Source organism: Channa argus, chromosome 22, assembly GCF_033026475.1.
Source record: "Channa argus isolate prfri chromosome 22, Channa argus male v1.0, whole genome shotgun sequence".
NCBI classification, from domain to species: Eukaryota; Metazoa; Chordata; class Actinopteri; order Anabantiformes; family Channidae; genus Channa; species Channa argus.
The window spans coordinates 9,318,528-9,817,500 of NC_090218.1; the positions used below are offsets into that span (position 1 = coordinate 9,318,528).

At 39.6% G+C, this 498,973-nt stretch overlaps 11 protein-coding genes and 7 long non-coding RNA genes across 38 annotated transcripts; 10 read left to right on the forward strand and 8 right to left on the reverse strand.

The window, feature by feature from the left end:
- The first annotated feature begins 9,936 nt into the window (after positions 1 to 9,936).
- pdlim4 (PDZ and LIM domain 4) lies at positions 9,937 to 54,279 on the forward strand. The gene is made up of 7 exons (XM_067491901.1): positions 9,937 to 10,203; positions 19,064 to 19,215; positions 28,246 to 28,327; positions 39,460 to 39,728; positions 40,812 to 40,969; positions 49,192 to 49,330; positions 51,061 to 54,279. Exons 1-7 carry the CDS (start codon positions 10,102 to 10,104, stop codon positions 51,263 to 51,265), a joined length of 1,107 nt encoding a protein of 368 aa, XP_067348002.1. The 5' UTR covers positions 9,937 to 10,101; the 3' UTR covers positions 51,266 to 54,279.
- An 11,772-nt stretch (positions 54,280 to 66,051) lies between these two features.
- LOC137108112 (uncharacterized) lies at positions 66,052 to 74,523 on the reverse strand. The gene is made up of 6 exons (XR_010912145.1): positions 74,449 to 74,523; positions 74,187 to 74,244; positions 73,459 to 73,779; positions 72,724 to 72,990; positions 70,170 to 70,301; positions 66,052 to 69,329 (listed from the first exon to the last, which is right to left on the reverse strand). It is a non-coding gene; the product is annotated as an uncharacterized lncRNA (long non-coding RNA).
- A 2,013-nt stretch (positions 74,524 to 76,536) lies between these two features.
- On the forward strand, positions 76,537 to 97,105 carry LOC137108115 (uncharacterized). The gene is made up of 4 exons (XR_010912149.1): positions 76,537 to 77,522; positions 77,993 to 78,151; positions 79,518 to 79,655; positions 97,013 to 97,105. It is a non-coding gene; the product is annotated as an uncharacterized lncRNA (long non-coding RNA).
- LOC137108114 (uncharacterized) lies at positions 79,673 to 83,689 on the reverse strand. Of its 2 annotated transcripts, none has more exons than XR_010912148.1 (7): positions 83,158 to 83,689; positions 82,753 to 82,805; positions 82,410 to 82,467; positions 81,854 to 82,171; positions 81,054 to 81,320; positions 80,476 to 80,607; positions 79,673 to 80,234 (listed from the first exon to the last, which is right to left on the reverse strand). It is a non-coding gene; the product is annotated as an uncharacterized lncRNA (long non-coding RNA). The 2 variants fall into 2 exon arrangements; XR_010912147.1 differs by having other exon boundaries at positions 82,727 to 82,805.
- LOC137108113 (uncharacterized) lies at positions 87,904 to 93,550 on the reverse strand. Its single transcript, XR_010912146.1, has 6 exons — positions 93,473 to 93,550; positions 93,172 to 93,229; positions 92,445 to 92,765; positions 91,712 to 91,978; positions 89,127 to 89,264; positions 87,904 to 88,249 (listed from the first exon to the last, which is right to left on the reverse strand). It is a non-coding gene; the product is annotated as an uncharacterized lncRNA (long non-coding RNA).
- A 2,065-nt stretch (positions 97,106 to 99,170) lies between the features above and the next one.
- LOC137108116 (uncharacterized) lies at positions 99,171 to 102,490 on the reverse strand. The gene is made up of 7 exons (XR_010912150.1): positions 102,351 to 102,490; positions 102,010 to 102,062; positions 101,674 to 101,731; positions 101,110 to 101,427; positions 100,313 to 100,579; positions 99,827 to 99,956; positions 99,171 to 99,585 (listed from the first exon to the last, which is right to left on the reverse strand). It is a non-coding gene; the product is annotated as an uncharacterized lncRNA (long non-coding RNA).
- A 3,842-nt stretch (positions 102,491 to 106,332) lies between these two features.
- LOC137108118 (uncharacterized) lies at positions 106,333 to 112,082 on the reverse strand. Its single transcript, XR_010912151.1, has 6 exons — positions 111,933 to 112,082; positions 111,646 to 111,703; positions 110,918 to 111,238; positions 110,190 to 110,456; positions 107,892 to 108,029; positions 106,333 to 106,895 (listed from the first exon to the last, which is right to left on the reverse strand). It is a non-coding gene; the product is annotated as an uncharacterized lncRNA (long non-coding RNA).
- A 4,559-nt stretch (positions 112,083 to 116,641) lies between these two features.
- On the reverse strand, positions 116,642 to 120,088 carry LOC137107877 (T-cell surface antigen CD2-like). Of its 2 annotated transcripts, none has more exons than XM_067491976.1 (6): positions 119,943 to 120,088; positions 119,693 to 119,754; positions 119,192 to 119,521; positions 118,112 to 118,435; positions 117,651 to 117,782; positions 116,642 to 117,473 (listed from the first exon to the last, which is right to left on the reverse strand). In XM_067491976.1, exons 2-6 carry the CDS (start codon positions 119,745 to 119,747, stop codon positions 117,409 to 117,411), a joined length of 906 nt encoding a protein of 301 aa, XP_067348077.1. In that variant the 5' UTR covers positions 119,748 to 119,754; positions 119,943 to 120,088; the 3' UTR covers positions 116,642 to 117,408. The 2 variants fall into 2 exon arrangements, with proteins under 2 accessions (XP_067348077.1, XP_067348075.1); XM_067491974.1 differs by having other exon boundaries at positions 116,643 to 117,473; positions 119,919 to 120,082.
- Positions 120,089 to 123,374: 3,286 nt separating this feature from the next.
- On the forward strand, positions 123,375 to 134,682 carry LOC137107620 (solute carrier family 22 member 4-like). Its single transcript, XM_067491358.1, has 11 exons — positions 123,375 to 126,563; positions 128,273 to 128,455; positions 129,575 to 129,678; positions 130,695 to 130,849; positions 130,978 to 131,149; positions 131,390 to 131,516; positions 132,225 to 132,325; positions 132,718 to 132,932; positions 133,574 to 133,756; positions 133,936 to 134,071; positions 134,590 to 134,682. Exons 1-11 carry the CDS (start codon positions 126,357 to 126,359, stop codon positions 134,657 to 134,659), a joined length of 1,653 nt encoding a protein of 550 aa, XP_067347459.1. The 5' UTR covers positions 123,375 to 126,356; the 3' UTR covers positions 134,660 to 134,682.
- Positions 134,683 to 135,390: 708 nt separating this feature from the next.
- LOC137107619 (organic cation/carnitine transporter 2-like) lies at positions 135,391 to 139,677 on the forward strand. Of its 2 annotated transcripts, none has more exons than XM_067491356.1 (11): positions 135,391 to 135,597; positions 135,973 to 136,155; positions 136,315 to 136,418; positions 136,660 to 136,814; positions 136,938 to 137,109; positions 137,302 to 137,434; positions 137,645 to 137,745; positions 137,924 to 138,138; positions 138,411 to 138,593; positions 138,706 to 138,841; positions 139,349 to 139,677. In XM_067491356.1, the coding sequence occupies exons 1-11, from the start codon at positions 135,391 to 135,393 to the stop codon at positions 139,419 to 139,421; spliced, it is 1,662 nt and encodes a 553-aa protein (XP_067347457.1). In that variant the 3' UTR covers positions 139,422 to 139,677. The 2 variants fall into 2 exon arrangements, with proteins under 2 accessions (XP_067347457.1, XP_067347458.1); XM_067491357.1 differs by having other exon boundaries at positions 139,352 to 139,677.
- Positions 139,678 to 139,713: 36 nt separating this feature from the next.
- On the reverse strand, positions 139,714 to 148,607 carry slc22a21 (solute carrier family 22 member 21). Its single transcript, XM_067491360.1, has 10 exons — positions 147,514 to 148,607; positions 146,830 to 146,933; positions 146,218 to 146,372; positions 145,939 to 146,110; positions 145,622 to 145,748; positions 143,483 to 143,580; positions 141,516 to 141,730; positions 141,190 to 141,372; positions 140,810 to 140,945; positions 139,714 to 140,300 (listed from the first exon to the last, which is right to left on the reverse strand). The coding sequence occupies exons 1-10, from the start codon at positions 147,910 to 147,912 to the stop codon at positions 140,243 to 140,245; spliced, it is 1,647 nt and encodes a 548-aa protein (XP_067347461.1). The 5' UTR covers positions 147,913 to 148,607; the 3' UTR covers positions 139,714 to 140,242.
- Positions 148,608 to 151,497: 2,890 nt separating this feature from the next.
- slc22a5 (solute carrier family 22 member 5) lies at positions 151,498 to 158,287 on the forward strand. Its single transcript, XM_067491355.1, has 10 exons — positions 151,498 to 152,428; positions 152,505 to 152,608; positions 154,794 to 154,948; positions 155,080 to 155,251; positions 155,345 to 155,471; positions 156,369 to 156,463; positions 156,597 to 156,811; positions 157,191 to 157,373; positions 157,526 to 157,661; positions 158,015 to 158,287. Exons 1-10 carry the CDS (start codon positions 152,039 to 152,041, stop codon positions 158,115 to 158,117), a joined length of 1,680 nt encoding a protein of 559 aa, XP_067347456.1. The 5' UTR covers positions 151,498 to 152,038; the 3' UTR covers positions 158,118 to 158,287.
- Positions 158,288 to 158,423: 136 nt separating this feature from the next.
- Positions 158,424 to 189,390, forward strand: slc22a4 (solute carrier family 22 member 4). 2 transcript variants are annotated; one of them, XM_067491362.1, is made up of 11 exons: positions 159,188 to 159,679; positions 160,694 to 160,797; positions 160,872 to 161,026; positions 161,328 to 161,499; positions 161,791 to 161,917; positions 162,047 to 162,147; positions 162,279 to 162,493; positions 163,431 to 163,613; positions 163,911 to 164,046; positions 164,406 to 166,037; positions 185,458 to 189,390. In XM_067491362.1, exons 1-10 carry the CDS (start codon positions 159,272 to 159,274, stop codon positions 164,482 to 164,484), a joined length of 1,680 nt encoding a protein of 559 aa, XP_067347463.1. In that variant the 5' UTR covers positions 159,188 to 159,271; the 3' UTR covers positions 164,485 to 166,037; positions 185,458 to 189,390. The 2 variants fall into 2 exon arrangements, with proteins under 2 accessions (XP_067347462.1, XP_067347463.1); XM_067491361.1 differs by lacking the exons at positions 163,911 to 164,046; positions 164,406 to 166,037; positions 185,458 to 189,390 and having other exon boundaries at positions 158,424 to 159,679; positions 162,639 to 163,574.
- Positions 189,291 to 193,662, reverse strand: irf1b (interferon regulatory factor 1b). 2 transcript variants are annotated; one of them, XM_067491363.1, is made up of 10 exons: positions 193,508 to 193,662; positions 192,819 to 192,911; positions 192,010 to 192,109; positions 191,763 to 191,930; positions 191,542 to 191,582; positions 191,229 to 191,361; positions 190,997 to 191,113; positions 190,851 to 190,879; positions 190,520 to 190,637; positions 189,291 to 190,040 (listed from the first exon to the last, which is right to left on the reverse strand). In XM_067491363.1, the coding sequence occupies exons 2-10, from the start codon at positions 192,903 to 192,905 to the stop codon at positions 189,931 to 189,933; spliced, it is 903 nt and encodes a 300-aa protein (XP_067347464.1). In that variant the 5' UTR covers positions 192,906 to 192,911; positions 193,508 to 193,662; the 3' UTR covers positions 189,291 to 189,930. The 2 variants fall into 2 exon arrangements, with proteins under 2 accessions (XP_067347464.1, XP_067347465.1); XM_067491364.1 differs by lacking the exon at positions 190,520 to 190,637.
- A 7,040-nt stretch (positions 193,663 to 200,702) lies between these two features.
- Positions 200,703 to 238,942, forward strand: acsl6 (acyl-CoA synthetase long chain family member 6). Of its 2 annotated transcripts, XM_067492041.1 has the most exons (21): positions 200,704 to 201,044; positions 216,115 to 216,335; positions 216,892 to 217,006; positions 219,334 to 219,398; positions 221,737 to 221,838; positions 222,069 to 222,168; positions 222,871 to 223,049; positions 224,531 to 224,563; positions 225,106 to 225,157; positions 227,133 to 227,206; positions 227,400 to 227,477; positions 231,081 to 231,215; positions 231,587 to 231,721; positions 232,263 to 232,358; positions 233,726 to 233,798; positions 236,445 to 236,533; positions 237,616 to 237,732; positions 237,809 to 237,952; positions 238,119 to 238,220; positions 238,300 to 238,371; positions 238,601 to 238,942. In XM_067492041.1, the coding sequence occupies exons 1-21, from the start codon at positions 200,999 to 201,001 to the stop codon at positions 238,739 to 238,741; spliced, it is 2,169 nt and encodes a 722-aa protein (XP_067348142.1). In that variant the 5' UTR covers positions 200,704 to 200,998; the 3' UTR covers positions 238,742 to 238,942. The 2 variants fall into 2 exon arrangements, with proteins under 2 accessions (XP_067348143.1, XP_067348142.1); XM_067492042.1 differs by lacking the exon at positions 238,119 to 238,220 and having other exon boundaries at positions 200,703 to 201,044.
- A 3,294-nt stretch (positions 238,943 to 242,236) lies between these two features.
- On the forward strand, positions 242,237 to 246,562 carry LOC137107901 (uncharacterized). The gene is made up of 3 exons (XR_010912096.1): positions 242,237 to 242,713; positions 244,134 to 244,464; positions 244,544 to 246,562. It is a non-coding gene; the product is annotated as an uncharacterized lncRNA (long non-coding RNA).
- Positions 246,563 to 246,923: 361 nt separating this feature from the next.
- fnip1 (folliculin interacting protein 1) lies at positions 246,924 to 284,065 on the forward strand. 6 transcript variants are annotated; one of them, XM_067492007.1, is made up of 18 exons: positions 246,924 to 247,127; positions 257,939 to 258,068; positions 262,397 to 262,528; positions 262,758 to 262,858; positions 263,147 to 263,221; positions 263,402 to 263,493; positions 264,569 to 264,652; positions 267,051 to 267,122; positions 268,914 to 269,049; positions 269,832 to 270,033; positions 270,500 to 270,585; positions 275,087 to 275,233; positions 276,891 to 277,060; positions 278,311 to 280,039; positions 280,683 to 280,848; positions 280,990 to 281,190; positions 281,320 to 281,435; positions 281,697 to 284,065. In XM_067492007.1, the coding sequence occupies exons 1-18, from the start codon at positions 247,036 to 247,038 to the stop codon at positions 281,773 to 281,775; spliced, it is 3,810 nt and encodes a 1,269-aa protein (XP_067348108.1). In that variant the 5' UTR covers positions 246,924 to 247,035; the 3' UTR covers positions 281,776 to 284,065. The 6 variants fall into 6 exon arrangements, with proteins under 6 accessions (XP_067348108.1, XP_067348109.1, XP_067348111.1 ...); XM_067492008.1 differs by having other exon boundaries at positions 263,402 to 263,475; XM_067492009.1 differs by lacking the exon at positions 246,924 to 247,127 and adding an exon at positions 254,007 to 254,125.
- A 1,880-nt stretch (positions 284,066 to 285,945) lies between these two features.
- rapgef6 (Rap guanine nucleotide exchange factor (GEF) 6) lies at positions 285,946 to 433,164 on the forward strand. 10 transcript variants are annotated; one of them, XM_067492005.1, is made up of 36 exons: positions 285,946 to 286,367; positions 288,111 to 288,262; positions 323,780 to 323,850; positions 324,612 to 324,668; positions 327,288 to 327,371; positions 340,094 to 340,163; positions 348,285 to 348,428; positions 349,655 to 349,672; positions 362,740 to 362,754; positions 382,498 to 382,629; positions 389,579 to 389,759; positions 391,304 to 391,440; positions 393,616 to 393,774; positions 394,857 to 395,009; positions 396,220 to 396,384; positions 397,832 to 397,939; positions 398,280 to 398,483; positions 399,638 to 399,746; positions 399,860 to 400,103; positions 403,000 to 403,011; positions 404,701 to 404,858; positions 407,667 to 407,681; positions 411,313 to 411,553; positions 414,777 to 414,944; positions 415,195 to 415,410; positions 417,504 to 417,715; positions 418,226 to 418,349; positions 419,307 to 419,330; positions 420,397 to 420,617; positions 421,324 to 421,497; positions 421,952 to 422,098; positions 422,482 to 422,601; positions 424,092 to 424,347; positions 427,278 to 427,822; positions 428,763 to 429,119; positions 429,783 to 433,164. In XM_067492005.1, the coding sequence occupies exons 2-36, from the start codon at positions 288,227 to 288,229 to the stop codon at positions 429,803 to 429,805; spliced, it is 5,100 nt and encodes a 1,699-aa protein (XP_067348106.1). In that variant the 5' UTR covers positions 285,946 to 286,367; positions 288,111 to 288,226; the 3' UTR covers positions 429,806 to 433,164. The 10 variants fall into 10 exon arrangements, with proteins under 10 accessions (XP_067348106.1, XP_067348104.1, XP_067348107.1 ...); XM_067492003.1 differs by lacking the exon at positions 288,111 to 288,262; XM_067492006.1 differs by lacking the exons at positions 285,946 to 286,367; positions 288,111 to 288,262; positions 323,780 to 323,850; positions 324,612 to 324,668; positions 327,288 to 327,371 and adding an exon at positions 332,370 to 332,614.
- Positions 433,165 to 498,973: the final 65,809 nt, after the last annotated feature.

The following is a 498,973-nucleotide window of genomic DNA, read 5'->3' on the forward strand; positions in this document are numbered from 1 at the left end:
AATTGTCAACTTCAAAATTCGACGGCCTTAATTCGACTTACATGATAAAAATAAAGGCTTTGTTTGGATTTTTTTAAAATCTTACAATGCATTGATTGCTGACCTGTGTGGCACTCTAACATAAACTCTGATGGACTCATATATCAGGGACTTCCCCTTTGAGTATGCGTGTAATGCTTTAGCTCTGCTTCACAACACCTGTTCCTCCTGTGAGGCCTCGAAGTCAAACATAGTGCTGTTGGCGGTTTGAGCTCCTCCTTTGAAGCGAGGCAAACGGGAATGTTGCGGTTTTGGAAGAGAAAATACTGCACAATTTTTCACAGGAGAGACAAACCAAAACTCCTTTGGTTTTGGTTTGGTAAGGTTTATTCTTTGCAAAATCCTGCATAGCATTGTGTGCTTATTTTAAATACAAGCCTAGATGTTTTACAGGCAAGAGTTTCCTCAGTTTACAGTGCAACACTACAGAGGGAGCTTTAATATTCCCATAACCAACAAAGAAGTTTCCAGTCACTAAACGGAGCTAACAGATGGAGAGATCACGGAGCAGTGAGCTTGTTAAATCCCTTAACACTCATTTACTACCTGGAACTGTGAACACACAGCTACTGGAAAAAAAAAACTCAATGACATGACACCACTATAGTCTGCAGTTTAAGGAGTAGTCTGAAATCTCATAAAACTCATTAATAACCATTAACATTTCTTAAATGTATGCACACAGCTCTGGGCAGTGCAGGCTCAGCCTGCTGGTGCTTCCAGAGGCAATGTTGCATTAACCAAACCACACTGTACTGAAGAAGAACTTGGTGAAACCAGCCACTGCACCCGACCACAACACTCTGATCCAAATAAACACTGACAAGCAATTTAGAGATGTATAATTCTTTACCAACAGTTTTACCTCTAACATGACTGACTGGGCCATGTGTGGAGCATTTATCGCTTAGCATGGCTCATTGGCTGTTTAAGCATTTATTTTATTTTATATTTGCATTGCATTATTACACATATAGATGTTTCGGCTGTGAATTGTTTAACTTCATTGAATTAGTGGTATTTGATTGATAGATTTAAATCATTCTCTCAATCACTGTCAAGATATGAGTTGTATCTAAAGGGGTATCCACGCTCCAAATTTACCAGATATTAACAGATTCGATGGCTAATGAAATGAATAATGAAATATTTTGACACCAGAAATCCAATGTAAGCATAAGTGTGATTTATATACAATATATACAGACGACGATATAGGATAGAGTACAATTATTGCTGTAGTTTATTTGGCATTTTTTACAACCTAAAACTAAACAAATGCACACAGGCTTTTTGTATTTGTTTATGTCTATTATCAATAACTGTTTATACATCTGGTTGTCGTCCTGTGTGTACGTATACGTATCAACATTAGAAACCATGAGAGAGGAAGGTAGTCACAGGTCTGCCAGCTGGCATCAACAACAGTGGCCTTCATCTCTGTACTATTGTAAATCAACTGCAAATACAAACAAAGCATTGAATGTACTGCACTCAGTTCTTAACAGCTGGCATGTGTACACAACATTTGTGTGGCTTTCCCAGCTCAGAAACATCCAGCACAAGACAAAGAATGCATTGTAACAGTGTTGATTTGGCGTATTATCTGCGTGGGGGGACATTTAGTAATGATTACGTTCCATCTGAATCCACATCAGAGGTTTCAAAAACCAACCTCAAGACCTGGAGCATCATTTTTCTTATTTCAATTCTATTATGTCCATCTGCTGGAATTCATTTCCTGGTTTTAGAACCAATGCATATCAGCACTCTCACATCTCTGGCTGCAGGGCAGCATCCTCTGCATGCAACCGCAACTGTAATCAGGTCTTTGTCTACGAGAAAACTACCATCAAGATGCAAATTGGCATCATGTGTATGGAGAGTTTATAACCGCAATGTAATTTTTGTACAACCAAGGTCACATTGTTTCAGCCTGATACAACGTAGAAGTGGTTGCACAAACACATCTGGCTTAGGTTCAAAAAGTAACCAAACTGCAGACTCAACATGATGTACGTATGGATTTATCAGGTGTTCATTTCTGTTGAGCCTTGATCCCTTATGATAAATTCTAAATCAACCAACTGTTATAGACTCAACTAAGATATCTGAAGAAAAACTAGTGTGATTCAGACTCCATATTACTAACATCAGTTGATAGTTTTGCAATTGTACTAAAATCTCAAACACTTACGTAAAACTATCACCTCAAATGATCTAACGTAAACAAGTAAAGTAAGAGCTCAGCAAAGAAAACTGTGGACATTAAACACAGTGGAACTTGATAGCATACAAGTTACATTTGCCTCATAAATCCAATTTCTGCCAAAATCTAAGATGTTCAGGCTTTGTTAAGTTTTCTTCATGCATATAGAGAGAGAATGACTCTAAAGGGACTCAAAAAAGACATATTTCTGAATTATTAACATTTAACTTCTTCAATTTAAATATTTACCCTTTAGTTTGTAGCAATAAAAAAAACTAATACTGTGGGCTGCACACTTGTAAAAAACTAAACAAGTAGGAAATACGTGTGCTATGAACTTAAAAGCAGCTTTCAGAGAGAATTCATATTAAATTCCACATCCATTAATCCAAAATATATCAAAATTTACTGTTTTGTAACATTTTGTATTAAAGTCTGCATCTGAAAAGTAAAATATACAGCCACCAACTGAATACGAAAAGAAAAAGCCATATTTATAACATAAATAATATACAATATTCATGCAATATTTCAAATATAGTAAAATTAGGGTAAAAGTAGCCAAAAATGAAAATGGCCCTTAAGTACAGAATTTGAATAAAGGTAGTTACTCTTTGTGTCTGTTCATCTGGGGTTTTTCGAAATATAAAATGTCTTCCTGTGATTGAACCTAAACATTCTCATGCAAACCTTAAGTCATCACAACCATTAAATGTAATTGCGACTATATTGTTGTGGCCTCAGCAGTTCCCAGTAGATGTCTTCCACATTTCAAACTACATCCTTATGTCCCAACATATTGTTGTTCAATGAGCCCTTGGACATTTATTTGATTTTAAACAGTGACCACATGAATTCCTCATGCTGCCCTTGTTCCTGTGAGCCATGTCCGATGATTGATCTTGTTCCGTGGATTGTTTACAAGAAAACACAGCACTGCCTGAGCACTGGTTTCAAACCTCAGTCACAGCATCAGATTGGCTCACTCTGGTATAATAAGGGGTCTTGGTCATCAATTAGGGGTTTTGTTTGTGACACTGGAGAGAAGTTATCTATAGCTCGTTTAAATTTCAGTGGATGGTTTGGTGGAAATGGCTTGATGATTCATCCTGGGGAGCTTAATTAGACACTCTGCGTGAGAAGGAATTAGAAAGAGAGATGAAAGACGGGGACAGAGCGGGAGAAAGAAAGAGAAAGAGACGAGTGAGGAAAGTGTGAGAAAGCAAAGAACTCACTGCCTCCCTACAAAAAAAAAGAAAATACAAGTGGTGAGTGGCCCTCAATTTGCACTTAAAGTGCGTCAGGACGCATTAGGATGCATAATCAATGCAACATGTGCATTGATTAGTACATATTTGACAATTTTTCTGTAACAATATTAATCACAACACGGCAACAGTACAATTCAACAGTATCTTCTGGCCACAAGTCATGTCAGCAGAAAGTTTAGAGCCGAGGAAAAACACTGAATAACAAGCCCAGGCATCATCATACTGAAGAAAATAAACAAATTAATTAGGCAAAAAAAAACAAACAAACTTCAGAATATGACATATGTACTGCTGTCAGCATTAGAGACCTCCAGGTAGTCCAGAGCAGTGCTGCTGAGATTTGTGCCTTAATCATATCACTCCCTTTTTTGCATCACTTCCTCTAAAGGTTGGATTAGATTTTAAGTTGCTTTTATTGACTTCAATAATTTTAGATGGCTAGACACCATCTGTCAGAGACCCACTCCTCTGGAATATTCTGTCGCTATTAGACACTCAAATAATTGCTGTTGTTATTGTTTCATTATTATTATTATTATTCCATGTTAACACTTTTGAGTTTTTGGTTTGTTTGGTTTATTATAGCTCATATGAGGTGCCCTCATTACAGCATGTATGCAGACACCTCATCACGCACCAGCACGATGACAAACTTTTTATCATTCAGATGAATCATCACAACACACTGTGAGGGAAATAATATGTGACAGACAGACTCTCTCAGTGTAAATCCGTCTGTAATTGTTTGGTTTAGACTGGGAATTGTGTATAAAAAGCAGCAATTCTTCTAAATCACAGGAGACATGTCAATACTTTGTGAAGAAAACAACACGCTGTGTCTGGATGCATTTTAGGACCCAAATCGAATTCAGGCCTGGATATAAAACAAGAGAAAGTTTGTTACACTACACTATTATGAAACCAACATTATCTGGAACTGCATCAGCAGATGTTGTCAGCAGAGGCAGTGACAACCTGCAACATGTCTTTTGGCATCACACTGTTACATGTCAGTCCAGGTACCATGACTGGTGTGTGGCTACACACGCCCCGTAAGAAGCAAGCTGTTCTGACACCTGTCAATCATGGTCAGCAATAATATCTCCCATTTCCAACAAGGAATTTATTCATATTCTATGGTTGCACTCATTGTAGACCACAGTTGCAATGCACTGTACGTGCATCTGTTTTTATTTTGTTGGAATTTGGTGCAATATAAATAACATTGAATTGAATTTGAATGTTAAAGTACATACTATAAACAGGTCTGATAACAGCATGTTTTACACATCAACACACCAAGAACACATGTCCTTACACCACCTTCCTAATGAAAACAATGTCCTTTAGCTGTGCTCCAGGTAGAAAAGGTATTGTCCAAACAAATTGAGCGTCACCAATTCCTGCTCTTCTACATACAACAAAGACTGATTCATAGTTCTGGGCCCAGTTATGACCAATGACGACGAATGTTCAGTTCAGTTCAGTCAAACTGTGGACACATGTATGTGCAAAAGCATTTAACAAAAACCCTAAAGTATATAGTGCATAAACCAGTAAGCATTTACGATGCTTACGATGATGAAGGTAAGCGTTCAAAATTACTGGTTGGTCTGCAGCAATACATTAAATATTCACAGCCAACATCTGGTCTATGCACACGTGTGTGTGTCTGTTTGTTTGTATGTGTGTGCGTGCATGGCCATGAAACAGCCATTCTATAACACATGTCTTCTTTTCCAGAGAATCATGTGCCTCCATCTAACTCTGTCCTCTACATCCTCTTCTCTCACACCAACTATCTTCATGTCCTCTCTCACTACATCCATAAATCTCCTCTTTGCTCTTCCTTCTAGACCTCCTGCCTGGCAGCTCCAACCTCAGCATCCTTCTACCGATATATTCACAGTTTCTCCTCTGAACATGTCCAAACCACCTCAATTTGGCCTCTCTGACTTTATCTCCAACACATCTAACATGAACTGTCCCTCTGATGTCCTCATTCAAGTACTTAAAGTCCTGCACCTTCTTCACCTCTGCTCCCTGTAACCTCACTGTTCCACCTGGGTCCCTCTCATTGACACACATGTATTCTGTCTTGCTGCGGCTAAACTTCATTCCTCTGTTTTCCAGAGCAGACCTCCACCTCTCTAGATTTTCCTCCACCTGCTCCCTGCTCTCACTACAAATCACAATGTCATCTGCAAACATCATAGTCCACCATTCTATAACACATGTGATGATTGATATCTCTTTAAATGATGATGGTTATTCTATTGACAGTTTTCATTTCATCTTGGCAAACTGAAACCACAGCTATTGTGCTGCAATTACTCTCGTCTGAAAATGACCGATGTGTGGAATGAACGCACTTGAGTGCATCTGTTCTAGTTTCCGTCCAGATGTTTATTAAACACACAAAAATGTTTTAGTTCTACATCATTCACTAATCACCACTTTGCAGCTTGTCTGGAACATTTATGGATCAACCTTCTAATTTAGGTCTACATGTGAAGCAGTTGGTCTTATTTATAGTACAATCACATCAAACTGCTAATAGTAATTGTGTAAGTCTGCAGCATTCTTATGAGATCACTTTGGGTGTGTGCTAGTGATCTTATGCTATGAAATCATCTGTTTTTCATTTCTGACTCAGCAATATTGTAACCACATAAATTAAGCTTCATGCTTCCCCTGGAACTATTTGCCTCCCCACAGGGCGCTCCAGGCACCGCGCTGTGAGTGGCACCATTGTTTCCAGTCTGTGTCATAACAAATAATTTATCATTTTGAATGCGAGGGATGTAAAGCTACAGTACAGTACCATTACATTTTGGTTGCAGAAAAGATGCTACCAGCCGGTTGCCTACCTATATATGATATTTAATATATATAATACTGGACCTCAGTCAAAGCTCTGGTTTTGACTTTTAACTGGATTTTGGTACTAAAATAATAAAGGTGGGGCTTTGACTTGACAAAACAAGTTGCGGTCACATATTGGCTTGTTAGCTTATCAAGTGGAATGTCAGCAAATAGATTGCCTAATGCACAAACACATTTAAGATAATACTATTTGCTCTCATGTTGGATCTAATTTGGTTTCAACCACCTCCTGAGGGAAGTTATCTGGCTCCTTAGCTCTGCTGTGTTCACCAGCCTCTGGCAAACTGTGTCATTTGTCGCTGTGCGGTTAGAATGTGCAGGTTTGTCATTCGTCCTTACTGTTCTACACAGTGGATGAGAGCAGTGCAACTCTTAATGTTTGCAGCCCCAAAGCCGAAACAGAGAGCTGAAAGAAGCTAACAAGCCGGAACTGCAGTTAGATATGAATCATCTGTGATTTTGTTTATTAATCTAACATTAAAAAAAGGGTTATTGCTTCTTTTGTGTTTCAATGTTGCTCCTAATACTTTTGCCTCTGAATACAATACTCGTCAGGTGCTCATGAGCAGTATATTATAAGAAGAGGTGAATATAAAGTTTTGCCCCCCCTCATTCATTTTAAAATGGTGACCAAAACATGCACTCCAGTGCGGCTCCACTACCCACAAGGACCTCAACTATAAACAGAGAGTAGAATAATCACCTTTCTGACAGTTTAAACAACTGTCAGAAGTTGAATTCATGGCAGAGCTGCTGTGTTGGATTGCATTACAACACACAGGTGGTCTTAATGTTATGCCTGATCGGTGTATCTTAAAGACCCTTTCAGAAGAAGCAATGGCTGCGCAAGCAGTCTTACTTTCTAAGATAAAGAGGATACTTTCCAAAGTTATTTTAGTGTAAAATTTCATTTTTGTGCTTTCCTGTGGAGTAGCAGTGAGAGAAAAAGGAGTTTGAAAAGTAAAAACACGGCAACATTGTAAGAAATCCATTTAATGTGGAATAATTTGGAGAGTTGAAGCATCATGTCTTCTTTAGATAAACTTTTGAATATGTTTCCACTCAGACGACACCTGTAGATTTTGGCCCTTTAACCCCTAAATAGGAAGTACGTTTCACAGTGATCTTTTAAAAGCCAGTTTTAACGTTAGGACTTCATACATCAAGTAAAACCTGTTTCAGCATTCATATGGGCCCCTGCTGTTGTTTGAACCCACACTTGAATGAATTTAAACACAGACACGTAATCTTGTAATGTGTTTCACTACTTTTAAAAAGCCTGTTGCACAAGATTTTAATGATCTTTGGGCCAATGAATGCAGGTTATTTAAAAAATATACTCATGGTATTCTAATAAAAATACATTCCTGTGAGTAAATTCCTGCTCGGTGCATGAGATTCAATTTATTGGATCTCACTGGGTATTGACTGACATCATTAATGATTGTTCAACTCTATCTACCAGCAGTGAAGAAGCCCGAAGAATCAGTGCTTGTGAAACAGCTTAGATGACATCATTGTCCCAGACACCAGACTTAATCCAGACGGAGGCAGACAGCTCATGATTACAGCACCCCTTGTCTTACCTGCTTCCCTCAGGTTCTCCTTGGCTTTGTAAGACGGAGGCAAAACCAGCGAGTAAATAGATTTGTAGGTATTTAGAGGGCTTTCTTAGATGCTGCAGAGGGTACAGTATGTCAAATGATGACCATCAGGGGGAAAAGAACAGAGAGAGATGGGAGCGCTCTGTAGTTTGACTCAGATTTATTGGAAACAGGCTTTGAAGAAGATGAATATCCAGTGCGTCCCTGTTCATCTGCCCAGTAAATCTCAAGTGCCCTCTCATCCTCTTTCAATATTTGCTTATTCTTTGATGTACCCCGAATAACTCAGCCCGTCTTAAAGTACGCTTTGGTGATTATTGACTTAATGTAATTGATTACTTGTCATTTAAAGCCCTGAGAGGAGATTTGTAGGTTTGCATACATAGATGATACCTGACATCCACTTGGTTTGTCATCTGTGTCACAGTAACAGGTTAGTGTCTGGCTTAAACTGAGTCAGACCTTCAGACAGAGCTCCACTTGCCTGCAGTTGTCTGAAAAACAGAGATCTAGGAATGTGTATGAGCTCATTCCCTGCGCAGCAGAAAAATCGAACTCTAGCTCAGTGACTCACTCCTCAAGTGTCTGGGGAAATGAAAGAATCGAGAAGTGGGGCAGAGAGGATACTTGGATATCCACTGACAAAAGGGAGAGGTCTTTGCTGCCAGCGAGGCGTCCAAATTAAAGAACATCTTCATTGTTGAAGCTGATACTCTGACCTTACGACGTTTTGCTCAAGACACTAATACCTGGCTTCTGTGTTAGGCCAATGCTGTGAGTTTTAGTACATACAGTCATGTCCTCCACAGAATGAACAATTGTTCAGATTAGATTTTACTTTGTCCAAGACGTTGGTTTATGACCAAATATGTGCAAAACTAGTGATGTGAAAATAGCAAAGTTAGCATCCCAGTGCTCTAAAATATTGTAAATATGGCAAACATTATACCTGCTGCTAGACATATTCCCTTAAATATTGCTGCTACAAGCATGGTTGCGTAATGGGGTTAAATAGGTACTTTCAAAGTGTAATAATACTGGATCAGCACTTTAAAACACCACCAATACTTCTAGATCCAGCCCTGGTTGCCAAAATAGATTGGCCCTGAAACGGCCCAGATCTGGCAGGTCAGAACGAATAATTGGCCCTAAGTGGAGCTTGAATGACATCCCCTAAATCAGCCCAAGTAAACTGGGCCAGAATAATAATACTAATATAATAATTCATTTTATTTATAAAGCACTTTACATTTGTTAACAAATCACAAAGTGCTAGAATACAACCGAGTGTGCCGACACTCAGCTGCACCGGGCCCAGTTCAGCTGACTAACTGGGAGGTTGTTGCCCTTCTCTATTGTGCACCTGCTGTTTTTAGAAAGTACCTATTGTGACAAACGAGACACCTTTGACATCTTTGTGAGATTCTTTCGATTTTTTTTGTAGCCTGTTTATCATCTTAATCACTTGCATTAAAGCCAACTCCACTTCACTCTCAGTTGACTCTAAACTAGACGAGCTTTTGCTTTAGTCAGTTTTGAAATGAGGCAACACTGCCCAATTAAGTGTCCAATTACTTATGGACCCTTTTGGTATGATGAGGTCAAAGGGTGTGCTGTTTTATTTATGTCAGTTTTAAAATTTAATATGTTGAAGCACAGGGCCTGAAATAATGAGGAACTGTTCAAATACTTAAAGAAAGAAAGTGAAGAAAAGAAATAAGTCAAAGTGGATTCAGCTGATATACAGTCTGTCCGGATTGTACCTGCAGTGTTGGACAGTAAGAGGAGGGGATCTGTTGCCATGTCCCAGCACTGTGCATCCCCCCCCCCCTCCGTCCCCTCCCACTCCCAGCAGCCCGGGGGAAGGCGGGCAGGACGAGCCGTCATCCCACGTCAGAGACGGCTTCGTTATTTAAAGTTGAATCGAGAGGGGAGGGAGGTTTTCTCAGCCGGGACAGCGTTGCCTAGCAGCTAGGCAGGGGGACTCCAGCGAGTTCACGTTGTCTCTTCGTTAGTGCTAAAACTCGAGGAATCGCGGACATTTCCACTCAGAATCTGTCTGTCATCTTTCTGCTTTCCTGTCGGCGTCAACATGCCAAACATGCCCCGGACCGTGACACTGAAAGGCCCCTCGCCTTGGGGGTTTCGGCTGGTGGGAGGACGGGATTTCAGCACACCGTTAACCATCTCCAGGGTAGGTGCTCACTTCCTGCGGGCTGCTGCGTGTCCATTCATTGAGCCGTGCGCAAAGTACGCACCGCCGCAGGGACTAGTCAGCGTCTCTTCTATTTTAGACAGGACCGCTTTTCCTAGAAAGTTTTGGAAAGTGATGGGTGAAGCTGAAATTGTTTGAAATGCTTCCATTTATTGAGAGGATCTTAAATAAGGGCTCGCTTACAGCTGCAATCATGTGCACGAACGGGAGCTTTGCTTTAAAAGCTGACAGATGGTGGCGTCTAATTCCTGGCAACCGAAGCTGCCAGTCCAATTTAGACAGTCCTCGCATTTGGCCGAGCATCAGCTCTGATCATCACCAGTGTCAGTAGAGGTTAGAAAATAGACGTGATTGTGATACAATCGAAAGCGTTTCGCAATTTGAACACAGATTGCATCCATATAAGAGCCCCTCAGACATGGTTTATGGAAAATAAATCCACCGTTAATGATGTTCCGTGTGAGAATGAGTGGTCCCAGGTTGCAGTGAGACAGACTCATGCAGCTCTGTTTGTTGCTGTATATGGAAATTGCACTGCGGCTATCGTTACTGTGTTGTTACATGTGTACTTTAATTGTTTAGAGGACTGGTGGTAATATTGGCGCAGGTAGTGGTCGTATTCTCAAGCCTTCGTGAACTTTCCCGACCCTCAGAATATGGGTCAGGAGTCAGAGTTCTGGATCTGGCAGTAGCCAACGGTTCGTCCTGGCCAGGGTAAACACAACCCGGTCCTGCTGCAGGGCTTTGCAGAGTGGGGGGGGGAAGGGGGGGGTGCTGTGCTGACATTTGTTTTTCATCAGAGCTCATTGGCGCTGCTGAGGGATTCCAGGTGTTGTACTCAGCTGTATCACCAGCCCCGAACCGACCCTTTAACTACGGTGCCCAAGCACTTCAAACCAGAGGTGTAATTCTTTTTGGGGGGGGAGGGGGTTGATTAATGACTTTGAGAGAAGCAGACACACTCCTGAAGTTCACCTGAAGTGCTCTATATTCACCTAAACCCCTAAGAAGAAGTGATGCAAGGAGGAGACACACTTTGGCTCACAGTGTGTGCAAAGGCTTTATAGTTGTGTGTCTGGAGGCTTGTGGACATATTTGCTAAACTTGACTTTTATGCGTCACACTTGAAAGTAATTGAATTTTAGACCCTAAAAGGAAATGAAACATGGCATTTTTGCCATGAGACCGAAGGGGCTGTTGGCAAACGTACCCTCCTGTGCTTGATCTCCATGTTTCAGCTGGTCTCTTCCTGTGCATGGACTTTTCTGTTTTCAACAGAAACTGTGCCCATGACCACAATTTCTCTGGAAGAAAGGGAAAACTCTTCACTGTGGCCTTGACTTTCCTGTGTTTAATACTTGCTTTAAAGTCAGACTATTGCCTGCAGCTGGAGTTTATTGATGCATACCCTCCTATGTTAATTTGTACAACAGGCAAGTTGTGGTTTCAGTATAACCAATCTCACATTTTATCACCAATTTAATCAGTGCATATTTGCCTGGTCGCCAATATGAAAACCATGGTATGCACAGGGCAGACTTTCACATTGTGAATATTGCGTATCTCGGTGATGATGGCATTACTGAAATTCATAACACATTAACATTACAGACAGCCACAAAACAAATGTGGCAATAAAAACCCGAGCTGGGTGGAAGAGTTAATTTTAAGAATTATTGGCCCATTCCTAAATCTTGGCCTGACAATTAGAGAAGGAAGCAGCTGTTGAAATGCATATTTAGCAAAATATGTAATGTCAGAGGCATAAATACACAGGCTTTTGGCAACAAGTTGTATCATTAAGCTACCTCCCGGAGACTTTGTGCCTGCCATTACAGAGCGGTTTGGCGTTAACAAATGTCGGCTGACAACACCAAATGTGTTTTATTGGCAGAAGGGACTAATTGTTTTATAGTAGCTTAGATTGAGTTTTGCACGAGGATACTTCAAAGAACAAAAACACAAATTGTATGAAAGGAATCCTGTCACCTCACCTCACGAGAGCTGGTTGCATTTTGTGGAGCACGATGTGATTCATTGCTGCCGAGCATCTCCCAAATGAACCATTCATCACACACTCGCTCTCAGGCTAGCTGCACAGTACGTCCCCACAACACAGCAATTGCATGTAAACTGAAAAGTGACGAAAAAAAGAGTTTCAGGTGTCAAAAACTGCATCTTTAGACTGGGGGAGGTGTTTTAGTATCACGCAAACCTCAGGGAGAACAGCGTGCCAGCATCTGAAAGCTCTGTGTAGTTGGTCAAGAGAAGAGAAGTTGAATTTGACAGTTTATTTTTAAAAAGTTTTTGACACATCCACACACACACACACACACACACACACACACACACACACACACCTTCTTCTGTGTCTTTCTGCATATAAAAGTGAAGGCAATGAAAACACCTGATGTTGTAAGTGCCAGAGATCGAGTTTCATTGAGAGCATGTGGTTGTTTGCTCAAGTTGATAACGTCCCATTAGTCCCCTGTCTCCCCACTGGGACTGCAGCCAGTTAATGGTGTGTGACTCTGGAAACTTGTACCCTGGTGTCATGACTATGCTTGCAGCGGCAGGGTGTTAAATGGCTGCGTGTGCATGAGAGAGAATTGGTGGCAGAGGAAAAGCAACAGATGAAATCGCTGATGTAACTGCAGAGACATTTAGAGGGGATACGTTTAATATAGCAGCTGTGCTATAAGCACGTCTGCAAACTAACGTCCGTGCAGAAGGTGACGCAAGGTGCTTGTCAGTCCTGCCAACTGGCAACTATTCGTCTTCTGGACAGGAATTTACAACTGAGTGTTGAGTAAATAATGAGGCAAGTCTCCGTCCAGCTTTTCCTCTGACAACTTTATGTTGTGCATCCCGCTGTGTGGTCCGTCTCGTTGATGCAAGACGAGAAATGGTCTGTGCACTTTTCAGGCAACTTCATTCAGACGCTTCATTTTTGCTCAGGTCACATTCTTCTTATTGTACTTTATCAATCATTTGGTGTGAAGAATTCCCATTCCAGTTTGCCAAATCCTAATGTGCTTCTTTGGTCAGTCCAACAGTCCACATTGCCAAGATATTCAGTTACATTGATTGTGAATATTATTTGTTTAATATGGTTATATATATATATAAATAAAAAAGTTAAATAACTTTTCCATGTAGAAGTGGAACTAACTTTAGGACACTGTTTCCCTGTGGGCTACACATAGAGCGCATGTACAGACCGGAGATTGACCCAGCAAAACAAAGCAAAGTGCAGCGTTATTTTACACATTTCGACAATAAAATTGAAGTTCTCATTTTGGAGGATGAAGCTGTGTTCCACGGTTCTACCCTCAGGATTTACAACACAATTATTTGTATGATCGGCGTCAACATGCCTCGATCATGTGACCTGTAAATTCATTCTAATGCCCATCCCCAGTTGCAACTGTGTTTATTTGATGTTATCCCTCCGTTTATAATAGGTGATTATAATAAGTGCAAAGAAACATTTCTCATAACCTAATTTAATTTTTCCCATCCTGTAATCACTGTAAACTTTACTTGTATCTATTCGGGGCAAACTGATCCCTTCATTACCCGATTTCACTGTAAGTGATGGTGGACATTAATTAAGGCATCTCTTCACAGCCAGCATGGCTGAGTAATGATTATGAAGACAAAGAACTTTGTCTACGTCCGTTTGGACATGACAGGACAGTTTCAAGTCAGCCTTCAAAAAGTGAGAAGCTATTCTGCTAGAAAGAAACGAAAAGAGAGAAAGTGAAAGTCACTGGAAGTCATCTGGAAATTCCCCTTAAGTTCCCACTTATCATTTTATCCTGGTTATGAAATTTCTGGACTTTTATAGTGTTTAAAAGTGAAAGTGTAATTGTTATAAAGCTCCATCTCTACATGTTTCTACGAGCGCTTACTTTTCAATTCCATTAGCAGTCATACGTGAAATGAACTCAATGGCCTTTGTTTCCTTTAACGTCTCATTATACGCTTGTCCGACACTCTGCCACATACCGGAGTCTGGACATGTGACACAAAGCCACATGGCTTGTTTCTCTGACACTGCTGCTCATAATAATCAGCTTTAGGCTGTTGTGTGTCAGCTCTGTTCTAAAGGCTGCAATTATAGATGCTGTGAGCTGCATCTCCGCTGCAAACAAGGCAAAAGGCAACAGATGGTGCTTTCAAAGAATGTCCTGTTGTCAGTGAAAAGTGTGGAGCTCCTGTAGGGGAAAGGAGGAACAATACACATCCTTAGGGTGCCGCACAGTGTTTCCTGCTCAACTGGTGATTTAATTGTCATATGACAAGTCAGGAGTGAACTAAAATGAGCAGACTTCTGGTGTTTCTACACCAAAATAAATCAGCAACTCTCACTACAGAGCATATGAATAAAAGAAAAGAGCTTGTTGATTGTATATTTATTACATTTAATAAAGCAGCCTGCCGTTTGCCTCTAGATCTTATCTAGTAAGGAAGTGGACTTTGAATAAACTGTGTGTACTTTCCCTTCTAATGTCTTTTCATCATCGCTAACATATTTTAGTTTTGATTTATCTGCTGTCGAGTCCCTAGAAAATCATTCTTGTGATGCCGTTACGATAATGCACAACATGTTGAAGCATGGTGAGAGGCTGATGGGAAAGTCTTGTGCTCAAAAACCTGTCAGAATAATGAATAATCTCGTTACAAGTCAGACTTACAGGGATTTCAACACAATTATTAATGAGTGAAATTAATGGCCATTCTAGACATTCACAAGTGTATCAAAGACTGCAATTAAGTTCATGTGACTCTCCCATTTCCTCATGTTGTCATTAAAGGCCAATCTTACGTATTCAATCACGCACCGCATTGTTTATTGGTCTTGGCAGATTTAGTCTCTTTGTTCGAGTGTAATAGTCACACACCAGTTAGAACCACACACCCGCAGGCGGTGTAATGTCTTTCCAAAGTGTCACCAAGGTCATAACCATGGTTCCTATCACCGGCCCAACAAGCAAACAAATAAAGTGTTGCCAGGAAATATTCTCTGTGTTCTCCCACTCATAAAAAAAGCTCCTCTGTGGGATTTGAGAAAAACACAAAAAGACACACAAAAAGGTTGTTTGCTTCATGCACATCGTGTAGATGTAGCTTATCCATAATAGTTTATTTAGTTGTTTAGTTTCAGACTTTGAAGATGTTCCCAGACAATAGTTCTAAGTTCAAAAACGTCCTAATCCTGCACTAATTTAAGTTTTCCTTATAGACGCTTCGTTGCAGTAAGCTTAACAGATGCTAGTATGATGGATATGAGGGAGTCTTCTCATTCTGGATCAAAATGTGCTGTAGAGACATTTTATACACGTGCAGTTTCAGAAGTAAAACCTCAGCTTTATATTAAACCGCAAAAGCCGCTCAGTTTTATGGCTTAGATCTCTATCTAGACAGTGCAAACAAACACAAATGACGTAAAGGACGTGTCAGAATACTTAAGCTACTCTCGCACCCAAAGGGAAAGTGCTTGAGGCTGGGCAACATACATACACTCTTATACGTACGCAGCCGACATGCACAAATATTCACACAGACGCACAGAAAGGCACACGTACCAAGTGTGAAACCACACTCATCAGGCCTCAGCGTGCCACACGATGACTCTGGGAGACACGAGGCTGTCATGTGTTAACCGCTCTATCTGTTTGCAATAAACTATGTCAGTGTTGGTGCAGCAACCCCTTTATGGAAATGATATGACTGTTTACCAGTGAATTGTCTTTCTGCACCACCTGTTACAACAGGTAACCTGCTTATTGATTTCATGCTTATTTTTTTGTTCCTGTTTGCAGCATGAGCCGCACATATACAAGTGGTCCCGCCGCTAGGGCTGCACGATATATTGTTTCGGCATCGTCATATATTCAATATTCATCACACAGGATGTGTGATATCAAGCAAATTATGGAGGCTGCATGTAATTATTTCAGAAGCAGAAAGGATGAGTTAAGGAATTAATGTACCTACCAAATTTCACCGTCCATAGTTACTTCAGAACTGCAGTCACAGCGCTCACCCATGTGTTTTGTGCACTGAAATCAGCTGCAAAACCCGTTTTGCACATGAAACATTCCATGAACTTGCACAATTTTGCACTGAACGTTTCTATTGGCACCTAAAGAAACTGAACGTGAGTGTTGTTGGTACAAACAGTGAATGTGAGTGGTAAATGCATTGTGTGTCCCTGCACTCTCTGGTCAAGCACTAGCTTTCCTAGACGTTCAAGGACCGTGCAGAGCAAAGGTCAGTTGTGTTTCAACTACAAACATCACCATCAGAATGATCAGTTCTTTCCAGAACTTTTGTTGAGTGTTATATCGGCCCAGAAACAAGTGTGATAGATGATATTTGTGACATTTTTATTACCATTTTATGCCAATATACAACAACAACTTTTTTCAAACACAGTGGTCTCACAAATTCAACAGTTTCATTGCTCAAAACTTAACTTTTGTACATGTTTTACACTAGTAGAGGATTTATACCGTTAGGAAGAAACAAAGATAGAACTTAAGTTGTTTACACAGGCCATTGTGAAAAATAGTTTGAACATCACATTTCTTGTTAAGGCAGCATATAGTTTCCATTTTTACATCACACAAAGCAGATTATGATTATGTCTGCACCACATTACTCTACACCCTGCTTACGTTTCCTTACACGGGATTGTTTGTCCACTAGTGACGACCTCAGTAATGTTATTGTGGCACTTGGCATAGCACTGTGTGTGTGTTTGTGAGATTTATGCACTAACTATTCATGGTCTGACCCCAACACAATATAATTCATGAGTGTCATGCTCTATGCGTGTGTTTGGAGACCATGAACTTCAGTCCACGGTGACACAGCCCAGGCACAAACCCAAGATGCACACATACACACAAAGTGCATTGTCACCAGAGAGGTTTTGCTAAGTGACGTGAGTGACAATAACCTCCAGTTAGTATCTGTCTACAGATGCACAAACAAACAAGAACATTTACCATTTCCTGCCCGAAAAATAGATAATAGATAATGTTTGGACTTTTTTGAAAGACTCGTTTGTCTGATTTATTGAGGTTTTTGCAAAAGCTATGATTAAATAACATGAGCCAAAATGACTTTTCTCTCACGCCTTATGCTTACACAAACTTACACTCGTTTCCCAGAATGCAGCTGATCTTGGAGTTTACCGGAACCGAGTCAGGGACATTGGGGTGGTCAAAGGCTGTATATTAGGAATTCCACATGTGAACCCAATAACTCCGCTGTTAGTGTTTCATGGAGCATAAACGTGTGTGTGCCTCTGCTCATAAAATGCTCTTCTGAGCCAGCGAGGCTGCTTTATTTGTAAGCAGCTCCAGTCTCTCTTGGATTAGAGCACTAATGTCTGTTTGGGAAGAATATGGTGTTTCAACACAAGGTTCCACGTCTCAAGGTTCAACTGTCAAGATCATAGGCATTACAAGATGTTCTAGGATCAGGAAGTGATAGGGAGATATTTGAGCTCAAGGAGAGGTATCCACTTAAAACCTCAGATGACAGAACAAGGATTAATGACTGACACTTGACACACAAGCGGTTTATTGACAGGAAAATTACCCTAAATCTCCTGTTTCCTGCATATTTAAGGATACGCTGTTACCTCTGTAGCTCTTAAACATGTCAAAAAGTGCTACAATCTGAACACCTGTGCAGCTCAGTAATCTTTGGTGATGGATAATCCGCTGTTTTGGGATAAAATAATCACGTCTTGAGGCAAATAAAAATGAAAAAGGTAAATACTTTGGTTTCCGCCTCTCAGATTGTGAAAATTTTATGCTTTTTTGGAGCAGGACACCCTGACAGCTTCGTTGGTATTAAAGAGTGTTTCCCTTTGCAGCTTGCAGCCATATGGCAGAAGGTCCTTCAGTGTGGATGTCTTGGTTTCATGATAGGTAGTTTCTTGTTATTTATGTTTGTCAAAACAATATTCCAGTCAGAGAGAGGCCTGGAAATTGCAGGGACGTGTGTGTGTGGGTGTGTGTGAGAGAGAGAGTGTGTATATTAGTGTGTTTGAGTTCGTAATAGTGGAAAATTGTTGTCATATGTTATTTAGTGTGTGTGTGTGTGTGTGTGTGTGCGTGCATGTGTGCGTGTGTGTGTAAAGGTGAAACATGCCCACTGGGACACCCACCTTCCTCCTTTCCCAGCATCTCACCCCCACCTTGCGCCTCCCTGTGGGGCTCAAATGTCTACAGACCGGTGTTTTTCAGGGATGACGGCTTACAGAGAGGATCCTGCTCATTGTCCAAACAGATGAAATAAAAATCTCCAAAATGAGAGCGACGTTGACATGTTTTTTCCACGTTGGTCCAAGTGACAAATCAAAAAAAAAAAGGCCTTTTGAGCAGATGCTTGCAAATAAATCTAACATTGCACAGAGACAGTTGTTAGGGATCATGGTTCAACATTTATTGGGTTTAGTCTGATGCAACTGCAGAGCAGTCGTAAAACTACATATTGTTTTTTTAAATGAATTTCAAATGCCTGGGTGTATAAAAACGTTTATTCTAAAATGTTTCACCACCTCCAAGACTCGGAGAGACCTCTCACTTCCCATTGTCTTTGTTACTGGCTTTTAAAATGTAACCGTAGAACACGGCCCAAAGCAATATTACATCAATCAAAAGAGAACAGCTTTTGTTGAATTTGGCCTCTGTATTGACACACAAATACTTTTTTTGTCATCTTTCTTTCTCGCTGACAGTTTGACATCACTTATAACAGCTCTTTTCTTCTCTTTTCATGGGTGGATTGGTGTGTGTGTGTGTGACATCATCAGGTAACATCGGGCAGCAAGGCGGCCCAAGCTGACCTGGTTCCAGGCGACACCATCCTGATGATCAACGGCGACAGCACGGAGCAAATGACACACATGGAGGCTCAGAACAGGATCAAAATATGCACTCAGCAGCTCACACTCAGCATCAGCAGGTACGGGAACATGTTCTTACCAAAAAAAAACAATATTGGTCATTTTACCAAATGACCAATGTTGTTGGAGAGAGCCTCTCGGTAGGTAGGCTTAGTTACAGTTGCCTTAAAGAGGAACTCCACTGATTAGAAAGTACTAAACCATATGTGAAAATGCATTGCACAGACCTTTTGGTGCCTTTGATAGGAGTTGCATAAGATGTGATAAACTGCCTCAAGTGCTGTGGCTTGATTGGGGCTAAGAGACTTACCAGACATCTGTTTTCCCTACCAGACACCTGCTCCTCATCACCTATTGAAGTGATCTTGTGATCTGAGAAAACAGTACATTACCTATCGCCTGAATCCCCGGTGTAGCCGCAGGAAGAATGCATTTAATACAAAAGGTTATTGTCTGTTCCTGCTGCACTGATTTCAAACCTTTTTATAGACATTTGTCAAGACTGACAGTGTTACTGGAGAGGAAGGAGTACTCTTTATCCAAACCACACACTTTGGCAAACATTTGGAACAGTCATCAGATGGGACTTTTGAGAAGGCACATTTTGATTTCATGTTAAGGATTCACAAATACAAAAGAAGGCTTAAATGCTGTCGCACTGTATATGTTAATGCTCCAAACCTAACAGATGCTGCATTGTATATGGGACATAGCTGCATTGCATGAATAATTTGGTTGGTTAAATTGTAAAAATGTGGTTTATAGTACATTTGCTCTAATTGCTTACAGGCTTGCAGGACCGGCGTTCTTCAGTATATGTGACATACTTTATTTTTCAGCCCATTTCCCAACCAAACAGACTAACCAGTGGGGATTGTGACATTTAACATAACTAGATATATTTATTAAATGACAAAGGTCATTTACGGCCAGAAACACATATTGTTTCTATTGGCGGTGCATCTGTTCTGCTTGGCACGGTTGAATCATGGGGACAGATGACAGACTTAAATGTTCGTGTGTGCTCCTTTAAAGCACTGAGACTTGTGCAGGCAGACAGTGACCTATTCAGATGGACTTTGCAGGATGCTGTGCATTTCCCCACTGCATGAGTTGGAAAACTTTCATTCACTCTTCAGACTGGTGCATTATTTTTAGACCTCAAACGTGAGGACAGATGATTTTACCTTAAGCGGCTGACGGGAGCAACATGCTTCAAGTGAAATGTCAGTAACTTCCCACATTTATATTAAATGATCGTTTTAGGTTGCCAGAGTACTGGAAAGTGCAGAGCAAATCTGGCAACCTTTGAATCCCATCCTCTCATATGAAGAACGCTGTGTGGTTTCAGCCTCAGTTACAACATGAAAAGTGCCAAATGGTGCTTCGACTCTCTCCTTTTAGGGCAGCAGACACCACAGCCTCGCTCTCATAATGGTTCAGAGCATGAAACTGAGTTGCACATGCAGTGGAAATAAGGATCGCTCATGGAGCAATCTGACCCGTCAGATAAGCAAAAATTCACGCATGCAGGGACTTTGAATTTAGGGAGAGAAGCACCTTTTTGTCTCTGTAATAAAACTGTGTTTTAAAATATGCACTCTGCCATGCAACAGCTGGTAAAAAGTAACCTTTCTTCCATGTATAAAGCTGAGCCGCTGAGAATTAAGTGGCTTGTCCACATGTGGATAGTACATTTATTTAAGGATACATAAAGCAGGGACCTCCTCTGCAGCTGCAGGCGCCCAAGAAAGGGCGCTCCCACACTTGACTACATACACGATAATGTTCCCAAAATCAGCCTCAATTTGCTTTTAAGTGGCTAAAGTTGTTGCAATTTAGGACAATAATAAGCAGGAGCACTTAATAATGATTTATACGCAGCCTAGAATAGCCGCCTGTTTCACCACTTCATCTATGCCACAGTATATTCCTGTGCATCACACATTTCCCATGTAGATTTCTGAAAGCATATTTGATGTTTATGGATTATTACAACTAATGTAATGCAGGTTTAAGCAATGCATTACAGAAACAACAGGACTCTGAGGTTGAAATGTGTATGGTGCACAATCCTGCCTCCTAAAAATGACCTTACTATACAGCTAAACTGCAATCACAGATAGATTTTTGTGTGGAGCATAATTGCAACCAGATCACTCATTCTATCCACATAATGATGATATGTTGACACTTATTGTAAATGGCCAGTTGCAAATAGAATGAAACTAAACTTATCACGAACATGTTGCCCGACAGAGTAATTTGTTCAACAAAATATTCCATCTTAGAGAAAAACATCCAGCTTCTTTTCTGCCCAAATCATTACAACATTATTACTACTGCATTTTATGGTTGCAGAAAAACAGTGGTCTGGATTAATTGAGAACATTTTCACGCAAAAAGAAGTTTATTTAGTTTTAAAATTTACTCTTAAAAATCCTTTTCTATCCTTGCCCAAAGTTCTCCCACTGCCTAAACCCAAACCACACATGGGACTCTGGAGAAGAACTGTCTGTCTGTGGTGTTGTAGGCCACCAAGCTCCTAGCAACTTGTTCTCTGCATTGGAACATTATCATTATCTGTTTAAGCAGTTTAGTTGGACAAAAACATCATTTTTAGAAGAAGGGGTTGTTACCCTAAAGGTCCATAAAGGCAAAAATACACGTGGGTTAAATGCAGGTAGACAAAATGTAATTTAGGGACAATTCTTTTAACGACCTTGTTTAGCTGAAAATGATTATAAATTATAGCCACAATTATTCCGTCATGCACAGTCACGCTCTTCATCAATCCTCTTTAATTTCCCATTTAAACTGACAACATGGCAGTTGGATGCAGGCTCATATAACACAGCAGAGGCAGAAGAAGACAAACTGCTGGTATGTGACCTTTCCTCTGTATATTGGCTGAATAATTACAGTGTGAAGTGCCCCGCTGCTGGACAGGAGGACGGTACATCAAGTCTGGGAGTTATGTTTGGCATGCACCAGTGCACAGAGCTGAAATAATTTCCTGGTGAAGGGAAGGGTCGTTAGAGCAAGAGGGGCTCTGGTAGAAGATAAAGAATATTTTTTTAATGGAAGTGAAGATGATGTATTGTTTTGGAAGACAAGGGACACGGCTGAAAGAAGGTGGGAATTATGAGGACGGAGATGAGAAATAAGCAGAGAGATTGTAATCGAATCCATGGAGAGGAGCATTAAGTCAGATTGACCAAGTGAAAAATTGGCCTTTTGTTGTGAAATACTGTAATATTTGCATATTCCTCTCACAGACAGGAGATAAATTGATTTTTTTTATAGTTTACAAAGCTTCACATATGCGATGCTTTATATCCAAGTTTTCTAAAGCAGTTATTTTCAACCAGCACCCAGTTGTTCAACACGTTTGTAATTTTGCAAAGCAAGCTATGCATTAATAACCCGCAACCATAACTAACATACACACAAAAATAGAACCATTTAAAGCACTGACAGCTGCAAATTCACTAGGACTAAAATGCATAATGAAGTAAAATACTGGGCAGGAAAGAAAATTCGTAGAGAAACTGAATCCACTGTGGTACTCGCCGGTCTGTTTGCTGAACAAGGTCCAAGCACTTAGCTATTTATTATTCAAATGTACAATATGAGTGTGTGTTGAGGAGATGTGATGACGTTTGGAGTTTGTTGCAAACTCCTCAGTTGTGGGCCGCAGGAATAACCGAGGATAATTTATTTGCCACCACCGATTCTTCAGTCAAGAAAACAAATGGGAGTGAGTCGGTGAAGCCATGCTGACTCACTAGAAAATAATATTTTAGAGGACAACAAATCTCAGCCCTCATTAAAAGCCTACGCTATAAAATACTCCAAACAGTCACAAAGTTATAGAGGGAGAAATGGGAGACCTGTAATTTAGTGTTGCTGCCGATGGACAAATGTGAGTCTACGCGTCTGCTGTGAACCAAAATTACAGTACACAGGGTGCATCTGAGCTTGAGGTCTTATATAACCCAAGAATGTTTCTTTGTAATGTCTCTGCATTTATTACTTTCATAACCATATTCTTTCATAATTCCTATTATGGAGCACTTTAAAGAGCGCTCAGAGGAATTCTGGTTGGGTGCCTCAGGACGCTCATGAAAGCTGAATAAGAAGTCAGTAAGTTGGGCCGGCAGCTTAAAGCTTAAGTGGAATTTTTTTATGCTGCCATTAATGAAAAATACAATATTAGGTTAAATGTTAAATTTTATGGTTTTATTATGGTTAAATGTTAAAATGTTAAAATGCCGCTTTTGACTGCAGCCACCAGAATGGTGAATGCCATTGCTCACAGTGGTACCGAAATGGCAGCCAGTTTCATTCAAACTGTGCACACATAGTGGTTTGGTTAGGTTTAGGCACAAAGACATCAGAGTTAGTGTTAGGTACTCAGCAAGCCTGGTTAGGTGTTGTTAAAAAGTGGGTTTGCTTCATTTTACCTTTTTTTTTTTAAACAAAATGTGCATCACATGACTTGTTGTAACAAAGCAACAGTTGTTTGGTGCTGGAGTTGAACCCCAGTCTCCTGTGGGAAAGTCCTCTGCTTTGTTGACCCACCCCAACCAGCTCCTGGCAAAGTCCTCTGCAGCTAAACACTGGGTGACTGTGTTATGTTCCCTACGGGCCCATGGTAATATGTTTAGGTTGGTTGCTTTTCCATGCTTGTACAAACAACCAAACTAGTTGTATCTGAAATGTCTCCTCCTTCAATGTGAATTGGAATAACTTTAATGATTGTCTGACTTTTCTCTTAGTTTCTGCAGGTCAAAATACTCAGGTCAAAATACTGTACAGCAAGTCCAACGTAATAGAGCAGCTAGTCACTCCATTGTACCCCTGTGTTAAGTGACACCCTGAGGTGTTATGCCACCAGAACTATTTGACTATTTTACAAGAACCTATACAATGAAAGCATCTCCATTCATCATTTCAAGTGTTTTTATCACCTATTTACAGTAAAGAGTATAATGTATTCATACAATACAACAAAGGCCAATACACTACAAACAAGCAATTCAACATCTCTGTGCTCTCTGGTGCATTTCTTAGTTTCATATTTGTCTAAATAGTAGAAAAAATAGGGAGAAAGATTAGAAAAATAAAAGCAGTGGATGAATGAAATGAAATGAAGCTGGAAAGAAGGCAAGGCATGGAAAAGGAAATAGAGAAAAAGTGCTCTGAGGTCACCACGTTTTCATTTTCGATCACTGGCGCAGGCCTGTCAGTGCTCCACTTTGAGGTGAAACACCCTTGCTAGTTTGTTAGTTTCTGGCATCAATAATTAAATGCGGTTTTTTCATAAAAATGGCTGCAACCGACTTTCACACACACACACACGAACACACAGAGAGTTCACTGTAATGTCAGAGGAGCTGGGCAGACACAAAAGGCCCATATTGGTCTAAGTCATGTCTGCTTTGCTCAGTCTGTATAAGCTAAGCACAGCGTCTGTAAATACATGAACCAGCTGGAGGGACCGTCCTCTCTCCTGTATTTTCTTGCCCTAATTTTTCTTTTCAAACCAGGTTTTATCTCTTTTACCTCCCTCGTCACTGACCTCCATTCTGGTGACTTCCTCCCCAAACCCAAATCCCACTTCACTCGTCTACTGTTTCTCCTTTTTATATCTCCTGCTATTCATCTTTCTCTCTTCCAACTCACCTCCCTGCACTTTCTCTTCATCTACACCAGAGCCTCTTGGCGAACGCCGTGCGGTTACAGAGGCCTGACAAACAGATGATGGTGGTTTGGATGTGTGTTTTTCAACGCTGGTCAAGCTGTTTGGAAAGAGTCTTGCTGTGATGGCAAGTTAAATTTGCTGAGAAATGACTCATGATTCCTGAGCTGTGTGTGTCTTGTTCTTGTAATCTAATAAAAAAAAAAGAGAGAGAAAAAAAAAACACCCTGCTGTATTGTAGACAAAAGAATTTACGATTTGGTTCAGGCTGAAAGGGTGCGATCATCCAAATAACATAAAGCATGTTCAGAATAAACATAAAAATAATTTCATAATTTGTGCTGCTCAAAACATCTTGACAACTGGTGTGGTTGCTCAGAAGGAAAATCCAGGAATTTCACTATAAAGATTTTTCATTGAAACTACACTTCTACTAAATAATAGAGCACCACAAATTAAATCATAGCAGTAGTTCTAGAAACAAATACTTTTAAAACCAAGGAATAATAAACCATTAGCCATGACTTAAATGCCAGTGGAAGTTCCTCTGGTTTCATCTCGTTGTTGTTTGCTCCTAGTTTGTTAACCAGTGAATGCATTATTGATTGTTTTACATTTAGGTGTAGGTGAGTGTTAATGTTAGACACGGAGCAGTAAGGTGATATGCTTTAGCCGATACATTATGTAATGAATGAAGTATGAGTAAATATCTGAGTCCTGCAAAGGGAAAAACACAAATCTGAATCAAAGCCAGGAGGAAGATTTAGGTGGATTAGACAGCAAAAAGACACAGAGTCTTGTCCCTGCTGTCTCGCTTTGAACTACGACCTGTGACTCACAGCTAAGGAATTACACACAAGGCTGCATGAGACCAAAGGAACACAGGACCCCAGCTGGGTCAAAGACAAAAAGAAACCTCCAGAGGAACCGACTCACACACACTCGCCCCTCCACTACCAGCGCCGCTGCCTTCATCCCTGCATCTCCTCATTCCTCTCACGCTCTCCCAAGGTCTCTTTTTTGTGGTGGTCGTAAATGCAGCACCAAGGGAGGGCAAAAAGCCTGTGTTTCAGAGAGCAACGAAGTGGTGGTGGTGGTGGTGGGCGGGGGGTGGTAGGGCCTTGCATTGATCTTTTCAACATGTAGATCCAGATTTTTCCAAGTGACCCCATTAGGTCTGCTGAAGAGACCCCCATAAATGCTATTTAAAAGGTGATTAGTCCCTGGGAGGAAAACATTTAAACTCCTCTCACATTACAAAATAACACAGGAGCAGCTCCACGGATGCCTGATTTATGGTGGGGCTGAAAACCGTCGGGACAACGCGGCAAGACTCTTAAGTGAACTCTGAAATGTTCCGTGATGATCGACCGCATCTTAATTTGAGGGAACTCGGTTTTTTCAGCCACCTAGCTCCTGCTCCACCTCGAACATGGTCATCCTATAAAGTCAAAGTAAACTCATCAACCGCACCTAAAACCAAATCTCCCCCATTAGGAAATTGAGACAGGCAGAGGGAGGTCAGGAGAGGGAAAATGTGATTAAAGCTAGGAATAGGAAAGTCAGTGTTATTTCCTCCTTCTTTTTATACTCCTGTATGTTGTGCTTCTTGTACTTGCTTTTATACTTTATAAATGTGAAATTATGAATATTAGTTACCAAAGTGAAACCACGATTTCAGGAATTATCTCACCATGATTTGTCTCATTGCCCTCAGGTGTTTTCCTTTACTTTTCATTTGTCTGGATTCAGTCTTGTTTGACATTGATTTATAAAGTGGAGAGCAGCAGAGAGGGGGAGCTGCTGGTTGGAAATCAAAGACGACACTTCAGGAATGAGTCTGAGATGGTTCACCCCCTGTCCTATGTATCACGATGAATCTGTAGAAGGAAAGCGCTGAGTGTTTTCTTGGCATTAGTCAGGAGTTAGTTCGGTAGTAACTACCTCCCTCCCCATCAGCTGATGAAGTTTCAAATGGTATTTCATCTTTGCAGCAGACAGAAGTAACAATGGTGCAAAGGGAGATAAAGGAAAGGTAGAGCAAAGGAACAAATGGAGGAAAGAATGTGTAGCTTATGTAGGATCCTGATGCGCTAAAAACCAAACACTTTCTGCTGTCGCCATCCCTCTACTATAGATATTCAATAACGAGCGGTTGGTCTATCTCTCTCAGTCCAAGCCTTTGCATTCATAGCTCCAGGATTATACATGGGCGGTAAAGTCCCTGCTTCTGTCTTGTACTAGACTTTCAAAATGTCCCTTCAAATTGAACTTTCGCTCAAGTCAATAGGCTGCTTGTGCAGTAACCATCGAAACCAAACCATCTGAAAACATAGATGCTTTCTGTCCCAGGATCAGTTGGAGAAATGGCAAACAGGGGTGGGGAGGGTTCATCCTACGCAGTAGCTGTTGCGCAGCGGCCAGACACTTGGCGCCTCATAAGAGAGTCCTTGTCAGCAACACCCCCATGGCTCATATCTGAATGATTGCCTCGGCTGAACCATTTCGTCTTGTTGGCCTTTACGCAATTGGATGCGAAGACCAAGACAACACAACAACAACAATAACAACAACAACAAAAAAGACACATACACCAAAGCTTTAATTGAAATGAAATGTGCTACTACTACAACGTATAACTTAAAACAAATGGGGAGGAACAAGTTGCACACTGCTTGTTTCACCAACTTCTCTGCACAGTAGGCCTGTGCAGCAATGCTATACATTATGCATTTTATCATCGCTGTCAGTCACTAAATCAAGCCCTTTTTTCAACGTATATTCAACTGGAGTCAATTACTGTTAATCTAACCAGACAGCGATAAGCGCTCAGATACCAGTAATTCTCTTATCACTACTTTTGATAAATGTGTGGCCCAGAATGTGTTATGTTCCTCCAAAGACTGGACGTTTCATGTGTTGCGATGTGATGATGACTTTATCTTGGCACCAGTGGAAGGAAGCCAGGATGTAGTGTAATCACATACCTAAATGTGAAAACCTGCCAAATGTACAAATCCACATACTATACGTACATACTGTACACTCACTCACTCATACAAAGCCAGTATTAGCGCAGTGTATAATTTGTGGTAATGGGACATCATGTAATGCTGACGTAGTCATATTTTTGAGCCTTTAATGTAATTCTAACAGGATTAAACAAACAGTGTCACAGTGTTTTTTTTTCATACTGGAATAATGATTCTTCATACACAGGATCCTCAGTGGAAAGAGAAAGTCATACTTCTCAGCAAATGAATGCATGCTTCAACTCTTGAGTGTTAAATGGCAGAATATTAATCAGACACTCTCTCTCTCTCTCTCTCTCTCTCTCTCTCTCTCTCGTTATTTCTTTCTTTCTCTCATGGGTATTGTCTTCCAGGTCTGGATCAGGAGATAGAGTGTGGTCGCCAACTGTTAGTGAAGATGGCAAGACAAGCCCTTACATGGAGCCTGACTCACAGGTAACCACTGTTTACTCTGGATTTACTAAAGTCACAGGCCTTTCTTTAAGTTTAAATTCACACCCACTGGGATGCCGTCAGGACACATCTGTGTGGATTTCACTGCTCGGGTTTCAGTCAGGCGTGAGCTGAAAAAAAAAAAAACTTCTTAAATTACTTCACAACTGAGAGATAGGACTAATCACCAAATGTGTTTTTATTTTTGCCCTTATTTCATCAGCAGCTATATTATTTAGACTTTCTTTTTGAGATTTCATATTTGAGCCAGTGAAATGCTTTGTCATTGAATATACAAACACAACAGAATTACTTCAAGGTCAAGATTGGATGAGTAAGTATTGCCAAAAAGCTTGGGAGTTGTATTTAACTCTGGTAGCTTCTGGTGTTTAGTTTCCACATCATTGCCCATGTGATTTTGGCTTCCTGCTACTGAGGCATAGTCGTAGCCAATACCAAGCTTTTATCTGGTTACGACTTTATTTGAATTTTTCTAATTACCAAGATATTCCCTAATTATTACAATGCTATTGCCTAAATATCCCGCCTACAGTTTATTAACTGTTATGCCTGAACCAACTCCACTATTATCCTACTGCTACTGAGCTGTAAAGTGCTACTAATGTGTCTATAGCCTAGTTTCCAGAAAAGTTGGGATGCTGTGGAAAATGCTTAGAAAACTGAATTCAGGAATTCGCAAATGATTTAAAACCTGTAACCCTAACTTTCAGTGTTTATTTTCCATGGATGTTTGCAAAAGACAAGTTTCACATTCATCTATGCCACAAAGACTTTTAGTGGTCATTTGTTATGCTATTAATTCAGCTAACGGAGTTTCATTAGTCCATCTCAAAGCTTTGAAAATCTGTGTTCGAAAGCAGAAAAGTTTTTTTCCAAAAATAATACCCTGATTGTTTCGGCTAATTTACAAACGTCACTGTGAAGAGCCCTAATGAGAACTGTCTCTTACCACAAAACCACTACATTTTAAAACCAAACTATCTGAAAGCCCAGATACCACATTTGATATGAGCAGCATGTATTTTTGTGATTTGGATGAAGTGAACCTTTAAACCCAGTCAGCTCATTCAGTGTTCTGGATGAGGCAACGGCGTTTCTTTGACTCAACTACGCATATGTAATACTGTAGACAAGCACTGCTATCAAGCACATTTTTCTAGTTTAATTTGGTTTAACACGCATTACACTGGGAAACAGTACTTTGGATTCTACTGCGTTGGGTTAGGACCCTACCTTACCTACCACATCAGCCATAAAAGAGGCTTATTTGCATCTGGGACCATAACTTTAAAGTCCAGTTAGCCGTGTGTTAGACTCAAGTCTGTTTATTTCATAGACAGAATCCATAGTAACAGGCACAAAACTCAATCCGTAAATTGCACGTACACTGTCATTCACATGATTATAAATGAGATAATGCATCCCACTGTTCACTGGAATGGTTATGAAATAGTATCTTGATTGTTCTGCAATCGTACGAGCTGCCAAACGGATATTCAAGGCATGATGAATTCCAGCAGATGATGTTTTCCAAGTTTTCCAGTGCTGGCAAGCCAGTGGGTTTCTCAGCACAGAGAGTAGAGGAGGTGTGTGTGTGCGTGTGTGTGTGCATGTTCATATGCTGTAAGTATGAACACTGTGTGATGCAAATGGAGAAGACAATGAGCATATTGTGGCTCAGATGTGTGAGGGATGTCCATTGTGGTGATTGTGTAGTCGGGGCTGACCTTTGCCCCCGCTGAGGATGGTCTCCTTGTCTAAAAAAGGGCGGAACAGACGCACAAAGAGCTTAAGTGAAATCAATCTTTCCTTTCCTTAATGGGAGTTAGACACCTTACAGGAAACTATTCAGTGGCAGAGACAAAAGTGAAAAGAGGCTTAAACATATGTAATTAATCTGGGTTATTTGTCACTGTGGTCGGATCAAAAATCTCATCAGGTGGTTTTTCTTTGTTGCTATTGGAACATTAGCAGCTTCTCAGCTTCTTTACTCAAAACAACCAGTCTACTATGTTTTTGCTGCTGTATTTTTTTATATTATGAATGTGTTATAAGCACAAATTATCCCTGAAGACTAAGACCAGTTAGTTTTCAACAGTACCCATACAGAGAATAAAGCCAGCATTGAGTTGCTTAATCTATCTTGAAGCTGATTTTTGGTTATTCGTCTGTGTCGAATAGCCCCCAGAGCCAAAAAACTAATAGAAATAGGTGCATTAAACACATCGCTGCACTGGGTGATGCTGCTACAAAGAATCAGTCTAGCGGCTGAGCTAGCTGCTAGCTGGAGGCTTAATATGATCTGTTTTCACAACTGTCATGCAAAGAATCATGGGATGGGCTTGGCTTGGAGGATCCAACCCTGCAGCTTCCGTTGTCCTGGGAAAGAGGGCTACATTTCTTTACTGCATTTAATGGAGCTGTCGATAGCCTTGTTGCGAAGATGCCGTGAAATAGATCTGGTACAGCCTTCAAAGGATGCAGCCTCTGATTTGAAGCACAGCCTTTGTTTGTACTATTGGGTCACACAGTCGGGTCTAAAATAATTACAAGTGCCCCTTTCCCATAGTGCTTTTTCCATGCAGTGAAACATCCTGCAAAACTCTGCTGCAACTGTCTTCATTTCACAACCTCAGTTCGATGTGTGGCTTGCTTTGATTAACACAAGGAAATACCAAACCTGAGTGAGAAGAACTATTAGCAACAACACTTTATGAAAACAGAGACATGCAGGCTGGACAGCTTTGCGTGCGGGTAAGTCGAGACTAGCAAGTCTGACTCTCTCGTGTCCTTTTCTGTTTCCTTTCCGCCTCCCTTGGTATTTCTCTAACATCTTATCCAGTTGCTCCTCTCTCCCTCACTAAAGGTAAAAATTTTCCATTTTCCTGGACGTCTGAATCCCAGCAATCCCTGGGTCACTTTAGCGCCACGCTCAGGTAAAAACGTACTTGCCTGAGAAGAGGAAACATCCGCTCCCTGAGGTCACATAAAAAAAGGAGGTCTCTTTCTTTTCTTTGTTTGCTGCTGGATTCAGATTTGGTTCAAGGGGCTTTTCTGACACATAACAATGGTGATTGTTCCTCAGACACATTGGAAACAATATATGCCCCTGGGCCTGTCTCATACCAGCTGAATCACATCCAACATGAACTATCTGATACAGTTGGACTGCAGTCACTCCAAAGATGAGCCAGTTTGGACAGCATGCAGGAAAAATCAACTGGATCAAATTGCTGGATGACGATGGCAAACAGTTTTTGATTGTGCGGGTAAGGATGTGAAGCCGTATGTCACCCACAACTACCAGTATGTGATGTGACCTGCAGCAGTAGGACTCTTGCTGAAACTCTGTGAGAACTGAAACCAAAGGGACACTTGAGTTTCTGTATAAACAAAGACATTCCTCTGGAAAATGGCCGCACATTTGTTATAGGTTTAGTTTTTTATAATGCAGATTGACTCAGTTAAGGTGCATAATAAATCTCAATATTTTTTAGGAGGAATGCAAACACTTGAGCCCAATTAAAAGAGTGTGAATAGCTATGACGGCATTCTTCTGAACCTTACGTTATTACCACAGTATTTTTAACCAACTGGCCTTGTTGGAAATTGTAGTCTCACAGCTACTGATAGGAAGTGACACGTGGAAGCTGTGAGGTGTTTCCTTTCACCTTGGGTGCATGAGAGATTCTCATAAAACTTGCTGAGGAAACACTGTATTTTTGGACATAAGTAAGTGCATGACTCACTGCAGATGATGTGACCGCTTTCACAAAGACTTTCAGAGTGTTTGTGATATCGGTTAGGGAGTTTAGTTGGACTGTGTCGTGTGTTTCCAAAGAACTGGGTTAATATCTTGGCAAGACTTTCCACACACTACCAGATGTGACAGTTCCTCCTGAAATAGAAATAATTTGATAAATAGAGGTAGTAGGATGAGATAATGATGAGGTGTCCTAAATAGATGAGCTTGAAGTACATGGATAGCGTTGACAAGTGAAGTCACACAGCGTACAGTAGAAGATAAATGAGCTGTAATCAGATGCTTTCCACAGTTTCCAAATTTCACGCTAAAGGAAAGGGTGCATTTGTGTTTAGGCAAGACTGAGATAAATAAAGTGAACTGAATCGTCTCTATCACCAACCAAATCAGCAGTCTTTATGAGTTACGACTGGGAGGGCTATTTTCAGCTCAGATTAGAAATAAAGTTTATTTTCTTACCTAAGAGCCACTGAAACAGTGATGAAGCAGTAGTTCTGTTGCAGTTAAGTGTGCAGTAGTTGCTGCACTGCTAATCTTATTAACACAGCTTATGTTGGCCCAGATTTGTATCAAACTGGAACAAACAGCTCCAACTGGCTGATCTGAGAGCACCAGAACACCTGTTTGTGTTTTTTTTCTCCTACAGGAAGCTTAAGAAAGATGCAGTAATCACTAATTGTTCAGTCAATCACTGTAGCAAAGCCAGTGATCACATCTGTCTGACTCTGTGACTTATAGAACGTGAGTGAAGCCTTTAAAGCACAGTGCAGCTACTGCCACGAACAACTGCTAAAATCCGTTAAAGGGTCTTTAAAGAGTTTTTCCTCATCTGATTCAAGGATCTGCAGGTTTGATGGTGTTGTTCCACATTGTAAGGTGCGCTTGTTTTGATTGGATTTGATCACATACTGTATAAACCCACTTTGGGTGACGACAGAAGCAGAAGAAGCACAGTGTTGCTATGGTTTAATCAACTCAAAATGTGATGAAATGGCTGACTTTATTGTCCCACAAAATAATAATAAAAAAAAAAAGAATCTCCAGATTTTCTCCAAAATTTCGTCCAGAATTTCCTTTTGGAGTAGATTTTTTTTAGGGAAACTGCAGTTACCACCTTCTTAATCTTATCAGATATCTTACTTCTGAATCATTTTGCAATGAGAAACACGTCTCTTCTCTTGGAAATGGTGATCTTATCTTATTTGGTGTGTGTGAGGCTTTCAAATATCAGTTTCTACTTTTGGAAGACTTTCATGCACCAGACATTTCAGCTTTTCAACATTCCTTAGATGAATCTGTACAGTGGCAGTTTTGAGAAGATTGGAGAAACCTGGTCAGTCTTTTTTTTTTTTTTTGGCAAAAGGCATCAGAATGCCATTCACTGTAATTCCCCCCCCTTTATTAAAATGGTTGGTTTTGTGGCTGAGCACCGTATAAAACTGTGGAAACACTTCAGCTTCACAATGGAAAAGCAGGGACTTCTGGATCCCACGTCAGCGAGGCTTTCAGTCTGAGCCCAGGAGCTGGCAGCTGAAGGTGAATTCTTCAAGCTAACATTAATAGTAGCTGACAGACAGAGTCCGTTCCTGACTTACAGCTCGTAATTCCTTTGCTGGATGAAACTGAATGTTGCTTCTGTAAGAAAAAACAATGTGTGCATTATTAAGATGAGTTTTATGAATAGAAAATGCCGTTAAGTTAAAAACCTAAAGAGTTGTAAACTGAAGTTGATGCTTATTTACAAGCAGGAATAATAAATCACGAAGACTCTGAAGAAGTTACAGTGGTAAGAATATACTCATATGCTTACTGGGTCCACTGCTGCTTAATCCCCTGCCAGTAAATGTCAGACCAGTGAAGCAGTGCTTGAAAGTCTTTTTAACAGCTCCATATTCATTCACACTCAAGGCCTTTTAGGTCACAGACCTGTGACGCCACTTGTTTGATTATTTGTGTTCACTAATCACTCTGTAATCCCCAAAAATGTCCAAATCAGTCTGGGTTTCCCTAATGGAGCCTTGCCCGCTCTGCTTGGCTGTCAGCAGAATGGGGAGTCGCCGCGAGCGTTCATCCAGGGGTAAGAAGGTCTAGAGAGACACTCAGGCTTAGTATAACCTCCTGTCTTATGATTTTTTTAAGGATTAAATGGAGATTTGTGTTTTTAACCTACATCCGCCCTTTTGTTTTTGGGCTGTTTTTCTGGCACGCAGCTGCCTAACTGATCCTAAACCTCTGCAGCGGCTCAGACACGGCTTGTATTTTTATAGTTTTGCTCATCCTGATTAACCAGCTACCGTGACATGAATTCACTGAGTACTGGTGTACAGAAAGGACCGACCCAGAGCAACAAAATCAGGCCAAGGCTAAATGTGAGAATAGATACCCAAACTGTCTATATTTTTTCGTACTATAATTTGCAACTCTTGACGTACTGGAATTAATTTAAAAATAATTGTAACCGTCGGCGGCTTTTCTCATATGACCACAATAAAGCCATATGCAGATTTCAACACGGGAATTTGCACCATCAACCAACAGCAAGTCACCTTCTCATTACTGAACTTTGACCTTTGACCAGTGTTACTTTAAACTGCTCCAGGTGAGACACATGCTTTGTAAACAGTTAGTAGCAAGTTCCTCAATGGAACATGCATGTACTGAATTGAAGCAAACAACCTCTGCAGCCAATCAGACCATCATCACTAAAAATGTTATGACACTGGCCATGATCACTAATTCTCGTTCATCTGCTGATCTAATGTACCTTACACATAGTAGGTAGATAATTCACTTTCTCTACAGCGTTTGTTTAGTCCAAACTAAATTATTGAGTTGCCTTAATTGGTCACACTTGGGATATTATTGACTACACAAGTTGAATTCAAACCACTAGTTACTTTGGCAAAATATACCTGGACGTAAAACTTTATTTAATTAATAAAGACTCCAGTGCTACATTAATCTTCCACAGCTCTTAGCCACCTCCTCTCCTGTCTGTTTGACTGTCCTCCCATTGAGGCACCCAGGGCCAGGCCCAGGGCTCCATTAAAGGCTGGTTTGTGTTTGGTTAGTGGTGCAGAGCATGTGAAATGCTTCATTTCTAAGGTCCAGGGGAATAAACTGCAGGAGGCAGAAGAGAAGTAGGTGGTGTGCGTATGTTATCATGAATTTGTGTACGAGTCTCCAGTGAGACAGGCAGGCTGAGGTCTCAGTCTTCAGTTAAATACAGGCATATGACTTCAATTAGGGTCCTCCACCTTTCCCCCCTTCTCTGCTCCCCCTTGTCCTGTCTGCCTACCCTTCTCTGACCAAACTGGGGTTGTGTAGTGAGGCACTGAAGCTGAAAGTGCCTTCCTCTCCTATTCAAGATCTTATTAGTCAGGGTGACTTTAAGTCAGGTTGATGAATGGAGGAACTTGGTGCCTCTTGGTTGAAAGCATCTTTCTTTAAGATGTATAGGTATAAATGTGTATAATGTATAAGCACATAGATGCAAACTAAACATTTTTCTTCCTTGTGTCCTTCTTTAGCACAAATGCTCTCATACAGAACCATTAGCCATGCTTGTTTGCAGTTGAATAATGTCTGAGCACACAGCAGTACACAATGCTGGTTCTCATAAATACTCTAGTTGCTTCATTGATTCTGTCTTTTTTCCCCATTTCTAAGTCTCTTTTCCTTTGGGCCAAAAGGAATGCAGTAAAAAATGTGGGAGAAAGCGAGAGAGTTGCCATCCTCAAGAGAGAAAAATTAGGGAATAGATGATCTCACAGATGGCCTTTTCAGCAGTCTTGTGATGTGGAGTTGAATTTTAAACTGTTTTGACTGCACAGGGAAAACACGCTGCAGTTACCAGGGGGATTGTGGTGATAAGGCATCCACCACGTTAACACGGGTGTCACCTTCACACAGAATCTCTGTTAGACCTGTATGTAGGCCAGATGTGAAATGGTAGAATAACTCTTTTTAATGAGACATTTGGATTACAGTGGCTTTTTGTAATGAAAAGAAACCAATCCACTTTACCTTTAGAGCAACTTAAAGGCACTTACAGGTCCTGAATGTTACCAAACTGGCATTTTTATAAGGCAAGATGTGGCAGATGTGCTTGTAAATCTGCCATCCACCCAAAGCAAATATCTGTGCAGCAGACGTGCGAGGCCAGAAAGGAAAGTGTTTAGATAAAAAAAGACAAAGGGAATTGATGGGGAGGGAGGAGCTGATGGAGTCACATTGTTCCGGCAGGAGTGTACATAAAAATGGTTTGTACTTACTGCTGACTACCTAATGTAGTGGTATTCAGGTGTAGTGTGAGTCCTCCCAAGCCTCGAAAGTTACTGCTACTGATCAAAATGAACACAAAGATTTAACGCAAAATGATTCAAAAATGATGGACAATCGCCTAAATCTATCCAAAACACATCAACGACTAAGGACGGCTGACAAAAAATGACCAAACATAGAGACACAATACGACTCAATACAGACCAGAGAATGACCACAAACAGCCACAAAATATACAAAGACAGATGTAAAATTAACAAAAGAACAGACACAAAATGACCAAAAATTAACAGAAGGGAGTTTGGGGTCATCTCACTACGTCCATGCTTTTTAGGTATTTGTACTTTATTCACAGTTTACACTTTACTCTTCTACTCCAGTGTGTTTTTGCTGCAAATGTTGAAGAAATTATTAGTTACTCTACAGAAAAAACTCCTTTTTATGTCCATTTGCCACAGTGCATCTTGGCCACTGACAGTAACTTGCCTGTGTTTTGCAAATAGTACAGTTTTTCTTTATATTTAGGTTAAAAACTTTGAAGGCATCGTGTGTCGCTCCATCCAGCGTATAAACACACGCCAAATCACCATGTGGAACACGTTCCGCTGTGGCGACCCCGGAAGGGACAAGCTGAAAGGAGCTGATGTACAGTATATAAATAAAATCGAATTGATTGATTTTTGTAAGGGTTGTTTTCCTATGAGCTTATAACAAAAACAGCTTCTTTTGTCTTTTATTTCGCTCTCCCTCAAATCTAGCACCACATACATTAGCGTGTGATTACCCGTCCTCCTCCGCATGTCATGTATGTACAAATTAGGAGCCATAATCGTAATGTCTTTACTGTCCTGCCACTGCAGGAGCATGTAACATAATACACTGTTAGGGATTTTCCTCCACTTGCCTACTTTACTTTCTGAACACAGGCATGAATAAGCCTGCCTGACAATGATATGGTTATTGTACTGATCGTTATCTGCAGATTTAGCCCTTGTCTAAACGTGAAATTAATCAGGGATTTTCATTAGTACTAAAAAGGCATGTGGAGACAGTTATTTCCTTTGAAGAACTTCACTTTTCCAGTTCTGGGCTTGTTTTCAGGAAAGACGTAAGACGAGTCAAGCTGTGAAATAAAAGAGGTCTAGATTCAAAAGGACACTTCAAAAGACAACAGGCAGCAGCGAGACAGCAAAGCAAATAATGAGGTAATCACTACAACAGACCTCCAAGGTCCAAAGATACTTGCTTTTTAGCCATGGCCACATCTTTAGCTGACCTAGACCTCTCTCCATGTAGATAGGAGTGACAAGGGATCATTTATGAGCAAGAAGAGATTTGTTTAAAATTGAATATAATTTGAGGTTGTAACCTCCTTAGAATCTGTTTAAATTTTAGGGAATCTTTCCGCAAACTTACATGAGGTCCACCATCTGTGCAAATACAGCTACAGATAATGAGTAGGATCTGGTTTGGCCCGTTGGGCTGTGCGGTGAGAACCAGGCTTCAGAGCATTTGGGTTACTTGGAGGTGTTTCTGTCTCCATAGGGAAGGCTTCCCCTCGTCTGCCTGCTTTAACAATGCATGATGTTCCGAGCTCTTCTGTTGTCGCCATCTTTACTGCCCAAGTTTTTGAGAAGAGCTGTAGGAGGTGGTTTCAAATACCTCGAAAGTTGTCTGTTTTGGTGCAGGAGACGACAGGGCAATGACAGAGCTCACCCAAGTTTAAGATGTGGGTTTGTTGTTTGGAAGAGGGGAGGTCTCCAGGATGCTGAAAAGTGCTGATTACAGAAAACCTGTGTTTGTGTGTGTGTGTGTGTGTGTGTGTGTGTGTGTGGTCCAGGCGAGGGCCGAGGACAGGATGACATCCAGCAGGCCCATCTGTCGAAATGACAGGGGTCCTGACTGGAAAGGCTGTGAACCGCCACCTCCTGTGGCTAAGGCACTTTAAACACAGCCCCCCCCCCCCCACACACACATACACACACAGAAACATACACACACACATTCAGTACAGCACATATGCATGCACACACACTCATTCCAGTGGCTCAAACAGTCACTGCTCTCATTGCTTCACTTATAAACAAGTCACTTCATTTCAGCTGAAATGTTTATAGTCTAAAGTTATGATAATGCTGCCTTTCATCATTCAAAAGTGCTGGTTATCTTTAAAATTCAAAGCACTAAAAGTCTATCAGAGGCGGTGACATCACTGCGAGCCATGCAATAAAACTTTATCTGTAAAGTTCAGCGTCTGACACGGACGAAACCGGGCTGCCAGCGGGCGTTATCTCTCAAGTGTGCTGATAGCTGTGGTAAACACTGAGCGACTCGGTGATGTCAGTGTGGAGTTTGTGCAAATGCATAAAAAGGGCGGTGACCTCAGGATAAACACGCTCACTGAGTAAACAGTGGTGTAAGTGTAGGTGTCTGTGCATCTGTCCTGCATTAGTCCAGCAGAGTCCACTAAACTGTTCCAGAGCAGCTATGTGGCAAGACTGCAAGAAAGTCTGCTCCACTATGTCAAGAAGATAATAATTTAATATTTTGCAGTACATCAGCTTTGTCAGCTTCTATAAACTCAAGGGGTTTGTAGAAGAAGCAGCCAGGAAACAAAACACTTTTTCAGTATTTACATCACACAAGTTAATTTGTTTTGACAGAAACATCTGCAGGAAATCGAACGCGAGCTTCTTCTTAATAAGCCTCGCTATAACAAAGCAGGGGTGACAGAAATCAAGTGGAAAAGCTGCTCGCCCAAACCCCACTGTTGCAGAGCCTCATTTAGGAGTAACCACTCTCTTCGCCTCTGAAGAATTGTGGTTTTCTCGTCAGCGAGCCACTGGGCTTATTTTCTCATTCCTGTTCTCTTTTGTTCTCATTTCCTCACGCAGACACATAATTGGTGTATTCTGTACTAGGAACATTTTTTCTTTTACTGTCTCAAGCTCTCTCTCTTTGACCGTAGAATCCCACTATCTCTTTAATCACAAACTATTAAACATATGTTTGGTATGTTGTGTCCGGTGTTTTAAAGTGCCTTTGCTTTCATCTTCTTCCTCTTCAGACTTTTCATCCTATCACGAGCGGATATGGCGGTTACAGTCGTAAGCCTTCGTACACCCCTGAACCTCAGTCCCCACCACCGGCTCCTCAGCCCGTTCACCTGAATAACGGACACTCCAGACCTAACAACGTCCACAGCTACGGATACGGAAACGGCAACGGACCCGCTCAGTACAACAGCCCCACAGGACTTTACGCTCACAATGGCAGCAATGGAGACAGATCTTTGCCAAGCAAGATGGGAGGCCTCAGCCTCAGCACTTCTCACAGGTGAGCCATACGAGTGCACGGACAGCGAAACACAAAAACCTTTCTTATACTTTTAACAGCATTGATAGATTAGTGTATAACACTCAATACAATTTACTGCTTTAGCAAAATCTATATAAATCATTCTGTAATTATCTTTCAAAATATCCCTGCATGAGTTTTCCCAGAACTGCCTCCATGCAAACCTTTTCTGTAAGCAAAGCACACATGGCGCATACAGTGACATCCTCTAAAATCCATCAATGTGTTCACTGTTAGAGTCTCACCAGGTAGGAGAATGCAAATGACTCCTGTGAACACTGATGCACAGAAACACACACACAAAGGCTTTAGGTACGTACAGAGTCTCCTGACGCATCTGCACGGACAGACATATGGACAGGAAAAGCAATTTGTTGTTGTGCCTCCCCCCAAGTGGGCAATAAATGTCCCCCTTGGACTGGATTGTTAATCCTGACTAGCCCACACACACACACACACACACACACACAGACAAACACGCACTCTGGCTGCAGTGAAGCCCTTTCCTCCAGACTCCTGGAAGACAATGTGTGGACAAACGTGCATCGTTTGAACACATCCCTCAGCAGCCACATCCCAGAGGTTTGCATGTATCCAGTGAAAGTGTTCCATCCTGTTTGGGTTAGGAAGAACTTGATGGAACCATAACACAACCATCGTGGTGCTGTGATTAAGACTTCATGCCTGTGGAACCACATGTAGAGTGTCAAGCATGCGTGTCCATTTTCCCTTCTGTGCATTCATCTCTCCTCCTTTAGTAAAAGAACAAGAAAAGAAAGAAAATCTAGTTTTTTCCTTCCTTTGTTGGTCTGGCAACATCCATCTGCTCAATGAATTTTTTGGATCAGGCTTCTGGATCTCCTTTTATTTCTCCTGTGGTCAAATGTCACATCATGACACCACATGGTCATATTTCAGCACATTTTCTCATTTCCTTGGGTCATAACATATGTTATTCAGTTTGCATGTTATCCTGACTCAGTCAGTTTTTTTACCTATAATAGTCATTATTAATCAGAACATTCTCCAATAATATTGTTGATTTTCTTGCTTGCTCTGTAGCCCAGAGCCTCCTATACACCTCCCTGGTGGCCATAACGGTGTCGACACACAGTCAGACGTCTACAAGATGCTGCAGGACTACGAGGAGCCCGTCACTGAACCCAAACAGTCCGGCTCCTTCAAATACCTTCAGGGAATTCTGGAGGCTGAAGACGGAGGTAGGGGCTTCTGTTTTAGGGTGTGGTTGGATGCTTCAATAAAAATATATGATTCTACTGCACTTGATACACTTCATGAACAGCAAACAGGAACTATGTTTATCACATGCAAAAATACACTTTGAACAAGATTTTAGATTATCCTAGTATGGGCTTTTATTTTCCTGGGAGAGATGATTCACTTTCAAACGTCTACTAATGGACTGCAACACAACACGACACAACACCACGGTATTTTTTGGATAGTGGAGAGTGATGTGCAAGGGTGCATTTTGTCTCTGATTGAGCAAGAAAAACAACATACTGTATCACCGGTCAAATCAAATCCTAAAGTAATTTAATGCCGGCTTTAGCGAGTCCAACATGTTTGGCTGCTCCACTGTCAACACTAGGTGAGTTTCTTAAGCTGTTGAGCAGATATAAGACAGTTATAATTTGGTAAAGCCCCTGGGTATGTCTGTCTGTGTTCGTGTATTTCCACCAAAGTTGGAGTGTGGAAATGTCTGAGTAAACGTTTCCCGATGAAGCTTGTGACTCCATCGAGAGGAACATCTTTGTTAGGCGATTTTAAACTCCTCTTTCTAACTGGCATAGTTTTCCTTGTATAGGAAGACAGAGAGGGAGGATAAAGAGGACCAGGGACGGAGAGAGAGAGAGAGAGAGTGAGTCCAAATGAGAGAAAACAAGAGACAGGGAACAGGAGAAAGATGAAGTGCTTTAAATAGCTCATGCACTGATGAACAGAGGAGGGAGGATTTGGCGAAGCACTTTACTGCAAAAACAACTTCACACAGGACAATAAAGTGAGAAATACGGTTTTCCTGTCTCCCATCTGACTGCTCAGCATTCCAGCATTTGAGGAGGGGTCATGTGATGCTGACCGGAGCAGAGGAGGAATAATCCCTGAAACCAAACCCTCCTCTTAAGGTTTCTTGTTTATAAGTAAAGCAGGGCAAACGTGAATGTAGCTACAAAGCCCAGTGCTGGTATGTTACAGCAGAGATAGTATGTATGTTACACAGAGGCTCAGGCAGTGACCTGTTAGTGCAGATGTACTCAGTCAGCATGTATGTTCAACAACCTGGTACAAATGTTTCGTTAGACCACCCAATGATGGCTGATACTGCTTATTTTAATGCGACAAAACAACAAAAATAGCAGTTAATATTTACTCCTAAAGCAAAGTGATGTCTCGATACCCCTTTTCCCCAGACTGAGTACTTACATTTTTGCACCCGCTGATAACGAGTACTGTTACAAGTACTAAACTGCTTCTAGTATGAGTTGCTGAACAGTGAGATCCTCATTAAGCCATTGCAGTTAAATCCCGCGAGAATGGAAATTCTTGAGCGTTCCTCTGCCAAAACAAATATGGCAGCATGTCAAACATGTTTAAAAGAATCTTGAGAAACATGAGACTTTAGCACAGCAGAGTTTGCATTCGGTTAATTTTGCCATTATCAATTTTCCTAAAGCAACTTTAAACCAAAGACATTTTTCCACCTCCCCCTACCTGCAAAGGTGGTATCGGGAGTAGTATCGGAGAAGTTTTCCCCCTACAAGTTCATAGAGGCAGTAATTTGCTGATACCTGATACTGGTATCAGCACTGGGACATCCCTACTTGGGACGATTTTAATACTATAAAATACTTTGTATTTTGCAATCTGCAACTTGCAACTAGCAATTAGGTATATGTGCTCTTTGACAAAAAAGGTTGCTGTTCTGTTATGTTATTGAACCTAGCACTGACATGAGACTCACAATAAATCCACTCTGCTTCCTCTCCCTGCTCTGCTATGCTCCGCACAGCCCTTCAGATTTTCATTTAATTATCAAAATACAATACGGAAATATGGTGCACTTGAATTTTGCAGAATATCTCTGCACTGCTGCCAATGCTGAATTCAAAGCAACTTGAAAGCACCGAAAGAAGCCAAAACACAGACTAAAGCCTTTGAAATAAAACAAGCCCCCATTTCTCACATTTCAGAAGAAAGCAATGGCTGATTTGCGTTCATTGTAGTATGTTGTAGTACTGTAGTATCCCCGGGCAGGAGAGAGAAAACTTCCTCCTGTATCATTTACAGTGTTGAGACTGGAGTGCTGCCAAGATGATTCTAACTTAATTTAGCACTTAAAATCGCACTCAAATCATTGAGAGTGAAGGGAAAGCAGGTGAGAGAGGCTAACGACAGACAAATGGGGTTTGAGGAGAAAGAGTAAGTAGCACTGCTGATGGATTAAAGAGATTAAAAGGAAGCTTTGTTTGTCTGCTGTCGGTGGCCTTTCAGCTTTGGAGGCCAATAGGTTGAGTGACAGCCTAAGTCCTTGATGAAACAAAGATCATTTCAGAAGTTACGGGTCTCCCTGTTGATGTTTGGCCGTGTCATTCAATCTGTGTGAGAGTGTAAAATCCAACAACTGAAAATGTCAGATCTTCCTGAAGTTTGTGCATTTGGTGTTGTTAAAAATCACGAAGAATTGAACACATTCGATAATGATGAAAGTCAAATCTGTCTGCTTTAAATCACTGTATTTTTATCCCCTTTGAAGGTGAAAACCCCCGTAGAGCAGCTGACTTGCCAACTTTCAGGGGCCTTTTTAAGTTAAAGCAAACAAGAGTGTCAGTTTACCCAGAATTCCACAGGTTTCACCATGATTGGACAGTGGAAGGATGGAAAAGGGATGGAGTGACTGTGAAACATCTGTGTTAAAGCAATATCGCCCATGAGGCTCTGTTCTTTCCATAACGTACTTTGATATATAGTAACAAAGAAACCTTTAAACGTGAACAAAACCGTTTTAAACAAATGCACATAAATCTAAACACGTTCCTTATGAACTGGCTTATGATTGGTGTCTTGCATAATAACATAAGTCATAAACACATGAGAATTTTTTGTCAGTTAAAGTAATAAACACAGTGCCAGTGACCTCTATGAAACCTTCTTTTGTTTTTAAAGAAAGTTCAACCGATGGCTTCTCGACCCGGCTGAATTATGCCTCTATTATGACAAACCAATCCAGTTTGAGTACGTGGACAGTGTTCAGTAGGGGAGCAAGGTATCTGAGATTTCTATGTATAAGAATTCTGTGAACTGAGACATCCATCAGGTTAACTGCTGTCGAACCTGAACTGCTCACATGTAATGAAACTGGTTATTTTGGTAGAAGAAAGTATGGGTGAAGTTAAATAAATTCATCCTAGCTAACGTGTGACACACCGGTCATGTTTTACTTTAAACACAATGCAGAATAATGAAAGTTTCAAGAGTTTCAGAGAAAAAGGAGAAGGAGCACTCCCCTTGATCCCGGTGGAATGACTCCACAGAGCTGAAAAGATGGGAGATTTAAAGCCCAACTAAGAGTAAACACGAGATTCCAGACGTGGGGGGCTAAACCCTTCAACTGTCTGTTTGCACAGGGGAATGGCATTTTATGGTCTACTTAAAAATTCATTTCTCCTTTTTATTTGTTTTTAGTTGCTCACTTTAATGCCAGTGCCATATTCAGAAGTATTTCTGCAATGGCGGTCACCAAAATTAATGTTGAGCAGGGTGTACAGTAACTTTGCCAAAACAAAGTCGGACTCTGCTAAATCTGACAACATTTGTAGCCGCGTATGTCTGTTGTCGTTCAAACGCTGGCTGTCTAGGTAGTGTCCAGCAAATGGTATCGGCCGCACAGACAACTGGAAACCATCCATCCTGCTTTAGATGGTTCAGCTCTCCTATCTCTCGAAGTGATGCTGAAAAACTAGGTCATGCATTTGTTACTTCTAGACTGGACCACAGTCGCGCTCTACTCTTAAGATGTAACTCCCCAAAATGCTGCAGTGAGAGTATGGACTGGAATTAGCATTAGCTTCTCCCTATTGGCTTCCCATAAAATCCAGAATAGAAATACATATAAAGTCTTTAATAGTCAAGCTCCATCATTTCTTCCTTTCTTATCCCAGTAGACCAGTTTGATCTCAGAGTGCAGGCCTACTGGTGGTTCCCAGAATTTCCAAAGGTAGAATGGGAGGCGCAGCCTGTAGCCATCAAGATCTTCTTTTGTGGAAGCAGTTCCCAGTTCAGATTTGGGAGGCAGACACCCTCCACCCTCTCCCCTCCACTCCTCTCCTCCTCTCTGTCGGCGGTTTCTTCCATTAAAGGGAGTTTTTACTGGCCACTGCTGCCTTAGTGCTTTTTTTAGTGGTCAGAGTCGAACATAACTTATTTATTACTTTATTATGTAAAGTGCCTTGAGATGATTTGGTTGTGAATTGGTGCTGCATAAAATTCATCTAATTAATATGACTAGATTCCAGTTATCTTTCTCTTCACATTGCCTTGCTAAAACCCTTTTAAACCCCTTAGACAAAGGCAGACTCACAGTTCATATGCTCAGGAAAACATTGCGTCTTCCTTTCTTTGAAACGTTGTACATACTGTATCCCATAATAGCTGTTAAAAATTACAATATGCTGCTGCATCTGTCGATGTTTATATGCCAATATTCACTTTTTCTTGAGCTCTCTCAGGCCTTACACAGCATTTGACAGGATGAAATCAGATGGTGGCTAACATAAGTGTGACTGCTTTACGGCCCGTCTGGTTGATATTAGTCACAGTGTAGGACACATATTTACTATGGATTTTGTGTGGGTGGAAATATGTGTGTAATCCACCAACTTGTCACTGTCTGTCAGATAAAATACGATGTCTGGCTTCAGTTTACTAGCTATTTAAAAATGCAGAAAGACTAAACAAGCGCTCAATTATCCTTCTTTTTCTATCTGCTGTGGTCTAAACATTTATTAGTCAACTTTGCCCTCTGTGAGAAAGTCGGGAGTGCTGCACATAAAAAGCTTTTCCATTAGAGTACATCATTAAATAATAGAGACATTAATTACAGACATAACAAACCCAGCTAATGTCAGCGTTTAAACTCACGGTGGAGCAGTAAGTGACTAATTTTTACTGAGGGATGGAAAGGGCTTTGAGGCAGGTGCCAGATGTGAAGTAATTAGACTGTGGTTCGTGGCGTTGATGGCCTGTGAGCCTCTCTTGGCAAATCATCAGTTAGGGGAAGACTTATGCTACAGTTCACAGTTGTGCCCCACTGATCTACCCCGGTGCACGAGGAAAAGTCTGGAGTGACTCCTTTATTAAGTATGCCCCTTTCATGCGTTGCAGTGAGGCGTAACTAAAGCCTTAAGGGTTAGAGGGAACGCTTTAATGCCAAACACTATCTGTGGGAAGGCGACCACCATGACTACGTGTCTTTCTCCCTCACATGTGAGATTTAACAGTCTGAGTAAATGAGCATCACGTACTTGAGCATACTTGTATGCATCATCATACTGTATTTTCTTGTTTTTGTTTTGATACCTGCAGCCTTTTTGGTAAAATGGATTGATTGGTATGACAGGCATTGGTATTATACTGGTATTGAAAAAAAGTATCAAAGTCAAAATACTGGTATCAATACCAATTTTATCGAAAAGTAACATGTGCGTAATGTGTAAGTAATAAAAGTAATGGGGTTAATGTTACAATGAAATAGGAATAATAATATTCAGGAATAATAATGTAACAAGCTTATTATCTTGATGATAAGACATTAATAAACTCCCATCAGGGTAATTACTAAAGAAATTACCAGGTAATAGTTTGGGATTATGAAAGAGATATATCTAACAGGAGCAATATTGGTGGAAACCCTCATGGTAGCTTCTGTTTAATAAGCACGAAACATGTAAAAAGCACAACAACTTTATCTCGTGGTAGTGTGTATGGAGGTAAAGATGGATGTCATAACAGCACCTCAGGGTGATTTGTATTAAGATATTACCCTGTAAATTGTATGTATAACACCATATTACATGGTTATTACAAAGATATTAGCCCACTACTGCTTTGTTAGTACTGTGATAATTACAGTATTATATTTTTTTATTGTCACCAGAACTTTGTCAGTCATATTGTCAAAACATTACACCTCCATTAGATTTTTATGACACTAATACCTTGTCATTTCTGAAACATTCCTCTATTACCAAGTTTCCTTTAAATTAAGTTGCCTGATTGTCGCATATGTGTGTTTTTTTTGCCGGTTTGACTGATGCATTTGTACTTGCAAATGCCACTTCAGACTCTGACACTTGAATGGAACACACAGGAAGGTATGAGGGCCACTGCGAGGTCAAAAGGAGGGAAACCATACAAGAGAGAAGGAAATCAGTGATTATGATGTCAGGGGAGAGTGAAAGCACAGAAACAAAGATTAGGACAGAGTGTTCATTCCTTTCAGAAGTGAACTAATGTAATATAGTAATGTCAATTAGTGGCCAAACAGCACTTTTGCATCAACAAATTGGCACCACACCAATTTGGAAACCTTCCTATATTAGGAACTGTCACACTCTAGGGGATTGCCTGAATATTTTCTAGATAGTTTCCTTGTGTTCTGGCAGATTGTGAGGGTATTGTCTCTCAGTAGTGATATGTGTGTTTGTTATTGTCATGATCCAGTCTGCTTGTTATGGTTGTGGTTGTATTTGCAGGTGATTGCTAAGGTGTCCCAAGGAGTTGTTAGGTGGTTGCTACTGTGTTTCAGGCTGTTCCTATTGGTAGCTTCTTGACAAACTATAATAAAACGTTGTTTTATTGCTGCAAACTCCAAAATGTTCAAAGTCTCACAGTGCCATCTAGATATGATTGAAAGAGTAGGTTTGTACATTCCTTGGAAGAATTTCATGCTCTGCTCTCATTTGCCAGTCCAATACAGCTCTCCTGCAATAAATCTCACAGTAAATCTGTTTACTAGGAGGATATAATACAAACCAGTTCAACGGCACAAACTGCATTCCCGAGATGATAATAAAGTTGAATTAACACCTCTTTAAAACAACAAAAACTGATCATCGCCTTCATGAAGGCAGGGTTTATTCCAGTACATGGAAAATCATATTCTATCTCTCTCTCTCTCTCTCTCCCTCCCAACTTGCTTCACCCGTTGCTTCCCCTTTATATGCCCCGTTTACCTGCTCCTCGCTGCCAGAACTTCCTCCTTTCTCCCGTGAATCAAGCTGCTTGTCATTCCTCCTGTGAGAAAAATACATCAACGAGTCACTAGCAGCTGGTCACTTTTTCTCATCCGGGAGGGGGGCGAGTGGAAGACTGCCTTTAACACACTGGCCGGTCAAATCAGGTTCCCAGTCGTGCCTTTTGGCCTGATCAATGCTCTGGTCATGTTCTAGCATCCGCCAAAGAACATGACGAATTACTAGTGAATCGTATCTTTAGAATACCCAGTCTTCCCCATGACGTCATCTCTCTGACCAGGGCCCTCAGTTTGTATCCAAATTTTGGAGAGAGTTGTTTTAGGCCGTTTGGTGTTGCAGTTAGTATCTCCTCAGATTTCCAACCACAGTACATTGGTCAGACCTAGTGTTAGAACCAGCATCTGGAGGCTGGACTAAACTGTGTTTGCTGTCCCGAAACAGTTGGAAATGCGTCTATTAAAAAAGATGCAGAAGACTTTCAGTAGTTTGCCGTGTACGAGTAGTTTCTGTGTAATAAGTACAGTAGCTCATAGGAATCTTTGTACTGTGCCTTTCTTCTAGCAGTTTAACATACATGTGTAAGGACGGTCAGATACTCAGTGGGGAGCAGAAAGTGACTCTTGTTTCGGGAAATCCATCTTTGTATCAGTCGCCAGCCTACAGTAACCACGATGCTCTAGTCTTCGTACCCGGAAGTCCGTGGGAATTTCCTGCTAACTCAAACATGTACAAACACATATTTCTTTAAACCCGTATTGCTGTTTCCCTTGAACTACCAGATAGGCACTTCCTGGAATCTAGTGGCTCTTGAAAACACACAGACGCACATGTATACATATACAATATAGACCATAAGTATCTGGTTGATTACACGTTTTGTCCTTTCTGTGATTCTATACTGAATGAATAATGAATTCTAGATTAAAGTTTAATTAATAAAGTTTAATTGTAAGTTTACCTTGATAATAACAAATAGTGCCAATGTGCTAAAAGTGGCAAGGATCCAAAAGTAATTGTACTCTTAGCTAGTAAATGTTTGTAGGACAGGTGTGTGTCATTTCAACCAATTAAAATTGACATGGATTGAATTCGTTAGTATTTTATACAGTATGGTTTAAGGCCAAGATTCTTGTGATTAATGTAGGCTGTGGTTATTGTGTTGTTTTTAGGTGTGTCCCCCACCGACAGAATGAGACACCTAAAGTCTCCAGTCAGGTCTCCAATCCCCAAGCTGGGAAGCCCCATCCCCAGCCCAATGAGTGGACTTCAGAAGCTACCCCAGTGCACACGCTGTTGTAATGGCATTGTGTAAGTATTGTTCACATAGTTACATGTAATGTAATTGTGTCTTGTTGTTTTTTTTGGTCTCAAAGTCTAAAGACCACTCAATCAATTTTTGCCTAAAATATGTTTAGGGTTCAAATGATTTTCCACATCTAAGTTTAAGTTTTCACAATGCCTATAGACCTCTAAAAATATGATTAAAATGCAAATATCTCCAGTTTAATTGCGGTCTGGAAAGTTTTTTGTCCCAGTTTGTTTCAGTATTGCTCACAAAGTGTGTTCACAAAGTATAATCCCACAGAAGTCAAGGTTCTTCCCCATGGTGCGTCAAAAGCTTTCAGTCCTTGGTCAAATCAGCAAAGTTTCCTTCTCAAAAGTCAGCAGGCAGCGGGCAGAAAAGTTTAAAAGTGACATTAGGTTTATTGACAAAAAAGGTTGATACGCTGAGACGGAGGTTCACACTAGGTCTGAAATGCTGTGGATGCTGTTGCCTTATTTGTATCGTTAAATGGGCCATAACATAACTCCTGCCAGGGGATTCAACTTTTTATATAATTTTAGTAATCTAATTTTAGTTTGACGCTATTACTTCCAAATTATTCAGGTATTCATATTATGTCATATGTCTATCATCAGTAGATGATTTTTTTTTTTTCCACCACACCCACCAAACTGTAAAAAGGGTTAACTCGCACAAATGAACCTGCACCAACAGGCCTTTTGCAAAAAAAACAACAACTATTCCCATGTTTTACTTTAATTATTAATCCAAGCCACCGTTCACACCCTTTCCCATGCACACATGCTGTGTACACCTATTCTTCCCAGAACAAGCACATAGGTGCATACTGTATACACAACCAATCATTTAGTGCATGCACAAACTTTTCTGCCAATGTATCCACATGCACCGGTAATCTCCCCTCTGTAAAAGCAACTGCAGGTAAGCAGTGATGTCATTGGGTTACTTTACTCTGTAACAACAGTGCTTTGTAGGACCTTGCACAGTACAATAAGGCTCTTATGAACTTGGAGCATTTTACAGCTTAGAGCAGTGTGTCAAGAGTTTATCCTGCAAGTTGTGTGGTTAGATGGTGAAAGTGTTTTTTTTTTAAAAAAAAAAAAAAAGAAGGAGGGTTATGACTGAATGGTCGCTGGCCTGAATTCCCAGCCCAAAAAGGAAAATCTTATTGGGAGCAGTGAATGAACAACGCCCTTAACAACTGCTGTTACCATGTGACTGAGTGAAGTGATGAACTTTGAAATGCCCTAGTGCTGATCAGTGGCCAGAAGCAGAATAAACACCCATTCAGTTCTTTGAAAACTACTCTGGAATATGACATATGATAAGATATATTCAAATGCTTGCTTGCTTACAGTTGCTGTTCAGTATGATTATTTGCACAGATAATGGGAAGTTCAGTGCACAGCAGTGAGTCAGCCATAAGCAATTCATCATCACTTACTTCCTTTTAAAGTGCTCAGCTTGACCTTCTGTCCTCTGCAATGATGCTGATGCTTGCAGTTGGCCTTTTAAGGCATATGAGTGTGCATTCTGCATTCTGTGTATCCCTATTAATTCTCTTTATTTTATTTATCTTTCTGTATATCAGTGCTACTTCTTAGTTGCACAGCTATTTTCATTTTGCTTTATTTTACCATGACCTAAACATAGGACTTTAAGAGTAAAGGCTGAAAACATACTTTTGTTTTTTGCTTTAACACTCTCTGTCTCCCATTATCTCTCCACCCAGTGGCACTATTGTGAAGGCCAGGGACAAGCTCTACCACCCCGACTGCTTTATGTGCGACGACTGCGGCATCAACCTTAAGCAGAGAGGCTACTTCTTCATTGAGGACAGTCTGTACTGTGAGACCCATGCCAAGGCACGCGTCCAGCCCCCAGAGGGATACGACGTCGTTGCAGTGTACCCCAACTCCAAGGTGGAGATAGTGTGAGGAAGTCACAGAGCTTGTCATGTTGTATACTAACTGGGAAACCAGAATATGGAAGGATGGTGTGCCCTAGTCTACATTTATCAGGTTCTGTCAAGCAGGAATGCAGATCTTTGATCAGTTTGCCTTTGGGAGAGTGCTCTGAAATTTGTTTTAAAGATCTGAGATCAGAATTTTTACACTGACAGGCCTAAGAATTGCTTTTTATATTGAGTATATTGAAATGTCTCGACAGGAGAAGGTTAAGTGGTTAAGTAAGGAATAAGTGTGACGAGTGTCCCAAAACTCCAGCCCTTAAAAAAGCTGATATTGGATTCTGTGTCCCAATCTGACAGCCCTCAGGTCTAAATACAAGAGAAGCAATTAAAGCAAGACTGTGTAACTCTTTTTGATCAGCAACAATAGCATCCTCTGCAGGGTGGTAGAGTAGTTGTAGGAAGCAGGTGCTTTAAATTCGGCTGGACTCCATGACGTTCTCATCCCGCAGCATCAGATGTTGACGCCTCCTAAGGCGTCAAATTGCGCCGCTTTGTACATCCTTTGGCACATCATATTGACACCATAGGTATCCTTTGGCGTTATTCTCTGAAGCATTGAAGGGAGCTGCTTATCTTTAAATAAGGTAAAAAAGACATCTGAATCCACAGCAGTTGTGTGCTTAAGTGAAGTTGCTACTGTATTAACTAATGCAAAGCAGTGGTGACAGTTTAATCCACAGCAACAAGCACTTAGTGAGTTACTGTAGCCGATGTGTGAACACACCGATCAGGCATAACACTATGACCAGCTGTGCAAGCTAATGCAATCCACTGTGTGTTTATCATTGAGGTCAAAGTGGGTAGTGGATTCGTACTGGAGTACATCATAAGAAGAGGGGTTCTAAAGGTTTGACCACCCTGTTTAAAATGAAAATGTTGGCAAAACAGACCCACCTCTTCATACTCCAGTACGACTCCACTACCCACTATGAACTCAATAATGAACACATATTAGAATTATCACCTTTTTTATAGTTTTAACCTCAAAAGTGAGAAAGTATAACCTTGTAAACATTGAATGCATGGCAGAGCTGAATTGCACAGGGGGTCGTAATGTTGTGCCCGATCGGTTTTCACTAATGCTCAAATCCACTTAGTGTTTACACACACTATGATGCTCGTTGTAGAGAAGGGTCTTTTTAGCCACAATGACAATAATGCTGCATTTCGAACATTAATTTTATTGCTGTGAAATCTGATTTTAAGAATTTACTTTTTTACATAGTTACATAGTCTTGTTTAAGGTCATATTCAGAAAACAAAGTTCAGAAACCCTCCATAGCAACATCACAAGCACAACATCTGACCGCAAGAAACAAGAACCAAGACACAGAAAAAAAAATTATTGAAATGCCTGAAACGACTAAACAAACAGCCAGCTCTCTTTTTTAAATATGTGAACAGCATAACATCCATTGTCCCATTACAACCCTCATTCAAGCCTTAATACTAATGTGTGTGTCATGTCCGTTTTTCAGCTGATGGGTGTGTTTGTTGTGATGAACTGTACAGAGCAGTTGGTTGTTTTTCTGCCTTTTCTATCTGGCTTTTGTAATGGCAGCACACTACACTGCGTAACTGTCAAAGTTAAAAGTATACTGATAAATAGCTTAGGTTTTTGTTTAGGGGTTTAACTATAGTAAGTTCCAGTTACACACATTATCCTCCGGTTGCAGATTGACGTTTGCATTTTTAATTTTCCTGTATGCAGTTTGCTTTACAGTCTTTCATACAGTTTTCAGCCTTTCTGCTTTAAAACTGGAAAACATTTTATGCTCAGTTATCAATACAGCAATAAACAATACTTCATTATGAGCAGATAAGTTGCAGGTATAGTTGTGCATCTCCTTTTATTTTATTTTTTTGTCAGTATGAATTAACTAAGCTAAACAGTAAAAGCCTCCATTTGCAGCTATGCAGGCACCACCTTGTGAAAACAAAACCCTGTAGGAGTTTTAAAGGTTTCTCCCAGATGGGATCACAACAGCCTCAGTTTATATTCATCAGACTAAATGACAGGGGACTTTAATGGTAAATGTGTGTAATGATTTCATGATAACACGTGTCATACATTTAAAATACAAGAAGATTGCAACTAAAGTGCTTCTGGCTCATGCACCTGAGAGAAGAATTCAGTTCATAATTGGTGTGTTTATTAAAAACACTTTGGCCCCTCGTGACAGTAGAAAACTGCCAGAAACTCATAAACTGGGGCTGGATGGCCGACATCATGTGGGAGTAATACTCACTTTGTTTAGTTATTTGGACCCACTACATAGATGCATTACAGAGCCTCTTTGGATCATGAAAAAAGAGGTTGGAACTGTGCATAGTTGTATTCCCTTCCTACTATGAATTCACATTTCTAGTCACAGCCAAGTCCGTAAAGCAAATGAAATATGCTCTGACATTTCCTGAGAGAGGGGAGAAACAGCAGGGGACGTGAAAGTGAAAGGAGGGGTCTACATTTATTTTATTTTCTTGACAGAAATTCTTTCTGGAAAAGAGAAAGTAACATGCCATTAAAAACTGCAGCATGTGGCCATTAGCTTTTTTAGTGTACAGTGAAGTAAACCGGGTGGAGGAACGTTGTATTTTTTATTTTAAAAATGTTTCTAACAAAATTCCATTTGTGATTTAAATGACGTGATGAAAATTGCAATGCTGATGTCCTTTTTTTTAAAGATATCAACAGTGATTTGTAGCTGCTAGTATGTCATATATACTAGTTATCTTGTAAATTATGTGAAAATGATATTGCTACCGCATTGTTCCTTTGGTTTTGTACATATTTGTTTTAACATACAGTATATAACATGTCACTCACATGCCTTTGCATAGCCCATGTCTTTACATGATTTCTTTGACACAATTATGTTTCTTGCTTTTAACTTATTGCTCTAAAAACATGATTTTGTTCTGGATATTCTTTCCTTGCTTTTTTTTCTATGATCTAAATAAAATAATGCATTACCATGACATTGCCATTCAGTTATTTACTGGTCTTCACTGGAGGATTTCCTGACACTGCACGGTGAAAAGAACAGGAACCAAATTTATCTCATTAGTTTTTGCCACTGTTTTAAACCATATTTGAAAAAAAGCTTATGTGGGCTTATTCTGGTTTAAAAGGATACTTTAGCCTTGAAACATGTTGAGTTCCTTGTCCAGGAAATGGGCCAGTGGTGCTTAATTAATTAACTAATTAATTAAGTTATGCTTTATTGGCATTGCAAAAGGTGTTGATGATCATTGTATCATTGTGTATGTGCATAAGAAGCAAAGGAAAATGGCGAATCTATAATGCACACATTTGCAGTGCCAAAACACAGATTCAATGTGATTGGGAGGTGAGAAGTCACTACATGCCCCATTACATGACTTTACGCCTTGAGGAATGGCTCATTCATCAACCACAGTGTATGTGGGCAGATTTTAAGTCTGGCATGAGACAAATCAGGGTGAGATAAACCCCGTAAGAAAAAAGTCACGAGGATATCTGGACCTGTCTGTATCTCCTCTGAATAGTTTGTGTATTTAGCATTACTCACATTTGCTAATGGTTTCCATATGCAGCACACATATTGTGCTGGCAGTGTCAAACTTAACACGGTCACTCTGCTTAAATTGTTTCAGCTAGAAGTCAGACCCCAACCCTTCTCCCCTATTATTGTGATGTAAGTTCATTTGTGCCCATCAGCGTGCACTCAAAACTCATTATGATTAAGTAAAAATGTTTGATTTGTGGTCAGATCCTGTTTGCTTCGATTTTCTTTGAGATGCTTAAGGTATTTTATTAAGAGTATCTTTGTGGCAAGTTGAATTGATTGGACTTAATTACCCAAAGCAAACAACACTGGGGGATTCAAAAACCTTTACTGTGAGGTATTATATCCAACACTTTCTCTTTCTTTTGTAAGCAAATATGAAAGCACCAAAGATTCTAGTGTGGGAGAAGTTCACCTAGCAGACGCACTCATTGAAGTGTAAGCAAAGCAGAGGCCATGTGAGATACAGAGAGGGAAACTGAGGCCGTGCTACATGGAAAAAATTCCCCTTCTCTCACATTTATAAACATGTTAAAAATAAACACGTCAAACAGAGCTCGCAACATCTCCACTTTAACCATCCACACAGTGGTTTTTGTGTGTGTGTGTGTGCACCTTCTTCCTCCATCTTTGTGGAACATACAGTACATTCCTCACTTGTGACACCATATGGTACCAACCTGTAGCCTGTGACAACAGTGATTTGTTGAGTGTTTTTGGATGGGTGCCGGCTATACCTGGGTATATAGCATTCTAGCCATTCCTTCACATGGCTAAATTGAAAACATGTAGCATATCTCAACCCACGAAGCCTCACTTCATTTTTCACACTGTATACACACAGTGAAAAATGTAAAAACCCTCAATGTTTTAAGGATTTTTAAATAAAAAAAAATGTTTAAGTTTTTTTATTTAGACATAATTACATTGTTGTTGTTTTGGACTAACAGCAACGTTTATTAAATTTAAGCATTTAAGTAGAAGATTCAACATTTTGTAGAAATTGAAAAAATTCTGGATTGGGAGTAAGTATAACACTCATTTGTGTTTCTTTATAGTGTAAAACTTGAGTAACACCCAGATTCCAAAGAAGTTGTGGAGATGTGTAAAACATAAATAAAAAGAGATTTCAATGATTAGCAAATCTCATCAATCAGATTTTGAAACTGAAACATTTTAACATTTCATGGAACATATTAGCTCATTTTCAATTTGATGGCAGCAACACATTTCAAAAATGTTGGAACAGGGTGATGTTTATCATCGTGTAACATTCCCTCTTCTTTTAACAACTGTCTGTAAACGTCAGGGAAGTGAGAAGACCAGTTGCTGGAGTTTAAGAAGGGGAATGTTGTCCCATTCTTGTCTGACACAGGATTCTAGCTGCTCAACAGTCCTGGGCTTTTGTTTTTGGATTTATTGTTTTATGATGTGCCAAATGTTTTCTGTTGGTGAAAGGTCTGGACTGCAGGCAGACCAGTTCAGCACCTGGACTCTTCTCCTGCAAAGCCATGCTGTTGTGATGGATGCAGCTGACGTTGTCTGGATGGGAACATATGTTGCCCTAAATCCTCTATGTACTTTTCAGCATTGATGGAGCCTTTCCAGATGTGTAAGCTGCCCACACCATAGGTACTAATGCGTCCATGGTTCCCAAAAAGAATTTGAAATTTGGATTCTTCTGACCACAAAATAGTTCGATTTTAATAGAGACTTTTTGGATCGTGTTTGCATGACACAGCTTTAACTTACATTACATTTTCTATAGGATTTGTTATCAACATTTCTACATATATTACAATATTTCTACATAATGTTCTTTCCTCATTATCCCATCTGTTTTGTGAAACATCTGGTTTCATATAATGTCGAGCTAATTTGAGAAATTCTTGAGTCAAGAATGTACCAATGTTTTCTATGAGTATCTATTCCTGTTTTTAATCAAATCCAACTGCAAATTAGACACATCAAAACAAACATTTTTCAACATTAAAACAGAGTAATGAAACCTTTACAATGTTTGTTCAGCTTTGACGGAGATATCCAGTCTGAGTAATTTCTGAATATAGTTAGCTCACTAAACTCTACAGCACATACATCAAACATTGAGATGACAGTTTGTATGAAAACAGAACAAAGTGCCGAGTCGGTGAAGGCACACATTGTGCTTGGACATTATACTGACAACTTGTCATTTGTGTGTCAAAGTTTGTGCAAATTTGATCAGACCAAAAGAAACACTCTGCCCAAGTTGCAAAGTTGGCATTTAAGTCAGAAGACTGTCTTTGTTTTACAGTCGATATTTATTCAGGGCCGCTGATGTAAATATATATACAGAGGTCTGAGGTCTTTTGTTTGCCAAAGTGGCCACGATCCAGTTACACAGAGGACTCACAGTGTCTACTGGTTTTTAGACATGTACAACACAACTCTGCCTTTTTGTGTGTTGTTGAAAAGGCCAATTCAAACAAAAAAAGGGATGAAAAACAAACTGTCTGTTCTCACAAAAACCTGCTTTAGAACCAGTGGAACTGGAAGTGATGACCGATCAAACAATGGATGGATTTTGGCATCAACTACATGACAGTAAATGTATTTAATGCTTCTTTGGTTGATTGATCGGCTTTGATTTGGGTATTAGTCAAAGATCACCAGCTTTCTGCTTTTTCCTTCAGGGTTCGCCACAGTGAAACGTGGAAAATGTGCTGTTCAAATATTATTATTATTGCCATGTTATTCTGAATTTATAAATATTTTTCTGATCTTTTCTCATCATTAACTAAATAGCAAAAATTGTTCTGTGCTGTGAATATGAGTTCAAAACATACATATTACATTTTTTTGTTTATCTTTCAATTAAGTCATGTTGACTCAATAAAACCATCTAAAGTATAATGGGAATCAGCAATGTTCCTTAAAATCGAAATGACTGACAATGAATGACTTTTACATTCACCTGCAAAGTGCTTTTCCAAAAAAACCTTTATAATTATATTATTATTATTATTATTACTACTAAAATTAAATCTTATTAACTAGTGAACTGCACTGATATACATTACTGGTTAAGTAATGGACTAAATTACGTTATTGCAATAAGTGTGAAATAAGTGATTGTTTAAGAAATACTGCATTATCTATTAGTTTTACTACGGAACTGTCAGTTACTGTGTAGTCACCAGTTAAATTTTTTATAACTGCAAAAGCCAAAACATACATATTACGTTTTATAACGGCCACCTCTTTTTGCTGTGGCCAAGCTAGTAGCCAAACTATTACAGAGAATACCTGTACCTGCTCAGCACCAACCGGCTAATATGGAGCACTTACCTGCTAAAGTGCCCGATAGGAGACAGAAAAACAGAGCTGACAGACAGTATACTGGAATTTAAAAAGGCATTTTTAAAGTCACCAACCACAATTTGAAGAGTCCATAAACACAACTTTAAATGGTTTTGTTGTAACATAGTGCTGAATATGTACAGTGTGCAACCGTTTGCCTTATGTCAGTGCTGTGTTTACAATATTACAATGCATTTACACCAGGACTAGGAGGCCGGGCAAAATAAAAACCTGATAAAAGGCATTTTTAAAGTCACCAACCACAATATGAAGAGTCCATAAACAGACGTATGCTGAGAACATCGAAAGTCTCTGCTCACACACTCTCTGTGTACAGTAACCCACCCATGTAAATAACAGGGACCGTATAATTACAGTTGTGTTAATATGACATAATGTTAATCCACAGATGTGCGGGGGTTTTCTGCAGACCGCCTGGATGAAACCATGTAGCTCTGCTAGCAAACATGAGCTCATCCCCTCATTCAGGTTTGTGACTCAATCTTGGAGCTCAGATTTTGATTCATGTGCATTCACCAGTGAAGATTTCATGTTCTTCTTCCAATTCACCACATTAAATCAAGATTTACAGCTGGGAAACTCCATTAACCTACTTGGATTAAAAAGTAGCTGAGCATCACTGCACCATGGAGGCTTAGTTTGTGCCCCAAACTGGAATAAGAAGTGCATCAAATTAACATTAAAGTGCTTTTAAAGTCTAAAAAAGAATTATTCTCAGTGTTTTTTGGCTGTTTGTCACTTTTTTGAAAAAGTCACAGGTTTCCTTAACAAAACAATAAACTGACCAGTATTTCTGACTATCTACCGTTGTGTGCTCTGCCCTGAGGAGCTGGCAGTGACCCAGCCAACAGAATTTCATTAATATTGATTAGTTTCAGAGCAGAGGGGTTGATGTTACCTCATCTAAATGTTATTTCAGAGGCCATCCCACCCCACCAAGAAAAATATCTTGCAGGAAGCACAGCTCTTGAAATTAGATTTTAATGATGCCTTGTGAAAGTGCTCAAAGATACCGATGGGTTCAGTGTTGAAATCAGGGGCTTCAAAATGTTGAGAAATGACTCAGACTGTGTCAAAAAGTGTTAAACTGTGGCTGAGATGAAAGATATGACTAAAAGGATTACACCAGGTTAAGCATTAACATGCAGGAACACGCGATGGAGCCACTAGACTAAACAACTTTATCTTTATTGAGTTTATGTGAAAAAAATGTGGGGGGGCTGTGGGAGGCTGTAGAAAATTTGTTGTTAAAAGCTACAATAAAAAGCAGCTACAAGCCTGCGTGTGGGGGAAATTCTAGCTGTGGACATATTATAACAATACGCCACTAATTTCATATTTAGACAATACAGGCAGCTAGTCAAACTCTTGGCTGCAAACATGAATATATGGGAGCAGGATCTGTTGTCCAGATGCACCAGCTTCACTTGGCTCCTGATTGATGCCCTGAAGAAGACAAGAAAGTCTCTGTGTTTTCTTGTCTTTCTCCCTCTACTCATTTTCATTTCAGAAGGTGATTTATTGGCGAATACTTTAAAATACCGACAGGAAGATGAAACTGCTGGGAACTTTTGAACTTATTTGGCTAATTAAATAAAGTGCCATTCTTAAAAGGATAGACAGATAAGCAGTTTTTCAAGTCATTGTCTGAGCTGGACGGCTCATCTCTCTGTCTCTCTGCCTCTATTCTTTCTCACGCACACTCAAGAGTGTAGACACACAGTCGGTGCACAAAGACATTCCCGGCATTTTCACAAACTGATTTAAGTTCAGTCTTCAATTTATAGGAAGCCTTTGTTCACTTGCTGCTGCAGATTTTCTACTCTTCTAGTCTTATCTCAGGTTTATGCATTCAGTTTTCTGTCAGCACACTTCTCTGCCACATGGACTGTGTCTATCATCACTTTGCACACTGCTCAGGATTGACATAACAGCAGTATGCGAGGCTATAGGACACAGCTTCATTTGTGGTTTCATTGCTACTTCAGTGCAACTCCCCTTGTTCAGGAAACATCAGTCTGACCATTTCAAAAGGAAACTTTAAAAAAAAAAAGTTTTATCACATCAGACATTACACTGACTGGGACACGAACACGCAACATTCCAGCTGTCAGCCGTCAGTGCTAACCACTCCGTATAGGGGAGGTATTCTGATTAAAGTTTACTTTTTTATTGAGTTCCTATGAAATTAAATATAAATATTTATAAATATGTTTTCAACCACTCACTTGTGCAAGACATCATATTTTATGTATATTGACTGTTTGCTGGTCGGTCTAAAGCGATTGCACATGTTGTAAGAATGTGTGGGTGCCCTCTGCAAACCAGTTTCTCCTTAGGGGTAATAAATAAAACTTAAGTAAATGGTTTGTGTGGCAACTGTGGCATAGGAGGTAGAGCGGTCGTCAACCAATCCTGATGTTGCTGGCTCCGCTGGTCACGTGTCAAAGTGTCCTTGAGCAAGACACCGAACCCCAACTTAGTTGCTCTCGGTGAGTGTTGGCCAGCTGCATAGCAGCTCCCCCCTTGGTGTGTGTGTGTGTGATTGAAATGTAGTATAAAGCGCTTTGAGTACCAATAGGTAGAAAAGCTACTTTTAATTTTTACTTTTTACTTTATTAGGAACCAAACTGCTTGCCTGGCCCATAAGAAGCAACCTGGGGGTTCACTGTTGATCAACTCAACTCCTATAATTATATTACAGGAGGAGCGCTGAAGTCCATTTAAATTCAATGTGGCACAGCTCCAAAAATATAGAGAGTTAAGAGAAGGCTTCAATCTTACACCTATAGTTGCTGGCCATAGAGAACAAGCCCTCCAACAAACCCATTGAACCCTGTTTGGAAGTATTTCTGCAATTGTCAAATGATTGTTTTCTCCTCAAAGCCTCAAAATGTTTCAACTTTCAAAACAAGGGTCAGTGCATCAGGAAAAAAGTTTTAAACTTTTTAGTTTGGTCATCAAAAAGAGAGACGCATAAAAAATAAAAATGCTGAGACAGTCTGAGAGACCATTCAGCAATCTAAAAAAACAGACTGACATTGTTCCCGTTACTGGGAATTAGTGTGTAATTGGTCTCGCTTTACAGTTGTCATTCACAGGCATCAAGTCAAGCTTTGCTTCAACTTTCACATAATATGTCAAACTGTGAGTTTAAAACAGTTCACTGTGTCGGTTTGGCTACTAAAAAGCCCTTTTCCACAACCAAAACCAAACAATTAGAAAGACTTGAGGCCCATAGTGGTGCAGAAAATTGCTTCATACAGTAAATCCTAAACTCTGATGCTCCAGATGTTCAGCAGAAGCCAAGTATGTTGGTCTTTGCTATTATATAAGTGAGCACTTTGCTTAAATTAAACAACACGGCATTAAGGTAGCTGTTATTATTGTCTGTGGCTGTTTGAAACAACTCATTCAGAACAGACATTTTTGCTCCAGATATTCCCATATAATGTCACATCTAAGTTAGAGCCAAACAAGTCAAATGGTGACCATCATACAAATCAGACCAAGACAACAGCTCACACACATGCATACAACAACACTTTTATAAGACAAAATAAAAGAAATAATTGTTGGTTAAATGTTTGTTATAGTTTTAAAATAAGCACATAAAGTATTTGTACATAAATGTACCTATTGTATGTCAGTAACCTCACCAGCCTGACTGCTGTTTAATGTTGGAGTCGGCTCTGTATGGTGTCCCATCACACATCTGACGCAGCAGCTTAGTAGAGCAGTTCCCATAGAGGCGAGCCAGCGATCAGCCTGTCTGCCAAATGACAACACTTGTTTGCTTGGTATTTCTATGGTTTCCCTGGACAGAGGCTTAAAATAGGGGTTTGGGGGGAAGGGGGGGTAAGAAAAGGTGATTACATGTACAGAATGAGATTTTTCTGTTTAACAACGTGGGCATCCACATGTATCTGTTCATAAAGATGTTAGAGTACTTACTTATTTGGATGTGTGTGTGTGTGTGTGTGTGCGCGCTTGCATGTGCTTGTCTCAGTCACTATCCCACTTGGTCTACTGTGCTGCATAATGTCTCATTGCTCTTGTGCACCACAAGGCCGTTCGGGACGTGAATTCATTCATTGGCCCATTACTCTGAAATCCCAGTGACACACAACTTTCCGGCAGATTCAGTTTGGCAATCAAAGAGGTTCCCTTTTTGAATTACACTGACCCTGTTGTGGTCGGCACTGACTACTTTATTCATCGGATTCAGGCTGGTTAATGACCATGAATAACTGTAATGAATTCACAACCGGCCTCGGACCTTTGCAAATGCATTATAATCTAATTTACTTTATAAATGTATCTTAGATTAATATTTGGTTTTTTTAATACATGTTTTACTTAAGAATATATTTAATTGAAGGGCTGGAGTGACTGTTACTATTTTATTTTTTTAAAGAACTTACAGTCATTTCCCCTTCTTAATGTGGCTCTTAGCAGGGTGTGTCAGTTTGTTCACCCACTTCACCGACTAAAATGTATTTTCGGGGAGATAAGAGCCTTCATTGTCTGACTGACCCTGAGAGTTTGACAAAACAACTGGCCACAGGTCTTTCTCTGAGTGGATAATGCCACATTAACCACAGCGTTCACAGACCCTGACCTTCTTTATCTTACTTCCGGGTCAGAAGAAACCAACAGCTATTGTGGAAAGCAGGAGGAGGGTCGGGAGAGATTTGGCCTGCTCCGATTGGTGGAGTTTCCGCTAAGAAAGACGGATGGCGCGAGGAAACATTTTGCCACAACCTTGGCTCATGAAGTACATTGTAGGAAGAGACGTGAGCAGAAGGAATCCGATGGTATCTGCTGCAAATTGACCTCTGACGTCATTAACGTGTGAGGCCAATCACCACGTGTTGTTTGTTGGGAGTTTGCCAATCAAACCCTGATCTGTCATCTTCTTAGGTGTTAAAGATTAAACTATTTCAGATGCATAGAAATATTATCGTGACAGTACTGGAACAGGCCTGAACAAATGACGTTACGTATCATTGGCAGACGTTAGTTCCTATTGCTTGGCAGCGCAGAAGTTACAATGTCACGTAACCAAGCAGCGAGTACTGCTTGCTACACAAACGATGATGATAAAAAGTTGATAATATTGCTGGTTGCTGTGTAACTTTGTGTATTAAGTACTTCTAGTATGTTTTATCATTTTAATCCACACTACACTGCTGTAGTATTTTTAGTGTAACATGACATGTTCAGTTTTAATTCAGCGCATGTCGGTAACTTTCGACTAAATTACGTTCAAGGATGAAAAGGAGGATGTGTTTTTTTGACAGACGCTAAACTCCTTCAGTCACCCGCCGATGGAAGCTAACGTTGCCGTCAGTCTTTACGCTTCATGGGTGTCGGTGCTCCCACCCAACCTCCCGGTAAGTTAAGTCATTGGGGAAAATAAGTGACTACTAAATATGAAATCGTGACCTTTGTTCATCATGTCAGCTAACAAACTTGTTGCCATAAAAGTTAATGACGTTTATGGTTGTAGCTAAAGGACGCGGTACTCATTTAGCTAACAAGCTAACTAGTTGGCTAACTAACCTCAGCTGCATCCCGTAAGCTAGTTAGCTACTAATCACCTTCACTTAGGTTAACTAACATGGCAAAAACCACTGTTAAGCTGTGGGACAGTGCTTCCGGTTATGGTGTCATACCCAGTGAGATACATACAATTCACAAAAATAAAAAAATGTGTTTCTACTCAGAAGACATTACATAAAAGAAGTATATCTGTACCTCTGTAACAGTATAGTTGAAGGTAAAATTGCTGCAATAGTATTTAACCTACCTCATTACGCTGTAAAGCTCTTTTCATTTTCTTATTTCCAAAAGGTTGATGGCTTTTCATTACCAGTGAAAAGCCGTTAATGCATTTCTATAAATACATAAGGAAATACTTGTTCTGTAGGTTCACACTAATATGTAATCTATGCACAGTTGACCTTACATAAGCATGTCTGCTATCACTATTGCCAGGTTATCTGTTGAAGTTATGTATTTTCTATTTACGTACCCTGTTTGGTTTTTGTAAACTGCTACATAAGTGAACACAAATGCAAACACAAGGCTTTTAGTTATAAGATAACTGATAAAAAGATTTTCCTTTTGTTGGAATTAGACTGAGGGGTATTTTATAAAATACAAAAGTGGGCAATACTCTTACTTCACCCTCTGAACGTGGTTTAGTATATTCATGCTTGAATTATATTCCACTCTCTCATCGGACTGTGTGCCAGGCCTGTATAGTAAAATCCTTAAAGGAGAATAAAAGCTGTGGCTGTGGCAGCAGAGGCAGTCAGACAAAAGTAAATGGAATCATTCTCTAAATCAAGTCCAACTCATCGGACAGCTGCATTTGTAACCCGGTTATTCTCGTGTTCTCAAAGCAGGAACATCAGACAGAGAGGGAAGCCCTCTTCTTCTTCTGCAGTCACCCCATTAAAAACACAGAGTGGGAGGGAGGGAGGCAAGCAGAGAAAGCAGGGAGACTCAGAAGTGCTGGTTCATATGATCAAAGTGTAAAGTCGGTTTTAAATGTTGGTGGATGATGGTTAACATGTATTGCAGCATTGCACTTACTGGCTAAAAATTGTAATATACATAGGGAATTCTGTTTTGAAATCCACAGCCAAGGAGGTATGAATGAAGGATAGTCCTCCAGATCTTTTGGTTTGTGTTGTTGGGGTCGTGTTTCTGGTAAAACACTGTTTTAATGTAGGGAACTGTAGATCAATCTAAAAGCACTGATTAATGAGGTGATGGGCATTATGAGAAACAAGAAATATGCCCATAGCATATTTTATACTGATATTCTGGAAACAATATCAAAGAGTAAAAGGAAGCAGGTCATTAAAAAACTAAAAGTGCAGGATCAGTATAAATAGACAGAGGCAGGTCCAGAGGAGTAGAAAGACATAGTTTGCACTACAGTGTATGGTAAGGGGTAAATATTCATGTGACACTGAGTAGGGACCCCCCTCTCCTATTGTTGCCCTGTTTTTTCTTCAGCTACTCCTTTTGACAAAGGTTACAGACTCTTGGATCCTTCCACATCAGTTAAAAAAAGAATTCCCTGCCGGCACAAATGTGGAGACTAATGTGTTGTTATTACAGACTGATTTTAGACTTGTTATGAGTTTAATGTGGTTTTTCTCATGCTTTGACATTTGAGGTAAAAATATGCTTGGCATTAACTAGAAACTTCATCCTTGCTTACCTGTGCTGGTCTTTGGCCCCATCTTGTGGCAAATCAACATTACTACATTCATGTCAACTTTACCTTCTAACACTATTATTACTTACTGCTTTTTCACAGTTTGAACTTGGTTCATACCATAGATTCCAGATCTAGAGCAGCATAGTGGTGGAGTAGTTGAAACGTCCTTGATTTGGATCCCTTGCTGACTTTGGTTCTCAGTGTGCCTGTGTGTTTTCTTCTGGGGTCTCCAGTTTCCTCCAACAGTCTAAAGATAAGAATGTTAAGGTGAGTGGTGACTGGAAATTGCCCCTAGGTGTGATAGTGAAGGGTTGTCTGTGTGTGTATGTCTCACTGTGTTGGCCCTGATAGACTGGTGTCATCAAAGGTTTTACCCTCCTGGACGCAATGTCTAGTGGGGTAAAATAATTTCTTGTTCCGTTTCTTTTGAAAACTGACAGCCTGCTGGTGGTGGTTGATGTTCCCGAGCAAGTTGAGTTGCATTGAGGTAGCATTATGTTACAGCCTCAAATGAAGTTGTCTTATAGCCTCACATACTGCTGTTATAAGCTTTTAAAGACTAGTTTATGTTCCTCAGTGGTAACATAAGTGTCAATATGCTTCTTTTTATTTATTTATTCCATAAATGCACTTGAGGTAATAAAAAAATGAGTCTTTAAAAGCTGCAAGATGTGATTGAGAATTGTAACTTTAAAAGTTTTTTTTTTTTACATTACGTTTTCTTTAATTCACAGTTTTCCCTATATAACTGTCTGCACATCACTAGGTGCCACTGATGACATAAAATGGCATAAAATGACTGAGCACATGATCACACTGAAATATTTGAGAGTGAAATAATTATAACCCCCCCCACCACCCCCTGGGCTGCTTACTGCCACATAGAATCTAAGGCTGATTAGAGTGTCTATGCTGACCCATTTCCACTAAAACATTTTAACCACCAGGTTGTGGTAGGCAACTCCCACAATGATCATTCATTGCACTACTGTTGGACTGACCTCGTTTTAGCTGTAGGGGACAAAAAGTAAGTAGTGTAAGTAAAGTAAGTAGTGATAAGAGCAATTCGACATGCTGTCTCACAGTGTAGGGGCTGTATTCACAGTTCAAAGTAATAAAATTCTTATCAACAATTCTTTGATGTTTTCTAAGAATTTTTACCTATAATTAAGAATAGATCCTGTTAAAGATGAGCTTAAAGAAACTAACACCTTTACAACCTAACTACACCTTTAATAGGTTAGTACAGTTGGTGATTAATAATATATATGAAACACTGAGATTGTGCTATTTGGGGATTACAGAGGAACTTGATCATGTGAGTCATTATCAAGTCCATTTGTCTAATGTTGAAAGTGTACAAAATGTACTGTTTTAAGAATAAAAGTTAATGCTGTAAACTGTACCATTTACATCAATGTCATACAGTTATATTTTAGCTGTGATGTGCTTCTCTGAATTCTGAGGAAGATTAAAGTTTAACCCACCTACAGTAGTAATTGTTTCCAATGCTGTAGCTTGTTTATCTCGGTTTACATTTCAAAAAGTTGTAACTAGAGGTAAATAATACTTTAAATATGGTCACCGCATGTGTGAAAAACATTCTGGTAAAACCACAGCTGTTTTGCTGTTCTCAGTGCTCTGTGCTTCTGCTACTGTGGTAGATCAGTGCCAATATTATTTATTTGCCAGGGTGGGCTGCCTTCTTCATCCTAACCCAACGCTCTACCACTGAGCCACCAGGCCCCGTTTAAAATAACATTAAGGAAGTATTTGGAGATATAAAGAAATCTGAATTATTTAAAAAGATAAAACAGAAAAAAGTGAATACATAAGTGTTCATCACCTTCAAATTAACTAATCGTACCTGAACCCGTTCAGCAATGAAATCCTCATAGATTTAGCCAATTGGTATCCAAAGTCACAGAGGTGATGATTGTACATCACCTTAGTACAATCAATATGTTTATAGGATTGTAATATAAATGCACCAGTATCAGTAAGTTTCAAAAACTGGGCAATCAGTATCCTGTCCAAGATATAAACCATTAAGACAAAAGAACACTCCCATCAGAAATCATAGCAAGATCATTTCCTATGTATTATTTGGCTCTTGGAGTACAGTTAAATCCATCATAAGGAAATAGAATGAATTTGACACATGCATACATCTGCCTAAAACTGGCTGCCAACAAAGACAGATGCCACCAAAACACCTGTTATTACTCCTATTAAATAGTTAAAAGCTTTTTAATATAACAATAAGTTCAATCATGGTTTTGTTGCTATGATTCAGATTAAATGTCAGTAAACAGCCAATATGTTCATGTGTTCATTCTTTATATTTAGGATCAATCTAAATTCTATGGGAAAGGTTTGTTTGCACATTTAACTGTAGACACACATCATTTGCTAGTGTGCGTTTTTCTTTCAAAGTTTCTGCCTAAATCTGAATGACAGGCTTTGGTTGTGTTGAATGCAAAAACAAGAATATGAGATCAAAGAAAATGTCATGAAACGCGAAAGCAAGATGTGGTTTTGCTGTAGCAAACTCCTGTCAACACAGTGGATGTTGACTGTAAGCAAATGCATGGAGTAAAAATAGTACTGCATTAGAAAAAAGGTTGTTGGCGTTGATGACTGCAGGGACACATACATGATAAAAGGCCAGGAAATGCATTGCGATTTATAACTTCACACGATGCACAGTGGTTTGGTACTTACTAAACTCTGCAGTGTGTGTTTAAAATCTTCCAACAATAACAATTCATTTTTGTATGGCGATTATAAATATTAAAGGATTGTTTAAGGTACGGTTCTAAAATTGGCCAAAATTTAGACTGGGGGGCAGCTGTAGCTCAGTTGGTAGAGCAGTCATCCATGAACTACATCCTTACTGTCCACCAATTACTTGTAAGTCGCTTTGGATAAAAACATCTGCTAAATGCGCAACTTTAATCTTAATTGGTCAAAAATAGATATTTACTGATATAGTAGATTTATATTTAACATTGTGTTTGTACATGGACTAGTTTTAATAGAACTTTGGCTCCATCTTGTGTTTAAAAATGATCAATATATATCTTAATGGCCTAATGCGAACAGAACCAGTTTTGGGAGTTGGGGGCAGCTTTATGTAATGTTTTTAATGAGGGTAAAGCATTTTACACGCTACTTTTGTATTACAGCTCCCCCCATGTGTCTCCACCCTACATGCCTTGCTATTTTTTTTAGTAGCACCTCAAACATGTCCTGTTGAAGTTCAGTAAACTTTGCACTAATGCTATTTTATTCACAATTTGTAATTTTTTGTCTAGTTTTTGCTAAAGCTAATTAAATGCTTTGCTTTCTTTGCCCATTTTAACATCGACAGTAAGTAGATTTAAATTCAAAAATATCATTTGTTTTTTTCGCAATACGATGTCTTGTTTGTGGCTTAGTGACTGAATTTTCCACTGACGTCATAGCAGCATTATTTTCTGTCTTCCTGTGTGTACTACTGAAGTACTACTATTGTTTTTGGTAGACTTGGGTAGTTGTTTTTGTTCCGTTTTAGCTTATTTGAATGTATTATTACTGTATAGTTTCCTCATGCCATCATAAAATAATAATTATACAATGTACATGCTTAGTCAAATACAGATATTCTGGCTTAAGTCTAACATGCTTTCAAAATGTCACAGATTTACATTGATAACTGTCTGTTATTTGTTTATGCTTTGCAAACAGGAACAGAAAAACAGTTAACTATTTTAACTATTTTACATTCCTGATTCTAAATTCAGTTGCATTTTAATGTGTGTTGGGTCTGGTTTCCTTTGTAGGCTTCACTCTAATATCGGAGTAGACAACTTCATCTTCAACTTCAACAGTGTTATCTGAAAGAAGTAAAAACACACTAAAAATGTATCTGACATAGGGCTGGTCAGTATTTTGAACTTTAACATGTATCAATATTTATTCATTTCAGGTGTAAGAAGTTGAAAATGCGTTCCATAGCCTTCTATCATCTTCTCTTACACCAACCCATCCTCCTGAAACATTACGTTCCCATACAACTAAACCTGAAACATGATTACATTTTTGTAGCTAATGTAAAAATGTAATCATTGTGTTTCAATGCAATGTATTTTTTGAATGAATGAAACAGTAGTTTTATTAAGGGTGAGGCAGCTGCCAGGAGGTGGTTTAGGAGGGTGGCACATGTACAAAGCATAGGACTGTCAAGCCAAAGACCCCAGTTCAGTTCTTGAGTCCTGTATCTGGTTAGACTCAGGCAAGAAATTTACGCTAAATGTCAACATAATCTCATTATGTTCACAGGAAACTAGACAGACTGCTGTTGGTTGCTTTTCAGATTATTCAACATGTTGAATCAACGTTGGTTTGACAGTGAGAGAGATCAGTCTCCTTGGTTGTTTAGTTTTGTAAATCAGTGCTTGTGAAGAGACTGAGCTGTTAACAGCAGTTAAATCAGACATATCTAGACTAAAGATGCCTTGAGTCCTGTGTCCGGTTAGACTCAGGCAAGAAATTTATGTTGCAAGTCAACATAATCTCATTATGGTCACAGGAAACTAGAAACTAAATAAACTAAGAAACTAAATTTTCAATGATTTATTTATTTATTTTTATTAATTTCAGAAAGGTGATAATTCTATGTGGTTATTATTCAGACTAGATGCAGCATGTGAATTGAAAGAATGTCTTTCTCTTACCTTCATTCAGAGTCATAGTTGTTTTGTTCTTTTTTAAATGTTTGATGCCAAGAATTAAACCCAAAATGAGAAGCAGTGTTGCAGCACTTAATATCACAGCCACGGTCACAAGAGAGGGGGGAGAAATGGAACCTTTAAAATACAAACATGAACCCAAATGAGATGTTGACAATGACAAAAGAGTAAAACAGATAGATAGATCTATATATAATTTTTTTTTTTTACCAGCAACATATTTAAGACACATTCAGCTTCCTACCCCATGTCCTCCCTTTGTCTTTACAACCCAACCTGGGAAGATTGTTTTGTTTCTCTCTCTATTTCTAATAAGGTTTTATGCATTAAAAAGTTTAGTTTTTATCGATGCCAGTTTTGGTCAAAAATCGATGGTGGTAACAGCCACCACTGGCTAAGCCGCTTAACAGTCCCCTTCTGCCTTATATTCATTTACTGCAGTGATGTAAGTTTCAATCTTACATTGTACAGATACGATGTACAGAATAATAAGAACCGTCCACTTATATCTGCTAATATTATAATGTTTAGACAACAAAACTAAGAATTCTTTAAAGAAACACTCAAAAGGGCAGAAACTCTCTAGAGGAAACAATATGCTGAATTTCTAAATAAAGCAATGTACTGAGCCAAATCCTGAACAAAGTTGATTTGTGTTACTGCAGAAACTTGTGGGTCTCTGTGCAACACTCGATCTATTTGCTGTACAGTGAAGTGTTGAGGCTTGTAAGGCGACAGTATGATTATAGTGACACAGTAAATTCAAAGAATTGAAGATACCACGGCTGTGCATTAAAATGTCCGCCTCTACTATCAATCTGGGGACACACATCCATTCTGTCAAAGTGTAATAGCCACAGCAACCTAATAAAGCCAAAGAACTATGTTACAATCTAGATGTGTTTGTGAGACGGTGTCCGATCTGCTATGTACAAAACAACAAGTAAAGCTGTGCTGAGTCACATTTTGTGAAGATCAGCTTCAGTGTGTTTTGGTGATTAATTTTTCCCATTAAGCTCTTGTTTATATTAATCAAGTAATTAATCATTTATATTACAACATACTAGTTCAAAGGAGGTTTTATAGACTAATACAAAGTCTCTCCATAATATAATTAAAGCTTGTTCCATATAATTTAAAGGAATATGGTGCAATATTCACTTGGTCAGTTCAGTTTTCCTTAGTTTAAATACTGTAACACGAAAAATATCGGTTTGACTGTTTTTAATTTGTATTCACATTATCAGCAGATTTCTAGATCACTTCGTAGTCACAATCAAATCTTTAGTCTGTTCAGCTCTGTTTTCGGTTGCAGCAGTGAAATGCTTTAAGAGAAATAACCCACTTCCTACTTTTAACCTGTTTCTGTACCTACATCTGCAGAGCTGAAAGATGAGGAATCGAGAGCATAACACATGGTTATACCAGCTAGAGTAGAATCTGATGTTAAGTTTGGTTATTTGGTTATTATAACTGCGAGCACAACTGAAATTATCACTTTTCTGCACAATTCTGATTGGTTAACGAGTGTTTTAAAAATGTAATTAATTTGCGTGGCGTTTTTACATCTTGACCCGAACAAGCACAGATGTTTTCCGGTTGAGTTAAGGACTAACTTTCACTTCACCTGAGCTGTCTGCTCCCTCTCTGCTGCAGACAGGGACACTTGGCTGAGCTCCACCCTCACTGAGACTCAGAGAAGAAGCTGCTACACAAGTTTATTTTCTTATTCGCTAATATCAGTGGTGTCTTGAAGAATTAATATCCATTGATTTCAGAAACCAAATATTTATATTTTCATGCACTATTTAACCTTTTAACAATTAAATCCGTGGACTGTGAGCTAATTTCTTTATCGTCCCAGGTACCGAATCTTTAAGTACCGTTAATTTATAGCCCGACTTGCGATGCGTTGATGCATCAACGTAATCGATCATGTTGACGTGTTCCTTCACCGCTATACTTGAGAGCACTTTAACGTGCATAAAGTACAACTGACATTTTCTTAATTAAGTTACTTGAGTATCTAGAGGAATCATTTCAGCCCTAGTTCCACCAACTGCAGGCTGGGAACATCCAACAAGAGTATTGGATTTGCAATTCAGTTTTCTAAGTTGCTCCAGTCATCTAGCCATCAGAATTTGGCTTTTCTGAGAATTGCTCAAATCCTGACACTTGCTCATTTTTCCTGTTTAAAGAATATCACCTTCAAGAACTGACGTTCATCTGGTGCCTAATATATTTCGCCTACGTTAAGGTCCCATTGTCATAAGATAATCAATGTTATTCACTTCCCCTATCAGTGGTCATAATGTTATGGCTGATCAGTATACACCCGAAACATTAACACTAACACTAACACTTATTTTACTACACCTTTTTTTTTTTTTTATACATTCCTTAACCATTACATCTGATGATGATGATGATGGAACATGTGTTCTAACTAAATGTGCTATATATATTATATGTTATTAGGAAGAATTCTCTACTTTTTACCACATAATTAACATATCAATAAAGAAATATGATATTAAACCTTTACATGTTGTCAGTTGGATAACTGTGGCTTCTCTGCTGACATTGTTTTGAACCGTACACGTCAAGTTTCCCGTGAGCTGACCGTGTAAGTTGATGGTAACATTTGGTTTGTGGTTTTCATCAGTACTCGTAGTTCTCGTCTGTATCAGGATGTTATGATCCAAAACCAATGTGAACTCTACTTTATCTCCCTGAGAGGAGCAGTTGACTCTCATCTGTTCTGGTGACAAACACATCTGAGACACAGTTGGCTGTGACACTGGAGCTGGAAGAAATATGCAAATGTAGTCATGTATATCTATTTGAATTTCTATTGGAACACTGGTAACTTTTAGTCACCTATCATAACTTTTATCAAACTGACATGCAAAAATATGTCAGTTTACGTATGTTTCAGAGCCGCCCACATTGGGGAAAAAAGAGGCTCTTATAGTTAATAATCACTTGCATTAATTGCGCTAAAAATAAATACTGATGTACTGTAACATTTACCTTTTATTTTAACTACATATTACACAAAGTATATATGTATAAAAATACACACATTTATAAAAGTAATATGTAATATGTGTAATGCAAAATGTCAGAATTGTACATTTATTCATAAAAGTAATTGAAATAAAGATCACAATATATGGGAGTTGCTAGATTGAAATTTTTATGACTTGTTGATTATTTTGTAAAACTGCATTGGAAAGAAAATAATTGTAAATGTTTAACATGTTGGACTTACCTAGGATTTCTAGATGGAAGTTGACTCTGTGCAGTAATTGACCATCAGAGGTAAATGTTTCCAGCTTGTAATCTCCAGAGTCCTTCTTTGTTGCTATGTTAAGATGAAATGTTCCATTTCTGAATGTTGCAGACCAATTACTATATTCTTTATTTATATCCACGGTCTTGTTATTGGCAACATTTAAAATTATAGCACTTTCCTTTTTCAGATATTTCTTTTCAATTGTATTAGTCGGCAGGTAAAAGCTCAGTGGTTCACCAAGTTTTCCCGTACACTGCTGAGGTGCAGTATGTTGAAACAATTTGCATTCCAACGTCTCTGATAGAATTGAAAACATAACACTCTTAAAAACAATTGCTGTAGTATAGAATGTAACAATGCATTTCAATATAAAAGTGAAAAAAACTTGTTGCAAAATATTTGCAGGGAAAATTGCAAACTACTAAATGTGATTATTTTCTCGTACTTTTGACCATCAACAAATCACTAACTCCATATCCATAGATGTACTAAGGTGAGTGTTTAACTATTTCTAACTCATTGCAATTAATTGTTGCTTAATTCTAAATATTATTGACATAGCATGTATGTAAATTATACAATTGTCATGTACAGGAGCAGATAAGTCATGAAAATATAAAATGTAATAACTGTATTGCTATTATCACACAATAACTGATTTTGCTTTATAAGTGAATACTTTAAACTATAAAATTAAAATCTACCTTTTGTCAGAGCTGTTGTTGGAAGAGCTGTGATTATTATGTAGAAGAAAATCATTTTCTGTTGGAACACAATCAGTTTTTTTTAAGAACATTGGACAAAAATTCTACAAAAGAATAGTTGTTTAAAATTACACTTGGCCATTAAAGATATCATGTCTGTAGAATCAGTGTAATTAGAATACAGTTTTAATGATGCCAAATTATATATTTGAGAAATGATAAAGCTCAGCAACTAAAAAAAAAGTTTTAAACTATCACTTACCCTTTACCAATGATGTCGTCTTTGTGGATGACCTGTGAATTTTCAGTATGACAGTACTCTACTGGTCTTGTCTTGCTGTGTGACAAGAATAAGGAAGCTGTTCACTTCTATTGTAGCACTAAACAAATTTGTATGTACTTTGTAGCCTTTTTTGGGGGGGGGGGGGGGAGAAACTTGCCAAGCTTCATCTGAATTGAGACGAACTGCTAACATTAAATATGGTTTGTTAAATTAAAATATGTAAATATTTTCAACTAGAACTTTTGAACTTTATTTTCTCATTTCTTAGACTCTTAGTTTTCACTAATTACTTAATATGTTTTGCCACAATTACCATAATCCGTATTGTTTATGATGTGTTTTCTTAGTTGAGTACTTTTGTACTTGAAGTAAAATGTAAATAATCTGCTTTGTACAGTACCTATACTTGAGTAAAAGTGGTACTTGATGTTGTACTTGTTACTTCTTATAGGACAATAATTTAACCTTTAGTAATTAGGTTTGTGCAGTATGTACTGTACCACCTCTGCACACGGTTTATTTCATTTTGCTGTGTATGAAGCTGTGTAGCTGCAGATGGTTCAGAGTGACCATCCTGACCCCTGTCCTCAGTAACATTAAGTCCACCAGTGTTATATAGTGTTATAACTTTTTTTTTTCCTTTTCTCACTGCTATTATTCCTTTTTATTGTTGCTTCTTAACAGGCACAGTTTATCTCACCAACTCAGTTTCTGATTAGGCATTAATCTATAATACATTTCTCTAGTTCCAGTCCAGAAGTTATGTTTCTCTGAGCCTGTGTGTGAGGGGCAGGAGCATCTCTGTCTTTCTTCACTGTGCAGCACACACACACTACATGAGAAAAAGGAGGAAAGGAGGTCATGTTACTGTGAAAGAGAGACTCTGTGGCCCGAACTGTTTGCGGTGTGACCCAGTCCTTACTATATGGCTCACAGTTCTCACAGGCCACGTTGATCTATATTCCTCCGTCTGCCTACTTAGATGGCGCATGTGATACATAGTCATACACTCAGTCACAGACCTGACATCCTGACGCCCTCTTTTATGATCTCAGGTGACTTTAATCATGCAACACTGTTTAAGACCCTCCCCACCTTCACACAGTATGTGCATTGTTATACAAGGGGGAAGAAGACACTGTTTATCTCATGAATTTATAATGAATGATATCTGTTCTGATGCGTTTATTAATTCAGTGTGACATGGTCAGAGTATCGTCAGAGCTGTTTAGAGATTCAGTTTCAGAGCAAATACCCATCTCTATGAAAGACTAAACAATATGCCACAGAATAAACACATTTGGGACTAAAAAGCTTTATTAATTTTAGCCATTGCTTTGTGTTTAGTACTAAAGTTTGCAAATAGATCTAGTTACCACGTTTGGCCCCGGTAAAGGTTAAGATTAAAAGACTTGAGAGAAAAGTATTACACATCTGCCCATGTAGTAAATTTACCAGTTCACTTCTTCCACAGCAGGGAAACTGTTTGTAGAATTTTGAGGAAAATTACAAATTTAATCCATTTGGAAATGAGGCTGTAACATAACAAAAAGTAGAAGCAGGTTAAGTGTTGTGAATCAAATTCACTGGGTAAGTACTGGTAGTGAAATGCTTTCTGTTAGAACTCAGACCACAATACACAGTCACAGTAAAACTGAATTGATTAAACTTAGAATACACACAAAATAAATAACGTGTATTTAAAAAGAGATGCCATCCAAAGTGGTGCATGACTGGTTGTCATTAAGACTTTAAAATGCAAATTGGAGTTTTAAGGCAGCGCAAGTTGTTCAGTTATGCTTCCACCTTGTGGATATGGGCAGAAAGTATTGTTTTACAACTTTTCTATAGTTACACAAAGAAGTTTGGCTCCATCTTGTTGTCATAAATGATCATTACACCACAGCTTACAGGTTACTACCTACTGAACGTTTTATTAGTAACTGCATTAATTTCTTGCATCCCCCAGGTGTCATCCATGAGTGACACTGATAAATTATTAACAGACTACTGACACCGAAGCCACTTAGTGAAATTGTACAGGAAAAACAGAGTTTAATTGCTCTTTATTCTTTTTGCTTTTAATTAGATGCTTTTTATCAAAAAAATAAGGAAATCACATCTTTGCATGTTATTTGAAAAATACACTTTTCAATACAAAAGAATCACATTTTGTACAATACCACACTTACAACACAGACAACAGAAAGGTAAATCACAAATGAGCATGGATATGTTTTTAGACACAAATGCCCACAAATTCCTATATTAAATGAATGTAATTCAACACCTATCTGAAATGTGGAGAGAAATAACCCAAAACTTGGTTCACTGATTGTGACCTACCTTTTATAACACATGCAAGAATATCTTTCTCTTACCCCTAGTAACTGTTGTGACCCTCAGCCAGTGACGGTATGTTTGAAAAAAAAATTTGTGCCAGGCTAAAACACCTTGTGACAACTTTTTTTTCAGGCTTCCAGTCAGCTGACCATGTAATTTGATGGTAAGTTCTGAAACACTAGATTTGTCTTGTTTATCTGGATTCTCAGCCATTGACAGTCTGTTTGTTGTCCAGTTTCTTGGAGACGGGCTCTGGTCTCCTGTAGGCAGCAGTAACTGACCGGCCAACTTCAAACTAACTCTACTCCATCTCCCTTAGAGGAGCATCTGACCTTCATCTGTTCTGGTGATACACACATCTGGGACACAGCTGGCTCTGACACTGGTTCTGGAAGACAAAAATAAACCAGTCCCTTCAGGATTTCATGTCCTTTCAAAAAAAATTTTTTTTTTTTTTTAAATCTCTCACGTTTTGTAACCCACGTCTTGTTGATTCTGCAAGGAAAATGAGCTTCTATGTTTGCTTTACAGAGTGAGTCAGTGTCTGGAAACTACGATGTTCAAGACACAAGTTTGACAGCACCAACGCTGGATGGCACGAGGAAACATTTTGCCACAACCTTGGCTCATGAAGTACATTGTAGGAAGAGACGTGAGCAGAAGGAATCCGATGGTATCTGCTGCAAATTGACCTCTGACGTCATTAAAGTGTGAGGCCAATCATCACGTGTTGTTTGTTGGGAGTTTGCCAATCAAACCCTGAGCTGTAACGTCTTTTGCTTCGGGCAGAGCATTGAAAGTATTGTTTCAAAAAGCAAAACTGAAAACATGTTGCCTGCAAACACTTCAGTCTGTCATCTTCTTAGGTGTTAAAGATTAAACTATTTCAGAAGCATAGGAATATTATCGTGACAGTACTGGAACAGGCCTGAACAAATGACGTTACGTATCATTGGCAGACGTTAGTTCCTATTGCTTGGCAGCGCAGAAGTTACAATGTCACGTAACCAAGCAGCGAGTACTGCTTGCTACACAAACGTTGAGGATAAAAAGTTGATAATATTGCTGGTTACTGTGTAACTTTGTGTATTAAGTACTTCTAGTATGTTTTATAATTTGAATCCTGACTACACTGCGGTAGTATTTTTAGTTTAACATGTTATGTTCTGTTTTAATTCAGCGCATGTCGGTAACTTTCGACTAAATTACGTTCAAGGATGAAAAGGAGGATTTGTTTTTTTGACCGACGCTAAACTCCTTCAGTCACCCGCCGATGGAAGCTAACGTTGCCGTCAGTCTTTACGCTTCATAGGTGTCGGTGCTCCCACCCAACCTCCCGGTAAGTTAAATCATTGGGGAAAATAATTGACTTCTTAATGTGAAATTGTGACCTTTGTTCATCATGTCAGCTAACAAACTTGTTGCCATAAAAGCCAATGACGTTGATCGTTGTAGCTAAAGAACGCGGTACTCATTTAGCTAACAAGCTAACTAGTTGGCTAACTAACCTCAGCTGCATCCTGTTAGCTAGTTAACATTAATCTACCTCATTACGCTGTAAAGCTCTTTGCATTTTCTTATTTGCAAAAAGTTGATGGCTTTTCATTACCAGTGAAAAGCCGTTAATGCATTTCTATAAATACATATGGAAATACTTGCTCTGTAGGTTCACACTAATATGTAATCTATGCACAGTTGACCTTACATAAGCATGTCTGCTATCACTATTCCCAGGTTATCTGTTGAAGTTATGTATTTTCTATTTACGTACCCTGTTTGGTTTTTGTAAACTGCTACATAAGTGAACACAAATGCAAACACAAGGCTTTTAGTTATATAATAACTGATAAAAAGATTTTCCTTTTGTTGGAATTAGACCGAGGGGTATTTTATAAAATACAAAAGTGGGCAATACTCTTACTTCACCCTCAGAACGTGGTTTAGTATATTCATGCTTGAATTATATTCCACTCTCTCATCGGACTGTGTGCCAGGCCTGTATAGTAAAATCCTTAAAGGAGAATAAAAGCTGTGGCTGTGGCAGCAGAGGCAGTCAGACAAAAGTAAATGGAATCATTCTCTAAATCAAGTCCAACTCATCGGACAGCTGCATTTGTAACCCGGTTATTCTCGTGTTCTCAAAGCAGGAACATCAGACAGAGAGGGAAGCCCTCTTCTTCTTCTGCAGTCACCCCATTAAAAACACAGAGTGGGAGGGAGGGAGGCAAGCAGAGAAAGCAGGGAGACTCAGAAGTGCTGGTTCATATGATCAAAGTGTAAAGTCGGTTTTAAATGTTGGTGGATGATGGTTAACATGTATTGCAGCATTGCACTTACTGGCTAAAAATGGTAATATGTTTTTTCTTCAGCTACTCCTTTTGAACAAAGGTTACAGACTCTTGGATCCTTCCACATCAGTTAAAAAAAGAATTCCCTACTGGCACAAATGTGCAGACTAATGTGTTGTTATTACAGACTGATTTTGTGACCTGTTATGAGTTTAATGTGGTTTTTCTCATGCTTTGACATTTGAGGTAAAAATATGCTTGGCATTAACTAGAAACTTCATCCTTGCTCACCTGTGTTGGTCTTTGGCCCCATCTTGTGGCAAATCAACATTAATACATTCATGTTAACTTTACCTTCTAACACTATTACTCACTGCTTTTTCACAGTTTGAACTTGGTTCATACCATATATTCCAGATCTTTCGCAGCATAGTGGTGGAGTGGTTGAAACGTCCTTGATTTGGATCTTTTGCTGACTGTGGTTCTCAGGGTGCCTGTGTGTTTTCTTCTGGGGTCTCCAGTTTCCTCCAACAGTCTAAAGCTAAGCATGTTAAGGTGAGTGGTGACTGTAAATTGCCCCTAGGTGTGATAGTGAAGGGTTGTCTGTGTGTGTATGTCTCACTGTGTTGGCCCTGATAGACTGGTGTCATCAAAGGTTTTACCCTCCTGTACGCAATGTCTAGTGGGATAAAATAACTGACACAGTTAGACACAGTTCATGTGGTGTAGAAGTTTTTATTTTCTCTTTATTTTTCATCTTGGTTTGACCTCCTTCTAAGAAACCTATCTGAGGGACTTTTACATCCATAAATGCACTTGAAAAAAACGAGTCTTTAATAGCTGCAAGACGTGATTGAGAATTGTAATTTTTTTTTTTTTTCCACATTACATTTTCTTTAATTCACAGTTTTCACTGTATAACTGTCGGCACATCACTAGGTGCCACTGATGACATAAATAGAGGCTTTATGGAGAAACAATGTCATCTTTAAAAATACCTGATTTAATTCAAGGTTCTGGTTAAAATAAGTCTTGAATGAAGAGGAAATTAAGTTGCATTTTGGTGTAAGTTAACTCTGGTTTTCCTTGTTTCCGTCACTTTTACTTCTGAGTAGACAACTTCATCATCATTATCTGAAAGAAATAAAAACACTTGAAATGGATTTTACATAGATAAGTGATCACACAGAAATATGTGAGAGTGTTGAGGTAAAGACTTCAAATACTTTTCACGATTTTGTGAAGAGTAACACACCTTGCATAATCAAAATATATAATCATAAGGTTAATTCTTTGCAGATTTATTTTGAGGATGATCAAGTATGTACATGTTTTGCATACTGAACTAGGAATTGGGGAAATGGCTTTTTCTTACCTGCATTGACAGTTGTTTGTTGTGTTTTCTTATTTAAATGCTTGACAGCAAGAAATAAACCCAAAAGAAGAAGCAGCGTGGCAACACTTGCTATCACGCCCACAGTAACGAGAGAGTAGTGAGAAATGAAACCTAGAAAACACCAACATGAGTGTAAATTAGATATTAACATGACAATAGTGCATTCAGAAACTATTCAGCTAAACATTTTAGCTAAATTCCAATAGTTGTTGCAAAGGATCTGAATATTTAAGCCATTGTGATATTTCACAATGGTTTTCACTTTCATTATGGGCGACTGAGTTTAGATTAATAAGAAAAAATGAATGTAAACAGTAGCATCAGGCTGCAACATAACCAAAGTGAAGAAAGTGAAGGGGGTCTGTATACTGTCTGAATACTTTCTGAATGCACTGCAGATGGCAAAGGGTACCAAGAATTTTCTATCTATCTATTCTCTCCTATATTTGTACAGCTACAAAAATCTGTTGTCTTTCATCGGTAAGAAATACATTTAAAAACTGACTAAAAATGAAGTAGCCTTAAAATTACATCAATAAGAACAACAAGAATAATACCTTTGCAGCTTGTGAGGTGGATGGTTGTTTGTTCTCTGCTAACTTTGTTTTGAACATTACACGTTAAGTTTCCTGTAAGCTGACCATGTAAGCTGGTGGTAACATTTGGTGTGTGGTGTTTTCCTGAACTCCCAGCTCTCGTCTTTAACAACATGTTATTGTCCAAAGTCAGAATGAACTCGACTCTATCTCCCTCAGAGAAGCAGCTGACAGTCATCTGTTCTGGTGACAAACACACCTGAGACACAACTGGTTGGGACACTGGAGCTGAAACACAAATGTGAATGTAATGACATATCCTGTACATGCAGTACTAAATGATCTTTCACTTCCTGTTTCCATTGTAGAAAAACATACAGCATATCAAACATAGATTATATTTGGTAGACACACAAAATTCTCAGTTTCAGAGCTGTAAGTGGAAAAAAAGAATAGGAAATTCACCACTTACGCCTATTATTGATGCACATTCTAAAAACATATTGGTTAATGTACAAATAATTAAGGGAAAACTTTTTTATACTGTTTAATGACAATTATATGAAATAATATATAAAAATACATAGTAATTCATCAAAAATACAAGTAGTCAATCTAATGAAATTGACACGCTTTACAATATTTGTAGTAAACTATAACAGCAATGTATAATATTGAAATTCTGTATTTGGGTACCTGACACTACCAATTTCCAATTTGTATTCATATCCTTGATATAAAATGAATACTGTTCAATATGGCTGTATTTATACACTGCCGTCATCTCTTTTTATTTGAAATACATGTTTTGTTGCTCATACCTAGTATTTCTACATGGATGTCAAGTTTCCGCACTAATAGACCATCAAGCCCATGTGTTTCCAGCTGATAATCTCCGGAGTCTCTTGTTGTTGCCTTATAAAGCATAAATGTTCCATTTGTGAACAATATAGAGTAATTACTGTATTCCTTTGTAGTCACTGATGGGTTTTTGCCTAACTTTAAAATAGTAACCGTATTCCTTTTCAGATATGTTGTTTCTTTTGGATTTGTGGGCAGAAAAAACATCAACGGCTCCCCAACTGCTCCAAAACATTGCTGAGTGGCAGTAGATTCCGATAAATTGCATTTCATACCCGCTTGAAAGAAACAAAAATCAAACATTATTTTTCAGCAGAGAAATGAAAAATACATTTAATAATTTCCCCTAAATGAAGGAAAGAACCCCATTATATGTGCTATGCCACTTGATTGTGACTGGTGAAATGTGATTATTTGACTGTTTCCATTTTAAAGTCATAGGTTTACTGAGTATGTTTTAACTTGTTTCTAACTTTCGTGACTGATAATAATTTAATCATGTAATTGTTGAAGTACCTCTTGCCAGAGCTGCTGTTGCTAAAGTTGCGATGATTAAGTGAACAACAATCATTTTCTGTTGGAAGACAGTCAGGATATTATTAAAACATTAAACAATTCTTCCCCAGTAAATTAATAATAAAAAAAAATTATACTTTTTTGATTCTGTATGTAACCTTTTTAGGTGCACTACAAGGTGGGTTTTGGTTACATTTTTAAAAAAGACTAAACTTTACAATTAGTTTTAATATTTGTATCTGTACATATATATCAGTAAGTTTCAGCGATAAGATAGATTTATATTTGTTGATGTAAATTTAAAAACAATCACTTACAGTAGGATGTCTTCTTAGTGGCTCACCTGTGAATTTTCCACTGACAGCAGGGCCCTGTATCTTTGGTCGTCTTATTTTGCTGTGTGGGGAGAATTGAAGAAGTGATTTGCACCTAATTTAAGTATTAGTGATCTCTAAGCTCCATGTAGTATTCAGCAGAAACGGCTTTAAATGTGATGTAGTTTCTCAAACTTAAAACCTTTCAACTTTATGGTCTCCGCGGTGTGATTTGACATTTTAAATGATGTATTTTGTGATTTCTGTATGTGGGTGACATTTAAGTTAACATGTGCCTTACTAGCTTTCTGAATTGAGTTTCACCTTTAAGTACGACATTATCAGACAAAAACATAATCTGAGTACATCACATTGGGCTGTAAAATAATAGATATAAATAATATAATAAATTAATGTAAATTAATTATTCTTACCTCCTGCTCCAGGAGGTAGAGCGGTCATCCACCAATCCCACAGTTGTAGGTTCGATACCTGGCTCCTCTGGTCACATGTAGACGTGTCCTTGAGCAAGATGCTGAACCCGAACTTAGTTGCTCCCGGAATGAAAAGCAGTGTAAACGCGTGTAAAGGAAATGTGATATTACTCACTTGGTCAAGTTTAAAATGAACATTAAAATCCGTTTCTAATACTGATCCTTTGACCTCTCTAGAATGCAGATGGGTACAGCTGGTAGAGGGTAGGAGGCTAGTAAAGTGTGGAGGCTGCTAGAGAGCCTATGCCAGAACTTGCTCATTTATTCCTGTTGCTATAGCAACTGGCTAACATACTGATGGTTGATGGGAGACCATTTTATGTATGTATCTTTGACTTTGTACTTGCTCATGTTTTCTTGCATCCAAAATCATAGTAAGAAATTTCCACCTATGTGTCACAGCTGAGCTCTGCCTCCTCCTATTTTTGGCACCAGGGTGTGTGTGTGTGTGTGTGTGTGGGAGCTGTCCTGACCTCTGTTAGGGCTGGGATGTGCCAAGGTGATAGTTGGCTGAATTATTGGCCAGTTCCACATGTTGGCCTGTTTGTGAAAGAAACTACTCTCACTGGCTGTTCAGTGCATGAAAATAGACCAAGATATTAGCAGTGACAGTATAATTTGGAACTCAGAGACATAGAATCTAAGGCTGATTAGAGTGTCTATGCTGACTCGTGTCCACTAAAACATTTTAACCACCAGGTGGTGTTAGGCGACTCCCACAATGATCACACAGTTAAAACAACTCCTCTTAAACAGTTTTGACTTCATCACCTTCATGAAAGATTCATTGTAGCACTGTTGGACAGACTTTGTTTAAGCTGTAGGGGACAAAAAAGTCATTCACATGCTGCCCTCCTCTCTATTGCTGCTGAAGTGACTCACTTCTGGGCAGGTAAAGCTGGTAGAAGAGGGTACTGATAAGAGGATGGGACATGATGTCTCAGACAGTGCAGGGACTGTATTAACAGTTCAAAGTAATACAATTCTTATCAACAATTCTTTGATGTTTTCTAAATATTTTTACCTATAGTTAAGAATAGATGCTGTTAAAGATGAGCTTAAAAGCAAGGAACACTTTTATAGACCAACTACACCTTTTATAGGTTACTACAGTTAGTGATTCATAATATATATTAAACACTGAGATTGTGCTATTTGGGGATGACAGAGGAACTTGATCATGTGAGTCATTATCAAGTCCATGTCTAATGTTGATAGTGTACAAAATGTACTGTTTTAAGAATAAAAGTTAATGCTGTAAACTGTACCATTTACATCAATGTCATACAGTTATATTTTAGCTGTGATGTGCTTCTCTGAATTCTGAGGGAGATTAAAGTTTAACCCACCTACAGTAGTAATTGTTTCCAAAGCGTGTGCTGTAGCTTGTTTATCTCGGTTTACATTTCAAAAAGTTGTTGGCTGTAACTAGAGGGAAATGACACTTTAAATATGGTCACCGCATGTGTGAAAAACATTCTGGTAAAACCACAGCTGTTTTGCTGTTCTCAGTGCTCTGTGCTTCTGCTACTGTGGTAGATCAGTGCTAATATTATTTATTTGCAGGAAGAAAAAATTATTTTTAAAAGCAAGAGATGAGTGGTCTCTCTCCCCTCCCAGGGTGGGCTGCCTTCTGCATCCTAACTCAACGCTCTACCACTGAGCCACCAGGCCCCCTTTAAAATAACATTAAGGAAGTATTTGGAGATACAAAGAAATAAATTATTTTAAAAATATAAAACAGAAATTAAATAAAACAGTATTCATCCCCTTCATATTAACTAATCATCGTACCTGAACACGTTCAGCAATGAAATCCTCATAGATTTAGCCAATTGGTATCCAAAGTCACAGAGGTGATGATTGTACATCACCTTAGTGCAAACAATATGTTTATAGGATTGTAATATAAATGCACCAGTATCCGTAAGTTTCAAAAACTGGGGAATCAGTATCCTGTCCAAGATATAAACCATTAAGACAAAAGAACACTCCCATCAGAAATCATAGCAAGATCATTTCCTATGTATTATTTGGCTCTTGGAGTACAGTTAAATCCATCATAAGGAAATAGAATGAATTTGACACATGCATACATCTGCCTAAAACTGGCTGTCAGACAAACCCAGATGCCACCAAAACACCTGTTATTACTCATGTTAAATAGTTACAAGCATTTTAATATAACAATGAATAAGCTCAACCATGGTTTTTTTGCTATTTACTGAATGTCAATAAATAGTTGTTCAGTATGTTCATGTGTTTATTGCAAAAAAAAGTTCTTTATATTTGGGATATGTGTAAATTCTATGGGAAAGGTTTGTTTGCAAATTTAACTGTAGACACACATCATTTGCTAGTGTGCGTTTTTCTTTCAAAGTTTCTGCCTAAATCTGAATGACAGGCTTTGGTTGTGTTGAATGCGAAAACAAGAATAAGAGATTAAAGAAAATGACGCGAAAGCAAGATGTGGTTTTGCTGTAGCAAACTTGTTTCAACACAGTGACTGTTGACTGTAAGCAAATGCATGGAGTAAAAATAGTACTGCATTAGAAAAAAGGTTGTTGGTGTTGATGGCTACAGGGACACATACATGATAAAAGGCCAGGAAATGCATTGCGATTTATAACTTCACACGATGCACAGTGGTTTGGTACTTACTAAACTCTGCAGTGTGTGTTTAAAATCTTCCAACAATAACAATTCATTTTTGTATAGCTATTATAAATATTAAAGGATTGTTTAATGTACGGTTCTAAAATTGGCCACAATTTAGACTGGGGGGCAGCTGTAGCTCAGTTGGTAGAGCAGTTATCCATGAACTACATCCTTACTGTCCACCAATTACTTGTAAGTCGCTTTGGATAAAAACATCTGCTAAATGACCACTCTTATTCTTAATTGGTCAAAAATACATATTTACTGATATAGTCGGTTTGTATTTAACATTGTGTTTTGTACGTGGACTAGTTTCAATACAACTTTGGCTCCATCTTTAGTTTCAAAATGATCAATATATATCTTAATGGCCTAATGTGAACAGAACCAGTTTTGGGAGTTGCGGGGAGCTTTATGTAATGTTTTTAATGAGGGTAAAGCATTTTACATGCAACTTTTGCATTACAGCTCCCCTCATGTTTCTCCACCCTACATGCCTTGCTACTTTTTGTAGGAGCACCTCAAACATGTCCTGTTGAGGTTCAGTACTTTGCTCTAATGCTATTTTATTCCCAATTTGTAATTGTTTACTTTTTGCTAAAGCTAATTAAATGCTTTGCCTTTTCTGCACATTTTAAGATCGGCAGTAAGTAGATGTAATTTCAAAAATATCACTATTCAGTCACTAAGCCACAAACAATACGATGTCTTGTTTGTGGCTTAGTGACTGACTTTCAATTTTCCACTGACGTCATGTCAGCATTATTTTTTGTCTTCCTGTGTGTGTGTGTGTGTGTGTGTGTGTGTGTGTGTGTGTGTGTGTGTGTGTGTGGAGAATACTTAAAGTTGTTAAGTACTATTGAAGTACTACTATTGTTTTTGGTAGACTTGGGTAGTTGTTTTTGTTATGTTTCAGTTCATTTGAATGTATTATTACTGTATATTTTCCTCATGCTATCATAAAATCATAATTATACAATATACATGCTTTGAACTTGTTTCTACTCTTAGTATGTATATTCCTGTCCTGTACATTCCTTCTCTATTCCCTCAACCTTTTGTCTCTTCACTTGTTCCCCTCAATCCTTCATTGCTGATGCACTGTCACAAGCAAATGCACTTTCTACATTGGTCACATGTCTTGTCTTTTTGTCTTTGTCTCTAGCTGTTATGTTTTGTAATGTGTTAATTGTACAGTTTTTTTTGTTTGTTTTTTTTGTGATTTAAAAAAAACAAACCTAATTTGTATTTCTTTGTGGTTATCTTGGTTATAAACATACTAAGATTCATGTAGTATCCTGATAAAAACTGCTTATATAAAGAATCTGGTCTGCAACACTTGTTCTCATGTGTGAGAATATGTCTAGAAACCAGAGCTATTACAGATGTCTACAGATTTTTTCTATACTTTCTGCTGTAGGAAAGATTATTATAAACGCTATTTTTCTTAAACATATGTGGAGCTTAACATCATTTTTGTACTAACTCTATAACGGTAAAGTCACCGATTACATTCTGGCCGATTACTGATTATTTCTTATTGTCTCTCTGATGTTGTTCATGTCTGAGCAGCTACAGCTGTTAGAGAGAGGGGAGTTGTTTTACTGTGGAGTCCACCAGCACTCGCTCAAGCCCTGGAGATGTGCAGTATTTTTATGTAATGTGTATATATATATATATATATTGTTTGTATTTACTATAACCTCTGTGCTACTTTATGTATTCAGTGTCTTATTTGTGGTTTACAGTTAGAGCAGGCAAAACAGGAAAGACTAACAGAACAGTATTTAGCTTTAACTTTGTGTTTGACTTTGATTATTCCATGAGGTCAAACTAATCACATCCATACTTAATGGGTTTATTTTGTTTATGACCTTTGTTGTAAGTAAGTGTAACTTTACTGTCATGCCTCAATATGCTTAATTAAAAAACATGATATTTTTGAAAATGAATTCTACGGGATGGAAAAATCAATCATTTAGAAAATAAGTTTGAGTTTCTCGTATAAAAAAAAAAACACAACTTTAAAAGAAAAGTCAAGAGGATTTCAAAAGTTTAATATACATACTGCAATATATTCTCATTGGTGACTTTACAAGATGAACCTTTACACTTTGATGCAAGTCAAATACAGATATTCTGCCTTAAGTCTAACATGCTTTCAAATGTCACAGATTTACATTGATAACTGTAATTTGTTTATGCTTTGCAAACAGGAACAGGAAAATAGTAAAAATTACTTGTGTGAAAATCTACTTGACAAGCTATTTTACATTCCTGATTCTAAATTAAGTTGCATTTTAATGTTTGTTGGGTCTGGTTTCCTTTGTAGGCTTCACTCTAACATCTGAGTAGACAACTTCATCAGTGTTATCTGAAAAAAGTAAAAACACACTAAAAATGGATCTGATATAGGGCTTTTCAGTATATTGAACTTTAAGGTGTATCAATAGTTTTCAATTCAGGTGTAGGAAGTTGAAAATATATTGTGTTCCATAGCCTTCTAGCATCTTCTCTTACACCGACCCATCCTCCTAAAAACATTACGTTCTCTTACAACTAAACCTGAAATGTGATTACATTTTTGTAGCTAATGTAAAAATGTAATCATTGTGTTTCAATGCAATGTATTTTTTGAATGAATGAAACAGTAGTTTTATTAAGGGTGAGGCAGCTGCCAGGAGGTGGTTTAGGAGGGTGGCACATGTACAAAGCATAGGACTGTCAAGCCAAAGACCCCAGTTCAGTTTTTGAGTCCTGTATCTGGTTAGACTCAGGCAAGAAATTTACGCTAAATGTCAACATAATCTCATTATGTTCACAGGAAACTAGACAGACTGCTGTTGGTTGCTTTTCAGATTATTCAACATGTTGAATCAACGTTGGTTTGACAGTGAGAGAGATCAGTCTCCTTGGTTGTTTAGTTTTGTAAATCAGTGCTTGTGAAGAGACTGAGCTGTTAACAGCAGTTAAATCAGACATATCTAGACTAAAGATGCCTTCTCATTTGTAATCAATCTGCCTAAATTGATACAAACTGAAATTGATACAAAGTCACCTGCAGAGGGCTAAATAAGTTGATTTTCAATGGTTTATTTATTTTTATTAATTTCAGAAAGGTGATAAATCTATGTGGTTATTATTCAGGTCATAGTTGGTGGAGTTGTACTGGGGGGCATTATATTGAGATGGTTCTATTATAAATGAAGACTAGATGCAGCATGTGAATTGAAAAAATGTCTTTCTCTTACCTTCATTCAGAGTCACAGGTGTTTTTTTCTTATTAAAATGTTTGATGCCAAGAATTAAACCCAAAATGAGAAGCAGTGTTGCAGCACTTAATATCATAGCCACAGTCACAGTCACAAGAGAGGGGGGAGAAATGGAACCTATAAAAAACAAACATGAACCCAAATGAGATATTGAGAATGACAAAAGAGTAAAACCATTTTTTATTTTTGTTTTACCAGCAACATATTTAACACACATTCAGCTACCACTGAAGTTCCTTCATCCTCTAGAAAAATCTTGAAAAATTATCAAGGAGTGTATAAAAAGAAAGTTATGGTTAATAAAAATTATATCATTGCAAAAGTTTGCATCCCCCTGTAGGAAATGTTCTCATACTTTGCATGTCCTCCCTTTTCCGGTGTAATATTACCCCATTCTTTATGGCGTTATTGTAAACAGTCTGCTTGATTGGTTTTCTGCCATGTACAGCCTTCTTTGAATCTATCTACAAGTTTTGAATGATATTTATATTTGGAGACATGCACGGCTTTCTAAACCATTCCTAGTTGAGTTCGCTTATTATCGTTATTATTATTATTATTATTATTATTATTATAGGGTTGTACTGAGTTTGGGTTGGGCTCCACCCCACTGCTCTCCCTGAAATAAAGATTACCCAACCTGGGAAGGTCTTATCGTTTTTATCGATGCCAGTTTTGGCCAAAAAACGATTGGTAACATCCACCACTGGCTAAGCCGCTTAACAGTCCCCTTCTGCCTTATATTCATTTACTGCAGTGATGTAAGTTTCAATCTTACATCATACAGATACGATGTACAGAATAATAAGAACCGTCCACTTACATTTCTGCTAATATTATAATGTTTAGACAACAAAACTAAGAATTCTTTAAAGAAACACTCAAAAGGACAGAAACTCTCTAGGGGAAACAATATGCTGAATTTCTAAATAAAGCAATGGACTGAGCCAAATCCTGAACAAAGTTGATTTGTGTTACTGCAGAAACTTGTGGGTCTCTGTGCAACACTCGATCTATTTGCTGTACAGAGAAGTGTTGAGGCTTGTAAGGCGACAGTATGATTATAGTGACACAGTAAATTCAAAGAATTGAAGATACCACGGCTGTGCATTAAAATGTCCGCCTCTCCTGTCAATCTGGGGACACACATCCATTCTGTCAAAGTGTAGTAGCCACAGCAACCTAATAAAGCCAAAGAACTATGTTACAATCTAGATGTGTTTGTGAGACGGTGTCCGATCTGCTATGTACAAAACAACAAGTAAAGCTGTGCTGAGTCACATTTTGTGAAGATCAGCTTCAGTGTGTTTTGGTGATTAATTTTTCCCATTAAGCTCTTGTTTATATTAATCAAGTAATTAATCATTTATATTACAACATAATAGTTCAAAGTATGTTTTATTGACGAATACAAAGTCTCTCCATAATATAATTAAAGCTTGTTCCATTTAATTTAAAGGAATATGGTGCAATATTCACTCGGTCAGTTCAGCTTCCCTTAGTTTAAATACTGCATCACGAAAAATATCGGTTTAACTGTTTTAATTCGTATTCACATTATCAGCAGATTTCTAGATCACTTCGTAGTCACAATCAAATCTTTAGTCTGTTGAGCTCTGTTTGAAGCAGTGAAATGCTTTAAGAGAAATAACCCACCTCCTACTTTTAACCTGTTTCTGTACCTACATCTGCAGAGCTGAAAGATGAGGAATCGAGAGCATAACACATGGTTATACCAGCTAGAGTAGAATCCGATGTTAAGTTTGGTTATTTGGCTGCAACTGCATGTTATGAAGCATTTTGTAAAAATTTTTTTTTTTTCTATTATTTTGTCCACTACATTAAGTGTATCAGTGAGGACTGGCGACATAACATAAACTCGTGTCTGCACTACATTTCAACAGCTGCACAAAACACAGCCTCCCAATAATCCTATAGTCCTTATCCTTATTCGTCCTTATCACCAATAACCAGATCCTGTGGCACATTAGGTTGAACAGTCCAGCTTTTTATAAGTTCCAGCTTTAAGTGGATGTAAGCTAACGTGTTCATATCGGTTACTAATTAACCAACAAGCTTGTTGTGGTGTCTGATTGGTTAACGAGTGTTTTAATCATTTCATTAATTCGTGTAGCATTTTTACGCCTTGACACTTTAACGTGCAAATGTACAACTGACATTGTCTTAATTGAGTTACTTGAGTATCCAGAGGAATCGTTTCAGCCCTAGTTCCACCAACTGCAGGCTGGGAACATCCAACAAGAGTTGTCATTTTGGATTTGAAATTCAGTTTTCTAAGTTGCTCCAGTCATCTAGCCATCAGAATTTGGCCTTTTATGGCTGATTAGTATACACCCGAAACATTAACACTCAAATAATTAGTACATTATTTTACTACACCTTTCTTTTTATACATTTTTTGACCGTTACATCTGTTGATGATGGAACATGTGTCCTAACTGATTATGCTATATATATTATGGTATTAGAAAGAATTCTCTACTTTTTACCACATAATTCACATAGCAGTGAAGAGATATCAATAAAGAAATATGATATTAAACCTTTACATGTTGTCAGTTGGATAACTGTGTCTTCTCTGCTGACATTGTTTTGAACCGTACACGTCAAGTTTCCCGTGAGCTGACCGTGTAAGTTGATGGTAACATTTGGTTTGTGGTTTTCATCTATACTCGTAGTTCTCGTCTGCATCAGGATGTTATGATCCAAAACCAATGTGAGCTCTACTTTATCTCCCTGAGAGGAGCAGTTGACTCTCATCTGTTCTGGTGACAAACACATCTGAGACACAGTTGGCTGTGACACTGGAGCTGGAAGACAAATCCAAATGTCGTCATGTATATTTATTTGAATTCCTATTTTTCCATGGAACACTGGTAACTTTCATTCACCTATCATCACTTTTATCAAACTGACATGCAAAAATATTTCAGTTTATGTATGTTTCAGAGCCGCCCACATTGGGGAAAAACAAGCACTCAGAATTAATAATCACATTTACATTTACATTTAGTCATTTAGCAGACGCTTTTATCCAAAGCGACTTACAAGTGAGGTACAAGGTAGTAAAAATCTAAGTCAAGGAGAAAACATCAAAAATGTAATATTTGTAATGCAAAATGAAAGTCAGAATTGTACATTTATTTGTAAAAGTAATTGAAATAAAGATCACAAAATATGGAAGTTGCTACATTTAAATCTTTATAACTTGTTGATTATTTTCTAAATCTGCATTGGAAAGAAAATAATTGTAAATGTTTAACATGTTGGACTTACCTAGGATTTCTAGATGGAAGTTGACTGTGTGCAGTAATTTACCATCAGAGGTAAATGTTTCCAGCTTGTAATCTCCAGAGTCCTTCTTTGTTGCTATGTTAAGCTGAAATGTTCCATTTCTGATTGATGCAGACCAATTACTGTATTCTTTATTCCTATCCACGGTCTTGTTATTGGCAACATGTAAAATTGGTTTACTGTCCTTTTTCAGATATTTCTTTTCATTTATATTAGTCGGCAGGTAAAAGCTCAGTGGTTCACCAAGTTTTCCCGTACACTGCTGAGGTGCAGTATGTTGAAACAATTTGCATTCCAACGTCTCTGATAGAATTGAAAACATAATACAATTAAAAACAATTGCTGTATTATAGAATGTAACAATTTCATTTCGATATAAAAGTGAAAAAAACATGTTGCAAAATATTTGGGGGGAAATTTGCAAACTACTAAATGTGATTATTTTCTCGTACTTTTGACCATCAACAAATCACTAACTCCATATCCATAGATGTACTAAGGTGAGTGTTTAACTATTTCTAACTCATTGCAATTAATTGTTGCTTAGTTCTAACTCTTATTGACATAGCATGTATGTAAATTATACAATTGTCATGTACAGGAGCAGATAAGTCTTGAAAATCTAAAATGTAATAACTATTGCTATTATCACACAATAACTGATTTTGCTCTATGACCAAATACTTTAAACTATAAAATTAAAATCTACCTTTTGTCAGAGCTGTTGTTGGAAGAGCTGTGATTATTATGTAGAAGAAAATAATTTTCTGTTGGAACACAATCAGTTTTTTTTAAGAACATTGGACAAAAATTCTACAAAAGAAGAGTTTAAAATTACACTTGGCCATAAAAGATACCATGTCTGTAGAATCAGTGTAATTAGAATACAGTTTTAATGACCCAAATTATATATTTCAGAAATGATAAAACTCAGCAACTAATTAAATACGGTACTTTTTCTGCACATTTTGTTAGCAATTAATAGAAAAAAGTTTTAAACTATCACTTACTCTTTACCAATGATGTCGTCTTTGTGGATGACCTGTGAATTTTCAGTATGACAGTACTCTACTGGTCTTGTCTTGCTGTGTGACAAGAATAAGGAAGCTGTTCACTTCTATTGTAGCACTAAACAAATTTGTATGTACTTTGTAGCCTTTTTTTGGGGGGGGGGGGGGGGGGGGAGAAACTTGCCAAGCTTCATCTGAATTGAGACAAACTGCAAACTATGATTTGTTAAATTGTTATTTCAACGAGAACTTTTGAACTTTCTTTTCTCATTTCTTAGACTCTTAGATTTCACTAATTACTTAATATGTTTTGCCACAATTACCATAATCCGTATTGTTTATGATGTGTTTTCTTAGTTGAGTACTTTTGTACTTGAAGTAAAATGTAAATAATCTGCTTTGTACAGTACCTATACTTCAGTAAAAGTGGTACTTGATGTTGTACTTGGTACTTCTTATAGGACAATAATTTAACCTTTAGTAATTAGGTTTGTGCAGTATGTACTGTACCACCTCTGCACACGGTTTATTTCATTTTGCTGTGTATGAAGCTGTGTAGCTGCAGATGGTTCAGAGTGACCATCCTGACCCCTGTCCTCAGTAACATTAAGTCCACCAGTGTTATATAGTGTTATAACTTTTTTTTTTTCTTTTCTCACTGCTATTATTCCTTTTTATTGTTGCTTCTTAACAGGCACAGTTTATCTCACCAACTCAGTTTCTGATTAGGCATTAATCTATAATACATTTCTCTAGTTCCAGTCCAGAAGTTATGTTTCTCTGAGCCTTTGTGTGAGGGGCAGGAGCATCTCTGTCTTTCTTCACTGTGCAACACACACACACTACATGAGAAAAAGGAGGAAAGGAGGTCATGTTACTGTGAAAGAGAGACTCTGTGGCCCAGACTGTGAATCGATGTTGAGATCAATCTTTGTTGCTCCTGTTCTTAATAACATCCGAATATTACATGTAAACAGTTGCTACTTGTTTTATGTTGTTCAGTTAGGGTCACACAGTGTGTAAAATGTCTATTTATTGGAAAACTACTTAGTAAAAAATGCACAAAACTGGTATTTTTTAAAGTAGATAACAGCTGACTATAGCAGCCATCTTGAGTCATGACATTGGCTTTAACTATATGCAGATTACCGAACTATTAGCCAAGCTGACTGTTCTGAGTGTGTTTATTAATTCAGTGTGACATGGTCAGAGTATCATCAGAGCTGTTTAGAGATTCAGTTTCAGAGCAAATATCCATCCCTATGAAATACTAAACAATATGCCACGGAATAAACACATTTGCGACTAAAAAGCTTTACTAATTTTAGCCATTGCTTTGTGTTTAGTACCAAAGTTTGCAAATAGATCTAGTTACCACGTTTGGCCCCGGTAAAGGTTAAGATTAAAAGACTTGAGAGAAAAGTATTACACATCTGCCCATGTAGTAAATTTACCAGTTCACTTCTTCCACAGCAGGGAAACTGTTTGTAGAATTTTGAGGAAAATAATGAATTTAATCCATTTTGAAATGAGGCTGTAACATAACAAAAAGTAGTGAATCAAATGCACTGGGTAAGTACTGGTAGTGAAATGCTTTCTGCTAGAACTCAGACCACAATACACAGTCACAGTAAAACTGAATTGATTAAACTTAGAATACACACAAAATAAAGGATAAAAGTAAAATGAACAAAATAACGTCTATTTAAAAAGAGATGCCATCCAAAGTGGTGCATGACTGGTTGTCATTAAGACTTTAAAATGCAAATTGGAGTTTTAAGGCAGCGCAAGTTGTTCAGTTAAGCTTCCACCTTGTGGATATGGGCAGAAAGTATTGTTTTAAAACTTTTCTGTAGTTACACAAAGAAGTTTGGCTCCATCTTGTTGTCATAAATGATCATTACACCACATCTTACAGGTTACTACCTACTGAACGTTTTATTTGTAACGGCATTAATTTCTTGCATCCCCCCAGGTGTCAATACTACTATACTACAATACCACACTTACAACACAGACGACAAAAGGTAAATCACAAATAAGCATGGGTATTTTTTTAGACACAAATGCCCACAAATTCCTATATTAAATGAATGTAATTCAACACCTATCTGAAATGTGGAGAGAAATAACCCAAAACTTGGTTCACTGATTGTGACCTACCTTTTATAACACATGCAAGAATATCTTTCTCTTACCCCTAGTAACTGTTGTGACCCTCAGCCAGTGACGGTATGTTTGAAAAAAAAATTTGTGCCAGGCTAAAACACCTTGTGACAGCTTTTTTTTCGGGCTTCCAGTCAGCTGACTATGTAAGCTGATGGTAAGTTCTGAAACACTAGATTTGTCTTGTTTATCTGGACTCTCAGCCATTGACAGTCTGTTTGTTGTCCAGTTTCTTGGAGACGGGCTCTTTTCCCCTTTAGGCAGCGGTAACTGACCGGCCAACTTCATACTTAACTCTACTCCTTCTCCCTTAGAGGAGCATCTGACGTTCATCTGTTCTGGTGACACACACATCTGGGACACAGCTGGTTCTGAAAGACAAACAGTCCCTTCAGGATTTCATGTCCTTTTTTAAAAAAAGTTTTGCCAGCCTAAATCACCTTGTGACAGCTGTTGCTTAAAAAAATGTAAAAAAAAAAAAATTGTAAAGAATCTTGTTGCTCAGTGTTTGCTTGTCAGAGTGAGTCAGTAACTGAAAGCTATGAGACAACTTCGACAGCACCAACAGTGCTACAGTATGTTACCTATGACGTAGGCCAGCTCTGCTGGGGGTTAGTTACAAGTGGGTGTAAAGGATCCAATCCAATGTCAAAGTCAAACAAAGATATTAATCAACATAATAAATTCACATTCATTGGTGGAGTTTCCGCTAAGAAAGACGGATGGCACGAGGGAACATTTTGCCACAACCTTGGCTCATGAAGTACATTGTAGGAAGAGACGTGAGCAGAAGAAATCCGATGATATCTGCTGCAAATTAACCTCTTACGTCATTAACGTGTGAGGCCAATCACCACGTGTTGTTTGTTGGGAGTTTGCCAATCAAACCCTGAGCTGTAACGTCTTTTGCTTCGGGCAGAGCATTGAAAGTATTGTTTCAAAAAGAAAAACTGAAAACATGTTGCCTGCAAACACTTCAGTCTGTCATCTTCTTAGGTGTTAAAGATTAAACTATTTCAGAAGCATAGAAATATTATCGTGACAATACTGGAACAGGCCTGAACAAATGACGTTACGTATCATTGGCAGACGTTAGTTCCTATTGCTTGGCAGCGCAGAAGTTACAATGTGACGTAACCAAGCAGCGAGTACTGCTTGCTACACAAACGATGAGGATAAAAAGTTGATAATATTGCTGGTTACTGTGTAACTTTGTGTATGAAGTACTTCTAGTATGTTTTATAATTTGAATCCACACTACACTGCTGTAGTATTTTTAGTGTAACATGACATGTTCAGTTTTAATTCAGCGCATGTCGGTAACTCGACTAAATTACGTTCAAGGATGAAAAGGAGGATTTGTTTTTTTGACAGACGCTAAACTCCTTCAGTCACCCGCCGATGGAAGCTAACGTTGCCGTCAGTCTTTACGCTTCATAGGTGTCGGTCCTCCCACCCAACCTCCCGGTAAGTCAAGTCATTGGGGACAGTAAGTGACTACTTAATGTGAAATTGTGACCTTTGTTCATCATGTCAGCTAACAAACTTGTTGCCATAAAAGCTAATGACGTTTATCGTTGTAGCTAAAGGACGCGGTACTCATTTAGCTAACAAGCTAACTAGTTGGCTAACTAACCTCAGCTGCATCCTGTTAGCTAGTTAACATTAACCTACCTCATTAGCTGTAAAGCTCTTTGCATTTTTTTATTTGCAAAAAGTTGATGGCTTTTCATTGCCAGTGAAAAGCCGTTAATGCATTTCTATAAATACATATGGAAATACTTGCTCTGTAGGTTCACACTAATATGTAATCTATGCACAGTTGACCTTACATAAGCATGTCTGCTATCACTATTCCCAGGTTATCTGTTGAAGTTATGTATTTTCTATTTACGTACCCTGTTTGGTTTTTGTAAACTGCTACATAAGTGAACACAAATGCAAACACAAGGCTTTTAGTTATATAATAACTGATAAAAAGATTTTCCTTTTGTTGGAATTAGACCGAGGGGTATTTTATAAAATACGAAAGTGGGCAATACTCTTACTTCACCCTCAGAACGTGGTTTAGTATATTCATGCTTGAATTATATTCCACTCTCTCATCGGACTGTGTGCCAGGCCTGTATAGTAAAATCCTTAATGGAGAATAAACGGTCTGGCAGCAGCAGGCAGTCAGACAAAAGTAAATGGAATCATTCCCTAAATCAAGGCCAACTCATCAGACAGCTGCATTTGTAACCCGGTTATTCCCGTGTTCTCAAAGCAGGAACATCAGACAGAGAGGGAAGCCCTCTTCTTCTTCTGCAGTCACCCCATTAAAAACACAGAGTGGGAGGGAGGGAGGCAAGCAGAGAAAGCAGGGAGACTCAGAAGTGCTGGTTCATATGATCAAAGTGTAAAGTCGGTTTTAAATGTTGGTGGATGATGGTTAACATGTATTGTAGCATTGCACTTACTGGCTAAAAATGGTAATATACATAGGGAATCCCATTTTGAAATCCACAGCCAAGGAGGTATGAATGAAGGATAGTTCAGATCTTTTGGTTTGTGGTGTTTAGTTGGCGTCGTGTTTCTGGTAAAACACTGTTTTAATGTAGGGAACTGTAGATCAATCTAAAAGCACTGATTAATGAGGTGATGGGCATTATGAGAAACAAGAAATATGCCCATAGCATATTTTATACCTAATTGTGGAAACAATATCAAAGAGTAAAAGTAAGCAGGTCATTCAAAAACTAAAAGTGTAGGATCAGTATAAATAGACAGAGGCAGGTCCAGAGGAGTAGAAGGACATAGTTTGCACTACAGTGTATGGTAAGGGGTAAATATTCATGTGACACTGAGTAGGGACCGCCCTCTCCTATTGTTGCCCTGTTTTTTCTTCAGCTACTCCTTTTGAACAAAGGTTACAGACTCTTGGATCCTTCCACATCAGTTAAAAAAAGAATTCCCTGCTGGCACAAATGTGGAGACTAATGTGTTGTTATTACAGACTGATTTTAGACTTGTTATGAGTTTAATGTGTTTTTTTCATGCTTTGACATTTGAGGTAAAAATATGCTTGGCATTAACTAGAAACTTCATCCTCGCTTACCTGTGCTGGTCTTTGGCCCCATCTTGTGGCAAATCAAAATTACTACATTCATGTCAACTTTACCTTCTAACACTATTACTCACTGCTTTTTCACAGTTTGAACTTGGTTCATACCATATATTCCAGATCTTTCGCAGCATAGTGGTGGAGTGGTTGAAACGTCCTTGATTTGGATCTTTTGCTGACTGTGGTTCTCAGGGTGCCTGTGTGTTTTCTTCTGGGGTCTCCAGTTTCCTCCAACAGTCTAAAGCTAAGCATGTTAAGGTGAGTGGTGACTGTAAATTGCCCCTAGGTGTGATAGTGAAGGGTTGTCTGTGTGTGTATGTCTCACTGTGTTGGCCCTGATAGACTGGTGTCATCAAAGGTTTTACCCTCCTGTACGCAATGTCTAGTGGGGTAAAATAACTGACACAGTTAGACACAGTTCATGTGGTGTAGAAGTTTTTATTTTCTCTTTATTTTTCATCTTGGTTTGACCTCCTTCTAAGAAACCTATCTGAGGGACTTTTACATCCATAAATGCACTTGAAAAAAACGAGTCTTTAATAGCTGCAAGACGTGATTGAGAATTGTAATTTTTTTTTTTTCCACATTACATTTTCTTTAATTCACAGTTTTCACTGTATAACTGTCGGCACATCACTAGGTGCCACTGATGATATAAATAGAGACTTTATGGAGAAACAATGTCATCTTTAAAAACCCCTGATTTAATTCAAGGTTCTGGTTAAAATAAGTCTTGAATGAAGAGGAAATTAAGTTGCATTTTGGTGTAAGTTAACTCTTGTTTTCCTTGTTTTCCTTGTTTCCGTCACTTTTACTTCTGAGTAGACAACTTCATCATCATTATCTGAAAGAAATAAAAACACTTGAAATGGATTTTACATAGATAAGTGATCACACAGAAATATGGGAGAGTGTTGAGGTAAAGACTTCACAAAATCTTGAAAAGTATTTGAAGAGTAACACACCTTGCATAATCAAAATATATAATCATAAGGTTAATTCTTTGCAGATTTATTTTGAGGATGATCAAGTATGTACATGTTTTGCATACTGAACTAGGAATTAGGGAAATGGCTTTTTCTTACCTGCATTGACAGTTTTTTGTTGTTTTCTTATTTAAATGCTTGACAGCAAGAAATAAACCCAACAGAAGAAGCAGCTTGGCAATACTTGCTTTCACACCCACAGTAACGAGAGAGTAGTGAGAAATGAAACCTAGAAAACACCAACATGAGTGTAAATTAGATATTAACATGACAATAGTGCATTCAGCTAAATTCCAAGAGTTGTTGCAAAGGATCTGAATATTTAAGCCATTGTGATATTTCACAATGGCACAGTGGCTCAGGCTGCAACATAACCAAAGTGAAGAAAGTGAAGGGGGTCTGTATACTGTCTAAATACTTTTTGAATGCACTGCAGATGACAAAGGGTACCAAGAATTTTCTATCACTCTATTTTTGTACAGCTACAAAAAACTGTTGTCTTTCATCTGTAAGAAATACATTTAAAAACTGACTAAAAATGAAGTAGCCTTAAAATTACATCAATAAGAACAACAAGAATAATACCTTTGCAGCTTGTGAGGTGGATGGTTGGTTGTTCTCTGCTAACTTTGTTTTGAACATTACACGTTAAGTTTCCTGTAAGCTGACCATGTAAGCTGGTGGTAACATTTGGTGTGTGGTGTTTTCCTGAACTCCCAGCTCTCGTCTTTAACAACATGTTATTGTCCAAAGTCAGAATGAACTCGACTCTATCTCCCTCAGAGAAGCAGCTGACAGTCATCTGTTCTGGTGACAAACACACCTGAGACACAACTGGTTGGGACACTGGAGCTGAAACACAAATGTGAATGTAATGACATATCCTGTACATGCAGTACTAAATGATCTTTCACTTCCTGTTTCCATTGTAGAAAAACAGCATATCAAACATAGATTATATTTGGTAGACACACAAAATTCTCAGTTTCAGAGCTTTAAGTGGGAAAAAAAGAGTAGGAAATTCACCACTTACGCCTATTATTGATGCACATTCTAAAAACATATTGGTTAATGTAAAAATAATTAAGGGAAAACTTTTTTATACTGTATAATGACAATTATATGAAATAATATATAATAATACATAGTAATTCATCAAAAATACAAGTAGTCAATCTAATGAAATTGACACGCTTTACAATATTTGTAGTAAACTATAACAGCAATGTATAATATTGAAATTCTGTATTTGGGTACCTGACACTACCAATTTCCAATTTGTATTCATATCCTTGATATAAAATGAATACTGTTCAATATGGCTGTATTTATACACTGCCGTCATCTCTTTTTATTTGAAACAAATGTTTTGTTGCTCTTACCTAGTATTTCTACATGGATGTCAAGTTTCCGCACTAATAGACCATCAAGCCCATGTGTTTCCAGCTGATAATCTCCGGAGTCTCTTGTTGTTGCCTTATAAAGCATAAATGTTCCATTCGTGAACAATATACAGTAATTACTGTATTCCTTTGCAGTCACTGATGGGTTTTTGCCTAACTTTAAAATAGTAACCGTATTCCTTTTCAGATATGTTGTTTCTTTTGGATTTGTGGGCAGAAAAAACATCAACGGCTCCCCAACTGCTCCAAAACATTGCTGAGTGGCAGTAGATTCCGATAAATTGCATTTCATACCCGCTTGAAAGAAACAAAAATCAAACATTATTTTTCAGCAGAGAAATGAAAAATACATTTAATAATTTCCCCTAAATGAAGGAAAGAACCCCATTATATGTGCTATGCCACTTGATTGTGACTGGTGAAATGTGATTATTTGACTGTTTCCATTTTAAAGTCATAGGTTTACTGAGTATGTTTTAACTTGTTTCTAACTTTCGTGACTGATAATAATTTAACCATTTAATCGTGTATTTGTTGAAATACCTCTTGCCAGAGCTGCTGTTGCTAAAGTTGTGACGATTAAGTGAACGACAATCATTTTCTGTTGGAAGACAGTCAGGATATTGTTAAAACATTAAACAATTCTTCTCCACTAAAATAATAAAAAAAATATTAGTTCTTTGATTCTGTATGTAACCTTTTTAGGTGAACTACAAGGTGGGTTTTGGTTAAATAAAAAAAAAAAGACTAAACTTTACAATTAGTTTTAATATTTGTATGTGTACATATATATCAGTAAGTTTTAGGAATAAGATTTATATTTGTAGATGTAAATTTAAAAACAATCACTTACAGTAGGATGTCTTCTTAGTGGCTCACCTGTGAATTTTCCACTGACAGCAGGGCCCTGTATCTTTGGTCGTCTTATTTTGCTGTGTGGGGAGAATTGAAGAAGTGATTTGCACCTAATTTAAGTATTAGTGATCTCTAAGCTCCATGTATGGTCTCCGCGGTGTGATTTGACATTTTAAATGATGTATTTTGTGATTTCTGTATGTGGGTGACATTTAAGTTAACATGTGCCTTACTAGCTTTCTGAATTGAGTTGCACCTTAAGTACAACATTATCAGATAAAAACATTATCTGAGTACATCACATTGGGCTGTAAAATAATAGATATAAATAATATAATAAATTAATGTAAATTAATTATTCTTACCTCCTGCTCCAGGAGGTAGAGCGGTTGTCCACCAATCCCACAGTGGTAGGTTCGATACCTGGCTCCTCTGGTCACATGTAGAAGTGTCCTTGAGCAAGATGCTGAACCCGAACTTAGTTGCTCCTGGAATGAGAATGAGAAACATTGTAAACCTCTCTGAGCACCAATGGGTAGAAAAGTGCTACATAAGTGCAGAGAATTTACCATAAAAATGGCACAGTTCTTATTGGCCAGTTCCACATGTTGGCCTGTCTCTGAAAGAAACTACTCTCACTGGCTGTTCAGTGCATGAAAATAGACCAAGATATTAGCAGTGACAGTATAATTTGAAACTCTGTATCAGACACGCAGAGTTATGAACCATCTGAAAATGTTGAAGTAATGCTGCATTGTTTATGGTTTGTTCAAAAGGCTCTTAATCAGAAGTATTAAAAAAACAGTTAAACACATGGGAAAGCTGAAAAGCCAGAACGGTGTGGTTTATTCTGGTTAAGTAATATTCTGTTGAATATTTCAAGCTGCAGCAAAGAGATGTGGGAGAACTAGTAATAGCAAAACCAGCAGGTAAAAAGAGCATTTAATTATAAATGATATTTAATTAATCATTTAATTATAATTTAAGAAAACGTGTGCGTGTCTGTTTTAACATGTACAAAATTTACCGTTTTAAGATTACTTTTAATCCTTTATACTATTTACATTGTCATGGAGTTGCATTTAACTATGATGTACTTCTCTGAATTCTGAGGGAGATTAAAGTTTAACCCACCTACAGTAGTAATTGTTTCCATAGCGTGTGCTGTAGCTTGTTTATCTCGGTTTACATTTCAAAAAGTTGTTGGCTGTAACTAGAGGGAAATGACACTTTAAATATGGTCACCGCATGTGTGAAAAACATTCTGGTAAAACCACAGCTGTTTTGCTGTTCTCAGTGCTCTGTGCTTCCGCAGAAGCATCAGAAGATCTACCGCAGTAGATCAGTGCTAATATTATTTATTTGCAGAAAGAGAATAAGTAATTAAAAAGTGAGATAAGTGATGATGAGAGATGATCGTTTGACAATCAGTTTGTGACTTAATGCTCAGTAACTACGTATGTTATTTCAAAATTTAAGTGAAAACTACTTTATATTGACCACTGGTTACCTGTGATGATTGTCTTGCAACTCTCTCAACCTTTAAGCCAACCTCTAAAAAGTCTTTGTAAAGCTGACTGTCTGTAAAAACTTTACACTTTCTTTACCTAGTTTGACAAAATATTGGGCTTCTTTCACTCTCCGCATGGTTCAAAATACAAAACAACATAAACAGGAAACACAACCCAAATGTGAACAATAGCTACTTTAGAAATGTACCAATATCAGTATTGGGCCAGGTACTGCATACTACAATAAAATGTGCTTGTACTACATTATGGCAAAAGAACATTAAGGAAGTTTTTAGAGATACAAATAAATCTAATTGGTCAAAAAACAGGAAAAAGTGTTTACATTAGTGTTCATCCCCTTCAAATTAACTAATCATCGTACCTGAACCCGTTCAGCAATGAAATCCTCATAGATGTAGCCAATTGGTATCCAAAGTCACAGAGGTGATGATTGTACATCACCTTAATGCAAACAATATGTTTATAGGATTATAATATAAATGCACCAGTGTCTTCAAGTTTCAAAAACTAGTGAGTGAGTATCTTTGTCAAAATATACACCAATAAGACAAAAGAACACTCCCATCAGAAATCATAGCAAGATCATTTCCTATGTATTATTTGGCTCTTGGAGTACAGTTAAATCCATCATTAGGAAATAGAATGAATTTGACACATGCATACATCTGCCTAAAACTGGCTGTCAGACAAAGACAGATGCCACCAAAACACCTGTTATTACTCCTATTAAATCTTTACAAGCTTCATTTTAATATAATAATGAATCAGTTTAATCATGGTTTTGTTGCTATGATTCAAATAAATGTCAGTAAGCAGTTTGAACATATGAACATATTGGGATTCTTTATATTTATTCTTTGTGAATTCTATTGGATAGGTTTTTTTTTTTTCAGATTTTACTGTAGACACCAACCATTTGCTAGTGTGTGTTTTTCTTTCAAAGTTTCTGCCTAAATCTGAATGACAGGCTTTGGTTGTGTTGAATGCAAAAACAAGAATATGAGCTCAAAGAAAATTATACCAAGATACCAAGAACGCGAAAGCAAGATGTGGTTTTGCTGTAGCAAACTCCTGTCAACACAGTGACTGTTGACTGTAAGCAAATGCATGGAGTAAAAATAGTACTGCATTAGAAAAAAGGTTGTTGGCGTTGATGGCTGCAGGGACACATACATGATAAAAGGTCAGGAAATGCAGTGCGATTTATAATTTCACATGATGCACAGTGGTTTGGTACTTACTAAACTCTGCAGTGTGTGTTTAAAATCTTCCAACAATAACAATTAATTTTTGAACAATGCAGTACTTATTTTTAAAGCACTATTTCTATAGCTATTATAAGTATTAATGGATTGTTTAAGGTAAGATTCTAAAATTGGCCGGGGAGCAGCTGTAGCTCAGTTAGTAGAGCGGTCATCCATGAACCAGTGGTTTGTCCAATAAAATGTGCTTGTATTACAGTATGGCAAAATAACATTACTGAAGTATTTGGAGATATGAAAAAATCTAAATTATTCAAAAATATAAAACAGAAAAAAGTGAATACATAAGTGTTCATCCCCTTCAAATTAACTAATCATCGTACCTGAACCCGTTCAGCAATGAAATCCTTATAGATTTAGCCAATTGGTATCCAAAGTCACAGAGTTGATGATTGTACATCACCTTAATACAATCAATATGTTTATAGGATTGTAATATAAATGCACCAGTATCAGTAAGTTTCAAAAACTGGGCAATCAGTATCCTGTCCAAGATATAAACCATTAAGACAAAAGAACACTCCCATCAGAAATCATAGCAAGATCATTTCCTATGTATTATTTGGCTCTTGGAGTACAGTTAAATCCATCATTAGGAAATAGAATGAATTTGACACATGCATACATCTGCCTAAAACTGGCTGTCAGACAAAGACAGATGCCACCAAAACACCTGTTATTACTCATGTTAAATAGTTACAAGCTTCATTTTTAATATAATAATGATTAAGTTCAATCATGGTTTTGTTGCCATGATTTAGATTAAATGTCAGTAAACACTTTGCCAATATGTTCATGTGTTCATTCTTTATATTTGGAATATGTGTGAATTCTATGGGAAAGGTTTGTTTGCACATTTAACTGTAGACACACATCATTGGCTAGTGTGTGTTTTTCTTTCAAAGTTTCTGCTTAAAGCTGAATGACAGGCTTTGGTTGTGTTGAATGCGAAAACAAGACAATGAGATTAAAGAAAATGGCAGAAACCAAGAACACGGAAGCAAGATGTGGTTTTGCTGTAGCAAACTTGTTTCAACACAGTGACTGTTGACTGTAAGCAAATGCATGGAGTAAAAATAGTACTGCATTAGAAAAAAGGTTGTTGGCGTTGATGGCTGCAGGGACACATACATGATAAAAGGCCAGGTGTGATTTATAACTTCACACATTGCACATTAGTGCTACTGTCTTTGTGGATCTTATGAACTCATAATTGAGTAAAAATGAATTTATTTCTATAACTGTAATGTCCCAGACTCCTGGGATAATAATAACTAAGAGGAATCACTGTTTGAACTTTAAGAAGAACCCCATTACTGATTTTTTTTATTTTTTTTACTTTTTCCCTGTCTCTCTGATGTAGTTTGGTTCTGAACAAGTACAGCAGTTAGAGGGAGGGGTGTTGCTTTACTGTAGAGGCTGCTATATGGTCCACCAGTACTCGCTCAAGCCCTGGACATGTGCAGTATTTTTAGTATTATGTTTGACTTTGATTATGCCATGAGGTTGAAACTGGTCCAACTGCTACCATTTCCCTGCTTAATTGTTTTATTTTTCTCTGCGTCTGACCTTTGTTGTAAGTTTAAATAGAAAAAATCTGAGTACAGTAAAAATAACAAATCAAATTTGTCCACCAATGTTTAATACAAGGTAACTTTACTCCCATGCATGAGTATGCTTATTTAAAAAGCATTACATTATTTGAAGATGAATTTTATGGGATGGAAAACATAGAATCAAATGTTCATGTAAAACAAATAAACACAAAATTAATTAATTAATACATACAGCAATACATACATACAGCAATATATTCTCATTTACAAGATGAACTCTATATCCAAATTGAATTCAGATGTTCTGGTTTAAGTCTAACATGTTTTCAAAATGTCATAGATTTACAGTGATAATTGTCTGTAATTTGTTTATGCTTTGCAAACAGGAACTGGTAATAACTAATTGGGCATCGGCTCATCCCTAAATAACAATTACTTGTGTGAAAATCTAACTATTTTACATTCCTGATTTTAATTTCAGTTGCATTTTAATGTGTGCTGGGTCTGGTTTCCTTTGTAGGCTTTCAATCCATCATGTGTGTAGACAACTTCAGTGATATCTGAAAGAAGTAAAAACACACACTAAAAATGGATCTGACATAGGGCTGGTCAGTGTATTGACCTTTTAAGATGTATCAATATATTTTAAATTCAGGTGTAGGAAACTTGTGTTCCGTAGCCTTATATCATCTTCTCTTGCACCAACCCATCCTCCTAAAAACATTACGTTCCCATACAACTAAACCTTTAATGTGATTACATTTTTGTGGCGAAGATAAAAATCCTAATTGTGTTCTGATGTAAAGTACTTTCATTTATGGAAAGCGAGCTGCATGAAGGTGTTTGGGGAGGGTGGCAGACGTACAAGTTAGGAGACACAGAAAAGGTCTAATCATAAGAAACAGTTGGGGAGATAGATAAGGAATGTACAGGACAAGCATATACATACTAAGGTTAGAAACATGTTTTAAGCATGAACATTGTATAGTATTTTTTATTTTATGATAGCATCAGGAAACTATACAGTAGAAATAATACATTTTAATAAACTAACAGAAACAAGCCAAAGACCCCAGTTCAGTTCTTGAGTCCTGTGTCTGGTTAGACTCAGGCAAGAAATTTACTTTACATGTCAACATATTGTCATTATGTTCACAGGAAACTAGACGGACTGCTGTTGGTTGCTTTTCAGATTATTCAACATGTTGAATTGACGTTGGTTTGACAGTGAGAGAGATCAGTCTTTGGTTGTTTAGTTATGTAAATCAGTGCTTGTGAAGAGACTGAGCTGTTAACACCAGTTAAATCAGACATATCTAGACTAAAGATGCCTTCTCATTTGTAAACAGTCTGCCTAAATCCAACTGAAACTGAAACTAACTCAAAGTCACTTGCAGAGGTCTAAGTAGGTTGGTTTTCAATGGTGGTGTGGTTATTATTCAGGTCATAGTTGGTGGAGTTGAGTGGAGTTACATTGAGATGGTTCTATTGTTTTGGCCACTATCTGAAATGAAGACTAGATGCAGCATGTGAATGAAAGAATGTCTTTCTCTTACCTTCATTCAGAGTCACAGGTGCGTTTTTCTCATTGAAATGTTTGATGCCAAGAATTAAACCCAAAATGAGAAGCAGTGTTGTAGCACTTAATATCACAGCCACAGTCACAGTCACAAGAGAGGGGGGAGAAATGGAACCTATAAAATACAAACATGAACCCAAATGAGATATTGAGAATGACAAAAGAGTAAAGTAAACATTTTATTTTACCAGCAACATAATATTTAAGAAACATTCAGCTACCACACGTTACTTTATTATCAGAATCTGGAAAAATTATCGAGGAGTGTATAAAAAGAAAGTTGTAGTTAATAAAACCTCCTCCTCCTTGTAATAATTTACTGCAGTGATGTAAGTTTCATTCTTACTTAAAACAGATATGATGTACAGAATAATAAGAATAAGGACGTACCACTTACATTTCTGCTAATATTATAATGTTTAGACAACAAAACTAAGAATTCTTTAAAGAAACACTCAAAAGGGCAGAAACTCTCTAGGGGAAACAATATGCTGAATTTCTAAATAAAGCAATGGACTGAGCCAAATCCTGAACAAAGTTGATTTGTGTTACTGCAGAAACTTGTGGGTCTCTGTGCAACACTCGATCTATTTGCTGTACAGAGAAGTGTTGAGGCTTGTAAGGCGACAGTATGATTATAGTGACACAGTAAATTCAAAGAATTGAAGATATTGCGGATGTGTGACAATTTTTTAACATTAAGCTCTTTTTTATCAACTAATATATAATATAATAACAAAATATCAATTTACAAAGAATAAACATTTATATTAATTAATCATTCATTATTAAATTGATTAAGTCAAAGTATGCATTGCTGGCGTTTATTCCTCCCCCTTAAATAGGCCAGTCTTGACTGGTAATCTGTGTTTTACAGACTAATACAAAGTCTCTCCACAATACATTTAAAGCAGGAGCTTGTTCCATTCAAGTTAAAGGAGTGTGTTGCATTTCCTCAGTAAACAGTTCAGTTTACTTTAGTTTAAATCTTGTGACAGCAAAAATATTAGTTTGACTTTGTTTTATTCACATTATCAGCAGATTTCTAGATCACTTCATCGTCACGATTATATCTTTAGTCTGTTGAGCTCTGAAGCAGTGAAATGCTTTAAGCGAAATAAACCACCTCCTACTTTTACCCAGTTTCTGTACCGACATCTGCAGAGCTGAAAGATGAGGAATCGAGAGCATAACACATGGTTATACCAGCTAGAGTAGAATCTGATGTTAAGTTTGGTTATGGCTGCAACTGCATGTTTTGAAAAAAAAAAAAGTTTCTATTGTTTTGTCCACCACATTAAGTATATCAGGGACTGGCTACATAACATAAAGTGGTGTCTGCACTACAGTTCAACAGCAGAAACACAGCCTCCAAACACTGAATCAACTCCTGAGTTTGAACACAAACTGAGCATCATCACCTTCATGGAGGAGGACTTACTGCAGGCCTGTTGGATTAGTCCGACTTAAGTTGAGCCCAATAAACTTACAACTGTGTGGGAATTGATTCATCCATATCTACAACAGCAAAGTCACCGAGACTCAATGATACCTCCTTAATCCAACTGAAGCTGGGTGAAGTTTAGGAAGAATGAACATGCAATTCGTCCTTATACTTATTTGTCCTTACCACCGATAACCAGATCGTGCGGCACATTAGGTTGAACAGTCCAGCTTTTTATAAGTTTCAGCTTTAGGTGGATGTAAGCTAACGTGTTCATATCGGTTACTAATTAACCAACAAGCTTGTTGTGGTGAACACATGATGGTGGATGGTGAACTGCGAGCACAACTGAAATTATCACTTTTCTGCACAATTCTGATTGGTTAACGAGTGTTTTAAAATGTAATTAATTCGCGTAGCATTTTTACATCTTGACCCGAATAGGCACAGATGTTTTTCGGTTGAGTTAAGGACTAACTTTCACTTCACCTGAGCTGTCTGCTCCCTCTCTGCTGCAGACAGGGACATTTGGCTGAGCTCCACCCTCACCGAGACTCAGAGAAGAAGCTGCTACACAAGTTTATTTTCTTACTTGCTTAACAACTAAATCCGCGCACTGTGAGCTAATTTCTTTATTGACCCAGGAACCAAATCTTTAAGTACCTATTTATAGCCCAACTTGTGATGCATTGATCCACGTTTTTTAAATTAAGGTACTGTTTTTTTTTTGTAATCGGACACGTTGACACGCTCCCTCACCCCTATACTCGAGCGCAACTTAACATTTACATAGCAGTGAAGAGATATCAATAAAGAAATATGATATTAAACCTTTACATGGTGTCAGTTGGATAACTGTGTCTTCTCTGCTGACATTGTTTTGAACCGTACACGTCAAGTTTCCCGTGAGCTGACCGTGTAAGTTGATGGTAACATTTGGTTTGTGGTTTTCATCTATACTCGTAGTTCTCGTCTGCATCAGGATGTTATGATCCAAAACCAATGTGAGCTCTACTTTATCTCCCTGAGAGCAGCAGTTGACTCTCATCTGTTCTGGTGACAAACACATCTGAGACACAGTTGGCTGTGACACTGGAGCTGGAAGACAAATCCAAATGTCGTCATGTATATTTATTTGAATTCCTATTTTTCCTTGGAACACTGGTAACTTTCATTCACCTATTATCACTTTTATCAAACTGACATGCGAAAATATGTCAGTTTATGTATGTTTCAGCCACATTAGGGAAAAAACAAGCACTCAGAATTAATAAACACATTTACATTTACATTTAGTCATTTAGCAGACGCTTTTATCCAAAGCGACTTACAAGTGAGGTACAAGGTAGTAAAAATCTAAGTCAAGGAGAAAACTTCAAAAATGTAATATTTTTAATGCAAAATGAAAGTCAGAATTGTACATTTATTCGTAAAAGTAATTGAAATAAAGATCACAATATATGGAAGTTGCTACATTGAAATTTTTATGACTTGTTGATTGTTTTGTAAATCTGCATTGGAAAGAAAATAATTGTAAATGTTTAACATGTTGGACTTACCTAGGATTTCTAGATGGAAGTTGACTGTGTGCAGTAATTTACCATCAGAGGTAAATGTTTCCAGATTGTAATTTCCAGAGTCCTTCTTTGTTGCTATGTTAAGCTGAAATATTCCATTTCTGATTGATGCAGACCAATTACTGTATTCTTTACTTATATCCACGGTCTTGTTATTGGCAACATTTAAAATTATAGCACTTTCCTTTTTCAGATATTTCTTTTCATTTATATTAGTCGGCAGGTAAAAGCTCAGTGGTTCACCAAGTTTTCCCGTACACTGCTGAGGTGCAGTATGTTGAAACAATTTGCATTCCAACGTCTCTGATAGAGTTGAAAACATAATACTCTTTAAAACAATTGCTGTAGTATAGAATGTAACATTGCATTTCAATATAAAAGTGAAAAAAACATGTTGCAAAATATTTGCGGGGAAAATTGCAAACTACTAAATGTGATTGTTTTCTCGTACTTTTGACCATCAACAAATCACTAACTCCATATCCATAGATGTACTAAGGTGAGTGTTTAACTATTTCTAACTCATTGCAATTAATTGTTGCTTAGTTCTAAATATTATTGACATAGCATGTATGTAAATTATACAATTGTCATGTACAGGAGCAGATAAGTCATGAAAATCTAAAATGTAATAACTGTATTGCTATTATCACACAATAACTGATTTTGCTCTATAAGTGAATACTTTAAACTATAAAATTAAAATCTACCTTTTGTTAGAGCTGTTGTTGGAAGAGCTGTGATTATTATGTAGAAGAAAATCATTTTCTGCTGGAACACAATCAAATTTCTTTAGAACAAGGGACAAAAAAAAATCTACAAAGGAATAGTTTTTTACATTTACACCTGGCAATTAAAGATACCGTGTCTGTATAGTCAGAGTAATTAGAATACAGTTTTAGGGATCCAAAATTACATATTTCAGAAATGATAAAGCTCGAAACTAATGAAATACTACACTTTTTAAAACTTTAATCTTTTAATTGCTATCACTTACCCTTTACCAATGATGTCCTCTTTGTGGGTGACCCTGTGAATTTTCAGTATGACAGTACTCTACTGGTCTTTTCTTTCTGTGTGTCGAGAATAAGGAAGCTGTTAAGGCGTCACTACTATAGCACCTATAGCACTTACATATATGTACTTATTTTTTTATTTTTTTGTAGCCATTTTGTTGAGAAACTTGCCAAGTTCCATCTGCATTAAGACAAATTGCGAACATTAAATATGGTTTGTTAAATTTTGAACTCTGAGCTTTTGAAGACCCTTAGTTTTTAATAATTACTTTACATGTTTTTCCACAATTACCATAATCCGTACTGTTTATGATGTGTTCTTAGTTGAGTACCTTTGTACTTGAAGTAAAATGTAAATAACCTGCTTTGTAGAGTACCTATACATGAGTAAAAGTGATACTTGAAGTGGTACTTGGTACTTCTTATAGGACAATAATTTAACCTTTACCTCAGTAATTAAGTTTGTGCAGTATGTGCTGTACCACCTCTGCACACTGCGTATGAAGCTGTGTAGCTGCAGACTGTTCAGAGTTGCCTCCCTGACCCTTGTTCTGAATAACATTAAGTCCCTACTAGGGGACGATATGTTTCTCACCTGCGCACTCTCACCCAGGCCACTTTGTCACCAGCCTCGTTTTCTCTTGCCCTGTGGAACTGCCAGTCTGCAGTGAACAAGGCCGACTTCATTCCAGCTTTTGCTACACAGTCAGCTGTTCACCTGCTTGCACTTACAGAAACCTGGATCATGCCACAGAACACGGCAACCCCAGCTGCACTCTCCCCCAATTTTTCATTCTCTCACACTCCTCGCTCATCAGGCCGGGGGGGGTGTGACTGGACTTCTCATCAATGACACCTGGAAGTTTTCCTCGACAGCACAACCCGGCAATCTGTCTTCTCTGGAATATCATGCCGTTAAGATCAAAGCACCGATTGCAGTCATGGTGATTGTGATATATCGACCACCGGGCCAGCTGGAGAACTTCTGCGATGAACTGGACATGTTGCTGTCCCACTTCCCAGAAGATGGCACTCCTCTCATCGTCATGGGAGACCTGAACATTCACCTGGACAAACCACAGGCGGCTGATGTGTTTGCTCTTCTAAACACATTTGACCTGAGTCTGGTCTCCTCCGACCCACAAAGCTGGCAACAACCTCCACCTCATCCGCACCCGGAACTGCACCACAGACAACATCTTGGTCACTCCTCTGCATGTATCGGATCATTTCTTCATTCAACTCACAGTCTTTATCCCTAGACCTTCGCAATCTCCCCCAACACTTGTAACATTCCGGCGCAACCTCAGGTCTCTCAACCCGGATCGATTCTCCTCACTGGTCTCCGCAACTCTGCCCCCAACACAGGACGTCTCCATCCGCAATGCAGATGCAGCCACAGACAGCCTTTGCAATACACTTTCATCATGTCTGGATTGTCTCTCCCATGTCTTCGAGACCCGCCCGTCTCTCACCTTCAAATCCGTGGCTCACTGACGGGATCCGTGAACAACGCACCACGCTCAGGAGTGCTGAGAGGAAGTGGTGCAAATCCAAGACTCCATCTGCCCTTGCTGAGTATCAGAATGTGCTTGGACCTTTTTCTCACAGTGTCACCAGGGCAAAGATCAATTACTACCAGGAGAAGCTCAGCAACACCTCGGACACCAGAACGCTGTTCTTCCACTTTCAAGTCACTCATCTACCAACCTTCACCTCCGCCATCTACCTCTCTCACTGCGGACAACTTTGCTGACTTTTTTACCAACAAGGTGGCAGCCATCAGCTCACAGTTCTCTCCTCCAGATGATGACATCCATCTTACCTCTTCCAACACTGCATTGCTCTCATCATTTGCAATTCTGACTGAGGATGGCGTATCCACCCTCCTCCTCTCTAATCATCCGACCACCTGCACTCCGGGTCCAATCCCTTCCACCCTTTTTCAAGCAGGTGCACCTGCACTAATGCCAGCTATTACACAAGTCATCAACACATCTCTCAAAAAGGGACTTTTCCAACCTCTTTCAAGCAAGCCTTGATTACTCCACTGCTCAAGAAGCCTTCTCTTGATCCCTCTGTAGTGGAGAACTACAGACCCTCTCCCTCCTTCCTTTTCTGGCCAAGACAATGGAACGAGCAGTCTTCAACCAACTCTAACTTCCTTTCCAAGAACAACCTCCTCGATGTCAACCAGTCTGGCTTCAAGAGGGGTCACTCCACAGAAACGGCAATCCTGACTGTTGTGGAATATCTTCGAGCTGCAAAAGCCACAGGTCAATAATCTTTCTTAATTCTACTTGATCTATCATCAGCCTTTGACACTGTGAACCATCAGATCCTCTTGTCCACACTTTCTGACTTGGGCATTTCTGGATCAGCTCTAGACTGGCTTTGTTCTTACCTATCGGGACGAACCTTCAAGGTATCCTGGCCGGGGCATCTCACTCTCATAGCCTCTCTACCGGTGTGCCGCAGGGCTCAGTTCTTGGTCATCTCCTCTTTTCTATCTATACTTCATCCCTAGGTGCCATCATTCACTCACATGGTCTTTCCTATCACTGCTACGCTGATGACACACAGCTCTTCCTGTCCTTTCCACCGGACGACTCCCCTGTCTCATCGCGCATAACTGCCTGTCTCTCAGACATCTCAGCCTGGATGAGTGAGAGACGCCTTCAGCTCAACCTCTCCAAGACCGAAGTCCTTGTCTTCCCAGCCAGACCTTTGATGCAACACAACATCAGCATCAACATTGGATCTACAGTGATTGTTCACTAAATCGGCCAAAAATCTGGGGGTCATCATCGACGACCAACTGAGCTTTAAGGACCACATCTCCTCAGTCTCTAGGGCTTGCAGATTTACTCTTTACAACATCAGGAAGATCAGACCCTACATCACGGAATATACAACCCAACTCATTGTACAGGCGCTGGTCACATCTCGTCTTGATTACTGCAACGCTTTGTTGATGGGGTTAGCAGTATCCACAATCAAACCCTTGCAGATGATCCAAAATGCAGCAGCTCGTCTCATTTTTAATCAGCCAAAAAAGACCCATGTCACACCACTTTTTAGATCTCTACACTGGCTTCCTGTAGCTGCTCGCATCAGGTTCAAAACTCTGTCTCTTGCTTACAGGGTGGTTAACTCGACAGCTCCCGCTGACCTCAACTCACTCATTCAAGTCTGCAATCCTTCCCGCCCGCTGGGGTCTGCCAACGAACGACGTCTGGTGGTCCCACCACCGCATAGAAGACACCAAGCAAAACTGTTTAGCGCAATGATCCCATGATGGTGGAACGAGCTACCAAACGCTGCACGCTCAGCTGATTCTCTCCCAATATTCAAAAAACTGCTGAAAACTGAACTCTTCCGCATTTTCCTATGCACTTAAATCTTTAAAAAAAAATGCACTTGCATCTCGTGAACTGTGAACAATTTTCTGATAGGACTTTGCTTTGATGTTTTCTCCTTGACTTAGATTTTTGGTTGCCTTGTACCTCACTTGTAAGTTGCTTTGGATAAATGACTAATTGTAAATGTAAATGTCCACTAGTGCTAAAGTTTTGTTCTTCTTTACCTCAGAAATTTTAACCGTCTAGTGCCAGAATATGTTTGTTCCCTAATCCCCTACACCAGTTACAGACACCAACTTTCTCATTTACTTGGCAGTTAAGAAATCATAAAGCTGGTTGTACAGGGCTCATAACTCAACTCAGTTATTTTGTTAGTGGAAATTAAACATGCAAAGTGTTTAATCCTCAATTCAGTTATAATTATTTTTGAGTAAAAAATGTAATGAACGCTAAATCAATAAAAACATTTCTTTCTTAGGTTTCCTTTTTATTACTGCTTCTTAACTTGGACAGTTTATCTCAGCAACTCAGTTTCTGATTAGGCATTAGTCTATAATATTTCCAGTCCAGAACTAATCTTTCTCTGGGCCTGTGTGTGAGGGGCAGGAGCATCTCTGTTATTCTCCACTGTGGAGCACATACACACCACGTACTTTTCATGACAATGGCAGGGAGAACAGAAATTTCACAACCCCACACACTAAACTATACAGACATGGGTGAATGATTAAAATAGGGCTGGGTATCAATCAATCAATATCAATTTTCTAAATAATTGCAGTACTCCTTTGAATAATTCAGGATCTATTGATAAAATCAATATTTGATTATTAATGATGACATTAACCAATTTAGATCTGAATATTACATGTATACAGTTGCTACTTGCTGTATGTGGTGTCACATGTCAGTTAGGGTTACACTGTGAAAAATCTACACTCTAGTCTGTTTGTCTAAAATCTAGTCTATTTGTTGGGAAACTGGTTAGTAAAAAATGCACAAAACGGGCATTTTGTAAAGTAGATAACAGCAGCCATCTTAAGTCATGACATTGGCTCTAACTATATGCAGATTACCGAACTATTAGCCAAGCTGACTGTTCTGAGTGTGTTTATTAATAAAATGTGACATGGTCAGAGTATCATCAGAGCTGTTTAGAGATTCAGTTTCAGAGCCCTCAGAGCAGGGGTGGACTTAGTGGTTAGGAAACTGCGGGCAAACTAACAGGTATTACAAAAACCAATAAAAACAGTTTTGTTTTCTCTTTTAAAAATGACGTGAGAGAGGTATTATTTTACATATAGAACACATCAAAAAAAGCAGTGTGAATTCTGTTGTATTCAGATTGACTGTTAAAATGTTAACAATACCCATCCATATGGACGACTAAAAAGCCTAAGAAGCTTTACTAATTTGAGCCATTGCTTTGTGTTTAGTATTAAAGTTTACTAATCGATCTAGTTACCACTTTCAGCCCAAAGTAAAGGTTAAGATACACAGTGACATTATGACTGAGTGTAGTGTTTTACAAGTTTTCTAAAGATACACAAGGAACTTTGGCTCCATCCTGTCATAAATGATCATTACACCACAGCTTACAGGTTACTACCTACTGAACGTTTTATTAGTAACTGCATTAATTTCTTGCATCCCCCAGGTGTCATCCATGAGTGAAACTGATAAATTATTAACAGACTACTGACACCAAAGCCACTTAATGAAATTTGACAGAAAAAAAAAGAGTTGAATTGCTCTTTTTCTGATGCTTTTGATTTGATGCTTTTTATTAAAAAATAAGGAAATCACATCTTTGCATGTTATTTGAAAAATACACATTTGAATACAAAAGAATCACATTTTCTACAATACCACACTTACAACACACATGACAGAAAGGTTAATCACAAAATAGCATGGATAGTTTTTTAGAAAACAATGCACACAAAAACACACTGCACATGGAAATTCATTTCATTGTTTTCTTCGTTTGTTTGTTTTTTAGCCCAAAAGAATATTTTATAATAGTTTTGTCTGAAGGGTTGGAGTTGATATTTTAAAATGGCTGGTGCTTAATAGTTACGTGGGGGAAGATGGTTTACCATCGTGATGAGAGTTGGTTCAGTCTAACATCTGTATACACAACTTCATCTTCAAAGTTACCTGGAAAAAGCAGATAGAGATGAAATGTGTATTGTTTTGTCTAGTTTTTCCTATATTACATGTATGTATTTCAACGGCTATTTAAAATGTGGAGAGAAATAATACAAAACTTGGTTCACTGATGTCGACCTAACTTCTATATTCTATAACACATATGCAAGAATATCTTTCACTTACCTCCAGTAACTGTTGTGGGTCTTTGTTTGTTTTGAAGGTTTTTTATAGTAACACCCAGAGCCAGAAGGACAAGGAGAGTGACGACACCAACTATCACAGGCACAGTCACAACAAGGGGGGATGAAAGGGAGTCTGGAAAACACATACAAAAATAATTGTAATTAATAATAATTAAAAGTTGATCATTATATGATAATTTAAAATTTGCCAATATATTTCCCAAACATTTGTTGTCAGTTTGTCTTACGTCTATTGCTTGACAGGCAGTACTGACTACAGTAGGGTTGAATGTGATTTTATTAAAAACGGAGTAAACATGACTGCAGACAGTTCTTCTGGTGTCTACGTGCAAGATTTTCAGAAATTCAGAATCAGTTGATAAAAAATCATTTTTTTAAAACAGCATGAAATACCAGTGAGTAGTTTTTGGCAGGATTATGTTAATAAGAAATCATCTGTACCTTTACAGCTTGTCAGGTGAATGACTGTTTCATGTCTGCTGACCTTGTTTGTAACAATACACTTCAGGCTTCCAGTCAGCTGACCATGTAAGCTGATGATAAGTTCTGAAACACTAGATTTGTCTTGTTTATCCCGACTGTCAGCCAGTGACGGTCTGTTTGCTGTCCAGTTTCTTGGAGATGGGCTCTGGTCTCCTGTAGGCAGCAGTAACTGACCGGCCAACTTCATACTTAACTCTACTCCATCTCCCTTAGAGGAGCATCTGACCTTCATCTGTTCTGGTGACACACACATCTGGGACACAGCTGGTTCTGACACTGGTTCTGAAAAACAAACAGTCCCTTAAGGATTTCATGTCCTTTTTTTAAAAAAGTTGTGCCAGCCTAAAACACCTTGTGACAGCTGTTGTTTTAAAAAATCTCACACGTTTTGTAACAAATCTTGTTGCTCAGTGTTTGCTTGTCAGAGCGAGTCAGTATCTGCACCAACTTCGACAGCACCAACAGTGCTACAGTATGTTACCTATGAACCTATTAACTACTAAGTGTGTATACAGGATTGCCATCCAATGTCAAAAAAGTCAAACAAAGATTTTAATCAACATGACAAATTCACATTCAGCTTTTGATATTTTGAAATTGATATTTCATCAAATATATAAAGTTATGGCAAAGGACCATTTTTATTATTTCTGAGGATGAAAGAACATTTGTACCAACTGAATGTTCATTAAATACTGTTAGAAATCCTGTCAATAACGGAAAATGTACTTTAAAACAATATTTTGTGTTTAATAACTGACTTTTAGGAGAAGGTAGACGATAATGAATATAAATAATGAATTATTATCTGGATCCAGGGCATCACAATGTCTCTGTTAAATCTATTGATTTAGTGGAAAATGTAACTATAATACTTTTTTAAAATAATTATTCTATTTTTAAACGTATTAAGTTAGAATATAGACAAAAAATAAATATTGCTAGAGATTAAAAAACAAAACAAAAAAACAAATGTGAATAGGTATTTTACTTCATGCACATACATGAAGTAAAGTTTTTTTTTTTTTTAACACCTACCTTGTATTTCTAGATGAACATTGATTTTTTTCAGCAAATTACCATTAGGATCAAATATTTCCAACACGTACTTTCCAGAGTGTTTCTTCATTGCATTACCGAGGATTAATGTTCCACTGGCAAAGAATTCAGCCTCATTCTGTGGCTCTGTGTAGTTTTCATTGAGAGTCACTTTTTGATTTTTGACTTTGAAAATCACATATTTGTTATCCTTTTTCAACGTCATCTCCATATTGGCTGTGTTTGGCAGATGAAAAAGGAACAGTTGTCCTGCTGCTCCAAAACACTGCTGACCTCCAGTAAGTTCTGAGAAATTGCATTTATTAAATCCTAAAAACAAACAAATGCAAAAGGTAGAATATAAAAAGACATATTTATGTGCAGCTTTTAATTTCTCCTTGTGAGTTGTAATTTTATCGTAAATAAACTTGAAATCAGTTTTGAACTACGTTCCTTTTCACATAACGTTTGATTCTCCACGCTGGTAACTTTGAAATGTACCTGTTGCCAGAGCAGCTGTTGCCAGAGCGCTGAGGACTGTGCCGATGGAAATCATAGTTGATCTGTTGTAACAAAACAAATTTTTAAATAATTTTATTTTATAATTTTACAGCATATTTTATTTCTATACTGTAAAATTACAAAAAGTCACATTGAAGTTATGATAATAAATTAAGCCAGAACAATATGAATAACATGAGCTTAATATAAAAAAATGTTTGCTCACCCTAAATTCAAGTGGGTAACTCACCACGTTTGCAATGGTGCGATCTGGTCTTTGAGGCTGATTAAGGATTGCGTGTGAATTTTCCACTAACAGAAGGCTGGTTTATGCTCGTCTTCTCTCTGTGACATCGTGTTGTGTGACCAAGGAAGCGGTTATTGTGCTATTGCCCACAAGTTGCTAGTCAACTTCACTACTTTTAGAGTTATATGCATCCTTAATCTGGCACTAGACAAAGACTACTGAAATAAAACTGCCCTACAGTTTCTCAGACGTCAAACTATTTTCCTTTCACGTTGTTGCAGATATTTTCTACACTTTTCAATTTGAACATTACTGAATTATTTATGTGCTGTATGACATGTTTCATTCATGAACATTTTTGTAATTATGAGGATCTGTATAATCATCTCCTAAAATAAATTCTGTCTCTTGGCTCTTATGCTCCTCCAATGCAACTCTACAGTGGTGCAACAGACTAAGCAGAAGTTTTACAGTGGGAAATGTGACCCTTTGTCTCACTGAGTTCTGTACCAACAGTAAATGTAAAATTCCACAAGAACCTACACAGAAAGGCCGGCTGCCAGATGCTGAGCCAGGCCTTTGCTGGACTTTTTCTAGAATCATACAGCCATAACCAAAAGTAGCTGAAACTACCACTAAAAAGCATTCACATCTTGAATTAAATCTGGCATAACACAATTGTGGTGAATCTGATATTGTTTGCTCACACAGTTCAATATGTGGCAAAGGTTGCAAGGAATACCTGATTTTAAAAAATATATATATTAATATTTATTTTTTATTTAAAAAAACACTGGTAGTAAATGTAGTCATTATTGCTAAAACAATAAATCTAATGGTTGGTCAAGACCATACGTAAATTAAGTCGAGCTGATCATATTGTAAACCAGAATGTAAGTCTACCTAATTTACCTGCAAACTTTTTGTTGTGTTTGACAAAAAAAAGTCTAAATTGTTAAAATGTGATGGAAATTGGACAAACCTTTTGTCTAAATTTGTATTTATAATTTTTAGAAAATATTTTACTAGGTTTAATGCTATTAATTTGCCAATTGCTGCCCTTCATACAATGACCGATTTCCCTCAATTTTAGAGACAGGGGAAGCTGTTCTGTTGCTACACGCACTGATAGCAGTTATAAACTTGTACTTGTGTATTTATTATAGTACTTTATTATAGTAGTTTGCCAAGATAGATACGGGCTAGTTTTTAGTGGCAATTTAGAAATAACCACAACCCCATATAGTTCTGCACAGCATTGAAAGCTGGGGGAAATGCAGAACACAGAAGTCTTTACTCAGAGGTGTGGAAGTTTCCACCTCAGCCATAAATGTAACCACTGCCTGAAGACCTTCTGTCATCAGTTTTTTCTAACTTTGGTTTCTTTTTCTCTACTATAGTGCACATTATAAATTTAAAAGCACTCACTTTACTGTTGCTTGCAGGTGGGAGGTATTTCTGCAAAGGACAAGTGAGGAGCTAAGCATTTCCTGACCTTCAGTGTAAGTTCAAGTGAAGCTTTCAATATAAAGTTCATAATCTATATGTAGAAACCTGTGCATCACAATCTCTCACACGTTAGAAGTAATGCAAAACCATTATCTGAGGCTGACCGCCCACTTCTTTTTTTTTTTGTCGTTCCCACGACAAAGTTGAAACTCTCAAACTGCAGAGACTCACTGGTGATACTGTGGACGCAGACATAACTGTTGTGGTTTAACATGGCTTTCCAGTTAGTCTGCATGCATCATGACAGTAAAGATGATCATTAAAAAATAAAATCAGTGAAGAACCAGTTTTATTCACATTTTTAGCTGAACACAAAAGGGGGTGTGTTTATGACATGCTGTCATGAAAATTCTACACCACAGTGCCAGGTAATAACAGTATTAGTTTCCTCTAAGAAATATATTTTAACAATATCAAAGAGACAAGGAGCAGTGCATTTAAATGTAGCAGCTTCATAGTATGTGTATTTATAGTTGAGAATCTAAACTTGGCTCCAAATTGGAGAAGTGTCTCTGGGTACCTGGTGATATGGTATATTATTATACAAACACACACACACCTGTGTAGCTGCTGCCTGCTTATCTCTGGAACTAGCCAGCGCTGCCTGTATAGCTGTAGTAGTGGTTCCAAGGTTGGATCCTAGGGTTAAGGGGTAGAATCTCTCAATACTAATTACACCAGTCCCTGCACGGTAGCATACAGTGCTATTGTATGACTTCAGATTTGAGTTCACTTCAAACACAGGATTGAGAGAACAAGACAAAAAGTTAAACATAAAGCGATCTAGTGTGTAAGCTACAGGATAATTACCCCAAATCCTGCATTTACATATAACTGTGAAAACACAGAAGGTAATGTCATAATTGTTGGACAGAAGAAGAGATTCTTTCTGATTTCTAGGTGTATAAAAATGTTTTTATTATTTTTCTATACTCCTCATTATGTCTGCATGTACGTTAGGCACCTACGAGAGGAGTGATTGCAGAGGTGAAGACAGAACTACTCTGAACCAAAAAGCTCATCCTTGCTCCCACAAATAGAGCCAGATAACTTGTCACCCAGGTAAAAAGTTGAGGCAAATCTACAAGACCAGACAAGCCAAGAGCTGTATTCACTTGTGTATAGTGTTTCATAAAATAAAGATTAATATCTTTAACACCTAAAATGAATTCTAGCTCAACTTCTAGAACAACTTGTACTGTTCAAATTCTTCTCTCTCCCCAGCTTGCATGAGAGCAACAATGGTATTAGTGACTGATCTTCCAATATTGGTGCCCATGAGGATGCAAGTGGCAGACTGAACATCCAGCACTGTGCCCAAAGTCAAAAAAGTATGTATGTATTTGTACATTTTTATTTTATACATTATAATGTGCTAATCAGGAGATACTAACAAGGGACCAGCGTGATGGCATTTGTTTTTTGTCGTTTGCACATTATCTATTGTGAACATCATTGTAGATTTGATACTTTAACTCACAGTCAGATGAGACAAGCCTGACTATGATGGATGTGGCGGTGGATGAGCTCTGTACTAATACTGCCACCAGTATTCCCACCACCAGCCCTGCCACAGGGTTATATAGGATTGCGTTTTTCTGGAAGATTCCCCCTGCTGCCCTGTCTGGAAGAGGGAGAGAGACGCAAAGCCAGAAAGACAGGACTGCTTCTTAATCCAAAATCAAGCACCCAAACCGGCGATAACGTGACTGTACTTATCTCCAGCACAGCTTCAAATGTCAGGGGAGCACACAAAGAGGTACAGTAGTGGGATTTTACAAAGAGCAGACAGAATGGATTTTACTCTCTGTGGTCTCATCTGAGTTAATTATACACATATAATTATACAGAATTTATAGTTCTTAGTAATTGTGGTAGGAGTAGATGTTATTGTAGTAGTATTAATAGAGGTGAAAGTATTTGTGATAGTTATTGTGTTATTACACAATATAGTATACTACCACTGCAAAGAATCCATAAAAGAATGAAGTAACAGTTCTCCTATAAACTAATGTACTGATTACTTGATAGCAGGGCTGATTAAAGTATGCTGTTTTACAAATAGTATTATTTTCACATAACTTGCGATTTGAGGAAATCATGCACCTGCTGTAGAAAGTGAACGTTGTTTGTAGCCAAAGGTAATAAGTAAGAAATAGAACAAAAACTGTGGGGAAAAGATAAGAACTGGGAGTAAACTTTTAATTATATACAGGTGAAATAAAAAGAAAACGAGAGAGAGACTTGCTCGGTGCAGGATCTGCTAATTCACAGGCCAGCAAACCACAAAGGTAAGGTCACACTCCTACTGAGCTACTGTACTGTGGCAAAGCGACAGTCCAAACACAGCCTGCATGTCTAAGACATTACTTTCTATCTCCTCCAGTTTTACCGATATCTGCCTTCCATTTGGACATGACAGCGTGGCACTTTATATGTAGCCGCAAATGTGGGGAAACATGTAGAATGGAGCACCACTGATCTTCATCAGCTGATAAACGATGGATAATAACTTAGGGGGAAAAGTGGTAGTATCAGTGGGTGTTGAGCAGGTCTGTGATTGGAGTTACACAGAGCAAATACATGAAACATTTGTATGTTAACCGCCACAAAAGAACAGATACAAGTCCATCACTGTGTCAAATGCGAGTCAATTGCTACTCTACAGTTAACTACTCTACCCACACTGACTATCAGTCTCTGTTCTGATTGTCTGACTCCCTTCTTGTTTGTCGTGGATTTAGTGCCGCGCTAGGCGCACTAGGAGCTTTAAATGGAATGGAAACCGCACCCACCCACCACAAACCAGCACCATGCTAGTCAAGCTTTTGGAGCCACCTAATGGGTTTGGTATTCTGCACGGAGCTGCACTGCACCTTTCTTTTGGTTACAGCAGAGGGAGATGACTAGTCTCAAACTGGTTTGGTCAGTTTAACATGTACCGATGGGATTTTAGGACAGATCCATCATCCTTATCTGACATGTGTACAGTTTGTACCTTAGGTAGCTTCTGTAATATATAATGGAATGGAGCCTTTGGCTGTTGCCAGCCTTTGCCACCCTATTTCTGTCAGATGGTTTTGTATGACCTCTCCCTGAAATTGTCACGGTTCTGCCATTTGTTTACTCAAGCACCTGCTTCTCAAAAGGCTCTTTTTCCTTCCTTTATTAAGCAGAACTCGCTTCCTGGAAGGCTTTGTACCTACTTGTTCACAATTATGGTTTGTTTGCCATGTGGTCAAGGCATTTTTTTGTCTTTGTACCTTCTTTTATGCTACTGCTGACAGAGTGTTCTATAAATACTACTCACCTGTCTATGTCTTTGCTTGTATAAGGAAGGACTTTTTGTTCACCTGTGTTCAAGTTGTGGCCTGTTTTTATTTTCTACTAAGGTTGTTTGTCTTTAGGGTGCATTCGTTTTGCTGCTTTCTCCCCTAACAGAACACAAGTGTGTTGGTATCACTCAAAAAGCAACAGTGGCTCTTTAATAAATAATTAAATGAACATTATTAAATATTAGAAATGAACAGTGTTTACTTTTAAGTTTGAATACTTTCTGCTTCTATAGCCCAAATTCCCAGACCCCTGAAAAGAATTATTTGCCCCCTCCTATCTTTATTATACTTCTAAGTAAAAATATCCTCTACTATTATCTCTGCAACTTGTGCCTCAGCAGTAAAAAGAGAAGGAATTGTTCTCACACTGTACCAAATCCCGGAGGGTGAGCACTTATGTAAATGATTATTTACTGCTGGAGCCAGGGCACTTAACTCAGACCCTCCCAAAAGAATCACATCTCCTGAAGTTACACCTTCTGTATAATTGACATTAAGCTGTCTTGTCTGAGGGGAAAAAATAAAGTTCTTCTTCAGTTTTCGAGAGAATAAGATTATATAAATCAAAGTGATTTTTAAAAATGGTTAAAAGATTTTCTTGAGATGGGAACTGTGTGTGTTCTAAATGGTAAGGGCAACATGGACACTACACGCTTGTCTTGGGTAAAGTAGGCAAATACCCAGGAGCCTGGCAGGCAGACGGGAGCAGGATGCAATAGTTTTTTTGTTTTTTTTTACGTTAAAATGCAAAATAGCTTTGTTATGATGATACATTACTTTGAATATGTGCTGACATGTACAGTGGCTGTGAACAATTTACCTCCCCACCACAGGCCACTTGACTTTTTGATGTTTGTTCTTATAAAACAAATGTCTACAGGTATGTCTGCTTTATTGAGTCAGGCTGTCATCAGCTGTTTGAGCCACTCATTGGTAATCTTCTCATCTTTGTTAGCACAGAGATGAGATCGGGTTGTTTGCAGAATTTAATCATGTCTAACTTTTGCACGCAAACTTGACTTCACATTTTCATTTGCAACCCAAACGCATGTTGATGGTTCTTATGAATGTGTTTTGTAACCATAACAGCACAAAGTATTAACTCTAAAACAACTGTAACCAATGCTAAGATAGTTGATACTAAGGCCCGGTCTTATGTTAAAAAACACATATTTACAAGTAAGATAGAAGTCAATTTAGCCATTGAGAATGTTTTTTTTTTTTTACTAATGCATATTTTTTCTTCTGCTTGCTCTTCTCTTTACTTCTGTCTTTGGTTCATCCCCCCAAAACAAAAGGTTTCCTGCTGTTGTTGCTCCTTTGTGGACAACTTTCTGAACCGTTAACCACCCCCGCCCGAGGTGGGCAGTCACCATCTTGTCTGCATTCTGCGATCGTTGTGTTTACACGTGGGCGCAGGCCAATAGAAAAGAGCAGTCAACAAAAAAGTGTTGGATCAGTGGTTACAGCCCACATTCTGGCCACCGGCGCGTTTTAGATTGTGGTCCAGCGTTGCTGCTGTACATTTTGATGGGAGACAGACATCCCACTGAGAAAAGGGACTTTTTTGAGGATGACGAATTATGCAGACAGTGTTGCTTTTCTGGGCCAGTGGGGACGTTTCCAGCAGGTCGTCTTTTTCCTGCTGTGCGCCAGCATCGTGCCAAATGGATTCGGCGCTTTCACCCTCGTATTCCTGACGGACATACCGGGTCACCGCTGCTCGGTACCGGATGTTAACCTGACGGAGGACTGGCGTGAAGCCATCATCCCAGTAACGGTGAGGAACTGCAGGAGCTTGTGCGAAAAGACGCTTTTAAAATATTTTACGCTCAAGAGTAAATCGTCTTGGCAGCAATTGTCTTCATCTCCAAATAAAACACAAACCACCGTATTATTTGTGTTGTTTGCATGTATTTCGAAAAAAATAAGTCCTTCTGTCAATTTTTGCAAAATTACAATGTAAATATGAAGGCTGTTGGAATTTAGGTAAACTAAGTTCTAAACGAAATGTGCAAGTTTTCTTTGTATATGCATTTTAGTTTCTTAAAAAAAATCTACAGCGATTTATTTATTTTATTTATTTTTTGCTTTGTTTTTAAATGCAATGGTTACAGTGCTATGCTGCTCTGTTTACGATGGAAGTTCTGGAATTGTCCCCAGTAGTCAGCTTTTTGGCACCAGTTAGTATAATTTATAACTGAACATAACAATTTAAAAAAAGACATGGGATGTGTGGATATGTTTAGAAAAATATAATCTGTGATATTGCAAGAAACACAACGAAGAGCCAAAGACAACAGAGAGAGCAATGAGGAGCAACTGGTGTTTCTAACCTTTGTGGTGACCTGACCAGGTGTCACTAAATTGTACTAATGAACTGGGTGCACGTGCAAAACTGGACAGATAAATTAGAGCAGATACAGCTGTTTTTTTACTTGTAACTATTTGTTAAGCACTTAAAAATAACTAAGTTGTACAATATCATAAAACGTGTTCAATAAACAGATAATAAATAAGACAGAATAAAATAAAAACAGATATAATAATGTCAACTCAGATTGTGGCAAAGGCCAATAAAAACAAGTGGTGTTTTAAGAAAGGATTGGAAACAGGCAAGGATGAGACCTGTAGTCTTTGAGCAGCCACTGCAAAAGCTCGAGCTCCTCTGAGCTTACATTTAGTTTTTGGTACACAAAGAAGCAGCCGGTCAGCTGATCTAAGCAACCGTGGTGGAACGTATGGATGCAGAAGCTCAGAGAAGTACAGCGGCGCAGCCTCATTTAAAAACAAATAGAAGAAGTTTAAAATTGATCCTAAATTGCACAGGCAGCCAGTGAAGTGAATATAAAATGGGAGAATTTTGCTCATATTTTCGAGTTGCTGCAGCATTTTGGACAAGCTGCAGTCCGGAGAATGATGACTGACTGACTGCAGTAATCCAACGTGGTGGGAACGAAGGCAAAGATTACTGTTTCAAAGTGCTGCTTTGTAAGAATGGGCTTGACTCTGGCCACCTGCCTCAGGTGAACGAAACTAGACTTCACAACAGACCAGATCTGGCTTCAAGCTTCTGATCAGTATCCATTTTAAACCCAAGATTAATCATTTCAAATTTGGCGTATTCAGCCAAGGGTCTAAAGGGGCCCAAGTCTAAAGGGGCAGTCCCACTAGATGGGTTAGTTCCCGACACAATAACTTGTCGTGTTTTTTTTTAAGTCTCTCAATTGGACACAAAAAGTTCTATCTTTTAAGTAGTTTAGAGCTACGCCCTTTATACGCACGTCACACACATTATGTGTAGCTTTAACATCCTGATGATCAAATGTACTTTTTATTTTGCTGCTGTATATGTGGGCGCATAGAAGAATACAAGTTGCTTGTTCCATACTGTTAAAGGCTCATTATTGCGTCGCAGTTTTACTTTCTGGCACAGTATGGTGTCAGTCACAATAACAAAGAAAGTTTGTGTCACTGTGACCTTGAGAGGTGGTGAATGGGAAACAGGAGCTGAGCAGATGCAGCAGATACCGGATGGACGTGGTCAGAAATCTCTCTGCTCTGGGGTTCGTTCCTGGCAGGGACGTCAACCTGACCGACCTGGAGCAGGAGTCCTGTGTGGACGGATGGAGCTACAGCAGAGACATTTACCAATCCACTGTAGTCTCTGAGGTGAGTATTCGCACGCTCAAGACTGCGAATGAACTTGTTGCCACATTCTGTGGTCTTCTCATTGTCGTCACACTTTCCTTCCTCTGTCTTTTTTTCCCCAGTCTGTCTAATCCCTTTGTGCATTTGTCCTTGCTGATCTAGGAGTCTCCCTGACTGCTTAATATCTCTGCATCTGCACAACCACTGCCCCCCTCCCTAAACTTGAAGCTGCCCCAGAATGGCTTTTCTCTGAGGAAATAGGATGAGTCTTAAACTGTTCAGTATTTACCAAACTTAAGGAGTCAAAAATGTTTAGGATTTTGCAATACTCACGTCATTACAGTGCAGTGTTTCCCTTCGAATGTAGTTGTACTTGTGGTGGTGGCTGTGTGTGGGGGTTTTTGGGTTTGGGGGGGGGCGGACAACCCGTGGTGCATTGTAATTTAATCACACAACAGTGATAAGATTTGCCTATTTAATCTCAGTTTAGAAAACGGTTGTGCCAGAAGTTATGAGAATAAATGGTAAAAACCAATTGTAATTCCTTTCTGTATATAGCAGAATGGTAATGGATTGTATTTACACAATAACAGCTTATTAAATTAATTTTTGGCACATCTCCCTTCCTGCAGTTACTTGCTTCAGAGGTACAATTTTGATTTATTGACATGATGCAAACATTTAAACTTTGATATTCGCAAACTGCTGGTTTTACAAGAGAAGCATTTTCACTCTGTTTGGACACGTTTTGGGACAACAGAGACGGTCAATGCAGAGGTGTAACAGAGTGATCATTAGATTAGAAAGGAGTCATAGCTTTCACCGCTTATAGACCATCTTAGGCAGGTGGTGCTGGTGAAGCTTGTTTCTCCACCCACCTGCACACCCCGACCACACGTTTCATTTGTCTTGTCCACTGTTTAAGTGGTATTTAGCATTGTAAGCAACAAATAAGTTGTCCACTAGTTAACTGAGTGCAGATGTTGTCATTCTCTCAGACAGATTAAAGAAATTGATGTCCAGATAAACTTGGGCGACTTTGTATTCGCTTGCATTATTTAAAGAAAGTGCATGTCAGGCATTAAAACACGAACACTCATCTTCTTGTCCATGTATTTAATTAATGTCTGGATCTTCAAGTTTGACCTGGTGTGCAGTGATCAGTGGAAGCAGCCGTTCACCTCCACGGTTTTCTTCCTAGGAGTTCTTGTGGGATCCTTCTTCTCAGGACAGCTCTCAGACAGGTACGGAACTGACCGTGTTATGTAACGTTGTTGTCGACAATGTTTGTGTTTGTGTAAACACAATACACAGTGGTAAAATGTCAAGTACTTGATTTAAAGTAATTTGTAGGCGTGATTCTGAGGTAGTATATGTTCCTTACCTAAGTATTTCCAATTTAGGCAACTATGGCACTTTTTATTTTGCAAAATCTAATGACTTACTTTTGTTGCTACTGTAGTTATCTGGATTTTATGTTGACTTATGATCACATTTTATAATGGTTATTGTAGAATAAAGGTCCTGCATGCATAACCACACTGGTTCTGTTAGATTTGCTCAGGGTAAAGCTGTTTGTTCAGCAGTTTGCTATCAGGACTTTAGGGTTTTACCAAACCTCTGAAACGGGTCAGTCCTAATTATGAGGGTCATATTTTTTTTTTTTAAAGGTCCCACATTTTTAACATTAATTTGTGGAAACTTTCCTCGTGCTATACTATAGTTTGTTCCTATTTAGTAAATCATTAAAGTAAATCAGCTGGACATTATTTCTGCAAACTGGAATCATTTGACTAAATGTCATACACTTATCAAATTAAGAATTATTACAAATTATTGTCTTTCTTTGAATTCTTACAGAATACTAATGGTGTTTATGAATTGTCACTTCTTACCAAATCATAATTTTATTCCTAAAAAGAAATTATGATGAGCTGATTATTGAAGCATTTTATCATTTTTCAATGTCTATCATCAATAACTTATGCTTTTTTTTTTGGAGAAATTTGTAGAAAATTTTCATTAAATACCAGCTGATTTCTGGGAAGTTATGAGAGAATAAAGGATATTTATTATTGATCTTTTAAGTGTTATATTTTTTGAGTAATAGTTTTGTAATATTCCACATAATTCCTGTACGCTGAACATTTTATCAAGGAATTTTCAGTCCTTAAATAACAGTTGTTCATGTTCAGTGTATGCTTCTTGGTAAAGTTGTTATTTCTCTTAGTTACCTTGCTTATTCTTTTTCTGTCTGTAGATTTGGAAGGAAACCTGTGCTATTTGCGACCATGGCAGTTCAGACAGTTTTTACCTTTGCTCAAGTCTTCTCAGCTTCATGGACTATGCTCATCATCATCCTCTTTATCAATGGATTGGGGCAGATTTCCAACTTTGTAGCTGCTTTAGTGCTGGGTAGGCTAAACATCATAATGTGGAAGTATTTATACAATACAATACAAAAGTTTGCGTAACTGTTTAACATACTGTAGGTATTGTATCTGCATTCTTGTCACTTAGTGTTTCCATGTCTTTGTACACAGGAGCGGAGATTTTGACAGGCAATGTGCGAATCCTTTACTCTTCTATGGGCACGTGTTTGGGCTTTGCTGTTGGCTATATGATGCTGCCCCTCTTTGCTTACTTTTTAAGGGACTGGAGAAATCTCTTGCTGGCTTTGTCTCTGCCTGGCCTGGCCTATGTCCCCCTCTGGTGGTAGGTTGCTACCATTGCAGTAAAGCACACATGACACATTTCATGTTCATGATTTTTAGCTTTAAACACAAGCAGGTCTTGAAAGTACAATAACTTCATAATTAATCATGATCAACACTATAATCTCAGGCATCATCTATTGAACATCTTCCTAAGAGAAATATTACATGGAGTCATCCTCTTTGGCGCCTGGTCTTTTGAGCCCCACTGATCCACACTCTGTGTTAAATACTGAGACAGGTTCATCCCAGAGTCTCCTCGCTGGCTGCTCTCTCAGAGGAGAGTGGGAGAGGCTGAGACCATAGTGAGAAAAGCTGCAGAGTGGAACCAAGTTCAGGTTCCTGCGGTCATCTTTGAAGATTACAATGTAAGTTTAACCACATGGAAGTAAACCAGGTGGGCAGTCCTCCTCGGAGACTAATTTAGAGCAGTTGCTGCAGTTTAAGGAGAGGAATGTTGTCCCATTCTTGTCGTTCTGAGTTCCTGAGCCCATGCAGTGATGTCCAGTACAGAATCAAGCCTGTTTTTAATGCCGTGCCACCTGAGGGCCCGAAGATCACGCGCTTTCAGTTTTGACCTTTCACCTTGTCCCATGAGCACAGACATTCCTCCTGATTCTCTGAATCTTTTGATGATATTATATACTGTAGATGTTGGGAACTTAAAAGTCTTTGAATTTTACATTGAGGAACATTTTTCTGAAGTTGTTCCACAAGTTTTTGATCCTCCGCCTCTGAAATGCTCCTTTTATACCCAGTCATGTCACTTACCTGTTGCCAATTATTTTGATTAGTTGTCAAATGCTCCTGTGTTTGTTTTTGATTTGCGGTAATTACTTTTCCAGCCTTTTGCTGCCCCCATTCCAGCTTTTTGTTCAAATAAAGCACAGTAAAAGTAAATATGGATGATCAACACTGAACTTTTGAAATTTGCCTGGATCTGTGATACCACCTAAATTTACAATCAGATCGGGACATCTTATCATAACCTCATAAAAATCCATTATCTATCGACAAAAATGTGTCAAGGTGATGATTTTGTTGTAGGGTAACAGTGTGACTTCTGATTACTGCAGGTTGATAAGACACAGACAAACTCAAAGGAACATCACAGTGTCTTGGACCTGCTGAGGAAAAGCAGCATCAGAACCACAACACTCATTCTCTGCCTGGTGTCGTGAGTAAACAATGATAAAGAGACTTTCTGCATCAACTTTTAAACATCATTAGCAAGATTATAGTAAAACTCATAAAACACAATGAGAATGTGTGTTTTATAAAATGACACGTACAAACACAGTCCCTTATAAATAATTGAGATCTTTTTAAGCATGATATGCACCTGCGGTATTTGCTGTGTTGAAAATTGATTCCATTGTCACACGATGCAGTAAAATCTGTCTTTGTGTGCAACAAATATTCCACCTGTTTGGAAATAAATAGCAAATTGCCCTGCATAGAGCCTGTTTATCAAACCCAGTTTGGTAAAAATTCCCCTCTTAAATCGTGCTTTCTATGCAGGTGTCTATTCTAACATGTGATGTATGTCTGTGCCTTTGACTTGCCCAGGTTTACTATGACTATTGGATACTTCGGCCTGTCGTTCAACACAACCCAACTCCATGCGGACCCCTACCTGAGCTGTTTCATCTCAGCAGCTGTAGAGGTCCCAGCATACATTTCCAGCTGGCTGGCTCTGCGATACCTTCCACGGCAGCTGTCTATCATCTGTACCTTACTCCTTGGAGCATTGCCCCTGTTCCTTATTCAACTCGTGCCTCAAAGTAAGCAAGAAAATGTGGGTTTGATTTTATATATAGAATTTTGAATTTGTTTTTTATTTTTTACAAAATTGTTTGACTCAATCGTTCAGTTTCATTTTATGCAGTTTGGGGATTTTAGGATGAGAAATAAATGGAAAATTGCTTCAATTCAGGATCAAACCTGCAGAGTCTTTCTAATAATGCATAAATATGCTGCTAATGTTCTGTGAAGGGGCACATTGGACGTGATTTGTGTATTGTAAAAATGATACAAAGGGTGATCAAAAATATGGCTGTGGCTGTCCCCACAGTTTGAGAAAATAATTAAAACACTGGCTGGGTTGAATAATACAAAAAATGAAAATGCTGCCTACAGATTTGCTAGAACTCATGATAAATAATTATTAAAGTGATATTTCAGTTTCCTGTTTTAATTCAGCCTATTTAAATTTCAGAAAAGTAGTCACTCTGATCTTTGGTTTAAGCACAAAGCAAAGTCACGTTTTTATCTTTTCATTTAGTCAGTATCAAGTTGTTTCAGAGAAAAATGTAGGTTCACCTATGTTGAAAGGTACCAGCTGTTTCATCTGTAAGTACTATGGGCTTGGATGTGTTTCTGTTCCTTTGTGTTCTAATACAAAAACGTTTTTCTTATCATTTAGATCTATCACATCTGTCTCTTGCACTGGAGATGTTGGGTAAATATGCTATTACCACTGGTGCAGCCCTGATGTTTGCCTACACCGCAGAGCTTTACCCAACAGTGCTCAGGAACACAGCAACGGGGACGTGCACGACTGTTTCCAGACTGGGAAGCTGCATTGCACCATTTTTGTTAAAGCTGAGTGAGTCAACTGAAGCTACGTAATAATTATTAACACTTTAATTTGTTTTGGTTATTCTGCTGCATGTACTACTGTCCCATTTGGAAGCTATGCACGTGGTAATGAATTCACACAAACTGTAAGGCACAAGCAAAGGACCTGGTCTTTTCTCCCATCTGCACGACCCCCTCTCCTTTTAGAGACGTACTTTAAGTACCTTCCATATATTACTTTGGGGACCCTGGCTGTTGTGTCTGCATGTGCTGCGCTCTTCCTTCCAGAGAGTTTTGGACGACCTCTGCCTGAAACTATTCAACAGATGCACAAGAGAGAAAGGTGAGATGCCTAAGAAGTACAAGCTTTAACGAAACGTGTTCTGTGACTAATGGATTTCTACATCACTGTGGCTGATATATTTAATAAAGGGAATGAAAGTTCATTTTCGTTTCGTCATTTTTCTTCGTGAATTTGTAGTTTATTTGCACATCAGTTGAAGGTGAGTGAAATACTAAGTCAAAAGAACAGGTTATTATTTCTACAATTACAAGAAATGGACAGAGGCCAAGAGTCAAATGCTGTGCCTGGATGCTTTTCTAATCACTATTATTTAGCTTCACACATCAGTTTGATGGGACACGGACTCACAATGTTGAATTTGGTTCGGGGCTTGTTGTCTGGATGTTACCAGCTCCTGTGTTCAAAACCACCTGTCGTACAGCTTGTGAATCCCTCTGAGGCAAATTATGATACGGGAATTGGGCTGTAAAATTATTAAGAGTAATATCAAAGAGTTATTGAAATTATTGAACAACACAATAAATAAACTTTTTTTTTCTCTTTTGTCTTTATAACAGCATAACGTGTCCCTGTGTGAGAAGAAAAGAAAGCCCAGTTCCAGCTGCACTCTTGAACTGCCCAACATAATTATGTAACATTATTTTTCACATGTGGGTGTGTTTTTTATAGAGCATCATTGTTACTGTTTGAAGTTAATATTTTAGGTTTTTATGTCAATTTTTTTTTTATTTATAAAGACAAATGTAGCTTTTCTCATTTTAATACAATTATTTGTTCACAGTGAATATATATATGGAAATAAAATCCACACATGATCATTTTAAAGTAAAGCGGTTAATATGTGTCTTTTCTTGCTCTTTACATACAGTATAATTGCAAAGATGAATACATAACATTCAGTCGAGGCTGTTTCTAAAGAAACAACAGTAGCAAAGTGCAAAGACGTGACCCGTGAATTTGTTACTTTTTATGGCCTTTTTAATCTGTAACCCAATGCTGACTAGAAGAAACGGGCAAATGCCAGTCTGTGAAAGGAGGCTCCCGTAAGGACTGTAACTTTCAATTTGGGCAGAGACAAAATAAATTAAAAGTTACAGTCATTTGTGACTTTTGTATTTTTTTATGTATTTTTTTCAAACCTGGCAGCTTTGACTGTATGATTATTGTTTACTACCTTGCTGCATTAAACTGAAATCCTGGGTGGCCTTCAAAGAATGATTTGAGAAATGATTCATATCATGGTTTTATCTGAGATGAGGAGTGGCTAACTGGCAGGTGGGGTCTAATTTCTTTCATTTTCACTAGCAGTAATCAACGAGCTAAAGACTGCTGAGGGCACAGTTTAGGATTCAGCTATAATGAAGGATTATGACGACACCACATGGTTTCTGGGTCAGTGGGGACGTTTCCAGCAAACGGTCTTCTTCCTGCTCTGTGCCAGCGTCTTCCCCAATGGATTTGGTGCTTTCTCTCTCGTCTACCTGACTGACATCCCCAGTCACAGCTGCCTGGTTCCTGATGTTAACCTGACCCAAGATTGGCATAAAGCAATCATTCCAATAAAGGTAATAAAGATTCAGAAAGGCAGAGCTGCAGCTTTACTTCCTAGTTTAAGAAATATTAACCTCATCATCGTCACCGTATTGCTAAATACACATTTTTCCTGTAATTTTCTGTTTTATAACTGATTAATAATAATAATAATAATAATAATAAATTCATAACTCACACACAAACATTCTTTTTTTTTACATATGTGTATATATTAAAACGCTGTGCTACCTTAATGTCAAACATGCTGCGCACTAAAAGAATAAAATATACAGCTCATAATTAAGCCTGTTGTTGCGTTGCAATAGTTATGCATTTCCTTGCCCATCATGCAAAAGAAACGCTCACGATAGCACTAATAACATTTGTGACTGTTCACTGTGACTGAGGTGGTGAATGGGAAACAGGAGTGGAGCAGTTGCAGCAGATACAGACTCGATGTCGTTAGAAATCTCTCTGCTCTGGCCTACGTCCCTGGCAGGGACGTCAACCTCACCGACCTGGAGCTGGAGGCTTGTGTGGATGGATGGACCTACAGTAGAGACGTCTATCAATCCACCGTAGTCTCTGAGGTGAGTGTGCGACTGCTTGTTGGTGTAGAAGTAGCATCAGTAACACTGGCTGTGAACCAGTCACTGCAGCTTTAAATCAATGAATGATCGTGATGTTAACATGGATTTTCTCTGGCCAACAGTTTGCATTGGTTAACTGTTATTTTCTGAAAATCCCAGTTTGACCTAGTGTGTAGTGATCAGTGGAAGCAGCCTTTTACCTCCACGGTTTACTTCCTGGGAGTTCTTGTTGGATCCTTCTTCTCAGGACAGCTCTCAGATGAGTACTGAAACCACCAGTTCATCACAAAATGAAAGAATTTTCTGTTTGCTTTACAGCACAATCTTTTTCAAATCCTCTAAATGAATGGTGTTCTTGCTCAGTTTTGGCCTAAAAGAAACAGATTTACAAATTTGATTTCAAGATACTGGAATCTTTTATTACTCAATTTCTGCACTTTGGACTTTTATTTTCCTTTTTTGTCCTTTTCGTATCTAATTTTTGTGTTTGACTTCTTGTTGTAGATTTGGTAGAAAGCCCATTTTTTTTGGAACCATGGCAGTTCAGACAGTTTTTACTTTTGTTGCAATCTTCTCACCTTCTTGGACGGTGTTCTGCATCCTCCTCTTCATCAGTGGTTTGGGGCAGATCTCAAATTATATATCTGCATTTGTTCTGGGTAAATGTGAATGTTTCATACTCTAGTTAATGAAGTTCTCGTAACACAGATATATCTTGTAGCTTCTTGTTTTGTTTTTTACTGCTCATCTTCTGTTCTCTGTAATCTTTCGTTTTTGTGCAGGCACTGAAATCCTGACTGGCAATGTACGAGTCCTGTTCTCATCTTTAGGTGTATGCCTGGCCTTTGCCTTTGGATACATGATGCTGCCTCTCTTTGCTTACTTTTTAAGGGACTGGCGGTCCCTCCTGTTGGCTTTGTCTCTGCCTGGCTTGCTCTACCTGCCCCTCTGGTGGTAGGTTGCTCTCATTACAAGACAAAAACATATACAGTAAGTGTACTTTACCATGTACCGTTAATATCACAAACTTGCTCTTGTCCGAGGACTTTGATTTAGATTTTACTTGTGTACACTTTCTTTGTATGTATTTTCAACCCCCACGATCGAGCATGAACATTGTTTTCATTGTGTTGAATGCTGAGGCAGGTTCATCCCGGAGTCTCCCCGGTGGCTGCTCTCTCAGGGGAGAGTGCGAGAGGCTGAGGCCATATTGAGAGAGGCTGCTAGGAAGAATAAGCTGCAGGCGCCCCAGATCATCTTTGATAATTACCATGTAGACGTGAGTGGGCTTTGACATGCAGAACCTGACAGAAGAGCAAATGTGTGTGAGGAACATAAATGTATAAAATAAATTGTATGGCAAAACAATATACAATGCCGTGATACTATGACATACAGTGGGATCACTAAGGTCAGACGAATTCATCCTCTATGGAGCACAAATCTTACTATATATTTATACTGTAGCCTGAAGTTTTGTATCTTGCAGGCTGATGAGACAGAGAAACAACCAAAAGAGCATCTCAGCATTTTCCACTTGCTGAAGACCAGAAACATCAGAAACACAACAGTCATTCTCTGCATGGTGTGGTGAGTTTCCAGTCTTAGTTTTTCTTTCATTTTGATTCCATTCACCCCATCATGTACAACACTGCAAGCTCCTAAGTTTGTTTTTATTTATTTTTTTATTCCAGTCCTATCCAAGCTACAAGTCCTTTTTTTAAAATGCTTTTTCAATACATGTCCTTTCACACATCTGTCTTCCCAGGTTCACTCTGAGCACTGGCTACTTTGGCCTGTCCCTGAACACATCCCGACTGCATGCTAACCCCTACATCAGCTGCTTTATCTCAGCAGCTGTAGAGGTGCCAGCATATATTTCCAGCTGGCTGGCTCTGCGATACCTTCCACGCCGAATATCTGTCATTTGTATCCTACTCCTTGGAGGGGTGTCGTTGTATTTCATTCAACTGGTGCCTCAAAGTACGTATGAAAAAGTCACAATTTAGAGAGACTGAGGTCTCTTAGTCATAAGAAAGTGTCACAGACTGTGTCCAAAGCAGGTGCAGATTCATTGTGTGGTGCATCATGATACTGCTTTCTTACAACAATTATCCTCAAGTTGTCAGATGGCTCCTAAAGTACAAATATTGTTACAGAACAACATTTTAGAGCTTTATAATTAAAAAAGTACAAAAAAAAATGTATTAAGCCCTACAAGCTGGATCATACTTATTCTATTTTGCTCTATTCAGGTTTGTCAGAACTGTCTGTTGCACTTGAGATGCTGGGAAAATATGGCCTTACAACAGGTACAGCCCTGATGTTTGTCTACACAGCAGAGCTTTATCCAACAGTGCTCAGAAACACAGCAACAGGGACGTGCACAACTGTCTCCAGAGTGGGAAGCTGCATTGCACCTTTTTTGCTGCAGCTGAGTGAGTAAAATGACCACAAGTAATCATTATTAGCATTTGTTTGACCTGGATTTATCATAACGCAGTTCTGTACACACTGTTGATCCCGTATGTTAATGTTCTCTTTGTACAGGTACCTACTTAAAGTACCTTCCTTACATCACACTGGGGACTTTGGCTGTTGCATCTGCCTTTGCCACCCTCTTCCTTCCAGAGAGTTTTGGACGCCCTCTGCCTCAAACTATTCAACAGATGTATAGGAGAGAAAGGTGAGATGCTTAAGGAGTAGACACTATCAGTTGATGTGTTTAGGGCAGGTGCGTGTGGATTTTGGTGGCAGTAGCAAAATTGACAGGCAACACCATGAATTACACTGTGAATATAATGATCATTTTAGAAGTTGTGAATTTATTTAAGAAAAGAAATTATTACAAAACTCAAATTTATAAACCTGCTTTGGTCACTGTCCTTGCACGAACAACTGGAGTCACTATTATCATAGCTGCCACAGGCCAACTACCCAGTTATGGTTCTTAAGCCACAAAAAACCTGAAAAAATATAAAAATAAAAAACCTTGCATCTTTTAATATAAACCATCAAAAATACGAATCATTATTATGATGACTCTAAAAACAGAAGTCTTTGCAATGAGCCCAGCTGTTTATGACAATCACAATAAAGTTCGTACTGAAGAAATAAAGTAAAAATATCACTCTGTTTAGTTTTCTTAGTCAATTGAAAACACTAAACCATGTGATGTTTTGTTTTGTCCCAGCAGCTTAAAGTGTCCATTCATCACGAGAAAAAAACCCTCGAAAGCTGTGGTGCTTTCCGAAAGCAAACTTTGATCGTCACAACTCATTTGTTCGTTACTAATAAATATTATTATTGTTCATTGTGGATGCTGTTTACTCTTTTTACTTTGCAACATTTCTGTCGGAGAAGAAGAAGATGTGACCAAGCCTTATAGCTTTAATTTAAGGGGTTTGACTAAAGTTTGGCATTAACCCTCCGGGAATTTCTGATTTTACACACACACACGCCCATTTTTGGTGGCTCATATAAAGTGAGAGGGAGAATGGGGGAAATGTATTATAAAAGATTTACAATAAAAAGGAGTCCAGTTAAACAACATAGAAGTGGTATTAAGCCATTAATTATTTTAATTAAATATTCCACTTAGTTTCACATTATCAAGTTATTGCCTTACTTACACTGTTCTAAGCTTTCTGCTTTAAAAGTTACTCTGATTGTTAAATTGCATCAAAGACATACACAATATTGAATAGAAACTGTTTTATATGCACATCCTCAATGTGAAATTTTAAAAACACATCAAAAAAAACCCTAAATGTTGCTAGTTTCTGATTATTTTGGTGTCCGAATATTAAAACTTATCTATGCTCTGTATGTTCTCTGTAAGTTACACTATCTTCATCCTTTACCACAGTAACATCCAATGCAGTCCACAGACAGGATTTTGATGCTTCAGAGAACATGTGTGTTTAGTGGAGATATTTTAAGGCACTGTTACATAGGTTCAATAACCGCCGTGTTATTTGTTACCGTGAAGTCAAAAAATGGGGTCAAAATAACAGTCCGAGAGTGACGTGACATTTATCCAGGTATTAGTACTACTCTGTGTTCAAGAGACAGCTGGAGACTTCCTTTAAGCGTTGGTTTCCTCTTCTACGTGTGTGACTTTGTAAAGTGTCTTCCGACAACATCTGGAGTAAAAAAAAATAATAGTGTCATTAAAGAAATAATTCAGAAACAGAGCAGTGCTTCCCAGCCTGCGGGTGAAGTAGGCAGACATGCTTTCTAATGCCATATACTTTTACCTCTACCTATTGTGAGTGGGGCCCTGCCATTTATTGAATACACACCTCTTTGAGTTTCAGTAAAGTAAATTTGAAATCTGTTCATTTCAACCAATAATTAAACTTGAATAATGGTATGTGGTGTTCAAGTTCGGTGAGGTTTAAGCTGAAGAAACCAGTGTTTGTTGAGTCACAGTGGTAAAGAGAAAGCTGAACCTGCACTTTCCTCACATCCTGTATCATTTTAAAAACGACAGATATGTGTTTTTAATCTGCTTTGGTCAACCTGATTGTCTGTGTTGCTCTACACATCACCACATTACCATAAGCTAAACACTGGAAACTACAAAAAAACCATCCAACTGTTACAGCTCTGGTCTGTAGGAAGTGTCACGACTGGGAGGTGTATTTCTTACCCGGGGAAGTGCTGCATGTGACTGATTGTTTCCGGCAGAGGCATTCCAAAGGTCTCAGGCAGCAGGAGGCTCAGCAACCCCAGCAGAGCTGTGAGGCATCCCATGAGGATGTAGGGCAGTGAAATGGAGTAGTTTCCTGTGGGCGGGGGGACATCAAAGGAGGAGAGGATGAAAGGCAGCTTCGGCCACAATGGCACCATAGCAGTTAGGAATAAAGGGCGAAATCACTGATTCAGTCAAGGAACCTCAGAAAAACTTCTACACTTTAAAGTTTTTTGTTGTTTTTTTTATCGTTGCTTTAATGTAATTAAGTAATGAAAAAGGTGGAAAATGAAAATTGCAGAGCACCTGTTTCCACAGCTGTGCAACTGCTGTCTTACTTAAGTAAATGAAGTATGGAGCAATGATGCTGCCTATTCTGGAAGCCATGGAGCAGGTGCCAAGAGCTGTGTTCCTCAGCACCGTCGGGTAGAGTTCAGCTGTGTAGGCGTACACGATAGCAAATGCTGTTGTCACTGCAAACTTTCCAATCATCTCCAGGGTTATGGCGAGAGAATTCAGGTCTACAGGGAATAAAAAAATAAATAAAAAATTGATTTAAGAAGAACATCTTGAGTTAGAATGCTACCTTTATAAAATGATGACATGATTCGATCTTGCAGGAAAGGAATTAGCTTGAGAAATGATGCACACTGGAGGCTCACACCTGCTGGTATGAGCTGTATGAAGAGCAGGAACATGCCTCCCAGGAAAAGGGTTGAAAAGAGACTCAGTCGTCGAGAACACCAGCGAAACATAGCCCATGACAACATGTAGGCCGGCAGCTCCACCACAGCCGACAGGAAGCAGTTGAAGTACGCGTCACCGTGAAGGTTCGCCGTGTTCAGGGACAGAGCAAAGTAGGCGATGGTGATCGTGTTCCTGGGGGGATAATTGTTACACAGGTTCACTACCCTGTACAGCCAAATGACACGGCAGCCGTTTTAATTACTTTGTCAACTTTTGCAATGAATGTACATATATGTAAACCCAAAATAGTGCCAGGGTGAATTAGTCAAATAGTGTAATTCAGAAAAAGCAGTATGTGGTGCTTAATGAAGACTGGATCCATTAATATTGATGCTAAGGTTAGTCAGCTGTTTGCTGATAATTCTGCCGTGTATGAAGTATGATGGCGTATGCAAATGTCGGTGGCTGTACACTGTAGAACACTTTCAACTGGTTTAACCTAGAAATGTAAATCAAGTTAAGTGAGTTGAAGTTATCAATGACTAAGTAAGGTGGTTTTATTCGTGTTAAAATTGTAAAAACTACTTCACTTAAGTTTACTGGACTTGAAAAAACCAAGTTCATTAAATTTAAAAGATTTAGTTGACTCAACTGTTCAGTCGTTTATGAATAGCTCGTAAAAGCTTTGATTTGCTTTCATTTGACATTTCAATTTTCTTCCTTTTTTTAAATTTATATTTTATTTAACCAAGCTGATCCTAGAGAGACTAGCAACTGCTCCGTTTTAATGGTAGAACCTGTGTTCACTCCCACAAACTTTGGTAAACTCTAAATGTACAGAGTTGGGGGCAGAATTCAACACTAACCTTGATCATGGTGAGCTTTATACGAGCAACCATCACTTAATTTAACATATTTTAAAGAGAACGTTTCCCATTTCCATCACGACTAATTTCTTCACAATACAAAAAACAAGTGTCTGTGGAGAATTTGAACTCTCAAATAATGCATTCAGCATTTTCATTCATTCAACTTATTATTTAAAGTTAAAAGATTTGAATTAACTTTAATGAATGAATCATACATACATATACATGTACTTAACAAGAGAAGATTCTTCATGAGAAGATTTTTATTCTTATGTTTTACACTGTACTGCTTCGTGACCGAGCTTGCATTAATGTGAAGAATGAAGAAAACTGCAACTACATTTCACAATTAAAAGTGATGCAAAAGGTTTTGTGTCCTTGATACGTAAGAAGAGGGAACAGAAGGGGAAAAGATTTGGGGACTATTGCTGAATAGTTACCCACAAAGAACAATGCCAATGACAACAAAACATTTTGATGAAGTTTTTTTCGGCCCATCGCTGTCAAACAAGATGCCGATGGAGTAAATAAAAGATAAACCGATACAGAACGGAGACATGATCATAATGAAACTGTTATTAGTGCACGAGGCAGAATGTGGAGTAATAAGGCAGCTACTTGTACTGTTGACGGACATTAGATCAAAAAATTGAGGCTTTTTTTTGAAGAAAAATGACCTGCAGCTTAGAGTTTGCTCAGCTGCTTTGCTTTAGCCGTAACATTTTTTTTTCTTTTTTTCAAGCAAGGCTGAATGAAGCTGTTTTTAACTCAAACCAAAATCACACTGAATGTGTTTTCAGACTCACCAAGGAAGTAAGCACAAGGAAAAGTCATGCGGTGCAGTTACATAACTCTTGATTTTGATCGTTAAGGTTTCACAGCACCCGACAGGTCATTATTTGTCGTTAGTGAAATGGTCTAAGATGTGGCGGAGGGGATGCAACGGCAGGCTGAACCTGTGGCTGTACAGTATGAATGTGTGTGTAACTGTGTGTAAATAATACGCATGTTTCCTTTTGTTTGTGCAGGGTCAGTGTACTGAATGTGGAGGTCGGATTGGACACCGGGGACTCACCACACCAGCCACAGCGTGACAGAGATCCAGCGGATGTTTCGGGTACGTAGCAGGTCACAGATGTTGTAAGTCTTCATCTCGTCAGACTGAAGTTCTTTCTGTGGGGCAGCAGAGCACGTGGAAAAACAAACAGCTCTGCGTTTGAAGATGATTTCTTCTGAGCATCACTTTTTAATGCACGGCTACTCACTGGGTGAACCCACGCGTGTGCACGTGTCCACACATATAGTGGCCGAACACGAAAATACTTATTGAAACTAGGGAGCAGAAGGACTTGTTTTATCCCTTAGTCCCATTCACATTTATCTAATTATTAACTTTTGCAATTTATCAAACACTAGGACTCTGGAGCCAAAGAACCAGGCCCGACCAAGACCTGCTGCATCAAGTCAGGAAGAGAAATTTACAAACTGCACACAATGCAGCATTGTCTTACCGTTTTCACATCGCTCTGGCTCATTACTTTTTATCGAGAATATGTCTCCTAAGATGTCAAAACAGGACAAGTTCGGCTGGCTTTGTTGAGACCGTAGTCAATTCTCGAGCACTGATTTGCTATGTTTTCAGCCAATCGGAGTGGTGTCCTTCACCAACAGCCCCACGGCGTGAGATTCAACATGTCGAATTGAGCAGAAAGTCACAGAGGGAGTCGGACTAGCCACAGTGATGCAGGACACACCGCAAACAATAGGCGAGCGGACACCTCCCAATGGTTGACAGTCAGCTTGGTGTGTCCAAGCCCTTTAAATGCCTCTAATGGAAAACAATTAGCTGTAACTTTAAGTGACTAATATTTAGGACATGGACATATACTGTGCCCTTGATATATGTTTGTGAACCTTAATGCAGTGAAAGGCTACTTAGTTGTCGGGCCCATTTTTAAGTTTGTGTTTGACTCAGCCATAATATCATACAGGGGGATCACCTGGGATTCAAACCCAGGACCTCTTGCTGCCAATCAAGGATCAAACAGCGTGTAGCTGGGTAAGTCATTTTTGTAAAGCAGCTGTTATTCAAACACATAATGATTTAACAAGTGGCACCTCATGCAGAGGGGGCCATTGTGTTTTTTTTAGGGGAGTGCCGGATAAGAATGCTGCTACCCAGAAGAGAGGTCACAAATGGGGCTGTGTCGTTTGTGGAGGAAAGTTCACATTTCAAAGGTCAGGTGTAGATGGATGAGTGACATGTGCAACAAATGGATTTTCATAGTTATAGTAAGTAAGACGCAGCAGGGTAACAAAAAACAATGATTACTGAAGGGACTGTTTTACGATTGTGCGTTGGACGTTTTGCCAGACTGCTCCAGTAACACAGGGTCATCTGTCAGGTGTCTTGGCAAAGTCTTTATCTGCTAGTGTCCACTGATTTGTAGACGTGTGAATTATTACACTACATAGATCAGTGAACCCTAAAGGTTTTACTCTCCGCCACCCTTCTCATGTAAAAAAGCTACAAGAAAACGGATACACAAGACCAAGATGATGCAAAATCAGGTTAATGGCTTAGGTATAAAGGGTTATAAGGTTGCACAAGTGTTGTGTACTCAGTAGAATAATCAACAAAATGTGTTGTTCATTAGTCTTTCAATGCTTTAGAAAGCTTGTAATTAACATTAGCACAAATTAAATCGTATTTGTGAATAATTAGACATAGACATATAATAGACTGTAACATGTAACATAAACCAGAGATTTTCATCTGTATTTTGTCGATAACCTTAAGTGGAATATTTGACAGCTTCGTCTGTAAATGAGTTATTATTTTCAAAACCTTTTTTTTTTTTTCGCCGAAACCCGTGGCGGACCCAGGCTTTCTGAGAGACAGGGACGGCAAATCTATAGGGCACCTGATACATTTAACGGGTCCCCATCAGCAGCGAATGATGACGCATGACTTACAGAAAGAAAAAGCTATACTATAGCTATCACTGCACTGCGCTTGTTGTAGTGTGGGGGAACCTCACCGCACACTTTTTGTTAGTTCTCTGTGCGGAACTTTTGCAGAAAATGTGCTGAAATAATTGCATGTCATAATTTCCTGTCGTCTAAAATGCTGTACAAATGCAACATTGGTGCAGTTAGGGAAGCACCTTGGCGTTACGATCTTCCGTAAGCCCCTTTTTTATCGAGTTCTCACCTGCAAAGGACTGAAGATGACAGATGGAGGTTCGACCTTGTTCTTCTTAGCAGCATCTTTCACTATGGCCTCAGCTTCTTGGACTCTTCCCTGAGAGAGCAGCCAACGAGGAGATTCTGGGATGTACCTGCCTCATTACATAACAGGGGTGCACAGAGAGGGATAGAGACATCTTCAGTCCTCTGCAATAGTGGGAAATATGTTCTGCAGCATTTGGGGGCGGGATTTTCCTAATTGTTTTATTCATTAGGTTGTGAATTGAAGACAAAACAAAGACGTACTACAGAAACAGTTTGACAGGACACACATCTACCTACCACCAGAGGGGCATACAGAGGACACCAGGCAGGGTGAGACCAAGGAGAAGCATCCTCCAGTCTCTGATGAAGAAGGCAAACAGGGGCAGGAACATGTAGCCCACAGCAAAGAACAGACTCACGCCTGCGGTGGAGAAAATGGTCCGAACACGTGGACCTAATATCTCCGTTCCTATAGCGCAAGGAAAAGTAATGGATTTACTTTTTTTTTGTTTCTGATGAATGGGTTAAAAAAATAAATAAATATGAGAATCAGCGAGAAGATGCAAATACAAGTACCCAACACGAATGCAGCCACATAGTTGGAGATATGCCCCATGCCGACGACAAAGAACACGGCACAGAACGCAGCCCAGGATGGAGAAAAAACCTGGATGAAGGTGAACAGTGTCTGCACTGCCATGGTGATGAACAACACAATTTTCCTCCCATACCTGGATAGGAAATAAGGTTTAGCTCATGCCACTGTGATTGGCTTATGTTTGTTTCTATACTGCAGCTGCTTGAGACTGAGGTTGGCTTTTATTGATGAACCCACTGAGAATTATGTGACCTGCATGTGACCTGCATGTGACCTGCAGCCTTACTGCAGGGCAGTAAGGCTGCAGTAATTTGGCTCATTTGCTCATTGTTTTGGTTTCACCTCAGGCATTCTTCTCAACGTCTGCTCCTCTAGTCAAAACTCAACCATTGTGGCCTTTTAAAAATGTTTGAGCCAGTTTATAAAGACTATGTGTTTATTCCACCTTCATACTGTATGCATTAGTTGGTTAGACCTGCTGCAGGATGTCGATGTGAGTTTTGCCCCGACAGCGTCAGAGACTTGTTGCTGTAGCCTAGTTTACGTATGCACTTGTTGATGGGGAAACTACTGTCGAGGCGTGTTTGCACCTGTCAGAGAGCTGTCCTGAAAGGAAGGAGCCGGTGAGAACTCCACAGAAGAAGAGAGAAGAGGTCAGCGGGGTCTTCCACCTGTCATCACACACCAGGTCCCACTGGAAATGTGCACATGAAGTATTCGTTAGAGCAGGTTAAAGAAGTGCAGATTCAATAGCACGAAAAATACTCGAGCAACATATTTAAAATAGTATCTAAAAGCAAAACTTTATACTAAATTCTGTTGCACTTATACTGATTATTTTTGTATTATAGTTTTATGAGCTGACGTCTCACTCAAGCCCAAATACATGTACGGGATCCATTAAAGTGTCACTGTGATGGTCTTCACAGTACGTTTAATCGTATAGTGCACGTTGGATAATGACATTTTTTAAAGGTTTATCTTAATATGAATTTCATAAGGGTGAATAAATATCTGAAAACGGCAGTTTCCAGGGAATAAACCAACTCTGTAAAGATTTCTGCATGTTTGCATATTCAGAGAACATATTGAAATGTATTGTGACACCAGCGTGAAATCTAGTTTTGCAGTACATTCATTATACATGTGCGTGTCACCTATTTTCAAGTTTCAGTGACTTTATGCTGCGTGAATCTCAGTAAGTTCTGATTAAACAGATGCGTCATCGCATCCCTGGCCTTCCTCGTCATGGAAACAGCTGCAGGTCCACAAACCTCAGACACTATGGTAGAAGTGTACACGCTGCGGTCATACTCCCACCCGTCCACACAGGCTTCTTGGGCCACATTAGAAAGGTTCACGTCAACTCCGGGCAGCAACGCACTGTCCGAGAACCTCAGCATATCGTCCAGTTTGTACCTGGAGCACCTGCTGGGCTCCAGAGCGCCGCTGTTGGCGTCTCTCTCCAGGGGGATGCTGCTGTTCCTCCATGCGGCGCTGAGGTTGACGTGCGCCGGAACGAGGCAGCGGTGCGGCGGCGTGTCGGCGAGAAACACGACGGACATGCCGGTGAGACCGTTGGGGACGATGCTCAGACAGAGCAGGACAAACGCCTGCTGCTGGAAACGTCCCCATTCGCCGAGGAAGGCGGTTGATGCCTCATAGTCGGTCATCTCGGTGTGTGGCTGCTGCAGCCTGCGGCACAGTTACCAAGAGACGCGGGTCTTTGCCGCGGGCATTTCGGAGGCAGTGGCTTTTGTTTTAGCTTTAAAACCATCCCACCGGCCACCCTGTTGTTTTGCACAAATTTTTGATTGCTGTGTTCTCAGTGAACAATCCGTGATCCAAATGCGGATTAAACCAGAACACAGGACGTCTGCAGTCACTCCCCCCAGATTCAATGATTAACTGAGCTCACAGGCCAATCTACCTGTCACCTACCTGTGGGAATATATTTTTATATACATGGAAAAAGAGAATCTGCTCCTCTTACTTACAATCTGCCTAAAGTGATGATTTTCTTTTAGTTTATAGCAGATGCAAAATTAATTATCACGAGAGGAAAATCCTGCATCTTGAAGTAACTACTTTGGAAACAAACCAGATAAGGCTTATGATGCATGACGTCATTGGCATTTTGCTTTCTTTATTGTAATTCCCCTTTTTTGACAACCTAATAAAATGACAGCAGCTAAACAGCTGCCCCATGGTTTCACCTCTGCCACATTCTGTAAAAATAAATGAAATCGACATACAGCCTCCTCTCCTGTAAACTGGTTTAGGACCATTCAGCTCCAGCTGGAGGCGCAGCTGTATCCGAGCATCCCAATGCAAATTCCTGTGTTGGTAAATACGGTTCTCTGCCAGACAGAGAGAAGGACTCAAGCTCAAGCTTGTGCATACCAGTAACTTATGATTTTGTACATTCCCTACTTTGTACTTCCCCAGGGAAGATCCACATGCACTCTGCACTCTTTTATCTCTGCAGTGAACATTTCATTTGGTCCAAGGTCAGAATACAAAGCACATTTCTTTGTTACAGCTGTGGTGCATCCTGGCTCCTCGTCACTGAATAGCAGGCACTTTTAATCATTTATGCAGCACCTCTCTGTGACAGGAAAGAATCTTAATTTCCTCAGTAACTTGGTACAAAGCTGGTGAGAGCGTGATGGTACAGAAAGTACTGGCACATAAAGGCCAAGTGCAGTCCTCCAAAAAATGCTGTGTCTTGCCCTACAAATATACTTTAGATAAAAAAATCAAAAGCAGGCTCCGTGTAGAGATGCAGACTATTGTATGTTTACGGTGCTAAAGGTAATAAAACTTGGTTAGTACAGAACGTTTTGTAGCTGCTTATGCAGGTCAAAGTGCTTCAAAAGTGACTGACAAGCTGATAATGAGACACAGTAAGTGACAGTAAAACAACTTAAAACATAAAACAGAATCAACACTTTTGCACAAGCTTATATGTATAATATATATATATATAATATGTGTGTATATGATGAAAATAAAATGTTTATATTAATAGCCAGATGCAAGAGGTAGGATTTAAGTTTATATTTCAAAATTAAACATTAAAACATTAAAAATTAAAACAAAACAATATATAGTATAGGAAAATAAAGTATAGCAATTAATAAAAAAAAATCATTGTTTAAATTTAACCGTTGACCTATGTTTTAGTGAGACAGTTTCGGATTTTGGGAAATCTAATTAGCCAGTTAGCTTAGCTTAGTGCTCCTCTGTTCAGCAGAAACAGATAAATGAATAATTAAATACAAAACACTGCAACAACAGTTAAATAACATAAAATAGATGAATGGTATGAATGGCAATTTGCTAATTCTTAGGGCTTGTGATGTTCTTCATGGCTCTTTGCCTTTGCTTGGAGACGTTTCAAGCACCCACCCAAGAAAATGTTGCCGTTACACCACCCGTAGTTGTTCAGGCTTAGAACTGAATAAACACATTAACATCTGCCGTGTTTATGAGTGAGCTTTACAGGTGCTGACAGGCAGATGTGTCGGACAGATGCATGGTTTCCGTCTGTCACGTGTAAAGCTTACAAAGAAAGGAGAGTCATGTCCATCTCTGTATCCCTGTCAGCTAAATAATAAAGAGTTGAATTAAACGGAGCTTTCAGCACCAGGCCCGTAATGCTGAGTGGACCTAAAACTCTCCTTTAAAGCTGCTACTTGTTCTGCACTTTTTTGTTTTTTAAACTATAGTTGCTACAATTTCATGCTGACACCTCCATAATGTGTGTATGTGTCCTACATTCACAGAGCAGGTTCACTTCTTTCTGTCACCACCTTATTAATACGCTGTTGAATACCTGCTTTTAGAGCTGGAGGCAAATTCCTTATGATTTATTAGTTTTAATTAATGAAAGTGACGGAATGAAAGCAAGTTGGAATAGTCATTTGACATAAACTGTTATGACAAGATTTGAAACTTTGAAAATGTTTTGGGTGATTAAATAATTGACGGATTTGCTTGGCCCTCCTGCCAAAACAGATTACCCTCACCACACTGTCTGTGACTTAATAATATAAGACAAATATTTAGTTTGTATTGGAAGTAAAAACAAAACAAAACACAAAAACCTTTTTAACAATGCATCTGTTGTTGGCATCCATGTGCTATTCCTACATGTCACATGCATATGACTGCGTAAACAACAAACTCCTCACAACTAACATCTGGGGTAAATTGGAATTTATTTTAGCCCATGTTAATAATTAAACCGACAGGTTTCTAACTGAGGGATGTGCTGTCTCCAGCACTGTGTGCAAAGAAAAATATATGTATCAAATATTGGCAGTATATAGATAATAATAATGTATCATTCTGCATCTAAGAGGACAAGTCTTCCTGCAATAAACTGACATAAAGTTCAGAATGATTAGTAAAATCACATAATAATAGTACTTTATTGAGGGAGGCCCTTTATACATAGATGTTCAGTTTCACATACAGCCTGGACAGAATAAAACATTTTAGCTCATTATTCACTTATGGTTGCATGTTTGTTTTTGAACACATTTTCAAATTCTCTTAATTATTATAATTCTGAAAGCAACTCAGTGTCTTCACTGATAAACATGTGACTGAGCTAATCTGGGCACATATAGGGATGTCGTTCATCACAGCTGTGTGTGGAGCCTAAATATCACACATTTGCACCTTGATTGTCTTTGTGAAAGAAAGTTTGTATGAGTACTGATTGAGCTGATTAATGGTTTGTTGGTTTTTCCCCCCCTGGGCAGAGAAGTGAGGAAATAGTGGAAGTACTGTAAATAGTGTACATTGTCTTTCAGCCTGACACTGAAAGTTTGCTTTTATTTATTTGTAAATTGTGTATAGGGGATATATCCTGATCAGTTTTGTGGCCTCTGAGTAAGATTAGCATTTATTCAGCTCTTTCACAGCAATTTTCTAAAATGAGCACAAGCAAAGACGTTTTCTGCTTGTTCCGCAGGTGTCAGATAAATTCCGTGTAATGTTTGTTGCATGTGTGGTTAACGAGCATCGTGGCGAACTCGTGTAAAATTTAACCTCCTCTCCTACTGGGAGCCGCTCACCCCTCCCATCCCTGCTCTCCATAGAAAGCAGAAGAGAGACAACAAACATTTAGGCTTAAAATGTGCTATTGTTAAAGTAAGTGTAATTTAGGGTTGTATTTTTTTTAGCTTTTTCAAACACATTTATTGGGCCGCACACTTTAAAGGCTGCATAGAGAAGCGCTTCAGTTGCCTCTGAGCTTTACATAAAGCCGTGTTTCCTTCTGCAGTGTTGCTTTAAAATAGTCCAATGGGAGGCTTAAAGCCACTTAGCCACATTTAGAGTACAGGCACGTGCACTTCTTTGGGGTATTTAAAAGTGTGGAATGTTGTTTAGAGAAAATACCACTTTGACCACAGGGGTGCGGGGGGCTGGGTGGGCAGATTGGCCACTCTGAAGCTTTTTGATCATTTTTCTCACAGTTAATCGAATCCAATCACTCGCAGGTCGCACATTCACAAATCTCAGCCAAGTTGTTTTCCTGCCTGCTCAGGAAGGAGATGGTGGCGACATCAGTCTTTCTGTGTCCCCTTGAAAGTCTCTCAGGACTGGAAACTTTTTCACTTGTGACTCTGTCCCACTAAGGGACCAGCTCAGTCTACCTAACAGAGAGCTCAACCCTGCGTCTCTAAGCTGAAGACTTTGGGAGGGATACAACGTCACACACTCTGAAGAATCTCAGTGGATTTGTCTTCCTCTCCCTCAAGAGCAGGGAGGTCATTTTAATAAAGAATGGGGGACTATGATGAAGACACAGCATTCCTGGGACAGACCGGTCCTTACTTCTGGACCACGTTCTTCCTCCTTAACACAGTTTTTGTCTCAACTGGATTCAACGGACTTTACATTGTCTTTGTTGGAGCAGCTCCAAAGCACCACTGTCTGGTCCCGGACAACAACTTAACAGAGGAGTGGAGACACGCCATCATTCCCTTCACAGTAGTTGATGGCGAAGAGGTGCAGAGCCAGTGCAGCAGATATAGACTGGATGTGGTTAGAAATCTCTCCGCTGGAGGATATGTTCCTGGAGAGGATGTCAACCTCACTAACCTGGAGCAGGAAGGATGTAAAGATGGATGGAACTACAGCAAGGAAATCTACCAGTCCAACATAGTCACTGAGGTCAGATTTTGTAAGAACTTCAGTTCTGGTCATTTTTGGTTTCCCTTCTGTTGTTTTAAACTTTGTGCTTTTACAGTGGGACCTCGTTTGTGACAACCACTGGAAAGTCCCCTTTGCATCCTCAGCTCTTTTTGTGGGATACCTGGTGGGGTCCCTGATCTCAGGACAGCTTTCCGACAGGTATTTCATGCTTAAATATTATTACAATTCACCCAAATGCTCCTTATATTGTTTCATTCCAATCTGAATTGTCAAGTTCTGGAAAGAAAACTAAACGATGGTTTAGAGCGTGAAGTTTACACACAGCAGTGAACATGTGTTGGACACGATTATCTGTTATTAAAATACCAACAGCCCCATCTACTGTTTCTCCACTTTGCCTACACTGATTGTAGGCAAGACTCCACTGTTCCCACAGGTAGAAAGACTGTGGCAGGAAAACCTTCAGCCAGGATTTGTTTAGCAAGACAGGTTTTTTCTTTACCTGAAGCCATATTTTTAAAATAATAACGATTGTGGAATGATGCTGCAATGAGAGACACGACGTACCAGAGGGTCTGGACTAAAAGTTCATGTCTAAATCGCGTTCTTTCTTGTGCTGTTGCTGCTTTCCTTTTTCGGCTATCAGAATGTTTATACTCAGCACGGTGATGTGGTTAGAAGAAGGTCCCCGGTTCAAATCCAGCTTTTCTGTGCGGCGTTTGCATGTTTGTGCTTGCACGAGTTTCCCCCCACAGTCCAAAGCATGTCATGTTAATTGGTGACTCTAAATTGCTCGTAGGTGTCAATGTTTGTCTGTGTATGTCGCTCTGTGTTGGCCCTGTGATGAACTGGAGACCTTTGAATGGTGGACCCTGTCTCTCGCCCTATGACAGCTGGAATAGGCTCCACCCCCCCAAGACCCTGAACAGGAAAAGCAGTTGCTTAATTTCTGTTAATCTTGGAACATTGCAACTGCTTTGTCAGTAGGTCGCCAGTAGGTCCCCGCTCCTAATGCTGGTAATCACAGTGGATCATTATCATTTATTTATAAGAGCTGCAATATTAATTGGTTTTGGCACCAAAAAACATGCTTATGGTTAGATTTAGGCACAAAAAGGGTTACAGAAAGACTGTGGGGTGGTTTAAAGCAGGTAGTAGGTTACATCGCAAACCATAACTATGGGCTGAATAGTGTCATTATAACATTGGGATTTATTTATTTTAATTCAGCTACGTGGACAAAGTATTGGGGACAGGTCAAGAGGTCATGTCCATAATAACCCTACACTTTACTGTAGCCAAGTTCTTAACATATTACAAGACCTTATAATAACATATTCCCTTTGCAGTAAAAAAGAACCCAACTTATTCTAAGAACTGCCACCATGATAATAAATTAGAAGACTGCAAGACATAAAATTTAAGCTAAGTTGCCCTTAAGCTAAGTTGCCCTTAACAATTGCCCTTAAGTTGTGTAATTCCTCTTAAAATGGCCATTTGACCTGCTTTCTATCTGTAATATTCAGCTTCTGGAGTTGTGGTGCTCTCGGTTTTTACTGTGAAGTCTATAGGCAAAAATTAGTTCACTGACATGATATGAACGATTTCTTGGCTGCAAGTGACAAAGTTTTAAATGACTCATGTGTCTCAATATCTGGTATGCTCACAGATATTCAAAGGCCTCTCATTAGATGAGTGTGGACACTTTAATCTACTCCTTCGTTTGAAAATCACAGGATGAAGTGTAAAAGTCCATGAAAGGCCAAGATTATAGTGGATGGCTCTGAAATTTGAGTGACCATGAGGCACGTTTAGTCCTCCAACGCATTATAAATGTATTATTTTTAACAGTTCGTCTAAATCACTAAAATATGTTGCAAACACAGGAAGTGACAGCAACAATCTTCTTGATTAGCTGCACAACGTGATGCTGACAGAACGTCGGTAGCACAAACGGCACAGGGCATGAAATGGTCTAAAAAACAGGAAAACAAAATGTCCTAGTTCTCACATAAAGACTGGCTGCTGTCGACACTTGACATCCTCCCTGCTGATGTTCTGCCACGCTTGTAGTGCAGATGTCTGCACATGTGTAACATGCTTAGTGGGAATTGTGCCCTCAGTTTGTTCTTCAGCAAGTCAAACAAACACACAGCTGGTCTGAGGTCCAAGGTGGCCTGTGAAGAACATTCCTCGGTTTGACCAAAAAAAAATCTTTGGTTGTGTTCACTGACCAGCTGCATAGACCTAGAATTATGGGTTTTAGCATAAGAGGGAACAAAACAATCACAAAAATGTGAATTTCATTCTATTCCCTAAAGGCACAGTCGTCGACAAAGTACAGCATATCAATAACTGTCAATTTATCAATTTCCTTCTTCAGGTTTGGGAGGAAGAAGGTCGTTTTCATCTCTCTTGCGGCCCAGTGTGTCTCAGTCCTGCTTCAGTCCTTCTCTCGGTCATGGAGGATGTTCTGTATCATGTTCATCTTCGTTGGAGCCTCCCAGATATCCATCTATATTTCTGCTTTTGTCTTAGGTATGAATCGTAAAAATACAAGCTCATTCAGTAACAGCGGTCACCTGCACAAATGAAACGAAAAGGTTGACGAGCTGACTCATTTCATCGTGGCTTTGACTGTCTGCTAATCTAATCTTCATGTTGCACAGGAACGGAGGTGTTGAGTAAGACTATGCGAGTGCTCTTCACAACTCTCGGCGCCTTCCTTTTTTATTGCATCGGGTACATGACACTACCCTGGATTGCATACGGCATCAGAGAATGGAGGACTCTGCTCGCTGTGCTGTCCACAACCTCTGTTGTGTACATCCCGCTGTGGTGGTGCGTTACTCCTGCTCGTTGAGGATTTCTGAACAAACATTAACGTCCTGTGCAAAAACATGATATTTGGTGGATATTTGATTGATTGTGCAGGTTCATCCCAGAGTCTCCACGGTGGCTGATCACTCAGGGGAGAGTGGAGGAGGCCGAGGCCATAGTGAGAGATGCTGCCAGGAAAAATAAAGTTGCGGCCCCACCTGTCATTTTCAAAGAAGCTGAGGTGAGATGCACACACATTTATTATTATTAATTTGAAAAAGCATTCAATCAGACATAGAAGCAGTTAATACAGTGTCTACACTGCGCACATGAGTCTAGGAACAGAAATCCCATGATGGAAAATGTAATAATATTTAAAAACTAAATGTTAAAATTAATTAATGTTAAAATATAATCCCTGCCACTGGTTTGGATCGCAGTTCACTGTTCTTCTCGTGGTTGAGGTATCATACAGTGGCTGTTCTTATGCCTGTTTCTGCCTAATCTAAGCAAAAGCTGGTTCAATGTCAAGTAATTACAAAGCAACACACCAAAGCCGAAAATGTAAAGTGGATGTCGCAGGGTTGAAATTTCGTTTTTAATGAACCGTACTGTGTTAATTTCCCCGCTTTTCTGTCGCAGAGTTAGGGTCCGTGCTGCTGTTTCAGTAGGTCATAGCAGGAGTCTGCAGGACCCAGCTCAGCCGAAAGCCTGCGAGCTTCAAACTCACACAAAGTATAAACACTCAGTTTCTCAGAAACTACTGCTTAGTGTTGCCTTTTCATTCTTCCAGGTCTCCTTCATCTTTCCCTTTCTCTATCAAATGTGAATAACTTAAACGTCTCAGACAAACAAAACAAAAGATAAGCAGGTAACAGGCACAGATAAACAGAGCGTGTACCCCGATCCTTTACCAGTTAACATGGGCTGACGTAACTTCACATTTTCTATTTCATGTGTTTATTTTCACCCAAACTGGATTCCGACGTAATTCTGTGAATATGGCTTAGAAGATACGGTTTCATGTAATCCCACACTCTAAGCACATTCACGCCAGTGGTTCGTCAACACAGTCTGCTGGTAATGTGCTGTGTTTGAGATGTGAGCGCATAAATTCTCTCACGTGCTCTGGTTTTAGCTACAAACGACCCCTCCGAGTAGGAGGTATACCATGCTCGATGTCCTCAAGTCAAAGAATATCAGATGCATCACGCTGATGTGTCTCCTGCTGTGGTGAGTGCTTGTTTTTTTCTCTGACATTAAATAATGTTGGTGTTCACGTCTTTCAAGGAGAAAGTGCAATGAACCCTGGATCCTACGATGCTTACATGACAAATAACAGCAAATTACTTTTATTTTTTTTTAGGATGGCAATAAACATCGGGTATTTTGGTTTATCCCTCAACACCTCCAACTTGAGTGGGAACCCCTTCATGAACTGCTTCCTTTCAGCTACAACCGAAGTCCCTGCCTATGTCGTCTCCACTTGGCTGCTAAAAAAGTGTCCAAGAAGAGCACTTCTGTCGTCGTTCCTCGTCGTAGGCGGAGGAGTTCTACTGCTCATCCAATTCATCCCTGATAGTAAGGCTACTTTTAATCATGTGAAATGACATGACACTAGAAGAACCACACACTGCAGACAAGAGCTTCACGGTCACAAGCCACAGCTGGAAAAGCTGAATTGCAAAACTGACAATATATGTAGTGTGTTTTCTTTGTGCACAACATTTGATGCAGAGTGATGCAAAATTTACTTAAAGGTCCCATATTTTTCCCCTTTATAACAAATTTAAATGGGTTTCAGGTTGACCTAAACGTATTTATAAATTTGTAGATCATGCATTCTAGCATGTCTGAAACTACTACTACTTCAGTGCAAACGTGTGTGCAACTCAAATGAAAATTGGATTGGGTCTTACACTACCGTCTTCTCTTTACTATCTTCTCTCCTCCTCTGTAGCCCTTCAGTATGTTGCTCTGGCTCTGGAAATGACCGGGAAGTTCGGCTTCACCATGGCCTTCAGCATCGTCTACATCTACACCGCTGAGATTTACCCCACTGTACTCAGGAATGTGGGCATGGGACTGTGCTCTTCGGCCGCGCGCATCGGCAGCATCACGGCTCCTTATGTCATCTATTTAGGTAAAGGTTGGAGGCAGTATCATGTGAAAATTACTCATGTCAAGAGCCCATTGACTGTATGTTGTACAAAATATTTAAAAGATAGAAAAACGGCAAAAATGCATAACAACTGTAGTAATATGAAAATGTTTGTCTGCTGCTGTTGTTTCCAGGTACGTATAATAAGGCTCTGCCTTATATTCTCATGGGGAGTCTCACAATCGCTGCCTCTGTCGTCAACTTCTTCCTTCCGGAGACCCTCAACAAAGATCTTCCAGAAACAGTGGAGCAGATGCAAGAATATCAAGGGTGAGTGGTAAATTTCACACTACAGGTCATTGTGTTTCACAGAACCTTTGTCTGGTCAGCAGTACACTCAGTGGCCACTTCATTAGCTACACCTGCACAAACTTTCATGGGGATAAACACATGCAAAACACAATAATAAACCTCTCTGACAGTTTTGACTGGAATAGTAACAAATTATAACCTGAAAGCAGAATTCATGGCAGAGCTGCAGTTTTGCATTGTATTAGATTGCACAGGTGTACTTAATAAAGTGGCCAGTGGCCTGAAAGCAAAACCAAAAAATATGTGCGATATGTCCACTAATCGTTTATGCTTCTGTGGATTCTGTGTGGCCCGTGGGCTTTTGATTAAAGGTTGTGCAGTCGACCAAAGAAGAAGAAACATGTTGAGAATGGAGGAAGGAGCAGCCTGTCTATACAACTAGAGGGCAAATGTGACAGGCAGAGAGCTCTGTAGCTCTGGGTAGACGGCTCAGCGTGAAACTTGAAAGTTTTTTCAAATAATTTTTTACTCAGTCGATAAGTGTGAATTCATTTTCTATAAATGTTGCAATGATAAGAAAACACGTGCATTTGATTGGTCTCTGTTTCCCACAACATGTAATTAAAACTTTGAGCTTGAACGTACGAACCTTCTGAGTCACCGCGTGAGTTGTTTTTCTCCTTAATCCACTAAAAGCAGCTCTTGAATCAGTTTGGTTTCTGCCATTGTCGTTGCTGCCGGAAAAAACAATCGTCTGCTTCACCTCTTTGTTTTTCCATCGGTGGTGTGTCCGAATGTGTAATTATTTTTAAGTGTAACGGTGAACTAACATGTGGATTCCCAAATTCGAGGGCCCTAGAACATCACACCAAATTCCTTTGAGGGTAATCGTAGAAAATGAAATATTGCTACATGCAAATCACGTGACTGTGTGTTTTAGATTAACTCTGAGTTAATCCTTATTACGCTGCATGTAATAAGATTTAAACTTGAAGGTTTTATAGACTGAAATGCCACAAAGAATGTACTTATACACAGCCTGCTGTCCTTAATGTTGAATGCACAGTTTGACTTTAATCACTGTGTCTATTTATTTACATACCTGCATGAAATACTGAATTAATTTCCTATAATGGGCTGCTCTGCGACAGGACTTTTGTTGTCTATAAATAAGTTATGACTTTCTTTACCTTTAAACCTTCTGTCTGAACTAAATAACTCAAGCATTGCTGGAACTAACACACAATCAGCTTTATGACTGTTTTACCTGCTTGAAAATCATTAACTCCCTTTTAAAGGGACACATGAATGATTGTCTCCTGCCTTCTATTTAACAAATACGCTTTCTACATGTTCGTCTTTGCCTTGACAGGCAAAAAAATCCGCAATCTTGAAAGAAATTTGTAGCAAAATCAACTTGTGCATGGGTTCACAAGCGGGCTTTTGAATTTACCCCGTGTGACATGTGTAACCTCCCAGAGGAGGAGAGGCAACATATAAAACCTGAACTTGGCTCAACATTTCACGTGGCTTCAAATGTCTGACATCGAGCGGTACAGAACGTGACAAAGTGTCTTCCTGTGGTTTTTATTCTTCCATTTTTAAATATTAAATATTTTGGTGCAATCATGGACAGCTCAAAAATTAGAGACTATGACAGCATTACATCTTTCCTTGGAGCTTGGGGACCTTTTCAGCTCAAGGTTTTTTTAGCTCTGGCCATCAGTATCCTCCCAAATGGGTTTGTTGGCATCTATATAGTATTCGTAGGTGACACCCCACCGCATGAGTGCTACATCCCTGCATTCTATAACATCAGTGAGACGTGGAGAAATGTCACGATCCCACTGGAAACTGCTGGTGGGATTACAACACGCAGCTCGTGTTCAAGGCTCAATTTGGAAGCTGTGAGGAACTACTCTCAAAGTAAATACATCCCGAATGTGAACGTGAATGTGAGTGACATTCCTCTGGAGAGTTGTCTAGACGGGTGGACATACAGCGAGGACATCTCCCATTCGACCATCGTCACAGAGGTGAGAGATCGTCATCAATTCACTTCACGCTGTTTAAACACAAATATAAGAGGTATTCAGCAGTGAGTGTTCGATAACCCGAACAAAAATGTGTTTTAATATGTTTGAAATCAAGTAATCCCAAGGATATGGTAAAGAAAACACTCATACAGACACAGACACAGACTTCATTGTGCAAAGTCCAATCTAAAGAAACTAAATGACTGCAGTTCTCACTCAGCAGGGACAAAGGGCAGACTTTGAATCATCAGGTTAATCATAGATTGTTAGTCCTTTTTATGGTCACGACTCCCAAATATGATGTTTGGTTGGAACTAAATTAGATTTCTTTGAACTTTTTTTCTTTTCCTAAGACAGAATGATTGTTTGAACATACATCTTACAATACAATAAATAAGAACATACATACAACACATGACACCCCAAGAATGTGATGCTTTTTCTGAGTCAACACAGGCCCAAAATGATACATAACGAGTCAAACTACATATACAATATGCACAAACTTAAATGATTAACTCAAGTGATGCTGTGGGTCACAAAGTGTCACCTAATTGGTAAAGACTGAGGCTGCGTAACTTTAACTGTCCCTTCATAAAGTCTCACTCAGCTTAAGAAACAATGGTGTCGATGGTCAGGACCTTATGAACCATCAAGGTTCATCAAGGCCTGCAGTAAACTGGTTACTGCTGGACCACTGTCACTCACACACATACTTGGGCGCTTGACACCCTCCAGACAGAGCCGTGGTAAGTTCTCTGGAGGTTTTGTGCAGTGAGGTGATAAATAATACAGAGCCTGCCATCCCAGGGCCAAACTGCTGTTGTATTGCTGACTGCTTTAATTGCTACCTTGGATATTGCTGTTGTGCAATATAACGAAAAGTAAGTAAATAAAAGTAAGACTTCTCTATATGATTATCACAAAAAACAAAAATGCACATGAGTTACACATTTCAGATGTTTACATTGTGAGTCGCTCGCTGGAAGACTGACAAAATGTGTTTGTTTGCAGTGGGACTTGGTTTGTGAGAATGGGTACAAACTTCCACTGACCACCTCTATCCACTACATCGGCGTGTTAGTGGGAGCATTTCTCTCAGGCCAGATGTCCGACAGGTTTGTTCTGTGCACAGCGTCGTCTGAGCGTTTTGAGGGTTGGGGTCCAGTTATGACATGCGTTTCCTACACAGGTATGGGAGGAGGCCAGCGCTCTTTACCATGATGGCTCTTCAAACCGTGGCCATCACTGCGCAGATATTTTCCCCGAGCTGGGAAATCTTCAGCTTCATTTTCTTCTTCGTGGGTGCTGGAGGATACTCCAACTATATAATTGCATTTGTACTGGGTATGTTTTCCACTAAACATGCAGTTTTCACATGCAGTTGCAATTGTACTTAGTACTCCTGTCTACCAGAAAAAAATATGCACTGATATACACTTTCTTTTACTACAAGTTTCTTAAAATAATGTTTGTTGAAGCCAAATAATTACAATTTAAAACATCTGGTTGCGCACGAATGTTTGTGCAATTACAGTCTATATTTTCTTGCTCTTTGTTGCTGATCTCACAAACCTAACTTGCAGAAAATCAACACAAATCTCTGGTTTTACTTTGATATGTCTCTTTGAATCTGTTAAACCCACAGGTACAGAAATTCTAAGTCCCAAATCCAGAATGGTCTTCTGCTCCCTTGGAGTTTTCATGGGCTCGGCTTTGGGGTACATGGCGATGCCTGCAGTGGCCTACTTTCTCCATCAGTGGCGGATGCTGCTGATTTCCATGGCTGCCTCTGGCCTAATTTACATCCCTCTGTGGTGGTAAGACACAAAAATGCATATGCTGCGTTTGGGTTTGTCCTTTTACCGCAGGGTTTTCTCTGGTGTTTGTACATAAGAAAAAGGTTCGAGTGAATTCCGTACATTCTTGGTTTCCATGTTTGGCTGAGAATATTACCACTAATTAATATTTTCTCTAATGAACCAAATATGGCACACCAGAACGAGACATCAAGGACATTGCACTGAAAGACATTCATGGACAAGTTGCAGTTGTGCCAACTGCATGTCGAGTTTTTTGATTTAGTGTGTATCTGAATGTGATGTTGTCAGGTTAGTCCCAGAGTCTCCTCGCTGGCTGCTGTCTCAAGGAAGAGTGGAGGAGGCTGAGGCCATATTGAAAGACGCTGCCAAGAGAAATAACATAGAAGCACCAGAGGCCATTTTTACACAAGCTGAGGTAAGAGAATCTCCTAGTTTATAATTCGCTCTTTAACTGAGGACAAACATAAGCTCATCAACAGATTCCAGACCGGATCATTCAGGTTAAAAAATGTTCATTGGTTTCATTTCATCTTGCTTCTCCCAGGTTGAAGATGCATTGGCTATGAAGGAAAAGAAATACAATGTATTAGTCATCCTGAGCAGCTGTAACATGTTCTCTATTACATTACTCTGTTCACTTCTGTGGTACGTCTAGGATTTTCTCATGACATAAGTGTTGGCTGTAAAAGATAGTTATGACTTTACCTTTTGGATTTCGCTTTAGGGCTTTTTCCGTGAACTCATGTTTTCACTTTTTGTCCCTAACGTCTACGTAGGATTATCATCACCATTAGCTACTACGGTTTAATCCTCAACACTTCAAACCTGCACGGCGACCCCTACATAAACTGCTTCCTGTCTGCTGTGACTGAGGTGCCAGCATATATAATTGCCCTGTTCCTCCTTCAGTACTGCTCGAGGCACTTCTGCCAGTCTTCCACACTCTTCCTCGGAGGCATTATGATCCTCTGTGTTCACCTTATTCCTATAGGTAATGCTCGTGAAGGTCGTGGTTGATTGATGGGATTTTACATGTTGACACGCGGTGTCAGATTTTGTCACGAAAAGCATAAAAGTGTATAGATGCTTTCACGTATTCTGGCTGATTATTGCTGCTTTTTCTTGCTCCACTATAGTTTATCAAGCATCACGGACCAGTGGAATTGATAAAGGTGTAAGTTGGTGCAACAAACTAACAGAAATGTGACGGAGATGTCACTTTAAACACCGTCCTTGAACAAAGTCCAATCAGCTACAATAATTCACATCACCTGTGCGCAGGGCCTTCAAGTACAGTGGAGCTTTTAGCGAAACACTAATGTTAGAAAACTGAAGTTTTCCCAGTTACAGTAATAACAACCTGATATACCACTATTGTGATCGCTAGGGATCCCCAGACAAGTACAAGTACCTACATTTGAGTCTCCAATACTAGTTTCTGTTTCACGAACTAAGCAGATTTGCTTCAAGTAGTTGCTGGGCAGTAAAATCCCGATCGATCTGTTGAAGTTAAGCAAATGCTGTGGGAAAAGAAATTCTCACACATTCTTCTGCAAAAACAAATATGGAGGCGACAGGTGTTTAATAAACAGAGCAACTTTCGCTGAAAGGGCTGAAGGATCTACATCTGACAGATTTGTGCCAGATACCACAACATACTGTACCTTTACAGTCTAGTGGAGTCCATGCCTCAATGGGTCATGGCTGTTTTGGCAAGAAAAGAAAAAAAAAGGGGGACTCACTTAATATTAGGCAGTTGGTCATAAGGTTATGGCTGATTAGTGAGAACTACCATATGTAGAGCCTGGATATAAAGGCTCTTTATCAGCATAGATAAATGTATACTGTATAAGCAGCTATAATGTCATTACATTTTTTCTTTTTCCTTCGTGTTTGCTGTAATTAAAGTTTTTTTTTTTTAATCTTAGGTTTACCAGGTGTGGCTGTGTTTCTTGAGATGTTGGGGAAGTTTGGCATCACAGCAGCATTTTGTGTGGTGTATGCAGTCACGTCGGAGCTCTTTCCCACTGTTATTAGAAACACAGGTATGGGCTGTTGCTCCATGGCTGCTCGCATTGGAAGCATCATCTCCCCCTTCATCATCTACCTGGGCACGTACCTTTGGTTTTCTTATTAAAGAATTTACACGTGACATTATGCTGCTGTTTTCCTTTCTCGGATATATGATGGGAAAGTGAAGACTTTTTAGACCTTTACACTGTTGGTCACGTTTTAAAGACTAAATGATTGATTAAAAAAGAAATTATGTCCTTTTGTTTTTCTTTTAACCGTCCTTTCACAGGTAACAGGAAGTGACTTTTTAAAAAATGAAAATTGCATCGTCACAGTCTGAACAAAGGATACTTTTTCTGCTTCCCCTGTATTATTTCTTGTCTCTTCTTTTACAGGACAGTACTTTAAGTCACTCCCATATATACTGATGGGAGGCATCGCCCTTTCTGGTGCCCTCTTATGTCTCCTGTTGCCAGAAACTTTTGGGAAGACTTTGCCAGAGACCATATCACAAATGCAGCCGATGTGCAGGTGAGTTTACACACTGGACATCTTACAAGTGAGGTACAAAGCAAGCACAAAATCTGAGTCAAGGAGAAAACATTATTGCGTATTTGTAACATTATGTTTCATGAGATGCACGTCTTCAAAATCAATAAAATGCCGATACAGTGCAGACAGTTTTAAGGACTGTCACTCTCACAAAATTACGTTTGTCATTTTTGCATTTTAAGGTTGTAGTGTGTCTCTTCTGAGGGTCTTTGTCAACAGTTTCCTAAAAGTGCTGCATGGAACAGTTAATCATTAATGACTTTGGTTGAGCTCTTCCCACGTTACAACTAAGCCTGTAACTGACCAATGAGCTAAAAATCCTCTCAATGTTTACACAGGAGGAGATGGAGAAAAGAAAAGGAAGCTGGAAATGGCGAGAGCATGTCTTGTTATGAGATTAAAGAATCCAGGTTATAGTTAATTATGATTTTTGTGCTTTTTTTTAATTGTTGTTTTTTTTTATGTCATGAAACATTAAGTCACACATTTAAAACCATTTTTAGTTTTTTTGCTGAGTGATTGCTTATTAATATGTTTTGTTTTTGTGAAGTGAAATCCTAGATTGTAATTGCATTTTTGACCTACTTAACTTATTGTAAAGCACCATGTCAACCAATAAAAACAGTTTCTATTCGTTGTAACACAAAATTTTTTTAATATCTTAAGTTTATTAAAGTATCCACCAAATAAGTATAGTCACCAAGCCGTATGTATTTTATGTAAATCGACGTGAAGCTGGCAACATAAAGTTTAGATTAAACACTGGGGAAACACGCAGACTTGTACTGATATGAATCATCATTTTGGCACCAGATACTTTCTATGACTGTTAAATTCTATATTAATTTAACAGCTCCTCCTAAAGCAAATGTAAATACAAATACTAAATGCCATTATGCACTTCTGTGAACAGTAGCAGTGTATTTTTTCTTTCATGTCCGGACAAACTAAGTGGATGTTATTTTAATTTGTGCAGCTTTGCTCTAAGCAGCTGCCTTTATTCATATTCTTATCTTCAAGCTGATAGATTATGACAGAAGTTAAACCCACAACTGACAGATGATTATCATTCTCCTGTGAGAGGTTCGGTCGTTTTCAAGATACATTTATTGACTTTTATATTGCCATAACTATGCAGCTTCAATACTGCTTCTTTTTCGTGTCTGTGTCGAGTCATTTGATCCCACGTCAGATATAAAACCCTGGCCTTTTATTGTGACATCTCAGTTAACTGAAGCCAACCGTTTAAAGGTTTATATGCTCCAAATAAGCCTGGACCCTGATGCCATCAGACTCTGTCTCACCTCAGCACAAGTGTTACCCTGCAGCCAGTTCCATGTTACATTCATCCAATAACTAGCACCTGCTATATTTTAGCTTTCTCTTAATGAGACACACAGACAGTGGAGTTGTCTTCAAAACTAAAGAAATGTGCAGGCAGCTTTATTGTCATTACCATAAACCAAAATGAGAAGGCTGGAAGATCAGAGAGATCCACAAACCTCAACCTGCTGGTCTCTCACTGGTTTTTGCAGGTAAATTCAATGTCAACAAGGTTATAAGACCTGGTTAGACCAGGCCAACCTGGTTATAAGACAGGAAATGTTCCGTTTGTAGACAGAGGTCTTCAAACTTCATGGAGGGGGATGTTGGAGGTTGGCCTGTAGTTTATTGGGTGTGATTTGCTCTTTTATTTTGCTCTTTTTTTCACTGTTCCATTAACTTGCACTAATGCCACCCAGCCCGCTTTGTATTGTCAGAAAGTATCTGCAGCTTCACAGGATCCCTTTTGTTTTGTTCAGCCTGGACAAAATAAAAGAGAAATCCAGCTGCATTCTGCTTCAACAAAGCTGCCTTTCTAAGGATTTTACGTCCTTTGCTGCTTCGTTTGTAGCAATGGGGATTTCCTGTTGCTGACATTTTGGAAATGTTCCTCTAGTCGTTGGTGAAGACCAAATCGGAAAACTGAGGTAAAAATGCACGAACAGATGATATATTGAAATCTAAATGAAGAGAAAAACGTTACAGCAGCGAATGCTTTTATGGCTGCTGCTGCCGAGTCGGTGAGTGGATGACAATGCCTGAAACTTGAGATTTGAGAAGCAGAAAACTGATGGATGATGATGCTTTTATTTTTACGTGTTTTCATTTTAAAATGCCTGCAACGGTTCAGACCAGTCTTTTGCTCTGCAGTGAATCTTCACAGCGCTTGCTGGGTTTAAAGTTGCAATAGGGAAAGAACCGCACGCATCATCTGTTTCCATGGAACGACTCAGTCATTTCATTTTCAATTCCGATTTCACAGGATGCCTGTGCGTTCGTTTAGCACCTCGGAAATTACTCACAGTCCGTGTTTTTTTTTTTTTTTTCAAATATGTCAAAATGAGCTGCACTTGCTGTTTTCTCTCTGACAACACACGGGGTAGTGGCAATGCGACCTGAGCCTGCTCGGCAGCTGCAGGGCCCAGGGACCGGGTCCTGCAGCCCGTTAAAGGGAAAGTGAAACCAAATTGGAGACACACTGGACGACCGTTTGATTCTTTGTTCGCTGGATTTCTCTTCACACCATAAAGTCCAAATGGAATAAGAAGACGGACTCGAACCTGTGAGGTGAGTTTTCTCCTGAATGTGGACTTGAGGCTGGAGACTCTTGCCTGAGATGGTGCTGATGATGTGGCTGATGAGGAATATCTCCGACGTTATTTCTGTAAAAACATATATAATCATGTGTTGGTTCGCAAACGCGTCTTTTCGTTTGTGGTCATTTAATCATTTGTATTTAAAAACAATGATTTGAATGACGGTTAAAAGCCACTGTGCGGAAAAGACCATGAAGTCCCGTTGGTGAACACGTAGCTGGATGTGTTGGCAAATCATCTGTCTTTGGTGTAGTTTTTGCAGTCGTTGTACATTTTGGATACACTTATCACACACTTTTAATCGGGATCGATGTCTGGATGATGTGTATTTTCCCAGTGATATATTAAATACAAATAAACTAGGAACCATTTGCTCCACACGCACTATTTAAACTAAATGAGTTGTCGGTCGTGTAAAAAAAAAAAAAACCTCGGGGCAACAACATTATGCGATGTTTGTTAATCCATGGGAGCGTCGTGATCGTGATTTGGATTCTCGCCGTGTAGTTGTTTTAAATGGTCTTTTTTCGGGCGGGGGGGGGCAGCCCCCGTTTAGTAACGTTACATGACATACACGTTACATCCGCTACTCATTCACTTGCGTAAAAGCTGTAACGTAAAGAGCCACTGGGTGTCGCCAAAGCGCCTACGGTGTAAGGCACTGGTCATTTCCTGCCTATTATTGTAAGGGGGTTTCTCTTTTATGCTGCTCTACATGAATATTGTAGTTTTATTGGATTGATTTAGTGACTTTCAGATGGTCCCACATGCAAAGTTTCAGACAGTTCACTGTATTTTATTTGCATAATTGACTTGAGTACTTGTTGCACCTCTGATCCTTAATGTAAAGTGATACAATATCAGCCGTGTTTTGAGAGTTAAAACTACCAAACAGAGTAATGAGCTGTGGACAGCAATATATTCAGATCTTTTACAGTGGTAAAAGTAGCAATACTGCATAGTATAAATACTACTATAAATACTGTTAAGTACAATTTTCACATATCTGTACTTTACTGAAGTAAATTTAATTTTGGCTACTTGTATTTTTAATCTACTACATTTAAGAGCAAATATTCCACTACGTTTCTACATTTCTAAAGTTGTGTTACACGTCACCAATCACGTTAATTTACACATTTCACAGTACAGCAGTTATCTTTTATTTTTACTATAAATGAATCAATGGTGAGATAGGATTTTGTTCACTAAACCAATCAGGTTTTCAGTCAGAATGTTCTTTTTCCCTGCTATCTAAAGCACAATGATTTAAATGGATGATTGTGTTTTTTTTTTTTTTTACCAAATACATTTTCATTCATTTTGTTTACTAGTATTCAGTTTGAAATATCAAGTGCTTTTACTTTTAACATTTTAGATAAATAGTAAATCATGTACTGTACATACTTTTACCTAAATGTGGTGCTTCTACCTTTGCTCGGTTGATTTTGGTTTGTGTATTTTTAATTTCACATACAAGTTCAATTTTCAAAGACTTCATCCACCGCTTGTACTTTAGTACTACACTTGAGTAAATTAGTAACTTGACACACTGGTAATGAAGGAGAAACACATGGAGCCATTTGGACCAGAAACCACTTTAAAACACTATTTTCGTGTTAAGAATTATTTTGCAGCAAGCTTCAAAATGAGTTCTTTTACTTCTAAAATACTTTGCTGTCTTATTCTACGTACATTAACATAGTACGTGTGGAGCCTCCACTGACGTCAGCAGCATATAAATTCTTTTTTTAATAAATGAACACCAGACGTCCCTGTTACGTTTGATTACGCTCTGTATGGTTACTGACCACTTGATGGCGCTCATGCCTTTCATATAACCAGGAGCTTCTGTTCTCTTCTTGCATTGTGAAAAAAGGAAAATGTGTTTGGGCTGATGACTTGCCTTGTACTTGTGTTGAAACTTGAAATCACCTGCTGAACTTTTTTGTGGAAGTTGCATGTGTGAGAGTGTACATAGAGAAGAACAGACCGCAGCAGCCAGCAAAGAAGCATTACTGTCACTTTATTTATTTGCTCACAGTCACTCTGCAGAGCTGTTGAATAAGAGTGTACATTCTTAAGACAAAACAGGAAATGATTCTTGTAAAGTGGGGCAGTGAGACTTGTTTTACTTTGAACCCAACCAGCCAGGATGGGCCTTTACATAACCGCTTTATGAGAACCTTTGTGCTCCACAATTGTGCATCACAATGCCATAAAAGATATCACAAACCTGGACTGACATGAGGCACAAGACCCTTGGCTGTCCATTAGGCCAGGCCTGTGTGTGGGTGTGTGTGGGTGTGTGCATGTGTTTAGACAAATGCCTAAGTATGCCTTGTTTTCATGACATACTTTTCTGTTAAATGCCTTTATAATCAGTTATAATCAGTCAATGATAGGAATCTGATAAGGTGAATAGTTTAGTTTCTGGAGATTTCCTAAGATGAGTGAGGAGACGCACATAAGAAACACTGTTGTGAAAGGCAGCACTCTTCAAAACAGCTGTGTTGTGTTTCACATAAAGCAGAAGTCAGGAGTGATTCTCCCTTCGCACTGACTTTGAGTCGAGTTTGGAACTGAATAACTCAAAGCATTCATGTGCAACTAGTGCACGAAGTCATTACTTAGTAGTGAATGTGCACCAGGCTGTGATACCTGTGTGACTTTTTGAACCCCAAGTTGTGGTTCGTCTTTGTCTGCAATGTTCATGTACTGACTTATGTGGTGTGACACCTTAACTCAAGCTGACACCGTGAATGAGTGTCTGTGGTGCTGGCTGCATAATTTCATAAGAGCAGGGGCACTAATTTAAGGGTCCCCGGATTTGTACTTGTTCATGAAAAATGGAGCTGAAGGAGGAACAAACTGCACCTGACTGTCTGAGCTCAGCGCGGGCTCTGAGGGACATTCCCCCTAAAGTCGTAATGCTGTTATGTAACATGTGATGGTGTTTATTGGTATTTTAGGGAAATTAGGGTGAGAAACAAAATACAAAAACAAAATACATATTATAGGGCAGGAGCATGCATGCTTTGATAGGATGTCTTATCTCAAAAAGATGAAGATGACATAATTAAAAAACAGAATAAACCAATAAATCTGTAAAAACCACACATGACCTCTAATGTAAGTTTTTATTGTTTTCGACAAGCTGTACATTAGTAGGTCACACATATTTCTGCCAGACATTCTTGCTTTATGTCATATCTGTGACTGACAAGTTGTCGTGAGACGGCGAACCCTGCCCATTTGACATCCCAAGGAGCCTAAAACACACAAAGAATCATGTCATCCAAATGTGCTATCTGATATACGAGGAGGGAGCTTTCATCCGTCTGCTCCTCTCTACTCCAGTGTTTTTAGTCACAAAATAAGATATGTAGTAAAAACTAAGAGCATAAATCCCATTAAGGAAAAACACAGCAGCACCCTCAGGCGTTTTTGTGGGGGGGCGGGATTGGGGATTGTGGAGACTTCGAAACCTAAAATTGGATTTCCCAACTCGAGGCAGGTTTCTTAGAAATGCCTCAGCATGAAGAGGGAGCAGCAACACCTGCTGGTGAGACTGTGGAAATGCATGGCAGTGCATTCTTTCAAGTCACGTGATTTATAAGAAATCGAGCCTCCAGCTCATAGTAGGTCATACTGTAGCTCAGGCCCTAGCGGAGAGACTGTAAGGCAGTTGACTCAGCTGATTTTTTAATGTGTTTGTGTAGTTTTATTTCCTTTATCCAAAGATGACACGCTATAACTGACCCTAAGTGGTTTTTGTGCACACATGAGTAGATTTTATCAGATCTGAATTTGAATCAAGCAGGTACGACCCCTGTGATTCACATGTGGGAGTTTTGGGTTTAGGATCTTGTGACTTAAACACAGTGCAACTGTACTGTCACAATGGGGGAATATTTATTTTTAAATCAGGTGCTTTTATTGGGGATCTAACATGCAAATGTAGCTCTGCTCCTCCAGAGTTTCCCACACAGACTAACGACTTTACTACAATTAGATGTTGTAAAGGAATTAGAAATATTGTTGTTGTTGTTGTTGTTTAGCAAAGATTCCTGCTCTTTGCTAAACAGTTATTTTGTTTTTGGTAAAATTAAAATGAGGTTACAGTTTGCAGCCTAGCAGTGTGTTTGCTCATAATAGTGGGGAGGGCTAACAACAAGGATATAGAGTAATACTTAAAAGGTGGCATTCCTGATTTGTGTTCCTGGCAGCTAGCCTGAGGGTAAGATTAGCAGCCACCATAAAAACATCTAAAGCATACAGAACCTCAGGCATGCATTCTTTTCTAATACAAATAAATAACAATAACTGTGGTATTATTAAAAACAGGTCTCAAGCCTGCATGTTTAGCCCCAGTGCTCTGTGTTTACTTCCTGCTTTTTTGCTTTTCCTGTTGTTGCTAAGCTTTTGCACCTCACAACACCAGCTTATCTCACCTGTGGCCACACCTACAGCAGATGGCTGCATAGACATTTCCATTGACGGGGGTTTCAGTTAGATGAGGGATTAGCCGTAGATTCATACACAGATTCACAGGCAGACAGCGACACCATGGAGGTACTTTAATGACAAAAAGTTATGCATCTATACAAGCTCCAAGAGGAGCAATTCTGCACAAACAAATCAAATTTTATTGCTGATGTCCCTCCTACTACAGTACAGTTTATCAATGCAGAAGATTAGATTTAATGCAGTGAACAGATGCACACATTACACTGTTCACAGATAACCTATTGCTCTTAGATAAGCCGTGACACATATACCTACATAAACTGTGAAGTATATTTTAGCTGCTTTTAAGTGGAAACCTTCGTAAGCACACTCCAGTTAAGGATCACACTGTATAATTTTCAAGGATTACAGGAGTTTTCAACCCTTTTGGAAATAAATGTCTTTCATAACATTACTCATAGCCATAGGAATTCATGTTAATTAGCCAGTGCAGTGATGAGCAAGCATCTCCTGGGTAATGCAGTCCTTTTAGTTACCAATAATTTATTGCTGCTTATGATACAGGGGTGTTGGAATTTATTGAAAAGAAGCAACACCCTTGGCTGAAGTTGTCAGCACTAAAGCTGTTGTGATTCTGTGGGTTAGTGTCATTACTTCAAAAAGTATGAGGGTGCATTGCCTCTGTGATTATATGCTGTCACATTAATAAAGGCATTCCTATAATAACACCGTGGTCTTTAGAAGATGCTGTCAAAGCCTCACGTCAAATCACAATAGCACGTTTGTGAGCAGGGCTCAACCCTCTGACCAATCAGAGTAGTATGTTTTGCCGCTTTTTTCAGTTTTAATTTGGCTATGGCTAATACCTGAAGGGATGCGCAGATGGTAGACAATCCCAGAGCAGCAGGGAGAGGGAAGACTGATTTTTGAGTCTCATGCCAGAGCTACAGTAGCTCACGTTGCATATTGTAGCGGTGCAGTGCTTCTATGTAACTGATGAAGTGGCTGTAGCAATTGTTACGTTAGTCCATTGCAAACAAAACAAGTTAGGTGACTTTAATTTAATGCAATAACATTAAATGAAGAAAGAAATTGTGGATTTGTAAACCATGATTAAAGTTTACATGTGGCTGACAAAGGTGGTCCTCAAGGATCAGTATTAGGCCCACTGTGTTTCACTCTGTGCCTAAATAAAGTTGTGAAAAACATAATTGGTTAGCTTTTTTGCACCTCTGGTAAGTCAATTGTGATTCTTTAAGCTCTTACATGTCTAAAAAGAACCTGTTGTTAACAAGTGATTAAATTAGAGTTTGAGATTAGATGTCATCATGGCATATATTTCATGATTGTGGCAAAGTTCACAACAGTTCCCACTTCAAATATGATGAAAGTGATGTTCAACTGTACATATCGTAACCTTTTTTGTCACACAGTTTCTGCAATAATCCATAAGCAGGTGGAAAAATTATTGGTCTGTTGGCTTTTTGTCAAAGGAAACAGGGAGGTGCATTCTTCAGGGTTGGCATTATCCTAATTATTTCCCAAATTAGCCCTGTAACGACATCATCAGCATGTCTGCATTTACACTGTATTTAATATACGTGGTAGAGTAGATATCAGAGCTCATAATATTGATACAGGTGTGACAACCTTTAAATGCTCCTCATGCCAACCCTGGTTTACTAGAAGGAGCTTATAAAACACTTTAAAACTTTACTGGCTTATATGTCCAATAATATCTGTCATTGGTTATTGGTGTTGGAGAGTGTGTGGGTGTGTGTCTGTGTGTGTGTTTGCGAAGGTTGTTAAATAACTGTTGTTATCTTGAAACTCCTGCCTAAATATTTACTGACAGAAAGTTTTTCCTATCTGTCCAATCTTCCACTTAGGTTTCATGAAATGGAAACATTTCTGCTCATAGGTGTTTTCTCCTTGTCCTTTGTGCCACATGTGTGTCACTTTAATTACACATGTCTGTCAAATGGCTAAATGTAAATGCAAAATGTAACTTAGCCTTCAGGGAAAACACAATCTTCGCACTAAGAGCCAATATATTCACTTCCATAGGCTCAGAAAGACTTCCTGAACCTCTAATTTATGACCCAGAACTCTCACCAGACCTCAACTATGTAAGTGAGAGGTCTGACCCAACTCGATAAACGTTTCAGTAGCACATGTGTGTTCCTCAGGAAGGACACACACTTTACCCAAGGATGGAGGAATCCAGAAAAATGTCAAATGGCAGTTATGTATTTTTAGCTGAAGGCAGTGAAACACAACAGCCGTGCAATAAAAAAAGAAAAGTTGATTCGCTTGACTCACTGTATTATTCAAACCCTAAAAGGCATCAGTGCATGTGATGTGTGATTGACGTGTCAGGTATTCCCTGCTGAAGCCTTCGGCGTGTTAGTCACTTATAATTGGCATGATGTATATTCACGTGTCATTAGTGAGTGATTAAAATCAAACTGTTTCCTGGTTTGCCCTGTGGTTGTTTTGCTACCTGTTGTGGTAATTTGGGCGCTGGGCCATCCCGCCAGTGCATGACGTCCACCCCCTCCACCCATTTTGCCTGTGTGTTTGTGCGAGACAAAGAGAGAGAGAGAGAGAGAGAGAGAGAGAGAGCAACAGGCTCAGGTCTGGTCTTTCCTGTAAATCAGCCGACTTATGTCGGTAGGTCTTGTATGACCTACAGTAGCCTGCCCACACACCCAGAAACACTCGGATACACAGAGTTACATGCACAAGCCACAAAAAGCTGTTTAACCAATAGGCAGCTTTGTCCTACTAGGGAAGCAGAAACGTCGTTTAGGTCTTTTCCTTAAGTCAGCTGACTTATTTCCTCTCCCCTCTGTCTCTTCTGTCTTTCTGCCTCTGATCTAATGTAAGAATGTCAGTTTCTGTCACCCCCGCACTTACAACACACTCCCACTTATACTTGCACACAAACGCACACACACACACACACACGGATGCAGTTCATTTTTGTTGGACTTTTGACAAACAGGCAACACCCATTTACAAAGGCATCCTAGTGAGACACATTTGGATTGCATGAAACTTTTAATTAAGTACATGTGTGTTATGCTGTAGGTTAATGAAATACTTTATGTAAGTTAAAAAAATAATATCAATCCTTTGCAGAAAAAAAAAGTGTCATGGAGCATCCTAGTAGTTGATTGGTTGCACAGATGCAGGCTCTAGCTCCACATTTGTTCCATGTCATAACCCCTCAGTTCTCATACAGTATTTCTTCTGTCCTTCTCTTCTATATACACACATATGTAACATACATGCAAACACAAAATAATAAAGTATGTGAGGTAATTCTTATTTGCAAAATGCAAAAAATTATTCTAGCATCAAATATCATGTTTGTTGGATTATTACTCATTAATTAATGTGTAAATAGTATTTTACTGTTGTTGTTGTTGTTGTTACCTCTGTAACAAAATAACAAAAGTCCCTCAAACAAACTAAAGTCCCTCAAACTTGTTACACTCTCAAAAAGTTACACTCTTTCGCTGGTTTCCAGCGGTTCTTGACAAGGCTTTGTAATTAAAGGAATATTTAAATTTTTGCTCTAATGCTTTCTTGTGTTTCAAATTTTTCCACAGTGGAACTTGCGAAAGTTTAACATAGTACAATGCTAGTTTCCTTATTCACTAAATATGCAGCTTATCACCCAGTGTTGCAACTTCATTAATAAAACTGACACACACAGATATGCTTTTGAAACAAAAACGTGATTTGTACACTAAATTTTGTAAAAGTTTCCAAAAAATGTCTGAAAGAGCACCACTACTGAAGTCTAGGATTTCAATTTCGGCAAAGGCCAACCCGCATTTTAACAAGCAGCAGCATGAATCGAGCCTGTAATCAGGGTTTGTTGTTGCAATCAGTTCAAAATCATAAGATCACTGACTTGTTTATATAATAAAACTCCAAAAAGTCACGTTATAGAAGACGAGGAGGATTTTGATCAAAAGGATTCAAAAACAATAACACTTTTATATAGAATATGTCATTTGAACACATTTTCAAATTGAAAAAAATATATAAATACAATATAAAATAATAAGAATAATATAGCATTATGTTCAAATGTTTTTTGATGAGATGTTTTCTGAGGGGACGAGAAAAGGTAGAGTTAGCATTAGACTTTAAATCAATCCGCTCTGCTCAGCCGTCCCTGCTCCAGTATTCTCTCCCACCATCTGCTACACTCCACCACACTCTGTACAACCCTTTCAATATTATACAGTGTCATTGTACTACAATAAACTCCAAAAGTTACCAATCAAGCAGAAATAATTACATTTGACATGCTTGTTAATTTATTTGGAGACTCGAAATTACCTGGGTCAGGGTTGTCTGTGTATGTCAGTCTGTGTTGGCCCTGACATAGAGTTGAGACCTGTCCATGGCTGGGATAGGCTCCAGCCCCCATGACACTAAACAGGATAAGCATTTACAGATGATAGATGGATGGATGGGTGTCTGCAGTTGATGTTTCAACCTGCCTAATCTTTAGTAACCTTTAGCTACTGTTGTTGTTATGATGACGGAGATGAGCAGGCAGTTCAAATGAACAGTCAAAAGATGAAGACGACATTGTGCTGTTTACATATCTATATATAAGACATTTAATCCTATTTAGCTCTGCGAAATACTTACTGTACTTTCACCAGTTTTTAAAAAAAGTAAAATCAAAATCCACAAAGAATTAAAAAAAAAAATCTTTTCTGCAGGTTTGAGAGACAGGTTTATTGTTATAAAATTTTCCTTTAAATCTGCCGTTCTCTGATGTTGAAAAAACTGAAGGAACTACAATTAAACATAAGGTAAAGTAAAGTTCACATCAATCAAAAAGGCTTTATTTACAAAGCATTTTTTGGACTGGTTAATAGTTTAAGCGCTACACAGATTAAAAGATTAAAAAGATGATCAAAAAGGCCAAGCAGTGACTGCATGAATGTGGAAATATTGATGAAACAGACAATCATAAAAACAAAATGAGTAGTTGATACCAAGGCATACTGTAACGACCGACAGCAAATATATAAAAAATGTGACTAATGCACAAAGAAGAATAGAAAATAAAATGACTAAAATAAAATTAATTAGTTAATTAATAAAACATGATGAAAGTAGTAATTTTGTAAAATACATTTAGATTAAATTACAACCCCAATTCTAATAAAGTTGGGAAGATGTAAAGACATAAAAAAAAATATGCAATGATTTTCAAATCTCATCAACCCATATTTTATTCACATTAGAACGTAAAAGACATATCAGATGTTGAAACTGAGACATTTTACCATTTCATGGAAAATATTAGCTCACGGGTCAGTAACAGGACTGGGTAGAAACGGAGCATTTCAAAGGCAAAGCCTCTCGAATGTAAAGAAGCAAGGTGCATTACTGCCTATGGTGTGGGCAGCTTACACATCTGGAAAGGCTCCATCAATACTGAAAAGCTGAAAAAAACCTTGTATATTTTAGTAAGACAATGCTAAACCACATCCTCCATCCATCACAACAGCGTGGCTTTGCAGTAGAAGAGTCCGGGTCCTGAAATGGTCCGTCTGCAGTGCAGACCTTTCACCAATAGAAAACATTTGGCTCATCATAACACAAAAAAATCCAACAACAAAAGCCCAGGACTGTTGAGCAGCTAGAATCCTGCATCAAACAAGAATGGGACAACATTCCTCTGCTTAAACTCCAGCAACTGGTCTTCTCACTTCGCATACTTTACAGACAGTTGTTAAAAGGAGAGGGGTTGTTACACACTGGTAAACCTCACCCTGTTCCAACCTGTTTGAGATGTGTTGCTGCCATCAAATTCATAATGAGCTAATATTTTCCATGAAATGGTAAAATGTCTCTTTCAACATGTGGTATGTTGTTTATGTTCTATTGGGAATAAAATATGGGTTGATGAGATTTTCAAATCATTGCATTCCATTTTTATGTTCATTTTACACATCCCCCCAACTTTTTTGAAATTGGGGTTGTATATACTTGATAAAATAATGAGAAATAATACACAAGAGAAAAAGGATTAAAAACAATAAGGGATAATTTAAGAAATGTAAAAAAATATATTAAAGGAATTACAAGAAATAAAAGAATAGTGCACATACAACATTTTAATTAAACACCAGACTAAAGAGTGGGTGGGTTTTAAAAAACAATCACTGGGCCAAGTGCAAATGGAGACTAGAAGAGTTTAAATGTGTTTTATATGTCAGAGGTTGGTACAGTTCTGCATGTTCCTAAGTAACACATCCCACTGTTTGGTTTTGATCAAGGAGGTGAGCTGCCATTTCATCTGAGACATCAAAAGGAAATAAGAAACCATGCTGACAGTTTAGAGTTAGCACAGGAAAGTGTTTCTTTTATAATCTTTAAAGCCCCTTTGGATTCTCATACATCTGAGCATTTACTTATTTAGTCTACTGAAAAGTGTTACACCTTCCTAATCTCAAAACATTTAGTTCTGAAAGACATAAAATTACCAAACCCTGCTTGAGGAAGACACATTGACATTAGAGGATGGTTTACATTCTGCTTGCATCCACTGTTTGCTGTCAGACATGCCTGGTTGACATGTCTGCTGCGGGAAATGCTCTTAATTCAGTGTCCTACTATATATAAAAAATATCAATGCAATATTTCTAAGCTGATAAAACTTGTGTCGTTATTAAACACACCCAGTAAACATACAACTGATGGTGGAAAAGGTAGTGGTTTTAATAGCCGGTTCAACCACCTGGCAGCTTTGACCTCCAGCTCTTTCTGTAGCTGTAGATTAGACCTGCACAACGTTTAGGAGGAAGTTTGGAGCAGCTCAGCCATATTCTGACTGAGCCCCTTCACAGGTGGCTTCTACGCGTCTCTGAAGTCATTTTGTAGGAGATTTACTTTGATGTTCAGGGTCATTGTCCTGCTGGATCACCTGGCTTCTTCTGAGCTTCAGCTTGCAGACACCCACCCTCACATTATCCTGTAGGATCCCTTGATAAACCACTACAGAAAGTGGTCCAGGTCCTAAGGCAGCAAAGCAGCCCCACATCATGATGCTGCCGTCACCTCACATCTGTCCGCATGAATCTTCATCAGCAGTGTTGTGCAGCGTCAAAGTGCTCTTTGGCAGAATTCACATGTGCTGCAATGGCTCCTTCTTGGCATCCTGGCATGGACACCGTGTCTGTTCAATGATTTGCATATGATTTACTCATGAATAGAGATGTTGTCTGGGCTCCAATGAATCCCACAAGTCTGTAGCTGTTACTCTACGGCTCTTTTTTAAAATTTTTACCTCACTTTGCCTTTGGAGTAATCGTGGCGCCCACTTCTATAGTGAGTACCCACAGCATCCAATCAATCCATTTATAGACAATATGTCCAACTGTGGACTGATGAATGTCTAAAGTCTTTGAGATTATCTGTACCCCTTTCCATCTGCATTCGAATCAACAGCTCTTGATTGTAGCTCTTGTTTTTTTGCGAAGCATGGCTCACATCAGCTGATGCTGGTTTGTGACAATGTCCAAAAGGTTTTAGAGATCAAAGTAGCTCTAAACCAAACCTCCATTCTTGTTTTATTAAATGGATTCCATTACTTTTTCCACCATCACTTTGCATGTTCAGTGGAAACATAGTGTGTTAGCTAAGAAATATTGTGTTTGTTGATATTTGGGACTTTGGTGAGGATCAGATCACAGTTTATGACCAATTTATGCAAACAAACAGGAAATTGCAAACAGTGCCATTACATTTGCATGGAACTGTATAAAATCAACAACAACCAAAAAAAAACAAATAAATGCAAGAATTAAAGCAACCTCCATTCTGTTATTCATCCTGGCTTATAGTTGGTCCCAGAATTATTTGTAACAAATGTTTTCTACATTCCATAGTATTTTAGAGACAACTCCTGCAACTTGGGACATGTCTGTCTGTAGTCGTTCATAGTTTGTGATGTGTAAGGCGAAGAATTTAATGTAACAAGCTAACGCTGCCTTTCAGTGTGAGTCACTGTGAAACTGACACATAACTGCTGAAACTCACGGTAGTTTTGATGTTTGTTTTTTAATGCTGTGTGTATCATATTATATGATGGAGACTGGGGTAACTGTCAGTGTGAGCAGTCACATGGTGGGTGGGTTCACATGATTAACGATTAATCTTATTTGTTTTTATTTTTTTATTCAAACTTCCAAGCTGAGGTTTTCATTGTAAGGAGCAGGCAGCATGAAGAAATGCAAATCTTCACATACACACACATGTCCATAGTCCATTTGCCTTCAAGGTGTTCTGCAGGCTAATTCTGGGATTCAAATCTATTTTTTCTTCTATCCAGACTTTTACCCCAACTGACACCTACAAGCACACAACCTGCAGGAACTAGTTAAACATGGCACAAAATTACATACTGCACGTATCAGATGTTGACATAACACTTTTGTTTGAAAAAAGTGCTTTCCTGCTCATGTCAATGTGTGTGTTGTGTGTTGTGTGTGTGTGTGTGTGTGTGTGTGTGTGTGTGTGTGTGTGTGTGTGTGTGTGTGTGTGTGTGTGTCATGTTGGTATGTATTGTATAATGTAAGTCTATCTGCAGACATCAGAGCACTGACGCTGAAAATAAATCAAGTACATCCAAACCTGAAAATCCACCCGCTGTACTTCATTGTCTTCTTTCGTGTTTTGCTCAAGTTTCCTTTATGAGGGTATATATCAAATATTAATTAGCCAGCTGTCAGCTTTGTGTTACCTTTGTAACATATTCTTAATAGTAGTGCACCCATGATTTAGATGCACATTTCTGCTTTTCAATGCGTGATGCACTTGTGTTAGGGTGTGTTTCACACTGGCATTGTTCACTTCTGTTTACAGTTTAATATTATTCAGTTAAAAGTAAACGTTTAAACGCATTTAAAAACATGTAAAGTATCTATGTGAGTATCTATATAAGCCAAACATTTTATACACAAAAAGTCAATGTATAGAACATACAGCTATTTGTGCTCCATTTGTTTATACGTAAACCAAAGATCTATTATAATTCACCCAGAAACATTCTCCTCAAACACTTATGTATTATGTAACCAGATAAATACTGAAACTGTGCACAGTTTGAACCCTTTGACTATTTGACCCACAGGGATGTTTTGGCCAATCTAGAAGAATTCTAGTTTAAGAGACTAAACTTTGTGTAGTCACCGCAGTCATAACTTCATGCCATTTGAAGTTATTTCTAAATGGGAGTTTGACCATCACACCTGGGGGAAATTATTCAGTGACAGTGATAAAGAATGTGTTGTGGTGGCTAATTTTTATTACCACATAAAGCAATTTCCTTTCAGGAGGTGTCAAATACAGGGCAAACTACCATTTGAGAGACGGTGGCAGAAGAGAACTTTAAGCTTAGGAGGATTAAATTACATGAAACCTGCAAATCAGAGCTTTCTATTCTCTTTTTCTTCTCTTCTGAGTTTGTGTATTTCTTTTGAGTTTCTGTAAGGGACCATATCTCCACCGTGAAAAGAATGAATAATGATTTAGGTCATTTGTTAGCAAAGCAGTACAAAAATCACAAAATAAAAGCTAACGGTGGCTGTGTGTGTGGTTTGACTACAGGGCTAACAATAGGGGAAATACTGTGTTAAAGCTTTCATATGCGAATGAGACGTTTCCTTCTTTTCAGTTTGCTAACGTTGTGGTAATGCAGCATTAGACAAAGTTTGTGTCATGAAGCGATGATAAGCTTATGTATAAGTCATATATTTGCACAATTGTCATACTGAGTGCATATTTCTAAACCCCAATAGATTCAACTTCATGCGGTCAACGAGATATTCTACATTTCGTCAGTGGAATGTGAATCAAGTATAAAAGCATCCGTTGTGTGTTTGGAGTGCTTCACTGAAATTCTCTTCTCATTCATCTCAATGACATCTAAACATGGGGGGGGGGGCACCACAATAGGGGCTGTTTTAGTCTTGACATGCCGTGAACGTGTGATCTAAAACTAACAGATCAAAAATTAGATTATGTCTGTTGTTTGAAGACTCACACTTCTGTAGGTTAGCATGGCCTATTTTAGGAAGACCCATGGTTGCTCCTGTTCGGCTTCAGTTTCCAGGAAACTCACTTCTGTGGTCATTTTGCCAAGAAAGATGCTGACAGATACATGTTTGCACACACACACACACACACACACACACACCAATGGCAGAAGAGCTTAGGGTTCAGCGTGTTGCCTAAGGAAACTTGATGTTAGCCTATGAGGGGAGGAGATCAAAACACTGGCACTTGATTCATGGATAACCCATTCTGTCTGCTTAAAACGTCTTAAATTAAAACCCCCTCAATAAGCGTTGGTCTCCTTGGATCTGTTTTTCTTTTTTTCACAAGGCTCACAGCTGAGGCTGCTTGTGAACAACACCCTGAAAAGGTTTTTATAACTCAAGGTAGGTCTTAACCAAACCTCCGTCTCGTTTCTTTGACTGGACCCCATGTTTCCTGCCCCCAGTGGACGTTTGGTCACATCAGAAGTTTCATGACGAATTTTCTGCAGAAAACCAGGAAATTGCAAACATAGACTTGTCCTTTTTTTTTGCAAAAAAATTGTCTCTCAGTGGGACCTGGTTGGAAATATGGATCCTAAAAGATGACTACAGTATCATAAACTGCCAGAGTTCACGTAGCTTAGCTGTTGTCACACAATTATTATTTTTCTATACTGACAGAACTGTAAACATTTGCAGTCACACCTCACAGACAGAAAAAACATGGGCTTGAACCTGTTGGTTGGCTGTGGATTCACACTCACCAGAGGACAAGCACCACAGTTATCGCTCTGTCTATTCCCCTTACACAGATATTGGAGTGCTACTTTAACGTATACAAATGTTGGACCCCCGAAACACTTTGAGAATAGGAAATGCAAAATGTAATAAAGAAAAAACTGGAATCTTGTACAAAACAGGTGCATTCATTTTAAGTAACAGAAGAGTCTGACACAATAGCTTTATAAATAGCACATTAAGTAACATTGGATAATGGCGGTTTGACACAAAATTCCCAACTGCTGTAAAATTAGTATGCAATTAAACAATCAACCAACATATTCAATTTTGAGTAAAAGGCATCGACACCAGGGTGAAAAACCTAGGGAAATACCAATGCCTTATCTTTACCATACCGCGGCAAGTGTGTATGTGTGAAAGCTGCAGGGGAAGTAACCCTGTCTGTACAATTTTGTCATTTCACAACTATTTAAAAAAACTGTCAAAAGTGACTCAGTGTATAGTGTTATTGAAATGAGCACAAGAAGTTAGGTGTTTATACTCGGCAAATGGAAAGCACCAGAGATATCTTTTGCTGTTCCCCCACTGCTTCACACACACAGCCCCCGCCTCCCCCCCCCCCCTCCCGCTCTGTCCCTGCCTCCACAGTCTTCTCTTGTGGTTTTGTTGTTGGGTGTGTCGCCTGCCATCTCATCTATGCACAGGTTAGGGAGGAACAGTTGTTCATTGTGAGCTTGGTGACATTGGGGGCTCTTATTATGGGTCATCACCATCTCTGCTTTTCCACTTTAATAGATGCAATAAACAATTGTTGTATTGGCTGTATTTTTATTGGTATGAGCAAACTCCATAAAATATCTAAACCAACGTTCCCACTAAAACACCACGTTTTTTGATTAGAATAGTTCAAAAAGTATTACGAACCCATAAAAGACCCACCCTGTTGCACTGGGTCACATGCTCTTCCCTTACCATGCACACAGACACTCTCATTTATTTCGAGCCACCTATTTATAACTTCCCTCTGGCCATATGTTGAAATGTTTCCGAACGTAAGACATCGAACCCCCAAACTGCCCTTCTATAGCCGCTGAGGTGGAGCAAGCCAGCCCTCATCTGAGCACTCGTTAGAGGCCTGGCAAAACTGGGAAGGGTTGGGTCAGGAAGGGCATCAGGCATAAAAACGTGCCGAATCCACGTATGGAACACATTACAGTGAGGAGATCCTGAGCTCATGAGCTAACAGGAACTTTTCTTTAAATGGCACCATGCTTCTATATATACTAAATACTTTAGTCCTGTGAATAGGGGGCCTGGTGGCTCAGTGGTAGAGCATTGGTTTGGGATACAGAGGCCCACAGGCTCGAATCCCACCCCACCAGGCGTGGCGCTGCCCAGACACCGGTCCCGAGCTCAGACAAAATGGGAGGGTTTTGGCAGAAAGGGCATTCGGCGTAAAAAGCGGTTGATTTTTTTGATTTAGTGCTGTGAATGCTTCCTAATAACCATATGCTGTTTCAGGAAGTTATTATATTATGAACCATTTGTGGTTTCTCTCTTTTTATGGCATTTTAAAGGTAAACAATAACACCACTGTTTTACATGATCAAAAACAGGTTATATGTAGACATCAGATGAAACAATTTTTGTTGTTTGAATTTTGATGTATATTCAGAAATATCTCCCTCTGTATGAGAGGGAAGGTTTTGTTGCTCCCATCATTTACATGAAGACACATATTCATTGAGACATACACAGACAGACATTCACACTCACATTTACACCTACGGACAGTTCTGAAGTACCAATTAACCTAACATGCTTGTCTTTGGACTGTGGGAGGAAACCCAAGCGAGCACAGGGAGAACGTTTCAAAGTCGACACAGCCAGGCGAGAGCAGGCAAGTGGAGAAAGGCGGGACCTTCTGCTGTGGGTGAGGCAGCAGCAGCACTAACTTTTCCACCACCGGGCTGCCATCAAATGTTTCACTCGGTGTAAAATTAATATACTGTAGCTCAAACAATAAAATGGAACAGTAAAAAAAATAAGCATGTTTCTGTTAAACATTTTTTACATACAGTGACTGTTTTGCATTTTTTTAATATTGCTCCCGAATTTACTATACAAGTAATTTTGAAGTTATTTTAAGTGTTTTTACTTTGTCATGAATTGTTCTGTGTAGATTTATGATAAGATTGTTTCCATTTAGGCATAAATTCACAAAGTAGTAAAATGTGAACTGATGCCACTGTACATTTACAGGAATAATAAAAGGAGAAAACTATTTCGAAGGTTTTTTTAAAACAGATGATACTTAGAACAACTTAGTCACTACCACTGCTCGGCCTCTAGATCTGATCGGTCAATGTTGGTGGATTCAATGTTTTTATAAGGGAGAGAATGGCAGTTGAGGCACTTCCCAGGACTAATTTTCCACTTCCTCCTTTCTTGATCTTTGTTTGCATGACCCATTGTGCTGCTGCAGCAGATTTATACCTTTACAGGAAATTAAAAAACAGACGACACATTCAGTCATAACTGCTGTCATAGCAAGATACGATTATTACTAATAAGTTAACACACACGAAGGTTAAGTACCTATTAGCTCTTACCAAGTAGTAGTTAATGTACTACCAATCCCGCAGTTGTTGGTTTAATCGCCGGCTCCTTCCACCACGTATTGAAAGTGTCCTTGAGCAAGACGCTAAACCCCAACTTAGTTGTTCCCGGTGAGTGTAGGCCAGCTCACTGTGGGAGTGTGAGTGCTGATGGGTAAATGAGAACCAATGTAAAGTGCTTTTGAGTACCGATGAGTGCCGATGCTCAGTGGTAGAGCATTGGGTTGAGATGCCCAAGACTTGTTCAAATCTCACACCACCACTAAGGCCCACCTTAGTGCTGTTCTGCTCCCAAATAAAAAATGGGAGAGTTGTGGCAGGAGGAGGAGCCGAAGGGACAAGCCGAAAGCCGTTCAGTTTTTTACGACGTTCTTTCAAAATTCTAATGGCGTGAATTAAATGCCCTTAGTGCCATGATGTTCACCTTTCACTGTTTTGAGATTGTAGAGTTTATGTTGCCAGTGAGCTGGAGCAGTCACATTGCAAAGCAGCTTTCCCCTGAGATTACGATTGTTCCTTGAATCTTGTGTCTGGTAACTGCAAAATTGGTTATTTTGGACCATCACAAAATACCCATGTTTTTCTTTCAGCACTGGGGGCATTTCATTGCTTCTTTGCAACTTCCTCAGATGTGTTTCTTTCTTGTTTTGTCATATTCATGGGTTGTGGAATCCCTCAGATATGTCTTAACATGACTACTGCCTATGTAAAGTAACAAAAACAACAGCAGTGATTGTTAAATCACTTTTTACAGGCAGAAAGTGCACAATTTTCAGGGCTTAAGGCTGAAACATGTCTAACTATACATTCATTTTTTGTTCTCTCTCTTTTTTTTTATAGGGTAACAAACTGGCAAGTATGCAAACTAGCACTGGTGCCCTCCACTTCTTCATCGGCAGCAGAAGAAGGAAGAAAGGAGGGTGATGGTCTGTCGGGAAAGGAACTGTGCCTGAAACTAAGTCTGGGACAGACTGCGGGAATCGTACAAATATGCATTCAGCAACAAAATATGGATGTATAAGGCCAAAGGAGGTGTGTGTGGTCAGGATATAATGTCTTTCACATCTGTTTTTTGTTGTTGTTTTTTTCCAACCTCGCAACCCATGCTGACAAATCATATCTTCATAATGTATATTTGATAGGAAAAAAACCTCATTCTGACAATAAATCATAACATTTGGTAAAAAGTGTATTTCTATATGTTTTTAATAAAACTACGATTCATAGTAAAGTTGCTTCTGTGCCATGTTTTACAATTTGAAGTTTGTGTTTTCCCATGTTTGTGGGAGATTTATAAATCCTTTTAACAAAAGAACAAATGTCTGTGCCTTGCACCTGTCTCACCTGTATCAGTCGATCAAACCGGTCGGACAGATCGTATTTTGTTTATAGCAGGCCGTAACGGCAGCAACAGCCGTTCATCATTTATTCACATAGCTGCAGAAAGAATATTCAGGCTACTATATTTACTCGTTTGCAATACTCCCATTAGAGTACATTCAAATCCTTGTCATTTTTGTCATGTAATTTATGACTAGAATAAACTGCAATACTACTCCAATGTTGCTCTGACGGAAGAAAAGCCAATGGTTGTACTACAGTATAAACACGTTCACTTTTTAGTCATGCATTACTAATTTGAAGTTGTTAAAAGCTCATAAGTTAGTTGTTCATATAATCGACTTTAAATGTCAACAGGTAGAAAATCCCCCTCCGAGCTCTACACATGTGTTGAGGCTTCTAAATTGGGTATGAATCGAGGTCTAAACCTCCTAACACGAGGCAGTTTCACATCCTACAGTCAAAAATGTTTTGATGTATTTTATATGATTCCAATAATTTGTTACTTTTAAATGTGTTTAAAAATGAGCATCTATTTATAACTGTAAGGTGTTCGAGGAGGCAAAGGGTTGAATATTTACTAAAAACTACCTGGTAGGAAGTAGCACATTTCGTGTTTGACAAAATTCATACTTTGATTGAAATTTATTCATTCAGATGAATGAATAAATTAGATATTCAGAATTTCAAAACTTTGAATTTGTTTTTTTAATTAAATTAAATGTTGTGAATTAACTTTTTTAACTGCATTCTTTAAACCTATAAACACCCTATAAACACCTTGACTGTCATCACTGATGACTTCTAACTACTTTGGAAGGAAAGTTTGGTACTTTATCTACAATTTCACTAATATTTCTTAGAGTCAAAGCATAAAGTAGTAAAGTAGCAGTAACTTTACGCTTAAGTGACTCTTGCTCAATCTGTGGATATTTGAAGCTGTATCAAATGATGTGAAATAACATGTCATGGTACTTTAAAATGTCTCTACCACATTAGCAGCACTAGCTGTCTCCAGCATAAGGAGGCTTTGTTTACCATTATCAAATTTCAAAAGCTCCTCCACAAACTCACTATTCTAGAGCGCTGACGCTTTACTAACTACAAGTGTATGGCAACCACCTCTAAAGACCACAATGCAGCTGTGTGTTTGATCTTTGTGTTTCAAACAAAGGGGTCCGGTGCATTTCACTTAATTTTATTTTCATTATTGGGTTATTATTATGTGGTTATCTCTATTTTCAGCAAAAAGTAATGTGGAGGGAAAAGTTACTTTATTAAGTAAATAAAAGAACATGTTATTTTTCTGTACTTCAGGACCTTTATTTAAGTTGAGACCAAGTGAAGCCATCACGTCTGTAGCAGTCTTTTTGTGTTCATTTGGCCATTTGTTACACTTTTATTCTATATTTCATCTGTGCATATTTTGTGTGGGGTTTTTTTTGCGTCATTTTCTGTTTACTTGATCATATTGTGTCTCATTTTGGTCAGTTTCAAATGCCTGTGCCTATGATGTGCAACCTTATCTTTGTCTTTTTTGGTCATTTTCTGTGTATGTGGTCTGAAAAAGGCTTCATTTGCCCCATATGAAGTCACATTCTAAGCAGTGAATTTAGTTTTGTTCACTGAACTATAACATTTAATCCTGACTAAATTTGTTTATCATCCCCTTTTCATATTTGGGTAGATTAACAGGTCCATCTTACCTGTAAAACAGCTGATGATCACTATTCAGTGTGTCCTGTCACCGTGGTGGTTTATTATGACAGAAAGTGGAAGCTGACCAAAAACACACAACAACATCTTTATTTAATAAGCTTCCTCTTTGCATTTCTTAAATACTATGTTAAGCAATTACAGCATTTCTTTAAAATCTATGTGGGGATTATTGGGAAACTCCACATGGGAAGGGTGAAAACTCATGTACAATAGAAACTGAGTACAGTGCTGGTCACCGTCAGATGTCCTGTCCAACTTATTCATTTTTTTTTGTCCCAAAGGATTCTAATACCCAACTTCCGCATCCCTCAGTCAGATTCCATTCAGATTCGTCCATCCATTTTCTAAATATACCATTCATCCACACATCTGCTCTTCCATTCTCTGCAAAGGACTCTGGAAAGTCTGCAAATCTTTCCAGGTCACAGCTTATTGACAGTGTAAGTCATCTTTTTGTTCAGTGCTTGTGTTGACAAGCTTGCTTCTAAGCTGTCTTCTGTAAATGTCATTTCCCCTGCGTCTTTTTGCACTCATGCAGCCTTGTGGTTCACATTTCAGCGCTACATATCGAATCTAATCTTCTTGTCCAGGACCACGCCCACCCTATCTTACCCAAACACATTTAATTTGGTTTCCTCTGGCCAAATATTAACCGATCATTGGTAAAGTGTAATATGGTAGGTTGCCACACTCTAGTTTCCACAGATAAGTTTTGTGCCTGTTTTCAGTGGAAAGCTGTGTAAATACAGAAATGTGTGTATCTACATTTTGTCCAAATGGCCACTGAACGTTTCCCTGTTTTTTAATTTTTTTCCTGTTTACTTGCTTCTGGTCAGTATCCACAAGTATCACGTCTCAGAATCTGGTTTCCTACTTGCTCAGACAATTCCAAACCATGCAGAGCCATGCTGCAATACACACAACCCACTCCACAATTGAGATAATTTATTTAATAACCTTGTTGGAAATCATAGGTTTGCATAGCTTGTGTTTTTCACTGAGGTTTAACTTGTTTTTAATTGGAGTCTTTGATATTATTTGTTTTGAATAATAACCATAGGCTACACTGTGAAAACTGACAGAGGGCAAAAGTAATATATAGTAAAAAATGTAAGTATATTTTACACAATAAAAATAGTGCATGGTACTTTGAAACAACATTATTTAAATGATCAAATTTCAACAGTTAATTGTATTTTGGTTGAAAGTCCAATTGCAGTATCTTGAGTAGACTTTAATCAGGAAATCCAAAGCACACATCAAAGACAACTTACATAGTTGGCTATAAGTTTCTGTATTTGGAAAACGCTTCATTTATATATTTTAAATAAGTAGTTATGGTTTATTTTAAACTTGTCAACAAGGTTAAACGCATTTTATCTTGGATGCTACTGTTCAAAATTGAACATTAGTAAAAGTTGAGTGTGTTAGAAATTATATTTGTTCTATTTAAGGCTCTGTTTTGGGAGTTATGAACTATTAAAAACCCTCTACTGTATATGTGATGTCTATGTGTTGGTTAGAGGAGAGGGGTCAGTTAACGTACCAGTGATGCTAAGACTGAATTTACTTCATCCAACTTTGCACACACAAACTTAATATAGTCATATACATTTTTTTAAATTGACTTTTTTATTTTATAAAAAACACAAAAAAAACACAAGTATTTACAAAAATCATGTGCAATCACCTTAAGCAAAACAAATAAACAAAAACATAATGAAGTAGAGCTTTCACCAGAAGTTGAGAAGTTTGTTATATGGATAATTCTGCATTTCTGTTACTATAGCACACTTATATGCATAACGGAAAAATAGAATTTATATCAGAATCACACTGTACTGTACAATAACTACCTGTCAAATTGTAATGTTAACCTATGTAGATGTAGGTATTAGCTAAAAATTGTATAATGTAAATGCCCTGATTTTGAACCTGTCAAAAACATAGCTAAACACCAGTGCACTTTATAACATTTCTTCATAAATTCACATACACGTTCAGGTCAGATGGGGAAGGCTCTCCAAACTGCTGGTGTTACCACCCACTTCTTGGAGGTCGCGTGGAATGTAGCTTAAGGTGCAGAGACACCCCCTCCTCTCTCTCCCCCCCTCCTCCCCCCGGTCACAGACTGGAGGAGTGATGATAAGCTTTTCAAAAGGTAGGGAGGGCTCAGATGAGGGGAGACTGTGGAGCAGGATGAGTTTTTTATTTAAGTCCAAAGTGTCAAAGCACTGTCTTTTCTCTCTGGCTTCAGAGGAAGGGAGGGATGTTTGGACTGAATTGGTTCCAGATTTCATCTGTGGTAGTTGCGAAGTCTGTGCCAAGGTTTGTGTAGGTTTGTGGCTCATCTATTTCTTCTACTGTAAAACAAACAGAGCAAAATTCAAGGTCAGGGTGATGGATCAGAATTAAAACGCTCACACCTTTGACAGATGCGGACAGTAGGACATCAGAGAAACAGTAAACAGTCCAAAAAGCAACTCTTTGAAGGAAGTTTCCTAATGTTGATGTTATGTTGACATTTTCCTGGCACAGGCACTGTGGGAAAACACTATGGGAAATGTTGTACTAAGAGCTAAACATCAGGCTACTTCTCCTGCATCAATTTCAAACATTCATTTGTTACTGTGTCTCCTGTGAGTCATCAAACGTCAGTGCTGTGCTTTATTGCTGACTATACAGACTTGATTTTGTAGGTGGAGTGACTAACATGTGAGGAAACCCTGGTATAAATGCACACTTGCACATTGAATTCATGCCAATGTCGATCATCATCATCATGTTGCAGATTAATTTAGAGACAGTTTTCCTATCGGACCTATTAAATTGCAACATGTACCTGATGAAGATTCACTCCACTGGCTCCCTGGACTGGTGCATACTTCATTGCTCAGGAACCCCTTGCCGTCTATATTGCTTGACATCCAGTGTGTTTCTTCCTCCAGTTGCTGGCAAATCTGAAAGAGCAACACTGGACTGAATATGGCTATGTTTTGTGCTACTTTAGCTTCATTGAACAAAAAAAATAAATAAATCTCTAAGCAATCAATCTTATTGTTTTGGATGGTACTGCTACAAGAAGCCAAACAGGGAGAATAAGACACACATGGGTATTCCTGTCAATGAAAAATGCAAGCTACTCAGAAGAAGGAGGTGAAGGCCATGCTTACCTCGATAATGTCGTTTGTGTAGTCGTACTCTGGAGGGTCACATCAAAGAGAGAGGGAGAGAAAAAGGAGGGGAGATGAGTATGGTGCTGTGATCTGTTGGAATTCACAAGTATGACACACAGTACAAGTATGTTGTGTTGTCTTACCAGTGCTGCGTTCGGGTGAAACTTCAAATCTGTGACCGAAGTTATTGAAGGCTTCAGGCCCAATCTCAATTGACGAAGACCAGTCTGGGACTTCAGATTGAGTCACATACTGGAAGTCTGCACAAATGGCAAACGACAGCATTGAATATACTCGAATGCACCAGCTACGTTCGTAGCATGAAGAGATTTCACTATAGTTTATTTCTTAATCTTAAACGTTGGCCCCCCTCACCGTGCTGCTCTGTGTGGACTGTGCTGTCGACTGTGTTTTCCTGAGTGGACATGGTCTCTTCCGGGAGGGATTCGGGAGTGGGCGCCTGAGTATCACTGTAGTCCGTTTCTTCCTCCCTCTTGATCACTGCGCACTGCAGAAGCAAATAATAGCCCAGATCAGTAAGACGCAGGAAATTCCTGCAGGAAGTACACTCTGCAGTTGTATGTGTTGTTATTGCACCATCATTACATTAGCTCAGGGTGAGTGGGCCATAATTTGAAGATGCCTCTGTTTGTAACGCTACATACAGTGCAATATTTTTAGCACGTACCTTCTTCCTTTGCTTTGTTTGCTTCGCCTTGCTTCGTTTATCTGTGCAGAGGGAAGAAAAATGTTTGGTCAGTTGACATCTTAAACAGCTCTGGTAGTGATTTTAGAACAAACTGACTTCATGAGTGAAACAGAAAAACGATCAGCAGCCCGCAGGTGTTGCACCACTCAAGTACGTTAGTCAGAAGTAAATGCTTGCTCATTTCCTGTCGCTTTTCTCACCTCTAGATTTTGGGGTGGCAGGCAGCATCCTGAAGACACGCATAGCCTGGTGGCCCTTGTTTACGCTCTTGTCTTTCACCTCCTCAATGTCAGGTAGTGAGTTCATTGCACACCGGAAGTTGGCTTTCCACGTCTTTGGGTCGCAAGTCTGACCCTCCGTGTATTTTCCTGAGGAACCAATATAGTTTAGGGACAAAGCATTTTCGGCTTTGCTGTTTGTAGTTTGCATGTGTTCGTGGTTGCTCACCTGTGTGAATGGCCCATTTTTTGAATAGACATGCGTCTTTGTCCAGCTCCCAACCATGGCGAGCGGCATGCTTCCAGGGAATTGTGAACATCGTCTTTTCCTAAAAAAACACAAAAAGGGAAAATGCTGAGTTGGGAGCAAGTGTGGGTGTACATTCTTGACAGAGCCGATTCAAATTCTTGCACAACTTTTAATGTTTTACAGGAGGACGGCATTCAAGCGGAGCATCTCATGTGTCACTATTACCATGACCTTAAAATATGTAAAAAATATCATTTGCATGGCACAGTCACTACAGCCACAGAACAGGAAAAAACACACTGAACAACCTTGTGTGGTGTTTTTGTTAAGCCTGCACCACAGCATAGTGTATTAAGAAGAGGTTGTGCTCATGTTTGGTCTCATTTCCTACTTGCAGTTAAAGTAGTAACAGTAGAATACACTTGATGTATTCTGTGACATAGAAGTCAAACTTGTTTTTAGTCAGGGGGACTTCAGTGTGTAAGGCTAACAAAAAAAAGGATTACTGATCTTTCACTTGTCTCTTATGTCACCTTTGTTTCTTTTACAGCAGCAAAAGCCCGGGAGCCTTTAGCTGCCTTAAAAGAGTTCCTCTTAAGAGCGGCATGCAAATAGGTCGTTTACCATCAACCATAAATAAAGTGCAGCCTTGCAAAGCTCACTTCCCTCCCTCGTTCCTGCAGAGCTTTTCCATTGCTACCGCAAATACATTTCAAAATATCTACTGCATATGTTTGTTCCACATTGATGCAATGCAGTTGGCTGCAAGGGGGAAATGATTATCTCACCTTGTCCACCCAAGTCAGACCCGTAATGGAGTTGGAATCGATCATCTTCTCCAGCCACGGCCTCATCCTCATCCTTGCCACTGGCATGTTGACCTAAAATATGCAGCCAAAAAAAAAAAAGAAAAAAGTTTTTAGATAAATGAGGACCGCAGTTTGCAGTAAACAGTCAAGACAGCAAACGGCTTTGCCTCTTATTTATCACTGCCTTCCGCGGCGGGCGAGAAGAGTTCACAACCAGGGCATGCACGAGTGCAGGGGGGCGTTTACGCGTAGGAGTCAACGTTCATTATGTTAGGTCAATGTTATTCACGCAAAACCGTTTCCTCACTAGATTCATAGGTAGGTTGGCAACTTTTTTAAGTTCCCAAATGCGCGTGGATCCATTTTGTTATTTAAAAAAAATAATAAAAAAATCCTAATCCATGTTCCATGCTGCTAAAATGCTCCATGCTGCTGAATGGATGGAACATTTTATATGTTAGTTACTAATCAATAATTCAACTTCTGTGAGCAACTAAAAGTCCGACTGAATTGAGATATTAAAGTGAGATATTAAGTGCTCAAAGCTGATCATCCTAATGCATGCATTCAGTTTTAAAAATGTATTCTTATAAAAGCTGCTGTTGTTTAAAATGCGAGGCATCGCATGCAAAAAGAAGGAAGTCTTAAACTAATATCAAATCACTTACAGATTGTTTTTATCCGTAAGGAGGAAAACGCACAGAAATATTCCGATTGGATTCAGTTTGTTCCAAAGAAGCTTCTCTTCGCCTTTCTTATTTTCCACTTAGAGATCTTCCTTCAGCAGCAGCAAAGACTGTCTGTGGACAGCATCAGGCGGATATGGGTTTTTATACACAGCAACGGGTTTTCCCCGCGCCAGGATCTCGCTGCAAAAAATGACGCCCTCGAAACAAAAGAGCGTCAAAGACGCGGCTGTCCACTAATGGGATTTGTTGTTTCTTTTTTTAATGAAGCAGACGAAAATATATTGGGTATATGATAAAAATGTCTCACATTTATACAACTGCAAGTTCGTTCATGGCCTTATCTTTTCAAATGAGCGCGTCATTTGTGCAAAAGAGGTAGAGAAAAATCATATTACTGCGGCTATTTAATAATGGTTCCTCTGAAATCATATTTTCATGCAACGTGATTTATACTGTAGGCAACTTATCGTCATCTACATAAATTCTATATACATCTACGATATAATTATGGAGTTCAAAGTAGAAGATCATTTCTTATAGTGTGGCGACGCTTGCGCAGCGGAGCCTCAATTCAAGCAAAAGAAGCGTTTCCGAGAAATCACGCTGTTGATTGCGAGGAGGAAGTTACTAACATATGTTGAATACGTTGAATTGTTGCACGTAGATGAAGCAGACCCCCAGACATGTAATTTCTTGTGGGTTCGATTTGTTTTTTTTTGTTTTTTTTGTGGGGGTTTTTTTCTGCACAATTTACAAACGGTTGCGTGAATGCAAGCATGTAAATACTTGCAGGTAATGTCATCCATTGCAATGTTTCTATTCCAAAGCAAAAAAGGAAAAAAAAGAAAAAAGAAAACATGGATATGTTTTTATATTGTTGTTATTATCATTTTTATTATTATAAGTTTCATTGTAGTGCACGTTTATGACACGAATGTAACATCAAAGTGTATTTTTTCCTCATTAAAATGATACAGTGCATTCTGACCCTCATAATAACCAAACACACACACACACACATTCCAAAGTTCATTCCGCGGTCTGGCATGAAAAGCCGGTCCATGAGACAAGCCCTTTAGTATAAACACCAATCCAGTGGAGAAGTCGGGCATTTACAAGAAATGATGTAGTAATTTTTAGTCGCCGGCAGAGGCATTACAGCACCAAAACTGAAGCGACTGCATGCGTGGCCACGGCGTGGGACGCTCTGAAACAATGACGGTTCAGCCGGAGCAGTGGGGAAATATGCGGAAGTAGTCGCTGTGCAAAGAAATGTCAGGCTGCAGAGCAGTGCCCTGATTTTAGAGCCGTGGCAGCGCGAAGTCGAATGATTCGTGCACAACGCTGCTACGGGGGGAGAGGAAGCCTGAGGACATGGGTCATGTTCGTGTATTTCATTAGCGCAGGTTTTAGTAGACGCTGCCCGATGGATTGTTTTTCTCGGGGTTAAAGCGCTAAAATTGATCACAGTGGTTGTGTGAAGTAACAGCGAAGTGGCACAAATAAGTCGCCTCGCTCATGGAACTTTGGGAAATCCCACCGCAGTGTTGGTGGCGGTGGTGGCTTTGCAGTTACCGCCGATGTCCATTCCGGGGCTTCCCGCGTGGTGGTGGGTCTGCGTGCGCGCACCCTCGCGTGATTTGAAGGAGCGAGTACGCGCGTCTCTGGGAGGGAATAGGAGGGAGTTTTCCTGCGGAGTTTTCACCGGCATTCTGCTCTGTGGGATTTCCCCATGATAGCAGGCCTCTGGGATCGTTGGGGGAAATCATCCCGGTTTTCCAGCCGGTAATGATGTTTGGACACTTGCAGCTGTCAGACTGAATGATGACACTGAGTTATAGGAATTCACTTTAGAGGAAACTGCATAAAACATACAACCTGTGGTGGATGAACTGCTCAAACATTGTATTTAAGTGAAAGTACAAATAAATATACAAGATTGTCCTCTAGTAAAATTATAAGTACCCACTGACATTTCTACTTATGTAAGTAAGTACATGATTTAGATTTTGCTTAAAGTATCAAAAGTAAAAGTACTCGACTATATATATTTTTTGGTCTGCCCTTTTCTTTGGACCACTGCTGCTTTCAGGGGCCATGAGCTAAGTAATGGTAACAGACATAGATGATGTTTTAAAGATATTTATTTAAATCTTTATTTAAATATTTTTGTTTCAAACCTACTCATGCTAAGCGAGAAGAGGTAGGCAACACCAAGGGTCTCTGGGCAAGACACTGAACCCCCAACAGCCCTTTCCCCCTCACCAGCTGTGCAGCAGGTCCAAGCCCAGTAGAAATTGGGGTGGGTTGCGTCACGAAGGGCATCGGGCGTAAAAACTGACATAAATAAAAGGTGGTCACAAGATATTAAACTGAGTATTTACATCGAGGATCCCTAATAAGTCACATTCTGCTGCACAATTATAAAGGAAAATGTTGAAAATTGTTGTTGTCTTGATATGATGGAACCTGAATATAATTTGCATTCTACAGATTCTCATTTTATATCTGTAAATTAACTCTTTTCTATATATATATAATGACATATCTATTTCCACATTTCAGCTTGAACCTGCCAGATTCACTGCCGGGCCTAGTCCTGGGACATACAGTACTTCAGTGATTGTTTCCTTTGCTCTGTCATTCTTGTGCTGCATCTAAAGGTAGTTTCAAACCCTGTTCATACAGTGATGGTACATTTTGATGATTTAAGTCACCTGTGAAGATAAGACACTTATTACAGGTTTTGTTTTGAGGCAAGCTGCTCGACCATCCAGTCTCCCCCTGGACCATCTGCTTTGACAGCTCATTGACACCTGATCCAGTCAAAGACCTTGTTTGCCTGTAATTACACTGTGATACAAGGTGCAGGGAGTGTTACCTAGAAGAGCCACTTTTTCCCAATTAAAACACTGTACTCTATCTCATTTGATTGGAGTTTTAGAGGATTTTTTGCAGAAACTTTGCAAAAAATCTGACTTATCTTATCTGTCAGACTTATCCATGTTTGCATTGGCAAACATGGATAAGTCAGACCATTGGTGTGTATGACTTCAATCCAAACCCCACTGGCAATCGTTAATACAGTCTTCACCTTGTTTTAGCTGATCAGTTTGAATTTCTGACTTCATTTTAATATTATTTATGGATTTTTACAGAAACAATACAGCCAAATATTTCACAACCATATATTAAAAGCCCATTGGAGATGAAAACTGATAAAAGTAGGCAAAAATGACCAGACCATGCAAAAGTTAAGGCACTTTGTCCATCAAATGTAAATAAGCATCTTAAGCATTTTCTGAACTTATAAAAAAATTTAAAAAAGGGATGAGAATGACAAGATTCTCTACAAACTACACGTAAGATTTACAGATATGAGGAAACATTTGAACTTTCCATGAAAACCTCATCTGTCATGTCTGTGCAAACATAAATTGCATCATTTCCTCAGGTTTTACCCAAAACAACTTACTGGTGCAATATTTTCCCCTCACAATTATGCAGTTTAGCGCCCCCATCAGTCCTGAGTGTGAAGTGTTTGTGAGAGCAACAAGACAGTAACACGAAGCACCATCCATTGTTCATCAAATGAACCAGCGGTGTCTGAGATGCCTGGACGGACATATTGGGCACAAGCATCAGATTTGATCTTTGAAAGTATTATAAATTAACCAAAAAGAGTCAGAAACACGAGAAAATGTCCAAAAATAGACGAAATGAGCAAAAACAAAAAGCGACACAAGACCAACAAAAATACACAAAATGATCTCAAAGAAACTACCAAATGCAGACACACTGGACCCAAACAGATGAAACGTGGCAAAATATGAGCAGAAAATAACAAGTTGTTTTGGTTTTTGTCGTCATTTGAAGTCTGTCAGTCCACCTGTGTCTAACTATTAGCCTCTTTTCAGGATCTGTACATACTGACATGTTAAAGTTCAGCTGAATTATCATGAAGTATCATTAGCAAGTAACCAGTATCAGGAAACAAACTGACATCATTTACTTGAAATACTGTAAGTAAAAAGAACTGCATTTTAAGTGGAAGTTTTGTTTTGAAATCCTTCTGAGTAAAGTTATACTACTAATTTTTCTAAAAAAAAAAAAATATATATATATATATATATATATCATCACTGAATGTGAGAAAGAAACTGCTCTAAGGTTTGTGTTTCAAAAGCTAAATAATGAATAAACATGTCATATTCCTCAGCCACATGGGATTTCTTTTATCGTCACAAAACAAATTGAATCAGTAAGTTATTGTCCTTCCATATTTGGTGTGATGGTGGGTGTGGTAATGTCATTGTGTCAAATTTTGTTTTGCATCCTGTTTGTATCCTTTGTGTTTTAAAGACCATTAGATTCTCACTGTTTGGTGAAAACTGGGACAATGTTGTGTTGCCTGGAGGTTGGTTTATGCCAGAATTGCCCTATTTTTTATTTTTCCACCTGTTTTTATGACCCAATTTTATCCCCAGGTTGTTATTTATGTCTGCCTTTATTCTCGACCTTTGACCCTTTCTGCCACTTTTCAGCTGCGTGCACACACTGACTGGTGGGTTACCCTCTTCCTGGATCGCAATTAACAGACTCAGCAATCTCCAAGAAGCAGCAGTATTAAACTTTTTTTTTTACGCAAACCACCTCATTTAAGAAAAAATAACCAGTTGGTGATAAGGAGGACAATAAGAAAAATGTTCCTCTTGCTGGAAGTGCATGATCGGGTCGAGGTGATGTATCTTATCTTTAGTGCTGTAAAGACATATTTCAAACATACGCAGAGATTGACAAACCAGTGTCCCACACGCAGACGAGAATTTATTTGGCAGATAAAAGCAAAATCTATACATTTACTTTCCTTTTATAGTCATGTCAGCATGAACATTTTATCTTTAATCCCTTGCCTTTAGCTGACCTTTGCATGGATCAATTTAGTTATTTATTATTATTATTATTATTGGTATTAGTATAATTTGCAAGTTATTTGTTCTATCAGCACTATTGAGAATCCGTTTCATTATCTAAGGTGATTAACAACCCAAATCTAAACAAATGTCTGTCTTACTGTTTACACACTGTGAGCTTATCATTGTTTGGACGCTCTAGTCTTTTTTGGTGTGTTGGTCCAGTACTTTGGTCTGACTGATAAAACTCTACAGTTTTATCAGTCAGCACATTTTGCACCATTAAATGTGCCCACAACTTGAGTCCTAATGACTTTGGCGATGATGTTTCGTGTGTTGCCACTGTATGACCAAACTAGGGTTTCCTCTGCTTTGTTTATGTTGTGTATTGCAATGTTAGTTAGATTAAGAAGTATACTAAGTCTACTGATGATGTCATTAATTACATCATTTGCTTTCATGTTGTCCTTTAAAGTTTGCCTTTTAAGTTTGTTGAACTAGTTGTCATAGAAACTATGTATATAGAAAGTTTGTGCTTATAAGGGTTTTGTTCAGCTCAGACGCTAAAAAAAGAAACGACAAAGGCATTTTAGCAGACATTCGTGCCCCTTCAATGCAAAATCACTTTTATTATCCCTTATGTTTCATCTGTAAAATGAAGGAGCTCTGTCCCTGTGTGAGAGCCGGGGGTCCACATTGAACAGATCTCCAGTCCATCTCAACCATTCACACCTACAGGCAATTTGCTGTGAATACAATCCAACCAATTAACCTCACTTGCATATCAAGATTCACGGGAGTAGACTGGGATTCGAACCAGGGACATTCAAGGTGGGAGGCGGCAGCGATAACCAAGCCCCAGTAATACACTTCAAGCACAAATCTATATTTCTATTGCACGTAAAATATCTTTAGAGCTCTTTAGACTCTAGCCCCCCTCCCAAAGGCCCTTGTATCTGATAACATTTGGTACTTTCACACTCTGATGTCTTACGAATGGAGCTTATTGTTTCGCCTTGTGTACCTTGGCCACATTGCAAAATAACTAACCAAAGTAATCAATTTCAGTGGCTTTTAGTTCCTCGCATAAAGCCCTTTCGCTCTTTTGCTGTGCTGCTGACTGATCACCGGTAAGATGTTTTAAGATTAACAAACTACTGCAAATACACAGACATTTGCTTATTTGTAATTTGTTTATCACCTCTGCTCGTGGGTCCTGTCCGACCGGTCTCGAACCCTTCAGTGACCAGCTTGATTATTCGTCTCAGCACACGGGGTCATTCTCTGCCTGCTGTTTTGTGTGTTTCCACTGCAGTGGACTCAGAGAAGACAAAGAAGGAGGGTGGGAAGGTGGCGGGTGGGTCTCGGGCGAGTGGCAGATTAGAGGTCCTGACAAGTGACCCATTTAATAAGGTCAGTCACGTGACGGTAACACAATAAGACAGTTAGCATGTGGGTCACTACTGGAGACAGAGAATTGCGCAAAATAAACTCAAGGATTAATAATGACGTGTGCTTGAAGTGTGAAATATTCTGACAAATCTCCCTGTTGTTGCACTCATATGGCACCAAATGTGCTAAAAATGTAGCTACTATATGACTCTTAGTTTAATTCATTTGCCAAAACGAAAGCTGAAATAAAGGTCAGAGCAGCCAGTCAGTTGTGATGCACTGACAAATGTGGCCTGGAGGTGCTGCAGATAAAAGGCTGGTTTTCAGTTCCACCACTGAGGCACCTGTGTGTCTCTTACCGATCTCTCTGCTGCACAAATCACCAAACTATACAGTAAATTTAAAATCGATTTCTGCGTGTGTGTGTGTGTGTGTGTGTGTGTATTTGTGTGTCATCCAGGCACTCACTGACTAGTCACTTTGTCAGCCTCTCTCAAGGTTACTTTAGTTCACTGGGAGTGTCTTATTGTACCACGTGACGGTGATGCAAAGCCTGTCCAAGCTGTGCTCAGCTGCAGGGACATGTATGCTGCATGGTGTGATGTACCAAAGTTCCCTTTGAAATAAAATAAACGGTAAAACAAAATAAAACAATACCCTGATACAGACTTCAGCAGTGATCAGTTTCTATAAAACACTGAATGCATAAATTGCATATGAGATTTAGGGCAATGTCAGAGAGCATTGGTCTTATTTTATTATAAGAATGAAAAATAACTTGGTTTATAGGTCAGCACGAAGAACGCGCATCTCCAGCAACCGTGACGTTCATCGTGGCATCTTGAAGCCCTTTTATTGCAGCAGGGATGTCTGCCATTGCGCAGCAGCCCACTAGGTGAAGGTGGAACAGCCGCACGGAGGAACGTTAGGCCGTCGGGCTGTTTCTTCAGTCAACACCATTCGTTTTTACAGGCGAAATTTGCACAGAAAAACCTGCTGGACGTCGCCATCCCCCGCTCAGATCCCCCGCTGTAGTCTGCCTCAGATATATTGTCCGCCCCCCCCGCCCCCCCCCTGCTTAATCTCCCAGATTGCGACTTGCTGCAGTCCATGCTGCAGTTCTGAGCCGCTCCTGCGCCGGGACAGCTGACTCAATGAGAAAGACATGCTCGCATTCGTCCTGGTCTCTGGGTCGCTCTGGATTATATTAGGTGAGTTTTGAGCATATGTTCCTTTGTATTTTTAATCTATTTCATCCATTGTCGCGGCTCAGCATCGCTGGGTGGGGACTAAAGGCGATGCACCTGTCTCGCAGGGGCTGAGCCACATTGTGTCCCATTCACTGCCGGCTTTTTAATTTATCAAGGGTTCTGATGGTCCCGTTTAAATACAACAGAACCGTCTTTGTTGCGTGTTACATCGTGCTTGATCGCTGCAGTTCCTCTTTTGTCTACATCGTTTGTCCCGGGAGACATTTTACATTTTTCACCGACTACACGTGTGTGGGCTCTGCCTCGTCTAATAGCGTCTGATATCGGAGTGTAACCGGCTCTGGCTTCAGTCCCACTGCTTCAATTTGTGCCAGTGCAGTTCTGGGTTATTGGGCCAACATCCAGGAACGCTCACAGCTTTGGCTTTACCTCTGTGATCAGGTACAGTCGGCGTGGACAGGCGGCCATGCTGCTGCATGCATGTGGCTCATTCTGCAGTGATTTCATTTTGTGGACCGGGGTTTTGGGCATTTTTCGCTGGAAATCCTCTTATTAACCAAAGGGTTATTGTCACTTTAAGCCAATCTAGATTAAACGTGTGTATTTGAGGCTGGCCAGCTGCTTAGGTCCTGTGACATTGTGTGCAGGATCCGGACGTACGTCATTTATAAACCTTTTTTGGCGCACGTCACTTAACCGCTTGTCCCTCGAACCATCCTCCTGCGGCTTGTCTCCACCTTAGACAAGCAGGCATCCACCTCGTGTAGTCTTATTCAGAGCACATTAGCCGGTTTTGAGCTCTGCATTTTGTCTGTGCTGTCCTCCGCCATGCCTCGGGGATGGAGGAGGGGAGGATGAGGAGGATGAGGAAGGATGACGCGCTTCAAATAACCGCAGCCGATTGGACGGAGCTGTCCACGAGCGAGCGGTGCTGAAATACAGAGGCCCACCGGCAAACTGGAGGCCACGCCGTGCTGTGCTGTAACATACACCCACCCCGCCTCGCTCCACTGAGCGAGAAGCATTAAACACCAGATTAGAAGTGTTGTAAGAAGCGGAGTTATTGCTGCTCATAAACAAACATGTGAAATCCTCGGTTTTACATCCACAGTGGAGGAAGATGCTAAACAGGTCTTTAGCATTCACTTCATTCTTTTTTCCCTCCTCAAATGGGTTTATGAAGGGCAGCTGCTCTGCATTGTTGCTAAGTAACGATCCGCAACAGCTGGGCTTCTAGTTGGTGCATTAATATTAGAGTTTACAGGTGTTGCATATTTAATACCTGGCAGAGCCAATCAGAATCAAGGCCCGAAATTGTTCAAACAGACTGAATTCAGATGAAACAGAGGTACTGCAAGCATCCCCCCCCCCCTCCCCCAAGGGGAGATTCATTACACCTTTAACCTGCATCACATCTCAGCGTCCTGCTGCTCCTCAGTATGAATAATTTATTATAATCATCATCTAGTGCAGCTCCATGCGGTGTGTAAGTCTATTCTTTTTCCCTCCTCAATTTTTAATTTAAAACCAATGGGGGTGGCTTTGCCCCACCCTCTGGCAGAAAACAACCAATGAGGTCTTCGCTTTCAAGGACACAGCTCCCCTCTTTAACATAACACCTGTGCCATGCCCACCAACACATCTAATGACCTGCCTTATTGTTATTCAAAAATCTTTTCAATGCTTTCAATACTAATTATAGATGAGAGAGATGGTGGGAGTGCAAGGGGTTGAAAATTAAAATGAAAAAGGCTGCATAACTGCTCAGTAGTCACTGTTTCCCATTGTCCACCTATGCTGTGTGTTAATAGGCAAATAATCCATTTATAGTAATGGCTTTTTCAATTATGAGGGGGGAGAAAAACACATGCCCGTGTAGTGAAATTTAAATCTACTTAACATACACACTCCTCAGAAGTCCTAATCACAGTGTAATCAGTGATATCAGCCAGTCTGGCTGCCCTCACATCCACATGGCAGCTCTCCCTTCCGAGGGGCTATTTGTTTTGTTGGCAGTCAGTGCTTCCTCTCATCTCATCTTCAGGCTGTGGGATGCCGGGCAGTAATGGGTTCGTCCAAAAGTGCTGAACCAGGTCTGACTACCGCTCACAAGTAGATGCGATATGGATCAATCTGTCAAATCATGCACATTGTTTTGTGTGTGTTGAGTTCACACTCCACTGATACCATGAGAAAATCCTTCAGGAAGGTTTGGTTTTTCATCGGAGCAGACTTTTATCTTCATTACTCGAAAGCTCACAAGGTGGAGCAGTAACGTGTAGCCTTTAGCCTGGTGGTTGCCACAAAACCCTTTGAGACGGTATACGTGCAGAACCAAAGCTGGTTGAACTTTTTTTCATTTCCTTTCTTCCCTAAAATAATCTCATCACCCTGACAAATTTGTCCTTATCTCCCAGGGTGAGATCACGCTTATATTCTTTCCCTCTCACTTTGATAGTCAAATCAAACTGGGAGCGGCCTCACTTAGTGTCGTTGTGTGTGATTTGGATGCATGTGCATACATAGAGAGGGGAAAGAGTGTTTGCATACCTGTGTCTGCAGGTGTATGTATATTGTAATATACCTTTTCAGTGAAAGAAGAGATGAGCCCTGCACGTTTGGGCAGGTGGGGGTTTGAAAAGAGAGCATGCTGCAGGGAGGGGAGGGAGGAGTGGGTGCGTGCGTGCGTTGAGAGATAGAGGAAGAGCAGCGTCTGTCGAGCTGAGGGTGGTGTGATACGGAGGCCAGTCAGGCCCAGAATAGGCCAAACCGCATCTCCACTGCTCTTCTCTTGCTTGCCTCAGCTTAATCTAGCCAGTGGCAGGTAATCTGGTTGGCACAGGCTGATGTGATTTTCGCATGGGGCCCCTTGACACACTGAACATGCACGCACGCACGCACACACACACATACACACACACACACACACACACCGACACACAAACAGATTTACACATCACATACACCGGCTTCCTTCGATGCCTTTTAAAGTTACTGCTGTCTAAACCACAGCTGTATTAACCTTTCTGCAGTACAATTCCACTAATTCTACTGATTGGCCTTTTTTAGCCTTTGATTATTCTGTTTATCTCCTAAAATTGACTTCAGTTATGATTTTAGCATTGGCCGCTTTTTTTTAATGTTTATTCCTCAACATATCCCGAGCTTTTCTTTCTTCTACTGCTTGCTCCATTGTCTCATTTTATCTTATGATTCATAATCGCAAACACTTGTCACGTTGCATCTCAGTGCAGGAGCAGAAACGGCTGTTTTGTGTCCACATGATGCAGTGCTGACAGAGAGATGCAGTGGTTTTGAATCCTTGAGGATGGTGTGAGCAGAGGAATGGTGGAGAGAAAAGAGGAGGAGTGGTTTAAAGAGAGTGAGTTAGAGTCGGTGATGTGCAAGAAGGAAGAGATATTGGTTGTTAAAAACAAAGAAAAGGAAAGAAACAACAGTGCAAAGTAAAAAAGAGAGCCAAGGAGGATGTAATTAAATAGAGGTTAATACTGGTCATCCGTCTCTTTGCTAATAGGCTGTAATCTCCCCACACTGGAAGCCTATCGTTGGTGACGGCCCTCAGATGGGCCGATGGGGCGGGATTTAAGAACGCAGGATTCCCTTTGCTCCACTTTCAGCCTCAGAGGTCACAGGAAGCGAAGCAGGGCCCATTCACCCTCATCCCCTGCACAGCTTGCCGTGCTCACGCCGCACCAAATCCTTGCTCAAGTACAGTCTTGCTGAGGGAGGAAAATAGAGCGTGCACATGTAAATGGTAAATGGTAAATGGCTGCTTATATAGCTTTTTCATCCAATACAGTGTTTACAATGCTGCTTCTCATTCACACACACACTCACACACCGATGGCAGCGGCTGCCATGCAGCCGTGCTCACCTGATCCACCGGGAGCAACTTGGGGTCCCGTGTCTTGCCCAAAGGCAAAATCTTTTATCTTTACAATTTTTAGCTAATTCACACAAGTGCAGACTTGAAATGTAACAATTTCACTTGCAGGTTTTGATCCATTTTATAGCTCAAAAATGGAGCCTACTATAGGTCTAAACATCAAATATTAAGGCAGATTACTGCAGCTCATTGTGCAATCGAGGTACAAAATGTTCAGATGTTTATTTTGTCATCCAAGCTGTGCATGCACAGCGTGAAACCTAAATGTTTTGTGCAGTCTTTAGATGCCGTTTGTATTATTTTCCCTTGGTGCAGTGTTTGATTGAGAACATCTGTCAGGGTCTCCAGCCAAGTGCGTGTTGACTGATGTTCCCTCTAAACTGTTGGTGCAGTCCATTTATTGAAAAAAATGTTTTAATCACCAGTAGCTTTTTAAAAAAAAATTTGTTATGTTGTGTCAGAACTAGTGTCACATAAGGTTTCGTTGTTAGCTGATCCTTACATCTTAAAACCCGAGAGACGGATGGCGTGATTCAATATTCCGGGAAATGACCAACACAAAGCACTTGATTACTGAACTATCCGTCAAAACAGGAGTTTGCAAATGAATCTTTGTGCCGCAGACTCTTAAAAATATGAAGTGGGTAGCTGTTAGAATTTTGCTCAACAGCAGCACAAACCAAGTGTCATCTTGTTGCAGGGCGTGATAGTGTGATAGTGGTGCAATCCATTTCACAAATTAAACCCTGTGTTGGGTTCACACACTGATAAAGGTCACTGTTGTTGCTGATGGGGATGCTGCTGACCTGCTGTGCTTCTGTCACACCAGCTGAAGCAATAGTCTTACTAGAAGGCAACTGGGACGTACACATACATATGTGCATGGGCATAGGGAGAGGGGAGTTATTTAGGTCACTATAGGACAGTGATCTGGATGCTAAATAGTGCTGAATGCTGAAGTGAGAGGGAGAAGGACACAGCTCAGTAAGTGTCAGAAGCTGAAATTATCAGGAAATTTCTGACATGCATTTTTCATTATCATCTGTTCTATCAAAGAGAGAACTCTACAAGAGGCAAACGCAATTTGGTTTTTCAAGTCTAATCGTGTGACCAGACGCCCATTCATGCTGGGGAAACTGTCTTTGTCCAGGTTCAGGGACAGTCATGTCCATGACACAGTCCACACACAGTTCACCTTGAGCAAAGGTCACTTTTTCAGCATCTAGATTAAGGATGGAAAAGCTGCATTTCCTGGAGGAGCCTCTTGAATCGGACGTGTTTCAGGCCCATTGTGACAGTTTTTGCTCTAAAAATAGACTTCAGGTCTAATTGATTCTTAAGACTTTTCATGTTGGCCATCCAGCATTAAGCCCTGCTCCATCTCACTGTAGCCTGGCATCGTTTTTAAATAAGAAATTGTATAGTTCACAGATTATAGTTTGTGTAGGTCAGATTCTGCTCTGGTCATTCACTGCTGTGCTGGTCATGTGTTTCATCCTTTATAATAGAAAAAGACAGACAGATTTTCTTGTTTTTTATTCGGGGTCAAGCTGGACAGAGCAAAGAGGGCAAGAAGCAACAACGGCCATATAGATGTTTGCATCTTTTTCTGGAGGCCAATTAGGTGTCTCGCTGGCTGTGGTTCCCTGCTGCTGGCCTATTTCAGGCCAGTAACAGTGTGGTGTGCTAGTCTGCCTGTACTGCGGCATTTACTCGTTTGCTTAACCCCAAAGGCTCTACATGAAAGCAGGTGCCAGCAGTGGGAGAGCAGGATTATTTGTTCCACTTCAACCAATAAAATCTGTACGTTTTGCAGCCACGTCAGAGTTTTTTAGTTGTGGTTTGAGTAGAACATGTGACTGATAGGCATTAAATATCCCTCTGACTTCCCTAGGTTAAAATTCTTAGCTGGAAAATGCCTCCAAATGGCATCAATTGGAGGAACCTTCAGTTCAGTTCAGATCATATTATATTGTTGCTCACACTGTAGCGTTTGCAGTCATGGTCAACCAGCTTTTCCAGAGCTCCTCCAGATTTCATCTGAAATCCTAATGATGAAAAACTCCCCCGGGTGACGTTTACACCCAAACGTAAACAAAAACTAACTAAACTGAAAAATCAGTGAAGTTGACCTTTTAAGAGCATAAATGACAAAAAAACTGAAAAAAAGGGATGTGTTACTAACATTGGACAAGTTAAGTTTGCTGCATATTGTTGTTCAATCAATATTATCCAGCTTTGTGTCAGTTCTTGGCCAAGAAGCAGAGAAACAACATCGGACCAAAATCTCACATTAAACAAAAGTAAATATATTTAGCGCTCATGTCAGAACACATTGGATACATTTGATACGTTTGTGTGTCCTTTGTGATTTGACTTTGCTGTGGAACTACAGTATGGATCATTTTTACGTCTCACTAGTATGCTCAAGGTGTCCCAGGGTACGCGTTGCTGTGAGTGCCGTCTCTGAGTCGGTCTCATAAGAGTCATTGAGGAACATATCTGTTCCTGGCTTTGATACAGAGTCACTATCTGATGCTGTGAGTGCAGGGATTTTGAGTCTTATTCTACAGTAAACTTGTTTCCCATGAGTTTCCTATTGTAGCTTAGATAAAACCCTATTTCGACTTAATTCCACTTCGAAATCCCAGTTTAAAGCCCCACGGTTTTACAGTTGCATTTTAGTTCCCCTACATATAACTATAAAGTTGGATTAATTGTATCTGTTAGTTATTTAACAGAACAAAACGTTTTGCTTCCGTTGTTTCACTTTGGTGTAGTGTCACCTGACAGGCATGTTCAGTATTGGAACCTGCAGGCCGGTGATAAGTGATAAGGTGTGAGTGTGAATGGTCGTCAATCACTACATGTCAGCCCAGACCAACCTCTCTAAGGTGCACCCGACCTCTCAGCCAGTGACAGCTGGGATTTCCTCCAGCCTCCCTGTGAGCAGTATAGGTGATAGATACGTTCACAGCACAAATTGAAATCTTAAATTCATATTGTTTGCGTTGACTTTACAATGAGCTGGAAGTCCTCCAGAACCTTTATGATTTTTCAGTTCAGCTGGAATCTCAAATGTAAAACTACATCACGAAACATCTCCACGTTACTTAATAGGTTAAAAAGCCTGTGTATTAAAATGTATGTCTATTAGTTTTAGTATTTCCACACTGAGTCGGTCCCCAGCTGTCATCTTGTTCTCTTTCTTACTCTCTTTCTCTGGGTAATTGGGATGGAGTGTGTGTGTGTGTGTTTCTGCACAGTATTGCTTTCATAACCAGCTGCTCGCTCTCTCTCTCTCTGTCTCTCTGTCTCTCTGTCTCTCTGTCTCTCTCTCTCTCTCGCTCTCTCTCTGTCTCTCTGTCTCTCTCTCTGTCTCTCTCTCTCTCGCTCTCTCTCTCTCTCTGTCTCTCTCTCTGTCTCTCTCTATCTATCTCTCTCTCTCTGTCTCTTTCTCTCTCTCTCTCTCTATCCAGCTTCCTCTATTCCAGCTAACAGCACAGCGGTGTCTGTAGGTTATGGAGTCTGTCTATATTTAGAGCCTCTCTTTTCACAGACTAATCCACAGTGGCTACCGGTCTACAGTACTTTAGCCAGTGAACACAACCCAAAGCGCACACAGTGAGAAGCATCTACGCCACTAAAACAACCCACTTTCAATCTAGACTAAGTATTCCCATAGTGATGTGCAGGGTTTATAGAGAACATTTGGACTTTGATTGGAAAATTAATTGAGATGTGGGATGCCAACAAGCAGGCAAAGCAAACAAATAACATATTTCCTGTCATGCTCAGTCATTAACACGTTCTATCACTATTTGGAGCAGCACCTTGGTAATTATGGGCATAATATCACTCACTCAATGTGTTACTCACTCACTGGGTGTTTGTTTTCAGTCACAATGTGTTTATTTTTAAGAGCAACTTTAGCAATTTTCAATTTTCTCTTTATAGCTTTAATTTAGGATATAAATACACAATAATGCTTTAACATTTTCCTCTGAATTTCCTTATATTAAAAACACTATAGTATGAGGGACGAGATGAGGTGTTGTCATCTGGAGGTCATTTTCAGCTAAAAGTAGAAAGATGTTTTAAAATATGGAATTCAAAGGGATGTTTCATGGCCTTCAGTTACTACTCAGCTAGAACCAAATGAAGCAGTATCAATGAAGGCTTCCTTAAATATTAAAGCCTCAAAATAACTTACATTAAGATGATTGCAAAGGTTTATTACATCTATTAATAGGTAGTACATCTGAAATTAAGTTTGTTTGTCTGATGACATGGTTCAGCTGTTGGTGTTGTGTGTGTATGACACCAACACGGAAATAATCCGTCAGTGTGTGTTACACTTCCCGCGCGGCTCCTGCTTTGTCAATGATCTTCCCAGCAGAACGGTTGAACTGTAATTTGGAACAGCACAACATGAGGTGTCGGAAGTGCACTGAAGTCTAGAAAAACATTTACTCGACAGCTTCTGTGCAAATCGAACAAATCTGAATGTGTTTTGACTTCACACCAGCTGCCATAAAGTATTTGTTAGAGCAACACAGTTAAATAATTTACTTTTTCACTACTTCAGTTTTTATCATATCACAAATCTTAGAAATATACTAAATTATTGTCTCTTAATTGTTTAGCTAAATTAAACTTTGAACATTTTTCAGCCTTGCTCTGTTCAAATGATGCCAAAAAGCAACCTAGTAGCACTTAATCTAAATCTGATTTATTAACACATTATGTCTTATTAAAAGCCACTGTGTGTGGTTATATAACATGTGTGATGTGTTTGACTATGTCTTGGATTTTGGGCAGCTGTACAGCAGCCAGAGGAGGCTCCAGGAAGTTAGTGGTAAGAGCTATGTGTAGCTTTTGAGGGCCAAGAAGGTTCTTATATGTTTTCCCAGTATCCAGTATAAACTACTCACAAAACGTTAGAGATGTTCGACTTTTGGGTGAAATTTGTGGAATATGTAAAAGGTTCATGCTCCAGTGATATTACATCATGAAAGCAGGGAATATAAGTAGAAGCATGCAATGGTAATCACTTCATTTAGTGGTCGGTTCATGGATTAGACATTCACGCATTAAGTTCCCCTGTAATGGTTATAGTTTATTTTAGGTGCATTCTGAAATTTCACCCAAACGTTTTGTGAATAGTGTATGTGCTATTTATTTAGCCTGTTTGTAAGTAGATTTTGCTCTTACAATTATACGTCATAATTCCCACTCTGGACTCTGTTTACCGTGAGCCTTGACTTTCTCTGTCCCATTCCGCCCACTCTGAAACCCAGTTCCCTGTCAAATACCATAGCTGCACTAACCCTCTGTGTGTCTCCTTCTCAGTCTTGCTCTTTCTCTTCCTCCCTCTGCAGTCCTATTTCCTGCTCCTGGTTTTTCCCTCTCTCTCTCAGTTCCTGTTTCTACAGTTCTCTCTGGCAACTTCATTACTCATCGCCAGCACTCATTGCTTTCACCTGTGCCCCTTGTCCATTTAATCCCCCGCGAAAGAGTCCCTCCCTGACACATTCTTGCCGTCAGTTTTCCTGTATACTGCAAGGGGCAGCAACGCTTTTTTTCGACTGTCCCCTGTTGTTGGAATCTGTTTCCTGAGCTTTTGTTCTGAGGTTTTTACCACATTGTTCTGTTGTCTTATCCTGGTCCCTGTTCTATTCATGTATTTGTGCATTTCAGATTTCTTAGTTCATACATTTTGATCCCCTGTGTCCACGCTGTGTTTTTTGTGTTGTCTGGTTTTGTTGTTCACTGTATGCTCACCCCCTTCTTATCCGACCTATTGGCCCCTGTTAATTCCGTGTTAAGGTCACTTCCAGATAGTCTCACCACTTTCATGTTTTACTTAGAACTCCACTTACCAGTTCGTCTCCTGCATTTCTATTCCCTTAACACAGATTTGTATTTGTCCTTGATGATATACCTGTCTCCTTGTTTATGTTAAGTTCCACTGCACCTTTGTAATCTTTGTGATGCCACGTTTGGTTCTACTTGCACCAGGCCCATTCCACTATACAGTCTAGGCACAAAGTCCATCTGTTAGTTTGTGTCTGGTTATTTAGTTCACCTAGTTCTGTTCCTCTTTAGCTTTGGCTCACCTCATCTTGCTCCTGTTTAGTTCACTTTTTCCCTGCCCTACTTGTGTTTAGTCACTTCATGTAGTTTTGGAGTGATTTTTTTTTGTTTGTTTTGTTTTGTGATTCTGGCCCTGTTGTTCTTTTGTAACCTCAACTGTAATTCTCAACTCTTGCTGTAAATAAAAAGCAAAGACGTATATGCACGCAAGTGGGAAGTTGCTGAATAATGAGTACAGATATGAGTACAAATACGTAGCCAGTGGAAAAAATACAAATGTGGCCTTCTAGAGGGTACAGCCCCCGTGACAAATTTCAAGTTCTCTGAATGAGTACACATCTGGAATGGGATGGTTATCAAATGTTACAGGCGTCATATAACAGCTGGATGGGGAAGCTGCTGTTTCAACCTTCTTGTTTGTGCACAAACTAAATAAAACACACAGCACTTGTTCAGGTATATAATGGAGAGCTTTAGCAAAGTAGGAAGACAGTTCACTTTGGAGAGAATCAGGCGAACCGTTACCTCATGTTTGCAGTGTTTATGCTCTCACAAAGAAAGTGTAGTACGTCAAGCAATGTCTAACTTTGGGTTACAGAATTGCATTACATGCTGGAATGCCATGCAGATATTTTATATATTTATCTCTGTCACAGGGATGCTATTATTGTGTTCTGCAGCGAAGCTTTTTCAGGTTTTCCCCTTGAAGATGTGCCAGATTATTATTTTTTAGTTTGTCATAGTACTCAACAGAGCCACACAATCATTCCCAGAATTACCTTCGACACTGTAAATGCCTCGGCGTGCAAGAGACGCTTTTGTTTAGTTCAGAACCATCGAGCAGTTTCTTTTGTTTAGTATCACGCGCCACATTTCCCAGCAGCTCTGATTCCCAGACAAATTTATCGGAACTGCAGAGAAACACCAAACGAACAAAAGAAAAAGAGGAACTGTTGCATATCGGTGCAGTCATAAACTGAAGAGAAGCGGGAAGCACTGAGGTTTTTAAGGCACAGTTCTGGTTTTAGCCACATCACAGGAATCTATCATGTCGTGGTTTTTCAGTTACAGGTGAAAGTTTCCTTATGATCAAAAATAAGGGGTAAAATTAGGAGGATTCGAATCCAAGTAGACTTTGAGAAAAGGCAGCATCAGGGATTTCACTGTAGAGCAGTTCCTGAAGGTACTGTAATGTACTTTTGCCTTGAATTACATCAGTGGAAGTGATGAGCAATAGTGTGGAAATGTCAGTGTAGCCTGATAAGTGATGACTGCTGATGTGCTTTGAAAATGTTTGTTTTTGTGGTTTTGACGTGTAGAAACTGCAGTTACAGTCAGAGCCTCGGGGGGGAATGTCATGCGCGTGCTGGTATTTATAAATGTTACAAACGTTACACATGTATGTCTACAGTATGTTATATTTGTACACTTTTTACCAGTATTAAGTCAGTCAGGATGTTAAAAAAAAAAAAGTATTTATCCAAACTTAAAGCTTGGTTTATGACATACATGATCTATAGCACACGTGGCAGCCAGCACAGGAAGTCGTGCATAATTTTAATCATGGTTAACATGATAGAAACTCAGACTTGTGAACTGTGACCGCCCAGCTCATGGTCTTAATGTATCAACAAGGGGCATGAAAACCAAAGCCGTATGAAAACCTTACGCACTTTCTCACTCAGTGCACGATTATAGCACATGTTCAAGTCTTAAAGTGGTGTTGAAACCCACACAAGCACAGCGAGCACATGCCACACATCGACCAGCCTGGGTTCAAACCGGGGGCTGTGAAGCTGCAGCACCATGTGACAAAATGAATAAAACGCTAGGATTTTAAAATAATAATAAAAGATTCCATATTTCGGGCCAAAACACCTTGAACCAATGGCCCCAGTAATTGTGAACATTTATTTCCCTGTCGTATGCTTCGTATATTAAATTATAAAAGAAATGTTCACCTCATAGCTTAAGTAGCTCTATTTATAAAGAATCATGAAGGACAATTCGTATATTAGTGCTGCAAATGCACTTCATGTTTCACGTGCACTCGGTTTTCCTCCTTCTCTTCGTGTCGCCCTAATATCTATCAAACATGTTTATCACCTTCTGGGCTTGTTTTTGTCTTGCCGTTTAAAATTGATCTTGCAGTAAAGTTCTACTGGCTTTGAAAGTCATGCATCTGTTTTTATGAAACCTGCATTCACCTCCATGCAAATTTGGTATGATTCAGCCTCATTTTAATAGTGCTCAGTGAAAAACAAAAAAAGCTGCTGCTTGTACTCAAAATAACAGGTAAAAGAAGAAGTCAGTGTTCTCACGGTCTCAGATATTTTTACCCATCAGCTTCACTCTGCTGGTGTCTGTGGCTCTGTGTGTGTGTGTGTGTGTTTGGAGGGGGAGATGGTGAGCACACAGGAAGTGATTCTGATTGGCTGTGAGCTGTAGCAGTGCCTCAACGCCATTCGTCCATTTAGGTGGTGCTGTCTCTGACTCATTTCGCAAGGGAGGGAAGGAAACCCTCTAGTCAGCATTGCAGTCAGCCTCTCCCCTTAGCTAAATTATGCATCTCACAGTGTGTATGTGTGTGTGTGTGTGTGTGTGTGTGTGTGTGTGTGTGTGTGTGTGGCGAAGGATGAGCTTTGAAGAGCACTAAGTGTGAGGTCTGTGTTTTATATCTACTTTGTCGTCCCACCACTTGTGAGTGCTGGATTGTAGATCATCTATTCTTTGGTGGTTTTACAGTAAGAGGCGGAATGCGGGGGCTGAACCTGTTCACCTTTTTATCAGACATAAATGATGAGTTCAAGGTCACAGGATCTGGGTAGAGGGCCAGCAACACCAGATTTAATTCGGGGAAAACACTTTTATTAGAAATAAGTGTTTTAAACGCAACTATGAGAAACCTGTAGGAGGGTTTAGATGTGTATGTGTATGTGTATGTGTGTGTGTGTGTGTGCGCGCGTGTGTGTGTCCTTAAAGTGTATGTGGAAGTGCACTGATTGCCACTTCCTGGAAAACTTTTTTTTTTTCAGTGCCCTGACATTTTAAAATTCAAGTCCTGTGTGTGTGTGTGTGTGTTTATATCTGACATCTGTGCTTTAACACATTTGAATTGAAGAAATCAGCCTGTCTGTTGGTCAGAAATAAAACCACTGAAAAAAGATGCAAAAGACCAAAAAAAACAACAGAGTGAAACGACCACAAATCAATTTTAAATGAATGTGGAGGAACTTGGTGATAGTCGACACACTGATTGTAGTTAGAGAGACAAAATGACTTCACATTTACTGCAAAGATGTAGCTCACAATATATCTTTATATCTTTAATTTTGGTCACGTTCATGCTGAGAGCACCAGTTCAATGTCAGGTACCAGACTGTGGTTTTTGTTTCCATCCATTTTTTTTTTGGCTCTGAAGGCGTCTGAATGTAGCTTGCTTTTAAAAGTGCAGTGAGCTGCAGACACACACCAAGAAGAACTTTTTTTTTGTTGTGGGGGAAAAAATCAGCAATAATTGTCGGACTACTTCTACTTTTTAACAGCTTTAAATCATAAAAGTCAAAGACATTTTTCTGAAACAGCTGATATACCCCGATAAGGTATTAACTCCCTTTTAGCAAATTTAATGTTCCAGATGAAGATATTGTGTTAAAAGAACTAAAAGATTGAAGAAATTATATTTTTACATGCTCCCATGTACAGAATTTGAGTTGTGAGCTGTGAGTTGATTATTGAATTTTGAGTGTTTCTATTTCAGACATACCTTAAATATGCTTTCCACATTGCTGAAGTTTTTAGATTTTGGAGTCACTATATAAAGATCTTTTGTTGTTAACCTAATGTAAATTTTTTAAGTCGTGTCAACTTAAAACACTACTCAGGGGCCAGTTTTTATGAGACCCTTTGATCAGCTATTAAAACCATTTATACACCATAAAAAATAAAAACTACAGATAAACACTCACACACACCAGGAGAAGCCGAAGAAGGCCAACAAGATATGCTGTTTACCTTGCCCAGGACATCGTCTCAACATTTTTCATGTTTATTACACCAACCATCGAAAAATGTTATCTTGGAAAGGACCTACATACATATATATAGTTTGCAGAAATATAGAGACAAGGGAAAAATCTTGGATGAGACTGTCAAACAACCACTATGTGCTCAACATGTAAAACATTTATCTGCAAAGTCCATTCTCACACACTGTCCTACTGTCCCACATGTGCTAATTAGGTAAGTTGTGTTGCCAAAAGGTCGTAGATATTATAGTCAGGCTGTTGTTATTATAGTTACTGTTTGTCTACCTGTTTCCCTTTCATAGAATGCATTCAGCACTCTTATCTGCTGCTTTAACTTTTATGAATACCGTCTTGCTAAAAACGTTTTACACCTTTTGCAGTAGAAAAAAAAAATTTACTTTAGTGAAAAACGAGTCGTGCCCACTTAAATTTTGATGAAATACTACACTGCACCCTGGAGATGGAAAACCTAGACATTGACAGAGTTTGTGATGAGTGATGAGGTTGTTTCTTCATGCAAAATAGATTTTGAGGATGGAAATTAAATTTAGGTTCAAATTTAGTAACGGCGGGTCATTTTTGACCACACAAGGGTCAAGTAAAGGTATAAATTTTTTAGCTCCAAAAACCAAAAGTAAAAATAATCTTAGATCTCAAAATAGCTGATTTCACATCAATAAATACATTATCAGATTAGAGTTATTGATGCATTAATATTAGTGTTCATCTTTTTAATGTTACAGCTGGTAATATATTGTAACATGTTTTGTATTTTGTAATAACTTGAATCTGAAAAGTAGTGGAGTAAAAGTACAATTTTACATTTTATTTGCCTCTAAAATGTTGTATAAATGAAGTGTAAAGAATCCAAGATAGGTAAAGGAGAAGAATTTCAAAACTTAAATAAAGCACTTAAATAAATGTACATGTAACTTATGTGAAGTGATGACCCAAGTTGAGTAAATTCACATTTTCAAGGCAGCAGGTGAACTTCTGTACCTGGTCTGTTAGAAACCGGTGTCCTCTGTCCCTCCTGCAGAGCTGAGTTCCACCCTGATGGAGAAGATGCAGGGGCAGGAGATGATGAGTGGCCTGAGGATACCAGAGATGGACGACATCGGCCAGTTTTTCAGCTCTCTGCCTACGTCCACACTGGTGGGCATCGGCGCTCTGACCGCCGTGCTGGCGTACTGGCTGGCCACCAGGCCGCGGCCCATCGACCCACCCTGCAACCTGCAGCACCAGTCGGAGGAGGTGCCGGTAAGATGGAGCACACGCACACACAAACTGATTTGTGATGGTGATGCGGATGCATTAAGTGGATATTTATAACCCTGTTTTTGTCCCCTGCACTTTTGCACGTTTTGTTTGGTTTGCTCACTCAAATCTGTCCACCAGCTCTCTCTTACTGCTTCAGTGCAGCCCTGAGATGATAAAAAATTGTTTTGACATCTCCAAACATGCCCTCAACTCCCGCTTTCACTTCTTTCACACACACACCACAGCCCCGTGCCCTCATGATGGCAGGTGCGGCAGGCAGCGTCACTGTGAAACTCCTTTGAAGGGCTTTCTTTAGCCATGAGTGGTGTTTTTGGTAAAGGTGTTTTCAACTAGTGGCAGACTGAGACGAGTGTGTGAGTGTGGTATTGTATTATGTGTTCCATAGCTCCCGTAACTTTTCAACATGAGAAGTCATTCGCATGCAGGGATTAGCTTTTAACTCTGGAAGCAAAAGAAAGATGCATTTCCCAGCTGACGAAAGAGATGGAAAGTGATTTGAGGCGTTACAGTCTGTTGCTGTCTTTCTTTGCATTAGCACGAAGGTGGAGGCCGCAGGTCCATGATGGGCGACAAGACCAAGCTGATGACTCATTACCATGATGATGCCAGGACCTTGTACGAGGCCTTCCAGAGAGGCCTACATATATCTGGTGGGTACTATGTGAGGAGGGAACATAACCCCTTTAATGTGCTTATCTTCAACTGATAGTTGAAGATACGAAGATAGTTTGATAGATGATAGTTGACTTTTCTGCCTATGATATAGAGTTATTTTCAGTCTATAGCAACAAAGCGTATTAAATCATTCAAGGGAATTACTGAGATTGAATATCTCCAACAGATACATAGATATACACATATGTGCTAGATCATAATTAACTTTCAACACAGTCTATAAAATGTGATTAACAGCCATTAGAGTTAATGTAAAACCAGACGGACGTGAGGAGAAACGCACGCAAAACAAAACTAATGATTAACAGGGACACACACACACAGATTCATGAGCACTTAAGCCGGTTCAAATACTCAGATATAAGCACGGTGCTCATGAATATTCCAGTACACTTTCACCCATATGGACACGTATTTTTAGAACATGAGGGCATCCTTACCTCCCTTTGCAAAACCATTCGTTTTCCAAATTAGAGAATTTATGAATTGATAAAAAAAAAGTTTATATGCTGCTATAAATCTAGAGCTTCTGCATTATTTAACCAAATAAACATTTCAGTGCTTATTTTCCCGTAGTGCACACATTAGTATAATGTTTGATCCTAACTTAATCAAGATACAACTGTGATTTATGAGTTGTAAAGATAAAGGTAACAACAAGTCCCACGAGCAATAGAGCCACCATCTGACTCCAACAGGGAACGTTTGGTAATGAAGGAATTAATGTCGCTCCTGTTTTGGTTAAAACAACAGTGTCCTCAAATTTTACGGCCCAGTTCATTCTAAAGCAGATTCTACTTTAGCTCGTGGCTCAGCCCTTTAACAAACACAAATGCCTGAATATTTCAAATGTTTCTTTTATTTATTTATTTTTTGGAGATAAATATAATATTTCTGCGAATATATAAAATATAAAAAAATGATGTACACAGCACTAATTGAAAATAAACAAAAATAGTTATTATTATTATTATTATTATTATTATTATTATTATTATTATTATTATTATTATTAATAAAAATTCAGGAGTTTGTAGAAAGTATATGTAGCCTCATTGTCATGATTACGCAGAAGTTTTCTGTTTTCACACACACACACACACACACACACACACACACACACACACATATACACACACCACCACTTTTTTCATGTAATACACGGATGTGAGCAACACCGCCGACAGAGATTGTGCACAGCCTGACTGCTGTGGCCTGACCAAGAAACCTCCAATCAAAGCTCTGCAGCTGGAGGTAAAGCAAGCACCCTGGTTGCCAAGGGGATGGCCATCGTTGCTAACAGTAACGGTGTCGGGTCTCACAGTGTAAGTGACTCACAATGCAGACATATTTCTACTTCGTCGTGCTCCAGCTTCAATGGGCTCCTAAATGAGAGCTTCGTGTCCGGATGTGACTCATTCACTGTAGTGTCTAACTTATTTTCGTGTGGAAATTACTCATTGAAGGTTGTGAATTGTTAAAACCAAACAAACCACTGTGCTGCAAATTTCGCGGTTAAAATCCAAATGATGGTGACAGTTAGTCTGAAGCACGAAAGCTTGAATGAAAAATGATGGCTATTAGGTTGTGTTATGAGTGGACTCCAGGACGGATGTGACTGACAGATTTTTGTTTGCTCATCACAGAAAAGTGTGACAAATTTGCCTTGAAGGGCAGTCAGATATTTAATTTGTGATGTTGTGTTCACTGTCTAATTGCTCCTCTTGTAGATACTGACCAATTCTGTGTTTGCACTGGTTTTCATCTTTTTAATGCATAATATAAACCATATTTCTATGGCTTTAGTTTACGGTGTAAAAGTACATTAATGCTTTTAAACTTTCCTCTGGCTTCCTTATATCAAAATCCTTCTCGGCTTCTAGCTGGAACACTTCTCCAGATGACATCATCTGGAGGAGTCTTTCATCATTAGGATTTCAGATGATGTCAACTGGAGGAGCATAGTAAGCGCCACAAGATGACAATCTGAACTGAAGGTTCCTCCAAGTGATGTCACCTAGAGGCATTTTTCAGCTAGAAGTACAGAGATATTTGAATGCAGTGAAGTCAACGGGAAGTTTAATGGCATTTATTTACATGCACTACCCAAAAGAAGCAAGTTCAAAATCAGTGAAAGTGTCCTTTAAGACACACACAATTATTAAACATTCAAGGCTCTGCGAATTTTCCGGCTTCTTGATGCACCACAAAGGTTCTGAGGAAATATACGCTTTGTGTGATTCCCCATTATGTTTAAAACTCAGGGCTGTTCCTCCATCATGTCTCGCCTTGTCTTCACCAGGTGATGGACCTTGCTTAGGCTCGCGGCTCCCCAACCAGCCGTACAAATGGATTTCATACAAAGAGGTAAGTGCCATTAAGGGGACATCTTACACAGTAACGTGGAGAAGAGAGGAGCGGGGGAGATTGACAAATGCAAAAGCAGAATTTGAGCATCCGCAGCTTTGTTTACAACATTGCTATAATGTTCTTGCACTTTTTGCTTTTTTTAAATGTATTCAAAACTCAAATTTTACACATTTCCATTCAAGACAATTCTGTGAAATTCCCAATTCCCCTGAATGTCAAACATTGTCACTCATGTTTATCTTTGTAATTACTTTAATGAGCCGTATAATAACCAAACAGGTCCGTTTTGATAGCTCTTAGTAAAACCTCTTGTGTAGTTTGCAGTCACTGCAATGGGCAGACTTTGCGACACCCAGTCTGTCTAGCAACCAAGTCTGGCTCCATGATTATGATCTGCAGTCTGCCAACCCTAACAAAAAGGTCTGGTTGGACTGGGATCCATACAGTTAGACTGTAAGTTTTTTATTTTACTTACTAAGAAATCATAGCCTCTCTGGATGATGTGTAGGCTGTAAGAGCCTGGGCCCACACAGGGCTTCTGATGTGCCAGCTGTCTCAAATCCCTGCCCGTATATATGGACTGCAACAATAATGATTACAAATGAAAGTTGCAGGTGCTGGCTTTGTGAAAGCTAATATGAGCTTCTCCCAAACGCAACAAGAGAAATAAAAATAAACGGCAGTATGTTTTACAGGAACCATAAACACCGGCTGGATTATGGATTTATTGTTTGATCGAGTAAATGAAGCACAGATTCAAACAGGTCATTTGAGCTGCGACTGTGACAGAAGTTTGCATTCGTAGCACTGTAAGCTGTTAAGTTTAACCAAGAAATTCTTTTTGGTTTGAAGACTCTGTGGGCGTTTTCGGCCAATCCTGCCTCCTAAAAAAGACATCCCTTTCCATCTAAACCAGTCATGCCCTTACTCATTATTGGCTCATTATTTTAAAATGATTTCTATTTGGAGTATCGGAGAGCAAGTTGTGTGGGGTTGAAGGGGACGCATAAATTGAAGGGCTCCAGACTCCAGTGTGTGGTTGTGTTTAGGTAACAAAAGCTCTTTGGTTATGTTTTTTTTTTTTTCTTAAAGCATGAACTCACAGCGTGTAAAGTGACTGCCATGTTTTCTTCGTTAAGTCAGACCACACTCTTTGCCTAACCCACATAACGCGGTACTCAGACAAATTGAAAGTTATGCTACAAAACATTGCAGCAGTTTTTTTTTTTTTTCATGCATCTGGACTCAGTGATAATGGAAAATGTTGCAAATTAAATCTGAATGTACCTTTTGTGTGTGATGCAATGTGGCGGTTGATTTCAGGTGTGACACCACAAGTCATGTAGTTACTTTATTTGTGAGACTTACAGTAAATCAAGACATAAATAGGGGGTTGTTCATTTTCCCCCTCTATGTCACTTTTCTCCCTGTGCCAAATCTTTAGGAAACTGTTTTATAGTCACTTTTTATAGTCAGTTTCTTTCTTTTTTTAATCTGGTAAAGTGTGAATTCGGATCAGAGGCCTTTTACATCTTAAATTCAATTAGCTGGAAACTTCCAACATCCCTTAAAGCTGTTTCAGGTTCCAACAAGGGCTGCAGATGACCCGACATGTCTTGGAAAGTCGTGGGAGTTGTGGTGGTTGGTGGGGAAATTTATTTAGACAAGCCATGTAGAAATCTACTGTGAAGCGATGCAGAGGGCCACATGAGGAGTGAATTACTCCACCTTCAACATTTATCAGTGACATCATATTTGTTACAGGGCATTGGTGGGTGGAAGTTTTTACCTTTTTTTTGGTTACACTGGAATTCCAAGGAAATTGAGATAAGCCTGGGCTTGTTTGCATTCTCATTTAGAGAGGAGCAGTTTCATTTTCTTATGTTTAAACAATGCACAATTAATTCCCAGACTCAGATGGAAAATCATGTGCAAAACATGGAACATGTTGGAGTTGTTTTGCAATTTGTCATCGCTGTGTATAGTATCAGAAATCCTCATTTGTCCGATGCGATTTCCCAATCACGGTAACTTCGGAAATAAGTTTTGTGTCAGCCCTACAACTTACATAATACAAGTTTATGCAGTTATCAAAAGATGAAAGTGGGGCAAAGATGAAATTTATTCTCAAAAAGAGATCTGATAACCTTTGAATGTTACTGTATTGTATAGCTTCAGCATGGCAAACAATAAAGGAAGAATATAACAATTTTTGATTATTACCACAGGGCACTTTAACAGCAATAAGAATTCCCGCCTCCCACTGTATATAATTCTTTTACAGCATTCTCATTTCTGGATTTAATAAGCTGCTGTCCAATTTTCCTGCCCATAGGTGACAGCCCGGGCTGAGCATCTGGGTTCAGGCCTGCTGCATCAGGGCTGCCAGCCAAACCCCAGCCAGTTCATAGGAGTGTTTGCCCAGAACAGGCCAGAGGTGACTGTCAGTCTTTGTCTCAGTGTTTTTCTCTTTTCATGCCGTCTGTTTTTTCTCTATGTCACTGCCAAGATGCTCACTGTTAATGCTAATGAATCCTCTTGTTTTAACAGAAATATGTATAAGCAGCCGCTGTTAAGCGAATAAGTAAACATACAATACATGTCTCAATTGTTAATGCGTGAACTTCGGCTGATGAGCTTTGACCCCTGGCTTGTGTCTTAATGCAGTGGATCATCTCAGAGCTAGCTTGCTACACATACTCCATGGTGGTGGTTCCACTTTATGACACTTTGGGCCCAGACGCCATACGGTTCATTATTAACACTGGTAAGCAAATGCGCACTCATCAAACACACACACACACACACACACACACACACACACACACACACACACACACACACACACACACACACACACACACACACACACACACACACACACACAACAGAACTGTGGACCAATAATCTTCATAACCCTTCGAAGATTTTACTGAAATGAACTATCATCTCTTTTCTGGTGGAATAAACTGTTAAGCCTTTACCTTAACTTTATTTAAAACAGTAAAATCATGACATCATCAGACGTCTCAGAGGTTTAAGCTGCCGCACATGCAGTGTGTGTCTGGCTATGACTGTGTGACAGACTCAAGCTTTCAGCAGTACAGCTCCCCTCACTGGTGACTGAAAGCACAGTTGTCAGCTTCAAACTGTGAGTTGTTTTCTGTCTAAAAGCTCATTTAAACACTGCAAAAGCCACAGAAGCAATTATGATGTGAGATCTCTGTTGCAAATGGCTGGCTGCTGAGCTATTATCCCTTTTAAATAGTGCTTTGTAACAGAGTTTAACACCACAAATGGACTGAACTTGCTGCTGAACTAAAAAGCAGCAAATGAGGTTTCAAATGAACCCTAAAGCCACATCTAGGTATTTTCTTCTTTTTGTTTTTTTTCTTGCTTTTTTGTTTTTTATTCTGCTGGTATTCACACAAGGGTGCCCGCGCTCTCTTGCGTGCTTGTGTCATTGCAGCTGACATCTCCACGGTGATCTGCGACAAAGCCGAGAAAGCCCAGGTGCTTTTGGAGAACGTGGAGCGGAAGGAGACTCCGGGACTACGAAGAATCATCCTGATGGACGCATTTGACCCTACCCTCCTTGAGCGGGGCAAGAGCTGCAGCATCCATGTGCAGGCCATGCAGGAAATTGAGGTGTGAAAAATAAACTTCCGCCAAGCTTAACGAGGGTATGATGAGGGAGTTGGCTCAGTGAAAAATGTGCAAAACATGTCATAAGACTTACGAAATACAATCACTAAAATCATTATAGCATCCTAAATGGAAAGTAGATGGACAGGCCACCTTTAGTATTTTAGAGCCTCCCTAGTAAATCTGCACAATATGAGTATAGAATGTGTAAAAATACTGTGAAGGATCAAATAAATATGTGATGAGGTAATGTTAGATAACGCAACTCCGAGGATCAAGGTGATTCATTTTAAACTGTAACTATTGAAAAAGCCTAATGTTGTTAGACAGTGTTTCTAAAACAGAAGCTCATTGTGCATTCGCTGGACACGTGACTCAGTGCTGGATCAATACTCACAGGAGCAGGGTGGTGTATGTGGAATTCGTTCAAATTAGTGCCACAGTGGAGGTTCACTGCACAGACAGTGTTTTGGCTAATTTTCTGGAATTTGTTGGCAATAAAAATATAGAATATCACCAGCCTTCTTTACATTTAAACGCATCATCAGGTGATGAGAATCGGAGACTAACACTGGCATGTGCTACATGATTGCATTGATTTTTCCCATCCATCATTTTAAGTTTGAAACATGTCAATATGTTTTCTCTTGAAGACAGAAGCAAATGTATTGTCTTAGTTACTTGCCCATTCACATAACCTGCATTGCAGGTTATCTGCATTGCAGAGTTATCACTGACCGTGAATAATCGACAGGTCTATGTTTACACATCTATGTTGCTGTGGTTACAGCAACAACATACATTTTCTAGTCTGGATAAGATTGAGTTTTTACAAGAATGATTTTTTTTTTCACTATCAAAGACATTGCATTTGGAAGCTGAGATGCTAATCTGCATGTCTCTGGCTGCACATAACCATATCAGCTGTGCATAGTTTTCATTTTTCTGTGATCTTCCTTAGTGGAAGAGTGCCATGCACCAAGCCCACGTGGTTTACTAGGTGATTTCAAAGAATTGGGATGACTTCTTACAAATGCTGTTGCTAAAACACTGACACACAGTACACAGATCAGGAATAACATTATGGCCATCTGTGCAATTTAAGCAATTCACACTTTTGCTGCAACAAAATATGTTCCCAAATGCAGGGGACCTTCAGGCTTTCAGACCACCTCAGCTTTCCATCAGTAATCACTCACAGATGTTTGGCCTTTGGCAACATGATAGTGATGAAATGCTTAGGTCAAAACTGATCTACTCTATGCTGCCCTTAATTTAGAAAGTCCGCTAACGGAAGATACTCCCCATTCAAAGAGTGAAAGAGGCTAAAATGTGTATAAATATGATTTAAATGTCTCTTCCTTGACTTAGATTTTTGCTGCCTTGTTCCTCACTTGTAAGTCGCTTTGGATAAAACCGTCTGCTAAATGAGTAAATGTAAATGTCTCCAGTAATTGTTATTTTCCTGATGTGTTTTCTTACAGGCTTTGGGCAGAGAGCACCACAGAAAACCCATAGTAAGTATTCAATTATGGCATTTCAATACTTTTTAGCCACAGCTCTGATGGTTGACGGTTTGACTATAAATGAAAATGAGTTAATTCCGTGGAGCGTCCAAAAAAACATCTCATATCTCATCTCTCTGCCCTGTTGTCTGTCTTGACTTGTGTCTAGTGGGAGCAGGAAAAAACTCAGTGACTGTGGAGATTATCAGTTAGCAGGGGCATGATGACCCCAAACTTAGGACGAGCTCAGTGAATTTAACAGTGCATGTAACTGATCTCATTCAGAGCCTGATAAGTGATTAATGTGATGTTCTGTGACATTCTAAGCAGATAACACAGCAGATTGTTGATTTCCGCACTAAAAACAGACTTGATACAGGTTTGCCTATTAGTTGCAGCTCTGTGGAACATCTGGCGGCCGATAAAGGATGCTTGACATGAATAAACATCCAGAATTCTTGTGCAATGTGTGGAACTTGGATTCAATGAAGTTCATTTCGTGTTTACTTGAAGTCATGTGTTGTCATCTGACTAATGTACATTTCCATCCGCAGCCACCAGCACCAGATGACCTGTCCATTGTGTGCTTCACCAGTGGAACCACAGGTATCAATTTATTTGTATAAACTGGGTGAATAACATGCATCATTTGTGTCTGGTGCCGAGAAATGCTAACTGGCTAACAATGCTATCACTGTCTTATTGTTGGTCTGAATTGTTCCTAAAAATCATTAAATATAACATTGGGTTTGGTCTATTAAATATCTGAGGCCAAAATAAAGTATTTAATTAAAATTAAATAAATAAACTAATACATTTATTATGGCCATTTAAAGTATTTTCATATTTTTTGCTGCATTAGGATCTTTAGCACCTGGCAACTGAAAGGAATTTTTAACCCCCTTTCCCAAGTGTTTTATTAATATTTAAGACTATTTGAAGTTAAAAATTCACATAAACTGAACACTATATTGTTAATATACATTTTATTACTCGATATCTCAAAATGTATCGGGCCCCAGTCTGACCTGTCCATTGTGTGCTTCACCAGTGGAACCACAGGTATCAATTTATTTTTATAAACTGGGTGAATAACATGCATCATTTGTGTCTGGTGCCGAGAAATGCTAACTGGCTAACAATGCTATCACTGTCTTATTGTTGGTCTGAATTGTTCCTAAAAATCATTAAATATAACATTGGGTTTGGTCTATTAAATATCTGAGGCCAAAATAAAGTATTTAATTAAAATTAAATAAATAAACTAATACATTTATTATGGCCATTTAAAGTATTTTCATATTTTTTGCTGCATTAGGATCTTTAGCACCTGGCAACTGAAAGGAATTTTTAACCCCCTTTCCCAAGTGTTTTATTAATATTTAAGACTATTTGAAGTTAAAAATTCACATAAACTGAACACTATATTGTTAATATACATTTTATTACTCGATATCTCAAAATGTATCAGGCCCCAGTCTGAATGTGCCTGTTCACAGGAAATTGTTTTGATATATCAAAAGTTAGACTAAAATTCATTATATGGTAGATTTTGTGTAATGCATTTGGATTTTATCACCCTGGCATCCTCTGTAGTTCTTGGAATTCTACTCCCTGACTGGAAGATAAGTATTTACTGTAAGGGTAACCAGTTTCTTTGCAACAGCGGTGTTAACAAGAGTGAGAGCAAATTACCCTCTCCTCTCTTTTCTTGACATACAGTAACCTGGGCACTCTGGATTCCCCAGTATGTTCTAACATGTGAGAGAGGAAGAAGTGCTGCTTTTTCAGCAGGATTTCTTTTATCTCGCAGCAATAAAACCAACAGACCAAAAGAGAGGCCATGTGAGGACTGGTCTCCCACTGGTGTCAGTTTACATATGACACAAGACCCAGCTCGCCACATTCAGTGCCCAACAGTGTGAGGAAAACGCTGCCACCTACTGGGTTTGGGAGAGATGTCTAGACACTCCCAACACAGTTTCCATCCATTGCTCAGCATTTCCCAAGAATTCTCTCTGCCTTCGTTGCGACACCTCTCAGCTCGTAACCTAAAGTATTGTTCACAGCCGTGCAATAAGAGGAACACTTTATTTAAGATTCATTTCTTCATTTAAACCACTCTGTGTGTGTGTATGTGTGTGTGTGTGTTACTTACTAAAGAAATGGCATCCCCAAAATCTTTTGGGGATTTTAGAAACACTCATTTATGAGCATTCTGTGTTTTTAAAATGTCTTCAACAGACAGACCTCAGGTGCAGGATTTATGGTCCAAGTGTGTCCTTTGGAACCCCGTCTTTGCCCACAATAAATGAAATTATTATCAGTCAGTAATCCACTGCTTTGATAACTGGGTTCTGTTCAACAACACAGAAACTCAGCAAAAGCTCCGTGAATCACTCTTTTACTTCTTGACAGCAAACGTAAAATTCTAGGTTATTCTGCTGAGCTGCCTTTAACATTCACTTTGTATGACTGAATAATCTTTCAGCAAACATAATATACGTGTGTGTGTGTGTGTGTGTGTGTGTGTGTGTGTTTGTGTGTGTGTGTGATTGTGTTTTTTCATGCACTTATACAGGAAACCCAAAGGGAGTCATGCTCACACATGGGAACGTGGTGGCAGATTTCTCAGGCTTCCTCAAAGTAACAGATGTGAGTGAGCCTTTTTTTTCTACTTGACGTTTTTCTACTTGCCAACCTTACGTAACTTCCGTCCGTTTCATTGGAGGCTGTAACAAAGATGTCTGATTTATTGTTTTTATATTCTTTTCAATGCAGCTTTTTGTTTTCTTTACTTTGCTGTGGATGTTTATCTCACTGTTCTTCTTCCTTCTGTCCCTTGCAGAAAGTCATATTCCCCAACCAAGATGATTGCCTAATTTCCTTCCTACCCCTGGCTCACATGTTTGAGAGACTCATCGAGGTAATGGGACCAAAGTTAGATCCGTGCCCACAGGGATGAGAAAGTTTTGTGTATGGGAGTTTCAGGATGTTAGGAGGGCGGCGGGGGCTGAGGAAGGATCTACAGTAGGACACAAAGCGTGGGCGTTAATTTTTTTCTAGTTATTCATTGGGTGGGAAGCAGGAGAAAAGGGGGAGAGGCTCTCTATCCTTACTTTTCCACTCATGTGTTTAGTTTTGCTTTCCAGAGCACTGCCTCTTACAGCTAGTGCTGTGCATGTTGCATCATCAAAGCACATATTTTTATGGCAGAAGCCATTTTACTGTAAAGCCTGTGTTTAGCTGCAACTGGTCAAAAACCGGATGTCTCCTCTGTGCCAGTTCTTACGTCTTTTTTTAACCGAAGCTGGAACATTAAAGCATTCCTGCAGCCTGAACAGTTTATGTTGGGGCATATTTGTTGACTGGCAGCCAGAAGACTGAGAACACGAGTTTTCTGTTGGAACTGTGGGGGGGGAAAAAATCAGTTTCAGCTTTAGTCAAGGTTTTGGCTTTCATTTGAAGTACTTTCATTTATCCCAGTGCTGGCACAATGATCCTTGCCCTGGGTGAAGGGCTTTCCACCTAAAAACTCCACTGGAAATACAGTGAAAAAAGTCACATAAACACACCGACTGAGTGAGTTTGTTCTCATTCATCACTGCATGTTCAAACCTGAACAAGAAGAAATAAACAATGACAAAATGACTCCCCGATCCCATCAGATTAGGTATTTTGATGTCAGTTCAGCTCTCAATAGCACCTCAGTAACAATTGTCAATGACTATGAAACATAAGACCACTGTGCACCCAGTCTTGCCTTTGCTGTTTTGTTTTGTTAATCATAACCAGGCACACTGGTAGCTTGGAGATGCTCCCTCTTGCTGGGAACAAAGGAGAGATTAATTTTCACAAATGGTAAATACAATTACAATTTGGGAGAATGTTTGATTAGAAATGTAAATGTGTAAACCAAATAGTTTATTCTGAAGGAAATCTTCACATACCCCATTCAGGTTTTTAGTCTTAAAGTTTTGTCAGAATGTTGACAGTAGGAAGAACAGTTACGGTTCAGGTTGTTTTCACAGAAAGTCTGTGAAGCCACAGCTTGCAAAAAAAAAAAAAAACAGTCTTAATCTCAAGAGGATGTTCTCAGACTGCATTTTAGTCTCCTTAAATAACCTTAAGCCCCTGTTGAAGCTTTTCTTCAACAGTCCTTACATCGTGGCTGTCATAATTTTAAACATGAATTGGAACAGTAAATGTGTGTGTGTATTCACATGTGCGCCTCCAGTCAGGTCGCTTCAGGTTAGACAAGCCTGGTGTGTCTGCAACGTACAGCAGCTTTGTCAGTCCCATGAGACTCAGACACAGGAAACCACCTAACTTCCCCACAGAGCAGCATCACATCATACAATAGAAGAGAGTTCAAGACCTGACCACACAAGCACACCCCTCGTATCTGATACTGGTCTCAATCAAAGGAGGGAGAAAAAATGAGCAGGTCTTTTGACTCTTTTGTGCTCAGACGCCTTGACAGAAGGAAGGTCACATGAACGCTGCCTTTCTTAACAAGCACTCGGCAAAAAAGATTGTGTGCTGAATTAATCCTTTGGCACAATCTGCAAATATTTTGTTCTCGCCTGTAATAACCGGGAGGGAATGGATAAAAACAAATTTACTCTAAAGATCGGGCCTGTTGAGTCATATAAAGCATGCTGTACTGTTTGTGTGTTATCAGATTTGTATCAAGTTTTACTCCGGATTGCAGTCCTTGCTTTCTGATTTGTTGGTTATTGATTTGAGTCAGAGTTGCTCAATTGCAGTAAGCAGCACCATATTTGTCCACCGGTGATGCTGCTGTGGAGATCCTCATCTACATAAGCTCTGATGGAGTGTTTTCCCCCCTACATCACAGTGTCAAACAGTAATGTTGAAACACCAAAAGCAGAGAGTCGGGTTCCTTTTTCTGAGAGCTGGGGCTGCAATGAACTTTAACTTTTAGGACATGCATGATGACTAATATGCTGCCGGTCAAAAGTTTGGACACGCATTCCCATTAATGAGATGGTATTTTACATGAGTGGAAAGCAGATGCTTGTAAATGTTTTAATCCTTAGGTGCATAAGTGGGACAAAAATGAGCCGGTGAGCTTGTTCCCTTAATGAAAAGTTGTTATCATTTCATAGTCCAGCTTTTAAAAATAAAAATATTTCAAACGTTATTATTTCAAATATTTTGGCCATTTTGTAACTTTATAATGCATCAAATTTTGTGCTAAATACATTAAAAGTTTAGCACTTTTACACCTTTACTGTGGAACCGTGCTGCTGTAATGGTTTGTCAGTGTGCGGCTAAAATATGGGCAGCTGTAGCTCAACTGGTTTATGGGGAAGTCGTCCTTGGACCACAGGGTTAGTGGTTTGACCCCTGGTCCCTCCTGGCTATATGTCCAAATGTCCTTGGGCGAGACACTGTAGATGCTTCCTTTGGGTCATGGCAGCCATTGCCATTGGTGTATGAATGTGTGTATGGGTGACTGAGAGTTTTGTATAAGCGGCCATTTGTATAGAGTTTGCATGTTGTCCCTGTACTTGTGCGGGTTTCCTCCCATTTTCTTCCCTTAGTCCAACGACATGCATGTTAGGTGAATTGGTCAAGTCAAGTCAAGTCAAGTGGCTTTTATTGTCATTTCTACTATACACAGTGGTACACAGTACACAGTAGAAACGAGATAACGTTCCTCCAAGAACCAAGGTGCTACAAACAACACAAGCTATAATAAAGTGCATCGAGTGCAACCAAGTGCAAACAGTGCAGACGAAAAAACAGTACAGACGTACAGTGTAGACAGACAACACAAGTAACACAGGACAGGACACAAGACACAAGACCCAAGACAGTGCCGACCAGTAAACCTACTGTATACTATTTTACAGTACAGTACAGTTCAGTTAAGTGTGCTAGGGGTGTTAAAAAAAAAGAGCAGCATGTAAACGGTATAGTGCATTTAAATGTCCAGCATGTAAAAAAAGTGCAATTGCATTGGAATGTGAAAAAAAAAAAAAAAAAAAAAGCAGCAGGTAAACAGTGTAGTGCAGTAAATGTAGAATGATAAAAGTAAATAAATAATAAATAAGTGGTGGTGGAATGAGATGAGTAGTGAGTGATGAGAATGTGCTGAGTGGTGACTCCACATTGCCTGTAGGTGTGAACGTGAGTGTGAATGGATGTCTCTGTGTCCGCGTGTGTCTCTCTCTGTGCTTGTCCTGAGATGGACTGGAGACCTGTTCAGGGTGGATCCTGCCTCTCAGTGCCTCTTTCCCTTGAAAGCTGCGATAGGCTCCAGGCCTCCACAAACAGAAACAGGATAAGTGGCTACAGATAATTGGATGGACAGAGTCCCAACTTTCCTTTCCTGTTTGTAGAGTGACATGTTGTTAATATACGGTACATCCACTCAACAAAATTCAAGTGATTAGCAGATTTTGATAATGTGACATGTCTAAAAACATTGTCTGCATTTTCTGTGTAAAGGATGTCCAATAACTGAGAGCTCCATGACTGTTTGTGTGTGTCTCTGCAGTCTGTTGTGTATTGCCATGGAGGAAGGATCGGATTCTATCAAGGCGACATCCGTCTCCTCCCAGATGATATGAAGGCCCTTCGGCCAACCATTTTCCCTGTTGTGCCTCGACTGCTCAACCGCATGCACGACAAGGTGAGATCAACTGACAAGGAAAAGGCTTTTAAGGGAAGTGGTGACTAAGCAGTTTCGTTTGCTTAGTTTATTTTAGTTCCCTCCAGAAACTAAAACATCAGCTATAATAATTTCTTTGAAAACTGTCTCACACTTTCTCCCAAGAAGCGTTTCCACTGCCTACATGAGTGATGTAAAGGTCATCTCCATCCAGTACATGATTTAAGGCTAGAAGGACCTTTAGTCAAAGGATGAAGAGGTGCACATTGTGTAAAAGAGTTCCAGGGAAAAATGCCATGTGCCTCTCGCTGTTTTCAGCAGCTGGAATGAAAAGGGACTGTTCCTGACCAATCAGCCAGAAAGACTGTTTTATTATTTACTCTCCTCGGCAGATCTTGAGCCAGGCTAACAGCCCGTGGAAACGTTGGCTGCTCAACTTTGCAGCCAAGAGAAAAGGTGCCGAGGTCAGCAGAGGGGTCATTCGCAGTGACAGCATCTGGGACAAAATCTTCTTCAGTAAGATTCAGGTAAAAAAAAAAGGGTGCGCACGTGAGACGTCTCTTACAATAACTGTTGATATTCTGCAGCAACACCTGTTTGCTTAGTGCATTTCAGAAAAAAAAGTCATTCATTCATAGCTTGCAACTAAGACATAGGTGTCTTATGGGACATGGGACTGGAAATCAATCAACTCGGCTCCTGCTTCACCCGACTCTTCTACCATCTGTTATCTGTCTTTGTGGGGTTTGGGGTTTTTTTTTGTTTTGTTTTCACAGATTTTTACAAAAATCAACAATAAAAAAACAGGGACAAACTTTTTGTTCCCGCACACACAAATAGACAGCGTTCAGGGTATTATTTATTATTATTATATTATTATTTATTACTATATGTACCAGTGTCCTCCAAGAAACCCCAAAAACAAAGCAGAAGCAAAGAATGAGACAGGCTGAGCCGTGAATTGTTTTTATTTAGCCTCATTCTCAGCTATTTCCAAATTCATTCTCAGGGAATCATCTTCCGTTGTTTTTACTGATTTGCGTTAATAATGTGTTTTTATCTGTGCAGAACAGCCTCGGAGGAAGGTTGAGGATGATAATAACAGGAGCAGCTCCTACCTCGCCCACTGTCCTGGGATTCCTCAGAGCAGCTCTGGGATGCCAGGTCTCATACACACACACACCTGTTTATTCACTCTTGTAAACTTCAAGGACATGATGAATTCTCTAGATTTTAACTTGTAGAACTTAGAATCTTTATTGTCGTCATTAAGCACATATACATATAGCCCATACTTGTTACAATGAAATTCTTTCTCAGGATTTAGCCCAGCCCCCTGGGGGGAGCAGTGGGCAGCCAAAGGGCGGCACCAGGGGAGCTGGCACAGGGTGTCTCGCTCGACACACCTATCGTGCTACCATTACCACATCCTTAAGTTCTAACCACATAGGGGCCCCTCATATAGATAATTATTTGCAACGAATTATTTGTCAGCTCACTGTTTGACTGTAACGGACACAGCAGGCAGATAAAGGCCTTCTGTGCATTACAGCAGACAGACACAACTAGCTGACAGTGGTGGACGAAGTACTCAAAAACCGCAAAAGTACAAATACCCCCCCCCCAAAAAGTATTCTACTAAGTATCCACTGACATTTCTACTTAAGTAAAAGTAAGTAGATGATTTATATATTACCTAAAGTATTAAAAGTTAAAGTACTTGACTTTTTTTTTTCCCTCTCTAGTTCAGTGCCGCTTTATGTTGGGGGGAGAAAACATTTGAACCAAGTCATACAGTTCAAAGGAAATGCTACCAACAACTAAGGAGATCATTATTCTGGCATTTAGCAAATAGAAATTATTTTAATAATTCTAACTGACCTGAAACAGGAAACGTTTGGTCTGATTTATTGTCAGACAGTGAGGGAAAAAAAGGCTGTGTGTCTTTTTTACATGGGTATAAAAATCTCAAAGAGAGATGGAAATAAGGTCCAAATGCACAGGATTAGAGCGCCAAAAAAATCCCTTAGCAAGGAAAAAACATGAGTGTAATGCAGATCTCGGTTCACAGGCCGAACTCAGCACAAGACCATGGAATAAGGGAGTTACAGTATTGCTGCCTGTGTCTAGTAAAAGTCAATATAATTGTCATATTATAGTATTTATAATCCTTTGGGATCAGCTTGTGGGTATTTTGCATCTTTAGGTGGAAAGATGGTGCGACGTCCAAACAAGAAACATTAGATGGTCCCCAGGCTACTTATGGGCCCCTGGGCCTGTCCACCCACACTGCATTCCCAAAGACAATGTGAATTTGAATTGCTGAAATTTTTCTTCCTACCAAAATATTAGTGGGGGCATGTCCCTACCATCTATATGCAAATTTCTACCCTCACCTTCTAACTGAAATGCAACTTTACCCTCATAAGTACGGATACATCAGCATACGGTACAGGCACAGATACACATTTACACTGTACACAAACATGTGTAAATCTCCTCCTCACAACTTTGTCTGCGTATGTGTGCAGGTGTACGAGGCATACGGCCAGACGGAGTGCACAGCTGGCTGCACCTACACCACACCTGGAGACTGGACCCCAGGTAACCCGGCATTACAGGCCTATAAACAGCCCACACACACGTATCACTGCCTGACTCACAAAACGTGTTTACCTGAATGCAGGCTGAGTTCAAAGTTCCGTGAGCAATGTGGTTGAGTCACGGTTTCAAGAAATAAACAACCCTAATTCAGTAGGTCTGTAAACTTTAAATCAACCTGCTACAGTATTTTTTATGTTTTTATGACAAGGCCAAAGTTAAGACATGCGGCAGACTTGGGGGGGAGGCTACAGCTGCTCACAAATTCTTAGACATTGTTTCTTATCAGCTTTTCCAGCTGTGAATTATTTATAGAGGAATAGGGAAAGAAAGCTGGGCAAGTGTGGTGGGAAGGGGGGTGAAGAGCTAATCTAGGTGGATCAAAATGAAAAAAAAAGCGAGACACCTTGATGGCTGAGTCAGTCAGAGAAGACAAAGCCGTTAGGCCACATTATTTACTTTCAGAAATCCTCTGTCATTAACCTTCCAGCATTTTCTTTGTTGTCTGCTGCTTGTTTGCGTTACACCTTTTGGCAGTGATGAGTAGTTTCCATTTACAGTTCTGTAGACTCAGTGACCTGTCATGGTTAGAGCCTTTAGCATAAAGCACCTTTCCCTGAAGGCACACATTAAATCAAACTAGTGTGTTTTAAGTAATTGGCTTCTTATTTATCATTATGAAAAACAAATGCATAATCAGCGCCCGTTTATTACTGTATTACACTTAAAAGAAATTACAGCTAAACACAAGCGTACATAAATATGAATGTCGGATTTTCACACAGAATACAGACAACAACACACAAATGTTATATTTTAAGCTTAGAATTATTTTTGTCAATACATTTAAAATGTTAGAAATGTTACATTTCAGAGTTAAATGTCTGAAACGTGCAAATGAAGGACTTTGGCTGAGTTAGACCACACTTAAGCAAAATGAAGTAACATCACCACAAAACCACCCTCACAGTGAACATGCCATCAAGCGCTCAGGTGGACCACTTCCCACAGGGCTCCACTGTGCAAACAGAGCTATCACAAATTGATTTATCTGTAGCATAGGCTCAGTAGGTGACCCACAGCGAAGACTCTGAATTTGTTCTTAGATTTAACACGCAAATCCATTTAGTTCTGAAAGGCCATGTGGAGAGAAATGGAGGGGAGTGGATTGTGCACATTTTAATTATTCAGGGCTTTGTCCTGTACACAAACAGCATCTTGCTTATGGTGTAATTGTGCAGACTTTGCATTAAGCGCCTGCAAAAAGGCCAGATCACTGGTTTCTACCAAGTGTTTGTGCAAGCACAGTGGCTGAGTACTGACACAGTATGGCCTTGAGACAAAATGTACTTCAGTAACAGTAATTAGAAGTATTTGCTTAAATTCAACTGTTGATGCAAATTACGAATATTGTAAACATGGGATTGTTGATATGAAATAGAATCCCCAGTGTAAGAGCCAGATTTTTAAACTTTCTCTACATGGAAATAAGTAAAAGAGCAAACACTTGTGTGAACATGCAATCAACTAGATACATTATGTTTCTTTAAAGGAAAAGTTTTGTCTTTGTAAATGTGTGAGAAGAAGCTTCGGAATCTGTACTCGACGTGTGTGTTCAACTGCAGTTGAACTTACATTATAACACGTCCTAAAAGGTACCAGAACACCAAGAACAGGAAATTGTTGCATGAAATATTTCCCATGAATATTGAATTGAATGTTCGCTCTGTCCGCTGCCAAAATACATCCTCTCCTTTTTAAAGGAGAAAGGCTTGCGGAAACAAATGCTGACAATAATATGGCAAAGTACACACTGTTAATTGCATTTCAGACAACACCACAACATGCAAGGTACATGGCATGTGCCTCAGCCTGTTGTGCTGGCTGTAGCACCGTCAGTTACATAACGCAGTGCTGACTAACATCAAAGTGCAATCTAGCATCACCCCCTGCTGATCAGTTCTGATATTCATTGACACATACAGTACAGTGTGGTCCAAAAGTCTACGAATGAATCAAAAGCCTGCAATTCTTTCATATAAAACTGTAAATAAAGGCTTTAGATATGTAAGTGGCAGAAGTATTTAAGAATCTGCACTAATTCTAAGCCAGAAATAAATTCACCATGTTCACTCCTCAAGTTAGAAATGAAGTCAGATCTCCTTGAACTTTTACTATTGCTGTATATACGGAGAGAAAAAGCAGTGTGAATCCATTTGCAGCCATTGTTCAGCTATTATAAACATATCTACCCCTCACATTTCCTGTCGAACACTGTTGACTCAGTGATAGGGGGAAACATTGCCAACTTGGTGTATCGTACAACTCAGATAAAGTTTCAGTATTGTTATTCCAAGCTTTCTAAAGAACCTTGTCAGAGTGGAATCAGGGTCAGAGTGATGTTTCCTAAGGGGACACTAAATTACTTGGAGCAGCCGTGTGTTGGCAACACATTTTCTGATTGGAGTCGGCTTCTGTTTTTATTTAACTCATTCTGTAACTAATGAAGTTGCTTTTCTATCTCAGGGTTTGATGATCTTATGGTCTGGTCACTTTATGCTCCCGTTTCTGCTTTGGATACAAGTGATTCATCCATGTTTTTCTCTTTTTTAACAAAAGACGTTTTTTCCTTCTTAATTCTGCGAATAGGTCACGTTGGGGCCCCTCTGCCCTGTAACCTCATCAAACTGGTGGATGTTGCTGAGAAGAACTACTTTGCCTCTAAGGGAGAGGGAGAGGTGAGCAAAGTCATTTTGGAAGAGGCACGAAACGTGTGTGTATCATGAGTTATGTGCATTTTAGAGAGTTTTTAATCTCTTTTTAGGCTCTTTAAAATTTTTAGGGACTGAATATCTCAAAGAAACAATGGCAGATATGGGATGTGTAAAACGCCTCATTCCAATAAGAAAACCCTTTCTTGCTGAGTGTCATCTGTGCCATACCTTTTCAGGAGACAGATGTGCACAGCAGGCAGGCCACTCAAGCACACACACACACACACACACACACACACACACTGTCTATGAAGCAACGCTGCCGTAGCACATTTATAGCACATTTATTCATTTTTCATTAATTTAATTCACTCGTTCAATGCAAGGTCTAAAACAACATAATTCGTAACAATCACATTCTAGCCACTTCCTGACTGAAAAGGAGCAGAAGAAAAACAAATTCCCATATTACCTGCCCTTACGTACCTTCTTAAGTAGATAAGCAATAAAGAGAGATGATGTGTCAGTTCCACTCACTTTATAGCAACATAACATAACATGACATTTAAAATGCTCCAAGTCCTAATTTCATATAAAAAAACTCTCTAATTGTCACCATTATATTTTTTTAAAAAGTCTTACTCCGCACCTTTTTTAAACCGAAAAATATTTCAAAGGGCCTATGAGTCATTCTCTAGTGAATTCCAAAGTGCGGGAGGAGGCCTGGCATCGTCCTGCTGAAATTACACCGACTCCCCAGGAAAGGACGTTGACTTGATGGCAGCCTATGTCTCATTAAAATCCCAGTTTACACCTCTGCAAGTCAGCTATGCCAAAGGCACTGGTGCACCGCCTCGCCATCGCTGAGTCAGGCTTTTAAAGCGTTTATTTACAACAGTTTGGTTGTTTTTGCATGTAGACTCCAACACCAGTTTCCAGTCTTTCAGTCCATCTGACATGCGCTCTGGCCCGAAGACATCAAAAACTCTTGCACTTTTGTGAGAAAAATCACAAATTGTAATTTTATTGCATTATTAAAAGCCTCAACTTTTCTGGAAATTGTGCTTGTACTCAACCTTTTCCCACTTTTCAATTCTTCCATGTAGGTTTGTGTGAAGGGACCAAATGTGTTTAAGGGCTACCTCAAAGACCCAGAGAGAACAGCTGAAACGCTGGACCCAGACGGCTGGCTCCACACCGGAGACATTGGCAAATGGCTACCCGTACGTACATGAACACACCGCCTCCATTAGACCACACGAGGACTTAGCATATTTTTTAACCGCTCTATTCTTGCAGAATGGCACACTGAAGATCATTGACAGGAAGAAGCATATCTTTAAGTTGGCACAGGGCGAGTACATCTCCCCCGACAAGATCGAGAACATCTACATCAGGAGTGAACCTGTGGCACAGCTCTACGTTCACGGAGACAGTCTGCAGGCAAGGACATGAACAGACACACACATCTCAGTGTCCCGTAGACCTTAATGTGAAGTATGAGTGTATTTGTATGCCAGAGCTGGGTGCCTTCAAAGTAATTTGCTCCACATCAAACTAGAAAAAAAAAGTACATAGTCACCTAAATGTCTGTGTTTGCTCTGTCCAGTCATGTTTGGTGGGAATTGTTGTTCCTGACCCAGAAGTCATGCCTGAATGGGCCAAGAAGAAGGGCATTCTGGGTACCTACGTGGACCTCTGTAAAAACACAGTAGGTGGCGCATGGCGTTTGCTGATAGAAGCTAAAACAGACGGTGAAAAGACTGAAAGTAACTTTGTTTTGTCAACAGGAACTGAAGAAGGCCATCCTTGAAGATTTGGTGCGTCTGGGCAAGGCCAGTGGCCTCCACTCTTTTGAACAGGTAGGCATCGGTTTGCATTTTACACAAAAATATATAAATATTTGGGGCCTTTTACTGCAGCAGTGTCTCACCTGACCTATCACATCTTTTTAAAAGAGCGTGAAACTCTGTTTGATGATAAGTCGTTGACAAATGTCAATGTCCTTGGAAAAAAAAAGTTTGGATTAAAAAACAAGTTACAGGTCCAATGCAAATGCTTTATTATACTTTATACATTTTGTCATTAAAGGTGAAGAACATCTACGTCCACAGTGAGATGTTCTCTATTCAAAATGGCCTCCTGACTCCAACACTAAAGGCCAAGAGACCTGAGCTGAAGGAGTACTTTAAGGAGAAGATTGAGGAGCTCTACAACAGCACCTCCATGTGAAAGCCCGGTGGACCTCATTTCCCTTCAGGCATCTTAACACTAAGATTTGCTTTGACCATTGATCTGCAGTGGGACAAAGATGAAAAACCTTAGGCTTAACATGCTTTGGGGAAGCCAATAAAACTTGGCCCAAATATGGAAGATTCAAAATGCCTAAATTAATACAAAACTAAGCTAAAGAAATAAAATGAAATAATTCGCCATGTGTATTTCTTTGTATGTATGCATTTACGGCATCACAGTTCAGTTTAATCAGATGTTTAAAGGGTAATTATTTAGCTCATAAATGTTTTTTTTTTTTTTCATTGTGACATGAATTTTCCCTGCCTTCATGACAAAGTGTTGTGTTACAGTGCCGTGTTGTCCAGCAGAGAGCAGCATAGGCCTGCCACTCACAACCAGACTTCATGAGAAAGTGGAAGGCTGCTTATTCTTTAAAATCAACATGCTTTATTGATGCTAAGGTGAACTCATTACCAAGTTGGGAACATTTGGCACGATTCTCAAAAAGCTGCAACATCTTCTCCTTAATATTATTACTTACAGTAATAAGAGACATCTGTCTGTTGTAGCTGGAGGTTATTTAATTGGAAACACTGCATCTATCACCAGTAGTAACATAATGCACAAGTAAAAGTATCATTCTCATCAAGCTGTGACTGGAAACCTGATAGTTTACCATTAAGAATGTTTTTTTTTTCCCATTTACATTTAATGACTGTGATTTTATTTAATGTTGGCGTATTAAATCTGCCGCTTGCTGTACAACACTGAAATGCACACATCTTCACTTTGTTTTCTAAATTGATTTTTATTGTAATGTTGAACGGGAAATTCATGTCACAAAGAAAACTCATTTGTTTAAGACAAAGGGATACGATATGTAATTGTATTTTTGGCATGCTTTTCATTCGATCATAGAAATACATTTTAACAATTCATTCCAATTCATTCTTTTTCTCTTTGTTTCTTTGATGGGTTTTTATTTAGGCATATTAAATCTTCCGTACATTTCTACCTGCTATCCACCCAAACCATCCATCGAATGCTCTGACCCAAGCAGCAGAACCTCATCAGCACTTTTACTTTGAGCAGTCCATTCCTACTTCCTATCTCCTTTCTCCACTATTTTGGGTTAAACCTACCAGCCAAACACGACCTGAATCCACAGTTGTATGACAGCAAGTGTGATGTCTTTGTGTGTAGCGTAGCTGAAGAAGATGTCTAGATGTGTTATGATGATGACACCTTGTGGGACAATAACAGATTTCGACACTTGTGGAAAATAGTGGACTTTGATTTCATGAAACTTTTTACCGCACAGTAAGCAGGGCCTCATACATCTCCACTAATCTGACACGACCAGGACCAAAATGATGTTCAACCCGGACAGTTACACCAAAATCAACTCCTCCTTTTGGAGATCAGAATCAGCATAATGAGGTAAAAGAGTAAGCAGCTCCCGCCTTATAAACCATTGTTCCATGTGGAGCATTTGAATGTTTGACCCACATCCGAAATCACAGGTCATGTCAGGTATTCGCTCCTTCAAAAGGGTCATTTCTACATGGCTGTAGTCAGCAGTTTAGCATGCATGCTCCTTGTTTATATGTCGCACTGGCCCGCTGTAACAATCCTAAAATTTCTCACTCTACAGGTGAAACAGTAGCAACTTTCTTTTCATTCATCTTTGCACAAAGGATAAGGAAAAAAAAAAGAAATCACGCAAAACCACCTCGGTGGCCATGCAAACAGTTTGCCCTGTAGTTCTGAGACCATTGAGCATTTGACTTGAAAAAAAAAAAAGACGAATCATTCTTTGTGACTATCAATAGATTGTCCACAGCGGCCCACAGCAACTGCTGCTAGTGCAAGGCTTTGTTAGCAAAGCCAGTGAAGTTCACTCACTGAAAGTAAATAGACCAAGCATCAACTTTTAAACTAAAGAAACCTGTTTTTCTGAAGGGGTTTACACATAGAAGTAATGTATAGGCTTTTTAAGTTGATTACCGTCCCAAAGCATAAACAATGTGGATGTACATTGATGAGGACAGCTAGTTGTAAGTATATTTATGAAATCAATGGTTTGAATGGAATTTGTTTTACTTACTTTTTGCGTGTAGTGAGAGGAATTGTACTTATTTATCTATTCTGCTGTTAAATGGAATCAGCACCATATCCTTGTAATGATTGAGTGCAGCAATAGGGATGAGGGAGGGTGGGGAATAACACGAGGACAATGAAATAAAGGATATTCTGGAATGATTTTAAATTCGTCTCCGTAATCTTTATTGTTGTTAATATTGTTTGTGACTTTGGCTGTCAGATTAAATGTAATTTGGTGTACTTAAGTAAAATTGCCACATTTTAAAAATTATTCCTAAGGTAAAGAACCATCCCTTTGCTAAATGATTTTTTTTTTTTGTTAATCTCTGTGAGTGAAATAATGTTGACTATAAGAATTATGTAAAATTGTCCGATTAATACATTTACTCATATAGATTTAAAACTTTTAAGTATTTTCATTTTATGTGATTTTGCACGTCTACCACCCTTAAGCCTTTTGTAGGGAAATGTCTTATTTTCTTTGTGCTGCTTTGATGTGTAGAGTGTAGAATAATTAGACAGCACAGTGGTACACAAGTGTGAGCCTTAAAAAGCACGTCAATATTCTTTACTCACATGAAATGCTCTAAAATTTCTTTCAAGTAGAAAAGTACAAGTGTTCCAAGCAGTAGGCTACGATAGTATTATTATAGTATTGGAATATACTGTGTTAACATCACTAATGTTCAAGCTAATTTTTAACTACCCTACTTTATCCTACCAAATGTAAGTGACAAGTGGTTAATCCATAATAATATAATCTTTTTTTTTTTTTTCACTTTTTTGCGTTGAAGATCTGCATCTGAAATAACAACTAACACTGTCACATAAATATAGTGGAGTTGAAAAGTAGAATTTCCCTCTGAATGGACTAAAAGGCACAGAAATGAAAATCGGCAAGTGAAGAACAAGCACCTTAAACCTGTCCCCACTGTAAGTGCACTATGTAAAAAATGTGTGTATTTAGATATTGTTGGGCAGCTTTATGGACAAGGGGACTGTTATAAGTCTTTGAATATTTGAAGTCTTGCTAATAGTTACATTGTTTTATGTGTGTGAATTAACAATCTGACTGAAAACACCCAGAGGTAGAAAAAACAAATTGCACCTTGGAGGAAAAAATTATTTTGATAGACTTGTAACTGCTTATTGTGGCCACTCGATGGCAGTAAATGTTCACACAAACATGTAATCTAAGATACGCTTAATGAATATTCCAATCAATCACAAATATCAGTCATAAACTGCTTTTCGTAATAATTTTAGACCCCAAAAAAGTCCTTTACGGCTTCAAAATAAGCTTATTACCATAGTGATTTAGCGGCCGCGCACTGACCCGGAGGCAAATACGGGATCTAGGGGTAACAATCCTAACTAAGCGGTGACCCTGCAACTCTTTTCAGCTTGGCGCAGGGTTTTGGAAATTTCTGAACTCTGAAAACAGGACTTGTTTTTGTCATGGAGCGAAGCGAGCGGCGAGGTGGACGTGGATTGACCCAAAAACGAGATACACCTGTGAAGCCAGCGCTGGGCAGACGGCAGAGTAAGAGATAAACACGTACACACTTCCGTTACTAGACGTTACATGGTGACTTGTCTGATTTGTTTGAGCCCCTGAGCTCAGTTTTCCCTTTTGGGGTGCAGGTATTTACCACTTTCTAGGAATTGAGTTTTAAACCAACTTGAATAAGTTGATCTGAGTAAATGTTAAAGCCCAGCTAATGCTTCACGACCCTCTGCAACCCTGCTCCCACTCTTGAAGAGCACAGGAGACTTCTGCCCATCAAGCAGTACGAGGCACTTCCGGAGGAACCTGAGGCTCAGGACGTGATTGTCCCCACCGTCAAACCCATCAGTGCTGTGTGGGTGAGTGTGCGCATCAATCAATCCCTTATTGATTAACTGATTAGTCACTCGACAGTAACTTATTTTGGCAACCATTGAAATAATTGGTTTAAGTCAGTGGTTCCACATCCTGGTCCTCAGGGACCCCCTGCCCTGTTTGTGTTACAACTATCTCCACCCACTGCTGATTACCTGTGCTCAGTCAGTCAGTAGTTGGAAGATACCAAATTGACGCCCCCACAACATGGTCTCTTCCAGCTTGTGATTGACCGAACACCTGATCTAAGTAACCAGCAGTGGGCGAGGGAAATAGTTTGGTAGGGTTAGTTGGTAACCAGCAGAGCAGGGACAAGTCTGGATGTAGAAAGTGGTTTTGGTTTTGTTTTTTTGTTGTTGTTTTTTACTTGGGGTGGCCAAACTGAGGCACATGCTCAAAATAGGGTGGTTTTTTACTATAATTTTAAAAGTGCGTTAATAGTGTTCACTGTCAAAAATGTCAATTACATGCATGATCTACTATTTTTTTCATAAACAAATAATAAACAGTTGGAGAGAGAAAAAAATCCAAAAATTCTATTGGGATAATAAAACAAATCATGATCTGTTTATGACGGTGATTCATTTCTGATTCATTTCTGATTCATTTCTGATTCATATCTGGTCAGAAAGTCCTACAGCAGATGCCTACCACATTTTTGCTCAGGCAGGGGATGGGCTCTGGGGTGGCCCATCAGATTTTGGACATCTGTCTGGCCCTGAGAGATCCCTGAGGACCTGGGGGTGGGAAGTTAACATTTACCAACTTCTCAAATGTAGAGATATACTCTTTTTATATGTTACAAAGAAAACTCTTTTTATTTTTATACAAATTTCTATGATAAGTATAATGAACTTTTTTTGTTTTGAATTGTGCTCAATCAATAAATGAAGATTGAATGTTTGTTTAAAAAAAAGGTTGTGACATATAATGGAATAATGTAACTTTACCTGATGCTTCTGTATTTGTTGATAATTGACACACATACTTTTTACAGAATTTGATACAGCACTAATAAACAAATGAGGGCAATAACAACCTGAAATAACGAAGGTCTTGACCACACACACGTTCCCTTTCACACGATAACGAGACCTGTAATATCTCTAGCAAATTTGCAATTAATTAAATAACATAAACCCAGCTGATTTTGATAAGCAACGTGAGGTCAGGGAGGATGAATATTTAAGTTTATGAGTGTAGCTGTTTGACACAGGTGCCTTGTATTTCTGGGATTTTTGAAAAGGTCTAAACACCTGCAGTTGATCAAACACTTTTATTGTCACACCAACACATTTCACCTTGTAGCATGTCAGCGTCTGACTGCAGTAAAACACTGAACAAAGGACATTTAAAAAGATTATCAAGTTGTTTACTTGCTTCTCCTTTATCATCCACACACAGAAAACCCTTAAGCCTGTCCGCTGCGAGTCTGCGATGCTCTTGAACAGCCCTGCAGATACTGAAAGCTCGAGAAACAGGGCTATTTCACCATCCAAAAAGCGTCGCCAAGTGTCACCAGCAGGTGACACTCAGGCGACTCCTGATTCAAAGGCTTTATATGGTGGTGAAACATCGCTTAAAGAAGAAGAACCAAACTTGACGTTGACTGCGGAAAGCATGGAGTCAGACATGGTTTTCAGCTCCGATGATGATGGAGACAACTTTTACTCCTCAGCCTCTTCATCTTCCAGCAGCTTACCTTCACCTGAGATCTTCAGAAGAGAGGAATTTGGTTGGTGTGCGTGTTGTTGTGTATCAACCACCAAATCACATGGTTTTGCAACTCTAATGTTCAAATATCTTCTTTACAGTAGAAACGGTGATTTCCCCCATTAAGCAAGAGCTGCTGGGCCTACATCCAAACATAAAAAACTCCACCTTATTGGATGTTAGCTGTGCTCAGAGCATTCACATGCACCAGCCCCCCAACCTTTCCACTATCATTGGTAAGTGGGCGAAGAAAATCCAACCAGCAGGTGTAGTTGCTTAATACCATTTATTTTGTAGGATATTTAGACCTTGTCCAACGATACATTGATTACTCAGGAACATTGGGCTTCGTGTCCTTTTGATCACAATTTAAAACCTGTACTAAAAGACTAACATCAAAGTAAAAAAATATCAGTATTAACACACCTGTATCTGGAAGGTCCACTTTCTAGTAAAACAGTATCCTGACTAAAACACACAACAAAAAATATATATATTTTTTCAAAATTAGTTTTGATTTGATATTTTTTTACATTTTAAAACAGAAGCTGATTTATTTTATTTTAATCACTCTGCAACTGTCTGATTACAAACTAAATCTCTGTTGGCAGATGCCTCCACGATTCTTGCTGAAATGTGTGAAACCAGGTACGTCTGTCCACTTCTGTTAATGCAAGACGTGTGTGCATGAGCAAGCCTTTAATCTTGTGACCAAAACTGGTTCAGCACTTTCTTTTCTTTTCTTTTATTTATTTTTTTATTGTTTCCTCACTGAAGAGGTCCTGAAGCTGAAACGAAAATACAAACCCATTCCTTTAAATCAGGTAAAGAGTTTCACATAATAAGATGCATATAATCATTACACAGTTTGCCTTCATGTTGAACCTGATTATGTATTAGATTCAAAGCCCAATATAAAAAGCTTAATCATTTTTTCTCTTTTTATTTTTAAATCCCCAATCTGTAGACAAAGCATCAGCTAAAGTAAGACAGTCACCTGGCTATTTATTACATATAATCATAAATACGATACATACATGTTTATTTTTGGTTGAATCTAAAGTAAGAGAGTTTGACCATGGTCAAATTTTTAAATTGCTCCTTCAGCTCACCCAGAAAAGGTCAATTTTGTGTAAAAAGAAGGTACTTTTCAAAAGCCCCATCTTTTCTGAAATCATGGAAGCAAAACACACATCAGCCCCCAAATGTACAACTGACTTCAGTAGTCCTCTGGTCCAGACATCCAGCCCAGCTGAGCAGATGAAGCCTGATTCAGAGTCCTTCAGAGTGGGTGAAATGCATTCTAAAGATACCACATCACACATGAGGGTGACTCTGAAAGGACCTGTAGAAACTAGCCCAGAGAAAGCCAAGTTCTTTGACTTTATTGACAGCGAAAGGGACGTGTTCTTTGAGATGATGAGACGAAGGTGTATCAAGCTCAGAAATCCACTGTTCTTTCCTCTCACTGCTGCCGAGAACACGGTTGCTTCTGTTCTGTAACATTTGAAGCCAAAATATTGTATGTATGTGAAGATGTGGGATGAGATCTGAGTCCGAAATATCCTGTAACAATCATTTGTGTGTATTTCTAAACAGGTGTGACTGTGTAAAATGGAAAATGACAAGCAATGCACTATTTAAGGTTAATGTAAATGTATTATTTAAAGAGAAATAATTAAAAGGGGCACTGCAGCCTGCTGTTTATGCATTTGCCCATTTATATCACTATAAACCTTGTGAATGTGGTGGCCCTTTAACTTCCCTGTTAGTTTTTTGTTAGATTACATACTCCAATCCTTTCAATATATCTGTTTAAAACAATGGACTTCAACTGTGTACTCAAACTATCACTGTCCTTTTTTGTTGTTTTTAATACCCTGCCTTCAAAGGTGTGTGATACACTATGACCACTAGATGTCAGACCTGTATTCTAAATTATTCTTAACCATCCTTATACTTGTCCTGCAGAGGTTCTCTTGTTTTATTTGTCAAATATAAATGTTATTTGTGTATTTGTTCTGAATTTTTATTTAGTGCTTTTGATATTAAAGACTAGTTTGTGCATCAGCTTAATCCATATGTTCAATGTAACCGACGTGTAGAGTTAAAATGTAAGTTTACTTTAGTCCTCTGTAATATTTCGTACACATTTCTGAGCAAAAAAAATATATTGATGCACAATAAACATAAATAAATACAGCTTGTTGGATTCCTTCTTGTGCTTGATTTAACTCTGTAATGTCTTATGCACTTCACTCCTTGACTACTATCCTTTTAAGTGTCTTGCAGGCAGCCCAGCAGTCGCACTTGTAGGATTTCTGTGACTTATTTTCATGCTGCCATGATTCTCGACAAAACATCAACACGGCGAATCCAGTGACCACGTGATACTGGGCCAATCGGGTATTTTGTAGTAGCAGCGGCAGCCACTGTTCAGCCAATCAGAAAAACGTAGCGGGTTGCCAAGCAGCTCCTGTGACTAATGCCTGTCATATGACTCTGACACCCATGGAGACAGTTACAAGGAACAAGCTTTGCTCTTGGATTTGAAAAGGAGAGCTCTTCTGTATCCAATTTATTTTGGTACAAAATGCCTCCGACTCTCTTCCAGAAACTTTTCAACAAGAGAAATGCGTTGTCTTCGCCGCCCCCGAGATGTAGCAAGGAGGACCCAGATTTCAGGTAGCTGTGTACTGTGTGTGTGTGTGTGTGTGTGTGGTTTGTGTGTAACGTTGTAGCTACGTGTGTACGCTTATGTTATTAATGTGTTTTGCTCTGGTGGCTGGAAGCTTTAGTATTTGCCGTGAATCAACCTGTTGAACACGGGCCTCACTTGTGTACTTTTTAATAATTCCAAAGCAAAGCCGCAAAGTGCAAGGAGACGTGGGAGACGTTGCAGTGTCTGTTGGCGAGGGAAATGGTAGCTAGCGCGCTAATGCTAGCTGCCAGACGTAATCGGGGCTGCTGCACATGTTTCCCTCTTTGTGTGGGACTTGGGTTACCTCATTACCGCTTGTTAGCACGTTTGGCTCTTTTACAAAGGCTTTGCTTCTCGTGCTTTTGATTACAAAACAATGGCCTAAAACTGAACGTTTTCCTTCTTTGCTAAAGCGTAATTTTCATATAGCTGGTCGGCAACATCGCCTGTAAGTTGCAGAAGCGGTGCCCTGCTTTCGCCTTTGTCTCCCCTGCCCCCCTTTTGTTGATGGTTATTGGAGAACAGCAGCTAACCCTGCGTGGTAGCTTATTCTTAGCTACAGCCCCGATAACTTGGGAGTACACGTAGCTTCCCCTCGGTGCTCCGCATGGTAGTGTGGTCACCACGGGTTCAGTAACGCGTCGGAGGAGGACACCGTGTGCTCTCTGTTGACGGCCATGTGATCACTTCAGTCGGACACTTCTAACGGACAGCTCCGCTTGAAACTCTTCTGGCATCTTTTAAATGTCTGTAAGACGGGGTGCAATAATTACACATTACCAGGTGTCTTTTTGTTTTTTGGAAACACCAATATCTGACTAGTTTATGCCATGGATGCTTAATACAAATGCGAAACCGCACGTTAACTTTAGTGCACTGGTTGCAGGTAAATCGATCAAAGCCAAACAACGGGGATTTCTTAAAAAGAAGCAAACTTTAATAACAGGTTAATACAAAAAAAATGGTTTTTAGTTAAGCCCCTTGTAAACATAATGGCCAATACGGTTGCACCAAACAAAACATCAACAGGAATGTGTATATGCATACTAAAATATTGTGCATATTGCTGTTTCGCTTTGGTAACCACATGTTTTAAATACGCATTTATATGTATAGTGTCTCTTTCTTATCCTTATCCATATTTGGTAATTTCGTTATTTCGCGAGTTTATTATATAGAGAGTATGTTATGAATATTTTGTCTAGTTATTTGCATTTTGTTTTGCTTTAAAGTTTTTGCATGACAATTTGTAAATTTTTATTAACGTATTAGACTGACCATAAACTTGTAAGACTTTTTAGTTCTCTGTGCACCTCCCATATTGACTTTTTTTTCTTGATAGTAGATTGTATTTTATTCTTCAGGATTTCAATCACCTGATTTTATATATGCTTTTTTGTTCTTTGCGTTCTGTTTGAATGTGCCTGTCAAAGATCTTTGTTAGATGGAAAGAGTGCTTTGCAATTAAAGTTTTATGCGTTTCGAATGTAAGTGTGGACAGCTAAATGATAACATGTAATGTTACTAGAAGCAGTGTACTTGTTATTGAAATACCCTAAGGTCAAATTCAACCTGATTGAGCAATGCATGATTTAGCTGTCTAGTAGGATACTCTATACCCCTGAGTTGATTTCCAGTTTCCATGTGTAAGTTCTGACTCAGGGGGGTCAGGGTTAGGTCTGCCACCAAGGGGAAAGCGGTCACTGGTGTAGTTTTAAATACACTTTCGTTGGAAAATGTTGCTCCCACCTTTGTCATATATATAATACACACACACACACACCAGGGGACCTGAAAGCCCACCTCCTTGTGATGCCCACTTGTACTTTGGCCAGTGTCTGTGCCAGAACACGTTCCGTGGTCATAAAACTTGCCCTGTACCCAGTGACATAAATGCTGTGAGTGTGTGAGGTTGGCTGGCTTTAATCCTAGAGCAAACAGGCAGCCAGCAGGTATTTCTGTTAACTCACTGCTCAGACCTTAATACCTCTGGCGTGAGTTCCCGATTTATTAGGCAAGGAATATTCTGGAGAGAGAAGACCTTTTAGGGGACAAAGGTGAAAAAAATGAGAGAAAGATGAAGAGGACACCTTGTTGGTAGCAAGAACAGTGCTTGCTCTTAAAAATGAGGAGAAACGATTTGTCAGTGTTAAAGTGGAGGGTAAGCAAGGCTGTGTAGATAAAATTGGAGATTAAAAAATCTGAGGGGAAATACATAAAAGGGAAAAATAATGTGTGTAAAGCAAACACAATGAGGATGTGGTCTAACTGAATATATTCTGAACTGTGGCTAAGAAATATTGTCAACTGCATTTCCCATTAAGGTAAACGTTAACAATGGTAATTTAAGGCACATGGGCAAAATTACTGCACTGACATGTAAAGATATAGTAAACTGTTAGATACTGTAGACATCAACTTAAAAAAATCCATAAGCCTTTCAGATTTAACGGAGTAACTATTGGGCATCAAACCTGTCAAGGTTTTGCTGTTTTGTAACTCGGTTGTCCTACATAAGGTGTCAGCCAAAGCACTATTACAGCACAGCACAGCACCCTCCAGAATTCCACACAGGGCAGCAGGTTGGCTGCCCCCAGGAGGAAAGCCTAAAAAGCCTCTCCTTTTTCCTTGGCTGCAGCACCTGATCAGGGACAGCATACTGTACATAACACCAAGAGCTCCTGGCTCATCCTGTAGCCAGTCGAAAGTCTGAGCCAGTAGCTTTGTCCTCTGAGATTGCTTGTTCTCCTTGCCAAGGAAATTTCCTTCTTGACCTGGGCATAGAGCTCAATATAGCTGTGTTTGTGTTGAGATACAAAAAATGAAGGGGTGTGGGTGTGGGTTTGCAAGAGCCTCTCTGTTTTTACACATCATTTTGGAAGACCTCTTCTCAATCATTTCACACAAATTAGATAATGCTTATTAATTTTTATGGAGTATGTCACCCCTAATTGTTAAGAATAAACAAGTTTACTGCTTAATGTATAAATTCTTAGCAAAATATAGCAGTATTCATTTATAACAAAAGCGAAAATAAAGCCTGTTTAATAAACTAGCTTGGAATAATTATTCACTTTTTAGAACATCAATGGTATTAAAAAAAGGGCAGAGTCATAATAAAGTTAATATAGTAGGTTTTAAAAGCTAATACAGACTTACTAAATCGCATTTAATGAGCATGCTTTACATCCTTGGGTGAGACGTATCCCAAAATCCTCCTCCGCCTGTGAAATTGCAGGATGTTGCATATCTCAGGCCAACATTTTACACCACATTAGATGTATTTATAGTGATGCTTTTTACTTGGTAGTGTACAGAAGAAGTAGTGTCTCAGGTTGCTGGTTGGCGTGGCATCCTTCCTCTACTGCGTACTTTCATAACTCCACTGTGTCATGTGAGGCTTTCATCAATCTGTCAAGCTGTCATGTTTTTGGGACGATCACATGGCTACGCTCTCAGTCACTGGAATAAACCTACTAGTTGGATAATTCGAGAGAGGTGTTCATGTGTCTGCTTGACTCGCGCTCAGTATTTTTGTTACTCTCGCATATTTAAAGCATTTTAGGGTCATGGATTCGTGTATATATGATATCTTTGGATTGCAACGCTGCTTGTTTGTGTGTGTTAATGCTGCAGGGCTGCCGGGGTTCTGGAAAGACGACGGCTGTCATCAGGTTCCTATCAGGGCTATTTTAAGTGGCCACACTTAGGCTTCTCAGAATTGCAGGGTCATGGTAAAGATACAGTTTTATGTAAAAGCTGCACACATATGCAATGGCTCTCAGATGAGTACTAGTAGTATGAGAGTAACATCTTGTTTGACTCGAAGGTCTGTGAGGGTTTGTAAGCACATCAGTTCAAGTTATGGCTGGGGGTTTTCCTCTCTAGATGACAATAAAATAGTATGGTATTGATTTATAGGAAACATATTATCATGACAAAATATAAAATTGCAAAACTGACAAAAGAAATTAAAAATCAAGTCATGCATTTTAGGATTACTCAATGTAGCATCACAAATTTCCAAAAAGCGTGTTAGTAATCAGTTTCTAGTTTCACAGCTAATCCTGATACGTGATACAAGAGCAGCAGGACGTACGAACAGTGCACATAGACAGGGCAACACGTGCTATAGACAGCGGGTTGTGTTGCTATTCTATGTTGCTACTCTACAAATGGTGTTCAAAGATATCTATTTTTTTAAAATTAAATTTAATTGCATATACTTAGTATACATTTGCTGAAATCTGTCTGAATATATTGTGTTCATTCACTTTTGTCCTTAACATTGATGATAGATTTAAGAATGGAAATTCTTGCACATGGCAGCCGTTCCACGTTCAAACATCATGGGGTTCATTCATACGGATGGCTTTCTGCTTTCCACTGTCAGGACGGAGTAATTTACCATACAAGTTTAATTTTGAGCTCTACATCTTCACGCCCCCTCTTCATCACCAAAGGGTAGTCTTTGGTGGTCAGTGTGTTAAGAATCTTTATCATTGGATTTGTAATAATTTTCCATTAACTAGTCAAGCAGCCTCCAGCATTCGTTTAGCTGTGTTTCAGAGGAAGGAGGGTCATTCACATATACCTGTGGAATGCATTTAACCCACACTGGTGTAATATTGTGATTCCCAACATGCTGAAAGTCAAAGTAAAAAAGTTTGCTGTCGCATCACCGAAAAAGCCCACTTTCAACTAAAGAAAAGATGGAGAAACACAGAAATGATGGGGAGGGGAGTGGGTGAAAAGTAGTGAAGTGGTTAGCAATGTCGCCTCACAGCAAGAAGGTCCTGGGTCATTATAGGACTCCTTCTATTTCTCTGAATCACAGATGGAGCAATAAAGAAGGAAAAAGTTCACTTTTACATTTTCGCAAAATGGAGGCCCATCTGCTTCTATTTTAGCTAAGTTGAGCAGTCACCTTTGTTTCTACATAGTGTCTAGCAACACTCCTGTTTAGCTTGATGAATTTTGTTTTTCATGTGATTTATTTGAGGCACAGTCATTCACTCGTTAGTGTCATCACCCCCTTTCTGTCATGTGTTGCTGATTCAGAGGGTGTGATACAGTACAATAAGCCACACGTATTACACATACACACTGGAAGATAAAAATAAACAATATTAAAGCAGGTCATTGAAAAGTATCTCCCAATAGTAAGTGTTTTCTCCTAAACACATGAACAGTTGATTTTTTTTGTTAGTGCTTAAAAAAATATAGCTGTCATCTCTGAAATGCTTGTTGTCGACAACCACTGCGAGCACAGTAGCTACTGTGTGTTGCAGCATCTTCACCCAGTCAGCATCATGTGATTGCTGGAATGCAGAAGCCCTTAATGCAACACAACCAGCGGGGAAAACAGGTATGCAGGTAGTCAGGTGATTTATTTATTTTTTTCCTCCAGGCCATGTAGGTCAGCTTGTTTAAAGGAATCAGTGTTTAGTAGGGCTTGGTCACAGCAAAGCTCTTATAAGATGTTCAGTATTGTGTGATTTGACAAAAGTATAGAGTGTTCTGTGTTTCTTGGCCTGTCCAACAGCAGAGGAGTAGTCCCTCAACTCGTTGTTCATCTTCACTCTGTATAGCACCACACAGATAAAGTCTCTATATGAAAGGTTTCATGTTTGACAAGCAGGCAGACAGTGGGAGATATTGGTGAGTTCATGCTTTTCTGAATGTATGAGTGGAGAGTGACCCTATAAGACTAGAGGTGTCTCGAAGATTAGCTGTTATTACTGGGTTTCTGTGTTACATCAGTGATTCATATGTAGCGGCAGCTGTTCAGTATCATGGGAAAGTAGCATCACGGCAGAAACTTCAGCTTGGAATTAGCAGTGCACTCTGGACTCAAATGAGTGTATTAAAGCTGTGATAAATCATGTGCTTTGCCAGTGTGCAGGGGCTGATGCAAAAATTATAGCTCCAATCATTTTCACAATGCTGAGTTATCAGTTTGGCAATATTGTGTTCTTTCAGGACAGTTGACTTCTGCCTTTATGGAAAACTCACCTTGTTTTATTTAAATTGCTCCTAGTATAGTTTGTTGTTGACACAGTTGCTTCTCATGGTGTCTTACTCCTGACTTGTCTTTCACTCTCTTCTACGTTAGCATCTTCACCTTTTAAATTAAATGGAATTTAAAAAAAAATAGTGCTACAATGCAAAATCAAGCGGAGTAGAACCACTTGCAGTGGTTGGCACTGGGGCTAGCAGTGACATGCTAAAACTGGTAAAAGACATACGTTAAATACCCTAATGGCTTCTCACTGTAGCAATCTCTAAGGCTAAATCCATGGTTGTTGATGGTTGATGAGGATAGCTGGAAAAAAGAGATACGGTTTAAAAAGAGTGATCATACGAATGTGTCACTTAATCACTTGCTGAGATTAAGTGAAGAAAAGCACAAAATGCCATGTGGTGGCAGAAGTTTCATTTCTCCCCACTAACTTCCCTACAACTCACTTTTCTTAATTACAGATTTAAATAAATGTCACATCACAATCGTATTATTTATATAGGAAGACTTAAACAGGAATCAAGAGGTAGGTCAAGTTCACTTGTAAGAGTTTGAATTTTTATGCTATTTATGTATGTTTTTGTGGACAAATCCTGAATGTACATATGGGCATTTTAAGTGTATTGAAGATAGAAAGAAGGGGTACACAAGGGAGAGGGGAACAAAAAGAGCAGGATTTAAAAAGCAACACACAAACAAAACCCCTCTGTCACTCTCTTTCTGGCAGTCAGTAGTCCAGGCTTGCTGCTGTTGTTGCCTCTGCACTGTCCAGTGAACACAGTGCTCCCGCGATCACCTGACCGTCTCATGTTGTTGTGTGAATTTAGTTCACCACTATTCTTAGACCCTGCTTTGGCTGAGAAAGAAGAGGAAAGAAGAAAGGAATAGACCGAGGGAGAGAGGGGGAGAGAGAGAGGGTAAGGGCAGGGGGAAGACTGGCAGACTCGCAATGATGCCCAGGTAGGAATCGGTAATATTTAACCAGGCTTATATGCATCTGAGTGGGCAGGGTAATATTTGTTAATAGAGGATTGGGGGCTATGTTTTTATCTCACTTTGGTTACTTTAGACTTTGTCTACATGATGGCAACCTGTGGCTGTTTCCAGCTGAACAGCCCCAGCACTTAGAAGACAGCCAGTAGCTTTTAGCCTCAGCTGTTTTGGTCATGAGCAAGGTTGATTTGATCATGTTATATAATGAGAATTACAGGCTTTATAGTGTTTCTTTTGTTTTTTGATACAATACCAAGTATGTACTAGCGTGGGTGGAGCTGTACTTCAAACTCATTTCCTGATTTATGTATCTGTGTTGTCAGGTTTGTTAACATTCGTTGTCAAGGGTGGTGACACCGTTTACAGGCTGTGCTTGTCATCTTTTCATATGTAACCAACATAAAAGTTTTGGAAGTTTTCCTTTTGAGAATCAACAGTTTGTGTGAAGAACATGAATATTTGATTGTGGGCTCTAATTTGTGGGACACTTTGGTTCAAATCGAGGTCAAAGCAGTACAAGCACAGTATGTAATAGTCATGAAGTCATGCGCCGCTTTTATGAATGACTCCCCTCACCCCTCTGTCAGTGCTGTGACTGTCACAAGCTCACTAATGGGATACTTCCTCCTTCGCTCTCATTCTGCCTTGTCTTTCTTTGATGCTCTTCTTTGTCAGATGTTTTTATGTTTGCGGTTGTGTTTTCAATTACCTTTTCTCACATTTTTAATCTTAATTCTGGGTTTCTTTTCCTTGTCTTATGCCCGTTCTCATTCGTCATGCTTTTTTTTTTTATTGTTCCTCAAGATTTGTTCCCCGTTTTTCTCTATTGTTCCACTCTTGTTTTGAACCCTATCTTAATTTTATTTTGCCTTCTTCTCAACCATTCTTGTGGAAACATTTACATTCTTTCTTTGCTGTTGCTTATTAATTTTTCTAGATTTCTATCCTCTGTTTATTTCTCCTCTTTGCATTTCTCAGTCTGTCTTTTTTTCTGTTATGTTTAAAACAAAGGGAGCAGTGTAGTTGTTGCAACAGTATTTGGTTTGAAAGTAAAAAGGGTTTTTTTTACGTCTAAGTGATGCCATATTTTGTTCAAAACTGAATTCAAACACTAATTACTAGTTTTATACCTCAGTCAGTGTTAATGTCAATGCTGCAAAAATGGCAATGATGATTACTAGCAGTTTTTTTTTCTGTTCGCGTTAACCAAATCATCCAATAATGCACAACAGTTCAACACATTAAAAGCAACAGCAGCAAAGTCAGCATTAAAAGCAAAGTTAAATTTATAAATACACCATATAGCAACTGTGCAACACCATGCATGCAGTGAAATGTGGCTATTTATCTTTTGAATTCCCACAAAGCCTAATTTATATTCACATGGGGATTTGACTCCATATTGGTAGGCAGTGCTTCTGGCTAGCAGGAACAAAGTAAGCAAAAGAAGTGAATGGCAGAGATTCTTCCATGAAGAAATGGTAAAGCAGCTCTTTGTATACTCTTGCCAATATAAAGTTACACCTACATCTGACAGATAATTTTAGTTTGACAACTTATCACCTCCGTCCCCTCTGCTGCCACTGAAATATTCTGATCTCAAGAAAAGCTGCGGTTAGGAACTTTAGGTTTCAATCACCGCATTTTACTGTATGCACATGTTTAACCAGCACTTATGTTTTTCACTTCCCTGAAAGGGAAAAGTTGCTGTAATTCGGAATCATTTTTGTTAAAGGTCAGTTGTGGGACATCAAGGAAAAAGTTAATTTTGAGCCCTGCTATATGAATAGTAGGGGAAAATAATGCTCGTTGGTTGCTGTTTGCCAAATTTCTTCAGATTTGATCCAGATAAAATTCACACCACGAAAGATGAAAAAATATTTTTCACACAGGTGTTAAATTGTAATTAACATTTATGCAAATGTACAGAGGCTTTCCTTCTTGTGCATACACTGAATACCAAAACACAGGTGTTCCTCATACCGTCAAGGCTCACTGGCCCACAGTTGAAATGGTGCTTTCGAACGTGGGCTTGAGTGTGCTTGAAAAAGAAATAGACTTAACTGTTCCTTTTCCACCCCCATTCATTAACCCATTTACTATAAACACCTATGTTTGTGCATGCTCCCTGCTAACCAATAAAAGTTTATTTTTAGATCCAGCACTCTGTCCAGCTGCCTGACCCATCTATCCATCGGATCAGATACAAATCCTCACCCATCTATCTGTTGGTCCAATCCCCCTGTCATCTTTTATAGCCCCTACATAATCAACCACGCCAGTAAGTTTCCCCAAAACCAGAGGAGACTGCCATGGCCTTTGAAGACCTGCTAGTAACCACTGTGACACCCGAAGAGGTATCTCTTCGGAACCAGATCTGATTTGCAACCACATCATTCACAGTATTACGTGAAATCATGAGTTTTAATGACATGAGCTATATGAAACCACAGCTTCCCTGGCAATAGCCATGGGGCTGAGGCTGCCAGCAAAATGCCTTTACTGTTGTACATTGTTTCCTGGCAGTCTAACAGTTTCAAATGTCTTTGCTGTCAACTGAGTGAATGTCTGTAGTGGCAGCAGGTTACCTGGGTAAACTGTAAATCTAGTGGTAGATGGTTTGTCATTATTTATTTGGGAGGCTAAATTATTTGAGGATAAATGATGCTGGATCTTCATCTGTTCTCTCTTACTCTACAATGTTTTAACTCATGTGGATGAATAAATGATACCATGGAGTGGAGCAGTGAATAATCACTGGACTCCTCCTGGTTCAAATATCTATCACAACAAAATTAGCTATTAAGATAAAATATTGAGTTTAAGAAATCAAATCCTGAATCTAATCATATTTTCTATTGTAATTTATATATTTATTGAGGGAATGTGTTTTAGGAAGTATTTTGACCAAAATAATCCTTGCAGACCTTTTCTTGGAAATAAGTTTTCCCTGTTAATCTGAAAATGTCAGAAATGCATGAAATTAAAGGAAAGTGACTAAAATATTTGCCTTTGTTGCAGGTACATTGTTATAAGTGTTTATTACCAAAATATAAATCAATAATTCATGTGTTGTTGGGTTAAAGTAATGAACTAAGCAGTTTAAAGAAGCAACAGGCTAAGCAGGGGATGCCACTTGTCCCCCTCCAATGCAACATTGAAGACAATTTCTAGGACAAACTTATGCTGTGTTAAGTCATGAATGAGATCCTCATCCTAATGCCCTTTACTTAGCCGACAACTCGCACCCAACCTGGAGACTTAGGCCTTGTTTTCTGGGTAATTGACAGCACAAATAAATGATATACAGCTGTCATTCTGTAGACCCACCACCTACAGTGATAGGTGTTGGGTTGGCTCTAATGGAAGCTGTGAACTGAGACACGTTATCAGTGTGATATATTTAGAGTGGTTCTCCGAATTGTTTCTTTTTTTAATAAATGGACAAAGTTGTATTGTCACTCTGTTGCTACATTCCATGCTGTTTTGTCACTAGAGGATGACTTTATTATTTATAATGTGCAAGTTCCCTGGAACAAACATGAGAAATGCAAAAAAGGTTTTTGAAGAATATGTTGGATGTTCATTAACTATTTGCCCAGTTTAATCTTGCTTATCTTTGTTGCTGTCTCAGTTTATACTAAATTCATCTTTTCTCTTTCTCCCCCATTTTCAACCCTCCTATTCCCTGTCTGACTTTTTTTTCACGTCGCTCTATATCTTCAATCTTTGTCTCTCCTTGGAAACCAATCTCCTCTGTGCGTTCTTTTCTCCATCTAGCTGGCCACTTCCCCAGCTTGAGCCTAGCCAAATCAGGCTGATCGTGTACCAGGACTGTGAGAGGCGCGGCAGAAATGTCCTCTTCGACTCCAGCACCAAAAAGAGAGGAACGGAAGAAACCTCCACAGCTGTGAGTCAAACATCTGCTTAATGTGTGCATGTTGGCATGCACTGTCATTTAGAAGTCCAACTTCAACTATGTCAATTTTGAAATATAATAGAAAAGTTCCAGTTGTTATTGCGATGCATTAGACTATCCCCCCCTTTTGTTTTCATGGGTGTTTATTATATTTTGCCATTATTAGAGGCACCATCGTGTCTTGTTGTTCTGTTCAGTCCCAGGTAGAATCCAAAGAGTTTTAAATGTTAAATCTGGCCTTCTGTAGTCTGCTGAAACTTTGAGTTAATTGTCTCAAAGACAAAACAGGCGAGGGACAATAGATGGTCAAAAGATGAGCGTTTCACCTCATCATACTGAGTAGCCTCACTGCCCAACAATGAACCGTGATCAAGAGCGGAAGGCAGAGAATGTGTCCTGTTGGACAGTGTGCAAGTCCTGTTTGTGGGTGTGTGAATCAGACTTCTGTTTACTTATTCATACTGTCTACCATTCTTAAGGCTTGTGGGGGTCTTGAGTCCATCACAGGGGCTGACAGATAAAGACAGACATCCACACATTCACACCTTTAGCCGCCAATTAATTTAATGTGCAAATCTTTGGACCGTTGCACGAAACCTGGGCAGGCAGACTCCATGCAACTCCACGCCGAAAGGCTCATGGCAAGCAGCAGATTAGTCCAAACTCAGAAGCCTCTTGCTTTTAGGAAGAAAACATCATACATTTGTTCAGTGTTTAATAACATCTAAATTTTAAAATGTTATGAAACTGGCTCCTTGCCTGCTGTGTAATTTAACTCTGTGCTGTTTTGTATTTCTTTTTTTTTCTTCATTGAAAATCCAGTTTCCTTTGGGGAAACTCTTGTCATTAATTTAGGCAAAGGAGTCCTGAAGGCAGATAGCATGTCAGACTCTGATGTGTCATTGAATACATGAGACTCAGGTCATGAGACTTGGCAACATTAATAACCTGTCAACACACCCCTTTTAGACTGTGAGACTTGATGATAAAACAGTTTTACTACAGCATTTGCTTCTTAATCAGGGTGTGCACAACAATAGATCTCAAACATGTGAATTATGTGGTTTGAGTGCGTGCGTGCGTGCGTGCGTGCACGTGCTTGGCCTCACCCATATGGCATCTGCCTGCTGATTCTTCCAACAAATGGTGACACATAGTCACTGCTCACACTCTTTTCCTTTACATTAGAATAACATGCAGAGTAGTTTCATAATGCTGCTGTGTGTTCCTGTTTGCCCCTGACCGGTTTGTTCTAGTGCTCTTATCTCCAATAATAATAGCCTCAGCTGACAGCCTATGTGTAAGCAGCATTCTTTCATCCTCACATGACAACCCTGTCACTCACTGTCTGTCTTTTTTTCTCTCTCTCACATCTGTCTTCATCTTTCCGTGGTGTGGTCTCATACTTTTTCAGTCTTGTGTTCATTTTGTATAAATGTTTTCTAAATCTGCTTTCTAACCTTTCCAATATTTCCATTTCCATGTCTGTCTCTTTTTAATGTCCTCATTACAGCCCCCTGCGTCTCTGCATAATCTGGTTATCTTGGTCCCTCTCCTACATTATCTCTTTTATAAATGACTCTACCTTTTCTTTGTCTTTCCTGCATGACTTTCAGGCACATTCTGTCTACCTCTGGATGAATGTCTTGAGCACTTTCCATCGTGAAATCCTAGCCGCCATTCTCTACCTCCATTTCTCTGTCAACCTCAGTGTTTAGGAGTTTTTGTTTTTTGCCATAGTCTTCCTCTCTTTTTTGCGTCTTCCAATCTATAATCTTCTCATATTACATTTCCCCATTCCTCCTGTCTGTCTTTTGACTTCATCAAACTCCTCCTCCTGACCTGCCTCCTTCACCTATCTTTTACTTTCACTTTGACCATTTTCTCTTTCTTCTGGGTTACTCTGTCTATACTCAGCTTCTGTCTATCGCCTTCATTATCATGTGCACAGCCTGACCTGAGTACCACACATACACACACTCATCTCCCGCTGTCCTGTGACTATGGAAATTGAATAGTCTGTATGTTTAGCTTTCAAACAATACTTATACATGTATTTACTTAAGCACGGCTTTTGGATTGGACTAGAGCCAAATATGGAACTGCAATGAGAAGCATTACTGTGTTTGTGATTGTGTGTTTTAGAGATCTTTAGGTGGATCTGAAACCTTTTGGAACCTTTTGCACCTTAAAACCTGTGAACACGACACTTTACAGGAGCTTTATGCTGATACTATGTAAGCTAAAGCTCAACTCTTATCAGGAAAATTAGTAATGCACAAGATTTATGCATTTAAATTGCCTTTTTTGGAATTGTACTCATAGATATTAAACATTATTGATCGGTCAGCCAGTTGGGTGTAGATTGTTTTGTTGATGGATCACTTATTTGAATTTGTTGTTTTTAACTTTACATTTGTGTCCCAATTTGATTAAATAACTGATAGCAAATCATGCTGCTGCTGCAGTTTGAGTTCTCTCTTTGTTCAGTTTTGTTCACATCAGCTCTTTTAAATTTGTTCATTTGTTTGTTTTTTCAAAAAAAATTTGCACTTTATATTAGTTTCAGTCAGACTTTCTACAGATCTGTGACGTTAGAGGATTAAACGTTGTGTGGTGTCGGGTGATTACATCGCTGTTGCCTGGGCAAATAGTTTTCATGCATTCTGTATTGTTAGGGTTTTACCAGCTGCTGTGTGATATCTATCACATGATGGCTTTTTTATTTTTGTCAGCTCAGGAATTTATTTTTGAGAGATCAACAGAAGGAATAAGCAAAGCACAGCAGGAAAAAGAGAATGAGGAATAAAGAAACTAGGATGAGACAGACAGGAAGGGTGAGGGTGTGGAATGAAGGGAGGTAAGGTGTGTGTGTGAGTGGAGAAAGAACTAGGAAAGAAGACGAAACTCATCAAGAAAATGAGCATGCATAATAAAACAATGCAGGCTGCAGCAATTACAGATGGATGAAGTTGGCGTGGTAGAGGGAGGGAGAGAGGAAGGGTGGCTATGATTGCAGTGCTGCTCGCTCACAAGTTCCCGAAAGAGTCATATGACTGGCAGTCACATGCTGCTGGCCTCTGTGTACACACTTTACACTGCACTGCAGCAGACACACAACACACACCCATGTACACATTCAAACTCAGACCTGCTCAGAATTAGTGACTTCATTACTGAGTGTGTGTGTGTGTGTGTGTGTGTGACAAAAACCCTCATAATAATAATGATGGATAGAAAGTCTACATATGACAGTGTTTACAAATGTGCTTTATAAGAGCAGAATGAAATGTTCCTTCTTTGTTTTCCTTTACTCTTCATCTCATTCTGTTTTTCTTTCTCTCTCATTTTGCCTCTCTCTCACTCTTCCTCTCTCCTGCACTGACAGCGACAGTGGTTTCAAGTGAGCCATTACCAGGGCCTAGCTAAACAACACACACACACACACACACACACACACACACACACACACACACACACACACACACACACACACACACACACACACACACACACACACACACACACACACACACACACACACACATACTCTCTCCCATTTCCACCCTCCCAAATGCATTCCTCTTGAAAAGGCTGCCAAGTTAAGAAGGCACATGACACAGGCTGATTGAGCTCATATTGCTGTTAGTTTGCTATGTACACAAGTGCATCTGGTCTAGGTTCTGTGCTTTTTGCACTAAACTGTTCAACATAATTTATGTTTTTCCATTAAAAAGTTTATTTCATGTGAACCAGTGACTTTTTTTTTTGATGTCAGGAAGCATTCGGACAGAGAATGTAGTGTTTTCTTGTTTTTTTTTTTATAGATGAACGGTGCTTAAGCCTCTCATTATGTTTTATATTAGCAAAAGCCGTGGGCAGTGTGGTGGTGCAGTGGTTAGTGCTGCCGCCTCACATCTAGAATGGAGTTCCTCATAACGGAAACCCCGCCACAATAAAATCCTCTGGACTTTGTTTATTTGTAATGCCATGTGTACGAGTTGTTTCCAAATGTCTGCATCTACCTTTTTAAGTAAATGTGCAACAAATGGCTACTGTGGACAAGAATCTAAAAGAAGAATGCATTTTTTGTGGGCTCCCCTATAATTGTGAGGAAAGAGGGAGAATCCTCAGCTTGGCTGAGTGTGCGCTTTGTGTTCTACCAGTTTGTCTATTCATCCTCAACGGCTGCAAACAAAGCAATAAAAGTTGTGCTTTTTGTTAGAAAGTCAAACTATGAGTTTAAGTCTAGATGGATTTATGTGAATGAGTCTGTACCTTTGGCCGTTTAAAATTCTATTTCTTGCCTTTATCAACAGAATGCTGAGGGCCAGGTGAAGATGTTCGGGAAATGCTGTCGTTTAACAGGCGGCAGCAGCAGTTCCCTGGACAGCTCCTCCTCTTGCACTTCTGAAACCAAGGAATCAAAGGAACAGGGACTCCGCTTCCAGGTAATACACATACCTAAATGTGAAATTCTCTGCAGTTCTATGTATACTTGTATGTGCAGGTGCATAAACAGGTTTGCACCCAAACTATGCTATAGTGTGTATGCATGTAAATTTTATGTTTAAACTCCAGTTCCAGTAGTGGAAACCTTGTTAGTCAGAACTGTATTGCTATTTAAAGGTAACAGTATTTAAAAAATTTGCTTATCCTCACTTCTTACCTCTTTTCCAGGGTTCGAAGTGTTCGTCCGATGTGACAATGTTGGGGGAAATGATGTTTGGCTCTGTGGCCATGAGCTACAAAGGCTCCACGCTAAAAATCCACCAGATCAGGTAAATCCAGGACGAATTCAGTGGCTGTTGTTATCACGTGTTATTTATTTATTTATTTATTTATTTGTCTTATTTGGGGATATTCCAGTGTCCAACACAAGTTTAGATTTCGACCACTGAATAAAAGTGCAGGAGAAATAAAAGTGAAAATGTGAAAAAGGAGCTTTCGAACTAAAGGGGTAGAAAAAGAAGAGAAATGAGGCTGGATGTTATAGATAAATGTGCCTAAGCATGTGAACTTAGCACACATGCTGATGACCTTTTGTACCTCTGCTATGATCATATCAGATCACCACCTCAGCTGATGCTGAGTAAGGTCTTCACTGCCAGGATGGGCGGCAGTGTGTACGGCAGTCTTAACACGTAAGTGCGCACGCACACACACACACACACACACACACGCACCTTGATCTGATTCCTGTGGCGGTTTCTTTCATAAACAGGCATATTTACATTGTTGGATATCATGTATTGGGTACATGTTACAAAACCATTCACATTAACTAACTAGGATTCCTGTTTTCTTAATTTTATCTCATGCAGGCTACAGGACAGCCTGGAGTCCATTGGACAGGACAGCAACACACTAAGGCCAGATCAAAACACCGGGCCCAACGGTATATTAGGGAACATAGGTAACCATATCAATCCAGTGTCACACCAAATATTAACAACCAGTCACAGTACTCTTGTTTTCTTTCAGTTCAGTTGCAAGTTTTAAATAGAATTTGGGTGTGTTTTCATCTTTATCACAGCCAGAAATCTATTGCAGTTACTTAAATCTCGAAAGCACTTATTGAAAATATATCACTTCATATTAAGCCTGATACACATCTGATTATTGCAAATGTTTTTTTTTTTTTTTTTTTTTTTTTTTGAATAATTTTACCAAAGATACTGGGAATCTTATGTTCTTAGGTTCCGTCAGTGAGTGCCGGGGTTTACATCTCCCTTGAGCATAGTTAAAGATATAATGGATGAGCATTTCACCGTGTAAAATATTGTTAAAGTTTGCAGCTTTGGGCCAAGTGCATTTTTAATATTTCTGTTTGTTTAGTTCATTACACGGTCGAAGTGTCTTGGTAGAACTCTGATGCAAAAAATGTTTCTTTCTTTCGGGACCTTTAACAGTCCTGTTTGAATACAAACCGGACTGGAGAGACTCTGCTAACAGTTCTTACTGCTCCCCTACATTAACCTCTTGAATATTTGAAAGATGGTATTTAAACTTGAAAGGACAATGTGCAAATTCACGGTCAACTGTTATCCCATCAAACATAGATGCATTGTATTTCTTAGATGGATACAGTTGCTTTCGTTAGACAGAATGCTGTAAACAACTGTTGGCAAAATCCCTCCTTTTGTGCATTTTTATTCTTTCATCCTCACAGAAAACACAAAAACAATTAACTGCTTGTAAAGGTCAAATCATAAATAATCAGTTTGGTTATCTGTGTTTTCTGTGAGTGATACCAGGCTCCTTGTTTGTCTGGCTAAATGGCTGACTGTCCTTCCCGATAACGGTCATTATTTCAACCCAGGCTAAAAAGCGTCCGTAACTAAGTTGTTTACGACAAGGTGGCCGGACGACAGGAGGTTGCCAGTTTTCCTCCTTACTCATTCACTAACAATGGTTCATATTTTTTGTCTTTCCCCCCCCTCTTCCTCCTCCTCTTCTTCTTTTCCATTGTACTTGTTTGTGCTGCGCAGGATTTTCTCAGCTCTGCAGCCCTCGCCGGGCCTTCTCTGAACAAGGCCCTCTGCGCCTCATCAAGAGCGCATCTTTCTTTTCAGGTTGGCGCTAAGAACTGGCCACGATTTGAAGTGTGCCAGTTGCATGCGTGTGTGTAGTTGCTGTAGTTGCAATAGCACTGGTTGTATGAGCCTTGACTCTCAGCGGCTGCATGTCTTTGTGGTGTTTCTTGCACACTTGTAGTAATAGTAGTCACACAGTGCCACAGCATGTCTGCTAATAGCTTGGGTCAGATAGTAGCTGCAGATAAAAAATGTTTGATGTGGTTTTCATCAAGTATTTTTTATTTATTTTTCTTGATGTAGAAGATAACGTCTTCCTTTATGGGCACCAAATAACTGAAAATGAGTTATGAGTTCTGAATTTAACTTTGTTTAAAACTCCTGCTACAGCTATAATTGTCAGTGAATCTTAACAAGGCAAATTGTTTAGTAAATCTTTTTATTTTGCCAATGACATTATCAGACAAGACAAGACTCTTGCATCAATCATGAAGGATTTTTTGGCAGCACTCTCTGACCCCGGCCCACAGGTGTGTTATCGACACAGAAATGGTTTTGCATGGATGCTCACGGGTGTTGGGGGCTGAAGTTCTAGTCGTTCACTTACACACTTTCACTAACGTGTTGTCTTTGACAGTATATATAATACTTGGGCAATATTTTAGTCTTTTTGTACATTAACGATAAACTTGCAACATATTACTTAAGTATACTGGCGTGTTTTTTTTTTAACCAAGGTCCAGCAGGTTCACCTTGGTAGCAGTTATCCCCTTTATTTTCTCATCCTATCCTGGTATTTGAATTAGTGATGTAAAAATCCTACTTCCTATAATGTACATGTTAATATAGCAACAGTGGGGAATCTTCTATCACTGCAAGTAATTGTAAAGCTTTAGGTAGGGTTGCCTGTTCCACAGCATCAAACCTGTGTCCCATTTGTAATTGATTTTTGGGCTATACTGATAATGTCGTTTTGGTTACATAACTTTTATTTATGTATTTTTTTTCTAAACCTTGCCCATGTATCATGACTGCAAAGAAACAGACTGAATTCTCCCCAAATGGGCTCTTTGAACAGCTGTGTGTTTACAGAATACTGATTCTGTGTATTCTTACCTGTATCGATCTTCCTCTGTGTGCATTTTACATATACTGACCAGATAGCTAGAGGAAGTCTTTAAGCAAGTATGTTAAAATGTTACTCAAACTTTCCTTTGTACTTTTATATATTCCTGCTAATCAGAGAGCCCTATAGAAGTATTCAGTTCTTTATTTATTTCGTTTTTCCTACCTCACACTCGAGTTAAGATCTCTCCCCTTGCTGGAGGTGTGACCTTTATAAGAAGAGCCTCTCGCTGCAACCACGCTGGGGGCACCCTTACGTTGGCATGGCGTGTAATTATGCAGTGTTGGTATTGGCATAATGCATAGTGTGACACAGGAGTGCGGGCACACACACACACACACACACACACACACACACACACACACACACACACACACACACACACACACACACACACACACACACAAATACTCAGATGCTTTACCAAAAAAAAAGCTTGTGTTGACTTGCTCATTAATTATATCAACAAGAACTACGCTCTCATTTGCACATTCACATGCTCTGTTGGTGGTTTTCACAGCTAGGCTGCAAGAAGCATTGACATTTTTCCCATTTTACCCCCAAGTGTTGATGAGCAGGATACGAGCGAACACCCTTGGTGATATCCCTACTACGGTGTCTATTGTAGAAAGTACAACAGCTGTAGCAGCTGCTGTACATGGTGACAGTGAGCAACAGTTTATTACAACAGTAGCGGTTTTTGTGTTATTTGTTGTGTCACTTCCTGTTTTTGGTGTTACAAAACAAACTCTTGCAGCATGAGAATCAATCAGTGACAGCCATTGCAGAGTAGAAATTAGTCCAGCATCTGTTTTGCTAGGCCCTCTCACATGATCAAGTTAAATGGTCATTCAGATGTTAAGAATAATTTACCACGTCTTGTTTATTCAATTGTTATAATGCTACATAAATCAGACATTTCAAACACTAACTAACCTTTGCGAACAGTTACACGCGGTGGTGCAGCCAGTGGCCAAGCAGCAGCAAAAAAAACATCTGCTGCCATGCTGTTTCTTTGAGACAAAAAGATATTTTTGCTGCTGCTCAGCCAGACATGGTTGTTGAGTATGTGCAGTGTACCAAATCACTGGTCTCTGTAAAGTAAAAGAGCACTTTGTACCTAGTTTTCCATGTTACTGATCACATTGATCTGTTTCTAACAGTTTTTTTTTTGTTCTTCTGTCCCTCTAATTTCCTTCTCTACATTGTTTGCTTTCCTTCTTTTTTATCTTTCCCACTACTTTCTTTTTATTTCCTTCTCTTCTGTCACTCTGTCTTTGGATTCTTCTCCCTTTTTCTCTGTCCGTCCAGGCCACAGTCACCCCATGGATATGCCTGGCCGGGGGCTGTACGACGAGAGAGACAGTGGCATCGCCAGATCAGGTACGTTAATAAGACTAGGAGCCAAAGCCTGGATTGACCCGCACTCAATGCAGCTTTCAGTCCTATAGCTGACCTTTGAATTGGGTTCTCATTTATTTTTATCATCATCAAGCTCAAGGAACAGAGAAGATAAAGTATAGGTCAGAAAAGTATTGAACTATTACACTTCCAAAAGTTTGCCTCACCCATTCACAACCAAAATACCGTATGATCCTGCGGGTATCTGGATTGCCCATAACACAAGGGATGCAGCGAATGGCTATGATTTAATGCACTTACTGCTTTTGCTTTAATTGTATGACTTTAACTTTGCTGCGAGTACAGTTGCACAAGCCACAGTTAATTTAAGCAGTGGTGCTAAGCCTGTGACTTCACCAATTAAAATGATCCCATACTGATGGGGCAGCTAATTGAAAAGACTAAGAAAGGTGAGAAATGCAAGTGATAAATGTCATCTCTCCAATAAAGATGATAATGTATGGATGGAAGAGGTTTGGAGGCATATTCAGGGCCTCTGAGGTCCAAAATAACCTTATGCAGTGGAAAGTGACCTCTGCCCCCTGCCCCTCTTCTCTATAAATGCCACCATGCCCCACTGGCATGACTGGTATGAGGGGAACTGCGCTTTCTGCTCAAACCCCAGTCACATGCAGAGGATTAAATATAGCAGCTCTCAAAATCTTCTACTAGTAAATGAGCTTCTAATTCTAATCCTCCTCATCTCCACTCTCTCCGCCACCCCTCTGCGGTTGGGCTGGAGAGCTCTTTATCTTAGTCTGACACACACACACACAAGCACACGTCCCCCTTAGCAACACAGAATTTCTTCCCTCCCGCTGTAGTTCCCTTTCTTCATCTTGCTCTTTTTTTCATGTACACAGTTATTCACTCAGCTCGTGAAGTTTACACTCTTTATCTCTCTACACACACACAAACACGCACTGTGTAAATGGTTCATATGACCATTGATCAATGTCTGCTGCCTGGGCTGTAAATAACCTTGTGATTAGTACTTGTGTTCGCGCATGTGTGTGTGTCTTTTTTTGTGTGTGTGTGTGTGTGTGTGTGTGTGTGTCAGCCTGGTGTAAAGACAGGTTGGCCAACAACTGCAGCATGTGACTGTTTGTAGACTACATGTGTCATGTGCTCATATGTGAGCTATCCAGTATTTGGGGGCTGCCTTTGGGGAAAGAGTAGAAAGAGGTGTGTGTATGTGTGTGTGTTTTGTGTGTGTGTGTCTGTGTGTTTGATGTTTTTTTTTTTATAGTGCTGCATTTTATGTGCTGCATGTTTGTCCTGTTTCAAGTTCTTTTCTTTGTCTTACTAAGAACACTTATTGTCCTGTAGAGCTACAGTATGTGTCTGGTATGTAGTGTATGTGACCCGATGTGTCATTCAGGATGAGTAACCCTGTATTCTTGTCTGACTCACTTTTGTCCTTTTTCTCTTGTCACCCACCATTCCCTCCATCTGTTCCCTTCTCCTCCTCTGTTCTCCTCGTTCCTGCTCTCGATTTTTCCACTGATCTGTCCTCTCTCTCTCTCTCTCTCTCTCTCTCTCTCTCTCTCTCTCTCTCTCTCTCTCTCTCTCTCTCTCTCTCTCTCTCTCTCTCTCTCTCTCTCTCTCCTCTCTCTCTCTCTCTCTTCCTCTCTCTCTCTCTCTCTCTCTCTCTTCCTCTCTCTCTCTCTCTCTCTCTCTTCCTCTCTCTCTCTCTCTCTCTCTCTCTCTTCCTCCTCTCTCTCTCTCTCTCTCTCTCTCTCTCTCTCTCTCTCTCTCTCTCCATCCCGTTAGCTTCTCTGAGCAGCCTGTTGATCACTCCCTTCCCATCTCCCGGCTCCTCCCTAACCAGCAGCTGTGCATCCAGCTACCAGCGCCGATGGCTCCGCAGCCAAACCACCAGCCTGGAGAACGGCGTGTTCCCCCGATGGTGAGACAAATCATAAATGTATCATCAATTATGAAAAAACATTTCATAAAGACATAGCTGGAGTTGCATATGATGAGGAAAAACAACTTGCAATAGAAACAAATTGAGTTTACAGCAATATAAACGGGTACAGCATCAAAAAAACCCAATTTGCAACTATAGGCTTTGGAGGGGAGAAAAGTGTTAAAGATCTTTTTCCGAGCTTTCCACTCTTGCTCAGTCTTGCCTCATCACTAATCCCTCTCCACTTTTCTTCCCTGTTCAGGGCCTCTATCAGGCTTTTGTAAAGTTTATTCTGGTAGGGCTTCCTCAGAATCCAGCAGGCAGCTGGGAGAGTGACACACGCTGCTGCTACGTGTGAATAACACACAGACTCTGTTGCTGTGATGCTGTGTTAGCCTGTCATTGTAAATGCAGCTGTCAGCCTCTGAGTGCTATAATCTTGCAGATGCTCAAGTTGAGCAGCACCAAAGCATCTTGTATACCAACTGCAGTAGTACTAATTGTGTCCAGTACTTATATTTACTGTTGAAACAGGTAAAATGTTGGTTTGCTATGGAATATTTTCCAGTTAAAGTTGAGCAGTATTTTAATTTATAGGACTTAAAGCAAGTACAAAAAGACAGTGGCACCTAAACATTATCCAAATAAAGTATATAAGGTAAAATGTTATGTGTATGTGGGTTTATTAATTCATTCATTTTGTTATAGCAAAAAGCACAAGGGTTTAGATTTTTGTCAAAGTTTACACATGTCATCGCTGTGTCCTCTGTCCTGATCAGGTCGGCAGAGGAGAGTTTCAACATGTCTGACGAAAGTGGTGCGCCGAGCCTCGGTGTGGCGCGGAAGAAGAAGATCGCCATCGGGGTCATTTTCATGCTGTCTTCCAACCCTGAGGAAAACAGCCGCTTCCAGGATTTCTTTTTCTCCCACTTCCCTCTCTTTGAAAGCCACATGAACAAACTCAAGAACGCTATCGAACAGGTGAGATCATGTGACTGCAATTCTAGGCTAGCTTCATGTTGCACTTAACAACAGGTGACCTTTGTCTTGACTTTATTCACCGATGTTGACATGAAGGTTGTTACATCGAGTTTTCCTAAAGTCCGTGTTCTGATATGTTGTTTCTCTTTTGCCTAATTACCTCACTGATTGACATTCGAATATAAGCTTGTCAGTGAAATCCATTTGGCATTGAGATGTGACTAGATATGAATAGACCATGGATGCAAACCTTACACCCATTGCTGTTGTAATGAGCAGGGTCGTCAGATTGACTGGTCAGTGCTCATAGCTTGTATATCTGCAGTTCTGTTTACTGGTATCTGTTGTTGGAACTGCCCCTGTCCCTGTCTGCTCTCTCACCAATCCCCAGCTCCACCTCACCTTTAACTTTGTCAGCTTCAGTGCCAAATATCTCAATGCTCTTGTGTGTTTTGTCACTCTCAAGGCCATGAAGATGAGTCGGCGGTCAGCTGATGCCAGTCAGAGGGCCTTGGCCTACAGCCGAATGGTGGAAGGACTCAACGAGTTCAGGTTAGTCAACAACTCTCACTCACTCACGGTGACACATACATCTTACATTATTTTTATTTTTTTTTTTTATTCTTAAGACTGATGGTATTGTTGACAGGTGGGGCTGTTTTCCTAACCACTGATTTTATAACTGGTAAACCTGAGTTATATAACATCTTTTTAGCAAGAATGTTCACTGCCTCCTTAGTGCATGTCTCCCATCCACAGTTCATAGTATTCGTTTTCTGTGGGTACATTGCAAGTCCTCTACATCATGGAGAGACTCTGGAAAAAATGTGACATTTAAAATCTGTTTCCAGGAAACAGACACTTGACTCCACATTGTCATATCTGGTATTTACAGTGTAGGCCTCTTCAGCCTAAAATCTGTCACTAGGAGATTTTCTGCAAGGTGTATCATTTATTTTGTCAATCACTCAGCACTGCGCACTAGGATAACTTTGTTTTATAGGATTTTAATTCTTGGTGGTGAGGGAATCAAGGCACTGTAGGGCACAGGAAAGGCAGGTGATTGAAAGATAAAGAAAGATTGTGAAAGGAAGGAGGAGAAATGGGTGTGACATTAAGCTTATATCCTTGTCCACCCATATTTAAATACACCTTTAACCTAAGAAATACTTTTGAAATTTCAATGTTTTAATGTTTCTTAAAGTAGGTCAACAAATGCCCATACTTATCCTGTGTGTCTGTAATTGTGTTAACATTTGTGCTGCCTTAATGACCTGAGAAGTATTGTACACATGCTTCTCTGCTAAATTCAGTGATAAGATTTTAGAAGAGTTACTCTTCTAAAAGTTTATGACCCTGACAGTAAACTGTGTTCTTGCCAAGAAAGAGTGAGATTCAATAGCAGCTCTGGCTGGCAGATGAAAGAAACTTCTCCTCTGTTAGTTCGTTTCACAGGAGAACATTTTTGTCATTTAGCATTATCTATTTTTTTTTTTGTTTACTAGAAGATGGTCACACTGTGCTAAACAGCCATCACTGTGCCTCAGGAAATCACTGTGATGAATGTTTAAAATAATCAAATGTACTAAATTCTTTGTTGCCTTTTCATTGCTGAAATGATAAGAGAAAGAGAAAGGAGCTACACTGTGCTAGAACAGGCTAAATTATATCTGTCAGTGAACATTGAACAAGATGAGTTAGAACGTAAGAGGCAAAGTGAGGGAATTCTGTAATTCTGCACCTGCTGCTAGTACAGTGTCCTGAGGTGTTGCAGTTCATCAATAATAAATGAATACTGGTGGTTGGAGGATAACATGATGCTAAGTCTCTCCTCTTCTGTATCTTGACTTTTTTTTTTTCCATCTTTAAATCATTTTGAGAGTAAGACATATTGAAACAACCTTATTAAGGGAACAAAAATAGTTACTGCATTGTATTTGTTGCGCATGCTGGGACATCAGGCTTTGGTCGCCCAGCACCACACGTCTCCTAAATAAAGAGGACGTGTGCTTTATTTATTTTATTTGTAATGACATGAAATAGGAAATTATCAGTTTGTGCGGATGGGGTTCTACATTTGTGTGTGTGTGTGTGTACATGTCAGCCATTGAGACATGCTCAGCACCGTGTCACACTTTGCTACTCACAATGTCAAAACACACAAACTTATTTAAGGTGTGTATGTGCATACGTGCCTTTCTCCACCACTGCTTTCACTTGGCACACACAAACACTGGCAGGCAATTCCTTGTCTAAGGTCCCGTCATTGCCGCAGTCATATGCCTGCTGGCAGCCGGCCAAAGCAACTCAACCCTCAAGAGTGGCAACCCTATCTACCTCAGACACTGGCCACGAGCACCAGAATAGTAAATATGAGTGCCAGCAAGAGGAATGCTATTGCCTGGGACAAACAGAATATCTCAGGCAGCAGCTAAATATAAGTGAAGCCACCTTTGCCATTAAGAGCTTTTGACTTCATGAAGAAATGCATTCACTGAATGCTGATGATGCTTTGACGTAGTTGGACGGTGGGCATGTGCACACACCCATGCATGCTGGCACAGATAAGGTGTGCACTTAACAAAGTCATGTGTACTTGAAAGTCACACTGGCCTATATTGAGGTTATGTTGCAGTTTGCTGTGTTAAGCAAAGGCAGGGTTAACAATTTCAATTACCTACCTACCCAATTTAGCAATTTCTATTTTACCAGACCTGCATAAGATGTATAATTTATTTATCATATTATTTATTTATCATAACATATTTATTTATTTATTTTTTTACTTGCACATTTGAATTTTAGTAAGACTAAAAATCTCTTGTAACATGGCAAAACTAGACACTCCAGAGAACTGTAGCACGAGCCTGTAAATGTTTTCTCTGCAACAAATATTTACATCACATGTTAACAGCAGAAAAACAAACCTGCAGGGTTTGTGATTATGTAATCCCTATAGGGCTCCTGCTGCAGTATTTCTGAGTCTAAAACCCACAGCATCCCTGCCAGAGCACCACTTTGGCAATAAATCCTCTAATTAGCAAACTACCTACCATCGATCCAAGGATCATTAGTTTCAGAGACATTGTAGTCAGCATTCGAGGGCAGTAGTGACCAGGCTGTAATTTTTTATTTATCGTTTTGTCCTTTCGTCTTATCCCGTGAGTTCAGGGTCGCCACAGCGGATCATTGTCCGCATGTTGATTTGGCACAGTTTTTAAGCCGGATGCCCTTCCTGACGCAACCCTCCCCAATTTCTACCGGGCTTGGACCGGCACTGCACGGCTGGGGAGGGGAATGGGCTGTTGGGGGTTCAGTAATATGTGGTCATATTAGCACAATTTCTTATTACATAAATGTTCAAACTTCTTAACCATTGTCCAGTAAATCATTCCTATACTTTAAATTCACTAGAGACCTGCCCTTTGATTGCCTGGGATGAAAGAGGGACTGATGCATTTTGGCCTGTGCAACAACAGTCAGTGCCCTCCAGAGTGAGCTAATTTAAATCTGGCTCCTCTGTCTGATACATCAGTATAATTCTATACCACAGGCACACTCACACTCTTCTCACTAGGTGACTATACGGCAGAGACAGGGGTCAGGTGGGTATTTGAAAAGGCCACAGACAAGTCAACCTGCAGGTCTGAATAAACTGTTATTGACACATTGGATTCAGCTGAGTGTTGAGTTAAAAGTAACATCGAATCTGTTTTGGTTTGCCCTGCTTGAACCTGGCTGTGGTCTATCGGTACTGTGCTTATTAATGATCCGTCAGTCATTAACTACTTCTGGACAAGAATTTCATCAGTCAAGCTCAGATGATCTAATATAGCAATTGCCTAATGCAAAAGTTATTCTTTATTTTAAGCTTCTTATGCACTGGTGCACTTGTTAAGGCTTGTCCTTGTTGAGTGACTCATTTATTGGACAGAGGAAGCAGGACATCATTTGGAACTTAACCTAACTAAAGATTGATTTTTCTAAGCCATAAAGCACATTCAGCTGTGTTTTTAAAAATGTGTTTCAATGACACAACATGGCATTCAAGGAACTTTCTGGGGTGCCGGTGTTGTACATTGCCACAGTGAACTTCTCCTGCCTTTCTGTTGATTCTTATCTTGAGAAGACAGGTTTAGTGTCTTCTCTTTGGTGTAGTGTTTAGTACAATTGCATTACCCTTAAAATATTCATTCTTCTTTTGACACCAAGTTGATCACTTCTTACAAACTTGCGAAAGTCCCTTTCATTGTGTACCACCAGTATTTTCTGCATGCAGCCTGTCGTCATCTCCCCTGTCACTGGGTTCGTTATAGGCCAATGAGGTTAAGAGTTTACTATAGAAGTAAAGTTGTTTACATCTACTCCACTTTCCACTAAGACCCAAACCAAGATTTATTTCAGTAGCTTCTGCAAAGTCTTGTGAGCCGGTTAATTGTATTACGCTTTGTTTTTGGGTTGGCCTAGCTGTGCTGTTGTAATACTAATGTTTGCTGCAGACTGTAATAGATAAATAATAAATACATAAATGACACTTCCCACCAAGGCTCTGCATTTAGATTCAAACCTAGAATTTAACAGCTGTATTTCAGTCGTTAGATTGAGCTTCATATTTGAGCCCTGACTAAACGCCTGATTCTCTACATTCCTCAAGCTGCAGAGATTCCCCTCTGCCCTGTGTCAAAGCTTGGCCTCTGGCCGAGACATGCTCACCAACACATCCCACGTTCCATGGAAACTCCAGTCTTTCTCAATGGACAAATGCCTCAACTCAGCCACATACAGAAAGCTATACACACACTGTACATAGCAAGAGGTGTGTGAGTGAGTGTGTGTGAGTGAGTGTGTGTGAGACACATACAGGGTCTCCCATGGCCTCAGTGCAAACAGTGAAGCTCTGTGAACTGAGATCTCTTGTTTACCCCGAGAGACAATAACGTGTCTGTTCTTCTTCTGTCTGTGTCTCTCTTTTCCCCTCCCTCCCTTTTATTCGCTCTCTCCATTCCCTGTCCTTCTTTCATCCCTCCCTCTCCTCACCATACCTCATCTCCAGGATAACCATCTGCAACCTCTACACCATGCCCCGGGTGGCCGAGCCCGTCTGGTTAACTATGATGTCTGGAGCATCAGAGAAGAACCAGCTCTGTGGTCAGTTCATGAGGGAGCTGTCACTGTTGATGGAGCAGGCCTCCAAGAACCAGTTGAGTTTCTGCTCACACTCTCACACCTGATGTTTTTCGTAGTTGTAGTGCCAGTGCAAACTCACCAATAGTAGTGTATAGCGATTCTCCAGGAGTCTTATATGAAGACGAAACCATTAGAACTCAAAAATAAAGTGGTTATTTATAAATTCTTTTTGCCGGTATGACGTCTATCAGCATAGAAACCCACACAAGGTCACACACCTCTCATTTTCACTTCCACATACACTCATTCTATGGAAATTCTTTTGCTTACACTTAAACACGAACACACCCCTTTGAGCATTCGTCTGCCTCAGTGGGCGATGTGAATGAGAAGATCCCTGCCAGTGTCTAATTGGTTATTGTGCTGTTACAAAGCGACGTCAGGCCACTGCTAATTGTACATATATGAATTGGTAGCAGGTCCTTTATTGAACACAGCACCCAGTTGAATTTAGTAGCACTCAACACACTGAACTAGGAAGTCGAACATGAAGTTCCACTTAAAGGTCAACATATATTAGGTTTTTTAATCTTGCTAACTAGATTAAACATTCATGCCTGGATCTTCTAAAGCTGGTTATGTGTGTACACAAAAGTAAAAGAGGCCCCAGTTTACCTTCTTTTGCATCAGCGTTACGTGTACATAAGTCAAAAAAAGCAACAGCTAAAAATTAATTAGAAAATAGAAGTTAATCTTTAAGGTCTGTACCTCACTGAAATGATACTGTGGATTGGCCTTAAAAGTGAAATTGACTGATCCAGCTTCATTCCTGTTGTTGTTGTTGTTGTTGTTATTATTATTATTATTCAAAGGGTAAACCGGAAAAAAAATTCAAAAGCATAACAGTGAATGTTTGCGCATTTTTTTTGATGAACAATCTATAACACTGTTAATTGTGGTTCTGTAAAAAGCAACAAGTAATTGTTTTGGAAGAAAAATAATTATTCGAGCTAAAGTTGTGGCTGGAAGGTCAAAAGAACAGAGTGGAAAGTCAAACATGAGCAACAGAAAAAAAATGTCATAGTTCCACCTACACAAATTTGAAAGTGAGGAAACAGTATTACTGAAGATTAGTAGAAGAAATTGTGTATTTCCTTATATTCGTCACAATTCATTGTGAATCACAGACCTAGAAATTTTCCTAATTGCTAATGCCTGTTCATCATGAATAGAAACAGTTAGCAAGTCAACTAGATGTGTTTTTTAAAAAGCAGTAGAATTTCTTAGATAAAATCAGTTTCCACTGCTATTAGTCAGAATGAAAAGCACACAACGGTGTTGAGAGTTTCACATTGTCTTTCCTGAGGCATCACGTCTGAATTCCCATGACTGATAGTTTTAATGCTTCCCACAGCCACAACTATGCTGTAGCACGTGATTGAAATTTCGTATTATGACAGTGTTGAGCCATGAGACTGGAAGGGAAGTAGATAGTTGTGGTCAAGTAACAGAAGTGAGTCATGCTAATACAGTGTGTGCATCTTCTAGTCTTTAATATTAGGAGTGTGTTGCAAACAATGAATGTGTGTATGTGGTGTCCAGTACAGCAATAAAAAGTCTGACCACAGTTTTCCGTGTAGTTAGCGAACATCTGACCTAACCAAACAAGGTCAGCGGGGGGAATCTGAGAAGCTGAGTTTCTCCTCACCAACACATGTCTGATATTGTAGATTCCTCCCTGCATTATTGACTGCTATCCTGACCAACCATCTGGCTTGGGTGCCCACTGTTATGCCTAATGGGCAGCCTCCAATCAAGATCTTCCTTGAGAAACACTCCTCACAGAGCGTCGACTTGCTGGCAAAGACGCACCCCTACAACCCACTCTGGGCACAGCTGGGTGAGACACACACACAAACACACACACACACACACACACACACACACACTGAGCAGAACATGCCTTTTACTTTTTAAAAGCACCTTACTAGAGAATGAGCCAAATATAGCACCTGTGGTGATCTTTGTCTTTTCACAAGATGGGACGCACCCTTTCTTTCCATTATTAATCATTATACTGTAGCATAACAACGAGTTAGGACTAGACTATCTTCTCTCCATCTCATCCCATTGAGTTCTGAGCTAATTCTCTATTAGCTTCTTGCAGGCCTCTCAGTGTCATAGCCGTTCCTGTAGTCATGTTTGAATTCTCTCTGTAGAAGCATTTCACATAAAACTATAGATTTTAGGACGGGTGGAGAACCCATGCTCCTTGAGGGCCTCATCCCTGCTTGTTTTCTTACCATCCCTGCCTAAGTGGGTGCAAACTTAATTAATCAAATCTAAATTCCTCATCAGAAGTGACAAAATTTTTTTAGTGTAAAGGTACATTTGTAATACTTCAATGTGCGTTAAATATTATGTTGCTGGGGGGAAAAAAATCTCCTTTTGCTATTTAAAAAATAAGAGGGTGCAGACTTTTGCACCCAACTGGACCTGATCCTGGTAATCAGTAGTGGGTAGGTAGGTAAACAAGTAGGGCTGCGGGCCTTGAAGAACACATGTTCCTCACCCATGTTTCTAGGTGGAATAAACGTGGAGAATTGAATGTCAATAACTGTGAAAACAATAGGATCCCTTTACCCCATCAATAGCTATTAATGATGTTTGGGTCCATATAGCATGGAATGATATTGATATGACTATAAATACACACTTCCTTTAAAGTATATTGAGTAATTCATACTTTTAAGTAACATAACATTTTTTAAATGAGGTAATAGTGACACCTAGTGTTTACAGATGAGAACTGAAACATGGGGCATTGATATGTCAGGACAAACAGATGAGATAGGGGTTAAACAAAATCTGTGAATGTTATCTTCCTAAAATCATTTATCTGCTAAATTTTTTAATGTGCATTACTGGTCCAGATATATTTTTGCCTACCTTTGCTGTCCTAAGTCTGTATCCAACACAAAATGTCATAAATTTCACCCAGCAAACATACTAACACAAATTTTAACTTTAACAAAAACTATGAATAAGAATATAAGTAGTTGTACTGATAAGTTAATAAACAGTAACTGTTAAAAAGACTAAAGGACCATGCTAAGTTTTCTTTTTTTATCTTTACATAACTGTGTTTAGGGGACCTGTACGGAGCCATTGGGTCACCGGTGCGACTGTCGAGGACTGTGGTGGTTGGGCGCAAACAGGAGCTGGTCCAGAGACTCCTCTATGTCCTCACTTACTTCATCCGCTGTTCTGAGCTGCTGGAGACCCACATGCTGGACAGTGCTGAGGACGAGGCTATTGTCATGCCTGGTTCCCTCATCACCACCTCTCTAAGGAAAGGAGAGGTGGAGGAGTCGGAATATGTCCTGGTCACCGTCCATAAACCCAGTGGGGACTACTTGTCACAAGTAGCCCATAGCCCTCAGATTGAGGCAGAGGACAGTAGCTGCCCTTCGGATAACAGCCTCCAGAGCAGCACGTATACAGATACTGAGGTGGAGCATGGCTGCAGGGATACCCCCAAGGAGGAAGATGAGGATGAGGAAGACGAGGACAGCAGCGAAAGTCAAGGGTCCATGAGCAGTGTGCTTCAGACGGCACACAACCAGGGCACAATTCCTCTTATCAGGACTGTAGAAGCAGCAGAACACAGTGAACTGCGGAGGGAGGCCAGCAGCCAACGGGGCCCAGAATCCTGTCTGGAGACGGTGCTGCATGTTGGCTCAGCTTCCCACCGGGAGCAGGTCTGTGTGCTGCATACAGAGGCCAAGAGCGATGCAAAAGTTGGTGTGCTATGCAGACCCACAGCACTTGCATCAAGTCCATCCCAAGTTCCTGTCTCCTCAGACAGTAGAAACTCTGGGATGGAGGCTGATGTGGATGCAAAAATAGGGAATCAAGCTGCCAAAGTGCTAGGCCTTCGGTCTCCAGGGATCCGGGGAGAGAGGAAACCCCCAGATAAAAACCAAGCTGCTGCAGTGCCAGTACCAAAGCCACTGGTAAACACTATGTCGGGGCTCATGGATTTAACTTCAACAGAACTGGGAGAACCAGCAGCAAAAGTCACTTTCCTCATCGGAGACTCGATGTCTCCTGAGTCGGACCTAGAGAGCAGCAGCCATAAGATGGAGGAGGACATCAAAAAGCACAAGAAACACCAGCAGGTGCTGCTGCATCAGCAACAGCAGCAGTCCCAACAAGGGCAACATTCTCAACAGCAACCACAGCAACTGCAGACTGGGTTGGATTCAAATACCAGCAATCACAGTGCGTCAGAGGACCAAACCAAACAGACCAAGGCGGCACCAGCCCGGCAGCGTGTGCATCAATGGAGGCCAAACTGTATGGAAGTTTTTGATGAGTATTTCAAAACAGATAACCCTATAGAGACTAGGATTATAGATGATGTGGCCAAACAACAGGAGACCAGCACCACAGACAGTATACAGAAAGCCTTCCTGGACCCCTCGGGCGTCCACCAGTCTGATGACTCAGGATGTCACATCTTTCAGGCTGCAGTAAGGGGTCAGGGGTTGAGTCAGTGTTTGGGTGGTGGAGAGCCGGGGTCCATTAGGAAGGGAGACACTTTGCCGGATGTCCAGGGGAGGTGTAGGTGTGGATCTACGGACTCCTCCGACACCTGCTGCTGCAGGGGTTGTTCTGCTGAGCAGGACAAGGGTCTTGTGTTGTCAGTTCCTGTCCAGGATGGAATCAGCAACAGCAAAGAGGACCAAAAGCGCAAGATAATTCCTGTCAATGACTGGGATATTCCACGCAATGAGAGCTCCGACAGTGCTCTGGGAGACAGTGAGAGTGAAGAGACAGAGGACTGGCAGGAGGAAGTGGTGGTGCCTTTTCCTGGGTGAGTAGAACATTTATGCATTCATCCAGAAGTTACTCCTCTGTGCATATGACCAAGCTTCTGACAGACCATGCTGCCCTCTAAAAGTATTAAAACACTGAAAACGTTTGGGTTTGATCAAAAAAGGAATATGACACAAGATATACAGCTGTAGCTCAGTTGGTTGTCCACGGACCACAGGGTCAGTGCTATATGTCGAAGTGTCTCTGGGCAAGACGCTGAACCCCTAACAGCCCATTCCCATCCTCAGCTGTGCAGTGCCGGTCCAAGCCCGGTAGTAGTTGGGGAGGGTAGCGTCAGGAAGGGCATCCGGTGTAAAAACTGTGCCACATCAACATGCGGAAAATGATCCGCTGCGGCGAACCTGAACTCACGGGATAAACCGAAAGGACAAAAACATAAATAAAAAATAAAGCTTAGAAGATGGCACCTTTTTTGTTTGAGTCCACCGATTTCAGATGTAAATACTTGGAAATAAAAGCTGAAATGTCCATCTGTTGTCTCATATTCATCTTGATGTCAAACCCAAACGTTTTCAGTCTAAAATAAAGAAATTGGCCTCACTGATCCAATACTTTTAGACATACATTCCCCCTTTTTTGTTGAAATTGTTGAAAAAGTAAAATGTCCGTTTAAATTGCAGGTCAAAATTAGTGGAGAACTACTCAAAGCCAATCATTGCCAATTTTGGCCGGTCTCTCTTTGGAGGCTACTGCCCCACCTACGTGCCAGACTTTGTACTGCAGGGGCTGCCCAGTGACGAGAAACTACGGCAAAGCCTGCCGGCAGAACTAACCCACGCTGTCCAGGTAAAGGCAGGAAGTAATTAAACAATCCATACTTTTTATTGGATTATCCGATGCGTGCAGAATTATATATTTAAAATAATAACAGGCATGCGTCTCATCTTTGATTTCATTGGTTCAAACGTTCGTTTTTGTCTTGTGCAGCATCCAGTACTGGACGAGCCCATAGCAGAGGCTGTCTGCATTATAGCAGACACGGACAAGTGGACAGTGCAGGTGGCCAGTAGTCAAAGACGAGCCACAGATGTCAACAAGCTCGGGAAGGAAGTCCTGGTGTCCAGCCTGGTTTCCAGCTTATTGCAGTCCACTCACCAGCTCTACAAACTCAACCTCTCACCCAACTTTGTAAGTGACAACTCTCGATGTTTGTGATAAAGAAAAAGCTGGTTTTAACTTTTTGATTGTGTTCACACGCAGTGACGATTCTTGCCCTTTAACAACCATCTCTCGTCTGTCTTTCTCACTTCTCCTTAGTGTATAATGCACCTTGAGGACCGTCTGCAGGAAATCTACTTTAAGAGTAAGATGCTTGCCGAGTATTTGAAGGGCCAGACAAGAGTCCATGTGAAGGAACTGGGCATGGTCTTAGGGTAAGCAGTCAACTTTTATTCTTAAGTCCCTGACGGTGAAGGGTTCTACTTCGAAAAGGTTGTTTCATTATGTGCATGAAGAAATGACGACAACACATGCAAAACTGTGTCAATTCATGCAGTTTCAGTGTAAACTGGTTACGAATGGATCCATCTGAAAAAAATTTGAAACAAAGTCATTGAAGATTTGTGGCCAGTGGTGGTGAAATATCGTACTGTTACTTTACGTTGGACTTATCTGTCGTTTTTGTATCTTTACAGAATCGAGTCCAGCGACCTTCCCCTCTTGGCTGCAGTGGCCAGCACTCACTCCCCGTATGTGGCTCAGATCCTTCTATGACACTGTAATGACACTGAGGTTCCCAGCTGCCTGAGGAAACCAGTCAGACCTGTGGTGGTGCCACTTTGCCCCCCGCCCCCCATAATGGCCGTCCATGCTCTGCAGCTGGCCAATGATGTGGTTTCCGGACCTGTGTGCCTGGGCTACATGAGATCTCAGCCCTGAGACTGACGGGGGTGGACATTTTTACAGATTATGTCCACAGCCAGCACTCTCCCCTACTGCTGCTGCTGAATCTGGTGCAGTGCTCATATTGCACCCCGGGGGGGGGGGGGGTGAATCTAGAGACCTCAGTCCCACAGAGGGAGTGAGGCTCTGCGGGTGACTGAACATCCCTGAAACGACCTTATCCTGTTGTTTGAATGTTTGTTTTAAAGCAGGACTCTTTTTAATTTTGGACACAGAAGCCAAAGACTTTAAGATAGCTACAGTACAAAAACATTGAAATTTATTTCTTTAACTGCTTTTTTTTTTTCTGCACAATCTTAGACCCAGTTATTCAAAGTGAAGGACTCCAATGATAAAGGAAACTGATGGACATTTTTAAACTTTACTTTGAGATAAATATCACTGAAAGCAGTGGCAGTAATTTTGTCTGTCTTCTTGTGTTTGTTTACAAGTCAAATTTTCCTTAAATATCTCAGAATAATTCTAATTTTTTTTTTTTTTTTGTGAAATAGCAATGCACATCTGACTTTAAAGCCTAATTTTCTGTCCGTAACTGATGCACACCATCATTTTTAGTTGTACAAATTGGTTTTGAAATGGCTAAAAGTGGCTTTGACATTCTTATGGTACAGCACTACCTCAGATCTTCTCACGGGCAGTGAATGACACATTTCCAGTTGCCCTATAGTAAACCCTGAGGTATACTTTTTAAACTATGTTAATCAGAAGAATGTCAGCGTCAACTGTGTGCAAACTTTCCGCTATGTTGTTCTACAAAGGAAAGGCTGTTTGATTCCTTACGATCATTGTTGCATTTGGGGGGGGGGGAGAAAAAAAAACATTTTTGCATCGGAAAGCGATTGCGGACGGTCCCTTTCTACTGTGCAGAACCTAAAACATGCACCATCTACATATATTTTGAAACCAAGATGCTGAAATATTTTCACACTTTTATAGCTACGCCACCTTTGTACAATGTTTACGGCTTTAATGTTTGCTGAAGAGAAAAGGGTACAGGAACACAGCGGGCCTTATAGTGGACACCTATTAGTTAACACTATTGTCAGACAGTTAAAATAGTGCATGTTTGTGTTTTCTTTTCATTTTCCATGACATTGGCAGATAAATGATCTTGGCAGTAAGGCCATACAGCGTGAGTAGGGTGCAGAGTGGACAGGGGAGCTGCGGTATAACCTTTACCAGGTTGACACCAGTGCAAGTAAAGCCAGGTTTCTTTGAGAGGGTTGAGGGAAACATTTCCCAGTGACTGAATTTTAGATACAGATGTGGGTGAAAAAGAAAAAAAGCAGAGTGACTTTTTTTTTTTCCAGTTTGTTTTGGTCAGTTCTAAGTTATTTCACAAAAATGCACTAATTTTTTATTTTTTTTTTTTTGTGGAAGGGTACCAACAATGTCATCCACATCTGTATAGCGTATGCACGTCGCTACAGCACTTCAGTACTGAACTGTGCTTTTTTTATTTTACCCTGAAAATTCATGGCATGGAAGAGGGACATGCAACTTTACAGGCACCTCCTTGTTGTGTACCATCATGCCACAGATCCCTGGTTTCTTTAAGTCTTATTGGAGATTGCAGCGAGTTGTCTGTCTGTAACAGAGCTGCTTGGCGGGCTTCACATTCACCCGTCCACTGAAAACGGCTTCTTTTGTTAGAAAAATCAGGAATAGCTGGCAGCGTGACCCTGTGGACTGGACAGCGTGTGTTCTGAACAATCAAATTGCACCCCGACTTACTGTATAACCCAAGTCTTAATAGAAAAGTGACACAAATGCACCACAGGCTTCAGAGAGCTCATTTTGCTAATGAAAATGATACGTACACGCTTGATACTGTATTGAAAATGCTCAGCTTACATCAGCCTACGTTTTGTACAACCCAGCCACTATGTTTAAAAGGTATGAATTTCTGTCTGCTTTTCCCTCTTTGTACATGAATAAATTATTTAGTTGCCTGTGGTATGTGTATGTGTGTATGTAAACTGTGCATACTCAGTTTATTTCCATGTATTTGTACAGAATGTCATGTAAGAATTGTCTCCTCAAATTATTCTTTTCCCAATTTTATGGGAATGTTGTGCAATAAAGATGCTGATGTTGAGAATTATGTGTTTGAGCCTTTATTTCACACAATCAAAGGGGGGAAATCCTGGAAAAGTCCGAGTAAAAGTCAGAGTATAAAAACTTTCCCAAAACTGAAAAGCAGAACTGTAAACCAGATTTAAGAATTCATGAGCACATTAGCATTTTCTTTCTTACAAACTGAATAAACTCCCTTACGTCTTACGGTTCCGTTGTACATTTTTGTTTGATGTACTTACTGAAAACAATAATTTACGCATTGAAATGAGTGAGAATAGTTTAAACTACATTTTAAAACAGACTGACTAGCAATAAATGTACAACCTCTGGACGAGAACCGCACATTTATTTAGATTAGTGGTCGCTTCCAGTGTTCACCATCTGGATTACACATTTTACCCACCTTTGAATTCACCACCCGGGAGCTGGCTGCGACTCCACCAAGCGGCACCGGAGGCGAAACAAAACGAGCACGCACACCGCAGTTACGCAATGAGTGAAGGTGTGTCCTGTCAGTGGGAACGTCTCTGTATGTCCCACTTCCTTTCCATGAGTAACTGTTTTACAAGGGAAAACATTGAAACATCTCGATCAAGTCCGCCGTTGAATACAATTGTAGAGGAGAGTTGAACTTGCATGTTTTCCCGACAGCACAACTTTAACTTTTTAATTCAGTTTAAAAGAATCGAACTTTGTTCTCCCACTAAAGTACTGCAGTACTGTGATTACTCCACATTTTAAACAGCAGCCCTCCGTGGAAGCAGCAGTCTGACTTCAAGTGTCACAAGTCACAGGGAGGATCTACGCTGCGTTTAAGGGCACTTTTCAAAGCTCCTACACGTCATTATCAGAACTCGTGAACGCACATTGGCAAAGCCGCTCTGCCTGAAAACACAACATTAAACTAATAGGAATAAATTTCACTTTTCCACAATCTCTCTTCATGTCTCAAATCTATTTCTTCTTTAAATGGCACTAAATGTAATGGTTTATTCTCACCAAACCATAACAGTTTTGTAGTATTTTCTCATAGTTGCTTGCATTCAACTCATTTTTTAAATTTTTTTTCAGTTTGAACACATACATGTCTTAAACATAAAAGCTGTATTCAGGGACGGTTTTCTGAAATTGTCAACCAGGCACAGGCCCAGGGTTCCAAGAGGTCAGGACACATTTAAACCAGAGCCTGAGCCTAAGTAAATAAATACAAAAATAAACTAATACAAATGTTGCAGGGCCATCTGAAGGATTCTGTCTGGACTGTATTAGGTGGAAAAAGCTACTCTAAAATGTTACGGAAGTAACTACAGAAGGTTTAGCTCAATATTTGACGTTTCAAAAGTAAAAGCATTCTTTGTGCTGAATGTCTCAGTTCACATCAATTAATTTGACATTATTTGATCATAATTATTGATTCACTATTTTGATGATCATGTGGCTTAAATGTATCAATTAGAATTTGAATTCCTTCAAACACTGCTGGATAGCTTGTGAGCTTCCGGTTGGCAAAGTCTTTTGATAGAACTACATTTTGTTCCAATAATTTTAGTCCGAAAAGCAACTAAGTAACTAACGTGGTTGAGCGGTGGGGAATTCAGGCTGACTTAGGGGCAGGGGCAAAAACAATCAAGAGGGCACCTGATATCAGCAGATAACAACTATATATAATCACTAAAAAGGCTACATCACTGTGGGACATCTTTACACATTCCTCATTGCGTTTGTTCAAATGTGGGGGAACCTTTGAAGGAACCACTTCACACACACGGAGCGGGTGGCTCCCATCCAAGGTGCTCACCTGACCCACCCGAGCAACTTCGAGCAACGTATATTTTTCCGACAGCCTTTGAACGCAGCCCCACGTCCGTCAGCTCCGCACGCTCCGATCCGCAGGAGGAGGGATCAAAATCTGAACTCCTGAGTCGGATTGACGCCCGCTACCGAGGTTGATATTTCCACTAACCCAAGATGTGTCCAGGACGACACGCCAGCTCCCGTAGACTGAACTTTCTGCCTCGCTTTAGCGGCATCTTCTCCCCGTCGGACGCGCAGTAGTTGAGAAGTTGAGGACTTTTGGGTCGTTGTTGCTCCTGGAGAAGGAGCCGTTCCTCTTCGGTTCGTTTTGGAGCAAGCTCCATCCATGCGCGGCTCGACGAGGGACACAGTCCGCGGGGATGTGAGTTTGGTCGCCCAGCAGACGAGCAGATAGAAGCGAGTTTAGTCCCGAGGTGTGGATTTGAGCCAAAGTTATGAAAATGACCGGAGCCATGGAAACTTCTTTCAAACTGGCTTTGAAGAAGCCGCCTTCGCTGCGGACTGCTGAGGTAAACAAAACTATCGCTCCTTTTTAATTAGCATCGACTTGCTAATGTTAGCCAAATTCAAACAGCTGTCTGAAGAGGTTGGCTGGACGAGGGCAACAATAAGGGGCTTTAAAACACATTAGACAGCAGCTATTTAGTCCACATAAAGTTGTGGGTGGGTGTGGGGGGGGTCAGTGCCGACCAAACAGGTGTGCTGGGTTTGGACTGGGCCCTTAAAAGTGTTTCAGGGACCTCCATCAAAATGACTTGTAGGTCATTTTTAGAATTTGTCCTGAAGAGACGCTGGTTTGCTCAGAAAGCTCCAGGTGTCTCCTTTGGGTCTAGTTTGAGTGGAACTAAACGTCTCTCCGCCTTACCCATGTTTTTTGTTGTATGTTGTTTTTTCTTTTTAATTTAACTGAAAATGCCTCCAGATGACATCATCCGAAGGCACTTTTAACTTCAGGTGATGCCCCTTTTGTTGCTCATACTACAGAGGTCATAGTTCTTTTTACCTCCAGATCGAAAACTGCGCCCGTTCATTTCAATGAAAATTGCTCCATGGCACACAGTAATAAAAGCGTCCTAACTTTCATCGATTCTGGCCTTTAAAAATGACCCTGATGATTTATTTATTTTTTGGACCCATAGTGGAGGTGAACTAGCCAACTCCACGGCTCCTCGTACACAATACAGATGGGAATAACAAAAACGCCTCATGGCTCTTCCAGACTTTCTGAATGCTAATGAAATGAATGAATCCAATTCTAATAATAAACAACAACAATTCGGGGCCCTAGTCATGAGTGTTCTCGCAGAACTCTTCCACATGACATCGTCTAAACTCCTGTTGATGGAAAAAGTCTTCCAGATGACATCATCAGGGGCCATCTCTCACCTGGAAGCACAGGGAAGGCAGATGGACGTTTGGTGTTAGTCGCACACACATACTCCTCACATAGGACGAAAGTGGAACATTGGTAAAGTTGACTTTTACGTTTGGGTAAACTCTCCTCCACTGCACTGCATTCTGGGCCTGCAGATACCGTCTTACTAAACAAAACTGCTTCCAATCAGAGGGCTTATGACTAAGCCCAGGAGATAGTTTGTGTAAACTGCAGCTTGAATGAGGCCGGTTAAATTTAATCACTGCTGCTTTCTCATCCCTCCTCCCCACATGAAGCTGTGGAAACACAGCTGGTTTGTCATTTCTTTAGTTACGCTCTCGGCCCAAAAATAGCTCCCGCTGTATACTCCCTTCCATGTTCAGCTGCTGGTAATAGTTTTTGAAGCGCAAGCGCTTTTGAGAGCATGATCAGGGTGCAAAAAGAAAATGTTAGCCTTCAGCAATGCATGACGCTTTCAAAACAGCCCCTTTTCATGGCTTTAATCCTCTGTTTGTTTGTGGGTGCGTGTTGGGTCGAAAGGCTTTTCCACACCTCTGTAAAGGGCTTTTGTGCACCAATCATAACAACTGTGTTTAGTCCACAAATGTGAAACAGTCATAGCAGTGAATTGGGAATCGGCCACATGATAGCCAGGTTTTTAATAAAGAGACTAAATGTGTCCTCCTGTATTCTGTGGAAAGCGGCTCTTTTGGCTGCCTCTTTTTGTTTTCAACAGAAGCTGTACACTCCCTGCACTTTCTTCAGAATTGAAACTGGTATTATTACAGAGGGGGACAACAAACAAGGTGTTTCCCAGGCAGTTATTTATAATATTTAGGGCTGGGTTAGGTACTTGACTTGTGACTGTTTTTCTCAGATTCAAAAAAAGCTTCTTCTCGTGATGTGAACTGGGTTCGAGAACAGCGAATTCGTGCCTGTAGTTGTAAAAGCACCCGAAGCATCCACCTGAGCCAGAGCCTGACCTGAACAAAAATGACGGGACTGCCCCCCCCCGTCCAGTACGCTCTGGTAGGATTCATAAAACATATACTTTTTTTCCTTTTAAATACAACTTAGGACTCACCTATTCAAAATGGCTTATTGTTTGTGATTTCAGACCGTTTCTGTTACTAATTAGCCTTATTAGTCAGTTTTACTTATTATTGCGCTTTGTTTCATACATTTTGTTTGTCAGTGATTGTTGCTTCTTCTGTAAGTAACCTTCAGTCACTTGATGGCCTCTTTAAAAAAAAAAGTATTATTATTATTAAATTTACATTCAGTGCAAGTACAAGTGATGCTGCAGTCGTCCGCTGCCTCAGCCAATAGTTAGTGAACAGACTGTACGTAAAACCTAGAATTACTACCTTACAGTTGCATGACTGCTGTTAAATGTGTCTAAGGTGATTTTATCACAAGTTGACTAGCGTTAAGGACCATTAAGACAGATTGGGATCTGATTGTCTGGGACATATTTGACCGCGTAGCTTTTTGAGTTTAATGTGTGTAGATGCGTCAATTCAATGTGGGTTTTCTGGTGAGAACTTTCTAACTCTTAAAATAAAGAAACAGCTGCAATAGCCTGTACATGTAAACAAGTTGTTGTTTTTTTTTTTTTCATTCCTAGAAAAATTACTGCTAGATATGTTACACAAATTTGATGCGCGTGTGGAAAATGTAACACAAAATCTAAACCGAATGGTCTGCTGCACCTTGGACATGCATGTAAAGAGACACGTGTGAACAGTGATGTTTTCTCAGCTGTCCACTTCAAAACCGTGTAAACAGGATCAAATTTATCAGTTTACCCGTGAGTTCGAGTGGGTGTTTGTGCTTGATGTAATCAAAATTCCCTCCAGGTGTCTGAGTCCAAATGGACATTTTAATTTTTTTAAACTAAATTTAAAAGATTCCCTTAACGTGTCCCTGACATATTGCATTGGACAGATAACCCAAAAACATACTACCTCCAACCGCCAGTGTAACCAGCGCAGAGGCATTAAATAATAGCAGCGCTTATGTCGCTCTCGTTAATTAGGTAGCGAGCCATCACACAGACAGATAAAATCATTTAAGGTCTCCCCGCTCATAAATCACACTGTCAAACCAAAACACCAACTGACTGCTCGATAAATGATAAATGACTCTGCTCATTTTGCCTCTGTGACTCTTAAGAGGCTCTCACCAGATTTTTGATAAATGGTAAACTCCCCTAAGAACCTGATAACATAATGTGAAATGCCTAAAGGTTCTCCGTGATGTCTTTCAGTACTTACACTGATAATGAGCTGTTGGCTTCAATGAACCATAATATAGTTTTATTTATGTGTTTACATTGATTACACTGTGTTCTTTAGCACCACGACCTTTTTATTTATTTTTTCATTTCAAGTAACTGGACAGAAGTGTAGCCAGGTCACATTAGTTGCTGCTGAGGCTCAAGATGCTTCTATGATGAGGAATGGACTATTACAGTACATAAGTTTACTTCAAATGGAATGTCCATCTATCAATCCATCCATCCATCCATCATCTGTAACCACTTATCCTGTTCAGGGCTGGTGGGGGGGTGGGGCTTATCCTAGTTATCATTGGCTAAGAGGTGGGGTACACCCAGGACATATTTCCAGTGTATCTCAGGGCCAACACAGAGAGACATAGACAGTCAACCATTCACAATCCCATTCAGCAAGACTCTGGGAGGAAAATTTTGCTCATTTACTGGATGAAAGTGAATTAGATAAACAGATTGACTTGGTCTTTTTGCTGTAAAAGGGGAAAACGTTTCCAGTATTGTACAAATAAACGTAGCATGTGTTAGTCGCTGAGCTTTGCAAGTGCTGTTTACTTTTTCTTAAACAGTCAGTGACAAATAATTTAGCAACTGCACACTTCACATTAAGACTAATAGCATTTATTGAAGTGAAAGACGACAACAAAAGTGCCTTTTTGTTTCTCATTAGTCCTTTATTGTAAGACGTTTTTCTTGAGGCTGTAGATTTCTTGGCTGCGAAATGGTTCAGACATGCTGTAGGTACGTCTGTCTCCTGTGCAGATGTTCGGCTTAGTGGGTAATCTCTCCCACCTCAGCTTTTATGCGCTGTCAACCTTTTTTCCGTGCAGCTCCTTTCCTCCACCGCCTTCCTTTCTCAGTGGCATCACAGCGCCCTGGTGGTAACAGGCGACAAATCACGTTGGCTGATTTATGAAGGTATTTGGCAGCTCCCGGGACAGTTTGGACATTTATGGGAATTCCAGCCATAACAAAGCCACAGGCTCTCTGGGGAAGGTGCAAGTAAAGGAGAGAAAAAGAAAGACTTAAGTGGTGACTTCTTGCTCTGTAAGCAAGAAGATGCAGACCATTGTGTGGTCTGTGCTGTATTCTTTGAGTGCGTGCAAAGAAATGTGTCTCAAAAGCAGCTCTGTGTGTTACTGTTCCTTAAGAAGGTGGTCCACTCAGTGCTGATGCTGCTCTTGTGTTTATATTTAAAGTTTCTGAGAGTTTCCTGTCTTCTTGGTGTCATCTGTCAGGACGGGGTTTGTGGTTTTTCCTCCTTTTTTCTCAGGGTATGAACAGTGTTCATTGCCTCTTCAGGAGTTCTACATTCTGACTCTGTTACAGGCAGAAAGTCCTTCACACCTGCATATATACTCACAAATTAATCTCACAAAACACAGTTTAGACATTTTATTTTTTATTTTTTTATTTTTTGCGGGATTTTCAGTCCACTTTATAAAAACAGCAGGGTTGAAATTCTATATTTTTAGGCAATAAAACCTTAAACTTTACATGAGAACTGTGTTCCTCTTAAAAAATGAGAGAGAGAGAGAGAGAAAGAGAGGATTGTAAAATACCTGCTCTGAGGTAAGAATGGGAACTTGAAACCCTTGACACTGATTGCATAAAAACCTTCACAGTGGACTTTGTGAAACAGCAGTGAGCAGGTGTGTTTGTGTGTGTGTGTGTGTGTGTGTGTATTTGTGTGTAGCTGAATATTTATGTGTGCACACTTAGCTTAATATATTTTTAAAAAGTTTAGTGTTCCTGTGCACCTCAGGCTTCTCGTCTCCTGCTTCTAATCGTTCGCACTTCAGCATTACCTCATCTTTCTCCCTTGTTGCCCTGGGCATCGCTGTGTTGGTGCAGGGTTCCTTGAATACAGTCCCTGTGGAATTTGTGACGTACACACAGCACCGTAGGTGGAACAGAAGATGCAGAGCACTGCCTGACACTGTGGAGGTTATGAAAGAGAGGTTTTCACCTGTGGCTCATTTCTGTAAAACGAGGCTAGTTGTAGCTGCTGGCTATGCTAACTTCCAGAAACAAGAATGTTAATCTGACAGTACTGATTTACTTCAAAGTAGCCTCAGACTACACTGCAGTTATTTCCATTAACTGTTAATATGAATAATAATTACGTTTTTCAATGCTTTTAAAAAATGTTGAATTCCTAATTTTAAAATTTTTAATGATTCAAGAAAGCGTCTGTTGATCGATTAATTGAGCTGTTAGCTGTAGCTAAAGGTTTTTTAACATTAATTTAATGTAGTTGAACAGGTTTCTTACGTTGATCTGAGACAAGCCAACTGAGTGGAAAGTTTACACTCTGAAATCCAGCTTAACTGGAAGGAAAATGCTTTATTGGGGAAGTCAAGATCATGCCTAATTGTGATACTTTCTATGTCTTTGGCATATTGTAAGCCCACTTTTTAAAAAGAAAAAGTTGAACAAAGTAATTTAATATTTAGCATAGCAGTATGATGCTTGTTGAGTATTGAAACAATTATAAATATTATGTCACATTTTCCCAGAATTGTTTCTGTAAATTGTGAAAATTGCAGTTAAAGATGACAGTTTGACTTTCTGCTACCACCCACTCGTATGTATATCAAACAATTTTGTCTGTATTGTCCCAAATTGAACGCCAGTGTTTGCAGATTAACCTTTGTACAGTTCATCCAGAAAGGATTCCCAACGCTTAACTTTTTCCACATTTTGTTATGTTACAGCCTTATTCCAAAATGGATGAAATTCATTATTTTCCAGATGGAAACCACTTCTCAGTAAAAGGCATATGAGAAACAAAATTCCCTGGTCTGATGAAACAAAGATTGAACTCTTTGGCCTGAATCCCAAGTGTCTGGCGGAAACCAACCACCGCTCACCAGCTGGCCAATACCATCCCTACGGTAAAGCTTGGTGGTGGCAGTGTCATGCTGTGGGGATGTTTTGTAGTCGGGATCGAGGGAAAGAAAAATGCAGCATTGTACGGAGACTTCGTTGATGAAAACCTGTTCCAGAGCGCTGTGGGCCTCTGACTGGGGCGAGGGTTCATCATTTAACAGGACATGGACCCTAAGCACACAGCCAATATAACAAAGGAGTGGCTACAGTTCAAACTTGACCCCGACTGAACATCTCTGTAGAGATCTGAAAATGGCTGCGCACCAACACTTCCCATCCAACTTGATGGAGCTTTTTTTTTTTTCAAACAAACGAGTATTGTTTATAGAAGTTTGAGGAAAATAATGACTTTGGTCCATTTTGGAATAAGGCTGTAACAAAATGTGCAAAAAGTTGAAAACGTGAATACTTTCTGGATGCACTGTAATAGGAGCCACTCTTACAGGGTTTGTGTCATCTTGACAGAGACCCGAGGGCTCATATTTGAAGGTTTGTGTAGGTTAACGCAAACGGTCCCTTTGTCAAAGCAGAAACATACCTATGCTTATGACCCTGCAGAATTGAAAAGAAAAGTGCTGCTTCTTGTTGGAGGACCTGTGGCTTAGGCATCTGTTGACGTGAAACTGACGTGGTGACACTTCCTGTCACCGTGGAATACTTTTAGCCACATTACACAGCTGATAACTGACTTGCTAGACAAACATGTTATTAGCGCAGTGGGAGAGCAAACAGACTGGAAGGGCTTAGAAGTAGGAGCAAGTACAATGTCCATAAAAATATTCACCCTTCACCGTTTTTTTTTTTTATTTTCTTGAACACTGAATCAAGGTTGATTTAATTTCACCTTTTCTCAATAGACAATTACGAAAAAAAGTCTACATAAGATATAACCCATCTAAATCATAACTGTTGCAGCTAGTTGGATTTAGAAGTCACACAGATGGTTACATTGAGATTCCGTGAGTGCAGTGAATGGTATGGTATTAATTGAATTATAAATACACTTGCGTATGCAAGGTTCAGTTAACGAGGAATCGGTGTTCTGGCTCAGATCTGCACCATGAAGACCAAACTACACTCTAATCAACTCAGCAAGTTGGGGATGGATACGAGAACGTTTCCAAGTCACTAAATATCTCTTGGAGTACAGATAAATCCATCATTCGGAGATGGAGGGGTACATATGAGTTTGCAGACACCAAGCTGTCCTCAAAATAAAGGAACTGTACAAAAAGGGGCTAGTAAGGGAGGCAGCCAGTGCTTTTCAATACATGGTACTGACTGGATTTTAGTCATCTTCTTTTGCTTTCAGGCTAAAGTTGTGCACAGTACCTGTAGCCTGGTACTTCTTGGTGTCACTTCTGTTGAGGTTCCAAGCCAGCTGAGGCAATGCCTCAAGCTGATGTGAAAACACTGCAGACTGCCGACTGGTCAGAGGGAACTGTGAATACAGTTTGCCCTCAGTTGGCTTTTCCTGTGCGTCACGTTGGTGGTGACGACATCATGGCTTCATGCTGTGTTAGTATCATGACCAGGTGCTACTATATTTGCAATGGGAAATGAAGCAAGGCGAGTAGATTTGAGTTCAGGCTGTACTATGCAATGGATAAGTGGCTCATGACCTTTGACCATGTTTGAATATAGGCATTGTATGTGCCTGTAAGAAAAGTCCAAAGCATGGGAGAAAGATGCAGTTATGGGAGGCTGTTGCCTAATTAATGAAATGGCAGGGCGGAAGAGAGATAAGGCAGGCGAGTGAGAAAGATACTGGCAGGTAATCAAGAAAGATTACCTGAGAATGAGGCGAGGGGGGCAAGATATGGATGTTTAAACTGGGAAGGCTGGAGAGTCAGCAGGGAGAGTGAGACAGATATACAACATCAAAAGCTTGGCTGAGTGAAAGAGATTAGAGCAGGGCAAAGGTAGTTGGTTAACTTCGAATGAAACCTGAGAGAATTGGACAACGGGGAGAAGCAATAGAAAGTGAGTGAGAGATTGTGCTTGTTTTACGAGCTGAAATGGTAAATTTGAGAACTTGGGACACATTAACTTTTACAACATATAGTGTGTGTGTGTGTTTTTTTGTGAGAGAGAGGTTCTAAAATTAGTATGGCTACCATAGGGAAGTTATTATAAGTACACCTAAACTTAGTAGTGCCCCGTTCATCAGAACAAAGTGGATACTGATGTGTTGTTTGGTTTCTAATAAACAGTTTGTTTGTTTTGTTTTTTTTAGATGAGGTGACGTCCCATTTGTCAGAAGTAGTTTGCAGCTTGATGGCCCACAGAGATGAGTCAGCATCGCGTTGTGGCTCATTAACAGGATGCAGGTTTATTTGTTTGTGGGTGTATCTCCTTATTCAAAACCTACTGTATGTCAGGGTGACTGGAAAATGTCAAGCTGCACTGGAAGTCCAGGCTAAAACACATCTTTGATTTTTATAGCTCGCTGAACACCCAATTGCTGCATATTGGTATTACTGTCGATTTACCGTCATGTATGATCTTGAGCTTTAGGTATTGGCTGAAAAAATAAGAAAGCTAAGATGAGTATACTGTCTAGGGTCCTCTGGCTCAGCCTCCGAGAAAGTTCAGACATAGGTGATATGCTGCTCCTTTTCTGTTGAAAGGAGCCAGTTAAGGTGATTTGGGCAACTTGTAAGACTGACTACTGGCTGCCGTCTCTCATGAGAGGTTTTTCCAGTTAAATCTAGATGGTAGCTGAGCCCAGAACACCAAAGAAATGATATAATGTATGTCATCTTGTGTAATAATGACGTCATATCCCACTGGAGAGGTACTACACGTTGCTGGGAAGAGGGACTTTTAGAAAACCTTGCTGAACTTGGTGCCACTGTTACCCGACACTTGTATCCAAAGGGTGCTAAAAGGGAAAATGTTTCAGTCTCATGAGGCGTTAAGTGCAGAAAGGAAAAAAGAACAAAGTTAAGTTTTTTTTTTTTTTTTTTTTTTAGAAAGTTGCAGAAGAGTTTTGTCTTCAAACTGTTTTTTTATTTTTTTTTAACAGTAGGAGCGAGGACGCTGAGAACAGCTGAAAACATGAGCAAAATCTAGTCCCTTTTGTAAATCCTGTGCGGCAGGATGTCAAAACTCTGGAACAGTCATTGTATCATTTCACTGTTGCCTTTCTCTTTACACTTCTTGGAAGGTAGACTACCACAACTCTGAGCTAACCTGCCTTCGATAGGCAGATGCAGTTTGTTAGGAGAGGGGGCTGCACCTGACAGACGTTGTGCCGGATCCAGATTTTTTAGCTGTGCACTGTTTTTTTTTTTTTTTTTTTTTTTTTTTAAACATAGCTGTTTTTGGCCACATTTCCATCGTGCTGAAATAAATGAGAAGCAGTTATGATTTTGGTCGTAACATAATCTGTTTTAAGTGACTCTTTATGTGATGGTGAATCTTAAATTTACTGAATGTGCAACTCTTTTTTTTTAAGCTGCTAAAAGTGTATGCTTGTCTTCAAAATGTATGCACAACTCAATAAGCAACAATCAGACTTCTTGTGTTTTTCTTTGAGATAAAAGCAGAAAAATGTATCTTCATCACGACTGTGAGGATGAGATTGACACTGAACTGCACAACAACTATTATCGGATTCTTTACCAAGTCTTGCAAAATCCTGATTGCTGTGTGGAAGTACAAGCACTAAATATCAAGCTAAGCCTCTCTAACACATTAGGCATAGATGGGAAAAAATTAACCCAGACATCTCCCACTTGAAACCCTGCGGTCTGTTTTTGCACACTGGGCAGTTTGTCACCAAAAGTAGGAGATTTCTACAAACCTCTTTTTGCTGGAACTCGTTTTTTTTCCTTCCTCAGTAAAGCCGGGCATGACGTAAATGCAGCACTACCTCACCCACACCTAGAGGACACACTCCACTGTGAAAAGACTCACACACACGCCAGTAACAACATCAACAAATGCGAATTTGCCAACAAGCTGCAGGGTTTAGAGAGAGTCCGAAATTAAAAGGATACAGAAGAGACTCTGTGAAACAGACAGAGAGGGGGAGGCTGTGGAAGACGGTGTGTTTGTGCTTTAATGGGTGAATAAACACAGCCTTCCCCTGACCCACGCCACTGAAAGCTTTCCTTATGGAGCCACTAAAGGCCGCTCCTTACGGAACTGAAGGGCCGGTGGACTGGGAGGCAGACAGACGCTAACGAACGAGGGAGTCAAGTCTCGGTGAGAAAGTTCGGAGTCGTCCCTGCTCTATGGTTTGTGGTCGTTGGTTTCAAACATCTCTGACACCAATTCTCCGCTATCTATATTTCATATGCGCGGTGAAGCCTGAGAAACAGTCAGAGGGCAGCATGACGCAATTTTAAAAACACCCTGTACGCGATTAAAATGCCATTTATCACATGGTGTATGGGGGACCCACCTTCCCTAGTCAATGATTCACTGAGCACTCATTTGCTATAAGAATCTTTAAGTTGATTTTATTGCGCAAGACAGACCAGCAGTGCAAAAGATTCATATGAGAGAAATTTGCATGCAGCCCAGTGATTCTACACTAGTACAAATTTATTTAGCAAATTTATTTATTAGCTTGTTTATATTTCTTAAAATCATGATGTAACTAGATGTGAATACGGCAGATAGAGTTTCTGCAACGTAAATACGTTGCATGCAAACATCAACAATTACCACCTCTGCCAGTTTACATGCAGGTCTGTCCAGAGTTCTATTCTAATCACTTCATCCATGTGTCTAAGTGGACATTTGGCCCCATTGTGAAGAAATCCTGTCAAGCCCTTCCCGAGGTCTTGTGTATCAAGTGTGGGGCAGATTGGAGGTAATGATGACATTGACTTTTGACATTTCACAACCAAAATCTAATCAGGTCATTAAGTCCAAGTGCACGTTTTTGCCAGATGTAACCAAACTCTCTCCAGGCATTGCTGAGAATGGGACAGATGTGGGTCGGGTCACCTTTACCTTTGACCATATAATCTAATCGGTTCATGATTGAGTCCGAGTGGTCCATTTTGAAAAAATTGTCTCAATGCAGTCCTGAAATACGGGTGTCCCTGGTCTTTTACTTTATTCAACTTTGATTGTTTAAGTTGTTTAAATGGCCGACCATTATTATAAAAAGATCACACAACTTTTCTCTGCTAAATTGTGCCTAATGCACTACACGTTTTTGTCCATCTTGCCTTCATCTGGGTGATGTCTTGAACTTTTTTTGCGTATAATCATACAGCCTTAAAAATAATATTAGTTACAGCTCCACTAACTTTGGGTCAATTGTTTATTCGGTTAATGCCTGTAAGAAGATAATCTACATGTAGCCTGTGTTTGCAGCTCTCATCGGGCTGTAATCCACACTGTTTACTTTAAACATTTAACGAACAGCTTGTGAGTGAACTATCACCACTTGTAACAAAGTGTCTGCTACTTTGGCTTCTTAAAACATGTTTTCAAGTCCCTCATTCGCATCACGAGTCACAACAGCAACTGGGCTTTGTCCCGCTCTGTATTGTTTGAACGTAAACATGTCAGCTTTTCCTGTGGGTACCACCAACCTCACAGCCACCAACCAGGATTCCCAGCGTGGACAGCGTGTTTGTGTGTTAGCTGGGAAGCTACATTCCACAGAGCACAGCAGGCGTGAGCATGCAGGAATCATCACCTGATGTCATTTGTAGGGAATGCAGACTGAAGGGACTAGAGAGGTTAACTCGCATAGTTTAGTTACCGTGACAAGCTGAATCATCATTGATCGTTTTATTGTGACTAGCTGTTGTGGCTAATAATAAGGAAGGACCCTGAAAGCCAATGTTAAGCTGTCTGAACTTAATTACTTTACCTTTCAGCTAAGTGGGCTTTTCTGTCGAAATGATTGCTGGATGTTGAGGAGTTTTGTCAAAACCAGACATCATTGGCCACTGAGCTTATGTTTATCACTTCAGCTTTAATAATCCTTGACGACCGTATGATGTAATGCTTGGTATATATTTAGGCCTTTTCTGATAACCAACACAATTAAATTTTTTTTTTTTTTCTGCACATCCAGCCTGAACAATTTGCCTGATGATCCTCACAATTCTGCACTTTTGGTCCCATAGATCATGCCCTTTACCAACCTGCCTTAATCATATGTCTCTTGATATTTACATAACCAAATTCTGATAATAAAAAGAGTCATTCTTGTGATTGAACTTTGAGCTTTGTGACTGGATGTTTCTTGTTGAGAGTCAAACTGTAGTAGTTTTATGTACACAGGGTTGTACATTTAACATATTAATTGATCGCACCACTCATTTTCTAATGTAGTTGTCAGTAATCTGGATCGATGATTTAGCTGGGAGGGTTTCAAACGGATTCATGTCATAATATGAGTCACGTACCATTACCTAAGGACAACATGGATGGGACTTTTTCTGGGCATCTAAATAACTTTACAGCTCTCCTGGGTTTATTTAGTCTGAACTGTAGTAAAAACAGCCAAAACCATTCAATTATTTCTGTAATTAGATGAAACAAAAACCTGCAGCTCAAGACATTTTTGAACTGTGAACAATCTAATTTTTGACATTTAAAGTGCTATAAGACTTAAAATCATAAATGTTAATTAAAACTGCATATTCTGTTTCTGTCAACTGACCTGTTGCTGTCGCACTGACAAGGTGGGGTACCAGGGAGTACCACAGATCCTTGAGTCTCGGCTCCTCGCTGTTTTGGTGTAGTTTCCTTTGAGCAGAAGTAGGTCAGGAAGCAGCCTGTATAAGAACCTGTTGTTACAGAACTCTTATTAAAACAGTTTTATGGCCTTGCAAAACTGGTCTGGAATGTGTATCAAAAAATAAAGTAGCGGATACAGTACCTCTGTCTGTGTTGGTATGTTGGTGCTGACTCAAATGAATGCACTGTAAATTCAAGGTTTAAATGTTTGTGTGTGACGAAATAATTTACGCCTGAAGCATATTAGACAAAAAAGAACATCAGCATTATGTTTTATATTTTTATATAGATACACAAACACACACATTATATGACGTACCAAATTTACACAGTGTCATTTAAAATATTGTCTAGCATTAAAGGACATTCTCTGAAGGAAAGAACGATGACTATACGTTTGTAAGCAGCTCAGAGATGGACATTGCTTTGACAATGAAATGACACTAGAAAGCCAAAGGCCAGACTGCAAAGTTAAGCAGCAGTAGCCCTCATAGGAACTTCAGATGATGCTTGTGGGCAGCTTCAACAATCCTCCATCAAGCTCTCCAGTGTATGTAAGAATGGACCTCTTCTCAGTCAAACTGTATAGAATGCAACCACAAAATGCTATTTAAAAAAAAACTCATTTTGAAAAAAATTCATTTTGTTTCATTGTTTTAAACAATGTGTGGCCTCTTGCATTCTTGACCTTCGTGATGTTTGTATCCTTTTGTTTGTTGCCACAGCAAAAATACATGCTTGCCTATGTGGGCTGGGTTGAGTAGAACACATGGAGAATGTAGGTTTCAAACTCTGTAAATCCTTCAGAGACCTGGCCGTCGTCAACAGCAGCGCCATTCCTTACGATAGCCAGGCATCGCTTGATGCGCGAGGGGGCAGCCCCTGGAAAAATTAACAGCAGTGCTGTCTTTCTTATTGTAAACTTTTAGCGGATCCTTTGTTTTGACCATAAAGAGAGAAAATGTTAAGAATGGCACAAGGTTTCTGCACAAATTCTCTGTCGTGCTAGCGCTATTGTCATTTGCACTCTGTAGTGAGTCAGATAATGAAGATTAAAAATGCTTCTGATATTTGTCTGTTTGACTATTCCTCTACATGTAAGTGGGGTCTAGGAGTTTTCTTGATTGGAATAATTTGTCCATAAAATTTAAATGCTACTAAATAATGGATATAACATTATTTATGCCCACATCTTGTTGTATTCGACCAGATGTTAACCAGCTGTAACCTAAATGATTGTTGCTTGATTAGTCATGTATATTTAATTAAATATTATTGAGAAATGTTTAAGATTTAACACATATGGGGCAATAGACGGATTCTAGCTGATCAAACCCAGAAAGTGTATGAGGTGTTTAAATATTCACTCAGCTACTAGTTGGAGCATAAGAATCTGTTCCTACTCACCTGATACCAGTATCAGGCATTGGGTCTGATAATGGCCTTGAGTACTCGTGTTCATAAAACTTCTTTAAAACTGCTAATTTTGTGTTCAGTGTGGAGGTGTAAAAATGTCTTGTTTACTAAAAGCTGGTGTTAGATAATTGATGGTGACAAATATAAAATGCAACTTCTTCAATTTACAAAGTTGTTTTTCACGTTTCTCAAAATTATTTTGATGATGTTTAATATTTGCAACTGACATTGGCGACAACTGCGGGAGATCTACATTAACTTCAGCTTTACTTGAAGTTTGTTGTATTTTACAAGTTATTCTACCTTGTAGACCCTGCAGTCTGTTATGTCCACATCTCTCCATCCAGAAACTTACTCCAAATCTGCACTTTGTGTTTTTCTTTTTTTCATATTGTTCTTTACAGCCACGTTTGCTCCCAGTTACTGAGATAATGAGCTCTCACAGGATTTGTCAGTTTGTCTACCTTAGAAAGTCCAGTCGTTAGGTGTGTGCTACTTCATGAAACTGTGTTGAAATGTGAACTGTCCAGTCTTTAAAGTATGGGACACTCCAGAAGCCTGACTATTTGCACCAGCAGTGATTTTACTGGCCAGTTGGGGCAAAATGTTCTCTATGGGACATATTAAATGACTATATTGCAAACACTTAGTATAAATTGTAACCCAACTGTTTTAGATCTACTGTCCAGCAGTAGAAGCAAAACAGTGTAGTACTTGTATCGGCAAGTCCTCAAATGTAAGTACTTGTATTCAGTCTGGGGGGGGCGGGGGGATATTTTAAAATCCGTAATTATGACAGTCTGCCTCAATCGTCACATCAAATCCATTTGACACTGACTGCCAGCTGCTCCTACTGAGTGTGTTGGAGTCTGTAGTGTTGTGGGCGGCCCCTGGTTTGACAGATCCCATTGTGAAAGAACTAAGTTACAGTTCAAACCACAACACAAAACCGCAAGCTACTGACCAGCATCTGCCGCCTGCTTCCTATTGAGCCATGTGCCCCAGGACCCCAGCACTTCTTCACTTTGTACACCAAACCAGGAGCCCTATAGCTTTTCAGATTTATACAGAGGTCTTAGATAAAACAAGGAGCATTCTTTTAAGAACTGCATAAATATGTTGCGTTGCCTTACTACGAGCAATATATTGATTACAGATATTGAGAGCTTATATGTAGCAGTTGACAGCAGTTAATAATTGCCTGTGTGCATATTTTGTGGCCACTCTACGTGGAGTTCAGGGTGTAGAATTTAAAAATTATGTGCAGAGTGCAAACAAATGTTTGAAGTGGTTACTGGCGCTGTAAAAACATACTTGCGCTTGTGTGCTGTGCTTTTTTTGCTCTTGTCTAGATGCAAACTTCGCACACAGTGACTGCAGCAATTTTAGTTCCATACCATTACAAATACACTAATCTACTAATCTGCAAGTGAAGTCATCTTCCACAGATAATGCGAATCCCAACACAGTGTTTTGTGAAGCGAAAACAAGACAGTAGCTACTACAAGGGCTTGTACTGACAACATTCCAGTGAGAGAGACTAACACCAAGCCAGTTTGTCTTCCCTTTCTCAGATGCTTTAGAAGAATAAAGCTGGGCCAGAAATGCCAATTACTGCTTTCCTCTCACTTGTCATCACTCAGTCCTAGTGTGCATGTTCACACGGGTTCTGTTAACCTCCTTAGAGTTGCAGTATATGTACAATACTAATTAATATGTTGCTGTAAATGGATTTGTGCAGGAAGGTTTTAAACATTGCTTTCAAGTATTTCTTTGTGGTATCTGCACGTTTGTGCAGTAGCCAACTTTTCAAATGCACATGTAGGCACCATGGCATTCAACATTATGCTTACGGGTATGGTGTCAATACTCCATTCACGTTCCCTTGAGCCTCTCCTACTAAGTAGGATATGATGACAGGCCCTATCCTTGATACTGAATTTCACGGGCCATGCCATAAGAGAAATGTGTGCAAACTAAACCCCATAAAATATCCCGGCACTTTTATTCATACGATGTTGGACCACCCACCAGTGTCTCATTTTGCCATGACCCTTCTGGACTGTCACAAGTGTGTGTCTACCTGTTTCGTCATCTTAAGGTATTTCAACCTATTAGAAAAGAATCTGGTTACTTGATGTAAACAGCTGCTAAGGCTGTGGTTGACACAACTTCCTCACCATAAGACACTGGCTGCTGGTTTTTTCAGGACATTTTGTACTGGAGAGAGAACTAATGTTGCTTGATGTGAAGCTGTTGCAGATTAGGCTGTTTTTTTTTTTTTTTTTTGTGTTAATGATGTTCAGTATTAGGTAATGCTTTAGGTTTTAAAAAAAGTATCAGTATGCACCTGGCAGCCAGCATTGAATACATAAAATGGGAATGCAGGAAATATTTGGTGAGCAGTGTGGAGTATAAATGTTGTCCCCTAAGGCGTAAGCGGCCTGGTTTACAAAGACATATGAGTAAATTGTGCAGATTGCACAAGGTGAAATATTGTAGTAGCAGTAGAGATGGAGTCAGTTTTATTGTTGGACTAACTGTTACTTTGACTCATGCTGTTTTACTCAATCAAGTAAAGTCACCCATTTTACTCAGTTACTTACTTTATCAATCACTCTTTTCCCACATTGTCCATTTACTCAATTTGCTTGTTTCATTTGTCATCCATGCATGCAGTTTTTTTTCTTCAAATTGAGCTCTTTTAGCACCTCGCTCATTTGCTTTTGTCCTTTGGTCACAAATTCACCTCCTCACTTATATTTCTGCTTGGTTATATGTACTCTTTTGTTACTTCTTGGTCTGCTACACAAAGGAAGCACTCTGTCATTTAGACACTCAGTCTGTCACTCTCTGGATCAGTTTGTTGCTTGTTTCGTCAACTTGTGAAAAATGCCCTCAGACAAATTCCAAAAAGACAAACTTGTATACAGTAAAACCTAACCACACATCCTTTAAAGTTTATTTCTGAGCCTAGGCCTCGTAGTTCAACAGCACTGATCAAGAGGGGGAAACGCTGAAACTGATGTTAGAGGGCCTGAAAACCGTAATAGCTGCCCTGTCATCTGTCCTGTCGGCTGATATATGCTCACTGTTTGAGAAATAGTAACATATTAATAACTTTATATAGCTTAGATGATCTACCCATGAACTGAAAATAAACTGCTCTATGCTTGTTTGCATTTAAACATTCCGGGCCTATGATTCAAACAGGCTAATTTGCTGTTGACCGGAGGTTGTTGCTGCCTGGTACAACATGTGACTTTGTGTTTACATCAACACAGAATTGTGCCTGAACATTGTGGTGATGTCCAAACATTGTTTTCTATATTATTATTATTATTATTATTATTATTATTATTATTATTTTGATGCCCCTGCATACAACAAATCAACAAAGCAAAGTGCACGTGTAAAGCCCTCAACATAGTGAAAGATGTCTTAACCCTCTTACCAGAACATCACTAGAAAAAAGCTTGAATTTGAATTTGTTTGCAGAGGACTCACCTCTGGAATGCTGTGAATGTGAATTCTTTTTTTATTTTTTCAAATGTGTGTTGCATCAAACTTTGTTTCTAAGATCATTGAGTTCCTGCAGAGATTAAGTTGAAGAGGATGATTCTGATGCTTTCATGTTTGTCACAGCTTCCATTTTCTAGGATTATACTGCTTTAACAATAGGTAATTGATTGTGTAGTGTGTTATTTGTTCACACTACACAAACACTAACATGATTCTGAACATTGAGTCACACTTGCGCATCAAATAAGAAAACATACCTTAGAATAAAATCCAGACAAGTGGACCAGAGTCTGGGATGGGATGTCATAGAGGGATTGATAGCCAGTAGTGACAGGTGGCCTCAGAAACAACCATATAACTATTTTAAAGACATATGAATGGAGACCTACTAAAAACCTGGTCTGCCACGCAAGACTAAAACAATCTGAATGGTCTTTCACTGCTGACTTAACCGGTTGACTGAGTAATTGGACTAATTCAAAATCCGGACCAATTCCCATTTTCCCCCCTCTCATTTGTAAACAGTTACCCCCCTTCCACTTGAAGTGCTTTTTCCGGATGCCATGGTCAGAGGTCATGACTTCTAAAGTGACTTTGTCTGCTTGCAATTGGAAGTCCAGGTAGCCACTTGTAGGAGCCTAAATGCAGTTTATGTTTGGTTGATTACAGCAATTTAAGTTAATAGATAAAGTCTTAAAATAAGTGAAAGAAATATTTGCCATATTCAGCAAGTTTGTTTAATTTTTCTGATGGGAATTGTGTTTGGTTGATTTCAAAATGCTTTATATCTGAAAGAAACTATGATTGTTATTTTTGAGTAAATAAGTACTTTTATTCTGATAGAATAGAGGGAGGGGAAGTCAGGTGACAGGTTACGAAAACAGGGTTTTTTGGGGAAATTAGAGGACAGTGGAGCCATACAGTTTTTTGACCTCTCTCTCTCTCTCTCTCTCTCTCTCTCTCTCTCTCTCTCTCTCTCTCTTTCTTTACGTCTCTCTCTTTTTTTGTTTTTGAGTGTTTCGTGCCAATGATGTTCTGTTGAAATTTCTGCATGTTGAAGACTGTTATTTACACATTATACGTGTGTCTAAGTAAACATGTCAATTTCATCGAGTGGTCCTGTGGATTTGTGGATGTGGACTGAGTGACACGAGAGCGTCAAGCTAAGGCTTCAATTTGGAAACTTACATTAGTCAAAAAACTTGCTTTTCACGGATAAATGGAGTTTGGAAAAGATGGAACGATGGAAGGACAATTTGCACAGAACAAACTGTAAGTTTAATTCGCCGTGCTTCTCCACAAATTGCTGTTACGTAAATCACGTAACCTAACTTACATAAGGTGTTAACGTGCGCACTGGCTACTCCTGCAAGCAAAACGGGGGAACAGGAGAGACAAAGTTGAAAATACTCATGTAAAGCTTCATTAATCAGCCTTCATATTTTTACTAATTAAGTGTGGAAACCTTTGCTGGTCATGGAAAAACAGGATTGTGGAAAACAGAAAGTAAGAATGACTGAGAAGGCTGTAGAAGAACGCAAAAATAGTCAAGTCAATGCACGCAGACAGAAGCTATCTCAACTAACAAGAATGGTAGAGCAAATTGAGGAATTAATGGAGGATGAAGCAAATGTTGACATTGTTAAAGATAAATTACGAGTTGACTTTACTTCTTTGCAGCAAGAATTTACAGACCTGAACTCTCAGTTGCAACAAATTATGGTTGAGGATGAATATTTGGAGGATCAGAATTATTGGTTTGGTCCAAAAAATAAATTCATGAATGATTTTTTTTGGAAATGTGAAGGATGGATGAAAGATGTGATGAAATGCTCTGAGCTGGACAAAGAAGCTGGAGGACAACTAAGACATGCAGATAATAGATCTACATCATCAAAGTCAACAAGTAAATGCTCAAATAGGACTAGATCACAACATGGAAGCATCTCTTCTACATCTTCTCCAGTCACAATGAAGATCGTAATGGAGCGTGCTGCCTTAAAGGCAAAGGCTGCAGCTTTGGAGGAGAAGTTGGCAATAGAAAAAGAAGAAGCAGAGTTTGTGGCTGAGCAAAAAAGACTAGAAGCTGTAATAAAAGCTAAGAAAGAAATGCATGCCATGCAGACAGCTCTTGCTGAGTCAGATGCAAAAATGGGCATTTTGAAAAAATACGAAGACGCACAAACAGACGTTAGCAGTTTTGCAGTTGGTGATCATGTTAGTCAAACTCAGAAGGAAACTACGTTTCACCCATCATCACAGTACGCCTCACCTACACCTAACAGATGTTATGTGCATCCACCACTGCCTCAGCGGACTTCGCCTGCACTAAATACAGTAAACAATGGTGCACAAGTGCTTGACAGTCTGTGCCAAGCTATTTCTCAGCAAGTCAATGTCTCAGAGTACCTTGTAAAGAATCACAAGGCGTCTCTACTCCCAGATATCAACATTCCAACGTTCAAGGGAGATCCACTTGAATATAATTCCTTTATCAGATCGATTGAGCATGGAATTGAAAATCGTACTGATGACAATCGTGATCGTCTACAATTTTTGTTGCAGTACACAAGTGGACAACCACATGAGTTGGTTAGGAGCTGCATTCACATGGAACCTTTAGTAGGTTATGCTAAAGCAAAACAAATGCTGAAAGAGTATTTTGGAGATGACTACAAGATAGCAGAAGCCTACATAAAGGAGGCCTTGGAGTGGCAGACAATTAAGCCAGAAGATGGCGCTGCGCTACAGTCTTTTGCATTATTTCTCACAGGCTGTTCCAATGCAATGTCAGATATTAATTACTTGGAAGACTTGGATAATACAACTAACATAAAGGCACTAGCTAATAAGCTTCCATACAAACTTAAAGAAACTTTCAGAAAGTATGCTTGTGACCTACAAGAAAAAACAAGGCAAAGAGTGAAGTTCAAGAATTTTGTAGACTTTGTCAATCAGCAAGTGAGGTATATATTACATCCACTTTATGGAAATATTAAGGACACCACTACAAGCATTAGAGACCCAGTCAGACAAAGGGCAAAACCACAATATACAGAAACATTCAAACCTAAAAGGGTGTTCACAACAGCCGTTGTTGATCATAAAGTGGAAAACAAGGTTAAGACTGAAAATGATAAACAAGCAACATCGGAAATGCAGACCAATCCAGTGGATGCAATCAGTAAGCCCTGTATTTACTGCAAGGGAGAACAACATAATCTTACAGTCTGCAAGAAACTAAAGAGCAAGCCACATAAGGACAAAATTGAATTCTTGAAAGGTAAAGGCCTGTGTTTTGCATGTCTAAAACATGGTCACATGAGTAGCAGCTGCAAAGACAAGGTTCAATGTCAAGAATGCTCCCGGATACATCCTACTCTATTGCACATCAACACAAAAGAGTCTCAAGAAGAAACATCAATGGAAACATGTGCTCAACAGTCTGTATCAAGTGCCTTAGTACAAATGAAAGCAACTTTTGGTGTCATTGGGGCCGGTAAGGAAGATTGTATTCTGTCAATCATTCCAGTGTGTGTAAAGGCTGAAAAGGGAACCAAGACAGTGAGGACCTATGCGTTCTTGGATCCAGGTAGCTCAGCTACTTTTGCTACAGAAGCACTGTTAAACCAACTTAACATGAATGGACGCAGCACAAAAATTTCTTTGCGAACAATGGGAAGTGAATCAGTTGTGAGCACATGCATTGTGACTGGACTAGAAGTAAGTAACGTGGATGGCGACTACTTTGTTGGACTTCCAGAGGTGTATTCACAAGAATCCATTCCTGTAACTAAGGACAATATCCCCTGCCAAGAGGATGTTGACAGGTGGCCCCACCTGAAGGAGGTAAAACTTTCCTCTATTCAAGCAGAGGTCGGATTACTTATAGGAGCAAATGTTCCCAAGGCGATGGAGCCACTACAAGTGGTGAGCAGTGTGGAAAATGGACCTTACGCTGTGAAAACAATATTGGGTTGGACAGTAAATGGACCGCTCAGAAGTGGAGGTGGCATAATGGATGGAAACAGATTGACACAAGTGACTGCAAATCGAATATCAGTAGCTAGACTAGAAGAGCTCTGGCAGCTGCAGTTTAAGCAGGATTTTCCTGATGCTGGACAAAACGAAGATCTTGAAATGTCCAAGGAAGATCACCAGTTTCTTAATATGATGTCTCAATCTGTAAAGCTAGTGGATGGCCATTACAGTGTTTGCCTTCCTGTGAGAAGCCAGACACTGTGCATGCCAAACAACAGAGTAGTTGCAGAGCAACGTGCGCTAAACTTAAGGAAAAGATTCACAAGAGATGTCAAGTTTTATGAGGAATATGTTGCATATATGGATGATGTCCTTAAAAAGGGATATGCAATTAAACTCAACAGTGCTGAAAGTAAACCAGTTGAAGGAAGAACTTGGTATCTGCCTCATCATGGAGTCAGACATCCAGTCAAGCAAAAATTGCGCATTGTCTTTGACTGTGGGGCAAGCTTTCAAGGGAGGTCATTGAACCAGCAACTCCTGCAGGGACCAGATTTAACAAGTTCATTGGTAGGAGTCCTCCTAAGGTTTCGACAGGAGATTGTGGCGGTCATGGCTGATGTGGAGGCCATGTTCCACCAAGTCAGAGTCAGCAGTGAAGACACAGATCTCTTCAGGTTTCTCTGGTGGCCTGATGGGAATTACAAGCAGGAACTTGTTGAACACAAAATGCTGGTTCACATCTTTGGCGCTACATCATCACCAAGTGTTGCATCATTTGCACTTCAGAAATGTGCAACAGATTTTGAGGATGAATTTGGTCAAGAAGCTGCCACGACAATCAAGAAAAACTTTTACGTGGACGACTGTCTTAAGTCAGTCACTAATGAAGATACTGCAATCGCCCTGTGTTCCAACTTGAGGAGTATATTGGCAAAGGGTGGATTTCGACTAACAAAATGGTCAAGTAACAGCAGGAAGTTGCTCAACTCAATTCCTGAGGAGGAAAGAGCACAAGGGTTTAAAAATTTGGATCTGGATGAAGGCAACTTACCAATGGAAAGGGCTCTGGGAATACAGTGGTGTGCGGAATCAGATAAGTTCAAGTTTAAGATCAACCTCAAAGATCGACCACATACTAGGAGGGGCTTGCTTTCCCTAGTCAGTTCTATTTTTGATCCGCTGGGATTTCTAGCACCAATAGTTCTGCCTGCCAAAAAAATCTTGCAAGATTTGTGCCGGCGGAAACTCAGCTGGGATGAACAACTACCTGATGATGTCATTAAGAGCTGGACAAGGTGGGTTTCAGATTTGCAACAACTTGAGAAGTTTGAAGTCAACAGAAGTGTGAAGACAAGGCAGTTTGGTTCACCAGTCTCTGCACAGCTGCATCATTTTGCTGATGCAAGTGAGGATGCCTATGGAACAACAAGCTACCTACTGCTACGTAATGCAAGTGGTAAAGTTGAATGCAACCTGATGATAGCAAAGGCAAGGGTTGCACCATTAAAATCACCAACCATCCCAAGGATGGAATTGGTTGCGGCCACAGTTGCAGTCAAGATGGATAGGCTTCTGAAGAAAGAGCTTGAGCTAAAACTTGACGAATCGATCTTTTGGACTGATAGCACGGCTGTGTTAAAGTATTTGAACAGTGAAGGCACAAGGTTCAAAACATTTGTTGCTAATAGGATCTCAGTAATCTTGAGCTACTCTCAGGTTTCTCAGTGGAGATATGTCAATACAACTCTGAATCCAGCAGATCATGCCTCTAGAGGACAAACCGTTGAAGCATTCCTAAAATGTGACAGTTGGCTTTTAGGACCAGATTTCTTGCTCAGCTCACAAGATCAGTGGCCCAAGAATCCAGATCCTAAAATGTTGGATTTTGATGACTTAGAAGTCAAAAGGGTAGATCAGGTGCATGCCATTCAGGTACAGGAGTCTAAAGATACAGTAGACCAGTTGATGAACCACTACTCATCCTGGACAAAACTAAAGCGTGCTGTTGCCTGGTTTTTGAAACTGAAGGGTTTGCTTAAGAAACTGACGGCAAAGGGAAAGAAGCCAGGCATACCCAGTGAAAATAATGGAATGAAACAGTTCAAGAAAACTTTCAAAGGAACACCTCTAACTTGTGAAGATCTGAATGAAGCAGAAAAAGAGATCTTGAAATACTGTCAATGGCAAAGTTTCAAAGAAGACTTGATAATGCTTGAGAAACATCAAAGGGTGAAGAAGAGCAGCTCTCTCTATAAATTGGCCCCAGTACTTCAAGATGGAGTCATAAGAGTTGGAGGGAGGCTAAGTCGAGCAGCAATGCCAGATGACTCCAAACAGCAAGCCATCTTGCCAAAGCATTCACACATCACAAAGCTTGTGCTGAGACACATTCATGATGTTACAGCTCACTCTGGACGGAATCACATGTTGGCTCAACTACGTCAAAGATTCTGGATCCTCAGAGCAAATGGAGCCATAAGAAGATTCTTGAGTAAGTGTGTCACATGTAAAAGGCTGCACGGAACTACTGGTATGCAACTTATGGCAGATTTACCAAAATGCAGAGTCTTGCCTGATGACCCTCCATTCACCAGAGTAGGCGTTGACTACTTTGGTCCATTTCTGGTAAAAAGGGGAAGAGGGAAAGTAAAAAGATATGGGGTTATTTTCACATGTCTTGCTATACGAGCTTTGCATCTTGAGGTAGCATCATCACTTGACACTGATGCGTGTCTTAATGCCATTAGAAGATTCCTTGCCAGAAGAGGACAAGTAAGAGAGATGTATTCTGATAATGGAACCAACTTCCGATCAGCTGACAGTGAGTTAAAGAAATCACTCAAGGAATGGAACACCAGTAACATCGCAAAAATGTTACAGCAAAGGGGCATTCAGTGGTATTTCAATCCACCAGCTGGATCTCACCATGGAGGTAGCTGGGAGAGGTTAATCCGCTCAGTTAGAAAAATTTTGAATGTCACAGTAAAGGAACAACCTTTGGATGAAGAAGGTCTTCATACCTTGCTGTGTGAAGCTGAGGCTATTATAAACAGCAGGCCTATTACAAAAGCATCTCCAGACCTCAATGACCTAGAGGCCTTAACACCCAACCATCTCCTTTTACTTAAGGTGAAGCCTGAGTTACCACCTGGAGTCTTCAACAAGGATGATCAGTACGCAATACGCAGGTGGAGACAAATTCAGTATCTCGCAGACATTTTCTGGAAACGTTGGTGCAAAGAATACCTCATGCAGCTACAAGAACGTCAGCGATGGAGCTCACCTGGCAGAAACTTTCGTGTTGGCGATGTGGTGCTGATTGGTGATGACACAGCACCCAGAAATTCATGGCCACTGGGAAGAATTGTAGAGATTTTCCCAGATAACAAAGGACTGGTGCGTCAAGTGACGGTCAAGACCAAGACCAATGAGCTTCGTCGTCCAGTGACAAAGCTTTGTCTTCTACAAGAATGTAAAACTAATTGATGTACAGTTCTAAAACTATGGACAATGAAAGTACTCTTGACACTGGGCAAGAAAGTGAAGACTTGATTGAATAAGTGACATTTAACTTTTTGTCATAGTATGTAGGCTCGTTTAATTTGAAGTTAAACATCTGAGTAATTGTTTCAAGGACATTGATAACAATTAGGGGCCGGTAATGTAGGAGCCTAAATGCAGTTTATGTTTGGTTGATTACAGCAATTTAAGTTAATAGATAAAGTCTTAAAATAAGTGAAAGAAATATTTGCCATATTCAGCAAGTTTGTTTAATTTTTCTGATGGGAATTGTGTTTGGTTGATTTCAAAATGCTTTATATCTGAAAGAAACTATGATTGTTATTTTTGAGTAAATAAGTACTTTTATTCTGATAGAATAGAGGGAGGGGAAGTCAGGTGACAGGTTACGAAAACAGGGTTTTTTGGGGAAATTAGAGGACAGTGGAGCCATACAGTTTTTTGACCTCTCTCTCTCTCTCTCTCTCTCTCTCTCTCTCTCTCTCTCTCTCTTTCTTTACGTCTCTCTCTTTTTTTGTTTTTGAGTGTTTCGTGCCAATGATGTTCTGTTGAAATTTCTGCGTGTTGAAGACTGTTATTTACACATTATACGTGTGTCTAAGTAAACATGTCAATTTCATCGAGTGGTCCTGTGGATTTGTGGATGTGGACTGAGTGACACGAGAGTGTCAAGCTAAGGCTTCAATTTGGAAACTTACACCACTCATTCCAGTTTATTGACACGGGCAAGATCAGCCTCAGTGGCATAAATCACAGAGTTTGTAGTACTACAATGAGGGGTACTGTGCATCCATTGACTCAGCAAGCGGGAGCAGTCTGAGCAGTTAAGTAGGCATGGCAGAGGGGCCGATAGAGACAGATTGATCTCTCCATATGGAAACAATTTCCACACACTCACATATCCTTTGAGATGGTTAAAGTGAGGTTAGGCTTGAGTGATGTCAGTTATCAATTACTGTATGCACCATTATCCAAAAATGTCATGACTCTGCATGACAGCATCTGATGCGTGCAGTTTGGTGCTTTGTATATTTCTGTGGTAACACGTTTGGATTCAGGAATACATTCATATGATATTTTGTTACGCATTCTTTGCCAGATCTTGAGCTGATTGACTTTTGCACATTTGCAAAGAAGTACACATTGGCTTCACTGACCTTTCTTACCACTCACTAAGTTTATAGAAGGTTTTTATGTCTTCTTACAACAAAGATCATAGAATCGGTGTTCTTCATCTCTGGAGGTTATGTTTTAATGCACCAAATACCGATGTCTAGCTTGCTGAACAATTGCAAATGAGAAACACTGCTCTTGTGTAAACCATGTCTTGCTCCTAAGCAAGACAGATAATCTCCAGTTGGTCCCTCCTACTCTACAAAAATAGAAATCTGTTGGATTTTTATTTTATCACGATTGTCTGGAGTGCATTTGCCTTTTTTATTTGCCTGGCCTTCAGTGTGGAAACTATGGCACAGGGCCGCAGAAAGTAAAGTAACTTGTCTACAGTCAGCCCACTATTAACTGGAAGTTATATTGGGTTATATCTACACAGATAAGAAGCCATTTATAAGCAGGACTTTGTGAGCGTGTGATGTGGGTGTGTATCTGCTGAAGGTTTGGCTGTGTATCTTAGGTGATCACATGGTTCGCTGGCATCCGATAGTTGTGATTCAGCATGACGCACTAGGGTATTTTCCATGCAGACATATTCAAACTATATGTGAATGTCAGCACATGCCCAGATGTTCATGCAAAAAATTTTGTAGTTTAATTACCGGGGGACACAGCCAGAACAGCAGCTCTGGGCGGAAACATCTAGGTCATCAAGTCTTTTTTTTTTTTAAGATCCTAGAGCACATGCAAAATTTTCCCACACTTAAAATAATTCAGATTTATTTTTATTGTATCTTTAACTAAAACCTGCCTAAAGTTTCACTAAGTCCCTCACCAGCTTCTCTGCCCCAACATTCTCAACATAAATTGTGGCTTTTAGCCCTTAGCCTCTATTTATAGGGAACCTTGAAAGGATGATTGGTGTTTTTGTTTTGTTTTTTCACTATTTAGGCAAGAATAATGAAACCTACTGTTGAGACCAGCTTGTTCAGCATTAGTTGTGGTTCCATTTTGCTGATGCTTCAACTGTTCTCACCACAGAAACCATATATTCCAGCTTTACCTGGCCTGTAACATGACCTGGGCTTTAGGAACACCTGAGGCATGGAGCCAAACCAAACCAAAACAATTAAAGCGGGCGTAGCTGTAGGACCTTTGGTTCTTTTCGCCTCTCTAAAGTAGTATGAAAGCACAAGGGTATGGAGGTCGGTTCTGTTTTTGATTTATGATGCTGCAGTTAATTTGAGAAGCAGAGCAGAGCTGCCTGTCTGAACAGATTGGTGAAAGAGATCAGCTCTCTGTTCCATATCTTGGCTGTGTGACAGCCTCCCTGTGGCTGAGGGGCCGTGTAGATGACAGCTACGTGTAGGCCAAGTGCATGGATGCATCATCTGCTCCTGTAGAGACCCGGAGCTGCCGTATTCATTTACGTACCTCTTCATGTTTATATTTGCACATTTCTGTTTGTGTGCCTGCCTAAACTTAGCGGCCCACCCTCAGACTTGGCTTGTCAGCTGAGCTGTGTCTGGCAGGAACCGGCAGCAGCCAAGTGCAGCTCTCAACTTTGTGTTCAGTCTCTAACATCTGCGTCTTTGAACTTTTCTGGCTGCTGTCTTCCACTGCTGAGGGCAGTAGAGGTGGACAGAGCTAATGGGGGAGAAGTTAGAGAGGCAGAAGCGTGAAAGACAAATAAGTTGCAAACCACATGTGATGGAAAGCTCTGTAACTCTTACTTTAATTAAGATTAACTGGGCAGTAATGTTACTTGCTGTTAATGAGAGCTTGTAACAAAGGTGCAGACTGTGCTCTTGTCAGGCAAAGGAATGACTTATGAGTGCAAGGAGAGGGAGCAGGAGAGGGCAAAACAATTATGAAATTATTATTCAGGATGTTTTGAGGTGTCTTTGAAATTTGGGAAACCTATGAACTTGAAGAAAAATGTAGATAATCTGCTCAGTACTCTTAACTGATGAAAGCAATTTTGGTACTTTTAGTGATTTGTAGGCCAACACTTTCACTTTGACTTGAATATTGTGTAGCAGTAGATTGTTCAAAGCGGCCGTGCATTATTAAGTGGTCTTAATAATGCCTTGTCCTCCATGACATTATTAAGACCACCAGTGGCAATGTTGTAGCTGATTGGTGTACATCTCTTTCATTTTAAACTCTGGTTTTTGACTTGTAGAATTTTTTTTCCCCCCCCACATTATGACTTTTCTTAATTTTTGCATGGCACAGAATAAGAATATCTTCATACTACTACTACTACACCTTTTTAATTTATTTTTTATTTTTTACTTTAACCAGTGTTCAATAATAATTGAATGTATGAAGCTTGATGATTCCTCACTGCCACGGAACGATCACTGAGGACAAAAAACCCCAGAAACTTCCTATGTTGACTTCATTCATTTCAGCAAAAAGAAACTGCAGCTAAGATTACATAAAGAGTCAGATTTTCCATTTCTGTGTGGCACTGTTTTTTGTGCATATGTGTGTGGCTGTTGGGTTTGGCGGGTGGAAATATAGCAGTTGGAGTGGTGCACTCTCTGCTCTTCACCCTCTTCTAGTAAGAGTAAAGAAGCAGCAAGTTTGCCATGCTTCACAGTTGGAATCCTTCCCAGGAATAAAGTAATTACTAACCATCCACTAAAGAAGCAAGCCCTATATTCACATCTATTTTACACCATCATCCTTTATTCAGCTGTGTTTAGGGCAATTATTTTCTTGCACTTTGCATGTTTTCCCAGGGATCAGATGAGCCATATAATAACTGTAGCTGTCCCATTCATATGCAGATCCGAGTTAAGAAGAAGCTTCTGTTTTATGGTCGTGACTGACTCCTCTCATGGCTCTCCCTCCCTGCTTCCCACTATTTCCATAACCCGCTTCACAACCAGCACCGTGGACTGTCGTCACTAGGCTTTTTATGAATTCAACTCTAGTTTTCATTGTGGAAACTGTCAGGCTTAGAGGACTTGCACTGTATTTGTTTTCAGCTTTTTTGCTTAGCAGACACTGCGCACTTTATTCGATTTACTGAGTGATCAGTTCATATTGTGGTGAAACCTTGGGAGCAAAAAGTCTGTGAAGCTTTTTTGTGAGCAGTTTGAAGTCCCTCTCTCCAACCTGGGTTTGATCCTGAAAATAGATTCTTTGTTAAGTAGAAAAGAGGCTGAGCCGTGAGCATAAGAAAGGGATTTAAGTTTTAAGTGCCGCAAGTGCACTTGAAACCTCACACTGATGCTGACGGGGATAAGGCCGTATTGCACAATGGAGCAGGGGATTGTTAGCGGGATTCTGTGTTGCATGGATAATGATCCTGTCTGCAGTTATTATACCAAGGGATCATATCTAGGTTGAAACCATTAGGGTTTTAGGGATATTAATGTCATATCTTCCTTCATTTCATGCTTTCACTTGAGCCTTCAGGCATAATATCATTACTGTCTGGTAGTGATATTATGATGCATTGAGCAATAACCAAGGAAATATTTTTCTCTGCAAGCATGATACTGGCCATGATTACCATTTTAAAAACGGCAACATACATGTAACCTGTCCAGCTTATTAAAGAAGGCCTAATGTTAAAGGACAAATTTGTTTATTTTCTAAATGTAACTATATTTTTACCAGTCCTCATACAGAAGCCAAACAAGTAACGAATCGCCTCTGCTCAAGATTAGTGCCCATTTGTCTGTAAACTAGATCCGCTTGTTTGTGCGTAGACCTTCCATTTTGTCCAAAATTGGTTAAAATAAATAAATAAATCAGCTAGACACACAGACAATTTTTAAAAACTTTAAATACTCCGAATCCCCATAACTAAAGTAAGCCAGTCAAATATGCAACATCTGTGTGCACGATCTCCTCTTATTCAGCACAAACAACTCATTTACAAAATAACTGAAGTTCTACCTTTCAATTTGAGTACACACCTCATCTTCACCCCAAGAAACTGTACTTACAGATGACTACTAAAAAGAATAGTATTTGTATGTGATTGTAAATATATACTGGTGCATTCGGCTATTTACTGATGCAGTAAAAAAATCTCATGTTCCTTGTTTTTAAAAGAATACTTTGACTTTTTGTATTAACCCAAATGCTTTCTGGTTACACTGTACACGAAAGCATTGTGATGCCACATTTCAGCACAATGTTGGTTCAGAGGCCAGGGCGGTCTGTAGTCTAAGGTAAATGTTAAATGCTGGCTATGCATGCAGGATGTTAGCCAAGCTGTGTATTGTGTCAGCTGGAATAAATGGCTTGTGTCGCCTGTCGACAATATCGTCTCTGTGTCGGTGACCAATTCAGTCGGCATACTGTACATACTGGTGGAGGCGGGAGTGGGCCGAGGGGCAACTGAATCCTGAACAAAAGCACAGCTGGAGACAAGACCTGGTTCTTTCTGTAAAAGTCAATTTTTCACAAAGATTGGGTGGAAGTATATTGAACTTTTCCTGCCACACCATGGTCATAATCTGCTATTCAGCTAAGATCTATAGTGTAATAGCCTTTTTCTTACTCATGTAGGAGTGTCTCAACATAACATGAATTCTGCAATAACAGGTTGTCTTTTGATGGGAAAGGGAAAAATGTGGTGGGTGGGACAGCAGCCTCTGCACTGCAGCAACTTGCTTTTATGTAACTGGTCCTAGTTCTGTGCTGCCACAACTTGTTAATGTGTGAGCAATAGACACACTTGAGCAGGCCACATGTCAAAATGTCAGTATTCTGTCAGGCCTAGAAACAAATGCATTTGAACTACTGCTACTATAAAATGTGGATGACATAGCTTCACAATAGATTCTGGAGTCAAGTCACATGGCAGCTCTGGCACAGCAGCAAACTGATTTCACATCTCTTTTCTGCTACACTAATGCACTGTACAGTAAATAGCAACTCACATTTCAAGTCATTTTGAAATCTTGTTGTCCCCTCAGTGTACTGTCTCTGCGGGTGAGCTATTAATGTAATATAGAATGAAACTAAACCTTACTTTTAAGATATATTTAACGTGTCAGCAGGCAGCTGCAGACTATCTGTTGGATTAAGTCTCATTAAGCACTGAGAGTGATGTTTCTGCCAGGAGGGGGCAGCAGTCTTGTAGCTATCTATCTGTCAACACACACACACACACACACACACACACACACACACACACCAGAGTAAGCACTGTGAGCTTGGTGGCTCAGTGATCTGCTCGTTTCGTTTCAACTCTGCTTGACAACCACGTTTTTAGCTGTTTTAGAAATTTCTGACGCTAGTTGCAAACCTTGAAACTTCAAAGTCCACTTTTAGTGACAAAGACATTTTGCAGCCAAACAACTTTATCTAGTTTTATTCTGCTCATGCTGTTCTGCTGTGAAGCCACAAGGAATATTAAATAAAATACAAACATTTGAGGACTAAAACTGTTGCTTAGTGTCTTTGTTCTGGTTTCACTGAACCTATTATAGCTATGATATTTAAAAATAAAAATGTAGTAATTTAAGACAGCGTGACAAACATCCAACTATTAAGGAATGTAAGCACAGTTGCAGTGGGATGAAATGCTACTGTCTCAGCTGGTGATTAGGTAATGAGTGTCTCTCCTAAGGTTGTGACGTCCTAGTCACAGATGGGGTCATCAGGCCACTGCATAAGACGCCAGGGAGGACAGGCCAAAAAGGTCAGAAGTCACTGAGGAGGAGGGTTGGTATGCTGCCCTGTGCTGTCCCAGGGGAGGACACTGAGACAGCAATGCATGACATGTGGGTGTAAGGTTAATTACATGAAAGACGTGGCTTTGATAGTTGCACATGATAGGTTTTGCTGTCTTCAGATGTCGAGACAAAGCAGACCTTGTTAGAAGCAATGCAACAGCAATCATTTTGTAAACCACAGGCTGATCACTGTTACATGGGGGAAAAATAATAAAAGAACTTCTGTTGCTGCTGCAGGGAACAGATGGTGCAAATTTTTATTTCCGTGCATATTTACTACAACAATGTTGTTGTTTTTTAGATAGATTTTCATCCTTTAGGTTCAAGTTTATGAACCCAATTTATTGATTATTATTGATTGCCTGTGTAGGCAACTTGTAGACCAGACCACAGCCATCACACCTTCAGTTCCAAGTCCATGCACTTGTATATAGGCTATACATCAAAGGCAGAGAGAGAGAGAGTGAGAGAGAGAGGTACTGAATATAAAGAGATTGTGTTACCATCCTGTCTCTCTGTGGGAGACCGCAAAGCAGAGATCCCCTCGGACATCCTGCTATCTGTCTGTCTGGGCCTATTGATGACCTGCTTTACGCTAATCAATACATAGAATGGGGACAGTTGACTTCATGGGCATTTGTTAGTTGTAGAATCAGTACTGTATGTACTTTGCTTTTTCATGTAGTAAAGTTGTGTTGGATATTTTTTTTGGTGTTGCTGTTGTTTCATATATCTGTTCTACAGGGCAACTCATGTTATATTCTTTACCTCAGAAGAGTAACCCGACCAGTCAGATGACCAAGGTCAGGATCAGCAGTAAGACCAGTTCAGACTTTCTGCATCTGTATGCACCATGTAGATGTTGTCACCTCCCAAGGTAGCAGACTGTCTACATGCAACCCAGAAATGGATCTTCAAGCAAAATGTCCATTTGTCAGTGCGCTGACTATGCTTGTTCATGACAAGTTAATTAGCTGCTTGTTTCACACAGTATAGGTGTGTGAGGGTTTTGACCCTGTTTGACATGATTCTCGAGAAGCAGTTGCACAAACTGTGTTTTACTTTTTCATGCACTTCGTCTGCTTGAGTTTGCTTACTGTCCAGAGGGCTTGGTATGAACCTTTCTACATTCAAGAGCTTTATTGTCACGTGCAACAATATGGCAGGGCAGTGAAATTGGGCGTGTTTAAGCTCTGGTCTAGTAAAAGTCAGAACAATATTTATTCAACAGGTTAGGAAAATTTTGAAGTGTGTGTTTAAGATAAATTGTGTATACAGTTGCAATAATTGGAAATTGGTGTGCAAATGTGCTTATTTTTATCATTAAAGTAAATATGAGAATGTCATCATGTTTAGTTGTGCACATGTGATAGGTGTCAATGTGCATTGGCCTTTAAGGCCTAAGCCAAGATTTGCTCAACACTCACACTGTAGCTATCACGGACTTTGGACCTAAATGTTAAAATAACAGATTAAGCCAGTTGTGATCCTGTACGATTTAAATGGCTGATTAAACAGCAGATAATCAAAAGACTGCATTGGTGACGATTGTCGCTTTAACAACCATTTTCTGTGGCTTTATATGTGTGGGCTTTGGATTAGTGCAAAGACACTATTACAAGCTCAGTATTACAAACTTTTGTGTACCATTTCCTGAAATATTACAAAACCATGCATTTAAATCAAAGAAGCCCTTCTCGCACCAGAACTGAGTAATTTTTTAAAAAATTAATAAAAAAATTTAAAAAATGCAGCTTTTGGACACAAAATGTCTCCCAAAATCCCAGTTCCCAGTGTAAACTCACTGAAGGTTTCAAGTTTCTACATCACATTTATGCAGCATACTTTGCGTTGACCAGCTATGACTAGCTTACAAACTACAATCGCCAAATGCTGCTAATATGTCCAGTTTTTGTAAAAGCAGAAAAACATCCAACTCAAGATATTATATCCTAAGAAAAAGTCTACATAGCAAAATAGTAGATGTGATGTGTCTTATTGAGCCAGGCCGTGCATTTGACGTAACCCAGAAACACACTAACAAGCAGTGGTATTGTGGACACTGAATGTCTCACCTAATCCTAGACCCCACACAAGCTAGTTGCCTCAGGCCTGAATGTTCTGACTTACACACACTTACTGTACACACGCACATGCACACGCACAGCAACATGACAGGAATGCTTACTGCTGCGCTTTGTTGTGCTCACTAACCCAGTTAACTGTGATTTAAAGTCAATACACTTCCACTTCCTCATCGCTGTGAACTGGCTTTTCGCTGTTTGCTCTGTGCTATCTGTCTCAGTCTCACGATCGCTAAATGGAGGTTACAGCTCTACTGTATGGCTGCAAAGAGCCTGATGTGTTTTTACTCGGCATAAGAAGCAGCCACTGTGTACAAAAGGAGGTCTGCATGTTTTAAGCATCCAAATTAAGGCCACAGCAAATGAATGATGAAGTCGTCTGATGAAACAGCTGCAATGTGTTTCAGCCCAGGGATTCCCCCATTTGGGCAATGTATCTTTGACAGACATCTGAAATTTCCGAAGTGTCAGTGAGCGTTTATTCACACTGCACACTGCAGGGGAGCCAGACACTATAAATGGGCCTAGTAAACTTCTTTTTGACACTGGCAAATAGTGGATACTCAGGTAGCAGCAGAATGCATCTAATGAACTCAGCAGACCGGTTCTATCACCTTTATCTGGCATCTCTTATGGTTAATCAGTATCTCGTGCTTCTGTTTCTGTTTTCTCTTCGTTTCATTTCGTCTGAGCACTTTCTGTTCACATTATCCACTCATCCTTTTTTCAATATCATCTTCCTCTTTCTTCTTACTGGTGACCCCAATGTTTCACTCAGTTCACTAGTGCACACAAAAAGCAATCATTGGTTTTTTTCTGTTTTGTTGTTACAGTACTTTATTACACCACAATAGCTCTTGCGTTAAGTACATTTTGTTTGTAATTTCTTGAAAAAAGAATATGTAACAAACTATGGAAAGATGCACAAACTAGTTGCTCCAATGGCCAAAGATTTGAATTTCATTAGGAAACCATGTCTAAGTGTTCTAATCCATGATTTCCTTTTAAATAGAATTTGTTTTTTTGAGTGTGTTTGTCTATGCTGATTAGAAAATCTCACACACTCTCAAACTATAGACTTATGAGTCGCTCTCAGTATTTCTATGCAATGCTTGACAATAAATTTCTGACTAGAAACAAATCCTCAATATGCTTAAGCTGTATGTACACAAAACTAGCAAGAAGCAAGGAAACTGCAGATATCAAGTTGGTATCTAGGCAGTTCCTGATTTATTATTTTCAGATTATGGTACATGTGAAGCTGCCCCAGTGTTTGCGCCTTCTTGCTAAACTGCAGCTTTGGCTTTATACTAAAGAGGGATAATTGTTACAGGTATCATGAGGAATGATGCCACTTCTAGTTCATGGACACTTCATTTGTCTTTTTAATTGACTATGATGAAAAATACTGGGTGTCCACAATGGCTACTACAGAATGAGAGCGTGTTTGACAGAGAAGGATGCTGTGCTTTACAGGAAATTTTGTACCTCTCTCCTCCTTCTGTTATGTGCAACTGGACTTACTTGAACTTCTTAAAGAAATTTCGAATCTTGACTGATTTCATCTTATGAAGAAACGCAATGCAGCCAAGTGACCCATCCAAGCCTGAGTCACCGTAACATGTATTGACATTTCTGGGTGGGTGCAGGTCAGGCTATAGTGTGAGGTACCTCATGGGCCTACCTATGCCACACATATGGTGTAGATATGACACGGAAGCATAAATCAAGCCTAAGTGTCTAATGGCAGGATTTGTAGGCCAACAACTGTGTTGATCGAGTGTTGTCAACCTTCTTGACTAAGTCTTTGTAAAAGTTTGATATTTGGGGAACTTCTCTGAATTGATTTCTTTCAGAGAGTTGAGATATTTGATACAACTCTTGTGTTTGTTTGCAAAGTATGAAACTTCTACCAGCAGCAGGCTGACTGAGTTTGGCACCAATACAGCTGGCTGCAGAACAGCTGGGATCTGTCCAGTGGCAAGGCGAATAGAAACTGCAGAGAGTTACTGATCCTGACCAAAAACTTTGACAGACAGATTTACCAAACAATGGAGGCAGCTGTAGCTTAGTTGGTGGAGTAGCCGTCCATGAACCACAGTGTCGGTAGTTTGAATCCTGGTTCCTCTATGCTACACTTTGAAGTGTCCTCGGGCAAGACCCCAAAACCCAAATTGCTCCCAGTGGGTCAGGTGACCCTTTCAAGGCAGTGTGTATGCCCATGGGTGAATGGGATGCAACATTGTAATGCACTTTGGATAAAAGTGCTATAAAACTGAATTATTCACCATTTTACCAAAGAGTTTGTGTTTAATGCTTCTTGTATTGGAATTTATTTATGCGAAGGAGGTTTAGTTAGCGTTAGCACTGTCTTTACCATACAAATATAAGAGTAGTACTGTATAAATTGTGTTTTCCATCTTCTGACAAGAAAGCGAGTAAGCACATTTCACCAAATATTGGACCGTTCATTTAGCTATTAAATTGTCTGCTATGAAGTAGCGTCAGTCAGAGTAGGATAATGAAAGTATTGTGTTTATTTCTGTCTGTTAGAGACTATGTGTCCACCTGTTAAAGGTAGTTGATCCTACAGATGCTTACACAACGCTAATACACACACCGACAGCCTCTTTATGTTCTGACAGCTGGCTCTGATAGAAGACTATTTTAGGCAGCGAGTGGGTATATCGGTGTGTCTCGGCGATGTCGGGTGTGTAGATAAGTGGTATGCCTGCCTGTCTGGTTTGAGGGTGTCAATTTGATAGGCAGCGCTTGGCTTAGTTCAAGTGGCCGATGCCAGGGCACAAGATGTGATTTACACATTGCTGAGAATTTCCGTTCACTCTAAACAATGAGCTAATCTTTTAAAAGCCTTGACTTATTAAACACATGCTCTCAGCAAATTTTAGATTTAACAAATTGTGTGTTATTCTACATTGTTTGAAAACCCTGTAAACTTCAGGCTAGCAGCACAGATCAACACAGTGTCTGTGCACGACATCTTTCCACGTACTGATGCACCAATCAAATTCAGTGGGTTGGTGTCACTGTGATACAGATTCTTCATAAACTTTAAAATAACAACTTGCAGTCACAGCAATCCTAACGTGATCCCATTGATGTCCATGTAATTAGGTCTGCAGATTTTAAATTGGGGGGGAAAAGTGGATGCTGGTGATGCTTAGTACTCTTTGTCAGCTGATATCCTGAGCCTGAGTCGAGTCCTTGTCCTGTTTGTGAATTTATTGAAATTGTTGATGTTTATTAATATTGAGTTTATTGTCTTTCTGTCCTGCAGGACCTTCACACCATCTACTGCCACCTCTACCACATGGACGTCCTCTCTCACCTTAGGGAACATCAGCTAAGGTAAATGTGCATCATTAAAAGGTACCATTTACATTTTCATCTTAGTGGATTTAGTTTACAGTAGCCCATAGGCTTACTTTGTGTGTGCATTGTTTAATGCGGCACACCCTATCCAAACAGGTTTAGAAGTGCTTAGAATAGTTTGGTAAATGCCTTTTGCCCCAGGTTTGTTTCCCACCCATTCACAGGACATTCAGGCTGAGGTGCATTGTAGACATTGATTATTGATGCGTTGCATGTTTGAAATGTTTTTGCTTGCAGTTAGGAATGAGGTATTTTCCTGTTTCAGCAGGTCACAACAATATCATCTGAACAGGAGTGCTCATGTTAAAACGCAAGTCTGAGCACTGTCTGCTTAACAAACCACAGAGACAGGTGCAGACATCTTGTAGAGTCGTTTCTAATTCGTGATATCTGAACAATAAAATGAACCACAAGTACCAGTATTTTACGTCCCCAAGATGCAATATAATGGGAGTTCATTTAAGTTGTGTTTTCAAACTCTGGTTCTCTTTTGGTTGATCTTTTTCTTTTCTTTTTTCACTGACCAAATGAGAAAACACAGCAAATCTTTGGTTCAGCTCAGAGCAATGTAAATGAACACGCAGAGCTGCAAGGCAGTAACAATAGTTTCTAGAATGTGAGATCTTATTGCTTTCTAAGAAAAGGTTTGAGATGGACAAGTGATTGATTGTCAGAGCTGGAGATGTATTAGGAAGGTTTTTGCAGTGAAAAGCTTAATGCTGTTTTTCCTCTCTCAGATCGATGTGTACCTCAGCCAGGTATGAAAGACATGAGGCCAACCGCATCCTGTTCTAGTAAGTACACACTCGCACTGAGCAGGAAGTGTCTGCTACAGCATATTCTGCTGTTCATACTCTCTATTTATTCCAATATCTAATAAAGAATGTTTGTTTTACTCTATTTACCCAGAGTTTTTAACAGTAACACTTGAAAGCTTGGCACCACTGCAACGCTCAGTTTTAACCATTAAGCAGCTTGACTGGCAATTTTCTATATTTCTGTCATTATCGTTAAACCATAATACAACTATTTAAAAAAACATCAAAAACCTTATTTCTGATTGTCTTTATGAATTTGGTCACATAGTATTATAATATTAAGCAATGGCTCTGTTTGCAATTCCCGGTTTTCTGCACAAATTGGTCATGAAATGTCTAATGGCTAATTTGAGCCATGCCTCTCAAAAAAAAAAAAAAGAGATCTTATATGCTCTTAATAAAATTAATAATATGCTTAATGAGGTAAAAACGAAACCCAAAGTAACAGCGAACACTTGAAAGATTCATTGGAGCTGCTTTGCCACCTCAACTCAATTGAGACGCTGGATATGACCTCAAGAAATCTGTTGACACAAGACTTCCTACAAATATCAGCTGAAGCAGTTCTGGGAGGAAGAATGGTCTAAAATTCCTTCTGAATGTTATGTAGGTGAACAGGAAGAACTTGCTTGAGGTTGTTGTGGCCGAAGGTAGTCACACTAGTTATTAAAACTGTGTTATTACTTTCTATTCCTCAAACACTTTCCATTTCTAATGGGTGTGTTCGATAAACATATGAAAGATTAGGACTTAAAAATATTGTGTTTATTGATATTTATGAAATTAGTGAAGATCAGATCATGTCATGACCATTGTATACAGAATTATAATGTAATAGAAATTACAAACGATGCCATTGCATTTTCCTACTACTTTATCTGAACTATATATATTAATTTTCATTTAAGATGACCAATTTTTTAAAATCCATTTGAGTCACTTGTTTTTTTTTTAAGCAAACATTGCTCAGACAGGAAAAGTGCGTTTTATAATGTTGTGACAGGACATGTCACCCATTGAAATGATGTGGCTTAGTCATGATTTTATAATTATAGCTTAGAATTAATTTGTCATTAGTTCTGTCCTTTCATTAGGAAAAAAAATGTAGAGAATAACAAAATGTATCTCTAAAAATGGACTGAAAGTGGCTGGAATAAATGATTCAAAGAAATGTGTGAATATTTTCTCCTTAGTCATCCACTTTGTTTGTGGATCCCTAAATAACTTTAGCCCAATGAAACCCTTTTTTTATTTTTTTTCCTCTGAAAGCGAATGTGAACGCTGATGTTGGACTGATGGTGATCTTGACAGATCCACTGATAGTGTGTCTGCTTTCCTTTCTGCCTGTCTGTCTGTCACAGGGTGTGAATTAATAAGAACTGAGATGGATGAAGCAAATGTTACAAATAAGTCATGTGAGTTTAGATTTACAGGTAAACTATTTGAAGAAGAGGAGAGGAATTAGAGATAATGGAGAAGCTGGTGAAAGAGCAGGATGGCAAGAAGAGAGAGTGAGTGGTGGCAAAATGAGAGAAGTTAAGGAGGAGAGAGATTAAATGAGGAAGAGGAGGGGAGAAAACAAGAGGCCAATATCCTACACTGGAGGAGGAAAGGACAGCAATGCTATGAGGGAGGCCAGACAAGAAAATTAAATGAGGGGAGGAAAAGGACGAGGGCAACTGAGATGTGGAGGAAGCGTTAGAGATGGTGGGAGGACAGAGACAAATGCAACGAGAGAGAAGCTTCACATGCTGCTGATGTATTGTGATGCTCGCTTAGAATCACATTAAACACTCAGTGGTTTAATTTACCATCCAATAAACGCACACAGAGGGAATCTCTCTTTCCCACACGCTCCCTTAACCAGGGGCTAGTCTCAAGTACCTTAACCCAGAACAAAGCGCCTGCAATGTCCAATTAGTCATTTGCAAACCACACCGTGTGCAGACAACAGATGCAAGGTCCCTCCAGTGAAAGTATAATAGTCTTTAATCAACAAATGTATCTTAATTTAAGCATGATATTTGTCTGTTTCCTACATGAAAATAGCATGGAAATAAACAAACAGTGATGGAAAGAGAAGGAATAGAACATATGGCATTGAAGTACACAGGGGCAATGGTCATTTTCATTGTATAATTACAAAATAAATTGCATTATCTTGGGTATTGGGTCTTGGATAATGATTATTGTTATTTTTATTATTGTTAATAAATTATTATTATTGATTATTGTTATTGTTGTTATTATTTTTGTTGGATTTATTTCATTGACTCTTGTGCCAGTGTCCCATCTTTTGTTTAAGCTTAAACAAATTATCACTGACGTTGTTATTATTATTTTTTTTAATTTTCGCTGACTTATAGCTAACCCCTTAGGGTAGCCTGGGTTTTTAGATGTTTATCTTTAAATGAAACTGTTTCTGTAAGTGACAGGCCTTTTTTGCCAATTGTGCCAGAGATGTATGAATACCTATAATTAGACGACAAAAAAATGCTAATAGAAAATAAAAGTGCAACTTTTTTTAGCCGAAAGGACTAATAAAATAAACCATAGGCTGCAGAGTGTGACACTAGTGTTCTATCTCTTTTCCAGCCCAGACAGCATCGCTACCTGCTGGTACATCCTCCTCTCTGGGTCTGTCTTCGTCAAAGAGCACATGTTCCTGGCGAGGTGCTGGTATGTTACAGTTACACACACACACACACACACACACACACACACAGAAAACAACATTATGATGAGGTGGATTTGTCTGACATTACACATGAAGCTACATCATCTTGTTATGAGATGGTATCAGAGAGTGAGTGTGTTTGTGTGTGTGTGTTCATCTGTTACATGATAATGGTGACAGCATGTCACAAAGTTGTGGAGTATGAAAAGACAGGTTTTACTGGCTTACTGCTGAACAGTGACATAAGGGATTACTGTATCTACACACCAAAACACTATTTATTTTTTACAGTTTTTACAAATGGCTTATTTTCCAGTTTAAATACAAGATAATACAGTATGCAACTCAACACAACCCTGCAGTAATCTTAGCAGTGTTACCTAGACAATGTTTTTGCAGACCACCTTAAACCAAATGAAAAGTAGTAACAACATTAAGGAAAAAAAACAATGTTCACACTCTTTTTTTATTTTTTTATTTTTAAGTCCTATTCTTTCACACTCTTCATTGGTGTGTATGAGGCTTGCAGCGCTGGCTTTGGGCAACACAATGAACTTTAATATGACCACTCTCAAAATGCAAAATACGCTCATGCTCTCAAAATCTTCAGGTGATGCCATGGCCTTTTATTCATATTGTGAAAAGTGGAAGTTCATGAGGAGAAGAAATGCCGTTGTCAGTCAGGGATGAGTAGGGCTGCCCCCTGTGGCTAACCTTTTTAAATCCTTCAGACATACACAAACTATGCAACGGAGCATGTAAACAATGATGCAAATGACAGTGCTGTTGTGTATGTGTAAACAAAATGGCTAAACCTGCACGCGAGACAAACCCAGACAGACAGTGTTATTTAAGAAATATTGTCCTGTATAATATATAATGGAAGCTGTCACCATTTCCTTGGAGATGCCTGCATGTGTGAGCTTTGCCAGCCAACAGTCTATGGTCAGCAAACCGGAGTAAAGGCAGCCAGAGCAGGAGCAATAGTTTTATTGAGTAAAACTATTTTTTGATCTTGTTGTTGAGTTAAGTAGGCAGAAAAATATCCAAAAATATTGTCTAGATTCCATCTTTTTGTCTATGTTCCCAGCCCAGGATTGTGGTTGAAATAGATGTTTTCTTTTTTTCTTGTCGTAAATAGACCCATTTGCCTCGCAATGCTAGACCCTTGGGTGCAGTTCAGTCCTGCCCGTGGGCCATTTATGGACAGTACTAGTAGGAGTAGATCAAACAATTGGTTTACTCCTTTCATTAATTTGGTCTATAACAGCAAGAATAATAAGAATCTTCATACCTTAGGCAAAGAGGTATGTGTATTTCTGCTCGTTCTCCCAAGTTTTCAAAAACTTCTACATGAGCAGTTGTCAGTGGAAGTCTTTCCAAAATGCGGGTCGAACTCTATTTAGGAAGACTTTTGTTGCAGACATTCACTGCATCTAGTGCATTCTTTGGCGCAAGAACCCTTTACTTTCAATTTCTGTCTACACCACAAACAAATGAGTTTAGTTTCTTAGCTGAACAGTCATTTAGTGTTTTCACATGGTGAGGAAGCCAAGAGCTGTGATAAGTCAAAATCCAGCAGTGGGAGGAGAAGTTGTTGGCCATGGTAGATCCCGAAGCTCTTTAAAGGACCAGTGGTGTCCTCCTCAGTGGTTTTACATGTCTCCCTTAGTGGTTTTAATCAGGTTTTGCTGTATTGGTGCCTGTGTCCTAAAAGGACTTTGTAAACTCTGCCTCTGCATTAGACCTATTTGTTTTACTTTTGTTATAAACCAAATGTTGAAAACCAAATTTAAATTGTGACCCAGGGAACATGCTTATGCTGCTGTAACGCTTATTCGACCGGCCAAACAACAATCACACGTTTTGATGAACTAACGCTCAATAGAATTAGCAATGGCCTTTCCTGTCAAAGACTTAATATCAACAAAAGCCCCAAAGACTTTCCGAAATTATGATGTGCTCGTCCACACCATGCGTGTTATCTATGTTCCTAATGCAAACAGACAACTGTGCTTTTCCAGAGCACTTCATTAGCATTGAAGCACTGTGCTGTGTTTACATTTTCGGCTAGTTTGTTTAGCAGAAATCTCGCTTATGATGTTGATTATCTCATTTTATGTTCCAGCGCTGTAATACTGCCTGTTTACACCACATTGATGCAAGTGTTGCATCAATGCTGTCACCTGCTTGTGCCCTAAAATGGAGCAATTGTCTGAAATTTCCATCATTGTGAGCTGGTTAAACAACTGAGTTTGCTCTAAATCCTGATGGTTTCCTGGCCATTGCAAAATATAATAGATTCCGTTACACTCCTGTTTTCTGTAACTTGATTTCCCTTTTCTTTTCTTTAGTTTTCTATGCAGTTAAGACAAGGACAAGCGATAGATTCTCAGTTCTGAAGAGCTGGACCAAACGAATGTTTGGCATTTGTTTCTGGCTACATGTTTTAGTTGAAAATACCTACTTTATTATCTTTTATAATTGTAACATTCTCTTGATTCATTTATCAACTAATTTATTGCAGCTCTAGACTATTTCTTGGCCAGTTAAAGTGCTGGTCCAACTTTGTCCTCTCACTTAAGAGGGTTTATTTTATTGGGCTACATTATAATAATGTGTTTCTAATATCTTTTGGGCAAATGAGAAAAGATTTTAAAATCGGTTGCATGTGTTTGAACCCGGCTTTTACCAATATTTATAATTTTTATAAAAATGACTGCAGTGCACTTTCAGCTTTAGAAATGGTCATATTTATCTAATAATAATCTAATAAACCCATGTCACAAAAAATATTAGGCCCTCCTGCTCTTTAGAGCAGCCAATATGCCAAATAAAAGCTCATAAAATACCTTAAAAAGACATGTTGCACCTGTTTAAACACTGGAATTGTAACAGGGGAATGCGGTGGAAAAAATTGCTTGAGGTCAGCCCTCAGCTCCAATGTTTACCTTCCCTGTGTTGTTGTAGTTGGACTGAAACAGAAGCATTTCGTGGCATAAGGGGAAAGGAGGGGAGTTATCTTTTGTGCAGTTATGTCTAAATCCTAGAATTATGACCTGGCTGAGAGCTTCCCATGTGAGAGAGGGAGAATAAAAGAATGTAAAGTAAAAACCATCTTACATTCATTTCCCGTCATGGAATTTCTGCTAAGGAAGCTTTTAGTGAGTTATGGGATGTCGGTGAAAGTCATGGTAAGATACGCTCCACTTTACAGGGACAATGAATAGTAAAACAAAGTTAAAACTGAACAGTGCCACCATAGTGATTTAGCTTCTAATTATATTCCACTTGTTTTAATTATGTCCACCTGAAGCAGGAGCAGCAAGACATGGAAATAATGAAGAGAGGGAGAAAAGAGAGCCAGCCTGTGCAGAAGCTGCTTGTCAAATACATATTATTTGATCATAATTCATTTTAAACAAGCGTTTCACTGTTTCACATTTGCATTAGGTAACAGATTTGAATAGGTTTATTTTTAAGTAACAAGAGAAATCCCTGTTTCCCCTTTAGAAAACTACAAAATCTGTGCAAGAAAAATCTAGAAGTGATGAACTGCTTCATCCAGTCACTTCAACCAGTTTGTCCATATCAAAGGAGGAAAAAAAAAAAAAACTCCTGTAACTGGATAATGTTTTTACATTTAGTTATTCAGGTTAGGGCTCTGCGATATTTATCATCTACAATAATACCTTGATTATAGTTTTAAGAATGCGCAAACTGACATTATCGAATATGTCACTCAGTTTGCAAAACTATGAGCATTCACTGCATCATGCAGCATAATAGGACAGCCCGCTGCATGCAGTTAAAAGCAGCTTCACAACTGCAAAGTAACCACTGTACAGAATATAGAGTAATATGGGTACTAGCAAAATAATCCATTAAATTTAGGGAATCATTTGAAAAAAAATTGCCCTATGACAAAAAAGCCACGGATGGCAAGTTTTGCTTGAATGTTTACCATTGTTATACAATATAAGACATATTTCTGAAGGGGCAGAAATATGTCAATAGGACATTATTAATATTGACACAATCCCTGATCACATTCACACATTTACACACATTAACACACTGCTGGACAGTCAGCAGCTGGGAGAAGGGCTTTGCTCCAGGGTGGTGTTAATGAAGGAAGGGCAAGAGCTGCTTTTTACCCCGCTTTACCCAAGCCGTTTGATTCCTGCTGCTCTACGGGGGTTGAACCAGCAACCTTCCGGTCACAAGCCTGCCTATCTAATGCTCCAAATTGCAGCCTTGTTTAACGGCGTTTGAATGGGGACCAAAACTATCCACAGTCCAACAGGCAGTTCTGAGGGAGCATACTGGTAGCTTAAGATTAAACAATTAAGATGCTGGACAACTGTAGTAGCTTCTCACTCTGTTAATTCTGGTGGAGGCATCAGCTGAGTGGGCAAAATAAATGCAGTAAATAGAATCTTAATGGTGTGACTGGTGATGTATACGCAGATAAAACTAGCTGCTGTGATGTTGAGGCTGTTTAACCAACAACAAAACACAAAGCACCAACTGGACAACTGCAGCAGAAAAACTAGTTGACCAAGTATCAGTAACCTCAGGGCAGTTATGTCTGTTCGCGTGTCTTCATTCCAGTGTGGGTCAGTTGATAACTGAGTCCCTGCAATGGATTGGAGGGGGCTCTGTGTTTTGGAGTGCTAGAAGCAGCAGGGGGGCTTGGATAGGGTCACAGAGCAAGCTAATGGGGCAGTGGTGTGTGTGTGTGTGTGTGTGTGTGTGTGTGTGTGTGTGTGTGTGTGTGTGTGTGTGTGTGGAATGCGGAACCCCTGGCAGAACAGTGGCTGGCCATGTGTTCCTGAGCAGCCTGCCCGCCTAGAGCCCAGGAGCACATCCAGGCAGGAAATGAGCAGGCTACACACACACTGGCACATTCTCACACACTTACACACGCATGCACACACCTCCCTGGAGCCAGCGGACAGACATAGACACAGACAGACAGAGTGAAGTGAACAGAACAGAGCGGGAGGGAATTCACATACTCCTCCCTCAGTTGGAGACGAACAAAAAGCAGTCACCTACTTCTGCTTTCTGGGGAAACTTTTTGATTCAGTGTTGACACACACTCTCTGGTGTACACAGCACACACACTTGGATCTAAACCTGGACTACTGGAATATCGTCATTTTCCCCCTTCTTATTTTGGATAATATGTTGGGCATAATTTCATTTACAAGGAATCGGACTCCCAAAACTCCTGTTTCTGGTTAGTGATCTTTTTATATTGCTCCTAATGTTTATTCACATCTATCAGACTAATGTAGCAGCAATTTCAGAGTTTTTCAAAACTCCCTCTTGATTTCTACGTGCATTCTTCATCTCAGCGTTCTCCATTTCCTGCCTGCCATCATTAAACCAACTGCAGAGCCAGGAATTCCCCAAGGCGTTGAGGCAGGAAAACTTACTGCTGGTTACCACACAGTTAACTCCTGTGTGTTATTCTTATTCTACATTGATTACATTAAAGAGAAGCAGACATGTCTCACTACCAACACAACAGCAAGTCTGGATTGACGGGCTCTAGGTCAAAATGTTTGTGCCGGCAAGGTCAGATAACATTTGCATGTGTAGTAAAGAGTGACAGAAATCCAAATATCAATATGTTTACTTCAGATTAATTCCTTTAAGCACAAAGCTGCTCACTTTTTAGCTGATTCCTTGTATTTTCTGGAAACTTGCTGCACAAGAAAGTCAAGATTACATCAAGATATTCGGCTTTACAGTGGTGTGCAGTAAAAGAAAAAGGGTTCAGTCAAGCCTGAATGGTTCCCTGTCCCCATACTAGTGACGACAGTTTAGCTCACGGAGTTGGGGATTTAGTGGCAGCTGTTGCTCTGTTTTGCTCTGATATGCTGAGCTTTGAATGAGCCCCTTAACTGATTATGCTGTTGTTTTACAAATGAACGGTAATGTTTCTGAATGACCCGCTACGTCATTGGAGGCTGTCTGGCACTTTTATGTGCGTGTGTGCGTGCTGGTGGTCTGTCTGTAGTGCTTACTGCAGGCCAACTCTCCAGCCTTATTTTATGTGTGTGAGTCAGACTGGTCAGTGTTCGCCAACCAAGCACTAAAGCAAAGCACCGAGAGGAAGAGCAGCAGAGAGAAATCCGAATAAAGTGCTTCTCTGTGCGTGTTAGACGGAGGTCTGTGGTTTTCTTTATTTTGCTGTTGGTCATCATAACCATGGAAACATGTTTGCCAAATGGGCCTGGACCTCTGTTTGGGTTTAGGTTTTGACCCAAACTCAAAAGTTGCTTGACTCAAATTACACTCTATGTCGTGCTGCACAGTGTAGACAAGTTTGTGAGTTTGGACACACTGCTTTTACTGTTGTCAAAAACCAACTACAAGTACAACTACAAGTTAACAACAAATATACAGTTGTATTTGATGGATGTTTCTTCAGATTACAGCAGAGCTCGGACAAGTTTCCACCCTGCATGAAAAAAAACAAAAAAATCCGTATTGGTATGGTTTACCTTGCCTTCCTTTCTGAACAACAAACACAGACTACTGCTACCTGCTGGTTTGGACAGTTCCCGTCATACAGGTGCAGAACACACATGCTAACACACATGTAAAAAAAATGGTTCAGTTCCTTTTTCCCCAGATACTGTTCTTTGTTTGTTCTGGGATGAAACATCCAAACTTCTTGTATTCTCCTCGCTATAAACAACGAAGAAAGTTGAAACTGACATAGTATATGTTTAATATTTTGGCTTGTTTTTTTGGCACTGCCTTGATTGTCTGTCCTCTCCCCTTACTCAGGAGGAGGACAATTATTCATTTAGGCGTTTTAATGTGCAAAGAAAACAAAGTATGAAATACAATGTTCAAGTACCACGAAGAAGTACTTGCAGAAACAAACGGATTTGTGCTTTTGCTGGAAAATAGTGCTTTGGAATTTACCCAGATGAAAATAGCCATAGTCCAAGTGGTTGAACTACAAGTTTCCAGTAAAGGCAGATCTGTAACAAGTGACATCTGCACGACTATTAAACTGGATATGTCACATGATCTGCACTTTACAATGCTTCCCATTGCCCGATTCACACTCATACGCAGATGGGGGGCTGCTATGCCCCTGGCCTTCACTCAGTGGGAGCCACTAAGTTGGGGTTAAGTCGCTTGCTTAAGGACACTTCGACATATAAGAGGAGCCACAAGTTGAACCGACAATCCTGTGATTGGTGGATGACTGCTCCACCTCTTGAGCCACAGTCACCTCATATGACTATCAGAAGTTACTGTTTTCCTAGGGTTTTTTTTTTTTTGTAAAAACTTCAAAACCTTTTGCAGATCAGTTAAAATATGCAAATGTATGTATTTTGCTGTAACATACAAACCCAGACTTAAACACCACTGGCTGCCTTTATCTAACTTGACGTTTTCCTTTTTTTAATTTTATGTTCTGCACTCTTGGTAACATCGCTGGGTTTTCCAGCTTTTTGACACCTCCGGGTGTGTGTGGTCTTACTTTCTGTGCTAGCTGTCATGCTTTATTGCCCTAGGGCACTGCAGCTGTCACTGGACTCGGGCGGAACCTGTTCTTCCCCCTGCCAATGACTTGTTTCTGCGGGAATAGAGTGGAAAGAAATCATCACCTGCTGAAATCCAGCACTAGGTTTAAGAGCTTCCCATTCCAAGGAAACATCACATGTTTGGAGAAAAAAACATTTATTGCTTATTGTTGCTGTGAGAGCAGTAGATCAGTTTGTTTCCATTATGAGAGTCTGTTTGGAGGGGCCTGATATCCAAAAGTCTTCTCCGCTCTCTAAGAAAGTCAAAAAGATGCCCCAAAAGTAATAATAAAATAGCGGCAAAAATGTTTGTCACGTAAGTCCAACTAAAAGTTTAGCGTTCTTAGATAAATTGCTTATTTATTGCACATTTTATTGGTGGGAAACCATTCACTCTTATTTTAAGGCCATACACCTAATCTAATTATATTGTTTTACTTTTTGTTGTTCACTCCAAATATTTAATGCGAAAATGAGGTTGTAATTGCTGAAGAACAGCAGTGTTGTAAAATGTCAAAGATTTCTTTCTTTCTTCTATTAAAAAAACTCTTAATCTGCCTTTTATTTTGTCAGTCTAGGTCAGTGTAAGCAAGGTTTTGCCCATAGTGTGGGTTAAGACGTTTGGCTTATTTCCTCTGAGACACTGATTCACAAAACACAGGCGTCTGATCTCCGCATCATTTACTGGGCACACACGCTTGTGCACACAACAAGCTGTATTACTCATTTCAGGGTTCACTCACATTTGTTGATTCTTTCACTTTTGTGGCAACACAGTAGATCAGACAAAGAGTAGGACAGATAAAGGTGCAAACAGGCAAAGCTGCACTGAGCTTTATTCTTGTTTCTTTTTGTTTTTCACTAAAATTAACAAAATGAACATTTTTACAAAACCTCCCCCCCGCAGACACACTCACATGCGCACTCACATGCGCGTACACACAGCGGCGAGACAGGCCTGGCAGGCTCCGTGTGCCTCTGACAGGGACCATGCGTCTCGCCTCAGTGGATTGTGGAGAGATGTCAGAATCGGGCTGACCTCCAGGCTAAGGGCTTTGAGAGAACTCCGAGCCCAGCAGATTGCATTCTTCCCTGGGAACTCTTAAAATACCTGGCTGGGTGTTTGTCTTCTGCCAGAAGCTGTTGTATAGATGGTTCAGCTAATTCGGCTCACTAGTATTTCAGCTACGATGACAATGACTTTCAGCAACAATTTGGCAGTAGTCTTTTGTGGCAGCTTTCTTCATCCCCAGCAGCTGTGGTTTGTGCTCTTCCTCCCTTAAAATCAGTGTGACTCATCAAAGCTTTGGTTTCACAAGTTCTTCAGAACCATTTCCTTTTTACATTTCTTAGTCAATCTGTCTCTTAGAAGGAAAACAGCTCGTGCAAATTCAGAAATGTGCAAAAAGAACTTTATCATAATATTTATCTATTATCAAATGTGTCATCTGTCAGGATGCTGCCATTGTGTTGACAAGTTTACTATTTCTTTGTAGAGACAGAGGAAGCGAAGAAGAGTAAGAAGAGAGAAATGGGAGGGGGGGGCAAAGCATGAAATAAAACACAACTGAGAAAATCGACAGGGTATTGGAGTAAAGCATGTAGAAAATAAGCTGAGGGAAACAAAACAGGAAGCAAAAGGGAAAAAAGAAGAAGGAGAGAAATGACTTAAGAGAACAGAAAGCTGGTAGGCAGTGGGAAGAAGGACGAGTGTGTGAGACTGAGAGACACACAAGAGTGAGAGTTGGCTCTCTCCCAGTACAGCACGCTTCCATAATTAAAACCAGCCGCTCCTCCAGTCCTTAAACAATGCTGAGTTGCCGCTTCTAGGTTGCTAAAGGGAGCGAGACGTGTTCTCAGCGCAGTCTGTTGTCATGGATCAGTGCACACAGTGATGGAGATGTTCCGACGGGGGATCTTTCTCACACTCGCACAGTTCATGGGAAACACACAGACATGGATAATTACTTTGTGCGTAAAGACAGACACTTATGCTTCTGGATTCCTGTGTGAAAGACCTATGTGTTGTGACCCATGCACCACCCCTATCTGTGTTCTCCGCTAATAAACAGCATTGCTCATTTTCCTTTGAAGCAGGAAGGTCGAGAGTCTGGGGAATAACAAAACGGCATAAAACCTATAGAGAGCAAAGTGTGGCTGTAGCCAAACCTCCCAATGCTTTAAGCCTTCCAAAGAAAAACGCAATGAAGAGGAAACTGACTGCTGATACAGTCATCATATACTCACTACCCGCCTGGACACGAGCTAAAAGTTGTCCCACATAATGAGGAGAGCTGAGCTGATCAGGAGTCTGGGCATTACTATACCTTATATTAAGGTCAAACAAATATTGTGTTTGACCAAATCTAGGGAAGTCATCGCTCTGTATATACATATCACAAATTTTGACAAAATGGATGGGATGGGCTCAGACCTGGGGGCTACATTCTCTATAGGCCGAATTTTACTTCTTACGTAAAAGTCGCAAGGACCTACGCCCGGATACATTTGAACAAATTTCTTTTATACTTTCACAGCAGACGTATATGTCCATGAGAGGGCAGTGTCGCATTGAAGAAACTATCTGGAAGCATAAATTAAATGCGTGTGTTCTACAATCTACAGCACTCAGTAAGGGTAAACGAAGATTTCAACGATAAAATGGCCCCGATTAACCTTTTTCCAGACCCCTGCATGAATGGTTCTTTGCTAGGGTGCTCTGCTGAGATGTGGTCTACTGAACTGAATTTAGAGAGCACAAAATTACGATGACAAGACAAAGTATGTGAAGCTTCAGGAGCATCAGACCTTTGACACAACCCAACATCAGCATCAACCCTGGATCTCCCAACTCAACCCAACTCACTGTGCAGATGATGGTCATATCCCCTTTATTACTGCAGTACCCTGTTACTGGTATGCACAATCAAACCGTTGGAGATGATCCAAAATGTGGCAGCATGCGCCATTTTTAATCACCCAAAAAGGACTCATGTTACACCGCTCTGAAGATCTTTATGCTTTACTTCCATTAGCTGCTAGCATCAGGTTCAAAGCTCTGTCTCTTGCCTACAGGGTGATCAACTCAACAGCTCCTGCTTACCTCAGCCTCCCTCATTCAGGTCTACATTCCCTTCCATCCACGGTGCTCTGCCAGTGAACGATGTCTGCTGGTCCCAGCCCCGCACAGAAGACGGCGAACAAAACTCTTCAGCTCAGTGATCCCACAATGGTGGAACGAGCTACCAAACTGTGCACGCTCAGCGACCTCACTCCCAATATTCAAAACAACTGCTGAAAACAGAACTGTTCCTCACCTTCCTATGCACTTAAATCTATCAAAGCAACAAAAAACGTTCTTTCTTCTCCTTCGTGCACTTGCATCTCATGAAATGTAAACACTACTTCAGTTAGTACGTTGCTTTGATGTTCTCTTGTTGACTTAGATTTTCCCTTTCCTTGTACCTCACAAGTCTGGCAAATGACTAAACGGACATTTTCCTTTTTGGTAACAAAGTAACAAGTTGAATTACACCTCTCAAGACACAGTGAAATCCAGACTAAAGACTGAATAAAGCAGCAGCAAAACAACTGAATATAATGTATATAACAATGTATATAAATATAGAAAAATCAGTGTGAACTAAACCTATCTAGACAGACATGAGCAGATACGGTTCTTGTTCTGCTTTTGCGTTCTTCTTATTGGTTCTAATTCTGTTTTGATCACGACTCGGCACTTGGGGGGCCTCTGCGAGCCCATAATTCAGATGGAGAAGTATAAATTGGCCTTATGTGGAAGTTATACTTGTATCTGAAATATGGGCAGAAGCATTGGCCTTATGTGTAATGGGTGTAAATATTTCTTGTTGTTTAAAGACCTAAAATGACCACCGCGAGATGCAAAACTACTACAAACAAATAATCTCTGTGTTTCAGTTGAGGTGTCTTAGCTGGGACTTTCATTTGTCTGTCCCCAGGGGCCAGCTGTCTCATAGAGACAGAGAAAACGTTTTTTTAATTTTTTATTTTTTCCCTGTTATTGTCAGTGTACACATTCTTAGTCTAAACTAAGATGTCGTGCCAGTGTCTCCATGTGATGAGTAAAGAGCAGACCGACCCACGTGGTCCCACCACAGTATCAGCTGCCCTGCTCCTGCTTATCAGAGGACACAGCCCACCAGGCTGTGGCTGAACCTGTGAGGTCTGCAAACAAAGACTCATATTGTGCAGGAGCTGTTTACTGGGCACACAGTTGTTTGATCCTGATTTTGGTCAGTCTGAAATGCTACTTGTGAATGAGGCAAAAATCTTAGAAATAACATTCACTAATAGGTTAATCAAACAAATTCATCTATTGAGTCGACTAATGTCGACACTAGTAAGCTACTGCTGGGGGAACTTGTCTTCGATGGCCCTGAAAAATAGTCTATAAGAAGTTTGTTCAGCACTGACTGTATTTTTAGTCTCTGTTGACTGTGCACATTAATGATCTGCAAATCTTTTTTACTTCCAGTGGTTTGACCTTCACCACAAACCAGCTGTAGTGCTCTAATACCCACAGAGAAATGTTTCGCTCTCGTGTGTGTGTCTGTGCCGTGTCTGTTTTATACACCCTTGCATCTCAAGCCGGTCTCATAACATTTTTCGGAAATTTTAAGGTGCATGAAATATTGGAGGCATTGTATTTACAGAAGTGTCTCTTGAGGCACCTTAAAATGTGTTAGTTTTTTTATATAGGATTTATTGCTGTTGACACTGACTTTATTTGAAAGTTGGAAAAACCTTTAGAGGACCATGGTATAACAGTGCAGTGGTAGAATATTGTGGATGTCTACCACTGCATAACTGTCTTTGTGTAATCGTAATGACATATTATAGACCTGTGTAGTGCTAGTGAAAGGGTTGAAAGTGGACTGACTCCCTGAAATAGTCCTGATTCTGGAGCAAGTTCTGGTAGATTTGACTTTTGAAATACACAGATGGATGCTGAAAAAAACCTACGGACCCAAGAGTTTCGGAGCCTCATGGTTTAAAGCCAGAGCTTATTTTTGAAAGAACTCAGTCAAAATGATTCAAAAATGATTAGCAATGACCTGAAACTATCAAAAGGAGGCCCAGAATGGGATGTTTAAACATATATTGTGTGTGTGCTCTCTTTGCAGTTTTGGCAAGCAGCTGGGGGGCAGACGAGGCTGTGAATGCATCACTTTGGAGCCGTCAGAAATGATTGTGGTGAGTAGAGACTCTGTCTGTCCAATTCACATACCTTTTATCCTCCCACCTCTCCCATTTCTGCTCTTTGATTTTATTCCTGTTTTTTCATCTTTATTTGATGTCTGTGTCACTTCTCTCTCCCTGTATTTTCTCTTGTTGATCATTTTTCTCCCTTTCTTTCATAACTATTGCTCTTTCTCTGTGTTTGCCCCATCTTCTAATCTTTCTGCCCTCACTTTATATCTGCCTTTATATTTAAATTTAAATGTGCTCCATCCAGCTGGATGTGAATTAGAATTTCAATAAGATCCGACTTTTACTACGTGCAAGCCTGTGAACATTACAAAAAAATCTCAATACTCAAGTGGAATTGATTGTAGAATTAAAACTATGATTATAGATATACCATATTGTAATAAATAATATCTAAAGTATCTAAATCCTACCTACTAGTACCCACACTTCTATGATACTGCACCCAATACCCCTTTAGTTGCTCCGTTTATTACACACCAGTTGCCACCATATTTGCAACTCATACTAAAAGCAAAACAGTACTTGTATTTGAGTGGTAAGACTTTTTTTTTTTTTTAAATGGGAGCTGCATTGGAAACATTATGTAACATTATTGAGGATTATTTTTAAGCACTAAAAAATGGCACATTTTCAACATTGGATGTTTTTTAGTTTATTGACTTATGCAGTTTCACTGAATGTCATCATGAGGAGCTAAAAAAAGGCAGAGAAATTCATTCTTACTGCTGCCATGAGTCTGACATGAGGTTATGTAATGCACAGAATAGTTACACAAGTTCTGGGTTTGGAAATATTTAATATTTCAGTTGTACAAAACAAAAAAAACAAAACAAAAACAAAACAAAGTATTTTGTTTAAAAGATCTTTTGCGGTGTGAATAGATTTACCTGCACTTGTGAATGTGTTAACAATGTAATTATACATTGAAAGCTTAAAGTTCAGAGCACCTCCTCTAATACTAGTCGTTTTTCGTATTCTCTCTTTTGGTCTTTTCTGCATTTGTGACGTAGTGCTAAAAGGAACTTCTTAGTCATAGTGTCATGTGAAACCCTCTGCTTTCATTAGTTTTCTCTAAATACGTAAACTTCCACAAGAAGTCTGGTCATTTTATTATTTTTGCTGTTTGAACTTTTCCTTAAACTATAGGGAATATCTTAACATATGAATTCATGCTAAATTGATTATACCATCTTTTGCATATCAAAATGGACTGTGTTACTGTCTGCCCCCACAGGGCTTTGAAGTTGTATGCTTACCTCCCTAAACATAATTATCGTTCTATCTTCATCTACTGGGTCGCTCTCTGTCGGAAGGATCGGGTTGGATGTGTAGCAGTAACACTAGTACTACTGATGCTGCTCAATAGGAGATGCAGAACAAACCTCAAAGACATGTTGCCTTGTGGCTTTTTGATTACATTGACCTGTAACAGTGAGGCCAAATGTTACAGGAAATCCCCCAAAATTTTTTGTGGATGTCTTTAAAAAAAATAGTCATCTGTTTGTTTTTGCTATGATTGTACAAAATTAGAAAACTGTCATTTCTGTAGGTAAGGGATCAATGATGAAACCTTATCATCTTTAGACAGACTATCACTATGTTGACTTTGAGCTGACGCAAAACTGTGCAAGCTTTTCATGTGAATCAGTGTGTCTGCATTGCTTCTTGTTGAATCGCAATGATTAATTCACTCTGAAAGTATGACTATTTAGTGCATCGGGAAGTGCTTTACTGGTCAAAATCCCCACGTTTCCAAGAAGCCGTATGCTGATAAGAATTGTGCCTCTGTTCGCTTTTGTACAGATGCAAACAAATCAGATTTAAAGTAAATGATGAGCTGCAGCGTTGTTGAGTTCTACACATTGTTGTGTGCTCGCTTGGCTTAATAACGTGATTAAGATACTGCTGCTGCTGTTACCTTTTTGACTGTCTTCACCCTCTCATTTAACTCTCAGAAAGAAAGAGAATAAAAATAATTCATGCCAAAAAACTAAAAAGTCTAAATCAAATAAGGGTATTTGACGGTTTTGATTCCAATGCAGTCATTGCTTTGTGATTAATAATGCATGTTATAAGCAAGTGAAAAACCATGAATCATGCAGAGTGATTAGTCAGACTCACTGTTTGTTTGTGTGTTGTTGACTTTAAAGGGAGAGAGGAAGGGTGTTGATGAAATGGCAGTTAAATGATGTGGCGTTAGTGATGGGGCGCTTCTACAAATATGGAAAAGGTGAAGGAATATAATTTCCTCATCACCCAACTGAACTTCTTGGTTCAAATATTACCAGGGAGCAACTACAAAACCTTTTGGAGTATTGGATAACTACTGCATCTAAAGAACTGCGACACTTTGATAAATTAGACTGATAACAGAGCAGAGTCACCACGTTCCCTGTAATTTACTGTGGCTCGATGAGATTTCTCCCACTCACTCAGTCCCATTGAGTTTCAACTCCTCAGTTCTTTTTTCCAAGAAAAGTTGACCCATCGTACAACATATCTTTGCTTAAACATTGATACCCAGTACAAGAAATTCCGGGGCTTGCTTTCTGTCTGAAGGCGTGCTGTAATCACAATGGTGCACAAAAGTTTGCGTTTTAGTGACCAACATTCAATGCTTCAATCTCCAACCCTTGATTTTCCTGAAAGGTTCCACACTGAAAGAGGGTTGTAGTAGTGAGGTGGCCTTTCAGCAAGACACTTAATCCGAAAATACCCCTGTGGGTCCATTCAAAGGCTACAAAAAAAAGAAAAGAAAAAGAAATTGGCACCGATGTCAGTTAATTTTGTGTAAATGTGAGAAAGTGAGCTGCAGGAAAGGAGCCAACAAGCTCAGTGGACTCAGTTGCCAGTGGAACAAAAGATACAATCAGTTTGAATAAAAAAAGACAAAAGTTAAATTGGTTTGAAATAAAGGTGAGTGTAGATAAAAGCAGACACCACAAAGATGTTGGCGATGAGGGGGAAGGAGGCGAAGAGACAGCAAGGATCAGCTGATCTGAGCAGGGAGGTGTTTTCTGTGTCTGTACATATGCACATGCTTCTTTCATCAGGAAGAATTTGCAAATTATCTCTGAGAATTAAGAAACAAGAATGTTTATAGGCTGTTATTAATATCTTAGGACATCCTTGTCCGTGTTTTCATAGTTTGTTATACTACCAGCAGTGGCACATCATTGCAAGGTGGACCTTTACACCAGGACTTGGTTAAACATGAAAAACAAAATCAGTGAACACAGCTATTGTACAAAAATGAGCAAATGTATTACATTAAAGAAGAAAGCGCTAAATAAAAAAACAAACTCTGGTAAATACACAAGGGGGCCTGGTGACTCAGTGGTAGAGCATTTGGTTGGGATACAGAAGGCCGCAGGTTCGAATCCTACCCAACCAGGTGTGGCCTCGCCAAACCACCATGGGCCACGCTGGTGCCGGTCCAGCGTAAAAACTCGTGCCAAATCAATGTGCGGAACATGTTCCGCTGTGGCGACTCCTGTAGGGACAAGGCGAAAGCCGTTGAACTCTCACTTTGGTAAATGCACAGTAGCTGCTTGAGGAGTTCTGCAGTAACACGTTGGCACTGCACCTACGTGTTTCTATGCTAAGTAAAACTATGGCTCCTAACATTCTATGCACCTTCTTTAGTTTGTTAGATGTGCATAGGTTCCTTAATATATTTTGTAACAGTCTGTAGGTGGAGTGTTTGGTCATTTTCAAATAAAAATAAGAAGTAATTATTAGGTTGGTTTTTAAGGTATATCTCTTTGTTTTCATCTCCTAATTTGAAAACATCATTATGTAAAATGGCATGAACTCTTTAGTCGTGCCTTTAAAGTCTGGAACTTCACATGCTCACAGCTAAGAAGTGACTCCACTATGAATTAAGTCCTGCTTGTGTCAGAACGAATACTTGGTGCAAGCGGATGATCATGTGTGTTGAAGATAAAAACTCACTTGATACAGAGTACATCTTTCAAACCAAATGGTTACATTTGACTTCAGATGAGTCTTTCGTGGAAAAATGATTTTGACACCCAGTAATCGATGCATGTAGAGTCTAAGGCAGCAGCAGCCTGTTAGGAATAGATAGACAAAAAAACTGGGTTGTCAGCTTGAATGGCAATAGCTGAACAGACAAAACGGTAACTTGTCTTTTCCAAAATCGAAGAAGACACAAAATGACAAGAGAAGCTGTAGGGAACACAAATAGACATAAACATGCACATGCGCATACACACTCTCATATGAATTCATGAATACAAAAGAGGTGAGGGACTGTGGTCTAGTCACACTGCATTGCAGCCAATGAGCTAATTAGAGCCATGGGAATAGTTGAGAGAGGATAATCTGTAGCTGTTGTCATGACTCTGACCACAGGATGGACCGGAGTGACATTTGCTGACTGACAGGGTGGTGTGTTTTTGAGTCTGTATGTGTGTGTCCTGGTGGAGGGGGAGGAAGGGAAATAAGTGGTGGGAAATGGACTTATGGGTAAATGTGAAGTTAGCTGAACACATGTTCAAAGAGGCAGGGGAAACAGGAAATATGGTCAGAATATGGCCGTGACCATGAGTCAGACGCATAAAAGCAAGAGTTGTCAGTGGCTGACATAGATCTGGTGGTCACAGATTTGATAAGGAGTATTTTCAGCTAAGCAGCCAGAGGCAGAATGATGATTGTTGTATATGGTCACAGGATGGACATGGAAGTTCACTACATTTATTGTGTATTGCCTTCAGGCTGTCTGTCTCATGGGGCTCATTAAAATGAGGCGAGATGACTTTTTATTTTTTTGGCTGTAATAAGGGCACACATCGATACCAATACCCATCACTTTTACAACAGTTTATTGGTATTTTATAGCTGAACTATCAATCATGCAGTTGTTTAAGGGTTCATTACAGCTCAACTACCCACGATGCAGTAGTTATTCTGCGTATTACAGCAGAATTCCCTCACACAAGCTTGTCCCTCTGTCCGCTCTGTCTGTTTCAGTCCCACTGCAGCTATGACAGAAAATCTTTTTTAGGTCTATCTTAAAGAAGTTTTCTGAGAGCACGTCTTCAAACTTTCCATAAACATCTCCTCGCGGATGAAACGATATAATGAATATGAGTCAGAGAAACATGCTTGTAAACTGTAGCAGATAGGAATTTTTTTTGACTACTCATTTCAATGTGATGCAGTCATATCTCCTCATTACTCTTTGCGGCCAATCGTGGGGTTATATTTTGAGAGCTCTGTGAAAACACATGACTGACCTGAGGTCTTTTGGGAAAAGCACACAATGGCCCCTTACAAAAACCCTGTCAGTGGCGTACTTGTGGTATGACAAACAATACATTTAATAGATTGTAGATAATAGTTGAAGATTGAAGCAGAAATGGAAAACTGAAATAACCTAACTGCCTACACTGAAACACAGTAGAGATTAAAGAATATTACATAAAATATTATACAAAGATGAAATATTTTAAATGCATTGGTTCTGTGTAAAATGGCGTTTTTGTTCATATTAAAACCTTCCTCTCAGTTTTTATTCAATCGCTTCAGCCACAACATTAATACCACCTCGGGGTATTAATGCAGTGGTGGACAGGGGTCAGCATGGAGGGGTTATGATCAATAGATGTTTAAACACACACACATCCCTGTGGCTTGCTGATTATAGGTTTGCAGAACGGCCATGCTGATCCCTGTCCTGATGCTTGAGTTGCGAAGAGATTACAGGATCATAAAATAGGATCTTAGAGAGTCTCTGCTAGCTCAGTCACTTTATTTCTGATATTAATAATGCAGATATAGTACATGAATAAATACATAGACACTTGTTGTGCTACATCATGCTCTTAAGCTGTCAGTAACTGTAGCTTTTCTTATTACACAGCGACAGTAGGCACAGAGTAGATAAAAGTGAAAAGGCACGGTTGACGTTTGACCTTGCCTGGTGGTTGTCTTTTAGTTCTTCTTTTGTGGTATTTTGTAGGCTTTAGCACCTAGACCAATAGCTTTTTGCTAACCCTCAACTCATGGCTTCGTCTGGGCCAACATCAAAACGGCACGTAGTTCAATCTGTGAAGTAAGCAGCATTTTTCTGATAGTTTTTTCACTGCTCTCCCTCACCAGTGTTTATAACCACCTTTAAATGACAATATGATAAGAGCGAAAATTAATACTTGCATCATTGTTAATACCGTGGTCTTTTACTGATCACTGATTGGCTAAGCTGAACAGCCTGTCAGGGGTCTCTAACTCATGCGTCGAAAAGCCGCTGCCTAGTTACAACAATGTAGGACAAAAAAAACGGCCAACAGACACTCACTGACTTGTGTCCCTAACCCTAACCATCTTCATCTTAATGGGTTACAGCCACTGAAATTACAAATTTCCAGCCAATGTCAACTACTTCCTGCCAAGGTTGCCAGTTCACCATAAGAGAGCCTCACAACCAACCAGGAAAAGGAAATAATGAGAATAATTATTCAAATATATAGAGAAAAAAGGATACAGCATGAAAATATTCAAACAGCAGATGGGTCCTGTTAGTTTCAGCCCTCTCTCGACTTCTCAGACTGGCAGACACACTGACAGAAAGCTCGACACACTCAGAAGCCTGAATAACAAGCAGTAGTATTTTGACCAGGCCAACAGAAACATATGGCTCACTTGTTAATAGTCATCAAATTACCCAATCAGTATTCTGGACACAAAGCATGTTCACTGCTGAAACTAGGCATCAAAAGCTGATGACAAACATGCAAGACCTTGCATTTAAGTGAAAAGTGGTGCATTCAGACTCTCATTGTGGTAATGTAGTACCTGATTTATATGTTTTTACCTTTAATATAAGAGCAGTGCAATTTCTCCTTACAGACATACAGGGACAACAAACAAACAAACAAACAAAATCAATAGATGCAGTTGTATCAAAAACTTCAAAACGAAGGAAATGAATATAAGGTTAAGAAATAAAACCTACTCTACGAATAACTTCGAGACTCTTAATGTTGCATAACATAAGTTTAAACTTTAAAGTCATTACACATATATTACGGTTACTGACTTACTAACATTATGCAACGGCGAAAGAAAAACACATTCCTCCCGCAACAACAGACCAGCACAAAAACTCTTCAGGGAATGAATTGTATGGCCGGAATCTGTGTGCTGTGCAGTTTTTTTTTTTTTTTCTTTCTTTTTTTTTCTGCCTGGCGAGGATATTTGTGTATTTACGGTTTCCTGGAGGGAACTGTGGGCTCAGTGTATGCTCTGTGCATGTGTCAGACAGCGAGAGAGAGCGAGTGAGAAAGGATGTGAGTATGCAACATGTTGAGCAGATGAACTATTTCTGAACCCTCTGGCCCTCAGAAGAGGACAACTCTCAACTAATCGGAGACAAACGAGATGAAGGGTTTTTGGGTTTTTTTTTGTTCGGTCATCCTCGAGATTGGTTTTTGTTGATTTTATTTATTTTTTTGTTCATTCTTTAGTCCGGATTCTTGGCCCAACGGATTTAATGTTGCCACATGCCTCTGGATTTTCGACTATTTTTAAAAACTTGGACACTTGGACACTATTTATCTTTTGTGTAAAATCATTTCCCGGCTTCCTTTTCTGGCCTCTCTACTCGTGGTGTTTCCTGCTTTTTATGTGTTGTTGTGATTCTATCCTCACATCCGGATGAGTGTACTCCGGTGGCATCGGCTCTCTGCGCTCTGGAAGAACTGGATGTTCAACCAGGAGCCAGCAGAAGAGCAGGACCAGGTCTCAGAAACTCCCGAACATGAAGCAAATCCTCAGATTAAAGAAGGGATCACCTTCAAGAATCACAACTCAGTCTTTCAAAACTTAATGGAAATTAAGACCCAAAACTCAGGTTGTAAGAACCAGATATCAGAAGTTGAGGACCAGAACTCTGGATTTACAAACCTGAACTCTGTTCCGAAGATCCAAAAGTCTGAATTACTGAAATGTAGCTGTTCTGAGCCATGTGCCCAGGTCTCAGAGGAGCATTCCTCCAGCTGTTCCCACACACTCAAAGTTTTCGTGTGTGAATCGCACAGAAGCTTCTGCTCTGAGGAGGTTGTTGACTGTGTATTACAGGTGGATAACGGCAGCGAGGGGGACGACAGTTTTCTACAGAGAGAGGGATCCCAAAGAAAGTCCAGGCGGCGCTTCAGGAGGGTCAACCAGAAGGGCGAGCGGGAACTCATAACAGACGGACAAGAACCCCACAGCTACAACACGGTAGGAGTAGCAGCAAATGCTATTGCTAACCCTCTTTGGTGTTTACAGGTTAAATGAACTTGTCATTGTTTCAACATAAAATCACTAATTCTAATCACTCATGTTAATGCAGACAAAGGTTAGAACAGTGTAGCTTCTATAGTTCAACCAAACACTTAACATTGCATTTCTTTTTCTGAATATGCTCAGCTGGATGGTTTTTGCTTATAGGTATTTTTATAGGCCTTTCAAAGTCTGACTTCTGATCCTCTTACCAATTTCTTCTTCTTTTTCACTCGTGTTACTCTTGCTTTGTGTTCAGTATAAGTGATAAGGTCTGTTCAGTTAGGTCTGCGGTTCGTGTTTTTAAGCTAGAGCCCATGAGTGCTCGCAGAGAAATCCCTATGTCATCACTCACATTTGTGACGTGACAAAGGGGCAGTTTTAAGGATAAATTAGATGGTTCTTTCTTAAGGCCTTTTGATACTTTAGCAGCTTTTTTTTTGTCTTATTATATATTTTCAAAAACCTTTTGAAGCTGCATGTGTTTATTTGTATGAGGCAGAGTTTCCCTCCCTCTGATAGCATAACTGGGGCCAGCAGTGTGTCGGTTACAGTTCTAACTAATCACCAGTAGCCACGCGTTGTCACTTACACACACACACACACACACACACACACACACACACACACACACACACACACACACACACACACACACACACACACACACACACACACACACACACACACCTACACACCTACACACACACACACACACACACACACACACCCTCTTCTGAGCTTATGCAAAGTTCCCTGGTGTGTACAAAGGGCTTAATGGAGGGCTTAAAGTGTCCTCTGCTGACCCTACCTGCCTCTGGAGTCTCTTGGTGATTGTTCCACTTTTGGAAATTACATTTCTAGCCTTCAGCCTTGCCGAATCCCTCCACAATGTTTTTTTTACCCTATGATGTTATGTAAAGTCTAACTGCTCTGGTGCAAAGCAACTCCAGTGAAACAGGACAAAATCAAGTAGGACCCTGTGAGCATTATAGAATCATTGAATTTAAGTGACTGAATAGGGCCGTTCTCGCTTTCCCTTTTATTAAATGATTACACCAATATGATATGCTAGCATTTCTCTCTCACTCCACACAGATGTGCAGTTTACTATGTCCCATTGTGATTATGTTTTGTTCCTTTCTGTTCTTTTTTTCATGTCTCTGCTGGTGTCGTATCTTCAGGATTATGCCAACAATAAGGTAGGCGGAAATGCCAAAAGAACTGTCTCTGTTCCACTGTGGTTTTTTGCAATATTTCCATTTTCACTTGATGTGTTTTGTGTAGTGTGGTACTGTTTGTTTGTGTAATTGAGTACGTAGTCAGGCACCTGTTTTGTAGAATCAGGCACTGTTGGCAAAAGCAGGTCATTTTGAGGCTGCCACACACATCCAACCAATGCTGACACTGTGGGTGGCAGTTGGGGGGTGTGGGTTAACTGTGAATCAGACAGATGCATGCTGGGAATAACAACTGACAAAGTTGACGCGTAGGGGCAGATTTCAGTTGGTGCTTGACAATATCGTTTCTGTGTGAATTTAAGATGTGTTAACTAGCTCTGACGGTTTGCTGACGCACAGTCCCCAAAATCACCATCTTTCAGTTAATACTGTTATTGTAAATGCCTTCAACAAGCAGTGGCTTAAAAAGATAATTTGCTTATTAAAGTGAGTGCGTGAGTAGTGAGTGTCCAAAGTGAGTACTTAAGCAAAAGTTTTAACACACATCATTAGTACTTACTCTAAATCACTTACTCTAAGTCACAAAATGTTCCTTTATTTTCTCAGTGAATGTCTGTTTGTGATGATACAATGGCAGAGTAATGACACACACACTCACACAGACACACACACACACACACACACACACAGACACACACACACACACACACAGCAGACAGAAATACAGTTCTCAGTGGATCTGAAGATGCTGTGTAGAGCCCTTATTGAACCATAATAACATCAATGATCCATTATCACTGCTGTGTGCTGGTGTCTGGTGTCTCTCACTCTCCTTTAATGGCTTTCTCCAGAGTGAATGAAGATTCTGAAGTTCCCAATTGAGAGGAGTCCAAAACATTATGCGGAGAGAAGTATAAAATATAGCACCTCATATGTCCTGGACAGATATTGAATGTACTTTTCTTAATTTAGTAAAGACAGACTGCTGGTTAGAGTCAAGCTTTATTTTAATATTTTATTTGAATTGTTTAATTATCCACGATGACTTTGGTTGGGACTGATTCTCATTGATCTGGAAATCCGATTCCTCCGCCAGCGTGGCAAAAGAGAGAGAAAGAGAGACGATGCTGTGCGTTCTCTCACTACTATAACACTGGAACCACTGGGATTCACTAATGACTCACAGTCATACCACACATGTATACACATTACACAGAACCAGACGCTCTGAACAGAACAACACATGCACAGAGAGAAAGTCACTTCATTAAGACATCAGATGCCTCGATGGATTTCTACCATTCTCTCACTGAACAGACACAGATAAACCCATAACCTCATTTGGCTTGCAGGGGAAACCTGCTCAAAGGGCTTTTACAGCCAGGCTACTCCAAGGCACCCCAAGAGCATTAATTTAACATGATGCAGGCTCGGTCATCTGCAGAGAATGGTTCGGTTTTCACAACACTAGAAGCAGAAAATCAGAAAAGATAGATGTTATGCTGTCGCAGAGATCCCAGTTTTGTAGTATGTTCAAGAGTTTTAACAGACTACAGAACCGAGTCGCGGCCTGTGTGATACATTTTGGAGTTTACGAGCTTCAAAATGGGGATTTGCTTTCTCAGGCATCATCTGTGTCCATGTGAGCCATCTGCGTTTAAAGTAACTGGATTTGGGTTTAACGTGTTTGTGGAAATGTGCAGAGCACGAAGCACAATCCTCCTGGTGTTTTGAAGCAATCGAGCCTCAGCACACGCCGGAAAAACTGTCTCTTGCAACGTCTGTGGTTAGCTAGCTTCCTCTATCAGAAGGCAAAATGTCTGACGTCTGCTTCTTCTTTTTCCTCCAAACGCTTCAGCGTGCTCTTGCCCTCTGCTCCCCTCCCCTCAGGCTGATCTCAGACACACGTGAGCCAAGTGTGTAAACATGCATTAATAATGAAATGCTTCAGCCACCAGCCACCATGTAATCAAGTTCCTTTAGGTAGAGTAGGAGGTTTGGGAAGCTGCTCAAGACCAGATTTGTAAAGGTTTGCTCTGTTTTTACTGTTCAGTCAATGTCCTGCTTGGTCATGTTGATTATTAGAAGTCACACAGGAAAAAGTAAATCACATCCTCTCACTCGTCTTGTTCCTAAACAGCAGCGAGCAGGTGCCAAACAGGTTAAATCACACTGTATAAAAACACTGTATGCAAACTTTATTTGCCTTTGCAGTGTACACAACTGCAGTCAGGTCAATTTACAGTCTCTACTGTATGTCACAAAAGAAAATAACCATGCACACAAAGTTACGTGGTACTGAAAAATGCCCACAGTGCCCACATCCTCACGCTAAATGCTTGCTAGCACCACTTTGAATCAGGCCTGTGCGGGGATGATGCATCATCCATCTGCCTGAGGAGGTTTGTGTGAAACCTTCAGAACAGCAACTAAATGGCACTGGAGGTGAGATTGTTTTGTTTTCTTGAAATTGTTCAAATTACATTACACCGTGTTACTAGATATGACTCATACTTAACAGCTTTTATGATGTCATCTTTAACACTTTTACCATAGAGTATTTAATTTCTGTGACACCAGTTTCTGATTAAGGATCCATTAGCCATGACTTTCTCTTAATGACACTTCTGTGGTAGTATCATATTAGTTTATTTTGATGATCTTGTGCTCGTCATGCCGTGACATTACGCCGCTACCCTAATGCTTTTGCTTACAGTAAGGTTAAATCTAAGGTTGCATTCATCATGCAGTGGGTAAGTCATAGGTGTGACTCATAGTCTTGCTTTGTCACAGCAGCGTGAACCTAGTGTGAGGAGTAATGATAAAATGACTGCATAATCTTTCATCCTCCCCATGTTTTGGAGGTCATGCATTGCCTTGCTCAGCTGCCTTCGCTGTCAAAACTTTTTGTTCTGAGTCGGTTTTAAATCAAAGCCGTGGGTTAAAGAGTGAACATGTCTGGCAAGTCAGTTCAGCATCAGCTGGTGTTTATGTCAATTTCCCATGCTGATTGAGTTTGAATGAGGTAACTGGTACTAGAGGGACTTAAGATATGTTGGCATTGTATAATGATGAAGTTTTTAAACATTCCTGTTTCATTTTCATTGACATTAGTGTGTTTGTGTGTGTGCTTTTTTCCCAGTGTTTGGATGTGTCTGACTCTTTATTAGTTTTCAGCTGCATGTTTAAATGCAGATACACACAGTGGAAGTTTAGTGTACATTTTCTGTCTTGCTGTCTATCATCCTTATATTGTACGTCTGCAGACAGGAAACCTTCTCTGTTGTTAATGTTTTAAACGCAGTCCCCGATCTCATCTGGACTCATTCTATCAGAATGCAGGCGGAGCCAGCAAAGCCCAAGGGCCTAAAGGCAGCTTTGCAACTACTGCACCAACCAGGGCCCCAGTTAGAAGCAGGTAGCCAGGAAGAAGTGGGGATGGAAGGATTAAAGAACATCTGTGAATATGTTTCCGTAATTGCATTTCGTGAGTAATTAGTGCTGTGGCCGTTATAACCATAGTTTGTATTATTATAAATTGTGAGTGTCCAAACAATACTAGGTATCTAATGAAGTATTAAATAACAGACTCGTTCACATGCGATAACGTGACATGAAAGCAAGAGACCTGAATAAAAGGGGATAATTAAATTACAAACTGATTTCTCTGTAGAATCTTGCAGCGATGAGCTAATAGAACAGGATGATGCTCTGTCATGTTGTAGACAGTAAGCTACAAAAACCAGATATGTGATTTCCATCAGCAACTGTATTAAACTCGCCACATATATAAAGGTTGTTTTTTTGCTACAGGGCAGGTGTTTATCGTATTAGCACATTCCAGTTTGTGGGAAGATTTTACTCTTTATTCATCCTATTGTTCCCGGTCATACTTTTGTTAATGGTATCTTTAGTATACATAGCAATGCAGTTCATTTACAACATTCCTGCCAACTGTTCTTGTGAGCATTTATAATTTGCAATGAAAAAAGACTTTGCAAATATTTCATGACTTGTGCAAAGTATGTCCTCTGCTCCTGCATCGGTTTATTGCTCAACTGGAGAATTGGTACCACAAACTGTTTGCCAGTGCCCATAATGTATAATAGTCACATACTGTTATTTAACAATAATGACTACATTTTACGTTGCTGGTTTGGTCTAGAAATGTGTGCTAAATTTAGGTAGAAACGAATGACTAATACGAATAATATGTGTGTGTTCTATTTATTTGCTTTTCATCAACTAGTAAACCAGTAAACCAACAAGTAAAACCTCAGGATTGTGTTTTAAAATGTAAAAAACTAAGATTGTAAATATAAATCAGACTGAGGGGACAAAAACCAGGACTTGGCACTTATTTATTTTGACCTTTTACTCTTTTCCCTTTGTGCTGCCTAGTGAGGCAAAGATACCATAATTGAAAAGGAAAAACAAGAAACAGGAAAGCAAGGAGAAAGGCAGGCGGTAGGACAGGATGATGGAGGATGTGGAGGACGAGAGCATGGAAAGAGGAGAAAATAGCAGTTAAGTTAGGAAGACACAATCGTGTTGGGAAAAGAATTGATAAAGAAAGGTTGAGTACAAAGAAGCAAGAGGGGGCCTGGGGTTTACCGAGATGGAGAAGAGGAGTTGAATGAGGAGAAAGGAAGGTGAAATGAAGACTGGAAGATGATGGAGGTTGACAGGTAATGAAAAAAATGAGTGTCTGTGCAGCAGAAGGAGGGGGTGGTGAGTTGTGTGCGTGGGGCTGAAAGGTGGAGGTTGTGTGAAGGTCGCATTTAATGGGAAATGGGAAAGATGGGGTTAGAAGGGGGCAGGGTCAAGAGGCTTTAACTGGGTAACACGCATTATTTTAACTTGCTTTTGCCCTTCCGAACTTGAAACCCACTGGGGGTTTTTGTTCTGCATCAAGTAAAAACTCTGACAATCATAGTTTTATTGGTTCAACACTGGTGTGTTAATATGCAGCTTTAATCAGCAATGAAATAAACAGAAGGGAGCAAACGCTAGGTTTTAAAAATTTATTATTTTCACACATCAACTACTATATGTGCGGGTTTTTCAAAAACTGCAAAATAAGCCTTAACGAAATTACTTTTACACCCGAACCGCTGGCAAGATCATGTGCCAAATATGACTTGTTTACTTCCTCAAATTGTGACTCAGACTCAAAATACTTAACAGAGCCTTGGACGGATGCTTTGAAACGGCAGAAACAACAGAACCACAGACTGCAGTTGCCCAGCGGTGCTTCGGTCCTGCTGCTCGACTCCTGCCATCTTCACGGTCCATGCACAAAGCACATATTCAGACACTTCATAGGTTTAAAAATAGCCTAAAAAAAGACGCGAGCGGCTTATGAGTTGTGAAGGGTGTTACTGTGAAACATGCAGACCCAGGTCTCTTTGAGGTGCATGTCAACAACTTAAATTACATTGAAAAAGAGTTTTATGTTTAGTGCGCAAAACATTTATTTCTATATATTTGCTCATTGCACTCCTGTTCTACACATGCATGAGCTGGTAGAAACATTATCAGTATAAAAGCCACTTACATTTTTGATCTTTATTTTATTCTTGAACTGTGCTTTTGAAACCTGCAGACCCTCTGCGTGTGTGTGTGTGTGAGAGAGAGTACAGTATGTTGTGTGTACAGTATGCAGAGCAGTGTACCAGTGGGCCACCATCTACGCCTGTTGTTGCTGCTAATTTTAGGGATTACATCAGCAGCACTAAGATGACAACCTTGCTGAACTCCATCTCCGAATTCATTTGTGCTGTTTCTCTCCTCCTGCTCCCTTCCTCCCTCCCTCACTCAGTCCTCCCGCTGTCTTCTCTTCTTACCTCCTTTGTCTTTATCTTCCTTCTCTGCTACTGTATTTCTCTCCCTCTAATGTTCATCCACTGTTTTTTTTTTTTTTTCTTCTTTTAAGATTTGATGCTTTGCTATAAAATGTGCACCGACATAAAGGCACATAATATTCATACATTATTTTATACATTCATATTAATGCACTCTCAGGCTGCGTTTATATCTGGAAAAGGTTTTTTAAGCTTGGGATGATCTATTACCTAGAGGTTTTACTACTTAACAATTACTAGACTTTCTCAGAAGATTAGCCTCCCAGGAGATCAGAAACGGTGTCACTACAAGCACACGTCACCTATATCCTGGAGAAAAACAAAGCCTTTACTTTTCCCATCCTACCTCTCTTTTCAAGATTCAAACAACTTTATTGATCCCATAGGGAAATATTGTTGCCTTGTTACAGCTGTTCTCCACGTGAAAAGTAGAAAAGAGGAGAAGTGGAAAACTTCCACCACATGATGACAATAAACAAGTACAAACTACTGATCAATAAGTAAGAAAGAACCCAGCTAGAGGAGTTAACAAATAAAAAAATAAAAAATAAAAGAAGTAAAGACAATACTATTTGTCCATTTTGACCATTCAGTCCCCCTCCTTTTTACAGAAAGGGGATGAGTTCAACAGTTTAATGGCCACTGGGAGAAAGGATCTCTTGTGTTGTTCTGTGGATCACTTGGCTGATCAGTCTCTGGCTGAAAGTGCTCCTCTCTGCAGCCAGCACACAGTGGAGTGGGTGGGAGGGATTGTCCAGGATTGAGAGGAGTTTGGGCAACATTCTCCTCTCAGCCACAACATGTAGAGGGTGCAGCTTCTCCCCAGAACAGAACCAGCCCTCCTTTTTGGTTTGTCCAGTCTGTTACTGTCTGTCACCTTCATATTGATGCCCCAGCAAACCACAGACTCATAAAACGCTGCAGATGTTGAAGGACCTCTCCATTGAAAATGCAGCCTGCCCTGCGTTTTCTTGTAGATTGATGCTGCATTAACTGACCAGTCCAGTTTATTGTCCAGGTGGACACCAATGCATTTCGGAACCTACTTCCACCCCCTCTCTCTATACAGAAAGGATTGACAGGAGTCCCAGACTTCCTGAAGTCCCAGACTTCCTGAAGTTCACCGCCAGTTCCTTTGTTTTACTGATGCTGAGCTGGAGAAGATTTTGCTCACACCAGTTAACAAAACTGTCCACCACTGATCAATACTCCGTGATCTATCCACTCTGGATGGATCCCACAACCGCAGTGTCATGAGAAAATATCAGAAGTATACAGGGTCAAGAGAAAGGGAGCTGGAACTGATCCTTAGAGATCACCTGTGCTGCGGGTCACAGTGTCAAGCAGTTCTGCAGACGGACGGACGGGGTTCGGTCAGTGAGATGGTCCAAAATCCAGGCAACCACGGGCGTGTCAACGAACATGCTCTTTGATTTTTCCCCAGCAGGACAGGCTGGATTGCAATAAAAGCACTGGAAAAGTCAAAGAACGTAATCCTTACCGACCCCCCCCCCAGGGTTGTCCAGGTGGATGAGACCTTCCTCCACCCCCAGCTAAGGCTAATAAGCGAACTGGAGGGGGTCCAGAGATGGTTTTACCTCTTGAAATCCCACTGGCAGCTCTTAACCATCTTCTCACTCCACCCACCCTTTCCCTCTGTTAGTCTAAATCTTTCATCCGCTCTCCTAACTTTTCTGTCTCCTACGAGCTCATCTCAGACTCACTGTCTCCTCTTATCTGCCTTCGATAGGTCTCTCTGCAGTCGTTACCCTCAGTGTTTTCACTGTTTATGATCACCTCCTTCGTTTAACTCATTGTTGTTGAGGAAAGCATTAACTTGTTGTCATTTTGCTCTTTGCACATCTTGTGCATCACATGAGACTTTTAGGCAGTGTGCAGAATTTGTGCATATTCATATCTCACACTACAACTGAAGGTCAAAGTAAAGAGAATATTCACCAACTGGCCAAGAAATTGATTCAAAATATTTTTCATTTTGTGGTTTGTTATCTTCCCTTTTCAGTCCCTTTCCACCACCTACTGTATTTTTTTTGTATCTCCAACTCTTTTTGGCTTGAATGTCTCTGTTTCTGTCTGTGGGGATCGGTCGGAAAAGGGAAGGGCGGCTTTAAATGGCAGGAATTCCTGTCTTGTCCTTCAGACAGACCCATACACTCACACAAACATTTATGATTTGATGGCTGCATTCAGTGCATTGCCATACTTGCCTCTTTTTGAGGGTTTTATAAACTGTGTGTATTTTTTCTTATCCTGGCTTTTTGGTAAGCAGGACTCGGTGTGTCATTTGAGCACTCGTCTACTGGACAAAGGAAACCATCAAGATTGTGTTTGGTACCTGGTCCCTGATGGAACACTGTAGTACTTATAGAAGCCTATTTATGTTAAAATTTTAATAACCCTTTGAATTTATCAAAGACAATGGCAGCTACAACAATTTAGCTTGCAAAATTGTACCAAAGAGAAGCGGTTCTGTGCTTGTTTGATGCCATAGCGGCCCTAATGTTTGTCAGTCGAGAAATGGATAGAAAGTGTATAGAAATAATGGTTATAAAATGATTTGAAAAACGCAGTTCAGTGTAAACCAGCATGCTGACATTGATATCAGTTTACTGCTTTTAGTCAAAGATGAATCAAATTGAAATGCTTTTTTTTACACCCTCCAAATAAGGCACTGGTGTCAGTTGTAGACTAGAATCAGAAATCTGATTAATAGAATGCCTGGTCAACCGGCTGGTCAGTTTTCCTCAGTGGGATTTTACAGTCTGTGATTTATAGTCAGGATTTACACCCGCTCCTCTTAGACCTCCAGTAAAAAAAAAAGAACTTCCTAAAAAGCCCTTTGACAGGAAACAAATAGACGAAACCTCAGGAAGAGCGACAGACGAGGCAGGAGAGACAGACAGGAAATAGCTGCTGGATGTATTGAGCAGAGACAAAATGATTCATGGAAAAAATACCCCCCAATTAATTACTAATGAAAATAATTCACTTGTAGCTCTGCTTCACTCCTACGACAGTAAAACAAAAGATTCAAAGCAGCAGCTTTCCATCACAGCCTTGTGTATTTGTAATGATGCTGCCAAACTCCAGTCTTACCTGATGTTGCAGAAAACACTAGTTTATATCTCCCTCATTAGCTCTGTTGTAAAAGAGACCCTGTCAGACTCAGGGCTATCTGTGGAAATTACTCTGTGGCAAACCAACAGAGAAATATGGGGCTTTAACAACTCAGCACTTCTGTGGGTGGGTGAGTGGGTGTGGGTGTTATAAGTCTACAGGGGATTTAGTCAGCTGACTTGTTTTAATTAGCCTAGCTGAACTGATTAGCTGACAGCACTAACCCAACACACAAAGACACTAAAAAAAAGTAAAAAAAGAAGTGTGTGTGTGTGTTAGAGAGAGAGACGGTCTGTCTGTCTGACAGCTTTAAGCTTGACAGGTCTCATTTCCTGTCATTTGGTGGCCTCAATTTGTCATTTTCCATGAGCATTTAATTTTTTGTCAGATTTTCTGGTGTCTGTAGCACACTCACCTGATTTTCTGCAACACATGTGCACACAAACACGGAGCCGCAGACGGTCTGTTCCAGGAAGTGTTTCCTGTGTGACGTGTATCCTGCTCAGTGTTATGCAGACATCTTCCACATAGTCATGCATGCGGGTTACAGTAAACTGTCCTGACCCACTTGACTCCTTTCTGTTGTTGTGAAACCACATTGAGGTGTGCTGAGAACTGTTATATTTGCAATTAGTATTTTGACTTTAATTTCTCTTTTAAATGGAAATTAATTTAGATAAATGCTGCTGCACTGCAAAGATGTGTGGGCATGTTCTCTATCTGTTGTCTATTAGTGACACATTGGCTCCATCCTTTTCTTGGCTCCCTTAAGCTCTTTGTCTGAGGCAATTTATTCTCTCTGAGCTTATTTCTTACAAGATCATCTTTAGTCAGGCCGGTGTCCAAAAATCCGTTAATTTTGTTGATTTTTGGCAGAACCTTTACTCACTGTGTTCACTGAAAAGGATATAAGTACCAAGGCGGTGACAGTCGGCAGACACAACAACACTGTAGATTTTGTTGCCCCACTGCTTTCATTTCCATTGAGGATGGGACAATTTTCAACAACAGGAGGAAATATTACAGCAGGCACAACCTCTTTCAGTGTTCAAACTGTTGTTTAAAGAATCCGTCCTGGAAGAAGGTCAAAACATTGAGTTTTATTTTTTTAGATCTTTTTGGTTAGACTTTATTTTTCTTTGAGAAAGCAAGCACAGCAGCTGTGTGTGTGTGTGTGTGTGTGTGTGTGTGTGTGTGTGTGTGTGTGTGTATTAGGGCTGTGGCTTTGACAGCAGGGCAAGGGAGTGATGTAGTGCTGTGCACACTGTTATGCAAAAGGGAGAAGACTGCAGCTAGTAAATATATACACACATTACTCTCTGTTTATCTATCTAAGTGTCCACCTGCAGGTCTACATATCTGCCTATCTATTTCCATAGCTGTACATTTCTACCCCTCTCTTTCTTTAGCTGCCTCTCTTGTGTACATAACGATTCTGTGAAGGCAGGGCTCCATGTGCTTGCACCTGATTGGCTGTGGAGTAAAAGGATGATGTCATTCTTAGGCGGGAGGTGTGTATCCTTTCTCACACACACACACACACACACACTGAGGCGAGAGATTTGAGGGTAGGGATCCTGGTTTTTATTGAAGCTAGCAGAGGGGATAAAAAAATAATGGGAGCACAAAGAGAGAAGCTGTAGATGGACAGAAACTGAGACGTATAAAAGGAACAAGCTAATTTAAGGCAAACAGGAGGACAGAAAGACAGACAGCAAACACTGGCATTTTAGGTTAGAGAGAGGAAGGAGAAGAGTTGGAGGTGGCGACGAAATACAGACAGTCAGACAGAGGCTTGGAATATACTAAAGAAGAGGGAGGGAGGTTTGGAGGAGAGAAAGGCAGAGGGTGAGAAGATCCTCCCGTCTCTGAAGTGTCTGGTAATGGGAGCTGGCACCTCTCCTCTGCTGGAGGAGAATCAGCCGTTCAAACAACCACACAGCTTCTGTTGTCTCTGCTTTCAGTTTATTCTTCCCCTCGCTCAGCATTATCGCCACATGACAGACAGAAGAAAATAAAAAGAATAAAAGGGAGGTGGAAAAGGAGACACAAATGATTAGTGCCAAAAATAATCCAAAGCTTTCGTGCATTGGAGCTTCTGTTATTTAAATCTTTACACTTAACCAATTTTTTTTGAGGCTCGTTCGCATGCGTGCAGTTTAATCTCTTCAGGAGGACTAAATGAAACCTGCATTTTCTGAAATAAAGCAGCATATAATTATGCATTTTCCTCAGTTTGTTATGACAGCCTTATTTAAGTAAAGGACTTTGTCCTGCGAGGCTTGTGACATTCAGATTGACTGAATATGAAGGTATACATTTCATGTTGTGCTTTCATTTTTTTTAGATGCCCGTGTCTGGCAAAATTAGTTATTTAAAGCATCAAGGTTTCCACTCAATGAAGCAAAGCATCCTGGAAAATAAAAATCATTGTTTCATGTTGCCGTTTATTATTTGTGCCTAATAAGCTTCTGTTCATTTGCTCTCTGGTTCAGCCTTTACCTCAGGTTACATGTGTGTATTTCACGACTTGTCGAAGGGCGTGGAAAACCCTGTTTGAGGTACTTTTTTGGAGGACTAACTTTCATTAGTGGCATCCCAAAAAGGCTGCTTCAACTGGGATAAAACACACTCAGTGATTAGTTGCTATCAGAACCACGTCTTCTTCTAATGGTTCAAAGTGTACTGGACTTTTTTTTAGCTCAGTATCTTGTGAGCAGTGGACTTTAATAACTGATTTATCTTGTGTGTAGTGTGACGTTTCTAGATGTGATATCATGTCTATTGAATTGCAAATCCTCCAGACGGGGGCTGTTTGGAGGGAAGAAACCCATTATTGGCTCATGCTTTAGTGTTGCATGTTCACATTTGCCAAAACACCACCAGCGTCTGTCCTTTTATCTGATAGGGGCTCTGTGATTTATTCTCTCCCCCCATTTTTTTTGCACCGTGCTCACAAAGGGGAGGGGGTTGCCTCAATACACTCAGCTTTATGTTTCCATCAGATCAATAAAGATGCTCCCTCCCTCCGTTTTCCTCACTTCTATTCTGTCCATCTCTCTCTCTCTTTCTGTCATCCACATCTGCTCAGCAGCCAATCCATCTAATGCAGTTTCCCTTTTCTGCCTCTCACTTCATCCACACCACCTCCCATCCCCTCTCTCTCTTTCTCTCTATCTCGCTCGCTTGCTGCACAGGTGATGTCATTCTTTTTCAGCTGGATTCTCCTCCCTTTCCCTCCTCCCTTGCTCTCACTCCCTCCTCCGTTTTCCCATTAGCGGCTGGCTCTCCACAGAGCAGCATTCTATCCACGGTAGCGTCTTCCCGAGGGTGGGAGGGGGGAAGAGAAATGCCGGCGTGAGGTGTGAGCGCCAACCGGGGGTTGAGAGCTTGAAGCGGGCGTTACGAGAGCTCTGGAGAGAGAGAAGGAGTTCAAAAAGACAAGAGGAAGGAGTTGGACAGATGTGAGGAAAAGAGGAGAGCTGCAGGCAAATGATCCAGGCTTTTGGGAGGTGAGAGGGCACCGTTTGGAGGAGGCTTCAGATGCACCAGGCTCCTTTTTTTATTTTTTTCTCCAATCGCCGGCGCATCTATTAAAGAGAGGATCCTCTGCTTCTTTAAAGAGGAAAGTAAATCAAGAAGACGACAGTAGTAATGGCTTTCTAGTTTTTACATTTAACTTGCAAAAGAACAGTCTGCTGAACTTGGATGTCAAGTCGGATTGTTTTAGTTTCTCTTCTTTCACTTGGCTTTGGGATTAGTTATGAATACTCCAATTCCTATGACTCAAGGTTTATAAGGAGTGTTTGAAGCCCTGTTGGCGTTTCTTTGAATGTGTCACAAATGAACAGATCTACCTTGACTGCAGTGACATCTGACAGTCAGCAATTGTCGACCTTTTACTGCTTTATTAAAATATAACATTCTGGACAGTTCTCTTTTTGCCTGCAAAGACCTCAGCATCAGCCTTCACCGTCATCTTTTACTTATTCTTTCATTTTTTTTTCTTGGAAACTTCCCTTCGCTGGCACCCTCCCTACCGTGGAAATGGCTTTCCTGGTCCGTTGCTATGCCAACTGCTTGCAGCCGTGGTCCTCCAAAGTAAGCAATGTCGTAATCCCTTTTCTGGCCCGTGCCTCTAGCTTCGGATGTTGGTGTGTGTGTGTGTGTGTGTGTGTGTGTTACAGAGAGAGGGAGCGAGAGAGAGGTTGGGTATGAAGGAAAATGAACTTGAATTATATGGATGTGAAAATGTGCTTGAAAAGCATCCATGCCTTGCTTATTTCATAAATATTTAATTTTGTAAACTCTAAAGGTGAATGGATTTTTATGACTAAAAAAAGCAAATCACCTGCACAGTATATATATTTAAAGACCACAGAGCGATAAATACATGCTTGTAACTATCTGAAAACGAGCCCTCTGATCCATGTTTTGTCTTGTTTATACACTGTTTAGTCATCTGATGCTTGTCTATGTATCACAACATTACACTGAACTCTGTACGGTCACTGGAGATGCGCAGAGTTCTGTTTTCTGGCTTTGCACCAATCCTTGAATATTCTTCGCAGCAGCAACATGAACACACGTCAGTTGTGAAAATTATATTTTAAAGTCACAATGCCATGTCCTTGTAGTTTATTTTTAATTTTATGTTGAGGTTACTGTACAGTATTTGGAGGTGAGCATAGATCAAAAATAAGGAAATGGCTGTGAATATGGTTGCACTGTTGTAGTGTATACGTTTACATGTAGCAATATTTTATATCGGCAGTGAAATAATTTGTCCCTGGTCTGTAAACTAACATGCTTTCATAACTATAGTGACCAGAGAACCATTTGTGTATGCTTCTTGTCTTATCTTTATCTCTGAAACATGTAATCTGATCTGTTTAACCCATTTCCTCCGTGTAGTCAGTTTGCTGTGTCCTACACTAGTCTTAGTCACCCGAGTTAGTCTAGTCTCTGCAGAACTTCATGATGGTGCAAGGAACTGCTGTACATGAAATGTGGCTTATGTCTATTATGGATTAGTTTGTTGTTAGTTCTATGTTTATTTTATTTTATATATGTACGTATTTAAACCAAAAAAGCAGCGACGTGTCAATAGACATGCCTGTACCCCACTTCTCTGCTCGCTTATTGGTGGTCCTCGTAAAATGACTGTCAGAGAAGAGAGATCCCCATGTGTCTGGCTCTGTGTGCAGAAAGCCTCAGAGATGAGTGTGTGGGGGGGGGGCGTGCGCTCACATGCGCACATGCTTTCAGTAGCATAAGTGATAATTAGGACCCTGGAGATGAAGGAGGATAAAGCGTGAAGATGTTCAGTCTAAGAAAACACATTAATATGTACCACACACACTCACACATCAGTCTTAAAATGTCAATTAACAATTATTTTCATTATCGATTCCACTGCTGTTAAATTGTTTAGTCTATAAAGAAGTGAAAAATGTTGGAACTTCTTTAAGCCAAAGTTCATCTCTTTATTTCGTTTCGTATTTTGTCTCAGTCCAAGCCCAAACTTCCTAAACACATAATGTCATATAAGACAATTTACAACAGCAAATCTACAAAGTTGAGAAGACGGAACCACAGAGTTTTTTTTGTTATTATTATAAACTAATTAGCAATATGACAGTCACTTTAAAATGACCTCAAACGAGTATTGGACATTTTTGCACCAACTGTTTTTCTTATCAGCTGCCGTACACTCATATACCAACATAGAAGCAATAAGCTGATGCCAACCAGCTTATCAGTCTGGCTCTATTCACCCCCCACGCCGGTGTTTTTAAACCAAGTTCCTGGGATGCAGATAAATGTATCTTTATTTTACAATTTTGTCAGATGTTTTAGATGATATGTTTTTTTTTGTTTCCTTTATCACAAAGACACTAAAACCAACGAAGCAACAATATCCTCTGGTCACACGCATAGTGTCCATCAGTTTGGACTCTTTCGTCTGTGCGGCCACATTTTTGGCTAAAAGCAATTTTAAAAACATCTCCACCAAATGTCTGAACTTATTCCTTCTGGCTTCCAGTTGCGCACACCTCCTCTCCTGGCTGAGTTTTTCTTTCCAGCAACATTTTTTTTTCAACAGTACTTTGCTCTTTTGAGTACTTACTTGTTAAGCTCCGGTTCACACAAAGCATTCATTGTTTTAGCACTGGCTTAACTTGAACTTTTGTATGTTGTTACTGGCCCTTCTACGCTGTAACAGTCTGGATAATTTATCCTCAGTCTTGAGTCCCTGAGCTTTCATCCAGCGTGGCCTGTTTGAAGTCCGTAGTTAATTGGTTGGTGTCTGTGATGAGCCCACCTTTTGCAAAGGTTAATTAAGGGTTCCTTTTCCTCCCATTAGGTAACATGTGCTGGGTCTTGAGGTGCAGTAGCAATCAAAAATACCACAGGTGGGGAAGAGAAGGAAGGTGGGAGACAGAGTTTTTGGGTGGTCTGCAAATGGATTTAAATTCTCTAAAAGGATTGTATAAATTGAGTCACTGAGATCTAAAGGGAGGGAGGACAGGAAGAGAAAAAGATTAAAAAACAACTCCTGAAGCATGGTTTGGATTTCGAAAGATGGAAAGACCACTAAAGAGAGAAAATGAAGAAAGGAGGGAAACAGAAAAATAAGTCGGTAAAAGAAAGTCTCTGAAGCACTTATTCTTATTCCACCAGAGGTTTTTCTGATTGGATCATTGACTGCGTTCTAACATAACAGCCAGTTATTTTCTCCAGAAATTGGTCTCTTTTATAGTCTTGGCTGCTTTGCGCTGGCATGGACTTGTGATTTTATTCACTGCAGTGATCTTGGATTCATTATGAATATTCACGAGACCAGTTTGGTTTCTGAAAGTTTGCATTTAATTTAGCTGCACTTTAATTAGCCACAGTCATGAGCTGAAAATTGAACTACACCTGAACTAACCGTTACTAGAGGAGATCTGAAAGTCGCTAGCGAACGGGCCATTGTTTGATTCATGCTAAACACTTAGTTTTACCTCTCTGCAGGGATTCTGCAGCTGCCAACAGGCAGTCTCTTCTACTGCCTTGTTTACTACACGATCTGAAAATAACCCTCTAGGCTGAACTGTTATGGGAAGTAAACAGTTTATTTTTCCATTTAGGCAGTTTTGTTTAGTACTGCACTTCCAAACTGCCGCTGTTACCAAATAAGCATGCCGTGCTCTTTAGTTCCGATTTCTGACGTCACGCGATTATTATTGAAATATTGACTCTATGGCTGGAGATTTGGCATCAGATGACAGACGGCAAAATGTAGGCCAGTGGAGCTGCTCTGTGGGACCAGACACGCTTCTTTTTTGAGGCACTGAGCAGTTATGAGACCTAGATTTATTTACGTCACCAGTAAACAACACAGGACTTTAAAGGAAAGGCCTCCGTGGGTTCTCCTTTTAAGGAAGTAGTCAGTTGCCATCTTTAAGCTTTGAACATCTTGGCTACATTTTCATTGTTTTATTTTGTTGCGTTTATGAGTGAACTGTCCCTTTAAATCACATCCTGCCTGCCCCAGCAGAACACCACCTAATGTCCTTCCGCTGCTGGAAGACTATTCAACTCCCCGACCCGTCCTGCTGCCTACTGTACATGGACCCTGCTGTACTTTATGATTTATTTTTTTTTTTTCACCTCTCCCATCTTTCTTTTTTGGCTTTTTCTCGGCTTCCTTCTGCCTTCCACATTCTCACATCTCCTCTGTTTTCAGTGAGGGACTCCAGTCCATTACCTACTGCTTGTTCCTCCCTCCCTCACCCCTTCACTATCTATTATTTAAGTATCAATAAGGGTGCCTGCCTGTTGACGTTGTTGCTACTGCTGCCAGTCTGATGCTGATGTTGTTGCTGCTGCCCTGCTGGGCCGTGTCCTCACTTATCTGCTGCTTCCTGTCTCATAAATTAACTCCTCCACCTAAAACCATCTGCATGCCCACATGTATAATCCTTGCTCCCTGCATCTGCACCAAATGACACCCATTATTTATTGCTTGTCAAGATGCATTCCATTTCATTTTCACTATTTTCTCTGTAGCATTGGCAGTGGTGTGGGGTTAAAAATTTAATTACATATTGCAAATCTCACAAGGAATATCAACTGAGAGGTACTAGCTGATGTACTATACCTCTCTTTAGGCAGTAATATCAATTTCATCGAGATATATAGCCTAACAAGCAAGTTTGTTTTTCTTCTTTGATTGTTGTCCCTTGAAGCGTTTGCAAGAGAAAAACAGGAAGTGACATGCTTCACTGACAGTACATTTGTACAGAACACAAGTATCTCATATATATCTCACATTGAATATTGTTGTAATAATTCTTACCCTACCCTCCCTCAGCTGTAGACTTCCATGACAGAATGCAGAAGGTCCAGACTCTGGTTGACCCAGGCTGCTTTCTTTGCCTCCCTCAGCAATCGATGGACCTTGCTGAACTTTGGCATAATCAGTTTGTGTGGACTTGTGCTGCATTGAATAGTAATGGAACTATGAGGGCTATTGGTAGGGAAGAGCTACAGTGGGGTGATGGATCCGGTGCCAGGGCACGAAGGCCAAGGCGAGGCAGGTCAGAAAGATGGACGTATAGACAGGCAAAGCACCAGCCATATTCACACAAGTGCCTTTTTTTTTCTTTTTTTTTCACTTGACATAAACGCGCAAGATGGAAGCATTTTTCCTAAAGCCTTGTTTCCAGAGATTCGTTTCACAGGGTATTAAGTATATTCCAAGTGTACTGATCTACTGTTCAGTACCGTCATACATCTATTTAAACAGCTACATGTTTTATTTCATTTAGGCTAAACTTACTGCCCCACTATTCATCATCAGATCAGGTAGGATAGATAGCTACATTAAACTGCTGAACCTCTATTGAGTGGAATAAGGAGATTAATTATTCGTCAGTACAGTATATTGACCTTTTTTCTCAGTTCTGTGGCTTCATGCCCAGACAGCGCTACAAGTTTGATTGGAAACTGAGCACCTCGAAACTCGAGCCTATTTTTAAAATTTTTAAACACGTTATACCTGTTAAAATGTCAGTCAGGAAAAAGACCTTATATTTGTTTCAATTCGAAGATGATATGAGACTTTTCTCTTTACACCTTCTTCAAGTTCATTTGAAATTAACCTTAGCGAATTATCCTAAATGTATTTTTGTTCATTTTGTAATACAGATGGTGGGAAAAAATATAAAGTAAACTAATAAAACTTAATTTAGACTCATGACCCGATACAAGCTATAACTTGCAAACAAAAGGGCATGAATACCAGTGGCTTATATAATGGCTACAGCAGACTAAACTAGCCTAGGGGCAAATTAGCTACTGTAACAAAGAGGGTGACATTTGAATACTGAAAGTGGTCAGCATAGCTGTAGTAATTACATCCCTAAGCGTATGTGCAAAAAAAACAAAAAAAAACTAAGATAAATATTCCCAGCACCTCTATAGTCATTGATTTATTAAAAATGCTGTGGTCAACAGGTTGTCAGGCACTCATAAAATGCACTTTGTAATTCTTGGCATCCTCAGATCAGCAGATGGAAACTGCGGGTACCATTAAAAGAATATTAGATAGATGCTCTGTGGGCTCCCCTTGTGCCTGAATGTGTTGACAGAACCATTTTTGAGCACTAAGAGGATGACCTTTGCCAAGTGATGTAATGCCAAAGCTTTTTCACATGGGCCAAGGCGTATTTACTTTGTCCTCGGGCACACAGACGGGTTGACTGACAAACTGACAGGACTCAGGTTGTGTCAAGGTAATGTGGACTTTTGAGCCCAGAGGAGGAGGTGTGGGTCAGAATAAAAGCACAAGGAGCGAGAAACAAAGACTAAAAACACAGAGAGCGAGAGTATGATAGTGAGAGAGCAACAATAGAGAAAGAGAGAGGGCTTTTAGCATGCCGAGGGAGGTCTAGGATATCATATGCACAGGAAGTAGGGGTGATAAAGATCAATATGGGCTGCATTAGGCCAGCCTATGCCCAACTCACCTCCCATAAGTCATAAATTACTAGTCAATACTGCTAATCAAAAATACATATTATTGTAAAATCCCATCAAGAAACTGACCTTGAAAAGTAAAACTGAAACCTAAAATAAAGTATTATATCCCAAAGCATCATAAAGGATAAAAAAAAATGCCATAAACAAAATGTTTATTCTAACAACATTAAGGTAAGCAAGTATTGTTTTATTTTGATGGTATTTTAGTCCTTATACTATAAGTACTGTGTTCACGCGGCACAGTGGGGACACTGGACTACATCACCAGCGCTGTATTAAAGTAATTTAGGTCAGAAGATGTGCCTCCCATTCATTGCATCTTAGATTGAATGAGCGCAAGGACACTATGAATAGAGGCATTGATGTCGATTTCTTTAAACCTTTACTCATACAGGAACATTTAACTGAACCTAATGACTCTTTTCCACCAAAGGCCCTTACATTTCTATACAGTTTCACCCCTGGGATCTGCTCAGAAAGTAGCCTTTGTGGAGCTTTTGCACATTCATTATCAGTGGTGGAAAGTTACTTAATACACTGATTTAAAGGCTGCGCTACTGGTGCATTTCCATTTTCGGCCACATCCCACTTTAGTCCACTACATTTATTTGATAACTTTAGCTGCTTTTCAGAATGGGATTAACTAAAAGAAACTGTATAACCCTAAACTTCATTAATCCTCATTGTGAATTTAACAAAATCCCAAACTGTATGTACAGGGATTCAAATTAGATTCAAAACAAATCTTAAAAACAGCAAAATTCATTCAAAAATCTCAATTGTACATTAATGCAACATTGAAGTGACAGAATAATCATATTCAAACAACATATTCACTAACAATGCTTTTAATTTTAAAGTTTTTTTTATTTATTTTTTTTAAGCTTTTACTTCAATAACATTTGAGTGCATGAGTGACGGACATTGTGAGTCCATTTATATTTGCAGCTGGTCTGAATATACTGCACATATCACAGTTTGTGTGTGGGTCATCTCTTAAATTAAAAAAACATTAGAGCACCACGCTTTACCTTAGATACAAAAACGTGCAGTACTGTGTGATTGTTTCAATGTGTAACAGTGGCATGAAAGGGCCAGTGTTGTGTCCTTAGTGTTGTAATTACTGTCCATTAGCTCTGAATGGCTCAAACTTTAGAGTAAAAAAAAATAACCCAGGCCTTTGTGTGCATTAATATGCCCAAGCTGGTCAAACATTACAGGATTAAATTGACTGAAAGTGCTGACTGGAGATGCATTTTACCCTTTACACACACACACACACACACACACACACACACACACACACACACACACACACACACACACACACACACACACACGAGAACACACACATGTGCATGTGACCCCACCTAACCTTGCCAGCCTCGTACTCTCAGATGCAGCTTAACACCCTTAAATGCAGACACAAACGCACACACACTACACGTGCACATATAATTTACTCCCACTGACTTTTCATATGCAGACTCCACCCATCAGAGCTCCACCACCTTGAGAGACGCACACACACACACACACACACACACACACACATCACAGTGATGATATTTCAACCAATCGTAGCCCCCCACCCACTCAATTTCACTTGCTCCCATTATCTCACTGCTATTGATCCACATCCCCTCTTCTGCCACGACAACCAGAGCCTTTACTGGATAATTTTCAAGGGCATTTATAAATACAGGATGGGTTGGATGGGTGAGTGCTCTGTGGCCTTTTTTTTTGTGAATTTGTGGGAAAGAAGGAGCTATAAAGAGAGACAATATGTTGAAGGCAGACTTATATGATTGGCTCAAAACACTAAAATGTCTTAAGTTGCTGAAAAAATTTTTAGTGTGACATTGCACATGCAGCAGAAGTCGCTTGGTTTCGATTGTAATTAACATATTTTTTCCCTCTTGTTTGACTTATTATAAGCACATTTTTAAGATTCAAATTAAATAGTCACACTGAATATTCATAAATATATTAACTTCTTACGAATACAGATGCAGAATATCATGTTGAGACGAGGCAGCAGCTTGGAACGTTCACACAAAAAGTTCTTTAGTGATTCTAAATTCAAGTGAAAGAGTAGCTTTTTTCAACGGTATTAGCTCCAGCTCAGCTAATATCAGGCTGTTGCTCTGATTTGTCAGAGATTTTATTTTATTTTTTTTCCAGGTAAAATAATAACGTGTCTGATAAATATTGGACTCAAGGATTGGGCTTGGGTCAGTAAGCAAAGTGAGTTTTCCCCTCCTGCCAAGCAGTGGAGCAGACTTGGTGCTCAGCTTTGTCTGGGTTGAGGTGAGCGGGCCAACGGGGCGGAACAGGATTCAACATTAACAAAAACACCACAGGGTGGGGCTGCCCCTCCACCCAGCTCCTGGGTTGACCTGTAGGGGAGCCAGGGTCTCACTGCATGTGTGTGTATTTGTGAAGAAGTGTGGGCTGGGCTCCAGGGCAGGAAGCATCTGTTAACAGAGGGGAACCAGGAGGCACTAAGGTGTATGTGTCTGTATGTGTGTGTATGCACATTTGTTTGTGTGTGTGTGTGTGTGTGTATGTGTGTGTGTGTGTGTGTGTGTATTCTCTGCACGAACATATTTGTGTCAGTATTAAAGCCAAGTGTTTAGTATTCTCCCCTGTATCCGGCAGACCTGGCCATGGCCCACCTTCCTCAGGGGCCCAGTCAGAGACGCCCTTCGGCTTCCTGTAACACACAAACACACACCAACCAAAACATTTGATAGAGAACACGAATCAGGGAACCCTCCATACTTATGTAAAACATTGCTGACCAGTGGCCCTTTTTTTCCTCTTCTTTTCATGTCCCTCACTGATTATGTGAGAGCTGGTCTGAGCTCCTCATACAGCCCAGCAGAGAGCACAGTTCATGATCACCACGCTTGGTGACCATAATTGCAATAAAATCCCCTACTAATAGAGATTGTATGAGCAATTTATCAAACAGCTGTTGAAAAAATCAGGAAACAAACTTACAGAAAAGAGACATGTTCACTGCTTTTCTTGTGGTCACTTTGCTGAAACCTCCTTTTTTTTACCCCTAAACCAGTAAACTTTATTTTCTGACCATGAAAATTCCCTGGCCCTGATGTTACAGTAAGTACAGAAGTAGGGCTTCCTTTCAGGGACATCCAACTCTCTTTGGCAGTGGCTTTGGCAGATACCTGCACACACACACACACACACACCCACACACACACACACACACACTTCTTGATGCCAACTGGAAGGAATTTTCTGTAATATAGTCAGTCCTCCAGAGAAGAATACTTGACTCTGTTGGGGGGCTGACCCATACTAATTTTCTACTTCACAGTGTATGTGTGCTACCAGAAAGATGAATTAGCATGCAGCTTAGAGCCATTCCTCAAAAAAATAAAATGAATAACGGGTTGAGGTGAAAAATGATTTATTAGTACACTACTCTTACTAACCCAATCAGTTTCTAATATCTCAGACTGTTATTAAATTAAATTCCTAAATTGACAAACTGAAACAACTGTTTTGTTCGGACTTGAACTGCAGAGTTTATAATTGCTTGACTTTTTGGATTTCGCATTCTTCATTTTGAAGACTTGTAACTTACACGTGACCTGCAAAAGTGTAACTTTATTCCATGTTCCATGATTTAATAACAGTAATACAGGTCTGATTCACCGCGGATTTGTGATTGTGGACGTTTTCGTGATCTTCAAATGCCTCTTTCCCAATTAGTGATGCACTCATATGCACAGTTTGAGGCCTAATCCCTGCGCTTGATAATACACTATATAGTACCTTACAAAAGTATTCACAACTTTTCCACATTTTCTCAAGTCTCAACCACAAACATAAATGTGTTTTATTGGGATTTTATGTGGTAAACCAACACAAAGTGACACATAATTATGAAATCTTCAGAATACTGTACGCCACACTTTTCAGATATTTATTTGTAAAGACATTTGTCTGTTGTTTTTATGTCACATAAAATCCCAATGAAACATATTTACATTTGTGGTTGTAAAGTGGCAAAATGTGGTAATTTTCAAGGGGTATTAATACATTTTCAAGGCACTGTATGTAATGCAAAGACACAGACTGTCTGTTTCCCCTCTTTGGATCTCTCTCTCTCTCTCTCTCATGCATCACTCTCAGACAACTGGGGCAAAAGTCACAGGCCCTTGGCAGTGCTGGCGGCAGTGCCGTTCAACATCCCGTCTGTCACAATACTGGCACTGCAAAGTGTCAAAACTCCCATCTAATGGCTGTTTATCCACCGCAGAAGCTTGCCAGCCAATGTCCATCCAGGTTAAAGACTTGCCAACCAATGACTAGTTGAACCTAGTGCTTCACAAACCAGTTCCTGCCAAATCACAGAATGCATTTTTCTTTTCTCTCTCCATAACAGATGAAGACAGAGAGGCTTTCTAGGTAATGTGTTGCTATGCAGATTCCCCACTTTGTGTTTGAACTAGTTCTTTCCATGCTTTCCCACTTCTAGGTTCTAGCTATTGGTGTGACATTTTTATTTCTCCATAATCCATTTTAAGCATATGTCACAAAAACAGTGCTCTGTAGACAAAGTAATTTTCAGAAAATAAAAATGTAGTAGGTGGTGTTTGCAAGTTTTTCAGTGGGCATAGTGCTGTGACTGCACAAGCTGATGTCATGCCAGTCATATTGAAAAGAGGAACATGCTTCTCTCTCTCCTTAATTTGAAACGACTTACCGAATGCTCTCTTCAGAAACTCTGTCTAGATATTGAATGTGCACTGCAGCAGTGTTGCACATCCGTACCTTCCTGTGTGACACAGACTGACTGATATAAATTTATTAAAACCTTTCGACAATCTCAAGCTCAAACTGAGATAACCCTCATGGTCTTATTAACTCTGTGTTTCAAACACAGACGAGCGGAAGTCATTGTGCATTTGAATGGTGCTTGTCTTGACAAATAAACTGAACTTTGCATGTAAACTCATTGGAAGGCCCCTTAAATAGTTAAGAATGTTTATAAGGAAACAGAATCACAACACTTATGTCAGACTCGTTTGACTCATAGTCAAATTCCTGATCAAATAATCAGGGGTTTTTCTCAGTGCATGATCAAGAGGCCAACAAAGCGGTTTTCCCCTTTTTCTGGTGTGAACTGATAAATAAGCAATGTGAAGGCTTTAGATCACCCGTTTAGTGTGGCGTTAAAATACAGTCCGATTCTCTCTGGTCAGTGTTGGTGCTGCCAAAATGAGCCACCTTTTACAATGTAAGACTGTATTCTCACTGTGTGTGTGTGTTTGTGTGTGTGAGACAAAGAGAGAAAAGCATGATCTTCTTTACTGTGGTCCCCTGCTAACCCCACCCACTCTCTGTCTCTCTCCTTCATCTCCCTTGTCTCCATCCTCTTTCTCTCCCTCTCCCCCCTCCTTCCTCTGTGGCATATCTCCCTTCGCAGTTGTCACGTTCAATTCCAACTTCAATTCATTAAATCTCCCTTTGCCCCAGCTGCTACTCTGTTTAGCTCCTTCTTTCTCACATATAGTATGTTTCTTTTGTTGCAAGCACACTCATTTACATAAATTACTCTTGTAGCCACTTATCTTAACCTTAACTAACCAAAGTAAATGTCTAAGTCCAGCTTTCACCCTAACAAAACCCGAAACCTAATTATAACATTTACCATAAAAGGTGTTAGAAGCACTAGAAGTTGTGAGAACCAGCCCAACTGTCCTCACAAAAGTAGTAATAAACTAGAATATGCCCACATACTACTCAGACACAACCATAGCAGTCACAAAGTCATAGAGTTTTTATCTTCATCTCTTCCCTCTCATTAACTCTAACCTCATTCCACCCCTCACTGTCAGTGCTATCTGTATTATATGCTTTGCTTCTTTCTCTGCTACATTTGCACACACTCAATCTGCTCTCAGTCATCTCTGCACTCTGCCTTTCTCAGTCTCTCCTCTTTCCTTTTGACTTATTCTCTCTGTCACTTCTCTCTCTCTCTCCCTTCAGGTCCCTCTATCCAATCCCCATATCCATCTGTGTCTGTGCACTGTATCTTAATCCAACCATCTGTACACTTGCCAGTAATGGAGTGGAGCTAAGTCTATTCAATAAGCTCAGTGTGTGTTTTACTGAATAGAGCCTGGAGGAGTATGCAGTTCACACACACCAGTCAGCCACAACTTTAAAACCACCCATCTACTGTAATATTGTGTAGGGTATCCTCCTGCCACCAGCAGGCGTCAGCAGCATATCCTTGAAGTCCTGTAAATTGTGATATATATTACAACCATACAGTTGCATGGAAAACTGCAATGCTGTGTTTTCCGACAGCCATTGATTCTGGCCACAGTAACCATCCTGTGTGATCGGACATGGACTATCCTTAGCACGCTATGCACATAAGTGAGACCGGTTCATTGGTTGTGCTTCAGTGGACTAGGTGAAGTTACACCCCACTCAACCTACTGCTTTGGAGTTGCTCTGACCCAGTGTTCTAATCATTGCTTTCCCTTTTTTTTTTTTCTTCTTCCAACACATCAACTCGGAACAACTGATTGATCACCCTGCTAGCCGGATGGTTACAGCACCGCACTACATAACAACAGAGCTCTTGGTTTGATTCTATCTCTGTGTCTCCCCTATGTTTCCTGTCTGCATCTTCACTATCAGCTAATAAACAAATACCCAAAAATATTATTGTAGAGAAGCAACTGTTCACCTGCTACATACAGTAATATATCCCCGTCCTTTCACAGGCGCTGTTTGAACAACACGATCCAATTAACCGAATTCACTTAACCCGTCCTTGGTTTGAATGTTGTGGCTGGTTGATGTATACTCTTGTGCGCGGGTTGGTGTGATTCAGAACAGTGGGTTTATCTTTCCGTGTTTTGCTGTGCACCTACAAAGGGAGCATGCAATTGTGTGGATTTGTATATATATTGCATTAATGTTTGTCTCTTTCTTGCAACATTAGAGCAAGCCAGCAGTGGCCTCAATTGATCAAAGCTTTCAGCAGAGCTGCAGGGCTAAATCTGGAACACCAAAGTGTGTGTGTGTGTGTGTGTGTGTGTGTGTGTTGTTGCATACAGCAGTGTCAATTCTTTCACCTGGATTGTGTGATGAGGCTACTTGCAGTTATTTCACTCCTTGCTCCCTTTTATGCAGAATTGCACGTGGGAGCACAATTGGGAGCTGAAAGAGTACAAAATCCTTCCAGGTGACTGGAGAAGCAATAGGGAAACTGGAAGCTGTAATGAGGGTGACCCTTTGGACAAAGAGAGACATGAGATGGACGGAATGACCCAGACATTTAAAGTGACGAGTGGAAGAGAATCTAAAAGAGGCTTTTTTTTTTTTGCTATTAGCATCTTGCTTTTTTCAGTTCTTATTAAGTTGATCATAATTGTTAAACAGGTCTAGAAAGTTTGATTGCTTAGCTAGATACTGAAAATGGAAAAAAATGTAAATTACAAGTAATTAATAATGTAATTGTAAATTGCATAAAAAGCAGCTCCTGCAAGGGCTCACACTTTGTTTTTCTTCATTAATGAAGGATGTGGTTTTGTTGCTCGGCTGTACTGCTTGGGGTCATTACAAGGCAGTTTGCAACTGCTGACATCTACAGGCCGACTGTATTCATGTCAGATACCCTACCGCTGACCTCCCTATCCATGCCTGTATTTACTCAGCTGTTGGGTTTCAAGTAATGGATAGATGGGACTTAAAGCTACACTAGCTTTGCAACACGATGCAGTTGCCATTATTCCCGAAATTGCTGCAGAGAGAGACCAACGGGATTCTTCACGTTTTGTCTTTTCTTCTATTTGTCCTTTCTCGTGTTTTCCAACTTTAAGCCTAGGCACATACATTGATGCAGTTCTTGCAGGGCCAGCAGCTCGGTTTCATGGATGCTTTTGATATGTCTTTGGCTTTGTGACCAAAGGGACTAGTGAATATTTCTGCCACCATCGCTCCCGTTGCACAGCCTTTTCTATGCAGACCACTTAGCTGAAATGAGATGCTTAACAATACCTTTTTCTCCAAGATACTGGCATTTTGTTTCTCTCAAACACAGCAACATTGTCTATAAACATTCATTGATATATGTTTGTGTCATTCTTTGTTGAACCCACTTTAATTATCATCCTCATCAGGATTCATCAGCCTCATCATATTTTCTTTAATTACTTAGCAGAGCCATTTGTCCTTTTTATTATTCATCTTAATTTGCTGCTCCTTCTTTCTTCTCTGCATGTTTGTCTCCTTTTGTGTCTTTGCGTATGTCTTGGTGCATCTTATCTTTCTCATGCATTTTTGTCGTCCCAATATATTGTCTTACTTATCTTCTTTATAGAGCAGCTTTCTCTTTGTTGTCCACGTATCTGTATGTGTGTCTCTTTGTTTTTGATTGACAGCAGTTTAGTGAAGTCTCTGGTGTTTTCTGCCACTTAGTCATTATCAGGCCACCTGCCAGCTTCGGCCAGTAAAGTTTATTTACCTTCTTCAAAATAGCAACACAGTTTAAAACTGGTTTCAAATTCAGTGTTTACAACCCCCGCCACCTCCATCCTCATGGGTTTTAATGGCGTAGCCCCTTCTGGGATCCCTAACCGACCTATTACCAGATTTGTTATGCTAGACGGACCACCCATTAAACATCTTTAGGATTTTCCAAAACAGTTTGGACACTGAAACATCTTTCTCTGCTCTGACCTGCATGTAGCAAGATTATCGGAGCACTAAAATGCCACTGGGAAACCCAGTCTCTCATCTCTGTAGCCAAATGGCCAGTCTTTGCTTTATAATCCATTTTATCGCAGAGGAAAGAGGTAAAGCAGAGCACTCAGGTCCACAGCTAGTTAATCTTATTGTTAAAATTGGATACAATAAGTGAAACAGACTTCAGTTTTATAGAAGAAGCAAATAGAAGATATCACTATAATATGATTTGGCGGGTTTGTTTGGTACGCTTATTGGTGTCGGATAGTTTTTTTTTTCCGCTGAAAATGCACAACTGAGATATCATTGTTATGTTAAGTACTTTTAGTTACAGCCCAATGTCCTGGCAAACAGTTAGATACTATCTGTTTTCATCTGGTGTTAACAATTATGTTTTTATGGCCTTTTGAACAAATTCGTCCACAGACACCATCTAAGAAGGCGCTAAAAACTGTGATATTAGAAACGCATCATCTTGATTTGCTCTTTGCTCAAGACATTTAGCAAACTAGCTGCCAATTACAGTAGGTATCATTCTGACAACTCTTCTCATCGCCTTTGGTTGATTGCATTTTTCTGTATCACGCTTATTAATATAATTGATAGTGATTTGATTCTCTGAGGTTAATCAGTCTGTGTAAATAATTGAAAGTGATGTGAAAGCTTGGTCTGTTTGACTGCAAAGTTTAAAATCAGCCTCATCCTCCCATGATTGTGTCTGCGCATTGACGTGATAGATTTGTACAGCTGAACATTTATATTTAATCTCCTAACTCTCATCCTTAATGCATGAGGAGAACGGGGGACCCCCTCACCTCTCAGCTACCCCCCAGCACACTGCCCAACCCCCCTTGGCTTGGCCTGCTGGGAGAGGGAAAGTGGAGGATTAGAGCATGATTAAGTCTGTGGTGTGAGTAGGAGCCACGAGTCTGCCACAGTTATTCATTTCCCCCATCCCTCCCTCATCCGACTTCATCCTTCTGTCTGCCCTTGACATATTTCATTCCTTGGCACCCCCCAAAACAAAACCCTTGCACATCTAACTTGTTTTGTCATATTTGTGAGTTAGACAAATCCAGGAATTAACATCTAATGTCACTTTGGCTTTATAGCAAACTGATTTACCCCAGTCTCTGTCTCTGAATGCCCAAGTCTAAGATTTAATTTTTACACATTCTGTGGATTTTAAACCAATCTCGGTTTCATTGAAATTCCTCTATGAAGAGATGTCTTTTTAGTTTACAGCCAGACATCTCTTTCATTATTCATATTGGCTTCGCAATATTATTTTAGGATAGAATTGATAAAATATAAATCTTTCCTTGAATGGTATTTTTTGGTAAAGAACTAAAGACTGGAGACCAAAATACATCCCCTGTAGCAAACAGTTTATCCCAAGATATATAAAAATGTACTATTCACAAAGACTTGTGTGGTGTTAAAGGAGCGGTTTGTGAGACCAAACATTTAATTTACAGCCAATATGTTTACCTCATTATTTCCACTGTTTGTTATTCCAGTGTATTTGATTACATGTTTGAGAGTGGTTAGATGGAGTTAATCAACCATATAGTGTGCCATGTTTTTTGTCTTTGCTGTTTCTTCTTTGGTTGTCTTTTTCATGTCTTTTTCAAGCTCATTTTGTCTCACACATTCTGTTTCTATGTGGATTATCGTGTGTTTGTTAAATGGAAGACACGTGGCGGAAGCTCCATCATAACTGGCTTATAGCTGTTTTGTCACACAGAAACTTCCATAATACAATTAGTGATACATCCATGATACAATTAGCAAACCGCCTCTTTCTTTTTCTGTCGATTGCTACGTATACAGAAACCTAACAAGCTGAAGGTGAAGGTTGGGCAAATAAAAAACGTAGGTAATTAGAGTAGAGCTTCTTGTAAATGTGTGATTTAGTCAATAACACTACCAGCCTTCAATTAGCTGTTGCCTGTGGCTCATTAAGTAAAACACACAATGTGATACACTGGTGTGTCTAATGGCCAATCCATTTTACTAATATAGGTTCTCAGTCATGATTTACAACTAATGTTAAAAGATGTATAAATGTTACAGTAGCACTTTGAAATTACATTCCTATTGTTTAAGTGGTGCTAATAGTACAGCGATCATTCTGTCACTCACGTACACAGAGCCACTCAGGATGTATTAATATTTAAATGGAACACTGTAGTATACTAATATATAGGGATGTGTCTGATGGAGAAAGAAGGCAGCAAATGCATTAATGTTTCAAGTCTTTAGATGCTACATGTTCTTTAGTTATACAGTAAAGCATTTACAGAGTTTGCATATGTGTGCGAGTGTGTGTTTGAACCTGCAGGGTTATTTTCCAAAAGCTAGAGCAGTGGACAAAGTTAAATATTCATCAGCCGGTGAATGGATTACTGCTCCTCTCAATCATGCTGGTTTCCTCCTGTGGCCAAGGTTTTGATATTTTAACTAAATAATCATGTCCTCCATAACTAGTCACTTGCTTCTTCACCATAATCTGTATATCCACATATTTTAACTTATACATTACAGGTACAGGTACATTAATATACCTACCTAATATTGTGTAGATTCTCCTTTGCCACCAAAACAGCTCTGACCTGTCAAAGCATGGATTCCTGTAAGTTTCGCCACCATAGATCAAAGTTTTTCCAGTGCACCTCACAAAGGCTCAAGTGGATTGAGATTTGAGAAATCGGGAGGCCGAGTCAACACCTTGAACTCTTTGTCTCGTTCATTAAACTGTGACATGTCACATTATTCTTTTAAAACAAGTGGAAATGTGGAGAAACTGTTGGATCCAAGGTTTCCCAGCAGAGCATAGCCCAGCCCATGGGGCCAAATCTTCATCAGGAAAACATCAGATTTATACATCCAAATGATGTAAATTCTTAAGAAACTGAAGTCATTCTAAAGAAACCCTCTGTGTTTTCAAGTTTAGTCTTGGATTTATTGTTGAAGAAGAAGAGTCCCAGATAATGTGTAGCTCTAGTGAACATGAATTAATAAATACAATCTTCTCCTTTAATATGCCTCACATTAATAACAAGCCGCTGAACTTCTAAATCTCCACCCCTCAGTTTTGCACGTGTGTGTGGTGGTGGGGTTAAGTGCAGATGGAGTTGTACGGTACAACAGGCCTATTAGAGTAGAGTAGTAAGGGGGCAGCACCCCCAGACTTGATGTCTTTAATATTACATGTTGGCACCATGGTTTTGGTTCCTCGCCGTCTCCATTGGTCTCCAAGCTTCATTTTGTCTTGGTGCGGCTTTGCGTATACAACTGTCTGTGTGAGCATGAGTATTTATGTGTGCGTTTGGACGGCCACCACTGTCTGATGTGGACATGCAGGAGGTGTGCTGTACATTTGGCCAATGTCGTAGGAGGACTTCTTCTTTGACGTTGCCCCGATTCAAACTGGTAAGAATTTAGGAGAAACCAAATCTCTAATTCTAGAGGTGAAGGGGCACTAGTGTACATTTGTCCACATAAGATCTCAATCTCTGAGAACCTCATCTATCCTGGAATTGTTCAGAAGACCAGTCCTTTTTTCACTGCTGTGCAGTGATGAAAATGATAAATCCATGTTACTGAAATTTGGGAGCAAAAGCAAGACTTCATCTTTGGTTGATCTACTTGTAAACTGTGGATAATGGTGCTCGGCTGTTTTTTATTTCAGACGTGTCCAGGTTCGCAGAGTTTCTGAGCCTGTCAGTGTTAGATTTCTGGTTCTACCTGAAAACAACACTGTTCTTTGCTGACACTACTTTCCTTAAAGGTGTCTTTGTCATTTTATGAGGTGTGTAACACTGTTTCTGCTGAGGGTTTCTGTGTATTTGGGGACTTCCTTTGTATGTACATTTTTGTAGTGCAAGACAAAAAATTCCAATAAATTTCCGCATCTTCTTAAATCCAGTATTCGGGTGGTTGGCTTGTTCAATACTGCACAAGAATGCATAATGCTAATTAAAAAAATGGCAGTAACATAGCTAAAACATTTTTAAACGAATGCTGGAAAGTTACAGTAGTGAGGATATACGTAGCCACTTAAATGCCACCTTTGTGTAGTTCTCAGTCTGAGCAGTTTAACAAAATAGGAACGAATTTGTTTCCATCGATCCTCAAATTTTTCTCTGTGCCAATTGTCTTTTTTATCCTGGAAAAAAACAGTCATGAATGCTTTTTGCTGTTCCTTTGTAAGCTTGATGCATTTAATCTGCACGCTCAGCTGATTCTCTCCCAATATTCAAAAAACTGCTGAAAACTGAACTCTTCCGCATCTTTCTATGCACTTAAATCTTTAATATAAAAAAAACAAAACAAAAAAAAACCTTTCTGCTCTCTTGCACTTGTATCTCGTGAACTGTGAACACTTTTCTGATAGGACTTTGCTTTGATGTTTTTCTCCTTGACTTAGATTTTTGCTTGCCTTGTACCTCACTTGTAAGTCGCTTTGGATAAAAGCGTCTGCTAAATGACTAAATGTAAATGTAATTTTTCAAATGGTAAAAGAGCTGTTTTGCATGTGTGGATTTCAGTTATTGCAAATGCATTTCTATCTCTGGATGTGCCTCTAAATGAGCTTCAGTGTTTTGCATGTTATGGGACTGTGTGTTTGTGCATCCAGTGTGCACAGGTAGCTGTCAGCATACGTGGTCTGTATAAATAAGGCTCGGCTAATAGAACAGACACTGCTGGGATTTATGGTTTCACCATTTGTTAAAGTCACTTTAGACAATATAAAACTATTCTGTTCCCTCCTCCAAATCTCGTGTGTGTGTGTGTGTGTGTGTGTGTGAGTGTGATCCTATCAGTCTGCATATCGGGATCATAATTCATAGTCATCTCAAGCATCTACAGCTTCATCCTTTTTGTGTTAATTATTTTGGAGTCTGTGCCAATCCAGCTTCGGCTTTCAGGCTGATGATGGAACAGCTGTGTGTGTGTGTGTGTGTTTGAAAGCCTGCATTGTATGTTTGCCTCTGTTGGACTCACATCATCTCTGTCTTCTGTTTCTCTCCCTCTGTCTCTCTGTTACCTCTTTCTCTGCTTAAACAGCTTCCTGCTGACCTCAATAAGATGCACCTAACAGACCACACCCATCAGCAGGTGATGCACATGCCCCCAAGCCAATCAGGATGCAGCATCGCCAGCGACTCGGGGAGTAGCAGCCTATCAGACATTTACCAGGTAGGAACCTTATTTCTTGCTTAACTCATCCTTCTTTTTATTTATTCATTTATTTATTTCCTCCAAACAGCGCGAACAGCTGCTTAACCAATTGAGTTAACATATAGACTCTTTGACACTTCCATCATCGTTTAACATCAGTTTGTTGTTCAACACTGGCTTAATCTAAGATCTATAGAGCTTGTAGAAGTGTACTGCTTCATCAGTTTGTGAGGCTACCGCTTGTTTTAAAGATGTGGACATGGAATATCTTCTCATTTTTAGTGAGAATCTTCAAAAAAGCCTTTGATTAATGGAAAAAATATGAAAATGAAAGTCTGTCTAATTCAGACAAAAATCTGTTTACTGTAGCCCCTCAATCACCACCCAACAGCTGGTCTCTGCCAGAAGTGTTTAACTGATTCTCCCCAGCTTAGTTTGCTCTAGTTGTGTCTGTCTACCTCTAGCCTCTCTGTCAGCCCACTGTTCCTCCCTCCTTGTAATTTGTCGTTCCTTGGTATCTAGCTAATTATTGTGCATCAGTTGTGCATCCTGGTGGCCTGTACGTCCTGCTGCAGAGGAAAGGTCACACGCAGGAAATAAACGTAACCTTTCAAGCTACAGGTGTAGGAGCTGTGTCATCATCAGTGTCGATGGGTTAATCACTCTACAGATATTTCTTACATTAGATTCCTTAGTATGCACTAGTATCATATCCACTGCATGCGGTGGCTATGTCTTATATACCCAGTTTAGAGTCCTTTTAAAAATAAATTTCAAGATTCCTTGAGCATTCACAGTAAGAGACAATGCATGACTTCTTTTCAGTCTAACAGACTAACAAACATATGACAGAAAACAACAACACAGTCTCCTAAAGGAAGCACTGTTAACATTCAACTGGTCTCTTTTTATCATAAATTCATTCATGCTTTTTTCTTAGTGTTCTTAAATCTGCAATATACAACTTAAGATGGCACTAGTATAAGACTCTAAATCAATTCAATCTGCCCTTCCCTGGTACTCCCTGCTGTGCTCTTCTACAATCTGCTACACTCTACATGTTTCCCAGCACTTCAGGTAGTTGCCGTAGGAAATTGACCCAAATAAGGCTGCTCCAAAACGTATTGATGAAACAGAAATAATTCACATTATTGGTTTAGTTACAAAGTTAAGCCTCAATCAAGAATATTTAGAAGCAAATATCTCTACATGCTTGCACTGCTGTTCAGGGAGTCTGGGTCACAGGAGGTGTCAACAGCACTGCTCCCCATTAAGATAAGTTTTGAAGCATGTTGCCTGATTAAAAAAAAAAAAAAGATTTATGCATTATAGCTTAAATGAAAAAAGTGTAAAATGTAACATGCAGGCTCAAAAGTATTACCAGATGAAGACCCAGAGAAGTTCTCTACCATTGACTCCTCTCTCGTATTGGTCTCATCTTTTGGTGACATTTCTGAGCAGCTCAGTGAGATTAGGAATTAAAGGCCTCTCTTGAGTGGAGGGTTTTGAAATGGCTTCAAATCAATAATCCATGAAAAGCTACATGACTGTGCTGCAGTCTCATGATTGTAATTCCTCTGCCACCCTAATCTTCCCTCTTCAAACTGAAATGTGTCATAAATCCAGAAATCTTTTAGTGTTACCTTTCAGTTTTCCTGTTCCCCTGTATAGCCTGGTTGCTGTCTTCTGCAAACACGTTGGCATATCTGGGTGGGAGGGGTTCTTTTTGACATCAGCTTGTTAGCATTCAACAGTGGAGCTGTTGAAGTCCATTAGCTACAAAATGATGAGCTTTTTACAAGCGTGATGTGATCTGCACTGCTATTCATAAAACTAATGAACAGGTTGAATTTAGTGAGTCTTGTCAACAGTATCTTAAATTGTTCCTTATTTTACACGTTTTTTTGAAAAGTGAGAAATAGCAACCACTAGTTAGGTTTATGAAGACTACAGACATCAACGTGCCCAGTGAAGGAGAATGTGCTTAAATATTGATTAAAGAATCCATGTTATGCATAATTATGGGTTTATATTTGTTCCTAGGCATAACTGAAATTGTTTTAGATAACTCATAATTCTAAGCTTTTTTTTCCTATAATGCAAAGTTTGGGGGGAATTCTAGCTTAATTTGGAAGTGAATAGCCAGACAGGAAACGTGAGGCAGAGGGGGTATGACATGCAGCAAAGATCCGTCTGGGGACACTTGAAACTGTAATGTGCTATTTGCTGTCAACAGTCAGCACCATAGTGGTCTAGAGCCCATTCTCTTTCCATAAGATACCAAAGTTAATTTACCTTCTCAAGTTCTGTGCAGCATTCCAGTCTTCAAACACACAAAGCACCTGACTTAGTCCCTAGCACAGCGGTTGTGGGAAGTCTGTACATGGACTTGTAGAACCCCTTGTACGTTATACTACCAAGGAAACTGGGTGAAAAACTATGAAAAGTCAAAGGACAGCGATGAAGCACATACAGTATAAAATGAGATGTAAGATTTGGGGAGGCAGTTTAGCTCCACAAGTTCAGGTTATGTTGTATAAATCCTTAATATGCATACAACATGTAAAAATGCCAAAAATCATATTATTATTATTATTATCCTAGAAAAACTAAAACACAAAGACTCTATACAAAGAAATGTGTTAAGGCCTGAACTTGTCATCTTAAAGTCATAGCTATGGATTAAATTAGTTGTGGATAAAAATATATATAGAAGGGTTACTCAGTAATTATAATGGGCTGCTTATCACACTGGACTTGACGTGCTGTGAGCCATTAAAACTCATGGAAAACATAAAGACTAGTTTAAAAAAATAATCTTTTAATTATTGCTCATTAGTCTGGTGGTGTTGAGGAACTCAAGAGAGAGATCTTGTAAATTAACTTCATAATGGATCTTGTAAATTAGTGCAAATATTACAGTGCGTGTTTCAGTGCTCATTCAGCAGAGATGAAAAATTTATGTGAATATTTGTATGAATGTTTGTTTATTACTCTTACTCTAAGCCCTTAATGTTGCCGACAAATGCATTTTTTCTGTTTGGTTCCTAGGGAAAGTAAAAATCCTGTCTTGGAATCCTCCATATCTCAGAAGGTTGCTGTGGTGCAGATATAATAATAATAATAATAATAATAATACACTAATTAGCTCATTAGTGAAAAAAAATTATTATTTATGGAGAACATTAGTTCATGTCAGCAGGATTTTTATTTATTATCCTCCCATCTACAAACCATCAGCTGTCCTCCCTCGTCAGCCTGTCAGCCTGCGAGTGTTTGCAGATTGATGCAACCTGGGTCGAACGCTTAACACAGAGACCCGATCTCTTCATCCCGACAGTAGACATTTATCACACGGCTCTGATCCCATCAGTTTGTCACTGACCCAGCTCTGTGTTTGTTTACAGCTGTCCTGAAGAGCTGACCCTTCAGTCAGCTGTGGCCCTCAGCTGTCCATGCAACAGACTGGCTTTGTTTCTGTGGGGTTCTCCCACACGTTTCTTTTTTCACACTGCCACTCTTGCCTTGATTTAACTCACATTTGTTCCCTTTGCTCTACACAACTTTTTACCCCTTTCTGCTTACTCATTTCTAGTTCCCATATATCTGCCCCTTCTTTTACATTCCTCTACTCTCAGTCATCCTCTTTTTCTATTATTAAACATGTCCTCAGTTTCTCTTTATGCTATTAGTTTATCCTTTTTTTTTATTAGCCGTTTCCTCTTTCCTTTCATTTCATGGCTAGTGTATATTCTGAACGTCAGCACATGTATCCTCCAATTTCCTCTTTTCTATCTCTGTTATGCAGCCACAGCCCTGTAAAATGCAGTGGTTCATAGGCATATGTCCCTAGACTCTAAGAAATGTCCTCCTGTGTCAAAATGTTGGTTAAGGTTCTCAGCCATCCCTGTGTGCTTAGCAGAATGTTGAGTCATGTTTCTTCTAGTTAAAAACATTTCACTACTCTTCCAAGTGGCTTCTTCAGTCTGAGGGAAAGTTCTAAAGCAGGGGTACATGTACTGCAGAGGGTACTGCTGTTGCAATTGTAAGGTCGTTTGTGAATTAAATCCCTTTAAGCTCCACTCCAGCCATGTAAGGAATCACCAGGTTTTTCCTTTGACTTCAAGTTCTAACGTTCGGCTGCTGGATCTGGACCCAACTTTTTAAGGGTCACTTGGGATAACAGTTCCCCACTGCCGTCAGAACTGTCATCCCAAGTGACCTTTAAACAAAACTGGGTCCAGATCCAGCAGCCGAACGTTGAAACTTGGAGTCAAAGGAAAAACTTGGTGATTCCTTACATGGCTGGAGTTGAACTTGAAGGGAGTTTTTGGAAAACACCACATACTTGTTTATTTAAAATAGACTGAGTCAGAGACTCAGAGACCAGGCACCAAAAGATAAGAAGAGCTATGTATTGTATGAAGTCCAATGCAGTGGTTTGCAGCTCTACATTGGAGAAATCAAACAGTGTCAGCACAGGAGGATGGCCTAGCATGAGAAGAAACACCTCAGGACCAGAATCACCAGTATACCTTCACCTAAAGGACAATGGTGACTCATTTGAGGATGACAATGTGCACTTTTTAATAAATAAGTAGTGTGAGAAAGGCATGCATGAAGCCATCTATGTTCAGGTGGGAAACCCTGCCCACAACAGAGGAGGAGCATTTTCCATGCTGCGCTTCCATCCATCCCCAGGACGATTAAGATGTCTCGAAACTTCTAAGACTAGGGAGACTTGAACTAAGAGGGTCCATCCAGTAATCGAAAAGAACCTCAGAATAACTAAAGGGTGTTTGGGTGGTGGGTGATGGAGAAAGGACTGAGAGTAAGAATGTAGTGAAGAGTTACCATCTCACGATTGCACCTGCCTCGGTGACTCCTTTTTCAAACAAAGCCTAAATTGAAGCCCACTTTTCTGCACAAATTTAACAACCTCCACAATAGCCTCTATCTGACAATAAAATGTTTTACTCTTGTTATTGACAAGTATAAAATGCACCCCTGCGCTTTTGGCCTTTGTGTTTTTGTGCACACTGTCTGCACAGCGATTTCATGAGACAAATTTCCTTTGAGAATCAATAAATCTGAAGTGAAGCAAAAGGGGAAAAAACACATTTTATTTGGAACATTGCAGAGCAATTTGCAGTATCTCATAGGCTGGTTAGTAAATACGGAGCATTTATGTATGTGATTCCCCATTGTGCTGCTTTTAGTTCATATTGTCCAGTTGGTTAAGTCATCACAGGCCTGTCTGCATCTTTTATTATATGAATCATTTATTATTGGTGTGATGAGTAAAGACATTAACAAAGAATTTAAATTTTATTTTCTCGTCTACATTTGTTGGTTCTCATTCCAAATTAAATGTATCTAGTGCAGCTAGGAAGCTGTGTTTAAAAAGTCCTCTAAATAGCTTATCCATCCTAATTTATGAAAAAAAGGGATGATCCTGAATTGGGAGAGTTGGATAACAAATCTCAAAGTACCCTAGATTGTATTGTCAATTTGGGAGATTATCCATGTAATGTAGAGGCCTGGAAATTAGCTGTTTTAGTCAGTGAGACAACAAGTTAATTTATTCCAATAAGATCCACTCGTTCCTCTCTACTAACATGCTTAAAACGTTTGGTACCTGCACGTTAATGTCAGCTGGGTGTGGCGGGGTGCATGCTGGTTTCATCCTCTGCATGTTTGTACGAACAGCACATGGTGTGTGTATGCATGTATAGCATCATTTTTTTTTTTTTTTTTTTTTATTTTGGCAAATGTTCCCTTGAGATAATAAGTAATAAACATGGACTTATGGACTATTTAAGAGGCCTGCTGGGCACCAGAATCAAATACCTCAGGATTAGGGTGTAGACTGTGTGTGGATTCTCAGTAATACTTAATATAGAAATAATAAACTGATTTGAGATAAAAGTCAGGCTCAGTTCTGCGAGACCAGACAAGATTTTCTGTTGTCTTTCTTGTTTTGCATGAGCTAACAGATGGCTTGCAGTTCTGTGACTATCGCCCAAGAGCTCCTCTTTTCACCTCCTAGGTTTATGGTTCAAATCCCAGCTGGCCTGAAAGTCCCCTATGCCCCTTTAGAAGCACACTCTGCCAACCATCTGTCTGCCCTGCACAGGGGAAATATGGTAGAATGTGAATAATTACAGCTGGATTTAAATATTTGGCTGTTTGCCTCGGTTTCCTAGTTTGGGACTTGGGTGTCTGGGTTTTTAGCTCGAGGTCACATATGCTCCCTCCAAGGTTATTCCTAATGTTTTGTGTGGATAATGCATCAAGTAAAAAGGTTGAAATTGAATAAAGCTGTAACATTTAGGGATTTGACAGCTCAAAATACATTTTTCATACCCTAGAAACTGTAAGAGTAGAATAGAACTTGGGGCAGTACCACAATCCAGAGCTTATGATGTGCTCCGTCTTAAATTGGGAAGTTGAACCATCCAAGGCCCTAAGTTAGAAATTTTTACCAGAACACAAATTTAGATTTCCACCTCCAAATGCAAGATGGCTGCTTTGCGTCTCATTAAAATGGTCATCGTACCTTCCAACTTCCATCTATGGACGTATTGTGACATCATTTGCTGCTTTGTTATAAACCGTTTTTGCTAATATTGGCTATGCTATGTAGCTATGGTAACCAACCTACTAGTACACACTCAACTTGAGTGTGAGTACAATCCCAGTTCTGCCTCCCAAATTCAGATATAAATGGACGGGATAGACTTTTGCACAGTAGTGAGGTCTTTAAACCCTCATGTCATGGTGGAAATCACTGAGACAATATTTATTTCTAGGTTACATCAGAATTGGAATTAAAGCAGAAGCTAGTTCTATTAGAATCAAGCGAGGCAGTTTAATCACAGTATAAAGTTATAAATTTCTTGAAATTCTACAATATGCAGTGATTTCCTGGTACTTATATGTTGCCTTCTCCATGTCATTGCTCCAGGCCACAGAGAGTGATCTGGGAGATGTGGACCTGTCCGGACTTCCAGAGGCTGCAGTGGACAGCGAGGAAGAAGAAGAGGAAGATGAGGACCTGGAGAGAGCGTCGGACACCCTTCTGGGCCGAGACTTGGTCCGAGAGTGTCTGGAAAAAGACCCGGCCGACCGCAACGACGATGACATCGGTTAGTTTAAACCTGTGCTGTTTGTAACCAAGACCTTTTCTGTTTAATACTTCAGCTAAACCTTCATTTATTGAAAAGGTACGAGATTGGTCCTAAATCAACCGAGTGGCACATTTTACATCATTTTGATTAAAATGGACTGCAATTAAATTAAAAAAGGGTATTTACGTGCCTGTCACATCCTTCTTTAGCCTTGGTTGCTATTTGTGATCTTCTTCACGAGATTGAGCCCTCAGAAAAACCATCAATCATTCAGTATAGCACACACAGGGGAGATGCTCAATTGTAAAAGACCCCTTGCAATGTTCTCTAAACACCAGTGCCCTTCCAGTGTGTATTTTGGAGCAGGCAATCAGAGAGACAACCTCATTAGCAGGGACCCAGCGGGGTCCTGGGGGGGAAGGTGAGCACATCAGAGAGCTGAGAGAAGTTGGAAAGGCCTGTCCTGCTGTGGGCCTGGTGGGAGGCTGGCCTTCACCGCTGACTGGTTGCACTCACTCGGCTCATTTAGAGTGACAGGTTAGGGGAGGACGTGCCTGACCCCAATTCAACCCTGGCTCGAATAGTATCAGAAGATATTCAATGGCTGCCTGAATAAAACTACTGGACTGGTGCACTACTGCTTGATGTGACCAGTATACTTTAGTGGCCCAAGAAATTTTAGTCTAATAAGAGGTTGTTGTTTCTTTTTACAATGTGTAACTCTTTCTTCTGCTAAAATGACTAGATTGATCAAATTGCTATAGTTTCCACTCACATTAATAAACGCATAATATCTGAAAAACTACCAGCTACTTGGTAATTCAAAATAAAACGCTAAGAATTACTTGAAGTACTATTATTAATGAGCCGTTCTTTTAAAAGAACATGGACACAAAGATGAGTCAAGAGTGGAAGAGATGAAATGAATGAAGTGATAACAGCAGGAGGAATCAAAGGGAGCTACTGAGCCAGGCTGCGTGGTGTGCGGATTGAAGCTTGGTCACTCTGTTCTCAGCCACAGTGCAGAGGAGGCAGACAGATCAGCGGGGAAGGAACAGGATGGGAAAATTCCGTAGTTTAATTTATAAGCACTTAACCATTTAAAAGTATGAACAGGTCCAGGTGATGTCAGCGTTTAAAGTTATTCACTTCAGCTGTTGTGGCGATTTGTGTATTTGCATTTGTGAGATTTAGCATTGTTATAATCAAACTGATGTTTGCTTTTAAATCATGACTAGAAATACAGTAACCAATGGTAAATTGGTATGTTGTACATAAAGGGAGAAAAAGGCTAAAAGCCTTGTGACCAGTCTCACTTTTGCTAAAAATATCTCTTCCTTCTGCTTGAATAGACCTTTGCCCTGGTGATGTATGTGAGTAGAACTTGCTTGCAGAAGGGACCACTTAAAAATCCACGCTTTTCACAAGTGCTGCTAATTGTCAGTGGGAGTGAAATCAATTGTTTTAACCTGCATACATCAATGTGTGGTCTTTTCATGTTTCACAAATGCTTGTAGTTTCACTTTTCTTCTCTCCCCTTCTTCTGTTTTTGTGCCAAACAGAGCAACTGCTGGAGTTCATGCACCAGCTGCCTGCCTTCGCTAACATGACCATGTCTGTGCGGAGGGAGTTGTGTAGCGTCATGGTGTTTGAGGTGGTGGAGCAGGCTGGCACAGTCATACTGCATGATAGACAAGAGGTACGAATGAACTAATAACACACCCGGAAATATAGAATAAGTGTAACTATCACTGTAAAAGAAGGTTTTGAAGTCAGTGTTCTGAATTTAAGGCTTCAGGAAGTGTTACAAACATTGATTATGCAGTAATTAGAGAGATTTTCTTTTTCATTTAGCCAGTACATGTCTGACTTAAGCAGGGTAATTATGATGTGCAAAATGTTTATATTTTTTTATTATTTTTTAATCTGCTTCATTAAGATAATTATACTGAGTTCCCTGAACAATTAAATTAGTGTTTTATCTTTATTCATTCATATTCAGAAAGTAGATGTGTCTAGTGTCTTGCTGATTCTTAAATGGGTCATTATTGGACCATTAATATAATTTCAGTTATAACATCTGATTTGTTTTTCCTTTATCACTGTGCAAAACATTGATGTAACCTTTGAAAAAAACAATACAATCACGCGAACAAGGGGCTACTGGAATGGGTGAAGAAAATGTATGTGACGTTCTCACATACATTTGAAACAGCACATAAGTAAGAACACATGTACATAGAAACACCTTCAGGTGGGGGAAGAAAGAGCTCACTGTAAGACATTTATGTCTGCACAGACACACACATTCTCACCTTCTTACAGTCTGCTGAAAACTAACTCACATCCAGAAACCGGTATGTGCAACGTCACTGCAGAGGTAAATTCCCTTCAATCACTTGAGCTGCTACACAGCTAATTAATTAAGTTACATGGCTGAGAAACGGGTGCTCTGTCATGGCAGTTTGGTCAGACACAGCGGCATTAGAACTGACAGGGTGATAAATGGCAATGAACTGCCAGCAACCAAGCTCAGGGGGATAAGAGTCCAGATTACAAAGTACCCATGAACAGGCACTGAGCATTGCATGCATTTACGAGCCTCCATACTGTCTGTGTCAAGTCGTTTGATGGGCAGGTCTCCGCTACGCCATTGCCTCTCTGTGGACTTGTATTGAAGGTCACTTCTCTCCTCTCACGAGTGAACACAACTCTGCTAAGTGTATGAGAGAGGGAAAGAGTGGAAAAAAGGACTGAAGTGCTCTAACAGATTGTAAGAAGAGGTAAAGTGCTTCAGAGGAGAGAAGTGGGAGGAAAAGTGAGCCAACTAGGGACTGTCAGAATGAGGAGCAAAACCATAAGGTTTTCTTCTCACCCTTTTATTTGCAAAATAATAACTTGGCAAATTATAATTTCTCTTTTGCAGGCTTTAGTAAAATAGAGCAACGGCTTTCGGCTTGTCCTGTCAGGTGGCCCTTGGTGACTGGGCGGGGCTACACCTGGTGGGGTGTGATTCAAACCCCCCTTGCTTCTTAGCCACCAGGCCGCCCTAGGCTTTTGCTAAATACACACTACAAATTCAATGCATATATGCTATTAAGAAGTGTTATTTTTATGCAGACATGATGGAATGAAAATAGTCTTTCCAGTGGTTGATCACCTCACCTCACCTTACTTCTTAGCATTTTATCATTGCTGAGAAATAAGGAGAATGGGATGTTGAGTGGAAGAAGGAGAAAACTGTTGGAGGGAGAAAGTGAAAAGCATGGAGAGAATTGGGAGTATTGCCGGGTGAGACGCAGCGGAGAGAATAAAAACGCAATGAGGAGGAAATATCAGCTATAGTTGCAGAGAGAGCCCAGAGGCACTTGGGATAAATGGCTTGTTATTTTACGCCTGCCAGCATCTCATTTTCAAAAGCCACCGCTAGAGACACCATACTTCTTCAGCACAATAGTCACACCTTACACAAATGCACATTATGCATATTGTGCTAAATGTCAGTTGGTAAAATATAGCCATTTTTAACATCCATTCCTGTGCAGCTCTATAGCTTTGTGGCTCGGATAGCATCAGTGCTTCCAAATACTACAAACATGTCACACTGCACATAGAGCACTTTTTGACATCTATTTGAAATTATTAAAGATAAAACTTTGCCAAGTGACCGTAATAGTAAATCTTATGGAGTGAAACATAATAATTTTTGTTTGTGTGATGCTTGCTTGGGTACAGGATACTCACATGAATGTACAGTTGATTGACTGAGCTATTAAAATAGCATGACAGGAATAAAATAAGGAGATAAACATATTATATCTCTGCAGACTAAACTGTAAATTTGCTGATTTTGATGATGTGCTGCTGCCTACAGCTGGATCTCTGGTATGTTATCCTGAATGGAGCAGTGGAGATCAGCCACCCAGAAGGAAGAGTGGAGACTCTTTGTATGGGCAACAGCTTTGGGATCTCACCCTCACTGGATAAGCAGTACATGAATGGAGAAGTTCGGACCAAGGGGGACGACTGCCAGGTAAATGAAGCAAACAAAAAGAAGAGCTAGCGTTTAATAATTGAATTAGTATGGTGGCCAGTAGGTGCACAACACAGCATCTTAAATACACCCTACAACAAAAAGGAAAATGACATATCAGAAAAATTTGTTAAAGATGTTGATCTGCTTTTACAGCCTCACTGTAGCTGCTAACAAAAGAACTGTGACAACTTGTAGTTAAAAAAAGACCAGATGACCGACACAGTTGTCTAAACAAAAACTTTGCTTGTACTGACGTTTCACCTACTCTACTGTGTATGTCACAATCCAACTAGATGCAAAAAACACATTTCCACTGTTGCACTGTGCCTTGATAAATACAGCAAGGATTTTTTTTCCTTTCAAACTTGCCCTGTCTAAACTTTATTATGCAAAATCTGCATTACAACACAAGCGATCTCTCATTTCTTCTTTTTACTACAGAGTATACGGAGTATAAGTTAGGCTTGCAGCCACAAGTAAATCATTACACATAGGAAATTTGAGGTTAGGTTTATATTTTTCTAGTTAGACAAATTGATTTTGATTGATATCTCTAGACCTAAACTATGGAATCTTGGTTGTTATTAAAGTCATTGTGTATTTCTCCAAATGTGTTGTCATGCAGGCTTCTCAGAAGAAGCCCACTTTTATATAGAAATGTGATGTTGGTGTGTTCACAAAGTTAAAAGAAGTGTAACAGCGTCTCTTTCCACACTGCCCAGTTCCTCTGGGCCTCACATCACTTCCTGTCTTCAGACACACAGGAAGCTACAGCGGTAGGGCTTAGCGAGGCAAATGCAGAAAGGGATGATTTAGTTGAGGGAGACGCAGTGACGAGTCACATCTTGGTACTTTCTCTTCAGCGTGATAATGGAAAGCTCCGGTGTCAAACTGTAGTAAAAGATGCGAGTTGAGAATTTCAAACCACTATTGGTACTGATCCATCCGTCCCTCCCATGCCTCACTCTGCCCACCCTCATGCTTCTTCTCTTCTGCTGTGCGAGTACCCGAGTCTTGTGCAGAGCAATGTTATGCTCTACTACAAGTTCATCCGCTGTCCTCATGTCATCCTCGACCAGTTCGTCTGCATCGCCCAGGAGGACTACTGGCGCATCCTCAACCACGTGGAGAAGAACACCCACAAGGTGGAGGAGGAAGGGGAGATTGTGATGGTTAAGGAGCACCGTGAGCTTGACCGCAGCGGGACCAGAAAGGGGCACATTGTTATCAAGGTTAGTGATTTTAAGGTGTTGTTAAATTGTAAGGAGTTTGGCCGATGTTACAGAAAGGCTTTTGTTGCTTTGATATGTGAAATAGGGAAGGAATGAAGTGAATTTAAACATGGTATGCATGAAGCTGACCTTGTTCAAAAACTACCAAACCAAGATGAGACAGGACATCAGGAAAGTTTAATTTCAGCAGTACCTGTCATTGGGCTAATCGGCATCTTTAATCTCCACCTAAGCCTGGGTTAAATCAGAGAGTCAAGCTAACACCCTTTGTTATTGCTTCATTGTTATGTACTACATACACAGAAATGCCTTATATTGCATCGAGTGCCACCTCATTAAAAATCGACCATGCCCTCACATACAGCATCTTGCAACATCAATGCAGCTGCTCTATGTTTTTAGTTGATCGTTTAAAGGCAGCATTAGCACTATTAGTGTTTGCTGGAGCATTTTCTACCCTACAATGCAGTACGCTCCAAGGCCTTTTGATCCTTTTTTCCGAGCCTCCAGAAGCAGCCAGGTATTGATCGGATAATGGGCCTGAATGATTCTCTTGGCCACCGCTCCGATAAAGCCTCCAAAACACATCCAGTGGAGATGAGTGAATTCAGAAGTGTTAGCATTTCTGTTTTTTTTTTTTGTTTTTTTTTCTTTTTGTATCAGACAAATGTGGATGCCTCGCTCTAGTTTCTGTTCCCAGTCAAACGAATCATTTCCCCCAGAAACCTCTGCTCTGGTGACATCAACAAAGCGACTGAAAACAGAACAGTAAAACTTGTGTTTCTCTGCTGTGCATCTGCCTGGAGATATAGAAATCGGGAATTACAAATAGTCAGTATTATACAAATCCAACGTTGCAGTACTATTGCATCCAAAGCTTCAGGGTGCACTTGTGGAGGAGCTGGTGTGTGTGTTTGTATGTGTGCGCGTGTGTGTGTGTGTGTGTACATCTGACAGTTCAGTTCAATAGCTGCATCTTTGTAGTTTATGTCCTTGTCACTTTTATGATTAATGTCGACAAAATTTATTCAAATTGGTGTGTGTGTGTGAGGTTGTTCTGCTTTTTTGTGTGCTTTTTTGTGTGCAAGTGTCTGTGTCAGTTATGTTTGCCCTTGTGTCATTTCAGCTTCAGTCTTACATATGCAGATATGGCTGTCCACCATATGCTTTTCTTTTTGTGTCCTTATGTCTGTGTGTTTTTCCACCCCAGGGAACCCCGGAGCGTTTGATCATGCACCTGGTGGAGGAGCCATCGGTGGTGGACCCCACCTACATCGAAGACTTCCTGCTGACCTACAGGACCTTTCTGTCGAGTCCCATGGAGGTTGGCAAGAAACTGTTGGAGTGGTTCCAGATCGACAGCCTCCGAGACACGGTGAGCATTTTAATCCTTGTGAGGAACGATTTTGGCTTTAAACCTTTGTAAGGAGGAAAGCTCTACATTGTGAGGGAGCTTTTGCGTTTCCCCCACAAATTCAAAGGACGTATTTGAAAGTTTTAGATTAGGGTAATGGTTGTAATATGGTCCGACATATATTTGTGATGGTTAAAGTAAGGGTAACCTGGCTTGGTTTATACAGTATTTATTTTTACATTTTAGGACATTGCACATTAATCAACAACAATATGTGACCATACCGATGAAGAGTAATCACGCAAACATTTAGAACATTTGCATGTGTGTACCAGCAAGGTTAACAAGAGAGGCTCTAGTTGGCTGGAATGGGGAAATGTTTCTTTCTGATGCAGGAAACCTTTTGCATATTTAGTAAAAACAATCAATTCTGTACTGTTTTGGTGGTGTGTGCCGTTTTGAATGACGCCTTTATGCTTATGCTTTGTGTACATGCATGTTGGAGCTGCTCACATGCTGATCAATACAAGTCGAGCCAGCTCAGCAGTCCTTTAGCTGCACAGCAGCAATCTGTTCATGCCCGGCACTCCCATTGTCCATAACTGCTTAGTCTTGTACTGTCAATAGTCTTTATTTGGCTGTCATTCAGGCTTATAATCTTCAGCTCTGATAAACAGAATCTAATCCTGTACAGATTGAGCAGGGAGAGGGTGAAAAACAATGTGGCTAGAGAGGGAAAAGAAAAAGCAAATACTTAGAGTGGAAACTGAACATCGATTGATGCTCTGCTGTTGGTTGCATCGGTTGCTGATCTGACCTTTTGCAAAGGTTACAAAAATGTTAGCACCAGTATGAATTAGCAGAAGTAATTGTTTCGGGAAACACTTTAACTTTTTTCCTCTTAATAATATGGAACAAAGTTAAGCAGTCAACCAGAGGTCAAACATTTTCTTTGCAGCTCTGCACAGGGTCATTATTTAGCCTCCCTGCTGCTTCTCATGTGTAACTATGTAGAAGAAAATAAAGACAGACAGATCTATAATTGGACTAAAAGGCAACCATAAATCTGACCATAAGGGCCGCATTTACTTTAAGATTAAGTTGCTTGCAGGTAGCAGTAAAAAGATAGGATTAACTGATTAATGGTTATGTAGTGTATTGTTAAAAAATACTTTTAATGAAGACGAACTGCACTTCAAATTATCATGTTACCAATAATGAGCCTACTAAAGTGTCCTTAAGCAGTACTTAATCCCCAGCAGCTCCTGAGGTGCTGGCCTGAGATGTAGTTGAAATCACTTCTGAGCTAACGCCCACAGTGTAAACACACTGTAAGAGCTCTCAACAGAATTCTCCTAAAAGAAGCTTGTGCTCAAATAATACTAGACGTTTGAAGAAGTGGAGGGCGACGAGAAGTTTTAAAGAAGTTTGGTGACTGTTGAATGAAAGCTCTTTTTGTGTGTCACAGGTAACGAGAATAGTGCTGCTGTGGGTCAACAACCACTTCAATGACTTTGAGGGTGACCCTGCTATGACTTGCTTCCTGGAGGACTTTGAGAAACATCTAGAAGCTACAGTAAGATGACACATCAGTCTGAACTTACTTGAGCTGTAACTCACATTATCGCTGTGATGTCACTTATGTTTACTCAGCTTTGCTTCCTAAATCCCTAGAACTGTACTTAAGTTTAAAGTTTAAATATTCTATTAAACCTTCTTTAAAATAGAATCTGCAGTATCATATCCAATAATTATTGTTGTAATTATATTCTCATGTAACATAATTTTTTAATCAGCTTCAAGCATTTATCACCAAGTTGTTTTCCATCCAAGGCTATGACGCACCTGAGGAGATCAAGGCTAAATTAGGTGCAGGACTCGTTAGGTTCATGTCTTTTTGTTTCGCCCCTCCTCAGAAAATGAAGGGCCATTTGCGGCTGCTGAACATCGCGTGTGCAGCCAAGGCTAAGTGGAGACAGATCACTCTGCAGAAGGCGTCCAGGGAGTCTCCGCTTTACTTTAGCGTGCAGGGCGGCAGCGAGAGAGGCTTCGGCATCTTTGTAGAGTTGGTGGAGGAAGGGAGCAAGGCTGCCGAGTCCGGACTCAAACGCGGAGATCAGGTAAGAGGGCATAATCCTTTTTAAATCTTTTTTATTTTAATCTTTCTCGTCCAACTTATGTGTTACCTGACTTTAACCAGTTCGTAATTAGATAGTTAGTTAGATTAAGAAACCATCATGGCTCTGCATACACCATGTCACATGTCATTAACACAACTACTTCCTGGACAGAAAGAAAAATCTATAAATACTTGCAAGATGTGTGACCGCGCCTATTGTCAAGAATGAAACTAAATTTACAGTTTTAGGTTGTAGGGTCACCTGATCTGTGGTCAGCATTTTTATTTTTAACACCTGATCTGAATGTGGTTGCTCTGAGAAGAGGAAAAAAAAGCGAGATCAAACTATTTCCCCATATATGTGCCGGTAAACCTTCATTCAGCATGTCACACCATACACTATGTTGAGACACGCTTGCAGTTTTGTTAAACTTCTGTCTTAATAGTCACATGACACTGAGCAAAGACTTGAGTTGAATCAATCATTCCTGAACTGTCTGTCTGTCTGTCGTTATGTGGCAAGTTTGAACGGCACACACGTTCCAAACAGGGTCACAGTGTGATCAGAAACAAAGCTGCAAAGCCCAGGAAACCTCAAGATCACAAACCTGTGCAATGATGCATACGTCCAAAGAGCCATCTTGACTGCTCTGACTGAGCTTAATTAAAAAAGTCTGACGACCTGCTGCAAGCTCCTTAAATGAGTTAAAGATAGAATTTCTTCTTTACGTGCAGTTCATCTGTTGATGCTGTCGTAACTGATTTGTGAGAATTAGTTCTCTGTGGCTGTTGTCTCACCTCTTGCTGCTGTTGTTCTTTTTCATTGTGTGCTTTGTGTTGTCACAGTTTTTTTAATCACTGTTGGCATTATGCAGTTTGCCCGTGAGCAAACAGTTGGACATGATTTAACTTGATTAGAGACTTTTCTTTTCCTAAAGGTTTTGTCTATTGTGGCATTTAGAGTGCACTGGGTTCACATTTCTCAGCTTTTTGCATTTGATAAAGTGGTTTTTGATTTGTGCGATGTCTTATACTTTTTTTTTACGTCACACAAACATTTCCATAGGTGCACATCTACTTCTGTGTATTGCTACACTTCGGTGAGTTTTGATTTAGCCCTGCTAGGATTTTGTAATATCCTTTGCCCTGTTTCAGATCATGGAGATCAATGGACAGAACTTTGAAAACATCTCCTTAACCAAAGCTCTTGACATCCTGAGAAATAACACGCACCTCTCCCTGACAGTCAAAACCAACATATTTGGTGAGTGAAGTGTTTGTACTCACCTGCTGATGCACATGGAGCACAATCTGTTTAAGTTCACTTAGTGAACAGTGCTAATGAGCTACCTATTCCTTCCCCTCCTGTCTATCTAGTCTTCAAAGAGCTCCTGAGCAGGATCATGCATGAGAAAAAGAATGGCGGCCCTCACATTCCTAAGATCCAGGAGAAAAAAGGCAATCGCTTCTCCATCCCTGACCTTCCCGGAGACATGGAGTTTCCAACAGACCACAAGAGCACAAGAAAAATGAAGGCCAACACTGTGTCAGGAGGTCGAAACAAAATCAGGAAGATGCTGGAGAAGACGCGCTTTAGTATACTACCGCCAAAACCATTCAGGTAGGAGGATTTACATGAAACACTGTTGTCTGTATCATTGCGGGGAGAGTTAGAATCTGAGACAACTACTTTAAATTAAGCTGTCTGTGGACACAGTCGCCTCTGACTAGTTCTGTCTACGGTCTCTGCATCCATATTGTGGAAAGCTGTGAAAGAAGTATAATGCTTGCTTACATTTATTAGAAGGTGGTGGTACTAAGTAACCATTTGCAAATCCATCCCATTTCAAGGTGTTCTTTCTTAGTTTTGTACTTGTCTGGGGTGCAATTGTCTTTCCTTTTCTTTCACTTCTTTTATTATCTCCTGTTGCTATAATTTATATTGGTTTCAGGCAAATCACAAAAACATAAAAAGCCCTCATGATCATCAAGATCGACATCCAGTCACCGTCGTCATCCATAAGCAGCAATTGTACTTGCAGCATCTGGAGCAATTGAAAGCAATTGTGCAGATGGTGGCTCACATTTAATATTCCATCCGTAATGCGCTGATACAGAGTTGATTTCATTTCATCATTTCATGCCTCTCCAGGCCCCATTAAACTTCACACTGTGTCGTTGCTAGAGAGAGAAGCTGACTTGTGCACTATAAACTTGCACACACACACTTGCACAGTCACAGTCATACACATTGGTTCCCTCTCACTGTCTCCACTCCAGCGCTGCTGTGATTACGTCCACGAAGCCATAGAGTTTGCATGAAAACTGATTGGGCTCTGTCTCATAACGTAACAACACGCTATCCCACAGCCATTGATCTGACTCGGAGCACAGCTTCCAAAAGGCTCTCTGCTGCATTCTATTTATCGAGCGAACAAGGGCTTTCATTACGTTTTTGTTTTGCTAGTTGGCACAATTCAAACCACTCTTTGATTCAAAGCAATTGATGGTTGATTAAAGGGACTGAAGATGAGACGGGTCATCTGGGTCAATCAGGATTCATCAGTGTCGGTTGTAGGAAAATTTGAGAGGAGGCAGTTTTCTTTCTTTTTTTTTCTTTCTTTTTAATAAACGGGTGTGTGTGTGTGTGTGTGTGTGTGTGTGTGTGTGTGAGTACCCGCGCACTTGTATACAAAAGATAATGGCTGCGCTAAGGGACATCCATGCTTCTTTAAAGTAATTTTGACCCTGTGCACACGGTTTCTAGAGTACAGTCCCTGGCTCCCTGTCTTTCTATTTTCAGTGATTTTGCTCAAAATTTAAACCTGTGATAAATGAACATCCAACTAAAATGAGTAACGTGTAATGATTTTCAGTCCTATTCAGCTACTTTTGCTCAGCCTTGCCTTCCCAAGCCTACTGTGTCATCTGCTGCTGCGTCTTCTTGGCTGACATTGTGCTCCAGCTCCACGTCGCACTAGGACTTTTTATGACAAGGACACACCAGCAATAAAGAAGATGTTTTTCTGCCAAATTAAGATGTCTAGATTTGTGTACGCGCCTATGCCCATGTCCCATATTGACCCACGCCCGTGATTTATATTGCACAAATGGGAAAGCAATAGATAGTAGTTGGTTTTTGGACTTGCTACTCTGTTGAATTCCAAAAATAGGTTGTTGTTCCAACAATTTGGGAGGATATTTACATGATATGCACAGTATGAGAGACACTCAAAGTTAATAGCTCCCTCCAGGCTTTTATTAGCTTTTTTTGGTGATTGTTGCATCATAAAAATGCCTGGTTTCACTGCAACTTTTCTAAAAAGGGATGCATGTTAAAATGTTTTTCTTTTTTTGGTATAAATTGTATACCTCATTATACAACAGCGCTGCAGAGGAGTTTACACCTTCTTTTTTGTTCATCAGGGTGCTTTTGCACAGATTTTGTGTAAATTTTGCAGAACCCTTACCTCCCTTGCGTCCTGCATATTAAATACGTCTCCTTGATACCCACAGATTATATACAATCTCCCGACAATCTAATATTGCTTTTCTTCTTGTCCTAAGTGGAGCAGATAGTTTCCTTTTGCATCTAGCCTTTACTTCAAAAAAGCAACACAATGTTATTGAATTCTCAGCAGCAGCCCTGGTGTGAGGCATTCAGGGACACTACATTGTATATGTCAAATTTGCAAAAAGGTTGTGGGCTGATTGAACAAAGTTGGAAGATTGCACATAATTCACACGGATTGGTTGATTTTTATTATTATTATTTATATATTATTATTATATACTATTAAACTACAATTCAGTTGTAAAAAAAGACCATAGTTGAAATCGCTGTGCCAAAATAAATGTGAAATATGTAAATGGATGGACAGTATTTTTAAATAATATAGGTTTTCCCACCCACAGTAGGAGGTTTCAGGTGCTAATACACTAAAACATTTATTGTTCTAGCTTCCGAAACTTACTATTTAAACAAATGTCTTTAGAAAACAAAATCTGTTAAAGATTTATATGAAGTCCGGTGAAGTTTAAACACATTTATTATGTATTTGCAATCACTAATCCTAATGTGCTTCCTGTGACCTGCTGACAAATCGTTTATCATTTGTCAGTTTTTTTGTGAATGAGGCTAAACCGTTGAGTTAAATGTCTTCACTTACTCTGCAATTTCCTGTCATGTGTTGCACATAAATCTACCCGGGGGTTGTGAAGTTGCTCCTGACAGGCTTCTGCTTATTCATTCCAGCAAACCGGTCACTGTGTCCAGGCTTTTGCTGTTGTATATTTTGTCAAAATTAAACGTGTGTGTTTGTAGTGTTTTAAGTGTGTACATCAGAGAGAAGTCTTTCATACAAAGTCACTGTCGCTCTGCTGAACGCTGAATCACTGCAGCAGAGGTCCACTTCTTGTTTTTCTGTTTTTTTTTTTGTTTGTTTGTTTTGTTCTGTTTTTTTGATTTTCATGCCTTTCAATGTTGTCTCTCTCTGGTTTGTCTTCCGCTGCTTCAGGGGCCTGTTTGGGTAAGACCTCTTGTGTAACTTCTCATCCTCTAACCATTTTGATTCAATGTCCATCTGCAAACCTGTACAACACAGCAGCAGGCGAACGCACACTCATATGTACACTCCCCAGCACTGCTGACCTTCAGGACAGGTTCCTTCTCTTTGTATTTACGGTCACACTCTCTTTGACCTCTTCTCTCTAGACTTAAGTTGTGTGTTCAGCTGGAATGTTGCAGAAAATATAAAATGAGGCTTTACTTTATTAAATTGGATTATAGTCTGTGAACTTGTAGATCCTAAATACTGTATCATACTTATTTCATATAGACCTGCTTGTTATCGTAAGGTTTTACTCTCTTTTTGCCTTGATCTCTATTATTTTTAGACTAGACCTTTTTTTAAGCCCTCACCTTAATTCATCTGGGTCCTCTTTCTAAACCCTTTTTTTTTGTTATCTCCCTTTTTTTAAACCCTCTTAAGTTACTTAATCCTCTAATTGTCCCATTTTCTTCCGTTTTTATCTTCTGTTCTTCATCTTCTCATGTCTGTTTTGACCATCCTCCATCATTCTTCCATCTTTTCCTCCACTCTCTTTCTTCCATCTGGATGGCACTGTGTCTCCTTGGGACTCAAAGCTTACAGAGGCTTTGCTACAAAAGCGTGCAGCTGTGTTAGTGAAAGCTTTGCATTACCAGTTCAGCACATACTGTACAGACACACACCTAGAGGGAAAGTACAATTAGTATTCAGGCGGGATGAAATGTGACTCAGATGCTTCCTTGCAGACTGTTGCTATATACTATATTGTATATTGTTTATTTATAGTGTTTTAGATTTTAAAACGCTTTACATTGAAGCTCCTAAAAGACTAAGATAAAGTTCTCCAAAAGCTGTCTCCACGTTTGGCTCCAAAGAGTTGCCATTTCAACCACACGTATTATGATGAGACCGGTAATGCAAAGGTGGATGTTTATATATTCCTGAGCAGGTCTGAGGAGCTGGGTACGACAAGTCCAGTTAGTTGCTAACATCTGTATTCACGAATGGGAGAAGGACAAGAGGGCTAAATGCCGATGCATTCAAAGTGCAGGAACCCAGGAAGTACACATGAACAAATAAAAACACCCAAAGTCTCGGGAAACATCTGAACGAATTAAAATGTTCATACCATGTTGTTCGGTGTCATGTGCTCCTCTGTTTGCAGTGTTTTGTGTCTGTTAACCTTCATTGTCTCGTGTCATGTGTTTGGTGAACTCTTATCTGATGTTATGTGTCTTTATCAGTTCCTGTCACTCATGGTGAATTTCAGCTGTATCACTGCTGCTTCTTAAAGGACAAACATATGGACATTAATGAACTGTGTTGTTATTTCTGCAAGAGTGGACATTAAATCTTCTTTGTGTTGTTTCCACTGCATCATAAGATGTTATTTTGGTATATTCTCAAGCTAAGGGGAATTACACGAATTCTAATATTTCTGCTTAACCTCATAAAACGAAAGGAAAAACACATTCAGCCACTTTTTTGCAAAGAAAAAAAAATGTCCACTGCTGCAAAACAACATTTTAGAACATTGACTTGTTTATTGAGTTACATGAAGGAGAAAATCTAATTCCCCCCCCTCCTCTCTCTTATATCTTTTTTCTTCCAATACTATACTTCCTTACCTTTTCCTTTTTCTTGTCCATCACCTCCTTTCCTCTCTAGTGATGGCGGCATGGGTCACTCTCAGGACGACAGCATCGTTGGTACCAAGCAGTGCCGTCACAGCGTGGCCATCATGCCCATCCCCGGAAACCTGTCGTCCAGCAGCCCCGACCTGCTGCAGCCAGCAGCCAGCGTAATCGACTTCTCCAACCCTGCAGGTAAAAAAGATTGATTTAGTTGCTTTATTGGTTTCAAACATTGCTGACACGAATGTTACAAAGCATGAGGAAATGTTCTATGATTATCTTTAATAGTACACAGATTGATCCACCTTGGTTTTAATGATTTGCTGTATTTTTGTCCAATTAATGTAACAAACTTCCTGGTTCAACTGTGACCCACAAATCCATGCTACACATTAACTACATGCCATACGGTATATTTGTTTCATTTAGTGTCTTACTTTTGCCGTCTCTCTTCTCTGTACTCTGTGTATTTTGGCACAATAGCATCCCTGAACACCACACTCAAATAGTTTTTAATATGTTTATTGACCTTTTTGCATGTATGCCTTTTTGTCCTTTTCCAGTACAAACACACTGCATAGTCTAATCTTGCTGAGATGTGCATGTAGCATTAAACCTGGATTTAATGGATTATTATTAGCATTGTGGCTTTAAAACATGGGTGAGGTAATCTGACTAAAAGAAAGCTTGTTTTACCGCACCGAGTTTTGTTGTAGCGTTGTCACTGCTTCCCTGATCTCATTTTAAACATTGGGGAAGGATAAGAAATGTAGAAAATGTAAGTCTGTTGTTTTTTTTTTTTGTTTTTTTTTTATTCTTCTGGATGATCCACAAGTTTAATGTATTTTTCCCTCTGCATTGACTTCAGACAAACTTATTTAAAAAATGATTTTACTCATTAACACTATTGCCATTCCCCGGTATGTGTAGTATCAAAGATATAGGCAACACCTTCAAAACAAAGGTGACCTACACTCCGAATGTCCCTGGACACCTCCAGAGGTGTCCTAAGGCAACAAGGCTGCCTTTCTTTTGTATTATTTTGTTGGCAAAGTTCACACACCTTCAAGCGTCTCCAAGGAGACTGTTGTCACCCCAAGGACCTGATGGCTCTGGAATTTGAGTGACAGCGGATAAGATTTAGCAATTTAAGCTTTTTTTTTTTTCCACAGCCGGAATGTGAATTTGTTTGACATGTGGTATGTCGCAGCCCTAATATAATATAGATATAACTAGACAAAAAAAAAATAAACATTGGCCAAAACCCATGTTGTAATAATTTATAATTAACATTTAATGCTGAATATCCCCGGGGATCAGCTGGGGGACATGTTGATGCCTGCCTCTTGGCATCTTTCTTGCTAAATGTTATTGATTAGTTCATCTCTTTTAAACACGCCAAGAGCAAAAGACACCCATGCAAATATGTTTCTTTAAATTAAATTTCTTAACTTAAAAATATCCAAAAAATGTAATTTATACTCCTTTTGATGTGTAGTATACATACGGTGCCCAATGACAGTTGCGATAGGCTTTAGCGCCCTGCGACCTTGAACAGCACTGAAGATAAGCGGTTAAAGATAATGGATGGATAGATGAACTATACAACTGCAAGTACTATGGGGACAGACAAAGACAGACAAATCAAACTTTCACAGCAGTCATTGGCAGCTGGCTGTGAACTTCACGGCCTCAGCCTTCACTGTCAGGAGGCCTCATAATACGATCCAGCTCCTTTCCACCCTCAAGCTGTTTGTCACACTTGACATGAGACCTCTGCATTACGGAACAGCGAAAGCCACTTGTGGAGTGCTCAGTGAGCACCGAGAGACACTGTACAGACAACCTGTCACCCTTGAACACAATCACAGCTCAATGAGAAGTGTAGTGCAGTGTGCACTTCTTTGTCTCGACACAAATTCACCGATTCTTCATTTATCATTCTCTCTCCTTAAGATGCAGGCAAAGACCTCAGAAACACTTACACCCACTTGCAATGACAAAGAGACACACATTTACAGCAAGCAAAGTGGAAGTTTCTAGCATGGTTGTGCACACAGACTCACACAAACACTTTTTGAAGTGGCACAGAGTTGTTGCAGGATTGTATCCATTTGACAAGAATGAACCTCCTGGGTTCTGATGGGTTCTTGAGCCCATAATTATTTAAACAAACATGGAGCACTCTCTGAGTGTGTGTGTGTGTGTGTGTGTGTGTGTGTGTGTCTTAATAAGAATATAGATTTAGAGAGGGGAGAACAAGAGTGTGAAAGTGGAAAGGTGAAAGAGAGCCAGACAGTGAATCTAGTCCTGATTTATTCCACATGCCTTTTGTCAATGAGCTACACACACCTGCTCGTAGATCATAGTTCGTAGGCCTATACGTCACATGTGCTTGTGTCGTACTAGCTAGGTCTCATTAATCATCCACCATTAGATAAAATTTCCTTTACTCCTCTGACCTTCATTTAGATTTAATAGTACAGGCTCAAACAGCTCAACCCCGCCCCCCCCTCTTCCAGATGCTCTGCAGGGCTTGGAATACCCACAAACACCTACCTGTAGTAACATCAGGATGAGGAGAAGCCCAGATGCGTCGGTGTCTTTCCTCTTTTCATAAAGGGCAGTGTGAGCAACATGGCTGCCAAACTAAGGGCGGATCTTAGTGCACAATGTGTCCAATGTTGTTTGTCTGTAAAAGTTGAAATCTCATAGAGAAGAGAACCAGAAGAAGCAAGTTCAAAATCCGTGAAGTCGTCCTATAATGGGCTTTCGATTGAGCAACATTGTCTGTGATTTTTAAACAAAAGTTTTATAGTTGACACAATGTCTCATGCTTCCTCTGGTTTCCCATGAACAGATTAAGACTGCACTAGAAACTCCACTGGTCTTTTCTCCTTTTTTTTTTCTATGTTTCCAACCACACTCTCCATTTGTACGCCTCCCACACTTCCTCTCATATTCACTGTGTTTTCTCTCCTCTCTTCTCTGCCTGCCAAGCGTTGGGACTGTACTGTAAGTATAAATACCTTCAGTGCTTTTGTTTGACTGTGTTTCAGTAACTGTTCCTCCCAAATGTCCTCTCCATCTCGAATTCTTCTTCTTTAATTCATGAGCTTTTTGTTCCACACTCCATCTCCAAGTTTGGATTTTGTTGCGTGTTTCTACTACACTTTGCCCCTGGGTCATGTTATGGTTGTTTTCACTTTTCAGGAGTTTGCGTTACAATATTAAAGTTAAAGTATTGATGTTTATTATTTTTACTTTAAAACTATGTAATTTGTTTCTTTCTGGAAAACTGTGCTGATTCAAACAACACCCAGTTCCTATAAGCTGATGACTTTGTTTCCATTTGAAGTAAAATGGGCTGGTTAGGAATACATAGAAATACCAGAGGCACCTTATTCAGAATCGCGAGCCTGCAACAAACTGCAACATCCCTGCTCCAAAACAGTTTGGGTGTTTTGTGAGCATCCGGCGCCATAGCATTTGTTCTGTGTCCTGTAGCATTGGCACTACTCAAAACTCTGACTGTGGCCTTTTCCCAGTTCCACATCTCAAATCGGCCCAGTTGAAGGTGATGCTAGATACATTAGGGTCATTGGTGTTTAATAGTCTTGGTCTTGTTGTGCCTGCCATTATGGCCTTAGTGTTTAAAGTCCAGCTACTCTACGCCTCTGTCCTTTGAGCATCAGCCATCATGTCCTGTCCTCATTTACTCCGGATGCTTTCACATTTGATTTATGATTTCTGACTTTATAATGGAGTGTCCGAGAAAAGATGTAGCAAACACTAGAAAGGGGGAGGAGGAGGAGACTGAGGCTTGTGTTTAGTGCTGCTTGCCTCTTATTGCTGCGTTTGCGATAAACAAAGACCTTTTTCACTTTCTTGGCTTTAGACCTCGAATCAATTCTCTGGTGTTGATGAAAATGAATGATACCTCATTAAAGATTATAATTGATTAGATGTTTGACTTGGTGAGCAGCGATCGTCCTCCCGTGTGTGGGTCAGGTCACAAATCGTCCAGAGGATTAAGCACGATTAGGCCTCCCGGATATGATGGCCAGTGATTTAGCCGAGAGCTTCCCACACTCTAATCACAAATCACAGCTAATGAGACACAAAGCATTTCGCTTTCGCTCACTCCACCCTCACCACCCTGTTGTGCTACTGCAGCAACAAGGGACACAAGGGTGGAGAGCTGCACAATGAAAACTCTGATGTCAACAATCCATGTTTTTGTACGGTTGGTATCTCCCTCAGTAATTCTTTAAACGTTATATTAGGTTTGCATGTCATGCATTTAAAATCAATAAGTCTAAAGTCCCTAAACAACTCATTCATCATCAAGAAAGGCCGCCAACATCAATATTTCCACACTGTAGGAATGAATCACAAAAAAAGAGATAACAGCGGTGTAAAAATCGTTCATTAAACAAAGCACATCAGCTTGCTCTAGGTAAACATAATAATAAAGCCCATGAAAGTTCGAGAAATTGTGATTAAAAAAATTACAGGACAGAAAATACCATTTGGCTGCAAATCTATTCCCTTGTAAACAGCATACACTAATTTCACAGATATTGAAAATGTATTCCTCTCTGAACCTTCTATAAACACACAGAAACATACGGTACATACATACGCAGCTCCTTAAACAAGCACTGGTGATTGATTGTCAACATTCATTCCAGCCTTATTGTTATTGGTTTTGCATTCACACCTTTGTCTCTGCTTATTGTGTTGCTGCCGCTGTGGTGGTGATAATAAAGGTGCCGGAGCTTTGTCATCAAAACAAAACAAAAAAAAAACCTTAGCACCCAGATTCACCATCAGATCTTCATGTTAATAAGGGGAAAGGTAATGATTTTTTGTCTACTTCAGAGACGAGACGGAAGTAGCTGTGTGTGTATGTGTGTGTGTGTGTTTGCGCGTGGAGCGTGTTTGCGTGAACCCCCTGCTTCTTGAGCTCCTTCCGCTAAAGAGGAAAACAAACTCGTTGCTACTGTGTGACAACTTCATCTGGTTTGTCGGACTCTCTCTGCACTTGTCACAGTGCCATTATCCTAACTCCTTGTTTTAAAGCTGCGTGGCTGTCTGTGGCTAATGGGCCGTACCCTCTTCCTTACTCAACCGCAGGGATCTTCAATGCACCGTTTCATTCAGGGGAAACATTTCCATTATTTACCGCACATCACAACGTGTGAGCCGCATCCATCTGCTACGGCATCAGCTGCCCCAGTAAAAAGTTTACCATAGTCACCAGCAACATTCTGGCTTTTTTTTTCTTAATATTGATTATTGCCATAAATATATTACACTGTCACTTAAAAACAAAACTCATTGTGATAATGAACTATTATTGTTTTTATTAATAATTTATTAAGTGTCAAATCTTTTGTCCAATTAAGTAAATCCTACTTACATGATTATTTATTGAAGGTAATAATGTTTTTTATTTCAACGTTCCTGAATATTATCCTGAATACATATCATACTATATTTGTTTTTATTGCGCAGAATGAGAACAAGTCGGTGTGTGTGTGTGTGTGTGTGTGTATGAATCTGTGGTGGACCATAACATAAGACAATAATAAACTTGTGTTAATAAATATAAGTTACTGAATAAGTTGAATGTCATTTAAAAAAAAAAAACTTACTGTTACACAAGTCTCAGATTGTGCTTTTCATGTAGTACATACAGTTGAGTAACAGTGCGAACTTTCTCATTCGACAACACTTAAAGTATTTTCTGAATCATCCAGGACTTTTCTAATCATTTAAAATCAAAAACTAGTCCTAGAAAAATATGTTAGTTTGTTTGTGTATTATTAACTTTGCCTCCACCAAACCAAAGATGCCAGGGAATGCTGTCATTCAAAGGAGGAAGAGACTAATTTTATTTAAAATTTGGCTTTGTTTATCTAATCTTTCTGCAGCCAGTATCATTATCACCAGACACTGCGCTCGACATTTGATCAAAACAAGCTAGATGGTGTAATTTCCTGCCACCATCTATGTTTTTGTGTAGAATAAAATAGAGAATGCCTGAGAAACTGACTAAAATGATATTTTTCAAGGCCATACTAGATTAGTTTTTAGTCTTAATCCCTGGAAGAGAATTGGTGTGATTGGTTAAAAGGATTTACATAGGGCCACTATGTACTGATTTTGAGGTATCCAGAGATTTAGCACTGTGACTCAAATGTGTTTAATCCATAAGAGACACAAACTGTAACAACAGATACAGTTGTCTCTTTGAACTTTGTCCATTTGGTTTTATACCCCAGAAGTTTTGGCAGGAGAGCGGTGATCTCATCAAATATATTCTGCGTAGAAGCCATAAGTCCTGTCCCCTGAAAGCTATTAGCCTATCTGTCATAACTGGCACAGCCCTCATTTGTTAAGGATCACATTATTGGTACATTATTCAGATAAATATAGTTAGTATACTATATATACTTAGTATAGTTAGTTAATAGAAAATTAGAAAACCTACTATTGCATCAAAGATATGATTACTTTTAGTTTTATTGCCTTATTAGCATTTGTTACAGCATCAGCCTCCTTGTGTAATAACCACAAATTCATCTAATTCTCATTAGTCGCTGACAGCTCTCTTCTTTCCTTTCTCTCCCACTCTAAGACATCCCAGACCAGGTGATCCGGGTGTTTAAAGCTGACCAGCAGAGCTGCTACATCATCATCAGTAAGGACACTACTGCCAAGGATGTGGTCGCCCACACTGTCAATGAGTTCGGCCTCCTTGCAGCATCAGAGACCTATTCTCTGTGTGAAGTGTCTGTTAGCCCAGAGGGAGTCATAAAACAGCGCCGCCTCCCCGACCAGCTCTCCAAGCTGGCTGATCGGATTCAGCTCAACGGCAGGTAAGAAGAAATGCAAAACTGAAATAAACAGGCGTTTAATGCAAACGTTAATTATGGTTATTAATAGTCACGAGGTACACATGAGTGTTTTGCAAGGTAATTTAAAAAAAGATTAAACTAAGAACATGAAAAAAAACAGGAAGCAGCTTTATTTCTTGTTCAGGGACAGATGTCTGTAATGAAACCAAGGCATGGACATCACTTGCGTGTAGTTCACAGTGAGAATCTTGAACAGAAAACAGCTGAATGGAACTGAAAATTTCTCTAGACCTGTGTAGCGTTGAAAGCTTCAGTAACTAAACCTGCGGTGCCTTTTTCTTCCTTTGCTTTTTTAAATTTCTTTTATGTTCAGTTAATGCAAAGCAGCACAGTGCTCTGTACTTGTACTCTGTACAAAACTCCTGTGAAGGAGTTCTGACTTTCCAACATGTGACAACGTCCAGTTTAACATCATCACTACTAACACAGTAGATTTATACTTCATACAATACACACAGTATATATTGATACTAGAACAACGCTTGTCAATCCTTTTTCTGAGGAAACCGTGCAGTGTTGCACTGTATTTAATTCACTTAGCTTTACAGAGGTGTAAATTATTTCCTGGGTAAGTGGCTTGAATGAAAACCAGCAGGGCTCCAGGTCCTGAGGAGCAGAATTGACATCCACTGTCAAGTGGTGCTGCTCGTTAAAGCTGTGGGGAAACCTTTGTAGTTACTCAGCTACTCTGAGCAGAACTCGGTGCACAAGGTGCAGTTTCTTGAAGGTGAAGCAAAACAAAATAAACTGCAGTTTATAGATAACAATAAAGTTGCATGTGATGCTGGTGAATGGCTGCAGTCACACCTTGACATCTCAAAGGGCTAAACATGGTGACACTGTTGTTGGACAGCTGTCTTTCGAGCCACTACTGGATGTGGGGGTTCAGTGTCTTGTTCAAGGACAGTTCAACATGTGGCCAGAAGAAGCCAGGAATCAAACCACCAACCCTGCAGCTTGTGGATGCTGGCTAAGTTATAAACACCCTGATGATGAGTGTGTGTTTCTGGACAGTTTTTATTTTTTTATTTTATTTTTTTAGTTGTCTCCCATGTTGGTGTACAGTGTCTTCCTCATGCTAGACACATTCCCTGTTAGATTAAACATGGACATGAAGAATTACACAGCAGCTGTGAAGTGTGCTACTTCTACCGGTTTCCAGAATTTTCTCGCTTGCTCATCGTCTCTTGTGGTCTGTCACCAGTTGCCTCCCTGCTAGATTAGCATGAATATTTAATCTTCTGTAGGGGCGGTGGCCTCTGCAGACAATATGCCACGTGGAGAATTTTTCATGCGCACACGAACTTGCTCACACGGGCATAGAAATAGATCCAGTCGCCCACCTATTACATTCTTTTCACACACTGTGTTACAGATGATTTTCTAAATGGATAAAATTGACCCTGTACACTCAGGGACCAACGTGGACAAAGTGAAGACATGCATTTCAAAATCAAACCTGAAATTGCTCATTTATAACATTATTCAGACCTTTTGCTGCCATCCAGCAGTTGCATACATATGCACAGGCACCCAGAGATGCAGCTCAAGGACTCAATGCTCAACACACACACACACACACACACACACACACACACACACACACGCACACACAAACCACCTAAGACTATTTACAGTGGCTTGATTCCAGTTCTACTTAGCACCACTTCGTCTATCATTAATTTAATCTTACTTTCTTTTCTCTCATCTCCTCTTCTGCCATCATCTCCTCCCCTCACTTCTTCTGTCACATTGTTTAGTCTCCTCTCCTCATTGCTTGTCTCATTATCTCTTCTTCTCCTCTGCCTCTGCTCTCCTCTTGTCTACTCTTGACTTCTTTCCTCTGCTCTCTTGTCTTCTCATCTTTTATCTTTTCCCATTATACATCTTCCCATCTGCTTTCTTCTTCTTCTTTTTTTTTTTGCTGAAGTTGCAAAACTGTCTTCTGGTTTTATGTCCTGCAGGCTGTTTTTTTTTTTTTTTTTTTTAATTACTATTTATTTATTTCATATTCTAAGACATTCCAAAAAAGTCCTAAATCAATAAATACACGCCTTTCTTTTATGATTTAATTCTAAATGTGAAATATGGCGTGTATTATCATTTTTTACATCACATTTCCTCCTGATAGCTGCTGTCTCCAGCTCTGACAGGGCAATTTAGAGCCACATGCTGGCCAACACTTTGGCCCTGAGGGTTGTAGGTCTAGAGTGCTCTGAGGTGCTGCATTCCTTTGTGACCACATTACAGCTCCATTAGAGTGGAAACAGGAGGGGGGGGGGGGGGGTCGAGGGTTTAGATTTATAAACACAGAAACCCATAACAAGGTAAGAGAGATGGCCCACTGCTGGAATCTTTCCCAGAAAACTGTTGGGGATCAGGTTTGAAGAGAAATTGATGTTATTTTTTTTCCTGTTCACTCATGCACCTGTCGTCTTTCCTACCTCTCTGTTGCGGAGAGCCCCCCCCCTTCGTCACTCACCTTCTCCCTCCTTTGCACCGAGGTAAAATATGGCTATACTCTATCAATACCACCAGAGTATTAATTCCCTGTCCTTAAACTAATCTTAAGCCGGAGACAGGAAATGTGCCCATTTAAAATAAAATGTGAATGTGGAGAACATTCGACAGATTTGTCTTTTTTTTTTATGCACAGATTTACAGCTGGCTTAAAAACTGGATCTTGTCCACCCACATGTCTACTTCTGCAGCTTAAATGAAAGCATATGAAAATACTGTAGATCTGCTGCCTTCTGTAGTTTTCCTAAACTACATAACCAAACTAAAATACTAAATACACCCTTTGTGTCATCAAAGACATGATACAGTATTGCTTTCAAGGTATTTTATGACCCAGTCTATACTGTAATGCTGTAATTTAATTCATCTTCTCCTGTTTGTTTTCTCTCGTTTTGTTTGGTCTGTTTTTGCTGAATTTCTTTTTGCTTTATCAAATATTGCAGACAGAAGTCAAGGAAGTGCAATAATTGTACAAATGAATAGTCATATAAAACAGCAGAAACATAAGTTCATTATTGCATTAGTGGTTATTATTACTTTAACTCCAAAGCAGGAGCAGCTGCAAAGAAAAAAGTAATAAAATTAGCAGCACAGAAATAATAATTTGACTTGGTAGCACAGATGCACTTACTTCCACAACTTCAACCTCTTTCCCTCCCTTTAGGTACTACCTGAAGAACAACATGGAGACGGAGACGCTGTGCTCAGACGAGGACGCCCAGGACCTCCTCAGAGAGAGTCAGATATCTCTGCTGCAGCTCAGCACCATGGAGGTCGCTGCCCAGCTCTCCATGAGAGACTTTGAGCTCTTCAGGAACATCGAGTCCACAGAGTATGTAGTTGTTTTGTTAATATTATTCTGATCATAATACCTTTGTGAGAAATGTTTACAAATTCGAACACTTGCAGTAAATCCTTTTTAGAGTTAAAGACAATAAGATGAAAATTAAATTAATAGTGGAATATTGAGCATTGTTGAATGTGCTTATAACCTTTAGATATCTTTGTGCTTCTAAAATGTGTTTTTGAAATTTCTCTTAAGCTAAGAAAAAATACTTTAACCTGTTTGTTGTTTCTCGCAGGTATGTGGACGACTTGTTTAAACTAGACTCGTCTACGGCCAGTGGCAATCTGAAACAGTTTGAGGAGGTGATGAACCAGGAGACCTTCTGGGTTGCCACAGAGATCCTGAAGGAGCCCAATGCCCTGAAGAGGATGAAGACCATTAAACACTTCATCAAGATCGCCCTGCACTGCAGAGAATGCAAGAACTTCAACTCCATGTTTGCTATTATCAGGTGGGCTCAATGTAGAAAGTGTATGTGTGTGTGTGTATTCGCTTACTAAATGAAATGTGTTGACATGTTGTCCTTTCATTATTTTTTAGCATTTCTGTAAATAAGTGGTGACACTAAAGCCAGGATTAATTTTTTTTCTGATGACCCTATGCATTTACTCCACCGCCTTAGCTTTGGACACGTTTTCCTCCCACAGCCATTCCTAGGAGAACCAATCTCACCTCCTGCTCACTACGTTGGCTCCTCCACAAACCACGCAGAGTCTGCATCTGCAACCTTACAGTGTTTAACACAATAGTCCCATAGCAACAGTTACTCTTACTGCTTGTTGCTTCTTGTTTCCCTCTGGTCTCTGTGGTTTGGTACTAGATTGCTGACTAAGGATGTATGTAAATGTGCTCATTGTAACGGGTAAAACCCACACAAGCAGAGGCAATTTAGTGCTGCTAGTGAGTTTTAGGGATGAGCGTGCACATGATGGTGTTTGAAACTGCCAACATCTACATACCTGTGTACATACATGTGTTTGTTTGAAAGTGTGTTTTGGTAATTGTTCTTGTTAATAACACAGCAGCTACCGGTTTCAGTTTTTAATTGGCCCCTGTAGATCTAGGGCCTGAGGCAGCTGCCCACTTTTCCAATTTGATAATTCTGTATTCTTTATATTTTAATTTTAAATAAATAAAGGAATGAAAAGAGATGGCAATGTATTTACCCGTTAGACACCGTAAAGTTTGTTTTTATGCAGATGATATATTAGAAAAAAAGTCCATTAGCCATAACTCAACTTACCGACTTAAGACAGTTAAACAGATAAAATGCATCTGTCTTCCACTAAAAGGTTGTTTAATACATTTTGTGAAGTGGTTTTTAAAAACATGTCTGATTCCTAAACAGAAGTTGGCCTGTTTTACATACGTACAGTAGCAACATTGTCGCTTCATGCTCAGACTGTGTCATTGGGAGCTGCAACAGCTTCTCATTCTCCGGAGTAATTATTCTAAAACACATCATGCTCCCTCATTGCTTATGAGGGAAGTGTGGTTACTCGATTATTTAGATAGCTCTGAGTTTTATGTTGCAGTGTGTGATTTTCCATTCACTGTTGGAGGAGATAACCTACACTGTGGCTGTAGCATGAATTTAAATGCATGGTAATAGAGTTCTACAGTAATTAATATAGTAGTTGTAATACATTTTGATGGCACTGTTTCTGCAACACAACTTTATCTTGTTTTCTTAATGTTACCAACCTTAGATTGGGTTAAATGGAACAGAGCATGTGTCTACTGTGTCCAGACAGTTTAATAAGCTGTATGGTAATCCTCTGTTCACTTCTGTAAAAGGCACTTTGGAGCAGAAGTGTCTGACCTCTACAGCCTCCTCACAGCAGGAAGTCTTCACACACTTCTCTCTGATGCAAACCCTACATAGTGGAAGTAGTGTTTAAAAGTCGAAAGGGAAAGCAGTACATGTGACAAGTGAGACGAAATATGGGAAAACTCCCTTTCACATCACTGACAGTCACAAGATTGGAACCAGAATACGTTGCTATGATCATGCAAACTTTATAATGATGATCGTATTATCATTTGAGAAGCCGCATCTCTTCTGTAGGTAAATGGAGAGTAGAACCAAGATCTTATAAAATACTGACACACACTTTTTTTTTTATCCGAAACACAAAGATGCATTGGGTCGAGACGGGGAGTTTGAAAAGCAAGAATAGCTGTCAACACAGGGGGAAAACACAGGGAAATAGTGGCAACAGTGGAGTTGATAAGCAAAAAAAAAAAAAATGCACCAGTCATAATTATCAGCCATCTGAAGGAGTCACCCCAGAGTTGACATTGCCTCAAGGGGTCTTCTGATCTGAAAAATCAAAAGACTTACTAAATGAAAATAGTTGTTGAATTAATTGTGCTTTTGTCTGATTAGTGCGTTTTGATGGAATGCATGTATTGAACGTCCACACTAAACCCTGTCCTCCTTCCCCTCTCTTTTTCCCACCTCACCATGAACTATTCTCTTTATCTCTCTCCGCCTCCCTACTGCTCCATGCCATCCCTGCACCTTTTTCCTCGCTCACACAGCGGCCTGAACCTGGCGTCGGTCGCTCGGCTGCGGAGCTCGTGGGAGAAATTGCCCAGCAAATACGAGAAGCTGTTCGGAGACCTGCAGGACGTTTTCGACCCATCCAGGAACATGGCCAAGTACCGCAATGTCCTGAGCAGCCAGAGCATGCAGCCACCCATCATCCCGCTGTTCCCCGTGGTCAAGAAGGACCTCACATTTTTACATGAAGGTAAACGGCTTTGTGGAGAGCATTTACTCATTTCTGCATTTCCTTTGAGGCCATTTCTGAGCGCTGACATGTCATTGTGTGCAGTCTGATGGTCACTAATTCCTCTGTGTTGTACAGCAGGTCAATTTCAGGCTCAATAAGGAGATTTACTTCTGCTAAAGACTTCCCCTTTTGCCTTTGTAGCGTGTGACTAAGTCAGGTCAAAACTACCCAAACTGACTTCCGTTTATAGGTTTCGCATTTAAAAAGAAATGAATGGCCAAGTTTTGTTATTTGTGCAAGCTGGGAAAAAAAGAAAGACGCCCCTTTGATCTCCGAGGAGAATGACAAGAAGAGACCAGACCAAGGAGAATTTGTGCTTTGAAGATTTGTCATAAAAATGTTGTTGCAGATTGAATCTTGCAAATATCCCAAAAGATGAATTATTGATCTCTTTTACAGTGTTGAAAGCTGACTTCAGATGTACTGTTTGTCCATGTGTGCGTCTTTATTTGCATTTGTTCCTTCCAGGCAATGACTCCAGCGTAGATGGTCTTGTGAACTTTGAGAAGCTGAGAATGATCGCAAAGGAGATCAGACACGTGGTCCGGATGACCTCAGCCAACATGGACCCTGTGCTCATGTTCAGACAGAGGTTAGTTATTCTGACATCACAGTACTCGGGAGATTTACTGCTTTTTCTCTAAACTAGTTTTATTCTCTTTAGCAAAAAGTGCTTTAATTTGCAGTGACTCTTAAGAGATTTTTGTTAAATTTACAGTATGAATACAGGAATATGCAATTAGCTTTTGTAGCTCAGAAAAAAACATGGATTTGGGTTTGACCATCTCCAAAAAGTTTACTGTCAACAAACTGTTTGTTGTGGCTTTGTTTCTCAGAGTTGATACCGAATCGTTGCTACTTTGAAAAAAGAGGCATGTATACAGGGAGTCAAGTATAGAAAGGTGGATTCTAGGTTTTACAAAGAAAATGATGCTTTTACCACACAAGAACACAAATGTGGGCAAAAAGGGAACCTCTACATCCTACCTCCACCAAGCAGCCTGTATCCTTATCCAACAGGATCAGGCGCACACTCGAGGTCTGGTTCATCAATTCCTGTCCATTTCCTGTCCGGTTCATGGCTCTTGGTATTTTGATTGCATTCCTCAGCTGGAATGTGACAACCAGAAGCATGGATGGACTGGAAGTGAGGCTCAATTGATGCCAACCGCAGTGTGTAGTTTGCATCACTGTTTGTGTGCGTTTTATCATAGTCCGTCACTGCTGCAGTGCATGATTGCCCCTGCAGACACTCCTTTCACAATAAAAGCTCAAAACATCAGAAAAGATAGATTTATTTATTGTGGACTTATTCTGGAATATCCTTTAGCATTAATAATGCCAACAGTTGGCACAAGGACCAAACTGTAACTCACACTTTTCAGTTTTATGTGGGGAGATGTCCTTTGTCCGGCGTCCTCACATCTATAGACATTTTCTGTTTGTTTGTGGTGGCATGACGTCTACATAGTCTTGTCTCCACCTTCCTCCCCTGACCCCTAAACTTGTCTTTAAGTCACGCTTCAATCTTCACGCCTCTTGCTTGCAGGAAGAAGAGGTGGAAGAGTTTAGGGTAAGTTTGTCCTGGTACTGGTTTCATCCCATTTCAGTCTGGCCCAGCAGAAATTCAGTCCACCCTGCATCGCTTCCACCATAAAACTCTGCATGTTTCCCCTTTACCATACCTGAGTGTACATGCATCTTCCCGTGCTTGTGTGTCATTAACCCTTCCATTTGCCGTGCCCATTCACCTGAACCTCACCAAAGTCCATCATTCACACTTTGTTTTGCATCGTTTGAGTCACATAGCTTGAAAAAATAAGTTTAGTTAGTAAAGTTTTGTGGCCACAGCTGCTGAATTGACTTTAAACCGAATTTGTGAAGCGAACATATTCAAAAAAGTTGAAATGTCATTCACAAATGCGCAACTTTAACTTGCTGAGCACATAGCAGCCATTAGACCTTGAGGTGAGTGAAATTGTGTTTTCAGCTACTTGTTTCCAAATTTGACTTTAAAAGCCGAAGTAAAACTTCTTTATAGTTAACTCTACCCATCTGCCAAGTAAAGGCAGAGTAGAACGTAGCATGACAGGTGCTGTTTGACTCAGGTTTAGTGTTTGTTCATATGTGCATCCTGGCATAATATCTCGAATCGTGTGCATTTTTTGTTTCTTAACCCCTTTTTGCCTCCATCTGACAGAATGTTCTGCTGTACTGTGATGGCATGGCACACCAGCAAGAGCTGCCTCTCTGCCAGTTTGCATGGCCCCGTTTTACAATGCTCTGCTCAGACAAAGACAGATTTACAGATTTTAGAGTAGAAAAAATGAGAAAGTAATCAAATTCTGTATATAATTGTGCATATTGTTGTTGATCATTCTTTTCTTCCCTCTGTTGGTCTATTTTTTGTCTTTACGCTTTCATCGGCACTTCTTCTGTTTCTGTCATATCTTTGCTTACCTCCTTCTATCTTCTTCTCTTCTATTAACACTCGCTAAATTTCTCCCACATCACATTGTACATCTGTAAACCACCTCTGTCTCCTCCTTCATTACTTTCTTCTCTGTGTCCTCATTACATTCCTCCCTGTCCCTTTCCTTCTTTCCCTCTTTTTCCTTGCTTGTCCTTCTTGTCGTTAGGTCCTTGAGTCAGGGCAGCACCAACTCCAACATGCTGGACGTGCAGGGTGGAGCCCATAAGAAGCGAGTTCGTCGCAGCTCGCTCCTCAACGCTAAGAAGCTGTACGAGGACGCTCAGATGGCCAGGAAGGTGAAGCAGTACCTGTCCAACCTGATGGTGGAGACAGACGAGGAGAAACACCAAATCATGTCCCTGCAGTGCGAGCCGGCCTACAGCACCTGTGAGTATCACATTTCCAGCAGTAACTATGATACAGGAATATAACAATACAATGTGCCTAGGACTTCACTTGCTGAAAGCAGTTTCAGTATGTATGTATGTACTATGTGTTTTATAAAGTCCCAAAAAAATGTAAATTGACTGGATGAAAACTGATCTGACAGCCTACACTGGGCACAAGTTGTTTAGATTGTTGGCTTGCACTGCCACCTAGTGTATTTCTAAGAGTCCTGCAAGAAAAAAACCAGGAGAGGCTTGATGAAATCAGGTGACAGGTACTGCAGATCCTGTCTATAGAATAAAGCTTGTAGATAAATCTATAGCTTTTCATCAGAAGAGTGAGGGGAGACTATTTTATTATTTTTCCAGTGGTTACTGCTGGACAGATCAACTGTGTGGTTCCTGCTTAGGTCTAGATTTTGTTGTAGCTTCCTGTTGTATGTGTCAGTCTATGCTAAAGCTAAGATTAGCAGCGTGGACAAAATGTTTTCATTTATGGTAAATGTCTGCACTCTCCTTTGATATTTGTTAGAATATTTATTTGCTTGCAAGAGGCCTTGTCTAGTTGACTGTGGCTAGTCACACTGAGTAGCTGAACTGAACAGTGAAGTGAAAGACATGTTAACTTTTTAAAAATCTGAAGTTTTTTGTTTTTTCATAGTTCATATAGTTAATATAAGTTAATTCTTTTCTTTCTGTGGTTGTAGTGTCTAAGAACTTGAGTGAGAGGCGATCCACCAAGTCGGACATGTCTCCAGTGTCCTTGCGGTCGACTCTGCCCCCAGGAAAGACACAAAACAGGGTGTCACAAGTCCTTCAGGTCCAGGTCCCCCTGAACCCACTACGAAAGAAGAGCACTGCCAAGGACATAGGCACATCTAGTGAGTGCACCTGGACTATACTGCATGTTATCATCATATCGATCTACAGAGTGGTGATTCTTTTTGTTTTCTTGTATGTAGAATTTCATATTTTATGCTTGATAATTGACTAAATGTAAATATAAAGGCTATGTATAAAATAATGACAACATACTATTAAACGCACAAATCAGCCAGACTTGTTGTTTTAATGTTATGTTGTGTCATTGTTTGGTGCTGGTCATTATATCACAGCTTGCTGCACATGGGGCTGTGCTGCTGTACAATTTAAAAAGATTCAGTCAAACAGTGAAAAGAATCGTGCTTAAACCTAAATTCCCAAGTCAAGCTGCAAGCACGTAGCGTTTTCTGTGCACACTGGTAAAGTGAAAGAAACGCAAAAGTTTTGGTTCTTTTCTATGCAGGGTGTGTCACAGATTCTCAGTGTCCTTGTTTCCTCTCCTTTTTTCTCCAGATAGCAACTCTCCCCAGGTGGTGAAGAAACCTCCCGTGAGCTCATCAGAGGAGTGGAGTACCAAGAGACCATCTGACGACACCGTCTCCACCATCTCCTCCCTTCACTCGAGTCCCACGGTGTCGCCACAGGGCTCTCCACGCAAAGGTCTGTGCTGTTCACCCTTTATCTTTTTATCCCAGGAAAGTGAACTTAGGTGGAGACATGGCCCAGAGGTAGTCATCCAGCTCAAGGCAGAGCTCTGAATCGCTAATGATAATCAGGAACCATGGTGTGAATACTCATGCGTGTCAAGTTTAGAAGTTGATGTGCAGGTTCAATTCCAAACTTTTCCTTGCTCATAATCTTCCAGGGTTGCACAGAATCTCTGTTTTATCTACGAGTTTTTTGATATGATTGTACAACAATGGACAGAATCCCATTATCAGGAGGGTCCTAAAGCTTCCTGTGCCTCAAATGTCCAACTGTCCTCTTGTTCAAGTTAAAATAAAAATGCTACATTTTCATCTTTAAATGTCTATTGTTTTCAGTGGGAGGTGTGGCCAAGTCCCAGAACTCCAGTCAGATGAACCTGTCTGGCTCTTCATCGTCATTGACCAGTGAGGCCAGCACCAAGGCCGGCACCATCAGCCTGCGCAGCTACGGCATAGGTGGGGCTCTCCTCCACAAGAGGATCCTACTAATGACCGGGAAGCATAGCCGAGAGAGTAGCAGGGAGAGAGAGAATCAAACAGAGAAGGTCGAGAACAAGAGAAGTGCAATAAACAAGGGAAAAGAGGAAGGGGTAGAGGCAGTGCAGAGAGAGGTGTTTCCTTCAGAGCAAAAGAAAGGGAGATCCAGGCAGCAGAGCACCCAGGGTGCACAGATGACACTGCAAAGGGTAATAGCAGGAAGCCCAGAGGTGTATCCCATCGTCCACCACGGGTCCCATCCCACACTCTCGGGGTTGGCACCCATGACCACATCACTTTGCTCCCAGCCCCGGCTACTGAGACCCGACCCCTCTGAGTCCCCTATCAGGGCCAGGCTGATGTCACCATTAAGAAAGAAAAGGGAAAGGCGTCACTCAAGGGAGAGGCCGAGGCGATTCAAGTCAGACGTGAACAAGGGAGAGCAAATTGGTGAGGTTGTGAACTCCTCAGCTCAGGATGAAAGTCAAGGACAGGCAGAGCGGAGAGCCAGGGGGTCGGTCAGCCCCAACCCTTTCCTTTGGCTCTACAGAAGCAGACACAAGAGAAGAGAGACTATTTGATCATTGATATGTGCTGTTATTTATCAAGTAGAAACGTGATGGAAGTTGGTGGTGTTTCAGAGAGACTCCCTGTCATCGATGGCTTGTTAAAGTAATGGACAGCAGATGTGGCAAAATTCGATTTTCCCCAGTTTAACCACATTTCTCTGTTTTTGAGTTTCTGTCAATTTCTGAGCCACATCTAGCAAGAAATGGCAACGCATTCACCAACATTTTTAGGATTTTTAGTCAATAGGACTCAGGTTTGACATCAGGGTTTCTTCTGTGCCGTGCAGTATTTGCTTACTGTGTTCATTTAGTTTCAGTTCGGCAGGTTTTTGTCACAAAGTTTCAACTGTGAGTCCACCACTGAAATTCACAGTAATTTTTACACAATTTCAAGTCTCTGTACGCATATATTATATCCATTATACCATCTAAGTACTGATAGTATCCGTATATATGGTGTAGAGTTAACGGCAAGATAGTGTTAAGTCCAACTGAGTTGACAGTGTTATTTTTTTAATATTGCTATTAAAATTGCACAGAAATGTCATGTTGTCTTGTCACATTCTGAAATCATAAAAAAAATATATTAAAATTCTATTATATATGTGTGTGCATGTACACACACACACACATATACATTGTCCTTTCAGCTTAACCCGTGAGTTCAGGGTCATCGTATATATACGTGTGTGTGTGTTAAACTGTGTTGGGAAGATGAACACACAGAGAAAACCTGTTTACACTCAGGCCAGTGGAAGGGGATATTCAAAGGCAGCTGATCATTTTTATCATGAATTTATCTTTTGATTTAGTGTTTTTTTTTTTTTTTTTTTTTTTTTTTTAATGTCGCTTCCATATTTTTCTTCACTATTAAAACCTATATTTTAATTCACTGTCCAGGTTATGCTCTCTTGCCAGCCGGTAAAGCTGACAACTTGTCGGACTCGAGTCACAGCGAGATCTCGTCCCGCTCCAGCATCTGTTCGGTGGACTCTGTGCCGGTCCCAGGGCCTGATGAGCGGACGAACAGCAGCAACAGGACCTGTACTACTACTGCTACTACTACAGCTACTACTTCAATAGCTGCTGCAGTTGTGGAGAGCACAGCAGCAACACATGCACACTTAAATGCTGATTACAACCAGCCCAGCACAAGGTAATCAACTGCAGTTTACCTAACGTATCAACTCCTTGTAGTGAACAATGGATACTCTCATCAATGTTCAGATCTAAAAAATACAGTCAGTGTGCTAATAATGCTCTCACAGTAAATGACCAGGTCAGCATTTTTCTTTTCTCTACAAAACTGTGACATTGTGTGTCATTATGTGACAGAAACCTGGCTTTGCCATTTGGGTAATTCCTGAAGTAATTCCACTGATTTCTTGCCCATTTCTATACATCTGTATTATTAAACATTCAGCTTGTGGCCTTTGTCAGGGTCTGTAGAAGCACATAGTGAATGACATTCAAATAGAATTGGGTTGAGAAACGTTATAAAACTAATTTGACATTTGAAAATTAAAAATAACCAATCATATACAGATCCGCCAATCAGAAACCAGGTGAGGTATTAGAAGAGGTATTAGAAATGCAAGCAAAGTGCAGATGCAATGAAAAGCATTACAAATAAGAAAAAGAATGTATTTGAGGTAAAATATTAAACTTTAAATGTATTATTCAATGTTTGTTTACACGTCTCGGGGAATAAAGCCACCCATGTTCAACTTTAACGAATTTTTTTATTCTCATACCCAATTATTTATACTATTTATTTCTAACAGACCCTGACAAAGCCCACGATGAGCGTGCAAATTTGTTGTTCTAATAATACAAGTATCTTCAAGCGTCACAGGAAATTAGATTTTTTTCCTTCTCCTCATCTATGCACCTTGACAGTAACTAAAGTTATCCCGAAGTTCCTTTTTTTTTTTTTTCTATTTTTCCATTTAAACCAGGTTTCCATGCAGGCATGTGCATGACTAACTGGGGAAATTAACACTGTGAAAACAAAGTGAGGAGATGAAAGGAAAATTATTACAAACAAGGCATCCTTATATTTTAATGAAACTTCATGTGTAACATTAAATAGGTCAGTTTGCAAAACTGAGTGCTTGTAAAATTCAAATACTCAAACTCCCAATGCAGTTCTGTTAGATCCTCTAACTACAGAACTGGACCATTAGATCTCAACACCAACACACAAACAAATGCAAGACGCTGCATTTTTCACCTGTGCAGTAATTAAAATAATTAAGCAGTGCTTTTGGAATCAGGTCTTTCAGGTAGAAATTTGACCACTGACCTGACAAATTCAGAATAACCAAGGTTTTCTGAATTAAGATGCGTCGTTTTACGATTTTCTTCCAGGAGAGAAAAACATTTTGCTGGGAAAGTTCAGCACAGAATATCATGTTTAGAAGAAAAGGTGGATAATGCAGGATGAAACACATGCAGCCTCCTAGTTGGTTTTAAAGCCATGATGTGTGGAATATAAATGTGATTATAGCATCTTTAAATTTCATTGTCATGCCCAATGTTTAGTTAACAGAGATATTTGGTGCAGTCTGTATGTTGGACACTTTCAAATCCAGTACCTCAGCCCCATTCAGACAGGGCTATAACCATAGAGGGAGGGAAATCATAAAATATTATAATGTTGTCACCGACAGCAGATCTGTCCTGTTAGTAAAGTTTCAATCTCAAAAAGTTTTTATAAACTCTTGAGTTTATAAACTTAGACGTACACTTGTACAACTTTATAAAGTATGTCTCTATCCTGGAGACAGTCAAGAGGACCTACAAGTTTGCTGAATAACTGTAGGTAATGTGGAGTTTATTTATGTCAAACAAAGCGTGAACAATTCCAATATTAAAATCACTTCCTCTGATGTGATACACAAATACTACACAAATACTTTTATAAGAATCCTTGTGAGCTCACGCCTTGGCTAAACCCTTCATTGCTATAATGTGAAGTCAATGGGTTGAGGTTCAGTTTGACTGAACAAATATTTTTGGCCCAGACACTGACTGAAAAATATTTTTTCACACACACCGCATCATCATCATCATCCTCTGAAATCTTCCCAAAGGGCAAACGTGAGCAAAAAGGGACCACTCGTACCTCAAGCTGCTCTTCTTCTTTCACTCCCAGCTAGATTTTAATTATGTCCTTTGCTCATCAAATCCAAGAGAACAGGACGTTGTAAAGACACCAAATTTTTATTAGCGTCCCAAATTAACTGCCCTTCTCTTTCGTGCTTTTCGCTGTTAACAGCATATCAGTTTTCATGCAGGCAGCTTTTAATCTGACCGAGTAAACAACAGGCCTTTTTTATTGTCTGCTGTTTGTTTATTGTTCCTTCATGATCAGGCCATTCTGTCGCATAAAAAGGAGGCCGTATAATACGGCCTGGCACAGTAATCTGTCTGCTTCTCTCATGTTATATTGCCTCGGCAGCCTTGGTGCGCAAGTCTGATCAGCTTTATGAAATGTGGCTCAGTTTCACTGAGTGGCTTGTTTTTCCTGTAAAACCACGTCAGTGAATCAAGCTGATGGCTTATGAAACGCAGCTAAGGAGAAAAGAAACTTGTAAAAAAAAACAAAAATAGTTTTGTATGTTGTTTGATCTATCACACAGGAAATGCTGTGAAAAGTTTTGTCAGTTTGCAAAGAGCAGCTGCACGGATGAGTCGTAACATTCAACAGGTAACAGGTGGAACGATCTGTGCAGTAACTCATGTGGACACAACCAGTAGGTCATCGTGTTGAGAGACACTGTGACCCAAACGTCCTCCAGCCAAAAAGCTTTTTATAGGCCTTTTTAAACTTCTCCTTTGCCCTCTTATCCCTCTCATCACTGTCAGAAAATGTCAGTGTGACTTATTTTCACCTTGACCTCCACCAGCTTGTTGCATCCCTTTACTTTGCAGGGTTTTTTTTCTCCAATCTTTTTCGCACGCCTAATAATTTTTTTCAAAAAAAGGACATTTAAAGAACAAATGTTCAGAGTTACTTTTTTGTGCTCTACTGTCTTTAACCTGTCGTAACTGTTCCACTATCGTCTCTTTTACCTTCAATAGTTCTTCATCGTTAGCACGAGGATATGTAACACAAGCCTCCACCTTCACCTCCTCCATCTCGACGGAGGAGTTGACCCCGGACCACACTTCTATAGACTCAGTGGCAGACAGCGGCCGTGGCAGCTGGACGTCCTGCTCCTCCAACTCCCACGACTCCTTCCAGAACCTCCACACCTCCTCCTGCAGGCCCTGGGACCACGGCATCCACGGGCACCCGCTTTCTCTCCAGCACGCACACCTGGCCGGCTTCAAGCACATGCACCTGGCCGGACCCATAGCAGAAGGCAAGGGTGGCGCTCACGCGTGGGCGAACGAGGGCGCTGCCAAGCAGCACTGCAGGGACTCCAGCTCAGAGTTGTCCAATCAGTCGCGACAGAGCTGGGCGTCCTCCAGCTCCTTGTCAGACACCTATGAGGGAAACTGTGGGACGATAAAGCGGCGAAACACCTCGGAGCGCCCGTCCTCTCCATCCAATGAGGAAAGAGGGCAAAGCACAGACCCCATCTACAAAATGGTGACATCAAGCACAGAGAAGGGCCTGATAGGTGAGGGGTCAGGTGATTCCCTGTAAACGCAGACGTCAGCTTTGTAGTGTGTGAGCGTGTGCTGGGTGGGTGGGTGCACAGTAGAGTCAGAGTAAGACATCAGCTTTGGCTTGAACTTTCTTGATACTGAATATGAATACAGCCCCTCATATTCAGTAGCAGGCAAACATGCGCTAAAGTTTTATTTTTTTTGATGAGTTATTGCCACTTAGTGTTGCTTGGCTCGCTGTTTTCCTCTAGTAAACAGCTGGCGAATGCTGCACTTTGGCATTTCTTGGGTTTAGTTCTCGGGCTGAGATCCCAAACGGGTTTACTTCTTGCTGCCAGGGTGTAAATTTATCTCCCGCAACATCTGCTATAGTTTTATGTTAAACAGTAAGACTATGCAGCTTGTTAGTTTTACGAGGATTTATATTTGGATGGTCTCGGTCTCTGTTGAGTAGAAAAAGGAAAAGAGGATGAGTAAAAATAGTGCTGTGTCCACTGCTGAAACTCTTGGTAGAGCAACATTTTGAGAATCGATTAATCGTTTGTTATTGTCTGTTTCCAGATTCTCAAAATTTAGGAGTTTAGGTCTCCTGTAAAGTCTGGGACTGTCGGTCAGACAAAACAAGCCCCTTCCTTATTTTCTAATCTTTAAGAAGCAAACGATTAATCAGTTCACCTGTGGCAGATTAATGAACGGAATCATTACATGCAATCTTCCATCTCATTGTTTGTAGATTCTTCTTTTACTTTTTAACACATTTTGCTGCATGAATATTTGTGTATTGTGTTAGTGAAACATCACATAATTTAATTTTATTTTAAAAATTACTTTCTTTGGTTTTTCCTCACACACCTCCGTTTTCTGCCTTCACCCCTCCACCACTCCTCATCCCTTACACCCCTCCCTCTTTGCTCCATTCCTCCTTTTCTTTTGATCTACACCTCCACCCAGTGTACTGTGTCACCTCCCCTGCCAAGGATGAGCGTTACCGAGCTCCCCCTCCCACCCCTCCAGGCTACCAGGGTCTGGCTCTGGGGGATCTCGGCCTCACAGACGGAGTAGTCGGTGGGCCAGGAGGTCCCCTTCCCAGGCCTCCTCACCTCAGACCTCCAGACTACAGTGTGGCCCTGCAGAGGAGCAAGCTCCTGCAGAACCCCGGAGCAGCCGGCAGCTTGGCTGAGGCACGGAGGCTGGCTGGTAACCATCACCTCCACCACCAAGAAGCCCGGATGGCCGACTCCACGCACGGCCTCTCCAGACCACCCAGTATTTGCCTTCCGCCACAGAAGCTGTCTGACAGTGAAGAAGGTATGTCTTTATAGGGTGATGAATTTCATAGTTTTGTAATTTCTTAGACTTTCCCAATTGTATAAAACAAGTATTGGTTTAACGCTGGCTTTTTACCTGATTATGATTCATACAACATCTCTAGGGGCACCGTCAACCTTACTGTATCTTCTTTTGTGCAAAAAAGAAGTGATTTCAGAAATAAACGTTTAAACTTTTAAAGGGAATCTGGGGCATTTATTCCCTATTTTCTTGGCTTTTAACTTATACTGTGAAGTCAGTGGTTTTCTGTAAATGTACGTAGTTCAGTCTGGACCATCTCACTTTTCAGGTAGGTCTGAATTAAAATAGGTAGGTGGCCGGAGCTTGAGAGAGACAGAGAAGGGATATGAGAGGAGAGAAGAGCACTGCCACTCTGTGAAAGTCCAGACAGTAAAAAGTGTCGTAAACCAGGTATCAAATGTCTTTAAGAAAAGCCTCAGGATATGTAAAGAAGTTTTAAGTCTTTCTCTTTAGTTAGTAACTTTAATTATAAAATGATAATATAATAATAATAAAAAATAATATTCAACTGCTGGCTGATTCATGCTTTGCTTTCACTGAACAGGTCTACAGCTGAACTTCACGAACCCTGTAACATGTACTACATTAACACTTAGACACCTGCTTTTTTCTCTTTTCCAGATGAACAAGTGTCAGCAGTGTAAAGATGCGCGCACACACACACACACACACACACTCACACTCACACTCACACACACAAAGTCGTGTTGACCAGGCTTTGGACTGAGCAGCCTGTCATCAGCACGCGTCAGAGCACATTCTCAAATCCTGGCCCACAGGCTCGTGTTACATCACCATGGACCATAATGCACCACTGGACCAGACCAGCGGGTAATGTCACCTCTCTCCACCTCCCAGGATTTGTACTGTAATCTCTTTTGAAACTTGTCACAAAACAAAGACGAAAACAAACATTTTAGATACTTTTTTTTCTCTTGACTCTTGAGCAAATTCCAATATATCAGTTGGGACGGATTATGTTGCATTAGACAACGCTCACAACGGACAATTAAAGAAGTAACCGAAAAAAATGATGTTTAATGAGAAGAAGTCAGCCTCCTTGGAAACAGACCATGTACCTCCATTTTGCGCTTAAGCTCTCTTGTCTAGATATGTTTTTTATGGCTTTCATTGTTTAGTTTTTTCGGTTGTACAGTGTTTTTTGTAAAAAGAGTTTTTCCTTTTTGTTGCATCACTGAGCTTTGTTTTTATGTGAGAAGAGAAAGGAGGCGCAGACAAAGGGATAAAAAGTTGTAGTCCGTGTGAGTATTGTGACAAACGTCAGCTCCTGGTGTTTTTCTTTTCAGTTTGAAGTAAACTTCAAAAGAAAATGAATGTAGATCATAAGATGAGAAAAGACAGACTGAGATTTTTTTTAGGGATCTTTATGGGCCTTTATCAGTCTCTGGCACTAATGATGTAAATTTACATGAAATCAGCAACCAAACCAACTTTTGTTATCCCAGCGCGTACACTTACGGCTGTACTTGATTTTTTCAGAAGGCCATCGAGAGCAAGAAAGAGCCTCTGGACATGCTTTTCACTTCCTCTCGGGAAGAGAAATGAAACAAGTCTGTTTGTGTTTCCGCACTTCAAGTTCTTTGTTGAGCTTAACAGAGAAAAGACGAGCGGCATCTCTCAGGCAGCTCTGTGTCATCGTGTCGCACCCTCCGCCACCCAGCCACCTCCGCTGTTGCTCGTTCAGTCTGACGTGAGGTACTTTTAGCGGCATGTTGCCTCCTTGGTGTTCTATAAAAACTGTATTATAACTCGTTTTTAATGAGCTAAAGAACTATTGCCTCGCTGCTTCCTGTAAGCGTAAAACGTGTCGTTATTTTATGGCAGCAGCTGTAATAAAACCATAAATTAGCATTGTGTGGCCCACAGCGTGCGTGCATGCATTTACACTCACACACAGACCTAAATCTTAGCCTGTGTGCTCTGAGACAAAGGAAAGTGTTTACACCTACCCTTTTGTTTACAGTGTTTATTAGACTTGTCTATTGAATTACAAGCTGAAATGTTAGAGTATAATCCTCCAGGTTCAGTTGACCTTGTAAATTTGTTTATAATGCAGCAGGAAGATGCAGATGTGCTAGTTTTCTGCGTATTTAAAAAAAAAAAACAACAAAAAACTAGCAACAAAGCAAATTGACAGATGATGTATTTTAACGCTCTGCTCTCATCTCAGTTCCACGTTCGTAGTCAATTTTGTAGAATATTTTAAAAAGTGCTCGAAAACTTTTCGTCTGTATTGAAAACAGAAGCAAATTTGTACATTCTGTGTAAGGCTTTCGAACCAGAAGAGTGTGTGTGTGTGTGTGTGTGTGTGTGTGTAACTTCTCTTCTGCTGTCCTGTCTCACGCTTTGATGCTTCCTTTGTATTTGTTTGCAACACAGACTTGAAATGATTGATGCTAATATATTCATGGCATATATATGAATTTATACCATAAATTAATGTTAACTGATCATGTATAGATGAGAAAAATAAGAGTCCTCTATAAAGGCTATTTTTGAATATTTTGTCATAAAAATAATCCAAGGTTGCGATTGCTCTGTTTCTGCCTTTAGGCAGGAGTGTGTAAAGAAATTTCTTCTTCCTTGTTCCTGACTCTTTTTTTATTTTTATTTTTTGCACACACTCTGTTGTTGGTGCCATTTCTGACCTGTCTCCGAGTGTAATTGCTGCTGTGTTTTGGGATAAGACTGCGTGTGTGTGTGTGTTTGTGTGTGTGTGAGTGAGTGTTTTTTGTTGTTGTGGAATGATATTTGTGAAGTTGGGATTAACTTAGCATTCAAAAAGCCCCTTTTGATTCCGTCTGGGTGTACAGCACATCAGGAGAGGCTCACAAGTCGTTCTCAATAAAAGCCCTTCTTATTTTGCAGCTGTGATTGCTCTCGCCTGCGCGGAGGTGTGAGCCCCTCCTGGCTCTCGTGCTGCCGCTTTCATGGCACAGGTCGAGTTCATTCATACACCCAGTTGGACCATTAAAAAGGAGTTTGTGGATGTTACTACATCCCGGTCTTGCTTGAATTGAGCAGAACAAGCCCTGCCACAAAGCCATGCATATTGTAGCCTTTTCTGTTTGCCTTCCTCAGCCCTGTCAACTCAGCAGGACTTTCAACTTTTCCTCCCCACTTTACTCCTCAGTTGGATTTCCGCTTTTCCAAAGTCACAAGCATCAAACTAAGACTAAGTCAGAAAATGGCAATTTTTTTCGCACAACCGTATTCCTCATTTCTCCGCCACAAATCAGTATTAATATTCAGCATATATTGAAATGAAGCCAAACACCAGGCAGCATTTTCTTTTCCTTAAAACTATTTTTCGGAATTCTTTTTGGGACGTTTACCAGCAAAGGATTGCGTGTGTGTGTGTGTGTGTGTGTGTCGTGTGAAATGCTGTGTTCTTCTTTTCAGGGCTAAATTTCGTCAGTAACAGCCCCTTCTTCTTCCACTCAACATACAGTTGGTATGTTTTCATGGAGGAGCTGACAGTGAGCAGCTCTTGGCACTGTGAACACAACGTGTCAGTGTTTTTTAGTGACCTAAACTGGAACTTCACGTCTCTTCACAGCCTGATGAAAATGTCTCCTTTGCCTGATTTGTAATTTAGCCCCAGTGTCCTGCCGTGTTACCTGGAATGCAATAACAGAAAGACGTGAATGTGTTTTATTTAGACATGTTTTGGCATTACAGCATAAATGCACAACAATAAGCTTAAATGTGTTGAGTGTGCTGCACAATCTGTACAAAGAGGTATTAACTTGGTCTGTGGCTTAAAGTTTGCTTTTGTCTCACTTCTCATAGCTGTTGTAACTTATGTCTTTTAGAAAGACAACATGATTTTGCTCATATGCTTTTTATGTATTTTTTATGAGTGATTGTAAATAGTTGTTATATTTTTGTTGAAGAGAATGTTTAAAAAGGAAGAATACCTTTTATTTCTCCAAGTCTACTGATATGAATTTGAACAAAGAATAAAAATAAGCAGAAAGAATGGTGTCTTTCTTTGTATTTATTCCTGACCTTTAGTTAATCTGCACAGTGGTCGTGTTCCTATTTCGTGAAAATTGATACAAAGTTTATCATTAATAAAAACAAATATTCATCCAGCTTAATTGTTTCCAGTTTAATGAAATAAATTCCTCGCAGCAGAAATTGTCTTTCTACAATATCTGCTGCAAACAACCAAATGCTAATTGATGAATGTGCATTGCAAGTGGATGCATCCAACTGTATTCATTTGATAACAAACCAAAGTATTAAACAGATGTGGATCAGCAAAAGTTTTCACTAACATCCAGCAGTTGTTGAGACAATTCAGTCTCTTTATGAAGACCAATGCCAATGTGTTTACTTAAAACTTCAGGTGTAGCCACTACTTTCTCATCCTAGTCTTTTTTTCTCCTTGTGGTGTTCAGATGTCCTCAGTTTTGTCCTAACCGGCTCATCACCTTCATCTGCGTCCTGCTCTATATCAGACCTAATCAGAGCTGGACAGCATCGCACTGTGCTCAAGGTCAGGTTCCATTTATTACCCATTAAAGGTTTACTGTCTCTCAGAAGGCCAGGAAGTCATGCTGGGTGATCTATCTAGGGTGTGTATGTGTAAATGCACCACTGGCTGCAAAGTACCATACTTGTACATGTGGTGCAGCTTAATGTGAACATTATCTGTGAACCACATCCGAAGCTATTTCTCATGATGCACCTATCACCATAAAAGACTATACAATGACTTGTTTAGACATTAATTTGAATGTGCAAAGCTGAATCGGAGATTCAGAGTAAAGTGTGAAAAAAACCCAGCACCCATTAATAATCATTTGAATGTCAGTCCACCATTCCCAAAATGGCTGTGTTTGTTTACCCGTTTGTTGTAAATAAATAAATAAACTCCATTAAAGTATGAAATCTTTGAGGTCAGTTCATCCAGTGCAGATAATAACAATAACCTGAACATTCAAGCACAAAAGTTAATTCTTGACCTTGGAAACTGCTTCGGTGAAATGATTCCAACGTGAGGTTGCTTAACGGCTTTTTCCACAGCCGTCGCCCCTATTACAGCCTTAATCAGCTAATGGTTTGCTCAGTTGTGATTGCAATAGATCTGTTGAGACATGACGTGAGTGGCTGTTGCGATTTCCTCAATCATTTTTTAAGGAGTTTATGTTAAATGTAAAAAGATCGCTCTTTACCTTGGAAGTGTTAGTCTGATGAAATGATGCCAACTCAGGATGTGTTTGGAGAAGAAAGCCAGACTAATTCAAATACCACTGACTTAAGGGGTGAATTGGGTGTGTTGGGCTGGAAGGGAGGGGTAGGGCTGCATGTTAACCAGCACATTCAAAGGGCTGGTCTCGCTACATCAGAGAGAATATCTTCCGACGACGAGAGGGTTAAAGCTCGGCTGGAAGCAAGTCGGTGAATTTACAAACAGCTTCAATTATACATCACAAAGGGCAAAAGAGCCCCACTGGAGGAAAGGGGAGGAAATGGGCAGCACAAAAACAGGACCGCTTGGACTGTGTGTGTGTGTGTGTGTGTGAGTGTTTTGACTTTGAAGTTGTGACTTTGTCAGGAGGAGAGGCCCAGAGCAGGAGGTGGGAAAACTGAAACTTCACCACCTGAGGGTTGTGCGCATGTGGGATTTGGCTTTTAGCATATCCCTGTCTAAATGAAAATTTGTGAAGCAAAACAGTTTGAAAATATTCTGTCACCTGCACAGGTTCAGCAATGCCCTTGAGCGCATGCATATGTGCATTTGCTCTTACATACATAAAAGAAAACTAAGCTGGTTTTCCTTGTGTGTTGTTAAGCTTCATATCATGTTTTCACATAAGTCATTTGTCCTCAAGTGTCTCAAACTTTACTTTGTCTTTATTTTTATGTCTCATTACTGGTTGTTACCTTGGAGTAATGGGGTACTCATCAGTTTAGGACAACTATAAAAGACATGTACACTGCTGACGTGTCCTGGTGGCTGAGGGGGACATTTACCACGCAGATTTTCTCTCACTTCCTGTAAATTGACCTGTGTCTGATAGAGGGGAGGATCCATGCGGGGCCACATTGGCCCCAAACAGGCGTAGATGTCACTTTTTAACTTTCTGTTTGGACAGAAATAAAAGGACTGACTTTGACATTGGACCAATAATTTAGGGACATGACCCACAAAGCCGACTTAACAGTAGTTGTGGCTACAAACACCAACTCCTGCACGGCCTAACGTAGTCTTCGTCTGGACCAACACGTACACTGCACCAATCCTGCTTATCATTCACAGTTTATAGCTACTTCGAACTGAAAATGTGCCGGATGAAATGTCACAAATGCCCGCGGTGTTGGTCATGTTGCTTGTGCACTGATTCGTTAAACTTAGAAATGAAAAGCTGCCAACAGGGATGTGACTAGTGCCAACTTAGTGTGCAATACACCAGAAAGACTTAGACCAGTGGACAATCACAGACAGCATGGCATTTATAGTCTAACTCTAAACTTGCTGAGACTCAAAGTTCTTATACCTGTTTTCACAGACTCATTACTTTATGACTTTGAGTTTCTTGTCATTTTTTTAAAAATTTGCTAAATGTCTGTTTCAGTGTTTGTGTTTGAATCGATCATACTTTGCAAGTTGGTGAAGGACAATGTGAGTCTGAATTTCAACCGCTCAGTGTCCAAGTCAAAGGCTAGTCAGTCATGGACAGAGTTACCGCTACGGACCATTTTCATGTCCTGGACCTGCCCTGTGCCATACAGTCACAATACGTTTAGATCTTAAGGCTTCCATTCATCGAAAAGTGTGGTAGTTTGAGCAGACGATGATGTCTGCTCAGTTACCTGTTTTTCTAGTTATTTTCTTTTTTTTTTCTCCTTTTTAAAAAAAAAGAAAAGCGAGATTCTGCTTAATTAGCAGCTTCTCGTCTTGACATCTCATCCTGAAAATGTCAACAAGGTCTCACAGCAGATGCTTTGTATTTGTTTTGAGAAACTGGCACTTCTCCTGTTAGCTTGTTAGCAATGTTTTTGCAAAGCCAGCCCAGTGTGAGCCACTCAAATCTACAAAAATGTATTTTTAAACCATTCCATTATAACACTTACACTTGTGGGGGAGCTGTGCAGGAAATGTGTCACATACCTTTGATAATATGAAGGTTGTACAAATAGAAACGTGGGAGCAAAGCATCTGATTCTGGATGTTTCTCGAATGTCGGTGTATGGTTGTGTTTGTTCCACCCGGAGCCATTTGTCACGGCTCAGAAAAGTATTGATTACATGGAAATTTTGAGATGGCGTGAAACCATGACAGGGGAGCAACAGAAAATCAAACACATGGATGTTATTGTTGTCTAAAAAGGCCGAGATTTGTTGTGCTGCATGTATAATAGAGAAAGGTGGATTTTTTATTTTTATTTTTGTTAAATCCCCTCTACTCCCAAGTCTGCCTCTCCGGACATTTGAGGGTCGTGTAGTTACATGTTGAGGTGATACCCTCTGGGACCACTCCAGCAATTTGTCAGCATCAAGGCTTCCTGCAGCTTGTAAAGAGGTTGAGGTCAGTGTCCTTGCGCCTCACTGTCCTCAGCAATGTCAGCAGTGCAGCACAGACAAATGACCCGACAAGCCCACCGAATGCAGGCGAACGTTCACAAGCACACACACCATCCTTCAAGTCCTTGTTGTCATTTCACTTTTTAGTGAGACCGTGTTTGCCAGTGGGACTCTGTTGTATCCCACTGCAGCTGTGGCCTTAATTTAATTTAATCTTTGCATTTTAAATGTTTTCACCTGGTTATTAACTGTCACTATAACTATAGATCTGTTGGATTACACTATTTAAAAAAATGTCATTGCATAAATTGAACAAACAGATAAGACATTGTAATTTTAACGGAGGCCAAACATAATTTAAAAAATAAATTTTTATGTGCATAGTTTGGCCCTGTACACCAGTACTTTTATCCTTCCTGCAAATGCATTACATTTTTAAGAACTATGAACTGTTTTATATCTTTGCATAAATTCTGTCACGCTTGATATTGTAATATGTGTATATTGACATGTGCAAATACCAATAAAAACTAAGTGCCAGTCCTGATCACCACTGACTCTGATCAGTTCCTCTGGTGGCCATGAGGGGGCAGTGCTGCATTGTTGTTCAGTTTTTTTGCATCTCTGCACTCACAGGCAAGATTAGTGACAGAAAACTATTTGGGCAGCACATTTGCCCCCAGAGACTGGCCATCCTACTAAGGTGAAAATTACCAACGCGTTGAAACGATGCATTACTAGCTTTGTGGAGGTAATGATTATAGGTGTCTTAACTGTCTTTGTCCTGTGTACAAAAGACTCTCCTCATCCCTTAACTAGTAAATGTTAGCTCCTAAAGGGGAAATGGCTGCCACTCCTCCGTACTGAGATTTACACACACATATATATATATATATATAAGTGTGTGTGTGTGTGTGTGTGTGTGTGTATCTGCTTTAGGTCTGCAGAGTGTATATAATTTCACTTGGTCTTTGTGCAAATTGGTGTCACTTTCAAAGAAGGTCATGCCTTGCAAGTGTGATTTTGTTTAGTTTTATGTGCATTATGTGTGTGTGTCTGTGTCTGAGAGAGAGAGGGGAACATAAGTGGGGAGAGAAATAATTAGGGCCTGTAATCATTCCTCCCTAACTGTAAAAGCAGCAGTTGTGGCAACACATAAGGACCTCATCATCATCAAACACCCCCCTCACGACCATCATTATCATTACTATCAGCATCATCAAAATGTGGTGCACTAAGGAAAGCAGACCTCTGGTAGGTAAACACAAACACCTTCATCTATCTATTTCTCTATCTGTCCATCTGGATTCAAAACTCTCAAGGTCACATTTAAAATTGTGTTTATTTACTTTCAACCTCCAGTCTACACACAAACACACACAGAAACACACATGAAAGAGAATCACTGCTAAACGAGAGGTTAGAGGCAGTTCATAGTCGCTTTTGTCCTTCTTAAGTAAGGTTGAAATGATCACTCCATAAATGTGTCTGTATGTGTGTTTTCGTAAGTGTTACCTGAGTAAGTGTGTGTGTATCCTTATCACACTGACTTTGTGTATCTGTGCTAACCTTCTGTGCGAGTGATTGAGCAGGTTTATATGAAGGACTGAGTCTGTGTGTGTCGGTCGCAGTGTCACATGTTTCAGTGTGAGTAACACTTAACAGGGGAAGCGGCTACGGTTGACAGAGTAAAGTAGCTCATTCCAATAACGAACCACTGCAAATAGTTCAGAGGACGTCAGGAAACTCACTAAGTCCAACCTGCACCTAAATATTAATTCTTAACCCCTCAAATCTCCCTCAAAGTTGTGAGGACAAGCCAAAACCCCTTTTGGAGGAAGCAAGTGGAGATGGGTGGAAAGGGAAAAGGGGTTAGAAGAGAAATGTGGAAGTTGATTTTGGGGGGTGTGTGTGTGTGTCAAGGGGTGTGAGATGGATGTAAGGAAGTAGCAAAACAGCAGGGGGTCACCTTTAACAGCTGCAGAGTGCGAAGTGGAAGGAAAAGAAGGGCATAGATAAGGAGCTATGTACACTTGACATACAGGTCTCTGCAATGCATCGGTTGTGGCTCTTCAGCAACATATGGTTCATAACAGGCTTTCTGCAATGCACTGGAAGACGATCGCATCTATTTTGGCAGGAGTCCTAACAACAAAGTAAGAAAGTCTGCAAAGAAAGAGTAGAGGGTGACAGAAAGTTGGAAGGATCTGCAGCAGTAAAGAGAGAGAGAGAGAAAGAAGTGTCAGGGAGGAAACCTAAATACCCCCTACTGAGGAAACTGAGAAGAAGGTGCAGAGAAATGGATGAGAGAGGTGATGTGGTGGGGGGTACTTAGTGGGAGGTGCCTCCTTTGAAGTACATGTCAGTAGAAAGAATTTTGGGGGCAGAGAAAGGGGAGGAGGGATGAAGGCATTTTAGAACATATGAATGTAGCAGAGCAGATTAAAAACAAAGATCATGACAAAGTTAAAAGAGACAAGGAGAAGGAGGATGGGAGAGGAGAAGATGCTGAAGGTCTAACCTCCTCCTGTGCCTCTGAGCTGCAGCCAGGTCTTTGATCCTGAACTTCATTTAACTTCACTGTAGGAGAACCTCACAGTCTGATACACAGGATTAGAGGACCATTCCAGAGTTTATGTGATACATACAGCAATAAGCCACCTGGTGGGTTTAATGTTGTGGCTGATCGGTGTAAATTATTATTTTCACAGCTTCACAAGACGACCCGCTGAAAAATTAACCAGTATATTGCACGAGATGCCCATGGACCAGGACGGAGTACATCTCTGTTGTACCTAATCTGTCTCAGGTTTATCTTTGCTTCTTAGCCTCACAACTGTCACATGGGCAAACTGAGAACTTGACAGCTTTCGCTTTGTCCCTTCAGGGGTCGGCACAGTGGAACGTGTTCTGCACGTTGATTGGACTTTTTACGCCGGATGCCCTTCCTGCCGCAACCCTCCAACGCTACCAATCACTGTTATCAAAAGCGGATGGTGGATGTTGGTGGTGGCTGTTGCTATGCACTGTATACGTTCATGGCAACAGAACAGTCCCTCATGGTACCCACATGGTAAACACAAACAAATTTTCTACTTTTTCACAGTTTCCCTGGCTCTTAAGTAAGGTGCAAGGTCCAGCATTTTTCTTTCCAGCTTTCAGACTCTTTAGAGCACTTTGGGTTGATTTTTTAAGAGTTTGGCCATTTCTTTGAAGCCAGCAAATTGATTTGTGAGCTGCCCTGAAAAAAAAAAAAACAGGAAAAAAAAAACATCAAGGCTATCAAAACATACCTGAGCTTTAAAGCAAATTCTGCTCTCCTGATTTGGCCCATCCTCTGTGTCCTCACAGAAAAAGCCCTCATCTCAAACTTTGATTAGCTTCAGTAAATCTTGTGATCTGCTAGACTCTCATAGCAGATCTCCCAACCGTGTCCAAGTTGGAAATGTGCCAAATTCCTTGCTGTAGATCTACAGATGTGCATGTTATTGTCTGAAGTTTAGCGAAACCGCGAGGCTGATTTGAATATAAATGTGTATGTTTTTGCAGGATGTATTGTAGATATTGTATTATACACATTTTTAAGTTCTGCTCCTCACTGGTGTAAGCAGCAAGCATGGTGGTGTTCTGACTGATGGAACTGCCTGGCCAGCAACCTCCGCCTCACAAACATTTTATGCGTGCACGAAACATGTAGCATTATGTCTAATTTTGATCATTTTAACATTAATTTAGAGGGAAGATTAACAACATCATAAGCACAGTTGCTGACCAAACCGACGTTGAAGTCAGCAGATGCTCGTTAGGTAAATGACAACGTTAGACGAGGAAACGATTAATCACAGACGTTTTTCTCTGTGTCGGCAGCAGTGTTATAGAGATACTACTCAGTAACAGTGTACGCCACCTATAAAACCACTAAGTGATGGGTTTTTGTAATACTTTTTCACAGTGTTGTGATGGATGTCGCTGTGGATTCTGTTTCTGCTTGTATTTTCCATAGTTCGACTTAATTTGGAAAGCTTCTCTTGTCAGTGTCTGAGCTCTCGAGTGTTTGTGTGACACGGCTCAGGTGGAGGCACTTATAATAGTTATGATCTCGCTTGTCTTTGATTGCCTTTCCTTTATTTGTGGCGCTATTAATTAATCAATGGAAATGAATTAACGTCTATTTTGTGAACTGATAAAATGTTCATACTTTATCAAGCAGAAAATTGCATTAAGTATTTGCTATTTTTAGCATCTTACATTTAAGGATTTGTTGCTTTTCATTGTGAAACATCGTCACAGTCTAAATCTCTGAAATATAAATTACTAGTTGGACACAGTAAGCCACATTTTGGAAAATAAAATGTTAATTTTACCAAAAGTCCATAACAATTTGTCAATCATAATTGTTGCAGTCCTATTAGTCTATGACAAAAAAATCAGTTTTGGTATATTTTATGTTTTGCTTTATATTGTCTACTGGATCATAATAATAGTAATAATAACAATAATAATAAATTAGGTGCCCTTTTCAACACCCAAGGTTACAAACAAACAAATTAGCAACAGTACCATATAAATACCAACATAATAAACGTGAGTTGATTTGGTTTGTCCCCTGAAAGAGGAACAGTCGTGTTTAACTATGATACAACTTTTATACATCAAGCAATGCCTGTAATACTCCATAAGAGAACTATAAGGCTGCAATTAACAGTTATTTTTGTTATCAATACATCTGATCAATTTTTTCCAATAATAAAAATCTGTTTAGTGTATAAAATTTGAAAACAAATTGTGATAAATGCCCATCACTACTCCCTAAACATATTCAAATAGCTTCCTTTGTTGTATTAAACAGTAAAAAATAAAATGTTAAAAACTGGGACACAAATATTCATCGGCAACAATGAATTTCTGGCATTTGGTCTCAGAAATTCAATATTCCAATATGCCAAGTAATTTTCTCCAAATCAATTATCAAGAGGAGGGCGTCTGGTGTCCTGGGGACATAATGAAACAGCTACTGGTGCTTGGGATCATTAAGCCCAACACTTATTTATTTATTTTCCTTTTGCTTCCTAAGAGGGCAATTTCTTTATTAAAGCTTTAAACGTGTAATTAAATGCATAACGAGCAACAGAGCAACCTATAATCATTTTTTTTTAAATGACCTGAACTGACTAACAATCTTTACATGGACTTTCCTGGGTGGAACTGACATGAAAAAAAAACAAAAACGAACCAACCCTTGAACCTGTCGTCTCCCGCCTATTCCTTCACAGGTGGTCTGAGAAGCTCGTCAGGTGTTGGTCCCCAGTCTTCTCCTTACGAAACGGTCCGAGAGGCTGACGAAGATGAGATATGAAGAAACGCCAAGTTACATGGATAAGAACACTGAACGGCTCGAAGTGGATAAAACGGCTGCTGAGAACGGACACAGGAAAAAACGCGGACTCTTGGCGTCACATATCACGTCCTTATTGTTAGCACCACGGTACTTTACAGTACTGTAATCACGTTAGCATGTCAACAGTTAGCTTTCATAACGACTTTGTTTGGTAATTTGCGTTATTACTAAATGTTGGCCAGCCGCCCCCTTTTGGGCCATTTTAAGCCGGATATAGAGCTTCCTGTCCGGTTTGGTTTGGTGCACCTGGCTGCGGCTCTTCGAAAGTCTTCAACCTGGACGTAAGTAAGCTAGCATGTGGTGTTGTTCAGTTTGTTTGCGTCGAGATACTTCACCCGGGCGGCAAAATGGAAAGAATGGTAGTAGTTCCCATAGAAACAAGCGGACCGCCATGTTGGAGAAGTAACTTAGGTTAGCTTACTAGTTCATCTAACTAGCCAGCTAAATTAAGAAAATAATTGCGTTCCTATATAATGCATGCATGTGTAATTAGGTGGTAAGTATGCGGCAAAAGCTTTTTTTAAATGATATAATTCAATTTAATTATTTCTAAAAATGAATACTAATTGCTGTTGATGATGGCTTTGTACATTAGGCTAACATGCGGCTAACTATGTTGTTAATGTTGTAAAGTGGCTGAGCATATTTTTCCATCGGTTGTTGTTTGGTAGTTGTGTTCATGAATAGTTTCTTCGTGTTGTTGATTTACTCTGTGGTTAAGCATGGCTTCAAGCATAATTGTGTATGTTGTGAGCGGAATTGATTTTCTTTTTATCATGTGTCATGTATTATTGGGATCAAAATCAAAAATTGTTGGCTTTTACTTTTGTTGTTGTCTCTTATCCTAAAACAACTCTAAACACCAGACAGTTTCACCACCACCTACCTGGTGTTGTGTCAGATTTATTTTGAGTATGAGTAAAAGTACATGAGGGCAGTATCTGATCATATTCTGGATACTAGTATCAGTATCGGAACTATACTTATACTATAAACAAGACAACGTACTTATTGTTTAACCACTATTACTACTATCACTACTTATTACACTTTGCTGTTCTGGACTTTTTTCCCCAAATATGAGTTCATTATTATTGGCCAGAAATATTTTTGGAAATGCACTACCAGCCAATTTCTCTGGTGATATTTCTACCTTTTTCAACACTCCTTTCCGAGGTATCCCCTGCCTTTCATTACAGCATGTGGCCAATTAAACAGAGGCTGTAGTGGAATATAGAGGTAAAGGATTATAATGAGGTGTCATTCACCAATTTCCTCTAATAACGCTCCGTCTTAAATTACAGATTAGAATTGAAATGAAAATAGCAGCTGTAGCACATGCTTACTCAAGTATTGAATCAACTGTTCAGTCGTTTGTAGAAAATTTGGACACAGATGGTGATATAAATTACAAAAATGATTCCTACACTTTACTTAAAGTTTTTAAGGTAATTTGATGTCCTTCTCACAACTGCTTCTGTATCTTTCCCTTTGTCTGCTTTCTGTTGAGGCTGAATAAATGTAAATTGTGTGATATTTTTTATTTTTTAATTTTTTTGGATTGATAGAAGACTACAGTGCCCAGAGGCATCTATTTTAACATACAAGCCTGTCTGTGCTTTTTAAACCAGCTTTCATTTTATATAGATAGATATAGATATATCTGTAGATATAGATATATCTATATAGATCTAGATAGATAGATAGATAGATAGATATAGATATATATATATATATAGATTATAGATATATCTTTAATCGATAGATAGATAGATAGATAGATAGATAGTTTAGAAGACGATACCCAAACGTGTACACTTGCACACACACACCATGGAGCTCGTAGGCTTCAACCTTGGTTTATTATTAGTTTCCACCACTACTCTGCTTTGACTGGGCCTCCTAGAAGAACACAGAGTATTAGGATGGCTATGTGCATGTGTGGTGCTTGTGACGGGGTGGTGTTTGTGTGTGTGTGTGTGTAGGTGTGTGCATATCTAACTTAATTTGACTCAAACGCGCTTCGCTCACTGGGAATGAATTATGTTTTCAGCTGAACTGGGCCTGTGTTTTTAAGATGCAGAGTGCTTCTCTGCCATCCCTTAGTGTTGTAGGAGGGGGAATAATATGTCGACTCTCATTAGCAGGGAGACTGTGACATCTTCAGTTTGCTGCTTATACTTTAACCACCCAACCCATGTGTTTGTGTGCAAGACAGTGGATGTGACTGTTTTTTTTTATTATGCTTATGTATGCACAATTTTATCAGTCTGAGTCAGCGCATGTGCTTCTTGGCATCTTCCATACATTTGTTTGTGTGTCAACCATTGGTTAGTACACAGTGACTGGGTTCAGATTACTGTTGTGACTGTTGTCGCTGGATACACACTGCATTTTAAAGCTGTCCACCCAAATGGATCAACCATTCCTTCGATCCCATTTCCTTCTTGTCATCTGCTTAATGTTCTCCTTATTCTCCTTCATCCTCCCTCTCCGTCCCCTTTCAGCTCCATCATATCTGAAGCCAGGATGTTTGACGAGAAAAGAAAAAAGCCTAAGTGATTCAGAAAGGAACTACTCTGCTTCTGTTTAATAGTGCTTTAGTGAATCTTGTCATAGTTTGAGCTGGCGAGTGTGCATGAGATGGCTCATGTGGTGGCACTGATAATGGTTATAACCTTGCTAGGTGCTTAACTTTGACTGCCTCATTTTTTAGTATTGAAGCCATTATTTTCTCAATTAAAAATTAATTGAAAATTTTGAAAACTGTTTAAATATACTTTTTTAAAAACCTTATCAAGCTAAAAAGCTAAAGATTTACTGTTTACCGAGTCTTTCATTGAATTATTAACTTCTTTACACCTGAACATGACTGTAACCTAAAATCTGTGTGTTTTAGAGAAGAAAACAAGCAGTTTGAAGCTTGGGCTCTGAGAACTTCACTTTCAGTATCCAGTTTTTTAAAACATTTTTACATTCTGTAAACTACACAGTGAAATGACTGAAACTGAATAATCTATATTGAAATGTGTAGCTCTACCTTCCACCGCATATAGACTGAGATGCAGCTGTGCATTTCTGTGTTTTTGTTTTACAGTACATACTGACTTTAGGAGTGGGATGATGTAAGGTTTCTGTGGCAAGAGGATAAGCCATGATTCTTAGGTTCCCAGAGCCTTTCTGCAAAACACACACAAGCTCTGCTTCCCTGACAGTGGTAATATCTGTGTAAAGTCTGACCGTGGACTGAGAGGAACATTTCTCTTGCAGCCAGATAAAACATTGAAAAAGTACTGGATGCTTGCAACCCATCAAAAGTACATAAAACATTTAGTAAAAATATGTAAAACAAACATAAGTCTGTTTTTGTCCTTATATCTGCCACCACAATATAAAACCTGGAATGCATCCAACCGCAGCCTAGTCAGTGATTAATGTACGACATGTCTGATATAGGACTGATCACTTGACTGATCCTGAGTGTTTTCATGGCATAAGAGAGAAAACAATTTCTTAATGTTTCTCACTCTGAAACAGTTGTTTCTGTCACTTGCTGTGAATGTTGACCAAGTACTACCTGCAACTGAATGGAGGCTATTGTGAATTTATTTAAGCCTTGCAACTGGCCATTCGACCTGTTGCCTATGAATGTTTTTAAGAGATATTTAGGAACTGTGCAGTTTATCAGGATATTTCACTTTTGCAGCTGTGATGCAGTGACCTTTTCTGCTTGCTAACATCTGTACCAATACACTGTCTCTTTCAAGTATTGTATTCTGCATTGTCTTCTTAACTCAGCGAGCTAAAAAAAGTTTAACTTCAAGTAACAGATGTTGTAATGTTACAATACCTTTACATATTTTTAGTTATATAGTTTCTACTCCTCCTTTATTTTTAACTAGTTATATGTAGCTACAAAATATAGTAAAGATCTGCTTTGAATTCATTTGTTATCCTTAAACTAGCTTAACATTTCCGCAGTCTTTAGATAAAACCCCTACCTGGGCCAATGTTAGGAGGAGGTAATGTTCACTAAGGCTCCAAAGTTTCAGCAAATTAATGCCGTTTTAGTTAGTTTCGATGAAGGGTTTGCTATTTGTTAGGTTGCCTAAAATACCAGTTTCTGTTTTGTGTCTGAAGTGGTCCTTTCATATTTGTATGACGTTCTATAGCCCCACCAGCAAAATGATGACTGAGATTGAGTGAAATCAATGATTGATTTTATTTGTATTACATGCAGTCCTTGTAGATTACCACAGTGGGGCCTGTGATAAGAACACAGTGCAAGGGCGAAAAAGCAATAGGAAAGTTGACATGTTAAAGGCTTGTGGTGTTATCATGTCACGGCAGTGATGTGCATCTTTTGCGTGTGCTAGAAGGGCAAGTGGAGGTGAATGAGCACTTTGTCCTGCTCTGTTTAATCGGATGTAGACTGTGCGCCTGTGGCTAGAACAGCCCTCTTTCCCGGCACATACACACACCCGCAGCCCATCAATGACCCGTGTATCGCATTTAGCCATTTGCAGTCATTTCAATGCAACAGTCAATTTCTTTTAGAGAGAAAAATGCTGTTGATCTGCCCAAGGGCACATTTTCTGCAATCTGAAGTCTCATACTCCACTTCTGATTGATAGACTTGGTGATCCAACTCTCCTTTCTAGATGTCTCTCAGCATCATTCTCTCTCACTTTAATGCCAGTGGCAGTGTTTATCCTTTTCTCTGTGTGTATCTCCTACTGAGATAATAATGTATTTCAAGATAGTTATAAGGGTCTCTACAAGTTGAATATGAAACTTCACAGGGCAGAAGACATTTTGACATGTCACAGTAAGAAAAGCACATGTGTACATAATAAAGTAAGGGATGGTATTTTGAATACTGACTCACAGATACATTGATGGCTCCTTGACGAGAAATTATTTAATTTAAAATGATTTAGTTTCTAATAAAAACTGGATATGAGGGACATCTCTGATTTACAAAATGTCTCCATGAGTGTTGTGGGAATGCTATGACTAGTTTGAAGTTAACAATCTAAACATGGAAAACATGTTTGTTTTTAACTAAGAACTTCAGACTTATAAGTAGTGGTTTGCTAATTAAAATGCAGACTTACTCAGGTTTAGCGATGGCTTAGGCATCATCCTATGGGAGTTCTTTTTTAATGCTGTTTGTCTGCTTGTTGGGGTATGAAGAAATTGCAGCAGGTCTAAAATAGCACAGAGGGGGGTGTGTGTGTGTGTGTGTGTGTGTGTTTATGGAAATTAGAATGATGGTAATGTGTGTATTTGTAGGCAGTCCTTCCACCAGCAGATATAGTGCACGGTGGAGTCGGTGCTCATTACCTGCTCTATCTGTGCTGTTATAGTGGTAGACAGAAGTCCAGACTACAGACTCAGTAGTCCTGTACAAACACTGATGGCTGGACTTGACTCATTCGAATTTGACTTCTGTCAAATGTCTGTCATTTTCTAAATTAACAGTCCCTATGCAAAAATACATTTCCTCTATTCACCTTTAGTATCCATCAGCATGTATCCTAGTTTCTTATTTGTCATTCCACTTGCAGCAACTTTCTTCATTCCAAAATATGAGGATAATTTTTTTTTTAAATTGCCCAAACACTCTAAATTGAGCAATTTTTTTTTTTTTTTTTTTTTTTTTTTTTTTTTTTTAACAGTAATCTGAAATGCATCAATCAATTGTACGTGCCTGGTATCTCTAGTGTAATAGATAATTAGAGCATTTGGAGAAAAAAAATTATAATTGTGAAAATTAAATCAAGCATGTTTTGCAAAAAAGACAGATGGCGTGTGTTTGAGTTTTTAATTATTATTGGACAACAATTGAGGTCTACAGTAGAGATGAAAATGAGTAGAGGAAATTCATTATAGGTTTTAGTGTCTGTATGAAAATTGTTAAACACAGTTGGCATTTTATGTTGTTTAGTGTCTAAACATGTTTAGTTACAGATCTGACTCTCTCCCACTTATAAACAATTTATGTGGGAAATGCATAACTTAACACACTGCTTTAAATCCTTCCCTTGGGTCTGTCCAGTACAAGCATAACCTTTTGTTGACCACTGAGCAAGTTAAGGAATGACTTTGCTCAAGGACACTTCAGCAGTAGCTGTAAAGCTTCTTGACTCTGTTGAGGACCTACAATCTCTTTTAAAACCTTCAGTTCTGTGATCTCGGTGCTTCCATCAGCTTTGTTTGGTTCAAGTGTCCTTCACTCACTCTCGCTATTGTAATATTTTTCACTAAAGTGTTTTCGTTTTGCTCATAGATCTGTGGTGACATATTGAACTGTGGGATCAAAGCCTGATCCTACTATACTTCCACTGCTTGAATTGCCAGGCGTGAACTAACCCTGACCCCCAGGAGTATTAAGGCTGAGCTCTTGCCGGTTTAACTTTACTTCAAATGACCTACATCACATTAATAATGTTCTCAAAGTGTTATACATTCAGGCTCTCAGCTGATTTATCTGTTTTTATATTTTATTTTATGTATTTATATTTTTGTTTTAGTAAAAACATAAGTTAAAGCAACTTCTCTGCACTTTACTGGTTTTCCTGTGTACTGATGTAAGGTGTTATATGACATTTCCAGGGAATCAATAATGTGTTTGTGTGACATTTGCAAGCAGTTCATAATTTGGTATGGCTGCAGATGTAATAGTTTTGACCAGAGTATACAATAGAAGGTTGAACCAATGATCCAGACTGTATAAATCTCCAGAGGACACGTGCTGATTACATGCCATGTATAGATGGTGTTTCTGCTTGCTTCCAAGAAATCTTTGCACCCTTTTAAGATGGAGCCATGACGCAAATATCTGAATGCTCATAGGGCCATGGAAAAGGAAATTAATCCATGACCTTGAATTGGAAAGGCTGAGACGATGTCAGGTTGGAAGTGTAGTGTGGGGACCCTGACAGTCTTGTCAGTTATTTACTGGTACACAAGGTCTTGTAGAAGCAGTCCTTGTTCTGCAGTGGAAGAGATGATTATTAGAAATGTAGAATGAATGTTAGAAGGGAATAGAGGTATTACATTTGAAAGGGATTTTTACAGAATACTGTTTCTATCTTCTTGGTAGCATTACGACTTCACTGCAATAGTCTTTTTAACTTAAATGTCACTTGGAATTTGCTTTATTCCCCTTATTTTGCTGAGGCTTTCATCAAAAGAAAAAGTAAATAGGAGACATTGTGGACAAATGCACCATGTTTTCGGGGGGGGGGGGGGCATAGTTTCACAATTAGTGGATGCAGCTCAGTTGTTAAGGCAGTCAGCCCCAGACCACAAGGTCAGTGGTTTGACTCCTATTCCTTCCCTACATGTTGAAGCATACCTGAAAAAGGCACTGAACCTCAAGTTGCTCCTGTTAGGTCAGGTCAGCACCTTCCATGGCAGCTGTCGTGTGTGTGTGTGTGTGTGTGTGAATGTGTGTGTGTGTGAATGTGTGTGTGTGTGTGTGTGTGAATGAGAAGCAGGCTTGAAAAGCGTGCTGGATAAAAGTGGTATATAATAAAAGCATTTACTGTTTACAAAGCTCAATGTATATAAAGTAGACACACATTAGCTCATTATTTCACCTCAGCTGTATGGTTATATAAAACTAAATCTAGTATTTCAAGGAAAACCTACCCATTGCTTAGCTGCATCTAATATATTCATGCACCAAGTCAACTTAATACAGTGAAATTAGATGCTTTGTCTAACAGATTTGACATTAGACCTTGACCCTTGCCATAGCCTCAATTTGTGCCTGTTATGTATAACACACATTCATAGTATGAGCAATAGATGGTGTTTGTCTGTAAATCTTAGGAAAAGGTCTAAAAGATGTTGAGGATTTTGTTTGTTTTTTTAGTAAATCTACATAGGGACATAAATGTACACGACTAAATGACATTATGACTTTATTTTGTAAATTAAGTGGCTTTATCTGAAAAGTCTATTTTGGTCTTGTTGTTGTTAATGGTCCCAAAAATCATAGCCATTTTTAACTAGTTTTTTAGACTGTCACTATTTGTGCAAAAGGTGTTTGGGGCGAAAAGATTTTGTTTCTGTCAGCAATTGCAGCTATAACACAATTGTCTAGTTAATGATGGTTTTTATTTGGTGCTTTTTTATTATTTTTACTTCTTAATATTTATGTTTTGATATATTTGTCATGCACAACTCTGAAACAGTTAAAAAAAAAAGCTTTTAGCAATTGAGTTTCCCGAATAATTTTTCTCCTCTGCCAAGTTCAAAAGTCTTGTTACCTGTTTCATACTTGCAATTTAGTACTGGAGACATTTTCCACTTATCATTATCACAAAGAAGTTGATCAAAATCCTTTGAATAATTCATATGAATTGTCTTTCTAGACCTATCGGTAACTATCTCACAAATATCATCTGGTGTTTTTTGATTGCCAGTGCACTTCCTAGAACAGACTGAGCACACAGCAGGGTTTCAGCTTTCCCAACTTTTAGTTACCAACTTAGTTTCCCAACTTATTCTCTCTTCGTAGAGCGAAGAACCGCTTTGCAGCTTATATGATGGGTAGTGTGTGTTTTTCTCTTTAAAAAAAAAAGTGTAGGCTCACAGCAGGGAGTTGAAAATGATTTTTTTCCTACACAAGTTGACGTGTTAAGAGTGTTACTTCTTGACCTTCATAAAAATATGAAATCTAATAATAAATCAGATTCTTGGAGTTGCTGTAATTCAATAGTACTGTTAGAATTGATGAATGACTCCATGGTGTGTATGTTTGTCTGTGTGATTGCCCTTATGGTTCACAGGAGGCCTGATCAGGCTGTGCGGCTCAGGCTTGAAGCACCTTAAGTCACCTGCCACTTAGAAGGTAGTAGGTGTGAGGAGAGAGAGGTGTGGTTAAGGGGTAATAATTGCAGTTAATTGCAGTTTTTTTACCTTTTGTATTGTAGTTACCGCCATTAAACAAAAAAGTTCTCTCTCTCTGTCTCTGTCTCTGTTCTCAGAAACTTCAGCAAAGTGAAGTGAAACTGTGACACACACGCACACACCATACCTAGTTCACCACCCCCTGCAATGCCTACACACCCTGTGCCACCTGAATTATTGAAATATATCTATCACTGGCAAACTAAGGGGGTGAGGCCCAGATCAAATGGCAGTCAGTGTGACAAAGATAGAGGGAGGCCATGCTGAACTAGAAAGACCTAGTTCACAGCAGGGAGGTGAAAATGACTTTTTGGCAACAGTTGGGGGAAAAAAGTAATTTTGGCCTGATTCTTATTCAAGAAACAATTTGCCGATGTAAGGAATTCTGTCATCTCGTGTCTAAATAAACCAAATAAATAAAAAGTTCTGTGACTGTTAGATTGAAGTTAGCATTGTCTCTTCCAAATCACAAAGTATTACTAAAAACAGTATGTGTTACATCACAATTATGGAAGAGTTAGAAAAGTATATAGCCTGCAGATATTGAGCTATATGTTGTAAGAGAACACTACCAAAGTTAATACATGGGCTAGGCAACATGGCCCAACAACTGTTCTTTTTTTACATTGGTCTACACAATTTTATAAAAATTTTTTCTTTTGAGGATACATTAGCTCCAGAAAAACATGAACAAGACAGATTTCAGTGTATTGCTACACATGTGGCAATAAAAGTATAGATTCTTCAAAAATATGTTTACAGTATCAAAACTTTTCCCTAGGACCAAATATTAGGGCAATATTAATAAAGAATTCACATTTTGGGAATTTGAAAGGCTGTTCTGTCTTTACATATTGTAAACATTGTAAAGAATAACCCTGTCCCTGAATGTACCAGCACAGCAGTGCACCTTTACGCAGTAATAGCCGATAACAGATGGCAAACGCTTTAGCTTCTGTGGAGAGGTTATGTGGTGATGTTATTGTAATGTGAAGCCCCCCACACAAAGATAAGTGACAGAGGAAATGAGATGTTTGACATTTCCATGTCACTGAGGTAACATGATTAGCTTTCTTTAGTTTTATTGTATTGTTGTCACCTGCTGTAGCTGCCATTACTCCTGTGTTGACTAGTTAAGGCAACATATTTGCAGATGCCTCCAAGGAAAAGGTTGACATTACTTTTGTAATTGCAGATGGCTCCCAGTGCTGCCGTTGAGTCTTTGTAGAGGACGTCAGAATCTCTATTTTCAACTTAGTAATATTTTAAATTGTTCAAAAACCCAGCCCTGGATGTTGGGCTGATTATTTATTCTTTTTGTTGATTAATATATTAAATATTTTACTTTTTTAATTTTTCAAATAATATATAATAGTCTGACCAAGTATTACATAACAGTTTACTAAAAATAAAAATTTGTAAAAAAAAAAATGTATTTCAATTAATAATACAGTCCAATATAATAATTAAAAGCATGCACTGCAGGACATTGTTCCTCCCATGAATATCCCAATAATATGACAGTATAATTGAAGCAAGAGCTTGTTTTTCAAGATAAAGGAATGTGGTGCATTCTACATTTCCTCAGTAACCAGTTCAGTTTACTTTAAATACTGTAGCAGAATAGAAGAATGGACATGGAATTAGTCACCACCAATGATCCCTGTCCTCCTGTGTGCTGCTGATGGGGACTCTGCTGACAGCTACAGGGTCCTGCTTGGTTTTGGAGTGTGACTGCCTCAGTGTCCAGAACCTGTTGCACATTAGGTTGTGCAGCACATCCAGCTTTTTCTAACTTCTAGCTTTAGGTGGATGTAAGCTAAGGTGTTCATAGCAGTTGGAATTAACTAAGAAGCTTGTTGTGGTGAACACATGACTGTGGGTGGGGAACTGTGGGCAGAGGTGAAATTAAGGCTTTTCTGCACATTTTTGATCATTTGATTTCTTATTCGCTAATCTCAGTAATGCATTGAAGAATCCATATCCATTGATTTCGGAACATAAATATTTATATTTTCGTGCTCTAGTTAACCTTTAACAACTAAATTCAGGCACTCTGAGGTATTTTCTTTATTGTCCCAGGTACCAAATGTTTGTGTGTGAAACTTGTCTCCCCACCCCTAATTGCAACTTTAAATTGATACAGTAATAGGCATATTTACCATGTGCTGCTGTAAACACAAATCTTTTGCTTGGCAAAAATAAGAAATATGCTTAGATACATTCTGTAAATTTTAAACTGCTTATATTTATCTGAATTTCTTGGGAGAAGGAGTTGTCTGTGTGTGTGTTTGGGGGGTCATATGACATCAGGATGTGATGCACCTGAATATGACAGACTAACACCAAAAGGCAAAGCTGCTACAAAGTGAACCTGATGAAACCTGTGGTGAAAATTGCTGTTTGTACAGTTGCAACTGTGATTGATTATGAAAACAGTGTGTGGTTTCATTTAGTTTTTACAGGTTTTTTTTTTTTTTTTTTTTTTTTTTTTTTAATTTTATTACAGAATGGCAATTTTCAACCAGTTCTTTAACGCCTGTAGTGACATGGGCTACTCTTGGTTAAGAGTGATTCGCATTTATAGTCAGTAAAACTAAATTGCTGTAGTCTTACCAAAAATATGTATCAATTTGTTTCATATAACAAAATACAAAATATTGTAAAGGACTATTTTTGGTTTTCCTGGTTGGAAGGAACTTCCCAGGTGGTTTCTATTGTTGGTAGTTAGAATCAAGTGGTTGCAGTTCGTTATCTCTTATTTAGCCCAATCGAGTGCTGTAGAGCTGACATTTTCATTTGCAGGCCAACCTACAAGTTGTCATCTCCTTGGCTACTTAGACAAAAAGGCAGTGGGAGTTTTTTCATTGGCATATAAATTACTAAATAAAAGCTCTGTGACAAACAGACGTTTATGATACTTACACGTTTGGTTCAGCAAGATAATATGCACATATAAACGCAACTTTTAAATATTTTGAGGTTTTAAAAAAAGTTACCAGAAGTAGAAAATTTGTTTGTCTATAGACAAACTATACTGAGGTCACTTGACTCCACACTACACTTACAATTTATAATTTGATTTAGCACAATAACTCCTTTTGCAGAAGCCTTTCTTCTTACAGTGACCTGAAGCTGGTGCTCTCAAGATCTAAACTCAATGAAGGTGTAAAAATGGACTGGCAATTTTTATTTATTTATTTATTTATTTTTAAATGAAAAAATCTTCCTGCTGCTACTGTTCTTTTGCAGTTCAGACAGCTAAACAACGCTGTTAAACTTACATAAAGGAGGAAGAACCGGAGGAGCTGCAGATTATTCACGTCATCATTCTTTGGGTTGGGAATGTGTAATTTATTCAAAAGATAAATTGTGGCCACATTGAGTTTCAATATTATCAGTAGTAGGGGTGGCAGGATTTAACTCTTTCTGGGGTTATTGATAATTAGCTGAATTATATGTATTTGTTTGGTTTTTACACCCAAGAAAAGATTAAAGACTGAAACATTGTTAAAAGCTTTATCTTACATTTGTATGTCACATAGCTCTATATTAACATGTATGTGTGTGTCTAATAATCTTATGTGTAACAAGGGAGTTTGAACAAACATAGAAATGACAGTACAAGAAGGTTGGATGAGAATGTGATAAAGCTCCTTTTTTTTTTTTTGTGCCTCAATGGTGCCAGAACTGTCACTTTGTTTTCGAGCTGGCAGGTGAGCACAGCTGTTCAACTGGCAGATGACTGTTAACGCACAGGTGGGAAGGTGAGAGGGTGGGACAGCAGAAAAGAAAATAGTAAGATGTTGACAAAAGAGTGTGGTAGAAAAGGTGAGGGAAGCCATAGAGAAAACCGGAGAAGTATACAAGTAGAGGTCCACTTTTATGAAAAGAGACACAAACCTAAATAGATGATGGACACAGACAAGGGGAAAAAAAATATACTAGAGGGTGACAGTGGGATAAAGACAGAACAAGTGGAAGTTGACCAATTGCAATGCCTTTCTTTGATTATGGCATGAATGTCCTAACTGCAGCTGGCGATAAAGAACAGTCAGGTAAGGTGTTAAGGCACTCACTGGTACAGTGGTTTTTTTTGTTGTTGTTTTCTTAAAAAAAGATTATTGAAGTTTTTTGTTTTTTTTTTCAAAGCTCTTTGGTTTTGTTAAACGTTGTTTATTAATTAAGAAATGGGTGAAAACTGTACAGAACATCTTGTAACTTGTAGTAAGAGAAATGTAGGGATGTGGCTCAGATATGTCTTTACCTTGACATGCCTTCATGGGCCCCGTGCCAAAAGGTCAGTTCACATACTGAATTTGACCCTCTTTTGAATTTAAGAAGATTTTTTTTTTTTCTAGTACCACCATCTCTATCTGTATTCTCGCACACCTAAGTTCACACTTTTATCTCTGATAAGCTCCCACAAATTGCCGGTTTTCTTCCCAGCTATTCATGTTTAAAGTCCTTCAGACAACGGAGTATATAACCCTTGTATCTCATCTCAGTTGGGTGTGATTTCTGTTACGTGTTCTCTGTGAAGGAAGAGCGGTAGATGTCAGGTTCACAAAGGTCAGGTGTGGGAGATTAGGTAACAGATTGTTGATGGGATTCAGCAAACATTTTGCTCATTAAAACGTTTAAACATGCACTAAAAGCATATAGGGAGTAATTGCTGATGCTCAAGTTGTGTTATGGTTCTGCATGTGGAATAATAAAACTGCTGCACATAACTCCTATATGGAATAAATAAGATGACTCTTTATAGGATTATGTATATCAATAGGAAATAACACTTCTTGGTTGTCAATAATAATCTTCTATAATCTATTATAGCTGCAAGTAGTGTCATTAGACCTCAAGTGAAAGTGCACAGCAGGCTTCATATTCAGTCTTGTAGTGTTCAACCGCAAAAGACTCCGGTAACATCACTCATGTCAATTTATCCCATTCTGCGTAGCCCCCTTTAGAGCTATGAAAGACCCTATACATTTCCAATGTGCAGTACTGAGCGGCAGCAGTGGGCAATAGCAACCGTTAAAAAAATGTTAGTCTTATGTTGTTTGAGGGACCTTCACATATTGATCTTGACTAATGACATGGGATTGGGCTTAACTTAAGTTCTATGCTAGTGTACATATGACTGGAGGGGATACAATGGTTACTTAAGTCGAGGACCTAAGCATGCTGTACATAGTGCTGTACATGTTGTCATCCCCAGGACTAAATGTAATGACTTGGTTGTGGAGGTAAGCTCACAACCTCTTTTTGTCATGCAGTCCAAAATCAAAGATGGAAGTTTTCACCTTTACACCAAATTCGTGTCAGTGTCGTTTTCACACAGTTGGTGTGTAAGGCCTGAAACCCAAACAGTCTCCACTGCAATTTGGTTTCTAATCTAATCTAATCTAATCTAATCACATTAGAATAAAATGTTGATTTTTATTCTTTTATTTTTCCATCAGTGGAATGTATCAGGGGAAGGAGAGAGGCCAGGAGAGCCATCAGATTGCTGCTTGTATAATAGTCTCAAAATGTGTTCAGAAAGCATAGAGGGGACTCCTCTACAGCTCCAGGGCAAAGTTGTCGCTAACCTTGCAGTTAACCTCTGTCACTACTGAGCTTCTGGTACCACAACTCAGAAATTCTGTTTGGCTTGTGAGGAGCTGTAGCATTCATTTTCTCAAACTGTTGCTCATACTGAACATATAATGTTATATTTATGGTTTACTGCTAACCTGACTTGGCTCCCATGAGTGCAGCCACACACCCACTCTTCTCTTGTCTCTGTCTCTCTCCTGCACATTGCCCCACACTCTACACTGAGTGTTCCCAAACAGTCAGTGCTACTCCAACAGTTTTACCATTTAGCTCAGATTTGCCCTGTTTCAAACCAACTGAAGACCCAATGTGCCCATACGACCAACGTCTTCTTCAATAACACATTCCTCATTGGGATCCATCCCCGATTTTATTTCTCCAACACAGTAATCCGAGTAATTGTCTGTCAGCTTTGCTACAGTCCTATGGACCTTTTAAACTTCTTAATATTGGCAGCTGCAGTGACAGGCACATCAAAAATGTTTGATATGGACTTCAAGTGACTTTTGGCATGACTATCCAGTGATTTATTTATTTTTTTCCTCTAATCTCCTTGAACAACTCTATCCATGTCTTTCCATTGGTCCATGTTCCGGGTGTTGCACTCAGTGAGGGCGAAAAGCAGAAAGCTTTTTAACAATTGCTGACTAATTACTAGGTCGTAGACATGTGAAGCTAATTACAAGAAACGCTTACTTTGAAATATCACAATAGTTCATTTATGCTTTTTTGTCTAACAAACCTGTCCAGCCCATTTTCTATTATTGTGTTTATTCAAAATATTTAGGGGAGTTAAAAGTCAAAGTGACTCTCTCCACCCCCCCCCGTGTTTATTTTTTCTTTTTTTTTAAGCCATTTTCATTAGTTCCATTTCATTTCACACATAATTGTGGGTTAAAGTTTTGCATAGAAATGTACAGTTTCTCAGCATCTCTGTATTTTCAAGTGCATTAATCACGTGTTTTTAAAAATTTACAAAATCCAATAATTTTGTTTGTTGAAAGTTACTTATTAAAACTTTAAGCTGTTTGCTGTGCAGAGTATGGTGGAGCATTGCAGATGGCAAAAGAAGCATAGAGAGGGAGGGCTGGGCAGAACAGAGTGGGCTGAATTATCTGAACTGAGTCTCATGCCAGCACTTGCTTAAAATGCATATGGTAGCTTTAATTTCACATTTGCAATAATTATTTGTATATTAAGGGTTACCTGCTGATTAAATGAGTTGTGTGGCACATTGTGTAAGCTCAGGTGTGATAAATGGTGAGTCTTCTTAAATCCTTGCCTGGAACCTAAACCTTCCTGTCTGACTTTTCTGACCTATAAAGGGCTACTGGCCTTTACTTTTCTTCAAACTACAAGCCTTTGAATCCCACACTAATGAAAATCCCTTCCTATCTGTCCTCATGAATTTTAATAGACACACAGATTACATTTCTGTAGATACTGCAAAGCCAGAGGAGAGAAATGGCCAAGATTGAGATTGTATGCATGTCGAAGAACACTTATTGTTTTCTATGAATATATCAGCAAGGCCAGGGATAGATAAAGTAAAATGAAATTGTTCCCCTAAAAACCGATAAGTAAAAATGGTGAATCTCAAAATTCATCTTTTTGCTGAAAAATCTATTTTCACACATATCTTTCAGATTTGGAGATTATAAATTGTATAATACTGTGATAGTGAGTGTTTTCTTAGGGAAGGAGGGGATTGTAGATCATAATGAAGACAAGTGATCCATATAGTAGATGACCTGTATCTAATGTTTACATACTTATTACCATGCATGATAACCTGTACTAGTGCATGGTATGAAGCTCCTCATGTTACTGCACAGCTAATCACTCACACAAACACATTTTATGCTTTATTGTGGTAAAGTGCAGTGAATTCAAGGATGCATTTATATTTGGCTGCTTCTTTGAAGTCTCTGTGAATGATATGGCCACTATACAGCCTTGACCACACTGTTCTTCAGTGTCACTGCCAACAACTGCAAGTTTTCCCAAATTCTCACACCCCATCAAACATTTTTCTTTGTTACTGTGCTGATGGGAGGATGCCTATTTGTCTTGTTTAATATCCCCAGCAGATCAGATGCTCTCAATTTTCCCTTTTTAGTGTCAATGGCAAAAGGTCACCTTGTCCTTGAAGATGAAAACAAGTTGCACTTAGCCGCCAAGCTGCACGAGTGGTGTGTCAGGAGATGCTTTGCTCTACATTTGGAAACCAGCTCAGGGACCAGCAACAGCATCTTTACTAACACAACTGTATATGACAAGGGAAATTACTGCCGTTGAACTACTGCCAGACTGCACACACACACACACACGCACACACACACACACACACACACACCATTTGTGCACTCACATACACTTGTTTTTGTGTTTTGCACAAACATGGAAAGACATAAACCCACCTTCTGGCCCCCTCATCTGTTCCCAGTTGGCTATTTCCCCATCCATATATAACAGAGAAAATAAAGCTGTTTTGTGACTTTGTTTCAACTTGTGGCAATTTCTCCAATTTCCAATGCTCAATTACTGTCCCCTGAGAGAAAAGGATAGAAAATTGCAAAGAAAGGTGGTGACCCACCATCTCAGTGGAGGTTCAACTCATTTTCGATATTTTCACCCCCTTTGGAGCAATGGAGTGCTCCAAAAAGACCCATATGCCACAATGGGGGTGTGATGATGCGATTTACCAAGAGTGTGTATGTGTGTGTGTCGTGTGCCACCTTTACCACTCAGAACACCATTTAGATTACTTTCACCTCATCAGCCCACATTCACTTGGCAGAGGCCATTGGGAAACACTCTCATGAGGATAGATTTCTTCATTGCACCACACACATGTTTTTTTTGGTGTGTGTGTGTGGGGTCTGCATGTGGGGAGATAAGAAGAGAGGAAGAAAGAGGGTAAAAAGGGACAGTGAGGGTGAGGAGGAGCGAGAGCACTGATTCAAACAAATAAAAACTACACAAACACACAATTTGTCTCCTGACATTTAGAAAGCTTGTCTCTCACATTTGACACCACTTTAGCAGATAGATGAAAATACCTTCCAGTGACGAATACATAATATGTATGTGTATAGATATGCAACAATTAGGTTAAAATCCATGGCAATCCAATACTTTTTTCCACAGCAAAAGAAACAAGGGATAAAATTCCTTAGACAAATTGGACAAATAATCTTTAGACCATTTTAAGTGTGGAGCACTAGATAAGCCCAATAAGTAAAATTTGTTTAATTATTTATTTATTTTTTATTAACTAAAAAAGGGTTTTGAAAGTATGGGGGTGGTAGGTTTTAGTTTAATTATTTTGATTTAAATTTCAAGAAAATCCAGTGTTAAGAATACTTACATTACTTACATTACACCTCTTATTCTTGTCACTTTGTCACATTTGTGCCCAGACTTCACATAAAGAAAGTAATGCAGTGTCTAGAGAGAGCCTGTAGCATTGCCCACCTGGTAGTTGGAGGCATTCAGGAATGGTGTGTAGGTCACGTTGAAAGAACCAGTATGTACTTATTTACAAATGGCTCTACCTTTTTGGGTTTGTTGTACAGCTGCTTCCAGTCTTCCTATATACTGTATATAAAAGGAGAACAGTATTGTTATTAACATACTTTGTTGATAGTGCGCCTACAGCCCAGTTCATTTTTTAATTGTACTCTGGAGTTCATGTGGACAGTAATTTAAAAAAAAAAATTGAATTGTCTAACAGTGGAAAATATAATGATTTCATTTTTGGCTATATCGCCCAGCTCTAGTAGATAATATCTTTATGATGCAACCTATTTCACAGCTGTGCACACTTTTCATCAGACCTCATAGAACCACCATATCTGTCACAAATGAATTTGATGTATATTTATGGATGCTTTGTAAATATCAACTCACTTGCATGAATTTGCTGTTGAACATCTCTGATGGTCCCAGACCTCAGGTGCAAAGTAGAGAGCAGAGCAAACACCGAGGTGTTAAGAGTTTGCTGTATGTGGGGAAATCCAATAACTTAAATTGAGTTGAATTTACCAATAACTCCCAAAGTGCCCTTCACCGAGACTCTGAGTAGTTCTATCTCGCCCAAAAATCATATGCTTATCAACATGAAAACTCAAATATTTTAGCTTATGACTCGACTATAAGAAGTACATTCTATAGTGTGACAGAATAAGTGGGATACTTTACACCCTTTTTTTTTTTTTAAACACAGTTCCAGACAGAATTAGTTGATTGGTACATTAGGTGATTTGCAGCTTTTATTTAAGTTTGTCATTTTTCAAGGAAAAATGTTAAAATGTGTCTTTTATTACAGAGAACTCCATGTCTTCAGGTTTTTGACGGCTAGTTGCACTGACAACATATAACAGCAGTCAATGAATTGATACATTTATTGATGACACATTGAATGTTGCTGCCCTAGACAGGACGGCATCCTCTACATACAACAGGATATATAGGTGAAATTATATTTAGTAGTACTACAATATGGGATGTATGATTATTGGCTAATTTTCCTAGTATTCTTTCAAGTGAATGTATGTGAATAATCTGCATTTAGTCAGAAAAATACACAGTAGAGGCAAAAAAGGAGCTGCATTAGTTTAAGGCTTGACTGCAGGGCCTCAGTTTCACACCCACACAAAATGCAAACTTTAGTCTGAGTGCCAGTCCTCCAAGGTCACAAGCATAGCGATTCAAGTCTCAGTTCTATCACATCCACTGAATAAACGTAATATTTTCTGTGGCTGGCTCATGCAGCTATCACCTCTAAATGACACTGAACCCCTTTGGCGGGTGTCCACAGAAAGCGCAGAGGCGATAGCTGACTATTAAATGAATTAGACATTTTGCACATTCTCATGCATCACTGCCTCACTTCTACTCTTTATGTGTACAGGCTAAATTTTTTAATTTCAGTGAGGGGTGGGCAATAGATTAGAGATCAGGGTGAATGGTGCAAAAGACAGATCGATCAAGAGACAGATAGGACACAGATTTCTGTTCATTTCTAATTACATTATTGCAGCTAGTGTTTGATTCTCTACAATGGGAATCTGCTCTGTTTACTACTCAGTTACTGAATTTACATAATATTGATACAGAAATGCATATAGAGATGGGTTTTAATTTTTATTGAGCATTCATCATGTGTCCGATCGATTTGTGAAGGGTCAAGGGAAAAATGTATTGCACTTGTTATCACAACTCATTAAATCCATTCTCCTCATGAGCAATTGATTTTTACGGATACTCTAAATGAAACCAGATATTGACCCTCTTTCCAGCATGTTGTTCAATTTCAGCCAGTGAACCACTCGGCTTACTCTGCTTTTTTTTTATAGCAAATGTGTAGATGAATTGTGTTTACAGTAGCTAAATAAAGATGTCTTTATTAGGCAAGTATAATAAATGCACATGAATTTTTCATTGCTTGCGGAGAGACGTGAACATCATGCATAGTAACATGACTCATTGTGTATAGTATAGTGACAGTTTTTCTTGCCATACAGGACTAGGGGCATTGTGCTGCACACGTTGGAGCACATATCACTCTGAGGAAACCTTCTCTGTACGGGTATATTTTGCAAAGTGGATATAAAGTGGACTGTATAAAAATACAATATTTGCAGGGAATATTTGATGTAAATGAAGGCTAGGCATCTGCTGTAACGACACATTGAGTCATTTCCCATCACTTGCAGGGCAAACAGGCCAGATCTGAGATAAAATTTACAGTAGCTTGTAGTATCAAGTGCTGCTACAAGATGTGCGCTATCTTTCAAAATACAGAGCTTTACATGCACAATGTCCTTCAGTACTGCTGCTTCTTGCTATTTTAATGCATTGCATGTTTACGTTTCTCTGTATTGGACGGCAGAAAGATTGCTTGTGCCTGATGATTTGTGTGCTCTCACTTGTTTGAGAGCATCCTGATGCAGGTGACAGCAGAGATTTGACACACTGGCTGAGTTATTAAGCTAGCATAAGATTTCCCAATCGGACATTAGTCACAGCCATTTCTTAGTCCTCCTTTCTGAAAAACCCCTCCCTGGTTGTGTCTCTCTCAGCCAGCCCATTAGGGATTTATAACCACAGCCCACCTCATTAAACTTATGACCATCAGGATGAGACTCAGTTACTCGGGGTCTCTGCATTGGCATCCTGGATCAATATTAAGCTAAAAATGGGGCATCTAATAGGCTGATGTGCATGCACCAAACACAGGGGAAGAAGTGAACAAACCAGTTTGAGAAATCAGACTTGTTCTTTGGAACAGGCTACGGAGCAGCCTCAGTCAGAAGATGGTGATGTTGGAGGTGATGATGATGATGGGCTAGGTGCCATGAATACTGATAACCTAGTTTAAAGTACTATCAGAATATTGTTTACAGAGGTGTAGCAGTAAGGTCCTAAAGGAAAATGCTGTTTCTGACTGTCCCATATTCTAGTCAACTATCACAAAAGTAGCCTATAAGGTCATGTAACATTTACACTTTTGGTGTCTCATGAGTTTTTATTTCTTTTTTTTCTTTTTTTCTTGACCGGGTAGCAAATGTTTTGAGGCCCAGACAAATTCTGGTTCTTTTTACTACTGTTATTGATGGATCTTACTCTCTTCTTTGCCACAAATATGCCCTCTGTAGTGGTCCAAAAAGGTTCCAGTAGTAAAAGCGAGTTGGTCATTCTCTCTGTCACATGGTGTTTTTCTTCTTTCTCTTAATATATTGTATGGTATAGGATTGCATACCAAGAAAGAATCATGTTACTTAACGGACAGGTGAGGAGCGAAACCCACCGTTCTTCATCTGTGAAAATTCTATTAAAAAGTTAATATAAAGATAATAAAATACCTCAGCCTTCCAAATTCCTTATATTAAACAGATATCTTCTGCAGTTGCTGCCTGTTTAGAACCAAATTGTCTTTGTTACTGTCCTTTTACTGCAGCACACTTGGGAAACACCATCCAGAAAACGGTAAATTCCAGACTAAAAATAGTTTTCAAAGATGTTCATTTCCTTTAACAGACTGCTGAAGCCCTATATTCTGCCTATATTAGCTTTAGATACGCATTTGAATACCTTTTTTTTTTTTTTTTTTTTGCAAGAAGATGTAAACCTCAGCTTACATGAGTAAAATATTGTTTATTTGATGTAATATAGCATAAAATGACACCTATATCTTAGGTTTACATTTTCTACTTGACTCAGTGTAAGCACTGTAATGTTTCCTACGGTTTTACAAAATACTGAACGTAAATACAAAGGAAACGAAATATTTGTGACGAGTTTTAAAGTTTTTAATTTTCAGCTTGATCCACTGGGCTTAAGGCTGAGTGCCACAGACAAGCTGGAAAGTAATAGCTATGAAAACATTTGTTTTCAACATTGAACCAATAAAAACAATTTCTTTTTTTTTTTTATTAATTGGAATCAATTCATTTGATTAAAATACTAATTACAGACATTTCTTCATTGCATGGGCTTAATTTTGACTTATTTGGAAATGTTTTTTATGCAAAAGCATAGATATGGGCTACAAAACAGGCTCTATCTTTCATCTGCCCAAGGACATTTGCCTAGTTAACAAACATTCAAAAATGTTATAGTGTTGCAACCAGTTAAAGTCACGAAATCTAGCTGTGTAACTTCAATCCTTTTATCTCTTCTATTGCAGGGAAGAAAAAAAAAACATCTGGTAGCATTGCATTGTATCCAAGAAACCAAATGGGTTAACTGAAAACCATGTATTGATGGAAGTGAGAGTTTGAGATTGAGTGCTAAATTATACAAGGTTATACAGACAACCAGTAAAAAGTTTGGCCATGGGGTGGACTCAGGCAAAGAAATGGTCTCTACTCAAACAGCCCCTAGGCTGTCGTTGCAATTTTGTTTTTCAATTTTTATGATTTCCAGAGAGCTAGAAAGAAAGGCAAAATCATGTGCAGATATTTTCAGCTTCAGTCGACTTTTGAGTATTGACTCTACAAATGGAAATAGAAGGCACAGCACACACACACACACACACACACACACACACACACACACACACACACACACACACACACACACACACACACACACACACACACACACACAGTAGGGTAAGCTGAAGAGTTCAGAAAGATTGGTGTCACCGTAGGAATTTAAATGCCAGACATTGTATTATGTATGATTAGCAGCATTTGTTTATTGCTCATAGTGAAGCTGTCAGTATTATTGTACATAGTTTATTTAAATGTATATAATAGACCAAATAAAGCGAAGACCAACTGAACACAGCAGACTTGAAACAAAACAAGTTAGCAGCACACTTTCACCTGTACATGGATTAAGATAGACAGAGATGGTATTAAAATTCTCAGTAAACCCCAGCACAGCGGGAGCAGTGAAGAGCAAGTGCTGATATCTGTATCAGATCGACTCAACAACATAGCCAATTGTGTTGACTTTAAAACTACAAATAAATGAACATATAGTAAATGTGGTACATATCAGTGAGCCAGAGTAGACTGTGTGAACAATACAGATTTCTTTGTTTGTTTTGTCACTACTGAATATTTAAATAAGTTTCAATCCCTTTCAGTACATTATTAATATGTTGGCATCAATTGCACTTTATTACTCTTGTCTCTCCAAAAGCGAGTTGACACACACCCCTCTCGTTAGTGTCCCGCTGAATTTAGTGACTCTTCTGGTCATACTGTTGAGGCGAGTTGTTAATATTTCTCTGTAAACATGCTGTCGCGTGGCTGTGCGACTGCTGTACCGACTGTGTTCAGAGTGTGTGGAGGAGGGCAGCAGCACTATCTGTAGCCTGAAACAAGCATGAATGAGCCTAACAGATCAAAATGTGCCTAACAGATCAATCGCTGATCTGTATTGTTTGATTTGGCGAATTATTTGTTCTTTGTTTTTGTTGAAGCTAAATGTAAACTGAATACATTTTTCTAAATCCAGAGGTTATCAAAGTGTGTTTATTATTAACAGAACCTAAAATATTAAATTAACCTGGATTCTTCTGTGCTTAAGTCACATTAATAGCCTAAAGTGACCTAGTTTTTAATACTAGTAGATTATTAATTAATTTAGTCTTTTTTTTTTTTTTTTAAGACCTGTTTCAAAGAGGGAAAAAAATATTAGGGATGCTGAGGAAACTTGAGGTGCAGTGAAACTCACATCACATCTTACAAGCTGTATTTCAACAACAAAGAAAGTATGATGCAAACTCAAATGAAGCTAAGCAACCGAACATGTCTGGAGCTGGGTGCATATGCATGGATCAGGTTGCTGCACAGCTTTTATAGATTTTAATAAAAATCTATAAATTTAGGCCCTCTGAGTTGTGAATGTTTCCTCAAATTTGATTGAAAATCAATCATTTTCAATTTATTTTTATTTATTTATTTAATATTTTCAGGTCAGAGCCTAAACCTAGACTACAAACAAATGTACAAGATTACAAAATTTAGATTACAGATACAAAACTCTCCTCCTGAATCTATTAGTGGGTCCTTTTGGGGACACGAGGTTAAAGCAACAACTCTCCTGGCTCATTTGAATCAGCAGGGAGGCATTATTGAAACCGAACCCTATGATTATTTAGGTTCATGAGCTGTTAGCAGGATGGCTTTTTAATAGTCTCTAATGGAGCTCCTCCTATCATAAGCACCCAGTGGGAGTTTAGAGAGCGAGCTTAGGTCATCCCTCCGCTCATTCTCTCAATATCAATATATTAATTCATGATATCTAGCTTATCTTTTTATTTTTTAACCTATCCTGTCCCTGTGCTACCTTTATTTATTGGGGAAGGAGTGTTTTTTTTTTTTTTTTTTTTTTTTTTTTTTAATAAAGACATTATTGAACTCAGCAGCAGCCAGAATTACCCCAGGACAATGTATTATCTGCTGAAGTGGCTATTTGGAGACAGAACTAAATGAATCAAGGGATGATAGGTGAGCTGAATTATTGAGTTTGCAACAGCCAAAGACAACCTCGGCCACATGGCTCTTACCTAACGCTTTTTTAAATTAAACAGCAGTAAACAGGTTGAGATTTTTCAACAGGGTGAATAACCCCCCCCCCACACCAACCTCATCCTCTGCCACTCAATTGTCCTGACTCTGTGTCATAGCGAAGGGCATCCTGCTGTGCCACTGCCTTGTATCTCTCCTCCTTTCTCTCTGTTCCTCTATCCACCTTTCCACCTGCCGGTTGGCGACTGTAGGTGGAAACTGATGTGAAAAGGACTGCATGTTGGAAAACTGCGCTGTATTGTGAGCAGCCCTCCCACACTCCAAACCTCCCCTGCTGGGCTGCAAGTTGAGCAGTCAGGCAGACTGTACATGGAGAAAAACAGGTGGGAAGCAGAGAAGGCACTGTCAGGAAAACTAGAAATGCATCAAAGTAAAATGTCTGTCTGAGGAAAGAAAAGTCGGAAAAGCAAGTTAACACATGCACCTCTGCCACAAAAAGACAGAGTTGGACTTTTTTATTATTGAGTTTTAGCTTCACAACCCTCACCTGGCTCAAACTTGCTTGGCAGAGTTTACTGAGGAAGGCTTTGTGTGTCACTACCTTGTGAAATAGTCAAGCTCCAAAGCAAAAAAAAAAAAAAAAATGTATTCACCCTTTGAACTGTTTATTTAAATAGAACTCTATTAAATCGGCTAAACACTTTCCAAAACAAAAATTTATACATAATTATACTAAAGACTATATTAATTTCTTTTTATTTTTACTTTACTTTAGCATATAGTATATTTCTTTTTCTTTTCAAATATAACCTCATGTTTAAATATGCTTCTGTGCACAAAGTGTCGAATGAATCTATGGACATCAGATTTTCTTTATTTTTATGTTTACAATATATTGTCAGTTAAGTGTCTTCTGTACAACAAAATTGCGTCAGGTGATCAGATGGTTAGTCCTGAGTCGCTACTAACGAGTGCGCTGCCACTATGGGCCAACCTGATCTGGGCCCTAACACACGTTTTTAGTGGTGGGGAGACCAGAGTTCCAAGGGGAGACCTACACAAAAATGGGGAAACATGCAAACTCCACACAGAAAGGCCCATCCAGTCCAGGAATCAAACCCAACACCCTCTTGCTGTGAAGCAAGAGTGCTAACCACTCTTCCACCGTGCTGCCCTGGTTAGTTAGGCAGTTTCAAAGAAGTGACAGAACCACCAGTCAGTGGATAATAAAAGAAATTGTATAGCAAAGGACATAATGTGTAAAATTGTAGCAAGGCCAAGATTTAAATCACTGATAAACTTGTGCTTCAGAATACAAAGAGAGTGGTTGTCCTTACACAACTCTGTTCGCTGCTTCCTGCAAGTTATTTCCTTCCGTTGACATTGTATTGATGGCAGATGTTGGGCCTTGTGGATCTTTTATCTTTTCATCTTGTTGCCTATTCACTATTGATAAAAAGTAATTGTTTTTCTCTTTTTTATTTTTTTTTCTTGGACCGCTGTAGTACAGGTTAGTTGCACACTTTCTCTCTTTACACCTTTTTTGAGAAAGATAGCAGTCACACTTAAGGGTGACTTTACTATTAATGCTTTCCTTCTAACCTCCACAGGGCAAACGTAGCCCCAGTGCTCTACTACTGACTCAGCATACCTAAGCATTTCCCTTTCATATGCCTCACTGTTGCAGCCTCCCATGGCACCATGAGCACTGCTGCACGACCGACCACAACACCCACTCTGGCCTTAAGGTAGTGCCCATGATTTCCCCTAGGATTATTTGCGCTCTCCTAAAATCCACAGTCACGCTTCTGTTTGCTTTTTTTGGTGGTGGGGGGGGTCATCCTGATCATGTGCCAGTCCATGTGCTCTTGGAGAGCTGCTACTGCTCGGCCTGTCCAATGGTTTTTCTAATGACTTGAGTCTTTGAGTGAGCAGGATGTAAGCTGGCACAATTTTTCAACCTACAGGAATTTTTAAATAAAGCATATTGTTTACCATAGTGGGGCTGAGGACATGATGATTTGAGGTATGTTTGGGTTAGATCAGCTGTAATACAAGCATCACAGCTTTACTCAGCTATTGCATTGCACTCTAGACTCGCTGTCTATGCCGTTATACACAGTGGTGATAAAAACAGCACATGGGTTTATTCTCAATGCGCCTTCAATGGGCTTCATTTTATTGATGAATTCCACATCTGGGGCATTGTCCCTTTTGTGAACTTATTGTGAAGGAGTGCTTTTATGTTCTTGGGCCCTAGGAGCTGTGTTGCTGTGGCAGTATCTCTTGGTGGACTCTCTTACTGCAAACTGGTTGCAGGCAAAGGTCCAGACTATGACCAATTCAAGGACCATTATAAATTATCCAAGATGGATCCTCCTGGAGCCTGGGAAAGGACCTAGTGCATGGCTGTGCCCTTATCCATGTCACAGCCTGCAAGCATAATGCAAGGCTCATGGGTTGTGTTTGTTTTTACACTTGTAGAGTGAAAAGTTTTTATTTTTATATATATTTTTTTTATACCTATGCGAGCTGTAGGTTATTTCAATCTTACGACTCACCTGCTGCAGTTAAAATCCTGAACTGCTTCCAGCCAGACCTTATATTTATACTGTGATATTATTGTTGTACTAGTGAGTAACTCACACCACCAGTGTGTCCTGAGGAAGCTGTTTTTAATCCTTGTGACTGTAAGTCGAGTGTTCGATTTAACTTGGAATGCAAAATGGCTGCAGTGGGAAGATCCCATTTCTCTTTCTTTCATCTTTAAAATGGTCATCAATCGATGTCATCCCACCTGCTGTTACCCCCAGCAGTACTTTTGATATTTCACACTGTAATTCAAGTTATATGAGGTTATCTATTTTAATAATCTGATCAAATGTCTCTTGGCAGCCATATTGAATATCCACAAGGAATATATGTGATATGTGCTCAGAGGCCATATCTGTTACATCATCTTGACTGCTGTAGCGAGATATTAGAAATCCATACACTTAAAATATGATGTATGACTCTGCAGCCGTGGAATTGACTGGGGCTTTGGTGTGTTTCAGTAAATTTACTTTTCTGCAGTGGGAGAAAAGGGTAGGGGGAAAAAAAATCACATGCTACACAATCAACAATAATTTGCACATGTAGTATAGCGGAAAAAGTCAGGTCCATAAGGCAGCTTAAGGGAAGGCTGTTACTGTTGATGAGGATAGATGGCATGTTTTCATGGGCTGCATATGGCAGCTAAGTGGCTCAGATGGCTCTGACATTGCATGGCTGAAGCCAGTTTGGCCAAATTTTCATCTTCATACTTGTGTGTCATCATACTTTTGTAGTTAGAAGAACTTTCTCTCATTTCTTGTTACCATCATTCAATTAAATTTCCCAGGTAAGTCAACACAGCCAAAAATACGATTATGCAATAGAAAGGTTAAAATTCTGTGTTTCATTCTACTCTGCTTTTCTACTGGCTACTAATTAGTGTCTGGTCTGTCTGTATCCAGAAGAATTATGTAGTCATGTTCTTTCAGGCTAAAATATGGAACATATTTAAATTTAAAGGCTGGTGTTTTTTTTTTTTTTTAGTGTTTTATTGTATTTCTTTTGTTTTTTCTTTCTTTGTTTAGTGTGAATTATTACAGGGATTTTTTTTAAGAAATAAGTTAATTATTTAAACAGCATTGTGCTGTTTTCTTTGTCTCTGTTTTTCATTGTGACATATTTTTCTGCCAAACCACAAAATTCATCAACACAAAACTCTCTCTACTAACACAGCTCCCTGTTTAAATGCTTTTGGCAACTTTTGTATTTAGTTGTAACACCAGCTGAACCAACCAAAACACTTGGCAAGCTTTGACAACAAGTAGGTGATAGAGGGAAGGGAACAGACTGTCAGCTTTGGATGACAGGTTAATGTGAGGAAGTGAGATAAATATTATATGGGTGTTTGTGAATGTTTGGCAGTGACGTGATGCTTGTGACTGATCATGTTGACTATGCTTTGGCTCTTGACCTGCTAATTATGACAGCACACCTGAAAATGTTTGACATTCAATGTGTGCAGTTTGAGAGGTCTGTCTGTGTGTGTGTGTAAAATGGTGTGTGTGACTGAACTACCTCACCATCCCAAGACAGACATTAGAGTGGCATATGCAGTCCAATAATCTGTTTCCCCTGCTGTGCCAGGTGTGTGGGGAGCAGGCATTTCTGTAAGGACACCCAACTATGTGGAAACTCTGCACTCAAAGCACACCTAGAGGACAGCAGTGGTGTAAATCTTCTTGTAATTAGGTCATTAACAAAGATGGTACAATAAAGCTCGGTTGTGATTTGTGCTCAATCTCACTCAAATCGTTTCTTACTAACCGTTGACGGCCTTCTCTACACTGGTAATGTCGCTGCATGTGGAAGTAAGTAAACGCTGATGTTGTGGGTAGCCAAGTGATGGATTGGTCCTCAGGACCCTATGTCAGCTGTTCATGTTGACGAACCATCTGGTGCGTAAGAGTCTGTCATTGTTTAGATACAAACCCAAAATACATAGATTATGGAGATTTCACCATGTGACAGTTTGATGTTTTGAGGTTTTTGTTTTTTATATTTTAGTTATACTAAAAAACTAAAAGCCAGTAATAGCAGCCAAAATGTTTTAGTCATAATGCAAAGTATTCAAGTATTCAGTAGTACTATATGGACATGAGTTTATACCACCTAGGGTTTGTCCCAGTGCCACTTTTATTCCCAGTATTTTGCCCACAAAGGTTATGTTTTAAATAGTGCATCCATAGCTTGAATATATAGAAAAAAGTGTACTTTTTAGCATTTAGTCTCTAAATTTAATGATGTGGACTGCAAACATTGGGGAAAATAGGTGTGTATGTGACTTTCAGCAAAGACCCAAACCAAGGAATTTTGCTACCATTGTGCTGCAGTTTATATGTCTGATAGGTTTATAAATTATAAAATATTTACTTAACGCAACAATACAGCTTTCCTCTTTTTTTTTTTTAAATGCTATTTCTTTTTGGGTCAAAGAGAAACTGTTGGGGCAGGAAGGATTTTGGTAGCCCCTCTTTATCTTGACCATCAATGAAATGCATGTGTGAGGTCAAAATAGATTTGGAAAGATGTTTAGCTTTAAAAAAACAAAAGACCCAAGCAACATATTTCATGTCTGGAAGTCAGGTTGGATTTTGAAAAAAAATTATAAATAACATAAAGCTTTCTAAAGCTGAAATGAATGAAAAAAAAAAGTATAAGTGTAATTAAAATTAAGCAGCTTATGGAGTACTTAAATGTGTTATTTCTGCTATATCTGGATTTCTATACATAGAATTAGTATCAGATAAGTATTTTCTCAGCAAACTGCTACTAGAAGATGCAACATGACACAGACACCATACATCTCCTACTTTCTGCTGTAAATTAAAACTTAAAATTCTGTCAAACAGCAACAAGTAGGAAAAGCTTTTCTGAAGTAGGTTTTCTTTTTATGTCAACCATGAAAACAATGAATAAATGTAATAAACATCCCTCTGTAGATATTTCCACTGAATGACATATTATGAAACTAATTAGTTTTAAAACTAGAAACTAAACAAAAAAAGTGTAATATTTGTAACTGCAGATAATGACAACCTAATTAAATCTCTGTCTCTGAAGTAGCACGCTGTGTTACATTAGGTGAACTTTGAAATCTACCTGTGCAAATCATCCTTTCTTTGAAAGTGGTTACATTTAACACAAATGCATTGCGTGCTCAGCATTAATCTAATATTATACCCAAAACCAGATAGCACTATCTTGCCACTTTCCATAGAAACCAATCATCTTTTCATGCTGCTCTCAGTAGCAGTAACGCGTGGGGGAGGGGGGGGCTTCCTCCACCCTGACCTGTTGTCATATCTCCCGTTGCACTGGTGAGATAAAGGCATAAACCGTGCTCTGCTCTGGCCTGACAGATTCCCAGGTCTGAGATCCCCATGTGCGTCTCTCTGTTTGAGGATGTAAGTGAGACTGTTTTGCTGATTATCTCCCCAAGATTGTGTCTCTTTATTTTGCTTTCATGCCTTCTAAACTGGCTGATGGCTTTCCAAAAGTTCATAGCGGAGAGTGCAGGGATACTGATTCCCTGCTCTGTTGTGTCCTTCGGGTTATCGGACACATCCGTAACAAATGGCCACACCCTTCTTTGATATAATGCTTTTTGTCTGATCTGCACATGTTTTTAGCCGCTGTGTAGTGTTACAAATTACAAAATACATTTTTGAACAAACGCAGACATGGCGTGCTTCTTTGCCACAGAAATGGATGCTTACAGTGTTTGGATATATGGACCCTTAAGGTTCACAGACAGTCACGCTGTTAAAAGGTAAAGACGCTCACCTGAGAGAAGATATCTGAACCCTTCAAAACAGGCTGGCTCCACATGCCTTTGAAACCTTGAATACTATGTATCAATATTTCAAAATCTAACCTTATTTTTTTTATTAGAGACATAATTAAGTTAATTTTAGCTAAATGTGATCTTTGTTTTATACGTTAATGTGTCAAACTCAACTGTACACGCACTTTTTAATGTTGTCGGTGAAGATTCTCATTCATCCAGGTTTGGTTATCAGAAGACTGAATCATGTCAAATGGACTTTCTTCTTGGGTAGAAAGGTTTCGCTACTTACTCAAGCAGCTTCTTCACTCTGCATAATGTGGCTAGAAAATCCCTGTTATAATCTCCATAGTAGGGCCTTTCTTCCACCCTGGTCGTTAAGGTGAGAGGGGGAGTCATCAAGATTACGACCCTAACTCCCTAATCCTCCCTAATCATTAGGCGTGGCCCTCTTGGTGGATTCGTGAAGTGGTCTTAATCTTCCTGGGGATGGATGTAAGGGCAGCATGAATGCGCTATATCACGAGAAGTGCTTGTATATAGTCAGGGCATTGGAATTCTGTGCTTGGGCATGGAACAGCTTGTCTCTTAAGTCCTAAGACAGTAGTTTGATGTTTACAACTGCCATTGCTTTTAGCATTTATGCTGGATGCCCTTTCTGCTGCACTCCTCTCATTTTGTCTGGGCTCGTGAAGGAGGGGGCCCTTGATGGCTGCGCGGAGCCACACCTGGTGGGGTGGGATTCAAACCCCCCGCCTTCTGCATCCCAACCCAATGCTCTACCACTGAACCACCAGGCCCCCTTAGCAAATCCCTTTTCCAGAGCACCTTAGTAATTAACAACCATAATGATTATTGTGATACTAAAAATATGGCAGTCAATACCAATACAACTGAAAATCCATGACTCTTGACATCACAGGCACACACACACTCACACACACACTCACACACACACTCACACACACTAACACACTAACACCACACTAACTAATCATCCCCCAGTTCACATTATAACCCATGTGTCCACGTGTTGTCGAAGCATTTCCTTTCTTCTCTTTGCGTCGTATGTTACACTACACTTGTTAAGTTATTATGCTCCTCTATTCTGGCCATAAATATCACGTTCTGACAGCTACTGTGGTACCTCCGCATTTTCAGAATTTTGGTTTCCTCTTGGTACCGAAGTACGTTCTTGCAACATCCTTATAAACAATAGCTTCATAAATGGATGTTAGATACCTTATTATTCCTGGAGGGAAATTTTTGTGTTGCAGTAGCAATTACACATAATAATACAGTATACATACGAAGTAATACGATATTAGTGGAGCAATTAAAAAATATTTTTTTGTTAATTTAGCACAGCTGTCAGGAATCAGCAGCCTAATTGTTTAATCCAGGGAACTGAATGATCAAATAATAGTTTTTAATTTTATCACAGTTTAACAGAATGCAATTTTCCTTGCATTTGGTTCAGTTTTGTTTTTTTTAAATGCTACAATAACAACAGAGAAGTTCCCGCAGGCTTCACATGCAAAGATTTGCCCCTTCCTACTTGAAGAGGAAATAAAATTAAGAGTACAAGATTATTTGACTAATTTATTTAAATAAAAAAAATGATCAATAATTTGTTAATTTAAAAAACAGTTGATGGATAAATTGAATCAACACATTGGTAATTGCTGCTTTAGTGCTTAAAAATTAGTCGTTGAGCTCAGGTCATTTACTTCTGTCAGAGGTGTAAAGTCCATCTATAGATGTGGAGGAAACAAATGCTCAATTACTGTGTGTAATAAGGTGATTCAGAGCCTTTTCCTCCTTCAAGTTACTGGAGGAAAGCTAATGGGCTCTGTGCAAATTAGAGCTGGCATTTGGTTCTTCTTGCTGGATGTGAAAGTTGAGGTGAAAGGGTCAAGAGGAGGGACTGTCATTATCGTGACTCATATGAAGGCCGCTTCCATATCTATGTTCTTCACATCTCTGCCTTGAGGGTGGGGAGACAAATTAGAGAGCACCAAGAGGTCAAAGAGTTGCTGAAGGGAAGAAATGAGAGTAACAACATGCAGAGAAAATGAGACAAAGGAAAGGAAAATGAAAGAGACAAGGGCATTAACACAAGATGGAGCTAAGGGGGAATACAGGGAGGCACCAGCCTGTCAATGCCATTAGTTGCTCCGTCACAGCTTCCTGGCTTTATGGAGTGTTTCCTATCATGGTGCTGCTTTGTAATTGACATTAAAATGCACTGACCAGTGTGTCCGTGCTCCCTCTCTCCCACTCGCTATACTTTTCACTCTCTCTTTTTAACTCTGCATGCTTGACTGACGTAGGCTGTCAATTACATAGTGTGTGGCGTGACAGAAATGGCACCCTTTCCTCGCGTCTCACCAGCAGCTGTGACGGCCAGCAGTTCCTTCACGTCAGAACAGTTTTCCTTGTAAAACCTTGTTTTGTATTCTGCCTATCTTACAAGCATGTGCTTCTGTGTGTCAATGTCATCCTTCATGGCCATGTCATGAGAAGGGGAAAAAAAGCGGCCTTATACCAAACGCTGGAAAAATGCGGCATCTTAGGAATGTAAAGCTGGCTAAAAGACTGTAAAGTACAGCTGAGGTTTCCGATCCCATGAAGGAGAGGAGAAGGAGGCTAATGTCTTTCGAGGTCAAAGGAAAGTACTTATATGAGCTAAAGTGGGCACTATTAACTGCTAGTGCTTGGCAAAAATGATGGAAGCATAATGTAAACAAATATATCCTAATAAACTCTAGCACTTTATAGCAGTAACATACAAATCTGCTTCTCCTCTGCTGATACTCTCTAATATCATAGTTAGCTTTTTTTTATTTATCACACAATTATTCGCATATTCGATGAAATGCCCTAGCAGTTGCACAGGCATTGACTGGTGGAGATGCAGACCTGTGGAAAAACTGCCAGAATATGACTTGCATCACTTAGATTTTGAAAAAACAAAACAAACAAACAAACAAACCAAAAAAAAAAGCCGAATGATGTGAAAGGGAGCCAAAGATGGTGAGACCCCAGCTGAAATATCCTAGAAGGCAACAAAAATGCAGTGGAGTCAAGTTGAACAATACAAAAAGGGGAGTAGGAGTAGTAGTTGGAGGAGGAGTAGTAGTAGGATAGAGGTCAGGTCAAAGTAATTTCCCTGCACTTTGCAGTTTCCACTCTTCTGAAAGTTTTCTTTCTTTTTTTTTTCTGTGATGATTATGACGCATTTCTCTAGAGAGAAGATGTTATTACACTCTGCTATTGCATCTTCCCGGCTACAAAAACAATCTGCAGCACCAGAGTGTAAATGCCTCTCTACTCACAAATAACACAGAATTAGCAGTAGCAGCTGCTGAAATGACCTTCTGCTGGAGATGATGGAGATGGTCAGTTCACACTAAAGATTAAAAGCTGATCCCTGAATGATTTATACAAGGGTTTTTGCTAATGATGAGTAATCACCATTGCACCCAACTACATTTTCACTTTCTTACAGTGTAATTCCTTAAAGGCTGGCACTGTAGAGTGTCATAAAGGAGCTCTGCAGCATTAGCTGGCCAAGGGGGGAAAACTACACTGGACTACACTGAAGCACCTCTATTTAAAACATAGTTCTTAATTCTGTGTGAAGCATGTTTAGTAGTTTTAGCAGTTCATGCAGAGAACAGCCTAACCTCAGCTTTTTACCTTCAGCTCCTTTCTGCTCCACGTCTTCAGATCAATGAAATGATAGACTGCTAAAAGAGGAGCGAGTTCTTCTGCTGTAGTAGAATAACCGATTGTGCCTGTCCTTTAAGGTGTAGCTTATGTTTGAAATTATGCATTTCAGAGTGTGTGTGTGTGTGTGTGTGTGTGTGTGTGTGCATCTGTGGATCAGATGATTAATTTTTAGCGTTTTAGTAAGTGCAAAATTTCATCTACGGTACCATATGTGTATGAATGTTTTAAAGCTTAAATGTATACATTTATGTGTGCACTCATAGGCAATGTGATTGCTTTTTGAGTGATTACTTTTTTTTTTTACATTCTCTTTCCTTCAGACTCTTGACCTTTCTCTGTCTGTCTCTCTCACTCTCACACACACACACACACACACACACACACACACACACACACACACACACACACACACACACACACACACACACACACACACAATCAAACCAATGCAACCCTGATAAATCACAAGATCCAAAGTGAGTGGTTTTTAGAGGTCAATTAGTGGAGTTACTTGATGTATAGTAGAAGATGAATGGAGAGAAGTACAGAAAAAGACAGATACATAAATATAGACACATTTTATATTTGTTTAGACACATAAGAGGAGATTTGGTAAACAAAGTTGTGGGGAGCAAGATGAAACGTGGAGTGGACATCATCTTATGCATCCAGTGTGCAAAAGCCATTTCAAGGACACACTCCTCCTCCTCACAGTGGCAGAGTGGTTTCTGGATCCAGAATTCAGGAGTTCGTGTCCTCCAAAATGACTGCTCTGCTCTGCTTCGTTCGTCGTTGATGACTGGAGCGAGCAAGCTGCATTCATGCAAACACATATTTAAAAACATGTTCAGCTTGTTAGCAGACGCTCATTCACCTTCTATTTTCTGTTTCCAAACTAAGAGAGGGTGCTTGATTTTCCTGTTTACCCTGATCCCCTAACTCGTTTGTCCCCTGATGCTGCAGAGTCAGCTGCCGCCTGAGCCAGAAAACAGATTCTGCCAATTTGCTTCCTTTGCTCTTAATGATAATGATGATGGTCGTGGCTGAGCATTAATTAAGAAAAACCTCTTCTGCAGCTGTGCCCTACAACACATGTGAGCAGAAGATTACTGATGGATGCCATAGTGTTTTAAAGCATCAAAAAGGAAATCAACCAACTAAAATGTGACCTATAACATATATCTCCAAGAAAAAATGTTTTCCCCTGCCTTAGATTACAAGAATATACATCACTTCTTACAAATGCAAACATGTTAACTTATGAAACCAACCATTAATAGGAGTGATGTTCAATTTGTGTTCACACTGACTCATTATACAAACCAGTAGCTCTAAACATGATAATTATTAGACAGGTAGTTGATTGGATGACTGTCATTATGTCATTCAGGATTTTATCAACATTATAGGCACCCTGTGGGAAAATCAAATTCGGGTGACTGTGCAGCAGGATGCCGCAAATAATTGTGTAACAAGAATTGGTTGTTTGCAGTGTTGTGTATCCAAGATAACTTATTCCCCTGCTGCACTCATTGTAAGTCACTCTGGATGAGTGAGACAGTTAAATGCCTAGAGTGTAAACACCTTATGGTTAGCTTGAATGCTGTCCAGCTTTTAAACATGCTGGCTGTTATTGGAGATGGCAGATAATGATACGGGCAGTCGCTTTTCAGCCAGAGAGAGGAGAGGGAAACCTGCTGTAATTTACACTGGAAACTTTATTGCACTTGTGAATGGTTTCTTGTAGTGGGCAACAATGACATTCAGCATTTAAATATCTTAGAAATGCTACATACATCCTGTACTTGCTCTACTGTGGTGCAGAAATTACTAGTTCATTCGTGATGTAAAATAGGATTTTATATAAAAATGTTAATTTGTCAGATATACACCAATTAGAGACATTAGAACATTAATATAACCCCTGGTTGGGGCTGTGGGATATGAAAAAAATGTCTTATCCTGGTAAAGTTAATTTTATAGCCTAATAATAACATATATCAAATTAGAGTTGTTTTATTTATTTATTTATTTATTTATTTTAGATATAATAAATGATATGGCCACATTTTTAATGCATATTTATTACAATTGAAATAATATGAGACGCATCTCATCTCACTGACACATGATTATTGTGTAGGTGGTTCAGGGGTTAAAAGCTGTGGTGCTATTGGAGCACAGAGGCTGCAAGCTTTGCTTCTTTTTTTTTTTTTTGGTCTAAATGAAGATAAAGATTTGCATAATCCAGTTGTAATTCGAATAGCTTAAATATCCAGTCATTAGTAAAGTGTATATCATCCAATATAAGCATTAAATATTTAGAATGGTCAAATTTGACACATTTAAATTTAAAGTACGTAGATTCATTTACAATGTGAACTCATGTAATGTGTAAGATAATATTCCACCTTAAACGTTGCTGGTAGTTCCCAGCTAATGTTAACTAGTAAAACAAGATTTTTTTTATAGAAAAACTCAACACTAATGCTGCTGCATTTGACTCCATTAAAATAACTAGCTTTTATGCATTGTGTGTTCCAACGCCTGTTGATCATAACCAGCATTATATTATCTCCATAATTACATACTTTGCAGACCCTTGTCTACCATAAAGTTAAAACCTCCTCCAGGTGGTATTAATGTTATGGCTAAATGTAGGCCACCCAACATTCCCTACACTTTTCGCCGCGTTTCCCATCCCAAATTATAGGCAATTGTTTGGATACAACAATGAAAAAAAAATATACCTTGAAAATGATACCTTGACTTCTAGGATATATTATTGCAAACTTAATCTAATCAAAATTTAATTTAATCAATATAAGTGGATCATAATTATGTCTGTTCTACAAACTGACATTTTATGTACTTTTCCTTATGATCACTTACCATTGTAAGGCTTTGTAGATGGGGCCTGATGTTGTGCGTACGTTGAAATGTTGAGTTTCCGGTGCAGCTCTCTGCTTTCTGCTTGATATGCTGCTGTGATACCATACTTGAGAGTAGGGACTGTTGGAATTGGGAGATTCATGTTATTTCGTCCCTAACAGATTATCTGTTAAGCACTAAATAGCATTCATCTTTGCAAACAGTGTTGAGTGTGCTTATAACAGAGTGGACAGTTGAGAACCAAATGTTGTTCCACTCTGTTTTCATTTTGATAAATTCAAGTGCAAAACAAGCATCTTGAACATTTATTCACACACTCATTCTGTTTAAAGGTACCTATTTAGTCCTCGTATGGACGTTCTGATTTGCTGTGATTTCCTAGGCAAGTCTAACAACCACTGATTCAGATCATAAAACTGCTGATTTCTCAGTCTTGTTATGTACTGTCTTCAGTGCCTCTCAGACATAACTGACTGGAAAAAGTGATTTGAATGCAGATTCAATTTTGCTGTGGTCTCTTTCTCTGAAAGTCTCTTTCCTTGCTCTGCTTCTTTAGGCTTCTCTCAATCACCTTTACACCCCATCTGACTTTTCTGCTCTAGTCATGAATTTGACCGAATTGATCTTGGCATCAGCTCTGCCGGTCTTTGCTGTTTCTCTGTGGGATGGATACGTTCTTAAAAAATCTTATAGTTAATGTGGAGATGGACCGGGAGCCAAGGGCATTGTCTGAGGACGGGGGTAACATGGTCTGTGAAGGCGGTTCTAGCGAGAATACGGGCAGTCAAGTTCTGAACCAGTTTTAGTTTATGGAGGGATTTTGAGGCAAACCAAATGAGAGAATTACATTAATCTAAATGAGACTTAACTAAAGCATGAATGAACTGTGGGGAGTGAGTGATGGTTGGAGACAGTTGATATTAATATAATTGGATTTGTGCAACAATCTATGTCACTCAGGGGAACACGCACACTGTGATGATTGCATTGTCATGAGCAACCAAGCCTGTGAAATTTTCACTTTAATGAATCCTTGTTTTACTACCTATTGATAAAGAACTGGTGGTTCAGCAATCACTTAGCTCTTCAGTGGTGTTAATATTTGCTGTTTCGAATAAAAAAAAAAAAAAAAAAAAAAAAAGGTGTGTGGTTTATTTATCATATGGCAGATGTCAATTACCTTAAAAGTAATTGACAATATGCATTATTTTAACATTTTTGTGTGATTAGCGGTTCACCCACCTACTCAAAGCTGGAGAGATAATCAAACTCTTCTTTTATGAGCTGGACCTGATCCAGGAGTATGTCCATGGCTTCGTCCTGTTACCTCCTTTCCGTCTATTTTATCATGTCTTTATTAGCTCTTCGGTTCTTGCTATATGTTTTATAGTCTTACCACCTCTCTTATTACTCTTTATTTGCACCCAATCTGGTAACCCGTTCAATACGATCTTTTAAGCTCCCATGAGCCCATTGCTATGGTTCAGTAGGCAACTTTTTACCTTAGTACCTACGACTAGAAATCTCCCTGGGGAAACCAGGTTTCCCTAATACCCTTCCCAGATTTTGGAAACCTGCTTTCCCGTTTACATGGCACGTATGAAATCACATTTCCAGAGAAACCAGACTGTAAGACTGTAAGTCCATGTAAATGCAGTCTGTGAGCTTTTAAGGGTTGCAGGTGATGTGCTGCACACCCTTGACCCTACTTCTCAGAAAATTAACTCCCTTTACAGTGTCCTCCTTTCTTAAAACAACTTAAGTATAACTAAGTAGCTTCACATGGTGTGTTTGCTGCTCCAATTTATTAAAATTAGCCTGGATTCAATTTTTAAGAATTTTACCTTTTTAAATGATCTCCAAGTGTGTCTCTAATATTCTCCCAGATACTCGTAAGAACCTGTGTGTCAAGTACCTTGAAAAGCTCTGTGCAAGTAGTCACACTAAATATTGATTGAATTTTATTTTTTCTAGTTAATGTATTCTGTAAAACTGTTCATTGCAATTTTTAAAGCACTTTCTCTTGACTTTTCTCTTTTACCATTCATTATCCATACAGTATAATCCAAGGCATAGAACCCAAACCAAAAGCAGTCCTGATGGTACTTGTCTGTCTCGTTTTCCTCACAATTGCCTTCTCTCTCTTCTCAACATCCCACTCTATGCTGTTGTCAACACATCCAAAAACAGCCAGAAGAGGTGCTACTTCATAATGAGTCTTGCTTGCCCCTTCCTGCCATCCTTGCTCAATATCACCCAGCATTATTTTCACCTTTATCATGTCATGTCCCCCTACCTCTTTCTTTTCTGAGTTTAATTGTGCTAATAAATGTAGGGTGCTAGTCATCATAGTGCATATTATGTACATTGATGAGGCCAAAACAATATCGGCGTATAGTTTATTGATGAGGTAGGTTGGCTGTTTAGAATGGCTACCATGGATTGGAAATACAACAAATCGTAAACTGTACAGAATTAAATGTTTAATTACTTTTGTGTAAAGCAAGTAACTTGTTGACCCTTCCTAAGTTGGAGTACTTATGATGAGAAAAGGTTTTCACATGCTAATTGGCCTCAATGGAAATTGTCAAATTAACAGCTGCACATGTATTGCCACATTGTAGAAAGGTGAGAATAATTGCCTCTATAGACCATAAATGTAAGGATGTGACTCACAGTATTATGTCTTACTGTTCTTTATCAGATGGATATATCATGTATTGCCATGAGATTAATATAGGAGATCTAGGATATACACAGACAAAAGTGTAGCTTATTTTATTGAGCCAAACTCTGTTTAGTTTACAGATATTAAATTATAGTGCTTTTCATTATAGTTGGACAGTGACGGTGAAGTGTAGGAAACTGATGGGCCCACACATACCATGTATTTGGTTAAGGTAAAGACATCGGTATTTGGATCTTTCAGGTTAGGATTTCTTTTTGTCTTTTGTTAAACATAAACCTCAGAAAATGCTCTCCTCTCCACCATTACATTCCACTCTGCTATTGAAATTTTTGTCAAACTACAATCTTTTTCCATGGTCTCCTCAAAAAATTTATGGCACAGCAAACGAATATTCTCCCAGAGTTTCTGAATAACATTAGCATTTTAAGGCCACACTCATTGTTTCACAAAATATTATGAGACAGAGCAGACTATCTAATCCCAGTGAAACCACATGGGTGTAATTGCTCACACAGCCATGAACTTCCTGGAGGTGCGTAGAGGTGATGATAAAATCATCACATTTTCCATCTTGTAAATTATTTTTTTTTTTTCTAAAGCCAGAAAATAGCAGCTTCAGTGGGAGGACAGAGAAATGTTCTGCGGTGTAGGAAACCGGCATACAGATAGGCACAACTAATAGGCAGAACAGAGATGCAGAGCACACCACCTACATGTTGTTTTCTAACAACATTATTTAAAGTCATATGCAATGCAAATTATGAAACCAATTTGTTGGTATTTGACAATGTCAGCTGTGTAGACCAAATATTTTTGGTACCTTTTTTGTAAAGCACATCATTACTGTTTGCATCAGGTGGTCTTAAAACAAACACATGTGATATTCTGATAATTTCTTAAAATCTACAAATCGCATCAAAAGAACAAAAACAAGCCAAACTTGTGTTTCTAACAGATGCACCCAGTACTCCTGTTTCAAGAACATCTTTTAGAAACTACAGTTCCCAACTATTTTTCATGTATAGAAGATGTGATACTCTTAACACCTACCTGCCTTTTGGCTATTTGCTATTCCCTTTCGGCTTATCCCGTGAGTTCGGGGTCGCCACAGCGGATCATTGTCAGCATGTTGATTTGGCACAGTTTTTACGCCGGATGCCCTTCCTGACGCAACCCTCCCCAATTTCTACCGGGCTTGGACCGGCACTGCATCGCTGGGGAGGGGGAATGGGCTGTTAGGGGTTCAGGGTCTTGCCCAGGGACACTTCGACATATAGCCAGAGCCGGGGATTGAACCACTCACCCTGTGGTCCGTAAGCAACTGCCTTTACCAACTGAGCTATAGCCGCCCCTTCCTTTTGGCTATTTGCTGAGGTCACAAAAACAGTTCAAACAGTTCTTAAACTAGTCCTAATTAATTAGTTAGAAAAATCTGAATAAACTGTTGTAAAAAGGGTTATTAACTTACAAACTTGTATCCTGCAGGTGTAAACCAGCAAAAATAACTAATGGATCATCCTTTTTTTGTTGGATATAGGTCCAGCAGACATCCTATTTTTGCAGAAAAAACCTATTTAAAAATAAGAATCAGATGCAAGAGGTATTTGCACACCATCCAATCCAGCACTCGTGTCTTGAGAGGTTTTTCAGACATGAATGTGAGAACCCAAATGTTTAAATCAGATTGACTGAACACTAAATTTACTTTTTCCTGCAAGTTCCCTAGTCTGTTCAAAGTTCAGTTTGCCTGTGTGTGTCTGGAGAATTTACAGTGACCACGTGGGCCTGTTGATGAAGTTCCTGTCATGTAACTGGTGAGAAACTGAAAGAAAGGATTATTTACACGAAGACAGCAATGACTAGATTCAGGACCTATTGTCATTAAGTGCAAATGTTAAAATCATTAGATTTGAAGAACTGCTGTTATGGCATCATTAGGAATGAGTCAATAGCCTCATCCACCATTTTTTTTTTTTTTTTTTTTTTATCAAGTGCTGTGATTTTTATATTGTAGTTTTTCATAATGTTCCTTTCTGCTGCGAGCTCTACCCAAGCACCAGCCCTCCCCTAAGCAAAACGTTGCATTTTCAGTAAGTCAGTGCATTTACATGGACTTAAATAACCAGGTTACAGTCTGCTTTCTCTGGAAAGCTGATTTCTTAACTGTCGCATAAAGACGCAAGGTGGTTTCTGAAATCAGGTTAGGGGATTAGGGAAACCTCCAGGTAGATCTGTCCGGGAAAATGCAGATTTCTCTTCCATGAATACCCGTAACCAGGTTTCTAATCAGCTTTCTCCAACAGTGTATGTGCGTTAGAAAAAGGTGCAGATGGGAACAAGCAGCCAAGTGAGAGGCTAAAAAAAGGGGGAGATCATTTACAGCAAAGCTGCCTCATTTTTAAAACAAAGTCCACCTAATGTCCAACTGAAAATGTTACTAATACAAATTGCCTCACCATATTTATTATTACAGCCTTTGAAATTAAAGTTAGCGGCACCAGCTGTCGACTTAACTCCTTACTGACTTTTCAGTGCAAGTCGAATTAAGTCTAGCTTATTAAAAAGTCCACTGACCTCCCATTCATCCCTGAGTGGCCAATATCTCGGTAAGCACCGACAGAAAAAGTGTGTGGGTGTGAAAATATAGGGTGTAGGTATATGTGTGGCCACTATACTGTAAAGTGAACGCTGAGCAGGAAATCCTGAGATTCTACTGATGAGAGCAGAAATGTGTGTATGTTTTCTTTATGGTGCGTGTGTGTGTATGTGTGTGTGCCACTTTTGCCCTAAAGAATATAACAATTTTTAGGTTAGGCCAGTTGAGTGGACAACTTTGTATCTCCTTATTTTTAAATGGCAAAAACAGAATCAAAAATTAAAACACATTACTAGCAACACTGACTAATGGAACTGTCTTTATTTATTGTACCGACATGATGCAGTACAGGGCCTTCATTGGGTTTTAGGATCTCAAAGGACTTTTTTAATAGATCCAAAAAATGGCAAAGAACGCATTGCATTAATTAATGGGTGATGATCTGAAACAGAAATGGGAATAATTTGACAAGAAGTATCATATTTAAATGACTGATGGCCAATCTGATAACTTGGAGGTGAGATAAACGTGCCAAGTAGTCTGGAGTTATCCTGTAAACTGGTGCCAGTTGTTTCACGGCTTTAAAAAGTAATATAAATCACAATGAGTATATTACTTGGTTCATAAAAGGGCTAATGAAGGGCACAGCTTCTTACCATCACAGTGAGACTTGATTGAAGCTTATAACAACTGAACAGGAGAAGCCTAATAGTAACTCATTTTAAATTTAAACACATTAATGTTGCAGAGCAGAATGGAGAATTATTAATTTTCCAGCCAGTTACCTGGTGTTTTAATTGGACACATTTTAACTCTTTCTGGCTCTATGCAGTCCTTTGAGGATAATTGTCGTACAAGTAAAAATGTATTATGCGAGATGTGAAGAAACAGATGAAAAGACTGCATGTTCATATCCTTAGAGCGAACTATAAATATGACTTGTGTTCATCTTATCAAAAAGATTTTAAAGCACCTAGTGTCAATACAGATGGTATCTAACACAGATGCTGCAATAACTGTTCACAGAACAAGAGTTTGGATTTGTTATGTGATAAATCTATTGATAATGTGACCAGAAAAATGTTCAAATTAACTCTAATCCCTAGTCAGTTGCTCCTGATAGTCAAAGCGATTTGCTTTTATGTGATGTTTTTGCCGTGTAAAGAAACCACGCTGCGGAGCTACAGCAGAAATTCTTTCCATATAATCCTCTGATACACACCAGCTCACACACACATCGACATCTTTCTCTCTGACTTTGTCGTGGAGGCACAGACACACAGAAATACACACTTCAGTCATAGACAAACACATGCACACACATCATGACTTTCTAACTGAGGCAGTCCTGCAGGTATCACCTGTCTGTTTATAAGGGTGAACAGTTGTGTGCTGACCAAGCAGATGCCTGCAGCTTGCAGCCCACAGAGAGAAAATGTTTAGTCCACTGACCTCCCATACATCACTGAGTGGCCAATATCTGAGTAAGGTCCGACAGGAAAAGTGTGCGTGTGAGAGGGAATGGGAGCGTATAGGTATCCGTGTGGCTACTATAGTGTAAAGTGAACACTGAGCCAGAAATCCTGAGACTCTACTTGTGAGAGCAGAAATGTGTGTATGTTTGCTTTAGCGTATGTGCGTGTTAGTGTGTGTGTGTGTACCACTTTTTTAAGCCCCAAAGAATAATACAACATTTTTAGGTTAGGCCAGTTGAGTGGAAAACTTTGTAACTCATTATTCTGAAATGGCAAAAACAGAAAAAATTAAAAATTAAACCACATCTCTGGCAACACTGACTAATAGAGGTGTCTCTGTTTTTATTGTACCGACGCGATTTGGCACAGGGCCTTCATTAGGTTAGCTTACAGGATGTGAGAACAGAGTGCCTATGTATAGTTTGTGAAATAGCAAAGAAAGCAATAACTATCGAGGGGTTAGACAAAGAAGAAAAGCTCAATAAGAATTACATGATGTCGGGGGGGGGGGGGAATTATAATAAATTATAAAAGTTGTCTGAAAAAAAGTATGGATAATGCAATGACTTAATTATATTTATTCAGCCCAATATTAAAATCTTAATTCGTATCTGTTGGATGTAGGCTTTTAAAATTATAAATACCTTTGTTTCCTCAGAAAAGATATTACCATCTCCGGGTCTTTAATTGGGCTTATTCTAATCCAATAGAAAGTGTTTACTGTCCAACCACTAGTTGTTTTGTGTCTTCTCTTTTGATAGAGCTCCTATGTTCATTTATCATTTGGTTAAGTTTAGACATACTCTTGCTTTTTCCTGCATACATTATTTTAAATTCTCAAAGGTAACACACATTGGAGGCTGCCCAGCTATTTGCCTAAACCCTATTAGATAATTATTTCTTTCTTGGCTCTTTTACTAAATATTTAGGCATTCTGCCCACACATCACGCAAAATGTGCTGAAACACATTGGAATGATTAAGAAGATTAGTTAAACAAAGTTTTTTTTTGTTTTAATCAACATCAATCAACATTATATTTACTGCAGAGTACGCTAGCTAAGGAAGGTGCACACAGGTAGACAAGGTTGTGTGCAGGAGAAGCAGCCTGAAAGAAATTAGAGGCTGTAAGGTGGTGGCAGGGCATAGTGTAACTAGACTGCACCAGATGCTCTGTAGGATGAGCAAACTAGAATTTGGTTGGAAACTGGAAGAGTGGGGATGTCCATGACATTTGGATAGAGAAAGGGAGACAAAGAGACTTGGTGGTGGAGTTCAAAAAAGCATAAGTTGAAAGAGGTGGGCAAAAAACATCTCTCTCTTACTGGGATCGTAAGTGAGATAGGAAAGTGGCAGTAGGGCTGCACCTAAAGATGATTTTTGTTTAATCTATCAATTATTTTCCCATTAATCTTTTATTTTTCAATTCATTCAATAATATACCATAATAAAAGTCATCAATAATATAATTCAGTATAATAATTCAAAGTATGCACTGCAGGGCATTAGCCCCCACCCCAATAAAAAACCAAACAAAACAAGCCAGTCTTAAGTGGTAATCTGTGTTTTACAGACTAATATGAAGTCTCTCCAGAACATAATTAGAGAGCATGTTCCATTCAGCATAAAAAGATGTGGTGCAATCTACATTGTAAACATTTCAGTTTACTTCAGTTTAAATACTGTAACAGATTAGAAGAATAAACATGAAATCAGTCACTTTTACTGATCCCTGTCCTCCTCTGTCCGCTGCTGATGAGGACTCTCTGAGATAGTCACCCTCCTAAACCAGGCACAAGCTTTCAGCAGTTACCACCAGAACTTGTGGCACATTAGGTTAAACAGTTTAAGTGCAGCACTTCCAGCTTTTTCTAACTTCTAGCCTTAGCTCTATGTAAGCTAACGTGTTAGCAATTAGCCCACAAGCTTGTTGTGGTGAACACATGATGATGGATGGCGAGCTATGGGCACAGCTGAAATTATCGCTTTTCTGCACGATTATGATAATTTAACGAGCGTTTGAATCATTTCCTCTTATAGATCGTTAATTTGTTGAACGTTTTTACGTCGGTACCCAAATGACCACTGATGTTGTCTGGTCGAATTAAGAAGTAACTCTGACATTACCCGAGCTGTCTGCTCCCTCTCTGCTGCAGACAGGGACAGTGGGACACTTGGCTGTACTCCGCCCTTACTGAGACTCCGAGAGAAGAAGCTGCTCCACAATTTATTTATTTTTTTCTTATTCGCTAATCTCAGTGGTATCTTAAAGAATTCATATTCGGTGATTTCAGAACACACATTTATATTTTTGTGCTCCAGTTATCCTTTAACAAATAAGTCTGTGCACTGTGAGGTAATTTCTTTATTGTCCGAGGTACCAAATCTTTGTGTACCACTAATTTCCAACCCATCCTCGCACCACCCTTAGACAAGAGTTCATGGAGATGCAAAGCAAAGTGAAAAGAGGTGACAAAGGCTAAAGAAAAGACATATGATGAGAAGTATTAGAAACTGAACACTAAGGAAGGAGAAAAGGACATGTACCAACTGGGCAGACGGAGGGACAGCGATAAGAAGGAGATGCAGCAGGGTAAGGTGGTAAAGGATATGGATGGAAATGTGCTGACAAGCCAGGTGATTGTGATAAAATAGTGGACGGAGTAATTTGAGGAGCTGATGGATTTAGAAAATGACAGATGTCTGCTGTGGCAGACACAGCAGACATCGGAAGTCCAGGAAATTAGATGGAAGTGAGGAAAGAAGAGGATGAAGAATGGAAAGGCAGTTGGTCCAGATAACACATCAGTGGGGACAATGAAATGTTTAGGAGAGAGTGCAGAGGAGCTGTTAACCACATTTTTCAATTTAAGTCTGGAAAGTGAGAGGATACGTGTGAATGCTCTAATGTTTAAGAACAAGGGAGCTGTACAGTGCTGCTGCAACTACAGAGGTATAAAGTTGGTCACACCATGAAGCTATTGGAAAGAGTAGTACTAGCTAGGCTGAGAGAGGAGGTGATGATCCTCAACGATATTTTTCCATGCCATAAAGGGCACAGATGCTTTTTTGTTTGCTTTGAGTGTTGCTAGAGAAGTACAGTAAATGCCAGAATATGTTGCACTGTGGATTTAGAGAAAGCATATGACAGAGTGCCAAGAGAAGAGTTGTGGTATTGCATGAAGTCAGGAGTGGCAGAGTATGTGAAGGCGTTATAGGATATGTATGAGAACAGTGGGGCAGCAGTGCAGTGTGTGGTAGGAGTCACAGACTGGTTTGCATCAAAGATTGACTTTCATCAGCTTTCTGTTTTCAGTGGGAATGGAAAGAGTGATGAATGAGGTCAGACAGATGACTTTGGGGTCTGCGGTGCAAATGGGTAGCAGACTAAGATGAACCTGGAGAAGTGGAGGTACGCACTGGAGAGAAGACCGAGAACATGCCGATAAATGAGAGAGAAGGGGGCGAAGGTGGATGAGTTTAATTACCTAGAGTCAAATGTTCAATGTAATGTGGAATGTGGCAGAAGAGAGGAAGAGAGTGTCGGCAGGGTGAAGTGGATGGAGAGGAGTTTTAGGAGTGTTCTCTGGGAGAGGGAATAATCAAGAAATTATAGGGAAGATTTACAAGATGTTAGCGAGACCAGGTATGCTGTACAGCCTGGGTCCAGTGGCGTTGACAAAAGGAAGAGCAGCTAGTACAAATGTTACTTCACTATCAGAAGTAACAAAAATGATCGAGTATACCCAGACAAGGTTCCAGTAAAATAATAAACTATATGATTTCAAAGATTTGCATCGCTTTTAATTTCCTCTAATAATTTGTCCTCTCTCTGCCTTTACACTGTCCTCTTCCCTCGGAGCAGCATTTGTAATTTTAGCTCATTATTTATGACGTTCCAAATCTATCAGATTGCTTGCTTGTCTTCTATTTACACACTTCTTCAAACCGATGTACAGGTTTTTTTTACTGATTTAGCTTTAAAAACTTTGAAGAACCTTTCCTGAATAATGTCGAATTCACATTGTTTTTGAAAAGAAAATCTACTACAGTTCTCAGATTTATTTTTTTCCTGCCTATTTAGTCTTAGATCTGAGTCTCTTCAAATTTATCTGTTCTTTGGTTTTATTGCTTTAATCACTCATTGTTAAAAAAAAGAACTGTTAACTACACTCGGGCACATGTTGCAGCATTGTTTATTTATAATATTTTGCATTTAGATTTAATATGTGACTTTTGGTTATCTTAGCATTGTTAATTTTTCCGACTGCTATCAGAGGGCAAAGACTCCCAGAGTGTGTGTGTTTGTCCGTGTTCATCACAGCAATTGCTGAAATGAAATGTGATGATGATGCTGAAAAAGCTCATTATTATGTTTATTAATATCACAGATTAGCTTATATTCATTGTGTGAATCCCTTGAACAGATGGGATAATGAATATTTAAGGCATGACGACAAATAACCCCCCCTGGGTATATTACAGTTATACTATTTACGATATTTATAAATAACTAGTTAGGCATTAACTTAAAAACTAGTCAATAGCTATTAAGCTATTTACTTTGTACTCAAAGTTTTTGTTATGAGGAAATTGTTTCAAAATTACATTTAAACAGTATAGATCTCTCCACGGACACAGAGTGTGGAATTTTTTGTGTGTCCTCTTCAAACAGTCTGTCAGATGTCAAATAAACACATAAAAATGTGACATGCTAGTGGAATTGTATGGAATGATTTGATTACCTATAAGCAGAGTAATTAGGTACCTGAAAATGGTAAAGAAATGTAAAAGAGGATCACAACTTAACCTTGCGTCATCTCTTCCGGGTCCCTGTGAAAATTTTATGGAGAAAAAATGTTTTCAGGAAAAAGGTTGAGCTGGGCCAAACTAATGTTGAAACTTCCTGGATTAAATATGAGGAGCTCTGACAGGACCATGAGGCAATAATGCTGTAACTAATTCAGGGTGTTCTGTGACTTTTCCATGCGTCTGCTTAAACGCTGCTCTACACCTCCTCAAATGGACTTAAACACCAACGAGACAAATTTTCATTTGTCTAAATTGGGGGATGTTGTATGCTTAAAAATCCGTCCACAGTTGGGTTGGGTAGTATTTGTTACTTACTAAGCGCATATATTGAGCTACATGCACATTTCAGATTATTTTCCATGTGTAGTTGCTGTAAATCGATATTCACTAAAGATCTGTTTTCCCTGAATGGTTGTCAGTCCTTATACTGACCTATTCATGTGGGCTGGATTTCTGCCAGATGTGAATGTTTAACTGTTTTCTGATCTTCTGTTTATTTACTGCGGTGTGCTGATATGATGCAGTAAGCCGCTGAAGTTACTGTACACATCAGATACTGCATGTGCAGAGGGCACTGGACTTTTACTGTGAGATTTTTTTTCTGGAGGTTTTTTAAAACTCTGCAATCACTTCAGAGGAGGGAGGGGCTCCAAAAACTCCGAAAAGGAGAAGAGATGAGTGCAACTAAATGCATTATGCATATTTTTATGAGCTGTATATGTTATTATACAACACAATACTGAAGATACCTTCGACTGTGTCGCAGGAAGGCAGAGCGGTCATCCACCAATCTCTCAGTTGTTGGTTCGATCCCCGGCTCCTCGGTCACAAGTCGAAGTGTCCTTGAGCAAGACACTGAACCCCAACTTAGTTGCTCCTAGTGAGCGTTGGCCAGCTGCATAGCAGCTCCCCCATGGGTGTATGAGTGTGTGTGTGTGTTACTATTTACCTGAGTTTAAGATCAAAAGATGAATATCTGAATTTCACAAAAGTAGAAAGCACAAAATTATAATGACAAGAACAAGTATATGAAGCCTTTTTAGGTTACCGTGTTTTCTATAGTGATTGCTCAGATGAGAATGTGGAGTATCTGAACTACAATGACTTGTCCTTTGTTGTTGTTGAATAAACCTGTGAATATTTTAAGTGAAACCATTTCAGTTTTGATTAGCCAAAGAGTTTGTGTCCCATGTGAGGTATAGTAACCGGTCTTTTCTTATTTGCCTTTTTTTTTTTTTTGAATTTTCCTTTTGGGCAAAATCAGATGAAATGTTCCTACAGTACGATACTTTTGAAGGAGACTGTAATTAAATACTAATGAAGTTTTTTTTTATTTTTTTCATTTAACTTTCAGCCGGTTGAGATCATGCAGGAAGGGTTATACATATTTAAAATGTGGTAAATACATAGTTCTGATATAATATAAATACTTGTCACTCTAAATGTTCTCCCTCTCTTCCTTTCTTTATATTCCTTTTCCGTCCTTCCATCTGCCTCCATCCTTGCCTGCACTCTATCCAGACTGCTGCATCTCAGGCAAGGTTGGACATTATAGGCTGGAGCGCTGCGGGGCATGAGCACAAGATTGCCCAATACATCATAAACCCCATCATAAAGTTGACCCACTAAATAGGCTGTTATTAGGTTTTCTGGTTTTGTGTTTGTAGGGGGCCACGCCATCTGTGTTTGATCTATCATTTTTATCTTTTGCGTTTGCTGACTGGGTCAGAGTTTTCAAAACTGGCTGGGTTAAATCAAACTTGACCCAAACAGTGGGAGATGCTACATCAGGACTCCTCTTACAGTGCTTTTTTTTTATTTTCAAGAATGTCAAAGAACTTCTTGTGAGTGAAAATGAACTGTTTGTAATACAAAACTCTGAAATCTGTCAGGGGTCTGTTTACTGAAGACAGTGGATGTTTCCTGCATGTAAAGGAGAGAAGAGAAGGAACAGCTCTTATCCAGTCTAATTACTTTGCAGCAGCACCATGGTGCAGTCTGACGTTGTTGTTTGTGTGTCTGCCAGATGACACCACTCTCACCACACACTGTCACCTACCGTAGTAACAGGTGCAGCTAGAGTTACTTTTGCAGCGTGTAATTTGTCTACATTAGCAATATTTTTTGCATCTACAGTATGTGACTCCATGTACATGCAGCTGTTTGTGTGTGAACTGTATTCGTTTACGCAAAAGATGCCTTCTTCTTTGCCTATGTTCATCTGAGTGATGGCTTTTTCTTCAGCTAAAACAATTGAATGGTTTGATTAGGAAAAAAGGAATCACCACTGTAGTCGTTTGAATAATAACACACACACACACACACACAAACAGAGGAGTGTTGGGGGTTCTATGTCTTGCCCAGGGACACGTGGTCGAGAGGAGCAGGCGGCCACTCTACCAATTGAGCCACTGCCTCCCCGTTTTATATCTTTGATTAATTACTATGACTCCTCTGCCTCTGACAGGTTCATGTTAGGCAAAAATTGAATTCTTGTTTGTTTGTGTTTTAAGATGACCAAAGGGATCAAAACAAGTTTTCTCTAACACTTAGGCCCTTGTAAGGAATTTGTGCATACACATCATAAAATTTGGGACTTCTGCGGTGGGTGCATTCACATCTCAGCTTCATTGTGTGTAACGAAATTATGAAACGGGAGATTGACCTCACTCCCAGAAGCACAGAGCGAAGCATCATGGTAGATTTGCTTTGGATCCTTAGTTCCTGGCCTCGGCTCTGGTTCCCTGTCCCTTTCTCTGTCATTCCCAGGATCGAGTTGGTCCAAATGAAAAACGGTGTGTCGCTTCAGAGGAGGAGTTAGTGCCCACACAAAATGGGAGAAATGGAGCAGCAAGTCAAGAGAGGGAGAACTAATTTTGAGAGATGAATGTGCCATGAATGAATGTGTTAGGGGGAGGAGTGTGAGATGGGCATTGTGAGAAGAGTTGAATCTTCTTTGTTACTTTTTCAGTGGTTTGTAATGTTTGATAATTTCAGTGGTAAAAGAAGCCTACAGCAAAACAAATACTTGTATAACACCCGTTAGTCTGCAGTCGTCATATCGATTATATCAAATCATCATTACTTATTTTGTTTTTCACTGGTAAGATAATAAATGTGAGTAATCTCCTGGTTGTCCTCACTGAAGCCAGTGGATGACTCCAAGTTTTTGTATTGGTGTACATTGGAAAAAAATCCTGTAAAGCAAAAAACAAACCTTGAATAACACTAGAAATTACTCTGTGTTTATATCAACTTGTGATTTCTGCTAATAATTAGTCCAAAGAGATTAAACCTTATTGTTTATGCTAAATTTGTTCAGTCTTTCTCACAATCATTCTTTTGGTCTCACTTTATGTATAGGTACAGCTATGCAGGAAGCTGCACACACTCTCACTAAAGGGTGAAGGCCATAATTGGCTGTAAGTTTACTGGAAGCAGTTGTGAAAGTGTAAAGGAATATTGGCTGACAAATCAGAAAAAAACATATTCCATAAATAAGAGTTGAAAGAAAGGAATTGCTTTTACAGTGTTATACTGTAGTATACAGTAAAAATGTATACACAGTTATGTTGTATACAGTGGCCAATTAACACACAATTAAAGAAATTATAGTAGAATTATAGTAGAAGAAAATAAAATACAAGTTATTCCTGGTTGCAACCTTCATTTACTTGTATCTACAAATTTGCCTGCACAGTGTCGTTATCTCACATATCCTACACTCCTTGGAAGCTGTGGTTGTGAATATTTAAAAAATAAATATAAATAAATATAAAAAAAAAAATATATATATATATATATATATATATATATATTAAAAAATAATGCCATGCATCCTGGTTCAGCATGTGATGTGTGGGTACAGAAAGTAGGATCTACAATGTATGAACTATGTTGTAAGTTCCTTGAGTGCAACACTCAAGGTTTCCATTAAGGTTGTGCAAAAGCTGAGGTTCACTAAGATCTTCAGTTTTCCACGAGGGATTGTTTGGTCCTAATCTGTCTTCTAGTGGGTACAATATTTTTTCACCACAAAGTAATGCAAGAAAGCATGTAAGCAGTGAGTGTGGTTTTGTAGTTGCTGTCTTAATGAAAAGCAAGATCTGCTACTAATGAAGCAAATGGCGCTGTGAAAAAATATAGGACCCCCGTCTGATTTCTTGTTTGTGTGTATCTCCCAATCACACACATTGAAGCAAAAAATGCCAACTAGATGTTACTACATCCAAAAACCACCAAATTTAAATCCATCATTCTTGGAAGCTTTACAGGGGACCACTTTCCAAAATTAGTCCAAGATCATGATGGCAACTCATCCAGGAAGTCACAAAAAGTCTAAGGAGCTGCTAACTCGAAGGAACAAACTTGAATTCTGCTGCAACACACCTAGGTAACACTTAAACCTTTGAGGTCAATATTCCATGAACTAATAAGGCAAAATGGAGCTGTTTGCAGCACAGGGGTCACATTACATCTATTGTAAACCAAACAAAAGTCCACAATAACCAAAGCATACCTACAGACAAGCATGGTAGTGCTAGTGTGATGGGGGGGATGCTTTGCTCTGTCTGTGCCAGGGCAACTTGATGTAATTAAGGGAAACATGAGTTCTACTTCCATACGGAGGGAACTGGGACAATTATCCTGCAAGTTAGCTTAGAGTCAGATTAGAGTGGCTAAAATGAATAAAATTAAACATACGATGTCCAGACCTGAGCTAGGTATTAGGTTCAGCAGTTAATTAGTTGTTTACATTGGTTTTGCATCACTCATTATATTTATCCCTTAAAACCTGTATTTTGTCTTTGCTTAGGTTTGTTTATATTTTAAGTTCTGACAGAGTTTAGTCTAAGGGACACAACATGACAAAACGGGGGAAATAAAGTTTCTAACTCCCTCAGAACTTTAGCAGACCTTCTACATATACAGTATTTTCACCCTAAACTAAGTTCAGATCTTCCTCATCTGTCTCTCTCACTCTCAATCGTCCTCCCATCTCTCTGTCCATCTGTCTCAATTCTCCCTTCATCCTCTGGATCAGGAGGTTGTGCAGCCCTATGTACCCTTCAAATAATTGGTGTCAGTGTCTCTTGATGTAATATGAATGGATGGCATTGTGTCTGGGGGATACCAAGCACCCTGAGAGCCTGTGAAACTACACTCTGTAATAGAGGGAGAATGATGGGGCAGAGAGAAAAATCAAAGTACAAAGCTGGAGAAAGATGAAGAGAAAGGAGAAGAGTAAGAGAGAAGGACAGTGTTGAAGAGAGGGGGAGAAGAAGTAAAAGAGTGCAGTAGTGGGAAGCAGGTCTGAAAGAGATGGGATGGTTCATTGAGAGAACATTTCATGAGTCGGTATGTGAAAGTGTGAGAAAGATGAAGGGAATTCAAACCTCTGTCCTCATTTTTCATCTTCAATTCCAGGTTTAAAAGTACCCTCTCGAGCCACTCGATATCTGGATTTTTCATTGTCTGTCTGACTGGCAGTTGCTGTCACTGTAGAATAAAGCTGTACAAACCGATGACAACTTAAGCATGTTACTGACATGTTCATTCATCCGAACATGTAGACGGCAAGTATTGCACTAGCCTAACAGATGTTGACACGTGAAAATTTTGTAAATGCCAACTCTGTGCTCCAGAGGCTAGGGACAATTTAACCCATATGTATATCACAGTTATACTTCAAATTTAAACAATGACAGGTACTCGTTCTCCAAACTTTGACTCTTGGTGAGGATAAAGGCATTTAGACCATATAGGTCTATTACAATACTGAAGACCAAATACTGTATGTAGTTGGGCTAAAGTCATGTGGCTTTGAGGCAACAAAGGGGAGAAAAACAGTTTGAAATAAAACAAAACCTATTCTGCTCTTACACATTTTACAGGCTCATATGAGCTTTGACAACAAACCATCTTCAATTAGCCAATGAGCCTAACCTTTAAAAAGATGTTTTAATACATTTTAAATGGTCTTACATACATTAAGAGTGCAGTTGTCTATCCATATACAGTATCTGTGCAGAAGAAGTCATTTTTAGTGGCGATGGGGTTGGCGAACATAAACGTGATCAATAACAGTCAAGGATATTTAACATTTGTTTGACTTGCAAAAAGATTATGTAATAACACTTAATATTAAATTGTACATAAAGGCTGATTACTGTGTTTTAATCAGCATGTTTTTATTGATGTGGATCTTATCTTACGTTTCTTATCTCACCTTGGAGTCCCGTTGCTTTTATCGCCTTGCACAAGTCGATAAAGTTGTTGCTCTGTGTGCATATGAGGACAACATAACCCCGGATCTGGAGAGCAAAAGGCCACACAGTGTACAGACCACTCAAACATTGTGCAGAGTGGCGCACAAGGATGAGTAGAAAGATGAGTTTGTAGCCTAAGTTTTACTAGTGGACGCACTTTTCCCCCTGTGAATGTTTTGGTTGCTTTTGGACTTTTTAAAGTAAAAATATATGACCTTATTTCTGTGCCATTACTTCAGCCAGTCATGTTCATGCTGCAGATAATAAAACAGAAAGATGCACATTTTATTAATGCACTGAATTGAATAAAATATTTACTGTAAAGGGACATTTTTCAAGTGACTTATAAGGTGCCGAGAGCCACTTGGGATTTAGTGTCTTGCCCAAGGACACTTTGACAAATGACCAAGAGAACCTGGGGATTGAACCACAGACCCTGGAATTAGTGGACCAACTTTCTACCTTCTGAGCCACAGTCCTGTCATTACTAGGTAAAGTTGAAGTAGAGAGAAAACTATAAAAATAAGTGATCACGGTTTATCATAAATGCAACAACTTCCACTTAAAAATGTTTTAATTTTTACAATTTAAAAACATCAGACTAATGCATGGAGACCTTCATCCAGCCCTGCCTCAATTTAATGTTCTGAAATGACCAAACATGCACTTGGCATCAGTTCAGGGAATTAATAAAATCAATGTCTTTAGCTTTTAAAATATTTGACCTGAAAAGGGGGAAAAAGATGCAGATTACAATTAAAAGTAAAGATGCACAAAAGGTGGTTAAAGCCACATACAAAGGGAATCAGGATCCAATTGGACTAAGTGGACACATTTTAGGAAGGCAAAATATTTTTTAGAAATATATACATTAAGCTTTCCTGCAGCTAAAAGTTTAAAATGAAAGATCATCCATACATTTTTACAATAAACCTATTATTAAAATAAGAGTTTCTTTAAATTAGTTTCATGTGAGGTTAATATTTCTCAGCAGTTTTCTTCCCTCTTTCCCAGCAGCATTTATTGAACAAAATAAATAAACCAGTCATACAATCATCTCAGTCACCTTGAGAATTCTTCTTCCTGCAATGATCTAAAAAAATAAATTAAATAAAATACCCACGGCAAATCAATAATTCTATTATGAAATGTTTATTCTAGCATGCCTCAAAGGTGCTAGGCAGAAAAGTTTTAGTTGCATGCTTGCAAAAGAAAGGACACAGAAGCAGATGGATGGATGGATGGATGGATGGATGGATGGATGGATGGAAGGAAAGATGAAGTGAGTAGATCACAAGAGCAGCGTAGGAGAGAAAAAGAAATGCAAAGAGAGGGTCTCCCTGTGAACTGGGTGCTTGTTTTCACTTGAAGTTTGTCTTGATCTTGGTTGTGCTCAGTAGGGGCACAAACTTTCACTGGCTGTGCTTTTGCAGCTTTTGTATTTATTTATTTCTTTTATCGTACATTTCAGTGTTGAATTGTAGCTGACAGTC

Bases quoted from the DNA above. Each gene is read 5' to 3' on its own strand.
- slc22a5 (XM_067491355.1), top strand. From the start codon at position 152,039: ATGGGGGACTATGATGAAGACACAGCATTCCTGGGACAGACCGGTCCT. The intron at 152,429-152,504 runs GTCAGATTTTGT...GTGCTTTTACAG, and splicing joins AGTCCAACATAGTCACTGAG to TGGGACCTCGTTTGTGACAA. The intron at 157,374-157,525 runs GTAAAGGTTGGA...TGTTGTTTCCAG, and splicing joins TCCTTATGTCATCTATTTAG to GTACGTATAATAAGGCTCTG.
- LOC137107877 (XM_067491976.1), bottom strand. From the start codon at position 119,747: ATGATTTCCATCGGCACAGTCCTCAGCGCTCTGGCAACAGCTGCTCTG. The intron at 119,522-119,692 runs GTACATTTCAAA...GTTTGTTTTTAG, and splicing joins AACAGCTGCTCTGGCAACAG to GATTTAATAAATGCAATTTC. The intron at 117,783-118,111 runs GTACAGATGATT...TGTGTTTTCCAG, and splicing joins TCACCTGACAAGCTGTAAAG to ACTCCCTTTCATCCCCCCTT.
- slc22a21 (XM_067491360.1), bottom strand. From the start codon at position 147,912: ATGACCGACTATGAGGCATCAACCGCCTTCCTCGGCGAATGGGGACGT. The intron at 146,111-146,217 runs GTACTTGTATTT...CTTGCGCTATAG, and splicing joins TGTGGCTGCATTCGTGTTGG to GAACGGAGATATTAGGTCCA. The intron at 141,373-141,515 runs GTGTGAGCCTCC...TATTCCCTGTAG, and splicing joins CATACAGCTCATACCAGCAG to ACCTGAATTCTCTCGCCATA.
- irf1b (XM_067491363.1), bottom strand. From the start codon at position 192,905: ATGCCAGTGGCAAGGATGAGGATGAGGCCGTGGCTGGAGAAGATGATC. The intron at 190,880-190,996 runs GTAAGACAACAC...GTGACCCTCCAG, and splicing joins TTCACCCGAACGCAGCACTG to AGTACGACTACACAAACGAC. The intron at 190,638-190,850 runs GTAAGCATGGCC...TTGCTCTTTCAG, and splicing joins ACACAAACGACATTATCGAG to ATTTGCCAGCAACTGGAGGA.
- LOC137107620 (XM_067491358.1), top strand. From the start codon at position 126,357: ATGACGAATTATGCAGACAGTGTTGCTTTTCTGGGCCAGTGGGGACGT. The intron at 131,517-132,224 runs GTAAGTTTAACC...TGATTACTGCAG, and splicing joins TCATCTTTGAAGATTACAAT to GTTGATAAGACACAGACAAA. The intron at 133,757-133,935 runs GTGAGTCAACTG...CTCTCCTTTTAG, and splicing joins ACCATTTTTGTTAAAGCTGA to AGACGTACTTTAAGTACCTT.
- fnip1 (XM_067492007.1), top strand. From the start codon at position 247,036: ATGCCTCCGACTCTCTTCCAGAAACTTTTCAACAAGAGAAATGCGTTG. The intron at 258,069-262,396 runs GTGAGTCAAACA...CTTTATCAACAG, and splicing joins CGGAAGAAACCTCCACAGCT to AATGCTGAGGGCCAGGTGAA. The intron at 263,222-263,401 runs GTAAGTGCGCAC...TATCTCATGCAG, and splicing joins GTGTACGGCAGTCTTAACAC to GCTACAGGACAGCCTGGAGT.
- acsl6 (XM_067492041.1), top strand. From the start codon at position 200,999: ATGCTCGCATTCGTCCTGGTCTCTGGGTCGCTCTGGATTATATTAG. The intron at 227,207-227,399 runs GTGAGTGAGCCT...TGTCCCTTGCAG, and splicing joins GCTTCCTCAAAGTAACAGAT to AAAGTCATATTCCCCAACCA. The intron at 238,221-238,299 runs GTAGGTGGCGCA...TTTTGTCAACAG, and splicing joins TGGACCTCTGTAAAAACACA to GAACTGAAGAAGGCCATCCT.
- pdlim4 (XM_067491901.1), top strand. From the start codon at position 10,102: ATGCCAAACATGCCCCGGACCGTGACACTGAAAGGCCCCTCGCCTTGG. The intron at 10,204-19,063 runs GTAGGTGCTCAC...TGACATCATCAG, and splicing joins CACCGTTAACCATCTCCAGG to GTAACATCGGGCAGCAAGGC. The intron at 28,328-39,459 runs GTAACCACTGTT...CTTCCTCTTCAG, and splicing joins ACATGGAGCCTGACTCACAG to ACTTTTCATCCTATCACGAG.
- LOC137107619 (XM_067491356.1), top strand. From the start codon at position 135,391: ATGAAGGATTATGACGACACCACATGGTTTCTGGGTCAGTGGGGACGT. The intron at 135,598-135,972 runs GTAATAAAGATT...ACTGTGACTGAG, and splicing joins AAGCAATCATTCCAATAAAG to GTGGTGAATGGGAAACAGGA. The intron at 137,110-137,301 runs GTAGGTTGCTCT...ATGCTGAGGCAG, and splicing joins CTCTACCTGCCCCTCTGGTG to GTTCATCCCGGAGTCTCCCC.
- rapgef6 (XM_067491996.1), top strand. From the start codon at position 347,862: ATGAGTGTACTCCGGTGGCATCGGCTCTCTGCGCTCTGGAAGAACTGG. The intron at 424,348-427,277 runs GTAATCAACTGC...TACCTTCAATAG, and splicing joins TACAACCAGCCCAGCACAAG to TTCTTCATCGTTAGCACGAG. The intron at 427,823-428,762 runs GTGAGGGGTCAG...ACCTCCACCCAG, and splicing joins CACAGAGAAGGGCCTGATAG to TGTACTGTGTCACCTCCCCT.
- slc22a4 (XM_067491362.1), top strand. From the start codon at position 159,272: ATGGACAGCTCAAAAATTAGAGACTATGACAGCATTACATCTTTCCTT. The intron at 162,494-163,430 runs GTAATGCTCGTG...TTTTAATCTTAG, and splicing joins TGTTCACCTTATTCCTATAG to GTTTACCAGGTGTGGCTGTG. The intron at 163,614-163,910 runs GCACGTACCTTT...CTTCTTTTACAG, and splicing joins CCCCTTCATCATCTACCTGG to GACAGTACTTTAAGTCACTC.